Source organism: Moschus berezovskii, chromosome 24, assembly GCF_049115385.1.
Source record: "Moschus berezovskii isolate FMDL1 chromosome 24, NW_MosBer_1.0, whole genome shotgun sequence".
In the NCBI taxonomy this organism is placed as follows: Eukaryota; Metazoa; Chordata; class Mammalia; order Artiodactyla; family Moschidae; genus Moschus; species Moschus berezovskii.
Genome location: NC_142483.1, coordinates 4,982,614 through 5,559,329, shown reverse-complemented (window position 1 = coordinate 5,559,329; position 576,716 = coordinate 4,982,614). Strand labels below are relative to the sequence as shown.

The window sequence follows — 576,716 nt, the reverse complement described above, 5'->3', positions numbered from 1 at the left end:
AGGAACCTGGACAGTACAACTCATACTAATCAGAGAAAAAGTTAGAGCTGTGATTTCCCCCAGGCTCTCTCCCCTTCTTCCAGCCAAGTTCCACGCAATCTAAGTTATACCCCAAGATACAGGAACCTCTTAGTTCTCTTGGGAACAGTCTGCAGAGGACGCGTCGCTTTTCCAGCTCAGCGTAGTTTGTCCAGTTTGCACTCAGTATCCCTAAACTGGCCTTACGTTCCCACTGTGCACTGTGACCATCCCACCCTGTGTCCTGACACTGTATGAATGTGGGGGCTTAAACAGCACATCAAGCTGTGCCTCCAGTGCGTCTCCCCGTGGGACTGGAGCCAACCCACCAGAAGTGGTAGGAGCATCCCAGAGGAGGGTAAGAGCTTCTCCATTCCACAGCAGTATTCTGTCCAAGCCGTTCCGGCCCCAGGCAGGGTCGCAGGCAGGAAACAAGACGGGAGGTTGAGGAGAGGGCAGCGTCTGGTCGCCTCTGGCGCACCGGTCCTGGTGGTGCTCAGTGAGCACGGCAGATAAAGGCAGGTGGAGGAGAGCGGGGAGAGTTACGTCACGCCCGTGGTCTTTTATTTTATGTGCATCTTATACCTTTTAATTTTTCATTAGCCTCTGTCAGTGACTCTTAGTGAAGCTATTTTGGAGCTTTGAAGCCCTTCGGAGGCTTCTGCGTGACAACTGCATCAGGAAACCCATTGTTTGTTTGATTCGGGAGCCCTTGCTTTCAAGTGCGCTTCTTAAGTGACCTTGTCTTAAACCACTCCTCTTAATGGCCCTTATACTTCAAGGTCACCTTAGCCTGGGACCACACTTCTTAGAGTAAACAAGCAAGTATGCTGAAAGTGTGCTCAGTTCGTGGGGAACTTCAGGATCCCATTTCTTCAGCAAAACCTTGGGTCTCCTGGAGCCAAGTTAATATTTTGCTTAAGAGGCATGTGCCTCTGGGTTGGGAATTTGCGTGGTTTTACAGTGTACCACATTACACGGAAATTTTCTTTTGGCTGATGTGTGACCTAGTGTCAATCTAGCGCATTCTGTGATCAGCATGTTCTAACACGAGAGTCTTGGAGTTAGGTGGTGAGTGCCCGAACAGCTTTGAAGTGCTCAGCCCATGCCCACCAGTGTTGCAGCTTTTGGCTTCTGAGAGTCCCACCAGAAATAACCTTTCCTTCCTGTTAACACACCAGCAATAACCAAAGAGTTGTTACCGCGGACTGGCCCGGAAGAGGCCTTGCGTGCACCACTAGCAATTCCGGTATGGACCTGGGGACTGGCGAAAGGACTGAACCAGCACATCCCCAAAGAACGCGGACTGTGGACTGGGATTCCAGTCAAATGGGGCACTGTGGGCTGAACTACCAACCCAACATGGAATCCAAGGACTGAACCAAGAGCTCAGTATCTGGGACTGTCTGCCAGGTACATTAGCAGTTCCATGCAAAGAGAACAGAGCTCTGAACTGCGGCGAACCTACCCCAGCCCTTGGAAATGGCAAGAAAGGCAGAGAACTAAAGGGGTTGGTGCCTACCCACACCTGTGCCTCTTGTTGTCCCCAGAGTTGTCAGAAGTTTCCTCCAGATCCCATTGCTGCCACAAAATCTGTTAAAAAATGAAATTTGTCTGAGTAAGCTTTAAAGATCTTAAAAGTTTATTCAGTGATTCATGAATCAAACAGCATCCTATCCAGCAGAGGGAAAGGGGCTCTGAGATGCTATACAAACTGAAAGGTTTTTATAGGAGGAAGGGGGCAGGATGAGGAAGTTATACCAGCATGGAACAGTTGTATATGCAAGGTCACCTTCCTTCGGGGGAAAGTAGGCTTCTTTTTTTTAACTTCTTTTTATTTCTTTGGACTTGTGTGTTTCTAGTTTGTTCCTTCATTTGTACAGTATTTCTCTGACTTTTCATTTTTTTTAACTTATTGTGTTTGAGGTCTCCTTCTCCCAGGCTTCAAGGTTGAATTCTTTCTTCCTTTTGGTTTCTGCCCTCCTAAAGTTGGTCCAGTGGTTTGTGTAAGCTTTGTGTAGGGTGAGCGTTGTGCTGACTTTTGTTTTGTTTTTTTTCCTCTGATGGGCAAGGCTGAGTGAGGTGGTAATCCTGTCTGCTGATGATTAGGTTTGTACTTTTGTCTTGTTTTTTATTTGGATGAGGCATCCTGCACAGGATGCAACTGACAGTTGGGTGATGCTGGGTCTTGTATAGAAGTGGTTGCCTTTGTGAGAGTTCTCACTATTTGATACTCCCTAGGGTTAGGAGTTCTTTGGTAGTCTAGAGTCTTTGAGTCAGCGCTCCCAATCCAAAGGCTCAAGGTTTGATCTTGGGCCAGCAATGGAGATTCTACAGGTGGTTTATTATGGGATTAAATGTTATTAATACAAATACCCAGAAATGAGAAACCAAAGGTGAACACCAGACAAATGGCAGTGACAAAATCACACAAATGATAATTAAAATAATGGAATACACACATATGCATATGCAGCCATAAGCAAATCAAAACAATCCAACAAAACTAAAGTACAATAGATTGACCCAGTGGACAAAGGAAACCAAAAATGACATATACCAGTTAAGAACAAAACTAACTAGAGCACAAACTAGAAAACAAAACTAAAGCAAGGTGCCAACTGGGAAATAAAGCAATGAAACAAAGCTAAAAATATGGTGAGAAAAAGAAAGGAAGGAAGAATAGAACTGCAAAGTTAAATAGAGGTAGATAAAGAAGACATACATGTTAAAAATGAACTGCAAAGGAGGAAGAGCAAACAAAGGAATCAATGTAGAAAAAAATAATAATAGATTTCAAAAAAATTTTAATTGAAATTAGAAAAAGAGAAAAAGTAGGAAAAAAGAAAAGGAAAATTCCACAGAATTGAAAAGGCCAACATAGAGGCAGAAATTTATAATAGCAATAAAAAGTGTAATTGGAAAAAAAACTCAAAAGCTTAATTAGAGTTCATAGTGCTAATAAAATCAACAAAAGTATGATAACACATCTTGGAAAATACAGAACAAAGTTACGTATGGCTCCACTATATGTTGTAAATATTTTTTTAACATTTATTCATCTGGCCGCATCGGGTTTATCAGTTGTGTCACGCAGACTCTCTAGTTGTGTGCGGGCTCAGTAGTTTCGGTGTCTAGTTGTGTGCGGGCTCAGTAGTTTCGGTGTCTAGTTGTGTGCGGGCTCAGTAGTTTCGGCGTCTAGTTGTGTGCGGGCTCAGTAGTTTCGGCGTCTAGTTGTGTGTGGGCTCAGTAGTTTCGGCGTCTAGTTGTGTGTGGGCTCAGTAGTTTCGGCGTCTAGTTGTGTGTGGGCTCAGTAGTTTCGGCGTCTAGTTGTGTGTGGGCTCAGTAGTTTCGGTGTCTAGTTGTGTGTGGGCTCAGTAGTTTCGGTGTCTAGTTGTGTGCGGGCTCAGTAGTTTCGGCGTCTAGTTGTGTGCGGGCTCAGTAGTTTCGGCGTGCTGGCTCAGTAGTTGCCGTGCATGGACTTCGTTGCTCCACAGCGTGTGGGATCCTCTGACCAGGGATGGAAGCTGAGTCCCTTGCATGGCAAGGCAGATTCTTAACCATTGGACCACCAGGGAAGTCCCTCCAATTGTTTTTTAAGTAGATAGATTAAGATTTCCGGTTGGAGTTTCAATACCAAACTCTCAAAAAAATAACAGAATGAGCAGAAAAGTAGAAGAATATCGTAGACCAGTACTGTGAACCAATTCAACAAAATTAAGATTTATATAATTTTCACACAACAGCAGGATACAAATTCTGTTTCATTGATTTTTAATACAAATCCACAGTGAAAAGAGAACAGACTCTGTATGATTTCTGTATCTTTAGACTGTGAGATTTTTGCACATTGTTTTATGTCCCAGTGTCTCAGGCTTCCCTGCTGGCTCAGCTGGTAAAGAATCTGCCTGCAATGCAGGAGACCTGGATTTGATCCCTGGGTTGGGAAGATCCCCTGGAGAAGGGAAAGGCTACCCACTCCAGTATTCTTGCCTGGAAAATTCCATGGACTGTATAGTCCATGGGGTCACAAAGAGTCAGACATGACTGAGTGACTTTCACTTCACTTATGTCCCAATGTCTCCTGGTTTATAGTCCATGGGAACTAGTGAAAGTGTGAAAGTGTTAGACTCTACAACTCCATGGACTATATGGCCTGGTAGGATCCTCTGTCCATAGAATTCTCCAGGCAAGAATATTGGAGTGGGTAGCCATCCCCTTCTCCAAGGAATCTTCCCAACCCAGGGATCAAACCTGAATATCCTGCATTACAGGCAGGTTCTTTGCCTTCTGAGCCACCTGGGGAGTAGAGTAGGCTTCTATCAGGCAGGTTCACCAGTGCTAACTAGGTCATTCCTGACTGGGTTAAGATTCTACTCCTGGATGTGACTGAGACTGTAATTGTTATATATGAAGTCTCAGTTTGGTGACGTGGAGTGTCATATCAGTGACTCCACTTGGGGCCTGTTGTCTCATTTTTAAACACAAATTATCTTAAACTCAGTGGCTAAAAGCAATACCAGTTGATTATCTGCCTGTTCTGGAGGTTCAGATTCTGACGCCGGTCTCCCTGGACTGATAGCGGTGTGTTGGCAGAGCTGCGCTTCTTCCTGGAGGATACAGGGGAATTCATCCCCGTACCTTTCCCCACATTCATCTCCTTACCTTTCCCCTTTCCTCTTTCTAGAGGCTCCCCACGTGCCTCCTTCCTGGAGGAAGAAGGCCCTCTTCCTTCATCCTCAGGGTCAGCAATGTTGTATCTCTGTGCTGTGATTCTTAGGTTCTTTAAAGAACTTGTATGATGAGGTTAGACCCACCCGGTGGCTCAGAGGTAAAGAATCCACCTGCAAATACAGGAAACGCGGGCTCCCTCCCTGGGTTGGGAAGATCCCCTGGAGAAGGAAATGGCAACCCACTCCAGTATTCTCACCTGGAGAATCCCATGGACCGAGGAGCCTGGCGGGCTACAGTTCATAAGTTCGCAAAGAGTCGGACACGACTGGAACAACTTAGTATGCATGCCTCCAAATAATCTAAAAAAAAAAATCTTTATCTCAAAATCTTTAACTAAGTCACATCTGCAGAAGTTCCTTGCCTTGTAACTTGTTCTCAGGGGCCAGGGGTTGGGATGTGGACGCTGTGTGGTGGACACTGCTCTTTGTACCACAGTGCTTTAGTTACTTAACAGAACTGCCCAGACTTCCTCTTCCAGGTCTGCACCTCCACTAACAAGTGATAGGCCACAGTTTAATATGCCCATCTGACAGATGAGAAGAGTGAGGCCCTGGGAGATAGGAGGCATTTATTAAGTGCCTACTGCATGCCATGCCCTGTGCTAAGAGCCTCACATGGCTTGTGTTGTTTGATTCTCCAGGCAACCAGAGAAAAGCAAAAGTGTCAGTCGCTCAGTCACGGCTGACTCTTTGTGACCCCATGGACTATAGCCCACCAGGCTCCTCTGTCCATGGGATTCTCCAGGCAAGAATACTGGAGTGGGTGGCAGCGGGAGGTGTTACTGTTGTACATTCAATAGGACTGAAGGACTCTGTGATTATAAGGGACAGGAAACCCGACATAAACTGTCTTTAGCCAAAGATGGTGATTAGAAACCCCAAGGCCAGTCTTCAGGCCCAGCTGGATCCAGGCATTCAAAGGATGCTATCGAGAACCTCTCTTTCTTCATCTCCTTTGGCTTCTTTCTTAATCACGTTCTCCTTTCATGGAGGCAAAATCATCAGGAGCAGCTGTGAGCAGAAACCGTAATCTCTCTGAGATCCCTGGGGAAAGAGACCTTCTGGTTCTCAACTTCCAACAGAAGCCCTGGCATTGAGTCTGACTGAGCCCTTAGGGGGCTGGCATCCATATCAGAACACCCCGAGGAACATATCCAGGGACATATCCTGGAAATATGCTCACAGGCTGGGTCTGAAATACATGCCCAACCTGAAGGTTGGAGGCCGAGGTCAACCTTACCCAGCACAGGGCCTGGGTGTGCAGGGGTCTTTCCCCAGGGACAGCAGCTGCTATTACAGAAGTAATGATGCATGTGTGTAAAGGAGGTAAAGCCCCAGTGCCAGAGAAAATGCTCGTTGTCATTATACCCATTTTACAGGAGTATAAACTGAGGCACAGAGTGGTTCAATAAAATACCCTACATCACATAGCTAGTAAGTGGCCATGCCAGGACTCAAACCCAGACCCCCTCCTGCCATGTGTGGCAGTTCCAGAAATCAAGGCAGGGCCCCTCCATGCGTGGGTCTCTCTTCCACTCTCTCCAAACCCCCAGGCTCCATCAAAAGACACAGTTTCGTTGTAAGCTACTCCAAAGTCAGGCTGGGATATTGCTGTTTGTGCCCCGACATGTGAGACTCAGAGATCTCTCCTTGTCTGCAGAGGCACCTCTAAGGTGGAGGAAAGAGGTATTCAGGCATCCGACCACCGGCCCTCTTCAAGTCCTCAACTGTGATGGCCGATCCCACGGGGGCTCCATACCATCTCATCAGAATGCCAAACAAAAGGCACAGCTTACTGGCAAAGGAGCCAGCTTGGCCAAATCATCTTTCCAAGGAAAGGTCAGTCGAACGAGGAGACAAAGAGGATGTTTGTAAAAGAGATGAGTCTCCTGGGAGATGTAAGAAACAGCTGAGAGGAAATAAATTGAACTGTGGGGCGGTTCCTGGAACTGAGGCCAGAAGCCGATAGAACCAGGGTCCCTTCCCAGAGGGTATAGAAGTTCATTAGGCCAAACGAGCAGAATGAGCTGGACCCTCAGCGCACATGGTGAATCTAGGAAAGCTGCCCCCCACCCCAGGAGTGACAAAACCGAAAATGCATCCCTGGAGAGGAGACACAGGGCAAAGGGTGGACATTTATCAAGGGTTTTCTGCGGGCCGAGCCCTTCACTGATGAGGCTCTTGGTCTTCTTCATCACCCTTCTGAGCAAGCACATCAATGTACCCAGTTTTTACAGAGAGGGATTCTGAGAATCAGAGAGGTAACGCAACTTGACCAAGAGCACACAGCCATCAAATGACAGATCTGGGTTCAAGCTCAGGTCTGTCTGACCCTGAAGTCAGTGTTCTTCCCTCTCATGATGTACGCTATTAGAGGAGACGTGGACATCCCGGGAACATATCTAACTCGCTGTTTCTGGAAAGCCCCTTGAGAAGCAGAGTCCCAGGTTGGATGGACCAGGTGACCAGTGGTGACCAGTGGTACCTGGATGGATGGCACCCAGTGACCAATCTCAGGTTCTTAGAAGCACAAAACAGAGAAGTGTTAAGGGGAGGAGTGGGTACAGATGGGCAGAGGCCCAAGTAGGTGGGCATAAAGATCTTCCAGGCATGTGGAAGGAAGGCAGAATGGTGTGGCAAAGTGGTGAGGCCAGATGGTAGGCAGCCACTGGACCCATGGCCCTAAAGGGCCTTCCACCTCGACTCCAGCTACTTTCCTTGGAAACCCCAAACTTTCCCATGTCTAGGAATAAAAGGAAGGCCCTTAGGACACAAGTGCTCTGCCAACTTCTGGCTGTTGTGGTTTTTTTAATTTATTCTATTGAAGTATAGTTGATTTATAACATGTTAATTTCTGCCGTACAGCAAAGTGATTCATATATATATATTCTTTTCATATCCTTTTCTATTGTGGTTTATCATGGGATATTGAATATATTTAACAGTTTCCTGTGCTATATAGTTAGACCATGTTGTTTGTTGTTGTTTAGTCACTCAGTCGTGTCCAGCTCTTTGCGACTCCGAGAACTGCAGCACGCCAGGCTCCTCTGTCCTTCACTATCTCCTGGAGCTTGCTCAAACTCATATCCATTGAGTCGGTGATGCCATCCAACAATCTCATCCTCTGCCGTCCCCTTCTCCTCCCGCCCTCAGTCGTTCCCAGCATCAGGGTCTTTTCCAATGAGTCAGCTCTTCGCATCAGGTGGCCAGAGTATCGGAGCTTCAGCTTCAGCATCAGTCTTTCCAGTGAGTATTTAGGGTTGATTCCCTTTAGGATGGACTGGTTTGATCTCGTTGAGTCTTCTCCAGCACCACAGTTAAAGCATCCATCCTATATTCAATATCCTCTATATGATAGTTTGCACTGCTAAGTGTTTCTGTATACTGCTCATTCTTAGATGCATAGATCTTGGCTCTCACTCTGCCCTGATCGCTGAATCACGTTGAACCTGCAGTAGGCAGGGCACACACATCTATGGTACTAGGTTGCCTTTCCCATGCAGCTAAGAAACAGTTACTCTTTCTTCATTGCCGATTGTATGAATTCACAAAAGCCCAGAGCGACCAGTGTTTCCCTCCTACAATAGTTGCTCTTGGGGTCCCACACCAGGACGTCTCTGCCACCAGGCCAGCCTGCCCACCCTCCAGCATGCTGGCTGCTAAGAGCTCACAGTCAACCCTCCTTCTGCAGAGAGCCACCATCTGTTGACCAGAGCCTCAGCAGGCGGTCATGTCCTCCCAAGGGCACCCCGCAGTCAGTGCTGACCTGGGGGTGCACCCGGAGTGGGTAACAGCTTTGTGATGTGATCAACCCCTCGGCCCCCAGCGGATCAGGGGGACCTTACCTGTGGCCACCTCCCCGCTCGGCTTCCCCCTCCCCTGGCCTGTTTCCTTCACCCCCTTACAGGTTTTTCCTGAGTCCTTCCTCGGGAAATCGCCCAGTGCCCCAAGATACCACCACCCTGTTTTACAGGACAGGAGGCCGAGGCGTAGGGAGAATGGTGCCTCCACCCCAGCCTAGTCTGTCCCTGAAGTGCAAGCCCTTTCTGTTCCCTCCTCCTGCCTGGGCAGCAGACAGATGGGGAACAGAAACCCCAGGTCCCGCAGGGACGGGGGCCTTTTCCTCCTCCAGCTGCGGCGGCCCCTGTTGCGCTCCCCCGCCACTGAGTCATCATCGTCTGCCCGCGTAGAGCAGGGCTGGGCGGGCAGCAGGCACTGGAGATGAGATTTCTCGGAAGCCGCAGTCCATCGTGGCTCAGAGAGGCGGGGACTGAGGGGGAGCCCCCCCCCGTTCCTGGTCACCCCAGGACTGGAGGCAGGGAGACCCAGAGGCTGCTGTGGCTCCAGGTGAGCCTCTCCCTGGGGACAAGCCCTCCAAAGTGTCTCGGGGAGGAGGGGCCGATGGCAAAGCCCAGATGCGAGGAGACTGGCTGACTCAGCCGCCAAAGCTGCGCAGCAAGGGAACAGGAGGCAGACTGTGTCCCTTTAGCACACAGCAAAGGCCGAGCACCACACCTCTGCCTGTCCCCAGGACCCAGAAAATCAGAGTCCTACGTTCCTGCCTCTTCCAATTCGGCTCCAGAAACACCCTTCTTCCAGTCCCTACTGCTGCTTCAGTTAAATGAATTTGAAGCACCTTTTTCATTTCTTTTAACTGAAGTCAAATTTACATACACTGAAATGCAGAAGTCTTGGGTATCCCAGGAAGTGAATTTGGATAAATGTGTGCACCTGTGTCATGAACACAGCTCTCTGCATATGCAATGTTCCCATCACTCCAGGAAGGTGTGTGTGTGTGTGTGTGTGTGTGTGTTCCTTTCTAGGAAGGGATGTGTGTGTGTGTGTTCCTTTCTAGGAAGGGGTGTGTGTGTGTGTGTGTGTGTGTGTTCCTTTCTAGTTAACCCCCGTAGGCAATCACTGTTCTGATTTCTATCACTGGGAATTAGATGTACCTGCTTTCAACCATCATATAAATGGAATCACACAGTCTGTACTTTTGGGGTCTGGCCTCTTTCACTCAACACCCTGTCTGTGAAATTTGTCCACGCTAGGCAGGCAGCAGTCATGACTCCTGTCTGTCACTGAGTGGTGTTCCTTTGTGTGAATATGCCGCAATTATTCCTCCATTGTCCTGTTGAGGGACGTTTGCATTGTTTCTATTCTTGGCTATTGAATAAAACTGCTGTGAACGTTCTTGAGTAAGTCTGTGGACATGTGTTTTCATTTCTCGTGGGTAAATAACCAGGGGTGGAATTGGTGGGTCACGCAATAGGTGTTGCTAACTTGATAAGAAACTAGCAAACTGTTCTCTAAAGTAGGCATGTCATTCTAGACTCCCACCAGCAGCGCTTGACATTTTGAGCTGCTTTATAGCCTCAGAGACATTTGGCTTTTCAGGGCTTTTAACTTTAGAAATGGTGTTTCTCTGATAACTTACAAAGTCAAGCACTTCTGCACATGCTCATTGGCCATTCTTGTATATTACTCTGTGAAGCAACTATTCAAGTCTTTTGCCTATTTAAAAAAACACTGATTATTTTAATTTTGTTAACTATTTTCCCACTTATAAACAGAAATATTCTGCCTATCACTCTTTCTCAGAGAGGAATAATTAGAAATGAACTCATCTGTGCTGTTGAGACACACATAGGTTGTTCCAAGGTCCCTTATTCTGTAGTTGAGCTCCGTTTTTCTATAGCGAAGTTCCCTTATTCCATACTGGTGCTCCCTTGCTAGAGGGTATCCAGCTATTGAGAGATGGGACCTCTCAGGAGATTCTCTGGCATCGAGGGTGGAGATCATGATGCATCCTTGGCTGGTACTGTTACATCTTAAATCCCTGCAGAGAATACTGGAGTCCACATTTTCTCTGTACTTCTTTCCAGCTCATTAGTTGAATGCATTAATAGTAGGTTAATCAAATTTATACAAATTGAATGAGTCATATTCCATTGTTGTTGTTCAGTCGCTCAGCCATGTCTGACTCTTTGTAACCCCATGAATGGCAGCATGCCAGACTTCCCTGTCCGCCACTGTCTCCTGAAGTTTGCTCAAACTCATGTCCATTGAGTTGGTGATGCTGTCCAACCGTCTCATCCTCTGTCACCCGCTTCTCCAAGCCTTAATCTTTCCCACCATTAGGGTCTTTTCTAATGAGCTGACTCTTCGGATCAGGTGGCCAAATTATTGGAGCTTCAGCTTCCGCGTCAGTCCTTCCAATAAAGCATACAATCTATGTTTTGGTATTGGTATGTTCCATCCCCACTGTTTAATTACAGGATGTTTTCATCATCCAAGAGGAAGCATGTACCCATTAGCAGTCATTCCCAATTCCCCTCTGCCCACAGCTCCTGGCAATTATTCATCTACTTTTGAACTCTGAATTTGCATATTTTGAAATATATGTGTGTATATGTATATATACATAGACATTCAGTATGTGACATTTTCAATCTGGCCTCTTTTACTTGGCATAATATTTTCAAGGTTTATCCATGTTGAGCCTATGTAAGTCCTTCATTCCTTCTTATGGATATCCTTTTATGTGGATATACCACATTTTGGTTATTGCCTCATCAGTTGGTGAACATTTGGGTTGTTTCTACTCTTTGGCTTTTTAAAATGATGCTGTTATGAACACTTATGTACAGGATTTTTTGTGAACATACATTTTCCAGTTCTCTCGGACATCTACCCTAGGAGTGAAATCTTTGGGTCATAGGGTAATTCCATGTTTGCCTTTTGGAGGAACTGCCAGCCTGTTCTCTCTGGCATCTGCACCATTGCCATCCGCAGTAGAAATGTATAACAGCTGCATCCTTGCCAACACTTGTTGTTGCTGGGGTTTCCTCTTTTATTACAGTCGTCTTAATGCATGCGGAATGGTATCTCACTGAGGTTCTGATTTTCATTTCCCCAATCTTCAGCATTGTTTCATGTGCTAATTTGTCACTTGTATATTTTTCTTTGGAGAAATGTCTATTCCATCCATCCACTTTTAAACTTGGCTGTCTGTCTTTTATTGTTCAGCTCCAAGAGTTTTATGTATGTTGAACATTAATCACTTTGTGTGATTTGTAAATACTTTATCCCTTTCTGTGGCTTGTCTTCTTACTTCTTGATAGTGTCCTTGGAAGCACAAGGGTTTAATGTTGATAAAGTCCAGTTTATTTTGACTTTTGTTGCCTGTGCTGTTTTTGTATTCTACCTAAGAAACTATGGTCTAATCCAAGGTCACTAAAATGAACACCTATTTTTCCTCTATGAGTTTTCTAGCTTTAGCTCTTACACTTGGGTCTGTGATTCATTTTGCATGTGGATATCCAGTTCTCCTAGTGCCTTTTGTTGAAAAGACTATTCTTTTCCTGTTGAATTGCCTTGGCACCCTGTCAGAGATCAATTGATCATAAAGGCAGATGTTTATTTTTGGACTTTCAGTTCTAGTCTCAGGGTGTGTCTATCCTCATACCAGCACCACAGTCTTTATTACTTGAAGCAAGTTTTGTAATTAAGAAGTATGATTCTTCCCAACCTCACTATTCTTTTCCAAAACCATTTTGACTCTTCTGGGTCTCTTCCATTTGCATTTGAATTTTAGGATCAGCTTGTCAGTCTCTGCCCAAAAAAGGGCAGCTTTAATTTTGAGAGGGAACGCGATGAATCTATAGATAAATTTGGGCAGCTTTGCCGTCTTAACAGTAGTAAATCTCCCAATCCATGAACACAAATGTCTTTCCGTTTATGTAGCTCTTTAGTTGCTTTCAAAGATGCTTTGTAGTTTTCAGTGTAAAAGTCTTTCACCTCTTTTGTTAAATTTATTCCCAAGTATTTTAGTCATTCAGTTGTAAATGGAATTGCTTTCTTAATCTCACTTTGGGGCCATTCATTGCTAGTCCATAGGAACAGAGTTGACTTTTATGTACTGATTTTGTGTCCTGCCACCTTCCTAAACTTAATTATTGACTCTAATGATTGCTTCCTTCCTTCTTTCCTCTTTTCTTCTGCTTACTTTTGGTTCAATTGGCTCTTCTGTCTCTACTTCCTTAAGATGTGAAGTTAGGTTATTGATTTGAGATCTTTCTCCCTTTTTTTGTAGGTATTTACAGCTATGATGAGTTCTGATTTTATTCCACTGTGGTCAGAGGATATGCCTTATACGATTTTCAACCTTTTAAAATGTATAAAGACTTGTTTTAAGGCCTACTGTGATCTAACTAGATGCTGAGTTTTGAGATTTCAAAGAAAAATAGGTTTAAAAGAGATACTACTACTACTACTAAGTCACTTCAGTCGTGTCCGACTCTGTGCGACCCCATAGACGGCAGCCCACCAGACCGCCGTCCCTGGGATTCTCCAGGCAAGAACACTGGAGTGGGTTGCCATTTCCTTCTCCAGTGCATGGAAGTGAAAAGTGAAAGTGAAGGCGCTCAGTCATGTCCGACCTTCGCAACCCCATTGACTGCAGCCTACCAGGCCCTTCTCTCCATGGGATTTTCCAGGCAAGAGTACTGGAGTGGATTGCCATTGCCTTCTCCGCCAGTTGGATGGTAAGATATATTATGAAGACCATAATCAAAACAGACCTTGAGTGCCTCTGCTAACATGAGAGAAATATAGACTTTAGAAAAAAACTATTAGTAGAGACAAAGATCCCTGGGTTGGGAAGATCTCCTGGAGGAGGAAATAGCAACCCACTCCAGTATTCTTGCCTGGAAAATTCCATGGTCAGAGGAGCCTGGCAGGCTCCAATTCATAGGGTTGCAGAGAGTTGGACACAACTGAGCTTGTAGAAACAAAGAAAGATATTTTATAAGAAGTAAAGGGTCAATGCATCAAGAAGATACAATGATTATAAACATGTATGTTCCTAACAAGAGAGTCCCAAAATACATGAAGCAGAAACTGACAGAATTGAAGAAATAGACAAACAATCATGTCAGACACTTCAGTATCACACTTTGAGTAGCTTACATTTACCTAACAATGAATGACCTGGAGCGTCTTCGCGTGTCCTTATTTAACCCCTGTCTTAGGGCTCTGCACTGGCTCTTGTCACTGCTTGGGGGAACTCTTCCTAGTGTCTTCACAGCTCACTCCATCACTCCCTCAGGACTTCGTTTAGGTGGATCTTCTCTGTGAGGCCTCCTCTATAAAGAGTCTAAATTTCTCACCCCTTCATAACCATTCCTATTTCTTACCTTTTTTTTTCCCTTAAGTCTTTATCACCTCTTAACAATCATAGGATGCCCCGGTATTGCATTTATCCTCTTGAATTTCTATTATCTCCTCACTAGTCAGCTCTGAAAACAATCCCAATGCAGTGTGTTATTATTACCATCGTCATCGCCACTCACACTTCAGACTTGATTTATAACCTGGGCACATGGTGCTGTAGTTATTCACATATCCGTTTCCTTCATGAGACAGGGTGCTCTTCAAGGGCTGGGGGGGCCCCAGAGCTGTCTGAGCCAAGTGTACCCAGGACAGGGTGTATCAGAGCCAAGGACCCTCTGAGTGTTTGCTTCATGAAACCAGGAGACCCTGTTCTGGTGCCAGTATGGACCATGAATCAGATAGCCAGACCAAAATGAAAAAGGAAGGTGAAAGTTTTCTGTAAACCTCTGGAATTGACAGGCAGCCTTCAGGGCAGAGAGGAAGACTCTGATGGTTCCCCGGGCTCACTGGTGGAGTCCCAAGCTCAGGAGTCAGGACTGCTGGGGAGCGCAGCACGGAGCCGCAGGGTCTGGGACTCAAGCAAAGCGGGTTCAAGTCCAGCTATAACACCATGTGTGACTTTAGACAAGCCCCTTCCTCTCCATGAGCCATACTCTCCCATCTGTAAAGTGGGCACAACGGTATTTATCTTAGAGAGTGGTCGTGTACAGAGTAGGGTACCACTATGGCACCTGACACAAAATTGATGTTGAACAGTTGACTATAAAATATTAGTCGCTCAGCTGTGTCCAGACTCTTTGCTGTCCCTGGACTGTAGCCCGCCAGACTCCTCTGTCCATGGGATTTCCCAGGCAAGAATACTGCGCTGGGTTGCCATTCCCTTCTCCAGGGAAATCTTCCTGACCCAGGGATCAAACCTGGGTCTCCAGGAGAAGGGAGTGGCTACCCACTCCAGTATTCTTGCCTGGAGAATCCCATGGACAGAGAAGCCTGGCGGGCTACGGTCCAGGGGGTGGCAGAGAGTCTGGACACGGCTGAGCGACTAACACTTTTCAGATGACTGTAATAATAGGTAGAGTTTACTGAGTACTTCTGCTATGCCAGGCATTACAAACAACTCTTTATAAGCACAACCTCATTTAATTATCACAATGTGCTCCATCAAATAGTATCAATCCTATGCTATAGATGAGGAAAACAAGGCTTAAGAAAGCAACCTGACTTTACCCAAAGTGACCCAGCTAATTAGTTACGGAGCAGACTTAAAATACTAATCTGTCCGGCTCAGAATTGGTGCTCCTAGCTGATGCTGTGTTGTTCAGCAACAGCTCTCCTTTCTGCCTTGCTTCCCACAGACTTTCTCAGGGATCTGCTCTTTCTTCCTGCCCCTCAAGGAGCAGGAGACAACACTACAGGAGATCAAAAACCTGGGACCTAAAGATAAACAGCTCTGTTCACATGCCAACTCTGTCACTCACTGGCTGTGTGGCGTCGACCAAGTCACTTGCCCATCCTGAGCCTTAGTTTCTGTACTAGCCTCCCAGGGCTGCTGTAATGAATTCCCACAAACTCAGTGGCTTAGAACCACATCAATTTGTTATCTTACCGTCTGTAGCTCAAGGACTTCCCTGGTGACCCAGTGGTTAAGACTCCACCTTCTACTACAGAGGACATGGGTTCAGTCCCTGGTTGGGGAACTAAGATTCTGCCTGCCACTGGGTGTGGCCAAAAAACAAACAAAAAGTGATGCCAAAAAAAAAAAAAAAAATCCGTGATGAGTAGTATGTAGCTCAGAAGTCCAAGGGGCTCGGCTGGCCACTCTGCTTGGAGTCTCACAGGCTGAAATAGAGGTGTTGGCCAGCCCAGGCTCTTTCCTGGGTGCCCTGGGAAGGAACCTACTTCCAAGGACAGTGAAACTGTAGGCAGAATCCAGATCCTGTGAGTGTGGGACCGAGGGCCCTGTGTCCTTGCTGGTGGTCCACTGGGAGCTGGTCTCTGCTCCTGGGGGCCACCCGTATTCTTTCTCACTCAGGTCAAGTCTTTCTCACGCTTTGGAAACCTCCAGCTTCTCCTGTGGCTCCTTCCCTACTCCAACCAGGGAAAGCTATCTGCTTTTAACGACTCATGTGATTAGATTGAGTCCACCAGGAAAATCCAGGATAATCTCCCTATTTGAGGATCTGTAAGTTTGATAACATCTGCAAAGTCCTTTTGCCATGTAACATAACACATTCACATCTTCATAATGGGATTAGGCCATTGACATCTTTGGTTGGGATTAGGGTGTTGCATTCTGCCTCCTGCACTTGCCTCTTCCTCCCTCATCCATTCGACAAGTGTTTATTAGCTTTGTGGCAGACACCGTGGGTACCTTCAGTACCCGCCCACCCCAGCTTCAAGCTGCCGCCTATATTGCCTGGTCAGAGGCTTTCTCCAGCTGCTGGAGGAACTTGGCAGAGCCCATGTGGAAGGACAGAAGTGCTAGGGAATTCACACCCACCTGGGAGCAGCCCTCAACCCATAACTGGCGGATAAGTAACCCAAGTCCATCACCCTGCGGATGCAGCAATCGCGTGCGTCTGCACTCGCTCCCAGCAGGCTTTATCTCCAGCTTTCCACAGTGGTCACTTCATTAATAAAGTGCACTTTCTGGGATGCCTGCCTTTCCACGCCTAACCCTCTACTCCCAGCCTCAGATCTCCTGCGAACTATACTTCTGCTGGTGTCCTTGTCTCAAGAAATGCTTCTGGGGTAACCAAGAAAAGCTCTTGTTATATGACTGGTGCTTCCTCCAGGCACCATTATTATCTCCATTTCACAGGTGGGGAAACCGAGGCAGGGAGCAGATATGTAATCTGCCCACACAGCTGGCATCTGGCAGAATCGGGAACCTGGGCCGTCGGGTTCCAGGACTCCTGCTCTTATCAGCTAGAGCATACCAACTTTCTCCTTAGCCATAAACCAAGAGCAGCATTCCCTGACTCATAATATCACTGTGAGGATTAAATGAGATAATGCTCGTAAAGGCTTGGTTATCACACAGCACAATGAACTCTCAATAACTGGCAGCTCAAACCAACAATAACAACACAACGAATTATAATAATAGCAATTGCTCAAGCCCAACTCTGAGGACAAAGGGGGACCGGTCACTCTGCAGGCAGATCCATTATCTGAGAGAGAATAAACAGCCTGGCTGAGTGCAGAACAAGGTGGTGGGTGGTGGGTGTTGTTATAGCAACTGATGAGCCTTTTTGTATCCTCACAGCCAAGTGGGTGGCAGAGCAGGGAAGGAAGAAGCTCTTCAAAGGAAGCCAGCAGGAAGCGAAGAGGGGCAGACCAAGGGAAACCCTGCTCCCTGGCCTGGCAGCTCAGACTTCCATACTTCAGGCAGGCTACTTCCCTGCTGAGGCTGGGGGCACAGAGATGCCCAGAGGCCAGGCAGAGGGGGAAAGCCTGTGGAGCCATAGCCCTCAGGCCCTCAGATCTGAGCAACCAGACAGCAAGCTTTGTGGACCAAAGAACGCAGGTCCCTCACTCATTGCGGAGTTAGTGTTCAGAAGCACTATTCCAAGAAAAGCATCTGGCAGCTCTGCAGAGGGACTGGTGTGACTCTCATGGACCCCAACACAAGAGCCTGCTAATGGCATAACCACGCAAATGAAGAAACCAACTCCCCTCTCCTCTCTCTCCCTCCCTCTGCCTGCTCTGGTTCCGATTCATATCTGTGTGCTGTCTTCCAGCATCGGTTGTGTGGTCTCATCCCTCCATCTGTCTGCTCACTGTCCGTCCGTAGACATGTACACGCATGCATCCAGCTGACTGTCCACCCCTTCACGCACATATAGATCTCTGCTGCACACCAAGAACTGGGCTGGACATGCGGTGCCTAACCGTAACCAAGACAATCCCGATCCTGGCCCTTTCAGAGCTCAGGGTCTCATGAAAGAGACAGACAGACCGGAATACAGAGAGGCAAGCCACTATGTAGGTGGTGGGCCAGTGCTTTCAGACTAGTGGCCTGTGGAATTAGTTCGTTCCACTGATATATTTTGTTTGGCCTTCAGAAAATTTTGGGGGTGTGAAAAATAACAAGTTTCATAAAATTTCTAATTTTCAGGCTCTCGTGAAAAGTTGGGGGATCTGGCAACCCTGAACTTCCATTCTCACATGGTGACAATCACTAGAGCCTAAAAGCAGAACCCCTCCAGCTCTCCCCAGCCCCGCTGTGCTCCGTATCATCCTGCATTGGACCTGGCCCTGCCAGGCATTTCCATCAGCAGGCCCAGAGTAGTCAGGAGGATTCAGCACAGCCAAAGAGGCCTGAGCCTCAAAGGTCTGTCCTCAGAATAGCTAACAAGGCTGAGCTGTGGTGAAAACCACAAGCCCTTGCTCAGATGGTGTTGTTGGCAGGGATGTGTGAGCTGGGGAGAGGTGAGAATGAAGGCTTCAGGGAACACCATCGTAAGCACAGGCTCTGGGGCCCATCAGGCCCAAACCACCAGCTGCATACGGAACCCTCAGAAATACGCATTGTCTCAGCCAAGCCTCCACACTGGTATTCTGGCGGCTACCCCTGCTTCTCCAGCTGTGCCTGATTCAGGGCATTCTTCAAGCTCAATCTGCCCCCCAAGTTTGGTTGTGGGCTATCATAGTAGCATGGGTTCGTTTTATCAGGATTCGGATGAAGTAATTAACTAGGCAATTTGTCACTGAAGATCTATGCTTCTGTTTGATTTCTTAAGGTGCAAGCAACAGAAACAGATTCAGGCTGATGCTAGCCAGAGGGAATCTGGTGGGTTCAAAGCAGAGGCTGAGAACTTCATGAAGCCTCAAGGACCTGCCTGGGATCCGTGCAGGATACAAAGCAGTGTCAGAGGGCTGGACACCAGGACCTCAGGAGTCTGAGTAGAGGCATGCTGGTCGATGCACCACCACCTGATGAGTAGAATCCAACCCCGTTATCTCTTTGTCCCTCTGTTAGAGTCTGGCCTTCCCTAGTGGCTCAGCTGGTAAAGAATATGCCTGCAATGCAGGAGACCTGGGTTCCATTCCTGGATGGGGAAGATTCCCCTGGAGAAGGAAATGGCAATCCACTTCAGTATACTGGCCTGGACAATTCCATGGACTATACAGTCCATGGGGTTTCAAAGAGTCGGACACGACTGACTGACTTTCACTTCACTAGAGTCTGCAGTTCCCAAAGGTACGGCCATGGGTTAGTTTACGGGCCATGAGTCAACCCTTTAGCTCAGGAGTCTTCAGCTTCACTCGCTGTTGTTCAGCCGCTCAGCCCTGTCCAGCTCTTGCGACCTTCTGGACTGTAGCCTGCCAGGCTCCTCTGGGGGATTTCCTAGGCAAGAATACTGGAATAGGTTGCCATTTCCTTCTCCAGGGGATCTTCCTGACCCAGGGATCAAACTCTGGGTTTTCCATATTACAGGTAGATTCTTTACCACTGAGCCACCAGGGAAGCTCTCACTCCCCGTAGCGATAGCCAAAGAATGGAGGAAATTTTGTCAGGGACTAAAGTTGGGCTCCTTTGTGCCTTGCTCTGTAGATTGGACTTGGGAAAGATCCAAATGTGTTACACAATTATGAAACAAAATTAAAGTTAAAAACTCACTAAGTAAAAATTCAAGTGAAACAAAACTTTGTGAAAGTTGGTGATATAATCACATAGAGAAGAACTATTTCTTAAAAAAAAAAACAGAGTAATTTGACTGTGTACCCGTAGCAGGATATACCTGAAGAGCTCTAAGGATGAAAATAACTGTGAAGAAGAAAAAAACATGTGCTAAGTATCTACCATGTGTCCCATCTCTGTGAGATGCTATAAAACACTGATGGATAAGATGACATCCCTGCCCTCCTGGAATCTGTCGTTTTGTAGCCTCCACTCCAGCATCCGTTTTCCTTTGCAATATCATCCCAGTTTCCTTAAAACTTTTTAACTACGGAAGACTTCAAACACATGCAAACGTCGTCAGTGTCGTTGAGTCAAATCCGAGCACCCGTCACCTAGGATGACCCAGCATCAGCCTTCTTTCACTCTGCGCCCACGCCCCTTCTTCGTCCTCTTCCTGTGCTTTTCCGCAGCAAACTGCAGCCTTCATGTTATTTCAGTATGCCTTCTTAAGTATCTTGGGATATCTCTCTAAAAGATAATGACTCTCTCAAAAAAAATAAATAACCGCAGTATCATTATCACACCTGGAACAAATAACAGTCCTTTAAGAACATCAAACGTTCAGTATTCTGATTTCTAGGTATTTCATAAACAGTGTACAATGTTTTAGGTCTTCCCTGGTGGCTCGGTGGTGAAGAATCTGCCTACCAGTGTGGAGGTGCAGGTTCGATTCCTGGGCCGGGAAGATCCCCTGGAAGAGGGCATGACAACCCTCTCTAGTATTCTTACCTGAGAAATCCCATGGACAGAGGAGCCTGACGGGCTGTACAGTCAGTGGGGTTGTAAAAGGGTGGGCCACGACAGAACGACTCAGCAGCAACAACAATAAAGTGTTTTATGTACTATTTGAAATTGTTTACACATTGTGATTGGTTGATATGTATGTCGCTGAAGACTGTGTTTTAAAAATTTTTATTGGAGTATAGTTGTTTTACAATGCTGTGTTAGCTTCTGCTGTTCAGCAAAGTGAATCAGCTATACATACATATATATATATCTCCTCTTTTTTGGATTTCCTTCCCATGTAGGTCACGGCAGAGTGTTGAGTAGAGCTCCCTGGGCTCGACAGTAAGTTCGTTACCTGTCTTGTACATAGTAGCGTATATATGTCAATACCCATCTCCCAGTTCATCCCACCTCCCATTTTTGCAGTTGGTGTCTATACGTTTGTTCTGTGCGCCTCTGTTTCTGCTCTGAAAGCGATTATGGCTTCTCTCTCCATTATTTCCCCCTTTATGACGTATTTCCTTAAAGAAAAAGAAAAAAAAAGCTGCGTTGCTTTTCCTATAGTTGTCCAGAAACCCCGGAGTGTCTGGAGCCTGCTGGTCACATCAGCATGGTGTTTCAGCCCACGCTCCTTTGCCCTCTGAACTTCCTGCAAACTTTCAGTTGACTTAGAGCCATGCTGTCCGGGATGGCTGCCAGCAGCCACAAGTGCGTGCTGAGCACGCGTCGTGTGGCCCATCCAAGCTGAGATGTGTTGCGTCAAGCGCACACCAGATTTCAAAGGCCAGCTGTGCAAGGAAGAGTGGAAGCTGTTTCACTGATCATTTTCACAGTGATTATATACCAACATATATACATCAAATTACGTACCGAGACTGTTGTGGAGAGGCTGGGTAAATGAGATGTTAAAGTTAACTCCTCCCCTAGGGCTAGTAGCAGGGCTAGTAGCTCAGCCATATTCTGCTCTGTGCGACCCTGTGGACAGCAGCCCGCCGGGCTCCTCCGTCCATGGGATTCTCCAGGCAAGAACACTGGAGTGGGTTTTCATTTCCTCCTCCAGGGTATCTTCCCGACCCAGGGATTGAACTTGATTCTCCCCGTCTGAGCTGCTGGGGTGGAATTAACGGAAAATATCCCTGTTTCACTTTTGCAAGTCTTTTCTTTATGACTTCTCTGGAAATTTCTTATGGGAAGAGAAATAATCACTATAAGTTCTGTAACATCCAGTTTTCTCATTTCAGTAGGACAAGAGATATGGTACTCTTCAGCCTGGTGGGCTGCAGTCCATGAGGTCGCAGAGAGTCAGACATGACTTAGCAACTGAACAACAACTCTCCTTATAACCTCAAAATACTTAATCTGTTGCATGAAACACTATTGGTGCTCAATAAATATGATTTTTGAATGAATGAATGTGTGACTGAATAAGAAAAAAATAAGTTAATTCCACTTGCTTCCTTTTACTGTTTTTCAATGTACTTTCCAGAAAATTTTAAATTACGCATGTGATAAGTTGAGTCACCTTTGTGTGTATTTCTTTGGACAGGGCTGTGCTAGGGGCCTGATCAGATTTCCCTTTAATTTTCTGGCAGTTTTAAGGCTGTGTTACGTTCTTCTGCCACGAAGCCCTTGGTGTCTGCTGGCCTCCCTTTCTGTGATGTTTGCAACCACTGAAGCCCAAAGTCTGGATCCACAAGTGCGTGTGTGCTCAGTCACTTAGTCCTGTCTGACTCTTTGCGACCCCATGGACTGCAACCTTCCAGGCTCCTCTGTCCGTGGGATTCGCCAAGCAAGAATACTGAAGTGGGTTGTCATTTCCTCCTCCAGGAGACCTTTCCAACCCAGGAAATCAAACCCGCGTCTCCTGTCTCTTGCCTCGCGGGTGGATTGTTTACCACTGAGCCACCAGGGGATCCCGTTCTATTATTTCATCTTCATTTATTCGCTGCCCTTCTCTAGGGAAAACTCTTAGGGGAATTGCCAGCCCCTTGGACAGATTTTCTCCATTGTCCCTCAATAAGGCAACTCAGGGTAGATTCTTTCACTGTGCTGCATCCCAGCTGGAGGAGGTACCGGGTAAGTGTTGAGTGAAGAGGTGGAGGGGTTCACAAATGGACAAAGCCCCAAAGCATCATCCAGGCCGCCTGAGTGCTCAACCTGGCTCTGCTGCATGCTGAGGGTCAGGCCCCCCTCTGGAGGCCTCCGATTCCTCTCGTGGGGTGAAAGGGCGGCCAGTCTGGTCACTGAAGCGTGGTTTCGGCTCTGAGGGCTTCTCCCTCTGCAGGAATGTCCCTGCATCAGCTCATGCTTCTAGAGGTCTCTCTCGCCAGGGCTGAGCCGGGGCCAGGTGGCAGCTGAATTAAAGCGACACCCCACAGCTAAGAATCCAAAAACTAATTAACTTCAGCCCATCAGACTCGGGGGAGGCCAGTCTGGCCAGCGCTCTGATGGCAGGTGGCATTAATACCTAATGGTCCATTCTAATTGCTGTCTTTTCCCGAGTCCCTCCTGGTTCCCAGAGCACTTTCAATCAGGCAGAGAGCATCCACAGAGTGCCTCTGAGCCCTGGTCCCTGGGGGAAAGAGGCCATGAGACAGAAAGCCACCCCACCAGGAGCTAACAGGTGAGCCAGCCGGATGAGATTTAACATTCAGAGAAGAGCAAAGAGCTGAGCAGGGCAGGCCAGGGCAATGGCGACGGCTACTCCCATCTCCTGAAATTATCAGAAAAATTGGGGGGTATGACATTCCTGGCATTCTGGAGGGTGCATCAAAGGCTCCTAACCAAGCTTTGTTGTTGTCTAGTCACTCAGTCGTGTCCGACTCTTTGCAACCCTGTGGACTGTAGCCTGCCAGCCTCCTCTGTCCAGGGGATTTCCCAAGCAAGAATTCTGGAGTGGGTTGCCGTTCCCGCCTCCAGGGGATCTTCCTGACCCAGGGATCAAACCTGGGTCTCCTCTGTTGCAGGCAGATTCTTTCCCATCTGAGCCACCAGTGCTCTAAGCGACTGAGCTACAGTAGTGGAAAAAAGAAAAAAGAAGAGCTCTCATTCCAGTAGGGGGTGGGGCCACCCAGTCGCACACCTCCAGGAGGTGGCGTTGCCCTGTCACACTGTAATCGGTGTAAATGGTGACCTCAGGCGCTGTGCAGTGCACAGCCTGTGCAACAGAACACAGCTCTCCCCATCGGAGGAGACGGATACAGGCAAGTACAGCATGCAACGTGTTAGACGGTGAGAAAGGCGGAGGGACATAAGGCAGAGAATACAGAGGTGCGGGCCTGGGGCGGGCGTGGCCAGGGACGGGCTCACTCAAAGATGACAGTATTAGTCAGAATCTCAGCAGTGAACAGCGGGCACGGCAAGTGGGTCATTGGAGAAGAGTGAGCAGAACGACTGCTTTCAACAATACGGGCAGGACGGAGGGAAACTACAGGGACAGCGGAGCAGGACTGCTGTCCGCCGAGCTGGAACAGGGGCCGGGACAGAGGACAAAGAGGAGGAAGGCTGTGCACACGGCCTCCCTTCCCAGTCATCTGGCGAGAAATATGCAGCCTCACTCCTCTCTTCCCCCAACCTCGCCTTCTCACAGTTTCCCTCACAGAGAAAACCAGTGGGAGCCAGAGGAGAAGGGCCTCCGTGGGTTGAGTCCCCACAGTCAGCCCCTGGGGGACAGAGCAGGGTGGAAATGGGGGTGGAGAGGATCCAGGTGTTTAAATGGATGATACTCACATACGAGCAGAGACCTGAAGGAAGCAAGGTCAAGGGGACACCTGGAGAAGAGCATTTCGGGCAGAGGTCGGAGCATGGGCAAAGGCCCTGTGGTGGGCGAGGGGCAGGCATGTCTACGTGGCTGTAGAGAGGGAAGAGTGCATGAAATCCCAAGACAGCAGAGGGTCTGGGCAGCAGCTCCTGGATGCAGTGAGCAGCCCTGGAGGGTGGGGAGCAGAGGAGGGCGTGCTCTGCTCTCGGTTTTGACAGCATCCCTCTGGTTCCTCACAGAGAGCAGGCAGAGCGGGGCAGACATGGAGGCTGGGGGAGCAGGGATGAGGCTGGCCACTGGCCCAGGTGAGAGGCGTGGTTGCTGGCACAGGGGCGGTGGGAGCGGAGGTGGTGACCCGGGGTTGGATTCCGATTCTGTTCCCCAGGCGGTGGGATGGAGTTCTCCGATGGATTGGTTGTGGGTGGAGGGATGGGAGAAAAAGCACTTGTTGCCCCATCCATTTTCCTTCAACCACTTATTCACGGCCCGTGAGCGTCCCTTCTAAGAGGTTGCTTGAGGAAGGAGAACCTATGGTATCTGCAAATTCTCTGCGCCGCCTCTGGGGATTATTGTTGGCTGTGGGCTGGGAATAGAGCATAATGATGGTGTTACGGTTCTGTTTGAAAGGGAGGTGTCTCTTGGAGTCATGGTCTGAAATACTTGTTTACAGAAAAATGATAAGAAGGCTGAGATTTTCTCCGTTGTAACCGGAAGCGGGTGAGACTATAGAGGAAATGAAATTTCCATTGAGACGGGCAATGGTTCATGGGCGTTGCGTTACACTCTGCGCTGTACTCTGGGGTAGCATTAATGTTTCCAAAATAAAAGATGTGTTTAAATCCCTTTTGTAGATCCGTGCGATGGAACTGTTCTGTCTTGACTGTGACCACCATGTGGCGGTGGTCACATGGATCCATGCGTTGGATACATTTGCAAAGAACTGATTCTACACACACACGCATGAGTGTATGTAAAACCGGTGACATCTGAATAAGGTCAATGGACCGTGTCAATGGCAATATCCTGGTTGTGATATTGTGCTGAAGTTATGAAAGATGTCGCCCCTGGGGGGGAAATGGATGAAGGTTATATGGGACCTCCCTACAAGTATTTCTTACCTTTGCTTGTGAATCAACAATTATCTCTGAATCTAAAAACATTCGAGTCCCTTTAAAAGATTAGAGGTGAAAATTACCTTTGGTAAGGATGCAGAGAAATCAAAACCCTTTCGCACTGTTGATGGAGATGGAAAATGGCGAAAACACTGTTCAAAACAGTGAGGCAATTCCCCGAAAACTGAAACACAGAGTTGCCGCATGATCCAAACATTCCACTGCTGGGCATATGTTTAAACGGGTTGAAAATAGGAACTCGACGAGTTATTTGTACAACCATGTTCATAGCGGCATTATTCATGATAGCCAAAAGGTGGAAACAACCCACATGTCCACCGGTAGGCAAATGGGAAGCTAACGTGGGGCAAAGCATACAATAGAATGTTATCCAGCCTTTAAGAGGAATGAAATTCTGACACGCGCTACACCGTGGGAGAACCCTGAAGACCTTAGGCGAAGTGAAATAAGTCAGACACAGCAAGACAAGTATCACCTCCATGAGGTCCCTAGAGTAGTTAAATCCATAGAGACAGAAAGCTGAAGGGTGGTTGCCGGGGGCCGGGAGGGAGAACAGGGACTTAGATCCTGCCTTTCAGTTTGGGTAGCTTAGACTGTTCTGGAGATGGATGGTGGTAATGGTTGTATAACACTGCGGATACACTTAACATTGCAGCTGCACACTCAGAAATGACCAAGGTGGTAAATTTTATGTTATGTGTATTTACAACGACAGTAAAAGAGATTAGGTAAAAGCAGGTCCATGATGTCTCAAAAAAGGTAAACATGGACTGTAATCCATGTGACCAGCTTCCCTTATCCCCTGTGCAGAGTGACGTCATCCAAGGCAGAGGGAAAACTACAGACAGACTGTCTCAGTACCTGTGTCTCCTTTTCGGTGCCATCAGAAGAATCCTGGGAGGGGTTCTTACAGACAACAGTGATGTCCCCAACATGGGAGTCCCTGAGACAGTGAGAAATCAGCCATCAGACGGTCAATGAACACCTGTGGAGAAGCCATCTAAGGATCAACAGGCTCTGATAATACACGTGGGACCTGAGCAACTAGTTAACTCCTACACACCCTTCAGAGCCCAGCTCCTCATGTCTCTTTCCCAGGGAAGTCTTCCCTGACTTCCTGGACTAGATCATGTGTCTCTATCTCAGTATCACCATGTATCCCAGTTTGCCCAGGATGGTTCCAGTTTATGCCAGTTGTTTGGGTATGTTTATTAGTAGCGATCACTTTCATCTCAAAGAGGTCCAGGTGAATCGTATGTTCACCCCACCCATTACAGATTCCCCAATTCTTGGTGACCCCATGGACTGTAGCCCAAAAGACTCCTCTGTCCATGGAATTTTCCAGGCAAGAATATTGGAGTGGGTTGCCATTTCCTCTTCCAGGGGATCTTCCCCACCCAGGGATCAAACCCATGTCTCTTGCATCTCCTGCCTTGGCAGGTGGATTCTTTACCAGCTGTGCCACCTGGGAAGCTTAGATTCTCCGAGCATCTCCTAACTGTGACTCAGACATCTTGTGATGTCCACCTCCTAGGTGTGGTGTGAAAGATTCCCAGGGCAGGGGCATGCCTGCCTTGGGCACTGTTATAACCACAACGCTTAGCACAGTGCTTTGTGTTGATTACAAGCTCAACCAATGTTGGTTGGGTTCATGACTGTCTTCATTATGTTGTGAGTGTCCGCGGTGGCCCTGGAGCTTCCCCTTGAAGATTCCGTCCCGGGAAGAGTATATTTGGCCGGCAGCCTCCAGCTGGTGCCCCAGCCGCTCCCAGACAAAGACTGCACCTGGTGGGGGCACCAGACCTAGGCCTTCTCCTCCCAGTGGGGGATCCGCTAACAGGCAGTCTTGGCTCCAGGTGGGGGTTTCTCGATCCGCCTGGCAGCCTGAGGCTCCTTCGGTCCAAGCCTCTTCTTCCCCCTCTCCTTTTACAGTTGTCTGACCACCACAGAAATCTGAGGCTCTCCTGCCTCTCTTTCTGCTTTATTTCTCACAAGTTGCTCCCCAGTAAATCTCTTGCATCGACTCTTGTCTGGAGGTTTGCTTCTGGAAGGACCTACTGTGTTCTATCACAGTAAGACTGGAAGCTACTCGCCCCTTGCCTTGGAGGGAGGCGCCCCCCTGCGCAGCCTGCTCGGCCAGCGCTGAGTCGGCAGCTGGAGAATATGGCCTCGGGCCAGTTCTCTTGTGCGTTCACAGATTTTTCTTTGCCGTCTCTCTACTTGCTGCTGCTGTTTAGTCGCTCAGCCCTGTCTGACTCTTTGCGACCCCGACTGTAGCCTGCCTCCTCTGTCCGTAGGCTTTCCCAGGCAAGAATCCTGGAGTGTATAGCCATTCCCTTCTCCAGAGGATCTCCCAATCCAGGGACGGAAGCCGGGTCTCCTGCATTGGCAGGCAGATTTCCTACCACTTCCTCTTGCCCCGGTGAGCTCAGGAACGCTTCTTCCTCTCCTTCCTTCCTTTCTCTCTCTCCCTCTCCCTTTCTCTTCTTCCCTATGGACTCAAACGTTGATAGTTTCTCTTACTTTTTTTAACTGCTCTCTCCAAAAGTTAGCTTTATGAACATGAGTTTTCCCCATGATGCTTCCCTGGTGGCTCAGACGGTAAAGAACCTGCCTGCAATGCAGGAGACCTAAGTTGGATCCCTGGGTTGGGAAGGTCCCCTGGAGGAGGGCACGGCAACCCACTCCCGTATTCTTGCCTAGAGAATTCAATGGACAGCACAGCCTTGGGGTCACCAAGTGTCAGACATGACTGAGTGATTAAATCTAAAACAACCTAAATCTGAAACAACTAAGAGCAAAATATTAATAACGAGCAACACACAACTTGTGAAGCCCTTGAAAGTATTCAGACACTGACATCAGCATCTTCACAAATGTCGAGGCTCCTCTAATTAAATCTGCTTTTCTCCAGCTGCAATATTCAAGATCAATTAAGTAGATAAAGGGCATTGATTAAACAGGCGCTAGCTCCGCTGGTACACAAGCCTGGCTGCACATCAGAATCCCCTGGAAGCTTTTTAAAAGCAGCAATGCCCAGGCCGCACTCCAAGAGGTTTCAGATCTCATTGTTCGAAAATGAGGCCTGGGCGTCCGACTCCTGGGGGGTTAGAATGTGCAGCCAGGGTTAGAATCCATGTTGTAAGAAGTCTCACGCATGCTTTAGTAAACTGGGTCAGATGAGCGCTGCTGGCTCATTGTGCCGATGAGGAACCTGGGGCTCAGGGACCTGGAGAAAGTAGAACCCAGAAGTCCTGGGTCAGTGGTCCGCGGCAGCGGCAGCCGGGAGCTGAGACGGGAGAGGGAAGGAGCTTCCTGTCCACCCACACCCCAGCCCTCACCTCAGCCACCGCCGCCAGGCGATTCACCAGTTGCTGATTATGGCGACAGTCTTTACATTAAGCCTCAAGGTCTTGTTCTGTTTTGTTCTCTTAACAAATACACACATCCTGAAACAGTTATTTACAGCCACCCCTGGGGTCAGAATCTTATTGTCAGGGATGTGATTGCAGAGCCCAGCACAGAGCTTGGGCCAAAATTTGAAGCTTCAAATGTTTGCTGAAGGACCGTTTAGATATATGGCAGACTGGACAGATGAATAGCTGGACAGAGAGACAGACATGATGGTGGTGTTAAGCAGATAAATGATTATAAACAGATGGATGGGCAGTTGAGTGAATGGATGGATAGATGGAAGAGCAAATGCAACAATAAATGTGTGTACACCCTGCCTTATGTCACAAAGGATGTGATAGACTTAAAAGGATTTGACATACTTAAAAGGACTTGAGATACTTACAGTAAAATTGAAAAAATAAAATTTGAGCACCCTCTCTGGACCTGACTCTGCTCTAGACATTAGAACACCTCCATGAACAAGAGGCAAAGGTGCTCACCTTGTGAACCTTACATATTAGCAGCATGAGTCAGATAAAGCAGTAAAGATAAATGAGTAAATTACAGAGTATGTTAGAAGGCGGAGTTCTACTGGCGAGAGAAAAGGGCAGGAAAAGGGAGACTAGAAAAGCCAGAGAGGCAGAGTTGGGATGCAGTTCTAAATGGGGAGGTCAGGGAAGGCCTCTTGGAGGAGGTGACCTCTGAACAAAGAGGGAGAGAGGCAAGGAAGGGAGCCTTGCAGAGATCTAGGTGTAGGGGAAAGGCCTGGGCAAAGACTCCGGGTGGCAGTGTGCCTGCTGAGTGTGAAAGGCTGTATCAGAGGCCAGGCAGCTGGAGCAGAGGGAGTGAGGGGAGTGCAGGGGGAGGTCAGAGGGAGCAGGGTATCCAGGCCACACGGGGCCTTACAGGTGACGGTGAGGACTTTGGCAAATTTTTGCTGAGTAACATGGGAGGGCTTGAAGGGTGTTGGGCAGGAAAGGGATGTGATCTGGCTTAGGTTTTATTTATTTTAGTTTTTAAAGAAATGTAATAAAGACATTTATTAGGGAATCTCATTACAAACAAAAAATTCAAATGGAATTCAGTCCTGCAAGGATTCACATGTTGTGAATATCTCTAATGCTATTTAGTTAAAAAAAAAAATTACCTGCTTAGGTTTTAAAAGAACCCCTCTGGCCACCCAGCTCTAAGTCAGCATGCTTTAGGAGGTCAGGGTAGAGATAGAACAGTGAGAAGTCATCCAGCTAAGGATATGGGAGCTCCCACCAGGGTGGTGACCCCCAGAGAGATGAGAAGTGGTTGGAGTCTGGATATATTCTGAAGGGAGACCCAACAGGAGTTCCTTGCAGCGTGGATACTGGAGTGAGAGAAAGAGAGAAATCAAGTTTGATGCTGGGGTTTGGGCCTGTTGCCAAGAGGCGAGTTGCCATCAGGCGACACGGGGACAGCTGAAGTCAGATCAAGGTTTCGGTGGGGTGGGGCTGGCGGGGTCAACACGGAGTTTGGCTTTGGACATGGGGGTTTCACGCACATTGGCTACCCAGTGGAGGTAGCAGGTAGGCGTTCGATGTGACTGGAATTCAGGAGTGGTCTAGGCTGGAGATGTAAATGTGGAGTCAATGACATGTGACGTGACAAGTGACGAGATCGGGGGAGATTACCGAGAGAGTGACCCAGAGAAGAGACAAGGATCAAGGACTGAGCCCCTGGGTCGTCCCAATGTCAAGAGGTTGGGAGAGAAGAGAACCAGTCATTGCAGGAAAGTGAGAAGGCAACAACCAGGACAGCTTGGGGTCCAGAAACCAAAGAAAGGAGCAGCCAGCGGCGCCAAACCACGCAGGAGCAGGGACCGAGAACTGACCATCGAGCTTGTCATGAGGCGCTCCTGGCAGTCTTGACAAAGGGGGTCGTCTGTGGAGTGGTAGGAGTGAACACCTTGATTGGAACGGGTTTAAGAGAATGGGGAGGGAGGTGTCGACTGAAAAAGTGAGTCTACAGCCTGAAAGTAGAGAGTGTGTTATTCAGTGGGAAGATCTTAGGACTTCAAGCCTGGGACAGCATCTCAAGGAGCCCTGGGACGCTGCTCCGAGGAGGCGGAGGAAGGATTCAGGATATATAGAAGCTTGTAACAAAGGAGGGCAGGCAATCTGAACATCAAAGATTATTGTTAATTAAGGAAAACCAGATATCTCTTCCAAGTATGGGAAGATGCAAGAGTCTGGGGATGATTGAAGTCATCCCTTTCATATGCGTCTCAGCTATCTGGGGCCAGCATCCTGTTTTTTGATTTCTCCGTCCCCCGCTCCCAACCCAGCTCCTCAGCAGTCACTGGAGGGTGGGGGGTGGGGGAGGAAAGATGGCATCTGCTGCATCGCAGGCTTTGTTTTCCCTTTGGGGAGCCTTCGTTCACATTTGGAGGCCCAAAATCACTGATGGCCGTTACATCCTTGTTTGTCGATATGGCAAAGAGGTATTTCATTTCACAGAGGAATTGGAAAGACTGAGGTTGGAGAGCACCTTTGAAAAGGGGAGTGTGGAAGTTAGTTGGTTGCGGGCCCCCAGTGATCTTGCCTCCTGCTATTTGAGTCTTGGTGTAGCCCTTACCCTTACAACCAGGCTCTGCCTGTGATTGGCTTTAACCAGTAGAATGTGGCAAAAGCCACACTGGGCCAGTTCCAGGCCGAGGCCTTAAGAAGGCCTGGCAGCTTTTGCACTTTTGGAACCAGGCCACTATACTCTAAAATGCCCAAGTCACACAGACAGGCCACGTGGAGGAGAGAATGGAGGCCTTGAGCTCAACAGGCCACAGTGAGATCCAGCCAACAGGCAGTACCAGCCATGCACCTTGTGACATCCTAGCCTAGTGGAGCCTTCAGCCCCAACTGATACAACCAAGCCCCTTCCACCCACCAAAATACTGTTCATTTGTTCAGTCATGTCCAACTCTGTGACCCCAGGGACTGCAGCATGCCAGGCTTCCCTGTCCTTCACCATCTCCGAGTTTGCTTAAACTCATGCCCATTGAGTCAGTGATGCCATCCAACCATCTCACCCTCTGTCACCCCCTTTTCCTCCCACCTTCAATCTCACCCAGCATCAGAATCTTTTCCAATGAATCAGCTCTTCTCATCACTTGGCCAAAGTATTGGAGCCTCAGCTTCAGCATCAATCCTTCCAGTGAATATTCAGGACTCATTTCCTTTAGGATGGACTGGTTTGATCCCCTTGCAGTCCCAAGGACTCTCAAGAGTCTTCTCCAATACCACAGTTTGAAAACATCAGGTCTTTGGCGCTCAGCCTTCTTTATGGTCCAATTCTCACATCCATACATGACTATTGGAAAAACCATCAGTTCAGTTCAGTCGCTCAGTCGTGTCCGACTCTCCACGACCCCATGAATCACAGCACGCCAGGCCTCCCTGTCCATCACCAACTCCCGGAGTTCACTCAAACTCATGTCCACAGAGTCGGTGATGCCATCCAGCCATCTCATTCTCTGTCATCTCCGTCTCCTCCCGCCCCCAACCTTTCCCAGCATCAGAGTCTTTTCCAGTGAGTCAACTCGTCGCATGAGGTGGCCAAAGTATTGCAGTTTCAGCTTTAGCATCAGTCCTTCCAATGAACACCCAGGATTGATCTCCTTTACAATGGACTGGTTGGATCTCCTTGCAGTACAAGGGACTCTCAAGAGTCTTCTCCAACACCACAGTTCAAAAGCATCAATTCTTCGGCAATCCGCTTTCTTCACAGTCCAACTCTCACATCCATACATGACCACGGGAAAAACCATAGCCTTGACTAGACGGACCTTGGTTGGCAAAGTAATGTCTCTGCTTTTTAATATACTATCAAGGTTGGTCATAACTTTCCTTCCAAGGAGTAAGCGTCTTTTAATTTCATGGCTGTAATCAGCATCTGCAGTGATTTTGGAGCCCAAAAAAATAAAGTCTGACACTGTTTCCCCATCTATTTCCCATGAAGTGATGGGACCAAATGCCATGATCTTTGTTTTCTGAATGTTGAGCTTCAAGCCAACCTTTTCACTCTCCTCTTTCACTTTCATCAAGAGGCTTTTGAGTTCCTCTTCACTTACTGCTATAAGGGTAGTATCATCTGCATATCTGAGGTTATTGATATTTCTCCTGGCAATCTTGATTCCAGCTTGTGCTTCTTCCAGCCCAGCATTCCTCATGATGTACTCTGCATATAAGTTAAATAAGCAAGGTGACAATATACAGCCTTGACGTACTCCTTTTCCTATTTGGAACCAGTCTGTTGTTCCATGTCCAGTTCTAACTGTTGCTTCCTGACCAGCATACAGGTTTCTCAAGAGGCAGGTCAGGTGGTCTGGTATTCCCATCTCTTTCAGAATTTTCCACAGTTTATTGTGATCCATACAGTCAAAGGCTTTGGCGTAGTCAGTGAAGCAGAAATAGATGTTTTTCTGGAACTCTCTTGCTTCTCTATGATCCAGCGGATGTTGGCAATTTGATCTCTGGTGCCTCTGCCTTTTCTAAAACCACCTTGAACATCTGGAAGTTCACAGTTCGTAGCTTTGACTAAACAGACCTTTGTCAGCAAAGTAATGTCTGTGCTTTTTAATATGCTGTCTAGATTTGTCATAGCTTTCCTTCCAAGGAGCAAGCGTCTTTTAATTTCATGGCTGCAGTCACCATCTGCAGTGATATTGGAGCCCAAGAAAGTAAAACTGATGAGCTAATAAAAGGGTGATGGTTTGAAAGCCACTGTGTTGGGTTGGACTGTTACACAGCAATAACTAACCCAACAGGGAGACATGAAGGAGTAGCTGGAAGGGAAGAGGAGTCAAGAAGATGGTTTTGCTGTTGTTACTGTTTTAAGGATGGGGAAATCGTGGTGTGTCTCTATGCTTGGGAGAATGATCTACAGGAGGTTAAAAATGATGCTGTGAAAGAAGAGAGAGGGTTGCTGGAGAGACGTCCTTGAGCAGAGGAAGGGAGCGGGGTCCAACGCGCAAGACAGATGTGTGAGAGCCAGGCCAGCTCACCTGTGGCGGCGGGCAGGCAGGGCGAGAAGCGGGCAGAGATGCTGTGGGGCTGTGGACACTCTGACTGCTTTGATGGGCTCAGTGAACAGGAAGCCAAGACTGGGGACTGGGGAGGAGGCTCAGAAACATTTAGAGAGCTGCTGTAGCCACGCGTTCCGGGAAACAGACTCACTCAGAAGGACAATGCAGATGGCGGAGTGCAGTTTATTACACCGGCGGGCCCAAGGCAGAGTCTCCTCTTAGCCAAGGACCCCGACCAACATTTGTGAAAATCTTTTATACCCCATGCGTACATGTCTGAACCCAGCACTCCAAATTCCTTGAGACTTAACATAAACCAAGGAAAATACAACCCCAGTAACCCCATCATTCACCTGCTGTGTGCTCATGTGCTCAAACAGTCAAACAGTTAGCCTATAATCAATAAGCCCCAGGTACACTCCGACAGATACAGAAAGATTTACGGCCTGTCTGGAGGAAGGGGTGATTACTGTATGTTTTCTCTTAGGCGATGAGTAACCTAGATAGGATCTTCAAGGGTCCCCTGTCTGGAGGGGGTCTTATCCTTCTGTTGTCGTTTTCATAGGCACTAAGCACAGAGTTCAGAGTCCATTGGAAAGGTGGCCGAGCATGATCAGCATGAACAGGCCTAAGATGGAGTCCAGGCCCTACGAATTCCTTCTTCAGAGCCAAGGGGTGAATGAATGGGGAGGTCGAGTCCAACTGCCAGGCAGCGCGGAGGGCTCTCTCAACATTCAAGGTCACGAGTTTAACGCGAGCACAGCCAGAACGCTTTTGAGCTCTTCTCCAGCCTGCTCGAGCAGCAGCTGCGCGGGGGTGGAGGCCAGGGTGGCTGAGAGTGGGACACGGCCAGAGCTGGCGGCTTGGCCAAGTGAGCGTGGAAAACAGACATGATGAGTGAGGAAACAAAGACCCGAGGAACAGAAAGCTCAGACCAAAAAGCTCCAGACCAGAGGCGCAGTGAGAAAGCAGACCACGGAGCGGGAGGGGAGGAAGAAGGAAAGCGAGAAGGGAACACGCTCGTGTTTTGGATCCAAGTTATCAGGAGATTGCACCCAAGTGTGGATGGGTTGCACATCACGCCCAGGGAACACACTTTGATGCAAGGGCGGGCAGGGAGCCAGGAGGGTGCTGGGAGCCTGGGGCAGCTGTGGAGGTGACAGCTGCCTGCACTACCACCTCTCATATCCGCCCCCACCCCTCCCTGGGACAAACAGGCTCCTTTGTAATTCGGTTTCTGTTGTATTGACCCTCAAACAGAGGCTCTGTCCCTCCCCTACTTCTCTCTTCGGCTTCCGAACCTCCCCCTCCCAGGTTTCAGAACTGAAAGCTCCTCAGAAGAGAACGGGCCACCTCCCCAGGCGCCTTCTCTCCCCAGAACATCCTGAATAGCCAAGTCCAGAGCTCAGAGGCAAGTGGCAGTCCCAGTATCTTGGCAGCCGGAGAGCCAGCCTTGGCTTCCCGGCTGAGAAAGCAAGGTGGTCTGGCCACACACAGCCAAGACATGTTGACCCCTCACCACGGGCACACCCCAGAATTCTGGGAAGAGAGCCAGACCCCATCAAGAGATGGGCCCCCCCAACAGGCTCCCACACCTTTCTGTGTGTCCGCCCAGCCATCAGTGGCCCTCCTGTTCCCAGCAGAATCATCTATTAAAAAATGTAGATGACAGGGCTCCTGCCCCAAGCTGGCAGTAGTATCTAAGAATTTCCTTCAAATTCCCCCAGGGTGCCTGCAGTGTGGGAGACCCAGGTATGATCCCGGGGTTGGGAAGATCCCCCGGAGAAGGGAATGGCTACCCACTCCAGTATTCTGACCTGGAGAATCCCATGGACAGAGGAGCCTGGTGGGCTACATTCGAGGGGGTCACAAAGGGTCAGATATGACTGAGCAACTAACACCTTCACTTTCCCCCGGTGGTCAAGACACAGTCAAGGTTGGAAAGGGCCTCTTCCTCTCTGTGGGTCTCGGTCTCCCCTGTTTGTTATCGAGTTTGCCCAAGAGTCTAGATGGAGGCTCATGGAGGCAAGGGGGTGGCCTGATGCCTTTTCTAGCTCTTGGTCTGAGGAATCTAAGCGGCTCCAACAGGGCCAGAGGAATCTGCCTGCTGATGCTTGAGGCTGACTCAGGCTCTCCTACAGCTCTCAGGTGCGTCCCAGGACCCTCTTAGGTGACCAGGGTGAATCCCAGGTGGGCCAGGTATGAAGGGTGTCATTGCATAGGCTGAGGGAGGTTCCTCCCCACCCCATCACCCTTCCCCTTATCCAGGCAAACCCCCGCTCCTCCCTGACCAGCTGCTGCCCACCCTGAGATTTCCTTCGTAAAATCTTCACTGGCAAGTCTTTTTGATCCCCTATTGCGGGGGCAGGGGTGGGGGAAGGCTGGTGGTGGTGCGGGTTCGGTATAGCCTGGAGCCTGGGGAGAAGACTCGCTCAGGCTGAGTCACTTCAAGAAGTGGGTGGAGAGACCAGTCCCAGACAAAAGGTCGCTTCCTGCGCCTTTTTCATGGCTATAGCCATGGGAACTTGTCAATCAGGGGAGCCCCAGGATGGATTTTCACTTAAGAAAAGTCACTCGCTCCTGCCCTGGTGGAGCTGGGACGGATGGGAAGAAGCCAGCGGATGGGAAGGTTGCACAAGACCCAGAGAAGCCTGAGCCTGTGCGGGTGCCCACCGCCGAGGCTGGGGAGCGGGGAGGAGGAGGGAGGACAGGTGACCGCGGGAGCCGATTGGCGGGCGGCGCGAAGGGGCGGAGTCAAGGGCGCCCGGTGTTTGGTTTGCGAGCCTGAGTGACCGTGGCAGGTACCCTTCAAGGAGATGCGAAAACAAGGAAAAGGACCGTGTTATCTCCAGATTTCAGCCCCTAGTGCCAGACCGGCGGCAAAGGTGCTGAGGTGCTTCCATGTCCTCTTGGCGAGACCTGGGCAGGTGGCAGGAAAGTGACCTGGGCGTTGACAGTAGGGTTACTGTCCCCGCCGGACCCAAAGATACTCCGGTGTGAATTAGAAAAAGGCGACTCCCAGAGAATGGGAGAAAATAATTACAAACCAAATGTCTGATATGCGTCCAGTGTCTAAAACATATAAAAAAATTCTTAAAGTCAATACTAAAAAAACAAACAACCCAGCTGATTTTTTTTAATGGACAAAAGATTTGAATAGACATTTCTCCAGAGAAGACATACAAATGGTCAATAAGTATATGCAAAGGTGCTCAGTATCATTAGTCATTAGGGAAAAGCAAATCAAAACCAGAGATACCACTTCATACCCAATCAGGTGGATGTGTAAAAGGGTGGGGGGAAGATAAGTTGGCAAGGATATGCAGAGACTTTAGGATTCTCAGACATTGCCGATGGAAATGTAGAATGGTGCAGTGGCCCTGGAAAACAGTTTGGTGATTCCTCAAAAAGTTAAGCATAGAATCACCATTGTGGTGTTGTTGTTTGGGACTTCCATGGTGGCTCAGCGGTAAAGAATCCACCTAGTAATGCAGGAGACTTGAGTTAGATCCCTGGGTTGAGAAGATCCCCTGGAAAAGGAAATGGCAACCCATTCCAGTATCTTGCCTGGGAAATCCCAGGGACAGAGAAGCCTGGTGGGCTATAGTCCATGGGGTCACAAAATGATCCAGAAGTTCCGTTCCCAGGTGTATACCTAAGAGAATAAATACCATCAGTTCAGTTCAGTTCAGTCACTCAGTCGTGTCCGACTCTTTGTGACCCCATGAATCACAGCACTCCAGGCCTCCCTGTCCATCACCAACTCCCAGAGGTTCATATAAAAACTTGTACCAGAATGTTCATAGCAGCATTTTGCACAACAGCCCAAAAGAGGTAACAACCCACATGTCTATCCACTGAAGAATAAATACACAAAATGTGGAATATCCGCACAGCCATAAAAAGGAATGAAGTGCCTATATATGTTGCGCCATAGATAAACCTCAAAAACGTTATGCTAAGAGAAAGAAGACAGTCACATCCGACCACATCGTGGAGTTGATTCCACTTATATGAAAGTGCGGGATACGGAAATCTATAGAGACGGAAAGTAGGCTGATGGTCGCAAAGGAATGGGGGAAGAGGAGAATTGGGAAATACGGAGTTATCTTGGGGGTTGATGGAAATGTTCCAGAAATGGACAGTGGCGATCACTGAACAAAACTGTGAGTGTACTGAAGCCACCCAGGAAGTAGAAGAAGCCCTTCTTCCCTTTAGGTACATGGCTGGCTTTGGCACCAGCTCTGAGATCTCTGCACAGCCCTCCAACTGAGGTTTCAGCAACACAAATTCCCTAACCGAGACTCCTCCACAGGCACAGTCTTGCTCATTCCTGTCACTCCAGCTGCGCTCCCTTTTTACTTCACACCCCCCAGGAGCCTCCTGGGGGGCTCACTGGGGCCCCTCAGACCCTCCCTTGCCCACCCACTAAGCCACCTCCCATTTCAGACCCCTGCTCCCCACTCACCGCCTCCTGGAGCCTCTCCTAGAGGAAGCCCGCTGGCCTCCCGTCTGCCATCTGCACTTGTAACCCAGTCGTGCTGGCTTTTATCCTGGGCTTTGCCACTTAAAGCCTGTGTGGCTTTGTGAGAATCATGTCACTTCTCTAGGACCCAGTGTTCCCCATCTGTAGAATGTATATTGCCACGTGTCTTAGTCTGCTCATCCCAACCTGGTTGGTTTAAACAACACAGACTTACCTTCTGTCAGTTCTGGAGGCTGAACTCTGAGGTCAAGGTGCCACCCTGATTGGATTCAGATGAGACCTCTCTCCCTGGCTGATAGATAGCTGTCTCCTCATAAAAATGAAAAGTCCAGGTTAGGCTTCAGGCAACTGGATCTAGGAGCCAAAACGGTATCATCAGGCACATAGCTCTCTTTGCTTCGGTTTGGTCACTGCTTCTCCTGGGCTGAGTGCTATGTGCTTACCGCTTCATGGCACCAGGGTGGCATATTATTTTTGAAATGTTAGCCTCTGTGGTTTTTTCTTAAGGAAATTTTGATTTTTAAAAACTGAGGTATAATTTACATATGATAGAATGCACAAATATTAATTTTACCTGTCCTATACCTGTGTTACCAATCCCAAGATCAGAGTCTTCCAGAATTCACTTTCAGTGCCCCTCGTGGTCTATGATAGTTGCCCCCCTTCTCCCCCAGAGATAACCACTTCTAAAACTATAGATTAGTTCTGAACTTCATATATGTAGAATATATAATTTTTACTCTTTCGTGTTTGGCTTCAGTTACTCGGAATGATGATGTTGACTTTTGTGTTTTGTGGACAGCAGTAGTTCATCTGCTTTTATGGTTGTGTGCCATCTGTTAGTATGAACTTAACTAAAATGTGTTTTTGCAAGCTCCTGTTGATAGACATTTGGGTGTTTCAGTTCAGTTCAGTCACTCAGTTGTGTCCAACTCTTTGCAGCCCCATGGACTGCAGCACACCAGGCTTCCCTGTCCAACACCAACTCCTGGAGCTTGCTCAAACTCATGTCCATCGAGTCAGTGATGCCATCCAACCAACTCATCCTCTGTCATCCACTTCTCCCACTGCCTTCAGTCTTTCTCAGCATCAGGGTCTTTTCCAATGAGTCAGGTCTTCGCATCAGGTGGCCAAAGTATTGGAGCTTCAGCATCAGTCCTTCCAGTGAATATTCAGAACTCATTTCCTTTAGGATTGACTGGTTTGATCTCCTTCCAGTCCAAGGGACTCTCAAGAGTCTTCTCCAACACCACAGTTCAAAAGCATCAGTTCTTTGGGGCTCAGCTTTCTTTATGGTCTAACTCTCACAACCAGGGTTGTGATTAATTATTGGGTTGTTTAACTTAAATAAAGTGTGTTTTTTCAAGCTCTTGTTGATAGCCATTTGGGTTGTTTTCAGCTTGGGGCTTCCCTGATAGCTCAGTTGGTAAAGAATCTGCCTGCAAAGCAGGAGACCCCAGTTTGATTCCAGGGTTGGGAAGATCCACTGGAGAAGGGATAGGCTATCCACTCCATATTCTTGGGCTTCCCTTGTGGCTCAGCTGGTAAAGAATACGCCTGCAATGTCAGAGACCTGGGTTCGATCCCTGGATTGGGAAGATCCTCTGGAGAAGGGAAAGGCTACCCAGTCCAGTATTCTGGCCTGGAGAATTCCATGTACTCTATAGTCCATGGGGTTGCAAAGAGTCAGACATGACTGAGTGACTTTCACTTTTACTTTCCAACTTGGGATATAATGAATAGAGCTGTTAGGATTTATGCACAGTCTTTTATAGATATATGTTCTCATTTCTCTTAGAGATATACCTAGGAGTGGACTTTCTGGATCATAAGATAGATCTACATTTATTAAGGCTGCAGAGTGCTGTTCCATAGTGCCTATACTATTTTACATTCCCACCACCTGAGAAGAAGAGTTCCAGTGCCTCCACACCCTGGTCAACACTTGATTGTGTCAGTCTTCGTAATTTCAGCCATTCTGGGGAGGGATGGGGGAATGGAGGGAACTCATTGTGTTGTTTTTCTTTCTTGCTACTTTTGGTTACCCAGAAGCCTTACATGCACCCCCACCTGCCATTGTAACAAAAAATAGTAGACTATTGTTTCAAGCCTAATGTTCTTTTTCTGGCCGTGCAGAGAAAGAGAAACTGGAATCTTTGCCTGGTTTTTCAGTTTCAAAAGGGCAACAGGAAAAGTCTCATGTGTGTTATGACATGATTGATACGGGAAAGGGCAGGGAGTTCAAGAGCAAGATTCTGCCTTCCTGAATCCAGACCAAGCTTTCTAGAAAGGAGTGAGGAGAGACCTGAAGCATCGGCAGATATATCCCTGGAGGAAAGAGACCCTTGAACCTGCTGCTTCCGCAGCCACAGCCCTGAACTTGGAGAGACCATGGGATCCTCAAGGAAATTAAATGTGGAAAGGACCTGTGCTCTTCTCCTGGGCAGATTCTCGAGTGGAAAGAAGTGACTTTGTGTGGCTGAGCAGAAGAAGCGCATATGTCTAACAGAGTTCCCTGTGCCCCAGGAGCCATGGGAGCTTGAGCAATGGTTCCTGTGCACTTTCAAAGGCCACAGAAGCAGCTGAGAGAGAGAATGAAACTTCAAGGGACAACTTAGCAGTGGCCTGTGTGTGGGGGTGACCCCTCCTCAGATCGGGATAAAGATGTCTCAACAGACACCAGCGTGGATAAGTGATGACCCACCTCAGACACTCCCCACAAGATCCATAGACCTGAAACACCACGCCCAGAGAAATAGGAAAATCTCAGCTTGCCTGAGATCAAGGTTTCCCACCGAAAATGGGAGATCATAGCCGAGACTGAGCTTATTTCACCAAAATAATGTTACCTTTCTTGCTCACCTGAGTTTGTGGACTGAACTTGGACCACTGTTGCATTTCTCATACTGTATTATGCTCATCTTTTATTTTCCTTTCCTCTCCTCGAGACTGTGAGCAACTGGAGTTCAGGAATAAGGTCTGATTCTTCCTGGAATCAGCAACCTCCTGGCCCAGTACCTGGCTCAGAGCAGGGGCTTGGTGAAGATTTGTTAAATATTGATTCTAAGTTCCCTGACAGCAGGGAGAGAAAGGGGGCTCCATAGCTGGGCACGCAGTATGGGTAGTGCCCTGTGCTATGTTATCTACACTGGCTGCCCTTAGAGATCAGACTATGATTATCCCAATTTGCAGATAAGGACATTAACAGCCAGCCTTTACTGAGCACTCACCAGGCACCAAGCACATTATATTAACTCATGTAATCCTCACTACAACCTGATGCAGCTGACACTATGATTTCCCCCATTTTACAGATGGGGAAACTGAGGCTTAGAGCAATGAAGTAATTGTGATGGGGTTTGAATCCAAGCTGGGTGATTCCAACACCCCTCTGCCCATTCCCTGCCCTGTGCCCATGCTCCCTTCTTGGTCCACTCTTCCTCCTTCATCCCTGCCCATCTCATTGGCAAACTCTCTTCACAACCTCCATGCCTGTTCTGACTTCTTTGATGCTCAAAATTGGAAATACTCACTCTTTCCTCACTCACTCCTTTGCTCCTGTAACATTTTATTTTTAGGATTTGTATAAATTGAGACTTTCTTTATTTGCATGTAAGAAAAAAAATCCTAAATAATAGTGGCATAAGAAATAAGATGATTATTTCTTTTCTGTGTGAAGTAAGTATAAACATAGAAATACAGGGCTGATAGAGCAGCTCCATGGTATGCGTGACTAAGGGTATTTTTATCTGTTCCATCATCCTAGCACAGGGGTCCCTTCACAGGTCAAAAGGATTACCAAAGCTCCAGCCATTGCATCTATATTCCGAGCAGCAGAAAGAAGGGAAGATTTGCTGTTCCCTTTAAAAAGACTTCCCAGAAACCCCCACAACATTTCCTTTTACATCTCATGGACCAAAATTTTGTCACATGACCACAACTCACTATAAGGGAGGCTGGGAAATACAATCTTTTAGTTGGATGTTGAAAAAATAGCTGTTAAGAAGAAAACCACAATCTCTGCCATGTCATTACTTTAGCATTTATCACATCATATGTGGGATGGTTTATATGAATAACTGTCTCCACAGCCAGCATTTCTTGAGGGCAGTTTCTTGTCATCTTCATCCTCGTCTCCCAAAGTTTAGCACATACTAGAGACACTTGGAACAGAGGATTAGGTCACTGGGTGTCACATTTCTTTGGATACCCTGAGGCCACTGCATGGTTCTCTGCCCACAACAAGCCTCCAGTAATTGTTGAACTGAAATGAATTTAAATGTTCCTGGCCTCCACGTCCTCATTTTCAAAGCGGGTATAAATGACCTCAAAAGTCAACCCAGTTTGGACACACTCATTGTCCATTGTATAAAACTGGAAATATTTATGTTAAAAAATGCAAACCTCAGGAGTTAGGGAGTATGTATAGCTTTCGTTCTTTCTCTTTCTTCTTCAGGAACACACACGAACACACACACACACACATATACATATCTACTTTGCATGTATATACATATACTTTGCATATATTTACATATATACTGTGCATATAAATAGAACCCACTTTACATACCATTCTATAAGTACTTGTTTTACTTACTAGCATGTGAAGGGACTTCTGCTTCTGCCTGTGACAAACTAACTTGTAGAGAGAGAGAGCAGCCCTCTCAATGAACAACTAGAAGACCTGGATAAAATGGTTGAAAAGAAAATCCGTTAGAAGGCTTCAAAGAGCTATCCAGGAAGCCAGGAGCTGAATGCTGGAAATCCCAGAGTATGAGAGCCTGAAGACAATGTGCTTCCCCATGAATTTGCCAATTTCAAAGTAGCTGGATAAAGAGATGGAGCAGAAGGCACGTGCTGAGACGTAGGCCAGGCAGAGTTTTCTGCAGTTTCACAGGTCTGGAGAGATGAAGATAATTTATGAATGTTCATGGGAGCGCACGGACTTATCCATAGCAGAATTTGCATGCTGGAAAGAACTCCGGAGATGACGCAACCAAACACTTCATCTTGTGGATGTAGCAACTGAGGCCCAGAGATGCTGAGTGAGTTGCCCAGGGTCACACAGCAAATGGTAGAGCCTCCTGGTGCAAACTTCTTGCACTGCATTGCTCTGTAGCTGTTGCTGCTGTCTCCACAGTCAGCTCCCCATTCGTCTCCACATATCATAGCCTGAAAGAGAGACAGACAGAGGGAAAGATCAGTTTAACCTCATTCCTGATGGTGATTTTCAATAAGTAAAAGTGCTTTTTAAAAAGGAAACCAGCAAAAATCTCTGTAAAAACTACTGGGCATTTTTCCTAATTAACAAAGTAATACAAATTTATTAATGAAATGTTAGAAAAATGTACAGGTGTGTGAAAACCAAGAACACCCACAGATTGTTCTCTCCTTCCCACCTATCTCTGATACAACCACTTTAAGCTTTTTAATACATAAATAGGTGTATTTCTTCACAAAATGAGTTTATAGCTTACTGTTTTTTAAGGTTCTATTTTTTTAAATAAATTTCTTTATTTTTAATTGAAGGATAATTGCTTTACAGAATTTTGCTGTTTTCTGTCAAACTGCATTTTGACATTCATATTATAATCAGTTTTCACATAATTCTATATGCTATATACAATCTTATCTGTATAATAGTTTACTCTATCGATATGAATGTGTGCATGCTAAGTTTCTTCAGTCGTGTCTGACTCTTTGTGACCCCATGAACTGTAGCCCACCAGGCTCCTCTGTCCATGGGATTCTCCAGGCAAGAATACTGGAGTGGGCTGCCATTCCCTTCTCCAGGGGATCTTCCTGGTCCAAGGATCGAACCCATGTCTCATGTCTTTGGCAGGTGGGTTTCTTTTTTACCACTAGTGCGACCTGGGAACCATAATTAAATTAACCAATCCCCTGTGGTTAGACATTTGGATTATTTTCAGTCTTTCCCTACTACGTGCAGTCCTGCAGTGACTATCTTTATGCATATCTTGGTGATATGATATTTTCTGATATTTTCTCAGGAAAACTTCATAGGGTATGGAATAATAGTCTGAACATTTTTAGAGGTGTCATCATCTGGCTCCAAAGTACCCTCCAGGAAGGCCATAGCAATGTTCACTCCCCGCAGCAGTGCGTATAGCAAACCACTGTCCTTCACTTGACGGTGGGTGGAGGGAGCAATCTAGTCATTCCAGCCAGATGTGTGCGAGTCTGGCCCAGCTTCCTTTAAATAGATCGCTTCATAGCATGCCAGCCTAACTATATTCAGAGTGGAGAAGTTAGATGACCTGCCCAAGGTTGGAAATCCTAGAGCCAAGTCAGGGGCCAAATTGAAAGGGTCAATACTGACAGCTCTAAATCACATGCTTGCTACTTGGTCCACTTTGGTCCTGAAGGAGGCACGTCTCCTCTCACAAACGGAGCCGGAAACTAAACAAGGGAAGGGCCATGTTGCCTACTTGGGGCAGCCGTAGGAAACATGACTGCTTGGATCTCTCAGCCTCCAGAGTGCAGAGTCCCCAGAGATGGCCGAGTTCGTAATGGGCAGGGGGCTGGACTGGCATGCTGCCAGACTCACCGACCCACAGCGTGGTTCACTGTCTGGGACCCCAGCACGAGCGGCATCATTTCCTCTGGGTCTGCAGTGGTTGCATGTTTCCCACCTCCCCTCTGCACATGCCAGAGAACTCCGGTGGCTCATAGGGGATGTCAAAGTTCTCAGCTAAGACTTTTATTGAGATTTGTTTCAGGTCAAAAGACACAGATTCGATGACTGCTTGGCTGGTTGTTGGGTTACCCTGGGCAAAGTCCCTTCTCATCTCTGGAGCTTCTTAGTCTCTGCATGTGAACAAGGAAGCTGGTGGCCTGGGTTTGGTGGGATGCGAATCCTGTTTCCTAGAGGAGAGGGAAGAGGGAGGGACTCAGTTCCTGAGTACCCACCAGAGCCATACACTTTGCCGACACAGGCGTACTTAACATGCAAGGGCTCTGTGAGGAAGCAGGCATCTGTGCCTGTCCAGCACTGATGCCCCCTTATTCTGCTAATAGCACCCTGATTTTTTCTTTTAATATTAATTGATTTTTGGCTGTGATTGGTCTTTGTTGCTGCGTGCAGGCTTTCCCTAGCTACAGTGAGCAGGGGCTACTCTCTGTTGTGGGGCAAGGGCTTCTCACTGGGTTGGTGTCTCTTGCTGCAAAGAAACAAGCTCTAGGCACGTGGGCTTGAGTAGTTGTGGTGCCCGGGCTTAGCTGCCCCATGGTGTGTGGAACCTTCCCAGACCAGGGATCAAACCTGTGTCCCCTGCATTGGCAGATAGATTCTTAACCACTGGGCCACCAGGGAAGCCCCACCCTGATTTTCTTTTATAGAACCATCTCTCACCCACTTCTAGTCCTGGTGACTTGGGGAGGACTGACCGCCCTCTCCAGGGCTGGGCATGTGACTCAAGCCAGGCCAATGGGAGTCAGATCTAGGATGTTTGTTGGAGGTTTGGAGAAGGAAGTGATCTTTTGGCTTGAGGCTGCTTAACGGGCCATTTCTGCCTCCCTATGGAGAGACCTGGGCTTCCCAGGTGGCTCATGGTAAAGAATCCACCTGCCAAGCAGGAGATATGGGTTTGATCCCTGGGTCAGGAAGATTTGCTGGAGAAGGAAATGGCAACCCACTCCAGTATTCTTGCCTGGAGAAGCCCATGGACAGAAGAGCCTGGCAGGTTACAGTGCGGGGGTCGGGAAGAGTCGGACACAGCTGAGCAACTGAACAGCAGCAGTAGCAGCATAAAGAGATCTAGCCTGCTAATAAAACTGATGCAAAATTAAAAACCAGTCAAGGGCTTCCCTGGTGGTCCATTGGCTGGGACTCCACCCTGGGGTTCAGTCCCTGATTGGGGAACTCAATCCCATACACTGCAACTAAGAGTTCACCTATTGCAACTAAAAACTCCCACATGCCTCAAGTAAGATCTGGAGAGCCAAATAAATATTTTTAAAAAGAAGAAGAAAACAGTTAAGAGATAGAGACAGATTCATGACAACTTCCCTTGAGCTTCTGGCATGGACTGTGTCTGAATCCAGAATGACTTCCTGCATTTTTCAGCTTAAAGCCCCTTTGGGCTAAAGCTGGTTACAACTGGGTTTAATGTATCCTGCTACCAAAAGATCATCACTAAAATCCTAGACATAGCATAGGCATTATTATTCTCATTTTACAGGTGAGGAAACAGGCTCAGAGAAGCAAAGTAAGCAGAGAACCAACAAGTGGCAGAACAGATATTTTTAATCAACTTCTTTTTAAAAATTATAGTTAACTTATGGGCTTCCCTCCATCCCTGGGTCAGAAAGATCTCCTCCATGGACAGAGGAGCCTGGCGGGCTACAGTCCAAGGGGTCGCAAAGAGTTGGACACTAACTCTTTAGTTAGTTAGTTAGTGAGCGACTAACATACACACACACATAGTTACCTTACAATGTTTTGTTAGTTTGAAGTATACAGCGAAGATTCAGTTACACATATTTTCTTTTTCAGATTCTATTCCATTATAAGTTATTACAAGAGAGTGGATATAGTTCCCTGTGCCGTACTGTAGATCCGTGTTTTTACCTATTTCACGTGTTCAGTTCAGTTCAGTTGCTCAGTCGTGTCCGACTCTTTGCGACCCCATGAATCACAGCACGCCAGGCCTCCCTGTCCATCACCAACTCCCGGAGTTCACCCAAACTCATGTGCATCGAGTTGGTGATGCCATCCAGCCATCTCATCCTCTGTCGTCCCCTTCTCCTCCCGCCCCCAATCCCTCCCAGCATCAGGGTCTTTTCCAGTGAGTCAACTCGTCGCATGAGGTGGCCAAAGTATTGGAGTTTCAGCTTTAGCATCAGTCCTTCCAATGAATACCCAGGACTGGTCTCCTTTAGGATGGACTGGTTGGATCTCCTTGCAGTCCGAGGGACTCTCAAGAGTCTTCTCCAACACCACAGCTCAAAAGCATCAATTCTTCGGCGATCAGCTGTCTTCACAGTCCAACTCTCACATCCATACATGACCATGGGAAAAACCATAGCCTTGACTAGACGGACTTTTGTTGGCAAAGTAATGTCTCAGCTTTTTAATATGCTATCTAGGTTGGTCATAACTTTCCTTCCAAGGAGTAAGCATCTTCTAATTTCATGGCTGCAGTCATCATCTGCAGTGATTTTGGAGCCCCCAAAAATAAAGTCTGACACTGTTTCCACTGTTTCCCCATCTATTTCCCATGAAGTGATGGGACCAGATGCAATGATCTTAGTTTTCTGAATGTTGAGCTTTAAGCCAACTTTTTCACTCTCCTCTTTCACTTTCATCAAGAGGCTTTTGAGTTCCTCTTCACTTTCTGCCATAAGGGTGGTGTCATCTGCATAGCTGAGGTTATTGATATTTCTCCCAGCAATCTTGATTCCAGCTTGTGCTTCTTCCAGCCCAGCATTCCTCCTGATGTACTCTGCATATAAGTTAAATAAGCAGGGTGACAATATACAGCCTTGACGTACTCCTTTTCCTATTTGGAACTAGTCTGTTGTTCCATGTCCAGTTCTAACTGTTGCTTCCTGACCTGCATACAGGTTTCTCAAGAGGCAGGTCTGGTGGTCTGGTATTCCCATCTCTTTCAGAATTTTCCACAGTTTATTGTGATCCACACAGTCAAAGGCTCTGGCGTAGTCAATGAAGCAGAAATAGATGTTTTTCTGGAACTCTCTTGCTTTCTCCATGATCCAGCGGATGTTGGCAATTTGATCTCTGGTGCCTCTGCCTTTCCTAAAACCTGCTTCAACATCTGGGAGTTCACGGTTCACATATTGCTGAAGCCTGGCTTGGAGAATTTTGAGCATGACTTTACTAGCGTGTGAGATGAGTGCAATTGTGCGGTAGTTTGAGCATTCTTTGGCATTGCCTTTCTTTGGGATTGGAATGAAAACTGACCTTTTCCAGTCCTGTGGCCACTGCTGAGTTTTCCAAATTTGCTGGCATATTGAGCGCAGCACTTTCACAGCATCATCTTTCAGGATGTGAAATAGCTCAACTGCAATTCCATCACCTCCACTAGTAGTATGTGTATGTTAAATCTCAAACTTGTAATTTATCTCTATTTCTTTTTAATCCATACCGCTAGTCTCTACTCAGGGCCTCAAGTGATTCCTCCTTTTTAGTTTTCTTTCACAAACCACAGAAGAAAAAGAGGCTTGTGGATCCAGGCTGATCCAGGTTCCAGACCTGCTTCAGCTGCTTTCTACCTGTCTGATCTTGAGGTGACTCACTGGCTGCATTTACTAAATACATCTCCTCATCTCTGTGTTCCTCAGTTTTCTCATCTGCAGAATGGGATGATAATAGTATCTACCTCACAGGATTGTTGTGAATAGATAAAATAGATTATGTAACGCTTTTGGACTAGCCTGGCAAACACTAAGTGTGACCCAAGGGCTAGCTATTATTTTTGTTCTGCTGCCTATATATTCTTAGTAGTTGGCTACTCCCTCTCCACCCCACACACCCAGGATATGACCTGAGTTATCTCATGATACGTCAGTTTCAAATGCCATAAGAAAACAAAACACACCCTGGTCATGAGGGACTTCAATTAATGTCTGATGTGCTCTTTTTCAAATACTGATGTTTCTCAAAATGCTGATCACTGTGGGCTTTAGTAGGTCTAAAATCAGCCCAGGAAGTGAAACTTTGCTGAGGAATTCCAAATAATCAAGCCTTTGCTGAATTGCAGAAAGGCGAGAGGGGATGGATATGGACCCAGCCATTTCCGAGGCCCCCCCTCCCCGCCCCGCTTCATCCCTATCAGCCCTACATATGTGGAGAGCGGAAATGCGTTTCCTCTAGGGTATGTAACAGTTGTTACTGCAAGTGCTCACCCAGTTCCAAAGGGTGCAAGCGTCTGGTAAAGCGTACAATATGGAGGCCCTGGAGAATCACCAGGGAATGGAGGGGGCTTACTGTGGATTCAGGACGAGTCCTGGTTGTGGGGCTATGCTAAGGCACAGGGGACCGGTCAGAGGAACACATGGGAAATCCATTGCCTCTCGGTTTCATAACAGTCAGAGTAACATGGTCTGCCACTTACCCAGAATCCAAAGTCTCCTCTCCCTCCTCAAATCCCCACCATGTAGACAGGCTCAGTGATCTCTGAGCTACCATTTATGGAGCCCTTGCTAACTCCTTTGCATAAATGATCTCATGGAACTTTCCGGCAGCCCCATTGAGATGAAAATTACAGTACAATGATTATGACTTTGGATCTTGGAGCCAGGCTGCATAGGTTAGGCTCCCAGTTCTCCTGTGTGACCTTGAGTAATTTACTTAGCCTCTCTGTACCCTAGTTCTCTTCTCTGCAAACGAGTGGTAATAACAGTTCCCACTTATTTGGGGCCGGTGTGAGGATTGAACGAGTAAGTACGTGCAGCATTTAGAAAGGTGCCTGGCACAATGACAGCCGTTTTTGTTAACCCTCATTTTACAGATGTGGGCCCTGAGGTGGGAAAGCCAGATCACCCACGTACTATACACAGCTCATGAAGCTGGGCCTCCAACTCGCTCTGCACCATTTCACCACCTCTGAGTGGAATTTCCCTGCACTCAGTGGAGGCTAAGATATCCCCATGAAATAGCCCCAAACCCATACCCAGCCACACCTCCTTTTTTTTTGGCCCTGCAGCGGAGTATGCGCGGATCTTAGTTCCCAGGACCTGGGATTAAAACTCATGCTCTCTTGCAGTGAAAGCGTCGGTCCTAACCACTGGACCACCAAGCAAGTCCCTCCCTCCTTCCAAACACCCGTCTCCCCCACTAAGTTTAGGTGTCTCTTTTGGAGTGCTGAGATAAGGTACCAGTTGCGTGGTTCCAGGGGAGTTGTCCTGGCACTGAGGAAAGGGAGAGAATTCTGCTTCTTCGGCGCCCCGGATGGAGGCGGCCGGTAAGAATTCTCAGGCTCCCGGCATCAGGGGCAGAGGAGACCTGCAGTGGAAGCACACACACACCGCTCCCGCCACCCGCCCCATCCTCAGGAGGCTGATAGGAACGCCTCAGGATGCTGATAGGAACTCCCTGAACTTTGAAACTTGAGCTCATCTGAGCAGCTGGAGAGAAACAGCTGGCGGGAGAGGAGAGGTGGAGTTCTAGACCGGGGGCGGGGGGCGGTCTCTCTAGATCCCGGCGGAGCCTCTGGGGGTGGGGTGCCTCTCTGTCAGCCTTCGTCTCTTCCTCGATCGGCCTCCGAGGCAGGGCCGTGGGGGGCTGACGTGTCCCGGGGGGCCTGTGTCGGTCGGGCCGCGGCTCTCTTGGCCAAGCGGCATCGCAGCTCCGGCTCCCCGGCTCTGGGCCTCCTCGTGCGGACTGCCCTCAGGTGTGCGCGGGGCGGAGGCTGTTCTCGCCGAGCTTCTGCGGCTCCCTCCCCGCTCGCTCCCCTCCCGAGGAGCCGCGCCCCCGAGCCGGGCCCGAAGCAGGGGCGCCCCGGGCGCGCCGCTCGGCCCCCGGGCGGCTGTGGGGGGACAGGCGTGGCGCCCCCCTCGCCGCCTCCAGGCGCGCGGGCGGCCGGGGCGCGCGGGGCGGGCGGGCAGCGGCGGGCCGGGCCCGGGTCTCCGCCTCCCGGCCTCCCTCCGGGCTGCCCCTCGGCGCGGCTCCTCCCCCGGCGCCCCGCCTCCGGGCCGGCTCCCTGGGCGCCGCGCCGCCACCGAGCCCCGAGCAGCCTGGCCGTCGCGGCCGCCGCGGCACCAAACTTTCCCCGGAGCCGGCGCCGGTGAGTCGGGGCGGAGAGCGGGCAGGGCGCGGGTCGGGGGCCGGAGCGCGGCCGCGGCGGCGGCGGGGCGAGACGCTGCGCGGCCGGCCGGGCTCGGGTCCGGGCATCCTGGCCGAGCCACGGAGCTGCCCGAGCCGCCGGCGTGGGGCGGGCGCGCCTGGGGGCCCTGGGGCCGGGGGCGGCGCGGGTCGGGGTCCGCGGCACCCTGAGAGCCCAGCTCTGGTCCCCCCACCCCGACGCGCAGACACCTGTGGCTCTGCTGGGGTTCGCCAGGGTGCGCGCCCGGCGCGGCTGCCTCGGGCTCCTGCCCGAGAGACAGGAGCGGGCGAGTGTGCAGGTTCCCCAGCCCTGCCCCAGGCTCTGACTTCGAAGCTCCCCATAGTTCCAGCCCATCTCTTGAGTGCGTTGAGTGCATCAGGCACTGGGTTATCCCTCATCTCTTTGGGTTCTCCCTGTAACTCGATGATCCGGTATGATTATACCCATTTTACAGAGGCGGAAAGAGGCTCAAAAGGGGCAAGTTGCGTCCAGGAGCACCAGCCAGTCAAGGAGGGAGCCAGGAGGTTGCGCCCCAGTCAGCCAGACCCAAACCACTTCACCGCAGGATGCGGTTGAGCCCCAGGTTCAGCATCACCAGCAGTGGGGTGTAGGGGGAAGCATGGAGCCCACCTTAGCCTTTTCTACAGCCCGGCTGCAAACCCAGGAGGCGCCGGCCACCTCCTCCTCACTGTGGCTCAGGGAGGATCCTTTGGAAAGGTGGGAGACTTTTACACATCAGGAAGTGAATTTCAGTGGCAGAAGCCGCGTGGGGGCTGCCGTTTCAGGTGAGAGGAGCCCAATTACGGAAGTTACTCTTGATTTTTCTGGAAGGAGCCAAGGGAGTCAGGAGCTGGGGCTGGAGCACAGCAGATCTTCACAGAAACCTCTTTCCCTCTCTGGGTCCCTCTCCCCTCTGACCCCACCTCCACTGCCCAAGGAGTAAGTAAGTGTAGTGGCACAGTCCTGTCCTGCCCTTTGTGACCCCATGGATTGTAGCCCGCCAGGCTCCTCTGTCCATGGGAATTCTCCAGGCAAGAGTACTGGAGTGGGTAGCCATGCCCTTCTCCAGGGACTTTTCCCGACCCAGGGACTGAACCTGGGTCGCCTGCATTACAGGCGGATTCTTGACCATCGGAGCCACCCCTCCGGTATGGGCTCTGCCTGGGAGATGCTCCATGCAGGGCTCCTGGCCTCCAGCAGGGGGCTCCCACCTCAGGCCTGGAGCCCCACAGTGGTGCTGGGAGTAAGGACTGTGATCAAGCTCCTCCAGCCGCAAGGTGCTCGAGGGGCTGATTCCGTGGTGGGAGCTGGCGCCCTGTGCCCGGCGCCAGGATGGAACGTGCTTCCAGGGCGTGAAGGAGAGGCGAGCTGGGGGTCTGATAGGCAGGTCTTGACTGCCTCAATCTCGGCTTTAATTTTAGAGGCAGGTAGGAACCAGCAGAGAATGGACAGGTCAGAGTGTCATTTTGCATTATCCCACTCGGTTTTCACAGCAGCTTTGCAAAGCAGGCACTATTATTATTATTATTACCTTCGTTGAACAGACAGTCGGTTGAGGCTCAGAGACGTTAAATAGCTTGCCTGCGGTTGCCCAGCTGGTCTGTGGCAGATTTGGGATTTGAATACAGGTTTTCCCTGACTCCTTCTCGATTGTCAGTGACATCTAGGCTGTAGATGGGACCTTCAGTTCAGTTCAGTCGCTCAGTCGTGTCTGACTCTTTGCGACCCCATGAATCACAGCACGCCAGGCCTCCCTGTCCATCACCAACTCCCTTAGGTCCCTCCTAAGTGTGGCTGGTAGCAGCAGAGATGAAAACAGATGCCAAGCAACAGGGTCCCAATACCCCTGTGTATTGAACCCTGGTCTCTTGCATTGCAGGCAGATCCTTTACCATCTGAGCCCCCAGGGAAGCTCAAAGGAAGGAAGTTTGAACACATGCCGTAACACAAATGTACCTTGAGGCCTGCATGCTCAGTTGCATCCAACTCTTTGTGACCCCGTGGACTATAGCCCGCCAGGCCTCTCTGTCCATGGAATTCTCCAGGCAGGAATACTGGAACAGGTTCCCAGTTCCTACTCCAGGGGATCTTCCCAACTCAGGGATCGAACCTGTGTCTCTTGAGTCTCCTGCATTGGCAGGCGGGGTCTTTACCGCGGAGCCACCTACCTCTGTACCACCCTCCGCTTTCTGTGTGGTGCAGGAGGCCCGCCGCTGAGAGGGTTATCACAGGAATCCCTGACAGTCCCACATAATTTCCCTCATACGACCTAGGGCTTGGTGGGACCCCACGGAAGCCTGAAGCTGCCCTGCTGTGTCCCGAGGGGTTTCCCCTGCTGGAGGGCAGGTCTGTAAGGAGGCCCAGTGCCACTTTTCCAGTGTAAAGAGAGAGTCCCTCCAGGGCGGAGGGTGGAGGTGGCCCAGCGCCACCCAAACATGATTTCAGAGCTGGGTGGAGGCCGGAGCAGCCTGCAAGCCCCTGCACCCCAGAGGAGTTAGGGCGGTGCTGGGCTGGGCGTGGTCCCTCCTGGCTGAATGTCCGAGGTAGGAAGAACTTGCATCTGAGCCTCCTCCCCTCAGACTCTCTCAAGATTCCCTGTTCCTGTTTGCACTTTCCTTTTTTTTTTTTTTTTTATAATCAAGGAGTGCCTGGTGGAAAGGTGTGGCCTTTTGGTAACAAAGAGGAGGAGTGGCGGAGAGATCAGAAGTATGGATTCTGGTGCTGGCTCACATCCCAGCCCTGCCACTTAAGAGACCTGTGGCCTTGGACGCGTTGCCGTACTTCTCTGTTCCATTTTTAGGACAGGAGTATTTCTAGCACATTCCCCGCTGGGTTGGTGCGAGAACTGGGTGTTTTCATGCACCTAAAACGCCTAGATCGGAGAAGGCAATGGCAAGCCACTCCAGTACTCTTGCCTAGAAAATCCCATGGACGGATGAGCCTGGTAGTCTGTAGTCCACGGGGTCGCTACGAGTCAGACATCACTTTCACTTTTCACTTTCACACATTGGAGAAGGAAATGGCAACCCACTCCAGTGTTCTTGCCTGGAGAATCCCAGGGACGGGGGAGCCTGGTGGGCTGCCGTCTATGGGGTCGCACAGAGTCAGACACGACTGAAGTGACTTAGCAGCAGCAAAACGCCTAGATGGAGTCAGGCAATTCACAGAAGTGCTGTTGAGATGTTCGTTGGCGCTATTGTTACTATTAAGATCAAAACAGTCGCAGCTTGGTAGCCTGGCTCCACCGGACCTCCATAAGAGTCTCTTTCTAGTTTGTAAAGTGGGAGTGGTCTAGTGCAGGCTGGAAGTTTAGTGCAGGCTCACGCTTTAAATAGCTGAAAGCCTCAAGTCCCAGTGCAGGCTTATTTAAAAAGCTTCCGGTGCTGTAGGAGGCACTCAACAAATGCTAGGCATTACCACTGTTGTGGCGAACCACACTGCTTCACACTGTAGCCTGAACTTGATCCTCTGACGTGTTTCTTGGGGGCATGGGTTTGGGACAGTTTTCTGGCTTATGTGGGCACGAGAAGGACTCTTCTTTCTCCCCAGTTTCTCTCTTCATGGTCATTTCTCAGGGACAAGTGTGCATCTCTCGGTGGCTGTGGCGTGGCAGAGGGTAGGTTTGAAGGTCATTTCATAAGGTCCACCCTGTCCTCACCAAGGCGAAAATGTCAGCAGAACACACCACCCCTGCTGCCTTTCAGACTGATATTCTGTGTACCTTCCACGTGGAGAAGACTTGTCCAGAGTTCTGATTTTCTTTTTCTTCTTAAAGACTCTTTGCAACCACCCAAACTGTAGCCCGCCAGGCTCCTCTTGTCCATGGGCTTTCCCAGGCAAGAATACTGGAGTGGGTTGCCATTTCCTCCTCCAGGTTATCTTCCCGATCCAGGGATTGAACCCTGGATCTCCTGCATCTTCTGCATTGGCAGATGAATTCTTTACCACTGAGCCACCTAGGAAGCCCATTAAAGACAGAATGGTGTAATTTAAAAAAAAAAAAATAAAGTTCAGGATTAGAACCCCTGGCTCCTTGAGCTGAGTATCCTTGAACATCAGTTTCCTCATCTTCAAAATGGCCATTAATGATATTTTCTGGTGTCTGTTCCTCAGGGTTAATGCCAGGGTGGGAAAAGAAGAGGAAGGAAGGGGAAAAGCAGATGGTATAAATGGCAAAGACTTACAAGCAATTGTAAGTAATTCTCATTAGCATTCAGGCTGGGCATTAGCTGTAATTGCTCCTGACCCAAGACGTTTTATCTGAAAGATGTACCTGGCAGAGGGTCACTGAAGCCCAGTCACCTGCTGCCCTCCCTTTCACAGTGACGCTGAGCATTTCTGAATCTCGGGATGTCATTATATAAAGCTCCCGAGTCTTATTTATAAGTGACTCACTTCTGCCGTTAATGGTGGCAGAGGACTCAGGCACACACTCGTTGGGAACAGTGCTGCTGATGCTGGAGGGAGGGATTATGGGATGCTGTCCTCTTTCACGCGTTCATCTTCCTGGCTGTAATTCTCCAGTGATAATGCATAAGGATCACATGGCCCAGGGTGGAAGCTGACAGCTCGCAATTTGTGCTGCAGCTTGGATGGCAAGATCCATTGAAACTTGTCGCTGCCGGCAGAGTGGGTGTTAGAAGCCATTACATCACAGCAGAGAGGATTGAGCAGAGAAGTTGAGAAAGACACCTCAGGGAATGGTTCAAAGCGTGGATTCTCATGTCCAGCAGACCTGAGTTTGAATCTTGGTCCTGTCAGCTTGTTAGCTTGTTAGCTTTTACCTCTCTTCCCACTTCAACCGTCAGTTCTAAAAGAGCAAGGACCGTGCCCATCTTATTCACCAGGGTATTCACAGCTGGTACATAGAAGGGGCTTATGAATGTCCAAGAGTGAGTGTTTGAATGACACGTTGCTTGTGTGAGTTTCAGCTTTCTCATCTGTAAAATGGGGCTGACACAGCACCTGCCTTGTGGGTTGCTGGAGCACTGACTGAGAAAATTGTATACGGAATAAGCACTCAGCAATGCCTTGGATGACATGCTGATGAGCAGAAGCAAAGACGCAGCCAGCCTAATATGGTCGAAAGAGCTTTCCCCCACCCTCAGACCAACGAGGGGTGACAGTGCTGGTCATAAGGACCCTGCAATTATGCAGCCCTCTGCAAAGTGCATTCTCTTTTTCGCTAAATATGGTTGAGTTAGTGTTTCAGCTGCACAGCAAAGTGATACATATGTGTGTGTGTGACTGAATATGCGTACATGCGTGTGTGTGTATAACTGAATATACATACCTGTCTGTGTGATGTTGTTGCGAGTACTGAACACAGCTCCCTGCGCAGTGGGTCCTTGTTTGTCTGTTTATGTGTGGCAGTGTGTACCTGTTGCTAATCTCAAATTCCCTGTTCATCCCTAAAAGCGCTCTGTACCGCTGACTCCTTGCAACTAGTCAGGATGGACTACCAGTGTTTTACACGTGAGGAGGCTGAGATTCAGAGGGCTTGGTGGGACACCCAGAGTCACATCTTTTAGAAGCAGCAGGAGGTAGGGTATGAGCTCAGGTTACTCTCGTCAGCCAAGTGTTCCTGCTGAGTCCTCTATTGCCCGTTGAAGGCACAGGGTGCAATATTTAGACTTCTATGAATATGGTATCGCTCTTCATGATTTAGGGTACAGTTTAGTTCCAGTTTCCTAATTTTCCCTTGGTGGCCTTGCACCTTTTTGTTAGATTTATTCCTAGCTATATGGTATTTTATATGCTATTGTAAATGGTATATCTATCTATATCTTTCAACACATTTTTTTTTTAATTATGCTACATCAGTTGCTTTTTGGAGAAATATTTTTGTATTTTGCGTATTTTGTATCCAGAAATCTTGCCAAACTCTCTTACTCATTTTGGAAAATGTGCTTGTAGATTATTTTAGAAAATTGTATGCAGTCATAAGGAGGTGCAAATAACTGTTTTGTTTCTTCCTTTTCAATCCTTTCATTCCTTTTGGTTTGTGATTTGCTTCTTTTCCTCTCTGTTACGGAGGGCTGTCTACCTTTGACAATTAGGTATAGTGTTTACTCTAGGGTTTTGGCAGACAGCCTTGAGGGATCTTGGTGCCCCAACCAGGTACTGAGCCTGAGCCCCAGCAGTGAAAGCACCAAGTCCCAACAAAGGGACTGCCAGGGAATTCCCTTGGCAGATAATCTGTATCAGATTGAAGAAGCTCCTTTCTATTCCCAGTTTGCTGAGTGTTTCTTTTCTTTGAGTCATAAATGGAAGTAGAGTTGTTAACAGCTGTTTCTCCTACATCTGCTCAGGTGGTCGTGATTTTGCTTTCCCGGTCCATTAGCACGGTCGACTTTTGCATTTCTGGAGTAAACCCAACTTTGGATGTCCTGCTACGTCTTTATCACTGGGCTTTTTCTTCTCGCTGTTTTTGCAGAGGACTTCAACATCAAGAGTTCATGAGTGAGACTCACTGGCGATTTTCCTTTCTGCTATTTACTTGGCAGACTTTGGTGTCGAGGTTAGGCTGGCCTCACACCACACGAGACTGTGTTCCCACTTCATCAGTTCTCTAGAAGAGATTGTGTAAGCTGGGTGTTGTTCTTTTCAAGAGTTTGGAACTGACCCTAGGGGACTCCCCGCTTCCCCCCGCCCACCCCCAGTGGGTGGAAGCTAAGTAGAGGGTAGAGAAGGACAGCTGGTCTCAGCTCAGTCCAAGGCCGAACCTTCCAACAGGGAGCTGCTTGGGCTGCCTTGGGGAAGTGGGCAGAGCCCATGAACCCAGCTGTCCCGAGCACTGTGGGGAGAGCCTGCCATGGGCACTGGGTAGGGTTCTTCCAGCCAGGCATCCCAGATGGAGGAAGTTCAGCCCAGGGTGAAAATCTGGTGCCTGTCTCCTCCTCCTCCTCAAGTTGCTGCAACTGCAGACCCAGCATGAAAGAAAGTGAAAGTTGTGAAAGTAAATCAGTCGCTCAGTCCTGTCCAATGCTTTGTGACCCCATGGATTGAAGCCCACCAGGCTGCTCTGTCCACAGGATTCTCCAGACAAGAATACTGGAGAGGGTAGCCATGCCCTTCTCCAGGGGATCTTCTCAACTCGGATCAAAACCCAGGTCTCCTGCATTGCAGGCAGATTCTTTACCCCCCGGGCCACCAGGGAAGCCCTGCCCGTGGTGAATGGCTGCTCTCTGTCTACCTGCGGTGCAGGGGCCTGACTCCACCTGCGCTCACCTCCTCCTCTGTCTCTCTGATATCAGTTTGCCTAGGATTCCCAGATTCTGACCTGGGCCCACACACTCCTCCAGCCGTTTCCCCTGACCCCCAAGGGATCTAGATTTGGGCAAGTTTCTCAGTTTCTCTTTTACTGAAGTGCCAAGCCCTGAGCTAACTTGGATTACCTCTCTTAATCCCCAAAACAAGGCCATGAGGGAGCTCTATAACCTCCCCATTATTCAGACTAGGAAGACAGAGTTTCTAGTTGTGAATAGTTTTAATGGTTTCATCTTTCACAGTAAGTTATCCCTCTCTGGAGCTTACCTGGTGGCCCAGATAGTAAAGAATATGCCTGCAATGGGGGAGACCCAGGTTCGGTCTCAGGGTTAGAAAGATCCCCCTGGAGGAGGAAATGGCAACCCAGTCCAGTATTCTTGCCTGGGAAATCCCATGGACAGAGGAGCCTGGCGGGCTATGGTCCATGGGGTCACAAGGAGTCAGGCACAACCGAGCAGCTAACACTTTCACTTTTTCTTCCACTGGTCGCTCTCCAGCGTGTCTGGCTCTGGGCGTCAGATGGCGGTCTCACTCAGCCCTCTTTTGTCCCCACCCTGTCTGTGGGCCGTGTCTTCCTTCCCTTGCCCCTGTCACCTGCATCAGCTCCTCAGTGGCTCTGTGTCTTCAGAGGCAGAGCGGTGAGCCCTGCACATCTCCGGGGGGGCACCATCCACATGGTTTTCTATCGCGGGCCTCAGGGATGGCCACCTGGAACCCCAGCCTCAGCAGCAGGTCGCCTTCCTGGCTGTTTGGGTGTTGAACTTTCTGATGATGCTGGTGGCCAAGCCTCAGACAGGGCCAGGGGGCAGATGCTGGCTGGGTAGCCCGCGGCTGGAGGAGAACAGTGCAGGTCCATGCCCTGCTGCTGGGGGCATGCTTCTTGCTGTTCAGTCGCTCAGTCGTGTCTGACTCTTGCGACCCCATGGACTGCAGCCTGCCAGGCTCCTCTGTCCATGGGATTTCCCAGGCAAGAATACTGGAGTGGGTTGTCATTTCCTCCTCCAAGGGATCTTCCTGACCCGGGGATTGAACTGGGGTCTCCTGCATTGGCAAGTGGGTTCTTTACCACTGAGCCACCAGGGAAGCCCGCGGGGATGCTTGGCAGAGCATAAATGTTAACAGCTCCCAAAGGAGCTTTTCCCTTTTTCCCCCTTCTTTTTTTTTTTTTCTCTCTCTTTTCATTTCTTTCAAACTTTCTAGGCACTTTCTTTCTAACGAACTTTCTAGTTGTCACTTGGTTTATTCTTTCAGGAGAACTTCATTTATTTACTAGCTGGCTTTTCCCCTATTGCTAAACTATAGCCTGCCAGGCTCCTCTGTCCACAGAGTTCTCCAGGCCAGAGTGGGTTGCCATTCTCTTCTCCAGGGCATCTTCCTAACCCAGGGATCAAACCTGGGTCTCCTGCGTTGCAGACAGATTCTTTACCATCTGAGCCACCAGGGAAGCCCCTTCCTAGAGAAAATAATCACTAAATGAATCCATCCCACTGGCCTTCTCCCTGAGCCCAAGTGAATCCCAGTTCTATCTCCAGTGCACACATGTGATCCTGAGGGTCTGTCAGTGTAACCTTGACACTGGGTCCTTCATGGAAGCCTTCAAGGACACATGGGTCCTTTCCTTTGTCTGTGGCTTCCTTTGTCTGTGGCTTGTATAGCCAGTCCACCTTGATAGGCCTAATTTGAGCCTCTGGGAGAACTAGTTTCTGCCTTCCTGGAGGATGACGGTCTAACTTATCCGAGGATTCCCCATAGCAAATTTGGGGGAAACAGTAAGTTCTGCATTTTAATCAGACCATCTGAAAACAAGTTCATGTGAGGCAGAAAGACACAGGGGCTTTCCCAGTGGCTCCGTGGTAAAGAATCTGCCTGCAAGGCAGGAGGTGCAAGTAGACATGTTCCATCCCTGGGTTGAGAAGATCCCCTGGAGGAGGAAATGGCAACCCGCTCCAGTATTCTTGCCTGGAGAATCCCATGGACAGAGGAGCCTGGCGGGCTACAGTCCATGGGATTGAAAGAGTCAGACACGGCTGAGCAGAAATGACAGAAAGAGGCAGAGAGACAAAATGTAGTTGTACATGTACATTCAGTTGTGTGAATGATGCTTGTAAATTCAGTTTAAGGCGACGAGCAGTTTCCAGCGCTTGATGACCGAGGTTTGGATCAGCGCCACCGCTTTGCAGAGTGTGTCCCCGGCAGGCCATCTACCCTGTCTTTGCCTTAATTCCTTCCATTAGAAAGTGCAGTTGGCGATGGTATTAACTAACAGGATTGTTATGAGTATTAAATGAGTCATGAGGTTTGAAAGAATTAATATTTGAAAAGCTTTGGAAACAGAGCCTGGCAACTCATAAATGTTTATGAAGTAAACCAAATCAAAAATAATTATGTCATATGGATTTCCTTTCCCCCAAGAAGCTGGGAGTCATTTTGTCAGGTTTCAGAATTAATCCCACTGGGGATTAACATTTTGAAACTAGATTGATCTTATCAGGGGTCCCTGGGATCTAGTGCCTGATGATCTGAGGTGGAGCTGATGTCATAGTAGTAGGAATAATGTACACAGTAAACATCACACGCTTGAGTCATCCCCAAACCATTCCCATGTCCCGGGTCTGTGGGAAAACCATCTTCCATGATACTGGCCCCTAACGTCAAAAAGGCTGGGGACCGCGGCATGAATTCCTAACCCACCTTGTGTTTTTGTGTGAAGGCGTTTTCTTAGATTAGACTGGAGCCTCCTTGAGACGGTGCTGCATGCTACTTTGTTGAAGATCTCTGAGGTTAAGATTCTTTTGAAAAGTGCTGGACCCTAGAAGCAGCTGGGTTTGGTGGCAGTAGCTGGGGTTTCCGAGTTTTGACCTGGTTCTGTAAATAGTTACCTCTTTGGTCTCGAAGGAAGTATTGTAACCTCCTCGGTCTCAGTTTCTGCATCTGTAAAAGGGGGCTCCTAATAATAATAATAACAGTACCACCACCCACAGCATTATTGAGAGCTCCCCCCCGCCCCCGCCCAGGTCTTGCAGTGACTGGCACCTTCCCATCACTGAGGACTCAGCTGTTCACGCCTCAGAGTGCCCTTCCTTGACAACCCTGTTTAGACTCCCAGCCAGTCCACTCCCTGTCTGTTGAATATCTTCATTACTGCCAGCAGATTGCCTGAGTGTAGGAGTATCAGCTGCCTGGTTGATGGCCGTGTCCACAGTGCCTTCATCCATAGAACCTGGCACCTAATAGGTATGCAGTAAAAACACCAGATGAAGGAAGTTGGATGAGTTCACAGCTAGATCCCGAAAGACCAGGCGTGCCCTGATCACGCCAGTGGCAGTACCACCTAGTTGGAAAAGGTACCAGCACTTCATAGTGTCCAGGTGCCTGAAAAAGCCTTTTAGGCATCTCAAAAGTAGCGAGAAACACTGAGCCAAGATGAGTTCTTTCCACAGTTATATTAATATCAGGAGCTCAGTGTTTGCCAGTTATTTATTGATTGGTTCTCACAGCACCCAGCCCTGGACTTGAGGAGGGAGGCCCTCAGGAGATCCATTAACAGGTCAGGAACAGAGGGTGGGGTCTTCTCCCACTGCTTATTCCCTTTGGAGGTGGGCGGGGCCGGTAAATAGCACTCTTCTGCCCAGCCTGAGGTCTGGAGCAACCCAGGATTAAGACAAAAAGCGAGGTAGCCAGAGAACAAAACGTCGCTGTTTATCACCAGTCCGAGTGACATCAGAGCATGTGGGCTGGCTAATGCTGAAGGATTTCCCGCCAGCCCAGGGACAGGCAGCCTGGGTCCCTGCAGACCCAAGGCCCTCCTCCTTCCTGGTAGAGAGCCGAGTCGGATGCAGGCTTTCCCTGGCCAGCGCTTTTGGTTCATCACGTCACCCCATCCTCCCCACAGCCCTGTGAGAGAAGTGTCAGTGTGTCCATTGCAGAGATCTGAAAACTGAGGCTGGAGATGTGGTGCTGGGGAGATGAGGAAGGAAGCTATGGCAGTCATCCAGGTGAGAGAGGAGGGTTGCTCAGACCAGTGGTGAGGGCCGTGGAGGGGAGTGGACAGACAGATGTTTGGGGCAGGCGAGGTAGGACCGAGTGGTGGGGCCGGGCGAGGCAGTCCTGGTGGACGGTGTTGAAGCAGTGCTGCCGTGTAACTTGCGGTGTTTTTGTTTTTCTCTTTTTGCACTTTGGGAAGAATAGATGTGACGCTCCTGGGCAAAGACTATTGAGTGAATTAAGAATTCCACAGACAGCACATCTGCATATGGCAGCAGAGCTGAACTGGTGATGGCACGCTCTTAATCGGGAGGGCCAGCAGGGGTGTGCATAAGAGGGTCAACCATGCAGGGCTGGGGGGGGATGAGAGGAGAGATGCTGAGTCTGTAAGAGGCTTGTCAGCCGCGGGGCGGGCTGGAGGGTGTGATCTCAGGACCCCTTCTCCGCCTCCCGTAATCCCTGGACTGGCAGGGCACGCAGCTGCTCAGTCATGTCCCCGGAGACTCCCTCTCCCAGTCTGAGCTTAGGCCTGGGTGTCCCTCCCCAGGACCCCAGCACAGCTCCCCTGCCGCTGGGCAGCCAGCCCCCTACCTGCTTCCCAGGGAAGAATCTGGTCACTGGCTCCCCTGCTTAGATGCTGGTGACATCCAACCTCTGCAGCCAATAAGTGGAATGGAGCCTGGGATGCACTGCTTTGGAAGGATGTCTGCAGTCAATTCATCAGCAGATGAAAAGAGGATGTGCGGGGTAACACCGACAGCGCGAGCCGGCAGAGGGCAGTGGTGGGAGGCCTGGGCTCTGGGGCCGCACTGAGTTTGAGCCCCGGCTCTGCCGCTTGGTAGCTGTGTGACCAGGAGCGAGTTCTGAGCTTGTCTGCCTCGGATTCCTCATCTGGTGATGGGAAGGATGACAGTACTCACTCCCGGCGGGTTGTGAGGGCTGAACAGGAGTTGATACATGCGCAGGGCCGAGCCCAGTGCAGGGCTCCTTGTTGTTGTTTAGTTGCTAAGTTGCGTCCGACTCTTTTGTGACCCCGTGGACTGTAGCCTGCCCTGCTCTTCTGTCCATGGGATTCTCCAGGCAAGAATGCTGGGGTGGGTTGTGATTTCCTTCTCCAGGGGATCTTCCCAAACCCAGAGATCGAACCCACATCTTCTGCCTCGGCAGGTGGGTTCTTTACTGCTGAACCACCTTAGAAGCCCCATTGGCTCCTAGCGGCACTCCATAAATGTCAGCTCCTATTACCGTTATACAGGTTCACCTACATTTATCGGCACGTATCCCCATTTTCACCTCATACGTCAAGACTCAGAATTCTCCTCTTCCAGGAAGCCTTCCCTGAACACATCCCACCAAAGCGGGGTTAGGAGCCTTCTCTGGACTCAGGTCTACCACACACGTATTCCTCCTAATGGTGACTGTCTCCCCAAGGCTGTAAGCAGTCTGAAGACACAGGCTATGGCTTTCCCGTTATATCCCTGTGCCCATCACAGTGTCAGGGACATAGTGAGCCCTCAGAAATACTTGTTGAATGATCGCATGAATGAGTGTGAGCAGGACTTTGAAACGTAAGTTTTCAAGGCGTACAGATGTGAAGAAAGGACCTTCCTGGCAGAGGTGGGAAGCTACAAGTTCCAGGAAGAGCAGGTGGCCTGGTCAGGCCACAGCAAAGCACGTGATCGGGGAGGGTAACAGAGACCAAATATGGTGGGCAAGGTGGGCAGGGGGCATGAGAGGTGTCCTAGGGGTGGGTAGGGCAGGGACGGGACCTATGGGGCCACCATCCCCCTCTCCCGTTTCTACCCTGATCCCCCAGACTACTCACCATAATGTAAAATCAGCAACTGCTTTCCCTGTCTCTTTCCATCCCCAGACAGTGAACTCCCCGAGAGATGGAAATGTATGGGGTTTCCCCCTTTTTTCGAAAACTCTTGCCCACAAGGATAAGCTGTTTCTTCGTCCGATGGAAATGTATGGGGTTCCCCCCTTTTTTCTAAAACTCTTGCCCACAAGGATAAGCTGTTTCTTCGTCCACCCCTGTTTTTTCTCTGTCGCCTAGGGCTACAGACAGATTGTGTTGTGTATTCTGATGTCTGGGTCCTAGTACAAGTCACTCCGGTTCTTGTGGGAATCGATGATTTATAGCTTCTGTGCTTAATCAAACCGACTCTGCTTCCTTTTTATGGAGTTCTTGAATCATACCAGAAGCAAGAACAACGTTGCAGTTCATTGCTGGGTCAGACAACGGCGCTGGCCTTTGACCAGTGGCCTGCAGGAGAACAGGTCCTCACCTAAGCTCTTGGGACTGAACAGAATCTTTGCCAAACCCAAAGTGGCAGCATGCTAGCCAGCAGCAGAGGCGTGGGAAGGGAGAGCTGGGGTTGGAGGGTTCTTGGGAATCATGCCCGGCTGTGTGCAAGGGACATTGCACTCGGACAGACAGACACAGCCCTGGCTTTGCAGGGTGATGAAGACCCTGGCTGGATGAGTAACAGTACTCATCAGATGGGGGAGCACGGTGCTGACCGAGGCTCAGAGAGGCAAAGCCCAAGGTCACACAGTTCTAGCTGAGCTGGGGTTTGAACTGAGATACTTAGATCCCTCTCCCATGTGCTAGGCAGCCTCTCACAGTGAAATGCTAATTGCCTGAAGTGTTTCTGGAAACAGTTCAACGTTAGGTAACCCTTCCAGTTCTTCTCTTGGTACTTTGTGTCACATTTGTCCATTCAGTCTGTCGTGTGAATATAAAAAGTGGGTATTTCTAGATGTTAGACCCTGGCCATACCCTTTCTCCTGAATTTCAGGCTACGTAGCAAAACTAAGTCCCAAAATAAAGCCTTGGGTTTCTGATCTGGAATGCTCACAGATACCCAGAGATGTTGGTTTCTCGCTGTTACAAACAGAAAAAGTCACGTAGGCAAACAGGAAAGAAGAATCAAGGGAGCATTTGAGTCTGCGGATAGGAGGGAAAGCTGGAGTGAGTTACAAGGATGGACACCCCAGGTTCGGGCTGGCGCAGGGCCGGGTTGCCCCATTGGTGCCGGGCTCTGTACCCACGAGCACAGTGGGCTGGTTCTGAACCCCCGGGGCTTTCTCTGCATCCTCACCCACACAGGGAAACCGCGCTTTCTTCTGACGACCGCCTCTGCCTCCCTTTGATCCCAGACACCGAGCTGTGTGTCTGTCCACGCGCTCACACTGCAGCTCGCCGCAGGTCTCCACTCCCGTGCTCGTTGCTTTGCAGGGTGGCCTTCATGCATCTTAAGGCCATCGGCCAACGTGAGACGATGGTCTATTTGTTGCCTCATTTGTTCCTTTCAGCAGCTGTGTGCGGTCGGGACTATTGTCCCCGTCCTAGAAATGAGGAGCCCAGGCTCACTCAGCTAGAAGGGGGAGGACCAGGGCTTCCAAGCTGGGTCTGGCTCTCTGCTCCCTCCTCCTCATCACATTTTGTTCAGGGGAAGTCAGAGCTGCAAGGGACTTTGGGAGATGCTGGGGAGGGGTGGTGAAGCCCCTCCTTTGCAGAAAAGCAAGGGACCAGGAGAGGGAGAGAGGGAGGGGGGAAGGCTGTAAGACCTGGCTCTGGGACCCCGCCCTGCTGACCTCTGTGGGCGCCTCACTGGCTTCAGGCAGACGGTGCTCCTTCCGAGGCTCTTCACAGCAGATCCAGACCCTTAGCCAGCGTTCTGTTCATAGGGTATCTATACGCTGCCCTCTCTACACTGCCCCTGGGTGCCTTTCACCCCCTAACCCCGCCCTCTCCACCTGCCCATCCATGCGGGACACCTCGCCTTTCCCCAGACGCACCTTGGGCTCCCTCATCCCCATGATTTTGCTGCCAGCATACCCTGCTGCCTCCTCTGCGCACTCGAACCCTAAGTCCCCAAGAGTTTAATTCTGAGTTTTTGTTTTTTTAATTGTGATAAAATATACATTGCAAAATAAGTGAGTCTCATGGAATATAAATTGTAATCTTAATAAAGCTTTTTTTTTTTTAAGCAAAGAAAGTTTAAGAAGAGGGTTTGGGGGATGCCTATTTCAAGTTCCCCCTTCCAAGGTCTCTTCCAGGAAACCTGTTAGCAGAGTGCTTGGGACTAGAAATGTGTGCAAGTTGGCCTCGGTTAATGGGGGTATTGTCTGGATATCGCAGGATGTAACAAAGGGCGGAAAGCAGTGTCACCACCGTGCTGCCAAGCCCCAGGGGGACTGGCGGGTCATGCGGGTCTGTCTTCTCTGGAGCCGTGACCCCGGCTTCCCGCGGGTGACCGAGATCTCCACTCCTTGCCCTCCACTCCGGCTGTTCCTGCTTTGCTTCTAACTCCTCTCTTGTCTCCACTCCCCATTTCATTTATTCAGCAAACACTTATCGAGCACCCCTGTGCCCCTGGCCCTCCTCCGGACCCTGGGGGTTTGCCACAGGAGAAAGCAGACAAAGATGCCCACCCAGGTGGAGGCTGTTCCTACCTCCTGGCTTCTGCTGGCCTGTGACAGCTGTTGTCTCATGGTTTCTATGGCTCCTGGCTCCTGTAGCCTCATGCCTTTTGATTTCTGCCTCTGATTCCTACCAACTGCTGCTGCTTTGTGTGTGTCAAACTCAGCTTTTCCAGAGGGAATCTTATTAGTTCAGTTAACCAGTACCTGGTTGTCCAAAAATTTTGCCCCATGAAGGAGGGTCAAAGGCTCTTCTGGGCACTGAGGGGCAGGAATGAACAAGATAGACAGTCTTGGAACTTCCCTGGTGGTCCAGTGGTTAAGACTCTTGCCTTCCAATGCAGGAGGTGTGAGTTCATTCCCAAGTCAGGGAACTAAGATCCCACAGGCCATGGGCTGCAGCCAGAAAAAACAAAAACAAAAACAAGCTTAAAAAAGAAACAAAATGCACAGTCCCACCTTCCTAGGGCTTATAGTCTAGTGGAGAGCCAGGCAAGAGATACATCTGACAAATGTATGAACTGAGTGTTGAGCAGTCACAGATAAACAGGGCGGGTGAGTGGGAGGGGTCGTGTATTTTCGGTGGGAGAGATGGCATTTGAATCAGGAGGAACTGAATCATGCTTGCGTCTGAAAGCATGTATTCTGGGCAGAGGCAGCAGCAGGGTCCTGGGCTGGAAGTGATTTAGAGTGTTTCAGGAAGAATGTTCAGTGACTGGAGCAGAGTGAACAGGGTGAGTGTGGGGGGGGAGGTCAGAGAGGTCATGAGTCCTTGGGTCAAGGGTCAAGGGTCCTGATGTCCCCGTGTTGGCTAGAGTGAGGACCTGGCTTTGGTTGGGAAGACCTTGGGGGTCCCTGGAGGGTTTGGGGCCTCCGATGACAGGATGAGGTGTGTGATGAGAGGCATCTCCCAGCCGGCTGCGCAGAGGAGACAGAGGGGACGAGGATCAGTGCCCCAGTGACTCCAAGGGAGGCTCACTGGCCTTCGAGCCAGGGCCAGGCTGGCCAGACCAGGGTGAAATGTGGACTCGATGGGAAGGGTCAGCTTCCAGGTCTCGTTTGAAGGTAGAGCTGAGCGTAATGGGTGTGTCTCCAAGGCGCTTTCCCCCAGTCACCGGGTCGGTGGAAGTACCACCCCGTTTCTGCTCCTGGGGTGCTCGGCGTGAGTTGTTCAGTCACCCAGTCGTGTCCGACTCTTTGTGACCCCGTGAACTGCAGCACGCCAGGCTTCCCTGTCCTTCACCATCTCCTGCAGTTTGCCCGAATTCATGCCCATTGAGTTGGTGGTGCCATCCAATTATCTCATCCTCTATCGTCCCCTTTTCCTCCTGCCTTCAGTCTTTCCCAGCATCAGGGTCTTTTCCAGTGAGCTCAGCGTGGGTGCCACGGCTGGCTTTCCTGATCTGTAACAGGAGGAGGGTAAGCGTGTCTCCCTCCCAGGGTCACTGGCAGCACGCAGGGCCCTAGCGGGGCTCCTGACCTGGAGTGGATGCCAAGCAGGTGCGAGCTGTCGTCGTCAAGAGCACTGGGTCGGGGTCAGCATGCCAGGGGGACTGGACTTCTCCCAGTGCATCCGGGCAGCTGTGTCTCTCCTTGTCCGGGAACCTTGGGATGGGAGTCTCCCGATTTAGAAGTGGAGGAGCACACCCCTTTCCCAAACCCCAGCCAAGAGCTCAGGCCTTCTCCCATCCCACTCAGTCCTCCCGGCCCCTTGGAGCAATGGGACTCACCACCCCATTTTGCAGAGTCTGGGAGAGGAGAAGGGGTTCACCCAGAAGGGCCTGTGGCCCTGTGGCAGAGCTCCGGCCGAGCAACTGAGCCCTGGCCAAGAGTCAAGAAGTGAATAAAGGCCTGGACTTGGGATCCACGGAAACCTGAGTTCGAATCCTGGCTCTGCCACTGACTGGCTGCGCCACCCTGGGCACGGCCTTTCCTTGCTCTGCGCCTCAGTCGCTCTGTCTGTAAAATGGGATAATAATAGCTTCCTTGCCTGACTGGGGTGAGGAGTGAGGCAGGCGATGGATATGAAGCCTTGGACGGGACCTGCATGGACTGGGCACTCATCTGATGAGCTTCTCCTCTCACCCCCAGGCCTGCATCTCTGCAGCTCCCGCCTGGCGTTCCTGCCAGTGTTTTGAAGTGGATGCCTCATTGCCAGACGCTGCCATGGAAACCAAGGGATGGGGGAATAGGCGAGGTCCAGAGGATGTGTGGGGGAGGGGACGTCCCTCCCGCGGTCACCCTCTGACCCACCTCAGCTGGCTCGTTGTAGCAGGGATGGCTCAAAGGAACAGAGTGGGGGTGGGAATTGAGGCCCCCTGCCCCCATGGAGACAAAGGCTGCTGGGATCCCCACCCCACCGAGGCTTTGTTCCTGTAGGGAGTTTGGGGTACACAGAGCCCTCCCACCTGTGGGGCCACGTGCAGCCGCCTCCGAAGCCCCCCGAGGCCTGGGCAGGCTGGAGCGGGATGTGACTCATTTGTACAATCCCTTGTCTCTCTGCCTGTCCCTCTTCAAAAGGCGATGCAGTCATTCTCTTCTTCTCTTTGAAAGAGCCTCCCAACCCCATCGCCATCAGGTCAAAGCCGATGGCACTTCTGGCTGCTTCTCTGAATACGTGTCAGAGGGAGGTTCTCGCTGCCTCGCAGGCGGGACAGCTCTGGTTCCCCATCCCTGTGTCCTTCTACCCTTTCCGCCTCCTCCTCTCCAGCGTGTGACCATCGTCAAGCCTGTCCCTCCCCCATTTCGCATGCAAACCTCCAGCTTTGCAGCGCTGAGAGCTCAGCAGAGAGGGCCCTGCTCTTGGTCACACAGGGCTGGGTTGGAACCCCCACGTGCGTGGCCGCTTAGCTGCTGTTGACAGCTCACCGGTCCTGTGAGTCTCAGGTTTCTTATCTGTTCAAGGGGATTGATAGCTGAACCTGCATCACAGGATTCAATGAGTTAATCCAGGTGAGACATCTGCAGACTGCATTACTGTTATTACCACTCTTTGTGACCCCAGGCTCCTCTGTCCATGGGGACTCTCCAGGCAAGAATACTGGAGTGGGTGGCCATTCCCTTCTCCAGGGGATCTTCCCAACCCAGGGATGGAACCCGGGTCTCCTGCATTGCAGGCGGATTCTTTACCATCTGAGCCACCAGGGAAACCCTGGCATTTCACACTTTTCTTTAAACTTGGGAACAAGGAAGGCAGCAGAACACACACATGCACATATTTTGTTTATAAAATTAAATAATTTTTCTCTACGATGAAAGAAACCCTTCCCTTAGAGATGTTGCCAGCTTTGAATCAGTTCCACAAACACTTATTGGTGCACCTATCGTGTGCAGATTCTGTGCTGGGCACTGGAGACAGATAGAGCAAGGCACGATCTGTGCTTTTGAACCTAAGCCCAGTGGGGAAAGCAGACCCAGACTCAGGCAGTCTCCATGTAATAAGATTCGTGTCATGGTCTCCATGTTCCCAGGGTTTCGTGTGTGCAGAAGCTGTAGTGGGGTGGAGGGGCGGCGTGCTCATCTCAGCCCGAGGACACTCCAGCAGGGTTTTCAAAGATGAGCAGGTCTTAATTCAGCGCAGTAAGGTGAGAAGAGCTTTCAGGAGAAGATACAGCCTGAGCAGAGCAACATAGCATCCGAAATAGTGTGATGTGTGCAAGAAACTGTAAAGAATTAGGCTTGCCAGAATGTAAAATAAAGCTTAAGGGCAGGAGGTGGTAGGAGCTGGACCCTCCTAGAGAAAGAAGCAGGGTCATCAGGGATCACCTCTTTCCTTGTCTTGGTCTAATCTGGAATGTTTTATTTTAATCAGTTAATTTTTTTTTTGTTTGGCCACACAGCCCGTGGAATCTTAGTTCCCTGACCAGGAATTGAACCTTCATCCTCTGCTTTGGAAGTTTGGATTCTTAACCACTAGGCCACCAGGGAAGTCCCTACTTGTTCTCTTGAGAAAGGGAAGTATTTTATTAGTTGCTCATTTGTGTCCAGCTCTTTGCAACCCCATGGACTATAGACCCCCAGGCCCCTCTGTCCATGGAATTTTCCAGGCAAGAATACTAGAGTGAGTTGACATTCCCTTCTCCAGGGAATCTTCCCAATCCAGGGATTGAACTTGGGTCTTCCTGATTGCAGGCAGATTCTTTTCTGGCTGAGCCACCAGGGAAGCCCCCTGAGAAGGGAAAAGTGACTGCAGAGTCTCCCCCATCTCCAGAGACCTTGAAAATCAGGCTGGGTGGTCTTGACTTCCGCTGCAGGCACTAGGAAGCCATAGAAGAGTTCTTAGGAGTGATGAGTTGAATGTTGCCTGTTGCAAGACTGCTCTGCCAGCAGGGAGGAGGTGGCAGGAGGTGTCTGGACACATGAGCACAGATGCCAACATAGGCACCCAAGTGAGAAAGACAAGGCCTCTGGGTCCAGCCAGTGGCCTTCTTTGGTCAACTGCACTCGGCCTTAGAGGGTCTGTCCTTTTTCCTGCTAAGTGGGCAACGGTTCAAAGGATTCTGAGTTCATAACCTAACTAGTCTGCTGGCGACTCAAGTAGCAGCTGAGTTTAGAGCAGAAACTCAAAACTGGCTGGGAAGAGAATTTGGAACCCTCTGTGGGCCATATGTGACCAATGAAGTCATCTGTTTAGATCTGAACGGCTTTGGAGCTGCCGGCTGGAGTCCCAGCCACTAATGGGAACCTCTCCTTATTCTCCCATTGGCCCCTGGAGTGAACACAGTGACTCTTCAGGGACTCGCATCCAGGGCCCAGCTGGGGACGGGGAATAAGAAGAGGAATGGAACCTCAGATATCCTTAGGTTGCTTTTGGTGAATTTTCTGGGAACAAACAGAAGAGCAGTGATTCCCAACAGTCACTTTCTGGAACCCTAGATATAAGGAAGGTCCATAGCTGAAGAAGTTTGGAAATGCAGTACATCACATCCCCTTCTTAGGGATTCAGAATTCTCAGGAAAACGTGGAGATGTTGGATAAGATAGAACTTGACTTTGAATCACAGCCATACTTTACTGTGTGATCTTGGGCAGTGAACTTCACTTCTTGGCTTGATTAAGTCTCCCTGTGGGCAAGATGGGGCAGTAGTGTGGCCTGAAGTTTTATGGGGATTCATGAGACAACTATGAAAGAAAAGTTTTGACCAACCTAGACAGCATATTAAAAAGTAGAGACATTACTTTGCTGACAAAGGCCCATATAGTCAAAGCTATGGTTTTTTTCAGTAGTCATGTATGGATGTGAGAGTTGGACCGTTAACAAGGCTGAATGCTGAAGGACTGATGCTTTTGAACTGTGGTGCTGGAGAAGACTCTTGAGAGTCCCTTGGACTGCAAGGAGATCCAACCAGTCAACTGGAAAGGGAATCAACCCTGGGTATTCATTGCAAGGACTGATGCTGAAGCTGAAGCTCCGATACTTTGGCCACCTGATGCAAAGAGCCGACTCATTGGAAAAGACCCTGATGCTGGGAAAGATTGAGGACAGGAGGAGAAGGGGGCAGCTGAGGATGAGATGGTTGGACATGAGTTTGAGCAAACTCTAGGAGTGAGTGGAGGAGGCTGGTATGCTGGGGTCTATGAGGTCACAAAGATTTGGATACAACTTAGTGACTGAACAACAACAATGAGGTAACACACAAAACATGGTTTGTACTTTCAGTTCAGTTCAGTTCAGTTCAGTCACTCAGTCGTGATCGACTCTCCGCGACCCCATGAATCACAGCATGCCAGGCCTCCCTGTCCATCACCAACTCCCGGAGTCCACTCAAACTCACGTCCATCGAGTTGGTGATGCCATCCAGCCATCTCATTCTCTGTCGTCCCCTTCTCCTCCTGCCCCCAATCCCTCCCAGCATCAGAGGAAGCACCAAATAAAAGACAGCTATAAAATTATTAATATATTTTTAATATTATTGAATCATTGTAGTTATAAAAATCTATTTTAAATATGTAAATTATTATCTTACTTTACCTTTGAAAGCCCTGAGAAGTCCTGCAGTGATGTCTGCTTGATTTTGCTTACCCAGTGTTTTTGAAATATATGATCTTGGAGTCTTCTTTTTCACTTAACATATAGTCCTTTCCTAAGGAAGTTGTGCTCTGTGGGACTCTGGGAAATACTGATTTCTGTGTGTTTGGAATTGTCTGGGGAAGCCAGTGTTTCTGAACCAGGATCCAGTCTAAACGTGGATCCTTCCAGATGTAAAGAGCTGTTCTCCACCCTCAATTTCTCCTCGAGCTCCTCTTCCCCCGAGATTGTCACTAGGAAGAAAGGCATGGGCTCACCTTGCCAGGATTGTATGGCTTAGAAATAGGGGAAGAGACTTGAGAGTCTAGCCCAGGCCTTGGAAAACCTTGCTCATTCTTCAATATCCCATTTCGATGTTAACCTTTCTCAGAAGCCTTCCTGCCTTGCCCAGGTAGACTTAGTTAGCCATTCCCACGTGACAAGGCCAACGGCCTCTAACACATACACTCACCATGGATCACGTCGGAACCGCGGTTATCTGTTATATGACTGTCCCTCCCAGCCGGACTGCGAACTTCTTCAGGGTGGGCCCCGTGTGTGTCCTTTCAAAGCTCTCACACAGCGCTTGATCAAAACCATATTTCATCCATCGCCTTGCAGGGAGTCCTAATGACTCTGCCAATGACTGGAGGACTGAAGAGGTGGCTCTGGGTCTTCTGAGGCTGGGAGGGGCCCTCTCAGCTCTAACAACTGTGCTGGTTCCCTTTGCCTTGGGGTCAAGACCTTCCTGGGGTCCCCAAGAGCAGAGGTCCTAAGGGGATGGGGAAGGCAGGAGATGAACTCTGGGATTCCTGCTGTGGAAGGGTGGAGAGAGCCACAGAGGAACGGTGATGAGAAAGGCAGCTCCCAGCATCCACTCCAGAGTTCATGCACCAAGACCTGTCAGGTGGGTGGCTTGTTGAGAACTTGGTGAGGGTCCTCTGGATGCTTACTTAACCTTGGAAGGAGACAGCTCTGCAGGCCAGGGTGGACCAGTGCAGAGGGGCTGTTTTGGAGGCTTGAGAGCCGAGGCTGAAAGCTGAGAGGCTGATCCTGCTGGCCCCCACCGCCAGGGGACTCAGCACAGGGCGTGCTAGGGCCCCAGCAGTGGTGGGGAGCATAGGGCAGGTGAGTGGGAAGCCAGTGGGGAGACTCGGGGAGCTGTTGGGCAGTAGTCTGCTCCCCCATCACCACCCAAGGCAACATACGGTAGAGGGTGAGGCCTGACTCAGAGGGATCTTGGTTTTCATGGTTAGTTATCATGTTAGTTATGATGGCTAGTCATGTTAGTTATCACGGCTAGTTATCTTAGTTACCATGGATCCAACAGGGCGTCTTAGTTATCATGGTTCAGGTGGATCAGTGTCTGGAGATCCAGGACGCTGAGACAGACTGGATGTGTAGGGAGTGGGGGGTGCTAATGCCCTGTCCATCTCAGGGTCCCATCCGGGGAGGATTCCTAGGAGAGATAATGATAACAGCATTGACCATGATGATGGCAACTTCTCTCAGCACTCAGTACTTAATTGGCGTCTTTCTGTAGTCAACCTCAGAAGTCAACCTCTGGGATTCCCTAGTAGCTCAAAAAGTAAAGAGTCTGCCTGCAATGCAGGAGACCCAGGTTCAAACCCTGGGTCAGGAAGATCCCCTGGAGAAGGAAATGGCAGTGTTCTTGCCTGGAAAATCCCATGGACGGAGGAGCCTGGCAGGCTACAGTCCGTGGGGTCACAAAGAGTCAGACACAGCTGTGTGACTTCACTTGTAGTCAAGTTCATATACCCCCACTATAACCCCCTGTCAACTTCCCTGGTGGCTCAGATGGTAAAGAGTCTGCCTGCAATGCCGGAGACCCAGGTTTGATCCCTGGGTAAGGAAGATCCCCTGCAGAAGGAAATGACTACTGACTCCAGTGTTCTTGCCTGGAGACTCCCATGGATAGAGGATCTGTAGCCTGGGGGCTACAGTCCATGGGTCTCAAAGAGTCAGAAACAACTGAGCAACTAACATTTTATAACCCTCTGAGGTGGGTATTTTATCCCCATTTTGCAGATGAGGATGCTAAGAATTAGCAAGAGTATATGTATTCCCCCGGTTCATACAGTTAGTAAGCAGCAGCTCTGAGTTTTACATTTCAGTCCTTCAAAGTGATGTCTCTGCTTTTTAATGCACTGTCTAGGTTTATCATAGGTTTCCTTCCAAGGAGTAAGCATCTTTTTCCAAGGAGCTACCAGAAGGTGGGACCTCTCCCCCATCACCACTCTCCCACTGAAAGCTACTCCCCTAGGTTATCATGGTGGGCGGGGCGGGGTCTGAAGGTTAAAGAGGCATGCGGGCACTCACAGTTCCCACCCTTCCCACACACAGTGAATTTCAGGCCTGCCGTCCTCAGTTCTAGATGCTTCCTCCTGGTTGACCTGATGAACAGTGGCCAGTGTCTCAGGTTGGCCTAGGGACTGGGCAGGCTTAGCCTGTAGCCATGTAAGAAAATGGGGAGAAAAAAATTAACACTGTGTGTTTTCTCCAGTTGGGCACAAGGTCATTCAAACAGGACTGACTCCGAAGGGATTTATTTCTACCATACTTTAAAAAGTTGTAATTTGGGGGACTGATGAAATGGGAGTCTCAAGATAGACAGTATTGAATACTGTTCAGAGCACAACTGACACTCAGGCACCACCCAATCCTACTCTTCAGCAGTCAAGTAAATTTGAAAGGGCATTTCTCATGCTTTCAGGTGAACTCCTACTCATCCCTCAAAACCCAACTCCAGCTTCACCGTTTTTGTAAGTTATTCCCAAATCCTCCAGTGCGAGGGAGTATTCCCTCCTCCGGGCTCCCATCCATAACTCTTACCATGACAGGTCCCACCCTGTGTTGTGGTTCCTGCTCTGTCTGTCTCCCCTTCTTCATGATGCACTCCTTGAGTGTAGAGACCTTTTCTGATTCATTTTTAAGACCACCCCCGGCACCTTCCCTTCACCTCCAAAGCCAAACACAATGTCAGCCGGCTGCATCGCAGGCATGAATAAGTGGAGACTGAAGGAATGTTTGATTGAATCAACTCACTCTGCCTGCTAAGCTATTCTCAAAGCAGATCCTTTGTGCTGGGTGACTAAGAGGAACAGGTCACAGTCACCTGGGATTTAGTAGTGGTTGATGGCCTCTCTTTAAACACCACAGCTTCTCCGTTAGCACTGATAGAGACAGGAGTCAGCATGTCCCTGCCTCTGTCCAGCCTCCCTCTGAAGAGGTTTTTCCAAAACACTTTCCTCTTTCAAGCACATCTGTATCCTGCAGTCAGGCCTGTTAGCTGGGCCCCTCCACCCCCTAACCAGAGCTGTCAGCAGCAGAGAAGACATGCTTGGATTGCATTTAACTCCAGGCCACAGAGGGAGGGGCTGCTGCCTGCCGGCCCCTGTCATCACCCCCCAACCCCCAGCACCCACCTCACGCCGGCTTCTTCCTCTTCTGTCTTCCCTGGGATCTGGGCGCTGACCACCATCCTTCTTTTCCTCTGCTTGTCATCCTAACACCTCTGGGCCACGCACTAGGAACTTCCCCAGCCCAGGCTATGAACACATTCTTCTGGAAGTGGGTGACGAGGTCACAGGCTTTGGGGGCAGACCCAGGGACAAACCCCAGATGCCTTATTTCCTAGTTAGGTGCCTGAGGTGGGGGTGTTGATACTCCGCCCAGAGCCCTTGGATCCTTTGCAGTGTCTCCAATCCGGCTGTGCTTTTGCCTCCAAAGGCTTGCACCTGCGACCCTCCTCTGGAGGCTGCTATTGGGCTGTGAGCCATTTGTCCACAAGTGCAGAAACCTAGACACGCCTGGGGATGTCCACCTCCCACCCTCATCCCTGAGGCCCTTGACCAAAGGCTCTTGGGTGTGCAGGGGCCGAGCCTCTCTCTCTCTTGCCTCCCCAGGGCCAAGCCTGGGGATGACCCACACTGCAGGGAGGGCAGGACTCTGTCTGCGAGACCCGCCTTCTTTGCTCGGTCCGCCCCCGCCCCCTCTCCACCTTCTCCTTGGAGCACTTCATTCATGCATCTCCCATCTCTGGGTCTGCTTCTGGGGAGCATGAATCACGACAGTGACTTGGGCGGGTCGTTGAGCATTTCAGAGCCTCGGTTTTCTCATCTGTGACTTGGCATTAGTCATGTCTATTTCTTAGACTCGTTGGCAGGATTAGATAAGACAGTATATGAGGTGCCTGGCGTGGGACAAGTAGTGAACCCACAGGTCCCGTTAGTGATCCCTCTTTTCAGAAAGTCAGCCTGGGTCACTGGCCTGGGAATGGGAGGCCTGAGTCTTGTTCTAAAGTAGCCGATTATCCTTTAGTAAGTCTTTTTGCCTCTCTAGGCCTCAGTCTTTTTCTTTCTTTTTTAACAGCTTTATGAAGATGTAATTTACACAGTGTGTAATCCACTTATTTAAAATGCACCATTCAGGGATTTCCAATATGTTCACAGAGATATACTACCTTCACGACAATCGAACTGTAGAACATTTTCATCAACACAAAAAGAAATCCCTACCCATTTAGTCACTCTCCCTTTCCTTCCGCTCCTCCTCAAACCCGTGGCAACCACTGATCCACTTTCTGTGTCTGTAGATTTCCCTGCTCTGGACTTTTCGTGCAAGTGCAGTCATATAATGTGTGGTCTTTGTTGATCACTCCGTTTGACTCAGTATAATGTTTTCAAGGTTCACGCATGTTTTGCCCTGCGTCAGCACTCCATTCCCTTTCATGGCTGAATAATATTCCATTCTATGGATGTACCACACTTTGTCTGTCCATCCATCTGTTGACGGACATTTCGGTTGTTTCTGTACAGGGGGTTATTGTTTATAGTGCTGCTGTGAACAGATTTTTGTATGGAAAAAGGGTTTTATTTCTCTCAGGCATATATGTATATATTTAGAAGTATTGTACGGTGTTATACAGTAACTGTATCTTTAACTTTTCGAGGGATTGCCTGTTTTCCAAGGAGGCTGCACCATTTTACAATCTCATCAGCATGTTTGGAGGTTTCAGTTTTTCCATATCTTTGACAGCACCTGTTATTGTGTGTTTGATTGTCTCCATCTTGGTGTGGGTAAAGTGATGTCTCACTGTGGTTTTATGTGCATTTATGTGATAGCTAATGACGTTCAGCATTTTTTCATGTGCTTATTGACTGCTTTCATAGGTTCTATGGAGAAATGCCTGTTCAGGGTCTTTGCTCATTTTATAGTTGGGTTCTGTGTATTATTACTGTTGATTTGTGTGAGTTCTTTGTATTGTCTGGATATTCGTCCCTTATCAGCTACCTGAGGCCTCAGTTCTCTTGTTTGTGACTTGCTTTGCTTCTCAGATTAGAAACAATGTATGTAAGGTACCTGACACACCTGGGAGCTGCTGTTGTCGTTCAGTCACTAAATTGAGTCGGACTTTCTGTGACCCCATGAATTGCAGCACTCCAGGCTTCCCTGTCCTCCACTGCTAGCTGTTCGCTCAAAGTAACTGTTAGCTGTTGTCATTAATAGAACGTTCTTTTAATTCCCAGCATCAGATAAACCTCCAGACATCATCTGATCTGATCCTCCACTCTATCTACCCATTTCACAGATGAAGCGACTCAGGCCGGAGGGAGGAAGTTACTTCCTGCTGTTGGCTTCAGAAATGGCTTAAAGCAAATCTGGGATGGAGCCCAGATCATGTGGGCAGGTCACCTCCTCTCCTTGCACCTCAGGGGTTTCATCTGCAAAATGGAGTTGACAGAGGGGTGGAGCTAGCCGGCACTGAGCACCTCATGTGTGCAAGCACTGTCTGAAAAATGTCATTTTGCTCAGTCCTCCCAATCGTCACCAAGTCCCACATGTCCCTACTGCCCATTTCACAGATGTGGAAACTGATGCTCGGAGAAGTAAAGCCCCTTACCCGAGGGCTTGTGTCTAGAAAGTGACAGCACCAGGATTCAACCCCAGGATTTTCCAACTCCAGTGCCCATCCTAGCTTTTGCTGTGCCTCCTGGGAACCACTTTCTCCTTATTCTTCCTTTTCTGATATCCATTGTGGTTATATCGTACACTTTCAAATGACCACAGAGGAAACCTGAGGAAAAAGAAAATCCTTGTATCACTTTTAGATCTCCTGATCTGATACTTCCAAATGCAGTCCAGGCTCAAATGAGAACCACCCTCTTAGAGTGATGGCCTGGGGAGGCCAGAAGTCTAACTCTCTCCAAGGCCACCCCCAGCGTAGACTGTGCTGAGTTTGGGGGCAAAGATCCCTCGGGCAGATCTGCCTCCTCACTGGGGATGGAGGCGGGGTCCCTGGGGCAGGCGCTGTGTCTCACTGCTGGGTCCCAGTGCGCAGCACAGGAAGCCAGCAGAGCCGGTTCTCAGGCAGCGCTTGGTGAATGACAGCAGGTGATCATTTAAAGACGCTGATGCTGGGAAAGACTGAAGGCAGAAGGAGAAGACAAAGGCAGAGGATGAGACGGTTAGAGAGCGCCACCGACTCCACGGACACGAACCCGAGCAGACTCCAGGAGACGGTGAAGGACAGAGGGGCCTGGTGTGCGGCAGTCCATCGGGTCCCAAAGAGTCGGACACCATTTAGCGACTGAACAGCAACGGTTGGTCAGAGAAGAGGCCTTGAGCTGGATTAAGGCTTAACTGTAGTCAGCCCCTGACTTTCCCCCTCCAACTGGCATGTTAATATAATGAAAACAAATAGTCATACAAATGTTACTATATCTGATGGGTACTCTTCTACGTCCTTTATATATATTAACTCAGTTAATCCTCACACAGCCCACAAGATGGACATTACTCTTGTCCCCATATTACAGATGAAACAGCTGAAACACAGGTTAAGTCACTTGTCTGAATGGCACAACTCAGAAGCAGTAGAGGCAGAACCTGAGCACACGTGCTCCGGCTCCTTGCTCTTTACCGCTGAATGTCTCACTCCCTAGCTTAAGGACTGCCAGTGAAGCCCAGCTTGCACCCTGTCCCTCCTTCCCTCCCTCCCGTGTGTCTTGAAAGGAGACCCGCTTTCTCCCAGGAAGACACAGAAGCTCCCAGAGCTCACAGCCTTTCCCACGGTGGCGGGCACTGCAGTGGGAGGCCAGGAGGCGCTTCCCTCACGGCCCCAGGTCATGACTTCCCAGCACGCAGGAGAGCACCAGCCTCACTGTGCCAGGCTAACTGGGTGTGAGCGTTGTCCGTGGGGCTTCTGGCTCTATTTTCCCATTGAATTTAGAGTTTTTCTTAAGATGAACCGTGTTCATAAAAGGAAGGAAATAAACAAAAACAAAAACTGTCAGTTGCTGCCCATTGGGTGGCAGGTTCCAAACAGAACCAGATAAAAAAATTAGGTTGTGAAAACATTCAAGTGGTGGTAGGGCTGCAGTTTGGATTCAGAAGGTCTGACGCAAGGCCTCACAATGGGTATTTCTAACAAGCTTCCCTGGAAATTCTTGTCTACCAGAGGGGACAGAAGCCTGGAGCATAACACCAGAGCCCAAGAACCTGCAACTACTTTTCATCTTTGATGATAAACACGTCATTCAAGCTCTGTCCTCCAAGTTGCCTCCTCTAGGAAGCCTGCCCTGATTCAAAGTAGCTAATCATGCCTTCCCTTTCTATGTCCATTAGACTTGATATCATAGAATAGTTATTGTGTTTGGTCCTTTTGAATAAGAAATGTTTCTAATCTGTCTCTGTGTGTGCGTGCTAAGTCGCTTCAGTTGTGTCTGACTCTTCGCGACCCTATGGACTGTAACCCACCAGGTCCTCTGTCCACGGTATTCTCCAGGCAAGAATACAGGAGGGGTGGCCATTGCCTTCTCCAGGAGATCTTCCTGACCCAGGGATCAAACCTGGGTCTCCAGCATCGCAGGCGGATTCTTTCCCACTGAGTCACCTAGGAAACCCCTGCCACTATACACCCAGCACCTATTCCGTTGCCAAATATAGGGCTGACACTCAGTGAATGTTTGCTTAACAAGTAGATGACTAAATAGACAGTCCACTTTGGCTGTCCGGAGCTCCTCGTGGTCAGGCTTTGAGGCTGAAAAGACCAAATTTCTAACTTTGCCACCTGCTGTCATTTTGACTTTGGGCCGTTCATGTGTTCCATCTGAATCTCAGTTTGCTCATCTGGAAAATGGGAATGATATTGATCCCTCTCCTGCGGAGGAGCTCACATGATGTAGGCAAGCAGTGTGACGGTCTTTGTGAAGCTGAGGTGCAGTGCTGGTGGGGGGGAGGGGTGGGCGGGATGACCTGAGGGCTGTGCTGTTCCTGCTCTGGAAGGTGGGTGTTCTGAGAGTTGTTCACAGGACTTCTGGGCTCCAGGCCTGGCCTCCCCTGGGCTCACAGCACTGGCTGAGGGCAGATGGAAGTTCCAAAGAGAAGCAAGCAGGTGGCACCTCCAGGGAACGGCACCTGCTGGGTCTTGGGTGTTGTGTGAAAGACTCAACCTCCAACCTCCTTCCCAGTGTTCCCGCACTGCCTCGCTTCCCTGCCCTTCCATGCCATCTTGCAGGGCTCCTCGTGGGCCCCAGGTCCCATGCCAGGCAGGATGGGGCCTTCCCTGGGGCTATGCTACGCCCTTTACCGCTCAGCAGTTCTGAGGTCAGAGCCGATTCCACCCTCCCCTCTTCGGACGACCTGGCCTAGTGAGTCCTGTGTCCTTGGGGTCTGGGCGGACAGGCCTTTACACTGACTCACTGGTTGATAGAATGCTGCACAAGTGGTAAATCTCTGCCGTGAGGCAGCGTCCTCGGTCATCTCGGCTCTCACTGTGGCACCTCTGCAGGCATCAGACGGTCGCATCCTCGAGACATAAGCGTCATTATTCTCATTACCACTTTGGTGATGGGAAACTGAGGCATCACGAGGGCAGCTGACTTACCCCAGGGCACACCACTTCACTCTTGAGAAAGCTGGGGTCCAGCTTGGAGACTGCGGAGACCAGTCAGTGCCTCTGAATGAGGGAGCGGGGAGGGAAAGGCTGTGTGTTATGCTTGTTTATCTCCCTGCTTTGGAGGATCAGGATTTGGGACCTCTCTGGCCCCTCACCCCCACCGCAGAGTTAGGAGAACACCCAGTTATGGGAGAGAAAGGAGCGCAGGCTAGGAGACCCGGTTTTGGCTTTACATGCACCACTAGGGTGCTTTGGTTTGATGTGATAGTGTACGAAAGTGGCTCCAGAATAAACAGGCAGACAGATACACAGAACAGAGGAGAGTCCAGAAATAGACCCAAATAAATATGGGGATTCGGTATATATTAAAAGTGACTTTGAAAATCACTGGAGAAAAGATGTTCAGTTGCTGAGTTGTGTTTGACTCTTAGAGACCCTATGTTCTGCAGCACGCCAGGCTTCCCTGTCCTTCAGTGTCCCCTGGAGTCTGCTCAAACTCATGTCCATTGAGCTGGTGATGCCATCCATCCATCTCATCCTCTGTTCCCCCACTTCTCCTCCCCTTAATCTTTCCCCCCATTAGGGTCTTCTCCAGTGAGTCAGCTCTTCACATCAGATGGCCAAAGTATTGGAGCTTCAGCTTCAGCATCAGTCCTTCCAATGAATATTCAGAGTTGATTTCCTTTAGGATTGACTGCTGTGATCTTCTTGCTGTCTAAAGGACTCTCAAGAGTCTTCTCCAGGACTGCAGTTCAAAAAGCATCAATTCTTCAGCACTCAGCCTTCTTTCTGGTCCAACTCTCATATCCATACATGACTACTGAAAAAACCATTGCTTGGACTATATGGACCTTTGTTGGCAAAGTGATGTCTTCTGCTTTTTAACGCACTGTCTAGGTTGGTCATAGCTTTTTTCCCAAGGAGCAAGTGTCTTTTAATTTCATGGCTGTAGTCACCATCTGCAGTGATTTTGGAGCCCAAGAAAATAAAATCTGTTAGTTTTTCCACTTTTCGCCCATCTATTTGCCATGAAGGGATGGGATTAAATGCCATGATCTTAGTTATTTGAATGTTGAGTTTTAAGCCAACCTTTCACCCTCATCAAGAGGCTCTTTAGTTCCTCTTTGCTTTCTACCAGTAGAGTAGTAGAATCTGCAGGTCTGAGACTTCGATCTTGATTCCAGTTTGTGAGTCGTCCAGCCCAGAATTTTGTATGATGTACTCAGCATAGTGACAAAACATAGCCTTGATGTACTCCTTTCCCAATTTTGAATCAGTTCATTGTATCATGTCCGGTTGGTTCTAACTGTTGCTTCTTGACCTGCATACAGGTTTCACAGGAGACAGGTACAGTGGTCTTTATTGCCATCTCTTTAAGCATTTTCCACAGGTTGTTTTTAGCCACACAATCAAAGGTTTTCACATAGTCAGTGAAGCAGAAGTAGATGTTTTTCTGGAATTCCCTTGCTTTCTCCATGATCCAACAGATGTTGGTAATTTGATCTCTGGTTTCTCTGCTTTTTTTTTATATCCAGCGTGTGCATCTGAAAGTTCTCGGTTCACGTACTGCTAAAGCCTAGCTTGAAGAATTTTGAGCATTACCTTGCTAGCATGTGAAATGAATGCAATTGTACTGTAGTTTAAACATTCTTTGGCATTTCTGTTCTTTGGAATTGGAATGAAAACTGACCTTTTCCAGTCCTGTATCCACTGCTGAGTTTTCCAAATTTGCTGGCATATTGGGTGCAGCACTTTAACAGCATCATCTTTTGGATTTTAAATAGCTCAGCTGTAATTCCATCACCTCCACTAGCTTTGTAGTGATGCTTCCTAAGGCCCACACTCCAGGATTCTTCCTAAGGTTCACACTCCAGGATGTCTGGTTCTAGGTGAGTGACCACACCATCATGGTTATCTGGGTCATTAAGGCCTCTTCCAAAAACCACTTTACCTTCTTGCATTTCTTTTTCTTTAGGATGATTTTGGTCACCTCCTCCTGTACAATGTTATGAACCTCCATCCTTAGTTCTTCAGGCTCTCCCTCTACCAGATCTGTTCCCTTGAATTTATTTATCACTTCCACTGTATAATCCTAAGAAGTTTGATTTAGGTCATACCTGAATGGCCTAGTGGTTTTCCCTACTTTCTTCAAGGTAAGCCTGAATTGTGCAATAGAGTTCATGATCTGAACCACAGTCAACTCCCAGTCTTGTTTTTGCTGACTATATAGAGCCTCTCCATCTTTAGCTACAAAGAACATAATCAATCTGATTTCAGTATTGGCCATCTGGTGATGTCCGTGTGTAGAGTTGTCTCCTGTGTTGTTGAAAGAGTATGTTTGCCCTGACCACTGTGTTCTCTCAACAAAACTCTTTTAGCCTTTGCCCGGCTTCGTTCTGTACTCCAAGGCCAAACTTGCCTGTTACTCCAGGTATCTCTTGACTTTCTACTTTTGCATTCTAGTCCCCTGTGATGGAAGGACATCTTTTTTGGTGTTAGTTCTAGAAGTTCCTGTGCCTTCAAAATTCCTATGCAATAATGTTCTTTACAGCATCAGGCTTTGCTTTCACCATCAGACACATCCACAACTGGGCGTCATTTCCTCATTGGTCCAGCTCTCTTTCTGGAGCTATTTCTCCATTCTTCCCCAGTAGCATATTGGATACTTATCATTCTGGAGAGTTCGTCTTCTGGTGTCGTATCCTTTTGCCTTTTCTTTCTGTTCATGGGATTCTCAAGGCAAGAATACTGGAGTGGTTTGCAGTTCCCTTCACCAGTGGACTACATTTCGTCAGACCTGTGCGTCTTGGGTGGCCCTGCGTGGCCTGGCTCATAGCTTCGTGGACTTGCTCAAGCCCATCAGCCGCAACAAGGCTGTAATACGTGTGGTCATTTTGGTTAGCCCTCTGTGATTGTGGTCTTGTTCTGGAGGCTGTTGAACTGTGGTTCTTCTTCTGTCTGCCCTCTGATGAACGAGACTGAGTCTTGTGCAAGCTTCCTGATGGGAGGGGCTGGCTGTGGGGAACACTGGGTTTGCTCTGGTGGGCAGAGCCATGTTCAGTAAATCTTTAATTGTCTGCTGATGGGTGGGGCTCTGCTCCCTCCCTGTTAGTGGTTTGGCCTGAGGCCACCTAGTGCTGGCGTCTTCAGGCTCTATGGTAGGGCTAATCAGTTCAGTTCAGTTGCTCAGTTGTGTTGAATCTTTGTGACCCCATGGACCGCAGCACGCTGGGCCTCCCTGTCCATCACCAACTCCCGGAGTCTACTCAAACTCATGTCCATTGAGTTGGTGATGCCATCCAATCTAATGGTGACTCCAAAAGGACTTGTGTCAACAGGTGCCTCCCCGGATGGCTGCTGCTAGTGCTCCTGTCCCCATGGTAGGCCACTGTTGACCCATGCCTCTGCAGGAGACCCTCAAACACTCCCAGTCAGGTCTGGCTCAGTCTTCTGTGGGGGTCACTGCTCCTTTCCCATGTGTCATGACGTGCACAAGTTTTGTTTGTACCCACCAAGAGTCTCTGTTCCCCCAGTTCTATGCCAGTTCTGTAAGCAAATCTTCATTGGCCTTCAAAGTCCGGTTCCCTTGAGATTCCCAGGTCTCTGGGGATTCCCAGGGTCTCTGGCACTGTTATATAATTAAATTGGCTCCACTTGGTCAGGCCACTTGCCACCCATCAGCACAGCTGCTGGGCTGGGGTAAAAAGATAAATTACTCAATAAATGGTATTGGAACAATTGAAGAAACACCTGGAAAACATTGAGTTGGACTGCAGCTTGCTCCTTTTACCAGAATTAATTCCAGATGACTCAGCATGTAAGATTTCTTAAAGCTTAAATACAACTACTTGAAGAAATAAGAAATTTTGAAAATAATCCCAAGGTGGAGACGGTCTTCCTAGGTATAATGCATAATTTAAAATGTACCGAAATTTTTGATACATTCTAATACCTAAAAATTTTAAATGTCTTCATCACAATACTATTAGCAAAAAATGACAAATGAGTTATTTGGAAAAAATAGTGACAAGCATAAATCCTAGGAAGCAGCTAATTTTCTTAATATATAAAGAGCTTCTACCAACCAATAATACTAATAATAAATCCAACCTCATAAGGAAAAATAGTCAAAGAAAGTGAAAAGGAAATACAAATGGTGTTTAACTCTGTGAAATGATACTCAACTTCCCTTATTATAAGTGTAAATTAAACTACAATGAGGTACCATTATAACAGATTGGGAAAAATTTTTAAGTTAAACAAGACACTGTGTTGTCAAGGTTGTGCAGAATCAGATACCCTCATAAATTGTGAATGTTGTACAAATACTTGTAGCCTTCCGGGAGATTACTTTGAATCTTTAAAAAAAATTTTAAATGCACAAATCCTTTGGCCCAGCAATTCTGCTTCCAGAAATCCATCCTACAGATAAACTTGTGCGTATGTGAACCAATGATCATCTGAGGATAGTCAAAAGTGACAGAAGCTTGGAAAAAGTGAAAGTGAAAATATTAGTTGCTCGGTCATATCTGACTTTTTATGATCCCATGGACTGTAGCCCAGAAGGCGCCTCTGTCCATAGAATTCTCCAGGCAAGAATACTGGAGTAGGTAGCCATTCCCTTCTCCGGGGGATCTTCTCAACCCAGGGATCCAAACCTGGGTTTCCTGCATTGCAGGCAGATTCTTTACCATTTGAACCACCAGGGAAGCCCAACAGAAGCTTGGAAAGAACCATAAATATCCACCTCTGGGGCACTGGCTAAATAAATGGTCATGTCCCCATGTATGGCTTACTATGCATCTATGGGAAACAATGAAGCCAACCTGTATAAGCTGATAATAGAATGCTTTCCCAGAAGCAATTTTTTCAAAAGAAAGGAAAGGGTGAGTAAGAGACAACAAAAGAAAGAAAGGAAGGAAGGAAGGAGGAGGCCAAGAGTATGCAATGCATGTGCTTGTGTGCACTTAGCCTGGCCCTGGAAGGGCACCCAAGGAAGGAGTGACAGATACTTCTGGGAATAAGTTCTGAGTGGCTGCTGGTGGGACAGGGCTTGGTTTTTACTCTATTTTCTTTAATATCATTTTTTTCTAACCCTGTGCATAAATCTGTTTATTGCATGTCCAAATCAATAATAAACCAAGCAACACAGAACCACTCGCCACATAAGAGGGGCTTAATATAACCCTTCCCTTCCCCCTCACTGCACCTGAGTCTCCTCTTCTGCTAAAGTGGAACCCGAATCCCAGCACTATTGCCTCGCTGGGCCATCGTGAAGAGCAGCGCAGCCGTCCAAAAGGAACCTGCTTGGAAAGGTGTCCTGTGCTCGAACAGCAGTAGTAATAGCAATGACGTTGTTGTTATTTAAGGTTTCTCCCAGCACCCCACAGATCCAGTCTGCTTCTCCTGATGTCTGAAATTCTTCTTCTCTGTGCTTCCATTTTGTCATCTGTCAAACGTGCCTGTCTGGGTCTCATGTGGGTGATTCCTAACCCTGGAGGTCTAGAAGGGTTCCTCCTCTTTCTGATGGGAACAGCCTATTTCTTCCCTCCTCCTCCCCCGCTGTTTACTGGAGGCCCCTCAGGTCTATGCAGTTCCAGACCTTCCTTCTTCCCAAGCCTCGGAGGGGGTGGGGCTGGAAGGGACCCAAAGACCTGGAATAGCCCACCCGTGGTCATGTATGGATGTGAGAGCTGGACTGTGAAGAAAGCTGATCGCCAAAGAATTGATGCTTTTGAACTGTGGTGTTGGAGAAGACTCTTGAGAGTCCCTTGTACCGCAAGGAGATCTAACTAGTCCATTCTAAGGGAGATCAATCCTGGGTGTTCATTGGAAGGACTGATGCTAAAGCTGAAACTGCAATACTTTGGCCACCTCATGCGACGAGTTGACTCACTGGAAAAGACTCTGATGCTGGGAAAGGTTGGGGGCGGGAGGAGAAGGGGACGACAGAGAATGAGATGGCTGGATGGCATCACCGACTCTGTGGACATGAGTTTGAGTGAACTCCGGGAGTTGGTGATGGACAGGGAGGCCTGGCGTGCTGTGATTCATGGGGTCGTGGAGAGTCGGACACAACTGAGCGACTGAATTGAACTGAACTGAACTGAAGGTCATTACTGAGAGCCCTGCTTGCTACTGATGACAGTCTTTTTCTCCGCTGACTGCAGTGCCAGCAGATTTATTTAAGAAAATCAAAGATGTCTCGTCTCCTGTGACACAAAATAAGGACGTTTTTAAAAGGAATACAGAGGGAAACCTAAGAAGCTAGGAAGACACATTTGGCAAGACAACTGAAAATATGTCTTTCAAGTGTTTTTTCTCTTAACCACAAAACGTTACGCAACAGAATTTCAAAACATTTGAAACATAGAAGCAAAAAAAAAAAAAAAGGATGTCTTCAGAGATCCCAACCCTTAAACACAACTCCTATTATAATTGGTATTTTTATGTGGTTGTTAACGTGGAACATGGTACACATCTAGTTTTATAGCTGTTCTTTTTCATTTAACATATGTCACGGGTGTTTTCCCACAATGCTAAAGCTTCTATACCCTCACATTATAATAACTGCATAATATTCCATCAACTACTTGTGCCTTTGTTGACTTAATATTTTCATGTTGCTGGACATTTAGATTTCATCTCATTTTTTACTATTATACAAATATATGATGCAAAGTTTTCCTGCATATAATATAGGAAATGGTTATTTGAAAGTGCATTAAGACAACTCAGAAAAGAAATACAAAAGGCCAAGAAACATTTGGGGGGGAAATAGCTCAAACTTCACTGGTAAAATTAGGATCACCATGAAATAGCACTTAACTTCATCAAATTAACATTCAGTTTTTAAAATGACAGTATGCAATGTCATTAAGAATATAATGAAAGCATAAGTAATATAGCTTTTATGAAAAGCAATTAAGTATATATATCAGCAACCTTAAAAATGTTAATGCCTTTAGATCTTACAATTCTACTTGTGGAAATTTATCCTAAAGAAATAATCAGATCCATGAACAGATATTTATATATAAGAATGTTCATTGCAATTCCTTTTATTAATATATATTAAAAAAAAATAGAAACTCCTTCAAATGTTCAGGTGTAAGTTAAGTGTATAAATTATGGTAAATCTGTATTATAGAATTTTTATATAGCTATTAAAAGTCATGTTTTTGCAGAATATATAATGACACAATGTCACGTTAAGTAAAAAATAGTGGATGCAAAGTCAAACAGCCAAAATAGTGCCCCCTGAATTTTAGAAGAGATTCATGTTACACATTTTATTTATATAATGTTACATATTACCCTGACAGGCTCCTCTTCCCATGGGATTCACCACACAGGAACACTGGAGTAGGTTCCCATTTCCTTCTCCAGAAGATCTTCCCGACCCAGGGATTGAACCTGCGTCTCTTAAGTCTCTTGCATTGGCAGGCAGGTTCTTTACCATTAGCGCCACCTGGAAAGCATATACATACATACACACATACATAAACATGTACACACATATAATATCATTTATATAATTTAGGCATAGATATAAGGCTGGTAGGAAATATACCAAAATATACATCAAAATGTTAACTTTGGGGGAATGGTATTAGGAATAATTAAGGAATATACCTGCTTTCAACTTTCTGTAGCAATACCTTTCTTATTAGAGTAAAACAATGCATTGGTTTTTTATTTTAAGCCTGATCGTATGAAAAATAATCAGGTCAGATAGGATCACATCATCTTATAGTCTCACAAAGTCCTCTCACTGACACCCATTGCTGCTGCTGCCACTGCTGCTGAGTCACTTCAGTCGTGTCCGACTCTGTGCGACCCCATAGACGGCAGCCCACCAGGCTCCCTGTCCCTGGGATTCTCCAGGCAAGAACACTGGAGTGGGTTGCCATTTCCTTCTCCAATGTGTGAAAGTGAAAAGTGAAAGTGAAGTCGCTCAGTCATGTCTGACTCCTAGCGACCCCATGGACTGCAGCCCACCAGGCCCCTCCATCCATGGGATTTTCCAGGCAAGAGTACTGGAGTGGCTTGCCATTGCCTTCTCCGCTGACATCCATTAGGAGTTGCAGATGGGTGGCCCATGGGCTTCAGCCAGGCAACAGATGAAGTTGATTTGGTTGGTCTGCTCACATTTCATATATAATTTTATCTTTCCCGCTTTTCTTGGAAAAAAAAAAAAATTCAAGAGATTTTGCCAACACCGGACCCATGTTCCCACTTGGTGAGCATGTCGGGAGCTGAGCGGCAGCTGGCTCATTGGGTCGTACCATGAATGCGAGCTGTCCATGGCGCCCCAGTCACTGGCCTCCACCCTCCCTGTTGTCTATGCCTGGCCTGCTGGCACAGGCAGCCCTCCTGACCCCTGCTCGCCCCACTCCTCTGCTTGGAGAGCAGGTTCAGGGCTTAGTCACCTACCTGTCTGCCAGCCCTCCTCCCAGCCTGCACACATGCGCACACTTGTTGAAGGAGTTTATGGATGAATAAAGGGAGGCCCCGAGAGGAGCAGCCAATCCAAGGTCACGCAGTGATGTGGCGGCGGAGCCAGGACCAGAACACATCTGGGAGTCCGGAAGGGAGCCCAGCGACGGGTCATTCCTTCCGTGGGAAAGGATCTTTCCTGAGCTCTGCTTTCTCCACCCAGAAGAGGGGGTGCGGTGCAGTCAGCAGCAGCGCTCAGGAATTGTCTTGTGTAGATGGATCCACATGCTGTCCTGACTCACAATGGTTTCAGTGAATGTAGGGCAGGAAGGAGAACTTTGCAGAATGCCAGGGTCTGGGAAAAAGAGAGTGGGAGGAACACTGTCGTTCGGCCACTCAGTCACATCCGACTCCTTGTGGCCCCATGGACTGCAGCACTCCAGGCTTCCCTGTCCTTCAACGTCTCCCAGAATTTGCTCAGACTCATCTCCACTGACTCAGTGATACCATCCAACCATCTCCTCCTCTGTCACCCTCTTCTCTTCCTGACCTCAGTCTTTCCCAGCACCAGGGTCTTTTCCAATGAGTCAGCTCTTCACATCAGGTGGCCAGAGTATTGGAGCTTCAGCATCAGTCTTTCCAATGAATGTTCAGGGTTGATTTCTTTAGGATTGAAAGGTTTGATCTTCTTGCTGTCCAAGAGACTCTCAGAGCCTTCTCCAGCACCACAGTTTGAAAGCATCAATTCTTCAACACTCAGCCTTCTTTCTGGTCCAGCTCTCTTATCTATACATGACTACTAGAAAAACCATAGCTTTGACTAAATGGACCTTTGTCAGCAAAGTATGTCTCTGCTTTTTAATACACTGTCTAGGTTTGGGAGGAATGTTGATCTACCCTTGTTTGAGGTCCATGGGCAGGCCGTACTGCCTCCTTGCACTGACTTCCATGCCAGGAACCACCTACCTACCCCCAAGGTGACTTAAGGTTCCTGAGGAGGGTTGGAAGTATTAAGAAATGCCAGTTATCTTGAATAATGCCAGTTATAATAGAAAAACTTGTTATCTTTTCCTTATCAGTCTCATTCCCAATTCTCTTTCTTCCTCCTCCCAAGTGTAAACTCATGGCATAAACATGACCTTGGATTTTCTCTTAATTCAAAGGGTATTGGCCAACTTCCTCACAATAAGCATTATTTATAAAACTTCTGAAATACTCTTCTCAGTGATAAACTTCATGATGAGAATAACAAACATCTGATTAAAATGGAAAGACAAAGAGAACATCCTTTCAGTTAGAAAATTATTGTATCATCAGAGACACTTCTTTTTGACTCGTGTCTTACTTTCTCTAATAACATTATGCTAAGCACTGTGGGAGAAGTGAAGGTCAACAAAATTTGTCTCTGTATTGCATGAAGTTTGACTCCGTGTCATCTAATATTCCATGTACTCCCCTACATTTCCCAGCCCCTGGCAGTCAGTCAGGGCCAGTACTAGTTCAGGGTGGTCAAGTCCATAGCATTTCATTGGCTATGGAAGATCCTTTGGTGCTCGCATGCCATGTGGTGTTAATCAGCTGTGTATCAGATGACAGAGCCTCTACATCCTGCCTCCCGGAGTCCCCACATGGAACAGAATCCCCTGCTGCCCAGGACTGACCATTTAGCATGGGGAAGATATTAACTTTTGCTTTGTTATACCTCTGAGATTTGGGTGTGTTTGGTTTTTGCAGCATAACCTAGCGTAAGCTGACTAATACAGTCCCAGCCCTCAGTAAAAAGAGCAACTGTTTATTGAAGGCCTACTCTATGCCCAAGGACTTAACCTGTTTTGTTTCATCTAATCCTCACCGCCACCCTTCAAGAGAGCTGTTACCATGTCTGCTTCCCAGACAAGGGAGAGCATTCAGAGAGTCTTGCCCAGTGTCAAGCAGCTAGTCAGTTGCAGGATCACGATTCAACCTCAAGTCCGTCTGACTTCAAGGTTGCTGTTTCCTCCTAAACTAGTTTCAAGTTCAAGAGAGCTTAGACAAGAAAATGTATTCTGGAAGGGGAAGGTTGGAGTCTGGGCTCATGGGACAAAGGCGAGGTCCTTAGTTTCTGATGAAAAGGAACATCCAGGCTCAAGGTCCCCTGTCAGAATGCCGATGTTTGGGAGACAGAAATGCCATTTTAAAGGCTGTCTATTCATTGCATGTGTGCACACCAGTAACATCTGTCAGACACACTGCTAGTGGTTTGCCCCCACCAGCAAGAAGAATCCCTAACATAAGCCATTCCCTGTTTCACGAGTATTTTAAGCCAGAAACAGGACCAACATTGTGAAACACTGGGGTAGGAAGGGACTACCTCTGAGACGCCCTCACTTTTGGGTGGAGGAGGTCAAAGCCCAGAGACAGGAAGTGTCCTGATTCAGATCTCATGGCTCATTCTCGGTGGCCCTCACAGCCGCACCGCAAACACTGGGCTTCAGGCGGGAGCCCACCGAAGAAAATGTGTCTGCTCCCAAGATCCTAATACAACCGGAAGGCATGACCACCTTGGACTCATCCACCTGTCGCAGTCTCCTCATGCACGCATTTGCCAAAAACCAAGTATTTCAAATCTTGAAAGAAGATGCTGTGAAAGTGCTGCACTCAATATGCCAGCAAATTTGGAAAACTCAGCAGTGGCCACATGACTGGAAAAGGTCAGTCTTCATTCCAATCCCAAAGAAAGGCAATGCCAAAGAATGCTCAAACTACCGCACAATTGCACTCATCTCACATGCTAGTAAAGTCATACTCAAAATTCTCCAAGCCAGGCTTCAGCAATATGTGAACCATGAACTCCCAGATGTTCAAGCAGGTTTTAGAAAAGGCAGAGGCACCAGAGATCAAATTGCCAACATCCTCTGGATCATGGAGAAAGCAAGAGAGTTCCCGAAAAACATCTATTTCTGCTTCATTGACTATGCCAAAGCCTTTGACTGTGTGGATCACAAGAAACTGTGGAAAATTCTGAAAGAGATGGGAATCCCAGACCACCTGACCTGCCTCTTGAGAAACCTGTGTGCAGGTCAGGAAGCAACAGTCAGAACTGGACATGGAACAACAGACTGGTTCCAAATAGGAAAAGGAGTACGTCAAGGCTGTATATTGTCACCTTGCTTATTTAACTTATATACAGAGTACATCATGAGGAACACTGGGCTGGAAGAAGCACAAGCTGGAATCAAGATTGCCGGGAGAAATATCAATAACCTCAGATATGCAGATGACACTACCCTTATGGCAAAAAGTGAAGAGGAACTAAAAAGCCTCTTGATGAAAGTGAAAGAGGAGAGTGAAAAGGTTGGCTTGAAGCTCAACATTCAGAAAACAAAGATCATGGCATCTGGTCCCATCACTTCATGGGAAATAGATGGAAAAACAGTGGAAACAGTGTCAAACTTTATTTTTTTGGGCTCCAAAATCACTGCAGATGCTGGTTGCAGCCATGAAATTAAAAGACGCTTGCTCCTTGGAAGGAAAGTTATGACCAACCTTGATAGTATATTAAAAAGCAGGGACATTACTTTGCCAACCAAGGTCTGTCTAGTCAAGGCAATGGTTTTTCCCGTGGTCATGTATGGATGTGAGAGTTGGACTGTGAAGAAAGCTGATCGCTGAAGAATTGATGCTTTTGAACTGTGGTGTTGGAGAAGACTCTTGAGAGTCCCTTGGACTGCAAGGAGATCCAACCAGTTCATTCTAAAGGAGATCAATCCTGGGTGTTCATTGGAAGGACTGATGCTAAAGCTGAAACTCCAATACTTTGGCCACCTCATGCGACGAGTTGACTCACTGGAAAAGACTCTGATGCTGGGAGGGATTGGGGGTGGGAGGAGAAGGGGACGACAGAGAATGAGATGGCTGGATGGCATCACCGACTCTGTGGACATGAGTTTGGGTGAACTCCGGGAGTTGGTGATGGACAGGGAGGCCTGGCGTGCTGTGATTCATGGGGTCGCAGAGAGTCGGACACGACTGAGCGACTGAACTGAAATGAACTGAACTGAAGTATTTTCCCATCCGTTACCTTTTCTGACCGTCCCAGGAACCCTCTGAGTGAGCAGAGCAGGCCTTGTCCCCCTTGCACAGGTGAGGAACTCTCAGCGAGGTGGAGTCAGTTGTCCAAGGTCACAGCACTCTGTGTAACTGCAGCCCAGATCTCCTTACTCTCAGATAAACCTGTGATCCTTCCAGATTCAGGAGATGCGCTCTCACCATGGACCAGCCCGGTGGTGACGGGCACAGCTCTGCACTCATAATCCGGTCATTCAACCCTTCTGAGACTCGGTCTCTTCATCTGTAAAATGGGGAGGCAATAGTACCTCAAGAAGAAGTCAGCTAATGCGTACGATGGTCTTAAAATAGTGCTGGGGACACAGGGCTGTGTCCACATCAGCCAGGACCCTAATGGGACCCTGGGCAGCAGCAGATGGATTGTGGGTAATTCTCAGGGACCTCAGTGGTCCACAACGTGTAACAGCTTGTTGTTTGGCTGAAACAGAAGTTAACTACTTACATGGAATGGTATCATGACGATAATTTAAACACATATGCACCCCTTGTGAAAAATGGCCACTAAGGGAGTGAGAATAGTGAGAACCCACGTAATTGGAGGAGAGACAGTCAGAAAGCCTGTGCCTCTAGAGTGACTGCGTGTAGGGAGGAAGGTAGGAATGTCTCTGGCGCCATGTGGGGAACCTTTGGGAAACTGCAGATGTTGGTAGAAGGGTGTCATTTGTGTGGCGTTTAGTCAGTGGCCCAGGAAGCCCCACTCCTGCCCTGCACGTCCAAAGGGGGAGTATACGTGCCCAGAGGACACTGAGCAGAGTGTCATTCTACAACCGTGGCTCCAGCAATGCACCTGAATCCCCAGACCCCCAAGTGAGCACAGTTAGACCAGAACAGAAGGCCGCTGTCCCCTCCCCTAGTCCTCACTCGGGCCTGAGCTCTTCCCACCCAATAGTGAGGACAGACGGCCATCACATGCTGCCCCAGGCCAAGCGGACCCAGCCAGGCCCCCGGGCCTGCTAAGGGCAGTCACATGGAAGGAAGAGCTGGTCTTAAAGTTTGGTTCAGTAGAAGTTTGTTTTTGTTGTTTAGTCGCTCAGTCATGTCCGACTCTTTGCGACCCCATGGACTGCAGCACGCCAGGCTTCCCTGTCCTTCACTGTCTCCCCAAGTTTGCTCACATTCCTGTCCATTGAGTTGGTGATGCCATCCAACCGTCTCATCCTCTGTCACCGACTTCTCCTCCTGCCCTCAGCATTTCCCAGCATCAGGATCTTTTCCAATGTTGGCTCTTCACAACTCGTGGCCAAAGTATTGGAGCGTCAGCATTAGTCCTTTGAATGACTATTCAGGGCTGATTTCCTTGAGGATGGACTGGTTTGATCTCCTTGCAGGGCAAGGGATTCTCAAGAGTCTTCTCCAACACCACAGTTCGAAAGCATCAATTCTTCTTTGTGCTCAGCCTTCTTTATGGTCCAGCTCTCAGTTGCCCAAGCACGTAGTATAAGTATATAGGTTGGGGTAAAATAGACTAGGCCCCAAACCTGGGGGCTTTATGAGGTCTCTTCTGATAGATGCTTGCGTTTTCTAGAGGAGAGAGAAAATGATGCATTGTTAAGGGTGATGTGTTGCCATTAGGGAAACTGGGAGCTGAAGGTAAGCAGACCTACGTTCAGATATCCCAACCTCGGCACTCTCTAGCTGTGTGCATTTGGCAAGTGTTCTCATTTCTCCAAGCCTCCCGTTATCAACTCTAAAATAGGAAGGACAGTTCCTACCTGCCAGTTAGAGGATTAGCGATGGCATAGGTGCTTGTGAAATGGTGGCTGTCACGCTGGGGCTCCTGGCCCATACGAGGTTCTGTGCCAGATGTTCGCCTTCCCTTCATCTTGGTGTTCTTGAATTTCACGACCTTGGCCTTACTGATATACTAACTGCACTGCTGTTCAGTCATCGCATTGGCCACAATGTTCCTCTGAGTTTTTCCATAAGATATTACAGAACATCTTTGGCCAGTCCAATACTTTATAAGTCCACTCACTTTTTTTCTGCCAACATATAGTATTTTTTTATTTTAGAAAGTTAGGTAACAAACTTATAAGCTGCCTGAAGAAATTTTCCAGTAACTTTTAAAATTTTGTCGAAGTATAGTTGGTGGCGCTAGAGGCGAAGAATCCGCCTGCCGATGCAGGAGGTGTAAGAGACATGGGTTCAGTCCCTGGGGCGGGAAAATCCCCTGACGGAGGGCATGGCAACCCACTCCAGTTATTCTCGCCTGGAGAATCCCACGGACAGAGGAGCCTGGGAGGCTACAGTTCTTGGGGGTCACAAAGAGTCGGACACAACTGAGCGACTTAGCAGCAGCAGAATACCTGATTTACAATATTGTGCTAATTTTTGCTGTACAGCAAAGTGACTCAGTTATGCATATATATTCTTTTTCATATTCCTTTCCATTGTGCTTTATCACAGGATTTTGATTACAGTTGCCTGTGCTTTACAACAGGACCTTGTTGTTTATCCTCAAATCATTTTTCACTTTAAACCTCATCCTGAGCAATACCAGCCATAAAACTATGGGTTTGAGGTGCTTTTTTTTTCTAATATGCCTTAAAATATGTGCATAACCATTGAAACAGCAATTTTCTTTGTGTGAGACAAAAAAGAAAAGAATCACCGTGTTTACCAGCATTTATCTTCACAGCACACTTTGCTGTGCTGTATGTGAAGTGGCGTCAGTCATGGCCAATTCTTTGTGACCCCATGGACTGCAGCCCGCCAGGCTCCTCTGTCCCTGGGATTTTCCAGGCAAGAATCCTGGAGTGGGTTGCCATGTCCTTCTCCAGGGGATCTTCCCGACCAAGGGATCGAACCTGAGTCTCATGTCTCCTGCATTGGCAGGTGGGTTCTTTACCACTCACATCACCTGGGAAGCCCACAGCATACTTTAGGATACCCCGAATGCCCATATTTAATCCTCAAGACGTCAAGAGGAGAATTACCCCGTGTTCGAGATAAAGAAATGAATTTCCCGATTAATAAGACATCATCTTGGTAGCTTTCAAAGGTCGGTTTGACATTCCTTCAAGATGTTTTATTTTCAAGAGGGATCTTTCAGATCCTGACTCTCCTCCCCTCTCACCAAAGAGAGCAGAACACTGTAATGAGTGGTTCCTGGACCTCAAAGCTTCCTGCAAGTTTGTTGTTCCTTTTGAAAAGATTCACAGTTCATCCCTGTCCCTTGTAAATCAAACCCAAGCCTCTGATGTGAGGAGAAACCGCAAACAGCTTTGAACGGGGCTGGCTGGACAGGGCCGGAGGTGGACCTTCAAAGCTTGGCTGTGCTTCCACTGGGACCACGTCCAGGCATTTCCACCATGTGGTCACTTGGCCGCCCACTTTCCCCATCTTCCCACTCCTGGCTTGGCTGTAACTCCCACCCCTGCAACACAGTGGGTGGGAACCACCTCATGTGTCCCTGCCGGAGCTCAGGAACCTGCTGGATTCTTCAGAACTTAGTGACTTTACAGTGCCACTGGCTCAAGTTATGGGGTGTCTGGAGACTCCAGTCCTGGGATGCTGCTACAACCTGGGTGGTGCTCTTGCGCTTGTGAAAGCCTCAGGGCAAGTGTGCTGCTGAGAGCTCGAGGACTCTCAGGATTGCAAGGAACAGAAATCTCCTCAACCAAGGAACTCTTCATAAGGATACAGAGGCAGTCCAAGAAATAGAGGCAAGATTGCAGAGGAGCCTTCAGGAAGGGCTGGAACCAGGAGCCGGAGTACAGCAGAGGCCCAGCTCCCCCATCCTCCTCTGCAAGACCTCTCTCCCCAAGTTACTTCCTGGGTGTCCGATTCATTCCTGGGTGTCTGAGCAGACCGAGTGTCTTGCTTCCAGCATTCATGGGGCAGAAAGCGGCCGCCGCAGCTTGAGGGTTTTCTGCCACCCAGAGAGAGACTAAATGCTGTCTCTGTCAGGCCCTGAGCCTCCCAGGGGAGGGACACGCTCTGGCCCCTCCAGCCCATCCTCCGCTGCAGCCAGAGCGATCTTTTCACAATGCAAATCTCATTATATTCTTCCTCCTGGGGAAGACACTTCAGGAGCCCCTCACACTCTCAGCATGGAGGTGAAACTTCTTGAAGTCCTGCGTGGTCAGCCCCTGCGCAAGGGCCTCAGCCCTCTGTCCAGCCTCATCCGGTCCCCTCGGTCCTCCGCCAGGCCTTTGCTCTTCTCTCCTTCCCCGTCCCCAACCTCCCCAGCCGGTCGTGCTCCCTCTTACAGATTCTCACACCCTTTGTCCCAGATGCGCGTTACCTTCGTGTGTGTGAGGAGTCTGATTTTCACTGTCTCCCTCCATTCAGCTGCTCGCGCCTGCAGGACGGAAACGTGTCTGTTTCCTCTCCTAGCACACAGCCAGTGCACCTCAGGAACAGCAGCTGGAGCCTCATCGAGTCTTGGAGAGATGTCGCCAAGCCTTTCAGAGCTTTTAATTTTCATTATTGTTGTTACTGGTCAGTTGCTAAGTTGTGTCTGACGCTCTGCGACCCCATGGACTGTAGCACACCAGGCTCCTCTGTCCTCTTCTGTCTCCCGGAGTTTGCTCAGATTCATGTCCATTGAGTCAGTGATGCTATCGACCCACGTATTATGTTGAAATGCTGCCCTTTTGGAAACCAAATATGATGCTGTTATAGGGAATTATATCCCAGATCACAAGCAGCCATTCAGCTGCTCAAAGTGTGGTCCACAGACCGGCAGCATCAGCATCACCTGGGGAGCTGGTTAAAAATGCAAAATCTTGGAATTGACCCCAGTCCTACTCATTGAGAATCTGTATTTTTAAATTTATTCATTTATTTGGCTGCATTGGGTTTCAGTGACAGCATGTGGGATCTTTGTTGCAAGATTTTTCATTGAGGTACACGGACTCTGTCTAGCTGTGGCACAAGGGCTTCATTACTCCGAGGCATGTGGGATCTTAGTTCTCTGACCAGGAATTGAGCCTGTGTCTTCTGTGTTTCAAGGTGAATTCTTAACACTGGAGCACCAGAGAAGCCTGGAGAATCTGTATTTTACCAAGTGATTCATGTGCAATTAAAGTTTGAGAAGCACTGGATTAAGACACTTTTATGCATTTCTATAGGAGAAGGCAATGGCACCCCACTCCAGTACTTTTGCCTGGGAAATCCCATGGACGGAGGAGCCTGGTGGGCTACAGTCCACGGGGTCGCTAAGAGTCGGACATGACTGAGCGACTTCACTTTCACTTTTCACTTTCTTGCATTGGAGAAGGAAATGGCAACCCACTCCATTGTTCTTGCCTGGAGAATCCCAGGGACGGGGGAGCCTGGTGGGCTGCCGTCTATGGGGTCACACAGAGTCGGACACGACTGAAGTGACTTAGCAGCAGCAGCAGCAGACTTTCCTATAATCTCCCTTGACTTCTTTCCATTTCTCACTGCTTGTCTTCTGCACCATGAGCTTCCTGAAGCTGGGACCCTGCATGCCCTCAGGGCCGCGTACGGGCCTGGCATGTTACAGGCAAGGATTTTTCTCCCTAAAATTATGCCCCAGGAAAGATCCATACAAAGCCTTTCATTTTATAGGATGCTCTATAAATTGTTTTGATCAAGAATTACTGTCTGGGAAAGGCACATTATCTGAAAATGACCTCAGTGATAGTTTGGATGTTTATAGCAGTCACCCAGTGGATTCAATAAAAAATAAAGAAATGCAACCCAATTTAGTCATCATTTCTGGAAAGTATGACTTCACAGTTGTAATTGCTGGGTATCACCGTACACGTGCCCTTTGAAGATCATCTTTAAAAGTATTACAGTATGTGTTTATGTTGTGGGGTCACAGCCTGCATCCACAAAATTCATTTAGAAAAAGACCGCTCCTTGAAGTCGTCCCTCATATCTGCACCGTTCCTGACCCTGCAGCGTTGGCCCCTAGGGACAGAGCAGGGAGGCCCGCACTGGACAGGTGACTAGAAAGTCCTTGCGCTGCCTTTGTTAACTGGTGGGTGCAGGTAAGCCTTCAACTCCAGTCTTCACGGCGCGCCTGGAAAATGGAGATGCTGCTCTCTGAGTCTGCTTGCCTTTCAGCGTCACTTATCTGACTCTGTAGCTGAAGCCTCACTTACCCAGATGCCCCTCAGGCCCCCGGTCGTTCCCCTCCTTCACTGCCTGTAGCCTTTTCTGTCTGTGGCCCAGGGACCCGAGATCCACGCTTCTGCGGAGCTGTAGGTCCTGAGACCTGCGGCTGGTCCCCTGTGCCCTCACGCCTCCTGTTCCTGCACACCCTCCACCATGCACACTTTTCCACCTTGCGCATCCTCTTCACACACCCCACCACCTCACATACCCCGTCCGCCTTGCACACCCTCCACCTTGCGTGGTCTTCCACCTTGCACACCCCATCTGCTTTCGGCACCCTCCGCCCTGCATGCCCACAGTGCTTGCTCGCTGCCCTCCTCACAAAAGGCCACACAAACCAGCTCCCATTCCCCACCCTCCCTTTCCAGTCCCTCTCGCTCCAGACATTTCCCTCTCAGATCTAATTCCCATTCTGTCCTGCTCTCAGGATTTTATTTAATGAAGGAATGGGAGGACAGAAGCAGATGAATGACTTGGAGCCCGTCTCTTGTTCTGCTAGCAGTTGGCATTCTGTATTGGACATCTGGTTTTGCTTGGCTTTTGGGGTGAATGTGCAGGTGGCTGGTGGTGGGTGGCATTCTCTGGGGTGGAGGAGAGGCGAGTGGGGGCTTCCTACCAAGCTGACGGGGCTTTCAAGGGAGATGCTGCCTCAAGGTCCACCCCGAATGGCCGTGGAGCCCTAGCAAGAAAGAATGCAAACGGACGGGGGTGATTGCAGTCATGGATTCAGGGGATAGATGTGGGAGTTGAGGTTTTTGGAACCAGACTCTAAGGGGTCTTTCATGTCAAAGACAGAGCTTACCCTGTGGGACGTGGGGAGCAGTGAGGAGTGGACCAGGATGCTGGCATGATCCGATGGTGTCTTAGGACAGTCCCTCTAACAACGACAAAGAGAATGGATGAGAAGGCAAGACGGGAAGAGCGCAGACCAGTTAGGACAGAATCGGAGCATTCCTGCCGCCTGGAGCAAGGCAGGGATGGGAAAAAAGAAAGGAGAGGCTTGATGTGGAAGAACTTCACAAGGCAGAAGCAGGATGATGCGGAAAGCAATCGCCTGGGGAGGACTTCCTGCTTTATCGGTGTGCGGCTGGTGGGCGGGCACGCAGCCATAGACATAGGTGCCCCGGAGGAGGTTGGGAGATGCCAGCAATGAGGGGCCCTGTGGGAGGAGTTGTCCAGGAGGTGTTGGATATGTGGGCCTGGGCTTGGCAGATCTGGGCAGGGACTGCCGCAGGGATACAGAAGGCTAGAGAGACGATGGTGAGTTGACCCAGAAACAGTGGCAAAGCGATCCGGAAAAGTGGATGGAACTGAGGAACGTTTAGGAGGTAGGATGGGCAGCACTTAGAGGTGGTTGGAACGTGGCGGGTGAGATGGGGACAGAAATCAAAGTTGACTTCCTGTTTTCCAGATGCCACAGCGTCTGAGAGGAGGGCAGGACAATCCAGGGACACGAGCAGTTTCGGGGGATAGATGACAACTGAGTTTGCATTGTTCCCAGAGCAGACCTTGAGGTGAGGATTTGGAGTAAGGGGATGATGAGGGAGCTGAATGGGAAAGGAGGATGCTGATGGAAGGTGTGAACGCACAGATTACTGCTGCGGGCAGTGGAGCCTTGGCCCTCCTGGGGCCCCCCTGAGGCAATTGGGACCACGCCTGAGGTTGGTCTCAGGAAGCCGGTTGAGCATCACTGCTGCAGGATTGGTTAACTCTCCCGCACTTCCATCCTGCCCTGTAGTGGTAGGGGGCTTGTGCGGGGGTGGAAGGGGTGGGGAAAGACTGTCCTCAGGAGAAGAGCCCCTTTGGAAATACACAGTTATCTGAGAAGACCAAGGGGCCTGCCAAATTTTTGACAGGTGATGAGACAGCTCAGGTGGGTTGAGTCCCCGGCATCTGAGACTTGCCCCTGGAGATGTCCCCAAACAGATAGCGGTGACATGGTAGTAGCCAGCCACCAAGGAGCCCTGGACACTGTGCCCTGGACCCAGGGGTGTTCGTGCTTCTTTAGGGCCCTCGTGGGTCCATGGTCAGGTTGGACCCAGCACGCATACTCTCCTCCCACCCCTGGGCTGCCTGCAGAGCCCACGTGACTTCAGCGCTCGGTTCCCTTCCCGCACAATAGCCATCGGCTCTTTCTACACCTCTGCCCTCCCTCCTGCTGTATTGGGAGCATCACTTGTCAACTGTTCCGAGAAATGGGGCTCATTAAGCCAAGAGGACGCAGGTAGCCTGGGAGGAGATAGGTTCATCCGGAGACAGTCTGGAGATTCAAAAGCAGCAGAGCCGAGTGGGGTGAGGAGTGTATCCACATGAGCGATGCTAGGTGAGCTCCCTGGAGTCATTGAATGGGTCTGCATTTCTGTTTCTTCCCTTTTGCAGTGGAATTTCGTGCCTAGCCCAGCACCATCTAATATTGTAGAAACATACTTGAGCCACAAACGTGATGGCAAACATCCGTTGCTGCGGGTGCTAAGTTGCTTCAGTCGTGTCCGACTCTGTGACCCTCTGAACTGAAGCCTGCCAGGCTCCTCTGTCCATGGGATTCTCCAGGCAAGAATACTGGAGTGGGTTTCTGTGCCCTCCTCCAGGGGGTCTTCCCTACCGAGGGATCGAACCTGTGTCCCTTAAGTCTCCTGCATTGGCAGGCAGGTTCTTTACCACTAGTGCCACTTGGGAAGCCTCTCTGGTAGCCATGTTTTAGAAAGGAAAAAGAAACGCATGACATTCATTTCAATAGCACATTCTATCGAACTCAGTATACGCCCAATATTATCATTTCAGCGTGTAATCAACATAAAGAAATTTGAATGAGCCATTTTACACGGTGGCCAGGGAGCAAGGATTAATTCTCCAAACTCCAGCGTATCCTCTTCACTCACACCAGATCTCAACTCAGACCCACCCCAGTCAAGATCTCCCCAGGCACATGTGGCTGGTGGCCACATATGTGGTGGCACAAGCTCAGGCCACCTCCCCAGAGAGTCCCAGGGAGAAGGCCAGCCCCTCTACCTGCCTCTGCTGAACAGGGAGGAGCTCAGCCACAGCCGCCTCTGCTGTCAGCTCTTCACTGTAGGATCCAAGCCTCGTAATAAGATAATTACAATACTGGACTGTGGTGTGACCGTTATAAAGGCAAGACCTTATTTGAGCCTCACACCCACCCTGTGAGATATGTTTTGATATTATTTCCCCCTGAAATAGTTCAGGCACTAAAGTCTTAGCAGCTTGCCAGCAGTCCTGTCCCCGCTTAGTGGTGACTTCAGAATTCCAATGCCAATCTCATTGACTCAGATCTTGTGAAACAGACCGCCAGCCCTAGGGGATACTCGCAGTCATTCACCTCAGGGCCTTTGCATATGCTCTTCCCTCTGCCTTCAGTGCCCACCCCCTCCCCCGCCTAGGTAACTCTCACTTTTCCTTCGGGTCATGATTTGGACTGTGCCTCCTCCAGGAAGCCTTCTCTGCTTACACCCTTCCTGTCTTGGGCAGAGTGAGCCACTTCCCCAGCATCCGTGGCTCTTCTGTTCACCACCATAGCACTTGTCATGCCACGTGGTAACTGCCCGTTCACCTGTCTGTTCCCCTCCTGGGCACAGGACTGTCTCTCTGGCCCATCACAATCCTCCCTGCCGGCACGGAGCCAGGCCCATGGCAGGGACCCAGGCATAGTTGTTAGGTGCTGCTACGGAGCCAAGACAGTGCCTGGCTGAAGACCTGCACGCAGTTCACCACCATTGTTTGTTCCGTTTCTGATGTCCCCCAGATAAGGAACCCAGCACACAGTCACTGTGGTCAGTAAGTGTCATAGTCACAACTGGGAGTCAGCCCCCTGGTTCCTGGCAAGCAGAACCCTTGTTTTATTTGAGTAACTAAAGAGTCAGACTCGACTGAGCGACTGAACTGAACTGAACCCTCAGGGAAGCTGACCCTGTTCTTAACTCAGCCACCCCTGGGAAATCTACCCCCATCGTTGGCGATTCACTCGGTAGAGACACATTAGGGCTTGAGACATTAGGAAAGTTGATGGGGCTGGGATCCGTGAATTTCTAGGAAAGATTCCTTGATCTTAGGAAAGAAACTCAGCAGGATGTTGTCATGCCTGGGTGTGACCTCCGGGCCTGGGCAGCTGTCTCATAACCAGGAAGTGATCTGAGCACACTCCTTAGAGACACTGGGGACAGCAGAGCCAAAAGGTGGCAAAGGAGTCCCTGATGACATCCTTGAAGAGCGAAACTCACCAACCCCGGAGCTGTCCTGACTCAGAGTCCTGTTAGAGGGAGAAGACACTTCCTTATCACTTCAGCCAAGTGAGTTGGGGTTTTCCTAACAGACTGCGTGGTGAAGGGACAGGGCAGTCTGAGAGCAGGTGGACAGCGGAGCAGGATGTGGGCTCCAGCTCCGGCACCGACGTCCGTGAGCTCTTTGTGCAAAGCTTTGTGCCGCTTCTCCACGAAGCCTTCTCTGGGGACCACTGGAAGGTGGCTTCTCCCTCCTCCGGTTCTTCCGTCTGTGTGTCTCCGTGGCCCCTGCTTGCGTCTTCCCTCCAAGTGCCTTGTGGATGCTCATCATTTCTGTAGCCCCGTGTTGTACCTTGCACATAGTAGGTGCTTGAAAAAGCATTGGACTTGAAGTGGAAAGATGCTGCTGCTGCTGCTACTAAATTGCTTCAGTCGTGTCCAACCCTGTGCGACCCCATAGATGGCAGCCCACCAGGCTCCCCTATCCCTGGGATTCTCCAGGCAAGAACACTGGAGTGGGTTGCCATTACCTTCTCTGTGGAAAGATGAGTAGATTAATATTAATATTGCTACTTCCCAGCTCATAAGGGAGAGGAGGTCTCCCCAAAAGCAGTCCATCTGGCTGAGGAATCGTCTCCTGGCTCTGAGGCTCAGCTTATTTGTCTGTAAAACGGGAAGACTGGGCTAGATCTCCAGCTCAAAGAGGCCCCATAACTTGACAGCATTGTATGCTGAGGGCCTGCCATGTGCTGGGCTGTGCAACCCAGGGATTTAGACACATTTGTATCCATCGGGACTCTCAGGGTCGGGGGGTGGGGGTGGGGAGTACTTACTTGATAGACAGGGTTATATAGTGAGGGCCTCCCCCCACCCCAGGTGGTGCTGGTGGTAAAAGACCCACCTGCCAGTGCAGGAGACCCAGGGGATGCGGGTTCAATCCCTGGGTGGGGAAGACTCCCTGGAGGAGGGCCTGGCAACCCACTGCAGTGTTCTTGCCTGGAGAATCCCATGGACAGAGGAGCCTGGCGGGCTGCAGTCCAGAGGGTTGCAAAGAGTCGGACACAACTGAGCAGCTAAGCCCAGCACAGACCAGGCAGGTGGGCAGGGGAGGTGGTGGAGGGCAGGGCAAGGGTGGACTTCCACGTGGGCAAGGAGCCCGATGGAGCAGGCAGGGTACAGGGTACTTTGCTGGGGTGGGGGTGGGGTTTTCCCAGAGTTGGGGACAGGGCGGGAATGTCTCCAGAGGCCTGTGAAGACCTAATATCTGATTTGGGCTTCCGAAAAACAGGCTTAAAAAAGAAAAATCAGTGCAACCTCAGTCTCTGTTGGTTAAGGGTCATCTGTCAATTGAACATGTCACCAGGCCATCACTGTCCCCGAGAGAGGGAACCAACCACCTGGGGAAGAAAGCCCTCCTGCCGAGGCTTTGTCCTGAGCCCGCTGAGCTGCCCGCAGGGAGCTTGTCCAGCCTGGAAAAATCAAAGCAGAAACTTTTCCCCTTCAGGTAGTCACGTGGTGGTTGTAAACGGGGGGTGGGGGGTGGAGGGGGTGGTGCGGCCTGCACTCAGCCTCCAGGGCTGCTGTTAACATTTCTGGAAGTCAAAGGAAATCATTTACCTGCTGCCCAGGCCTCTGTTTCTGCTGGATTTGCCTCGACTCGGCGGCTCGGCTCTGCGCCCTCACACCGGGAGAGGTTGATGAAACACACCGAGTGTGCCTTTGAATCATTCAAAGCTGGGAAAGTGGAGTCTCTCTTAATCCGTGGACTTTGGTGGTGGATGGAATTATTTCATCCAGGAAAGATTTTAAAAGAGCCTTTGTTTGGGAACCAATTAACCAGATCATTTCTAAGCTTTTAGCAGCCCCACCCTTGGCGCTGTTGGCCCCCCAGGGCTCCCCGCCTGCCTATCCAGGGCGGGGCCACTCTTGCAGCCAGCTCCATTCCTATTCTGCTTCTTCCTTGATCAGAGGGAATGGGAGGGTGGGGAGATGATCTCTCCGGGACCTACTGCATGCCAGAAATCATTTAATCATTTCACAACACCGTGAGGAGGGTGGGGTCATGATTCCCTTTTGACAAGTGCATTTACTGAGGCTCAGCGAGATGTGCCCATTCATCCATTTACACGAGTATGAATTAAGGACCTACCATGGGATGAGCCCTGAGCCTGGAGCTGGAGATACAGTGGACACATTGAAAGTGTTCCCCTCGCTCATGGAGCTCACTGTCTAGGAGGGGAGGGGGCCCTGATGACATCACCCCGCAGGTAAATGTTGTTAGAAGAGTTTAGTCTAGGCTGGGGAAGGCTTCCTGGAGGAGGCGGTGTTTGACCTGAGTGGGAAGCATGAGTAGGTGTTACCCAGGCAGAGGGAGGGGCCAGGGAGGGAACAGCACTTCAAAGCCCTTGAAGCAAGAAGGAGCTTAGTTTTCCAAGGTTTCAGAGGTGCGTGTGGAGAGGGCCCAGAGAAAGAGAACACACCGTGCACCAGACGGTCGTGCGTGTGATCTCGTCTGCTCCCCCAAGCCACCCACCCTGTTTACACGTGGGAAAACTGAGGGTCACAGGGGGCAGGTCACACCGCTGGTCAGAGGTGGAGCCAGGCCTCCCGGCTCCCCAGCTCGGGCGTGGACCCACGAGGCTGCCAGACCCCCACCCAGCACCTCAACCCCCTCTTTTCCAGGTGTGAGATTTCCCACAGGGAGAACCCAGCCAGGCTCTCCTCAGCCGCAGGTTTGAGCTTCCAGTCTGTCTCAGCTGCATCCTTGCTTGAATCAGAGAGAGAAAACTTGGGGTCTGGTCATTGTATTCCATTAAGTCTCATTAAGATGCAAATTTGTACAGTTCACGAAGAAGGCAATTTGGAGGCATTTTCACCGGTGACGTAGGACTCTTATCAGTTTCTCTCTGCTCTGTTGGTAGGTCTGAGGGTAGCGGAAGTGTACGTGCTGGAACCCACCAAGCTGCATTTGGCTGGGCTCCAAGGGGAAGTGCTTCCTGTGCAGCGAGATAACCCACCCCAGGTAGAACACAGTGCGAAGAAACCACTCCGGTCTCGTGACCCCTGATGTGGGGATCACCCGGTTCTGGGCTCCTGCAACCCTCCTCCCCTCTGAGCCCCGTGACCCCCACCTGCTAGCTCTGCCCTAGCTTCCTGATGTGGGCCAGGCGGGGTTGAGGCAGTTCTCTGGAACCAAACCACCTGGGTTCAAATCCCGCTCTTCCACTCATTGGCTGTGTGTCTTTGGGCAAGTTTCTTAACCTCTCTGGGCCTCGGTTTCCTCCTCTGTGAAATGAAACGCTGATAGCATCCGCTTGTAAGGCTGCTGTGAAGATGAAATGAGATAATGCACAAAAAGCGCCTGGTAAGCACCAGCCCATTCACATTGGGCATTTTCATTGGCTCTGCCAGTTCCCCAGATTCCGTGTGGGTAGTTCTAACCCCAGACCCTAGGTTCTGAGATCTCTTATTGTTGCTGTCGTGGAGTTAGACTTTCTCCAGGTCCTGGATGCCCTGCCCTGTGGTCCACCTGTCTGTGAGGCTCGGGTACACCCAATACCTGCTTCTTTGCATGGGTAGCCACCTGTTGGTTGGCTGTTTTCCCATTTTGGATGTCAAAATTGGCCTTCCAGCCTGGACTTCCTTCTGTCATCTGATCCTGCCTCCTCCCACCATCACTTAGTCTATGGCCCCTCCGCCTGTGGCCAGATGCAATTATTTATAAATAAATGATTCAACTGACATCATCATTATTACAGCTAGTAATTGTGGCACGCTCTTACCTTTAATTATGTTATCACGTTCTCATAAGTTATATAGAAACAGGCTCAGAGAAGTGGAGTGACTTGCCCAAGAACACACAGCTGGTACAGGGAAGAACTGGAGCTCCGACCGTGTCTGTCTGACTCCTGACCTTCTTTGTAAGCCCCGTAGTCAAGCTGCTCTGCGGTTCCCAAGTGCCTGCTGTGCGCCAGGCCCTGCACCCGGCACCTGGGACAGAGAGACAACCATCTTCATCCTCAAGGAGCACACACACAGGTGTAGGAAGGGACATACAGTGACAGAGCAGGAGGAAGTGTGGTGGTGGAGGGAACGCAGGGGAGCGGCGTGAAAGACACTGCGGAGAAGACCTTTGTCTTCCCAGGGCAGAGTCAAGGGAAGCAGGGAGCTCAGAGGAGCGAACACTGGCCTTGAGAGTTGAAGGAAGCGTGGAAGTCTCTGCAGTCTTGCAGCAGAAAGCAAGGAAGGAGGGGCAGGTGTGGGGTCTTGCAGGGGTGAGGTACTAGGGTGCATTGAAGTGTTGGAACCGGGGATGGGTGGTGGGCAGGGAGCACTGTGGGAGGGGAGGCAGGGAAGACAGGTAGAGGCCAGGTCAGTGGCGTTCACTCGCTCAGTCGTGTCCGACTCTTTGAAACCCCATGGACTGCAGCACACCAGGCTTCCCTGTCCTTCAATATCTCCTGGCGTGTGCTCAAATTCATGTCCATCAAGTCAGTGATGCCATCCAACCATGTCATCTTCTGTCGTCCCCATATCCTCCCGCCTTCAATCTTTCCCAGCATCAGGGTCTTTTCCAATGAGTCAGGTCTTCGCATCAGGTAGCGAAAGTATTGGAGCTTCAACTTCACCATCAGTCCTTGCAATGAATACTGAGGGTTGAATTTCCTTTACAATTGACTGGATTGATCTTTTTGCAGTCCAAGGGACTCTCAAGAGTCTTCTCCAGCACCACAATTCAAAAGCATCAATTCTTTGGCCCTCAGCCTTCTTTATGGTCCAACCCTTATATCCACACATGACTGCCGAAAAAACCATAGCTTTGACTAGATGGACCTTTGTTGGCGAAGTGATGTCTCTGCTTTTTAATACGACGTCTAGATTTGTCATAGCTTTTCTTCCAAGGAGGCCAGATCATGCTGAGCATCAAAAGCCAGGCCAAGTCAGAACTAACTTAGAGGTTTGGGGTCGTGGGTTTAAGAATCAGACAGACCTGGCCTGGAGTCTGAGCTTCTCCACTTACCTGCTGTGTGACCCTGGGCAAGACTCTTGACCTCTCTGAGCCTTGGTTTCTTCATCTGTAAAATAGAGGCGGAATAATCCAAAGGCCTCTCTCCCAGAGTAGTTGTGAGAAGAGGCACAAAAGTGGAGGAGAGTCTCTACGAGTGAACCCTTGATCAGCACTGACTGCCTGCCCTTGCTGGGCAGCAGTGGGAAGAGGGGTGAGTCAGAAGCTGCTGTGTGAGAGCTGGGTGCTATGAAGGCAAGTGAAGCAGGCTAAGAGTTAGAAATAACTAGAGAGGGGTCAGGGAGGTGAATTATTTACACCAGGGGTCACCAACCCCTGGAGCCACGGATCGGCATTCATCTGTATTTATAGCCGCTCCCTGTCGCCTGCATTACTATCAGCTCTGCCTCCTGTTAGATCAGTGGTGGCATTAGACTCTCATAGGGGCGTGAACCCTACCCTTAAAGTCAAGGCTAAAGAGCCTGCTGCTGCTGCTGCTAAGTCACTTCAGTCGTGTCCGACTCTGTGCGACCCCGTAGACGGAAGCCCACCAGGCTCCCCTGTCCCTGGGATTCTCCAGGCAAGAACCCTGGAGTGGGTTGCCATTTCCTTCTCCAATGTGTGAAAGTGAAAAGTGAAAGTGAAAAATGAAAGTGAAGTCGCTCAGTTGTGTCCGACCCCTAGAGATCCCACAGACTGCAGCCCACCAGGCTCCTCCATCCATGGCATTTTCTAGGCAAGAGTACTGGAGTGGCTTGCCATTGCCTTCTCTGAGATTGCCACAAAAGAGACATAAAGTGTGCAATACATGGAATGAGCTTGAATCAGCCCGAAACCATCCTCCCCACCACCACCACCCAAGTCCTTAGAAAACTTGTCTTTCACAAAACCGATCCCTGGTGTCCAAAAGGTTGGAGACCGATGATTTTAAACAGACAAAAAAGGCTTCCCAGGTGGTGCTAGTGGTAAAGAACCCGTCTGCCGATGCAATACATTCAGGCTTGATCCCTGGGTGGGAAAGATCCCCTGGAGGAGGGCATGGCAATCCACTCCAGTATTCTTGCCTCTAGAATCCCATGGACAGAGGCGCCTGGTGGGCTACAGTCTATGAGGTCTCAAAGAGTCCGACACGGCTGAAACCACTTAGCACGCACGACAAGGAAGGTGGCATCTGAGCAGAGATTGGAACGAGGTGGCATGTGCCATGAGATGATTTTAATTAGCAATGTTGGGCCCAAAGGAGGCAGGTCACAGGGCCCTCAAACCAGTGTTTTGAGCCACGTGGAAGGCGTGCAGCCAGGCGCTGTGTCTGGGCTCCTACTCCAGTGAATGTCAACAGTGCACGCTGAGCTCTTTTAATATTTCCACCTGTTAGGGGAGTACCTATTGTCAACATGTAAATGTGACAAATTGAGAAACGAAACAGGATTTCATCTTCACAGCTAGGCCTTTTGTTGTCCTTCGTGATCACAGCAAGGGCTGGCAACCTCTCCAGTCCCGGCTGCACCTGAGGAAGCTGCACAGCCCAGGACTTGGGCTTTCCTGGGCAGGACCAGAGAGCAAGCCCTGGGCAGCCCACACCAGGGTGATGCATGCAGAGGATTTAGGTGAACATCGGCACGGACTGGAATTTCAGGATTCTCTTCTGTCCTGATTTGTCCAGGAGGGTTCACGGCCCTACCAGGAGCCCAAGTGAGCTGTTCATGGTCTGGGAAGGATTGGGGGCCACTATGTCCTATAGGCTTGGGTGCAGAAAGATTGGGTTTTCGGCACTACCTCTGTTGTCCAGGTAGTGATTCTTAGACCACCAATGGCAGAATTATCTGGGATTCCCTATTTAAAACACAGCTTCCAGCCCTGTCCCTGACGTGCTACATGCAGGCCCCTGGAATCTGCCTTCTACAAGCTCTCCAGTGGTTCGCATAAACTGCAAAGTTAGGGGACTGTGGATGAGTAGGGGGCCTTCCCAGGTGGGGCTAGTGGTAAGGAACCCACCTGCCAAAGAGATGTGGGTTCGATCCCTGAGTCGGGAAGATCCCCTGGAGGAGGGCAAGGCAACCCACTCCAGTATTCTTGCCTGGAGAATCCCATGGACGGAGGAGCCTGGCAGGCTACAGTCTACAGGGTTGCAAATAATTGGAAATGACTGGAGGGACTTTGCATGCACCCACACACAGCTGAGTGGGGGCACTGATCAGAGGAACATTTGCAGTCTGGATTGTCCTTGAGAGTCCCTTGGACAGCAGGGAGACCCAACCAGTCCATCCTAGAGAAAGTCAACTCCAAATACCCATTCGAAGCACTGATGCTGAAACTGAAGCGCCAATACCCTCATGCTGTGAGGAAGTGTGTGTGAGAAGGCTCCGCCATCCTTCAAATGAGAAGAAAAAAGAAGACACCTGGTATATGTATTCTGGAGGCAGATGTGTCACTTTCCAATGGATTCTTTCCAGCCTGGACACAATTGTCATTTCTCTCTGGTGAGTCATTGCAGAAGTTGGCTTTTTTCTCACTGCCTCTTATGAGAAAAGGACACATTCTCAGGGAGAGGCTGAAACCTCCCCCGGGACAGGACTTGGAAATTTACTTTTTACCGAGTTCAGCCAGTCGATTTACTGCGCCCATCACAGAGCACAGTCCTGGGCTGTGGGGGAGCCACGTAGACTCCTGGCAACAGAGGGGACCGTCATGCTCCTCTTAATCAGCACCCATCCTTGTTAGCTCAGATCTGCCCTTTCCGGGACTGCTTTCAGACTGTCTGGCTGCCATCCTGCTCGTTTTAATGAGAAAACATTTCCAAGTAACTTTTGACATTCATTCATGCATCCCTGCGCCAAAGAATTGATGCTTTTGAACTGTGGCACTGGAGAAGACTCTTGAGAGTCCCTTGGACAGCAAGGAGATCAAACCAGTCCATCCTCAAGGAAATCCACCCTGAATATCCATCGGAAGGGCTGATGCCGAAGTTGAAGCTCCAATACTTTGGCCACCTGATACGAAGAGCCGACTCATTGGAAAAGACCCTGATGCTGGGGAAGATTGAGGGCAGGAGGAGAAGGGGACGACAGAGGTCGAGATGGTTGCATGGCATCACCAACTCAATGGGCTTGAGTTTGAAGAAACTCTGGGGGGTAGTGACGGACAGGGAAGCCTGGCGTGCTGCAATCCATGGGGTTGCAAAATCAGACACGGCTTAGTGACTGAATGACATTCATCCATCTGTTGTGTATCATAGTCATTAGAGCACGGGTTGCTGGAACCATTCTCCAGTGGCTTCCCATCTGGCTCGCAGTCAGAGCCAGAGTCCCTCCCGCATCAGCAGGGCCATTGGCTGTATAGTCCTGGTCACCTCGCTAACTTCCTCTGCCTCTCAATCAGCACCAGCTGTACTAACCTCCCTGCCATACTAACCTCCGTAGTAACCACTCATGCTTATTGAACACGTCAAGGGTGTATCCACCCCAGGATCTTTGCACAGCTGCTTCTTCCTCCTGTAACACTCTTTCCCCCAGATCTCTGTGAGACTCCTTCCCTCACTTCCTTTAGGCCTCTGCTCAGAAGGCACCACATTACCCTGACCGTCCTGAATACAATAGCATTCACCCCAGCCTTCACTAACCCCCTGTTTTCCTCCGAGCATGTATAGCGTTTGCCATGTTGTGCGTGCGTGCTTAGATGTTGATGCAGAGATAACTTGCTCAGTCGGGTCTGACCCTCTGCGACCCCTTGGACTGTGGGCTCCTCTGTCCATGGGATTTCCCAGGCTAGAATACTGGAGTGGGTTCCTTCTCCAGGGGATCTTCCTGACCCAAAGATCGAAGCTGCAGCTCCTGCATTGGCAGGTGGACTCTACAACTGTTCCACCTGGGAAGTCTTTATATGGTATTGATTTACTTCCTTTGTTTTTATGTTTTTTTTGAATCTATCTCTCCACATGAGAATGATAGCTCCCTGTAGATAGGAGCTGTGACTTGGTTACTGTTTTCCCAACATCTAGTACATGTTAAGTGCATTGTAGGCCCTTAATGCGGAGAAGGCAATGGCACCCTACTCCAGTACTCTTGCCTGGGAAATCCCATGGACAGAGAAGCCTGGTAGGCTACAGTCCATGGGGTTGCTAAGAGCTGGACACGACTGATGCAACTTAGCAGCAGCAGCAGGCCCTTAATGAACAATGATTGGTTGATTGGATGAATGAATGCCTGCCTCTGTTCCTTACCAGCTGTGTGACCTGAAGCTCCTTAGCGTTCTGAGCCTCAGTGACCAGGCCTGTAAAATGAACATTGTCACGGGGGTTTGCATGTTAACGGAGACAGTGCATGTTAGTGCCTTGCATGGTTACCAGCACACTCAAAGTCCTCAGTAAATTTTGACCTACCTTAGACTCTTCTTACTTAGACCATCAAAGTAAGACAGAGGTGCTAAAGAAAATGAAAGAGGTTTCCAAAGGGCTATCGTGTTGAGAGGTGGCAGTGGCTCCACCCACGTGGCTGGAATCAGGAAAGGCTTCTCACAGGATTGGCATTTGAGCCAGGGCTCTGGGCTAGACAGGTTCTGAGCAGGTCGGTACAGAGTTTGTAGAATGATGGTGCAAAAGACAGAGCCGTGAGAGTGAAGAAGCAGAGGGAGGAAGTTCGGGGACTAGTTAGGCATGCTTCCTAAACTCTGGGGACTGAGAAACATGGGGAGGGTGGGGAGGAGCAGAATAAGGATGTGGAAGCATTTTTTTCTCCCTGCAAGAAGAGAAACCAGTTACTGCAACAATCGAACTAAGATAAAATCTGATTTCCGGTCCCCTTTTGGGGGGCAGAGGGCTTTGCAGTCAGTAAAGCAATCCCTTGGCGTTGCCTTTTGGCTCCTCACAACCCTTCTACAGGGATGCCGGATGTATTAGGTGACTAGCACCTGCCATTCATTCACTGAACACTGAGCACTTACCATGTACAATACAGCATCTTCAGGCCCCAGGCCCAATGACCAGGACTTTGGCCACTTTGTATAGTTTCACTTTCTTTGCTGTTGTTGTTTAGTCGCTAAATCGTGACCCCATGGACTAGAGACCACCAGGCTTCTCTGTCCATGGGATTTCCCAGGCAAGAATACTGGAGAGGATTGTCATTTTCTCCTCTAGAGGATCTTCCCAACTCAGGGATTGAAACTGTATCGCTTGCATCTCCTGCACTGCAGGCCACACGAGTTCTTTACCATTGAGCCAACTCTGCTTGACTGAAAATAAAAAAGTTTCCATAACTTAAGGGAAGTCAGAGATTTCATCTCAAATGTCAATTCCAGTTGATTTTTTTAATGGCTGCCCAGAGAAGATTTCTGAGACAATAGAGTGAACTTGGCAGAAAGGAATCTGGTGATCGATTAGTAATGTCTGCATGGGGTTAAGGAGGAGAATCGTAGGTCAAACGCCACAGCTTTGCCACTGCAGGAATGAGCTGTGTGTATACCTATTATTCACTGACCTGAGGGTTTAAAGCAGAAGAAAATAATTTCTTGAGCCTGCACAGTTGGTGAGTGTGATGTGGCTGGTAACTCATGTGGAGAGCTGTAGGTATTCAGGGCTGCAAAGGGGACAGGAATTGGTGCCCCAGGATGGTAACTCAGAGGAGTGCAAGCATGCTAAGTTACTTCAGTCGTGCCTGACTCTCTGCCACCCTCTGACTGTAGCTCGCTCCTCTGTCCATGGGATTCTCCAGGCCATAGTACTGAAGTGGGTTGCCATGCCCTTCTCCAGGGGGATCTTCCCCATCCAGGGGTCGAACCTGTGTCTTATGTCTCCCACATTGGCAGGCAGGTTCTTTACCACCCGCACCACCAGGGAAGCCCAACTCAGAGCGGTAGGTCCCCTTAAAGAGCTCACATCTCCAGAGTTTTTCAGCTGTCTCATCCACCCCTCAAAGGACCCTAGCTTAGTGCATCTTCCCCAAGCATTCAACTTGGTTCTCATAGAGACATTCTTTTGGCACCATATTTCACCTTCTTGTGTTGAACATAATTTGCTAGTTGTTATACAATGAATACAATCAGAACATACAATTTGGAAACAGAGCTAACTCTTAGTTATTGTACAACACAATGGCTGAGAACAGAAGGGGTAAAACTAGAGATGCTGGATCACTGTCTTACAAGAAGGAGGGAAGGATTTTGGTTAATCCAGTGAATTAGTTATGCTAATTAAGAGAGCATCTCCTGTAAACAAATAGTTATCTTAAAAAAAAAAAGGATTCAGTCTTCATATGCTGTCTGTAGCCTTTTTTTTTGGTAATTTAAGCAAAGAGTAGAGGCAGCTTTTTATGTCATCAAATACTTTATGCTTGGGATTCAGTGGCAGGGACCTACCACGAAATTGATCCCTTTTCAGTGGACCCTTATGTCATCTCCAGTTTGGGACTCTAACAGGGAACATTGCCTTGCTCTTCCTCACTGGATAGAGGGGAGCTCTGAATGGTGAGGAGTGGAAATGGACAGTAAAAGGGAACAGAGGATGAGAATGTCAAATGGTGCAGCCACTGTGGAAATCAGCACAGGTTCAAATCATTAAACCTAGAATCAACACAGGACCAGAAACTCCACTTCTGGGTATTTATCTGGAAGAATTGAAAGCACTGTCTTGAAGAAATGCTTGTACATCTGTGTTCATAGCAGTGTTATTCATGATAGTGAAAGAGTGAAAACAACCCAGTGTTCAGTGGCAGATGAATGGATAAGCAAAGTGTGGTCCATACATACAAAGGAATATTATTAGAAAGAAAGGAAATGCTGACTCCTGCTACAGTATGGATGAAACTTGAGGACAGTTTTTTTTCAGTCACTAAGTCCTGTCCAGCTCTTTGCGGTCCCACGGACTGCAGCACACCAGGCTCCCCTGCCTTCACTGTCTCCTGGAGCTTGCTCAAACTCATGTCCGTTGAGTTAGTGATGCCATCCACCCATCTCATCCTCCTCCACCCGCTTCTGCTTCATTCTTTCCCAGCATCAGGGCCTTTCCCAGTGAGTTGACTCTTTGCATCAGGTGGGCAAAGTATTGAAGCTTCAGCTTCAGCATCAGTCCTTCCCATGAGTGATGGGACTGGCTGCCATGATCTTAGCTTTTTCATTCTCCTCTAGCATCCTCATCAAGAGGTTTTTTTAAGTTTCTCTTCAGTTTCTACCATTAGAGTGGTATCATCTGCATATCTGAGGTTGTTGATATTTCTCCTGGCAATATGAAATAAGCCTGTCACAAAAGGATGAGTACTGTATGATTACACTTATCTGAAGTCCCTAGAACAGATTCCTAGAGACAGAAAGTAAAAGAGTGGGTGACAGGGGCTGGGGGGAAAGGAGGTGGCAAGTTGTTGTTTAATGAGGACAGAGTTTCAGTTTTGCAAGATGAAAAGAGTTCTGGGAATTGGTTATGGAACAGTATGAATATATTTAACACTACTGAACTTCACACTTAAAAATGGTTAAGATGATAACTTCTATGTTATGAGGATTTTATCACAATTAAAAAGAATTTAAGGAGACATGTGAGCAGATGTAAGCAGGAAATATCCACAGCTGCTAAGATTATCCAGAATTACGGCAAGCAGATATTATGGACGCTCTAAAGAACCACCTGGCTCCCCTCGTAGCTCAGTGGTTAAAGAGTCTGCCTGCAGTGCAGGATACCTGGGTCCGATTCCTGGGTGGAGAAGATCCCCTGGAGAAGGAAATGCAACCCACTCCAGTATTCTTACCTGGGAAACCCCATGGACAGAGGAGCCTGGCAGGCTGCAATCTTTGGGGGTCGCAAGAGTCAGGCATTACCCAGTGACTAAGCACACACAAAGAGCCATCTGAGTCTGGTCGAGTCTCCAGAACCAGCCTCCAGTTTGCAGAGGAACAGAAGAGAGGAAACATTAAACTGGACCCTGGCTGTGCACTTGGCAGCGTCGGCTGGGAGATGCCACAAACTCCCAGGCTCTTCTGATGAACACGCGCGAGGACGTAAAAAGGATGGATGAGGAACCCGTAGATTAAAACGGATCTAAGACACTGGCCGACTTTTCAAATGGGCCGGAATATTCTGTCCAGGGATGCACATTCGGGTGATAAAACAATTAAAAAAAAAGACATAGGAAGGGATTCCTTAAAAGTCAGGAAAGGCGTTAACTGTGGGGGCCGTGAGCGCGGCGGGATGTGTGCATGGGGTTTCCAGGCCTAGGGGCCGAGTGCTCTTTTCTTTTCTGAGTGGTGTTTGCTTTATGATAATAATCTATTAATTCATACGCTAGGTTTCTGTGTTTCTGTGTTTTTATTTTTCAAGAAAAAAAAAAAAAGGAAAACCACTTGTTAGAAGAAAGAGAGAAGGTGTTGGATAAGAGGTGTTAGAGAAGATGTTGGAAAAAGAGAAGTGTCACTCCGATCTGGATAAAACCCAGGTTCTGCCTCCCGTCAGCTCCATGACTGTTGGGGAGTGACTTAACCTCACAGTTCCCTCATCTGGAAAAGAAATGATCATAGTACTAAGCTCCTAGCCCTGTGGCTTTTTAGTGAGACAACACACACAGTCCTGCAGGACCATACCTGGCCCCAGTGAGTGTTATGAAAGTGAGTTGTTGCGGCTTTTGGAAATAAGAAGCCCCGAGGGCCATCCTCCCCTCCACCCCCACTTGCTGTGTCACCCTGGTGAATCTGAATGCCTCTTACTTTCCCTGACAATCCCCTGGCAAGAGTGCTAACCGAGCCTGTGGGCTGCCTGCCGGGACCCATGGTACGCAGGGCTGAGCCTGCCGAAGCTTGCATTTCCTCCAGCGAAGCCTCGGTCTCCCCAGGAAGCAGAGGCAAGTGAATGTGTGGAATTGTGAATGCTTCCCAGTCACCGGCAGGTGAAAATGAGCCCCAGACAGAGGACCGAGACAGTAAATTGCTTTCTGTTGTCCTCTGCTGAAAAAGCATGCTGCTTTTTACTCTGGAGGCTTGGGCTGTCTCCCGAAAGCCTTGTTTACTCTCTGCTGCCTTTATCAGACTGGGTGAACCTGAAGGATAGCCAGATGGCTGGAGATGACAGCAACCTTGGGCGAGGGTTACCTGCTCATCAAAGCCACTTTAAAAGAAGAAAAGATTTTATTTGGCTGTGCCGGGTCTTAGTTGCAGCACGTTTTACTTGCAGCCTGCGGGATCTTTAGTTGTGCTATATGAGATCTAGTTCCCTGACCAGGGGTTGAACCTGGGCCTCCTGCATCGTGAGCGTGGAATCTTAGCCTCTTGACCACCAGGGAAGTCCTTACAGCCACTTTTGACAGAATCTCGCCTCCCCAGGAAGTATGGAAAGGACTCCAGTCCTTAATCCCTTAACTGAGCTGAAGGGGGAAATCCAGACACATGGCAATGTCTGGAATCACCACTCCCCTGTCATATCTGGATGCAGGAATGTGAGTTTACAAGAAACTTTACTTTTGTTTAGCAGTTCAGTCAGTGCACTGGCATCTCCTAGCCACTTTCACTCACCCTGCCCTGGGTTCCCAGAAAGATTCTGTCAAAACACCCCCTTCAGTTGGCAAATCCTTTCATGTTAGGGAACCCCACCCCACCCCTGTTCCATCCTGAATGATGTAAGGAGCTGCCGGCTTTCTTACTTATCTATTTATTTATTATTGTGATAAAATATGCATAACAAAATGTGCTGTTTTCACCATTTTTAAAGTGGCAGTTCGGTGGCATTAGGTACCTTCACACTGTTATATGATGGTCACCACCATCCGTCTCCAGAAATGTTTTCCTCTTGCAGAACTAAAACTCTGTCCCAATTAAACACTCATTCCCCATTCCCCCTACCTCCAGCCCCTGGCAACCACCATTCTATTTTCTTTCTCTATGAATTTGGATGGTCTAGGTATGAATGGACATCATGTTTGTCTTTTTGTGACTGGTTTATATCATTTAGCATAATGTCCTCAAGGTTCCTCCACATTGTAGCTGGTGTCAGAATCCCATTCTTTTTTGAGGCTGAATAATATTCCATTTCCCAGATAACTTTGTTGCTGTTTAGTCTCTAAGTTGTGTTTGACTCTTTGCCACCGCATGGACTATAGCACGCCAGACTTCCCTATCTGTCACCATCTCCCGGAGCTTGCACAAACTCACGTCCGTTGAGTCAGTGATGCCATCCAACCATCTCCTCTGTTGCCTCTTTCTCCTCCTGCCTTCAATCTTCCCAACATCAGGGTCTTTTCCAATGAGTCAGCTCTTCCTATCAGGTGGCCAAACTATTGGAGCTTCAACTTTAGTATCAGTCCTCACCATGAATATTTAGGGTTGATTTCCTTTAGGATTGACTGGTTTGATATCCTTGCTGTTTGAGGGACTCTCAAGAGTCTTCTCTAACACCACAGTTCAAAAGCATCAATTCTTCTACACTCAGCCTTCTTTACGGTCCAGCTCTCACATCTGTACATGACTACTGGAAAAACCATAGCTTTGACTATATGGATCTTTGTCGGCAAAGTGATATCTCTACTTTTTAATATGCTGTCTAGATTTGTCATAGCTTTTCTTCCAAGGAGCAAGCATCTTTAAATTTCATGGGTGCACTCACCATCTGCTGTGATTTCGGTGTTCAGGAAAATAAAATGTCACTGTTTCCACTTTTTCTTCATCTGAAATGATGGGACCAGATGCCATGATCTTAGTTTTTTAGATGTTGAATTTTTAGCCAGCTTTTTCACTCTCCTCTTTCACCTTCATCAAGTCTCTTTAGATCCTCTTTGCTTTTTGCCAATAAAGTGGTATCAAATGCATATCTGAAGTTGTTGACATTTTTTCCTGGCAATCTTGATTCCAGCTTGTGATTCATCCAGCTGGCATTTCGCATGATGTACTCTGCAGTTTCCAGAGTAGGATCTGCATTTGAATGTCTCTTAGGCTTTTGCTGTGCTGATTACAGGACTAAATGACGAGAAGGCACTGGGAAAGCTAAGTGGATTTCTGGTGCCCTTCAGTAGGTCAGAGAGATTGGAGAGTGGGTAAGAATAGAGCAGAGATAGTGCAAGCTCAAGTTTTTGTGGGGGGGAGGGAGATTCGAGGATGAGGAATTGGCACTTATGGCATGGTAAATGGGAGAGGAGGTTTTTTTAAGGATTTTTTGGTTTCTTTGCCTCTTTGAGAATCTTCAGTAAAAGTTTATATTCCATCTTTTTCTTTTCCCTGGATGTCGGACTTGAGTTTCTTCTGAGTGTAACGTAGTGGTTGGACTGGACACAAGGAACCCCCGTTTTATTGGGCTGCACTTGTGTGATATGTCAGGGGCTTATTCTATGTATCCTGTTACATCCTGACAGCAGTATCAAACCACTGAAGAGTATCCAATAGGAGGAAAAAGTGGTTGGACTAGAAGGATTATCTGGCTTTTGTGTGCAGGGTGGGCTGAAGGGGCCAAGACCAGGATCAGGATGGCCATTTGGGAAGCTGTTAGTTTGGTCAAGAGGAGATACACGTATGTGTACGCGGTTGCTCAGTCGTGTCTGACTCTCTTGTAACCCCACTGATTATAGCCCGCCAGGTTCCTCTGTCCGTGGGATTTCCCTGGCAAGAATACCAGAGTGGGTTGCCGTTTCCTTCGCCAGGGGATCTTCCTTCCCTCCGACCCAGGGTTCAGACCCACATCTCCTGCATTGGCAGGTGTGTTCTTTACCGCTGAGCTACCAGGGAAGCCCCCAAGAGGAAGTCTTGTGGAAGTCTGCAGCAGAGCAGGTGGCACCCATGGTTATTATCCCTGCTCTGCAGTAATGTGTAGTGTGGAATCTTGTTCATAGTAATTCTTCCGAGGGCCCACTTGACTTTATACTCCAGGGTGTCTGGCTCTAGGTGAGTAACAGTGCCATTGTGGTTATCCAGGGCATTAAGACCTTCTTTGTATTGCTTATCTGTATAGTCTTGCCACCTCTTCTTAATCTCTTCTGCTTCTGTTAGATCCTTGCCATTTCTGTCCTTTATTGTGCCCATCCTCGAATTACTATGAAAAAAGCTAGTGGAGATGATGGAATTCCAGCTGAGTTATTTCAAATCCCGGAAGATGATGCTGTTAAAGTTCTTCACTCAATAAATATGTCAGCAAATTTGGAAAACTCAGCAGTGGCCACAGCACTGGAAAAGGTCATTTTTCATTCCAATCACAAAGAAGGGCAATGCCAAAGAATGTTCAAACTACCATACAATTGTTCTCATCTCATACGCTGGCAAAGTAATGCTCAAAATTCTCCAAGCCAGGCTTCAACAGTATGTGAATTGAGAAATTTCAGATGTACAGGTGGATTTAATAAAGACAGAGGAACCAGAGATCCAATTGCCAACATCCATTGGATCATAGAAAAAGCAAAGGAATTCCAGAAAACTATCTGCTTCTCGTTCATTGACTATGCTATGGCCTTTGACTGTGTGGATCACAACAAACTGTGGAAAATTCTTAGAGACGGGAATACCAGACCACCTTACCTGTCGCCTGAGAAACCTGCATACAGGCCAAGAAGCAATAGTTAGAACTGGACATGGAACAATGGACTGGTTCAAAACTGGGAAAGGAGTATGTCAAGGCTGTACATTGTTACTCTGCTTACTTAACTTATAGGCAGAGTACATCATGTGGAATGCTGGATGAACCACAAGGTGAATCAAGATTGCTGGGAGAAATATCAACAACCTCAAATATGCACATATTATCACTTTAATGGCAGAAAGTGAAGATGAACTAAAGAGCCTCTTGATGAGGGTAAAAGAGGAAGCTGAAAAAGCTGGCTTAAAACTCAACATTCAGAAAATAAGATCATGGCATCTAGTCCCATCACTTCATGGCAAAAAAATGGAAAAAAAGTGACAGATTTTATTTTGGGGGACTCCAAAATCACTGCAGATGGTGACAACAGCCATGAAATTAAAAGAAATTAAAAGCTTTTCTTGGAAAAAAAGCTATGACAATCCTAGACACTGTGTTAAAAAGCAGAGACATCACTTTGCTGACAAAGGTTTGTATAGTCTCAGAGCTATGGTTTTTCCAGTAGTCACATACAGATGTGAGAGTTGGACCATAAAGAAGGCTGAGTGCTGAAGAATTGATGCTTTGGAACTGTGGTGCTGGAGAAGACTCTTGAGAGTCCCTTAAACAGCAAGGAGTTCAAACCAGTCAATCCTAAAGGAAATCAATCCTAAATGTTTATTGGGAGGAATGATGCTAAAGCTGAAGCTCCAATACTTTGGCCACCTGATGCGAAGAACCGACTCATTGGAAAAGACCCTGATGCTGGGAAAGATTGAGGGCAGGAGAAGAAAGGGGCAACAGAGGATGAGATAGTTGGATGGCATCACGGACTCAATGGACATGAGGTTGGGCAAACTCCAGAAGATAACAAAGGATGGGGAGCCTGGTGTGCTGCAGTCCACGTAGTCACAAAGAGTCGGACGTGACTGGGCCGACTGAACAACAAGTGCAGAATCTTACAGCAGTGAGGGGGCACAACTGGGAAGGAAGGCCCTTTGCTTGGCTAATTAAGATCTTAATCATATCCTGAGGCCCTAGATTGTTTCTGTAAATACACACCCAGAGGGAAGTTTATTTGAGCAGCACAGGACTTTGGTCTGTCCCTTGCGACTTGCCTTTGTCTTCTGAAGGGTTCAGAGAAGTCTAGACAGAAGCATTTTTTTTTTTTTTTTGAGTCTTTTGACTCACCCACACCCTCCTGGAACTTTCTCACTGGGAGTAAATAGAATCTGTCCTTATATTTGCCAAGCAGCTCAAAGTAAGGTTTGCTGTCATCACTGTGGAAGTGACTGCTGTTGGGACTGGCCAATTAGTCAGCAGGACAGAAAGTTCTTGGATGGACTGGAACCCAACCGCAGTGTTCCCTAAGGCACATTGGAACAAGCAGGGAGTGGGTGTCTTAATCGTGTTTGCATCTCTAGCAGTTTGGCCTTGTATAACAACTGGTACTGAATTGTTGCTAATTAATGGTTCCTGCTTAATTAATGAATGAATTAATGAATTCATGTAATATATTCAGTATTACATGAAACCCTGAAAATGGTTATGTTGCATCAGGACTATGTTATGTTGAAGCAACAGTCCCCAATCTTTTTGACACCAGGGACCTGTTTTGTCAAAAACAATGTTTCCACAGCCAGGGGAGGGGAGATGGCTTCAGGATGATTCAAGTGCATTCACTGTGCTCTGTTTCTATCATTGCTACATTTGTGGTGTTTGATGAAATAACTATATGATTCACCATACTGCAGAATCAGTGGGAGCCCTAAGCTTGTTTTCCTGAACTCAGGCGGTAATGTGAGACGGGGAGGTATTGCGTGTGTGTGCGTGCTCGGTCATGTCCTACTGTTTGTGACTCCATGGGTTGAAGCCCATCAGGCTCCTCTGTCCACAGGACTTCCCAGACAAGAATACTGGAGTGGGTTGCTGTTTCCTCCTCCAGAGGATTTCCCCACCCTGGGGATCAAACCCCTATCTGCTGCATCTCCTTTATTGGCAGGTGGATTCTTTACCACTTGAGCCACCGGGGAAGCCCATGAAAGATGAGGAGTGCCTGTAAACACAGATGAAGCTTCACTCGCTCACCTCTTTCTATGTAGACCGGTACTGGTCCGTGGCCCTGTGGTTGGGGACCCTGTGTTAAAGACAGAATTCATCCATTTACTGATTCATTGAGTAGATCATTTATTGAGTTCCTCCTACCACTTTGCTTTGGGTTAGGACAGTGGTTCAAAATCTTGGCTGCATCTGGAGAGTTATCGAAACTCATGAAAAGTTTAAAAAAAAAAAATCCTGAAAACTAGACCACACTTGAGATCAATTAAGTCAGAACCATGTCCAAGGGTGTGAGAGCGCAGAGTCTTAACCACTGGACTGCCAGGGAATTCCCGAAGCCTTTTTTTTAACCACCCCATGCAGCATGCAGGATCTTAGTTTCCCAACTGAGGATTGGACCTGTGCCTCCTGCAGTGCAAGTGGGGAAGTGAGCTTCCTCACTTCCAGGGAAGTCCCAGTGTGAGTACTTTTAAAGCTCTCCGTGTGATTCCAGTGTGCAGCCGAGCTTGAGAACCATTGGGTTAGGTGCCAAATTATAAGTGAAGATTATATTGTCCCTGCCCTGGTAAGGCTCAGAGTCTAATGAAGAAAACCTGAGTTTATTCACGTATTCATTCAGTAGAATGCAGACAGTTACATGCCTAGATAGAGGTATGAAAGCAGCACTGTGGGATCCTAGAGAAAGGAATGCTCAGAGGCGGCTAAAGGAGACGGGAAACCTTCAAAGAGGAAGGGACTTTTCAGGTGGGTTTTGTTCTGCAAACAGGGCTTCCTTGGTAGCTCAGCTGGTAAAGCATCTGCCTGCAATGCAGGAGACCCCGTTTGACCCCTGGGTCGGGAAGATCCCCTGGAGAAGGGAACAGCTATCCGCTCCAGCATTCTTGCCTGGAGAATCCCATGGACAGAGGAGCCTGGTGGGCGACAGTCCATGGGGTCGCAGAGAGTCAGACACGACTGGGCAACTTTGACTTCGCTTGCTCAGTAAATAGAAGTTCATCATATCCTTTCCTCCCCTCCCCACTCCATCCTTCCTTCTTTCTGTTCCCACCTTCCTGCCTTCCTTTCTTTTTCTTCCTGTCTTCTCTATCAACCTTTCCATCCCTCCCTGCCCCACCCCATCCTTCTCACCTACTTTGTTCCAGGCAGAAGGAGACAGCAGTAAACAAAGATGTGGTCCCAACCCTCAGGGCATGTTCTCTTCCATGAGGAAGAGGTAACCTGTACCGAACCCTAAAGCTGAAAGAACCCGTGTGGCTGGGGACAGTGGGAGCATTTTTACTGCAGTTTAGTGGGTTAGGGTTAGTCATGCCAGCAGTCTGTAGAGTCTGCACTTTTCCTTAGAGGCATTTAGGAGCAAAGCAATTGTATGATGAGGCTGAAAACAGTATTTAACGAATTTTAGTTGATACCTGATAGCTCAGTTGGTAGAGAATCCGCCTGCAATGCAGGAGACCCCAGTTCGATCCCTGGGTTGGGAAGACCCGCTAAAGAAGGGATAGGCTACCCACTCTGGTGTTCTTGGGCTTCCCGTGTGGCTCAGCTGGTAAAGAATCCACCTGCAATGAGGGAGACCTGGGTTGGATCCCTGGGTTGGGAAGATCCTCTGGAGGAGGAAATGGAACCTCACTCCAGTATTCTTGCCTGGGAAAATTCCATGGGCAGAGGAGCCTGGTGGGCTACAGTCCATGGGGCTGCAAAGAGTCAGACACAACCGAGGGACTGAGCACATTTGTGTCTGTGAACCACTTTGAGTGAATTTTTTAATCACGTATGAGATTCTAGTTTTTGTCTGTGATGTCCAGTTGCTCCAGCACCGTTTGTTGAAAACACCCTTACCTCAGTTAAATCGATGTCGTGCCTTTGTGAAAAATCTCTTGCGCACATTTGTGCAAGTCTATTTTTTAGTTCTTATTCCATTCCATTGTCTCTACTGATACCACAGTCTTGATTACTGTAGCCATATAATAAGTCTTGAAATCACACAGACTGATTTCTTTCATTTATTTGTCTTGTTTAAGATTATCTTAGGTATTCCTTGTTCTTCTTTCTATATAGATGTTAGAATAGTCTTTCCTTCTCTGTAAGACATCTTGCTGAGATCTTGCTGAGATCTAGATAGAAACTGCATTAAATCTTTACATTGATTTGAGTAGAACTGACTTATTTACTATGCTTACATGTTTACTATGAATCTTCTAATCTGTGGACGCTGTGTGTCTCCTTTCTTTCATTAGAATTTCGCAGTTTTCTGCATAAGAGTGTTGTATAAGTTGTTTATCTGAGAACGTGCTGACATCCTTTATTCCTTAAGGATATTTTCACTGAGTGTAAGATCCTGGGTTGACAGTCCTTTCCTTCCAGCCTCTGAGAAACCTTGTGTCACTTCCTGCTCCTTTCTGTATTTTCTGAAGAGTGATCTGCTGTCGTCCTTATTATGGTAACATGTTTTTTTTTTTTTTTTCCTGGCTGCTTTCCAGATTTTTTTCTTCTTTAATTTTCAGAAGTTTAATGATTATGTGTCTTGGTGTGGGTTCTTTTGTGGAGTAGGGGAGGTTATCTTAGCTTCTTGGTTTTGCAGGTTTCTGTCTCTTGTCAAATTTAGGAAACTTTCAGCCATTTTATCTTCAAGTGTCATTTTATCCCCAGCCTCTTTTTCATCAACTTCCAAGACTGTTTACGGGAAAGTTAGCTGCTTTGTTACCATCCCACAGGTGCCTGGGACTCTGTTTTGCTTTCAGTCTCCTCCTTCTGATGTTCAGATTGGATAATTTCTATTGTGCTGTCTTCCAGTTCACTGATTCTTTCCTCAGCTTCCTCCATCCTGATGGTGAACACTTCCGGTGAGTGCTTTTATTTAATTTTTTTCAGTTATTAGATTTTTTTTCAGTTTGAAAATTTCCATTTGGTTCTTCTTTTGTTTTTATAACTATTGAATCTTCTTAAAATTTTTATTTATTTTTGGCTGCGCTGGGTCTTCATTTCTTCACGTGAGCTTTCCTCTGGTTGTGGCGGATGGGGGCTCCTCTTCATTTCAGTGTGTGGTTTCTCATTGCGTTGTCTTCTCTTATTGCGGAACACAGGCTCCAGGCACATGGGCTTTACTGTTTCATTTGTTTCAGTCATGTTCCCATTTGCGCACTGGGTGTTTTTATGATGATCACTCTAAAATATTTGTCACCCAATCCTTCCATCTCTGTCATCATGGCATGGGTATCTCTTGATTTTTTTTTTAATTCCGTTTGAAATTTCCCCAGTTTTTGACGTGACGAGTGATTTTTCATTGAAGTGTGGGCATTTTAGATATTATGTCATGAGACTGAATCATGTTTGAGTCTTGTCTTACTGATTTTTAATTCTTTAAATACTTGGTTTATTTTTCCTGCATCGAGTCTTAGCTGCTGCACAGGGTCGGTTGTTGCCACATGTGGGTTGCCCCAGGGCATGTGGGATCCTAGTCCGCCAACCAGGGATTAAACCTGCATCCCTTGCATTGGAAGGCAGATTCTCAACCCCTGGACCACCAGGGACATCCCTGCTTCAGCAAAGGAGACAGGGCCGGTGGGGGTAGGGTGCACCGACTCATTACTTCCTTGTGGGATTAGAAGTCCAGGTTCTCTGCTCGGCTTCTCTGACACTTGAAGTAGGGAGGGGGTCTTCATTACTGATGAGCAGGGAGGTAGAGGTCTGACTCCCCACCAGGCCCCCAGGGATAACTCCCTGGCTGGGAGGGGCTGGTTTGCCTCCATAGACACTGTGACGGTGGAGGTGGGGTTTGTCTTCACTGATAAGGATGAACAGCCCTATTGGGGACTGTAGGGGAACCACCGCAGTGGAGGCAGAGGGCTTGGGTCTCCATGTGTGGCCTGACAAGGATAGAAATCCTGGCTCCCCTCTCAGCCTTTGCTGGAGAGGGTGGGAACAGGGCTCCCGTGTTTTTGTGGTGTTTGTCTGCCGCAGAGCAGTCATTGTCTGGAGGTTTTCTATTTTCCTGGTCTGCGCTTTTCCTGTGCTTTTGTCTAGACACGGCAGGCTTTTACTGTGGCTATTTTTCTTTCGTCTCTGCCCTTTGGTGCTTTGAGTTGCCAACTTCTTCAGCTCAAAGTCTCAGAATATATTTGGCCAAGTGAAAACCCAGGGGACTCAGTGCTGTGTGATTCTTTGGGTCCTGGATTCCAAAGAAATCCAAAGAGTAGCTGGTCCACCTACGCCTCTCCATTTTTCAGAATCATCTTCTGTTTGTTTTAAATATGATGTCCAGGGTTTTTAAATTGAACTTAGCCAGAAGAATAGGAAAAAGTACCTGTACCCCATCTTCCTTGAAGCAGATGTCTTAGTATGTGTTAAAAGCTCTCCAGGCCAAGGTTGATAACCGCTAGCATAGGTTGTAAGCTTCATGAAGACAGGGATTGTGTTTATCCTTTATTTAACTGGTGGCTCAGATTTTAAAGATTCTGCCTGCAATGCGAGAGAGACTAGGTTTGATTCCAGGGTTGGGACAATCCCCTGGAGAAGGGAACGGCTACCCACTCCAGTATTGTTGCCTGGAGAATTCCCTGGAAAGAGGAGCCTTGGTGGGCTATAGTCCATGGGGTCTCATAAAGACTTTTTATTGGTTGGATGGATGGATGGATATTAGAATGGAATCAGCAGCCAGGCTGACCGACACACACCTGACCCCCTGTACATGCACATCACTGGTAAGTCTGGCCCCAGAACCAACGGGAGGGCTTGACCAGCTGGTAGTGCAGAAGCGCCCTGGTGTGGGACTGGGGTGGCCCCTGCAGTCAGGCACCAGCTCACTTGACTGAAGGAGACAGAGATATTGAAGAAAATCCTGGTCACCCAGGAGCTGTCGCATATAAACACCATGTCTGCCTCTCCTTTCTCTTCTGTCAGCTCTTTGATTTACTTCAATATCATAATTTCTTTTTTCCTTAAGAAGAGGACAGCCTGGATAACTTTGGTCTTTGAGAGTGCCTTTCTCACAGCTTAGTCTCCAAGGATTTGGACCAGAAAGAAAGCATTATTCATCGTGTCCTAAAACGATTCGTGTGCTTGTGCCGGGCCCAGCACCGTGTATGCTGCGTCCTTGACTAATGTCAGCACGGATGTTTATATTTCCAATTCCATGAATTCATTATGTAAAGCATTAATTCACTTTCCTCTGTTTCTCATTGTAGTGAAAAGGAGGGCAAGTGAGGGCAAGGAGGGGGATGTCTGCAGCTCATTCAGGTGTCTTAGAAGGCGGGTATCCCTTAGGCCTTTAAATGAGACTTGCCCTTCAGTTGCCCTTGGAGCTTACTTAGTGCAGGGCAACCAGCAAACCACAGAAGTCTCTGTGTCCACATCTCTAAAATGAGGGCATGAAGGATTCCTTTCTTGTGAGGATTAAATAAAGAAACCGCCCCACCCCCAGCCCAGTGCAGGGATATAGAAAGTCTTTGAAATATGACTTTTCTTTTTCTCCATTGCATTTCTAGACCAGAGAATACACAGAGCTGGGTTTTGGGTTTGTTTTTTTTCATATATACTTTTCTCCTCTGCCATTTAGTGATGATTAGCCTTCAGCTTCCCTTTCCTGTACCTAATTAGAAAAAAAAAAATTCGAGCCTGTCCCACCAGTGCTGGAGGATGGGAGGGGCAGACAAACAAGCAAGTCCAACCTTCCAAAGTCTTAAGCCAAATTATACAAGGAGAGAAAAACAGTCAGGTATAGGAGGAAAGGGCTGATATAGCTACATCGTTTCCATATTTCCAATCCTGATGATTAAGAAATTACGTGTAACGTTTCACTGTACTCCCTTTACAAGAAACCGTGAGATACATTTTAATGAAAACTTAGTATCAGCTCAGGTTGTCCTTATGCTAAGCAGCTAGTTTGCTTTCATTTAAATAACACTGAAAATCTTGTAATTGATCCCGTTTTCCTCTTTGCTCTGGCTCCTGGGAAACTCAGAGTGAAACCGTGGCCCAACCACAGTGACCCTGTGCGACCCACATTTGCTTTCAGTCTTGTCTTGCTTGTGTTTATTTCCTTTAAGAACAAATCCTGTGATAAGTATTTTGGGGAGCAACACTAGCGTACCAAAACAGATCTGGAAACCCCGGCAGCTTCTTTCTTGAATCACTGAATTTCTTTTCAAACAAGTCTATTGTTTATATGCCATGAAATTCACCCATTCTAAGTGAATCATACAATTCCGTTATTGTTAGTATGTGTACAGAGTCATAAAGTCACCATCCAAATCTAACTTTCAGATCAGTTCAGTCGCTAAGTCATGTCCAACTCCTTGTGACCCCATAGACTGCAGCACGCCAGGCTTCCCTGTTCATCACCAACTCCCAGAGGTTGTTCAGATTCATGTCCATCAAGTCAGTGATGCCATCCAACCATCTCCTCCTCTGTCATCCCCTTCTCCTCCTGCCTTCAGTCTTTCCCAGCATCAAGGTCTTTTCAAATGAGTCCATTCTTTGCATCAGGTGGCCAAAGTATTGGAGCTTCAGCTTCAGCATCAGTCCGTCCAATGAACATTTAGGACCTATTTCCTGTAGGATTGACTGATTTGAACTCCTTGAGGTCCAAGGGACTCTCAAGAGTCTTCTCAAACACCACAGTTCAAAAGCATCAATTCTTCGGCGCTCAGCTTTATAGTTCAACTCTCACATCCATACATGACTACTGGAAAAACCACGGCTTTGACTAGACGGACCTTGGTCAGAATCTAACCTTAGAATATTGCCAACACTTTCAAAGACTCCTTCCTGTTCTCACCCCCAACCAACCACTAATAAAAAACCCCAGGCAACCACTAATCTACTTTCTACCCGTATAGATTTGTCTGTTCTGAGTATTCCTTAGAAATGGAATCATGCAATCTGTGGCCTTTGTGTCTGGATTCTTTTCACTTAGCATGCTGTTTCTGCAGTCCCTCCATGTCAGAGCATGGATCGGTGCTTTGTTCCCTTTTATTGACAAATATGAATACACCATAATTTGATTATCTGCTCACCAGTTGATAGACGTTTGGGTTGTTTCCACTTTTTGACTGTTATGAAGAGTGCTGGAAACATTAACTCACAAATACATGGGCATATATCCCCAGTTCTTTGGGGCGTATATCTAGATATGGAATCACAGAATCATCTGGTAACTATGTTTAAGTGTTAAGGAAGTGCCAGACTTTTCCAAAGTAGCTGTTCCCTTCTACATTCCCAGCAGCAGTATATGAGGTCTCTAATTTCTCCATATCCTCAGCAACACTTATTATTGTATGTCTTTTAAAATTATAGACGTCCTGGTGGGTGTGCAGTAGTATCTCACCACGGTTTTGATTTGTGTTTCCCTGAAGACTGATGCTGTTGAGCATCTTTTCATGTGCTTGTGAGCCATTCCTATATCTTCCTTGGTGAAATGTCTATTCACGTCCATTTTCCATTTTTAAATCGGTTTATTTGTCTTGTTATGAGTTGGAAGAGTTCTTTATGTATTCTGGATACATTAGATACGTGATCTATCAGATATACAGCATACAAACATTTTCTCCCATTCTGTAGTTTTTCATTTGCTTTTGAAACACAGAAGTTTTTAGTTGTGATGAAGACCAGGTTAGCCATTTATTTTCTATATTGGTTGTGCCTTTGGGGTTGTGACTAAGAAAGCTCTGGCTAACTCAAGGTCACAAAGATTTTCTTCTCTTTCTTCTAAGATGTTTAAGAGGTTTGGCTCATACATTTAGGACTTTTGGTGTGAGTTGGGTTAGTCTGTGTGTGTGGTGTGAGGGGAAGTTTTAGTTCAGCTTTGTTCAGGAGTATCACTGCATCTGTCTGCCTCGTCGCCTTCTGCCTGGAGGTGAGCAACACTGCCCCCCAGTGGCAGCCTCCTCCCTCATTTCCGCCTCACTTCAGTTCAGGAGACTTGAGTATCTTGACTGCGCAACACTTAATTCCAGTTTTCCGGAAGAAGAGTTGGACGGATTGGCCCACTTGGGATCAGAAGACAGCCCTTGGTCCAATCACGTTAAGTGTACATGGTGTGACTTTGGCCCCAGGAACCACTCCTAGATGAGTGATGGTTCTCAGAGAGGAGGCTTGGTGCGAGCTGGGCAAATACCCCCCAAAAGTGTCTCTTCAGCCTCAGGCTCATTTTCTTGTATTCACCACCCTGGATCCCCTGTGAACTAGATTCACGTCTCCTTCAGGGCTCACAGGTCAGGTCCCCCAAATTGGTTTTTGCTCCACCTGTGTTTAAGTGTCCAAGAAAACCAATGAAACAATCAACTAATGGACAACTTAAAAAAAAAAAAATACTGAGAGTTTTCATGCAAAAATCCAGCTTTTAGGATTCATTTTAAAGTTAGGCAGCTCTGGACTTGCCTGTTGGTGGCCTCTGAGTGGCAACTGTCCTCTTCAGACAAAAGACATCATCTCCTGCTTGCCCCGGCCCCCACACACTGTCCTGCTCCACACACGTCCCCTGTTCATACTAACTTTTCCTCCCTGACTCTGTGGTAGTTCCCTGGTAGTTCCATCGGTAAAAAACCTGCCTGCAATGCAGGAGACCTGGGTTCGAGTCCTGGGTCAGGAAGATCCCCTGGAGGAGGAAATGGCAACCCACTCCAGTATTCTTGCCTGGAGAATTCCATGGACAGAAGAGCCTGGCGGGCTACAGTCCAGGGGGTCTTGAGAGTCAGGCATGACTTTGCGACTAAACCACCATCTTGGCTCTGTAGATGTTTCAATGTGTACCTCCACCCCCAAAAACTCTTTGGGACCTCTGCCTGCCCACAGAGTCCTCTGCCTCTTGCCTCTCACCCAGAGGCTGACTCTGAGCCCGGCAGTGTCCTAGTTTTGAGTCAGCCACATTCGTGCCGTGCTGGGCTCATAATGGAATTTTGCTATTTGCATTCAGCTCTCTGCACCACTGCCAGGGGCATTGATAAACATGAGCGTTTGTTGGAGATGATGCCAGGGCCAGGCTCAAGGAGAATATGCAGTACTTGGGGCCCCCTCATGCATGGCGCCTCTTTCTTAGAATTAGAGCAAAGAATTTAACGTTCTGGCTTACTTGACCGCAGTAAGCATCCAACACAAATGAAGCAAAAGGCAGAGCAGTTCGGAATGGGGAGTGGTGAGGGAGACAGTTCAGAATGTATCACAAAAGGAATCCCAAACTCCCACTTTCTACCAAAGAAAATAAAAGATGTTCTAAGAGTGTGGAAGACATTAAAAAGCCTTTTTCCAGTGGGGTCGATCTATTTTATATTGCTTTTAAAAGTGAGGACAGTTAGTTCTTACTCACCCTGTTACAAAACTAAGACATCTGTCTTCGTTGTTGAAATATTGGAAAATGTGGGAGATAATAAACATTATTTACTACCCAGAGGAAACCACTGTTAACATAGCAGAGGCTCACCTCTCTCTAAGCCTGTCAGTTCACAGAACTGACATCATCCTGTCCAAACAAGGTCTGTTGTAAATATAATTTCATCATAAGCGTCTTCCCGTGTCATTACTGCTGCTCCATAAATGAGATTGTCGATGACTGTAGCTCTCCCATAATATGCGTAGTTCCCAAAGGTTAGATTATTTCCTTTCATTTCTTACCGTAAATAACGTTGCAGCGAGCATCTTTATGCATGGGTCTTTATTCATGTTTTGGATTATCATGAAAGAAATTTCCCGGAAAATGTTGGAAGTTTCACTGAAAGGTATTGGTATGCATCAATAGTACAAATCTTATCTCAAGTTTTTGTTGGTTGAAAGATGCCTGTGAAAAGTACGCCCACAGCTTCTGCACTGAGGTCCTTCATGTCTTCTGCTGCTCTTTCCCCGTGAGGGTCTGCGTTTCAGAGCTCACCCAGTAACCTCTGAGCATCCATTGGGCATCTATCGTGCACCAGCGCAGGAGAATGGCAGCAAGGAAAAGGTGTGGTCCCTGCCGTCAAGGAGGTGGTGTCCCCTTTATGACCCTGGGTGTCAGCCTTCAGAAGCAGAATTAGTGGACACACCCCATGCGCTAGAGGAACCACCGCTTGTAGTAAAGAATGATAGGAAGGTGATATAGGGGGAGTGTTAGGGTGTCGTGGGCACAGAAAGAGGAGCAGCTAAGAGCTTCAAGGCGAGAGGGTGCTGCGAGAAGGAGCGCCAGCACAGGAGAAGGCATAGAGGGTAAAAACACTCCCTGGAGAAGGGCGTGGCAGCCCACTCCGGTGTTCTTGCCTGGGAAACCCCATGGACAGAGGAGCCTGGCGGGCTGCAGTCCGTGGGACTGCAGAAGTGTTGGACACGACTGAGCAGTTAAACAACAACTCCGCCTGACCCCAACCTGCGTCCCCTGACTCCTTCTTCTGTGCTCCAGTCTCTTCCAACCGTTCCCTCCCAACACCGCGAACTCAGCGCTGTACTTTTATTCTTTTTTCATTCCTCCTTAAATCCCTCTTCCTTCCGCCCTGCAAACTTGTACTCATCCTTCAAAGCCCAGTCAAACATCACCCGTGCTCTGATGTCCTTCTCCACATCCCCACTTTACCCTGGGAGAGACTGCTCTTCCCTCCCCTGTCCTGTCACCTGCTTTGATCTTACCTCAGTTATCACACCTGTCCCAGTCGCGTTGCTGTTGTTTAGCTGCTAAGTTGCGTCCGACTCTTTATGACCCCATGGACTGCAGCACACCAGGCTTTCCTGGCCTTCACTGTCTCCTGGAGTTTGCTCAGACTCATGTCCATTGAGTTGGTGATGCCGTCATGGAATTTTTAATTTATTTTTTCTGATGCTGTTTATCTTTTGTTTTTCTTCTCAGCCTAATGACAAATTCTTTGACGTCAGGGGCAGTACTATTGGTTAGAATTAGGTGCTAGAAAACCCAAGGTAATCCAGAGTGGTTCTGGCTGGTATGGCAACTTCACGATCATCAGGGACCTCAGCTCCTTCCCAATTATTGCTTTACTTCCCTCAAATTGAGGCTCTTTCTCATGGTCCCAAAATAGCTGCTTAAGCTCTGCTCATCCTGTAAACATTCCAGCAAGCTGGAAGAATGAAGGGCCAAAGAATAAAACAGATACTCCCTTTAGGGCTGATTTCTGGAACTTGTCAGCTATGTTTCCATTTCCATTTCATTGGAACTTAGTCATGTGGTCATACCCAGCCACAAAGAAGCCTGGGGAATATGGTCCTATTCTAGGAAGCCGTGTTTTCATGTGAATAGCAGATGTCTATTCCTAAATAAAAGAGAAGGGATATTGGGAAACTATTAACAGTTTCTGCCATTGGGAAAAGCAGGGAAAGGTCAGGATGATTCCTCTGAGCTCGATGGGGCTGGCTAGGGGCTTTCTGCATCACTCACCAAGAAATGGAAGAAAACACCACAGCTACTGTTAAATGAGCATTTCTGGTATGTCAGGCCCTGTATTAGGAGTTTATCCCTGTTTTAGAGGTGAAGAACACTGAGGCTTCGTGAAGTGAAATACCTTGCCCAGCTAACCAGGGCAGAAGCAGGATGACAGCAGAGGTTGACTGGTTTACAAAGCCTGGGTTCTTGACTGCGGCCCTGTTCTATCACCCGCATGAGCTCCAAGCCTTCCGTGGACCAGCATTGCTTAAATGGGAGAGAAAGAGGAATGGGCAAGGTACTGGGAGCCTCAACTCCTGTGTAGCATCTCTCAGATCCTCCAGTTAACCTTGCCTCCCTATCCAGAGATCAACAGAAGTTCCTGCCCCGCGGCTCCTTATATCTAAAACCAACAATTGCCATTGAGAAAGCAGGAGTATTTCTAATTTGGAGTCAGAGCCTCTTCTTTTTGGAAACCTTCTGTGATGGGGAGCTCGGTATCTCTCAAGGCAATTCATTGTATTGTTAGACACCATCTATTTTTTTTTGATGCCCCTTCCTTACTTTGAGCTGAAAGCTGTTTTCTCTGGCATATTCTTCAATTAGATCTGTGGTTCTCAACTGTGGCTCATTTGCTTCCCAGTGGATCTCTGGAAATGTCTAGAGATATTTTTGGTTGTCATGTCTGGGAATGAAGTTGTTGGCATCTGGTGAGTAGAGGCTGGGGGTGCTGCTAAACATCCAACGGGGCACAGGATACCCCTTCATGACAAAGAATTATCCAACTCGAAATGTCAATAGAACGAACGCTGAGAAACTCTTGAGTCAGACCTCATTTTGAATCTTGGCTTCCCCAGCCGCTTCTAGCTGTGTGACTCTGACTAAGTCGATGTACTCCTCTGAGCCTGAGCTCACTGTTCCCTCCTCTCTGCCCTGGAGATCATCAGAAGACCTCGCTGTGGGCTTGTGGCTGCACTTGCTTACTAACGGATTTCTGAAAAGTCCCAGGGCTTGGCGTACTCTTAGAGCTGCCCCAGTTGGCACTCCCTGGGTGTGGATGGGCCGTTGACCACCTTCATTTGCCAGCATGTGGACCTGATTGGATTAGACTGTAATCACTCTAGCAAAAATTCCACTGCAGCTCATGGTTTTGGAATGGAGCCATTGCCTCAACTCAGAAATGATGGCTTGCCTCTTAGAGAGGAAGGATCCATTTCTGCTTGTCACCACATTGTCATCACAGGGGGTTTGCAGAGCACGCCTACTCACTGTCTCAACTGAGGCTCCAGACAGCCCTGGAAGGAGGGGATACCGCTTGCCCTACTTTACAGTTGAGGACGTTGGAGAGCCGGCTGTTTTCTCAGGTTCCACACAGCCCATCACGTGGCAGAGCTGGGTGAGAATGCTCTCTTACATGGCCTGCTCCTTGAGGGACACAGTGCTATCGAGGCCCCTTGATGCCCTGGTTCTTTCTTCTGGAAATGCCCTGTCCCGAGTGCCTCCTGAGGTTCGGTTTTCTCTCCCCAGGGCACATCCTCTCTGTAGGCTCGACCTTGACCCCAGAGAGGGCACCTCAGAGCCCAGCAGAGACTGGGCAGCCTGAGGGGGGTGTGGCATCCTCTGCAGCCATGTGAACCCATATCCCCAGGTACTGCCCACCCTTGGCCAGAGTGCCTGACATCCCTTTGGCATTGAGGGAGGGAACACCATTCAAAGATCATTCCCCGAGGAGCTCAGACCCCCACGGGAGGGAAAAGCACCTTACATTAGCTGTGTCACTGCGTGGAGCCTTTTCAGGGATCAGCTGAGAAAAGAGAGGCCAGAATGGCAGTCACCCAGGCCCTGTGCTCAGGGTGGCCCCGTGCTTGGGTCAATGTTCTGCTGCCTCCGTTTTGAAATGATTAATAACTTTTCTGGCTTTTCATTTTGCACTGGGCCCTGCATATTATGTCTGGAGTGGGACACACAGAAGATGCAGCTGTGACCACCCGCTGCCACCCTCTGGGCTGCCCTCCCAGTGGGACCCACTGTTCCCGGGAGCCCAGTCTCTGGGGCACACGTCTCCTCCCCCTGCCAGGCTCTCAGCAGCAGCTCCACATACGTCTGCAGCAGCCTGGGTACTGCATTCTCCTTTCCAGGAATCCTTCTTCTGAACCATGTGGTTCCAGAGAACAAAAATGGGTTTTCTTGCTCCTAAAACGGATCTCTGAGCCGAAAAGAAACCTTTTACCAGTAAATATCTGTGGAATGGATGAGTTGTGGGCTGAGATACTTTGGAGCATCATGCCTCCTGCTCGTTTGTCTATTCACTTGACAAATATTTCTTGATCTTCTCCTTTTATCTTTATAATGCTATCAAAATGATATGCCTAAACTCTGAGAAAGACACTGTGGTAATGAATGGAGCTTATGGTGATACTTAAGTGAGAGTGCAGAGTTCCAAAGAATAGCAAGGAGAGATAAGAAAGCCTTCCTCAGTGATCAGTGCAAAGAAATAGAGGAAAACAATAGAATGGGAAAGGCTAGAGATCTCCTCAAGAAAATTCGAGATACCAAGGGAACATTTCATGCAAAGATGGGCACAATAAAGGACAGAAATGGTATGGACCTAACAGAAGCAGGTATTAAGGTATTAAGAAGAGGTGGCAAGAATACACAGAAGAACCCTAATCAAAAAAGATCTTCATGACCTAGATCACCACGACGGTGTGATCACTGACCTAGAGCCAGACATCCTGGAGTGCAAAGTCAAGTGGGCCTTAGGAAGCATCACTCTGAACAAAGCTAGTGGAGGTGATGGAATTCCAGTTGGGCTATTTCAAATGCTAAAAGATGATGCTGTGAAAGTGCTGCACTCAATATGTCAGCAAATTTGGAAGACTCACCAGTGGCCACAAGACTGGAAAAGGTCAGTTTTCATTCCAATCCCAAAGAAAGGCAATGCCAAATAATGCTCAAACTACCTCACAATTGCTAGCAAAGTAATGCTCAAAATTCTCCAAGCCAGGCTTCAACAGTATGTGAACCTTTTCCTTTGAGAAAAGGCAGAGGAACCAGAGATTAAATTGCCAACATCCTTTGGGTTATAGAAAAAGCAAAAGAATTCCAGAAAAACATCTACTTCTGCTTTATTGACTATGCCAAAACCTATGACTGTGTGATCACCACAAACTGTGGGAAATTCTTAAAAAGACGGGAATCCCAGACCACCTTATCTGCCTCTTGAGAAACCTATATGCAGGTCAAGAAGCAACAGTTAGAACTGGACATGGAACAACAGCCTGGTTCCAAATCGGGAAAAGGGTACGTCAAGGCTGCATATTGTTACCCTGCATATTTAGCTTATATGCAGAGTACATCATGAGGAACACTGGGCTGGAAGAAATACGAGCTTCAAGATTGTCAGGAGAAATATCAATAACCTCACATATGCAGATGACACCATACTTATGGCAGAAAGTGAAGAGGAACTCAAAAGCCTCTTGATAAAAGTGAAAGGGGAGGGTGAAAAATTTGACTTAAAACTCAACATTCAGAAAACTAAGATCATGGCATCTGGTCCCATCACTTCATGGCAAATAGACAGGGAAATAGTGGAAACAGTGAAAGATTTTATTTTGGGGGGCTCAAAATCACTGCAGATAGTAACTGCAGCCATGAAATGAAAAGACTCTTGCTCCTTGGAAGAAAAGCTATGAATAACCTAGACAGCATAAAAAAAAAAGCAGAGATATTACTTTGCCAACAAAGGTCTGTCTAGTCAAAGCTGTGATTTCTCCAGTAGTCACGTATGGATGTGAAATTTGGACTATAAAGAAAGTTGAGTACCAAAGAATGGATGCTTCTGAACTGTGGTGTTGGAGAAGACTCTTGAGAGTCCCTTGGAGAGCAAGGAGATCCAACCAGTCCATCCTAAAGGAGATCAGTCCTGAATATTCATTGGAAGGACTGATGCTGAAGCTGAAACTCCAATACTTTGGCCACCTGATGCGAAGAACTGACTCATTGGAAAAGACCCTCATGTTGGGAGGGATTGAGGGAAGGAGCAGAAGGGGACGACAGAGGATGAGATGGCTGGATGGCATCACCGACTCGATGGACATGAGTTTGGGTAGGCTCTGGGAGTTGGTGATGGAGGGAAGCCTGGCGTGCTGCATTCCATGGGGTCACAGAGTCGGACACAGCAAGGTGACTGAACAACAGCAAAAAAAGTCAGTGCTATTCAAGTAGCTCTTTTCCAACGAAGTATCTCAAGGGTTCCTTCCATAAAGATATGGAAGGAAATATTTTAGGGTCTTGTTTTTTGTTTTTCAGATGAAGTATAGTTGATGTACAATATTATGTTTATTACAGGTATAAGTTATAGGCATACAGCACGGTGTTTCAGTATGTTTATGGCTTATAGTTATAAAATGTTGACTATATTATCTGTGTTGTGCAGTATGTCCTTGTAGCTTATTTATTTTATACACGATAGCTTGTACCTCCTCATCCTGTACCCTATGTTTGTCTTCCCCCTTCCCTCTCCTCACTGGTAATCACTGGTTCTCTTTATCTACGAGTCTGCTTCTTTTTCTATTATATTCACTGGTTTGTTTTGTTTTTCAGATTCCGCATATAAGTGATATCGAACAGTATTTGTCTTTGTCTGAACTAATTCACTAAGCATTTGTTTTTTTGCTGGCATTGTTGTTGTTATTCCGTCCCTAAGTCATGTCCAGCTCTTTGTGACCCCATGGACTGCAGCACGCCAGACTTCCCTGTCCTTCACTGTCTCCCAGAGTTTGCTCAGATTCATGTCCATGGAGTCGGGGATGCTGTCTAACCATCTCATCCTCTGCCACCCTCTTCTCTTTTTGCCCTCAATCTTTCCCAGCATCAAGGTCTTTTCCAATGAGTCGGCTCTTCGCATCAGGTGGCCAAAGTATTGGAGCTTCAGCTTCAACATCAGTCCTTCCGATGAATATTCAGGGTTGATTTCCTTCAGGATTGACTGGTTTGATCTCCTTGCAGTCCAAGAGACTCTCAAGAGTCTTCTCCAGCACAGTTCGGAAGCATCAGTTCTTCAGTGCTCAGCCTTCTTTATGGTTCAACGCTCACATCTGTACATGACTGACTACTGGAAAGACCATAGCTTTGACCAGATGGACCTTTGTCAGCAAAGTGATGCCTCTGCTTTTTAATACTGTCAACTAAAAGATGTGTGCAACTTGAGAGTTGTTAAGTTTTATTTGGGGCAAAATGAGGATAGCTCTGAGAGGCTGCTGCAAAGAGGCAGTTGGGAAAGGTCAATATATAAGATTTCGGTGAAGGGGAAGTTCAATGCAATCGAGAGCTTACTCTAAAATGTTTTTCTGCTAGTCACAAGGAGTTGATGTCACCATGAAGGGATCTAGTGTTTTTCTAAATATGAAGAGATATAAGGATTGGGATCATGAAATCAGTTTCTGAAAATATCTAACTATCTGAAGACCTGTTCCACCAGATTCCTGGAGAACAGAATGCCTCACCACTCCCTGGATTCCTTCAACAGGGCGGGGGGGTGGGGGGGGCGGGCGGGGTTGAAGGTCAACAGCTACAGCAGCACAAGGTTCAGTCTCCACAGAGGCAGATGGCCAACGCTATTGTTGTTCAGTCACTGGCAAATGCTCTTGGCAAGTAACAACTTGTAGTTGACAGGCAAGTACCAATTTGTAGTTGACAATATGCTGTCTAGGTTTGTCATAGCTTTCCTTCCGAGGAGCAGATGTCTTTTAATTTCATGGGGGCAATCACCATCCGCAGTGATTTTGGAGCCCAGGAAAATAAAATCTGTCACTGCTTCCACTTTTTCTTCTTCTATTTGCCATAAAGTGATGAGACTGGATGCCATGATCTTAGTTTTTTGAATGTTGAGTTTTAAGCCAGCTTTTTCACTCTTCTCTTTCACCCTCATCAAAACGCTCTTTAGTTCCTCTTTGCTTTTTGTCAGTAGAGTGGTATCATCTGCATATCTGAGGTTGTTCACTAAGCGTAATACGCTCTAAGTCCATCTATGTTGTTGCAGATGGAGACTTTTGTTTCATCATGGCTGAGCAGTGTCCCATGGTGTGTATACATATGCGACGATCTTCTCAGTTCATTTGATGATGGCGCTTAGGTTGCTCCAGTATCTTGGCAGTTGTAAATAAGGCTGCAGTGAACACTGGGGTAGATGCATCTTCCTGAATTAGTGTTTTTGTTTTTGTCAGATGTTTACCCAGGAGTGGGACTGCTGGCTCACATAGTAGTTCTACTCTTTAGTTTTTAAGGCACCTCCACACTGTTCTCAATAATGGTTACACAAATTTACATTGCTACCAACAGTGTACAAGGGCGCCCATTTCTCTACGTCCCCGCCAACATTATTTGTGTTCTTTTTGCTAATAGCCGTTCTGGCAGGTATGAGGTGATATATTGTGGTGGCTTTGATTCACATTTATCCCCTAATGAGTAGTGCTGTGGAGCATCTTTTCATGTGCTAGCTGGCCATCTACATGTCTTCTTTGGGAAAACGTCTGTTAGGGCCTTCTGTCCATTTTGTAATCGGGTTCTTTGGTTTTGTGTTTTTGATGTTGAGTTGTATGAGCTGTTTGCATACATTCAGTATTAACCCCTCATCAAAAACATCATCTGCAAATGTCTTCTCCCATTCCGTAGACTGTCTTTCCATTTTGTCCGTGGATCCTTTTGCAAAAGAATTCAAATTTGATGACGTCCATTTGTTTTGGGATGGGTTTTGCTTTTTACCTTAAAAAATCATAAGAATGGAGCCTTCTACCCAAGAATTTATCTGGCTTTGCCTTAATGTAGAAATAATGTTTTTTGCTGAATTATCAGGAGACATTTACACTGTTAGTATTTCTGTTTTCCTTAAACTCATACCACTTTTTGATTGATATAAAAATCTTGCAACCCCTTCTGGAAGTTTTAACACCTGCTTCGACCTCCCACCCCAGTGGAGGATCCGCTGTAGCAGTCTGTTCTCAGTATAGTCCCACTAGCAGAGGTTGTGTCACATATGACTTTGCATAGTTTATGTAATGAAAGAAAAATTCAAATATAGAAGTGAAATTATAAAAATGCTTTCTCAGATAACATAATCCTCTTTCCATTTGAGAACCGTTCATCTGAGCAGATTTTCTAGATTTATTTCATGCTTTGTGTGCCCTGGTAACCCTCCCCTATATTGGTTAGCAGTGCTTTAGATGCAAGTAAAAACTCTCACAACAGTGACTTAAGCAAAAAAGATATTTAAGTATTTCTCATAATAACCAGCCTGGTGGAAGAAGACTCCAGGGTCAGCTCAGCAGCTCAGTAATAACTAGACTCTGAGTTGGCATCTCAGTGGTTTTCTTGGTGTTTCCCTGATGGCCCCAAGATGATTGCCATTGCTCCATGCATCACCTCCTATCACAAAGAAGACAGTGAGTAGGAAACACGCTTGTACTCATGTTGCTCATTTGTCGGATAGGAAGAACTTTTCCAGAACCCCAGCTCTGCAGTGAGACTGCCCCATCTACCTTGTCAGCCACAGGTATGTCTCACACCCACTCCTAGACCAGCCACTGGCAAAGAGAAACAATGGGACCGTATGCAGCTTAGACCAATTGTGACACAGCGCCCCTCCCAGCACGTGTGTGCAACAGGGGACTTGTACAAACCTCACCTCTTTTTAGCCCATGCCCCTCCAGTAGAATCTGAGCTCCTTGAGGACAGAGGTTTTTGCTTTGTTCACTGCTGCATTCCCAGCACCCAGGACAATGCCGAGCAATGCAATGAATAGTCAATAATTGAAGGAAGGAGGGGATGGCTAAGGAGGCAGGGGGTATAGGCTGCAGGTAACCAGCAGTGCCTGTCACCCTGATTGCACACAACAGTGGTTTGATGCCTGTGACAGCACTGAGCGATGCTACTGATCACAGGACCTCTGACCTGAATCCTTGTATCTTTCCCCCCAGGGAGTGAGCCACAGCTGGAGGCTACACTTGTGCCAATGACCTGTCCCAACGCCTCCTGCGTCTTCAAAGACAAGATGTGTGAGGGGAATAAGACCGCCCCTGCCTACGATGCCGAGCGGATGCCCCTGGTGGTGGTTCTGTGCACCATCTCCTTGGTCACAGTGGGGCTCAACCTGCTCGTCCTGTACGCTGTGCGCAGCGAGCGGAAACTGCACACGGTGGGGAACCTCTACATCGTCAGCCTCTCAGCGGCCGACCTGATCGTGGGGGCGGTCGTCATGCCCATGAACATCCTCTACCTCCTCATGTCCAGGTGGTCCCTGGGGCGCCCTCTCTGCCTCTTCTGGCTCTCCATGGACTATGTGGCCAGCACGGCATCCATTTTCAGCGTCTTCATCTTGTGCATTGACCGCTACCGCTCTGTGCAGCAGCCCCTTAGGTACCTGCGGTATCGTACCAAGACCCGGGCATCTCTCACCATCCTAGCCGCCTGGTTTCTCTCCTTCCTGTGGATTATCCCCATTCTGGGCTGGCGTCACTTCCGGCCGGAGACGCCAGAGCCCCGGGGGGACCGGTGTGAGACGGACTTCTACAACGTCATGTGGTTCAAAATCCTGACCGCCATCATCAACTTCTACCTGCCCACCTTGCTCATGCTCTGGTTCTATGCTAAGATCTACAAGGCTGTGCGGCGACACTGCCAGCACCGGGAACTCATCAACGGGTCCTTCCCCTCCTCTGACGTGAAGATGAAGCCAGAGAACCTCCAGGTGGGCGCTAAGAAACCAGGGAAGGAGTCCCCATGGGAGGGTCTGAAAAGGAAACCGAAAGACACCAGGGGTGGACCTGTCTTGAAGCCACCATCCCAACAGCCAAAGGAGGTGACATCTCTAGGTGTCTTCAGCCAAGAGAAGGACGGAGAAGCGGGCAAATTCTACTGCTTCCCACTTGACACTGTGCAGACGCAGCCGGAGGCAGAGGGGAATGGCAGGGACTACGCAGCCATCAACCAGAGCCAGAACCCACTCGAGATGGGTGAGCAGGACCTGAACATGCCTGGGGCTAAGGAGGCCTTGGAGGATCAGATTGTAGGTGACAGCCAGTCCTTCTCCCGGACAGACTCGGACACCCCTGCAGAGCCGGCATCGGGGAGAAGCAAGTCGCGAAGCGAGTCTAGCACAGGCCTGGAGTACATCAAGTTCACTTGGAAGAGGCTCCGCTCGCATTCAAGACAGTACGTGTCTGGGTTGCACATGAGCCGAGAGCGGAAGGCTGCCAAGCAGTTGGGTTTTATCATGGCGGCCTTCATCATCTGCTGGATCCCTTACTTCATCTTCTTCATGGTCGTTGCCTTCTGTGAGAGCTGCTGCAACCAGCACGCGCACATGTTCACCATCTGGCTGGGCTACATCAACTCCACGCTCAACCCCGTCATCTACCCCTTGTGCAACGAGAACTTCAAGAAGACCTTCAAGAAAATTCTGCACATTCGTTCCTAGGGGAGGCTCCCAGGGGATGCAACCAAGTGACACTTAACGACGTCCCTGAAGGAAGTGAAGGAGGAAGCCTGTTGCGTTGCCAGGCACCTGGGCTTTCTGGAGTCGGAAGAATGGTCTTAGGGGCTAGGGAGTTTGGAAAGTTCGTAGGCGCAGTGGGAAGAACAGCAGATGGCGGTGGTCAGCAGAGAGATCCTACTCTGAGAGCCGAATATTTATTTGCAAGGGACTCAGATCTGTCCGAGCTCTCCTGTTCTTTGGGAATGTGGGGGCCTCAGGCTCACACTGTAATTCCAGCTTTCAAACTCAAATTATTGGGCTACTGAAGGGACGTGTGGGTAGAGTTCCAGTGGAACTCCAGAGTCTTCTTCAAATGGAGCTCCACGACTGTGGTGCAGAGACCTTAGACATGCAGATAGATGCTGTCCCTGCCAGGAGTCACCTTGAAAAGCAGGACAGCTACTCCACTGTGATGGCCACGTCTCAGAACACCTCTCTTCTGAGCCTCTTTTGCAGCTTTCTCCAGATCTAGTGTCTGAACCACCCACCCTGGCTATTCCACCTTATTTCTCACCCACACACATCTTAAGAGTTGATGGGAAATGATGCAGTCTGCACATCCATCATTTTCAAACCCAAATTCCATTCTCCTATTAAAGAAGAGGTTAAATGCCTCCCTCAAAGAGAAAAGGAAAATTTTTTAGATGGCTGTATATTACAAACAAAAAAAAGAGGAGTGGGGAGAAGAAAGCCATATTGCTTGAGGGCTGTGCCAGGTTGATGTCGTTTAAGCCCCATGACACCCCAAAACAGGAAGATGGTATTACTAGAAAAGCAAATGGAGGAACAGCAAGTGCAATAAGGTACCTGAGATCACACAACTAGTTATAAGAAAGCTGGAGCAAACATCCTATGGTTTCAACTCACTATAACACATTTTTTCCAAAAGGCAAAAATTTGTTCTATTCAGTATACACACACACACACACACACACACACAATTCCTGAGAGTGGTGGCAGTTTCAAGAGTATATTGAGAGGAGGAACAGCTGACATACAATGTGGCCACAAAGGTGACACTTTTAGAAGGAACAGTATACTTTTTCATCTGTGAATTCTGCTGTGTTTATCCAAGAAACGTCATCATGTACTTTTATGGTCACACTTTTTAAGTCAAAACATAAAAAGGCATGGGAACAGGCAGTTTTACTTGGTGTTTATGTTGCAATCTGGTTGTGATTTATATTTTAAAACTGGATGTTTAAACTGTAATATATGTAGCCAGTGGGAGTGCCTGTACAAGCTGGTATTTTTTGTCTTGTGTTCCTGTTTGCATGATCTGTTAAGTTGAGAGATTTTCACCTACTAAAATATGACCTTTGAAGCTATACTGTTGTAAGGTTGGTTGATTTAATTCTGCCTTTCTCAGTCTCTTGGACTTAAGAAGATGTATTGAAATGTCAACATTAAATGTTACAAGATTTGATACAAGGTTTCCCTTTGGTTTCTGGTCATATCTGTAAATGTGTTTAGAAAAGGACTTACTTTTTATAACAAGCTTCACTCTCTACTTTGCACCTTCCAAAGCTCTTCTCCCTCAAAACTGGAGGGAACCAAAGAGACTTTTATCCTGCTTTGGGTTATCCTGGTCTGTTCCCATGTCAGAAACCAGAAGAGTTGCTTCCCGGGTCCCCTCCAGACCAAGGAGCCACTTTTAAGTCTTTCTAAAGACCACCCCACACAGGCAAATGGCCAAGTGCCCATCACTGATGTTGATGAACAGTTGAAGCAACTAGTGAAGCCAAGTGGTTACAAGCTAAGACCTTGGCTGACGAGATCTGGATTTGAATTTGACAAGAACGAAAATGGTCAGTATAATTTGCCAGAGCATAGAAACACGGTTTCATGCATTATTGTGTATGGTGTTTACAGAGTACATGGCACCGCATGGGGACTCGGAGTTTAAAGCATACTGAGCGTATACTTCGTGCTTCACCCCTTTTATCTAATTTTTACAACAACCTTGTGAGGCAGATTTCTGTGGTTTTACAAATAGGCAAACCATAGCACAGAGGGGTCAATAAGAACCGAGTCTAAGACCTGATTCTGGAATGGGCTTCCTTTCCACGGTATCAACCTGTTCTTCCTCCAGGTCTCTGTATGATTGAATTAACTGCTGAATTCATGAAAGGCAGTGGACGAGGGTGCAGACATAACTCAGCCCTAGCCCACTCAGGAAATTAGTGGCTGATGGCTTACACAAAATCCAGTTGAAACCAGGCTCTCTGCTCCAAATACAAAAATAAACGCCTTCTTGGAAAAGGCTGTTAGAGAACTTGATTATAGATGAAAACTTGATTATGCATTTTAGATTAAAAAGAAGCTGCCCCCTGGGGTTTCTCTTTATGGACTTAAAGCTGATGAGCTTGAAGTCAGTTCCTCCACGGACCAGTGTGCGAAGCTTACCAAATACTGGCTTCTTTTTAACAATTTACAAGGTTTACAACAATGCATGTTGGATGAGCTTTTTAAGAGCAGTTTTCTGCAAGGTGTTGTGTTAAAGTAACAGATGTTTGTTTTTCCTCACTGCTGCGTGTTGAGGAAGGTTCAATATGCTTTGTCCCCAGATCACTGCTATTGCAGGGATAGGCCTAGGGGCAGAGACGGGAGCAATAGAGGTGAAGAGACTGCAGGTGAAGAGGGGAAAACAAGAGGAAACAAGGGGAGGTGGGGGTGTTACTGAGTCCACACTCCTACTGATCCTGCATGACAGGCCAGCAAATCAAGAGATGAGTTGTTGGAGCAAAGAATACTGACTTTACTTTGAAAGCCAATGGACCAAAAAGAAGGTGGACTAGTGTCCCAAAGAATTGTCTTCCCTGAGTTAGAATTCAGGCTTATTTTATACTAAAAGGGGAGGGGATAAAAGAATATATTTTTCACTAATGTGTTCATAGCTTAAATATATTCGAAGGAAGAATAAACCGATCCTTAGCATTTACTTTCATCCTTCGGTTCAATTCAGTTCAGTCTCTCAGTTGTAGCCGACTCTTTGCGACCCCACGGACTGCAGCATGCCAGGCTTCCCGGTCCATCACCAACTCCCAGAGCTTACTCAAACTCATGTCCATCGAGTCGGTGATGCCACCCAACCATCTCATCCTCTGTCGTCCCCTTCTCCTCCCACCTTCAATCTTTCTCAGCATCAGGGTCTTTTCCAATGAGTAAGTTCTTCGCATCAGGTGGCCAAAATATTGGAGTTTCAGCTTCAGCATCAGTCCTTCCAATGAATATTCAGGACTGATTTCCTTTAGGATGGACTGGTTGGATCTGCTTGCAGTTTGAGGGATTCTCAAGAGTCTTCTCCAGCACCACAGTTCAAAAACATCAATTCTTTGGCGCTCAGGTTTCTTTGTAGTCTGAACACAATATGAAAACCATCAATTACATCATCATATAAATCTATAAAAGCTTACAAAGCCATTCCATCCAGTAGAAATTGCCATAAATTTTCGACGTTGCTAAGTTAATGTTACTGCAAAGGCTGGGTTTGAGCCAAAAGACACAGCCAAACCCAAGAGCAGGAGAAGGAAGGATTTAGTCTTTGCAGAATAAGTATTTATTCCTTGTTGTAAGGAGAACACCAGAGATCTTTCCCAAGGCAGTGTCTCCCCAACAGCAAAAGTGGGGAAGATTGAAGCTAAGGTTGTTTGCATATTCATGAAGGACCTTGGGTGTTGATTGAAGTCACAAGAATCAGAAAAGGTCAACAACATCACCCTTCAGGTTGCAACTGATCTGGTGGCTGAGCTCCTAGGGCTGTGGGGGATGGGGGGTGCAAATTAAATTCTGCAAAGCAGCTCAGAAAAGTGCTTCAGGCTAGTATTTACCATTGAAACAGATCTGGGAGTCTTTGCAACAGGGATTGTTTTTGCTTATCATTACTTCTCTTGCTTGATAACACTCAAGGTGTTCCTGCAGGGGTTTCGTTGTTGTCGTTCCTTTAAGATCATTTCATGTCCAGTTCTGACTGTTGCTTCCTGACCTGCACAAAGGTTTCTCAAGAGGCAGGTCAGGTGGTCTGGGATTCCCATCTCTTTCAGAATATTCCACAGTTTATTGTGATCCACACAGTCAAAGGCTTTGGCATAGTCAATGAAGCAGAAATAGATGTTTTCCTGGAACTGTCTTGCTTTTTTCATGATCCAGCAGATATTGGCAATTTGATCTCTGGTTCCTCTGCCTTTTCTAAAACCAACTTGAACATCTGGAAGTTCACGGTTCACATATTGCTGAAGCCTGGCTTGGAGAATTTTGAGCATGACTTTACTAGCATGTGAGATAAGTGCAACTGTGCGGTAGTTTGAGCATTCTTTGGCATTGCCTTTCTTTGGGATTGGAATGAAAACTGACCTTTTCCAGTCCTGTGGCCACTGCTGAGTTTTCCAAATTTGCTGGCATATTGAGTGCAGCACTTTCACAGCATCGTCTTTCAGGATTTGAAATAGCTCAGCTGGAATTCCATTACCTCCACTAGCTTTGTTCGTAGTGATGCTTTCTAAGGCCCACTTGACTTCACATTCCAGGATGTCTGGCTCTAGGTCAGTGATCACACCATCATGATTATCTTGGTCGTGAAGATCTTTTTTGAACAGTTCTCCTGTGTATTCTTGCCACCTCTTCTTAATATATTCTGCTTCTGTTAAGTCCATACCATTTCTATCCTTTCTCAAGCTCATCTTTGCACGAAATGTTCCCTTGGTATCTCTAATTTTCTTGAAGCAATCTCTAGTCTTTCCCATTCTGTTGTTTTCCTCTATTTCTTTGCATTGACTGCTGAGGAAGGCTTTCTTATCTCTCCTTGCTATTCTTTGGAACTCTGCATTCAGATGGGTATATCTTTCTTTTTCTCCTTTGCTTTTCTCTTCTCTTCTTTTCACAGCTATTTGTAAGGCCTCCTCAGACAGCCATTTTGCCTTTCTACATTTCTTTTCCATGGGGATTCCATGGAGAGGTCTGACAGAATGTGGTCCACTGGAGAAGGAAATGGCAAACCACTTCAGTATTCTTGACTTGAGAACCCCATGAACAGTATGAAAAGGCAAAAAGATAGGACACTGAAAGATGAACTCCGCAGGTTGGTAGGTGCCCAATATGCTACTGGAGATCAGTGGAGAAATAACTCCAGAAAGAATGAAGAGACGAAGCAAAAGTGAAAACAATTCCAAGTTGTGGAGGTGACTAGTGATGAAAGTAAAGTTCGATGCTATAAACAATATTGCATAAGAATCTGGAATGCTAGGTCCATGAATCAAGGCAAATTGGAAGGGTTCAAACAGTAGACGGCAAGAGTGAACATCGACATTCTAGGAATCAGCTAACTAAAATGGACTGGAATGCATAAATTTAACTCAGATGACCACTGTATCTACTACTGTGGACAAGAATCCCTTAGAAGAAATGGAGTAGCCCTCATAGTCAACAAAAGAGTCCAAAATGCAGTACTTGGGTGCAATCTCAAAAATGACAGAATGATCTCTGTTCCTTTCCAAGGCAAACCATTCAGTATCTATGCCCCAACCAGTAATGCTTAAGAATCTGAAGTTGAATGGTTCTATGAAGACCTACAAGACCTTCTAGAATTAACACCAAAAAAAGATGTCCTTTTCATCACAAGGGACTGTAATGCAAAACTGGAAGTCAAGAGATACGTGGAGTAACAGGCAAGTTTGGCCTTGGAGTACAAAATGAAGCAGGGCAAAAGCTAACAGAATTTTGTCAAGTGAATGCACTGGTCATAGCAAACACCCTCTTCCCACAACACAAGAGACGACTCTACACAGGGACATCACCAGATGGTCAATACCAAAATCAGACTGATAATATTCTTTGCAGCTGAAGATGAAGAAGCTATATACAGTTAGCAAAAACAAGACCAGGAGCTGACTGTGGCTCAGATCATGAACTCCTTATTGCCAAATTCAGACTTAAACTGAAGAAAGTAGGGAAAACCACTAGACCATTCAGGTATGACCTGAATCAAATCCCTTACAATTCTACAGTGGAAGTGACAAGTAGATTCAAGGGATTAGATCTGATGGCTAGAGTGCCTGAAGAACTCTGGATGGAGGTTTGTAACATTATACGGAGGTAATCATCAAAACCATACCCAAGAAAAAGAAATGCAGAAAGGCAAAATGGTTGTTTGAGGAGGGCTTACAAATAGCTAAGAAAAGAAGAGAAACGAAAAGCAAAGGAGAAAAGGAAAGATATACCCATCTGAATGCAGAGTTCCAAAGAACAGCAAGGAGAGATAAGAAAGCCTTCCTAAGTGATCAGTGCAAAGAAATAGAGGAAAACAACAGAATGGGAAAGACTAGAGATCTCTTCAAGAAAATTAGAGATACCAAAGGAATATTTCATGCAAAGATGGTCACAATAAAGGACAGAAATAGTATGGACCTTACAGAAGTAGAAGACATTAAGAAGAGGTGGCAAGAATACACAGAGGAACTATTCAAAAAAGATCTTCATGACCCAGATAACCATGATGGTGTGATCACTCTCCTAGAGCCAGACATCCTGGAATGTGAAGTCAAGTGGGCCTTAGAAAGCATCACTATGAACAAAGCTAGTGGAGGTAATGGAATTCCAGTTGAGCTATTTCAAATCCTAAAAGTTGTTGCTGTGAAAGTGTTGCACTCAATATGCCAGCAAAGTTGGAAAACTCAGCAGTGGCCACAGGACTGGAAAATCAGTTTTCATTCCATTCCCAAAGAAAGGCAATGCCAAAGAATGTTCAAACTACCGCACAATTGCACTCATCTCACATGCTAGCAAAGTAATGCTCAAAATTCTCCAAGTGAGGCTTCAACAGTACATGAACCAAGAACTTCCAGATATTCAAGCTGGATTTAGGGAAGACAGAGAAATCAGAGATCAAATTACCAACATCCGTTGAGTTATAGAAAAACCAAGAGAATTCCAGAAAAATAGCTACTTCTGCTTCATTGACTATGATAAAGCCTTTGACTGTGTGGATCACAACAAACTGTGGAAAATTCTTAAAGAGATGGGACTACCAGACCACCTTATCTGCCTCCTGAGAAATCTGTATACAGATCAAGAAGCAAGAGTTAGAACTAGACATGGAACAATGGACTGGTTACAAATTGAGAAAGGAGTATGTCAAGGATGTATATTGTCACCCTGCTTATTTAACGTAAATGCAGAGTCCATCATGAGAAATGCTGGATTGGATGAAGCACAAGCTGGAATCAAGATTGCTGGGAGAAATATCAATAACCTCAGATATACAGATGGCACCACCCTTATGGCAGAAAGTGAAGAGGAGCTCTTGATGAAAGTGAAAGAGAAGAGTGAAAATGCTGGTTTAAAACTCAACATTCAAAAAATGAAGATCATGGCATCTGGTCCCATCACTTCATGGGAAATAGATGGGAAAACAGTAGAAACAATGAGAGACTTTATTTTCTTGGGCTCCAAAATCGCTGCAGATGGTGACTGCAGCCATGAAATTAAAAGATGCTTGCTCCTTGGAAGAAAAACTATGACCAACCTAGACAGCATATTAAAAAGCAGAGACACCACTTTACTGACAAAGGTTTGTATAGTCAAAACTATGGTTTTTCCAGTAGTCATGTGTGGATGTGAGAGTTGGACCATACAGAAAGTTAAGCACTGAAGAATTGATGCTTTTAAACTGTGGTGTTGGAGAAGACTGGAGCATCCCTTGTACTTCAAGGAGATCAACCCAGTCAATCCTCAAGGAAATCAGTCCAAAATATCCTTTGGAAGGACTGATGCTGAAGCTGAAGCTCTAATACTTTGGTCATCTGAGGCAAAGAACTGACTCATTGGAAAAGACCCTGATGCTGGAATGATTGAAGGCAGGAGGAGAAGGGGACGACAGAGGATGAGATGGTTGGATGGTATCACTGACTCGATGGACATGGGTTTGAGCAAGCTCTGGGAGCTGGTAATGGACAGGGAAGCCTGGCGTGCTGCAGTCCATGGGGTCACAGAGTCAGACACGACTGAGCGACTGAACTGGATGTGACACCCGCAGAGCTTTTGGTTGGAGTCATCTCCCCACTGCTATAGTCCCCCACTGCCCTACCCCACCCTCTGCAATAAACCTTCTGAATAAAGCATCTCCTTAATAAGTCTTGGAGAAGAAAATGCAACTTACTCCAGTATTCTTGCCTGGAGAATCCCATGGACAGAGGAGCCTGGCAGGCTACAGTCCATAGCGTCGGAAAGAGTCAGACATGACTGAGTGACTGAGCACATTAATACGTCTGGATTCATTTTCTTATTTGGCAGTCAAATATGTTTCCATTAGAATCATAGCCCCAAAGCCCTTTAACCTTCAAAAAATCAAAACTTTTCCTATCCTCTGTTCTTTCATGTGTAAAATGGGGATGATATAATTTTTACCTTGTAGGACCTTTATGATGATTAGAGATGGGCAACCGTGGAAATAATGATAGCTAATCAATAAATAATAGTCTACAGCATTACATTAGAGTCCTGGCCTTATATGTCAGATTAAGTTTACACTCACTGTTGTGTCTTTAACACTGTCCAATGCTTGGAACATAGTATACGCTCAATAAACAATTTGGAAAGAACAACTTTATCCCATTGATACCAGGAAGCTGTGAGAATAATACCTGGTTTAGAAAGACAAGGTTGGTCACTGTTGACTTTCATCGGGCCCTAAATGGCTTTCCTGATAGCTCAGTTGGTAAAGAATCCACCTGCAATGCAGGAGACCCCGATTTGATTCCCGGGTCGGGAAGATCCGCTGGAGAAGGGACAGGCTACCCACTCCAGGATTCTTGGGTTTCCCTTGTGGCTCAGCTGGTAGAGACTCCGCCTGCAACGTGGGAGACCTGGGTTGGATCCCTGGGTTGGGAAGATCCCCTGGAGACGGTAAAGGCTACCCACTCCATTATTCTGGCCTGGACAATTCCATGGATTGTATAGTCCATGGGGGGATCCCAAAGGGGTACAAGCTGAGCGACTTTCACTTCACTTAATGCATTAAAAAGGGCCTGTCTCTCCAAATGTGCCTCCCCAAGGGTCCCTGTGATACAAAATGAAATGCTGCCTGGAAAATGGAAGTGATAATTCCTGTCATCCTCAAATCACTAGAGGGCTTCCCTGGTGGCAGGTTGAAGCGTCTGCCTGCAATGCAGGAGACCTGGGTTCGATCCCTAGGTCGCGAAGATCCCGTGGAGAAGGAAAGGGCAACCCACTCCAGTATTCTTGCCTGGAGAATCCCATGGACAGAGGAGCCTGGTGGGCTACAGTCCACGGGGTCGCAAAGAATCGGACACGACTGAGCGACTTCACTCAAATCACTAGAGGGGAGGAGGACACTTATAACAGCCTGAGGGCCATATATACACATTGCCGCCTCTGATAAAGAGAGAGGATGTTCCCCGGCTCTCCCAAGGGGGCGTGACCAGCCTCTGATGACCCGCCTTCCCCAGGGCGCAAATCCCGCCCACTCCGCCGGGTGCTAGGGGCTCCTTCACCGGGCCGACCAGCGGGTCGTGTGCGCATGCGCGCACTCCCCCAACCCGTCGGTGGGGGCGGGGCTACGTGCGTCATCGGGACGCGCGCCGCGGACAGCGCCGCGGTTGCCGGAAGTTGGGCGGCGGTAAGTGAGCCGCGCCGTTGAGGAGGACGGGGGTCCTGCGAGGTCGGTTTCTGTAGCCCTGGGACTTGGGGGTGAGCTCGGCGGTGAGGGCGAGGGTCACGGCGGGTCTGAGGAGCCTCCCTCAAGAGGCGGGCCTCCCTCCTCTAGGGAGACACACCGACTCTGGCTCTCGCCTTCTGTCTGCGGTCACGTCCCCCTCAGGCTGGTTCAGCCCCGGGTCTTCTGACTAGGAAGCTCTTGATAATTAAGTAATTCCCGCCTGTCCTCTGGCAGCGAGTGCTCTGAACATCTTGTCTGGGCACACGGGGGACAGGACGCCTGGTCTCTCTCTCCTGGCTTTGCCCGGTTTTGCTGTGACTGGCGCGTCTTTTCTGGCCAACTCCTCTCCTCCCTTCATGTGACATGATTTTGAAACGCTTTTAAGGAGCTGAGTACTGGGCTCACATGCAACCGCAAGGTCCTTTTTCTGTTCCAGCCAGTTTCTCATGGTAGAAGTGAAGTGAAGTCGCTCAGTCGTGTCCGACTCTTTGCGACCCCGTGGACTGTAGCCCACCAGGCTCCTCTGTCCATGGGATTATCCAGGCAAGAATACTGGAGTGGGTTGCCATTTCCTTCTCCAGAGGATCTTTCTCATGGTAGAGAATAAGTCTAAATACCAATCGAGCTGCTGCCGCCCACCTAGTAGTGCCCTGCAAGCTGGGGATACCAAAGTGACTAAGGTACACATCCTTTTCCTCGAGTCATTTTTTTTTTTTAGTCAAGGAGATAGCACTACAGTATGAAACTGTTGTAGGGGTTTGCTGGAGGACTTAGGGTGCTCGCAGGTCAGGCTGAGGCATCAGTAGGCTTCGGTCCTAAAGGATGAGCAGGATTAGTCAGGTGAAGAGGGCAGGGAGGTGGGACGATATCCCAGACATTGGGAGTGGCACGAACAGAAGGCTATCCAGTGAGTGACCTGCAAGTAGTTCACTCAAGCTGGAATGCCCAGTTGTGGAAGAGGCAACTCTGGAAAAGCAGATCATGAAGGATTGTGTGGGCGACAGCATGAGGAGCACAGCCTTTGGAAGCTGAGGTACTTGTGTGCCATGGCTGGCTTGGCCACTGAGCTAGTTCGTGAGCTTGGGCTGGTCAGTCCCTTTCCTAGCTTCAGATTCCTCATCTGTAAAAGGAGCAAATAGGGAGTTCCCTGATGGTTAGGATTCTGGGCTTTCACTGCCCTGGCCCAGGGTTCAATCTCTGGTCAGGGAACTGGGATCCTACAAGCTGCATGATGTAGCCAAACATCCCCCCCCCCCCGCCAAAAAAACAAACAAAAAACAGGAAAAAAACAAAGGGCAGACATTAACCCACCTTCTAGAGTTGCTGTGAAAAGTGAATTAGAGGATGTTAGCCACTTGGCACGGCTACTGCTGCTGCTCAGTCACTTCAGTTGTGACCGACTCTGTGCGACCCCATAGACGGCAGCCCACCAGGCTCTGCCGTCCCTGGGATTCTCCAGGCAAGAACACTGGAGTGGGTTGCCATTTCTTCTCCAATGCATGAAAATGAAAAGTGAAAGTGAAGTCGCTCAGTCATGTCTGACTCTTTGTGACCCCATGGACAGCAGCCCACCAGGCTCCTCCATCCATGGGATTTCCCAGGCAAGCGTACTGGAGTGGGATGCCATCGCCTTCTCTGCCACTTGGCACTAGTGGATAGTAAACAGTAAACTGTTGCAGTTACTGTTGCCATGTTAAGACATGTTCAGTTTAGTTCAGTCGCTTTATTTGGAAATGTGGGTGTGAAGAGTAGAGCCCTGAGGAATTTTAAGCAGCGTTGTGCCATGGTTTCATCTCTTAAATTAGCCAGGCAGTGATGTGCTGATTAGAGTGGGCAGGAAGGACCTGCAGGTGGACCGGTCAGGGCACTGTTGCTGTCGTCCAGGTGGCAGAGGAGGGGGCCTGAACCAAGGCAGCACCTGTTGGGGTGGAGAGGGGTGGGTGGATTCCAGAGACAAGGAAGTGAGATTCGCTGAACTGGCAACTGGTTGGATGATGCTGGGGGAGTCAGGATTTTGGGGGTCGAGGATGGAGAATGAACCCTCTACGTGGAAATAAAAATGATAAGTTGTTTGATCAGTACCCTTGACCTTAGAGATTTTATTTGGAAGTCAGAATGACCTCTGTCTTCCACTTTTGCTCATGGAAAAAAGATTCTCTGATGCCTTCCTCCTCTCTTTCTCCCAATCCTCCCTGCTTTTTCTAGTGTAAGTAATGCCCCACAGTGTGTTCAGTTCAGTTGCTCAGTTGTGTCCGCCTCTTTGTGACCCCATGGACTGTAGCATGCCAGGTTTTCCTGTCCATCATCAACTCCTGGAGCTTGCTCAAACGCATGTCCATTGAGTCGGTGATACCATCCAACCATCTCACCCTCTGTCATCCCCTTCTCCTGCCTTCTGTCTTTCCCAGCATCAGTGTCTTTTCCAATGAGTCAGTTCTTTACATCAGGTGGCCAAAGTATTGGAGTTTCAGCATCAGTCATTCCAGTGAATATTCAGGACTGATTTCCTTTAGGATTGACTGGTTTGATCTCCTTGTAGTCCAGGGGACTCTCAAGAGTCTTCTCCAACACCACAGTTTAGAAGCATCAATTCTTCAGCACTCAGCCTTCTTTATGGTCCAACTCTCACATCCGTACATGACTACTGGAAAAACCATAGCTTTGGCTGCATGGACCTTTGTCAGCAAAGTGATGTCTGTGTCTTTTAATATGCTGTCTAGGTTTGTCATAGCTTTCCTCCAAGGAGCAGGTGTCTTTTAATTTCATGGCTGCACTCATGGAAACCTACTCCAGTATTCTTGCCTCTAGAACCTCAAACAGTAAGAAAAGACAATGTGTGGGGCCAGCGCCAAATGAAGAAGAATTGTCCCTCCCAGCATGTCAAGTGGTGCCCTTGTTGAGAATCCACTGCCGGTTCTCTTAAAAGCCTAGACTTGAGGGTTTCTGTGGGAAACACCCCTGCCTCTTTAGGCTAGTTTAGCTGTCCCTCCCTCCTCCTCCCATTACATCTGGTGCAAATGCTTACACCAGACAGCTGTGCTTGTTTTACCAGTAACCTGCTGTATTGTCATTCCTGATCTGTCTTACCCTTGAGACTGTTAGCTCCTTCAACTCAGGGACCATGGCTTTTTGCCATTGAGTCCTGAAATTCAGCACAGGGTCTGGTACATCAGGACTTCCTGGTGGCTCAGATGGTAAAGTCTGCCTGCAACGTGGGAGACCTGGGTTCTATCCCTGGATCGGGAAGATCCCCTGGATAAGGAAATGGCAACCCACTCCAGCAATCTTGCCTGGAGAATCCCATGGACAGAGGAGCCTGGCAGGCTACAGTCCATGGGGTTGCAAAGAGTTGGACACGACTGAAGTGAGTACGCAAGCAGCAGCTGGTACATCAAATCAGTGTCTATCGGAGGAACGATGAAATGGAAACCCCATGTTTTGGGTGTGTGTTTTATTGATGGTATGTTCTTTTTGCGTGCCTCCTATGTGCCAGATTCATGCATTTTCTATTTGAATCCTCTCAATAATTCTGCACTGCAGATGGTTTCCCATCTTACAGACGAGGAAGTAGGCTCAGAGAAGATACATGACTTGCCCAAGGTTGTGTGGCTGGAAGTTTCAAAGGTGGGATTTGAACTTGGGTCTCTCTGGCTCACGAAGCTACACCCTTCTGTCTACCATATATCTGTCTGCATTGTATCAGATTGCATGGTTGTCCAGGTGTTTTTGTGGACTGAGACTTAAGACCCTAGATTTACCTCTGTGAAAATTTCGTTGTTCATTCGCCCAATTGTGTCCGACTGTTTGTGACCCCATGGACTAGCACACCAGGCCTCCCTGTCCCTCACCATCTCCTGGAGTTTGCCCAAGTTCATGTTCATTGCATCAGTGATGCTGTCCAGCCATCTCATCCTCTGACACCCTTTTCTCCTTCTGCCCTCAGTCTTTTCCAGCATCAGATACTTTGCCAATGAGCCATCTCTTTGCATCAGATGACCAAACTACTGGAGCTTCAGCTTCAGCATCAGTCCTTTCAGTGAATATTCAGGGTTGATCTCCCTTAAGATTGACTGAATTGATGTTCTTGCTCTCTGAGGGACTTTCAGGAGTCTTCTCCAGCACCACAGTTCGAAGGCATCAGTTCTTTGGCATTCTGCCTTCTTTATGGTCCAGCTCTCATGACCACAGGTGACCACTGAGAAGACTGTAGCGATGACTATATAGACGTTTGTCGGCAGAATAATGTCTCTGCTTTTCAACACACTGTCTAGGTTTGCCATCGCTTTCCTGCCAAGAAACAGTCATCCTCTGATTTCATGGCTGCAGCCATCATCTGCAGTGATTTTGGAGCCCAAGAGGAAATCTGTCACTACTTCCACCTCTTCCCTTTCTGTTTGCCATGCAGTAATGGGGGCGGATGCCATGATCGTAGTTTTTTTAATATTTAGTCTTAAGCCACTCTTTCACTTTCCTCCTTCACCCTCATCAAGACGCTCTTTAGTTCCTCTTCACTTTCTGCCATTTAACAAGTTGAAAACTGTAATCTTAATAAACAGGCCTGTCATTCCAGGTGGTCAGAATCTTACTCTAAATTTCTGTTATGCGTCATTGCCTCTTCCTATTCCAGTCATGTTTAGAATTTTTTTTGGTTGGAGTGGATCTTGGTTTCTGTTCACAGGATTTTTCTGGTTGCCCCGAGTGGGGCCCACTCCCTAGTTGCAGTTTTCCGGCTTCTTACTGTGCTTCTCTTATTGCAGAGCATGCCGGCTCAATATCTGTGGCACATGGACTTGGTTGTCCCGTGGCGTGTGGAACCTGCTCAGACCAGGTATCAAACCCATGTCCCTGGAACTGGCAGGCAGATTCTTAACCACTGGCCCACAGAGAAGCCCCAGTGTAGAATTAATAAGCAAGCCTGTATTATTATCTAAGTCACTGGTAAGACGTGGTTATAAGAATCAAAAGTTGGTCTTCTGCATTGCATGCAGATTTTTTACCATCTGAGTAACCAGGGAGTTTCCTTGCTGTAGCAAGGTTCAGTTCAGTTTAGTCGCTCAGTTGTATCCGACTGTGACCCCATGGACTGCAGTGTGCCAGGCTTCCCTGTTCATCACCAACTCCCGGAGCTTACTCAAGCTCATGTCCATCGAGTCAGTGATGCCACCCAACCATCTCATCCTCTGTCGTCCCCTTCTCCTGCCTTCAGTCTTTACCAGCATCAGGATCTTTTCCAGTGAGTCAATTTGTCGCATCTGGTGGCCAAAGTATTGGAGTTAGGGTTAGGGTTATTCAGGACTAATTTCCTTTAGAATATAGACTAGTTGGATCTCCTTGCCACCCAGGGAAGGGATTCTCAAGAGTCTTCTCCAACACCACAGTTCAAAAACATCAGTTCTTTGGTGTTCAGCTTCCTTTATGGTCCCAAGCTCACATCCATACATGCCTACTGGAAAAACCATAGCTTTGACTAGATGAACCTTTGTTGGCAAAGTAATGTCTCTGCTTTATAATATGCTGTATAGGTTGGTCGTAGCTTTTCTTCCAAGGAGCAAGTGTCTTTTAATTTCATGGCTGCAGTCACCATCTGCAGTGATTTTGGAGCCCCCCAAAATAGTCTCTCACTGTTTACATTTTTTCCCCATCTGTTTCCCATGAAGTGATGGGACCAGATGCCATGATTTTAGTTTTCTGAATGTTGAGTTTTAAGACAACTTATTCACTCTTCTCTTTTACTTTCATCAAGAGGCTCTTTAGTTCTTTGCATTCTGCCGTAAGGGTGGTGTCATCTGGGTATCTGAGGTTATTGATATTCTCCCAGCAATCTTGATTCCAGCTTGTGCTTCATCCAGCCTGGTGTTTTGCATGATATACTCTGAATATAAGTTAAATAGGCAGGGTGATAATATACAGCCTTGATGTACTCCCTTTCCGATTTGGAACCAGTCCGTTGTTCCATGTCCACTTCTAACTGTTGCTTCCTGACCTGCATACTTATTTCTCAGAAGGCAGATAAGGTTGTCTGGTATTCCCATCTCTTTAAGAATTTTCCAGTCTGTTGTGATCTACACAGTCACAGGCTTGGGCATAGTCAATAAAGCAAAAGTAGGTGTTTTTCTGGAACTCTCTTGCTTTTTTGAATGTCCAATGGATGTTGGCAATCTGATTTCTCATTCCTCTGCCTTTTCTAAATCCAGCTTAAACATCTGGAAGTTCATGGTTCATGTACTGTTGAAGCCTGGCCTGGAGAATTTTGAGCATCACTTTGTTAGTGTGTGAGATGAGTGCAACTGTGTGGTAGTTTGAACATTCTTTGGCATTGCCTTTCTTTGGGATTGGAATGAAAACTGACCTTTTCCAGTCCTGCGGTCACTGCTGAGTTTTCCAAATTTGCTGGCATATTGAGTGCAGCATTTTCACAGAATCATCTTTTAGGATTTGAAATAGCTCAACTGGAATTCCATCACCTTCACTATCTTTGTTCGTAGTGATGCTTCCTAAGGCCCACCTGACTTCACATTCCAGGATGTCTGGTCCTAGGTGAGTGATCACACCATTGTGGTTATCTGGGTCAGTAAGATCTTTTTTGAATAGTTCTTCTGTGTATTCTGGCCACCTCTTCTTAATATCTTCTGATTCTGTTAGGTCCATACCATTTCTGTCCTTTATTGAGCCCATCTTTGCATGAAATGTTCCCTTGGTATCTCAGATTTTCTTGAAGAGATCTTTAGTCTTTCCCACTCTATTGTTTTCCTCTAATTCTTTGCACTGATCACTGAGGAAGGCTTTCTTATCTCTCCTTGCTAGTTTGGAACTCTGCATTCAAATGAGTGTATCTTTCCACTTCTCCTTTGCCTTTAGCTTCTCTTCTCAGCTATTTGTAAGCCCTCCTCAGACAGCAATTTTCCATTTCTTTTTCTTGGGGATGGTCTTGATCCCTGCCTCCTGTACTGTGTCAGAAACCTCCGTCCACAGTTCTTCAGGCACTGTCTATCTGATCTAATCCCTTGAATCTGTTCGTCATTTCCACTGTATAATCATAAGGGATTTAATTTAGGTCTTACCTGAATGGTCCAGTGGTTTTCTCCACTTTCTTCAATTTAAGTCTGAATTTTGCAATAAGGAGCTCATGATCTGAGCCACAGTCAGCTCCCGGTCTTATTTGTGCTGACTGTATAGAGCTTCTCCATCTTTGGCTGCAAAGAATATAATCAATCTGATTTCGGTGTTGACCGTCTGGTGATGTCCTTGTGTAGAGTCTTCTCTTGTGTTGTTGGAAGAGGGTGTTTGCTACGACTAGTGCGTTCTCTTGGCAAAACTCCATTAGCCTTTGCCCTGCTTCATTCTATGAAGACCTACAAGACCTTTTAGAACTAACACCCCAAAAAAGATGACCGAGCTAGATAGCATATTAAAAAGCAGAGACATTATTTTGCCATCAGTGGTCCATCTAGTCAAGGCTGTGGTTTTTCCAGTAGTCATGTATGGATGTGAGAGTTGGACTATAAAGAAGGCTGAGCACTGAAGAATTGATGCTTTTGAACAGTGTTGTTGGAGAAGAATCTTGAGAGTCCCTTGGACTAGCAAGATCAAACGAGTCAACCCTAAAGGAAATCAACCCTGAATAGTCATTGGAAGGACTGATGCTGAAGCTGAAGCTCCAGTACTTTGGCCACCTGATGTGGAGAACCAACTCACTGGAAAAAACCCTGATGCTGGGAAAGACTGAGGGCAGGAGAAGTGGGCAGCAGAAGGCAAGATGGTTGGATGGCATCACTGACTCAATGGACATGAGTCTGAGCAAACTCTGGAAGATAGTTAAGGACAGGGAAGCCTGGCATTTTGCAGTCCATGGGGTCACAGAGTCGGATACGACTGAGCAACTGAACAACAATCAGGAGGCAAGATTTGGGCAGGGTTTAACAGTGGTAACCTGACTTGTACAAACAGGAAGCAGGCTGACCAGAAAGATGATGCATTTTCCATTAGTGGAAGTACTCGAGCACGCATCAGGCAATCATTTGCCAAGTCATTTTGCACAGAGGTGGTCAGACAAGAACACGGGTTGGCAAGCTTTTTCTTAACAGAGCCAACCTGCAGGCTGAAATAGTTTCTGTCCTATTTTCTTCTTTTTTCACAACTCTTGAAAAACGTAAAAAAATTTTTAGCTCACGGACTGCACAAAGAGAGGCCTTGGGCTGGGTGTGCCCCACGGGCCATAGTTGGCCAACCTTGGACTAGATGATCTTCTAAACCTGTTGTTGTTTTGATCCTTGGAAGGTGCCAATAAGGCATTTTGTTTCTAGGGTGACTGAGATTTGGGGTAGAATCTCTCAGAGGGCAGGAGAAATGTGCTGAGGGTGAAGCAGATGACGAGGCTGGAATCCTAGGCCACGTGAGCCATCTGTGGCGCCAGTCCTTCTTGAGGAATCAGGGAATGCGGTCTCCACAGACCGCTCGCACACAGAGGGGAGCATCACTAAGCCAGGACGTAGTGCCTTTGGTATGCACCCAGGCTCATCACACATGGGAAAGCACGCGGCAGCCGCAGGACTCCGCGTCCTCGGCAGGCACACAGCCACGCCCCTGGTGGGCTCCTCCACGCCTTCTCCTGGCCCCTTGCTGCTGCCTCCTGGCTTCTCCAGTGCCACCCTGGGGGCCTGCCCCTCCTCACCTCCACCCAACGCTGCAGAAACCAAGCTGCTTGGTGCTCGGCTAACTCGCCTGCCGACCTGCCTCGGCGCCCGTCTGAAAGGCGCTCTGCCCGTGTCCCTGCACGAGGTGGCCCGCTCCGGGAGGCCTTGCGGAGCTGCTGCTGGCTCCACCCACTCCTGCACCTCTCCATCGGCCACTGTGAGCACTGCTACCCCGTGGCCCCCTCGACGGCGAGCACCGTGGGTCCCTCTGAATAAGCACTGAAAATGAAATATCACTTCCATAGATGTTCTGGCATTTGGTTATTCAAGATGCTCAAGATGGACGTATTTTGGCTTTGCGGCTTATCAAGTTGACTGGAGCAGAGGCGTTTTCCTGGAATGAGTCTGCCCGCCCTTTCTCCTGTGGTGCATGCCGGGAGGACTAGACGCAGCAAACAGCAAGCCAGTATAGGATTTCTGGAGGAGGAGGGAGTAAAACTGGTGGAGGAGGACAAGAATCATAGAGGTTAAGAAGACAAGCAGACCTGCCTTTAGGGGCACCAGGCCCTCGGTGGGGAGAGTAGTGAAACAGGCCAGCCTGGCTGTGGAGACAGCACCCACTAGGATTTTCCACCTGTGTGTTCTTGGGGTTTTGTTTGCTTTGGGGAGGCAGGGGTGTTTTTGTTGTTTTTTTTTAATGGTTCCGAGAAAGGATGCTGAAAGCTAAGGTAGCTGGGAGCTGGGTCCTCAGTCAGATCGACTGACGCCGGGCGTTCCGGCCCCACCTCTCAGTGGCGGCGCAGCCCAGGGTGGGTAACATCGTGCCATGTGCCTCCTTCTCATCATCTGCAGATAATCATACCCAACCCGCAAGGCTGCTGGGAGGGCTAAATGGGAAAGCGTGCGCCGCGCCTCTTCCGGTGTCTGGCTTAGAGTCAGCCGCCAGTCCAGGGCAGCTGCTCTTCTTCGGGCTTCTCGCCTCACCCTCCCCCGCCACCAGCCAGATGCGTCGCCCTTCCCCACGCACTCACCACCAGATCTTCCCGCGCCTCGAGCAGCCCTCGCTAAGTCTCTCTCCCTCAGCCAAGCTCTGCAGGCACGGCAGAGGTTTCATTACAAGGAAACGATGGTCTCCTGCTATAGGTCATCCAGGGGAAGTCCAGAGAGGCGAATGCTGACAGGTTGGGAGCGCTCTGTGTTCAGTTTCTCGGAGGCCACGCGGGGCCATTCAGTTAGCAGAAGTGCCACCATCACCACAATTTGGCCCTGAGGCACCATCTCTGGGCCAAAAAAATGGAGAGCAGAGAGCGGGGCTTGCGAGCTCTGGCAGTCATTAAAATGAGCATCGAGCCACATGACCAAGTCCCGTTGACAAACCGAGTCTGTGCTTTGCTGCCGATGGGTAAGCAGGCAGTGGAGACCACCAGGAGGGGGAGGGGGCCCCTCTGGCATATGGAGCTGATGCCCGTTTTGCTGGGTAATGATTCTTCGGCAACTTCATGAGTTTGGAAGTCATTTGCCAGGCTGTTAAAGAAGGAAGTTTTTAAAAAGCTTTCCCTTCCAAAAAGGAGGCGGGCACAAATTTCCAAACTTAGAAGAAAGAGTAGGTTTTACCAGAAGATGAAAACTCAGGACTCCTACAGGGGAACCAGCTGGTACAAAAGCCTCAATTTCTTTTAAAAACAGCATCAGAGTCAAGATGTTCCCCAAGCCAAACTGATGATGTCTCTGCAAGCCACCAAGTCACCCCAAATGCCTTTTTTGGCGACAGTACTATTAGGCGCTGACAGCTGATGTGAGCAGGCAGGGTAATTGCTCGTAAGGTCGGGTTGTCCCTCTCGCCTCCTTGGGTCACCTCTGCCCTGGAGGATTCACATGACTTGCTTCTTCGGGAGGTCAGCGGGGGAGCCGGCAATCGCCTCCACAGGCTGCAGACTGTAACCTTTAGTCTCCACAGTTCCTTCTGGGACCTGTTCTTCTTTGGCTTCATTTTGTTTTCCCTGCTGTAATAACCTCAAACTTCTCATGTGATCTGCTCACTCGTTTGGCCTCAGATTTGAGAAAGGATGCCCTGGACACCAGTACTGTGGGGTATGGCAAGCCTGTGAGAGAGTGGAGGCTGAGAGAACACGGGCAGGGAGGCAGTCAAAGAGGTCACGCGAGGAGCGGGGTGGGCACCGCGCCCACTTTCTGGGCCTCTGCGCTACATCCACCCAGCAGCCGTGTCAACCTGCTCCAGCCTGTACCTGAGTGACAGCCACGGGGTTTACCTAAACCACGGAGGAGCCCTCAGATCAGCCAACAACCAAAATCCATAACAGTTTCCTAAAAGCTGGCTGAGGTATGAAGGATTGCGTCTGAGTAACAGTCTTCATTTTCATTTCTGGTGATCTTTAAAGAGTTCTGGAAGATGAGAGGTGCTGAAAAACTGGGCCAAGCTATCACTTGGTTTCAGGTTTTCAAAAATAATTTCCAAAGATGAGAATATAGATGGATTCTGCAGGCCACCGGACAGAGACTCTGCTCCCAGGGGAGGCGTCACACAGGCCATTCTTGTTCACACGGCACCTCTGTACAGTAAGAAAACTGTACCACTTCCTCAAAACATTTTACCTCCTTTTCTGAGAAAACTACTGTAATATATTAAGTTAGCTCAAGACATCTTTGCCCTTCTCTGCCAGAAAACCGTCATTACAAAATAAGGCCTTGACGCCTATGATCTAAACAGAGCCCCCTCAGGTGTGGCCCCACGTGCAGTGTACAACCTGCACAGCTGTGCGCAGCCACCCTGAGTGTCCACAGAGGCCACCGTGGCCTCCCCAGGAACACGGCATGACAGAGTTACTGCACTTCTGCTGCGGTGACGGAAGAACCACAGATAGGCAGCAGGCTGAGGAGGCCTCTGCACGGTCTCTGACAAGGCTCCTCCCGGCAGCACGGTAGACCAGATGGAGGTGTAAGAACTGACACGATTAGAAGGACTTCCAACTGGTAAAGTAATCTTACTCAGAGGATGCGGGCAAAGGTGTGAACCGGCGTCAGTCAGAGAGGCGCTAACAGGGATGTCTCTGGTTCGGTCTCGGGGCCTACAGATCTGTATTTTATTACCCATGTGAATGAATATTCGTCATGTTTACAAAGTATGTCACGTGTGCTGAACCTTGTGTGCTTTGCCAAGATGGCGGGGTAGAAGGACACGCACTCATGTTGTCCTGCGAGAACTCCAGAACAGCAACTTGCTACTGGACAACCGTCGAGCGGGAGATGTTGGATCCCACCAAAAAAAGATGCCCCACATCCGAGGGCAAAGGAGAAGCCCCAGCAAGACAGTAGGAGGGGCGAGATCGAATTTAGAATCAAACCCCATACCCGTCAGAGACACTCAGAGGCTCAAACAAACCTTGTGCAAACCAGGGCCCAGAGACCCCACAGAGACTGAGCCAGAACCGTGTCTGAGTGTCTCCTGTGGGGGCACGGGCCAGCAGCGGCCTGCCACAGGGGCAGGGGCGCTGGGGGCAGCAGACCTGATGTGGCACAAGCCCTCTTGGAGGAGGTTGCCATGAACCCCACCGTAGAGCCGCCAGAACTTCCCCAGGCCTGGGAGGGCGCAAACCATGTGTGCACCAGGACCCAGGAGAAAGGAGCAGTGACAGAGCTCAAAAGGCAAAAAGGACGTGCAGTGAAAATACGTCTGTGCACGGCCCTGTCTCTGGCCCCTGGAACTTCTCTCCTGGGAGGCAGCCACTCTCACACACGTCCTGTGGGGTGAAGAACGGCACTAACACAATGGTTAGGTCCATTTGGACAGGAACTTCTGGAAAGTACCACAGAGTGATGTTTTCTGAGCTCTTGTTTAAGTTGCTGAGTGTGACTTAGTTTTATTTCTAGAAAAAGCCTTAAATTGGTAAGTTTGGGTGGTAGATGCAGAAGGTTCGTATTGCTTGACATGCATCTACATTATTTCAGCTAACTCCTCACTGGATATTTTGGTTACCACTGGGTTTCTTCTACTGCTGGGGTTCTTGTTCATTACAGTTTCAAGTCCTCAAAGCCTTTCCTCTTTCACTGGAAGTGATGCAATCCCGTCTTGTGTGAAACTCTTGGGTTTCACATCCTGAATAAAACGTTGAAGATCAATGGAAAAAAGCTTTCAACTTTGTAAGCTGAGCCGAGGCCTCAGGTCTCTTCTGTACCATTCAGGGTTACACGGGCAAGCCTGACTTTTGAGGACGCAGGTACTGTTTGTGTCTAGGTTGGTTCCACATGAATGACTTTGCACCTGGGACTCACTTCTTCCTCCTCCAGGATTCCCTCCTGATCGTTACGTCAAGTCTTCCCTTCTAGTTTAGGGACAGTGTGACATAGATGTATAGGTTGCTAGGCGATACCTTTTTACTCGAGTATCCTGTTTAGGTGTTTCCAGCAGCTCCCTAATCACCCGTTGCTGGTGTTGCTTAAGACCTTTCCATTGCCCTAGCCAGTAAGTCAACACTTCAGCGGCTGGACACCAACCACATCCTCTTGTGAAATGGGCTCTTGGGTTCTGTTCAGAATTTCTCAAAGACCAAATATGTCAGAAGTGAAGCCTGGGCCTCTGATTTGTTTTAGTATTATTTATTTGGCTGTGCTGGATCTCATTTGTGGTGTGTGGGATCTCGTTCCTGGCCCAGTTCCCTTGAGGTACCCTGCACTGGGAGCTTGGAGTCTTAGCCACTGGACCACCAGGGAAATCCCAATGATGTGCCTCTTATGCAGATTACTTTCTAGTCCATTCTCTTCTGTGTTCCTCTTCTTTTTCCTGGCTGCTCAAGTGCTGTATGGAATAGAATTTTCTCTTTTGTCTTTGGCACTGGTAAAATTTCATCTTGGTGACCTTTGATGCCCTGGAGAAGGGACTGGCTGCCCACTCCAGTATTCTTGCCTGGAGAATTCCATGAACAGGGGAGCGCGGCGAACTACCATCCTTGGTACGTCAACATCTTGGTGACCTTAGCAGGTCATCAAAATGAGTTACTGTCGACTTTTAAGACTAACTTACAGTTGATTGTGAAGTGTGTGCAGGGGTCTGATGTCCCATCTCACGGAGGATTTCAGATGAGATCTGTTTGTACCACTGTTCTGCTGGGGTGTTGATTCTTACGTCTCTGAACCTCAGTGTCTGACACTGAGGACCCTCCGGAACTGACACTTCTTAGGGCTTTGGGGAGGAGCTAATGCAGGCGCCCACCCCTGCCGCAGTGCCTGGCCCTGGCCAATACTTCCTAACTGCCACTTTCATCTCGTGGCAGAGGACTGTTGATCCTCTAGCATGGAGTGGTTTATTGGATGTGAGAGAGAGGAGAATTGAAGATGACTCTGAGGTTTCTTCGTGACTATATGATGGTGCTGTTTAATAAACTAGGACATAAAGGAAAATGGACAGAATTTTAGTGAAAGGAATATTCAGTTTTCGATTTGTCAAGCTGAAGATGCCTGTGAGAAATTCAATTCCAGCTTTTAGAAGACACTTTAATATACGGTTGGAGGTTAGCACTAGAAATACCATCCTGGGATTCATTGGCATCTAGATGGAAATGGGTGTTTTTACACAAATGAAAACTTTGCTTTGGGGAAAGCTTTTAGATGGAGGAAAGGGCTGAGCACGGCAGCTTTCAAAAGCCAGCAGTAGAAGGAGAATGCCAGCTGTGTTGTGGAGGGAGAGAGGAGAAAGGAGTGATGAAAAACCCTGCAAAACCAAGCAGGAGAGGGTGTTCTATACCAGTGTTTCTCATAGTGTGGGCCCCAGGCCACCAGCACAAGAGTCTGTTTTTCCACTGGGCAATGAAGGCACAGTGTGTAGGACCCACTGTGTCTTCTGGTCACATTCTGTTTCTCTGTTTTTAGTGTGATTACGAATGTCCTTTCTCACCGTATTCCGTGCATTGTCGCTGTGTTTTGTTTCTAGCAGGTGATAACGAATGGCGGCAGCTATGGGGGACCCCAGCCTCTCCAGATTGCAGTTTGCCCCCTTCAGCAGCGCCTTGGATGTTGGCTTCTGGCATGAGTTGACCCAGAAGAAGCTGAATGAGTACCGGCTAGACGAAGCTCCCAAGGACATTAAGGGTTATTACTACAATGGTAGGCGATAGGAAGCTCCATTCTTCTCTTGCCTTCTCTGCCCAGTGTAGGGTCAGCTCTCCTTCAGAATGGGGTGTCCTTGACTTTTGCCATTAATGCTATCCCCTGGTTTCTGCTTCACTTCCTGACTTTTTCAGCTGTGTTCACTTCTTTTCTCCTTATTGGGAGGAGAAAGGGAGAACCCAGCGTATTAATCGAAAGAGTTAACACCCATTACTGAGTATTGCTGGGGAAGGGCATTGGAAACACTGTCCCCAGTGAATCTTTGCGTTAAAATTCTTGACAAATACCTTGGATTCACAAAAGCCGTCATCTGCTGCTGAGTCCTTGTTCAGCTTGGGTGGCTGGAAATTGGATGGGGCCCTTTGGGCTTCACCATAAGAGAGTGATCCACAAATGTTTTTGTTGCAAAGGCTGCTGTGACCAACTCGTGATTGAATGTGTAAATGCTTCCTTCCAGGTGACTCTGCGGGGCTGCCAGCTCGCTTAACGTTGGAGTTCAGTGCTTTCGACATGTGAGTATTTTTTGATCGAGATCTAAAATAGAGAATGCTGATTTTTGCACGGAATGAGGGTTCTTAACTTTCATCATAGTGGGCTGCGGGGCGACCCACAGAAGCTTCCGGCGAGCAGGGCTAGTGTCTCATGGTTCTGTTGTCCCTCCCATGGCATGGAGACAAGTGCTGGGTGCTCGACTGTCTGGTTCATTTTCTCAGCATGTATTTATCAGAGCCTATTAGGTGCAGCAGTGAGCATTTATTAGACTACTTCTGTATACAAGTTACTGTGCAAGGCATTGTAGGGATGTACAAGGAGACGTGACATAATGTCCTCACAGAGGTTTCTTTGACTAATTGGGGCCCGTGGGGAGTTGCTGGAGAGAAGAAACACATTTATTGACTTAATTACTGACTTATTTTCTAGAGATAATCCTTTCAGACCTGCCAGGTGTGGTTTTCTTCTCTTTCACAGGGGAGGAAACCACGAGTCCAAAAGTGCAGTGACGCACCCAAGTCATTTAGACATGGCTAAGTTTAGGAAGCAGGGGTGAGAGTAAAGCGACCTGGGGGCAATTTCTCATTTTGTGTAGAGACCAAGAAGCCAGGAGCTGGATGCAGTCTGGGGAGGAGGTAAATTTGGTTTAGGACATGTTGAGTTAGAGATGACAGAGTCCAGTAGAAACGTCCAGGAGGCACTGGCTCCCGGGAGGGTGGGTCGTCCACGTAGAGATCCTGAGGCTGTAAGAGAGGAAGAGGCTGTAGCGTGAGGAGAAGGAAGGGCAGTGACAGGAGCCGGACCTGAGCAGGGAGGGCAGAGACACAGAACTCGCCAAACAGACGTGACTTGCTGGAGGAGAAGAACCAGAGATGAAGTTTTCAGGAAGCAAAGAGGGTCAACAGCGGCAGAATCAGAAAGGCTAGAGTTCAGTGCTTGGGTCGCTGGAATCGTTGACTGGGTTGTGTGAGAAACTAAGTTCTGCGCCTGTTGAGAGGCTTTAAGGTAACTGAGAGCTGGAGGATTACAGGCCTCCAGGAGGGGGGCATCTTTTTCTGTTCCCTCGTGGGTTCGCTTTGTGAGGGTGGGGGATGGGGGAACATGAAGAGGTGTTTGTAACGACCACCTGAGTATGGAGACAGTTAAAGGTTTACTGTTGTCGTTCAGTCGCTCAGTCCTGTCCGACTCTTTGCAAGCCCTTGGACCGCAGTGCGCCAGGCCTCCCTGTCCTTCACCATCTCCCGGAGCTTGCTCAAACTCATGTCCATTGAGTCGCTGATGCCACCCAACCATCTCGTCCTCTGTCCCCTTCTCCTCCTGCCCTCAGTTTGCCCAGCATCATGGCCTTTTCTAAGGAGTCGGGTCTTCTCATCAGGTGGCCAAAGTATTGGGGCTCCAGCTTCAGCATCAGTCCTTCCAGTGAATATTCAGGGTTCGTTTCCTTGAGGATTGACTGATGTGATCTCCTTGCAGTTCAGTGGACTCTCAAGAGTCTTCTCCAGCACCACATTTCAAAAGCATCAATTCTTCATCACTCAGCCTACGTTACAGTCCAACTCTCACATCCATACATGACCACTGGAAAAACCATAGCTTTGACTTTATGGACCTTTGTCAGCAAAGTAATGTCTCTGCTTTTTAATAAGCTGTCTAGGTTGGTCATAGCTTTTCTTCCAAAGAGCAGGCATCTTTTAATTTCATGGCTGCAGTGACCATCTGCAGTGATTTTGGAGCCCCCAAAAATAAAGTCTGTCACTACTTCCATCATTTCCCCATCTGTTTGCCATGGAGTGATGGGACTGGATTAGTCAAAGATTAGGGTATTTCAAATAAAGTCTCCCTGGAATTTGAAAACAAAAAATCTCTTCAAAAGTCAATACATTTTATTCCTGTGTCACAATCAAATTGTGAAACTAAATTGCACAACTTGAATCGAAAATGATTTTAGTCTTTGTACCTTTAAAAGATATGTTTTGATGTTTCTTGTTCCCTTCAGAGCTGTCTTGCTCCATAATAAATCCTTGTGATTGTGCGACGAAGCAAAAAATCCTAGTCATCTCTCTCCTGCGTCGGCAAAGACTGACTTACTTTTGGAGCAATCACAAGATAATGAGGACAGTGCATTCAGTGTACAGTCTTAAATTGTCTGAGGCTAATAAATGGGTAGTGTAGTTTTAGTGTAACCTGGAGGGGTCTCCTCAGCTGCCCTCACTCCTGTCTGTTCTTCTGTTTTTAATGTATAATTTGATTGATTTATTTATGGCTGTACTGGGTCTTCGTTGCCGTGTGGGCTTTTCTCTAGTTGTGGCAAATGGGGGCTCCTCTCTGGTTGTGGTGTGTGGGCTTCGCGGAGCACAGGCTCTAGGTTGCATGGGCTTCGGTAGTTGCAGCCTTTGGGCTGTAGAGCACAGACTCAGTAGTTGTGGCTCACGGGCTTAGGGCTTAGTTGCTCTGCAGCATGTGGCATCGTCCCAGATCAGGGGTCGAACCCGTGTCTCCTGCATTGGCAGGCGGATTCTTATCCACTGAGCTACCAGGGAAACCGGCTCCTGTTTCTTCTGACACTAGATGAAAGCTCATTATTTTTTGAGTTTCAGTAATTTAATTCTTTGGCACAATTAATTGTAGAAAAAAAAAAACTATTCACAGAAGTTAGGCTTGATCTTGTTGCAAAATTCAGGTTTCTTAAACCTTACAATCCAGAAATTTTAGGTGAAGGAGATAAAGTCTGTGATCCCATGGCTATGGTTTTCACCCAGATGGCTCGATTTTCTTGGTCATTATTTGTCAGTTAGCTGTTGAATATTCACCGTGCGTGAGGCTCTGTGGTAGGCACTGGGGGAGATGAGCAAGAATTACGACATGGGAGTCCTGGATTGGAAGCTTGACGGCTTGAATCTGCCCCTGATTAACTGCCTTACCTGGAATGAGTCTTTTTCATTTTCTCAGCTTCAGTTTCCTCATCTGCAGCTCCCAGCTTCTAAATGTTCCTTTCAGTTTTAAAAGTCTGATTTTCTTCCTTTCTTTTTTTTTTTATTTAACGGTTTTGTAAAAGTCTGTGATTTTCTGATGCCCCCCTTTCTTAGGATGGTTGGTGCCATGGTCTAAATGTTGGTGTTCTTCAAAAGCACATATGTTGAAAACCCAGGGCCCAAGGTTACAGTCTGAAGAAGTGGGCCTTTGGGAGGTGGTGAGGGCAGGGCTCTCATGCATGGGGTTAGTGATAGGGACCCCAGAGACCTCGCTTACCCCCTCTACCTGCGAGGACACAGCTGAAGCGGAAGAAGCTCTTTGCCAGGAGTTGGCGCTTTGAGCTTGAACTTCCAGCTTCCAGAGCCATGAGGGATAAACGTCTGTTGTTTGGCACCCCAGTCTGTGGTGTGGTACAACTTCTGCCCGAGCAGACTGAGACAGTCAGGAAGTTTACTGAAAGCACTTGGAGCTCCTCCAGAGAAACGAGGTCTTTGTATCGAAATTGTTTCTGTCATGATTGTTCTTTCTTTGCATTTATTGCTGAGCATCTGCGTGGGTTTATAGGGAAAACCTCTGTGCATTTATTCACCAAACACCAAATGTTTCTTGTGTGCAGACGTGTAGGTGGTAGAAATACAAAGACTTAAGCAAACAGGGGACTCTGGAGGAGCTCTGCATGGAAGTGGAAGACAGGTATTAGCATCACAGGGTATGCAGTGCTGGAGCAAACGTGGGGGGCTGATAGTTGGTTCAGAAATGCTTATTGATCGCTTCCGCTGGGTCTTGAGGATAGAACGTTCTGGGCCCTGGGCGTCCAGAGAAACATAAGACGCAGTTTGGAGAGCTAGCGGCCCGAGTCCTCATCTGTAGACGCCAGGTGTACCTCAGCTTTGCACAGCGCCAGAGAAGCCCTCTCACTCTGAGATCCCGGAAGCTGGATGAGTCTCTGCCAGCAGTTGGCATCACAGGATCCCGTTATCTACCTTGTTTCGGCTGAATTATCAGTCGCACTTGACTGATTTGATCCGGCACTGACTGTCCTGCCCTGGAGCGAGCTGTCTTAGGCTGGCATGCTGATGAACCAGCCCCCGATATGTAAGGGCCCTAACACAGAGGGAGTCTGTTTCTTACCCACTTAGTAGTCCAGGTGGGGGTCGGGGGTGGAGGCGGTCCAGTCTTTTTCTGTCTTGTGGTTCCATCATCCTGAAGGGCTTGCCTTTGTGTACTGCTGAGAGTGGAATTGTCACCTTCCGGTGGCGAGAGAGAGGAGGCGCAGGAGAACCAAAGTGAAAATCTGAGGAGACACACCCAGCTCTCTTAAAGACCCTTGATGGTCTGGGTGAGCGTGGGGTTGCGGGGCATGTCTCACCCGACCCATGTTCCATCAGGCGGGGCCGAGGCCTCACCGTCTTGCAGGGGAGACTGGGACGTGGTGCCGAGCTCCAAGCCTCAGAGCGTTACTTCTGTATAAAGAGAGAAAGATAGACTTTGGTGGACAGTCTCTGTACAGATTTAAAGCTGGTTAGAAAAAAAAAAATTCCTTTCCTTTGAGGAACATTTACCTAGTTATTTATTTTTAAAATACATAGCATCTTTTCAGAATAGTTTTTAGTTAATTCGTTTTTCATTTCTGGCTGTGCTGAGTCTCCACTGCTGCACAGACTTTCTCTGGTTGTGGCGGGGCGGGGGCCACTCTCTGGACGCAGCCCGCAGGCTTATCACTGCTGTGGAGCGCGGCCTGTAGGACATGTGGACTCAGTTGTTGCGGCTCACAGGCTTAACCGCGCCGTGGTATGTGGGATCTTCCTGGACCAGGGACTGAACGGTTGTCCCCTGCATTGCAAGGCAGATTCTTAATCACTGGACCACTAGGGAATCCCAACATTTACCTAATTAGTGATGACGTATTTTCCTTTTCTAAGCTTCAGGTTGGGCTTGATAAGATAACTGGAAGGCATTACCCTTGCGTTCACAGACCTTACAAACAGTAGCTGAGGAAATGCGGCTCATTTGCTAGATCATCTGTGCAGGGCACAGGCCCTCTTACTCTCCACCATCTTGCCAGCACTTCACTCAGGTCGGACATGGACTGTCTGCTCAGATAGCCGTTGGCATCAATTGCAAGCAGTCTGAGGGCCTGGCTGTCAAAATGGGAAGTGGCATGGCTGGTGGAAAGGCACCCATGGATCCCAATAGGGGACGTGATGAACAGAAGCTTGGAGATGGTTACAGAAAGCAGGAGATCATGCAGCCAGGCCCCTAGACTGAGTGTGACTTAGATGCCAGAGCTCCCCACGGGCAGATGAGACTGTGCACACTTGGCGAAGGCTTCTCCAGATTCTTTCCGTCCCAGCCTCCCCCACCACCTGTCTGCTCTGGAGGATCTGGCCACATGCCTGCTTTTGCCCAGGAGCTTCCATGACAGCCCTCATACTTTCCTGACTCATCACTGTGAGGCTGAGCGATGTGGGGGGCCTGGTATCCAAAGAAAATGTGCCAGGCTGCAGGCCTTTGTCGGATCTGATGTTTTCCCTGACTCGGGTTAGTGTGTTCACTAACTGGGCAGAGTTCACTTCAGGCTGTCGGACATGGGGAAGATGTCTCATTCTAGTTTTCTAAAACAGCTTTATTGAGGTATACTTTACGTACCATGTGGACTTCCCTGGTGGCCCAGACGGTAAAGCGTCTGCCTACAATGCAGGAGACCCGGGTTCTACCCCTGGGTCGGGAAGATCTGGAGAAGGAAATGGCAGCCCATTCAGGTACTCTTGCCTGGAAAATCCCATGGACAGAGGAGCCTGGTAGGATACAGTCCATGGGGTCACGAAGAATCGGACACGACTGAGAGACTTCAATTCACTTTACGTACCATAGAATTTACCCATTTAAAATGCACTATTCAGTACTTCTTAGTATATTCATGAGGTGCAGCCGCCACCCCGCACATTTTCGTCACCCCAAACGGAAGCCCTGTACCCTTAGCGGTCACTCCCCACCCCTCCCTTCTGCCTTTCCCCTGCGCTGGGCAACCATGACTCTGTTGTCTGTCTCTATGGATTTGGCTGCTCTGGACATTTCACAGCAATAGCATCACAGCAAACTAAACTCATACATGTCCAGGCGCAGTATTTGGATTAAACTCTATAGTTTCCAAGTCTAGGGCTCTTTCCAGTCCTCCTCTGAGCCACCTCTTTCTGCAAGTGGAACTTGAGCCTGGAGAAACTACTGGAATGGCTTACCCTCCCACTGTCACATTTTAAGTTCTTTCCTCTGGCCACCTCCCCGAGTGGCACTTAAGCCTTGAAAAATTCTTCTCTGAAACTCACTAGTGAGCGCACACGAGGGCTAATGTCCTCGCAGCTGCTTGAGTTCTCATGCTTCAGTTTCCTCTGCTCTCACAGCAAGGCTTCGGCCTGGCATTCGCACACCCAGGACATCTGGACGCTAGGAGGGAGGGTACTGGATGCGATCAGCGCATCCTTCTCTAGTTCTCTAGTCACTTCATGAGGCCGTGTCTACGTGTAGAACCACGTCTGCCTGTAGAAGCGTTTGCCAGCTGCTCCGCGTCCTTTTACCTCCCTCTCAGCCTGGTCTTGTCCTTTTCTGATTTCTTTTCTCTCCTCAAGTCTGTCCTTGATGTCCTCATCTCACCCGAGTGAAGAATATTCTTCTATTGTCGTAGAGTGGTGGCAGATACAACCTATGAGCCGCTGACTCGTCAGCGCCCAGAGGCAAGCTCTGGCGTTTGAAAGTGGCTTCTCCCGGGACTTGGCGTTTGAGCCTTGGAGACAGCATTTGGCAGAACCTCCTCACCCGTTGCACCCCTCCCCACCTGCGGCAGGTTTGGGTCTCCCTAAACCCTCCTCCCCGAACCCCACTGTACTGGGACTCGAAAGGGAGAAACGCCGGGTCTGAAGAGCGCCATCGGTGTGAGCATCGAGCAGCTCTCCGCATTGGCTGTGGCCACAGCAGGCGTCTTGTGATGAGATGAGAGCCGCTTTCAGTTCACAGCTGTCGCCTCTGGAGGGCTTCCCGGGGGCGCGGTGGTAAAGAGCACGCCTGCCAGTGCAGGAGACGCGGATTCGATGCCTGGGTCGGGAAGATCCCCTGGAGGAGGGCATGGCAACCCACTCCAGTACTCTTGCCTGGAGGATGCCCTGGACAGAGGAGCCTGGTGGGCTACAGTCCATGAGGTCACAAGGAGTCAAACACGGACTGAGCAGCTGAACCCACACACACAACCTCTGAAACGCAAATTAGTCATTTCGGAGGTGACACCAGGCTTTCCCACATCTGGGTTGTGCTCAGAATCATCTTATCTTTCTCCTCTCCTGACCTGGGTTACTCTGAGGCCAGGGGGCAGGAGGGGAAAGGGGGCAATGTAGAATGTGATCCCCATGTGGCACGATGTGGCCACACAGGTGTCCGGGTTGCAGTGCAGCACGTTGTGTGGCTCACATGCCTCGGGGATGCGCTCTGCGGCAGCTGCTGGCACAGCCTGTGTGTGGTGGCAAGGTTGTAGTGCAGTCAGGAGGAGGAGGCATGCCCCTGCCTTTGGAGAGCTGCCTGTCCTCCAAGGGCTGTGATTGTTGGTCTTGGAAACACTCTAAAATAACTATGCTCAGGATCAGAGAAGGAGGGGATGGATGGATGGCTTCCTGGAAGAGGAGGATTTGCAGCAGGGTGCTGAAGCCTGGGAGTGCTTGAGTGGGGAATGGGCAACACAGACGCTTCAAGTCAACGGTTCTGAGTTGAGACCCCAGCTCTGCCTGTTATGTGATCTTTAGCAAGTTACTTAATCCTTCAAGAGGGAGAACAAACTCCTTTCAGAACCAAAACCTTGTACCCAGGTTCAGTAGAAGCTCAGTAAATAACATCTCCCTTTCAGTTTAAATATGGAAAAAAAAAAAAGATGGGAAAGAATTTTTTTAAATAGGAAAAGAGCTTATATCTGGGGGCAGTGGAAAGATAGCATGCAGAGACATTAGGGGAAGGGGAATAGAGAGGCTTTTGGGGGGTAGAGTGCACGCTTTTACTTCTTAAGCAGTGATATTTGTCGTTTTCCAGAGAAATGTAAGCCAGTCTTCTCTTTGCCCTGTAGAACGCGGTCCTTGTCTCCGACTGTCTTCTGGTCTGTTTGTTGTTTGCTGGCTCTCCGAGTCCCAGCTGTGCCCATTAACCACGTTTCTCTCGTACCCAGGAGTGCGCCCACCCCAGCCCGCTGCTGCCCGGCGGTCGGCACGCTCTATAATACCAACACACTCGAGGCTTTCAAGGCTGCAGATAAGAAGCTACTTCTGGAAGAAGCAGCAAATGAGGTTAGCTGGGAAACGCGATGTACCCGTTGTCTTGTCCACGGTCCCGCGGGCACACAGTCACAGACCAAGTGCCTGACTCCGTCACAGAGGCTAGCGTGTACCCGGCACTCAAGCTGCTCAGGGCCTTCTGCAGTGATGGGTGGGTCGGGGGGAGACAGCCAGGCTCTTGCCTGAGGAGAAGGTCACAGCAGAGAAGGGAGGTGCTCGCCGGCCATCTCCAGTTAGCTCAGCCTCTCCGAGTGCACCAGCTCCGTGCCCGTGTCTCGTGCATTCGGGTTCTCTGTTCCCAGTGTCCCCCAAAGAGGCTTTCTAGTCCTGAGCGCTGTCATGCTGTCAGAGCCCATCATGTCTCTCCCGCGTCCTCAGGGCTGAATGGAAAGGCCCCGTGGGACTCGCCACGGCCCCCACGGCCCGGTCTCTGTGGCCCCGTGGCCTTCTGTCCCGTCTCTCTTGCCCTCACCGTCTCTGACCCCTCACGGCAAATCAGGGAGCATTCCTCCCTTCACTACTTTCTGCGGTCCCCTTCTCCTTGGGACTCGATGTTTTTCTCTGCCTGGAATGTCCGTCCTTTCCTTCTTCACGTCTGAGTTAGTATGAGGAATAAGTGGGGGGCGGCTTATCCCTGCCCTCTCTGCCACCCACTTCATCCATGAGCTTCACCCCAGTGAGTCTTACTTATGTGGGGTCCGTGGTCAGAGAGGGGCATCCCCTGCCTCGGGCCTGAGGAAGGCGTCCCTCCCGCCCCTCGTGGTGGGGGGCAATGGTTGCCTCCCTCGGCCTGCGGCATGACTGCTCGTGGGCTCCTGCATGTTTCAGAGGCTGTCTTGAGAGAGTGGGTCGGGTCTTAGGCTGTCACTGAAAACAGCAGGCTGCTCCCCATGGGAATCCCAGCCCCGTCCCATGTCTGGGGCTCAGCCTCCCCTTCAGTTTGTCAGAAGCGAGGCCCGCTTTCCTGGGCTGCAGCTTCTCCAAGCTCGTTGTTTCCACAGCAGGACCTTCTCTCTGCTTGTTTCTTTCTTCCTCCCACGTGTGTGCCGGGGTTTCTGGTGGCACAGCTGTTGGTTTGCTTAGTGGCACAAAGTTTAGCCACCGGTCTTAGTTCCTGAAACGTGTGACCGGGACCTGCTTCTGCTTCCAATCACAGTCCTTCCTGAGTATCTGTAGACTTGATTATTTTTTTTCTCTTCAGGGAAAGATTATCCCAAATAAGGCTTTAAAGAAATGCCCTGTATGTAGTTCAGATCACGGCCTCTGGAGCCCATCCCTGGCTCCTTCCCCTCTCCTGTCCTTAGCCAAGGTCAGGGCTTCTCCCAGGTACTGTCCTCCCGTCTGCGAGATCACCTGCTGCCTGGCGGCATACAGACTTGGGTGCCCGGCTCTCTCCCAGGCTCTTAGCTTCTGGAGGGCAGGGACTGTGCCTCTTACTTCTGTAGCCCCGATGTGCTTGCTCTGTAGTCGACAATAAGTAAACACCTGTGGAAGGCAGTAACCAAGGCATGAACGGGCCGGGTTTCCTCCTTGATGCTGAGACCCAGCAAGAGAGAGGACTTTCCTCTGTCTCTGCAGGGGGCCCGGGATGAGTGTGCTGGGCCTGTGGGCAGGAAGGTGCACTGCCCCGCAGCTCCGTGTGCTCCTGGGAGGGAGGCGGGAGGAGACCCCAGGACCTGCCTTGACACTCCTCCTCCTCCCGGCAGATCTGGGAATCCATCAAATCAGGGGCTGCCCTGGACAACCCCATGCTCCTCAACAAGTTCCTCCTCTTGACATTTGCGGTAAGTCTGTAGGCTCGGCGGGGTCTGGACTGTGGACTGCTCTGGCCAAGCCCAGGGCACCGGTGGGATCGTCTGCTTTCTTCTCTCAAGTCATGTCTGCTAAACAAATCCTTGGGTGCTTAGTGACCTGGTAGTGACTGGCGTTTCTCACTGATGCAAGATTCATTCATTCTCACCGATCATACTGGTGGTTGCTGCCTAGTTTATGTGACAGGGAGACCCAGCTCTTGTCATTTGAGGATGTGACAAAGTCCAGTTGCGGGAGCTGGGTTCATTGCTGCTAACGTCTTTGTTAAGTTCAGCGCCGCAGAGCTCAGTTGCTGGGTCCATCGACATAAGGAACAGGTGATAACTCGAGGATCTAAGCCATCCCCAGGTGACTTCTAGACGAGAGGGGGTCACCCTACATAGCTTGTCCACACAGCTGTGTGTTTTTTTTTTTTAAAACAAAGAAAATGTTTTATGTAAGTGAGATCTAATTAAACTTACAGGTTTATTCTCCTCTGTGAAGAGAATAAATCCCATTAGGGAAACAACTGCTGCCCGGGGAAGCAGGGGGAGGGAGCCTCAGTGATGGGGACCATGGCAGAAGGGGAGGGCTGATTGTTTTTAATAGACGTGCCAGCCCACACACACACGTATGCATGTGTATACACACATATGCGTGCGTGTGGATCTTCATATATCTCCATAGAAAGCTCATTTACCCTTTATGTTGACATTATAGTCTTCTGTCAAGTGCATGTTCTGTAGACCTTTTTACGTCTAGGTTGTTCTCAGTATTCACTCCTTTATTTTGCTTTTGACCGCACTACGCAGCATGTGGGATCCTAGTTCCCCAACCAGGGGTGGAACCCACGACCCCTGCACTGGAAACAGTCTTAACTACTGGACTGCAAGGCAAGTCCCCAGTGTTCACTGTTGTTAAGAAAAGGTTTCAGTGAACATTGTCAGCGACGCTGATTTTCTTTGCCCGCTTATTTCTTTAGAAGATAGCCCGGTGGAGTGGGCATGTGAACATACTGCTGTTGACACGTATTAAGGGCGCTGGTTGTTCACCCCAGCTTCGTCAGCTTCGGATGTTAATCCTCTTCCCTACATTTTTCTTTTCTTTTTTGGTTTGCCAAGATAGAGGTCTTGCCTGCCTTCCTCCCCCACGAACTCGTCTTCCATTTCTTCTTGCTGCTGCCTCTTTGATGCACCACTTGAGGCAAAGGGGAGAGAGAGAGGATCCAAACTGGCGGCCGTGCCCAGGGCGGGGGCGGGGGGCATGGGGGCCCTGCAAGGAGCACGCTTCCTAACAAGTCAGAATGCTTTCTGTGTGTCAGTGGCGAGATAGAAAAGCGCCAGATACTTCAGGGGATTATTAGACACAATTTGGCATTGATATTTTGTAAATTTGAGTAATTTTGTAAGGATAAATAAAAGCAATGTTAATTAAAGATTTTTTTTTTTTTTACTTTACCATCAATACATCTTCTGTATTAAGAGTTCTAGTTAGTAAAATCTAATGGACAACCTGTGTTTAATGAGAAAACAGCATTGGATCTCACTTAAAGTTTTAAGGCATCTCCCAGAGTCATTATGTGAGTTGGCTGTGTTGCCCTTTCTACTGAGTGTTCTTAGCCTGCGTTTAAAACAATTAAAAGTCTCTGTCCTTAGAAACCCGTCAGACACAAAGGGCTTTATGTTTAATGTAATCGAGGTCTCTTGTATCCTGAAAAGAATCCTAAGAAATTCAAGCCTCTTGACTCTTGAAGGTGACCTGATAAGAGCTTTTAGAAACTGCCAAGGCCTTCATCCTGAATCGTTTGACCTTTAGCTAAAGATCAGTTATGACACATCATTTAAGCTGTGGAAGAGAGAAAATTCTCTAGAGGTGTTTTTCTTTCCTTTCTGTTCTTTCTAGGACTCCAAGGTACAGACAGTTTATTAATTTACATTTTGCACTTTGCTTTGCTGTTGTTAAAGGGAATTTGTCCTTAGTTGATAAGTTAGTGGCAGAAAATAAAGATTGTGGAAACTATAATGACTAGTCTTCTTCATCTGGACATGTGTTTATGTGTAAGTTTGTTTTTAAAAAGCCACCTAGTATGAGTCCATTGGCATCACCGACTCTGTGGACATGAGTTTGTGTGAACTCCGGGAGTTGGTGATGGACAGGGAGACCTGGCGTGCTGTGATTCATGGGGTCGCGGAGAGTCGGACACGACTGAGTGACTGAACTGAACTGAACTGAATGAGTCCATTTGTTTGGGAAGTCCAGAATAGGCAAATCTGTAGAGACTGAATGTAGGCTAGGGGTTTTCAGGGGTTGAGAGTGAGGTGAATGGAGAGTCTCTGTGAGTGGTATTTCTAACTAACGAACCAGTGGGGAGTTTCTGCTCTTGGGGTTTCTTTTTGGGGGCGATGAATACATTTTGAAATTGGTGGGGATGGTGGGACAGCCTTGTCAGTATACTAGAAAACCACTTCATATGCTTTAACATCTTTAACATGGTGAGTTTTTTTTCGGCTTCATTGCCTTGTGTGGGCTCTCTCTAGTTGCAGCGAATGGAGGCTACTCTCTAGTTGAGATGCCCAGACTTCTCACCGCAGTGGCTTCTTGTGTTGCGGAGCACATGCTCTAGGGCACATGATCTCAGTAGTTGAGGCTCCTGGGCTCTAAAGCACTGTCCAGTAGTCGTGGCGCTCAGGCTTAGTTATCTCGAGTCACTTGGGATCTTTGCAGACCAGAGATCAAACCTGGGTCCCGCACTGGCAGGCAGATCCTTACCCACTACGTCACCAGGTAAGTCCAACACGGTGGCCTTTATGGTACATGAATACCTCAGTGAATAGTCATCAAGCGTTCGTCCCCTCCTGATTCCTAGCAAGATCCGAGAGGGAATATCAAGTAGCGACATAAACTACGAAGTGGTCAGTGGTGTCAGGCTGGTGGGGAAGCTGTCAGGTACCCACATAACCACAGGATCCTGCCACATGACTCAGGCCTCACCTGCTACAGAAATTCAGACAAGGACATTGGGCCTGAGTGGGGCCAGCCTCCCAAGCCACGGGCCGTCTCTCGCCTCCCTGACTGGGGAGCAGCCTCCCCTGTCACCTCCACTGTTCTTGGAGCCTCTCCTGTGGCTCACCCAGCTCCTCAGGCACTTGCCTCCTGTCTGTCCCCGCGGTGACTGAGCTACCTGAGGGCCGCGCTGAATCCGCTTCATCTCTTACTGCCGGGGCATCTAACATTTTGCCTTGTACACAGCAAGTGCTTAGTTGTTGACTTCAATTTCACCAATACGACGTTTCTGAAAACACTGTTATATTATTTCAGGCATATGTAGGTTATGCGTAGCATGTTCTAATAACTTTAATAGCGTGCTTAGTTCATTTAGTTGTGACAAGACTGGTAACTGTTTGGAAGTTGCACCTCCACAGATGGCACGCTGGGTGCGCCTGGTACCATGGACAAGAGCTTACATTTTGGAAGTAGAATTCTACTCTCCTCTCTGCCACTTAGTATCTGTGTTCAAGCTTTCCACCCCTCTCTAAGCTTCAGTTTTCTGTCTATAAAATCCACTGATAATGGTTACTTCCTGGGGTGATTTTATATGTTAAACAGTGATGGCAACACCATCAGTTACTTCTTGGATTCTTTCTATTAGGAAGTGGTCGATAAAATATATTCTGTCTATCCTGATACATTGTATAATGTGTGGGGACTTTTCAGATAAACGCAGGGGTTCTGTCGTCCATCATGAGTTCTGTTGGAGATTTCTGACAAGCTGATCGTATCTCACGTGCATTAGTTTTCTGTGTCACGTAGCTGTTGGGAAGTTAACATTAGTAGGTGCATTTCCGTGTAATCACTGGTACTATTCTGATGTGTCGTATTGTTTCTTCCAGGATCTAAAGAAGTACCACTTCTACTACTGGTTCTGCTCCCCCGCTCTCTGCCTTCCAGAGAGTATACCCCTCATTCAGGGGCCAGTGGGCTTGGATCAATGGTTTTTGCCCAAACAGGTATCAACAGATAAAACAAAATGCAGATCAAACTGGGTTTCATGTGCCTGAGTAGTTTATCTAGCTCGTTCTAAAGACCTGCACTTGTCTGGATGGCGAGGTGGTCTCTGGACTCCTCCAAAGGTGGCACTAGGAGCAGGCTTCCTCACACTGTTTCGTAAGCGTGTTTGAAGAGTGGTCAGCAGCACTTGTCCAGGTCCTTGTGACCCGTGTTGAAATGCTGAGCCAATAGGGAGGAATTCCAGAAACACTTTGCAAGACTGCGGGGATTTACCAAAGCATGATCTCCACTCTCAGTGGGGAGTCTTTGCAACCAAAGAGAAGACTTCTTCCTTCCATTGTGCCAAGTTGCAGAACTTATACATTAAGGACGGTCCCTACAGAGCTAGTCCTTGCAGTTTAAGGAAGATAATAAGGTGTTTAGAGGTGGTTCCCAGAAGAGCAGTGAAAACCATCAAGTTGGTAGAAGACAGACCCTCAGCCCCCAAATTCTGATTGTCATGGAGGCAAACACTGAGTGTCAAGATGACTTGAATTCACGGAGCATGTCACTCACTAAAGTCCAGAAATCTGAAGCCAGGGAGAGCCCTTGATAATTAAAAAGCTCATTTGCTAAGATCAATCAGAGGTCATGGTTCTGTGGAATGAATTTTCTAAGGAGAACTGTGAGTGGGAGCAGAAGACCAGGCCTGGGGATTGCGTACTGAGGGGTTTGAGGTTTCTCTTAATGGGAACAGAAATGTTCTCAAATTACTGTGACAAGTTCTGGTGAACGTGCTATAAACAGCCTTGAACTGTGCTTTGTGAGTGAGTCAGTTGCATGATAAGTAAGAGAAAGCGTGTCTCAAGGGCTGTTAAGGGTTATAGACGGGGTCAGGGCAAAATCCATCCATGGCAGGTTCGTGCTTGGTTATCACAGGCGAGACTTAGTGTCTGGACACCTCTCTAACCTTTGTGGTGGCATCTTAGGGAACCGGGAGCCATCACACCAAGGGTGCCGTGAAATATTTGTGTGTGCTCCTGTCTGAGACACTCCACCATGCACGTGGGGAGTATTATCTCAAAGTGAGGTGGTATCATTTGGGGCACTCTTAGGTTTGGTTGCTGCAAAAGAGAAACAGGGAGGTCACCAATCATTTCCAGGCTTCTGGCCTGAAAGTAACTTTTATTGTATGTTAATTTTTCTCAGTTCAGAGCTTGGTGAGTAGTTGTCTGGAGAATAACTCAGTGCTTCCTGATTTCAGATTCAAGCCCTCGAGCACGCGTATGATGACCTCTGTCAGAAGGAAGGAGTCCCAGCGCTGCCTTACTTCCTAATCAAGTATGATGAGACCACAGTGCTGGTCTCCTCACTCAGACACTACAGCGATTTCTTCCAGGGTCAAAGGACAAAGGTCAGAGGAACTTTGAGTAACGTTTTATTATCCAGTGAGAAAATCTGATGTTCATATTATGATAGACCACTGCGAAATTCAAGCTCATTTACATTTCTTAAGTCCATTCTAAAGGAGATCAATCCGGGGTGTTCATTGGAAGGACTTATGCTAAAGCTGAAGCTCCAATACTTTGGCCACCTCATGCGACGAGTTGACTCACTGGAAAAGACTCTGATGCTGGGAAAGGTTGGGGGCGGGAGGAGAAGGGGACGATGGAGAATGAGATGGCTGGATGGCATCACCGACTCGATGGACGTGAGTTTGAGTGAACTCCGGGAGTTGGTGATGGACAGGGAGGCCTGGCATGCTGTGATTCGTGGGGTCGCAAAGAGTCGGACACGACTGAGCGACTGACCTGACCTGAACTGAAGCCTTCCGAGAAGGTTTCAGGACATCTCCGCGTCTTCGTCCCAAATCAGGGCCTCCTCCAAGTCCCCCCAGCTCTGCGGCGCCTGGGAGTAGTTGTGGGTGCCTCACGTGCTCAGCTTTCCTTCCTGACGCGCATTCTATCTGTGATTTAACTCATTGCTGTAGCTGCCGCGGCAGTGCAGACTCTGGGCCTCTTGCTCCTGGTCAGTGACGGTCTCCACCCTGCAGGGACCTCCCTCAGCCCCGTCACGTTCCCCGTGCCGTTCACTGATCAAGAGCTCAAGACGTCTTCCTTCTGCCCCCAGTCCACCTTTCCTGCCTCATCTTCCCCTGTTTTCCTCATGAACCGTTGCTCCCGCTAAGCTGCTCTGGTTTTCACCAGACAGTCCCCCTAAGCAAGCAGACCCGGAAGTGCTCCTGTGTCTGTCTTCGTCCTCGCGTTGTTTGGTTTTCCTGAAGTAGGTCCCGCCTGCGGGGATCCCGAGACTCTCTGCTGTTGTCAAAGCCCTGTGTCCATGGAGAGGCCTTCATGGTGTTTCGGGTGTGGCTTGACCCTCTGAGCTCTCTGCCCTTGCCGGCGGCCTCCCCCACCTCGCTCCCGTCCTAGTCACTCCCTTGCACACACTGCCTTTCATGCTGTTGGACTGTGAGCTCCCAGAGGGCAGGGACCAGTCCCACATGCATCTGCCTCAACCCAGCCCTCCCCTCAGGCCCTCAGTAAAACTCTTTTGAATGAGGGAAGGAGTACTGTAAGTGTCTTTGAGATGTGATGAGATAGATAGGAAGCTGTTCTAGCCGTATTAAGACACTGGAAATTAAAAATAAAATATCGATGAGGAGTATCATGCAAGTTTGAAATCAAGTGGGAGAATTTCAGTTACCGTGTAGGTACGTCAGAGCTGAGACGAGACAGGCCTCTCACTGGTGCCCTGGCACTTCCTTGCCCTGAACTTCAGCTTCCTTTTTTTTTTTTTTAAAGTAGATTTTTTTCTTTCTCACTACACTAGCATTTTCTTTGTCAGAGGGAGCCCTCTTTAGATTGATGACTGAGGGTTGGGTTTTTGTTATAATTCTTGCCCCCAGCCCCACCCCAGTCAGATTTGCAGACCTATAGCTAACTTAGCAGCAGTGAGACCAGTCGCCGGTGCTTCGAGGCCTTGTTGTGACAGCATACGGGGCAAATTGGCCTGGCTTTGAAAGTGGCTGAACTTCAGGTTGTGCGTGGTGAAGACGTGGTCTTCCCCCGGAGGGCGGCTCTGCCAGAACAACAGTTGGCAGTTTAAAGGGGGCTTTCACATGCCTGTCGTGTAGTGACCTCGTGACATAGGTTCTCTCATAGCTGTGTTTCCTGTTTCTGTTTATTTTTGGCCATGCTGGGTCTTCTGTTGCTGTGTGCCCGCTGTCTCTGGTTGAGCTTGCAGGGGCCGCTCTCTAGTTGGGGTGGGCAGGCTTCTCATCGCGCTGGCTTCTTTTGTTGTGGAGCACTGGCTCGAGGGCCCGTGGGCTCCATAGTCATGGCACACGGGCTTAGTTGCCCCGAGGTACGGGGGTCTTCCCAGACCAGGGATCAAACCCATGTTCTCTGCTTTGGAAAGTGGATTCTTAATCACTGGATCACCAGGGAAGTCCTGCATTTTCTCTCTGACACAAATGAGACTCAAAACGGCTGAATTGCCTGGTTCCCAGGCCCATGCACTTTCTTCCAGTCCATTCTCATGTCACTGGGGGAGAGGTGGACCCTGCTTGCCATTTGGAATCGAGTCGGTCTGACTTCACTGTTGCCACCTCGTAGGTCTGTGACCTTGGGGAGTACGGAGACCCTTGCATCACCCAGGTCTCGCTGTCCTGTGGCAATGCTACCACCTGTGTGTGCGTGGTTGCTCAGTGGTGTCCTACTCTTTGAGACGCCATAGACAGTAGCCCGCCAGGCTCCTCTCTACCCCGACACTGCTGACAGGGAAGAAATGTGATGACGTGGATCAGGTGCCTGGGGTGCAGCAGGTGGGCAGCGCGTGTCCACTTCCTTTCCTCCTCGGCAGCAGCCAGCTTTCAAAGCCTGAACAGTTCTCTGGCGTCTCCTGTGAAGTGGTTTGGGCGAGATGGCGAGGCCCCTGACCCAGAGGCCAACCACTGCCCAATTCGGACGTGGCAGTCCTTCACTGGGTTAAGGTTGTATCTCAGGAAAGCCTGGCATGGCTCAGCGCATATCATGAACACCTCCTGTGAGCCAGAAGTTGTGAAATATGATTGCACCTGTTCTTGTGGAACCCGAGTCCTTGTAGGAGCGATGAGACATTGACTTGTGGAAAGTTAGCTAGAAATTCAAGTCACAGCAAAGACGGACCGGCAAAGTGACACGGGCGATACTTGGTGGCTTATCTGTGCTTCTGTGTCCAGTCTTGTTCCGGGAAGGATTACCAGAGGCTACACAGACTGGACTCTCGGGAGCTTCATGGCCTCATGGTCGACCTCCCTTCTGTGGTCCTGGGTGTCCCATCCACCCCCCGCCGTGCTGCCCAGATGCGTGTTCTCACACAGCAATTGGATCGTGTCCCTTTGCTACCTGAAACCCCGCTGTGGTTCCTGTGGTCTTTAAGACAGAGTTAGGATGCTTAGCATTCAGGGCCTCCTCAGACCTGGCGCCTGCCCATCCCTCCCACCTGACCTCCGAAAGCTTCCCAAGCTGTGCCCTCCAGATGCCCCTGCTCCCTTGTCTTCTCCCAGTCTTTCCACCCTCGGTCGCACCTGGCCAGTGTTCTTCCTGCCGCTGGCCAGTGCCTGACCCCATCCTTTCCAGCTCACGCCTGGCAGTGCTGGGGTTCCTGGCGCCATTTGACACCCCTCTGCTGTGTGTTGCTAGCGGCCCCTCTCCAGGCACTTACTGGGCTTGCATGCCAACGCTGCTTTGCCGCAAGTCATCTCAACCGGGATCCCTGATCAGCCCATGAGCAGCTGTCACACCGAGACTGTGTTACACCTCACAGCACATGCTCCACATGTAGCGTGATGCCAGACCCTTGATGGGCACACGGTGTGTGCGTGAATTTAGAGAGGAGAGAGCTGATGATCCTCGTGGACAAGCACGAGGCTGGGGAGCACAGAGCCTTCCTAGGAAAGCAGGACTGGAGCAGAGCCCTGAAGACATGAGGGCTTCCCAGGTGGCTCAGCTGGTAAAGAATTCAATGCGGAAGACCCGGGTTCGATCCCTGGGATAGGAAGATCCCGTGGGGAAGGGAAAGGCTACCCACTCCAGGACTGTGGCCTGGAGAATTCCGTGGACTGTCCGTGGGTTGCAAAGAGTCGGACACGACCGAGTGACTCTCGTTCTTTCTGGAGACATGGTGTCTGTGAAACCTGGCTCTCACTCACTCGAGCCGTTCCTGCCTCATGGTGTGAACCCTGTTCACTTGCCTTCACATGACTCCACTTTCTCTCTCATGTTCCTTGAGTCATGAACTCTCCTTGAAATTTTTTATCCTGTTCTTCGAGAAATAGGCATTCTTTTCGACCTGAATTCCTGCCTTTGTGCTCCAGCTTCCTGTTTTACTCTGTTTCCTGCCTCCTCCTCTTACCAGGGACTTCGACCCTCGAGAAGCTACTGCTCCTCTGTGAGCCCTGCGTGGTGTCTTCACACAGAAGCTGGAGAGCCATTGGAATCCCCCCAGGTCTCTCCTTTCAGTCTGCTGTCTCTTCTGGGAGACCTGGTGCCCACAACCCTAGTGACCACCTTCTCCAGCCTGAACTTCCCTCTGGATCCTGGCCTGCATTAGCCAACCCCCTGCCTGCCTTCTCCAGCACCTCGAATTCAGTACGTCAGGGTGTTCACCCCAAGTCTGTTCCTCTCCTGGGCATCGCCGTCTTGTAGCGACATTGTCATCCATATGGTCACGAGAACTGGAAATCTGGGCAGCCAGCTGGACACCTCTCTATCCTCTACCAGCGTCATATCCGTGGATCTCACCTCCTAAACTTCTCTCTGTCTGCTGCCTCTGCGTTTCTTCTGCCACCTTCCCAGCCTGAGCTTCACGATCTTCCGTCTGCTTTCCCGCAGTAGCTTCCTAGTGGGCTCTGTGTGCCTGCTCAGGCCTCCCTCCAGTCCTTCCCCGTATCATCCCAGGAAGTCCCCTGAAAAGCAGATCTGATCATGTCACTCTCCAGATGAGGCAGAGCAACGCTGTCTCTCCTGTGCTCTAAGAACCCAGGTCCCCCGTGTGGCATGCAGAACCCCACATGGCCCGGCCCTGTGCAGATCTGTCCCTGGTCCCCGTGTGGTGGGCAGAGGCCCCCACGTGGCCGGGCCTTGTGCTGATCTGTCCCCAGGTCCCCCGTGTGGTGGGCAGAGGACCCCATGTGGCCCGGGCCCTGTGCGGATCTGTCCCCAGGCCCCCCGTGTAGTGGGCAGAGGACCCTATGTGGCCCAGGCCCTGTGCGGATCTGTCCCCAGGCCCCCCGTGTGGTGGGCAGAGGCCCCCATGTAGCTGGGCCCTGTGTGGTATGCAGAGACCCCCACGTGGCCCAGGCCCTGTGCAGATCTGTCCCTGGTCCCCTGTGTGGTGGGCAGAGGCCCCCATGTGGCCCGGGCCCTGTGCGGATCTGTCCCCGGGTCCCCCGTGTGGTGGGAGAGCACCCCACGTGGCCCAGGCCCTGTGTGGATCTGCCCCTGGTCCCCCATGTGGCGTGCAGGACCCCGCGTGGTCTGAACTCTGTGAGGATCTGTCCCTGGGTCCCTTGTGTGGTATGCAGGGACCCCATGTGGCCTGGGCCCTGTGTGGGTCTGGCCCCGGCTCCCTTGGTGCTCCCCTCGGAGGTGCTGACTGCCCTTCTCCTGCAGGGCTTATGCCTGGAACTCCTGTCTCCTCTTCTGGAACTTCTGCTTCTCCTCTCCCCACCCCTGTACCTTCTCTCTTCCTGGTTTCTTCAGAGTGAAACTTACTCATGATTCTTTGAAGAAACCGCCCCCCACAACTTCCGTAAAATGGTTTATTCTGCCCACAGTGGGTTCTCATAGCACTCCATTTACTGAAAATCTTTTAATCTCCTGTGCAGTTTTTAATGACTCAGATTATACTACCTTCTGTTTTATTTTAGCATAATATTAAACTCTGCATCAACATTCTTTTTAATAAATACATATCATCATGAATTTCTCAAGTTTCGGACATTTAGGTTTCTTGTAATTCTTCACTATTAGGAGCTTCTTTATGCATGAAATCCCACCCTTCCTGCCCTCCTCTTTGTACTTTGAATTATTTGTTTCCTTAGGAAAGATTTCTGGATGTGGAATTCCTCGGTTCAGAGGGGGCATGTTAAGGTCTATCGTCCGTCGTGTGCTGGCCGATGGCTGATGGCAGGCTCTCGGGGTGGGGGATGCTGTGCTTTCGTGGTGTCTGCTTGTTTCCGTGGCCTCAGCTCTCCCACCGTGCACCCACCCTCACTCTTGGGCTTCCAGTGCGTGGAGTCATGGGCTACGGAGCCGGGAAGGGCTGGTACCCGGTGGCTTCCCCACCTGTGGGGCCAGCTCCCGTGCCACTGCTTCTGGTGACTCCTGCCGCAAACTGCCGATCTCCCTCAAGCACCGAGTATTAGATGCATTGGGCTGGCTGAAAATGGGCTTTGTCTAAGCTCTTTTTGCCCTCCAGTGTGGGTCCCTGCAGTGGCGCTGCTGCAGCTGTTCCGGGGTTCATGCTGATACAGCCCCTGACGCTGCCCCACTGCCCATCGTCAGGGAAAGCTCGCTTGACTGAGTCTCGTTCTTTCTCCAGAACAGCTGTTCAAGGTTGAATGTTTGGGGAACGTTTTGTCATTTTGACAGCGTCAGCCTTCAGTTCTCGAGCTGTGAAATCTTAGGACAAGAGCACTAGCAAAGGAGCAGTAATTGGTCTGTTAGTTAGGGGCTGTTTCTTCATTCAGCGGTATCCACATCTTGGTCTCCATTGGTGACATCGCCACGCATGAGATCTCAGAACTTTTTTCCTATACTTTGAAAACGCATAACCCCCTTTGTGCATTTCCTGTTGCATCGAGCATGTGGTAATAGATAGTCATTTGTCACTTGAGCATGTTTTATGGCAGTGTGGACATTGCTCCAGACACTCAAGTTGGCAAGTTTGCCCTCTTTCTCTTCTCACATTGTACGTTTTCAGCAAATTGCTGGGTGGATGGTAGCCAGCTCATCACTGAACAACTTCAATGGATTGTATGCCCTCAGCCAAGAAGAGAGAAGCATTTATTTCATAAGCCTTCTAAATAGAATTTTTTTTTTTTTTGCAATTACATTTTGTTTTTTTCTGCTGATTTCTCTTGTAAAAGGAAGTGATTTGCCCAAGTTCACACAATGAATCTGTAGCAAAGCCAGTTCTGGAATCCAGATCTCCTAGCCAATGGTTATTTCTGACTGCCATTTATGGAGTCTGTTTACCCAAATAGTTAAACTGGCTTGCTTAGCCTCATTTGGACTGAATCCTACAGTGGTTAAGCTTGCAGGTTTGATTCCTAAAGCACTGAAAGATTTTGGGGTCACTTTTTAATCATCACAGGACTATTTCATTGTGTTCAGCATGGCGTCAAATGGATTCTGTCATCTTCCTCTCCAGATGCTTGCTCTTCGTACTTATGTGTGCCTCCTGTGGATAGAAGAGTTCCTTTAAAACAGATTTGAGCTAACCTCCCTTTATATATAAGTGGTAAATTTCCCTTTAGTGGTTCATTCCTTCTCTATAGCTCATTTTTAGGTCAGGTTGCTCTAAGAAACTTATTCCTGGTCTTATCTAAAAGGATTTTTTTTTCTTACTACCTTTCTGCCTGGTTGCCTTTGTATTTAGTGTCAGAAATATGCTCATTTTTTGAAATTAAGCATCCACTTCTACTATCTAATGTCACATTCTAATTTATATAATTTAAATATCATTTAGTCTCAGCTCCACAGTTTCAGATGATGAAACCTAGACCCAGAGAATATTTGATAAACTAGAACTTACCCTCCTTTTTCTCTGCCAGCTAAGAAATGATAACTTTGAAGCTGAAGGTAGATAACTAACGGTGATAGACTGAACTGAACAAAGAGGTCGATGAATTTACTACAATGGGAGTTTTGTTGTTATCATTGGTTGAGTGCTTATCTTGTTCTCAGTCTCTGTGCCAAGCACAGGTGTGAGTGACCCTACCGATGAGAAATTAAGGCATAGAGAGGGGTCGGAAACTGCTGAAGATCAAAGAGAGCAACTCAGAACATTTGCTAAGAGCCCAGGTTGATGGAGTTGTATTGGAAAATTGAAATGCAGCGTCTCTGTATGAATGGCATTTTCTGGATTGATATGTCTGGGTTCTTCCCAAATAAAAATTGAAGAGCCTTTAGACACCAGGTAAAATTGAACCTTAATATAGTCTGTGTATTTTTGTAACCTATATGTTTGTTTTTTTTTCTCTCTTTAATGGCCTATAAAGCTCTATAATTCTGGAGCTAGAAGGACTCCTTTGAGATGAAATGATTTTACCACTTCATCTTACAGGCGAGGGAAGACCTTCCCCAAGGTCTTAGAATCAATTAACGGCGGGATTAGAGCCATACCCACTGGGGCTGTAGCCGGCACTTTTTTTTCTCCCCTGCCATCAGGGCATTCTCTTCTATAAGCTGTTTGAAATGTTACAGCCGTTGAATGCCAGCTTCTCCCTTCCCCCGACTTTCTTGCTGGATAACAGTGATTAATGCCTTTAGTAAATTTTTTAAAATGTGAAGTTGAAGCGATGATGACTTATTAAATGTAGTCAACTTGACAGATGCTGTCTATCACAGTCTGTATGAGGGAACATAATAAAAAGCTGCCCCCCGTCCATGGTGGTGATGGCCAACTGGACCAGGAAACCTCCAGGAAGGTAGCAGCTCCATTCAGAGAGAGCGCGAGGTGGGGGCCTCCTTCTCGGAGTGCTCATGCTTCTCATAGGAAACGGTCTCTCAGACCATGCCCTCACCGTCTCACCCAGGAGAATCCCAGGCTTAAAATATCACTAAGTGGAGAACCTGTAATGTTGAGAAAGGAAAGAGTTGGGGCATCAGGGAGGAACTAGCCAGGTACTTGTTGTTTATTTGCTAAGTCACGCCTGACTCTTTTTTGACCCCATCAACTGCAGCACACCAGACCTCCCTGTTCATCATCATCTTCTGGAGCTTGCTCAAAGTCATGTCCACTGAGTTGGTGATGCCATCCAACCAGCTCACCCTCTGTCGTCCCCTTCTCCTCCTGCCTTCAATCTTTCCCAGCATCAGGGTCTTTTCCAGTGAGTCAGTTCTTCGCATCAGGTAGCCAAAGTGTTGGAGCTTCAGCATCAGTCCTTGTAATGAATATTCAGGACTGATTTCATTTAGGATTGACTGGTTTGATCTCCTTGCAGTTCAAAGGACTTTCAAGAGTCTCCTCCACACCAGAGTTCAAAAACATCTATTCTTTGGCGCTCAGCCTTCTTTATGGTCCATCTCTCACCTCCATACATCCTCTAGCCCAGTACTAGGGGTGGAAAATTGAATACAGTGGATGCTAATAAGTTAATGGGTCTCTGCCAGCCACCTTCCTTCCCTCCCTCTGTTCACCCACCCTTTCACCACCCCTTCCCCTGCCCCTGTCCCGTCTGTTCTTCCCATCTTTTCACCATTCAGCCTGCCTTCATTTGGTACATGCTGTGTATCTCTGAACTCATCATGGAGATCTGGAAGCTACTCCCTGCTCTGTAGATGCTCACTCTCTTCTTTTTTTCTAATGTCCTTTATCTTGGAATAATTTCAGATTTACTGAAAAGCTGAAGTTAGTGCAGAGGCTACCCTCACCCGTTTTAGCTTTCTCTAGTGTCGTCACCTTACGTTATCGCAGTACATTTGTCAGAAGTGAGAACCCAGCATTAATCCATAACCATTAACTCAACTCTGGAGTTTGTTCAGATTTCACCATTTTTTCCATTAGCATCCTCCTTCATGCCAGGATCCCATCCAGCAGACTGCATTCCATTTTCATGTCTCCTTCTCCTCTGGTCTCTAACAGTTCCTCAGACTTCTGTTGTTTTTAGTGACCTTGACAATTTTGAAGAGTATTGGTTCAGTTATTTTGGTCAAATGCCTCTTAGTTTGGGTTTGTCTGATGTTTACTTATGATTAAATGGGGTTATATCAGTTAGGGTTATTTTTGGAAAGAGTGCCCCAAAGGTGAAGTGCCCTTGTCATCACATCATGTATCAGCTACCTGAAACTCACATGACATTCCTGGTGGTATTAAACTTGGTCACATATTTAAGGTAGAATAGGCCAAGTTTCTCCACTGCAAAATTGTTCAGTCACTAAGACATGTCTGACTCTTTGCGACCACATGGACTGCAGCATGCCAGGCTCCCCTGTCCTTCACTGTCTCCTGACATGTCAGACTTTTCCCTTCACCTTCCCATATTCGTCTCATGATCTCTGTCGTTATGGGCTCACGGGTATTGATTTTGGGTGGGCTGTAATGTGGGACTGCGCTCTCCAGCTCGCTGCTCAGCGTGCCCCAGCCGTGGCTGCCGAGAGCTCTTTTCGGGTGTCTGGTGTCCCTCGCCGTGCACCTGGCCCTCTGTTTACCCAGCGCTCTCTCACTGTCTGCTGCACCGTGTGCGCCAGGCTCCTCTTCTGTTGCCCTGCTGTGTGCTCAGCCGCTCAGTCGTGTCCGACTCTCTGACCCCCTGGCCTGGAGCCCCCAGGTTCCTCTGTCCATGGCATCTCCCAGGCGAGAACACTGGAGCGGGCTGCCATTTCCTCCTCCATCCCTTCCCCACACACGGACTGACCTTGCTTCTCCTTTGTCCCGTGCATTGCAGGCGGATTCTGTACTACTGGGCTATCAGGGAAGCCCTTTTTTCCTGCTCTAGCCCTAGGATTACCCATGTGTCCAAAGAGCCCCGATTCCTTTTACTGGAGAACGGTACATTTAGAAATTAAGACCTCATTGTCTTTTGAGAGGAAGGAGACGGAAAAAGTGAAAGCTGTCCTGTATGATGTACAGAGGGATCAGGAAGCAGAGAAGACAGGGTGAATGACCTCCACTGGGGACAGTCTTCATTAAAAAGAAGAGCTTTCCAGATGGACATCAGGGCCAGGGGAGCTGCAAGAGGGAAGAGTGGGAGGAAATACAGGTGAGCAGTATCAAAGGCGTCTGACTTTTTAGTTTGGTCTGACTGTACGCTTCCTTACAGCGGTAGTGACCCTTCTTTGACTTTTCTCATTACATGAAAATTAGCAACTTTCACAGACCGTATCTCTGAGACAGGACCTTCCCTCTGTGAGCCCTGACGGTAGGCTGCCCTCCCTCCCTTCCTCCCTGTCTTCCTTTTAAATGTATCTGATTCCTCACAGGGAGTGAAGGGAAGGATCTGACAACCCGGGCCATCAGGACATGCTGTCGTCAGGTGTGAGGTCCTTTTGCTTTCTTCTCTTTCCTCCAGCCCTTCATCAAGTGTCTAATAGTTGATGCTTTTGCACAACCGAATAAATAGGAGAGGGGAGGGATTAGCAGTGTTTGTGCTGTGAATCTGACACAGTCCCTGCCTCACTTGAAATCTTTTCTGTTCACAGATAACAATTGGCGTATACGATCCCTGTAACTTAGCGCAGTACCCCGGCTGGCCTTTGAGGAACTTTTTGGTCCTAGCAGCCCACAGATGGTATTTACGTGTGTGTGTGTGTGTGTGTGTCTGCCTGTCTCTGTCAGTCTTTGACTAAATGTTTTTGACCTTGTATCTGACTCTGTCTATATTTCTGTTTTCCCAAATGGATTTATTTTTGTCATTGCTGGTGTAGAAACCAGCTAACAAATCAGTAAATTGTCATGATCCAGTTTCCACTGGTGGCAAGCCTCTAAGCAGGTCTGTGACGGAGCTTCAGATTCTGACCGTATAGCGCTGAAGACTGCATAGAGTGGAGCAGGACCCATAGCTAGGGGATCCCCATCCTGAACTTCTCTAGCCCCCACTTCCGCTGAGTCGTGTTCAGGAAGGATTTTCTGGTTGCTATCGTCCTCCCTTTTTCCCGACCCTAAACTGAATAAAACAGAGGGTCGTGCACATTTGCAAAGATGCCCAACATCGTCAGTCATCCAGGAAATAAAATAGAACAAGACAGTACTCATTAATAAAGATAACAAGATGCTGTTATGGAAGATACTGCCACACACTCACCAGTTACTGAGATACTCACCAGACTGAGTTTAAAAAGATGACAATACCAAGTGCTGTCAATGACGTGGATGAATCGGGACCCTCAGACATCGCTGGGTACCTGTTTGGAAGTGTCTCCCACAGTTAGAAATATCTGTAGCTCAGCAGTTTCCCTCTCAGGTACATAAAGCACAGAAATGCCCCCTCAGATGCAAGCAAGACACCTGTATAGGAATGCCGATAGCAGCGTTGTTCTTTATAACCAAACACTGGGAATAACCCAGATCTCCTTGAACAACGAAATGGATAATACAGTGGGGTGTATTCACTGCCATGGAATGCAGTGTTGTAGTCAGCCTGAGTGAATTGCTGGTACACTTATCAACACGGAGGAGTTTAAAAAGCATAGTGTTGAGTGAAAGAGGCTGGGCCTTTTAAGTTAAAACGTAGGTTCCTACTTAGAAGTTAGAGTAGGAGTTCCTGTTGAAGGGGCTGTTTAAGGACTGGGAGGAAGCATGAGACAAGCTCCTATATATTTAGGATTTGGGTATTTACATTTGTGTGTGCTTTACTTAGATAACGATGTCCACTGGGAGATAGCTAGATCATAGACCTTCCCCAGAGGGAGAGGGTTACACGTGCTTATCCTGGCAGTGAGTCTGTGTAGCCGTGGGCTTCCTCACCACGGCCTGCTCTGTAAGCTCCTGTGGGAGAAGGGGGACCGGAGGAACTCATGCTTGTCTTGGAGTTTCTTTTTAATGTCTTATGAGCTTCTTTCTCCCTGCATTCAAGATTCATTTGTCAGAATTATTTCTGTGCAATATGAAATCATTATATAAGACTCACCTAAAAAGAAATCAGAGCCTGTTCCACACCCAGCATTAAGACACTTGGACAAAGGAAGCCTATGTGGATGTGCTCAGAATCTCAGAGGTGAAGGCTGTTTCCACCAAGGGTGGCAGGGGGTGTACTTACAGTGATTTGAATCCTTTCTGGCTGGGTTAGCCGAAGCTCTTACGTGAGCTCTCTCTTTTCCTTCCTTGAAAAAACTGAAACATAAACATCCGGGGCTGACACCAGGAGTGGCAGTTTCCAGTCCGTGGAAGTGGTCTGCTTCCGGGACCGCACCCTGCAGGGGGTGAGAGACGTCGCCCACAGCATCGTCTTTGAAGTGAAGCTTCCAGAGATGGCATTCAGCCCAGGTAATTTGCCACCTTGGAGAGTGCACATAATTACAATTTAGCAGAAACCCAATCAATTCAGTTCGGTTCAGTCTCTCAGTTGTATCCAGCTCTTTGTGACTCTTTGGACTGCAGCACACCAGGCTTCCCTGTCCATCACCAAATCACAGAGCTTGCTCAGACTCATGTCCTTCGAGTCAGTGATGCCATCCAACCACCTCATCCTCTGTCATCCCCTTTTCTTCCTGCCTTCAATCTTTCCCAGCATCAGGGTCTATTCAAATGAGTCGGCTCTTCGTATCAGGTGGCCAAAGTATTGGAACTTCAGCATCAGTCCTTCCAATAAATATTCAGTACTGATCTACTTTAGAATGGACTGGTTGGATCTCCTTGCAGTCCAAGGGACTCTCAAGAGTCTTCTCCAGCACCACAGTTCAGAAGCATCAGTTCTTTGGCGCTCAGCTTTCTTTGTAGTCCAACTCACATCCATACATGACTACTGGAAAAACCGTAGTTTTGACTAGACAGACCTTTGTTAGTAAAGTAACATCTCTGCTCTTTAATATGCTGCCTAGGTGGGTCATAACTTTTCTTCCAAGGAGCAAGCATCTTAATTTCTTGGCTGCGTCACGACCTGCAGTGATTTTGGAGCCCAGAAAACCAGTCAGGCCTCACTTTTCTTTTCTCCCTTTACAATGACAGTCGAGGTGAACTACCGCTTCTGCCTGTTTGTCAATGGGGATGTGTCCCTGGAACAAAGGGCAGAGATTCCCATCTGCGGTACAGATGGGAACAAAGGCAGAGATTCTCCCCAGGAAATTCCCTCAAGGCAGTTTTTTCAGCCCTGAGGATATTTTTTTCCTTTATTTTTTGTTTTTGGTTAACAAAAGAATCTTTATTCCTTATCCTTCTTACAGAAAGATTAAAGTATTAATGCACCTACATTTTTGTTACAAAATATTGTGCGTGATCTTATTCTCCATAAACTAGTCAGCAAAAGTGCCATTTCTCCCTCCACATTTAATGTTCTTCATCTTATCCCCACCTCATAAGTTAGGAAATGCAGGCTCACAGATATGTTTTATGTATATATATATAGAGAGAGGTGTGTGTTTACGTATAGGTGGTCCTGCATGTATGTCTGTATCTGTCTTGAGGTACACATCACAAAGACAGAATAACATACTCAAGTTTGAGTGGAAGTAAAGGAAGTGATAGCCATCTCGTGGAGCACCCCTTATGAGGAATCTGAGTTCTGCGTAAATGACGGATGCTGTGAGGGCATACTGTAATTGCTTCATAAATGCTGCTGCTGCTGATTTATGGTAATTTCCTATCTTACCGGAAGTCCAGAACTCTTTCCAAGATGACCCCTTGAGCTTTCTTTGTATGGCAAACTCTTCAGAGTACTTTTATATACTTACATGGTTTAATTTGCTCCTGTGTTACAGCATCTGCATTGTCCCAAGGCACATTGCTTTCTTCAGTGTGTGAGTCATGTGCCCTATTACTGTGAGTGTGTGTTTTGGGGATGAGGAGTGTTAAAATCTCTGCTTGGTCAGGCAGAAGAGGAAGCTGTTTACTTGTGAGTTTGGAGCCTTAAGATATCTTTTGTCTCTCCGCTGTCTTTTCTTGTTGCTGTTTAGTCACTCAGTCATGTCTGACTCTTTGCGACCCCATGGACTGAAGCGCGCCGGGCTTCCCTGTCCTTCACCGGCACTCAGCCTTGCTCAGACTGATGTCTATCTAGTCGGTGCTGCCATTCAACCATCTCATCCTCTGTTGCCCACTTCTCCTCCAGCCCTCAGTCGTTCCCAGCATCAGGGTCGTTTCTAGTGCGTCATCTTTGGATGTGTGCATTTGATTTAGCACCCTCTCCTGCCTACCACCTTTGGGGAAAGGCAGTTTTCTTTCCATTTTTAAGATAAAGTCACTGAATTACTCTCTGATCCCCGCGATGCCGCGGATGCTTGGTGAAGCTAGATACGCCATGCACTTCCACTTGAGAAAGTGGTTTTCTGTAGTACAGTAGTACCTCCAAGTCTTTATACTTGATATCAAGTGTAGATGCTTTAGCTTAAGAAAGGCAAATGTTCCTGATGCAGACTGATGTTCTCTGTCTTAACTGTAAATAAAACTTCATAATAGATAAAACTCTGTATTGTAATATGAACTGAAGGTATTAGTACGGTAGTATCTTTTAACATTTCTGAGACATCCCATAGTTGCAGTGGCAGAGTCGTAAGAAATACAGTTTTGAACATCCTGTAGCTTCTGGTCTCCTGGTGCAGCCAGGCTCCCTCAGCTTTGCTGACCCAGAGTACTCTGCAGCTGGCTGAGGGAGGGGCAGACACTGCTCAGAGTGGGAGGCCCCTCCTTTCGGTTCCTGTCCTGATGTGCAACTTTGTCCAACTAGGGGAGAACAGGGCCTTGTTTTCCTCTAAATTGTTTTTTTCTCATCAGTTTGGGGTATGACTTATGGATGTAGATTAGATGGAAGCAGTAGGCTTCCCTGGTGGCCCAGATGGTAAAGAATCCACCTGCAGGGCAGGAGACCTGGGTTTGATCCCTGGGTGGGGAAGATCCCCTGGAGGAGGGCATGGCAACTCACTCCAGTATTCTTGCCTGGAGAATCCTACAGTCCATGGGGTTGCAAAGAGTCAGACGCGACTGAGCACAGCACATAGTATTTTTAAAAATCATCAGTAAGTTTCAAGTACCTCTGATTTCATTAAAACGGCTGTAACATCTTGAGTCCAGAGAGGTTTTAATTTGCAATGACATTTTGTTTTTTTTTTAATGCTTTCTTATCTGTAATAGGAGCAAGCTTAGATTGGAGTTATTAATCATATCACTCAACTGTGTTTCTAAAGTTCCTGTCAAACTTCTGTGCCATGTATTAAAGAAGCATTTTTTAATTTAATGTAAAAACAGTAAGGAAATCAAACAAAACGTGAATCAGTAACAGGTTTGAACTATTTTTTTCCCCCCCAGAAAAATAATTCTGGAGTTCTTCTTCTCTTTAAGATCTCAAATCTATTATTTCAGCTTTAATTTTTTTGTGATGTGAAAAAGGACCAGGCCATGGCACCTGAGCTAGAATAGGAAGGGGCATTTCTCTTCTGGCTTCCTGCTGTGAAAGATGCCCCCAGCCAAGTAGCTTTTGAAGCTACTTGGTTTCCCACTGGTTATCCTAGCCCAGAAATAAAAAATTGTGTAAAGGAAATTAATACCCCTTGGCCCCATAATTATATTGAGCTATATTATTTTAGGAAACAAAGGTTAAAAGCTAATAGGTCCAAGGAAAGGAAAATAGGGTGTTGATAGAAATATAAAAATAGGAGAATTTCCAAAGAAAGCCAGCATGCAATTAGTGACAAATGTAAAATTCATTCCAATTGTCCTAAAATTCCTCCGAACCTTAAATCAAGGAGCTCCTGTCTCTTCAGAGACTGTCAGGTAAAGCAGATACTGGAGGTGGTGCTGGAAGGGTAGGTGGCTGGGTGAACTCCCTGCGAAGGAGTTGAGACTGTCTTCTGAATTTGGGGAATTCAGGGAGGAAGGGAAAGTGACTGAGATCCCCAGGTGCGGGGCATATAAGTGTGGGTGGCCCACTTGTGCAGGAGTTACAGGGCCAGGTTTCCACCAAGGAAACCAGGATTCCATTGAGGTATTGCGCAGAGCACTTGAGATTTTTTTTTTTGTGAGGATTTTGCAGTAGTGGAATAGAGCAGCAGTTCCCTGACTGTGTCCCATGGGGACACATTTAATCGGTGTTACAGGGTGAGGGAGTTATGGAGAGCCAGCTAAGACTGGGAAGCTCAAAGCCAAATCAGACAGAGTGGCTCCTTTACTGCAGGTCTCTCCGAACTTTATCTCTGCTATGTGGGAGGGACTCTCCAGGCAGGGGTGGAGCAGATGGAGGCACAGGTAGGGTACCAGCCACTTTCCAGGCCCGTTGGCCACAGGATCTTCATCCTCTCAGAGCTTTGCATGGGGGAGGCATTTTGACAGTGACTGGAATTGGAGTTGCAGAGGCCCCCATAGCAGAGGTTAAAAGAGATGAGCAGAGAAGGGCGAAGTCAGGGAAGAGGAGCCTTAATGGAGAGGACAGCTCTGCAGAGGAGCCGTTCCTGGACCGAGATCTGTAGACAGGTAGGCGCGCCGTGGTGGACAGGGAGGCAGGGCAAGAGGGTGACGTGAGGATGAGGCGCTTAAAGGGCGCGCTGACCTGCGTGGGAAGGTGTGCTGCGGGCACGCTGGCGGGGCTTCCTCAGATGAAGACCCCTCCACAGGCTTAGACCCGTGCCAGGGGTAGTCTTCTTTCTTTTTTTCTGAGCAGCCTCCAGTAGCAGCAGAAGTTGAGGCAACTCAGGGCAGAGTCCAGGGCTCTTTCAGAAGAAGCCCCTGTGCAGGAGGACTGTGCTTGGGTCTGGGGGTCTCTAAACAAGACTTCTCGTGGCCCAGGGACATGAGGAAGCAGCTAAGGCAGGTGGATGCAAATTCAGGCCTGTACACTTCCTTGTAAAAGACGTGGACTGAAAGCTCATCGAGGCGTGAGCCATCCTGCTACTTGGACTCATTCTTTATTCTTCTTTCCTTCACTGAAATCGCTGTTTTATTTGTCTCCAGATTGTCCCAAGGCAGTCGGATGGGAAAAGAACCAGAAGGGAGGCATGGGACCAAGGATGGTGAACCTCAGCGAGTGTATGGACCCGAAAAGGTATAACTTGGAAGCCGTTCCCGCCAGGGCGCACACCTGGTTCTGTCAGGCCAAGCGCAATGCCCAGTTCAGGTGGGGTTGGGGGAAGGCGGACGTCAGTTAGTGTGTTCATTCGCTCTTGGCTGCCTCCTGACTTCAGTTTGGTTGTGAGAATGAGTATCAGTGATGGGTATCTGGAGGGCACACGGCGTCTGTTTTTCTGGACATCCTGAGTGTCGTTCTCGCTCCAGGCCCACCCTCTGAGGCCTGTGCGCCTACTCCACCTTTCTGTCCCTTATTCATTTCTCTTTACTTGTGCCCCGTTAGCCTACAGGGAAGGACATGGTAAGAAATACTTCACAGAAACCAGTTCTGTACTGAAGGGATGACGTGAGTACTCCCTCTACTGAGGGGACAGAAATTTCTCTGTATCCAGTGTTAGGAAAAGGTTTTCTCTTAAGCGGCTGCTGTGGTTTAGTCCTGGACATAATAAGCCCTGTACCCAGGCAGGCTGCCCCTTCCATCTGGGCTGCTGGGAGCTCAGGATCCTGGGGGCCCGCCACGGTGCAGTGGCTGAGGGTTTCGGCAGCATGCGCCACTCTGTGGCAACCGCTGTCCTCCTCGCTTACCCTCCAGCCTCGTTTTGCTTTTCCTTTGATCCTGATTCCCTCTGTTACTTGTTTCTTATCTTCTCATAAAAGCTATTTCCTTTCTAAAAAAGGACAAGATTGGGGGCATAAGCGGGTGACTGGCTACATTAATAAATGATTCTCTCCTTTTCTAGGTTAGCTGAGTCATCAGTCGACCTCAACCTCAAGCTGATGTGTTGGAGATTGGTCCCTACTCTGGACTTAGACAAAGTTGTGTCTGCCAAGTGTCTGCTGCTTGGAGCCGGCACCTTGGGTTGTAACGTAGCCCGAACATTGATGGTGAGTTTGCAGGGTCTAATGGCGCCTCTCAAGCTATGGCTTCTCTTCTTTCACTGCACAGTCTACCCTCCAGGCTTGTGGGTTTTGCATCCAAGAGTAGGAGGGCATTTTTGTTTTTTAAGAAAAAAAAAAGCACCCAAACCAAAAATTAACCAACTAAACAACCCCAACAGCCAAGCATGCATCTCTGTTATTTTTTTGGTCTTTTTGTTGGATTCCTCCTTCCTTTTTTCTTTTTTTTTCCCTCCCACATTATCATTCAGTTTTGACTGAAGTTTACATTTAAAAAAAAATTTGTTTTCCAGCCCGCCTTGATCTTCAAGCCAAGTTCATTGACTCAAAAAAAAAAATCTTTGGCTGGTTCCAGGGGTTCCTGGAACCCACCCCCTGTGAATACCAGGGGACGACCCACTGCGCCCGAGTGCCTTCTTTCTCCTTCTTGTCTCCCTCCCTCCCTCTTTCCTTTCTTTTCTCAGTATCTCTTTCAGTATAAAAGGAACACGTGCTTTTGTTAAGGTGGAAGACAGAAATCTGCCTCCACTCTCATCCTAAGTCACTTCCCGAATTAAGCAGACTTTGTGCTATGGAGTGCTATGGAGTGCTATGGAGCATCTTTCCCTGTAATTTTCATAGGCATGTGCAAATACAGAGATGCACTGGTCATCTTTGCTGTTGTTTAGTTATTTATATTTGCAAAGCTTGGACCATTGTAACCTGTCAATAGCAAGTTTCTATTTTTAACTCAATAGAGCAATAATTGTGGTTCTCTATTTATTCCATTTTACGTACATGTAGAATTTTGTTATATGCTGTGCTATGCTTAGTCGCCCAGTCATGTCTGACTCTTTGTGACCCCATGGGCTGTAGCCCACCAGGCTCCTCTGTCCTTGGGAATTCTCCAGGCAAGAATCCTGGAGTGGGTTGCCATGCCCTCCTCCAGGGGATCTCCCCAACCCAGGGATCAAACCCAGGTCTCCCGCATTGCAGGTGAATTCTTCACCGTCTAAGCCACCAGGGAAGCCCATTGTTATATGAGTTGCTTCAGTTCATTTAAACAATTTCAGCATATTTTTCTTTTAGAGATGCTGTTGAAATGAACATTCTTATACCTTTACATGTCCATTGGGATTATTTCTTTAGGAAAAAAACTCTAGAACTACTGTGTTAGAATGTGAAACAGCTTTCTTGTTTGCATTTCTTTAATTAGTGAGGGTTAGTCTTTAATTTGACTTCGTTTGTGAATTTTGTTTGTTCTGTTCTGTTCTTTTTAATTGTTTGTTTGTCCTTTAGGCTGTTTCTTGTATCTTGACTTGGAGTACTTTTTTTTTTATAGATTATTCAGTTGCTAAGTCACGTCCAATTTTTTGACACCCCGTGGACTACAGCATTCCAGGCTCCTCTTGTACTCCAGTGTCTCCTGGAGTTTGCTCATATTCATGTCCATTGAGTCAGTGATGCTATCTAACCGTCTCATCTTTTGCTGAACCCTTTTCCTTTTTTATGGATAGTAACCGTTTTTCTGTAATGTAATGCAAATATTTTTCTCCATTTATTGATCTTTAGCCATGTAAAGGTTTTTAAAAATTTATTAATTGTTAATTAACAAATTAACATTATTGAATATGTTAGTCTTTTATGGCTTACAGAACTCTTATTTTTATGTTTAAATCTTTATTAATGTGGAATTTATTTTTTGTTTTATGAAATTTAATAATGTAACATTTTAAAATAATCATTTATTTTAATGTCATTCATTCACTAATACAAATCTCATTTTTCCACCTTTATTAAATTCTAAATTCCTTTATGCCTGAGTCTCTTTTTGGAGTGTGTTTTTATTCCATCATTCTATTTGTTCATTCCTGCATTATTACTCATAGTTTTCACTCAAATTACAATGAATTTATAGGTAAATTGGAAGAGATTAACATCTTTACAATATTGATCCTTAGTTCCGGAAGCATTGTATGTCTCTTATTTAGATCATCTTTGTAGCATTTTATTTATTTAGGTTTCACACATGCCTCATGTAGTTAGTTTTCGCATATTTAACTTCTTTTTCTTTTAAAGATATGTTCCTCCCACTAAATTTCCCAATTGACTCTTACTGGGATGAATATGTAAGAAAGATAATGAGTTTTGAATGTTTATTTTCTGTCTGGTCATCTTTTTAAACTTTCTTGGCTATGATAGTTTTTTGTTTGATTCTTCTGAATTTTCTAGGTTGGTAAGTGTTCCTCACCAACATCTGTATCAGTTTCTTTTCCTTGTCTTATGGGGTTGACTAGGACTTCATAGCGATGGTGAGGAACGGTGGTGAGAGTTAGCACCCTCGTTTGGTCACTGATTTCAATGAGAACCTTCTTGTTTTTTCCTTTAGTTTTGGTACATGATGTTGGTTTCTGCTAATGTTCTCCTATAAGTTAAGGAGGCAGATTTTTCTTTCTAGTTTGCTGCGAGTTTATATCAGAAATGATTGTTGAGCTTTATCACCAAAAGTATCTATCAAGATAAATATTCTAATGCTGAGTATTCCTGGGAAAAACTCTTATTTGTTCATAGTTTGTTATTCTTTTAATATACAATGGAGTTCAACTGGTAACGTTTTACTGCTAAATTTTCCATGTGTATTAATAAGTCAGACTGGTTTATAGTAATGTTTTTCTTTTCCTTTCTGTTGTCATTGTTTATCTTATAGCTGAATTACACTACTTTTATAACATAAGCTTTCTGCCTTTTTCTATGCGGCAGGACAGGTTTAGTGTATGAAGTATCAGTTCCTTGATGGTTTGGTAAAATTCAGTTATAAATGCAGCTCAGCCTGGTGCCTTTGGAATTTTGTTAGCAATGAGAGCAGGGAATCTGTGGAAACTTAGAAATGTTTCTACGGTCATTGACCTTTTAGATTTTATACCTCTTTTGAGTCAGTTTAGTCATGTTGTTTTCCTAGAAAATCATCCATTTCATCTAAATTTGAAAGTTAATTGATACAAAATACATATAATGTTCTCTTGCCACCTTTTCCATCTGTATCTTTTTTACTATCTATTTCTCTATGTTGGCAGTGTTGGCAGTGCCGCTCGGCGTGTGGGATGGTAGCGCCCTGACAGGGGATTGCATGGGAGCCCTGCAGTGAAAGCTCAGAGTCTTCAGTCCTGACCCCGGGAACTTTCTGTCTTCTCTCTACTGGCAACAGTAGTAGTCTAGTCGCTCAGTTGTGTCCAGCTCTCTGCGGCCCCATGGACTGTAGCCAGTCAGGATCCTCTGTCCATGGGATTCTCAGGCAAGAATACTGCGGTGGGTTGCCATTCCCTTCTCTAGGGGATCTTCCCAAACCAGGGATCAAGCCCAGGTCTCCTGTATTGCAGGCAGATTCTTTACCACCTGAACCATATTCCTAATGTTGAATATTTCTGTTTTCTCTTTTTTTCCTCTTATTCAGACTTGCCAGATAGGCGTATCTTTCCAGAAAACTAAATCCTTGATCTCTTTTTTCTGTAATTTTTGTTTTGGTTTGTTTCTAGATTCATTACTATCTACTTTTTATTCATGTCTTCATCTTTTTATGGGAATTTATTTCATTCTTTCCCTAACTTCCAGAATTAGGTACATAGGTTTTCCCAGCACTTTTAAAATTATGAAGTCAGTATAGCTCTAGATCCATTATAGAAAATTTCTACAGTGTAAGAGTTATGAGGCAGAAAAAGAAGACCCATTTTTCTACTACTTTATCACTTGTTTCCTTTCAGTGTTTAACATATATTTAAATTTATTTGATACATAAAAATCCCTTGTTTTCATCAGTTAACACAAAACACTTTATAATGTTGTTAAAAAGGATACCTAAAAGGCTTTTTAATGGCTGTAGAATCAGTTCAGTTCAGTTGCTCAGTTCAGTTCAGTTCAGTCGCTCAGTCGTGTCCGACTCTTTGCGACCCCGTGAATCACAGCACGCCAGGCCTCTCTGTCCATCACCAACTCCTGGAGTTCACTCAAACTCATGTCCATCGAGTCGGTGATGCCATCCAGCCATCTCATTCTCTGTCGTCCCCTTCTCCTCCCGCCCCCAATCGCTCCCAGCATCAGAGTCTTTTCCAATGAGTCAACTCTTCGCATGAGGTGGCCAAAGTATTGGAGTTTCAGCTTTAGCATCTGTCCTTCCAGTGAACACCTAGGACTGATCTCCTTTAGAATGGACTGGTTGGATTTCCTTGCAGTCCAAGGGACTCTCAAGAGTCTTCTCCAACACCACAGTTCAGAGGCATCAATTCTTCAGTGTTCAGCTTTCTTTATGGTCCAACTCTCACATCCATACATGACTACTAGAAAAACCATAGCTTTGACTAGGTGGACCTTTGTCAGCAAAGTAATGTCTCTGCTTTTTATTATGCTGTCTAGGTTGGTCACAGCTTTTCTTCCAAGGAGCAAGCATCTTTTAATTTCATGGCTGCAGTGACCATCTGCAGTGATTTTGGAGCCCAAAAAAATAAAGTCTGTCACTACTTTAATCATTTCTCCATCTATTTGCCATGGAGTGATGGGACTGTATGCCATGATCTTTGTTTTTTGAATGTTGAGTTTTAAGCCATCTTTTTCACTCTTCTCTTTCATCAAGAGTCTCTTTAGTTCCTCTTCACTTTCTACTATAAGGGTGGTGTCATCTGTGTATCTGAGGTTATTGATATTTCTCCTGGCAATCTTGATTCCATCATATGCTTCATCCAGCCTGGCATTTTGCATGATGTACTCTGCACATAAGTTAAATAAGCAGGGTGACAATATACAGCCTTGACATACTCCTTTCCCAATTTGGAACCAGTCCGTTGTTCCATGTCCAGTTCTAACTGTTGCTTCTTGACCTGCATACAGATTTCTTGGGAGGCAGGTCAGGTGGTCTGGTATTCCCATGTCTTGAATAAGTTTCCATAGTTTGTTGTGATCCACACAGTAAAAGGCTTTGGCATAATCAATAAAACAGAAGTAGATGTTTTTCTGGAACTCTCTTGCTTTTTCATGATCCATCGGATGTTGGCAACAAGAAGTTGGTTGTAGAATATGCCTTCATATGTGATAAAACATGATTTACTGAGTCATTCCCCTATTTTTAGACATTAACATTGCTTTCAATCTTTTACAACTATAAATTATTTTACAGAAAACATCTTGGTGATTGCATTTCTGTCAGTATTTTGGATTATTTCCTAAGATAGATTGCTGGAAGTAGGTTGATATGATTGATATGAGCATGTAAAAAATTATAGAATCATATTGCCAGATTGCTTTCCAGAAGAGTGATACCAGTTTATATTCTCAGTCAATGAAATCTCAATGAAATAAAATACCAGTATTACATTCTCAGTCACTAAAACCCCATCCTCACTAGCATTGAGTGTTGTAATTTTCTTTAATGTGTGCCAATTAGCCATTACACTGTATGTGCTTAGTCTGTTGGAAAAGGGATAGGCTACCCTGTCCAGTAGTCTTGAGCCTTGTGGCTTAGCTGGTAAAGAATCCACCTGAAATGTGGGAGACCTGGGTTCAATCCCTGAGTTGGAAAATCCCCTGGAGAAGGGACAGGCCACCCACTTCAATATTCTGGCCTGGTGAATTCCATGGATGGTATAGGGTGTGGGGTCACAAAGAGTCGGACACAACTGAGTGACTTTCACTTCACTTCTTATTCTGTATGTACTTAGTCTCTCAGTCCAACTCTTTGTGACCCCATGGACTGCAGCCCGCCAGGCACCTCTGTCCATGGGGATTCTCCAGGCAAGAATACTGTAATGGGTTGCCATCCCTCCTCCAGGTGATCTTCCCAACCCAGGGATCGAACCCAGGTTTCCTGCATTGCAGGCAGATTCTTTACTATCAGAGCCACCAGGAAAGCCAAAGAATACTAGAGTGGGTAACCTGTCCATGCTCCAGGTGATCTTCCCGAGCCAGGAGTTGAACCAGGGTCTCCTGCATTGCAGGTGGATTCTTTGCCAGCTGATCTACTAGGGAAGCCCCATTAAACTGTATAGCATTCCAAGAAACCGAAAGTGAAGCGTGCGAGTCCACGTGCCTGTGACTCACCTGCAGCATGCTCATCATTTATGTAGGTTTCCTCTATCATCTAGCAGTTTCCAGACTGCCTTCCTTGCTCACCACTCAGCATTGCTTTAAGGAATGCAAAAATACTCCTAAAATAAACATCCCCTCAGTTCAGTCGCTCAGTCATGTCCGACTCTTTGCGACCCCATGAATCACAGCACGCCAGGCCTCCCTGTCCATCACCAGCTCCCGGAGTTCACTCAGACTCATGTCCATCGAGTCGGTGATGCCATCCAGCCATCTCATTCTCTGTCGTCCCCGTCTCCTCCTGCCCCCAATTGCTCCCAGCATCAGAGTCTTTTCCAGTGAGTCAGCTCTTCGCATGAGGTGGCCAGCCAAGCACAAATGGCTTGGATTTTCCATACCCTTGTTCCCCCTACATGGTGGTTTGCTCAGCTGGTGAACATCACTTATGAAACAGGGTAAGTAGACCAGAGTTACCCGTGGGCTTCAAAACGCACAGCCAGTCTAAGCTATGCTTTTTAAAGGATGGATTCTGGCCTGTCATCCTCAACCCCGACAGTGAATCTTGGATTGTGTTGACTTTGCCTCTGCACTTGTCAGACTAACTGAATTTCAGCATCCCTGATGGAGGGAACAACAGATTGGTTCCAAATTGGGAAAGGAATACATCAAGGCTCTATATTGTCACCCTGCTTATTTAACTTATAAATAAGTTGCAGAGTACATGATGGGAAATGCCAGGCTAGATGAAGCACAAGCTGGAATCAAGATTGCCGGGAGAAATATCAATAGCCTCACATGTGCAGATGACACCACCCTTATGGCAGAAACAGAAGAAGAACTAAAAAGCCTCTTGATGAAAGTGAAAGAGGAGAGTGAAAAAGTTGGCTTAAAACACAACATTCAAAAAACGAAGATCATGGCATCCAGTCCCATCACTTCATGGCAAATAGATGGGGAAACAATGGAATTAGTGACAGACTTTATTTTTTTGGGCTCCAGAATCACTGCAGATGGTAACTTTAGTCATGAAATTAAAAGACACTTTCTCCTTGGAAGAAAAGTTATGACCAACCTAGACAGCATATTAAAAAGCAGAGACATTACTTTGCCAACAAAGGTCCATCTAGTCAAAACTGTGGTTTTTCCAATAGTAATGTATGGATGTGAGAGCTGGACCATAAAGGAAGCTAAACACCAAAGAATTGATGCTTTTGAACTATGGTGTTGGAGAAGACTCTTGAGAGTCCCTTGGACAGCAAGGAGATCAAATGAGTCAATCCTAAAGGAAATCAGTCCTGAATATTCATTGGAAGGACTGATGCTGAAACTGAAACTCCAGTATTTTGGCCACCTGATATGAAGAGCTGACTCACCAGAAAAGACCCTGATGCTGGGAAAGACTGAAGGCAGGAGGAGAAGGGGCCGACAGAGGATGAGATGGTTGGATGGCATCACCGACTCTATGGAAATAAGTTTGAGCAAGCTCCGGGAATCGATGAGGGACAGGGAAGCCTGGCGTGCTGCAGTCCATGGGGTCGCAGAGTCAGACACGACTGAGCGACTGAACTAACTGAACCGATGGGAGGATATTGAAATAAGACAGAGATCAGACTCTTAGTCAGACTCTGCACTCAGTCCTAGCAGGGCTTCTCTTAGGCCACTCTTTCTGATTTGCTGAAATACACAATCCCACCTCACCCCCCAGAAAGGAGGCATCTCATTTCCTCCTCACCATTAACCAGATTTATGACCCACGGTGAGTCACGTATCTTTTCTGGGCTTCGGTTTCTGTATCTGTAAAATAAAGTAATGTAGCTAAAGATTTTAGGGAGCCTATCTAACTTTAAAATTGTTCAGTTCTGAGATTTAATTGAAATGGATGAAGTCATGAAAGCTATTTCTGAGTACGTAGAGCTGTCCCCTACATTCCAGAATATTCATAAGGGCTTTGCCTCATTGAGAAATAGGACAAAATCTTCTATGGTGTTATACAATTGGAAATAACTTATAAGTCACTTTTATTAATACATGGAGCTATTTCAGGCTTTGAGTGAATTTTAGGATGAGCTGTTATGTATGCCCACTTACTCATTCAGGAAAAGCGAAGTCACTGGGTGGCCCTTGCCAGTCCTCTGAAGACAGCAGCAGGGACTCACCTTCCTAAGCTTCCTCTGGTGCCACTGTCAAAAATAGTGAAGTATTAGTCAGACCAGCAGTGACATATTTCTTAGTCTCATTGCTGTAGGAAGCAAGGCACCGGGTGTATAATTATTTCATCTTTTAAAGGAAGTTCTGTCCATTCTATCAAAAATGGACTCTGCACAATTCAATTTCCAGCATTTCCTGTATTTTGAGGTTCCCAAGCTGCCCCAAAGCCAAACCCCTTTTAGAGATTTCCAGAGAGAAGCCCTGTGAAATGTTCATCAGAAACCCACCATGATCTCCTGTTTTTCCGTGCAGGGTTGGGGCGTCAGACACATCACGTTCGTGGACAATGCCAAGATCTCCTACTCCAACCCTGTGAGGCAGCCTCTGTATGAATTTGAAGATTGCCTGGCGGGTGGGAAGCCCAAGGCCCTGGCGGCAGCAGACCGGCTGCAGAAGATATTCCCTGGAGTGGTACGTTGGTGCTGGGTGCTGAGAACGTCAGGGCTCTTTGCCTGGGCCTGTCAGTGTTTACGTGTTAATCGTGTAGGAAGGAGGCCCCACGGGATGGAGCAAACAGAGTCAGACCTCAGTCACTTACTGCCAGGGCCCCATCGTGTGTTTCTTCATGAACCTGTGTCCTCACTTCAAAAGTGGGGATTACAAGAATGAAGTAAAACCTTCGTATATTATTGTGGAACCACCATGGAGACTCTATGAAAAAATGTTTCACAAGTTACAAAGCCCTGAGTTGAGGAATTTGGCGGTCTGCATAGTTTTAGATACTGCCTTGTTCCAAAGGGGTTTATCCACTTTGGATATTGGATCCACTGTAGGATATTATCTCCCTCATGGCCAGGATGCCTGATGGTTAGTACAGGTTTATGAAATTAAATAGTCTGCGCAAGGAAGATCTGGTGAAATGTTCAGCCTTTAACTCTAGCCACTGCTTGTTCCTGACTTCCATCATTTACCTTGAAAACAGTGAGAGGCAAGTCGTTCAGCTCATTTGGTTCAACATCTGGCCATGTTTTTGAGGTTATCCAGCAGAAGACATTCTGCGTCTTGCATGCCTCGTCGATTTGTATGACAGAGGTTAGCTCAGGTGTCCCCAAAGCATCTGCTTCTACTGAAAGTGCCACAAGAGGCTCTCAGTCCTGGCTTAAAAATAGAAAGAAAAAAAAGCCTGTTTTCTTAAGTTTTCTGTTTAGTCACTGAGCATTAGATGCATTCATTTTCAGCCTTTGCTTTAAAAGCGACTTTGACCGTTTTGTCCATTTCACCAGAAGAATGTCATCTCTTGGGTTTAATTCAGTGGGACTGACTGAGCCCTCTGTACCCAGCTAGGCGCTGGATGACTAGAGAGAGAAGAATAAGTTACACCCCGTCATTGAGGAGGCCTCTCAGTTACGTTTCTGCTGTGACAACATTACACATCACACACTCCCAGCACCCAAGTGGCTTACGATCACCAACACTGATTTCACATTCACAGGTCTGTGGGTTTGCCGTGGCTGGGCTGGACCGGACTCTGGCTTTGAGTTCTGTTCCGGTCTGCTCTGTATCAGAATGTCAAAGTCTAGGCTCCAGGAGCAGTGGTCAGCTGGTCCTGCTCTCCTTATGATAGGAGATGGGAGTGTAAAGGAGTTGGTCAGGCTACCAGTACTTTCTGTGTCTCTTAAAGTCTCAGCAGCATCCTCTATCGCTGTGGCCAGAGCAGGTCACAGGGCCAGGCCCCAAGTCAGTGGGGTTGGTCTGGATACCCTGCCTACCTGGTGGGATGTCCTGCAAAGCCATGTGGCTAAGGGCATGGACACATAATTCTGTTAGAGGTGGGCAGTGCATAGTCAGGAAGAATACTCCATTCTATCACCGGAGATAGACCTGGCTTTGAACTTTGCCTGAGATTTTTGCTCACTCAAATCCTAGCCATGGTCTGTGACCCAATGCAGTTCCCCCTATTTTATTTGTTCAGTTATCCTATGAGTTACTCGTCCATCATATGTTTATTTAAGGCCTGCTGTATGGTAGGGGTTGGGGAACAGGCAGATGAACTTCCCCCTTCCTCACCTGGAGCTGAGAGTCTAGTGGGAGGTGTGGTCAGTAAGCTAATTTCATGAATGGCTACACTTGCAGGAAGTGCACAAAGCAGAAGCTAAGTGGCTGTGGGAACGTTTAGTACACCTGACCTCGAACGGACTTCCTTGAGGAAGCTAAGCCCTGAAATGTGGGTGAGAGCTCCTAGACCAGGGCGGACAGAGTGGCCTGTGCAGACGCCTGAGCTAGGACGCAGCCTGTGCCCCTGGACGGAGAGGAAGTCGGGCTGGCTGCGGCACGGGGTCAGGAAAGACAGACTCGGAGCTAGGGCATCAGCAAGGGCCAGCTCATGCTGGGCCTTAGAGTTCAGGTTCCCCTTTTCTTGAACGCATCCGCCCACCAGGATCAAGCGTGTTCCCCCACACCTGAGGCATGTTACTGCCTTTTCCCTGTTGGACTATGCAGTCCTTCCTGTGGGGAGCCTGGTCTTGTATTCTTTTATCCCTCACGCCTTCTAAGGAACAATAGGTAACACAGGAGCTTCCCTGGTGGCTCAGTGGTGAAGAATCCTCCTGCCAAAGCAAGAGGCACGGGTTTGATCCCTGCTCTGGAAAGATCCCACATGCTGCGAAGCAGCTAAGCTCCTGCACCATAACTGCTGAGCCCGTGTGCCCTAGCGCCTGTGCTCTGTCGTAAGAGAAGCCCACACACCAACACGAAGAGTAGCCCCTGCTCTCTGCTACTAGAGAAAAGCCCGTGCAGCAGCAAAGACCCAGCACAGCCAAAAGTAATTTAATTAAGTTTTAAAAATAATAGATAACACTGAACCCACCTGAGTTCTAGTGCAATGCATCAAATTCGTGAAAAGAACTTGTGAAGCCATTTCACTTACTGGCTAGCCAAGCTTACATGATTCTGTTTGTATGTTCAATTTAGTGTAGTTTTTCATTCAACAGATACTGCCTCATCACCTTCCTAACACCAGGCCCCGGACAGGAGGCTAGTCTGAGTGAAGAAGACGTGAAAAGAACGTCTCAGCCACAAATAATATGCGTAATTCTGGGGTTGAATTCATTGAATAGGAAAACAACTGACCTTGAATCAATCAAGTAACCACTTGAGGTTACCATTTCCTCCTTCCCCCAGAGGTGAGGCAATAAAATGTAGGGTTATAGAGCCACAGTGAGGGTTTTAAAACCCATTTCTGGACGTCTCTTTCCAACCCTGGTGAGTGCCTGATGGACTGGCTCTCCATCAGGTGCATCTGCCAGTTTTGCACCCGGGTTGTGTAAAGTGACTCAGCAGATGCTGGCCAGCAGGCAGTGAGAGTCTGTGGGCTCAGTAAGTGTTTGTCCCAGTTTGTTGCACGGAGGCACTTTTTAGCTCGTGGCAGAGCCCACGGGGAGCCCAAGGAGGTATTGTTGGGCTCGATGAGCTGAGGAAACAGAGATGAGAATGCAGAGCAGCCAGGCAGCTGAAACTTTAGGACAGAGTATCAGACCTGTGCGAGCCGTGCAGAGGAGTTCCAGAAGAGGGTCTGGGCAGCAGCACCTGGGGGCTTCGCACCTTCTCAGGGCAGGACCCTGTAATCTGGGCAGGGAGCACCGTGAGTCTGCTGCGGGCAGGCTGCGAGGCACCGGAGTCCCAGCCATCCAGAAGCGAGAGACCTCACTGGCCGCTCTGAGCCCTTAGGTGACACCCCAGTGAGGCCACAGAACTAAACATAAAAGCTGGAACTAGAGCGCTTCTAGAAGAGAGCAGCCTGGTGATCCTGTGATGGCAGAGACTCCTAGGACCGTGGAAATACTGATCATAAGTGAGAAAGTGGATGAACAGGACTTCATCGAAATTTAAAATTTCTGCTTCTCGAAAGATGCCGATAAGAGAACAAAGCCTGGCCCAAACTAAAACTACTCGCAGGACATGTATTTGGCAAACAGCCTATATCCAGGATACGTGAACAACTTCTGCCACCCAGTAATAAGATAGGCAAACAATTTTTTTTTTTTTAAGGGACTGAAGGGCTGGGCCAGCACAGCTTCCTAGGGAAGGTCTGTGTGTGCCCAGTGAACACATGTCGTGCCCAACACCATCAGTAGTCATCATAGGATGTGAATCAGGCCCATGAAGACATATCCTTGCACACACACTGAAATGACTAAAATTAGAAGACTGACAGTGCTAAATGGTGGGAGGGTGAGGGGCACCCACAGCTCTCACACTCTGGGGGTAGAGGTCCTAGGGATTGACTGTGAAAGGGTATGAGAGTGTTGCCTGGGATAACAGTCGATGCCTTGAGGGGCGTGTGCAGTGGTTAATCTGCAGCTTGTCAAAATACGTCAAATTGGACATGCGAGGTCCGTCCATGTACTTCACTTGCTGTAAGTTATCGCGCACCCTGGCTGCACGTTTGAGTCATGTGGAGAGTTTGAGAAAATATCCATCCCTGGGCTCGCTCTCAGAGACTCCAGTTGAAATGGTCTGGGGAAGAGCCTGGGCATTAGGAATCTAAACAACTCTTGAGGTGGTTCTGATGTACAGCCAAGCCTGAAAACTACTGTGCTGCAGCTTGTGAATTCCAGCCTCAGACTTGTGGGCATCAATGGTGGGCCGGGAGCCAGTGTTCCTCCATAGGCTGCTCAATGGCTGGGGCTTTTAGCAAGCAGAGATTCATTCAGCTTAGCCAAGTAGATGGGGGTGAGGGTCTGAATTATTCAGAAGGTCAGAATTGGGGTTGAGTAATTACACTTTAATCTTGGTATCATTAAAATTCCCAGGCAATAACTTTGTGGATCGAGCAACCATCATTTAAAACACATTGTCAATTGTAATATGACAGTAAGGTATCATTGTTGTTATTACGGTGGTTGTTGGTTTTCTTACTGTTCATTCCAGTATTAGGTATGCAGCAGATACACAGTACTGAATGGATGAGTGAGTGAGTGAACTGTGAGGTCCTGAGAGGTGTCTTTGTGGTGTCCTTGTTAAAAGGGACTTGTTTTAAACCTTCCTTCTCACTGAAGTCCTTTCTGCCTGGCATCTTTTCCTGCAACCTTTTTTTCCCCCTGCTCAATTCTTTTTGAAATTTTTGCTGGTATTACTATTGTGCCTTTCTTGAATTCCAGATATTAGGTTTAACGAAGAAAATAGCATCCATTTACAAAATAGATTTTACTCTGTAAAGGGACCTACTGCTGTGTCCCCTGAGCTGTTTTTGCGGTATGTGAGGGGTTTTGACAAATGAAAAAGCTGGTGTTTTCACACGCTTCCCTGTGGCAGGTACTATGCAGGGGATTGAGGGTGGAGTTTGTGATTCTAGAACACTTTGTTTTCTGGGGAAGGTCAGTGTCCCTGGCTTCACTGACATGCATATGTGACTCACAGTTCATCTGCCAACACATTGTGGAGCCAGCAGGGGACACAAGTTAAGTTACAGAGTTCTTCTAAAGGCCCCATGAAAAGTCCTGAGTCCTAAGAACCCAGGTCACTGGACAGCTCCTGCTTTTGGACAGGAAATGAAGCTTCACTTTGGCACAACAGTCTGCTGTCACCCAGCAGCCCCACCAGGCTAATACCTACACATTCCTAAGTCTGGTTTTCTGGTTTGTCAGCAAGGAGAGTTTTTCGGTTTTGAGGGTTTTGTTTGTTTTTAATGCATATGGCCCCTGAGAAAATTAAGGCAAGACCATCAGCCATCCTAAACTTAGGTGAATTTGTTAAATTATTTCTGTTGTGACATCCCATTTGGAAGTGTTCCACACTAAAAAGAGTGAAAGGCAATCTGGGGACAAGTGGAGAGACAGCCCAGCTCGACCGAGGGCCTTGGGGAAGCCGAGGGCATTGTCATGACATTCCTTGGCCCCAGGTTGTAGGAAAGAGGCAAAGGTACACAGTTCTGTCCAGTGTTCATTTTGTCCACACGGAAAGTGCCTCCCTCCCACCCCCTGCCACTTTGGAGCTAGATCCGTGTGTCTCTGCTGCCCTGTACAGCCTTAGGGACCCGAGATGGCAGGACAGGTGGTCTGGGTCACAGAAGTGAAGAAGGTGGGGAGCTCAGCTGGCAGAAGGCTGAGGCAGCGTGGTCATGATGGGGAGGTGTCAGGCTGTAAGACCCCACATGCTCAAGGGGACGGGGAGATGTGGGCTCCGAGATCCCACCCGTCCCTTTGCCTCAGAAGCCCCCCTCTCTGGGTGTGTCCCCAGAATGCCAGAGGGTTCAACATGAGCATCCCAATGCCGGGGCACCCTGTGAACTTCTCCAGCGTCACCCTGGAGCAGGCCCGCAGGGACGTGGAACAGCTGGAGCAGCTCATCGATGGCCACGATGTCGTCTTCCTGTTGATGGACACCCGGGAGAGCCGGTGGTTGCCTGCTGTCATTGCCGCGAGCAAGAGAAAGGTAGAGCGTGGGTCCCATCTCGCAGGGCGAAGTGCCCCCAGTCCGCCCCCGCCTCCGGAGCGGAGGGTGTTTGTGTGGCCTGCTGCCCCGAGGCCAAGGGCCTTTTCCGCAGACCGTCTGCCTCACGCACCGTATGCAACCCAGACGTTACCCTGCAAGCCCCAGGCACTGGCGGGGCCACTCTGCTCACAGTGGGACGTGAGCTCCCAGAGGACGCAGACCCCGGCTCATTCACCAGGTTGGGCCAGTGACAACTTGAACGGCCAAAAGAATGAATGGTTCAGTAAGTCAGGATGCATACCCGTGATCGAATAGCATGTAACCGCTCATGGTTATGCTGTCAAAGAATTTTAACATGATGGAGAATACTACGTCGTTAAATAAGATACATATCTTACGTCAATTACGTTTACGTATATGAAGACATCCAATGTCTGTTTATCAAAGAATGGGGGTGGCAAGAGAAAGGCAGAAAGAGAGGAGGGGGATGGGCGAGAGAGAAAATAATGAACACCTCGAACTGTTGTTATAATTGTTGGGGCTGTGAGGTTCTGAGTGATTTTTTGTCTTCTTTTCCGGTGTGGTTTTCTTTTATTTTTTTCAGTGTTCTATGTAAACAGACATTTGGGAGAATAAGTGAATTTATGACTAACAGAAGTTATTATAAATGAGAAGAAGCTTTCCTTGAAAACCTGTGTGAAGGGTGAATTCTATAACGTGAAAAAAAATCTATGAGATTTATGAAAAAAAATCTCTGTAGAAGCGACAAACAGCAGCTTAATGCTGCAGAGAATGGCTTTGAGAACTCTGGAGACAGTTTTATATACCTTCCCTGTTACCAGCTAAGCAGCCTTGGGCAAGTTGTAGAAATAAGCTCTCCTACTTTCAGCATCTTCTTCTGTAAATAAGAAATGTTTGCTGGGAGTTTTAAATAAAACCAAGAGAGATAATTTATGTTAAGCTCTTGTCAAGTCTTTTGCACTTAGTAAGCCCTCAGGCTTGGGTAGCTGTTACTGACGTTGTTGTTGAGTTGCTAAGCTATGCCTAGTTCTTTGTGACTGCATGGACTGCATGATGCCAGGCTTCCCTGTCTGTCACTGTCTCCCAGAGTTTGCTCATATTCCTGTCTACTGAGTCACCGGTGCTATCTAACCATCTCAGCCTCTGTCACCTGCTTCACCTCCTGCCTTCAATCTTTCCCAGCATCAGGGTCTTTTCTGATGAGTCGGCTCTTCACATCAGGTGGCCAAAGTATTGGAGCTTCAGCATCAGTCCTTCCAATGAATATTCAGGGTCGAATACCAACATTAGCTTATAGAATCTAATTATAGTCGAATACAAACACTTCTTATGAAACAGATTTTTTAAGTTGACCCAATATGAAGTTAGCCATGGCCCAAAATGTAAGTGTCTCTTAACTCTGGTCTTTTATACCTTGGAACTCACAGCTGGTCATCAATGCTGCCTTGGGATTTGACACCTTCGTTGTCATGAGACACGGCCTGAAGAAGCCCAGGCATCAGGGAGCCGGGGACTTGTGTCCCAGCTACCCCATGGCGTCTGCCGACCTCCTGGGCTCATCGCTGTTTGCCAACATCCCTGGCTACAAACTTGGCTGCTACTTCTGCAATGATGTGGTGGCTCCAGGGGATGTAAGTGGATTTTTTTGTTGTTCCAAGTATCTCCTACAGCCATCTTACCCACTAGGGGAAAGAGACCCAGCTCTTTCCTTTAGGACTGTTTAAAATATTGTCTTCTAACAAGAGAAAAGTCGTCTCATTTGGGGCGGTGGCATTATCCCTCGTGGGCCTTGCTTGGCGTCATCGACTGTGGACAGCCGTGCCCCACTTACCAGTGTCTCCGGGGCACGCGAGGGTTTTTAGAGTATTACCTCATTTAGTTACCTAACAGGCATATTTTGCTTTTCTTGGTATTCACAAGACATGGTATTATGTGAGGCTGACTGATCTCTGCCAACAGTGAGCATCTGGCTGTGCGATAGAGCTTTATCGTGGAGGAGTTGCATGCTCCTGACAACTTGCCTTGGGTGGAACAGAACTTTGCATTCACGTCCATGACTGTTTCTCCATAGTCAACCAGAGACCGGACCTTGGACCAGCAGTGCACTGTGAGTCGTCCGGGACTAGCCATGATCGCAGGAGCCCTGGCGGTGGAGTTGATGGTTTCTGTTTTACAGCATCCAGAAGGGTGAGTTTCCCGTTTAGAGATGGCTGTTGAAACAAAGACAGCTTCTGTATCTCCCTTGGCCTTTTCTCAATCGGACATTTTTCTGAGAATTGTTCTTTCCACTCTCAAAAAACAAGATTAAACAAAAACCTGGTTCAAGCCTCTGGACTGGTAAACTTGTCATGTGATCTTTGGAGCTGTGTCTGCATCCTTGTAGAATTGAACTCTCCTAGGGTTGTTTGGTAATTGATGATAAGGAAGGATAAAAATTTTCATAGGGGCTTTAGGACCTTCCTGCTTTCATTCTGTTAGTGTATTATTTTTGATCTTCTTAGCTCTAAGCATTTGAAAGGCAGTACATGAATCACATATGATAGAAGTTGGATTTGACTGTATATAACAGATCCATCTTCAGTGACTTAGCCAGACAGGCAAGGCTTTATTTTTCTCATGCAGCAAAAAGCTCAGAGGCAGGCACCCAGACGGGTTCCCATGTACCATCAGAGGCTGTGTTTCTTTATCATTCACTCAGCCACTCTTGGCTTTCTTCCTTAGGCTTGTCCTATTGTGGTCACAGGATGAGTGCTCTGCCTTCAGGGTTGCTTCTGTGTTACAGTTAAGAAGAAAGGAATGACCAAAGGATGCAAGTTGTGCTCAGCTGAGGCTCTCCCCCACCACCCCGCTTTTTTTGGCCATGTTCTGCAGCATGTGGGATCTTAGTTCCTAAGCAGGGATTGAATCTGTGTCTCCTGCAGTGGAAGTATGGAGTCTTAACCACTGGACCTCCAGGGGAGTCCCCGAGGCTGACCCCCTTTAAATGGATCTCCAGGAAGACTTATGCATTGATTCTGAAACTCGTATATAACTTGACCTTGCCCTTATAACTGCAAGGAAGATGGACAAATGTAGTTCTTCGGCTGGGCACATTGCCTCTGAATGAAACTATGATGACACAGGAAAGGAGAATGGACATTGGGCAGGCACCCAGCAGTGTCTGCACACTCATTTAAAAAAATTCTCTATGTATTTAAACCCTAGAAGATACTGTTATTGTTACATAGTTGGATTCATTTAATTTTGCTATTATTTTCCAGTTTTTGACTTTGCTTTCCATGTCCTTGAGCTTCTATCCTAGGTCATTTTCATTCTGCGGAAAGAATACCCTTTATCATTTCCTTTAGAAACACCAGTGGCAAAGATGTTTTAGTTTTTGTTTGTCTAAAAATTGCCTTTGTTTTATCTTTATGCTGAAAAATATTTTTGCCATGTACAGAATTCTAGACTGGTTCAGTTCAGTTTGGTCGCTCAGTCGTGTCCAACTCTTTGTGATCCCATGGACTGCAGCACAGCCGGCCTCCCTGTCCATCACCAACTCCTGGAGTCCACCCAAACTCATGTCCATTGAGTCGGTGATGCCATCCAACGATGTCATCCTCTGTCGTCCCCTTCTCCTCCTGCCTTCAATCTTCCCCAGCATCACGGTTTTTTCCATTGAGTCAGTTCTTCATGTCAGGTGGCCAAAGTATTGGAGTTTCAGTTTCAACATCAGTCCTTCCAATGAACACTGAGGACTGATCTCCTTTAGGGTGGACTGGTTGGATCTCCTTGCAGTCCATGGGACTCTCAAGAGTCTTCTCCAACACCACGGTTCAGAAGCATCAATTCTTCTGCACTCAGCTTTCTTTACAGTCCAACTCTCACATCCATACATGACCACTGGTAAAACCGTAGCCTTGACTAGACGGACCTTTGTTGGCAAAGTAACGTCTCTGCCTTTTAATATGCTGTCTAGGTTGGTCATAACTTGCCTTCTAGCATGTTGAGAACATAATCCTGTTGTCTCTGGCTGCCGTTATCCTTGTTGAGGAGCAAGGTGTTTATCTCATTGCTTCTCCTTTGGTACGGTTGGATTTTCTCCCCCTTCCCCTGCCCTCAGTTGCTTTTATGATTTTCTCATTGTCTTTGGTGTTCAGGATTTGGAAATATTTACCTAATTCTGTATTATTATTATATGCCTATCTCTGTGTTTATTCTGATTGTGCTTTCCAGTGCCTCTTGAATCCATGGCTTGACATTTTTCACCCGCTATGGAAACTTTTCCGCCATTGTCTCCTAAAGCATTGCTTCTGCCTCTGTCTCGAGTCTTTCCTTTTGAGTCCCCAGCTGCGTGTTAGAACCCGATGATGCTCTTTTCTGTGTTCCCCATCATTGTGTCTTTCCTCGCTTCAGTCTGGCTGTTTGCTTTTTGGCTTATCTTCCAGTTTACTGCTTCTCTCTTCTTCCATGTCTGTTTGTTAAACTATCCACTGAGTTTTGAATTTCATTGTTATATGTTTCAGTTCTAGAATTTCTAGAAATAATTTGATCTTATTTTACACATTTCCTGTTCTCTGCTGAAATTGTGATTTTTTTTTTATTCTTTGAAAACATTTAATCATGTTTTCCTTTTGATTTTTATCAGATAGGCCCATTAATGTGAGATCTCCTATGAGTGTGCTCCTCTTGTCTATTGTTTTTATCTCTTCATATACCTGTTTTTTTTAAAACAAAGCCTTTTTATTATGGAAAAATAAAACATATATGAAAAAAGATATATGTTATGTGTATACATACACAGACGCCATTTGTGTATGTATAAAAACTCCTTTGTATGCACCATCCATTTTCAGTAATTACCAACACATGACCGGTCATCATTTATCTGTACTATTGTCCATGTTTTTTCGTCTTCCACTGACTTACTTTAAAGCAAATCCAAGACATAGTACTTCAGTCATAAAAATTTATCTATTTGGTATGTATCTCCACTGTCTTTACATGTAAAAACAAAGGCAGTTCCCTAATATTTAAATTTTGTGTCTTAATAAGTATTTAAATCCAGTAAGTATTTAAATTTCCTCAATTCCTGAATTTGCTTGGTTATTTGACTGACTACTGGCCATTATGTGAAAAATTATATGGATGTTGTGATTTCCATTTCCTCCTGGCAAACTGCTGGGCCAAGTGGACTGCCATCCTAGGCCATCTTATCCAGTTAGCACTTGTCTGTTTTCAGGCTCTCCCTTAGTCTGAGGATGTAACCCCGCCATGATCCCAACTCGAAGCCTGGGATATTCTCTATGGTTCCTCCCTATGGGCAGACCTCAGCTCTAGACTGTATCATCAGCCCCATGAGTCAGTCAGGATCACTGTTCAGATTCTGATCCAATGGCCACTGCTTTTGGAGACTGGCAGTTGCTTTCCGGGTGAACCTCCCCTTGCAAATGCCTAGGTTGCCTCTGTGGGCTTCCCTCCTCTCGCATACCTAGGCTCTGTAATTCTCCCCTGCCTTGGGAACTCTTCGATGCTTTCAAACACAGGTTTTTTTTTTTTTATACTTTGTCTAGCTTTGCTGTGTCTTCTCGATGGGAGGGCTGGTCCTAACCACCTAGTCTACCAATGTCACACGAGTTATAGTTTTCAGTGTATTCAGCTTTTTAATTTATCAAGCACTTACAGCATCAGGCCTGCTTGTGAGAGGAGGGAACGCAGTAGGCTGATGTGCTTTGTTCCGACTTGGCCGTGGGCCTCTTGGTAGGCTCTGCGCAGCACATTGTGTCTGTGTCACGTCATGGATGCAGAAACTAGCACAGCTGTGGTCCAGAGACCCTGCTGCTCCATGCAAGGAAGGTCTTCCTTTATGACTTACAAACAGTAGAAGTGACTCATCTTTCATCTAGCAAAGAAAAGTGAGACAAAAACTAATTTCAAAAGAGTCAGTAATGTTAACAAAAAAAAAAAAGGAAAGGAAAGACAACAAAGGAAAGAAGATGAAGATTAATCAGCAGTTTAAGAGTCTCTCAATACCTGCTGGGGGCAGTGCTGTCCATGTTGCATGGTAAAGTCAGACTGGAGCCAAACTCGTTTACAGCTGACTCTGTGACAGACACACTGTGACTTATCTTATATATTTTCAACACTGACATAGTACTTATATTGTGTTAGGCTTTATTCTAAGCACGTTACAAACAGTAGTTCATTTAATCCTCATAGCAAACATTAGGAAAGAACTGTTATCTGTCCCGTTTTCTTTCTTTCTTTCTGTCCCACTTTTGATGGGGAAACAGAGGCATATCCAAGATAACTATGTTGCTGAAATTCACGTAGCTGCTGAGCAGTAACCCTGGAATTTAGCTCAGCCCAGTTTGGCTGCAAACTCTGTCTTTAAGCACTCTGCTAAGACACACTATTTGTAATACTGACATGGAAGAAGTGGATTTTTGAAAGGTTTGTTTTTCCAGTTGTTAGAAATCGACATGCGTATTCCATTTACTGTATAACTCAGAGTTCTGTGTGCTTGAAAAGACGGCCTCTGTGCAGTGTCGGTAGCATACGTAACAGTATAGCTGCTTCCGAGTTGAATGGAGACAAGCAGCTTTTTTGTCTTCCTCTCATCTTTGTCATCTCCCTGGCACCTGGGTTTTCTTGTGGCCCCTGGACAGGAAGCATTTGGGATAAAATCTTTGAGAGCTGACTGCGAGTCCTTGACACCAACCCCACATCGGCCACTCGGCCACCTTTGCTGCAGTGGGCCAGAACCAGGGCCTGTGTCGCTTGTCTCCTGTGACGTGAGGAGACTCCACACTGTGGTTTGGGGTGGAGCACATCCGTTCTGCCGCATTAATTCATCAGTTTTCTTTCTCCTTCCTCCATGCAGTAGCAGGTGCATCCCCTAGACTCTTTCAGACAACGAGAACTAATATTTATCGGCAAATAGCCTGTGGCCACAAGCGCTGGTCTTTCTAACTTCAAAACACAGGCTTTTTTTTTTTTAACTATTCTTCTACCTTCCTCCCAGAAAAATTAGGTTTTTTGTGTATGTTTTTTTTGTTTCCCTGGCTTATGCCACCTAGCAAAGGGTGTTTCGGTTATCCTTATAAATCTTCCGCGGACCTCCTCTAGATCATCCTCACGGGAATTAGACATGAACTTCTCTGAGATGAGCAGCTCATCTGTTTCCCTTTCTCAGGGGCTACGCCATCGCCAGCAGCAGTGACGACCGCATGAATGAGCCGCCCACGTCCCTCGGCCTCGTGCCTCACCAGGTGAGTGACTGGAAGTGAAGCCACAGCTCCAGGCCCCATCCCGGTGGTGCAGCAGGAAAGTATTTGGGGGTCACCTTACCGTGCCATCCTCCCAGCCCCCCTCTCCTCCACCCTCCAGGCGCTCCTGCTTCTTTGGAATTTCAGTGGCAGTGCTTTATGAGCACCGGGAGGGGATCCCGGGCTGCAGAATGGTGACGAGAAGAAACCCTGGACGAACAGTACTATCCAGTCTCCATTTAGCATTTCTCGTGTTGACTCAGGGCTTCAGGATGGAGCAGAACGGGAGAGAACGGGCTCTGGAGCCAACCAGACAGCAGCGTCAATCCCAACCCTGCAGTTATTAAGGTGGCCTTTGTTGGCCATGTCACCGAACTTGGAGCCTTAGTTTTCTTATCTGTAAAATGGGCAAGAACACCAACCTCGGCTGGTAGCGGCAGAGATGAGAGGTGGGGTATAGAAAGGCCTCGGCGACAGCACCTAGAGTGTCACAGCCCTCAGTGAATGATGCTGCCAGCCGTGTTGCTGCTGTTTGTTATTATTATCGACTCCTTAGCCAAAGAGCAGCCTTTCCGGGCTTGCACAGTAAGATCATTAGAAGTGCACAGTGCCACCAAAAAGTGCGACGTCTTTTCGGAAAAAGAATCTGAGGCTTCCTAGGGAAGGCCCATCCCATAGAGAGTGAAAGAGTGAAAAAGTTAAGTTTGTGCGCCCTCTGCTCCGGTTTTTGTGACCATGCTTTGGGAGTTTTTCTGGTCTTGGAAGTCATCGCTCTGAGTTCCGTGCGTGTGTCTATTTCACCCTGTAGCAGGAGGGCCGTCTCATGAGGGCAGCAGTGCGCGTGCCCGACAGTCTGTCTGGGGGGCCGGGAAGACAGACCCGCAGATGGGTTCAGAGAGCAGGGTGACTCACGCCAACCTCATTCGCCTTTCTCTCTGCCTCCGTACACCTGCCCTGTCGTTTTCTGGTTGAGGGTCTGCATCAGAAGACAGGAAGTTACTTGTCCGCTTTCATGGAGAGAGGTAGTGGGTATGCTGAAATCCAAAGCTCAGCATGGCGCTCTGACCAGGGCTGTGTCTGAGGTCTTTTGAGTGGAAGCGGCCCTGGCCGGCACGTTGGGAGTTGGTGTTCAGTCACTCAGTCATGTCTGACTCTTTGCGACCCCACAGGTTGCAGCACACTGGCCTCCTCTGTCCTCTGCTGTCTCCAGCTGTCTGCTCTGGTTCTCGTTCGTTGATTTGGTGCTGTCCAACCATCTCACCCTCTGTCGCCCCCTTCTCCTCCTGCCCTCCATCTTTCCCAGCATCAGGGTCTTTTCCAGTGAGCCGGCTCTTCGCATCAGGTGGCCAAAGTATTGGAGCTTCAGCATCAGTCCTTCCAGTGAATATTCAGGGTTGATTTTCTTTAGGATGGACTGGTGTGATCTCTTTGCAGTCTAAGGGACTCTCAAGAGTCTTCTCCTTTCACTCAAGTCACCACTCTGGGCCACTTGCACAAGTCGCCCGTCACAGTCTCAACTCCCCGAGCCCCAGTGTCCACACCAGGTGCTGACTTCGTGTCCAGAATTGTCTTAAAATGATGAGGCTTTGTGAACCATGAACCACCACGCAAATGTGACTTTTCCAGCCTCCCTCGTTCAGGAGGGCATTTATGTGACACGAATGGGTTAACCTTTTCTGCAGAAACACCTCAGGTAGGACTCAGCAGACCCTGCGGTGAGCCCCATGATGAGGAAGCAACCTTCCAGAGCCGACCTCTGCTAGGGACGCGCTCACGTGAATCCCCACCCTCGTCCCTTTTCACAAGTCGCTGACCTTGAGGTGTGCCCTCACCTCCTTTATAGATTTCATGCTGAGAAGGGGCTTAATTAAATTTTCAGTCATGCCCCCACATCAGTTTCCATCTTGAAGTCCTTGATGTTAAATTACCACAGTTGTAGTTTTCTCGGTGGTGAGGCCAGAGGGCAAAACAAGAGTCTTTATAGAAGGGGTCCCATGTCAAAATGCGTGCCTGTGTTTTTCAAGTACTATGGCAACTAATCCTCCTCAGTGTTACTCACCCCCACGGAGCCTGGCGATTGTTTGTCAGTCACCCTCTCTTCCACTTCTTTCTCCTCATTTTCAAACGTCTGAAGGATTATTTTGGTTGTTGGCCATCTCTTCATTTGGCCTTTTCAAAGGCTGAAGGGTAACGCAGCCATATATGGGAAAGGCCCAGTGCGTGCGGGTGACTGCCTGCTTACATTATTTCAAGTGTCAAGCCTTTATTTTTAGCCACTTTCTAAAAAAGACAGTGGAGAAGGAACTTTACGATTATTCAGGGTTGTGTGGTCCCTATTTAGAGGCTTTAAATTTCTTCCCTTTTTGTTTTTTTCCTTTTGGAAGTGGAGTGAGTCCATGTATGCAACCGTGCTTTGACTAGGAGACTGTCATTTCCATGAAAATACTGGGCTGTGTGGAGTGCAGACTCAGCACCGCCACTGCCCCCTTCCTGGCTCTCCCAGACAAATGACTTCCTGTTGGAGAGGAACTCCCAAGCCCCTTTGTGTGCTCTGTATGCAGACGGCAGCCCGTGACGTCCCTGGGCTCAGTTTTCTCTATTCCCTAAAGGAGAGCGTTTATTAATTGGTCCCCATGGAATGCGATATAGTAGAAAAGTGATAGTCCTCGAATGGAGAATCCCAAGGCCACCCACCCACCAGCCAGTATGTTGTATAATCGGGGAAGCTTGCTTCACTTCCTGCTCTCCTGTCTCTGCTTTCCCTGGGGTCAGACCTGGGAGGTCTGGGGGTGACTTAGTCTATCTCTCTGTGGGCCCCCAGGCAAGATTTGGCTCATCCAGAGATTGGCCAAGTGTAGGAAAAGCCTTCATGAAGGCCCTGAAATTCAGTGATACCCAGCCTGGGGGGAGAAAAAAAACCCCAAACCTCTTACTGCATCTGAAAACCGTGAAGAAAGCATTTGAAGTTGAGAAAATAGGCTTATGGGTTTGTGCTTTTTAAAAAGCCTCCAGCCCATTGTATATAGATGGGATTCTACAAGCAGACGGCCATGAGTATAAACCCCTTTCTGTCTGTAATGTGTTTTTAATTTGTCATTTTATCCACATATAAAATGCACACTGTCACGCAGATCATGCAGTGTACAACTTGGATTATCATAGAATGAATACCACGTGTGTACCCAGCACAGCACATCAAAATGAAATCTTGTCAAGCACCCCCACAGCCCCTTTCATGCTTCTTCCAGTTATCATGGCTTCCTTCCCACACAGAGACAAGCACCTCTTGACTCTGAATACCTCAGGAAACTTCTGTCTCATTTTGAACTTTCTGAAAAGCAGTGATGTGGTACCTGCTCTTTGGAGTCTAGCTTCTTTTCTAGAGAGAACTTTGTCACTGTCGATCTTAGCATACTGTCGTTCCCTCTGCTGCTCGACGAGTGGGATCTTTTATTAATTTTATTTTTTAAAGACGGTTGTCTTTTTCCTGGCTTCTGGGGTCACGACTGAGCTCTGTGAGGCCAGACCGCTCCTTTTCTGGTTCTTTGGTGGGAGGCGCAGTTCAGGAGTTATCACATGGAGAGGCCACCCCCGACGCTGCTAGGCAGTGTGCAGACCGCTGAGACAGAGATGTGACGGAAGCTTGCAGCCGGTGTAGCTCCTGGTCACCTGACTGGACGCCCCGCGGAGAGTGAAAGGCGCTGTGGTGACGCCATGGCCGTGAGTGCAGCGGCCCTGCTGTCCTCCGATTGTGGACGAGGCTGTTCGCCTTTTCAGTGTCTGTGCGAAGGCACTCTCAGTCCTCAGGCACTGCTCAGTGAAGACCCTGGATGGGCGTGCCCCTCCTAGGGATTTGGTCTTGCCAACCCCATGGTTCTCTGGGGCTCTTGAGTTCTTTCTTTTAGCTAATTTCAGAAAACTAGGACAAAGCCCAAACTAGGGCAGGACCCAGGGAAGGACCAGCCTGGGAAATCTCCCCACCAAGACGAAAGCTGAGCTAGAGCTGTGGGCTCTAGCCTCACCTCGGCCTGTCTGCACAGGCTGTGCCCCACAGATTCTCAGGCCATTACCTTTTAATAAGGTTTCTGTATTTTTTTTTAATTTAGTTTATATTTGGCTGTGCTCGGCCTTCGTTGCTGCAAGGGCTGCTCTCTAGTTGCAGTACGTGGGCTTCTCACTGCAGTCGTTTCTCTTGTTGCAAGCTTTCGGGCCTGTGGGCTCCGTGGCTGTGGCTCCCGGGCTCTAGAGCACAGACTCCGTAGCTGTGGTGCCTAGGCCTAGTTGCCCCATGGCAGGTGGGACCTTCCCAGACCAGCGATCGAACCCTCATCCCTATATTGGAAGGCAGATTCTTCACCACTGGGACCACCAGGGAAGTTCCAGCTTGGGTATAATTTCATCGGTTGAAGGAGGTCACTCATGCCCCACAAGTTTCACTCACCTGATAAGGCTGTCCTGTGTGGGAGGCCCACATGGCAGGGAACCTGAAGGCTCGATGATCATACAAATCCACTTAGAATCCCAACTTTGCCTCTTCATTTCATTTTCATCAGCTCATTTGACAAAAGGGGTTTGAGGAAGTTCTTGCCACTTGTCAGTGTGACCTTGGGCATGTAACAGATCCTTTCTGAACTTCTTATTTTAAATTACTGGAACGGGCATAATAATACACTGGTATTAATCTACAGGTTAAATTATAGTTTCTAAATACTAGCACACCCAAGAAGGGCATGGCAACCCTCTCCAGTACTCTTGCCTGGAGAATCCCCTGGTGGGCTACAGTCCATGGGGTCACAAAGAGTCAGGCACACACATGTGAAGAATCCTAGTTCCCTGACCAGGGACTGAACCCACTTTCCCCTACATTGCAAGGTGGATTCTTAACCACTGGACCACCAGGGAAGTCCCTTCTTTCACTTTTCATTAAAACAGTAAAGTGGGAGCTTATCTACCCTCCTAAAAAGGAGGTTACAAGGAATCTCATAAAACTCCGGAAGCAGTGAGTGTGTAGGGAAGGGCTGGAGGGATTAGTCCCATCCTGCACTTTTTCCAAGGACGATGCTGGCTCATTTCCAGCTTGCTGCCTCTGCTCCTCGGTGGCCTCTATTTGAGAGTGAGCGGTGGCTCAGTGGTGGTAGTTGGAGCCATTGTCCAAAACAAAGACCTCTGTGGTGCACCTAGGATTTCAAAATTGCTAAACTCTGTTTTGGCATTGAATTTGGTTAAGACTCGTTTCAATATCCAAGAGCCTCGCGGAGTTTGGATTTAGTTCTTACTTACACAAACTCCAAGCTCCAGAAGTATTGCCAGGCCTGCTGGAACCCAGTGTGAGGTGAGAGCAGGTCCCCACTGTGGCTGCAGCTGTGCCTTCTCAGAGCAGCTGTTTCTATTTGTTTCTGGCCTTGGATCCTCACTTCCCATCCAGGCGAGGTGGGCTTGGGGCTCCACGCTGCTTTTAACTCAGCTTAGGTGTAAATACCACCAGAGGTGGCCCAATGGATGGGACCCCTTCCTGTTCCTGATCTATTTATTTTGTGGCCAATTGGGCATAAATGACCAAGGATAGTATAATCCACTCAGACCCTGATAGCAGCCATCTTCATATTGAGTTTTTGGTTTGGGGAGGGTGTCTGTTTCTTTGTTTCTTAGATCCTCTGGTCTGTTTCTTTCTTCCTTCTCCTTGCTTTTCAGCTTTCCCCCTACACTTTGGAGAGAAAGAACAGAACTCAGATCCCTGGCTTTGCTACTTGGTGGTTGTGGAATCTTGGGCAAGCCAAGCCACTCCCTTAGCCTCGATTTCTTTGTCTGGAATACGATGGGGGCCACAGGATGGTAGTGAGACCACCGTGAGGGGAGTATGTGAAAACACTCCACAGAGCCAGACACCTGGATGTTGTTGTCTAGTCACTCAGTCGTGTCTGACTCTTTGTGACTCCGTGGACTGTGGCCCACCTGACTCTTCTGACCATGAGATCTCCCAGGCAGTAACACTGGAGTGGGTTGCCAATTCCTTCTCCAGGGGATCTTCCCCACCCAGGGATCAAACTTGCGTCTCCTGCATTGGCAGGCGGATTCTTCACCGCTGAACCCCCGGGGATGTTACAGGGATGTTGTGTAATAAATGTTGCTCCTCTGCATAGTCCCCCCGCCACCGTTTCCATGTGACGCTGGGACAGGCCCTCCTACACAACCTCCTAGGCTGGGAGGGAGCAGTCATTTCTGTGGAGGGATTGGGGATAGCAGGGGAGGCAGGACCTCACAGGCCATGTACCCAGGGACCACAGAAAGCCCTTGAAAAGTCACAAGCTGAGCCAGGATGTGGTCAGGTTTCAGGTTTGGCTGCTGCACAGAGAATAGACCGGAGGTGTCAGTGGGTCTGGGTATAGAGTTGGAGCCCTTGAGTCTTTAAGTGGAAGACAGCCTAATCCAGGGGCTCCCACATCTGGTGCATCAGACTCTCCTTGGAAGCCATGTCAGAATCCCCAGCCCCATTCCAGGTCCACTGCAGGACAACCTCCAGGGACTTTCGGCATTTTGAGAATGACGACTCGGCTTCAGTCTGTAAAAATGGCTTCTTGATGGCATCCTATGGGACAAAGTACATAGTCTGTCAAGTTAACCCCAGGCGGATCCTGGTCTTTGAGCATACTTTTTAAGTTTTTTACTTCCACGGACACTTACTCTCCTTCCGAAAGGGCCCTTGACTCCTGGTCCCTAGCAGACCCCCGCCACCAGCCAGAGGGGCTAATTAGACATGTACAGGTGCACCTAATAGGTGGGGCCACCGCCACTGTCCTGGGACCCACCCACCCGGGGAGGAGGGAGGCCCAGGCGCTTCCACAGGCCCTGCTCTGCGGCTTTTTATGTCATCTCTGCGCGTACCTTTACTCCTCCTGAGGACGGGAGCGTAAGGCCCTGTTTAGTTCAGTCGCTCTGTTGTGTCCGACTCATTGCGACCCCTAGGACTGCAGCACGCCAGGCCTCCCTGTCCATCAGCAACTCCCAGAGCTTGCTCAAACTCACATCCATTGAGTCGGTGAGGCCATCCAATCATCTCATCCTCTGTCGTCCCCTTCTCCTCCCACCTCAGTCATTCTCGGCATCAGGGTCTTTTCCAAATGAGTCAGTTCTTCTCATTAGGACCTGTTAGCCAAACCCAAATATGACCTAGCACCTCGTCTCACTGGTGTTTGACAATGAGGATTTCAACTCAAGCTTCTTCTGCCCTTTGTGGGGCCTGGGAGTGACAGAGGGCACGGAGCCAGGAAGCTGCGGGTAACTGTCCTCCTCCTAGACTCCATCATTCCTGGGTGGGTCTTTTAAGTATTCGGGGTAGCAAAGAGACAGGCTTCCCTGATAGCTCAGAGGGTCAAGAATCCGCCCGCAATGCAGGAGACCTTCGATCCCTGGTTTGGGAAGATCCCCTGGAGGAGGGCATGGTAACCCACTCCAGTAGTCTTGCCTGGAGGATCCCCATGGACAGAGGAGCCTGGCAGCCTGTAGTCTATGGGGTCACAAAGAGTCAGACATGACTGCATGACTAAGCACAGCATAGCAGAAACACATATTGTAAAGCTGTTTTCTTCCCTCTAGAAGGCTACACAAGAAACTAATGCTGAAGGTTTTGTTTTGTTTCTTTTTTGAGGCAGAGGGGTTGGGAGCAATAGGGACTTTATGCTTTTCATTTTGTACCTTTCTGTAATGTTTGGAACATGTTAATAAGGTTAACTTTTTTTTAAAACTCTTTTGAGGTACAGTATATGTGTAGTCAAATGCACTCATAGAAACGTGCAGCTTAATGAGTTTTGATGGGTGTGTCCTCTTGTGTATGACCACCACTGCCATGGACAAGACCTGGAGCATTTCCTTCACCCCCAAAATTGACTTTATACCTTTTCCAGGGTCATATCCCTGCAGGTCTGATTTTCACATGGACCATTTTAATATTTTCTTTGTTCTTTTCAGTATTAAAGGGAAAAAAATGTCATCAGTGTAAATTAAAAAAATAAAACGTGCAGGGATGCAGGCAGAGTTTGTCACTGCTAAAGGATACCCTCTTACTAGCCGCAAAGCTAGGTAGAGGTGGGTGGAGGTGTGTGTGTGTGTGAAATTGGCAGTTCTCCCCCTCTCTGGGGAAGGGGAATAATGAGAAGCCAGTATTATTCAGGGGAGACTGTTTAAAATGAAGTTAAGGATGTAAATACTATATATTTTAAAAAATAGGAAAAGGGGCATAAGTATGCTATGGGAGTACCGATGATTTTTTGTTCGCGCTTTTATTTTCTGCATATGCTTATTTTTATTATGGGTTGAATCAGATTTTTTAAAATAGCTGTTTAACACATTCTCCTGTAAGGAAAGACTGACAGCAGATATTAGTAATCAGTTAAGAGCTTAGAGTAAGCTGTGTGCAGTCCCCGAAATGGAAGTCTGTGTCCTGAGCAGTGTCAGGAGACCTCGTGTGGATGGAGAGATCACTTTGTCAAGCCTTGTCACTTAGGCGTTAGTTTAGACGTGGCTTAAGTAGCTGGATGTGGTGGGCTTTTGCTCAGAAAGCGTGAAAAGAGCTAGAGGCTTGCTGATGGATTCCCTAGGTCTTCTGATGGCTTACAAGTGATGGTGAGTGTATAGAGCAAACTTCTTATGCATTTGTTTTTCAGTTCAGTTCAGTCGCTCAGTCGTGTCCGACTCTTTGCGACCCCATGAATCACAGCACGCCAGGCCTTTCCATCACCAACTCCCGGAGTTCACTCAAACTCATGTCCATCGAGTTGGTGATGCCATCCAGCCATCTCATTCTCTGTCGTCCCCGTCTCCTCCCGCCCCCAGTTCTTCCTAGCATCAGAGTCTTTTCCAGTGAGTCAACTTGACGTATGAGGTGGCCAAAGTATTGGAGTTTCAGCTTTAGCATCAGTCCTTCCAATGAACACCCAGGATTGATCTCCTTTAGAATGGACTGGTTGGATCTCCTTGCAGTCCAAGGGACTCTCAAGAGTCTTCTCCAACACCACAGTTCAAAAGCATCAATTCTTCGGCGATCCGCTTTCTTCACAGTCCAACTCTCACATCCATACATGACCACGGGAAAAACCATAGCCTTGACTAGATGGACCTTGGTTGGCAAAGTAATGTCTCTGCTTTTTAATATGCTATCTAGATTGGTCATAACTTTCCTTCCAAGGAGTAAGCGTCTTTTAATTTCCTGGCTGCAATCTGCATCCACAGTGATTTTGGAGCCCCCAAAAATAAAGTCTGACACTGTTTCCACTGTTTCCCCATCTATTTCCCGTGAAGTGATGGGACCAGATGCCATGTTCTTTGTTTTCTGAATGTTGAGCTTCAAGCCAAACTTTTCACTCTTCTCTTTCACTTTCATCAAAAGGCTTTTGAGTTCCTCTTCACTTACTGCCATAAGGGTAGTGTCATCTGCATATCTGAGGTTATTGATATTTCTCCCAGCAATCTTTTGTTTTTACCTTTATTTATTTAGCTGCCCGGGCTCTTCGTTGGAATGCATAGACTTAGTTGCCCCACCCTGTGGCATGTGGGATCTTAGTTCTCTGGCTAGGGCTCAAACCCCTGTCCCCTGCGTTGGAAGGCAGATTCTTAACAGCTGGACCATCAGGGACATCCCCTTGTAACTTGTTTGGCTGTGAATTGGTGCCTGGCCTCTCTCAACAGGTGCAATATGTTTGTTCGGGTTTTGCATCAGGTGCGTGGATTTTAGATTGCTCTGAGATTTCAATGCCTGTCTAAGGAAGGTGCTAAAATTTTAAGTGGCAACCTCCAGTTTTTAAATTCTAAGCATTTCTTGTAAGATAGTTCCGTCTATGGGGTCACACAGAGTCGGACACGACTGAAGTGACTTAGCAGCAGCAGCAGCAGCAGTAGGGAATACAGAGTATATTGTGTGAGCTCAGTACATTTGTAATACTGTGAATTTAAAGCATTGCTGATGGAGATGGGTTTCAAATTACTTGGAAAATGTGAATGATGGGAAGATGGGTTTTTTTTTTTTTGGTTCATTTGGGATGAAAGTGAAAGTTGCGCAGATGTGTCTGACTCTTTGTGACCCCATGGACTGTAGCCCCACCAGGATCCTTTTTCCGTGGAATTCTGCAGACCAGAATACTGGAGTGAGTAACCAGTCCCTTTTCCAGGGGATCAAACCCAGGTGTCCTGTATTGCAGGCAGATTCTTTACCTTCTGAGCCACCAGGGAAGCCCAATAATACTAGAGTGGGGAGCCTATCCCTTCTCCAGCCGATCTTCCCAACCCAGGAATTAAACTGGGTCTCCTGCATTGCAGGTAGATTCTTTACCAGCTGAGCTACCAGGGCTGTAGTTTTCTCTGGATATTTCAGACATGAATAACTTGGTTGGCTTTTGGATGTTGTGTTTTCTCATTCTTTCATTTCATAATTAATCAGTTCAGTTCAGTTCAGTTCAGTCGCTCAGTCGTGTCCGACTCTCCGCGACCCCATGAATCACAGCACGCCAGGCCTCCCTGTCCATCACCAACTCCCGGAGTACACTCAAACTCATGTCCACAGAGTCGGTGATGCCATCCAGCCATCTCATTCTCCGTCGTCCCCTTCTCCTCCCGCCCCCAACCTTTCCCAGCATCAGAGTCTTTTCCAGTGAGTCGTCGGTATCTATTATGTGCACATCACTGTGCTATGGACAAATGCAAATAGTTTGACCTGTATCTTGCCCTGTAAAAGCAAGTGAGATAAAGAATAAAATTTTAAGTAATTATACTACACAAGCTGATTCTAAAATTCGTATGGCAAGGCACAGGACCCAGAATAGTGAAAATCACCTTGAAGATGAACAGAGCTGAAAGAGCACACTTGCTGGTTTCAAAACGTACTACAAAGCTACTGTAATCAAGACAGTATAGGGACTTCCCTGGTGATCCAGTGGTTAAGACTTTGCTTTCCAAAGCAGGGAGTGGGTTTGATCCCTTGTCAGGGTTTCCACATGCCTCATGGCCCAAAAAAAAAAAAAAAAAAAAAATCAAAATATAAAACAGAAACATTATTGTAACAAATTCAATGAAGAGTTTTAAATGGTCCACTTTTTTTTAAAAAGTGTAGTACTTTCACAAGGAAAATATATAGATCAACAAAATAGAAATGAGAACTCAGAAATGAGCCTTTTTACCTTATAGTCATTTCTAGAGTTCAGCTGGGGGAAGAAGAGTCTTTTCAACAAAGTATTGGAACAACTGGATTTCTACGTGCGAAGAATGAACTTGGACCCTTACCCCACACCACATGCAAAAATCACCTCAGAATCACCTCACGATGGATCGTAGACCTAAATGTAAGGGCCGAAACTATCAAACTAGAAGAAGACATAATCAGTCTTCAGACACTGAGAAGTGATTTGTTATGTATGATTTTATCAGAATAAACCTGTTATTTTCTCCACAGAATGGGAGAAAATATTTGCAGAATTATATATCTGTCATTGGAAGGACTCCAGTACTTTGGCCACCTCATGCGTCGAGTTGACTCACTGGAAAAGAGTCTGATGCTGGGAGGGATTGGGGGTGGGAGGAGAAGGGGACGACAGAGAATGAGATGGCTGGATGGCATCACCGACTCTGTGGACATGAGTTTGAGTGAACTCCAGGAGTTGGTGATGGACAGGGAGGTCTGGCGTGCTGTGATTCATGGGGTTGTGGAGAGTCGGACACGACTGAGCGACTGAACTGAACTGAACTGAGGAAACTTAAATCCAGAGTATATAAAAAAGTCTGAACAGGTCAACAATAAAAAGAAAAATAACCCAGTTTAACACGTGGCAGATTCAGTGGCTAAGAATCTGCCTTGCAATGCAGGGGGTCTCGGCTTCTATTCCTGGTTGGGAAACTAGGGTCCCCCATACGGCAGAGCAGCTAGAACCGTGTGCCTCAATTACTTAGCCCCTGCTCCACAACTAGAGAGTCCATGTGCCACTACAGAAGACCCCAGTGCAGTGAAGATTGCACACGCAGCGACTAAGACCCAACGCAGCCAAAAGAGTGTTTAAAAAAATTTTTTTTTCCGACAGGATTTCCCTGAAGGTCCAATGGTTAAGACTTCGCCTTCCAGTGTGTGTGTCTGTGGCGAGGGGGTGGTGAGGGTTGATCCCTGGTCAGGGAGCTAAGACCTCATGGTTCCTTGCAGCCAAAAAAACCAAAACTTAAGGCAGAATTAATATTGTAGCAGATTCAACAAGGACTTTAAAAATGGTCCCCATCAAAGAAACTCTAATAAAATTTGGCTAAGAATTTGAATCGATATTTCTCCAAAGAAAGATAGTACAATTGGTCAAGAAGCACATGAAAAGAATGCTCAGCACTGCTAGTTATTAGAGAGATACAAATCAAAAGCACAGTGAGATACCACTTCACTTTCATTAGAATCATGGCTATCCTCAAAAGAAATGAGGTGGAAAAATAACCCTTTTGCAGAAAAGAAATATGGTGTAGTCACTTGGGGCCTCAAACTGCTAAACATGTATTATAGTTACCTTGTGATTCATTGATTCCACTCCCTTTATACCCAGCAGAAATGTTCTTCAGCTTATGAATGGACAGACAAAATATGGTGTATCCATGTAACTGAATAGTATTTAGCAATGAAAAGGAATGGTGTGCAGACGCATGACACAATATGCCAAGTGAAGCCAGTCAGGTATGATTCTATTTATAGTCAATAGGCAAATTAGCCAAATCAGTAGAAATAGAAAGTAGACTGAACGACAAAGGCCAGTGATGGCAGATTGTCTGGGGGGAAAGTTGGCTTTGAGCTTAGTAGCTGTATGTACAAAGCCCGTGAAAAGATTGAATGCAAGACATAATCGGAAAGGCAGGATGGGCCTGGGCCACCAGGGAAGCCCAGAAAGTAGATTAGTTGTTGCCAGTGTCTGGGAAAAGTGGAGAATGGGGACTCATCTCTTATGGGTTCCAAGTTTCTTTTGAGGGTGATGAAAATGTTCTGAAGTTGGATATTGCTGATGCTAATGAAATTCCATGAATATTCTAAAAGCCACTGAATCGTATACTCTAAAATGATGAAATTTATGGTACATGAATCTTAATCTCAATACCCCTCTTATTTTTTTTAAAGAAATAACTATTGCACAAGGTATTTTGGTGATAAATACCAAAAAGAAGAATTTCACGTAATGAAGGCATGATCTCTAAGTCAAGTGGTGGGTTCAGTTCAGCTGCTCAGTTGTGTCCGACTCTTTGCAACTCCATGGACAACAGCACGACTGGCCTCCCTGTCCATCACCAACTCCTGGAGCTTACCCAAGCTCATCTCCATTGAGTCGGTGATGCCACCAACCATCTCATCCTCTGTCATCCCCTTCTCCTCCTGCCTTCAATCTTTCCCAGCATCAGGGTCTTTTCAAATGAGTCAGTTCTTCGAATCAGTGGCCAAAGTATTGGAGTTTCAGCTTCAACATCATTCCTTCCAGTGAGCAGTCAGGACTGATCTCCTCTAGGATGGACTGGTTGGATCTCCTTGCAGTCCAAGAGACTGTCAAGAGTCCTCTCCAGCAACACAGTTCAAAAGCATCAGTTCTTCGGTGCTCAACTTTCTTTATAGTCCAACTCTCACATCCATGCATGACTACTGGAAAAAACATAGCCTTGACGAGACGGACCTTTGTTGGCAAAGTAGAGTCTCTGCTTTTTAGGATTTATGAAAGGGATGTGTTTGAGCTTGAGTGGCTTTTAAGGAAGCTAGAGATTTGGATATATAGCTGCTTGCAAAAGGAAGAGCTTTGAGTCACAGAGTTTAGCATGAGGTAAGGCCAGCAATCAATCCTAAAGGAAATCAATCCTGAATATATCTGTTGGAGGGACTGATGCTGAGGCTGAAGCTCCAATACTTTGGCCACCTGATGTGAAGACTCGACTCGTTGGAAAAAGACCCTGATGCTGGGAAAGACTGAAGGTAGGAGGAGAAGGGGACAGCAGAGGATGAGATGGTTGCATGGCATCACTGACTCAAGGGACATGAGTTTGAGCAAGCTCCGGGAGATAATGAAGGACAGGGAAGCCCGGTGTGTGCTGCAGTCCATGAGATTCTAGAGAGTTGGGCACGACTGAGCAAATGAACAGCAAAGGCCAGCAATGGCAGATTGTCTGGGGGAAGTTGGCTTTGAGCTTCGTAGTTGTATGTATGGAGCCTGTAAAAAGACTGACCGCAAGACATAATCGGAAAGGCAGGATGGGCCCAGATTCAGTTCAGTTCAGTTCAGTCGCTCAGTCGTGTCTGACTCTGCGACCCCATGAAGGGGCCCTTAAGTGCCAGCATGAGGAGCTCTCTGCTGTATTTGGTCACCCTGGGAAGCTGATGGGGCTTCCCTGGTGTCTTAGATGGTAAAGCGTCTGCCTGCAACATGGAAGACCGGGGTTCGATCCCTGGGTCGGGAAGATCCCCTGGAGAAGGAAATGACAACCCACTCCAGTACTCTTGCCTGGAAAATCCTATGGACGGAGGAGCTTGGTAGGCTACAGTCCGTGGGGTCACAAAGAATTGGACACGACTGAGTGACTTCACAAGAAGCTGATGGGGCTTCCCAGGTGGAGCCAGTGGTAAGAAATCCACCTGCCAGTGTAGGAAACACAAGAGACGCGGGTTTGAACCCTGGGTCTAGAAAATCCCTTGAAGTAGGAAATGGCAACCCACTCCAGTATTCTTGCCTGGGAAATCCCATGGACAGAGGAACCTGGCGGGCTGCAGTCCATGGGGTCGCAGAAGAGTGGGACGCAACTGAGCCTGCACAGGAAGCTGAGAGAAAGTGGCACGCCTCAGTCCACCCCAGAGTGTTGGGAGCTCACACTCCTGTCGAGTGCCCTGTTAGGAGTCCATCACAGTCGTGTGAGAAGAGGCTTTCGTCTCTTACATTTCCTAAAACTGGAGTTCGTTTGGAGTTCTGAGCCTTCTGATACCAGCATCGGCAATTTGCAAGGCCTCACACACAGATGTCGTTCTACTTCGTTTCCTGGGAAAGCAAGTCACAGCTTCCTGGCAGAGAGCCGTCTGGGTGCTAAACAGTGGTGCGGGGGCCCCCGCTCAGGCGCTCCGTTCACCACGGCTCCTTTCTGTCGCTCGCCATCCGTGCTTTTTGTTTACATTTTCTCTCTCCTTCCTTCCTCTCCTTTTTTCTCCCTTCCTTTCTGCTCCTAATTGGTTCTACTCTCTCCCTTCCCGTGGCCTTATCTCCCCACCTCCAGTCGTCTCACAAATTGCCAGTATTCCTTTGCACAACGTGAAGTTTGACCTTAGCTATGTGAAAGAAAAGACAGGAAACCTTTTCATGAAGCGTATATGGAACCATTGGTGTGTAGGCCATGGCAGTGAATATTTTCATGGAAAACAGACTACATATGATGAATGTTTTTCTAGGTAAATTTAATGTGAAAGCCACTGAGATATGATGAGACTTGCTCAGAATTTTTTCAGTCCTGTCACTTCAAGGTCTCACGAGGACGTCAGCATGCCCGTTTATGCTCTTCCGTTAAAGTCTTTGCTGCTGGCTTGCTGTCTCTGGTTTTAGTGAATCAGAGAGCAGACTCAGGGCCCTGCTTGTGCCTCAAGTACTGGCCTAGGAAATGGTCACCACCTTCCCAAGACATGGTTAACTCACGACTGTCCCATTTTCAAAGGTTCACCGCAAGACCAGCTACTTATCCCAGCTGTCTAATTTATCATTTCTACCAAACACTCTTTCAGTCTTGCTTTACACTGAAATCTCATCACATATAGATGACGACATTTAAAAGATTGCTGTGGGCATTTCCTTTATGGTGAGATTTTCCCTTGATAAGTGTGCAAATGCAGCTAGACTTGGTTGCAGTGGAGTTACCCTCGCTGTGGAGGAGGTCTGTCCCCATGAAGCGCTGGCCAGGTTTTGTTGGGATTTTTTTCTGGGGGGGGTGGAATAGCAGAGAATTGCTAGGGTGGCTAAAGGCAGCAAGAATTAGGGGTGGGATAGTGGAGGGGTTGGTTGTTGTGCTGTGTTCAAGTGAGGCTGTTAAATGTGTGTGAGCCCTCATATGGAAGATGAAAGCTGGGCTGTCCTGAGAGGGAGGGAAGCAGGGGAGCCCAGGCAGGTTTGGAGTTAGGGACCCACTTCTGAATCTTAGTGCAGTCACTCTCTGCTTGCCTGAGCCAACATTCTTCACCCTCCTCAGCCAGAGTCCTGTCAGCAGGACAGTCGTCAAGATCAAATAAATTAACTGGGAAGAAGATTCGTGTTGTTTGGCTTCTTATAAATGTTGAGTCCTCTGGAGTCTTTAGAGATTTCACTAGATGTATTTTTAATAATATGATAAATATAAAGGACAGGGAAGCCTGGTGTGCTGCAGTCCATGGGGTTGCAAGGAGACTGACATGACTGAGCAACTGAACGGTGATAACAAATGGTAGAGTTTAAACTCTTCTTTTGGTGTAAGTGTAGTTCTGGAGGTATAATATCTGAATAAATTACCTGAGTCATAGTTTGTGAAACCTGACTATATCTTACTGTTGTATAGTCAGTAAGTCGTGTTCCACTCTTTTCGACCCCATGGGCTGCAGCCAAGCTCCTCTGTCTTCCACTGTCTCCTGCTGGAGTTTGCCCCAATTCAAGTCCACCAAGTCGGTGATGTTATCTAACCATCTTATCCTCTGGTGCCCCCTTCTCCTTTTGCCTTCAGTCTTTCCCAGCTTCAGGGTCTTTTCCAATGAGTTGACTCTTCTCATTGGGTGGCCAAAGTATTGGAGCTTCAGCATCTGTCCTTCCAATGAAGAATCAGGGTTGATTTCCTTTAGGATTGACTGGTTTGATCTTCTTGCAGCTCGTTTGACCTGGTTTGATCAAACTGGTTTGCTCTCCAGCACCTACATTCGAAAGCATCAATTCTACAGTGCTCAGCTTGCTTTATGGTCCAGCTCTCACATCTGTACATGACTTCTGGAAAAACCATAGCTTTGACTTTACAGACCTTTGTCAGCAAGGTGATGTCTCTACTTTTCAATATGCTGTCTAGGTTTATATTGCTTTCCTTTCCAAGGAGAAAGCGTCTTTTAATTTCATGGCTGCAGTCACCATCTGCAGTGATTTTGGAACCCGAGATCTGTCACTTCCCCCTCTACTTATCATCTAGTGATTACAGCTGAAAATGAAAATCTATCACTAAGTTGTGTCCGACTCTTTGTGACCTCATGTACTGTGTAGCCCACCAGGCTCCTCTGTCCGTGGGATTTCCCAGGCTTAGTTCAGTTGAGTCCCTCAGTTGTGTCCGACTCTTTGTGACCTCGTGGACTGCAGCACGCCAGTCTTCCCTGTCGTCACCAACTCCTGGAACTTGCTCAAACTCATGTCCATTGAGTCAGTGATGCCATCCAACCATCTCATCCTCTGTCCCAGGCTGATACCCTGTAAGTGGAAATCAGATGTAGTTCAGAATTTTATGCTCAGGGTGGCACTGTTTTCCCATACTTTTGGTAATGTTTGCATTTTATCTCTGTGGGTTCCAAGTCAGGCAAGTTAACTTAATAAACATTTAAGACCATTTCTACCTTCTGTTGTTCACAGACCTTTTTACCTTGTGAGGCCCCATCCAATGCCATATCCTAAAAGTGCACATTTATCCTATATTCACTGTAACACGTGAGAATTGCCATAATAAGCTAGTTGGCTGATTATATATTTGAAGACATTTATTAAAACAATAGATTTTTCAGCTTGCTTTTTATGTTTTGGAGTCAGTTTGTGTTTAGGTCTCAGATATGTACAAAGCTTGTGTGCCAGTTCTTAATGGAATAAAGGACCTAATATAGTTCTTCAAAACTGATTTATTTAGCACAAGTACTAAAGTACTAGTACTCACAAGCACAAGTACTAAATTGAACTCCATTTTTGTTAGTAATCTGTTCATAATATGTCTAGAGCACAGATTAGTTGTTCCCCACTTCTTGCCAGAAACTACCCGTGTCCTTCCCAGGTATGTCATTCGGGGCTTGATGTGAAGTTTTGTTTGTTTGTTTCTAGATAAGAGGATTTCTGTCACGATTTGATAACGTCCTTCCTGTCAGCCTGGCCTTTGACAAATGCACAGCTTGTTCTTCCAAAGTAAGTTGTTCTACGTTGGTGGGACTTGTTTTTTTAACATGAGCCCCGTCAGCCTTCCCAGCCAGAGGCCCCGAAACCAGCTGAGGGCTTTTCGTGGGGGAGGGCGAGGGTCTAAAAAAAAAAAACCAAACCAGAAGGGGTTATGGTTTCATTTATCTGTGTTCATTCTCACAGGGAAACCAGCCTGAGAAAGTTTGGTTTGTAGTATAGCGAGAGACTGAATTAGATCATTTCAGCTCTCTGTCAGTCCTTGCAGCAGGCTGATTTGGGCTCCAATTTTAACTATTCTTGTCTTTGTTCCTCCCCTGAGGGCTCCTCGCTCGCACAGACCATCACAGAGCAGTTTTTTAAGTGTTGCTCAGAGGATGAGGGAGACTAGGCAGTCCTGATGGTGTGTCTTTTGGAGTTCCACATAATGACAAAGAAAAAGTAAACAGAGATTGGGGGCCTGGACGGGGAGCCAGTAAAAGGGCCCATTCAGCTTTGATCTTTCCAGAGGCTCTAAAAGCAGAGCTGATGTGTCCCCCATTGTAACGGGAACCGGCTGATATGTCTCAAACCTACAGTGATGGCATCTCATTTTTTTTTTAAATAGTCCTTGAGATAGTCTGAGTTATTTTTACACATGCACTGTGTGTTCTAGCTGACTTCCTTTTGGAAACCTGTCTAAGCCTTCTAACGTCCAGTGATTTAACCTGGCTTTTAAAACTCAAGATTCTTGGTAAGACTTCCATGTTCAAGTGTTAGGCATTGGGGTCATTAATCCCAAACTCCAGCCTCTCAGTTATAATTTGGGACTTCTTTGCTGTGTAGCCTACATCAGTCTGAACAGGACTGAATTCTGGGTAAAGTCTCTCTGCACTCTGAGATGACAAACTGTCTTTGAAAATTTTACTTGGGTCCCTGGTGGCTCAGAAGGTAAAGCGTCTGCCTGCAATGCGGGAGACCCGGGTTTGATCCCTGGGTTGGGAAGATCTCCTGGAGAAGGAAACAGCAACCCACTCCAGTACTCTTGCCTGGAGAATCCCATGGAAAGAGGAGCCTGGTAGGCTACAGTCGTAAAGAGTCGGACACGACTGAGCGACTTCAGTTTCACTTTCATCTTAGGAAAAGCACCATCTTGACCGGTTTCTCTAAAAAGTTAACTCAGATTTGACCGACAGTGTTGATAAATTTGGTTAATTTTAGGTGCTCAAAAACGTCGAGTAATTTTTTCTTTCTTTCTTCTTCAAAAGTAAACTGAGCTCTGATTTTATCACTCTGCATCCCAAGTGTCCGCGTTGAGAGTTAAACTTTACCGTTTGTAGGTGGTTATCCACGAGCTCATACTTCCCATGGGTTCTCTAGGGCATCTTATGTCTCTGTGCCTGACCGCGGCCTCCAGGACGTCTGCACTCTCGTCTTCAGAGATGGAGGTTTTAGGATTATGTGCTCTTCCGCACATTACCTTTTTTTTTTTTCCTTTGAATGTCTGAGCTAATTGGTCTCAAAATAACTTGGCAGTATTAATTTTCATATTGAAATTGTTTGACACAGACACAAGTGTCAGAGACTTCTCTGTGGCTTTATCTAGGTCTAGTTAGTCAAATGAGGAGAAGATAATTAGGTTCTCTAAGTGAAATGCAAACCCTCATTTTTTTTTCTCCTTGTTCTATTTCTAATTAGATTAGCCCTGGAGATACGGTTTATAAAAGGATCACAAGCATATCCGCTAGCTGCGGTCCCTTATATTCTTTGAAAGAGCATAGCTTTGCATTTTTCTTTCACACTTATTGTAGGCCTTAAATTAATTGTAGATAGTACTTTTTTGTTAGCAAAGTTATTTCCTCTTAGTGGTCATTCTGAGAGTCCTGCTTTACGTAAACACGCTGGACGACTTAATACAAACTGACTTGCATTTTGACAGCTGTGCTATTCCCAGAGCGATCACTTTTCATGTGGTCCGGGTATTAAATTTCTTTTGTGCTGAAAAGGTTGCTTCATGGGTGCATGTATTTCCTTACAGTAGAAGCCCAGCATTTACTTTCTTGGCTACCTTACTCATTTGCTTAGGAGCATGTCATTATCTATTATCTGCAGACCCAGCATTAATACTTTGAAATGACAGATGCAGTTACATCTTCAACTCTCTGCATATGAAATTTTCTTAATGCATACTTAGCATGATTTTTTTTATACTGAGTCATATCATAGTTGTTTTTGTTTCAAAAAGATTCTTCAGGGCTAAAAATGACTTTTAAAAATTTCTCCTTTGATATCCATGAAGTAATTATTTCCTTTGGTACTTTTCAGTATTTTTGCTTCCCTCCCCCACCCCCCCCATAGGACTAAGGCCATATTTGTGTCTTGATATTACTTCCATGAAGTACTATTATGATTTTAAAAAGCAAAGTACTAAATAGAATGGGCTTCCCAGGTGCCGCAGTGGTAAAGAATCTGCCTGCCAACACATGACATGTGGGTTTGATCCCTGGATTGGGAAGAATGGCAACCTGCTCCAGTGTTCTTGCCTGGAAAATTCCATGGACTGAGGAGCCTGGTCCAGGGCTGCAGTCCATGGGGTTGCAAAGAGTCGGACACGACTGAGCACGCACACACACACACACAAGGCCATTCTTGTGTCTTGATTTAACCATAAATACAGACAGATTGGGTAGGTAGAATAAGCTGTGCTGAGTAATGCCTTCATTACCTTTTTTATGTAAATAAAGCATAGACTTTTTATAAGGCCTGAGCTGGGGAAGAGTACAGTTCTCTACTTAGGTGTCAGGGAAGCTGGATCATCTACACTCACATTGTTCCTTATCCTAGTTGATTTCAGCTTGGCATGCAGCCAGGTGAATTGTTCCATCTTCCAGAAAAAATATTGGAGGAGCTGAAGGGAGGAGGGCAGTGAGGAGTTGCTTTTATTCTGATTTCCATGCATCGCCTTGTAAGACTTTCTAAAATGATAGGTAGTATCTGTCACTGGAATTTCAAAAAACCCTATTTCAAGGTTTGTCTTTCTTTTCTTCCTTATTTTAAGTTTTCTGAGCCAGATAGTTTTGTGGAACTGCTGCCAGAGGGAAAAGTATAATTTTGAAGCCAATATTGTTGAAAGAATTTCTCATAATACTTCGAATTAATTTATTGTTTTTAGATTTTTCACCTAGATAATTTAGGGAAAGTTAGAGTATTTGGAGGGGTACCTTTCTGCTTTGATATAACTTGCAGGCAAGTTGTGGGAATAGTACAAGGAACTCCTTTACCCAGCTCTCCCAGTTGTTTATATTTTTCTGCATTTGTGTATGTGTGATCTCCCTCCCTACCTCTCCTCTTTTTTTTTTCTTTCTTTCTTTCTTTTTTTTTTACCATGCTGGGTCTTCGATGCTGTGCTCCGGCTTTCTCTGGTTGCAGCAAGCAGGGACTACTCTTCAACGCAGGGCTCCTCATTGTGGTGGTTTCTCTGGTTGTGGAACTTGGGCTTCAGGGTGGGTGGGCTCAGCAGTTGTGGCTCATGGGCTTCGTTGCCCTGTGACACGTGGGATCTTAGTGCCCAGACCAGGGGTTGAACCTGTGTGCCCTGCGTCAGCAGGCAGATTCTTAACCACTGGACCACCAGGGAAGTCTCCCTCTTCTTTTTCTTGAAACTCTGGAATGAGTTGGAGACATTGTGATTGTTTACGGCTAAATACATCAGTGTATGTTTCCTCAGAAAAAGATTCCTGCCTTACCTAAGCAGAATGCACTTATCAAATGCAGGCACGTAAATGTTGCATAATACTGTTACCTGACACACAGTCCATGTTTCAGGTGTTGTTATTTGTACCAGTGATGTTCTTCATAAGCATTTTCTCCAGACCAGAGTCCAAGTCAGGAGGATCAGGCATCTAGTTGTCATGTCTGTTTGGCTTCCCTCAGTCTGGAAAAGTTCCTTAGCTTTTCTTTATCTTTCCTTAACTTGAACACTTCGACGTTGTGCCAGTTACCTTGTAGAATTTCCCTCTGTTTGGTTCTGTCTGCTGTTTCCTTATGACTCTATTCAGGTCATGAATTTTTGGCACAGAGGTGAGATGAAAGGAGAGATGATGTGTTCTCACGTCAGGAGGCACATGGTGTATGTTACCCCACTTTGGTAGTGAGACTTTCCCCCTTCCTGTGTCTGCAACTACCTTCCCCCACGGTGAGAAACCTGGCTCCCATTACACTGGCTGATTCACTGAACTACACAGAAAGTAGTTCCAAAATTGCCAGTCCACACCATCGCAGACAGTAAGCCTACCACCTGGAATTTGATCATTGTGCACGGTTCTTATTTTCCAGGTACAGTTTGCAAAGATCAAAACACAGAAATATTAAGAGACTTAATTCTATACTTTGGACAAACACATACACCCATTTAACCTACATTTCAGTCAAGGCACAGAGTGTTTCCCTTACCCCGGAAAGTCCTTGTGCCCCTTCCGAGACAGTCTTGGGGGAGGGGAGCAATATGCTGAGTATTGTGACCATTCTCTTTCCCAAGGAGTAAAACTAGCTCCCCTCTGGTGTTGATGTTACTGTGGCCTTGTTTCTGGGACCTGGCAGTTGACCAGAACCTTCCCTCGGACCTTCCGAGTCAGGAACAGGGCTGTGCCCGAGGAGACTGCAGGCGGGGGACTCTTGCTGTGGTTGAACGATTCCGTCACTCCCCACCCTGGCAATGTTGCAGGAACAGCCTGTTATGAGGAAGCAGGCCCCAAACTCAGTTCTCATACCATCTGGGACTGCCTAGTGCCCAGATGTAGCAAGATGTTCCCAGAAACCTGATCTGAAGATTTTAATTAGCCATTAGCAACCCTAATAATATACTCATTCTGGTGTTTACAGTGCAATGGGCCCTTCTGTTGATGGGCTCTGATTAAACTTCCCAGAGTGACTTGTTACTAGCTTTTTCTGTGCACCTGTGTGTCTGCGTCTGGAGGCTGGAGAGGCTAACGTGAGAAGAGTGTGTGTCAGCTGTGGCGTCATCATATGGTGAACTGTGCTTTCATTCTGCCTTTGGCAGAGCCAGGCTGCCATTTTTGCTTTGATATTATATAATCCTACCTTTCTTTCATTTCTTTTTTCTTTGTTAATTGAAGAAGCATGAGACGTCAACATTAAACTCAAGTATTTAAAATTCTTTTAAGAAAAACCTCTACCCCAGAGCAACCTGTTTCCTAAACGTTCTGCTGACGCGCTGTTGAGGACAGACAAAGGGTAGGTTTGGAAGGAGAAATGGAGCTCTCACTGTCTGTCAGCAGACGTTCGTTCCCCCAGCTGATGTGTGAGTCCCTGCTGCGTGCCAGAGGTGCAGAGACGATTAAAGCAGCCACTGCCTTCAAAGAACACTAACAAGAGAGCAGTTTAGTCACTAAGTTCCATACGACTCTTGTGACTCCATGGACTGTAGCCCACCAGGCTCCTCTAACCATGGGATTCTCCTAGCAAGAATACTGGAGTGGGTTGCCATTTCCTTCTCCAGGGGAATCTTCCCGACCCAGGAATCGAACTCGGGTCTCCTGCATTGCAGGCAGACACTTTACTGACTGAGCCAAGAGTGAGGGAGACCTGTGAACCGATACTAATCTCCCTGACACTGTGATGTGCGCCAGAGTCAAGGCATACCCTCTTGTTTCTTTGGTTTTTGTTGTTTTGCCGTGCCGTGCAAGTTGCAGGATATCCTCTAGTGGAGGTATCCTGGCACCTTTTAGCTTTGTAAATGGGGAAGACCTGGAAGGCCTCTCAGCAGCTTCTAAGCTGACTTTAAAGGATAAGGAGGAATATGTAGAGATCCGTGGGAGAGAGGACACGGGGGAGATATTCCAGGCCCAGGGAGTCACTCGGGCAACAGCCAGGGCAAGAGAATGTGGCATGTCTCTGAAGGCGTTCTGGGGAGCGGCACACCTCATTCCTCATTGCCCTTGTCTTGGTGAGTTGTTTCCCTCTCGGTTGTTCCCGAGTGGAATCCGGCTGTACTTCCTCTGGCCCTTGAGGCCCTTTCTAACCTAGCACCGGGCTTAGGGGGTTTCCTAGCCTGAGGAGTCCAGCCACTGCAGCCCCGGTGTGGGGGTAGGGGCCCAGGAAGGCAGGCGGGGCTTTCCAGGTCCTGGCTCTCCGTCCCTTGCCCGCCGGCCAAGGGACCACAAGCATAGTGCTCCCTGCTCTGCCCACTTCCCTTTCTTCAGTTACATGAGTCAGTCGGATGAGATAAGCTCTGGCTCCTGGTTGACCCTCGACGTTGCTCGCTTTTATATTTCCTTTCCTTGCTTTTATTTTCATTCTTTAGTCCCCAAGCACTGCATTTTCATTGCAGAAAAATCACCAAGTGTATTTAAGGATAAAGAAGTAATTCACTATATCCTAGCCATGCAGATCATTGTCAGGTGTTGATGTGTACCCTTCTGGACTTAAAAATCACCTGTATTTTAAGGTGAAGTGAAAGTGTTAGTCGCACAGTCGTGTCCAACTCTTTGCAACCCCATGGACTGTAGCCCACCAGGCTCCTCTTTCCATGAGATTTCCCAGGCAAGAATACTGAAGTGGGTAGTCATTCCCTTCTCCAGGGTATCTTCCCAACCCAGGGATGGAACCCAGGTCTTCTGCATTGCCGGCAGATTCTTGAACGGTCTGAGCCACCAGGGAAGCCTATATTTTATGGGTATGTGCAGGTAATTTTTCTCTCTGAGCACTCCTGTTATAAGCCTGAAATCAGCTTTAGAGAGAGGAATTTGTGCTGCTGCATCAAGCATACTCTCGGCCTCTCTGATCTGATACAGGGTTTTAAATCTCAATCACTTACAAAAACTGGCCGGAGCCCAATCGGAAGAGTTCTCCACAGCGCAGGCCAGGAATTTTTGCATGCAGCCTCTCAGTGGCAAATACTACTCAAAACTGGACTGCAGCCAGGTTTTCCTTCTCCTTTCCAAAAGGGACATAAATCTCTGATTTGGAAAATGATGAGTAACCCCCAGGTTCCCTTTTTCTATCTCATTTACCCAGCGAGGCCCCGAGTCTTCTGTTTTAATGTGTGATGGATTCCATATGTATGGCCGCGTTGTGTAAAACTGTATCCCACATCTCATCCTTAGCAACTAGGGTTTCCCCAACTCCCCAGAACTGCTCAGTTCCCAGAAGGAGTCGAAACATCCAGCCTGAGCCAGTATATGGAGTGTTTTAGCTGCAGGCCCCTAACCTCAGAGCTCTTGGCTCTTCACCTCCTTGAAAAGCCTTGGACGGTTCTCCCTTTGCTTCAATTTCCTCATCCATAGAGCGGGGAAAATATTTTCTGTCTCCCAGGGAAATTGCAATGGCTGACGCGTATCCAGTTCCCTGTGACCAAGTAGCAAGGCCTCTGCCTGCTCCTGGGACTGATGTCGACATCAGTAACAAAGGAAAACACAGACCGCTGTGATTGCGCTAGGTCTCCCCGGGTGTGTGGCTCCCCTCCTGGACTCACTGTTGCCCAGCAGGTACAGGGAAAGGCCTGGTTGTAAGTGCAGGCAGCCTTGGCTTTGAGAGGCCGCAGAAACCTTCCATCATGGTCCCTGACGACTGTTGATGCCAAAACCGCCCCTGTGATTCCAGAGAACTCAGCCTTGCTGGTTACGTCTAACCTGTGGTCTTCTGAGACCACCCAATCAGTGCTTACTGCTTTCCCTGTCACTTGAGGTCAAAGACCCGCCTTGCCTGTCCAAACACATTTTTTTTTTCCCTCACAGTATTTCTTTTAACATCCAGACCAGAAAATGCAGGGCTGTGTTCTCCTTAGAAGTTTCCAGTGGCTGCCTGGCTCGAGCGTAGTCTTCATGTTCCTGAAAATCTGGGGTGCTCTCAGTTTGGATTTAATCTCATTTGCTTTTAGCCTTTCCGCCTTCCCCAGCTCTTGATACAGTGGTTCTGGGCCTCATTCAGACGATGAAGGCAGTACACCCTGCTCCCGTGAGACACGGAAGCCACACACAATTTTGGAGACGATTTCATTGGCTTTGTGAAGTCCCTCAAACATGCCCGTGGATCCTAGGAAGGCATCCCTGCTCTGAGGTTTTTATGGGTTTTGGCGGGGGCGGGGTTGGGTGACATTCCCATTCTCCTGACGAGACACTGCAGGGTATGGGTGCCGCCAGCCCCAGCCCCACCATGACCTCTCTGTGCGGCTTGGGAAAGTAGCCCCCTCTCTCTGGCGAGTCCTTCCCTCAGCTGTAGTAAAGGGAGACACCTGGGCTGATCGACCACTGAGCATTGTTCCACGACTTGGAGATTGTGGCGTCTCTTGATCAGCTCCTTTCTTTAGGCTGAGCTACATCCAGGTGGGGGAGGGAGGAGACCCTGGCCCTGCTCAGTTCTAGGAGTTAGCTGCCACTACTCCAGTGCCCCATGGGTTTGTTTTCCGAGGGGCAGAGAGCCCCAGCTGCCAGCAGCTCATGTTCCTTCTTGTTTCTGTAAAACATTCATCGTCTTCCCTCCCCCCTCTACCCCTCATACCTTTGTAAGGAGGGGAGGGAGGAGCATGGGAGGAACTGCTGGTTTTTGAAATAAGAGGGCTTCACTAGCTCAGCTGGTAAAAAATCTGCCTGCAATGCCCGAGACCCTGGTTTGATTCCTGGGTTGGGAAGATCCGCTGGAGAACGGATAGGTTCCCACTCCAAGAAATAAGGACGCCATCAGCTTGAATTGGGAAACCATTTACAGACATTTGTGCTTGCATTGTACGGACACAGTTGGAATAAAATAAAGCAAAAGTGAAGTCGTTCAGTCGTGTCTGACTCTTTGCAATCCCATGGACTGTAGCCCACCAGGTTCCTCCATCCATGGGATTTTCCAGGCAAGAGTACTGGAGTGGGGTGCCATTTCCTTCTCCAGGAGATCTTCCCAACCCAGGGATTGAATCCAGGTCTCCTGCATTGTAGGCAGATGCTTTACCATGTGAGCCACCAGGGAAGCTGGAAATAATATACATTAAACTGTTTAAATTGAGTATTTAAATTCATGTAAATATATATTTGGGTGTTTATTTTCACAATCATTATTCAACAAATGTTGGGGGCTTTTGTTTCATGAAATATTTGGGGATGATACAGAGGTCAAGAAGATAGCCTATGAAGTTTCTGATGGTATCTTTCTGGACAGGGTAGGAAAGTGACACCACACACTACGTACGTCAGGCCTATCAACTTATTTAAACGTGTTTTCTCAAGAGATGTTCCTAAGCTTGGAAGGGATAACCATTTCATAGCAAATAGTAGAAACTAAAGAAATATGCTTTGAGTGGCAAGAAAAATGAATGAGTGCTTTGTAGCTGAATAAATGAACAGCACAACGGGGAGGGAAGGGAAGGTGGGCTGTGCCTTTCAGGAGCTGAGTCGGGCAGGAAGCTGAGGTGTGGTGGCAGACACCCTCTGCCTGCCAGTGCGTGGGCATGATCTGTCATGAAGCTCTACGTGGTAGCTGGAATCAAATGTTACATCCCAGCGCTCGGGGTATTTGTTCAGCTGAGCCGCTTTCCAGCTTTTACTGCCTCATTCGCTTGAGTTGATGCTTTCGATGATTTGTTATTGTGTTGGAAGACCATTTCCAAAGTATATTAAACCAAAGAGCCTTTGGGATTCATCAAAGATGACTTAACATTTTATGAAAGGACACATTCTGGCAGTGAGCTCTTTGCAGGCTTTTGCTTGCTCTCTTGCAGGGTTCTTAAAAGTCTCCATTTTATTATTTTCTGAAAGGTCTTCCGATATCCTGTCCAGGTATTTCTAAAAGTACTTATCACTGCAGCCTTTCTTGCCTTAGAAAATGTGAAAGAACCATTTGAGAACATCCTATTCCCGAAGTTACTGTTGTTATAACTTGTTTATATCACATCATATGTGATCATAGTGATAAATTTTACAGTGTCTGGCATTTCCTAGTTCTCAGTAATTCTTCCAGCATAAAAGTTTTATTAAGGTTTTTTTATTTTTCTTAACACGGAAGAAAAGACTGCATGTTCCTGTTTCCTGGAGTATCTTAAGGGCTGGTTAAAGCACACACTGAAGTTAGACATCTTAAATTTATAGCTATCAGACTAAAACTGGGGAAATATCTGCTCTGTGGTCATGGCAGGGCTGTAGGTGTGCCGAAGGTGAACAGTTGGTGGGAGAGCAGACACGGCAAAGTTTGTTAAGTTAGAAGAATCTTCGTGACACTGAATGAGCAGACACCCGGCAGAATCTTAAGGAATAGCGGCATTGCTGGGACACTCGCTCATTCCCCATGAGGGCTTTGCCGGCCACGATGAACATCACAGCCCACAGTCAGAGCTCCAGGCAGCCTAGGTGTCTTGGCAGTTGACTTGAGTCACTGAAACATGGATATTTTTAAGACCTTTCCTGGCACTCCAGCTTTGAACGGAAGTCCAGGCAGAAGTACATTTTCGTGTTGTTTGCAAAGGCGGGAGAGAGAATCTGGGTTTTCCCCCAGCTCTAGGTTGAACTTCACATTTCCCATTCATTTTATGTCAACGTTTACATGAAGGACCCCGAAGGGAGATGATGGCAAACGTGGGGGCTTGAAGCGAGTGGCAGTGACTCACTGTTGCATTAAAAACCCCTCACACGTCCCGAGCGCGAACATGAGCTCCACGCTGCTCTTTCTTTGAGAAGGAAGCCTAAGCAGAAGAACTGCAGTGGGCCTGCCACTCTGCCCACATCCAGATTTTCTGTTAGTTCAGTCTGACCTGACAAACTTGACTTCAGTCTCAGCAAGTGGATTTAAAAACTAAAAAAATAAATGAGAGCAAAATGCTTTCTTGGTAGAGCAGTATATATGTGTGTGTGTTAGTTGCTTAGTTGTGTCTGATTCTTTGCGACCCCATGGACTGTAGCCCACCAGGCTTCTCCATCCATGAAATTCTCCAGGCACAAACACTGGAGTGGGTTGCCGTAAGTAAGAGAAGAAAAACACACGCGTGCCACTTGGCTCTGCTGGAGGAATATGAGTTTTATTTCACAACATCTGGTGTTCTTTGCCTAATCACTCACTGCTTTATTGAGAATATTCCAATAGGCACTTACTTAATACCTGAAAGATGAGACCTGCGTCACCCTATCATGCTCTCTGCAGAAGGACTGAAAGTTCCCAGAAATGGGCCCTTTCAGGTACCCCTGGGGGAAGGTGGAGAGGGGGTGCAGCACAGGGGGTGTGTGTACTTGTTTCAGTTCTGCTGTGGTAACTCAAAACAGTTGACAAGTTCTTCTTGGGAAATTGCTTCAAATCTCACAATGTTTTCCTCCTCATCGCCTCAGCAGTGGCGAATTCTTGACCTTTGAGGGTGGGTTTGATTTTTTGGAAAAGGCCAAAAGCAGCTTGGAGCCGTGTGTCGTGAATAAAGGGAACGAGTCATTTGCAAGAAAAAACGTTTCAGGTTTTTGTTGTTGTCCAGTCGCTCAGCCATGTCCAACTCTCTGTGACCCCGTGGACTGCGGCAGGCCAGGCTTCCCTGACCTTCACCACCTCCCAGAGTTTGCTCAGACTCATGTCCATTGAGTCAGTGATGTTTAAAGAACGGCAGAGGCTTCAAACGGCTTGCAGATCTGAACACGTGTGAGCCCCCATTCCAGGGAACTCAGGGTATACAAGCCTGGCAGAAGGTAACAGGCCATTTGAACAGGGTTTGTGCACTAGAAATGAGCACTGCCACCTAGTAGCTACATGACCTGTGGCAAGTATCTGGAAGTTTCTGCGGTTCAGTTTCCTTAGGGGGAGAAGAGCTATGATCCTTCCTTGGTGGCAGTGAGGATTAAAGAAAGCAGGTGTGCCGAGTGTCATGGGTGAGGCGCCACTCTGTACCTGTCTCCCCCTCCACAGCCCGCTTTACTTTCTTACTTATCTGACTGTGTTGGGTCTTAGTTGTGACATCCAGGACGTTGCATTGTGGCTCATGGGTTCTCTAGTTGTATGGTAGGCTCAGTGGTTGCCATGTGCAAGCTTAGTTGCCCCAAGGCCTGTGGGACCTCAGTTCCCAGACCAGGGATCAAACCCACGTCCCCTGCAAGGCGGATTCTTAACCACTGGACCACCAAGCACGTCCTTCTGTAAATGTTTTTGATCACTCCTTTGTGCAAGTGGAGATCAGGTGCCATTCTCATTGTTCTTTATAAATGTGCTCACTTTGTAATTTACAGACAGAACAAACTTTCCATCTTCGGAAGTTGACAAAAAAAAAACAAAAACACGAGGTGAATTAAAAAAAAAAAAAGAGTAATTTTTGTAGAAAGGTCATGGCCTCAGGAGGTCAGCAAATATTAAACGTGCAGGCTGTTAGATTCTTTGTCATTTTCTTTCCTTTTCTCTTTTCTTTTCTGGTCGGCTCTTCACCCAGGGCTCTATTTATTAACCAAAATGAAATGAGGTTTAATGTTCCCAGGGTTGTGCGCTCAGGGCAGGGGTGAATCCTCTCATTTCCTGGAGATCTCTGCAGGTATATGTGGCCAGGGTTGGGCCCACAGCTTGAGAGGAACTGATGCGAACCCTGGGGAAAGGCTTCTGCCTGTGTTCCCTCTGAACTCCGTGTCTCCCTGTGCTCTTAGAGGCAAGGCCCTAAGCGTCTGGAGGGCAGCTCTGTGCCAGCACCAGGCTGCTGCCTGTCTGTGCATTCTCGTCCCTGACCCTCACTGCTGCTAACAGGCCCGTCTCCTGCCTCTTGCTGGAGCTTTGAGTGGGTTGGAGGCCAGTGCACCAGGATCTGAGTGCATCAGCTGCCTGGGCGGCGGCATTTCTGCCCACCTTGGCATCCCCTGATGGATGTCTTCCCAGTCTCCCTTTCAAGCTTCCTGTGAAGAGGCTAGCAAGGAGGCTTCCCAGTCAGGTGGAGAGATCACTGGACCCAGAGAAGTCACACGAGAGTCCAGGATTCCGTTCGTTTACCTACTGTATTAAACAGCTCTCAGACAGTGAGGTGGAAGAATTAACTCACACTCAAGAGTATTCCAGTGTACTCATCTGGGGGCAGAGGGGAAGAGTCCACTTTACATTTTCAACAGGTTCAAGGGTGGCTTGGGGACCGCGCTGGTGGCATGGTGCTGCAGAGGAGTCCACCTGCCAGTGCAGGGGTCACAGTTTCGATCCCTGGCCCGGAAAGACTCCACGTGCTGCAGAGCAGCTGAGACCATGCGCCACAACTCCTGAGCCCCTGTGCCTCTAGACTGTGCCCTGCCACAGGGGAGGCCACAGCAATGAGAAGTCCGTTCTCTGCACCTGGAGAGTAGCCCCCACTCACTGCAACTAGATAAAAGCCAGCAATGAAGACCCAGTGCAGCCAAAAAAGAAAATAATAAATAATTTTTTAAAAAAGAATAGATTGGTTAAGCTCCTTGATGAGCCAGTTGGTTGACTACCCTTGGGGAACTTGTCTTTTTAAAGGAGAATTCTGATACCCAGAGGAGCATACTCAACGGGCTTCTCAGGGTAGTGACTTCAGAAGGTAGCATGGGGAATATCGTGTGGGCTGGAGCAATGGCTAGTGCTGCCTCCCTCCAGCAGCCCAGGTGCAGGGTGGGAGAGGGGGTGAGAATTTCAGAGGTTTTCCTCAAGAAACTGTTCATGGCGAACATAGTTCATGCTCCTATTTTGGTAAATTTTCAGCTACAATTAAAAAAAAAAAAAAAACATTTGAAGGGAAGGGACATACAGCTGTTAGGAATCCAGAACAAGTGCTGTTTTGAAAGTACAGATGCTTCTGTTTTGCACTTACTTAAGGAAATAGGAGAGTTGCTTCCCATGTATTCCTTTGAATACAGATACTGTCTAAGTGACATCATTTTGAGCAAAGTACTGAGTCCAGGTGGTTTAGGGGAATTCCTGGAGGCAAAAAAAGAAAAAGAAAAAAAAAACAGCTTGGGTATCATTGCATTCTAGGGGCCAGAAATGGAATGATGGTATTTTTGGCAGGCTCCCAGGCCCAGAAAAACCCACACCCCAAGGCCGTCTCTGTAGCTTCCTGTGGTTTTCCCACTGAAGAGGAACAGCTTTTCTCTTAGAGTGTCCAGGCTGGCAAGTTAGTGCATCAGCTTGATCAGCATGATGGTCCTGCTTTGAGGTTCTGTTCCAACAGGCTTCATTTGGGAAATCGGATGCATCAGTAATTGTTGCAAAGTGAACTGAGCCGACGGTCTCCCTGCTCCTGACAGTGCAGATCTTTCTGGTAGAAATCGATAACTTCCAGCGGTTAGAGGATATCATGCTACCATTTGATCTATAACAATAAAGTCAAGTCTCAGACCAAATTTTGCCATATACGAGAACATTCATTGGGCTTCCCTGGTGGCTCCAGTTGTAGAGAATCCAACCTGCCAATGCAGGAGACCTAGGTTCCATCCCTAGGTTGGGAAGGTTCCCTGGAGAGGGAAACAGCAACCCACTCCAGTACTCTTGCCTGGAGAATCTCATGGACATAGGAGCCTGGCGGGCTCCAGCCCATGGGGTCGCAAAGAGTCAGACACGACTCAGCGACCGAGCACACACACATGCATGCAGGCACGAAAGTTAGTCATTCAGCCTCTTCTTATAGACAGAAGCCCCAGGCCTTTTGCTTTCACTGTGCATTCCATGTCAGAAGTTCAGTAGAAACAGATGCAGACTTACTGTCATCCCAGGACATGTCTAACTGTTCCATCAGATCAGGTGATGTGATTCTCTGTGAAATGTCCAGAATCAGGCCCAGAGCGCTGCTGTAGGAGTGTTCGGTTGCCTGGTTTGCCAGATTCTTAACAACCCACATGTATATATACAAGGCTGACTGACCCTCTACAACTATTTCAGCCAACCTTATGTGTATTGAACACTATTAATCAGAGAAGTTACCTTTCAGTTCAGTTCAGTTCAGTCGCTCAGTCGTGTCCGACTCTTAGCGACCCCATGAACCACAGCACGCCAGGCCTCCCTGTCCATCACCAACTCCCGGAGTTCACTCAAACTCATGTCCATCGAGTCGGTGATGCCATCCAGCCACCTCATTCTCTGTCGTCCCTGTCTCCTCCTACCCCCAATCGCTCCCGGAATCAGAGTCTTTTCCAGTGAGTCAACTCGTCGCATGAGGTGGCCAAAGTATTGGAGTTTCAGCTTTAGCATCAGTCCTTCCAATGAACACCCAGGATTGATCTCCTCTAGAATGGACTGGTTGGATCTCCTTGCAGTCCAAGGGACTCTCAAGAGTCTTCTCCAGCACCACAGTTCAGAAGCATCAATTCTTCGGTGCTCAGCTTTCTTCACAGTCCAACTCTCACATCCATACATGACCACGGGAAAAACCATAGCCTTGACTAGACGGACCTTTGTTGGCAAAGTAATGTCTCTGCTTTTTAATATGCTACCTAGGCTGGTCATAACTTTCCTTCCAAGGAGTAAGCGTCTTTTAATTTCATGGCTGCAGTCAGCATCTGCAGTGATTTTGGAGCCCCAAAAAATAAAGTCTGACACTGTTTCCACTGTTTCCCCATCTATTTCCCAAGAAGTGATGGGACCAGATGCCATGATTTTCGTTTTCTGAATGTTGAGCTTCAAGCCAACCTTTTCACTCTCCTCTTTCACTTTCATCAAGAGGCCTTTGAGTTCCTCTTCACTTTCTGCCATAAGGGTGGTGTCATCTGCATATCTGAGGTTATTGATATTTCTCCCGGCAATCTTGATTCCAGCTTGTGCCTCTTCCAGCCCAGCGTTCCTCATGATGTACTCTGCATATAAGTTAAATAAGCAAGGTGACAATATACAACCTTGACGTACTCCTTTTCCTATTTGGAACCAGTCTGTTGTTCCATGTCCAGTTCTAACTGTTGCTTCCTGACCTGCATACAGGTTTCTCAAGAGGCAGGTCAGGTGGTCTGGGATTCCCATCTCTTTCAGAATCTTCCACAGTTTATTGTGATCCACACAGTCAAAGGCCTTGGCATAGTCAATGAAGCAGAAATAGATGTTTTTCTGGAACTCTCTTGCTTTCTCCATGATCCAGCGGATGTTGGCAATTTGATCTCTGGTGCCTCTGCCTTTTCTAAAACCTGCTTGAACATCTGGAAGTTCACGATTCACGTATTGCTGAAGCCTAGCTTGGAGAATTTTGAGCATGACTTTACTAGCATGTGAGATGAGTGCAATTGTGCGGTAGTTTGAGCATTTTTTGGCATTGCCTTTCTTTGGGATTGGAATGAAGACTGATCTTTTCCAGTCCTGTGGCCATTGCTGAGTTTTCCAAATTTGCTGGCATATTGAGTGCAACACTTTCACAGCATCATCTTTTAGGATTTGAAATAGCTCAATTGGAATTCCATCACCTCCACTAGCTTTGTTTGTAGTGATGCTCTGTAAGGCCCACTTGACTTCACATTCCAAGATGTCTGGTTCCAGGTGAGTGATCACGCCATCGTGATTATCTTCGTCGTGAAGATCTTTTTTGTACAGTTCTTCTGTGTATTCTTGCCACCTCTTCTTAATATCTTCTGCTTCTGTTAGGTCCATACCATTTCTGTCCTTTATCGAGCCCATCTTTGCATGAAATGTTCCCTGATATCTGTGGTCCACTGGAGAAGGGAATGGCAAACCACTTCAGTATACTTGCCTTGAGAACCCCATGAACAGTATCAAAAGACAAAATGATAGGATAGTGAATGAGGAATTCCCCAGGTCGGTAGGTGCCCAGTATGCTACTGGAGATCAGTGGAGAAATAACTCCAGAAAGAATGAAGGGATGGAGCCAAAGCAAAACAAATACCCAGTTGTGGATGTGACTGATGCTAGAAGCAAGGTCCGATGCTGTAAAGAGCAATATTGCATAGGAACCTGGAATGTTAGGTCCATGAATCAAGGCAAATTGGAAGTGGTCAAACAGGAGATGGCAAGAGTGAACGTCGACATTCTAGGAATCCGTGAACTAAAATGGACTGGAATGGGTGAATTTAACTCAGATGACCATTATATCTATTACTGTGGGCAGGAATCCCTTAGAAGAAATGGAGTAGCCATCATGGTCAACAAAAGAGTCCGAAATGCAGTACTTGGATGCAATCTTAAAAATGACAGAATGATTTCTGTTCGTTTCCAAGGCAAACCATTCAATATTACAGTAATCCAAGTCTATGCCCCAACCAGTAATGCTGAAGAAGCCGAAGTTGAACAGTCCTATGAAGACCTACAAGACCTTTTAGAACTAACACCCAGAAAAGATGTCCTTTTCATTATAGGGGACCGGAATGCAAAAGTAGGAAGTCAAGAAACAACCTGGAGTAACAGGCAAATTTGGCCTTGGAACACGAAATGAAGCAGGGCAAAGGCTAATAGAGTTCTGCCAAGAGAATGCACTGGTCATAGCAAACACCCTCTTCCAACAACACAAGAGAAGACTCTACACATGGACATCACCAGATGGTCAATACCGAAATCAGATTGATTATATTCTTTGCAGCCAAAGATGGAGAAGCTCTATACAGTTAGCAAAAACAAGACCAGGAGCTGACTGTGGCTCAGATCATGAACTCCTTATTGCCAAATTCAGACTGAAATTGAAGAAAGTAGGGAAAACCACTAGACCATTCAGATATGACCTAAATCAAATCCCTTATGATTATACAGTGGAAGTGAGAAATAGATTTAAGGGTCTAGATCTGATAGAGTGCCTGATGAACTCTGGACGGAGGTTCGTGACATTGTACAGGAGACAGGGACCAAGACCATCCCCATGGGAAAAAAAATGCAAAAAAGCAAAATGACTGTCTGAGGAGGCCTTGCAAATAGCTGTGAAAAAAAGAGAAGCGAAAAGTAAAGGAGAAAAGGAAAGATATAAGCATCTGAATGCAGAGTTCCAAAGAATAGCAAGAAGAGATAAGAAAGCCTTCCTCAGCGATCAATGCAAAGAAATAGAGGAAAACAACAGAATAGGAAAAACAAGAGATCTTTTCAAGAAAATTAGAGATATCAAGGGAACATTTCATGCAAAGATGGGCTCGATAAAGGACAGAAGTTGCCTTTATCCTTCTTTATTCTCATTGGGAACCCTCTCCTGTAGACTTAGACAGGCGTAGTTGACATACTTATGATAACCTGACTCTGAAGGTTGGGCATTTGCTGTCTTTCGAATGTGAAGCACACCTGGAGTAGGCAGTTTTTAATTAAGGTACTGAAAATACTATCTACCTGCAGTATTTAAGTGTCTGTGTATACATCATATGTGTGCACAGTCAGTATGCAGAAGTTTTTAAAATATAGACAGGATAACAACAGGTAGCTCTGGATTGGCCCCTGGAATGCTGCGCCTTCCGGAGTGTTGCCAGCCAGTGATGACTGACCTGAGTTATGAGTTGAGCACTAGCCTGCTGTGATGAATTAGCTAGGCTGTGCATGAGTGGTTCATCCATAGGGCAGAGCAAGGAAGGAAGAGAATTGTAGTTTTAGTTAGTTTTATAGGCTTTTTCTAGTTCTTTTGTGTTCTCTGATCTGATCTGCCTTCCCTGATGGCTCAATGGGTAAAGAATCCACCTGCAATGCAGGAGACACAGGAGACACTAGTTTGATCCTTGGGTGGGGGATATCCAGTCCTCCAGTATTCTTGCCTGTGAAATCCCACGGACAGAGGGGCCTGACAGACTATAGTCTATGGGGTTGCAAAGGGTTGGACATCGCTGAGCGACTAAGCACTCACTCAGCACTCTGATATGTAAGGAAGTATTATTTCCCCTACCCAATTTTGCAGACAAATCTTTGTCCAGGGCCATAGAGTGAACACATTACAGGAACTATAACTTTTTTGGAGGAACAGTTGATGTATAATATTGTGTTAGTTTTAGATGCACAGCACAGTGATTTGGTAATACATTTATTTGTATATATCTATATTCTGTTTAAAATTCTTTTCCATTACTGATTATTATAAGATACTGTGTGTAGTTCCCTGGGCTATATAGTAAATGCTTGTTTTATAAAACCTGTTTTATATATGATGGTTTGTGTCTGTTAATCCCAGACTCCCAGTTTATTCCTCCCCACCTTCCACCTTGGTAGCCATGTTTGTTTTCCATGTCTGTGAGCCTGTTTTGTACATAAATTTGTACTATTTTTCAGATTCCACGTTAGTGATATATGATATTTGTCTTTCTGCTTTGACTTACTTCACTTAGTATGATAATCTCTAGGTCTAACCGTGTATTAATAGCTATATATGACGTGATTGCATTTCCTTATGGCTGAGTAATATTCCATTGTATGCACACAAATACATATAAATATCTTCTTTATCCATTCACCTGTTGATGGAAGGAAGCTGTAACTTGAAATCTCATCCTTCATCGTTCCTCTGCATTATAGGGGTAAGTTGCTACCAATAAGAACTGTCACTGTTCTTCAGAGAATATCACAGGACTTTTCACCTTGCATTAGGTGTTGTCAAGCGAAGGCCATGCTGTTGCTGCTGTTGTTGTTCAGTCACTCAGTCGTGTCTGACTCTTTGCAACCCCAGGGACTGTAGCACGCCAGGCTTCGCTGTCCCTCACCATCTCCCGGAGTCTGCCTAAGTTTATGTTCATTGCATCAGTGATGCCGTTCAGCCATCTCATCCTCTGACACCCTTTTCTCCTTCTGCCCTCGATCTTTCCCAGCATCAGGGACTTTTCCAGAGTCGTCTATTCACATCAGATGACCAAAATACTACAGCTTCAGCTTCAGCATCAGTCCTTCCAGTGAATATTCAGGGCTGATCTCCCTGAAGATTGACTGGTTTGATCTTGCTGTCTAAGGGCCTTTCAGGAGTTTTCTCCAGCACTGCAGTTGGAAGTCATCAATTTTTGGCATTCTGCATTCTTTACAGCTCTCACAACTATATGTGAGCACTGGAAAGACCATAGCCTTGACTATACGGATCTTTGTCGGCAGAGTAATATATCTGCTTTTCAACACGCTGTCTAGATTTGTCATTGCTTTCATGACAAGAAGCAATCGTCTTCTGATTTCAGGGCTGCAGTCACCATCTGCAGTGATTTTGGAGCCCAAGAAGAAGAAATCTGTCACTATTTCCACCTTTTCTCCTTCTATTTGCCCTGCAGTAATAGGGCTGGATGCCATGATCGTAGTTTTCTTAATATTTAATCTTAAGCCAGCTCTTTGACTCCTGTCCTTCACGTTCATCTAAAGGCTCTCTAGTTTCTTCTTCATTTTCTACAGTTGGAGTGGTATCATCCACATGAGGTTGTTGATGTTCTTCCGCCCATCTTGATTCCAGCTTGTAACCCATCCAGCCCAGCATTTTTCATGATGTGCTCAGCATATAAGTTCAACAAACAGGGTGACAGCAGCCAGCCCCGTCATACTCCTTTCTTGATCTTAAACCAGTCAGTTGTTCCACACACGGTCCTAACTGTTGCTTCTTGACCCACATACAGGTTTCTCAGGAGATAGACAGGAGGACCTGGTATTCCTATAGAGCTAAGAGCTTTCCACAATTTTTCATGTTCCACACAGTGAAAGGCTTTAGCATAGTCAATGGAACAGAGATAAATGTTTTTCTGAAATTCCCTTGCTTTCTCTATAATCCAGCAAATGTTGACAATTTGATCTCTAGTTCCTCTTCCTTTTCTAAACCCAGCTTGGACATCTGTAAGTTCTTGGTTAACATAATACTGAAGCCTAACATAATGCTGAAGGCATGTACCAAGGTTATAATACGTGGCAGAATGCTAAGAGGTTTTTTTACTTTAGTTAGTGGTCAGGCATGTAATTCAAGCAGCTCTCTTATTGAAGTCACCTAAAGAGGCTAGTGTGGAACACAACAAACCCTGGAAAATTCTTAAAGAGATGAGAATACCAGACCACCTAACCTGCCTTTGAGAAATCTGTGTGCAGGTCAGGAAGCAACAGTTAGAACTGGACGTGGAACAACAGACTGGTTCCAGATAGGGAAAGGAGTACGTCAAGGCTGTATGTTGTCACCCTGCTTATTTAACTTATATGCAGAGTACATCATGGGGAATGCTGGGCTGGATGAAGCACAAGCTGGAATCAAGATTGCTGGGAGAAATATCAATAGCCTCAGATATGCAGATGACACCACCCTTATGGCAGAAAGTGAAGAGGAACTCAAAGGCCTCTTGATGAAAGTGAAAGAGGAGAGTGAAAAGTTTGGCTTAAAACTCAACATTCAGAAAACCAAGATCATGGTGTCTGGTCCCATCACTTCATGGCAAATAGATAGGGAAACAGTGGAAACAGTGACAGACTTGATTTTCTTGAACTGCAAAATCACTGTAGATGGTGACTGCAGCCATGAAATCAAGAGGCTTGCTCCTTGGAAGAAAAGTTATGACCAACCCAGACAGTGTATTAAAAAGCAGAGGCATTACTTTGCCAACAAAGTTCTGTCTAGTCAAGGCTACTGGTTTTTCCAGTAGTCACGTATGGATATGAGAGTAGGACTGTGAAGAAAGCTGAGTGCTTCTGAACTGTGGTGTTGGAGAATACTCTTGAGAGTCCCTTGGACTGCAAGGTGATCCAACTAGCCTATATCCTAAAGGAAATCAGTCCTGAATATTCATTGGAAGGACTGATGCTGAAGCTTAAACTCCAATACTTTAGCCCCCTGATACAAAGAGCCGACTCACTGGAAAAGACCCTGATGCTGGGAAAGATTGAAGGCGGGAAGAAAAGGGGACAACAGAGGATGAGATGGTTGGATGGCATTGCCGACTCAATGGACATGAGCCTGAGTAAAGTCCAGGAGTTGGTGATGGACAGGGAGGCCTGGCGTGTAAGTTGTATGGATTTGAGTTAAGATTTGGGGGAGAATGTAAACAAAGAGGACTGAGCTTAGCCCTGATGCCACTTTTGTCCTGTGGGGGCATTTGCTAATCAGAAAAAGGGAGTTGAGAGTCTGAGCTCACCTTTGGAGTCCTTTCAAAGTCAGGTAGATAAAAATAGTAGTCTGAGTCTTTGAACCCTGGGAAAGCTGGTGAAATATTCCTTACTTTGGGTTGGGACTCCCTGAGGAGATGTCTGACAATAGGGTGAACTCGTAGTAAACCAATTCTCACATTGACTGCAGCTCAATTTCACATTATTTGAGCAGCCCAGAAACCATAATGCTTACTTGGAATAAGATGATTTCCATTTAGCTAATGCCCATAGGTACCAGGCAAAATCAGTGAAATGTTCTTAGAGACAGGCATAATCATTCTAGTTCTCAAATTATTTCTACAAATAAATTTTCAGTTGTAACACCTGGCCACAATTTACCTAAACAGGCACCCAAAAAGAGAAGACACCATAGGTGAGAGTCAGCAAAAGCAACAGAAAACGGAAATAAGAATCGGGGTTCTAGATATTGGACTTATCAGATGCAGTGTAAGATACCTTGTTTACAGTATTCAAAGAAATAAAAGTGTATTTTCAGGAAGGACCGAAAACTCTAAACTGTGACTTTTCAGATTAAAAAGCTCCAGACCTGAATATGTAAAAGAAAATGAGCAAGTTTACAGACAGCTGTAAACTGAACCCAGCTGAAAAGCAAATAGTGAGCAGAAGAGTTGATCAGAAGAAACTATTCAAAGAGAAGCACAGAGAAGAAAAAATATGTATATAAAAGCGAAGGTAGGAGAGGCTAGAGGAAGGCCTGTCGTACAGTTGGAGTCCTAGAAAAGAGAAGAGTGAGACAGTGGAAGGGTCATTTCTTAACATTTTTGAAACAGATGAATGGCCTCAAGCTTAAGATCCAAGAAAGCCAATAAAGCCGAAGTAGTATAAATAATATTAAATCGACACCTAGATTCATCATAATGAAACTTCTGGAAGCAGAATACAAAGATAACTCTTAAAGCAGTAAGGAGGGGAAATGTCATGAAGTTTAGAAGAATGATGGTTAGACAATTGACTTTTTTGTTGTAGAACATAAACCAGGGGCAGTGAAATAATGTTTTCAATGTGCTGGAAGAAAGAACTGCCAGCCCGAAATTTTAAACCCAGCAGAAAATAGTGTTCAGGAATGAAAAGAAAGAGATAAAAGTGAAGGCTAAAGCTATTTTATATAGACAAAACTGAGTCTACCACCAGTTGTTTGCCCAAAAGGAGTTCCTAATGGGTAGTCTTCAAGTTGTTGTTAATTTGCCAACTCGTATCCAACTCTTCATGACCCTATTGACTGCAGCACTCTAGGTTTCCCTGTTCTTGACTTTCTCCTGGAGTTTGTTCAAACTCATGTCCATTGAGTCGGTGATGCTATCTAACCATCTCATCCTCTATCACCCCTTTCTCCTCCTGCCCTTAATCTTTCCCAACATCAGGGTCTTCACGCAGGAGAAAAGAAATCCAAATGAGTGGTCAAAAGTATACTTAAAAAAAAAAAACAGTGGTAAGTATGTGGGTAACTCTAAGTGAACATTGGCTGGGTAAGATAATACCGTGGTGAATTTTCTAAAATACAGGGCAAACATAGCATAAAAATTTGGAGGAGATAAGTGGAATTAGCCTGTTCTGAGATTTGTACATTGTTTTGGAGGAGGGTAGTTAGGTGTCAATTAACATTTCACCTGGATAAGTCAAAGATATATGTTATAATATGAAAAGCATTAAACACATAGAAACTTTTGTAACTTGTAACTAACAAAGGGAACACTGGTGAAAAAAGAGTTTAAAGGAAGAGAAAGGAACATGGAACAAGTGAAATATATAAAACACAAAAAGATGGTAGACAAATTCAAATATCAGTAATTCCATTAAACATAAATTGACTGTTATGGTTAAAATACAAAGATTTTTCAGTCTAGATTTTATAAGTTATACAAACAGTGTATATTAAATCTCTGGATACAGAATGATTAGAAATAAAAAGATGTAAAAATGTGTGCAATATGAATGCTAATCACAGGAAAGCTGGTGTAGCTATGTTAATATCAGATGAAATAGACTTCAAGCCAGAAAGCATTATTGTGTACTACGTTACTTTTTTATGATCAGTTTTCATTCACCAGGAAGATAGAATTTCAAAGTTGTCTGTACCTAATAGACGTACTCGCTTTCTGGATGTCTCAGAGGTAAAGAATCCGCCTGCCAGTGCAGAAGACACAGGTTTGATCCCTGGGTTGGGAAGATCCCCTGGAAAAAGAAATGGCAACCTGTTCCAGGATTCTTGCCTGGGAAATCCCATGGACAGAGAAGCCTGGCAGGCACGACTTAGCAACTCAACAATAACAAATAACATGTTTGCAAAATATATAAAGCAAAGTTTTACAGAACTATAGGAGAAATAGTATTATACGTAATCACGGTGGAAATTTTAACAGGCCTTTTTCGGTAACTGATGAAAGAAGCATATGAAAAAAATCTGTAAAGTTTATTGAAAATTTGATCAGCATAATTACTAAACACATTCTGGTGAACCAAACTGGACCAAACTGTGAAGTACATTTTCTTTTTAAGCGGGCACATAATATTTTACAAGAATTTATGACACTGAATTGTGAAGCCTCAGCAGATTTCAAAGATTGATATAATACCTAATATGCACTCTGATTTCAATGTAATTATGCTAGAAATCAGTAATAAATAGAATCATATGTTTGGAAATTGAAATATATAACCTTAAATAACTAATAAACATACAGTGGAAATTAAGAAAAATAAATGATAAAAAAAATGTTTCATTTAAAATGTATAGCATACAAGTAAACAGTACTTGGTAGAAAAATGTATGGCCTTAAAAGAAAAAAGGCCCCAAATTAACTAGAAAATATTCTCTCGGGAAGTCAGAAAAGCAGCACAACCCAGGGACTGACCCCACGTCTCCTGCATTGCAGGCAGATTCTTTACCACTGATCCACCAGGGAAGCCCTTACAAGTCAGTATTTACCTCATAAAGGCAAGTCGAGTGTCATGATTAGGAGGTGGCTTTGTAGGGAATTCTGATGTTCTTGACTGAGTAGTGGTTATACAGAGGTTTAGTGTGTGTGTGTTAGTTGTTCAAGTCATGTCCAACTCTTTGCAACCCCATGGACCGTAGCCCACCACTCTCCTCTGTCCACGGGGATTCTCTAGGCAAGAGTAACAGAGCGGGTTGCCATTTCCTTCTCCAGGGGATCCTCCCAACCCAGGGATCGAACCTGGGTCTCCTGTGGTGCAGGCAGATTCTTTACTATCTGAGCCACCAGGGAAGCTCATATAGAGGTTTACAGTATTTTAAGCTGTGTATTCCATTTCACTTTTTTGTGTTATTTCACATGAAAAAGAGTTAAGATGATAAATAGGCATCTGAGCATCTAAATTCAAATAAAATTTTTTAAAATGATAAATAGGCCTTCCGCATGCAGGTTTTTGCAGACACACCCATCATTTACACTGTTCTTTTTGCCACCTGGGAAGGGTCTCAGCCTGCTTTTCAGAGACTGCTCATCCTAGCCTGCAGGTTCCTAAGAATTTTCAGAGAATAGAGGTGGCCTGCCTGTAGATCCCACTGCTCAACAACCTTAGGCCATAAGAGACCGAGTCCAAAAAAGCTACCTACACCACACCTAATTGGAGCCAGTTTATATGTACTTTTTGAAGGAGGGACTTACTGTGTGATTCCTCTTATGCCTGGCACTCAAGTACACTTGCCTGTGAGATTCCCACGGGCAGAGGAACCTGGCTTGCTACAGTCCGTGGGGTCACAAAGAGTCGGACACAATTGAGTGACTGACCAACAGAGGCTAGGCTGATAAATACGGTGGAGAAGATGACAGGAAATGAATGGAGACTGCGGCCAGCTAGAGCTTGAATTCTCTGTGAAGGGCAGCTGTGGCCCAACTCTGGGTGATTATTTATTTGCAAAATTGGAAATAACTTTACCAGACCTTGTTTTTTTTTTTTAATTTTAAGAATGAAGGAAATCTGAATTTTAATGTGAAAGCACCTGATTTTTAAGTGTTGGATCAAGCATAACTTCCCCTTGCCCCAAGTATTCCATGTATCAAACCAAATCTGTGTGTGGGCTATTTCTATCCAATGCCTGTTTGGTTTACGGCAATAAGCTCAAGGATCATGCAGATGGAGATAGAGAAAAGTGTGTAAAATAATATAATCAAGTACCTAATTTTTCTCAGTGGAGCTTGCTTGCCAAATATGTGCTAGTATAATTATCAGCCTTCAAATTAAAAGAAATTTGCTGAACCAGAATTCACACATTACAGAAGTCACTTGGTATAGTAAGTTCTTGTAATGAGACCTGGCTCTCTGTGGAAGGGTACTAAAAACTTTGTACCATAAAGAATTTATTAAAGGGATTGACCAAAACTGCTAACTAAACAGTACTATCCCATAGAGTAATTTCTTTTTGGAGGAACAGCTAAAGGTGACTTTTTTAAAGTTAGTTTAAAGGGAACGTGCGTGCTTCTTGAATCTCAAGAGAATATGCTCCAATTTGAATATAGCAGGTTTTTTCAAAAGACCCCGCAGCATCCCTGTGATCTGAGAACTCACTAGAAAATGAAATTCTTAGATGCCACCCTTGTAGTTGTCCTGCAGTTTCTAAGTCGTGTCCTACTCCGCGAACCCGGGGATTGCAGCATGCCAGGCCTCGCAGTCTGTCACCAACTCCCGGAGCTTGGTCAAACTCATGTCCATCGAGTCAGTGATGCCATCCAGCCATCTCATCCTGTCACCCCCTTCTCCTGCCTTCAGTCTTTCTCAGCATCAGGGTCTTTTCCAATGAGTTGGCTCTTCCCATCAGATGGCCGAAGTATTAGAGCTTTAGCATCAGCATCAGTCCTTCCAATGAATATTCAGGGTTGATTTCCTTTAGGATTGACTGGTTCAACCCCACCCTAGACCTAATTAATCACAGACTCTGGGGGTGGACCCCAGCTCTGTGTTTTAACAAGCCCTCCAGGGGATTCTGACGCAGGCTCCAGATTGAGAATCTCTGCTCTGTAGTTTTTGTGCTTTGTGACTTATTTTGAAGAATGTCTAGAAAGTTATACTTTGTTATATTAAGTTTACCATGTATTTTAAGTCTTGGAATCCTCCAAATGGTCCTTTAAAGAATATACCCAGGATGTTAGAATCAGGTAAAACACACACACACACTCACACATTTGGTTTAAAAAGATAACTGAGAAAGAAAAATTACATCCCTAAAAATTCCGTTTTGAAGTGAGATTTGTATGACAAAAGATGCAGTTACACCCCTCTTTCTGCCTTTTTTCTCCGCTCCTCATATGCTGAAGTAGATGCATTTTTCAGGGATATTTTTTACTGTTAAAGACATTGGGGGAAGGTAGTAAGGGAGAGGTAGTTGAGAGGAGTTTTGTCTGTTTCTGAAATGGTAGGCATTTCAGCTTGTTTGTGTTCAGAATAAAATGTTGAAAAAGGATAGTTCTTGTCCAATTCCTCTGTTTAGATATTGAAGGATAAAAAGTCATTTAAGAAATACAACTGTACCTAATGTAAACTTTTAACATATATTTTTAAATGTTTTTTCCACCTGTAGTTACTTGCTTTTAACTGGGGGGGAAATCTTCCTTTGCTAAGTGAAGTGACAGTTAGTCAGTTGTGTCTGACTCTTTGTAACCAGGCCAAAATACTGGAGTGGAGTAGCCATTCCCTTCTTCAGGGGATCTTCCCAACCCAGGGATCCAACCCAGGTCTCCCGTATTGCAGGCAGATTCTTTACCAGCTGAGCCACAAGGGAAGCCCAAGAATACTGGAGTGGGAAGCCTATCCCTTCTCCAGAGGATCTTCCTGACCCAGGAATTGAACCAGGGTCTCCTGCATTGCAGGTGGTTTCTTTACCAGCTAAGCTACCAGGGAAGCCTTCTTTTGATATGTTATTGTTAGTTAATATTTAAGTTTGTAAGATAGCCTGGTTCCTTTTCCCTGACTTAATTTTAGAAGTTAATGAGTGCTAATGATCTAACAAAGAAAATTAGAAATAAAAACAAGTGAACAAAATGTTACTGTATAAGCAAACCTGAGACCAAAGAATGAGCATCACAAGTTCAGAAATAGTTCTGTATGCACTGTGTGTTAGGGCAAATGTTAGGGTATCTTCTTGACAAGAGGTGGCACCCCTGAACACCCCTGTTCCTAGCAGCATTACTCACAAAAGCTAAAACTCAGAAGCAGTCCAAGTGTTCGTCAACAGCTGAATGGATAAACGTGGTGTATACATACAATGGAATATTACTAAGCCTGAAAAAGGAAGGAAATTCCGACATGCTACAACATGAATAAAAAAAGGACATTCGGCTAAGTGAAATAAGCCAGTCACAAGACAAATACTGTATGACTTCACTGAATCAGGTACTTAGAGTAGTCAGACTCATAGAGTGGTGGTTGCCAGGGGCCGGGCAGGGAGTTTAATGCATATAACATTTCAGTTTTTCAAAATGAAGAGAGTTCTGGAGATGGATGCTGGTGATGATTACACAACACTGTGAATGTACTTGACGCTACTGAACTTGGTAAATTTATGTCCTGTACATTTACCCCAATAAAAACAAGCCCTCCTCAAACTTATGAGCTTTACAAGAGTAGATTAATTGGTCAGAGCAGCCATTTGTAAGTATTTTGGTCATTATAATAGCCTGTTCACTAGCCAGATCAATTTTTTTTTAACCAGCTCAAGTTTGTAAAGTAAAATTATTTGAGAAAATCTCATTTTGTTTTTATGTTAGAATTAAAAAGTTAGTTTATAGATTTGGATAAAGTTGCTCATGGCATATTTTCTTTTTCTTTTTTTTCCCATTTTTGGGGGAATGGGGACCAGATCAACTTTTCTACAAAAGCTCTTTGCTAGCTCTTTGACCCTCTTCTGTCCCTAAAACCTGAAGGTTATGAAGCTGCCTCAGTGAACTTACTCTTTCTGTTTCTCTCCTTTCTGTTCACCATGTGTGTCTTTACTTTCCCGAGGATCTTCAGAAGCGCTGTTAATCTTTTAAAATGATATGTTAGACTTGGTGCTTACTTAGCTCCGAAAAGCTCTAATTGGAAACGATGCATGTTGAGTAAGCATGCCCTAGCAGTCCAGGGATTAATGGGGGCAGGGTTAAGTTCATCCCGTTTTCCCTCCCTTCCACCAGCCATCCAGGTAGTGTTTTTAATTACTCAGGCCACTTTGTAGATACCCTGGCATACTAACAGCTGATTTCCTTTTTTTTTTTTTTAATTAAGATAAAATTCATATGCCCTAAAATTCACCATTTTAAAATGTAAAATTCATTGGCTTTTTTAGTATATTTACAAGCTTGTGCAAACATCACCCTATCTTAATTCCAGAACAATTTCACCCCCAAAACAAAGGTCTGCCCCCAGTCACAACCTTTCCCCAGACCATGGCAAGTACTTTCTATCTCCATGGATTTTCCTATTTTGGACATTTCACATGAAGAGCATTATACATGTAGTCTTCTGTGAATGGCTTCTTTCGCTTAGCATAATATTTTCAAGGTTCCTCCATGTTGTAACTTGTGTCAGCACCCCATCCCTTTTCTTGGGTGAATAATATTGTGTGTTGGAGGGCTCTGATTCTCCATTCTTCCTTGTCAATACTTGTTATTGTCTCCCTTTTATTATAACTGTCCTACTGAGCATGAAGCAGTATCTCCTAGAGGTTTTGATTTACGTTTCCCTGATGCTAATGCTGAAACTCCAATACTTTGGCTACCTCATGCGACAAGTTGACTCACTGGAAAAGACTCTGATGCTGGGAAGGATTGGGGGCGGGAGGAGAAGGGGACAACAGAGAATGAGATGGTTGGATGGCATCACCGGCTTGATGGACATGAGTTTGAGTGAACTCTGGGAGTTGGTGATGGACAGGGAGGCCTGGTGTGCTGTGATTCATGGGGTTGCAGAGAGTCGGACATGACTGAGTGACTGAACTGAACTGAAAAACCTGTGATGTTGAGCATCTTTTCATGTGCTTGTTGGCTATTTTTCTAGCTTTTTTTTTTTTTTTGGAGGGATGTCTATTAAATTCCTTTGCCTATTTTTAAATTAAGTTGTCTTTTTACTGATATGTTAATAAGAGGTTTTAATATATTCTGAACATTATAATTTATAAATATTTTCTCACGTAGCTTGTATTTTCAGTCTGTTAACCTATGCTGTGAAGCACACAGTAGTTTTTAATTTTGATGAAGTCCTAATTTTTTTTCCTTTGGTTGCCTATGGTTTTGTTGTCATAACTGAGAAACCTGTGTCCCACCCAAGATCATGAAGATTTACTATGATTTATTCTGAGTGTATTTGTTTTAGTTCTTACATTTAGGCTGATAACCCATTTTCAGTTAATTTTCGTATATGGCCTATGCTATGGTTCTAGCTTCAAGCTTTCACAAGTAGATACTCAATTGTTCCAGCTCTACTTGATGAAAAGATGATTCTTTCCTTCATTAAATTGTCTTGTCACTTTTGTAAAAAAAAAAAAGGGAAGGGTTTATATTTGGACTTCAGTTCTATTCTGTTGATCTGTATGTCGATCCTTATGTCCATCCAATAACCCGTAGTATCAACTAAAATCATGTAGTGTGAGATCTCCAACTTTGTTCTTTTTCAGGATTATTTTGGCTATTCTAGGTCCCTTACATTTCTATACGAATTTTAGGATCAGTTTGTCAATATCTACCACCCCTACTAAAAGCCATCTGAGAGTTCGTTGAATATTAGATCAATTAGGGAGTACTGCCGTCTTATCAGTACTAAGTTTTGTGATTCGTGGACTTGGATTGTCTTTGTATTTATTTTGGTTTTTTTATTTTTTTTAATGGAGTTTTTTATTTTTTAGTGTACATGCATTATACTTATTTTGTTACAGTTATTCCTACATATTTTAATGTTTAAGTTTTTAACTTTTAGTTGAAGGTTAATTGCTTTACAATATTGTGTTGGCTTCTACCATACATCGGCGTGCATCAGCAATAAGTATATATATGTCCCCTCCCTCTTGAACCTTCCTCCCACCTCCCATTTTTTGACACTGTTGAAAATAGAGTTGTTTCCTTAATTTCTTCTTAGAATTGCTCATTGCTGGTGTATAGAAATACGTTTGATTTTTTTTTAATATGGCTCTTGTATCCTGCAGCCATGCTGTACTTATTTTGTTCTAAGGTGGTTTTTTAATTTATTTTGGTTTCCTTGACCTTTCTATGTATAAGATCATGTCATCTGCAAATAGAGTTAGTTTTTCATCTCCCTTCAGTGGGTTTTGTTTGTTTGTTTTTGCCACGTTGTACACAGCATGCGTATAGGGATTGAACCCTGGCCATAGCAGTAAAATAGCTGAGGCCTCACCATTGGACTGCCAGAAAATTCCCCTAATTCAGTCAAAATAGATGTCTTTTATTTCTTTTTCTTGCCTATTGCCTTGAGTCAGACCTCCAATACAATGTCGAATGGAGTTGATGAAAGTGGGCATCCTTGTCTTGTTCCTGATGTTAGTAAGTAAGCTTTGAGTCTGTCACCATTAAGTGCTGATTTTGATGACTGCTGATGCTCTTAAGCAGGTTGAGGAAAAATTCTCTTCTGTTCCTCCTTTGAGTGTTTATCGTCATGAAAGGGTTTTGGAATTTGTTAAATGCGTTTTGTGTGTCTCTTGAGTGATCATGTGGTTTTTGTTCCTTGTTATCATAATATGGTATAGTACATTAGTTCATTTTTATATGTTGAACCAGCCTTGCTTTCCAGGAGTAAATCCCACTTTCTCAAGGTGTGTAATTCTTTTCATGTTGCTGGACTCAGTTGGCTAGTACTTCACTCAAGATTTTTGCATTTATAGTCATAAGGGACTTTTCTTTGTGATGTCTTTTCTCATTCATCAGGATACTACTGGCCTCAGAGAGTGAGTTAAGACATGTTTCCTGCTTTTCTGGTTTTTGGGAGTTTGTGGAAGTTTGGTTAATTCTTTAAATGTGTGGTAAAATTCACCAGCAAGTCAGTTTTGGTTCTTTGTATCCTTCTATATATTTGTCCGTTTCATCTAAGTGCACAGTTGTTCGTGGTGTTGTGATAATTTTTATTTCTCTAATATTGATAGTACTGTCCCCTCTGTCACCTTTAATATTAGTAATTTGAGTCTTCAGATTTTTGATCAGTCTAGATAAAGATTTTGTTGATGTTTCAAGAAACCAACATTTTACTTATGCTCAATTTTTTATATTTCCTTTCTTGTGCTTGCTTCGTATTTAGCTAGATTTTTGCTTTGGTTTGTTCTTAGGGTGAAAGGTAAAATTGATGACTTGAAACTGTTCTTTATTATAGACACTTATCATTATACATTTCTCTCTAAGCAGTGCGTTCATTACATTGCATACATTTTGGTATGTTGTGTTAATTTTTTTGTTCATCTCAAAGTATTTTCTAATTTCCCATGTGGTTTTTCACTTAGATTCACTGCTCTTGGGGGGTGTGTTTTTTAATACCCACATATCTGTGAGTTTCCCAAATTCTTTGTTATTGATAACAAATTTCATTCCATTGTAGCTGGAGAACATATAGTATATGACTTCATTTTTTTATGGTCTAACACATTGTCTATCCTGGGGAATGCTTCATGTGCATTTGAGAATATGTGTTCTGCTATCACTGGGTATAGTATTCTATAGATGTCTGCTAGATCTAGGCGGTATATAGTTTTGTTCAAGTCTTCTGTTTCCTTGCTGATCTTCTCTCTAGTTATATTCATTATTGAAAGTACAGTATTGACTTCTCTAACTGTTGTTTACTTATATTTTTCCCTTCAATTCTGTCAATATTTATTTTATTTTGGGGCTGTTTGATAGGTACATGTATGATTATAATTATTATACATTTTTGATAGACTGACCCTTTTATCATTAGATAATTTTAAAGTCTATTTTGTCTGATATTAGTATAGCCTCTCCAACTCTCTTTTGGCTACCATTTGCATGTGATATCTTTAAAAAAAAAAAAAAACTTTAGGAAATTCCTGATGGTCCAGTAGTTAAGACGGTGCTTTCACTGCTGGGGCCAGGGTTCATTCCCTGATTGGGGGAACTGGGATCCCACAAGCCACACTGCATGGCCGCAAAAGCAAAACACAACAACTTTATTGAGATATCATTTTTTTTTTTAACAATTAGTAAAAGTATTTTCCTCTTATATTTGCTTTATGTGTTGCTTTACAAAGTTAGGAAGTTCACAGCTTTATACCAAACTGTAAGAAGGCTAAGCTATTTGCTTATAAACATTTTGCTGTCAAATGTCATCTGATTTCAGTCTTCTAACCCATATTCAATTAAAAAAAAAAATCAAGACACCAAGGGCACTGGCACAGCTTGAGGGCATGTACTTCTCTGAAGCAGGAGAAAAGATCCTCAACAGCCTTTCCTCCTTGCTTCCTTCTCCCCCAATTCAACTGGGCTACTACTGTGAATTCAGAGGAAATCTGGGAAATGTTAGTCACCATGTGAGATGTCATTGACATATAAAATTATATGTATTTAAGGTATACAAATTAATGTCTTGAAATATGTATGTATTGTGAAATTATCACCACAGTCAATCTAATTAACATATCCATCACCTCCAACAAGCGCAGTTATTATGTGTGTGTATGTATTAGAAGTTTAATTTCAAATCTATCCTATTAGCAGTAGGATATAGTATTATTTACTACCATTACCATGTCATTAGGTCTCTAGAACTTATTAATCCTTGTCTTGCATAATTGAAAGTGCACGGAATCCCTTTTTCTCTTCTTTTACTTTCAGCTTATTTGTGTCTTTGAATTTAAAATGCATCTCAAGCAGACAGCATTTAGTTGGGCATGCTTTTTTATGGATTTTACTGTGTCTGTCTTTTAGTTGGAGTGTCTGACTCATTTGCACCTAATGTAATTACTGATAGGATAGGGTTTACATTTGCAGAAGTGCTGTTTGTTTTCTGTGTGTCTTACATCGTTTTTTCTTTCTGTATTTCTCTATTGCCTCCTCCTTTTGTGTTAGCTAGATATTTTCTGACACGCCACATTACTTTTCTTGTATTTCATGCCTTGTGTTTTCTTTTATAATAAATTTTTTCAGTTATTTTCTCAGTGGCTGTCCTGAAAATCACAATTAAAATCTTAATTTATAGCAATGTAATTTTGTTTAACATCAACCTAATTTCATTAGTATACAAAAACTTTGCTCCTGTATATATCTGTTTCTCTTTCCTTCCTTTGTGCTTGCTGTCACACAAATTACATCTTTATATATTTTATGACAACATAGATTTATAATTATTGCATTATGCATTTATATTTTAAATCACATAGGAAAAAAATTACAACAGAACTGTATTTAGTCTTCTGTATTTATCTATACAGTTACTTTTCCCTGTAATGTTTTCTTCATGTGGATTTGAGTTACTGTCCAGTAGCTTCATTTCAGTCAGAAGAATTCCCTTTAGTTTTTCTGACAGGGCAGGTTTTCTAGTGATGAATTCTGTTTTCTCTTTACCTTGGAATGTGTTAATTTCTCCATCACTTTTAATTTTTTAAATTTATTTTTTAATTGAAGGATAATTGCTTTACCGAATCTTGTTGTTTTCTGTCAAACCTCAACATGAATCAGCCACAGGTACACATAGGTCCCCTCCTTCTTAACTCTCCCTCCCACCTCCCTCCCCATCCCACCCCTCTAGGTAGATCCAGAGCCCGTTTGAGCTTCCCGAGCCACACAGCAAATTCCCTTCGGCTATCTATTTTACACATGGTACTGTAAGTTCCCGTGTCACTCTCCCCACACGTCTCCCTTCTCCTTGCGTGCCACCCCCCCATATGTCCACGAGTCTGTTCTCCATGTCAGTCTCTCCACTGCTGCCCTGCAAGTAAATTCATCAGCGCCATCTTCCCCAGATTCCGTATATATCAGTTGCTGTGTGCTTAGTTGCTCAGTTGTGTCTGACTCTTTGCGACCCCATGGGCTATAGCCCACCAGGCTCCTCTGTCCTTGAGGACTCTCCAGGCAAGATACTGGAGTGGGTTGTCATACCCTCCTCCAGGGGATCTTCCCAACCCAGGGATGGAGCCCAGATCTCCTACATTGCAGGCAGATGCTTTACCCACTGACTTACCATATGTGCGTTAGTATACGATATTTATTTTTCTCTTTCTGACTCACTTCACTCTGTGTAATAGGTTCTAGGTTCATCCATCTCCTTAGAACTGACGCAGATGCGTTCCTTTTTACGGCTGAGCAATATTCTGTTGTATACGTGTACCACAGCTTCTTCACTCGTTCATCAGTCAGTGGACATCTAGGTTGCTTCCGTGTTCTAGCTGTTTAAATAGTGCTGCAGTGAACATTGGGGTTCATGTGTCTTTTTCAGTTTTGATTTTCTCAGGGTTTATGCCTGGGAGTGGGGTTGCTGGGTCATATGGTGGTTTTATTTCTGGTTTTTTAAGGAATCTCCATACCGTCTTCCATTGTGACTGTATCAATTTACATTCCCACCAACAGTGCAAGAGGGTTCCTTTTTCTCCATGCCCTCTTCAGCATATATTGTTTGTAGACTCTTTGATGATGGCCACTCTGACCAGTGTGAGGTGATGTCTCATTGTTGTTTTGATTTGCATTTCTCTAATAATAAGCAGTGTTGAGCATCTTTTCATGTGCTTGTTAGCCATCTGTATGTCTTCTTTGGAGAAATGTCTGTTTAGGTCTTTTCCCCACTTTTTGATTGGGTTGTTTGTTTTTCTGGTATTGAATTGTATGAGCTGCTTGTATGTTTTAGAAATTAATCCTTTGTCAGTTGTTTCATTTGCTATTATTTTCTCCCATTCTGAGGATTGTCTTTTCACCTTGTTTATAGTTTCCTTTGCTGTGAAAAAGCTTTTAAGTTTAATTAGGTCCCACTTGTTTATTTTTGTTTTTATTTCCATTACTCTAGGAGGTGTGTCATAAAGGATCTTGCTCTGATTTATCTCAGCGAGTATTCTGTGTTTTCCTCTATGAGTTTTATAGTTTCTGGTCCTACATTTAGGTCTTTAATCCATTTTGAGTTTCTCTTTGTGTATGGTGTTAGGAAGTGTCCTAATTTCATTCTTTTACATGTAGCTGACTGGTTTTCCCAGCACCACTTACTGAAGAGTCTATCTTTGCTTCTTTTATATTGTATAGTCTTGCCTTCTTTGTCAAAAATAAGGTACCCATAGGTGCATGGGTTTATTTCTGGGTTCTCTGTCTTGTTCCATTGCTCTGTATTTCTCTTTTTGTGCCAGTACTATAGAGTCTTGATGACTGTAGCTTTGTAGTATAATCTGAAGTCAGGAAAGTTAATTCCTCCACTTCCACTAGTCTTTTTCAAGACTGTTTTGGCTTTTCAGGGAATTTTGTGTTTCCATATGAACTGTGAAATTTTATGTTCTAGTTCTGTGAAAAATGCCATTGGTAGTTTAATAGGAATTGCATTGAATTTGTAGATTGCATTTCGTAGTATAGTCATTTTCACAATATTGATTCTTCTAACCTAGGAATGTGGAATATCTCTGCATCTGTTTATCTCATCTTTGGTTTCTTTCATCAGTACTTTATAATTTTCTGCATACACTTATTTTGTCTCCTTAGGTAGGTTTATTCCTAGATATTTTATTCTTTTTGTTGCAGTGGTGAATGGGACTGATTCCTTAATTTCCCTTTCTGAGTTTTCATTGTTAGAATATAGGAATGCAAGTGATTTCTGTGTATTGATTTTGTATCCCACAACTTTGCTAAATTCACTGATTAGCTCTAGTAATTTTCTGATAGTATCTCTAGGATTTTCTGTGTATGGTATCATGTCATCTGCAAACAGTAAGAGCTTTATTTCTTTTTTTCCAATCTGGATTCCTTTTATTTCTTTTTCTTCTCTGATTGCCATAGCTGGGACTTCCAGAACTATGTTGAATAGTCTTGGTGAGACTGGGCACCCTTGTCTTGTTCCTGATCTTACAGGGAATGCTTTCAGTTTTTCGCCACTGAGAATACTGTTTGCTGTGGGCTTACATAAATGGATTTAACTGTGTTGAGGTAGGTTCCTTCTGTGTCCATTTTTGGAAGAATTTTAATCATAAGTGGGTGCTGAATTTTGTCAAAGGCTTTTTCTGCATCTCTTGAGATTATTATGTGGTTTTATCTTTGAGTTTGTTAATATGGTGTGTCACATTGATGCATTTATGTATATGGGAGAATCCTTGCATCCCTGGAATAAACCCAGCTGATCATGGTGTTTGAACTTTTTAATGTGTTGTTGAATTCTGTTTGCTAGAATTTTGTTGACGATTTTTGCATCTGTGTCCATCAGTGACATTGGCCTGTAGTTTTCTGTTTCCGTGTTGTCCTTGTCTGGTTTTGGTATCAGGGTGATGGAGGCCTCATAGAATGAGTTTAGAAGTGTTCCTTCCTCTGCAATTTTTTGAAAGAGTTTTGAAACTGGATAGTTTCAGTTGACCTCTCTTCATGTTCAGTAATTCTTTCTTCGGCTAAGCTAAATCTGCTGTTGGGAGTCATGAATTTTTTTCAGTTGTGTTTTTCAGTCCCAGCATGTCTCTTGGGTTTGTTTTTTTTTTAATGATTTCCCTTTATCGGTATTCTGTATTTTGGTGGGGTAGCGCTCTCATACTCTCCTCTAGTTACTTATGCATGATCTTTAGTTCTTGGAACATACTTAAAGTAGCTGTTTTCAAGTCTTTGTCTGGTAGTCTCCTCAGGGACAGTTTCTGTAGACTGATTTCATCTTTGTTTTGTGTGGGGGACCTAGTTTCCTGTTTCTCTGCATAACTGGTAATTTTTTGTTGAAAGCTGGACATTTTCAACAATACAATGCAGAAGTTCTGGGAATCAGGTTTTCTTCCTTCTCTTCATGGGGTCCCAGAGAGTCGTACACGACTGAGCAACTGAACTGAACTGAACTGAAGGTTTATTGTCATTCCTTGCTGCTCCTGTGGTTTGTTATTTAGTGACTTCTGTAAACTAATTTTATTAAGTTTGTAGTCGCTTCCGTCTATGGGGTCACACAGAGTCGGACACGACTGAAGTGACTTAGCAGCAGCAGCAGCAGTCTTTGTCCTGGGGCCCTTTCTGCTCAGTTAACTTAGTGGTCATCTAATGACTGGACAAAGATTTCCTTAAACGCCTGGAACCAGTAAGCCCTCCGTTCCTTGTTGGGGGCTCTGTGTGTGTAGTGGGGCATGCCCTCAGTGCTTGCCTGGGCAGTTAGGAACTCTGCCTTACCCTTCATCTCTGGCTTGCCCAGATCCTCATCATGAGCTCGAATTGAGAGCTTAAGGCCTTCTCAGATCTTCCCTGAGCGCATGTATGACTTAGGGCATGCACCTAGCTCTATGCTCGTGTGTAGTCTTCTAGATTCCAAAGATTGTGGGATTCACCAGATTTTCCTTGTAAGCTTTTTGGTCAACTTATAGTTGCTTTAACTGTTACTTCCCACCTCAGCAGATCACAGTGTTAAACAGTTGCTCCTGATACTTTTCAACAACTGGTCCCTGGAAAAAGGCTTTCACATAGGGTGATTTCTGAGTCAAGTCAAATAAAGACAGCAAGTGAGTGGGGTCTTCCTTACAAATAGGTGGCAATTCTCTCAACATGGGGTCCCAGCACCTTCAGAGCTCCGATGTGCCTCCTCTGTGGCTACCAGCCTAGTTTTCACTGTGATGGTGTGTTGGTTTTTAAGGCTATAGTCAAGCTAGAAGGGGAAAAGGGGTGGGGATTGGTCGAGCTAAAATGCCACAAACCTTATTTTTACAGCTGCTTTTCTTAAATAAATATGCCTCAGAGTTTGTTAGTATTCTCTTTTATGGAAAAGAGTATTTTCAGAGCTCTTTAGTCTGATATTTTCTCTAATGTCACTATGTGTCATTTTGTCATGTATTTTCTGTATGCATCACCCCCTATTAGGTGATAATAATTGTATCATGAGAATAAGTGCAACAAAGGTAATAAAGGAATAGCCTTTTTATTGTCCTTTGTAAACCATTCTTAGTCGGTGATTGAAGTCATAAAATCTTTTTTTTTTATCTTAGTGGACAGATAGGCTTGGAGTTTTATCCCCATTGTAGGTTTTCCCCAGTGGTTCAGTGGTAAAGAACCCTCCTGCCAATGTAGGAGACACAGGTTCAGTTGCTGAGTCAGGAAGATCCCCTGGAGGAAGAAACGGCAACCCACTCCGGAAATTTTCCCATGAACAGAGGAGCCTGGTGGACTACAGTCTATGTGATCACAAAGAGTTGGACATGATTTAGCGACTAAGCAACAAACAAACCCATTGTAGAGATGAGCAGACAGACTCAGAAAGATGAAGTTTTGCCCACTGTTGGCAAATTACTTCCCGTTGTATGTTGTCTCCCAGTTTTCAGTTTCTTTCCTTCTGCTCAATTAACCTCAGTAGATTTCTGAGTTTCGTATGTGACCACACCAAGATACAATATTATTTGGCTTCTTTTTTTAGTACAGTTGTGTGTTGCACTGTAAGAAGTTCAGTTAAAATTCCTCAAGTGTTCGGAACTCTTATTCCATTGTTGAAATTTGAAAGCTAGTCAACATTTTGATTTAAAATCTTCCATATCCTCTAAATTACCATTGTACCCATTTTACATTTGGATACCTAAGAAGAATGTACACTGTACAGTGACATTAGGGAAAGAACAAGAGACTTATCTGTACTGTGTTTTTGACATGCCAGTTATTATCCTGATTAATGCTGTAGTTTTTGACATACTGGTGTGTTTTCTAAACTTTGTTTCTGTTTTTATTTACATTATGAAATTAAATCAGTTTACAGGAAAGAACTAGTTAACCTTAAAATCTCATTCGTATCTTTTCAGACTCACTTTTTAAAAATTTTTAGACATTTTTGAAAGGTTATACTCTATTTGCAATTATTGCAAAATATTGGCTGTATCTCCCATGTTGTACAGTATGCCATTGTAACCTATCTTGTAAACTGAATCGTTTGTACCTCCTACTCTTCCACCTGTGAATCATCCCCTGCTATTATGTATCTTGAACTCAGAACTGTCCTTCTTTTAAACTTTTGACGTTGTAAATCCTGCCTGTGTCTAAACAGAGGAAGTTAACAGCGACTGATTTAGTTAAGGTGATAGCAGCATTTCCATAGGAAGCTGTTTTCTTATCCATTATCTGGTTTATATCACTGACATATACAGAAATAGAAACAAAGTTACCGAGCATCTGGTTGATATTTAACAATGATCAACTCCCGATTACCAGAACAGTGAGGCGGAGTGTCTCCTTCAGTCCCCATGTAATTCAGCGTGCCATGGGGAGTGGCATAGCCTTGTTGTTGCTGTTCAGTTGTGTCCGACTCTTGGTGACCCCGTTGATTGTAGCCGATCAGGCTCCTCTGTCCATGAGATTTCCCAGCAAGAATATGGGGGTGGGTTGCCATAGTTAAGTAAGGAAAATTGTGTCCATCAGGAAAGGATCCATATCTTTAAAGGAGTTATTATTTCTCTACTTCGCAAACTCTCCTAATATCTTTAGAATACTTATAACCTTCCAAAATGTAATGTGTATAAGACCACATATTATATAATTTACTTCAGACGTATTATATGTTCTATGACAGGTTGTTGGAGTGCTCAAATTCATTGTGATAGTTTTTTCTTTTTTTGATAATTTAAAACACATTTTTTTCTCCTTTAAAGTTGAGCTGTTTGTGAAGGGGGAGAAAAAATCCTTCTACATTTTATAAGCTGCTTATACTCGTAACACAGATTAACTTCCCAGCACATAAAGGGAATACTGGAAAACTCTTGCCTGATTAAATATGCCCCTGGAGGGTTAAGTTTTTCCACATATTTTTCAAGCCAGAGCTATTAATAATGTTTCAGCATCAAACTTTCTGTACATCCCGATTATGGGGAAAGCTTTCACTCCTGCCCTGGCCGTTAGTTTTTCCACTTCATCTAGATTTGTAGCACTACACAATTATCTGTGGAAACACAGGCTTGAAATCTCCAGGTTTAATTAAGGTCCAACAAAGAGTCATCTCTGGAGTTACTCCAGTTTTTTTTTTTTCCCCAGGTTTTTGTCCATTTTTCATTCCCGTCTTTTTTTTTTTTGCCGTACTGGAAACCTGGCACAAAGAAGCCAGGTTTAATGAGTTGAATAGTTCACTCAGAAATAAGTGATCACTGGATGGACCTAGAGATTATCATACTAAGTGAAGGGAGAGAGAGAAAGACAAATATCATATGATATTGCGTATATGTGGAATCTAAAAGAAAATGATACAAATGAACTTATTTACAAAACAGACTTCCACAGACAGAGAAAACTTATGATTAACAAAGGTTTATGGTAAAGGGGATATGGATAAATTAGAAGTTTGAGGTTAACATACACAAGCTACTGTATATAAAATAGATGACCAACACGGACCTATTGTATATAGCACAGGGAATTCTACTCAGAATTCTATAATAACCTATAAGCAAAAAGAATCTGAAGAAGAATAGATATATACGAACCACTGTGCTGTACATCTGAAACTAACACAACATTGTAAATGAACTGTATGTCAATTAAAAAATAAAAAATAACAATATTAATGGCATCTCTCTTTAAAAAAAATGGGATGATCACTAAACACAGAGCTCATGGCATTTTGAAAAGGGTCACCTAATTTCTATACACATTTTTCTTGAGATAACATTCTGGTTTGTAAGGAATCTCGTAATTACTGAGGAATTCAGTTATTAAATGCTTTTTTATCCAGGCATTGGGTTGTCAGATTAATTTACTGTGGCTAATCGGCCAAAGACTGTACTTTGTTGATGCCTTGGCATGTAACAGTCACCCGCTGCTCCTCCAGCTCTCCAGGATTCCACTTCTCTGTGCCTCCAGCCTGCAGGTCTGTCCTCAACAACCTCAGGTCCCTTCGTGACTACTCACTTTTGTCATTCAGTCGTGTCCAACTTTTTGCGACCCCATGGACTGCAGCAAGCCAGGCTTCCTTGTCCTTCACCATTTCCCAGAGTTTCCTCAAACTCATCTCCATTAAGTCGGTGTTGCCATCCAACCATCTCATCCTCTGTCACCCCCTTCTCCTCCTGCTCTCAATCTTTGCCAGTATCAGGGTGCTTTTTAATGAGTCAGCTCTTCGCATCAGATGGCCAAAGTATTGGAGCTTCAGCTTTGGCATCAGTCCTTCCAATGAATTTTCAGGGTTGATTTCCTGTAGGGTTGACTGGTTTGATTTCCTTGTCCAAGAGACTCTCAAGAGTCTTCTCAAGCACTACAGTTCAAAAGTATCAATTCTTCAGTACTCAGCCTTCTTTAGGTTCAGCTCTCACATCTGTACATGACTACTGGAAAAACTACAGCGTTGACTATACAAACTTTTGTCGGCAAAATGATGTCTCTGCTTTTTAATATGCTATGTAGGTTTGTCATAGCTTTCCTTCCAAGAAGCAATTGTCTTTTAATTACTCACTAGCGCCTCAAATTATTTGACCCTTTCTGGCCAGTCCCCATGCTTTGATGGATTATTAAATATCTTTCTCCCCAAACTCATATTTTTGTCCCGAACGGGAGATTTAGGTTGTCAGCACTTTTGTGCACCACTAACCACCTGCCCTTCTCCCATTCTCCGCCCCGCTGTCCCAGGCCATCACTACCCTCCTCCAGCTCCATGGCCCACCACGTCCCTTTCTCTGGCAGCAGATGACCTCACCGCCTGACCCCAGAGCTGACTGGTCCTCACTGGACCTTACTGTCCAGACCCTAGAGCTCCCCAGCACCCAGCTCCCTATTCTCCTTAGCTTAGCACTGCGGCCACTTTCCTGGTCTCTACCTACACACTTCCTGTGCCCACGAGGAGTCACTGCTGCCCTGCAGCTCCAGCTTCTTCATTAGGACTTTAGAGTTCTTCATCCTTTTCTTTTAAGACCTTTCGCTGGCACCAAAGGGAGAAAAAAATAATTTGAGATTATGATATTATATGAATAGGTAATATGTGCACACGGTTTAAAAACACTCAAGTAGTATAAAAGAATATACAAAGGCAACTACTTGTTGTCAGGCGTGTGTGTGTGTGTGTGTTGGGCATTTTCCTTTCTTCCTCTCCTCCACCTTTATTTTAAAAGCATTAGTACTAGATTCATGGTCTGGATATTGCTTTTTAATACATCTCTGTCTTGGAAGTCAGTTTATATCAGTACTGTAAAATGCCTCATTCTTTTAATGCATCCTGATTATGTCTTTGACTGTAAATATACTGCAGTTTAGTTAGTCAGCACTGTTAGGGTCCGGAGTCGCCCTTCCCTCAAAGGAACAGAGGACACTCACGATAATGCAAGACACACAGAGAGGTTTATTTCCAGCTAGCTGGGGTCCAAGTGTCTGCCCGACGCAGAGGGTTTCAACAAGGACCCCGAGCACTCAGAGCCAAGGGGTTATATAGCATTTTCAAATCATGATATTTCTAAATTACCTAACTCACAGTAATTTTTCATACACACACACACATAGCTGTGCATATCTCTATCCTGGTGTCTTAATGAGATAAGTTTATCAGACCTGTTTACCTAATTTTCAGTGTCGCAGCTGCCCACATTCTTGGTACTTAAGATTAACTTGTCTCCCAGGTTTTATCTAGTTCTTCTTCCCTCAAGTCACGTGCTCAGTAAAAATGGTTTTTCCGGCCTCTAAGATGGCCGTTCTTATGCTAACCCATTCTTACAAGCACCTTTAAAGGGGTGGTTATTTCGAATCTTTTGTTGTTGCAAATGGTGTTGCTGTGAGTATCCTTGCCCATCAGCCTTTGTGCCCATGCAAGTGAGATAATGGAGAAGGAAATGGCAACCCACTGTAGTATTCTTGGTTGGAAAATCTCATGCACAGAGTAGGCTAGCGGGCTACAGTCCATGGGGCCAAAAAGAGTCGGACACGACTGAGCGACTGACCAACAACAAGCAGGATTTAAGTGGGGATGGGGTGGGCATGCCACTGAAGAGTCAACATGCTCATCATCAGATTTTCTTTAAAATATTCACCTTATAAAAGAAAAAATAGCTGAATATTGAAAGGTTGTTGCTGAACCAGGAAAGATGCTGGGATACTTGGGCTCCAGAGGAGAATTCAGTCCGGGGCCAGTGACAAGGCTTGATTGCTCAGAGCTTTTGTGTAATAAAGTTTTATTAAAGTATAAAAGAGATAGAGAAGGCTTCTGACACAGACATCAGAAGGGGTCAGAGAGTGCCCCCTTCTAGTCTTTAGCTGGATGTTATATATCACTTCATGGGAAATAGATGGAAAAACAGTGGAAACAGTGTTAGACTTTATTTTTTTGGGCTCCAAAATCACTGCGGATGCTGATTGCAGCCATGAAATTAAAAGACACTTACTCCTTGGAAGGAAAGTTTTGACCAACCTAGATAGCATATTAAAAAGCAGAGACATTACTTTGCCAACAAAGGTCCGTCTAGTCAAGGCTATGGTTTTTCCCGTGGTCATGTATGGATGTGAGAGTTGGACTGTGAAGAAAGCTGATCGCCGAAGAATTGATGCTTTTGAACTGTGGTGCCGGAGAAGACTCTTGAGAGTCCCTTGTACTGCAAGGAGATCCAACCAGTCCATTCTAAAGGTGATCAATCCTGGGTTCATTGGAAGGACTGATGCTAAAGCTGAAACTGCAATACTTCGGCCACCTCATGCGACAGTTGACTCACTGGAAAAGACTCTGATGCTGGGAAAGGTTGGGGGCGGGAGGAGAAGGGGACGACAGAGAATGAGATGGCTGGATGGCATCACCGACTCTGTGGACATGAGTTTGGGTGAACTCCGGGAGTTGGTGATGGACAGGGAGGCCTGGTGTGCTGTGATTCATGGGGTCGCAGAGAGTCGGACACGACTGAGGGACTGAACTGAACTGAACTGAACTGATATAGCTACTATCAGGCTGCTAATTAGAGAAAGGGAATGTCTCAAAACTCAAGAGAATGGCACCAGGCCCCTCACCCTCAACATGCATTTTGAGATAACATTGGCACAAGGTGAGTTTTCCTGGGCCATAAAATGATTGACATGAATCTTGAAGAAAGGTAGGTTTCCAAGCAAATACAGTCTCATTAACATAGCTTAAGAGAACATTTGCATGAGTGAAACATATTGGTTTGTCCCAACCTACTTGAAGACAGAGTCCAGGGTAAATACTTAGTTTGTTAACATAGCTTAAGACAAACATTTCCATAAGGAAAATATGTTGGTTAGCTCAAGGTTTGAGAAAAGTTAACTTCAGGTGGGACCAGGTGTCGTCATGGCAACACAGAATTTTAAAAGAAGCCTCTTTTTAGATTTGTATAGAGAAGGGGAAAAAGTATAACACTAGTAGTTTGTTTCCTCCTGCTGCTTAAGAGAGAGATAAAAAATGTCTGACACTTGCAGCCTGTTTCCTCCGTTTGGAGAACCCTGGCCTCCCTGCCTGTCACCCTCTCAGTATTAAAGAATATTGGAAAGGGGGAGGGGATCACAATTCCCCAAGTCTCAACAACAGCAAAAATTCTTTGAAAAGTCTTTCAAGTGGAATTGCTGGATTGAAGGACTTATATATTTTCATTTCTGCATGGAAGCATTGTTTTAAACTTCTTTTTTCTGTATTGTGTGTCATTGCTTTTCCAACCTTTCCATTCCTGTGTTGGTTTCTGGGATGTATCATCGGTGTCTGCTGTGTATTTGAAGCAGTCATCTCTTTCTTTACTCTGAGTTTTGAGAGAATGTCCAAGGCATTCTGGTTCACTGTGTGCCTTCTGTAATTCAGTTTCTGTGACCATTGAATTCCTAAGTGTGGTAATCACTTTTAAGCAGTCATGTTCTTATACTGTTCTCCTCAAAAGACTACCGGTCTCACGTCTTTTGATATTTTTAAACATTAATTGATTTCTTTGCTTTTGGCTGCGCTGGGTCTTTGTGGCTTCGTGTGAGCTTGTGCTAGTTGCAGCGAACGGGGGTGTCTCATTGTGCTGGCTTCTCTTGTTGCAGAGGCTCTAGGGCACAAGGCTCAGCAGTTGGGGCGCGCAGGTTCACAGCTGTGGTCCACAGGCTTGGCTGCTCTGTGTCAGGTGGAAGCTTCTTGGACCAGGGATCAAACCCTTGTCCCCTGCACTGGCAGGCAGGTTTTTATCTACTGCGTTACCAGGGAAGTCCCTCTTTTGATCTTTTGATCAAAGGACAGTGTATATATGAAAAAGTGCTTGATAGTTTTTTACCAGAACCAGAACCCAGATAAAAGAGAAAAAGTTACCAGCACCTCAGACCCTCCCCTGTGCCCTATTCCAATTCCAGTCCCTCAGACTTCTAACGGCACAGGTTCATTTTTTAAAAACTTTATATTGTTGTAATCCTGTAGTATACACTGATTCTCCCTTCTTTTGTTTCACGCTGTTTGTGAGAATCATCTATATTGTTGCTTGTAGTTGTACATTTTCATGTCTGTGTTATTCCATTGCATGAATGAGCCTCAGTTTGTTAATTTAGTCTACTGTTGATGGACACTGGAGTGGTTCCTCGTTGGGGCTGTCATGAACGGTGCTGCTGTGGACCCTTTTGTCCAGGTCTTCTGATGCACCTCTGTGCACGTTTTTTTGTTTGTTGGTATTGTTCAGCCGCTCGGTCTTGTCCGACTCTTTGCGACCCGATGGACACACCAGGGTTCCCTGTCCTTCACCATCTCCCAGAGCTTGCTCAAACTCATGTCCATCGAGTCGGTGATGACATCCAACCATCTCGTCCTCTGTCACCCCCTTCTCCTGCCTTCATTATTTCCCAGCATCAGGGTCTTTTCCAATGAGTCGGCTGTTTGCATCACGTGGCCAAAGTATTAGAGCTTCAGCTTCAGCATCAATCCTTTCAATGAATAATCAGGATTGATTTCCTTTAGGATGGACTGGTTTGATGTTGCAGTCCAAGGGACTCCCAAGCGTCTTCTTCAACACTACAGTTCAAAAGCATTGATTCTTCGGCACTCAGCCATATTTAAGAGTCTCCTGATCACAGCGCATGTAAATATTAAACGTCTAAGGTGCTTATCTTATTTTGTCTTCCCATAAGAATAGTGGTTGTTCCATTATCTTTGTGAGTACTTGGTATTTTCTGTCCTGTTCATCTTAGCCACTCTGGTAGGTATAAAGTAGTCGTTCATTGTGGCTTTTAGTTGTCGCTTGTAATGTTGAGCAACTTTTCATGTGTTTATTGGCTGTTTGGGCAACTTTTTTGTGATACGCCTGGTGAAATTCATTTTTACATTAAAAAAATCATTTTTAATGCATTTGACTAACTGGTGGGTCTCATTTCCCACCTTTTGTCCCTTCCTTTCCCTTTATCCTTAAACAGTTTTTTTCTTTGCTCTTCTCTTGCCTATAATTCTGTTTGTTCTTTTATTAATTTGTTTTTAACTGGAGGATAATTGCTTTACATGTTGTGTTTCTGCCATACAACAACGTGAATCAGCTGTAAACATGCATGTATCGCCTCTCTCTTGAGCCTCCCTCTCCCCAGCACCCTCGTCCCACCCTCTGGGTCATCAGAGCGCCAGCTGATCTTTGTGTTACACAGCGGCTCCCCACCCGCTGCCTCTGTTACACGTGGTGGTGTGTATGTGTCAGTGCCACTCTCTCAATTTGTCCCCCCCTCTCCTTCCCCTGCTGTGTCCATGAGCCCATTCTTAACATCTGTGTCTCTCTTCCTGCTCTGCAAATAGGTTCAGCATTACCATTTTTCTAGATTTCATGTATATACCTTAATATACAGTATTTTTCTCACTTACTTCACTCTATATAACAAGCTCTAGGTTCATCCACCCAATTTCAACTGACTCAGATTCATGCCTTTTTATGGCTAGTATTCCATGGTATCTATGTACCACAATTTCCTTATCCATTCATCTGTCAATACAGAAGGAAATCATTGCCTATTACTTTTCTCCTAAACAGTGAACTTTAGAATCAGCAACCTCTACTCTTCTAGAGTTTTTAGTGAATTTAACTTATTTTGTCTGAGAAATACTGTCATCTGAACTGGAAGATGGTATTGTCGTTCTTTCTAAGAAAGGGAAAATGGTAAATACTAAACCCTCACAGTTTTTTGCCTAACAGATTGATTTTTCCCATATTTGATTTTTAATTCTTGTTTTAGTTCCATTTTTGACAGGTGATTATTAGAAGTGAAAATCTTTTAATATGCATTTAAATCCTACCTCCCCCTTAACATATATCTAATATACTTCCATGGTGGCTCAGACAGTAAAGAATCCACATGCAGTGCAGGAGACCCCGGTTCAATCCCTGGGTCAGGAAGATTTCCTGGAGAAGGGAATGGCTACTCACTCCAGTATTCTTGCTTGGCGAATTCCATGGACAGAGGAGCCTGGAGGGCTGTAGTCCATGGGGTAAAAAGAGTTGGAAACAACTGAGCGACTTAACACTTTCACTCATAAATATCTTTGCAGGTTCTCGATCAGTATGAACGAGAAGGATTTAATTTCCTGGCGAAGGTGTTTAATTCTTCACATTCCTTCTTAGAGGACTTGACTGGCCTTACGTTGCTGCATCAGGAGACCCAGGCTGCTGAGGTAAGACTTAAGCATCTTGTTCATAAGACAGATGTGTCTAAAACCTGTGTGATATTCAGATTTACAGAAAAGGAAGGAAGCGGTTAATGATGAATGTTTTCCTTGGAACCAAATTGCTCAGTCAGTCTGCTAGTCATCAGTAAATGAGCCTTTTGCAGTTGCTGGATGCTGCTGTGTGCAGGTTGTTGTGTGGTGGGTGCCAAATGCACAAAACTGCTGATGAAGAAACTGCGGGTTATTGACTTCCAAGCATCCCGGTTCTTTCTATCGAGCAGCATGCCTGTGGCCATTGCAGAGTTGGCTGCAATGTCCATACATCAAAATGCAAGTCAGGGAAGACACTGGCCTCTGGCCATGTTCAGCAAGAACATGCCTGGTTTTTATTTCACAAGCAAATTCGTCCTCTTGGGCCACTGAAGCCCTCCATGAAGTGGCTTCCTCAGTTACAACCTAAGAGAGTTTTGTTTTGCTTGCCATTTAGAATATTTTGCAAATCTTAATTTCCTGGGTTGCTACAATTGTGGTTTGTTTGCTTTTTAAAGGCTGGGATTACAGGGTGGATGATCATTTTGCTTTTCCAAATGTTCACTCTTCTCAGAAAAGACTGCTGCATACGTGTGGCACTGCCCAGTCACTTGGCAAAACAGTTCCTCAAGGTGGATGCTTAGTCACTCAGTCGTGTCCGACTCTGCTAGCCCATAGACTGTAGCCCACCAGGCTCCTCTGTCCATGGGATTCTCCAGGCAAGAATACTGGAGTGGGTTGCCATTCCCTTCTCCAGGGGATCTTCCCGACGCAGAGATCGAACCCAGGTCTCTTGCACTGAGGGGGAATTCTTTACTGTCTGAGCTACGAGGGAATCCCTCAAGATGGATGAATGAGATTAAATCAACATATCTCCGCGACCCAGCCCTCTCCCACCTGGGTAAAGAAGCTCTTAGGAAAATGTGGCCTGTCATAGCGTTTCCTCAAGTTACATAAGAAAAGCTTGGGTGCTTGTGTCCTTTGGGAGTAGGATATTTGCAGAGTTACCATCAGCCCCCTAGTCCTGTTCATCAGTTACCGTCTGGGGTTGTGTATCCTCAATACCGGGGGAGGCCCCAGGGGTCAGTGAGAGGTGGGCCAGCCCAACACTGGACTAGCTAGTGGTGAAAAGACAGCTGTTTATAAGAGTGGACCTATCACCGAGTGTAGGAAAACCACACAGAAATACCAAAATGAAATCTTCCGACGCTCTCAGCAGATGGAAGTCAGAGTTTTCACCTCACCATAGAGGCGTGATGGCACTTCTCTAGTGCTTGTCGTAGAACCGAAAGCGATCCTTCTTCATCTTGCCCCGGTGTCCTCTGGGCATCCAGCAGATGCAGTCTTCCACTTGTGACCTGTGATCAGGCCCACACAGAGTCTCTTAGCCTCATCTCAGGAGATGACTAGCGTCTCTGCACGCCTTTGAGAGACGGTGAGATTTTCTCCAGAGCTGTGATTGGCTTCCCAGAGAAGGTTCAGAATGTTATGTTGATCAAGGCTGCACTTTGTCTCCTGAGCAGGGCTGATGGTGAGGCGTTTGACTAGTTGGCGGGGAGATTTTTCCGCCCACCTAGAAATAATTCACGTACTTCTCTTTGGTTGCCTAGAAGAATTTCAACTTGATATCAACCCCATCGCCGCCACCTACCATGTTTCAGTCTTTAAAAACAGACCGGATGCTAGCATAAAGGGTATATTCGTTGATCACACATGGCTTGTTTTGCGTTTTAGTTGGTCAAACATTAGTTGCCTTTTCAGAGACCCAGAAGGAGAAGGGGCAGTTTAAGAAAGCAACAGCAGTGAGATAGTAGGGCAGGAAGGGGGAGTGATCTCATCCACAAGTCTGAGTTTTCTTTTTGAAGTTTTCCTCCATTAAAGTACATTTATAGTTTTGCAGTCATAAGCCACACGTAGGTTTTAGATTAGAGATGGTAAACTGGTTGGCCTGTGACCAGATATGGCTCACACGTGTGTTTTGTTTGGCCTCCCATGTGTTAAATTCTGAATGAAGCCAACATTTTAAAAGTTATATGAGTTTTACGTAAAAATGTGAGTTTTCCCATTTCCAACTTCTTTGAAAGATCCGATCTGGCAACCCCAGGCTTGCATTCCTTAATGACGATAGTTAGCTGGAGCCAAAAAGCCAATTTTATAGATTAAATAATGTGCTTGATACAAGGTTTTAAAGGCATAAAAACACTGTATGGAAAGGAACCCTGCCTTCCACACCTGTCCCTCACCACCCTGTCCCCTTCGTGGAGACGAACACTGCTGTTGCTTTCTTGCCCCAAAGATATTCTTTAGTGACGGTGCTCTGTTTCAAAGATGCTTTTCAGGTGATGACTCTTACTGGTATTGGAGTTTGCAACCCCTGTCTTAGAAAAGGGTTATTCTTTTTCTTCAGAAACTTGAAATAGGACTATGTTTTTAAAAAAAGAATGCTTACCAGCAGACCTCCTAGCAACAAAAATCATTGTCTTGCCTATGTTATTCTACTTTACTGTGAAAAATGTGTGTGTGTGAATAAATATGAATATCAAAAGATATCCACATACCTGCGTCAAGGTTGTGTTCTGATTTGCACAGTTGACTCTCAGTACATTTACAGATGTTCAGTAATAAAGATACAAACTTCCGCATCCCATATCGAAAAGTCCCAACTACGAGGCTCCTCCGTCCATGGGATTTTCCAGGCAAGAGTACAGGAGTGGATTGCCATTTCCTTCTCCAGGGGCTCTAACTGACCCAGGGATTGAACCCAGGGTCTCCCACATTGCAGGCAGATGCTTTACCCTCTGAGCCACCAGGGAAGCAATGCGATGAGGAATGCCCAATTAATTCTCTTCTTGGACTCACTGGTTTCATTCATCAACATCACAGTTGCAAAAGATTCAACCAGATAATTATATGTGACAGTATCATTTTATACATTGTTTATAAAATATTTGTAGAAATGCTAGTTTTGCAAAAAAGAAAGCCTTTACTGAACATCTTTTGAAAACTCATAGCAGGGCACTGTGCTCGTTGCTGAATACAAAACTTAGCGAGATGAGCTCACAGTGTGTAGTAGAGATGTGACTACTGAACTCTAGTATCAGCAGAAGCATTTTAGACATTTGTGTATTAGGTGCTGAGAGAACAGGTACTCCTGCCTGGAGGAGTAGTTATGTCAACAAAAAGCTTTCCTTGGAAGGGACCAGATTTTCCAATTAGTTGGGATAAGATAAGTAGGCTGTCTCTGAAAAGAAGATTTGGGCAGGGAAAGTGTGGGGAAGGAGTGGAACAGGAGAGGAAGGCCAGGGTGTCCTTGGAATAAAGATCTCAGAGGCCAGGAGTCTAAAGTATGTTCCTCAGATCTTGAGCATTTAGTCTGAGTTACCTGGTGTCAGAGCCTGTTTGTTTGCTTCTGTTTGGCTGCACTGGGTCTCTGATACCTCGCACAGGCTTTCTCTAGTTGTGGTGAGGGGAGCTATTCTTCATTGCGGTGCTCAGGCTCCTCAATGTGGTGGCCTCTCTTGTTGCAGAGCACAGGCTCCAGGGCACGCAAGCTTCGGTAGTTGCGGCTCCCAGGCTCTAGAGCACAGGCTCAGCAGCTGTGGCACATGGGCTTTGCTGCCCCACGGCATGTGGGATCTTCCCAAATCCAGGATTGAACCTGAGTCTCCTGCTTTGGCAGATGGATTCTTTACCACTGAGCCACCAGGGAAGCCCCGAATGCACTTTTCAGTAATAGCTTTATTGACTTGTAAGTCACGTACCATGAAGTTCACCCTATCAGCATGTCCAGTTCAGTGGCATTTAGTACCTTCACAGTCCTGCTACTGTCACTGTCGAGCTTAGTACCTTTTCATCCCCACAAAAATGAACTTTGTGCCACTGAGCTGTCACTCCTCACTCCCGCCTCCTCCTTCCTTCCAGTCCTGATGACCACTAACCTCCCTTCGGTCTCTGTGGATTTTCCTATCCTGGATATGTCACGTGTTGTTGCTGTTAGTCACTCAGTCGTGTCCGACTCTGCAACCCCACGGACTGCAGCACGTCAGGCTTCCCTGTCCATCACCATCTCCCAGAGCTTGCTCAAACTCATGTCCATTGACTCAGTGACACTACCCAACCATCTCATCCTCTGCTGCCCCCTTCTCCATTTCCCTTCAGTTTCTTCTGTCATCAAGGTCTTTTCCAATGAGCTGGATCTTCATGTCACATGACAAAAGTATTGGAGCTTCAGCTTCAGCCTCAGTCCTTCCAATGAATATTCAGGGTTGATTTCCTTTGGGATGGACTGGTTGGATCTCCTTGCAGTCCAAGGACTCTCAAGAGTCTTCTCCAGCACCATAGTTCAAAAGCAGACGAGGCTTGATCACTCAGAGCTTTTGTGTAATAAAGTTTTATTAAAGTATGAAAGAGATAGAGAAAGCTTCTGACACAGACATCAGAAGCGGGCAGAAAGAGTGCCCCCTGCTAGCCTTTAGCAGGAAGTTACATACCTATTAGCAGCTGCTCATTAGAGAAAGCAAGTGTCTCAAGACTCAGACAGTGGCACCAGGCCCCTCACCCACAGCATGCATTTTGAAATAACATGGGCACACGGTGAGTCATCCCAGGCCATAAAACGATTGACATATATCTTGTATATCTTGGAGAAAGGCGGATTTCCAAGGAATAGATTAGTCTCATTAACATAGCTTAAGAGAACATTTGCATGAGTAAAACATACTGGTTTGTTGAATAAAACAGACTGGTTTGTCAAGTCTGTTCTGAGTCTTAGGCACACCAGCTTGAAGAAAGACAGAGTCTAAGGTAAGTACATGAACAGGGAGGCCTGGCTTGCTGCAGTCCATGGGGTTCCAAAGAGTCAGACATGACTGCGCGACTGAACTGACTGACTGAAGATAAATACGTAGTTCATTAACACAGCTCAAGAAAAACATTTCCATAAGAAAAATGCATTGGTTAGTTCAAGGTTTGAGAAAAGTGAAGTTCAGGTAGAACCAGGTGTCATCATGGCAACACAGAATTTTAGAAGAAACCTCCTTTTAATTTTGTATAGAGAAGGGAAAAAAATCTTGATATTTGTAGTTTTTTTCCTCCTACCGCTTAAGAGAGAGATTTTAAAAAACTGTCTGATATTTGCAGCCTATTTCCTCCATTTGGGGGCCCCTAGCCTTCCTGCCTGTTACCCTCTCATTACATGACAACTAGAAAAACCAGCTTTGACTATACAGACCTTTGTCAACAAAGTGATGTCTCTGCTTTTTAACACACTGTCTAGGTTGATCATAGCTTTTCTTCCAAGGAGCAAGTGTCTTTTAATTTCATGGCTGCAGTCACCATCATCTACAGTGATTTTGTAGACCAAGAAGATAAAGTCTGTCACTGCTTCTACTTTTCCCCTCTCCTGTTTACCGCAAAGTGATGGGACTGGATGCCATGATCTTAGCTTTTTTAGTGTAGAATTTTAAGCCAGCTTTTTCACTCTGCTCTTTGACCTTCATCAAGAGGCTGAATGAACTTCTGTTGTGGCTCAGACAGTAAAGAGTCTGCCTGCAGTGCGGGAGACCCAGCTTTGATCCCTGGGTCGGGAAGATCCCCTGGAGAAGGGACTAGCAACCCACTCCAGTACTCCTGTGTGGAAATCCCACGGATGGAGGAGCCTGGCAGGGTACAGTCCATGGGGTCGCAAAGAGTCGGACACAACTGAGTGACTTCCCTTTCAAGAGCCTGAAACCAACAAAGTTAAGGCCTTTGTGTCTGATGTCTGTTACTTAGCATGGTATTTTCTAGGTTCATCCATTTTGTAGCGGGGTAATTCCTTTCAACTTAAAGAAAGAAAATGTTTTGTTGTTATTAAACTTTTTCATCTCCCTTATCATCTGTGGTCTCTCCCCAGATATGGCCCCTTTATGAAGGAGGAATGCAAAACTGATCCCACTAGAGACTGCGGATCCCTTTGTTTTCATAGAAAGGGGCACAGAGAGAATGGGTTGAGAGAGAGATGCAAGACTGAACCAGCCGCGCTTAGTGAGACTGACCCGTGGAGTTTTTGTGCCCATCTCCCTCCCATCATCGAGTATCCGAAAGTGATTGCCTGTGTACTAGTTGAATGATAGTGCTGTTGAGAGGACAGGCAGATCGCCAGGTTGGGTCTGTTGGAAGAGGGGCGAGGAGCAAGGTGCAGAAAGGGGGCTGGCAGAGGGGGAGGGGTGCCAGACGCACAGGGCTCAGCTTGTCCTGGGCTGTGCTGGTTTTGAGGAGGTGGGATCAATGAGTGAAAGTGGCTAGATGGTGTTAGAGACGGCGGAGGTACAACTTGGAGACAGAGAACGGAGCTGGTGGCTTTAGCAGGCAGAGTCCTCCTGCTTCACCGAGCACAGTGAAGAGAAGCTGCAGACCAAGGACGCAGGGAAAGTGCTTACATGGAGAATATGTGCTAAGGAGTTAATCTTATCTCAAGCTGTAGACTGAAAAGTTTAAAACACCCACCTCATAAATTTTTCACAAGGAAAGGGTCTTAGGCAGAGATTGCTGGATTCTTTGTAGCCAGTTTAGCTCTTGGTAAGTGTACTCTGCCCATGAGGTATTAGGAGGCCCCACTCAGCTTTTTACCCTCTTAAACCGTTGCTCTCTGAGCAGGGAATTTTGCACAGAGTTCTGACCTTTCAAGACCCTGTTGAGAATGGTCTCGCATATTTGAAGATGGACCCCAGTCGCCCATGGCTCCTAGCTGACTGTTTATCCTAGTTGGAACCAGAGGAAAAGACCCTAAAGTTGATGAAACAGAAGACATCCAAGTCACAGAGCCATTGACGTGCTCACCACATACTCTTTAAATTGCTGACCTTGTTGTGAAAAGGCCGAGTCTAATCAAACTGAATGACTTAGCCATCTTTTCATAAAATTTGCTGTGACTTTCTTTAGGGTTATTTTTCTTAGGGTTATTTTCCTTAGGGTTATTTTTCTTAGGGTTATTTTTCATCAAGTATCAGTTCACATGTACTGCTTTAGTTCCAACTGTGAGTTCAACATTGTGCTGTGGGAAATGCCAAATAAGTTTCAAACTCTATCTAACCAGAGAGAGAAAACACTGATTTATAGGAGTTAATAAAGCAAGCTATATTGGTATATCCTTGAGATGTTCAAATTCCAAAATTCCATAACCCAACTTGCCTGAAATAGTTCATTCTCATTTTTGAAAGTTGGCAAGTTTCTTGATTCCAGCATTAATTTTAGGCTACATTTTACTTGGCTTCCCTGGTGACTCAGATGGTAAAGAATCTGCCCACAATGCAAGAAATCTGGGTTTGATCCCTGGGTTGGGAAGATCCCCAGGAGGGGAAAATGGCAACCCACTCCAGTATTCTTGCCTGGAGAATCCCATGACCAGAGGAGCCTGGCAGGCTACAGTCCATGGGTCGCAAAGAGTCAGACACAACTGAGCAACTAACACACACACATACATGTTTTACTTGATGCTGTGTCATACAGTTATTTTTTAGTATTGCAATTACAACACTCCCTTAAAAGAACTATGTTTTTGCTAAGCACCACTTTCTTTCTGCAGAATTAGGGATTAATGAATGATCATTTAAAAAGTAAGTTTAGCACACCCGCTATATACCATAGGATATAAAAATCATAATTTGTTTTTTTAATTTTTATGACTGGCAATGAACAGGCCTGGGCCGGTGGGTTGATTCTGAATTAAAACTCAGATTCTGACTCATCCACTACAGAATCCAGAATTCTAGAAAATAAAATGCCCATTTCTCCCATAGCTGGAGAGTCATATGAAAGACATTGCAGTCATGTGATATGACTTCATTGGCATGACAGTTTACTATTCAGCAAAGTAAATAGTACAATTAACAAGTGTTTCTGCCGGGCCTTTTGCACTGACACTGAGTTTTTGGCCTCTCCCCTCACAGCTGGTTTTGATTTGGTTCCCGTGGAATATTTTTGTTTTGTTTTGTATTTAACAACAGTCAGATATTTATGTACAGCTTCATCAAGAGCCTCCGATGACAAATATGCCTTTGGAGGCTAGTAGAAGCTGTGGGAAACCCCCGTGTCAGCACTTAAACCTGTTTCCAGTGGAGGGAAATGGCCCTGGGGACTGACCTAACCTGCTCGCGAAGCAACGTCTCTTTTCCCAAGCCTTCTGCTAGCCCACTTCCAACCTGCACTGGCCCATCCTGACACTGTACCCTGCGTCAATTTTTCCTTATGAAGCAGTCCCTCGAGGCTCAGCTTTGGCCTTCTTTCCTAAGTGAGAGGGGAAAGGCAGAGACAGCAGGCAGAAAGCCATCTAATTCTTAGACTGGAAACTGGAGCCTGGTTTTTGAAATAAGGCTTGGCACTATCCCTTCAGAACTCACTTCATAAAACGAGTCCCTTTTATTTGCTGTCAGAGCTATCTCCATGGACTTGAGATGTTTAAATAAGTTGGTATTAGGGACAGTTCGGTTGGAGGATGGACAGTGGACCTTGGGCACAGTTCCACACGCTTTAAAAGAGGCGTCTTGGATGGCACAACCCACTTGGAGGTCTGCAGGGGAAAGAGGGGAAGAACCATAAATGCTAAAAGCAGAGTTCAAACAGCTAATAATAAGAACTAGAGCATGGAAACTGCATCCTCCTTAAGTTTAGTCCCTGTTCTGATAGTGTTCTCGTGAGGACTCGAGTCAACAGTTGGTGCATCACTTAGATCAGTTAAATTAAGGAGATTGGATGAAATGTGAAATCCTTTTTAGTTCCAGTAATTCAGTAATTTTGATTCAATGTACTGGTGTGACTGAAGTACAAAGATGGCCAGTTTTTATATCAAAATGTCTTCAAATGTGTCAGTGTGATTCCTTTTCATACAATGTATCAATATCCTCTTCAGTTCAGTTCAGTTCAGTTGCTCAGTCGTGTCCGACTCTTTGTGACCCCATGAATCACAGCACGCCAGGCCTCCCTGTCCATCACCAACTCCCGGAGCTCACTCAAACTCATGTCCATCGAGTTGGTGATGCCATCCAGCCATCTCATTCTCTGTCGTCCCCGTCTCCTCCCACCCCCAATCCCTCCCAGCATCAGACTCTTTTCCAGTGAGTCAACTGATCGCATGAGGTGGCCAAAGTTATTGGAGTTTCAGCTTTAGCATCGGTCCTTCCAATGAACACCCAGGATTGATCTCCTTTGGAATGGACTGGTTTGACCTCCTTGCAGTCCAAGGGACTCTCAAGAGTCTTCTCCAGCACCATAGTTCAAAAGCATCAATTCTTTGGCGATCAGCTTTCTTCACAGTCCAACTCTCACATCCATACATGACCATAGGAAAAACCATAGCCTTGACTAGACGGTTGGCAAAGTAATGTCTCTGCTTTTCAATATGCTATCTAGGTTGGTCATAACTTTCCTTCCAAAGAGTAAGCGTCTTTTAATTTCCTGGCTGCAATCAGCATCTGCAGTCCTCTAGTATCTCTCATATCTGGCTGCCATTGCTAGAAACAGTTCTGAGACAGATCTACCTTTAATTCTTAAATGACTTCTCATACTTTATGTTGGTTGGTGTATGTGTCACCATGTATATAAATCCTAAAAGGCACAATCCAACCAAATAACTTACCTCCTTTTCCAGACTTGGTTACCCAGGACTTTTGGCTTCATGATAAACTCAAATCTCCCCTCATTAAAATTGAGTATGTTTATAAAACACGCCCAACTCACTATCTGTTCATATAACTTCCAAAGAGAGACTCCCAAAATCCCCTTGTTTTGAGTAATGGCAGCATCCTTAGAACATTAAATGTGTAATATCTGACAAGTCTGTTTAAAAATTGGCCATATTTCACAGTTAACACTCCCAGAGTATATGAAGGCCTGAACCTGGCCTGGTCAGAAGGCCTGAATTCATGGCCCAGCTCCAGGCAATGGCCACACTCTTGTGGCAGGACAGGGCCATGTGCAGTGGCTCCCTGTGAGACCTTGGGTCATTTGCTTCACTGAACTTCCTTTTCCTTATTTGTTGAATGGGATCAGTAATCTTTACTCTGCACAGTTACTGTGAGCATTAAATAAGAAAGCCCCTAACAAGGGAAAATACAGATTAATTGGGAATTGGGCTACATCAAAATTTGCAACTTTGTACTTCAAAGGACACTATCAAGAAAGGAAAAGAATTAGAGAATAAAGTTTGTGGGTTTTTTTGCAATTTATTTTTCTGATTAGGAGCCAGTATCCAGAATATTTATATAGGGAATTCTTATAACTCAATAATAAAAAATCACTAATCCAATTTAAAAATGGCCAGTGGATTTAAGGCAGGCTTCCCTGGTAGCTCAGATGGTAAAGCGTCTGCCTACAATGCGGGAGACCAGGGTTTGATCCCTGGGTTGGGAAGATCCCCTGGAGAAGGAAATGGCAACCCACTCCAGTATTCATGCCTGGAAAAATCCCATGGACCGAGGAGCCTAGTGGGCTACAGTTCATGGGGGTCACAAAGAGTTGGACATGACTGAGTGACTTCCATGGACTTAAATTGACATTTTTTCGAAGATATACAGATGTCCAATAAGTCCATTAAAAAAAGATGCTTGGCATCATTAAGAGAAATGCAGATCAAAACCGCTGTGAGATCCCACTGCAGGCCCGCTAAGATGACTATAAAAGCTGAGAGTAATGAGTGTTGGCGAGGTATGGAGAAATTGGAACCCTCACACACTGTTGCTCGGAGTGTAAAATGGTGCAGTCACTTCGGAAAACAGTCTGGCAGTTCCTCAAAAAGTTAAATAGAGTTACTATATGGCTCTGTTCTTCCCCTTTTAGGTGTATAAACAAGAGAAATGAAAACTAATGTTCACACGGAAACTCGTACACACGTTTGTAACAGCATTCTTTATCATAATTGCCAGAATGTAGAAACAACCCACAGACCCATCACCTGGTGAACGGATCAATCAAATGTGGATATTATGCTTGGAATAATAATGGAATATTATTTGGTAATAAAAAAGAAAGGCACATGTTATAACACATGTTATAAAACAGAAGGGCACACGGATGAAGGATGAACCTTGAAATCATATGCTGAGTGAAGGAGGCCAGTCACAAAAGGCCACATATTACAGTATTTCACTTGTACAAAATGTCCAGAATTGAAAAGTCCATAGAGTCAGAGCAGATTAGCGGTTGCTGGCAAGTGGGGTGTGTGTGGAGACTTGGAGGGGAAATGAGGAGTGACTGCTTCTGGGTAAGGGTTTCTTTCTGATTAGTGTTCCATTCTTGGATTGTGATAATGATTGCATCTTGTGAATGTGCTTAAACCTTTGAATAATTCACATTAATGGGTGAATTGTGTGGTGTGTGAAGTTTTTCTCCACAAAATATTTTTTAAAAGAAAGCAAGCACATGGCCCTGAGGCACATGCTTGGCACTCCCTGGCTTCCATCTCCTCCTTTCTCTGTCTGGGTCCTGGTGGTTGTGGGGATATTCTGTTTGTGACAACGAGCTCGTTGTAAGAGTGAACTTGGTGTAGATGTGACAACGATTTCTTCCATTTTTACTGTGCCTTCGTTTTCAAAGCCGTGGTCTCTGCACACCTCATTTAATCCTTTCTCCTACCACCGGGAGGCAGTAAATACTTTGTTGAGTTGTTGTTCAGTTGCAGAGTTGTGTCTGACTCTTTGCAAACCCACGAACTGCAGCACACCAGGCTTCCGTGTCCTTCACTATCTCCCCGGGTTTGCTTTAACTGCCATTCAGCCATCGCATCCTCTGTCGCCTCCTCCTCCTCCTGCCCTCAGTCTTTCCCAGCATCAGGGTCTTTGCCAGTAAGTTGGCTCTTCGCATCAGGTAGCCAAAGTATTGGAGCTTCAGCCTCAGCATCAGTCCTTCCAATGAATATTCAGGGTTGATTTCCTTTAGGATGGACTGGTTTGATCTCCTTGCAGTTCAAGGGACTCTCAAGAGTCTTCTCTAGTACCCCAGAGCCCACTGGTCAACTGCCTCCCTTGTGGGCTCCTTAGGAGGAGAAAGTCAGGGTCAGCCCCTGATGGAGGGGTGAAGGGAAGACAAGAGTGCCTGTTGTTGTTCAAGTTGAAATGGGCATTTGAAAGATCCAAATCCCAGCCTGGCTCTGAATCTTTAAAATCTCACTCTTTGTTAGAGGATTTTATTTTTTTCCCCAAAATATTTGTGTGTGTGTGTGAGGAGTCTCAAACATACAGAAAAGTTGACAGACGAGTGAAATGAATGCCCAACACCTTCCTCTTGGCTTCGTCTGTTCGTGTCTGCCTCGCCCGCTTATATGTCTCTTGCTCTTTCCACATACATCGCACGCATGGTCACACGTTTTCTCTCTTCCTGAACTGTTTGAGAGTACGTTCCGTACACAGTGACACTCCCTCGCCTATATTTCTTTTTGAATCTGGTAACCATGCAGACACTCTTCTATGTAAATGGAATACTGTTGTCATCACAGAATAAAGAACAATAATTTTGTAACACCACCTGAAATCCAACATGAACTCAAAATTTCCCAACAGTTTGCAGGTTTTAAAGGCACCTTTTAAGCCATTGTTCGCTTTCTCCTTGAGTTTGTGTCTTTATACATAAGCAGTTTTTGAAATAATAATTAAGCATCAGTCCCTTGGTGCTGAAACTTGAGCATATCTGTTAAGCTCTCTTCGCACCCTCGTCTCTACAGAAGGAGGAGACACACTTCTCCCGTTAGGCAGTGTCCCCGCTGTCCTGCCGTCCCACACAGGCCTCTTCCAGTTGAGATTATCTCCTGGGCATGCTGGTCTGACGGAGGCAGTCCTGATGGCCAGCCCACGCCTCCACAGGGTCCCCAGAGCCTGAGGCTTTGAGGAGGTAGGAATGGGACTCCCAGAAGCCAAACAGGATACATTTAAACCGTTGAGATGACATTGACCAGCTAAGCCATCAAGTGGTTCCCCCACCGCCATCGCCACCCCCCGAATTCTGCCGTCCCCCAGTAGAGTGGCACGTTGAACAGCTTGTCCCACCCTAAAGCTCTCCTCCTTGGCAGTCTGTGTGTGACCTTGAATCATAACAGCATTAAGATAAAGCAGTGCGTTTTGTTGGGGAGGAGGGGCTTTTCAGCCTGTGAGAGAGGAAGTGGGGAGCCGCTGGCCCAGACTTCCTGACCACAGTGGAGGGTCCTGGGAGCCTGGGAGGTGTGTTCGCCATTTGGCCCGTGACCCTGATCCTAGGGGCTGTATTTTTACAGCTGACCCTTCTCACTTGCAAACATAACAGCTGCTCTGTGTTGTACTTGGGGGGTTTCCATGTTTTGATACTGTAAAATTAAATTGATTCTCGGTTCTGAAATCTTCATTTTGATCTATCTTGCTTCTCACCTTAGCTCTGGGAGAGGCCGGAGGGACGGGGATGCGAAATATTCTATAATGTATATTTTTAGTAATATTGTTCATATTTAAGCCTGGCTCCTGTTGGTCAGCAAATATTTATTGACCCCTTTCCAATTTCATGGCTGGGTGGGGATCCAAAGAGGTACAAGCCAGACCTTCCCGAGACTGGTAACACATAGCTGGGCACATGTTTAGAAGCCCATCCCAAGTCCACCCTGCTCTTAATTCCTGTCTGTTCTCATCCCTCCTAAACAGTTCTGCTTTCCTCTGGGGTCTTCGTTGTAAATCTGGGCATTCCAGTCACCAGGTATTTCCCCCCTCAAGCTTGACACACTCCGCTTTCTAGATTTACACCATTTTCTCACCTAACCACAGGTTCCATAAAAGAACTCTCTGCTCAGCGAGTCCTTCAGCAAACAACTAGCTTCTCGGCTTCTCTCACCACCACCATCCCTAAGAGAAGAAAGAGTTTCCCTGCGATCAGAGCTTGGGCTGCTCCTTTCTCCACAGCACACCCATTTCTCGTTGTCGGTTAGGGCTCAGCTCTCCCTTCTCCCAAGCGTCTGTGCGGCGGCGTGAGGCCACACCTCGTAGGGTGGGGAAGAGGGCCGCTCAGGCCATCTGTGCTGGCCGAGTGTGGGGCCAGAGGCCAGTGTGAGGCTGCCTCTTTCAGCCCAATGGGGACGGCCAGTCCACGTCGTTGCCTCGGGACATGAGCCCTCAGTCTCCACTGCAGTCTAAAAAAAGTCCTTACCCTGCTGAAGCTTGTTGATAAACCCAGATCTGTAATTAGGAACGTAAACGACGCAGTACAGGCCTCACACAAATGAACAGTTTGTGGAGCATTATGGGCCCCTGTGGATTATTTGACTTGAAGAGAAGGACGGGGGAAAAGCTGGTTGCTGTTGGACAAATTGCCACCAGATGTAGATTTCAATAAACACCACACTGCTGTTCCCTCTTGCCTGAAGGTGCTGTGAATGTCTCGAGGCAAAAGAGCAATCAGTAAACAGGCGACTGTCCCACTGAGAGGAGTCTCCTGGTGTCCCTGGCCTGGCCGCTTGTCCACAGAGTGCAAGACAGACCCCCGGGGCCTCTCTCCCCTACCTAATGTGTTAAAGGAGAGTAATATACTTAAAATGCCGCAGCCAGATCCCACGGAACCTAAAGGAAGTCTGGAACTGTGGTTCAGACGGCATAAAAAGAAAGTGTCACTAGAGAGTGGAGGTGGCGCCTTAAGAGAAGATCAGAGGTTTTCCTTACATATGCTGATTGTAATGGCCTTGGGTGAACCTACTTCAGTCAGTGAATATTAATGTTAATGACCTCCTGGGGTCACATGAAGAAAGCCCACTTTCCTTCTTCCCCACTGAGTCTGCAGGTGAGAGGAGGCAGCATCAGAGCAGTCTTTATGGTGGCTCAGATGGTAAAGAATGTGCCTGCAAGGTGGGAGACTCGGGTTCGACCCCCGGGTCGGGAAGATCCCCCGAAGAAGGAAATGGCTACCCACTGCAGTATTCTCATCTGGAGAATTCCATGGACAGAGGAGCCTGGTGGGCTACAGTCCATGGGGTCGCAGAGAGTAAGACACAACTGAGCAACTAACACTTTCACTTTACAAGGAAATAATGGACAGCCTTTACTGTCCCGGGAAGTCTAAGCACAGAAGCTGCATGTCTGCCTTCACCAGCGCTGCTGTGGTCCAGCCAGCACTGCCTGAATCTGAGCTTGAAAGGTCACAGAGCCGCCACACTACTCTGTTGCGCCTTGAAGGGAGTGGGAAGAGACTGAGGCTGAGCGGGGAGGGAGAGGCAACGTGACTGGTCTCAGCTCAGTTCACTAATCCACTCCTTGTGCTCCTCAGAAGAGAGCGACTCTACACAGAGACTGCCCTGTCCCTCCGTAAAAAGGCAAGCACCGACTGGACGGTCGGCCTGAATCCAGCACACTCGTTTGCGTCACCGCCTGGTTCTCTCATCTCCTCTTCTCAGTTAGGTGTTCAACTTCCTGAAAGAAAGGACCACCTTTCCCATTCTCCTCGGCTAACAGGTGCCGTGTACATAAGTCCTCAGCAGAGTATCCATCGGTTGGATGGCAAGAAAAGGTTTCATGTAAAAAAATGCATCAAATACTGAGACCACATTCTTGTTTTGAATTGTATGTAAGAGCTTTAGGGGCTTAGAGCTCATTGGAAATCCTGGAGTTGAAGTAAATTCAATGACATCACGTTTATATTTGGCCCTCAGTTGACAGATCTCTGCCAGTTGAACTCCGGGGAGCTCCCCATCTCAAAGGGTGGTCTGATCGTACTTCAGACGATGGTGATGTGATGGCTAACTTCTGAGAGCTTGCTGCGTTCCAGATGTCTCAGTGAGCATTTATTTGGGTTATCTCATTTAGTCTTCACAAGCGTTTTATTTCACAGATGAGGAAATCAAGGTGCCTAGAGGCTAAGTTGCCCAAGCTGATGTAGCTAGTAAGTGTTGGAGCCAAATCATTTGGCTCCAAAACCTGTGTTTTTAACTATTACCTTACAGCAGCTCTATTTGTTGGACTTGCCTTAGAGTTAGTTAAATTCCTGTTCTAAATGGCAGGCCTTGTATGTTGGACCATGGTTTTCACCTCTCCTAAACCTGTCTTCTCTGGATAGGTGCTTTGGTGGATCGTCACGGTGCATGGGTCCTACCCCTTTGGGTCAGAAACTCAATCTTGCCAGAGCTTGAAGACTAACTCCCGATAGCCAAACTCATAAGAAACTGATATATAAAACACATTGTTACATTTGTTCTGTCTGCCACTTCCTGTCCATACATGGGGAGACAGTTAGTAGTTGGGAGGTTTCATGATCACCTCATGGGCCTGTGATCCCCCAGGAACTGAAGGATTTTGCTTTCCAGTAAGATCATCTTGCCAATCTCTGGACAAAGGCAGACACACGAACAAATGGTTGCAGAAACCCTGGGCTCCCTTTTTGAGACTCCACGTGGAACCTGATACCACTTATGAACAGTATTCTAGAGTCATGTAGATTTTCGCTTTCTTAATTAAGATGTGTCTCCCGACGTGGCTCCTGTGTCACTTTGATTGACATGGGAAGCCCCCCATATCCTCAGCTGCTTTTCTGCAGTCCCTTCAGTAACTAACTCCAACACACAGCCAGGGTCCTCCAGCACATGTCAGTTCTACTGATTCCGTTTTCCGAGGCTAACCTTATTTTCAGGATCTGCAGGGAGACCTCAGTATACCCACTCTGATGAGTGCTAAGTACAGTCATTATCGCAGGGGAACATCTCAAGCACCTTACTGGAAACCCAGGAGAAACATTGCTTTGATCTTCACGGCAGGAAGATGACAAACTGGGTGTATTTGAAAACAGGCTAAAACTTCTGAGTCATTACCGAGGAGCGTGTCTTTTGAAAAGGATCAGTCAAGTCTGTCTGCTTGATCAGTAGTGGTGAAGGGGAACATTGTAGGCCTGATCAGCATCCAGTGAGATGGATCCCTGGGTAGCATCTACCCAGCAGCGCTGAACCCAAAGGGAAGTGACGGGCCTCCTGGCCCGAGTGTCCGACTGGTACATGGGCCTCAGCCAGCTAATGCGAGTGTGGCTCTCGTGGCCAAGAGAGAACCCTGGGAGGTCTGCAAGTGTTTATTCTTGGATTGTGAGCAGCTAGAAGGCAGACGCTAGGTTTTACTCCAGTCTGTGATTCCAGCATATGGCATGGAAGCTAGCATGCCCCAGAAAATAACGAGTTTTTTTTGTTTTTTTGTTTTTTTTAATGAATGAGATTCCATTTATATGAAATATCCAGCATAAGCAAATCTATAGAGACATAAAACAGATGAGTGGTTGTCAGGAGATGGTGGGGGTGAAGGGAGAGTTGGGGGAAATCAGGATGAGTCCTGGGTTTTGGGGGGGGATGATGCAAATGTCCTGGAATTAGATAGTGGTGATGGTTTCTCAATTCTATGAAGACATATAAACCACAGAATTTTACACTTTAAACAGGGGAATCGTATGGTCTGTGAATTATGTGGCATGTGAGTTGTATCTCAACAAATTTAATTTTAAAATGAATGAGGACTTGTTGCTGGTAGGGATGTAAAATAGCACAGGACTTTTGGAAGACAGTCGGGCAGCTTCTTACAAAACAAGTTGTCTGTTCTTAGTTGATGACTCAGGATTGTGCTCCTAGGTACTTATTCAAAGGAGTTGGGAACTGATGTCCCCACAAAACCTGCACAGGAGTGTTTAGGGGAGCTGTGTAATAGAGTCACCCAAACCAGAAGCGACCAAGGCGTCCTTCAGTAGGTGAATGGATTAAAAAAAAAAAACAGAGGTACACTCATCCAGTGGAATATTACTCAGCAGTGAAAAGAGATGAACCATGAAATGACAAAAGGACATGGAGGAGCTTTAAATGCATGTCAATAAGTGAACGACCTCAGTCTGAAAAGGCTGCTTACTGCGTAATTACTCGGGTGATATCACATTCTGGAGAAGGCGAAACTGTAGAAATAGTTTAAAGATCAGTGGTTGCCCGGGGCTCAGGAGGAGGAAGGAAGGGCTAAGTAGGTGGCCCAAAGGAGGTTTTCATGACATAGTCTGTACAACACTGTAGTGATGAGCACATGCCTGAACCTACGAAACTATAAAACCAGAGTGAACCCCGATGTGAAATACGGGCTGGAGTTGATAATAACGTATCACGAGTGTTCCCATCGGTTGTAACGGGTGTGCCGCACTAACGTGAGAGGTTAATAATAAGGAAACTGTGAGGCTTGAGGAGAGAACACATGGAACTCCGCTCCATTTTCTGTAAATCTAAAACTTCCCTTGAAGTCTGTTAACTTGAAAAGTAGCAACAAAAATTAAAACGGCAGACACTTAACGTTCATGCCATGCAGTACTGCCATTGGTATTATTTGCTTCAAGTTTTTCTTTAAGGTAAAAGAAATGTTCCAGATGAAGCCCCCACTTGACTTCCCTCACCCTTCCCAAGGGAAACCACTGCGACTAGTGCATACCCTCACTTTTATATTTTTTATATATTTTTATATTTGAATTGTATTTTCCAGGTGTTTACAAACAATACATAAGTTGCATAAGCTATGTTTTGCAACTTGCATTTTTCATTCAACCTGATGCTTTAAAGACCTGTCCATGTTGCTAAATATAGGTCTAATGCTTTTATCTTTTAAAAAAATTGTTTAACTCTAGTATCATATTTTCATGTATATACGTTGCTGCTGCTGCTAAGTCACTTCAGTCGTGTCCGACTCTGTGTGACCCCATAGACGGAAGCCCACCAGGCTCCCCCGTCCCTGGGATTCTCCAGGTAAGAACACTGGAGTGGGTTGCCATTTCCTTCTCCAGTGTGTGAAAGTGAAAAGTGAAAGTGAAGTCGCTCAGTCGTGTCCGACCCTTAGCGACCCCATGGACTGCAGCCCACCAGGCTCCTCCATCCATGGGATTTTCCAGGCAAGAGTACTGGAGTGGCTTGCCATTGCCTTCTCCGAGTAGTTACTTCATGTTATTTTTCCATTTCTCTGTTGATGAATGTTTAGATTATTTCTGATTTTGTTATTATCACCAGTGCTGCAATAAAATAGTTTTTGACATAAAAAAAAAAATAAAATGAATGAGAAGGCAGAACCCATAAGAAAGCCCACTAGACATTACACAAATGAAAGGGGTAAGACCAGGGCATTCTAAAAAGCAAACTCATTCACACTGATCTGATCTGTTAGAGTCCCAGCGAGTTAACTCTTGAGGAATAGAGGACCACTTACCAAGCTTGTGTTTACATAATCAGCCAACTAGTTATTACGTAGGCTTGAGATACGTAATAAGGACCATTTTAAAAGCCGAGTCACCTTAGGGTTGGAAAGTTGTTAGCACTGGGGAACTGAGGTTTATAGAGAGGAGATGAACACTTTTCTGAAACACAAATATTGTAGATACTAGTGTCCAGACCCATTTTCTTCAGTATTTTGTATGCACAGTAACATCTCTAGGTTGCCAACAGCATTCCACAATTCACCAGCATTCACTGAGCACCCAGTGCATGTCCGCTGCCAGCCCACGGGAGGACCAGTTCTTGTCTGCTCAAAGTGTCCAGCCTCCTGGGCTCCAGGAAGCACAGTGCCATTCCAGCGGGGGACAGGCCGACTTACCGCTGAACTGAGCAGTCTGTTAAAACCCTGAAAGGATATTGAAAACAAACAGCTCTTCCTTGCTTACCAAGCATGGAGTACCTACAGCCCATGCCTGAAGAGTTGTTGTTTAGTAGCTCAGCCATGTCCGATTGTTTTGCAACTCCATGGATTATAGTCCATCAGGCTCCTCTGTCCGTGGGATTTCCCAGGCACTGATACTGGATTGGGTTGCCATTTCCTTCTCCAGGGGATCTGCCTGATCCAGGGATCAAACCTACCTCTCCTGCATCTCCTGCATTGCAGGCAGATTCTTTATCACCAAGCCATGAGGGAAGCCCTGCCTAATGAGAGCCACGCTCAAACTGGAAGATTCGTTGTACAGTTAAAGGAGGGGTGGTCAGTTTGACATTGAGGGGGGCTGCAAGTTTTCTGGATCCCAGGAGAAGAGAACAGATCAAGTCATGGGCCTTCTTGTCATGTGGCCTGAGCCCTGACTGTTGTTGAAACGTGAAAAGTCTGGTCCACAACCTTTATTAACATTTTTTTCCCACCTAGAAAAAAGCCAAGAAATTTCAGAGTAGTTCTCAGGGTAATCCAGAATCATCTTCTCAAAAAAAAAAAAAAAAAAAGAAGGTAATCCCAGAGAGCTCAGAGGGATAAAAAGATGCGCTTGCTGAAAAGAATATTTCCCAACCTCTGCTAGCCCTTGGAGCCAACAAAAGGAAAACCTCTGCCTGTGTTTAATGAGTGAGAGAGCACAGCTCGAAATGGGTGGAGAAGGAGGCTATTTAAAAGACCCTAAAGTGCTGCAGCTGTTCTGGCTAATTTCTCTCATCTTAGCGATGTTCCAAGCCCTTTGTCTTCTCTGTGGGGCAAATTCATCTGGCTCTCCCATGAGTCATCCTGCCCACAAATAATCTTTCTCGGAGTAGCCCTTATGAAAATAGACAATTCACATTGCATTGTGTGAATTGGCAATGTTTGTCCTTTCCCTGGGTGGGCCGCGCTGCGTCTGCTCCGCCTGCATCCACACACGGCAGAGCTTTCTGAGGCCCGAGCACGCCCTGAGCTGCGTAACAGGGGAGTGCAGAGGGAGACTTCGGAACCCCAAATCTGAGGCAGGTGAAGAAGGCTGCAGACAGCAGGCCCCCATCCCTCCTCCAGGCATCTAGATCTCATAGGTGGCACCTTGGCCACAGAGGTTTCATGAGAATTATCTATGAAAAAGTAGACAGCATCAGAGGAAATTCTGTGTCATTAAACGTTACTAGCATTTCAACTTGGACCTTGCCAAATGTGGCTTTTCCTCTTTAGTATTTTCTTCTCTATCTGGGCAGCAGATCTGACCAACCAGCATTCTTATTTAAAATTTCCCTAGAGAGACACTGAGCCCTTTGAAGTAGAGACTAGAATGAATCTATGTTGTTTTTGCTTCTTAGCAAAATTCCCTCTTTCCCTATTGATTTTCATCTGAGAGCCCATCCTAGACCTCTGCTCTCATCCTGTGTGCTTTTTCTGGTGGAGTTGACTCCCGCTTTGGTTCAGGGTTGGAGTCTATAATTGAGGGCCCGGATAGTCACTCTCTCCTATCCCTCCAGTCATGATGATTGGTGCAGAAATGGGCGTATGACCCAGTGACAGCCGTGGGATCCAATGAGACTTGCGCTAGGAGGCGGGGCTAGGACTGGGGGCGTTGCCAGAATGAGCTCTGGGCTGGGGCAGCCTTCTAGTGCTCCTGAATGGAGAGCCAGTTTGCACTTGGAAACCACACATGGAAGAGAGTTGAGTCTCTGTGAGCTGAGAGAGGGAGAGGGTCAGGACAGTCACGGCCTTATCCTCCAAGGCCCGAATTGAGCTGCTCTGAGGGTGCCATTATCTTGGTTTCTCAGCCTGTGAGCCAGGTCTCCTTTTGCCTTGAGTAAAGCAAGGTCAAGGGGGCCACAGAGGATGTGATGGTTGGATGGCATCATCTCAATGGACATGAGTTTGAGCAAGCTCTGGGAGATGGTAAAGGACAGGGAAGCCTGGCATGCTGCAGTCTGTGGGGTCACAAAGAATCAGACATGATTTAGCAACTGAACAACAGAAGCAAGGTTGAGCTTCCTGTCGCTCACAACCAGGAGTTCCAGCTCATTCAGGGGCAGCGTCTTAGTCAGCCCCAGCACCTGGCAGAGTGCCTGGAATGTAGAGGAAGCTCAGTATGTGTTTACTGCACAAAGTCTCTTTCAGTTGAACAGATGTTCGTTGAACACTCATGAGGAACCTAGCCTGGTTCTGGATCTTACAGGACCGCACTGTCCAATACAGCAGCCGCTGGCCACATGTGGCTCTTTAACTGCACGTTTAAATTGGTGAAAATTCAATTTAAAAAAGCTTCAGATCCTAAAGTCACACCCTCCACATCTCGAGTGCTCAGTAGCCACAGGTGGCGGGTGACCACCATCCTGGACAAAACAGGGAACATTCTCATCGTTGCAGAAAGCTCTCGAGGACAGTGCTACTGCAGAGATACAGACATGCACAAGACTCAGAACATGCCTCCAAGAAGCTATATCTTGCCTTCCTTAGGGGATCTAAATCCCTGGGGGCAGAAGGGAAAAATAAGCCCATTTTTCTTGATACTCCACCCAGTCCCCAGCCACCATGTCTGCCCAACCAGAAACACAGGCACTACTTGGACGTGAAAATGTAATACAAAGAGGCAGAGACTTGCGAAGTTCCCTTTCTTCTTTAACCCTGATTTTTGTCACCTCTTCCTGTTTCTGCTGCTTCTGCTCTCTTTTCTAACAGTGTCTGGCCTCTCTGAGCCCCAGTGGTAGAGGGGGGACCCATCTGCAAATGCAGGTCTTTAATGTACAGCCGCCCCAGGTGTGAGCGGCCCGAGAGGGATGTATTTTGGGGCACTAAGCAGACTCAGCATCCACCGTGTCTCCTTCCGGACAACACTGTGCAACGCCCTGTGCTGCAGAGACAGGTCAGCTCTGGGGCATGACTACCTCCCCGCGCGGGACTTCCCAGGGCCCTTGCTCACTCATCACCAACAATTACAATGTTTACAGACACAGTAAAAGCCATTAAGATGAAAAGCCGTCTTCCTGCTGTTCCTTCCTTGATCAAACCCGGAGAAGACCGCTTCCACAAAGGGGAGGACCGATGCCAGGTTTATAACACGGAGGCGCTGCAGCTGCCTTTGGGTCCACCTTAAGACGAGATCAGAGTTTGTTGTTGTTTTTTCCCAACTCTTCCACTGGGAAGAGCTGTGCTCTGGAGGCCGCACTGTCAGTAACCCGGCCCCTCTCTCAGTTGGTAAATCACTGGGCTTGATGAGCAGCGGCTTTGAAGTGAGCGGCGCGGCACCTCTGTTGATTCTGCGGCAGCAGATGGCAGCCGTGGGTGATGACGGGCAGGAGGCAGAGGGCCGAGCTTCCCGGGATGAAAGGGACGTTTCACATGGGAGACAACCGGGGTCCCTCCTTGGGGGTATAATTGGCCCTTCGTGCATTGTAATCAAGGGTTCTCCCAGCACCGAGAAGAGTTGTTCTTCCCAGTTTAATCAGTGCTAAATGCATGGAAGAGTTTACATTCTGATGGAGGGAAATCAGGGTTCCAGCAAATATAATATCCCCACGTTGTGGAGGATTTAATAGACACGTCATGACTTCTAGTTTGGGGATGACAGGTAGATTTCAGCTTATGCCCCTCTTACCTGTTGTTCTTGGCCACTTGAAGGGCTGGGTCAGGAAGGATTTTTTGAGTCAGTTTCAGGGTCAGCAAGGAACATGGTCACAGAAGCAGGAAAGATGGTCTTGTCATGAGTACCTAAGATAGTGAAGACGGCTGTTTGTTCTAGGATATTTGTGTGTCGGATATTTGTTCTAGGTCTTGAGCTCTAGGACGTCAGGGACACTTCTTTTTTTCTTTAATTAAAAAAAAATATTTTTAAAAATCTTTAGGCCGCACTGCACAGCATGTGTGATCTTAACTCCCTGACCAGGGATGGAACCTGCACCCGCTGTATTGGTAGCATGGAGTCTTAACCACAGACCACCAGGGAAGTCCCCAGGGACATTTCTTAATAGAATAGTTCTCAGGATCCAGCACATTGCCTCATGTAGTAATTAACCATTAAGTATACACTGGATAAACGAGCGATTCGACTTCCTAGTTTTAGAATGGGCCCGTGATTCTAAGTGAATGACACATGTTAAAGGCTTTAATGGTAAAGCCTTTTGCAACAGAAGTATTTCCCAGAGAACTTGGTGTTTTTTTTTAATAGATCTACTGCCTTGATTTTTTTTAAAAAACCCTCTATTTTGCTATAATAAAACAATAAATTTCAAGAATTTCAAAATTAAAAACTGAGTAAATGTCCTCATTTTCTATTTCAGTTGTCTCGAGAGGAACCTTGGCATCTTAGAATAGAAGCCTGACAGGTTTAGGTTTTCCTTACAGCTCAGCCGCTAACCCACCATGTGACCTTAAGCTGGTCACTTCCCTCTGGGTCTCAGTGTCCTCTGTAAAGTGAGAGAGTTGCAGTCGGTGAGCTCTTGGATTCTGCAAATCAGAATAGGGGATGAGAAAGAGAACTGGTTTCAGCAACATAATCTGTCTTTGGCGTAGCTGATAGCTTCTCTGATTCCAGCTTCACTTTCTGTCGAAGGAGCAGTGATCCTGGAGAAATGTAGGGCAGGGGTGTGTGTGTGTGACATTTTTAATGATGAACCACGACAGTAAAATGAGTCTTTTTTGGTGTCTCCAGAAAGTTACATAGATTTGCCTTGTTTTCCAAGAGGACTGTGGTATGTGTAATATACAAAAATGTAATATATCACCTCAAACTCATGTCTTGGCTGGCATTCAGCATGAAGAATCTGACAGTTATGTTTTTTTCTTATATTTATGTACATTCTACCTGATTCTAAAAAGAATATTTAAGATGGTTATAGTCAAAACCATAGACTAAATCTAAAAGCCTTTAGGATGAGATTAAAAGGACAAAAGCCAAGTTTTGTGTTTTTAGAGTCATTGTTTTAGGAAACAAAAACTAAGGGAAACTTCCAAAGTTGAACATGGAGTGTAACTCCGTGGTTCCTGGCAGCCAGAGCGAATAGGGAGGTAACCAGCTGCCTTGTCTTCCTTGTCTGATAACAACCGGGGTGATTGGCTGTGGCTGGAAACAACGGAGAATGCAGGCACAGTTGGCAGCCTGCCAGGCCTGTTCAAAGAGCCTCTTATATTACCAAGGCGATAGCCATCAGTTAATGATCGATAATGGCTATTTTACTAACTGTTTGGGGGGACTTTCACCAGACCACCACACAAAATAATAGGAGCTGATGCTTACTTTTTTCGTACTTATGTGCCAGACACTGTTCTAAGCTCTTTATCTAATAGTAACACATCAAATCCTTAAAACATCTCTGTGAGGTAGGAACAGCGCTCTGAGGCCCGTGGTCTTACCCACTGCACCGTGCTGCCTCTCTCACCTCTGAGATCATGCGGAGATTTCGCTTGGCACCAATCACCCAGCTCAACTCCCAGGGTCTAAGCCTTCTCAGGACAGAGCGTCTCATTTAAGGGAACAATTACCAGGTAGACCTTAGGCAGCTGCCGTAGCCTCGTAGCCTCGGCTACCTAATTGGGCGGGTCAGTTGTTTGCTCACTGAGTTAAGTAGTTCTTCCCACATTGTTTTAAGTTGGCAGGTTGCATTTTAAAGGAACAGTGTGGGCTCCGTCTAGGCATTCTTTCCCTCGTCTCAGTGTTGGTAAGGTCACATCATACACCCGCCACCTTGTCCTCAAGTATCTTTCACCTGCATCAGGGGTGCCAACCTCCTCGTTCAGGAGGGCGGCTCCCTGGGAAGCTGTGTTGAGAAGGGGTCTCAGGCCTGATTCAGACGTGATGAGAGAGGTTCATGGCTGAGTCGTCACATCTGCCGTGGGCAAGCACGAGTGCATGTCTTTGCCAGCCATTGTCTAGTTCAAGGTCAGGGCTTCCCTCTGCACCCTGTGGCTTCTGAGATGATTTTCCCTTCAAGAGGAGAAGAGAATGGAGTGGTTCACATAATTGACATAGTTCCTTAATTCATTGCCCAACAATCTATTGAATTCTCTCTTTGTACAAGACACATAGTAAAAAGATGAATAAGTCTTAAGTCTCTTTCTCCAAAAATTTTTTTTGTAGCCACAGACATATAAATTTAACAAATCATTTCCATACAATGAGGTAATGCTTATGAAGTGCTGTGGTAAGGGCAGACAGGCATCACAGAGATGGTGCCAGTGAGCCCAAACCCGATTCAGTCCTGTCTATGGGCCCCGTGAGGGAGTGTGTTTTGACAGCCACTGGGCTTCCCTCGTAGCTCAGACAGTAAAGAATCTGCCTGCGGTGCAGGAGACCCAGGTTCAATCCCTGGATCGGGAAGATCCCCTGGAGGAGGTCTTGGCAACCCACTCCAGTGTTCTTGCCTGGAGAATCCCGTGGACAGAGGAGCCTGGTGGGCTACAGTCCATGGGATCACAAAGAGTAGGACACGGCTGAATGAATTTCACTTTTGGCAGAGCCAGTGTCCCCAAGCTTCTTGGGCAGCTGTCGTATTCATTGAGCATACAGCACCGTCGTTAGCAGGCCGTCTCTCGGGTCTGGATGCAGTTACTCACCCAGGAACAGAGGGTAAAACGGAGTCTGTCATGACTGGTCAGTATTTCTCAAGGTTGGCTATGAGTAAGCACTTCGAGAAGGATGAAGCCAGGGATCTAGGGAGTCAGTCCTGGGGAGGTGGAGTCGGACGCTAAAAGGGAAAGGCAGAAAGGCCAGAGATGAGCCAGCATCTCTGTGTGAACTAGGAAATACCCAGACGTGTGACAACCATAGGAGACAGTGATGGAGTCAGAAATGGCACCCCTGGGGCCGAAGAACCCCAAACGAAGTCATTTTGAAGCTGACCTTTGATTTCAGAGAGAGCTTTGCCCTAATCATGTCTAGGATTTCCACAGATTATTTTCCCTTCTCACTGCCTGGTGAAGACAGGCATCCCAAATCCGCTCAGAGGCAGGTGAGGGAGACCCAGCCTGTGTGTGGTCTGAGATGGCACGGTGAATAATCAAAGACTCCCAGGATGGCACTTCATCTCTCTTACCCCACACTTGTTCTTCGGTTTAACGCTGAGCCTGAGGAGAATTCTCAGTGGTTTTAAGAAAATAATGAAGCTTTATACTATGCTTAATCACCAGGAAACAAAACATTGCAGCCGAGAGGACACTGTGGAAATCACTTCGTCCGGTGCTCTTGTTCCGAGATGTGGACTCCGAATCTAGGAGTCAGCTCCAAATAACACGGGGGGTTCAAGTGTTAAGCTGCCTCAGCCCTCGCTGTGCGTTTTTCTAAGTGGAAGTGCCTGCAGGAGCGGTTTAAGAGTCTCTGCTCCTCCTCCTGGGACTCACTATAAGACATCTTTGCGGATGGTGCAGTGTGAAATAATCTGCCTGCAAGGCAGGAGATGCAGGTTCAGTCCTCGGGTCAGGAAGATCCCCTTGAAGAGGGAATGGCAACCCACTTCAGGATTCTTGCCTGGAGTATCCCATGGACAGAGGAGCCTGGAGGGCTACAGTCCATGGGGTCACAAAGAGTCAGACACGGCTGAGCAGCTAAGTGCACACAAAGAACTTCTAAAGCTCTTTCATTCATGCGCTCAGCAAGCATTGTTTCACAGTTGCAAAGTACCGGGCATGGACACGGCCTCTGGGAACACAGCAGTGAAGAAAGTGAAGGCTCTGTCCGTGTGGAAGTTAGTGTTCTAGAGACATTTAGCTTCACTGAGACTCATCTAGAGGATGTATTAATAGGCTCCCTTGCTATTAATACACTTGCACCTGTGCTCAGTCACCCACCACGTAAGAAGTCTGCTGGGGCCCTGGGCAGTCCCCCGCCCGCAGCCTGCACCTGAGTTCTGGGCCTTTATGAGGGGCCCTGGCTCCCCAGCCTCCACCCCGTATGTAGGTTTCTACCCGTTTATCCGACTCTTCCATTTCCCTGACAGCCGCTCACTTGAGTTTGCAGCAGAAACTTCAGCGTCCTCCGTTCTAAAGGACTCAGATGGCTGACCAGAAGCACACGTGGCCTCCCTTTAGGGTGTCGCATGGCAGTTCTGCTGTCCTCATCTGCTTCCGGGAGAATCCACTGGCACAGAAGCATCTCTCCACTGCCCCTTTAGTGACGTTGCAAGAAATAGTATCTCCAGTAAGCCATGCTTCCCTAAGGCCTCTAAACCCTCAGCTTTGTTAAACCAGTCATTTTACCACCTTGTAATTGCAATTGTGAGTGAACTTTTCTTTTTTTCCACCCCAGAAGGGGTATTTCTCATCCTTATCTGCATCTAGACTTGGGAGATGCAGGTAGAGGCTACATCTAGACTCTCCACGGCTGGTACCCTTTCTAAATTATCCAGAACACTGTTGGCTTCAAGTGACACACAGCCAACTTGAATCATCAGAGAAGGGAAGTCATGGGGCACTGAACACAATGACAGGAAAGGTGGGTCAAGCAGACCTCGGGGGAAGCTGCAGTTTCAGGGCAGCACGGACAGCTGTTCTCCCTGGAGGCGGGCGTCTTCCCCCAGGCAGGAAGCGTGGCCGCTGGCAGCTTCAGGCACCTGATGCGGACCAGCCCCCGACCCAGGTCCAGAACTCACGGCCCAGCTTGCATCTCTTCCTTATATGGGGGTCAGCCAGATTGAGCCAGAGAGGTGGGGTCTGAAAAGGAACACGGTTGGCACGAGGGGAGGAAGATACTGGCCATTGCCAGGAGACGGGAAGTGCTGGGCAAGCAGAACCGAAAGTGTTGGTACAAACCTGACTGCACCAGGAGAGGGATGACGAAGTGATTTGAGCAGCGAGAGGCATGATGCGCGTTTGAAAAATAATACATGTTCAGTGAGGGCACCCCTCACCGGCTTTCCCTTCGCTGACCCTCCTGATCGATGGACTCCGTGCCCCCTTGGTGCAGCACGATCTGGTGCCCACGGGAGGCGGGATGCTCCCAGCCCGCAGGCTGGTTTCCAGGACACCCTGTGCTTTTCTGCTCCCACCGGCTGAGGCACACGCTCTCCAGGAGTCACTCGTGTTTCTTGCCAGACCTGGAAACGCCAGATGGACTTATGGTTGTAATTATACCATTTAAGTAAATATCCCCAAAGTGGGGGAAAAAAGGTGCACAAAAGAAAGTTATTTCTATGAAAATCAATTTTAGTTCAGGAAGATTCAATGACAGTAACTAGAAGCAACGACTATTCTGCAGTGGGGAGAGGGTTAGACCTTTTATTCCAGAACAGGTTCTAGAGTCTAATCCCCTCTATACAAATTCTGTGTGTTCAGTCACTCAGTTATGTCCAACTCTTTTGCAACCCCGTGGACTGTAGCCCACCAGGCTCCTCTGTCCATGGGATTCTCCAGGCAAGAATACTGGAATAGACTGCCATTTCCTTCTCCAGGGGATCTTCCCAACCCAGGGATCGAACCCATGTCTCTTCCATCTCCTGCATTGGCAGGTGGATTCTTTACCACTGCACCACCTGGGAAGCCAAATTCTAGCTCACCAGTAACAAGCTGTGCAACCTTGGGCAAGTAGTGGGACCTTCCTGAGACAGAGACCCTGTACTGTAAAATGGAAATACCAATAACTTTGTCAGGGGATTCTAAACACTAAGATAATGTATTTACAACACTGAGCACAGTTCCTGGCACATAGTAAGCACTCAAAAATGGGACCACTGTCACAGTCCTTATAGTTAACACTCACAATTTGAAGTGAGACATGTAGGTTTACGCTGTTGCACACTGCCCATGTCAAGTGATCTAGTGAGAGGATGTCATTTCCGTTAAAGAATTTAATAAATGTCTTTCTGGTAATAACAGAAGTCAGTGTTTGACCATAGAGATAAATTATTCGTTACTTATCAAGTCAACATGTGAAAATTTAAATAATATCGTTAATGTAAAAGCTACCTCTGATTCCCTTTGCTACACAGCAGAAACTAACACAACATTGTAAATCAACTATACACCAATTAAAAAAAATTTAAATAACAAAGTAAATTAAAGAAAAGGCTGCCTCCGTGAAAATGTGGTTTGTTAGGATGGATCTGTAATACATCCTTCTCTAATGTGTGTCCCGTGTGTGCTTAGTTGCTCAGTCATGGCCGACTCTGCGACCCCTTGGACTGTAGCCCACCAGGCTCCTCTGTCCATGGGATTCTCCAGGCAAGAGTACTGGAGTGGGTTGCCATGACCTCCTCTGGGGGATCTTCCCGACCCAGGGATTGAACCCACATCTCCTGCATTGCAGGCATATTCTTTATCCGCTGAGCCATCTGGGAAAACCCCTTCCCTAATATGAGGCTTTTATAAAAGTTACAAAGCCAAGGATGTGAAGCAGGGGAAATTTGGAAAGTCTCCAAGTGCATAAGAACCCCGTTGTCGGCCCTACTCATAGCTTTGCTTTCTGGATCTGTGTTCTAGAAGCTGCGATATTCTTTTCATTTGTGCCTTTCACAGAAGGCAGTAAAATTTAGTTCTAATTATATTTAGGGCATCTGGATCCTCGTCAGCGTTTCTGGCTCCGTTTTAGAACCTAAAGTCTGCGGCTTATTCCTAATGTGGAAAATGGAGTAATCCCCCAGGCCTGAGAAGAGGAGCTCCAGCATCCAGGCTGCCGTTACTATAGCGAGACGCTGCCTCAGACATCACAAGACTTGTTATACAAGGAAACATGATTACAGTGGATTAGAGAAACTTGCCAGGGCCTTGAAGGATTTATTACTTTTTGAATTCTGAATGAGACATAAATGTGCTTTTCCCCTTTTAATTTTGGACCCCATACGGAGAAGGTGGAAAAAAAAAATCCTTAAGCAAATTCTAGAATGCTTAGCTGCTAGCGCTGGGTTGGATGTCGTATCCAAGTCATATTGCAAAGGGCACGAATACTTGGCAGAGATGCAAAACAGTCACTCTTTTCTCTCTGCACTGCCAAGATCGTTACTGCCCTGTCTCCCAGTGGGAGAAAAACGCAGCTCTTTGGGGAGTCTTCTGGAAGGCAGCGTGGTGTAATGGAAAAAGCAATGCACTCGGAGGCATGAGGCCTGGACTGCGGCTTCCACATTTATAAGCTCTGTGATTTTTGAACAGGTTACATTCTCTGTGTCCTTTTATGAAATATCAGAACAGTAATTCCTATCTCTGGCTTCCCAGGTGGCTCAGATGGTAAAGAATCCACCTGCCAATGCAGGAGACGCAGATTGATCCCTGGGTGGGAAGATCCCTTGGAGGAGGAAATGGCAACCCACTCCAGTATTCTTGCCTGGGGAATCCCAAGGACGTAGGAGCCTGGCGGGCTGCAGTCCATGGGGTTTCAAAAGAGTTGGACATGACTGAGCAACTGAACACACACACACACAGTATTCCCATCCCAGAGAGAGACTTTAAGGTTTAAAGTATGTTAAATATCGCATATAGAATCTCAGATATTTTTAGCACTGCTGTCAAAATGGTGCCAGTAGCCTTACTCGTATGAGTTCATTGATCTTAGAATTTTGCTGTTGACCCTAAAAGAGACACTTATTTAAAAAACATAAAGGTGGTCTCTCACCTATGTATCCTCCAAATTGTTTGATGTCTCTGAATATTAACGAGAGGTGTAGCAGTTAGGAACAATTGAGGAGCCAGACAGACCCGAGTTTCACTCCGTACTAGCTGTGAGACTTTGAACAGTTTACCTACCTTCGCTTATCCTCAGTTTCCTAATCTGTATATTTTTCTTTGGATATGAAAATAGTACCTCAAGCATTCTCTGTCCCCTTTACCCTGTTTTATTTTCTGTATGGCGTTTATCGCCGTCTGCAGTCTGTGTTTACCTTCCGTCTTCTACTCCAGCACCCAGGCTTAAGGGCAAAGACTTTATTATGTCTTGTTTACCATTTACGTGTCTTGACGAGGTTAGTGAGTGGTACACTACTGTTGTTTATCCTTTTGACCTTTGACTTCTATTTTTAAAAAAAGTTCCCCTCCTGGTGTCATGGCTAAATTTATATACAGTAGCCAAGTTAGCAACTGGGCAGAGTTGCTTTCTGTTTGGAAATACCTGTGTGCTTACAGTCGGGCTTCTGTTTCCTGAAGCTGCTTACCCGGCCTTCCATGGCACAGTTTGACGTATGACATCAGAAGATTGACAGGCCGAAGTCTGACTCAGGGATTCAGCAAGGAAAGAGCAGGACTTTTCAGCCCGGCTCGCCCTCCGAGGCAGGGCTGGACAGGACTCAGAAAGGTCTTGGGTTTCAATGTATCTAGGAAGGTATTTAGCAAATTATTTTTAACCATTCGGATTTGGTGCAGATCACGCAAGGAGTCCCCCTGCCCAAAGCATCCTCTTTGGCTTTTATCTGCTCAGCACGAGGGAAACCACTGAAGAGCCCAAGGTTTCCCACCTCAGGGAGAGGCAGTGCAGACAGGTGAATATTCAGGCTCTGAGTGTCACGGCCTTCATTAGCCCTTTCCCCCCGAAGGGGTGCGATTCATGGCCACAAGCTGTGTGAACCCCAAGGAAGGAGCTCTTGACCCTCCGGCCTCATTCTTTCAGGCCCTATGAACTGGTTCTTCTAAATTCCTATTGGACTGAGATAGACTTAGAGGGTGAGGTGGGGACTGTTCCCAAACACCCACCCAGGGGTTGCATACAAAAGGTTGCACATGTGTGTTTTACGGGGGGAGGATTTGTGTCATTAAATCCTGAGGAGATAGATACGTTAGGTCTGAAATAGGTCTGGAACCGCGGCCCTAAGTGGACCTGAGATATTTTCACAGCACTCGCAGACTCTGCAGCTCTGCCCAGGCACTCAGAGCTCTCTGTTTGGGTTGAGGATGGAAACGCTGAAGCAGTGCACAGCTGCCCAGTCTTGTTGGACTTCTGCATCACGGTTCGCTCATCTCTTACTGAGTTTGCTCTTTGCACAAACAATTAAGCCAGGCCCATTGGAATCCAAGTCCTGACTTGTCAGCAGAGGGCTTGGTTGAAGAAGTTCTGCAAACAAGATATGTCCACGGATTTGGCTTTAAGGATACAGTAAAGCCGCATCACCATCAAGCCTATCTGTTTGTCAAGAGTTCCTTCCTTCAGTCACAAAGCCCTCCCCAGCCATTCCCACACTCTCAGACGAGGAACCAGGATCCATTTGACCTTTTCACCCCAGAGCTGCAGGACGAGAGCTGCATTTCTGCCTCCAGTAGCACCAATATCCCTCTTGTCCTACCCCTTTCTCCGCAGCCTGACTGGAGTCCTCAGGGGCCTTCAGAGGTCATGTTCATGTGCTTTAACTACCACAAAAAGTGTTTCTGTCTTGTTCTTTCAACAAAACTCTATTGACTGTAAGCTCTGGAAATCCCTGGCAAGTGAGAAGCCACTGCTTGGCATGAGGATGTCTTTGTGTCTTTGTAGTGTGTAATGAAGTCTGCTTCGTCTTCCATAGGAGCCTAGCAGCTTCTGTGTACTGTTCATCGCGTGCCAGTTCTGTGCAGAGCACTCTGAAACTTGCCATATTTAACCCTTTTGTTGTTCAGTCCCTAAGTTGTGTCCAACCATTTGTGACCCCATGGACTGCAGCATGCCCTGTTCCCATCCTTCACTGTCTCCCAGAGTTTGCTCAGATTCGTGTCCATGGAGTCGGTGATGCTGTCTGATCATCTCATCCTCTGCTGCCCCTTTTTCTTTTGCCATCAGTCTTTTCCAGCATCAGGGTCTTCTCCAAAAAGTAACTCTTTGCGTCACGTGGCCAGAGTGTTGGAGCTTCCGCTTTAGTCCTTCCAATGAATATTCAGGACTGTTTTCCTTTCATCTCCTTGCAGTCTAAGGGACTCTCAAGAGTCTTCTCCAGCACACAGATCAAAGGCATCCAGTTCTTCAGTGCTCAGTCTTCTTTATGGTTCAACTCTCATATCGGCACATGACTACTGGAAAAACCATAGCTTTGACTATGCAGACCTTTGTCGGCAAAGTAATGTCTCTGCTTTTTAGTATTCAGTCGAGATTGGTCATAGGTTTTCTTCCAAGGAGCAAGCATCTTTTAATTTCATGGCTGCAGTCACTGTCCTTAGTGATTTTGGAGCCCAAGAAAATAAGATCTGTCACTGCTTCCACTTTTTCTCCATCTGTTTACTATGAAGTGATGGGACCGGATGCCATGATCTTAATTTTAATACTGAGTTTCAAGCCAGCTTTTTCACCCTTCTCTTTCACTCTCATCAAGAGGCTCTTTAGTTCCTCTTCACTTTCTGCCATTAGAGTGGTATCATTTGTATATCTAAGGTTGTTGATATTTCTCCCAGCAGTCTTGATTCCAGCTTGTGTTTCATCCAGCCCAATGTTTTGCATGATGTATTCTGCCTATAGGTTAAATAAGCAGGGTGACAATGTACAGCCTTGTCGTACTCCTTTCCCAGTTTTGAACCTGAACGTTGTTCCATGTCTGGTTCTAACTGTTGCTTCTTGATCTGCATATAGGTTTCTCAGGAGACAGATAAGGTGGTCTGGTATTCCCACCTCTTTAAGAATTTTCCATAGTTTGTTGATCCACAGTGTCAGTGAAGTGTAATCAGTGAGGCAGAGTTAGACGTTTCCTGGAAGTCCCCAGCTTTCTCCATAATCCAACAAATATTCGCAATTTGATCTCTTTTTAAACTGAGCCTGTATGTCTGGAAGTTCTCTGTTCATGTACTATTGAAGCCTAGCTCAAAGGATTTTGAGCGTGACCCTATTAGCATATGAGATGAGCGCAATTGTACGATAGTTAGAACATTCTTTGGCATTGCCCTTCTTTGGGACTCGAATGAAAACTGAGCTTTTCCAGTCCTGTGGCCACTGCTGAATTTTCCAGATTTGCTGATATTAAGTGCAGCACTTTAACTCCATCATCTTTTAGGATTTTAAATAGTTCAGCTGGAATTCCGTCACTTCTACTAACTTTGTTCATAGTAATGCTTCCTAAGATCCACTTGACTTCACATTCCAGGATGTCTGGCTCTACATAAGTGACTACACCATTGTGGTTATCCAGGTCATTAAGACCTTTCTGTATAATTCTTCTGTGTATTCTTGCCACCTCTTGTTAATCTCTTCGGCTTCTGTTAGGTCCATACCATTTCTGTCCTTTATTGTACCCATCCTTACATGAAATGTTCCCTTGATATCTCCAATTTTCTGGAAGAGATCGCTAGACTTTCCCATTCTGTTGTTTTCCTCTATTTCTTTTCATTACGAAGGGCTTCTTATCTCTCCATGCTTTTCTTTGAAACTCTGCATTCAATTGGGTATATCATTCCCTTTCTCTCTTGCCTTTTGCTTCTCTTATTATCTCAGCTATTTGTAAAGCCTTCTCAAACAACCACTTTGCCTTCTATCATTTCTTTTTCTTGGGGATGGTTTTGATCACTGCCTCCTGTACAGTATTATGAACCTCCGTCCATAGTTCTTCAGGCAGTCTGTCTACCAGGTCTAATGCCTTGAATCTATTCATCACCTCCACGGTATAATCATAAGGACTCTGATTTAGGTCGTACCTGAATGTCCTAGTGATTTTCCCTGCTTCCTTCAATGTAAGCCTGAATTTTGCAGTAAGAGTTTAATCCTTATCCTGTGGTAAATGACAGTGTTCCCGTTTTGAAGAGGAGAAAGTTGGGGTTCAGAGAAATGTCGTGAGTGATCAGGTCTAAAGTTCAGATGTAGGATCCTGTGGCGAGGGGGCACCTGGCGAGCTGCCAGCGGGTCCGGACCTGGGCCTTCCCTGAAGCCGAGCCCCGTGGGTGGATGGGATTTAGGGATGGGAAGGGAACTTCGGATGGAGCTGCTGGGATCCAAAGTCTGAGGAAGCACGGGCACTTAGGACCTCTCCCCAAATTCCTCTGACTCAATCTTTGTCATCTAAGATGCAGACGATCTGCCCAAGCAGCGTTCTTCTCAAGTCATCTGAAGGCCGTTGGTTTTCAGTGCTCTCTGAGTTAGGATTGTAGACTCTTTCCTTCTCTTACAGCCTGGCTATTCTCCGTCAGAGTCCACACGGTCATTTCCCATCAGTGAGCACAGGCTTCAGTCTCCCTCCCCTCCAGTCTGCCCTCCACACAGGTCACCCCTCCTTGAGTGGCACACACAGTTACTCAGGGACTCCTAGAGGCTCAGCTTTGGCCCCAGGATCCAATCTGTCTCTCAGGGCAGACGAGCCTGGCTCCAGCCTACCTTCCGAGCTCCGTCCTCCCGCCCTGGACCACCGGTGCTCCCCGCCGCCCCTCTGCTCTTGTTCTTCCCTCCCGGCAAGCACCTCTGGATCCTTTCTGAAGGGTCCCTTCTCACACTCGTCACCCTGGATCGTAATTACTTGTTAGCTTCCTGAGAATGAGGACCACGTCTCCAGCATCTCCGTGTCCTCAGTGCCTGCCATAATGCCTGGCACATACTAGAAGCGTTCTGGAAAGAACAAGTGAATTTTTGACTCTGACAGGAGGTGAGGGTGGAAGATCAGTGACGTGGTCAGTAGAAGGTCTCCCCCGTCCACAGAGACCTCACCGAGACCTCGTTGATATTCCGTCAGTATTTGGTCAAGTGCAGTTGCTGGTCCAATAAGAGCCGGTGCTTCCCCCCGGTATCTCACGTGCTCTACTCTTTAAGAGAACTCAGAAGAGTACTTCGCAGGCTGCCTCTTTAGAGAAGTCCTTTAGGATTGAAGTCTACAAGATTACTTCCTATATCAGCCAGGCCTCCTTGGTTGAAAGTTAGAGACTAACTCAAAGAGACTTAAGCAAACATGGGGATTCATTTGTTCAACTAACTGAAAAATTTCATGGCTGAATCTAGCCTTAGGCACTACTAGGTCCGAGTTTTCAAAAAACGTCAGCCATGACCTTTCCGCCTCCTCCCTTGCCTGGCTGGTCTCTGCACCGCTTGGTTCTCAGGCAGGCTCTCTCCGCAAGAGGGCAAGTTGGCACTGGGAGCCCCAGGGGTAGCGACTTCCTGGCGACGCTGTCCTGTCCCGCTTCGCTGGTCACTGGCGGCCCGCTCACCGCGGTGGGACAGAGGGAGCTCTCGCTGCCCAGGTCCAGGACGTGTTCTCATCACCGTGGTGCGTGGGGTGCATGACCCACGCAGATCACGTGAGCTGAGAGCCAGGGAGAGCTCGGTAAGAAATCAGAAACCTGGCATCTATCACAGAGATGGTGATGCAGGCTGAGCCGGGCAGGGCTACCTGTCTGCTGTGGCTACATCTCCTTTCTTTTCTGTCACGGATATTTCTAATGTTCCTCTTATTTCCGAGAGCTAGATGGGATGATGGGCCCCAGGCAGGTGGCTTATCTTCTCCTTTTTTTTTTCTTTGGTAAATATCTGTCCCCTGGGATTAATAAGAATAGCCAGTCGAGTGCTGCCTTTGACTGACTTTTCACCCTAGCCTCGTGACGGGTCCAGCAGCCCCCGGGTTTGTGTCGCGGCCTTGGAGTGCCAGACGGAGAGGTGTGAGCACAGCGCTTGCGTGAGGGCCTGTGTCTCTTGATAAAATCACGGAATACTCACATGCCCAGTGGTTTTGAAACTAGAATCCTGCCATGAGTTCCCTGATACTGTATAGATTTAAAGCAAACAGTTTGGGAGTTCCCCGGCAGTCCAGTGCTTAGGACTCAGTGATTTCACTGCTGTGGCCCTGGGTTCAGTCCCTGGTCAGGGAACTAAGATCCTGGAAACTGCATGACCAAAAAAAAAAATTATAATAACGTAAAAAGTAAGTAAATACTCTTCTCAGGAACACACTTTCTTTCTGCGGTTAGCCCGTGATTTCTCACGTTCGGTGACTTTCCTACTGATACTCGACTCTGACAGCCACGTGTCACTGTGATCAGGCCATGGAGCGCACGCACCGGCTGGTCCTTCTTACATGAGGCGTAATAACAAGCCGTCATGGCACAGAACAGGGCCTTGTTCCGTGTCTCCCATTTGCTCCCTTGCCTTCTCCCTGCCACTCTTCATGTGCTGGTTTCCTGGCATGCTTTCCACCCGTTTGCTTGTCACCTAGGAAGTGTTTTCTGAGCTCCTACCACCCAACCAGATGGAGATTTTATTTTATTTTTTTGAGTGCCTACTTTCTGTTCAGTACATCAATAGGCCTCCTTTGCAAATCATCCTATTTATTTGTCATAGCAACCTTTTGAGGGATGGGTATCATTCTCACCACTTAAAAGAGGTGGGATTTAAGGTAAAGAAAGGTTAAGAATTTAAGATTGTATGCCAGTTAGGTTCCTTCTATCTGAACCCAACTGGCACATATATAAATGTTAAATCAAGGCTTTATTTTAGAATGTGACCTTGGCCCCGGTTTCACAGTGTGCTGATCCGCTATTTAGTCTATTCTGTGCTGTACATTGAGACATCTGTGTGTCCTCACATTTCTTTTGAACCCAGAAACCTTGGTCAGCCCCAGATAGCGTTACACACGTGTTCACCCTCAGGTCTGCTGCCTTTCGGATCCTGTGAACTCACTGATAAGCACTGGTCCCACTTACAAGCCCTTCATGATACATCTGATCTGGCGAGACAGTGGCCAAGGCTCGATTTTTATCTGCACCCTAGTCGTCTGCCCCTTGGTTGAACTCCGTGCAGGGCAGTTCAGCTGCAGCTGAGTGTCTGGGAGGTGGAGTGGCCTGTGGGTGATGTTCTGGGGGTAGACAGCATGTTCACTCAGCGTCTGCTACGTGCTGGCTTCCTTCCAAGCACTGGGGGTGCAGTAGTAGTCCAGGCAGATGTGTTTTCCATGTTTTCCCAGGGCTTGCATCTAGTTTCACAGACAAACAAAAAAAGCAACGTTCAGCTAGTGATGAGCACAGAGGTGAGAAGGAAACAGGGTGCTGTTGAGTTACAGTGAATTGGAGTGGGGAGGGAGGGGGGCGCAGTGTCAGGGGTTAGACCCAGCTTAGGCTGGCGGGTGGGCAGAGGCGGCTTCTGAGCTGAGACCTGAACCCAGAGGAGGTGGCCAGACCACCTGGGGGCGGAGCTGGGAGGCTGAGTGATCACCCCAGGCAGAGGCCTAGGTTGGGAGCAAGCTCCTTCAGTCTGAGAAATGGGGGTTGGGGGGGCAATGTTACCAGCCTGGCAGAAGTACCATGAGAGTGGTAGGAAGTGAGGGGGGCGCGGTGGGGAGCAAGTGACATGGGCTCTCGGGGGCCGTGAGAAAGCCGGCATCAGTCACGAGGTGACAGGGAAGGGTGGGCGTTTCCCTATGTCTCAGCTGCGGTGTTGGGACTGGACCGGGTGCAGAAGGGCTGAAGCAAGGATGTTCGGGTGTGAGTGGCGAGGCGAGGTACGTAACGTTGTTTGAATCACTGGTGTTATCACAGACCTGGCTACAGGATCTGGCTTTGGATTTTCTCCTAAAGACAGTGGTGTGCCAATAATAACCCCACGTTTGGAGCACTCAGCAGTGCCAGTCACACTGCATTTCCCATCAAGTCCTCACAGGCTCACAGAACCCTCAAAAGCTGGGTTTGTTTTTTTATTACTGAAGTCACATTTTATAGAGGAGGAGGGGCAGTGGAGAGAACCGAGATACTGACCAAGGGCTGGAAGGGGAAGGGAACAGGAGGGCCTGATTGCCAGGCACCCAACTCCTGGCAGCGACCCGGGAGACTGGGGGGGCATGTGGAAGGCCGCTGGAGTTTGGCAGGGTGAGTTTGAGGTGCGGAGGAGAAGATGGGCCCTCGTGGCTGGTGAAGAGCCTGCATTCGGGGGACACATCAAAGGGCGACCCGCGCTGGGTGCACCCCGAGGTGAGTGCTGCGGGCGACACCGGTGCCCTCGGCTGCTCCCCTGGGTTCCAGACAGGCGGCCAGAGAGACCCTACCACAGACTGCAGCTCGGGACTGCTTTCTCTCCATTTCACTTATCTGTTGAGGTATAGTTGATTTACAGTGTTAACTTCTGCCGCATAGCGAAGTGATCCAGTCGCATGTGTGTGTGTATTCTTTCTCATGTTTCCCACTGTGGTTCATCGCAGGTTATTGAATATAGTTCCCTGTGCTATACAAGGAGGACCTTGTTGCTTATTCATCTTATACATAGTAGTTTATATCTGCTGATCCCAAACTCCCAGGCTTTCCTCACCCCCTCCCCACCACCCTCCAGCAACCACAGGTCTGTTCTCTGTGTCCATGAGGCTGTTTCTGTTTCAGAGGTAAATTTGTGTGTGTCGTATCTTGGATTCCACGTGTAAGTGGTATCGTATGGTGTCTGTCTTCTGTGTCTGACTTATTTCACTTAGTATGATAATCTCTAGGTCCATGCATGTTGCTGCAAATGATATCATTTCATTCTTTTCCATGGCTGAGTAATATTCCATTGCATGTGCATGCCACATCTTTCCCCACTCACCTGCTGATGGGCATTTCGGTTGTTGCAGGTCTTGGCTGCTGTGAACAGTGCCGCTGCGCACACGCAGGTGTGTGTATCTTTTTGAATTATAGTTGGGTCCAGATATACATCCAGGAGTGTGATTGCTGGATCATTTTGTTCAGTTGCTAAGTTGTGTCCAAGTCTGTGACCCCATGGACTGCGGCATGCCAGGCTCCTCTGTCCTCCACTATCACCTGCAGTCTGCTCAAGTTCATGTCGAGAGGGTCGGTGATGCCATCCAGCCATCTCATCCTCTGCTGCCCTCTTCTTTTGCCTTCGGTCTTTCCCAGCATCAGGGTCTTTTCCAGTGAGTCAGCTCTTCACATCAGGTGGCCAAAGGATTGGAGCTTCAGCTTCAGTATCATCCTTCCAATGACTATTCAGGACTGATTTCCTTTAGGATTGGCTGGTTTGATCTCCTTGCTGTCCAAGGGACTCTTGAGAGTCTTCTCCAGCATCACAGTTTGAAAGCATCAGTTCTTCCGTGCTCAGCCTTCTTTATGGTCCAACTCTCACATCCATAGGTGACTCCTGGAAAAATCATAGCTTTGGCTATACGAACCTTTGTCAGCAAAATGACGTCTTACTTGCCAACTCTACTTTTAGTTTTCTGAGGCACCTCCATAACTGTTCTGCACTGTGGCTGCATCAGCTTCCATTCCCACCAACAGTGTAGGCGAGTTCAAAACTGAGGACTTCTTGAAGGAGAATTTGTCAATATCCTTAACTAAGAATGTCAGGAAAAGTCCTGATGTCAAAATTAAAATCCTACACCTTCTCCTACGTCAGTCTTCAGCTGAAGTGATCCTAGGAAATGTGTCCTGACCTGTGTCCTTGACCCTGGGCAGGCAGTCTGGCAGGACTCTTTCCTGTCCCCGTTGCCTAACCCTGGTTCCTCTGTCTCTGTCGCACACACACCCGAGAACCTGGACAGATTGGGGCAGCTCAGGAGCTCCAGGGCAGTGTGTTCTGTCCTGAACATTCACCCTGGGACAAGAAGGATCCCAGATGTGGTGTGTTTTCCTCCAGCTCTCGGAGTCTTTCCATGGCCCCAAGCCATCATCAGGATTTCCTGGGGGCTGGGATGTTCTGTGGGTCCCTCACCGGGGTCAGGTGCCACTCCTGTATCCTGAGCTGAACATTGATGACAGCTGTTGGAGCCCAGATCTGGTCTACAGCTATTTATCTCTCCAGAAACTGTTTTGGTTTGGTTTTTGCTTTCCCCTCTTATTCCTCCTCGAGAGGACTGATGTTGCTTTTAGTTCTCTCCCAGCAGTCAACTCTAGCAGAATCTGGAGACGCTGGTGTTTATCGTTGGCCAGGCTGCATATCAGTTCGTAGAGAATGACTGCAATTCTAGGAATCGCAGTCTTAATTTGTTAGGCAAATACTCCTGCATCAGCAGTGGCGGTAGCTGCCAGTGGATCTGAGTTTTATGTGGTGAGATTTTTGTTTTTGTTTTTTTTTTCCCCGTCGATGAGAACTACTGTTTGCTAGAGCTGAGATCATCAAAACCGTTTCAATTAGGACTTTGTGTGAGAATGTAATTACACCTCCCAGAGATGCAGGTCCAGCCCAGAAAAGTGAGGGTGAAAAACAGATTCAGTAGGAGAATGATTACTGGTACAAGGGAGCCTGAATGGCAGCTCCCTTATTTTTAGTGATATTATACAAATCAAATAAAATCCTATTCCCTTGTATTTTATTTGAGCTAAGTATTCTTGTCCAAAATGAAAATCAGATGTTTTTCCTTTTCATTTTTTTTCCCCCAAAGTAAATGGTTACGAACACTTCCTCAATATAATTTACTGGAGCCTTTTTTATTTTTAATTCCTAAAAGAACATTTACATTGCTTTCTTTTATGCCCGCAGTAACTTTTGATCAAAACATGACTCCACTCCCTTGTTTAATGTTGAGCGTATGGATTAAAGGCTTCTTTTAATCTTAAATACAGATTATGGCTCTCTCTCCCTTTAAGCAAACCGCCATAAAACCCTGGCCCCTCTCCAGATTTCTGCATTAAAGCTCTCTATTATTACAGTGTTTGCGGATGGCAGTCATTAAATGATTGTTATGCACAATGGCCACTTGATTGTAATTATTTAGCTGGCAATCAGTTATTGCAGCAATTTGGGGGTATAATTAAAAGGGAGCGTGTTTGTACCTGCCAGCGTCTCTGAGACGTTCAGTCCTGGATCAGGGGAAGCGCTGAATCTAAACACACAGACAGGAAGCATCAGGCTCTCCTGTGAGTGGAAGCTTTTCTTCCGTTCTTCCTTATTCTGGTTCTTGGCCTCTTTTGTTCCACAAGGCAGATGAACAATCGGGACAAAATAAGATGTGCTTAAGAATTTTTGTGCCGTAAACTCCTGAATCAGTAAACACATTCAGTAATGAATGTTTCCCCATGTGCTGAGAAATGCTAAATGGGTAGAAGTATATTAATATAATTCTGCTTTTATTTTTAAAACAAGCTTCCCCACACACACACTTTATAAGTTTCAGCATTTCTTTCTTGATATGAGATGCCTCTAACAAAAAGTTGGCAGACAAGATAAGTGGCTTTCATTAACAGTCAGCTGGGAAGCCATTAATCACTTATAATCACTTGAAGAAGTTAGTCACAGTATGATCTCCAAGTTAAGAAGGGCCCCTGTATTCGGAACTCTTTGAGTTGTGTCAAAGCCTTAATCCTAACCAGCCTAGCAAAGAGGAAATTTCCTGGCTTATAGAGTTGGAACGTTATCGGAACAGCGATTAGGATTAAAGGAAGAGCTGCAGGAAACAGGCTCATTCATGTCAATGTATGGCAAAACCACTACAATATTGTAAAGTAATTAGCCTCCAATTAAAATAAATTTTTTTAAAAAAGGATTAAAAGGAAGAGCTGCAGGAACCAGACTCAGGGTTAGGAACTGGGTTTCAGTCCCTCTGAGACTTTCTCTCCACCTCTCAGCCTGAGGATGAGCTTCCAGCTTCTCCCTGTGGCAGGAACCGTGGCCCTCAGTAGCCCCAGATTCCCCAACTTCCGGGCTGAGCAACTCCAGTGGAAAGCAGCACGTGTCTTCCATCATTTGTAAAGCAGTCAGTCTCAGGGAAGGATTCTGATTGGTCCTACCCTGAGTCATCCACCCACCCCCTGGACTAATTGCTGTTGCGAAGGAAATGGCACCATGTGATTGGCCGAGCCTGGATCATGTGTTATCCCTGGGGGATCTGTGGTTAACAGTCCTGTCAGAGACATCAGTGTGTCCCCACAGGTGGTACCCAGTGACTAAGAAAAACAAAGATTATTTTAGAAAGTGAATATGAAAATCTGAAGGATCCAAACTTTACATATTTTCCCAAAGTGTTGGTCTCCATCTTTCTTTTAGTATTATTCCAACTTTGTGAGACTGCGTTGTATAAGTGTTGGAGTTTCAGATGATTTTCCCACCTTAACCTGTAGTCATTCTTGAGCCCCAAAGACCCCAATAGTGTGATCTGTGGGCAGGGCCCTGACGAGAAGGGACAGGCACAGATAAAAGATGCCTGCTCTGGTGGCAAGGCCACCACCGCTGTGTTGTCATGGGTGCCTCTGGTTCCAGGGTTTCAGGGAGCACAGTTTTCAACTACCTTGTTGTATTCAACCACTTACCACAACTCTGGATGATGAAATTTTCCATTTCTCTCCTGGTTTAGTTCCATATTTGAATCTGTGAGCGCAAAGGCAAAACAAGTCTGCAAAATAGCACACTTTAATAGAAAAAAAAAGAAATCTTTAAAGGAAAACCTGAATTGAAAAAATTTTTAAAGTGTCCCTCCTACCCTCGTCTCTCCCCTCCCCCCTCCAGACCTGATCGAATCAGTCTTACTTCTGGGGAAAGTGTGAATCATCCTATTTATTAAACAAAGAAGGAAGATAGTTGAAGTGGGCAACCTCATACTTGAGTAAAGTAAATTCTCAATTTCCTATTTATCTTAATCAGTGCATTTTTTTTGTGTTATGTATTTATCTGTGCAACTGCGATATTTAAGCTGAGGGTAACAGAAACCACCAATAAGACACTGCCTGAACTCAGAGGAAGGGCGGCAGCTTCTTTCAGCTGAGTGAGCATGTGTGTATTTACACACACACTTTTTCAGTTTGTGGATGTTGGACGCTGCTAGAGAAGTTTCTTGGGAATCTAATCTTCTCGATGGCAAGCTCCAGCACCGCCTTTGCCAGCACTGTAGTTCGTATGGACTTGATGCCAGCTTCTCTTCACAGATGTGAAATAACGTTTGGCGCATAGCAAACAAACAGTGACGGCGTGGAGAAGACTGGGCGCTCTTTTAAGAAGCGAAACAGGCGGATTCAGAACTCACTGTTTTTTCCTTTAGGTGAACCGAGTTTAAATTAAAGGTTGCGCGAGATGACAGTGTTTGTGTGACTCTCAAGAAGTCAAAGGCCGTGGCAATAAAGTATTTTCATTTTATAGAGTTTTTCTTGGAAAGGCTGCACACCGTGTGACAGCAGAGTGCTTAAACCCCAGAGGCTGGTGCCAGCCCAGGATCCAAACATCACGAAGTTTCTTCCAAAGCCCAGATATTTATCGGTTCCTTCTCTTGGAACTGAGCATCTCTGAATCAGTCCAAGTCCACCAGCTCAGAATCACCTTTCCCAGCCCAGGGTTTCGAGTCTGAAGCACCGGGTAAGGCGTGTCCCTCCTGGAAGCAAAGGAAAAGCTGTTGAACAGCAATTGTTTCAGATGAGTCACAAACCCACAGAGAGCAAATCCGAATGGATAATTTCTTCTCCAGCAAAATTTGTTTCTTGAATTATTCTTTAGCCAGAGAAAGTCAGGGAAGGCCAGCCAGTGGCACAGTGGCCATTGCTGTATGCGTGGCTGCCTGGTCCCTTGGTCAGTTTTTGAGAACCCAGCTAACCTCCCTCCAACAAACAGCCTCCCTCCCCGGCTCTTTCCTCTCAGGGCTGTGTGCCTTTACTGGATTAGGAAATTTGACAGCGAAAGGGCCCCTGTGCTCAGGCTTTCCATGCTTCTGCAGCTCCAGGGTCAGTAAGAAGCCCCATAAGCTGTGCTTTTCTGCTTCTCCAGCTTCACCCAAACAGGACTGGGAATCCCTGCCTTCTCTGCAGCCTGCGTCTCTGCAGAAGACCTCTGAAAGCCCTGTTCACCAGGAGTTGAAATCCAGGCTTCTCGGTGAATTTCCATCACAGGGTCCCTGCCAAATCACACAAATCCATCAAAGGAGGCTTGCCTAGATGAGAATTGTGTGCCAGTCCAGTCGGTGACAGCTCAGCAACCAGCCCGAGGTGCCGGCTGGCCAGGCGTCCCCGCTTGCCCACCCCCATCATGAGATGTCGCCGTCATCTGCTCGCGCGTCGACAGAGAGCAGGAGGTCCCAGTCACAATAGACGATCAGAGCCGATGCCAGAAGTGTAAACAAGTCGTAAACTACTCCTAATGCTTCTTGGCTGCACTGCTCTCAGTCTTTAGTTATGGAAAAAATATTCCCTTTAATCTCTTTTATTTGTAGAATATAGTAGTCGGTCTTCTTGCACGCCTGTAAACCTCACTCTTCTTCAACAAGCATTTCCTGAGCTTGTGCTCTGGGCACAGTCCTGGAAGCCACTACCTGAGGACAGGCAATGGAAGTCCTTGTGAAAACGGTGCAGCGTTTCAGTTTGGGATGATGAGAAGGTTCTGGAGATGCTAGTGGTGATGGTTGTACCACAGTGCAAAGTACTTAATGTCACTTTAAAAGGGCTCAAATGGTAGCTTTTGTTATATATACTGTACCATTATAAAAAAAATTATTTGCTGTACGTTACAAGTTTTCATATCGTTGTTGTTCTGTCACCAAATCATGTCTGACTCTCCGTGACCCCATGGGCTGCAGCACTCCCAGCGTCCCTGTCTTCCACTATCTCCCAGTGTTTGCTCAGGTTCATGTGCATTGAGTCACTGATGCCATCCAACGATCTCATCCTCTGCCCACCTCTTTTCCTCTTGCCTTCAGTCTTACCCAGCATCATGGTCTTTTCCAGTGAGTCTGCTCTTCCCACCAGCTGGCCAAAATATTAGAGCTTCAGCTTTAGCATTGAGGCTTTCGAACTATGGTGTTGGAGAAGACTCTTCAGAGTCCCTTGGACAGCATGGAGATCAAACGAGTCAAACCTACAGGAAATCAACTCTGAATATTCATTGCAAGGACTGATGCTAAAGTTTTCATGTATACTGTATCGAAATACGCGTGTGACTCACCACGGAAATCTAGACTCGTATGTCTTGTATTTCACATCGCAAGTACTGAGGTCATGATTCCACTGATTTCTCCTATTGTCAGAGTACTTTACCAGGTCTCAGTTAATAAATGATTATCCTCTAAGACAGGAATAAAAACCGAGTCTCAGCTAATGAGCCGTCAACGCGCTCCTGAGTTAGGCCTCAGACTTCACGTCCATACTGCAGTGCCCGAGTATGACCGGAGCTCTGTTGAGCCTGGAGAACAGAGATTCAGATCCTGTGTTGAGGCCTGCGGAAATGGAGACAGGTCTGCGCAGGTGGCCTGCAGGCTCTGGCCGCAGCCTCTCTCTGTCTTCGGCTGGTAGTTGACAGCGTCAGTGGTCCCCTCTCTGCAGGCTGCCCCATCTTTATCCGCAGAAGGGGAATAAGGACGCCCACCTTGCAGGGTTGCTGGGCCAAACATGCAAACGTCTGTGAGACTTTTATGACAATCCCAGGACCGTAACACGGCGGATGTCTGAGCCAGACTCCAGTGAATCCTTCGTCCTACGTGTGTGGAAGCCTGTGAGCCACCTCCTGAAACCCTCCTCTCCTTCTCCTGCTGCCCAGGTCCCCTCTCGGGTCACTCTCTAGACTGGTTTCGTCCCTGCCAGCCTTTGCCCTGGGCTGGGCAGTTGATGATATGAATATAGCGATGTTGTGTGAGAGGAAACAGCCCGCCCTGAGCCCCCGGCCAGGTGCCAGCAGGGGCTGTGGGAACACAGCGATGCTCAGTGGCCAGCGTCCGGGCCTCTCACGCTCTCAGAACCCGAGGCCCATCATTGTCTCACTTCTCAGACCCACCACCTTTCCCCTGGGTTAGACTCTCTTTCCCTTGATCCCCTTTGGTTTGACCTCTGTGTCCCTCAGTCTAGAGCCAGCAGCAAAGAAAGACCTGTCTCTTCGGCCCCAGCAGGCTGCCCTCCCCGAGGTCTGAAAAGCTGTGTCTGGCGACTGTCTCCCTCCCTTCCCCCTGGATCCTTGCTGCTCCTCTGGCTCCAGGGGACAGCCTGGCCTTGCATTGGTCCTCACCAAGAGCTAACATCCAGCTTGTTGGAAGGTTCCTTTGATTGGTGGTGGTTTCCCAGCCTCCCAAGTTAATAATGTCCTTTTACATCTTGTAAACACGCTGCCATGAGTTAATGCCAATAGCTAATGTCAGTGCTGCTCAACCCTTCGATTATTTTTTAAACCTTTTTATTGAGAATTATGTCATTTTTGTATAATTAAATCTTGGTTATGTGTAAATCTTAGGTGTACCACTCGAGGAATTTTTATCACCTGTACACCTGTGCAAATACCGCCCAGATTGAGATTGAGAACATTTCCAGTTACTCCAGAATGTCCCTCCAGCCCTCTGCAGCCAGCCCCGCTGGGGTGAATGACCCGACCAGTCGCCTTGTTGTGGGCTCTCTGCTTCTCTCCACCCAGGCCCACCCTCAGGCCTGTTCTGCTTCCGTTTCACCTGTTGTTGCTCAGTCTCTTAGGTCGTGTCCAACTCCACAACCCCGAGGACCGCAGCACCAGGCCTGCCTGTCCATCGCCAACTCCCGGAGTCCACCCAAACCCATGTCCATGGAGTCGGTGATGCCATCCAGCCATTCATCCTCTGTCGTCCCCTTCTCCTCCCACCCTGAATCTTTCCCAGCTCCAGGGTCTTTCCCAGTGGGTCAGTTCTTCACATCAGGTGGCCAAAATATTGAAGCTTCAGCATCAGTCCTTCCGATGAATATTCAGAGTTGATTTCCTTTAGGACTGAGTGGTTTGGTCCCCTGCAGTCCAAGAGACTCTGAAGAGTCTTCTCCAGCACCACAATTCGAAAGCATCAATTCTTCAGAGCTCAGTCTTCTTTATGGTCCAGCTCTCACAACCTCCTTAATATCACTTAAGAATCCAAAATTATTTACTGCCTATTATGACCAAAGAGAAAGTAGAGATCATCTTAGAAATGCTTCTCCTGCTCTCCCCTCCCACACACATTCCATATACCCTCTGCCCCATCCCTGTACATGTCTTCCTCCTTTCTGGTCAGTCATGCTCAATCCCAGAATCTGGAAGAGAAGAAAGACAGCCGCTGCGCCCCCTCTGCCCCCACCCCCCCAGGACCTGAGTCCTGTTTCTCTGGCACTCAAACCTCACGGTGGACTGTTTTCTAAACCAAGTAAGACCGTGGTTCTTAGAATTGTCCAGGGTCCACTGAGCTCCCCACGTGCAGATACCAGCTTTCCGTTTTCCATCGGAGCAGCGTTTTTCTTTCCCCTGCTTATGTTTTGTGTTTTCTTGGGGGTGAGAAGTGCATTTGACGAGGACTGGTAACATTGCATGCCCCTTTAAGCACGTTACCGTTGTCCATCTTGAGGAATACGATGGGATTATTTTACAGGAGGCACATGGAAACCCCCATTTCAGCATACCCTGCCATACTCAAATCCTCGTATTTAAAAGTGGAACTTAGTTTGTTTATTCTATACAGTAAAGATATCTGCAAGAAGCTATTATTTTATTGACGTTGGAGCCAAACAGGAAACCAGAGAATCCACAGATGTTATCTGGTTTAAGACAGTGGGTCTCTACAGACTGGCTGTGCAGCCAGTCGGGTTAGACTCCACAGAAGGACTGAAGGAACGTGTTGTGGACACAGTGTTTATTCCTTGGACTTTGCAGGCCTCCTGACGTTCCCAGAGTTCCAAGGGCTAGAGAGAGAGAGAGGCTTAGAGAGAGAAGGGGACGATGAGACCAGCAAGGAAGAATCGAGATAGAGCGCCTCATTACCATGAGAGTAAGTTACAGTTATAATACTCTTTGCTGTGGAGCAGAGTTTGCTGGGGTTCAACAGTTATAGTTCATCATTTGTGATATCATACGCACAGTACTGGACAAAGTGCAGGCCATGGCCTAAAGGGAAGGTAATATGCCAAAAAGCTTCAGTCCTGAAAACTGTCTCTTTCAGCATTTTTATCCATGACTTAGGTTGGGACGACACTGGTACGTCCACCAAATGCATGGGTGATGCTGAGCCAGAGAAGAACACTGAAATCAGGCTTGAAAGATGCCATGACAGACGTGAGGCTGCAGCTAAAACGCTGAGACACAGTAGGCACGAGTGTAAGTCCTTAGATCTTACAAAAAGAAGCTTCTACAAGCATCGGATGAGGGAGATGCGATAAGTGGCACCCATGGAAAGAGGTTTTCAGTGCTCACGAGCACAGCACGAGTGAAGCAGCATGAGGGGCATGGCAGAGGACAGACAGCCTCTGCACCATGAGCGCCGTCCCTCGGAACCGAATGCCAGAACCCAGGCCTGAGGAAGCCAAGGGTTGTGGAGGACCCTGTTACAGGAGCATGAGCGGTCAGGCGAAGGAGGGGGGAACAGAGGATGCCTGGTCCCGCCCCCGGACACCGACGGCTGTCCCCGCTGGGGCGAGGGGTGCGGGGGGTGGCGGCTTGTGCCCCAGGGGCCAAGCCAGGAGTAGAAAATCACAGAGAAGGGTCTCTCATTCCCTAGCCCGCCCTTCAGGTTGTCGGGGAGCATGGAGTAGGTGGGCTCGTGCCCGTGCAGAGGGGAAGGACCGTCTGTGCAGTGAACCACAGTCCAGGCTCCGGTCCACTGGCCTGGGCTGGGCTGCCCGGGAAGGGGGCAGGGATCCTCCTGGATCTTGACACGTGGACAGAGTTAAGGGGCACCGGGTGACTGAAGGCCTGGAGGTAGACATGCATGGGGTGAGGCGAGGGGTGGGAAATGATGAGAGGGAAGTTTGCATTGATGAGGGCAGGGGGCAACAGGAAGCCTGGGGCTGCAGAGGCAGCCAGGTTCGCTGCTGTAGGCCTTTCACCGTGCGCTGCAGAGGGTTTTACGGGGGTAAAACCTCGGTAAGGTGCGTGATCCTAAGGGCAGATGGGCGCTGAAGTCCTTGGACCCCTAGCTCCCATGTGGTCTCATCCAGGCAGGCGGGTGGCAGACACCCGACCCCACAGCTGCTCTGCCAGTTGGTGGAGAGTTGGGTGCCCAGACCATACCTCTCAGTAGCCACTCCTGCTACAGAGGGGCAAGTTTCTGAAGACTTAGGGGGAGAGCCGCCTCCTTAGGACAGGAGGAACTCGGCTCACTCTTCCAGCCGCGGCCGCGTGTGGCCTCAGGGGTTTCTACTCAGGCTAACCCTCTGAACTCCCTGCAGCTTTCAGTTCTCACTCCTGGAGGCCGCCCTTTTAACACCCTGGTGCCTGTTGTCCATTCTGCAGCTGTTCATAAGTGTGGTGTGGTGTGTGCGTGCTCAGTCATGTCTGACTGTTTTGTGACCCCATGGACGGCAGCCCGGCAGGCTCCTCTGACCGTGGGATTTCCCAGGCAAGAATCAGTTGCCATTTCCTTCTCCAGGAGATCTCGCCCACCCAAGGATCGAACCCAGGCCTGTTTGTCTCCTGCACTAGAGAACGCTTCCTTAGTTCCAGCCACCTCACTCTTCATCTGGCTTAGTTTAACTTCCCAAGTTCACCCTTCATTTTCCCTTAACTGAACAACAGAGCATGAGGTGGTTCGATGGCCTCCCCGACTCGATGGACATGAGTTTGAGCAAGCTCCGGGAGTTGGTGATGGACCGGTTAGCCCGGTGTGCTGCAGTCCCTGGGGTCGCAAAGAGTCAGGCACGACTGAGCGCCTGAATGGAACTGAACGAGCACCAGCGAGATGCGGGCTGCACACGGCGGGCGCCGCACTGTCAGGACGAGACGCTGCCTGCGAGTCCAGCCCTGTGTATCACACTGCACTTCCAGGAGATTCACACGTGGCGGCCCTGAGATGCGAGTCCGTCAGCACCTCCTCCCTGTCCGAGGGACAGGCTGAGTGATGGGGGCATGTTTTCACAGGAATGGAGAACAGCCCATTTTGTGAGAGCAGAAGCTGCTGGAAGGAGGATGTTATCGCTCTTTTAACTAAAGAAACTTTCACAGGGAAAGGGCTTGGCATCAGCCAGGCCAAGTTAAACAGGATACGGCCTTCTCTCCCAGCGTTTCCCCCACCGCACCCCTATCCTCACCCGGGCGTGCGCGGGTCACTTCCTAATCTGTGAATGGGTTCGCTGACCTGGGGGCAGGGGCGAGAGGGAGAGGTTTTGCTTATATAGACTCATGGAGGGAAGTCAGTCTGCGAGCTTCCCAAGGATGAGAGCATGTGTTCTCTAACCCCCCCACCCCACCCCACCCCCGCTTCCTCCTCCGTGAGATAGCCGCAGACTCCCTCCTGCAGCAAAAGTCTGCCACTGCTGCATCAGGGGGCTCCCTGTGGCCATGTATGCCCTGGCCTTCCCTGGGGATGGTGGAGGCCAGGATTCGTGTCCTTCCCTGCCCAGACCAGTGCCTCTGAAAGGGTGTTTGAGGACTGTCAAAAGGACTGGGATGCCCTGGGGGTATTTAAAAAGCGGGAGACCGCTTCTGTGACTCCTCACCGAGTCCTGACCTTTGATGATCCCATTTCCATAGGGGTCCCAAACCCCATCCTCTTGGGTCTCTACCCAGTTTGAGTAAAGAATCCAGAGAGCTTTACAGGCTAGTTCTTTAAGACTGGATTACCAGTCCTCCTAAAGCTAGAAAGGAAAATAAATTTACTCGAATTAAACTAAAAGCCATAGGACTTTCCTAACGTCCTTTCCAGTGTGGCCCTGGTGGCTCAGATGGTAAAGAATCCACCTGTGATGCAGGAGACTTGGGTTCAGTCCCTGGGTTGGGAAGATACCCTGGAGAAGAGAATGGCAACCCATTCCAGTATCCTTGCCTGGAGAATCCCGTGGACAGAGGAGCCTGGCGGGCTACAGTCCATGGAGTCACATAGAGTTGGACACAACTAAAACGACTTTGCACTCATGTATATATGTTCACTGCTATTACAGCAAAAATAGTTTACAGGAGCTCACATTATGATTTTTCAATAATATAGAGCCCTTTGTGGATATAAACGCTTTGTGCAAACTGGAATGAAGTATTAAAACCGCGGTCTGGCTCTACTTGCTGCGATACAAAGAGGTTGAACCTTAGCCATCAGGTAGACTTGAATCCTCTTTGGCAGTTCAGTGTCTCTGCATCTCGAGTCACAGAGCCCTCATTAAAGAGGAAAGGAGCCAAGATCGAGGCCTGGTCTTCGGTGCGTTTGTGGTCGAATCAAGACGCGATTCCAAATCTCTATCCAGTAGTTTTTTTTCTCCATTCGATGTTTGCTCCCTCTTTTTAGCTACTTTCCCAGAAGTAAGACAGTGGTCTCCAAGCAGACGTTTCTAAAAGCTTGACTCCAGCACTCCCAGTTAGAGAGGATCCTGAAACCGCAGCTCTCCAAGCGCTCAGGCACGGATTGTAGCTCCTACGACCAGGAGCTGCAGTTTGGGGAACTTTGCAGCGTGGTGCCCGTGTCGTGCTGGGGTTGAAGGAAGGGACTGCCCCCTGCTCTGTATTAGGTCAGGCGTGGGCCGTGTTGGAGAATCGCTTTTTCAGCTGATAGAGTTTCCTGCCTTCCCATCCTGCCAGTACATCCACTCCAGCTCTGGGACTGACGTTCCTGAAACACTGGTGTGTTTTTTTTTTTTACTGTATCTCTCCTGTGAACAAACTCCATCCCACTGTTCCCACCCCAGATCAGAGTTCCCAGCTCCTGCAAGGCACAGCATCTTCACCGCCTCCAGAGCAGGCCGTCTTCATTCCCACTGCTCTTTGCTCTTGTAAAGGCCGGTCTCCTGTCTGTTTTCAGCCCTTCCCTTCACTCAGCGGGCAGGCCTGTCCCGCTGGTTGGACTCTGTGCTAAGCTGTGCTCTCCCCAGTCTAACTCCCGAAGTGTCTGCTGGGTCTCTGAGTGGAGAAGCCTAACTGTTCACATGCTGCTTGCATCACTGGCGTGACTTCTGGTCTCTGAAACTCAGCCATGAACCGCCAGACTTCTCCAGCTTTCTTGGTTCATGGTGCTTTTAGAGTCTCAGGAATTATTTCACAGAGCCCCCAGGCCAAAAGAAAAACATAACAGTTCCATTTATTAAGTAGTTAGGACCAGACAACTTAATGAGCAGCTATGTCCAAACAATTGAGTAACTATCTGGAAAAAAAAATACTGCACGTAAATTGCACAAAACCTGAAAAAAAAAAAAATTGCACGTAAATTGAAAGACAATATAATTTTATTCTGAAATAACCAGTTATTTACTAACAGGATGTACACTCCTATTGGGCATTGCACAGCTTCCCAAACCTTGGAGATGGGACGTTGCCAGACTTTTTTGCTGGATTTTCACATAATACTTGCTTTTATAAAACAACTGCCAAACCCCCTAGTTTTACAAAGATATGAGATCATCAAAATGATTGTAGCACAAACTAATGTGGAAGCTGTAAACTACTTTGACCTGGTAGTTTGTGCAGGGCCCGACAGATGTTGTGTATCATGTTTCAAAATTTTTAAATACCCCATGGTGGAAATTCACTGCAGGGCCCAAAGGCACAGTTTGGGAACCACAGCTCCTCGAGCACAAGTATCGTGTCTTCCTTCTCTTGTGTGTCCCCAAAGTGCGTTGGGTAATGCGGTCCTCATGGTAGGTAGCCAGTTAATACCATTTTTGCCCTTGAGAGTCTGACGGAGGCCACAGATGCCACAGACTCAGCAGTGTGCCGAGTTCCCTGGCATGGCACTTGTTGTTGTTCAGTCGCTCAGTCGTGTCTGACCCCTTGTGACCCCGTGGACTGCAGCCCACCAGGCTCCTCTGTCTGTGGGATTTCCCAGGCAAGAAACTAGAGCAGGTTGCCATTTTCTTCTCCAGGGGATCCTCCCAGCTCAGGGATCAAACCTACATCTCTTGCTTGGCAGGTGGATTCTTTACCACTACGCAACCCGGGAAGCCCCTTGCATGGCAATCATTCAAGTAAAATCCATTTGAACATCTTTTGCAGATGCTGTGAAGGGAATTCCTATACTGAGTGGGGGTTGGCTTGGCTGCCTTTTAAGTTCCCTTTCATTGCTAAGCCTCTTTCATTCATTAGCAATGACATGCCATGTAAGACCAATATATGAACAAAATTGCATGGCAGTGGTGAGGATGAAACATCTCAAACCCCCATGCCAAAAATATAAAAATGTTTAACTTTACACATGACTTGATGTGGAGGAAGGAGTTAGAGAAACTGCTCTTCCTTCATTAAAAAAGTAGATTAATTTGATAAGCATTCTTCTTTTCAGTCGTCACACAAACTGACCACATAGTAGGACACTGAGAAAACCACAGAACAGACTAAAAAAGGAGCAGCACAGAGAAAAATAATCAGATCACTGTGTACTATAAAGGAAAATTATAAATTAAAAACATATATATATATATATTTTATTTTTTAATCACAGGAAAATTTAAAAACTCCCCTTGGGTCAGTGAGGAAATCAAAATCGGAACTCTAGACTCTTTGGAAAATAATGTGAGAATTCAACACATAAATACTCTTGACACAGTGACCCCATGGATGCAGTCATGTGACCCTAACCCTAACCCTAACTGGATGGTGCATGGCGCGTGTGACAGTGACCCCATGGATGCAGTGACCCCATGGATGCTGCATGCCAGGCTTCCTCGTCTTTCACTATCTCCCGGAGTTTGCTCAAACTCATGTCTGTTGAGTCAGTGATACCATCCAACCAGCTCATCCTCTGTCACCCCCCTTCTCCTCTTGCCTTCAGTCTTTCCCAGCATCAGGATCTTTTCCAATGAGTTGGCTTTTGGCATCACGTGGTCAAAGTTTTGGAGCTTCAGCATCAGTCCTTCCAGTGAATATTCAGGGTTGATTCCTTTAGGATTGACTGGTTGGATCTCCTTGCTGTCCATGGGATTCCTCAAGAGTCTTCTCTAGCAACACAGTTTGAAAGCATCTATTCTTCGGTGATCAGTCTTCTTTATGGTCCAACTCTCACATCCGTACATGACTACTGGAAAAACCATAGCTTTGACTATATGGACCTCCACCTAAGTTCTTTTATGAATAACAAAATGAATGAAAACAAAAGAAATTATGCACTAAATTTATGAAGTTATAAAAAGAACAAGAAAATTAACCCTGGGATAGCAGAAGAAAAATCTTTTTAAAAGTGCCTGACACAGTAAGCACTTTAGATGTTAATCTTCTTTTTTTTTTTTATATTGATTTATTTATTTGGCTATGCTGGGTCTTAGCTGTGGCATGTGGGATCTAGTTTCATGACCGGGGATCAAACCTGGGTCCTCTGTATTGGGAACACAGAGTCTTAGCCAATGGACCACTGAGATGTTACTCTTTTTTAATTATTTAGTTATTAAAAATATTGAGGAGTCTTTATTTCAATGATACAGAAAAAATCTCCAGGATATAGTCAGTCAGTTCAGTCACTCAGTCGTGTCTGGCTCTTTGTGACCCCGTGAACCACAGCATGCCAGGCCTCCCTGTCCATCACCAACTCCCGGAGTCCACCCAAACCCATGTCCATTGAGTCGGTGATGCCATCCAACCATCTCATCCTCTGCCATCCACTTCTCCTCCTGCCCTCAATCTTTCCCAGCATCAAGGTCTTTTCCAATGAGTCAGCTCGTCACATGAGGTGGCCAAAGTATTGGAGTTTCAGCTTCAACATCAGTTCTTCCAGTGAACACCCAGGACTGATCTCCTTTGGGATGGACTGATTGGATCTCCTTGCAGTCCAAGGGACTCTCAAGAGTCTTCTCCAACACCAAAGTTCAAAAGCATCAATAGGGCTAACTTTAAAAAGCAAGTTTCATTTTTGAGACAGCAGAGGAAGTTTGACTATAGACTCCATGTTAGGTGATATTATTGAATTAATGTTAATTTTCATTAGTGTGATCATGTTATTATGGTCTGCCGGAGGTAGAGGGCTTCCCTTATAGCTCAGTTGGTCAAGAATCAGCCTGCAATGCAGGAGACCACAGTTTGATTCCTGGGTTGGGAAGATACCCTGGAGAAGGGATAAGCTACCCACTCCAGTATTCTTGGGCTTCCCTTGTGGCTCAGCTGGTAAAGAATCCACCTGCAATGCGGGAGACCTGGGTTCGATCCCTGGGTTGGAAAGATCTCCTGAAGAAGGGAAAGTCTACCCACTCCAGTATTCTGGCCTGGAGAATTCCTTGGATTGAATAGTGCATGGGGTCACAGAGTTGGACACGACTGAGCGACTTTCACTTTGCAGGAGGTAGCCCTTATTCTTAGAGGTTCTATCCTGATGTATTCAGAAGATGAGTGTCATGATACCAGCAGTATACTTTTCAGAGGTTCAAAGGCGAAAAATTAAACTTCTGTTAAGAGAAAACTGCAGGAAAATATTAGTCAGCATATTTAGGTAGCTCGTATAGAGGTGCTCGTTCAAATTTTCTCTAAGTTTGAAACTTTTCAAAAGTGAAAGAAGAAATTTTATTACAAAAAAACCCAGGTACAGAACATACAGAGTCTGCTTTTGAAATCGCATGTGTGAAGATGTGTGTGGTCCTGTGCTCGCAGGCTTGTCCGTGCGTGGATTATCTCTAAAGGATATGCTCGGGACTGAGAGCTGTGGTCGCTGCTGGGGAGGGGAGCTGGATGCCTGGGGACAGTGACTGAAAGACTTAGCTTTGGAATCTCGATCAGTGTGGTTACATTTTAATCTTAAAAAAAATAACTAGTAAAAAATTAAAAAAAAATTTTTAACCCTATGTCCTGTGCTTATCTTCACTGTTGTACCGTAAGTGAAGTAAGCATGCCCAAGGTCTGGGGTGCCAAAATTGGCTTAGGAAATGTCTTCTCTCCGGGCAGGGCTCTTGGTCGGCTCCTCTTTTGCTCTGAGCCGCTTCCGTTCTTCCTGTCCCCCACACCCCACCCCTACCACACGGAGCAGCCCACCGGCCTTGGCCCCGTGGGGTTTCCAGAAGGCGTTTATACAGCTGGGAGAAGGTGGTGGGCACATGGGACGGTCCTCAGAAGAAAAAGGTGTGGGCTTCCTGTTTTCACTGTGACTCAGGCATGTGGGAGAGCGTTTCTGCGGAACACTCTTAATAAATAGCTTGTTTACCCTGACGCCACGGAAACGCCCCAGTGTCAGAGTCCACATTCAGGGGGAGAGTTACTGAGCCTGGAGTTGTCCCCAGGGAGAGAAGTGCACTTTTTGGATGTGGCTGGTGGTGCCAGCGATTTCAGAGCCAGAAGACACGGAGACGGGTCATTCTGCTCAGGTGAAGACACTCGGGTCAGCAGAGGTCTAGGACTTGGCTGAGCAACTCAGCTAGTGCTCCCACTCCTCCAAGTCATCTCAGGGGTCCCCCAAGTCATCTCTGGGTGCTTCCATGACACAGCGGCAACCCAAGAAGCCTCAGGGAGCTGGGGCTCTGGGGCCTGCTGCAGGCCTCAGAGAGGTTGAACCTGGACAGTTAGTGCTGCCACTGAGGTGCGCTTGTTTGCTTCCAAGAGAAAAGGGCAGAGTGCAGCTTAAACCTGAGGAGGCAGGAAGGAGAGGGCCACGGGAAGGGAGGCAGGGTTCATGAAAAGTCATATTTTGTCCATGCAAGGGCTGGCAAGGAACCTGATTCACCTCCTTCCAGGAAAAGACTGATAAATTCGTGAGGGATACAAAAGAGCTTGTATTCTGAGATATTTCCATGTTGCTGCGAACTCCAGGAGATGGTGGAGGACAGAGGAACCTGGCAGGCGACAGTCCACGGGCTTGCACAGAGCCCAGCACGACTTAACTGAATGGCAGCGATACGCATGCTGTTGCTGTGTCAGTTCCACTGTTGCCACATGAGTTTGTATGGAAACCCACCCGTTCTCCTGTTGAAAAACACTGAGGCCGTTCCCAAGCTTTGGATAAAAATAATGCCCCAGCGCACGTCCTTGTCACACAGTACCTGTCCTTGAGGGTCTGAGTCTTTTCTGTCCTGCCACCTTCCCTTCATTGATCAACACGCCAAACGACTAGTTTAGGTGTCTGTTCCAGAAACCTGTGATTCATGAAAGTGGGAGCTTGTCTGAGAGGTGGCATGTTTGTTTCCCTCAGGGTTTTTAACTTAGAGAGTGATGTGGTACATTAAAGTCACCTGGGAGGTTTTTTCTTCCCCCTTGAAAATAAACTCAAGACTTGGAACCTAGAGAAGTCAGTGTTTCTTGCGGGGAGGAGGTGGTCCTCTTGGAGAGCATCTTAGTGTCAGGGGTGCCCGCTGATTTACCACCCAGGGTGGACTCGGGAAGGCTGTTCTCTGTACAGCCGAGGCGGCAGGTCACACCCAACCTGGTCGATGCCTCGTTGACTCCGGTCATGGCCCTCTAGACACACCCCAGGAGAGGAAGTGGCCTTTCAGTAGAGGAATCATTGCAAACATGGATACCACTGAGGTGCAGTCCTGCCCTCCTGGCTTCCTTCACCGTCCTCCCTTCTAGGCACCTGAACTGATGGCAGGTTGGATGTATTTCTTCCTTCTGGGTTAGACAAGGCATTTCCTCTTTAACTCCAGTTGCTAGGCCAGTCACCTTATTCCAATATCATGCTGAATAGAAAGGTTACAGCCTGCCTTCAGTGAGCTCCTGTTTTGGTGCTGATGGCGCTTGTATATACATTTATAACTGTACAGATTATCTAAAGGCCACCAGATACGTATAAACGAGGAGTATATAGAGTGTCAGACAGGGGATGATTCTAGTTTGGGGGCTGGGGAAGACTTCACCGCAGCACTTCACAGATAGTAGGACTTTAACAGAGACGGTGAACAGTGAGAACAGCAGGTTCAAAGGCACAGATTTTGCCTTTCTCAGGTAACTACAGGATAGGGTGCATATGGGGTGAGCCATGGAGGTGAACCAGAAAGATTGGAAGGCAGGCGGGTTGAAGTTTGACCGAGGAGCATTTTGAATGGAATTTATCCTGAAGATGTGAGGGGCTCCTGAGAGGCCAGGAGGAACTGTGAGAAAATGCCTTTGGCATCCAGGAAAGGCGTCAGTTGCAAAGGGAGAGCTGGAGGCCTGTTCAGGAGACTGGAGGAGACAGCAGCAGCAGAAAAGAGCAAAGGAAAGGATGAATTTGAAGGAAGCTAGTCTGTCAGGGGGGCTTCCCTAGTGACTCAGCAGTTAAAGAATTTGCCTGCAATGCAGGCGCCACAGGAGACACAGGTTTGATTCCTGGGTTGGGAAGATCCGCTGGCGAAGTACATGGCAACCCACTCCAGTATTCTTGCCTGGAGAATCCCATGGACAGAGGAGCCTGGCAGGTTACAGTCTGTGGGGTCCCGAGAGTTGGACATGACTTAGCGACTAAACCACCACCACCACCACTCTGTCAGGGAGGAAGCAAAATGCTGGCTGACAGACAGGGCAGCTTTGGTTATTTACTCCTTCTCTGTTTCTACTCATTTTGTCAAGCTGGGATCAGACGAAAGGTAAATAGTTGCAGTATTTGTATCAATACATAGTTGTTCGGTCTCTTAGTCGTGTCCGACTCTTTGCAGCCCCATGGACTGCAGCACTCCAGGTTCCCCTGTCCTTCAGTATCTCCCTGGAGTTTGCTCAGGCTCATGTTCATTCAGCTGATGGATGTTACCATCCAACCATCTCATCCTCTGCTGCCCCCTCTCCTCCTGCCCTCAATCTTCTCCAGAATCCGAGTCTTTTCCAGTGAGTCATCTCTTCACATCAAATGGCCAAAAATCGGAGCTTCACTTTTACCATCAGTCCTTCAATTCAGGGTTGATTTCCCTTAGGATTGACTGGTTTGATCTCCTTGCAGTCCAAGGGACTCTAAAGAGTCTTCTCCAGCACCATAGTTCAAAAGCATCAGTTCTTTGGCGCTCAACTTTCTTTATGGTCCAACTCTCACATTTGTACATGATTACTGGAAAAACCATAGCTTGACTATATGGATCTTTGTGGGTAAAGTAATGTCTCTGCTTTTTAATATGCTGTCTATGTTGGTGATAGCATTTTTTCCAAGGAGCAAGCATCTTTTAATTTTATGGCTGCAGTACCATCTGCAGTGATTTTGGAGCCCAAGAACATAACATCTGTCACTGTTTCCATTGTTTCTCCATGTATTTGCCATGAAGTGATGGGACTGGATGCCATGATCTTAGTATTTTGAATGTTTGAGTTTTAAGCCAACTTTTTCACTCTCCTCTTTCACCTTCATCAAGAGGCACTTTAGTTCCTCTTCACTTTCTGCCATAAGGGTGGTGTCATCTGCATATCTGAGGTTATTGATATTTCTCCTGCCAGTCTTGATTCCAGCTTGTGCTTCATCCAGCCTGGCATTTCACATGATATACTCTGCATATAAGTTAAATAAGCAGGGTGACAATATACAGCCTTGACGTACTCCTTTCCCAATTTGGAACCAGTCGATTGTTCCATGTCTGGTTCTAACTGTTGCTTCTTGACCTACATACAAGTTTCTCAGGTGGCAGATAAAGTGGTCTAGTATTCCCATCTCTTTAAGAATTTTCCAGTTTGTTGTGATCCACACAGTCAAAGACTTTAGCATAGTAAATGAAACAGAAGTAGATGTTTTTCTGGAATTCCTTGCTTTTTCTATGATCCAAAAGATGTTGGCAATTTGATCTCTGGTTCTTCTGCCTTTTCTAAATCCAGCTTGAACATCTGAAAGTTCTCAGTTCACATACTGTTGAAGCCTAGCTTGGAGAATTTTGAGCATTACTTTGCTAGCATGTGAAATGAATGTAATTGTGTGGTAGTTTGAACATTCTTTGACATTAAGTTTCTTTGGGATGGAATGAAAACTGACCCTTTCCAGTCCTGTGGCCACTGCTGAGTTTTCCAAATTTGCTGGCATACTAAGTGCAGCACTTTAATAGCATCATCTTTTAGGATTTGAAATAGCTCAGCTGGAATTTATCACCTCCACTAGCTTTGTTCATCGTGGTGCTTCCTAAGGTCCATTTGACTTCGAACTCCATGATGTCTGGCTCTAGGTGAGTGATAACACCATCGTGGTTATCTGAGTCATTAAGATCTTTTTTGTGTATTCCTTCTGTATATTCTTGCCACCTCTTCTTAATTTCTTCTTCTGTTAGGTTCATATCATTTCTGTCCTTTATTGTGCCCATCTTTGCATGAAATGTTCCCTTGGCTCTCTAACTTCCAAAGAGATCTCTAGTCTTTCCCATTCTATTGTTTTCCTCCATTTCTTTGCATTAATAACTTAGGAAGGCTTTTTATCTCTCCTTACTGTTCTTTGGAACTCTGCATTCAGATGGGTATCTTTCCTTTTCCTTTTGCTTCTGTTATTTTCTCAGAGCTAATACAGAGAGCCAGTGAACTCTGAAGAGGGATTATGCTTTAACTGGCATTAATCTGTAGAAGTGGGACAGAAGGAACATGATAGGACACCTTTGGTGTGCCTACTTCAGCTGCTTCTCTGCCCATGAAGAATCAAGTTATATTACAGACGTGATGAGAGAGAGATTTCTCAGACTGCCAGCTGACTGCTCAGCTTGGTTTCAAGCTGGTCAGTTTCAACCGTGGATCAAGGTCTGACTCTTAATTTTGAAGGCCCGGAAACATGGTTTTTGCAGAGTATCCAGAGCTGATACATATGAACTTATTGGAGAATGACATAGTCTTTTCATCAAAATCCTCTGGTTGGCACATTCTCCGTAGAAAGCCAAGTTAAAGTCAAGTAATTTGCTGGTCATGGATCAGAGCTAGTTGGATGATCTTCAATGCCAATGTTCCCTCTCCATTGTAGAGCTATAATGCCAGAGAAGGTAATCCATCTTAAACATCTCTAGAAAGGGACTCCGCTGGCGGTCCAGTGGTCGACATTCACACTTCCACTGCAGGGGGCACAGGTTTGATCCCTGGTCAGGGAACTAAGATCCCACAGGCTGTGCTGTGCAGCCAAAAAAAAAAAAACAACAAAAGTTCTATAAATAGCAGTAGAGCTTCTGGAGAAATAACTTTAGATCTAGAGTGATATTCTATGCCAGAAAACATAAACTCTCAGAATTAGCAAGTCACATCCAAAGTACAGAGGCCCAGGGCAGTCAGGCAAGAAGAAGAAACAAAAATTATCCATACTGGAAAGAAAGAGTAAAACTGTCCCTGTTCATAATATTATTTATAGAATATCCTAAGGACCCACATAGCGAGTATTAGAATTAATAAACGAGTTCAGCAAAGTTGCAAGATACGGGGCAAATATACAAAACTCAATTCTGATTCTGTACACTTGCTATGAACAATCTAAAAATGAAATTTAATAATTCAATATGCAATAGCATCAAAAAAGAATGCAGTGTCATAAATTTTAAAAAGTAGTATAAGCTTTGTATACTGAAAACTATACAATATTGTTGAAAGAACTTAATGGCATAAGTAAGTGGCATCCATGGATATCTCTTGTTCGTAGATTGGAATAATTAATATTATTAAGGTGGCAGTGCCCCCTGAATTGATCTACAGATTCAACATATTCTCTATTAATATCAGCTGCCTTTTTTTTTAACAGAAATTGACACCTGATTTTTAAAATCATTAAAAAATGCAGGGATTCAGAATGGTTAAAAGAAAGTTGGAGGTCTCACCTCATTTCTAAACTTATTACAATGCACTAGTATTACCAACTGACACTTGCTGTCTTTCTTCAGCTGCTCAGTCGTGTCTGACTCTGCGACCCCCTGGACTGCCGTGCTCCAGTCGTCCCTGTTCCTTCCCCTCTCCCAGAGCTTGCTCAGACTCATGTCCATTGAGTCAGTGACGCCATCCAACGGTCCTGTCCTCTTCTCCTCCTGTCTTCAGTTTTTCCCCCCATCAGGGTCTTTCCTAATGAGTTGGCTCTTTGGCACCAGGTCGCTAAAGTATTAGAGCTTCACCTTCAGCCTGTGGTACTAACAGACGTGTATATCAATAGATTAGAATTGAAAGTCCAGAAATAATCCCATACATTTGTGATCAATTGATTTTTGACAGATGTGTAAGACAATGTAATGGATGATAAATTGTCTTTTCAACATATGATACTGGGAAAACTGGATATCCTCCATGCAAAAGAATGAAGTTGGACCCCTACTTCATACCGTATACAAAAAATAACTTTATATGGATCCTAACATAAGAGCTAAAACTATAAAACATGAGTGTAAATCTTCATGACCTTGGATTAGGCAGTAATTTCTACATAACGGCACCAAAGCACAAGAAACAAAGGACAAGAATAAATAAATTGGACTGTATCAAAATTAAAATTTTTGTTCTTTGAAGAGCACTATTAAGAATGTGAAAAGATAACACATAGCATGGGAAAAAGGTATTTGTAAATCATTTATCTGTCTGATTAGGGCCCCAAATCCATAATGTATAAATCTTCAGTTCAGTTCTGTTCAATTGCTCATTCATATCCGACTCTTTGCAACCCCATGGACTGTAACACGCCAGGCTTCCCTGTCCATTTATACCAACTCCCAGAGCTTGCTCAAACTCGTGTCCATCAAGTCAGTGACGCCATCCAGCCATCTCACCCTCTGTCGTCCCCTTCTCCTCCCGCCATCAATCTTTCCCAGCATCAGGCTGTTTTCCAGTGAGTCGATTCTTCGCATCAGGTGGCTGAAGTATTGGAGTTTCAGCTTCACCATCAGTCCCTCCAATGAATATAAGTTGTATAAATCTTACAACTTACCAGTAAAAACTTAAATAGAATATAAGTAAATGATTTGAATATATTTTTTCAAAGAAGATAAACCAATGGTCAGTAAGCACCTTTTCAGATACCCAACACTGTTAGTCATTAGGGAGGTGGAAATCAAAGCCTCAGTGAGAAACCCCTGCGCACCGACCCGGATGGCTACAGTAAAAGACAGACAATAGCAAGTGGTAGTGAAGATGTAGCACAGCTGAGCTCTCATGCGTTATTTGTACACTGTGAAATGGTGCAGCCGCGCAGAAAAATAACACATGGGTTGTTAAAAAACATGAATTGTGGCTGAGTCCATTTATTGAGCTAACTTTTTATTCAGTCTCAACTGTGTATCAGGTGTTGTGCCAGTTATTTGGGGTTATAGACATTTCTCAATCTAACAAGAGAGGGTCTCAGAAGAGAAATGTAGAGAAGGGGTGGGGAATAGAGAGGAGAAAACAGAGAAGGCTGAGAAGGCAATGGTGGTCCACTGCAGTACGCTTGTCCGGAGAATCCCATGGGAGGAGCCTGGTAGGCTGCAGTCCATGGGGTCGCTTAGAGTCGGACACGACTGAACGGCTTCACTTTCTTGCATCGGAGAGGGAAATGGCAACCCACTCCAGCGTTCTTGCTTGGAGAATCCCAGGGACGGGGGAGCCTGGTGGGCTGCCGTCTCTGGGGTCGCCCAGAGTCGTACACGACTGAAGCAGCTTAGCAGCAGCAGCAGCAGCAGCCTTGAAGTAATGTCTTCAGTGAGTCTCCCTTCTTCACATCTGTCCCTTTGTCATATGTGTATACTTATATCAGAGGACTTCCCTGGTAGCTCAGATGGTGAAGAATCTGCCAGCAGTGCTGGAGATCTGGGTTTGATCCCTGCGTTGGATACTTACATCAGAAGACTATGGGCTTTGTCGATCATATAAACCTGAACCCCAGGCCTGACTGCTGCTTGTGAGCTGCATAATCTTGGTCAAGGCCCACACCTCTAAGGCTCTATTAACTCATCTGTAAAATGAAGTTAATGATGCCCACCTCTCAAGAGTTGTTTCAGTTCAGTCGCTCAGTCAGGTCCGATTCTTTGCGACCCCATGAATCACAGCACGCCAGGCCTCCCTGTCCATTACCAACTCCCGGAGTTCACTCAAACTCATGTCCATCAAGTTGGTGATGCCATCCAGCCATCTCATTCTCTGTCGTCCCCTTCTCCTCCCGCCCCCAATCCCTCCCAGCATCAGAGTCTTTTCCAGTGAGTCAACTCGTCACATGAGGTGGCCAAAGTATTGGAGTTTCAGCTTTAGCATCAGTCCTTCCAGTGATGTTTGGAGATTCAATAAAGAAAGCCACGTGTGTAAAGGGTTTTGTACAGTATCTGGCAAGATGATATGTGCTTGTTAAATGAGAATTGCTGTTAATTACAACAGAAAAGATGCTCTTATATATAGCACTCTTTAAAATCCATATTCCTATTGTTTGTTGCAAGAATATAGAAGTTGTTAATTTTTGCACGTTGACTTAGTATCCAGAAATCTTTACCAAATTCACTTATATATTCCAGTTATTTGTCAGTTCTGTTAGATTTTCATTGTTTGCAATTTGTCATGTGTGAATACAGATTAATTTACTTCTTTTCCAATTTTTACATCTTTTAAGATATATCTTCATTGAGGTACAATTAGCATGCAATAAAATTAACTTATTTTAAGTATACAGTGTGATGAATTTTATATCTTTACTTTTTTCAGCAACTTATTTTGTAGTTTTTGTTGTGGAGCAGGTCTTTCACTGCCTTGATTAAATTTATTCCTAAGTATTTTTTTTATGATATTGTAAATGGAATTATTTTCTTAATTTTCTTTTTGGATTATTCATTTTTAGTATATAGAAATGCTGCTAGTTCTGGGGTATTGATTTTGTATCCTGCAACTTTGTTGACTTAGTAATATTTTAGAATAACCTATTTTGGTCTTTCTTCATTTTCTGATATTCCTGTGTTCTCTTGTTGATTTCTGCTCCTGTATTTATATTTACCTTCCTTTTTCAGTTTGATTCTTTTTCTAGTTTCTTGTGTTAGAAGTCAGACCATTGATATTTTTAGTTTTCTGAGAGCAGTCCATTTTATTTTAGTGATTTTAGAGTTTTTTTTCTTTTAGAAATTATATGTTATTCAAGTAATTTAAAAGTGGGTATGTGTTCAGGCTACTTTCTTCATTTAGTCTTCCAGCATATTCTTCTACAAGATTATTAGACTAAAAACTCCCCAAATGATGAGAAATTGGAAATTTGGCAATACGTGTTTTTAAACTTTCTTCTCTTCTACTATCTGCATTGCATATAAAGCTATAAATTTCCCTCTCAGTACTGCTTTGTTGCGCCCCACAAGTTTTGATATATCCTAGCTTCACTAGTATCCATTGTGACTTCATATTTGGCCTGTGAGTTTCTTAGAAGTGTGTTGCGTAATATCCGATCATTTGGACATTCTCTCCTCTTTCCACTCTTACACTTTCCTTCATTGATTGAATGCATTTGATTCACAGTGGTCAGAAAACATTGATTTTAATCGTTTGAGATTTGTTGAGATCTACTTTATGAATAAGACATTGGTAAATGTGCCATATGTACTTGAATCTAAGTTCTGCCATTACTGCATATAGTATCAGTTCAGTTCAGTTCAGTCGCTCAGTCGTGTCCGACTCTCCACGACCCCATGAATCACAGCACGCCAGGCCTCCCTGTCCATCACCAACTCCCGGAGTTCACTCAGACTCATGTCCATCAAGTCGGTGATGCCATCCAGCCATCTCATTCTCTGTCGTCCCCGTCTCCTCCCGCCCCCCATCCCTCCCAGCATCAGAGTCTTTTCCAGTGAGTTAACTCGTCGCATGAGGTGGCCAAAGTATTGGAGTTTCAGCTTTAGCATGAGTCCTTCCAATGAACACCCAGGAGTGATCTCCTTTAGGATGGACTGGTTGGATCTCCTTGCTGTCCAAGGGACTCTCAAGAGTCTTCTCCAGCACCACAGTTCAAAAGCATCAATGTATATAAATTACATCTCAAGTTGATTAGTCATTTCACATCCTCTATATCCCCTTACTGATTTCTCATGTCTTACTCTGTTAGTTAGAGAGGTGTTACCATCTCCAGACTGTAAATTTTTCTATATCTTTTTTTTTTAAATTCTCAACTTTGTTTTATTTCCTTCAAAGCTATATTATTTGATGCATTCATATTTAGATAGTGATACCTTTCTGTTGCATTGACCCTTTAATTATTAAGAAATGTTTCTAGTTGTCTCTCATAATATCTCTTACTTAAACATCTATTTATCTAATACTTATATAACAACAAAAACTGGTTGCATGGTATAAATCATTTACTTACAACTTGTCTCTGTATTTAATGGGTATTTTTAGTTGCAATTGTTTATTTTAATTAGATTGTTTACTCTGTTTCCACTTAATGTAATTGCTACTATAATTGGCTATAATGTTCTTGTCATTTGTTTTATCTTTGTTCATTCTATGTTTTCTTCCCTTATTCCTTTTTCTCTGGCTTCATTTTAACTAGTCATGAATTTTTAAATTCTATTTTATCTTTTCTATTGACATTTTTGTTATACCTTTTAGATATCAATCTTTTACTGATTTTTGTAGAAATTTCCAAATCTATTGGAGTTTACTTTACCATTTTTCAAACAGTACAAGAAACTTGAACTAGTGTATTTTCTTTTCACCAGGTTTCTTTTGCTATAATTGCCAAATATTCTTTCTCTGTAAGTAACAAAACTGACAAGGCTTTATCATTGTTCCTTTTATCAATCAGTAGTCTTTATGTTCATCTATATATTTACCATTTTAGAGCTGATGATTCCTTCTTGTAATTGTATCCTTCCATATCAGATCACTTGCCTTTGAGCCTGAAGAACTACCTATAATATATTCACCATATTAAATATCCTGTAGTATTACTTGTAGAGCAGTTCTCTTCTAGAAATGATGAATACTGTTTTGTTTTTCTGAAAGGATCTTTATTTTGCATTCCTTTTTAAAGGACATTCTCCTTGGGTATAGAATTTTTATCTTTGCTAAAATTTTTATCACTTAGTAGTGTACCTCGGTTTGGTTCTTTTTTAATTTATCTTGCCTGAGGATCACTAAGCTTGAATCTGTGGGGTAGATATGTTTCTTCAGGCTTAGAATATTATTTGCCATTATTTTTTCAAATTTGGTTTCTTTTCTGTTCTCTCTCTTCTTGTATGAAAGTCTACTTACGTGAATGTTAAATCATTTGATCATGCCTCAAATCTATATTACTTTAATGGTTGACATTTTACTGTGGCTTATTCAAATATAATATCCTCAAAAAACATTATAATATTATATCAGTACAGTATTAAAATAATAGAGTCAATGTTAAAAATTCTTAGCAAAGCAGTTCATTTTTTGTATCACTTATTTCATGTGTTATCCAGTGAAAAGTAGATGCTACTAATTGATTTTATTAACTGTTGCATTTTAATCAGTTTTACGTTCTTCTGGCTTTGAAGGGTGGCTTTCCATATTTTAGCATAGCTAGCTATTTGCTTAAAACATAATGGAGACTTTTTTTAAAAAAAAGATTATAGCATAAAATGTATATGATAAAATTCAAATACATATAGTTTTTTAATTGAAGTATGGTTGACTTGCAATATTATATTAGTTTCAGGCATATAACACAGTGATTTAATATTTTTACACATTGTACACCATACAAAGTTATTACAATGGTTTTGATTATTTTCCCTGTGCTGTACTTGACATCTTCGTGACTTATAACTGGCAGTTTGTACCTTTTATGGGTGTTCATTGGAAGGACTGATGCTAAAGCTGAAACTGCAATACTTTGGCCACCTCATGTGACAAGTTGGGGTCGTGGAGAGTCAGACACAACTGAGCGACTGAACTGAACTGAACTGAATCCCTTTCACTTGCTTTTTTCTGTCTTCCCACCCCCTCACCTCTGGCAACCACTAGATCTCTGTATCTATGAGTCTATTTTTGTTTTATTTGTTTTTTCCCCCAGATTCCAAATATAAGCCAAAACATACAGTATTGTTTGTACTCTTTCTAACTTGTTTCACTTATCCTAATACCCTCCACGTCATCCACGTTATCACACATGGCAAAATTTCACTTGTTTTTATGCCTGAGAAATATTCTATTGTGTGTGTCTGTGTGTGTGTAACATCTTCTTTTATCCATTCATCTGTTGATGGACACTTAGGTTGCTTCCACTGTCTATTGTAATTAATGCTGCAATGAATATAGGAATACGTGTAACTTTTTGAGTTAGTGTTTTGTTTTCTTTGGACAAGTATCCAGAAGTGGGATTTCTGGATTAGATAATAATTCTATTTTTAATTTTTTGAGAAACTTCCATACTGTTTTCCGTACTGTATCAATTTACATTTCCACTAACAGTGCCTGAGAGTTTCCTTTTCTCTACCTTCTCACCAACACTAGTTGTTTCTTGTCTTTTTGATAGCCGTTCTAACTGGCATGAGGTGGTATCTCATTGTGATTTTGATTAGTGTTTCCCTGATGATTAGTGACGCTGAGAATCTTTTCATGTGTCTGATGGCCATTTCTGTGTCTTTGGAAAACAACCTATTGAGGTCCATTTTTTAATCAGATAGTTTTATACTTTACATTGTGTTGTATGAGTTATTTTGGATATTAACCCCTTATCAGACATCTGATTTACAAATGCTTTCTCCCATTCAATAGGTTACCTTTTTGGTTTGTTGATGGTTTCTTTTGCTATAAAGAAGCTTTTTAGTTTTTTATTGTCCTGCTTGTTTATTTTTGCTTGTTTCCCTTGCCTAAGGAGATAGATTCAAAAATATATTGCTGAAAGAAAACAATGTTGAAGATACTACAGCCTGTTTTCTTCTAGGAGTTGTATGGTTTCAGGTCTTATATTTAAATCTTTAATCCATTTTGACTTTATTTTTTTATGTGGTGTAAGCAAGTGGTATAGTTTCATTCACTCCATGTAACTGTCCTGTTTTCCCAGCACCATTTACTGAAGAAACTTTCCTTTCCCCATTTTGTGCTCTCACCTCCTTCGCTGTAGACTAGTTGGCCATACGTACGTGGGTTTATATCTGGGCTCCTTATTATATTCTCCTGGCCTTGTGTCTGTTTTTGTGCCAGTGCCTTAGCACAGTGGTGCTGTAGCTTTGTGGTGTAGTTTGAAGTCAGTGAGTGCGATACTTCCAGCTCTGTTCTTTTTTCTCAAGATTGCTTAGTTATTTTGGGGTCTTTTGTAGTTTCATACAAGTTTTTGGATTATTTGTTCTACTTCTATGAAAAACGCCATGGGTATTTTGATAGGGGCCACTGATAGGGACCAGACTGAATCTGTAGATTGCTTTAGGTAGTAATGAAATTCTGACAATATTAATTCTTCCAATCTGTGAGCATGGTGTCTTTTCATTTCTTTGTGATGTCTTCAGTTTCCTTTCGTCAGTGTCCTATAGTTTTCAGCGTGTAAGTTTTTCTTTTAGATGCAGTCGTAATTCTGGTTTTATTTTCTTTGTGCTTTATTTTGGATACTTAATACTGAGTTATCTACTGGCTCACTATTCCTATCTGCTGCTATATCCAGTCCACTTTTAATTCATTCGGTGAGTTCTTAATTTCAGTTATTGTTTTAGGAAGTTCTGGAAAGGATTTTTTGGTACATTCTCAGTTCAAATATTCTATCTTTTCATCCAGCTTTTCTATCCTTTTTTAATATATTCAGTTCAGTTCAGTTCAGTCGCTCAGTCGTGTCCGACTCTCCGCGACCCCATGAACCACAGCACGCCAGGCCTCCCTGTCCATCACCAACTCCCGGAGTTCACTCAAACTCATGTCCACAGAGTCGGTGATGCCATCCAGCCGTCTCATTCTCCGTCGTCCCCTTCTCCTCCCGCCCCCAACCTTTCCCAGCATCAGAGTCTTTTCCAGTGAGTCAACTCGTCGCATGAGGTGGCCAAAGTATTGCAGTTTCAGCTTTAGCATCAGTCCCTCCAATGAACATCCAGGATTGATCTTTAGAATGGACTGGTTGGATCTCCTTGCAGTATAAGGGACTCTCAAGAGTCTTCTCCAACACCACAGTTCAAACGTTATTTTGAGGTCTTTGTCTGCTAAATCAAATATCTGGATTATCTCTAATCTACTTCTAATCACCGAATTATCTCTTGATTATTGGTCATTTTTTATAGTTTTTTTTTTTTGCAGGGAGCATACTTAGTAATTTTTTAGTATATGTCACACAATGTAAATGATAGGTTTATTCTAGATTAAGTTATAGTATTCTAAATAGTTGTTAAATTTGTTCAGACAGTTGTTAAATGTGTTCTAATAACTTCTAAGTTACTAGAAGTTCACTTTGGTTCTATAAAGGTCTGCTTGTTAGGGCAGATCTATAACAGTCCCCTTAAATCCTCAGTACGGTTGATAGTCCTGTAGGAGGTCTGAGTAAGTGTCTGGTGTGTTCACCTGCGTCTTCCACTCTGACTTGAGCAGGAACCCAGCATCTCTCCAGTACTTTTGTTAGGGCAGATCTATAACAGCCCCCTTCTCAGTACGGTTGATAGTCCTGTAGGAGGTCTGAGTAAGTGTCTGGTGTGCTCACCCGCGTCTCCCACTCTGACTTGGGCAGGAACCCAGCATCTCTCCAGTACTTTTGGCATTTTCACTCCGTCTCAGCTTCCCAGTGTGTACTTTTCTCCCAGATTTTTAGGGGTCTCGCCCTTCACTTTGCAGCCCAAGTGAACCAAGGATCAAGGGAAGTTTCCATGCAGATTTCTGGGTTCCTTTTCTAAGTTTCGTGCATCCCTGCTCTCCAAATCTCAGCCTTCTTAACAGCATCAGGCTTTGCCTTTTGCCTTGACCCTTCATCAAAACCATCGCTCTCTGCTGGTCCTGTGTTGGTTGCTCTCTGGGTCTGGTAACAATTATTTTATGTATTTGTTGAGTTTTTATTATGGCAAGAAAGGAAGTCTAATACCGTCTACTTTATTATAGTCGAGCTGGAAGTCAGCATTTTGCTTCTTGGTTTGGGGTATATGTCTTTATACTCATTTTGAAAGACATAATCTGTGGATTGTTTTTATTTAATTTTACTTTAAGGTAATTTTATTATTCAGTAATGTTTCCTGTTATCATTTACATGGAAAATGACTATTATTTAGCATTAATGTAAGAAAGTTTAAAACACTTCCCAGGTGGTGCAGTGGCAGAGAATCCTCCTGCAGTGAAGGAGATGCAGTTGTGATCCTGGGTCAAGAAGATCCCCTGGAGAAGGGAACGGCAACCCACTCCAGTATTCTTGCCTGGGAAATCCCGTGGACAGAGGAGCCTGGCGGGCTACAGTCCATGGGGTCGCAGAGAGTCAGACATGACTTAGCAACTAAATAGCAACAATAACAACATGAAAGTTTACATTAGCCTTTTGAGCTTTGTTGCTCACCATATTCAGAGATAGTCTCTTTGGCATTTGCTTGGCTTAAAATTGTCTAGTATTGAGAGTCCACTCTGGCTTAACCTTACTTTCTTGGTAAGCATGGTCCTAGTAACAGCACGTCTTGGCAAAACTGACTTGTTGTCCTGGGCAAGTTTTGAAATGGCAGCTGCTAGAGTTTGATTCCTTTGCCCTTATGTTTTATCTCCTCAGAAAATTTGGCCACTTTGGGGAAGATTGGCAGAAGAGGCTGTATTAGTCATTCACATAACACCAATTTATCAGGTCCTTGCTTGTAGAGCTAGTTTTGTGGTTGCTTCTTAGTGTCAGAAGTAGTGAACTGGGCCGTAGCAGGGGAGAATGTGCGTAAGGTGGAAGGAACTTCGGAGATAAGCTTCACCAGTGCTCCACTCCTCCCCCACGGGGCTGGATTTCTTTCCTCAAGCTCTTAGTGCATTGTGAAAAGTACTTCAGTTACAAGGCAGAGTCTAAAGTGATACCTATTAGGCTGATAATATACAGCAGGATCTAAAATGGTAAAAGTAGGCTGGAAGGACACCAGAAATCGGTAACATTGGTTTCTTCCTAAGAGGGGCCTCTTGCGTGGCTGGTCCCTAAGGGTAGGAGGGAGACATAATTACATATGCTTTTTTCCTTATGAAACATGAATCATGTGAATACTTAAAAAAAAAAAAGTTGATGAAGCATATTCGTTTCTTTATTATTCCTCCTATAACTTCGTGAAATCACAGTAAAAGGAATATCTTTTAAAACCTGCAGAGATATGGAAGGGCAAACAACAGCACAAATAATCTGAAATCTGGAAAGACGGTGCTATCGACGGACTGTCCCCCCAGAACTGATATGTTATAACGCAGTCCCGCACGTGACAGTATTTGGAGGTGGGGCCTTTGGGGGGTGATTAGGTCCTGAGGGTGAGGCCCTCACAAATGGGCTTAGTCCCTTCTAAAGGAACACCCCAGAGGGTTCCTTTGCCCATTCCACATGTGAGGGTAAAGTGGGAACGGGGACGCAGGCCGTCACCAGACATCAAGTCGGCTGGTGCCTTGATGTTGGATTTCGCAGCCTCCAGGTCTATGAGAAATAAATGTTTGATGGTTAAGCCCCCACATCTGTAGTTGTTTGTTCTTGTTTTTTTCCTCTGACTGTGCTGGTTGTTGCTGTGCAGGCTCTCCTCTAGCTGAGGCCAGCGGGGGCGAGTGTCCGGCCGCAGTGTGTGGGCTCCCATTGCAGTGGCTCCTCTCATGGGGCACAGTTTCTGGGGCACTGCTCAGTCGCTGTGGTGTATGGGCTTCATTGCTCTGCTGCATGTGGAATCTTCCCGGACCAGGCATCGAACCCGTGTCTCCCACACTGGCAGGCGAATTCTTTACCACTGAACCACCAGGGAAGCCCCCACATCCATAGTGATTTTGACATAGCAGCCTGCACTGACCAAAACAGATGGACAACAAGAAGGTTAAGTTCTCAGCCAGCCAATAGAGAAAGCCAGTGTTTCCCTCAGAACCACCCAGAGACGGAGTATGGGGACAGCAGACACATCTGAAAGAAAACAAGAGACTTAAAACAGGAGAGTGAGTTGAAGGTCTGTCTGAAGAAGCAGTTAGATCCCCACCCTGCAAAGTAAAAGTGAAGTCGCTCAGTCGTGTCCAACTCTTTGCGACCCTGTGGACTATAGCACACCGGATTCCTCTGTCCATGGGTTTCTCCAGGCAAGAATACTGGAGTAGGTTGCCATTTCCTTCCCCAGGAAATCTTCCCGACCCAGGGATTGAACCCGGGTCTCCCGCACAGTAGGCACCCTAGGTCTGCACAACTTTTGTTAAAGAAACTGAAAGTTTACTGTCTGGTCAGAGTAAAACAAGATTTCTAGACTAGGATGCCTCAATCCAAGTTGAAAATAGGATGTATCACTGCACAGATGGGGTTAAATGAATGTTTACACATCAAATACAGAGAGGTCAGACCTCCTCCTCACCATGGGCTCCCACTCCACAGGCCTCCAATTTAAATACCTTCCAGACAGGAGCATGGGTGATCTTTCTCCTGGGAATCTGACCAGCACTAAAGAAGAAATGTAAGGAGCTCTGTGACATGACAGACAGCTCAGCCAGACGGCCCTATAGTGAGGTCTGCGGTGGGCTTCACACTGTACCTCCTTAAACAGAAGCACAAAGCAAGTGTTCCTTGCCATCTGACTTGAAAGACAGAGACTAAACTAAGTTGGAAGGAGATAGAGTATGCCTCGAGATGATGATTTTATGTTTTACTAAAGATCCCACTGTCATTTAGGTTTTCAGTGAGATAAAAGAGATGCTGTATTCATGAAAGAAGAATGAAAGGTTATAAAAATGGGCATTCAGATAATTAAAAGCTCTCAGAAATTAAAAATATAAGTTTAAAACTCAATAGAAGAATTTGATAATGAAATTCAGAATATATTCCAGAAGTTAAAACAGAAGGAGAAAGAAATGGAAAATAGGGGAGCAAATTAGTGGATCAGGCCAGGAGGGCCAAAATCTGAGTAATAGAGGTTCCAGAAGTAAAGAGGAAACAGACCAGAAGAAATAAATAAAGAATTAAATAAAATTTCTGAAAATTGAGAGACACAGCATCTTGACTGGAGGCCAACTGACTGCCCAGTACAGAGAATAACTAGAGCCAACCCCAAGGCCCATCATGGTGAAATTTCAGAACAGTTGGGTCAAAAAATATGTACAGTTTAAAGAAAGAAAAGGTCACATAGAAAGAATTTTAAAAATCTGAATAGTTTTTGCCTCCTCAGCAACTACAATGGAACCCAGAGGTCACTGGTCCAGTGTTTTCAAACCATGAAGGAGAATTATTTCTAACCTACAATCCTACGTCCTGCCAAATTGTTAATTGAGTGTGAATGTAAATTAAAGATATTTGCAAATACCTAAGATCTAGAAATTTTTACCTTCTGTTTACTCTTTCTGAGGAGACCACTGAAGGATGAACTCCAGAATAACAAAGGAGTAAACCAAGGAAGAAGACATGGAATATAGAGAGTGGGGAATGGCAGGCAGGAGAGAGTGAACGGAATCCTCAGAATAAAGGTGAAGGGAAGGCTCGGGGTGACAGCTGTGCCTGAAGCTAGGACAGACCAGATCGGGTTGCAAGGCTCCAGCACAGATTTTGTTAAGGAAATGAAATCGCTTGCATACCTAAATGTGTCTGAGCATACAGGGATTTAGATAATTGGCAGACAGTTGGGGGTTAAATTATGGATAAGCACTTGTGAACAAAGTGAAACAAACAAATAGAAAAGACAGTTGTTAACTCGAGAGAAAACAATGATGTAGAAGGAAAAAATAGTAATCCTCCTGTATTATACAGTTCACCTGCATATAGCTGAGATATTGATCTCATCGGGATAATAATTATGCTGTAAAATGAGAGGACAGGAAGGTCGGGATTTGTGATCACAGGGGTAAGGGAGTGCTTAACAGCAGAGGGGAGCTAAATCCTCGTTTACCAAAAAGAGAAGTAGGGTTGCAAAGAGTCGGACTTGACTTAGGGACTGAACAGCAATGCTTAAACCTAAAAAAAAATCAAGAAGCAGCAACACAGACATTAAAGATTTTGTGCCCAGTACTAATGTGGGGTGATAGTGTCCCCACACTAAGCAGTTCTCCACTGCCCACTGGGTGTCCTGCAGTTAACTCAGTTCTCATGATACTCACACAGGTTAAGGGTTTGGTCAGGTTGGTACAGAGGTAGAGAATCTGCCTGCCAATGCAGAAGACCGAGGGTTTGATCCCTGGGCCAGGAAGATCCCCTGGAGTACAAAATGGCAACCTGCGCCAGTGTTCTTGCCTGGGAAATCCCATGGACAGAGGAGCCTGGTAGGCTACAGTCCATGGGGTCACAAAGAGTCGGACACGACTGAGCATGTGCACTCACATAAGACTGCCCTCCGTTTCAGATGCCAGTCACAAGCCCACTTCTCACTGCCTGGCCTCAGATCAGCGGTTTCCACAGCACCCTCCTTGGGTTCAGTTAATTTGCTAGAGCTGCTCACAGGACTCAGGAAACCAGCGTGCTAGCTTACCAGTTTATTGCAAAGGACATTAAAGGGTGTGAATCAACAGCCAGATGAAGAGATACATAGAACGAGGTCCTAAACAAAGGAGCTCTGTCCTTGTGGAGTTTGGGGCCTGTGCAGTGGCACATGGAAGTCTGGTAGACCAACCCTGGAAGCTGTCCACGCGTCCTCCTCCTGCGTTCTCACAGAGGCTTCATTACATAGGCATGGCTGAGTAAGTCGTTAGCCATCGGTGAATGGTTCAGCCTCCAGCCCCCTTCCCCCTGCTGGAAATCAGGGAGTGGAACTGAAAATTACAGCCCTCTATTTGTGGTTAGTCCTCCTGGCAGCCAGTCCTCGGACCCCATCTTTAGGAGATTTCCAAAATCACCTTATTGATGCGAACCAGTCATGGTGGAAAGGGACTTGTTATGAGTAAACAGACACCCGTTTCACCTGTATGGTTCTCAAGAGTTTTCAGAAACTGAGGATAAGGGATCTAATAGTTTAAGATCCTCCCATTGCTGTCATCACTCAGTAAATTCCAAGGTTTGGGGAGTTGTGAACCAGGAACCGTGGTTGAAGGCCAAATAGGCATGAGAAATATATTTCAGTCATCTGAGCAACCAAATATATATTTCTTCTGTCCCAGTATTATAGACATATTATTTTCACATCTAGAGGTAAAACATTACTTGATAGGACCAGGTAACTCACCACAGAGAGTGGAAGATGGAGGCCTGCTACTTTTTGTAACAAGCCTTGGAACTATTTGGCTTTTTAAATTTTGCTCATATACATTTATGACTTGTAATCAAATGAAAAGTTTTTAAAAAGAACAAAACAATGTGGTGGTTGTTGTTCAGTTGCTAAGTCATGTCTGACTCTTTGTGACCCCATGGACTGCCGCACCCCGGGCTCCCCTGTTCTTCACCATCTCCTGGAGTTTGCTCAGATTCGTGTCCATGGAGTCGGTGATGCTATCTAACCATCTCATCCTCTGTCACCCCCTTCTCCCTTTGCCTCCAATCTTGTCCAACATCAGGGTCTTTTCCAGTGAGTCAGTTCTTCGCATGAGGTGGCCAAAGTATTGGAGCTTCAGCTTCAGCATCAGTCCTTCTGATGAATATTCAGGGTTGATTTCCTTCAGGATTGACTGGTTTGATCTCCTTGCAGTCCAAGGGACTCTCAAGAGTCTTCTCCAACACCACAGTTCAAAAGCATCAGTTCTTCAGCGCTCAGCCTTCTTTAGTCCAGTTCTCACATCTGTACATGACTACTGGAAAAGCCATAGCTTTGGCTATATGGACCTTTGTTGGCAAAGTGATGTGGAAGAAGTGATCATGAGAGTGAACAGACTGTTTTGTTTTTTTTTTTGAAGGCTACATAGGAGTTCTATAGGCTAGGGAATAGATGGGTGTGTTGTCACACCTCAGTATTGGCTTTTCTTCTTTTGGTGTCTTTGTTGTTTAGAGTTTAAGACTTGGCCCTTTTGTTAACTGATAAAATTATAACCTGTTACTCTGTTTGGTTGTTGCTCTAAAATAATAGTTTTCTTTGAACTAATTTCAAAAGGAAGAAAGTGAGCTGTCATTGAATTGACCCTGACAGTAAGGTTTGCTGAAAAGGCAGTGTCATTTCCAGGCCCTTTCCTGGGCTTGAGAAGAGTATTTCAACCACCGTTCCCAGAACTCAGAAGTCCTTGCAAGATAGTAGACTCCAAAGGAAACGGGCTGTTTGCCAGGAATTTGGGAAATTCAGATGCCTGCAGCATCTCAAAGCTCACAGGGCCAGAAAAAGGGCTTGGCAGCTGTGTGTGCCCTAGAGGCAAATGGACATCTAGGAGTGGGCTGGGGTGGCCAAGTGCTGGCTGTGGGTCTTTTGCAGCTGCTGGGCCACTTCTGACAGCCGACTACCATCTAGAGGCATTTGAAATGCCAGAAGGCACGAGGTGTGGTAGGAGGATCTGGGTCTGCCATTTTTGTGTGTCAACTAAGTCCCCTGACCCTTTGAGAGTAAGATAGGTGCAGTAGTAAACACGGGGTGGTCAGAGGTGTCAGCTGAAATAAGGTGCATGGGAATGCTTTGTAAAAGAAGATTCTTATTGTAAATCTTGTTTCAGTTAGTGAGTTTCTTTACCTGTTGAGTTTGTGTCTACGCGTGTGCCTTCTGTCCCTTGTATATTTGTTATTATTGAACTCCAGGTGAACTTGTCTATTAGTTGAGATATAGGTTAAGCGTAGTATTGTAACAGGGAGTCCCCACAATGTCACAGTTCAAGCCAGACAGAAATACGTTTCTCTCTCATGTAACAATCTAGAGCTGTGTTATCCAGTATGGTAGCCACTGGGTACATGTGTCTGTTTGCATTTAAATGAATTAAAATAAGATAAAATTTAGTTCCTCAGTTGTACTGGCCTCCTTTCAAGCACTCTTTAGCTACTTGACTATAGGCTGTTGTATTGAACAGCACGTATAGAACATCTCTGTGATCATTCTTTTGGGCAGCCCTGCTCTAGAGAAGTGCTTCACAACTTGAAGGGTGGCTCTGCTGCAAAGGTCATCCATGGGCCTGAGTTCCTTGGATAGTCCTAAGGAACTCAGGTCCCTAGACTCTGCGTCCCTAGGTAAGGCTTCATGACATGCTTTGGTGTGCCATGAATCCCTCTGACAGTGTGGCAAAGCCTGCAGACCACTTCACAGAGTAGTATTCTTAAATGTGTAAGATAAAATACATAGAATTATGAAGGAAAGCAATTGTGTTGAAACACAGTTACCAAAGTAATTTTAAAAATGAAACAAGCTCATATAGTGTGTGCACTCGGTCATTCAGTCATGTCTGACTCTTTGTGGCTTCGTGGGCTATAGCCCGCTAGGCTCCTCTGTCCATGGAATTCTCCAGGCAAGACTACTGGAGTGCGTTACTGTTCCCTACTCCAGGGGATCTTCCCGACTCAGGGATTGAACCCACATCTCTTGCGTCTCCTGTATTGGCAGGCATGTTCTTTACCATTAGCACCACCTGGGAAGCCCCGTAATATAGCAGTGTCTGCTTTGTTAAGACATCAAGTAATGATCTAGGGGCAAGTATAATGACAACTATAATTTCAAAATATTGATGAGTTTATATAATATTCTACGATAATGTGTAGCAAGTGTAATGTGATATGAGGTTATCTGTAAATGTATGTTGCTGAAAGAGTCCTGGATCTTGCTAATACTTCTGTGCTTTTCCCCTTACCTGATAATTGAAGGAACTAATTAACTTTAGATAGAAGTTAGTGAAAATAAAGTTACATAGCATTTTCCCCATCCAAGTTTATAGACCAACAGTTCTATGTAAATAGACCCCTTTGCCATCTGTGGACTTCAGAATTAAGAAACCCTGCTAGGTCTTGTCAAAACTGGTTTGGCATTGCCAGGTCCACACTCCAGAATATGGAAAGGGGGAAAGAGAGGAAGCTGAGGGCAAATGATTTCCCTTTTAAAGGGCATGACCCGGAAGTTGCTTGCTTTGCATTGGCCAACTGTTAGTCACATGGTCATCTGCATTTTAAGGCAGGCTGGGAAATGTAGTCTCCAGGGCAGCCATGTATGTTGCTAGTAAAAAAAACGCAGGAGGAAGGAATTCTGTCTGTAAAAGGAAGAAGGAAAGAATGGATATTAGGAGAACCAGCAAGGAATTCTATCTGTGAAAGTGTGAGTCGCTCAGTTGTGTCCTGCTCTTTGCGACCTCATGGACTGTAGCCTGCCAGGCTCCTCTGTCCATGGAATTCTCCAGGCAAGAATACTGGAGTGGGTTGCCATGCCCTCCTCCAGGGGATCTTCCCAACCCAGGGATCGAACCCCGGTCTCCTGCATCACAGGCAGAAAGAATGGATTTTAGGAGAACCAGCAGTCTCTGCCATAGCTTCATTGATAATCATGAAACAAAAAGTGTTTCTTAAAAAAAAATGTGTACTGTTTATTCTGTACACTTTCAGGTCTAAGTCAAAAATGCCAGGAAGAGTTTCACTGTTACTAACAGGCCCCCAGTGTGGTACCAGCTCCTGGGGCATGCAGTGTCTGGAAGATGTAGCACAGTTTGAGCTCCTGTTCCCCAGTCCTGTTCATGGCAGTAGCTGCTGGCAGCATTGTCACCATTAGCCCAGAGACATTTTTGTTGGTGCCAGTAATGCGTTGTCCCTTGCTTAACGCAAACCTGGGATGCCCCGATCTGCAGCTATGGAGCTAATAACAAGTTAGGCTTTTGTTCTTGTCACCAGTGACCAGTGTTCTGTGTGCAGGAGAGCATCAAGTAGGAGGAGGCAGGCCGTTTCCAAACACACAGATCCCTGAGCAAATGCCCTTTAAAGTTTAAAATAACAACCCCTTGGGTTGTTCAGGCCTTTGACTTCTCAGAGCGCTGTTAAATGCCCTAACTCTTCTTATTTATAAAGTGCCCAGATCGTTGTCTTTTTGTTTGTTTGTTTCTTCTTCTTCTTTCTTTTCTTTTTTTCAAGTTAAATAAATAGCAGTTATGACGCAGCACCACATGGCCAGCAGCCTTTAACGTTATAAATGGAGGGTTTGAAAAGACATATTTAGAGGCGAGCTTGGTTGCCTTCTCCTGGCAGGATGGAGACAGCTGTTCCAAGGCCAGATAGCACTTAAAGGGCCAGGCGACCCCTCACACTCCCCTTGTCTCCATCCAGGGGGAGATAACTTGGATATTTAGTATCCCTTTCTTTATAGCCCCAGATTGCGAACTAGCTCCCAAGGGGCAGGCACTGGAGTCTTTGGAACCCCGCCCCCCAAAGCCTGGTGTGTCTCTTGTGTGTCAGAGGTGCTGGTCATATGTTTGCCAACAAATCGTTTGTGTTTTATGAGCATTTATAATGGCTTTTTAAGTGAGTGCCGTTTTCGAGTTTGCTGAATAAAGGATGGCTTTTGTTTGGTCTTAGGGTCACCGCTGTTTTGTTTTGTTTGTTTGTTTGGCCACCCCTCCCCTAATCCATCTCTCGTTTTAAAATGTGCTTCACTAGGAAAATATGACTCCCATTAGTTGAGTTCACTTTCGGGCCAACCTTTCAGGAACCTGTCTATTTCTGTACAGCGAGATCCCCTCGCAAGTGCCCATGTGGTGCCAGCGCTCCCATTGTCCCCGACTCCCTTGCTCTACCGCAGTGTCAGATGCCCTCCCATAAATCAGGCAGCCGGCGCTCCACACTTGGGAGGGTTATTCGCTGGGTCTTGTGATGCAGGCCCGGTCCCGAGAGCGATCTCGGCCGGGTGATATAAATAGGCTAGGATTGGGCAGTGGCTGTTTTTATAAAGGGAGCTTTCTAAGTTGATTTCTTTGAACCTAGAACGTCTCCCCCTCCCTCTGACTTCCCCTGTTTCCCTCCACCGCTGGGGAGATCTCTTCGTTCTTCCCGCCTCCCTTTCCCCTCCCCCCAGCCAGCTGGCGTCCACAGAAATCAGAAGGAAGGTACGTGCCTGACACAGAGTTGCCTGAAATTTTATATCTTCTCTCCGCCCCCCGCCACTTTCAGGATCATCTTTCATCCAGCCCAGGAATGGCACCTATCCCGCCCATCGGGCCTCCAGCATCTCGGAGACTGGCTGCTTTGTCTGAAATAGACATCCGCCAGCTCTCAAGCAGATCACTTCCCCCTACTTCATGCCTGAACATCTATTTTACAGTATTATCTCTTGTTTGTCTTTGTACGTTCAGCCCTGCCCCAAGTTTACGAACCAGACTGCCTCCCCCCAGGCCCCCTACTTTTCTTCCTAGCCCAGTCTGGCACGCCCACCCCCAGTGAGGCAGAGGTCAAGGGGTCTGGTCAGGCCTTCCAGGAGGACATTTTGGCCTTGAGCGCTCTTTTCCCTCCTGTGGGCACCCCCACGCCCTGCCCCCCAACGTCCACCACAGTAAGTTTCGCCGTCAACTGGGAGAAGTTTCCTTTTCTTTGTGTCCTTTTCCCAGGTTTTCATGCTGAAAACGGCACATTCTCCACATGAAACAAAAACTGATTCTGCTCTCTTTTCAACTTGTGTTTCTGACCATGCTGTTCTTGGCAGCGCAGCTTCCAGGCTTGGGGGTAGAATCGATAGCTTAACATGTAGACGTTAAATCGGTTGGCAAAATGCCATCTGGAGTCATAGCTCCCTCAGATCATTTGCCAGCATCTGTGGCTTCCACCACCCAGTGGCCTTGAGCATCTTCTCAACTTTACAGCCTGCTTTCCTCTTGGAGCGCCCCCCCTCCCAACTCTTCCACCCCCACCCCCCCAGCCAGCCCTAAGTGTTGGACCCCATTTGCCTTCCTGGGCCAAGTGCTGGGAATAAAGAGGCTGTTTTCAATTTCGGAGCTCCACCCCAGAGTTCACAGGCCCCAGAGCCTGGTGTTGCCGTCTGGCCAAAGGGACCACAAAACCAAGTCACCAGGGATGCTCTGAGCTTTGGTTCTGCCTTGGCGTGTGATTAATGTTCCTTCTCAGAATAACTGTGAAGATCAAGTGAAGCAATGTATTAATGCTTTAAACGCCTTGTGAAAAGTAGCGTGCAGAAGAGTAAGAATACACATCGTAGCTCCTCTTTTAGAAGCACCTATTGTGTCCTGTGTTTAGTGCTTCACAGGATCTATCTTACTTAATCTCGGCAGCTGCTCTCTTAAAAGTATTACTATGCCCGCTTTGGGCTTCCTTCATAGTTCACTTGATAAAGAATCCGCCTGCAATGCGGGAGACCCCGGTTCGATTCCTGGGTCGGGAAGATCCGCTGGCAAAGGGATAGGCTACCCACTCCAGTATTCTTGGGCTTCCCTTGTGGCTCAGCTGGTAGAGAATCTGCCTGCAATGCGGGAGACCTGGGTTTGATCCATGGATTGGGAAGATCCCCTGGAGAAGGGAAAGGCTTCACTCCAGTATTCTGGCCTGGAGAATTCCATGGACTGTATAGTCTGTGGGGTTGCAAAGAGTCGGACACGGCTGAGCAAACTTCACTGATCTCTGATGCCTGCTTTACAGAGAGGAACGTAAGACTCCAAAAGATGAAGTTGTTGGTCAGGCTCCCACGCCTAGGGAAAGTGATGGAGTCAAAATTTGAGTCTGGACAAGTCAAGCATGACTTTATAGCCTACACTTTCAGCTCTTTAGCGGAATTTTCCCCTTCCCATTTCTGAACTAGAGCTTCCCTGGTGGCTCAGATGGTAAATAATCCGCCTGCAATGCGGGAGACCTAGGTTCGATCCCTGGGTTGGGAAAATCCCTTGGAGAAGGGAAAGGTTACCCACTCCAGTATTCTTGCCTGGAGAATCCCCATGGACAGAAGAGCCTGGTGGGCTGCAGTTCATGGGGTTGTAGAAAGTCAGGCACAACTGAGCGACTTTCCCTTCCCATTTCAGAGTTGGTAAGAGAAGCAAGATGAACTTTAGAGATGGGCATTTATACTCCTTTTCTTTGAGGTGGATGCCTATTTTACCGTCCATTTTCAGATCAATAAGCAATTTCTCGTGCTCAGTGTGTAATCCCTTCAACAGAAGAGACTCGGTGATTTTCCCAGGGGGACGGGGAGGTTGGAGGTGGCCCGCCTGCTGAAGAAAATGCCCCTCGTTCTTGTCTCCAGCATGACCTCCTGTGCACAGACTGCACCTCAGGCATTTTCTGCAGTGTCAGCCACTGGCTGTCACAGTGACTGAAGCTCCAAAAGTGCGCTGCGTTTCTGTCCCTGGCAGGACGGGGGCTGAGTCGGGCACGTCCAACCACTCTGCTTGTAAGAGTCTCAGGGCAGATGTGAATTCCTCAAGCCTCTGGCACAGCACATGGCCAGCCACACAGAGACGTACAGAGCCCCCGTGTGTGTGTGTGTGTGACACAGAGACGTACAGAGCCCCCGTGTGAGTGTGTGTGTGTGTGACACAGAGACGTACAGAGCCCCCGTGTGAGTGTGTGTGTGTGTGTGTGACACAGAGACGTACAGAGCCCCCGTGTGTGTGTGTGTGTGTGACACAGAGACGTACAGAGCCCCCGTGTGAGTGTGTGTGTGTGTGACACAGAGACGTACAGAGCCCCCGTGTGAGTGTGTGTGTGTGTGTGACACAGAGACGTACAGAGCCCCCGTGTGAGTGTGTGTGTGTGTGACACAGAGACGTACAGAGCCCACGTGTGTGTGTGTGTGTGTGACACAGAGACGTACAGAGCCCCCGTGTGTGTGTGTGTGTGACAAGGAGACGTACAGAGCCCCCGTGTGAGTGTGTGTGTGTGTGACACAGAGACGTACAGAGCCCCCGTGTGTGTGTGTGTGTGACACAGAGACGTACAGAGCCCCCGTGTGTGTGTGTGTGTGACACAGAGACGTACAGAGCCCCCGTGTGAGTGTGTGTGTGTGACACAGAGACGTACAGAGCCCCCGTGTGTGTGTGTGTGTGACACAGAGACGTACAGAGCCCCCGTGTGAGTGTGTGTGTGTGTGACACAGAGACGTACAGAGCCCCCGTGTGAGTGTGTGTGTGTGTGACACAGAGACGTACAGAGCCCCGTGTGTGTGTGTGTGTGTGTGTGACACAGAGACGTGCAGAGACCCGTGTGTGTGTGTGTGTGAGACACAGAGACGTACAGAGCCCCTGTGTGAGTGTGTGTGTGTGTGACACAGAGACGTACAGAGCCCCCGTGTGAGTGTGTGTGTGTGTGACACAGAGACGTACAGAGCCCCCGTGTGAGTGTGTGTGTGTGTGACACAGAGACGTACAGAGCCCCCGTGTGAGTGTGTGTGTGTGTGACACAGAGACGTACAGAGCCCCCGTGTGTGTGTGTGTGTGTGTGTGTGTGTGTGTGACACAGAGACGTACAGAGCCCCCGTGTGAGTGTGTGTGTGTGTGACACAGAGACGTACAGAGCCCCCGTGTGAGTGTGTGTGTGACACAGAGACGTACAGAGCCCCCGTGTGTGTGTGTGAGTGTGTGTGTGTGTGACACAGAGACGTACAGAGCCCCCGTGTGAGTGTGTGTGTGTGACACAGAGACGTACAGAGCCCCCGTGTGTGTGTGTGTGTGACACAGAGACGTACAGAGCCCCCGTGTGTGTGTGTGAGTGTGTGTGTGTGTGACACAGAGACGTACAGAGCCCCCGTGTGTGTGTGTGTGACACAGAGACGTACAGAGCCCCTGTGTGAGTGTGTGTGTGTGTGTCACAGAGACGTACAGAGCCCCTGTGTGAGTGTGTGTGTGTGTGACACAGAGACGTACAGAGCCCTGTGTGTGTGTGTGTGTGTGTGACACAGAGACGTGCAGAGACCCGTGTGTGTGTGTGTGTGAGACACAGAGACGTACAGAGCCCCTGTGTGAGTGTGTGTGTGTGTGACACAGAGACGTACAGAGCCCCCGTGTGTGTATGTGTGACACAGAGACGTACAGAGCCCCCGTGTGAGTGTGTGTGTGTGTGACACAGAGACGTACAGAGCCCCCGTGTGAGTGTGTGTGTGTGTGACACAGAGACGTACAGAGCCCCCGTGTGTGTGTGTGTGTGTGACACAGAGACGTACAGAGCCCCCGTGTGAGTGTGTGTGTGTGTGACACAGAGACGTACAGAGCCCCCGTGTGTGTGTGTGTGTGACACAGAGACGTACAGAGCCCCCGTGTGTGTGTGTGTGTGACACAGAGACGTACAGAGCCCCCGTGTGTGTGTGTGTGTGTGACACAGAGACGTACAGAGCCCCCGTGTGAGTGTGTGTGTGTGTGTGACACAGAGACGTACAGAGCCCCCGTGTGAGTGTGTGTGTGTGTGACACAGAGACGTACAGAGCCCCCGTGTGAGTGTGTGTGTGTGTGACACAGAGACGTACAGAGCCCCCGTGTGAGTGTGTGTGTGTGTGACACAGAGACGTACAGAGCCCCCGTGTGTGTGTGTGTGTGTGACACAGAGACGTACAGAGCCCCTGACCTGCAGGAGAGACTGAACAGGCATGGCGACTAGAAACTGGATTTTAATCTTAGTTCATGTATACACGATACAACGGGCCGCTTTTCTTAGTGTCCACGTCTTAGGTGAGACGGTGCAGTTTTCTTCAGCGTCTTAACGTAGTTGCAGGAGGGAATGGAAAGTGAAGAAGATTGTGGTGGAGGTGGTGACAGAGACACATGTGTGTTAACACTCATTCACCAGAAAGGCAGTTGGTTTTCATTCTCCTGTTGCTCAGTCGCTCAGTCGTGTCCAACTCTTTGCATCCCCATGGGCTGCAGCACACCAGGCTCTCCATCACCCTGTCTGTCACCACCTCCCGGAGCTGGCTCAGATTCACGGCCATTGAGATGGTGAGTCCGACCGTCTCATCCTCTGTCGTCCCCTTCTCCTCCCGCCTTCAGTCTCTCTCAGCATCAGGTTCTTTTCCACTGAGTCAGTTCTTTGCATCAGGTGGCCTAAGTATTGGAGCTTCAGCATCATTCCTTCCAATGAATATTCAGGACTGATTTCTTTGAGGATTGACTGCTTTGATCTCCTTGCAGCCCAAGGGACTATGTAAGCTTCATAAATAATTATTTCTTTAAAGTGATGGATACTCCTGCTCAAAGATTTTACGGCTTCATGAAAGATCAGACAAATAAACTGTCTTGTGTACTCAAATACAGTTGCTCAGTCATGTCCAACTCTTTGCAACCCCATAGACTTCTTTAGGACAGAATACTGGAGTGGGTAACCTTTTCCTTCTCCAGGGGAACTTTCCAATCCAGGGATCGAACCCAGGCTTCCGCATTGCAGGCAGATTCTTTTCCAGCTGAGCCACAAGAGAAGCCCAAGAATACTGGTGTGTGTAGCCTATCCCTTCTCCAGAGGATCTGCCCAACCCAGGAATCGAACTGAGGTCTCCTGCATTGCAGGCAGATTCTTTACCAACTGAACTATCAGGGAAGCCTGACTCATACTTAAATACCATCTTTGCCATAAGAGAGGTTGAATAAAAGAATGTTGGTGCGGGATCTTGAAGTCAGCATGGGGCAGTGCCAGCCTTGGGAAACCTCATGTGTCCTTACGACCGGGTGGCCCATCGTGCAGTGTGGTCCTACAGTGGATTGTGGCCAGAATAAAGGCACAGGGGTGTGTGTTGTGGGGACAGCTCACAGTTCCTTTTTGTTTTTTTTAAACATAAGATGTACTTCCTAAGCTGATGGTGTTGAGCACTGACTCTGTGCCAGCCAATGTCAGGTGCTGGAGATCTGAGATGACTCCCCCCTGTACCCCACCTCACCAGATAAAATATACACATGGCAAAGAAGCACATGAAAAGACACCCCACATCATCTGTCATGGGAGAATTGTAGATTATAGCAATAATGAGATACTATTACACACCTACGTAGTGTAGCTTCCCTGCTCAGTCACGTCCAACTCTTTGTCACCCCATGGGCCGTTGCCATTTCCTGCTCCAAGGGATCTTCCCGACCCAGGGATCGAACCAGTGTCCCCATAATCTCCTGCATTGCCTGGCTGATTCTTTACCACTGGGTCACCAGGGAAGCCCTATGACACCCATGAGGATGGCCCAGATCTAAAATACTGACAGCACCTAATGCTGGCAAGGGTGTGGAGCAACTGGAACTGTCCTTCACTGCTGGTGGGAATGGCAGTTTGCAAGACTGAATGAATTAGCAAACCGTGATACATCCAGATAATGGAATATTATTCAGTTCTAAAAGGAGTAAGCTGTCAAGCCATGAAAAAGACACAAAGGAGAAATACCTGTTTAGGTTTTCTGCTCTTTTTTTTTTTGATTGGGTTGTTTGTTTATTTGCTGTTGAGCTGCATAAACTATTTATTTGGGAGACTAATCCTTTGTTTGCAAGTATTTTCTCCCATTCTCAAGGTTGTCTTTCCATTTCATGTATGTTTTCTTTGTAATGCAAAATCTATTAAGTTTAATTAGGTCCCATTTGTTAATTTCTATTTTTATTTTCATTACTCTAAGAGGTGGGTCCAAAAAGATCTTGCTGCGATTTATGTCAAAGAGTGTTCTGCCTGTGTTTTCCTCTGAGACTTTTATACTGTCTGGCCTTACATTCAGGTCTTTAGTCCATTTTGAGTCTATGTTGTGTATGGTGTTAGGGAGTGTTCTGACTTCGTTCTTTTTCATGTAGCTGTCTAGTACGCAGTTTTCCCAGCATCACTACCGAAGAGACTGTCTTTTCTCCATTGTGTCTTCTTTCCTCCTGTCGTCGTTTAGGTGGCCGTAGATGCATAGATTTATCTTTGTGCTTTCTACCCTGTCCCATTGATCTGTGTTTCAGTTTGGGGCCAGTGCCATACTATCTTGATGACTGTAGCTTTGTAGTGTAGTCTGCAGTCAGGGCCTGATTCCTCCAGCTCTGTTTTTCTTTCTCAAGATTGCTTTGGCTATTTGGGCTCTTTTATGTTTACATACAAATTGTAAATTTTATTGTTCTAGTTCTGTGAAAAATACCGTTGGTAATTTGATGGGGATTGAAGAATGGCCATCATAAAAAAATCTTCAAATAATACATGCTGAAGAAGGTGTGGAGGAAAGGGAACCTCACGGTGGGAGTGTGAGCTGATATAGCCACTATGGAGAATAGTGTGGAGGTTCCTTAAAAAACTAAAAACAGAACTACCATACCACCCAGCAATCCCACTACTGTGCATACACCCAGAGAAAACTGTAATTCAAAAAGATACATGTACCCCAGTGTTCATAGCAGCGCCACTTATCAGAGCCAGGACATGAAAGCAACCTAAAGGTCCATCAACAGAGGGATAGATGAAGACGTGACGCATATACAATGGATTGTTACTCGGCCACAGAACCGAGTGAAATTGGGTCATTTGTAGAGACGTGGCTGGAGCTAGAGACTGCCATACACAGTGAAGTCAGTCAGAGAAAAACGGGTATCACATGTTAACACGCGTGGGATCTGGAAAAATAGCATGGATGATCCTGTTTGCCAGGCAGAAATGGAGACACACATAGAGAGCAGAGGAGGAAGCGGAGGGTGGGAGGAGCTGGGAGACGGGACCGACACATTGGCGCATGCGCACCATCCACAGTGTGCGTAAAGCAACAAGACTGTGCTGTACGGCACAGGGAGCTCTCCTGAGTGTGCCGCGGTGCCCGGATCGGGAGAAGGTCCAGGAGGCGGGGGGGGGTATCCGGATGGCCTGTTCGTTCTGCAGAGACCAACACAACACTGCACAGAAGCTAGCCTCCAGGAAGGAATTTTGAAAAATTTAAAAAGACATCCCCCCCAAAGAAAGACAGCGAGGAAACCTAAGTGCATGTTACTAAGTGAAAGAAGCCAGTATGAAAAGGCTATATACTGTATGATCTCAACAACATTGCAGTCTGGAGAAGGCAGAACTCTGGAGTCAGTGAACGGCTCAGTGGTTGCCAAGTGCCGGGGTGGAGACAGGTTGAATAGGGAGGCAGAGCACAGAGTTAGGGCAGTGGAGAACAAACAGACGCCATGCCTGTCCTTCAGGACGCCTGCCTGGCTGAGGAGACAGAGCCAGTGCACGAGGAGAAGGAGGAGCCACGACTCTTCCTCCGTCCCTAGAAGAAGTCCAAGGAGGGAACCGACCAGCCTTGGGGGCTTCCAGCGGCTTCTCAAGGAAGAGACACGTCTAAGATGTGACCAGAAAGAGCTGCAAACGGAAAGAAAGTCAGAAGACCATTGCAGGCCCCAAACTGCACATGGAAAGGCCCAGACTTGGTGAGAGAGAGGAGGACCAACCATGTGTGATTTGGCCCAGGAGAGCTCAGAGCCGGGCTGGGAGGCTGGGACCGGATGGCTGGGCCACACAGACCTCGGTCCGCTGCGCCACAGCGACACCGGGACGTTGCGTGGAGAGCTACGGGGGGCTGAAGGGTTCTGAGCAGGGTGACGTGATGAGCTCCCCGCTTCAGAACCGTGACCCCAGAGTGCAGGACAGACTGGAGATGATGGGCTGGCTCAGGGGCACAGTGGCTTGGAGAGGGCCGGAAAGAAGTGGATGACGTGAGAGGGTGGAGTGTCCAGGCCCTGGTGGCCGGGTGGGGCTGGGGAGGAAGGGGAAGGGCTTCGGGCTCGGGCCTTGCTCAGATAGCAGGTGGAGGTGCACAGAGAGGGGGCGGATCTGCGAGAGGAAGTGGGGAGCGGAGCTGGCATGGTCGGTGAGGCACAGCTGTGCTCTGACGGAGCTGAATGCCAGCACGGAGTTTGTGAAAAACCCAGGGACGGTGCAGTCTTCCTGAAAGTCACTGTTTTGTTACCACTGTTTCCTTTGACGCTTCAGACTCCAGCCAGAACCTGGAATATAGATGGCCATCTGGGAGTCGTTAGATCCTGGAGTAAACATTTGACAGCCTTCGCATTCCCAAAGGGGCCTGAACCCCAAATGACAGCTGGGCGCTTCCTGCAGCGTGGGGAGAAACTTGCCGTGACCCTCAAAGCCAGAGCAGTTAGCTAACAGAGAGAACTGTCTGCCACGAAACTGGTCCCAGGTACCAAAAAGGCTGGGGTCCGCTGGTCTAGGAAATGGTTCCTTGGTGTTTGTAACAACCAACGTAAGTCCTTTCCAACAGTGTCCCTGAGTTGTGCGGATCAGCAGGAGCTGTGATGGTCGTTCCGTGCATGTCCGACCTATAAAATAAAATCAGCACCTTTTCCCTTCTCTTGAGGTGTGTGCTGGTAGGTGTCCATTTATGTTACAGTGATCTTCACAAAATTCTTTCCTGAACATTATCTTCCCTTCTGTCCCGGTGACCCACCCCGTACGAGGCCCATCCATCTCGCCCAACTCTAGGCCTTGAGAGGGGAGGGGAGGATGCTTGTTAATTGTTACCGTATGTGTGGCCCATTCCCATTCCACCTCTGGGCAGAGGTGTGTGCTCCGGTGTTGGATTTCCAGCGTCCTCGGGGAGCCCCAAGCATTGCTTCGCCTTTGGGAAGGCAGGGGTCCCAGCACAGCCTGATTTACAGCACGGGCCTGGCACCGATTTCCTTTCACACGCTCCGAAGGAAGTGCTCTGGTGATGTTGGCACCCAGCAAGTGACAGAGGGATCACACAGTACCTTGTGATGTAACGATGGCCAGGCCGCACTCGGCCTCTGATTACAACTAAAACAACAGTTGCTAAATCCAGCGAACATGGAAAAACCAGAAGAGGAGAGGGAAAATCAGCCAGGGCCGTGGAGGGGGCCGTGGAGGGACAGGCCCGGGTGTGCACTTGCCGGGCGCAGGCCCCCGGCGGCCCCTCGTGTGGACACTGGCCGCGGGGACTCCGGGATTTAAAGATGAGCTGAGAGACCGCTTTTATCATTTCCAGCGTGCAGCCCCAGGCCAAAACAAAGAAAACGGTTGTTAAAAGTCTCTGTTCAAAGGCAGTTTGAAACATTCTCTCTTTCTCATATGAGTATCTTCACCACAAGGGCACCACACACACACACACACAGACACACAGACAAACACACAGACACACACGGACATGGCTCCCACACACCCCCACCCCACTGCTCCCCATGGCTCAGGTAACCTGAAGCAGGTGAAACAAAGGAAGGCATTTCCTCCCAGCCGCTGACGGCACAGCGCCCTCGCACAGGAAACCCGAGCTGGAGCGCTGCAGACGGGGGCCTGCGGGCTCCCTGCAGCTGCGGCAGGGTACAGACCGTGTGAAATGGTGGCAGCTGCTCCCTGTCTCTCAGAAAGGCAGAAGAATTCTGCTGAGAATCTACGGTCTCTCTTCTTAACGCTCCCTAATAAATACCACACGTGCCGAGTCTGTAGCAGACGCCCATTACCCTGGCGTCCTCCAGGTGGGGCGTCTGTAACTGCAAATCGTTAAGACCACGACGGTCTGTCAGCGAGCAGATGCTTCAGATGGCAGTGCAGGAGCCGGCTCCGTGTATCCCGCGTTTTCTGTGGCTGCCTCGGGGCTGCGGTGGCGGGGCGGGGCCTTTACCCCTGTGTCTGCTCACATCTGACGCAGGGCCCTCTCCTCGCCGGCCTGAGTGACTGACTGCTGGAGGGTGACAGGAATCCTGGGTGGATTTTGCTCTCCTCTGTCCCGGTACTGAATAGAGGCTCACTCGGCTGTTGATGGGTTGAGCATCCTTTTACTCAGCAGGTATGAATATGCAGGTACAGCCAGGTACCAGATGACCTGACCGGTACTGAGAAATTTTGTACCGTATTTCCTTGTGTATAAAGTAGAGATTCTGCCTCTATCACAAGACTGTTTGGAGGATCTAAAATGCTACTGTGGTCGCTGACTAGACCCAGTGAAAGGAAAAACTCCCACTTCTCCTTTGCTGTTGCTCCGTCACTAAGTCGTGTGTGACTCTCCGCGACCACGTGGACTGCAGCACGCCAGTGTCTGTCCTCCACTGTCTCCCAGAGTTTGCTCAGATTTATATCTGTTGAGTTCGTGATGCCAACTAACCATCTTACTGTTTCTCCTTACTGACAGAAGACTCTGGTACTCCAGACCTGCAGGTTTCTCCCCCCACACCAAGCAGTTCTCTAATTCTCCACAGACACCAGCCGGGTGTCCTGAAGTTCATTTCCATTCTGACACCCTGTCTGCCTGGAGGTAGCATCAGATCCCACAGGTAAGGGCTCAGGCCTGACACTGAGCTAGGACTCAGGACCTAGGACTCTCCCCTGCTCCTACAAGACCGTCTCCTCAGGTGACCCACGACTTCTGTCTGGCTTGGCTATGAACTGAGAGCTCCCTGGACTCCCCTCCGCAGCTTCACAATTTGCTAGGATGGCTCTCAGAACTCAGGGGGCCAGGACACAGCTCAGAGACAACAAAGTGGAAGAGTTGTGTGGGTCTCAGTCTGGGGAAAGGGGCTCCTGCCCCCTCCCACCTTCCCAGCACCACCAGCTCCAAAGATTTCCAGGTACCTTACTTCTGAGATTTTTATGGAGGCTTTATCATGTAGACATGATCTGTTTTTTAATTATTCATTTATTTATTTGGCTGGGCTGGGTCCTAGTCGCAGCACGTAGAATCTTTCAGTTGTGGCACATGGGATCTAGTTCCCTGACGGGGGAGCGAACCCACTCCCCCTGCCTTAAGAGGACAGAGTCTTTTTTTTTTTAAGAGTTTTTTTGAAGTGGACCATTTTCAGAGCCTCCAGGGAACTTGCTACAATATTGCTTCTGTTCCCTGTCTTGGCTTTTCCGCCAGGAGGCATGGCCCCTGGGATCCTAGTAGCTCCCTGACCAGGGATCAAACCTGCACCCCGCCCCCACATTGGAAGACAAAGTCGTAACCACTGTAAGTCCCCCAGGATGGATCATTAGCTCCACCTTCAGTCCCTCACCCTTCCCCAGAGGATGAGGGACGGGGCTGGAAGTTCCAAGCTTCTGATCGTGGCGTGGTCTTTCTGGGGCCCAGCCCCCATCTTGAAGCCATCCAGGAGGACACCACCAGTCATCCCGTTAGGATGAAAGATGCTCCTGTCACTCAGGAAATTATAAGGAATTTAGGAGCTATGGCAGGAACCTGGGTTCAGGACCAAATGTTACAACAGAAGATGCTCCTAGCACCTGTACCACTTAGGAAGATCCTTTCTTCTTTGTTCACTTAGTCACCCACTTGTTCGTTTGTGCATTAAAGAAGTGTTTATTGACCCCTTCTTTGGGCTAGCCTCTGACCAGGTACTGGAGGCCAAAGGTGAAAGAGGATTCCTGCCCGAATTCAGGGCGTTTGCCACCTAACCGCCTCACTCACTTCCCTTCTTTGGTAAAGCTGTCAACGCTCGGCCTCCAGCTCTGCTTCTCTCTTTAGGTTCCTCCCTTTCTAGAGCGAGCGAGAGTCAGCTCCACGGAGTCTCCACAGGCCAGCCTGAGCGCTGTGCTTCAGTTTCTCCGGCGCTGAAGCCCCAAGGGAGCTAGTAGTGTTGTCACAGATTACCATGAGGTTAAAGCAGAAAAAAAAAAAAGACTGTAAACCTTTAGGAAAAATGTGCTAAGCAGGTGACATTTTCCCATCAGTTCTGAGCTGTGTTTGCCTAGAGAAGCTCTTTTTTGTTTTACTTTTTACTGTTGTTGTTTTTTATTATTTATGTTTTATTTGTTTATCTGGCTGTGCTGGGTCTTACTTCCCTGACCAGGGATGGAACCCTGGGCCCCCTGCATCAAGAGCACAGTCTTAGCCACTGGACCAGACAGCAAAGTCCCTATTTGTTGTTTTGTTTTGTTTTTTTAATGACAACAGCTTTATTGAAATATTATTCATATACCTTACAATTTATGCACTTCCTTGTACAAGTCAGTGGTTTTTAGTATTTTCACAGAGTTGTACAACCATCACCACAGTCAATCGGAAAGATTTTCATCACCCTCAAAAGAAATCCCGCTCCTATCAGCAGTCCTCAATCCTTCCTTCTTGCCCTCAGTGTATTTCCTGATCTTCCACAGAATCACACTGAGTATTCCGTAAGGCACCATTGTTGTTGGTCATGACGTAGCGACTGAACAGCAGCAGCAATACCGTAGAACACGGTGCTGATATAAACGTGATTACTCTGCACTGACTCCTAGATTCACAGGCAGAGTGGGAGATTCTTGGACCATTAAGTGAACTCCGGGAGTTGGTGATGGACAGGGAGGCCTGGCGTGCTGTGATTCATGGGGTCGCGGAGAGTCGGACACAACTGAGCGACTGAACTGAACTGAAGCTGCACTCAGGAGCTCCGTGATGGGAGAGTTTCGACTACATGTGAAGTTACTAACTTGTAAACAATACGATTGCTAGTAATGTCCCTGACTCTTGGGGTTACATTTGTTTTCAAACTGCTAATTATTATCAGTATACAGCAAAATTGATTTTTGTCTGTTGGTTATGTATCTAACAACACATTGGGCGTCTCATATTAGTTTTAATAGTTTGAGAATTCTTTCAGATTTTCTATGTAGATCATCATGTCTTTTGCAAACAGCAATAGTCTGGGCTCTTCTCTTCCAATTCGTACGCCTCATTTCTTTTTCTTGTTTCCCCCTGCCCCCCTTTGGCCAAGGCTGCCAAAAAAATGTTGATTTAAAGCCCTAATAGCAGATTCATTGAATTGTTCCTGACTACTAAGAAAGCTTCCAAAGTGTTACCATTTATCATAATATTCCCCGTAGCTTTTTAGGTTAAGGAACCTCCTTTTGGTTATAGCTTTGTAGTTTTATTAAAATTATGAGCGAATGTTAGACACATTTCCTGCATCTATTGAGATGTTTAATGATTGGATCTCCTTGCAGTCCAAGGGACTCTCAAGAGTCTTGTCCAGCACCACAGTTCAAAAGCATCAATTCTTCGGCGATCAGCCTTCATTATGGCCCAACTCTCACATCCATACGTGACTCATGGAAAACCATAGCTTGGACTATATGAACTTTGCCGGCAAAGTGATGTCTCTGCTTTACGGTCAATCCTTTATTCGGTCCAGTATCTGGGCAGCTGGACAGGAGGGCCCGTGAGCAGGAGTGGGAGGAAGGGCGAGTCGAGAGCCAGCCTGAGCGAGGGTGCGTGTCCAGCAGGAGCACTGTGCCCGGGCAGCTGTGTGCCCATCAGCCAACCTCAGCCCACCCCACTCCCATTCTTCCCCGGCAGTGCCCGTCCTCCACCTGCTCTTCACCGGCTTTCCCTCTGGCATACTCCTTTTGAGTTGGGAGGTGCTGGCCGGTGGGGGACCCTCTGGCCCTGGCTAGTGGGAGCGAGACAGAGGCGGGCTTGAGGCCCGGATGACCCACGAGACGAAGCAAGAACCAGGTGTGTTGTAATGTCCTTCCTGCCTCGGCAGACATGACGAAACAGACTGCCCTGAACAACTCATTCGTTTGTCAGAGCTGCTCAGAGGGCGAGCGAGGCCTTGCAAGCACCAGCACGTTCTGAGCAGGGAGAGTCCCGGCTGGGCGTCCTTCCGCCGAACGGGTTGCCAGTCAATGTACTGAGCATCCTAAGATAAGCTTTTTAGGAAGTGCGGCCTTTTGAATTTAAAGGTTCATAATGGCCCGAGCCCAAGCTCGGCCTGGGAGTCGCTTCCAGACCTCCTTTCATTAATTTTCTGAGAAACTTGGATCCTGAATTGTGAAGTAATGATTTGCCTTAGCTATAAACAGAAATGCAGGAAAAATCCAAAATATTTCCAACTGGACCGCATGATGAGATGTGTCCCCCGCCCTGCCGTCACCACCTGCATGTGTGACCCCGTCTAGCCGCTGTCTTGGTCTCTCTGACTCTTCTTAATGATGAAGAGGAACTCGGCACGTCTGTGTTGCTCGTGAAAAGGAGAACTGCCTCGCCTGCCCTGCGCTCCCCGGTGAACACCCCCTCGCCGCAGGGCAGGGCTGGCTTCACCTTCCCGGGCCAGTGCTCTCAGCTAGTGGGTTGCAGCCTGTCTAGACTAGAACTAGTCATCCTGGCGCCCAGGGACCGGGGGGCTGTGCGAGGGGCCTGACCTATGCAGTGTGGTGAGGGGCAAGGGCAAGCACAAGGGTAGGGAGCCTGGACTCCTGCCCAGTCGGCCTGAGAGGTCGGGGGCGGCCGGCCCGCTGCAGGAGGGGCCTTACTGTCACTGGACACGCCTCCTCTCCGTCTGTGTGTGAAGGACTGGGGTGGGTGCAGCCCGCCTGGGGAGGCAAAGCTGTTCCTCACAGCCCCTCCTCTCGCCCCAGACCTTTGCTGGAGCCCCCAGCAGCGCTCATTCATTTGTGAACGTGCTTGAGCCCAGCGAAGAGATGGTCCACAAGCCTGTTCGTCGGCTCTCAAGAAGCTCCACCCTGATGACAGAGCATTTTGAAGTTTCATCAAATGGTTTTCAGTGGTCTAAGAAGAACAGCAGCTAACATTTACCTAGTACTTGGTGTTTGCCAAACACACGGATCCTTTTTTGTTGTTCAGTCACTTAGTCATGTCTGATTCTTTGCGGCCCCATGGACTGCAGCACATCAGGCTTCCCTGTCCTTCACTGTCTCCTGGAGTTTGCTTGAACTCATGCCCATTGAGTCAGTGATGCCATCCAACCATCTCATCCTCTGTCGCCCCCTTCTCCTCCTGCCCTCACTCTTTCCCAGAATCAGGGTCTTTTCCAGTGAGTCAGTTCTTCACATCAGGTGGCCAAAGTATTGGAGCCTCAGCTTCAGCATCAGTCCTTCCAATGAACATTCAGGACTGATCTCCTTTAGGATGGACTGGTTGGATCTCCTTGCAGTCCAAGGGACTCTCAAGAGTCTTCTCCAGCACCACAGTTCAAAAGCATCCATTCTTTGGTGCTCAGCTGTCTTTATAGTCCAGCTCTCACATCCATACATGACTCCTGGAAAAACCATAGCTTTGACTAGATGGACCTTTGTTGGCAAAGTCATGTCTCTGCTTTTTGATACACCGTCTAGGTTGGTCATAGCTTTTCTTCCAAGGAGCAAGCATCTTTTAATTTCAGGGCTGCAGTCACCATCTGCAGTGTCTTTGGAGCCCAAGAAAATAAAATCTGTCACTGTTTCCATTGTTTCCCCATCTATTTGCCATGAAGTGATGGGACTGGATGCCATGATCTTAGTTTTTTGAATGTTGAGTTTTAACCCAGCTTTTTCACTCTCATTTCCCCTTCATCAAGAGACTCTTTAGTTCCTCTTTGCTTTTTGCCATCAGGGTGGTGTCATCTGCATATCTGAGGTTATTGATATTTCTCCTGGCAAACTTGATTCTAGCTTGTGCTTCATCCAGCCCAGCGTTTCTCATGATGTACTCTGCATAAAAGTTAAATAAGCAGGGTGACAATATACAGCCTTGATGTACTCCTTTCCCAATTTTGAACCAATCCATTGTCCCATGTCCAGTTCTATGTCTTCTTGACCTGCATACAGGTTTTGCAGGAGGAAAGTAAGGTGGTCTGGTGTTCCCCATCTCTTCGTTGATGTCATTTTAATTCAGTCCTTGAAATTAAGTTTAATCAAATTTAGTAGTTTGATCTTCCCCAGAATCATCACTTTAGAGTGGGATCCCTGGGAGTTCCCTGGTGGTCCACTGATTAAGATGCCCCCACTTCCAATGCAGGGGGCACAGATTCAGTCCCCAGTCTGCAAACTAAGATCCCAGAGATCCTGCAGCACAGCCAAGAAAATAGTAATAGAAGGTGATCACTGACAACTTAGGAAAACACGAAGATGCCACTGTATTCCATCAGGCAGAGCAGTGCATCTCCACAGCTGGCGCTGTGAGGGCCGCAGGGGGCTGGCGCCTGCCCCCCAGGTGCTCAAGAGTCAGGGTGGTGAGAAGAGTATATCTCGCTGATCTGTTGCTAAGAATAGGCTTGTTCTTTTATTCCCTCATGCAGCAGCGTTTACTGAGCCTGATGGTTGATTTACGCCTGGTTTGTGATGCATTGGTGCCGAGCGCCGTGTACAATGCCGCGGACACTGGTCTTAAGGAGCTTATCATCTGCAGCGAATACGCCGGAAGTTCAGAGCGGGGGTGGAGGGCGAGAGAGAGGAGGAGAATGGGGCGGGGGCTCATCTCGAAGCACGAGCTGGGTTGACAAGGAGGATGTAAGCTGGTGATGAAGGACAGGCTTCTCGCCCGCAGTTAATGACAGTCTCCCCGTGGGCGGGGGACCGACCTGGTTGCGTGTGGCAGGTTCACCGGCAGCGCTTGACGGGCAGGCAGGGAGATGTGCTCTCTTTGTGCGTAGGGTGAGAGGGCTTCCGAGGAGCCCGAGGCAGTCCGTTCGTCCGCACACCGTCCCCACCCCGGGTCAGTGCTGGCTCGCACATCCAGCTCGGTACCGGATGCTCACCTGGACCGTCTCCCAGAGGGTGGACGAGAGGCACAGGCCACAGACTGGGGGAGGACTGGGGGCGGGGCCCAAGACAGGCAGAGCCTGGGACGTGCCCTTCACCTGGGGCCCCTGGACTGTTGGGGCCCTCGGGTCTGGGAGCAGCTCAGTGCCCCCAGTGCCACGTGCAGGGACGAGGGAGACTGGACCGGACCCAGCTGAGCCGATCCCCGCCCCCTGCAGCCCTCCTCCTCAGCGCCCTGCCTATTCATTGAAAACCCAGCAAGACCACGCCAACAGAAAGGAGGAGAATGATCTCTTGTGGTTATTTATATTGTCAGCCGCCTCTGGAGTGCTTTTGTTTTTTCTTCCCCCCAGTCCAGCTTGCAATAATTTATTAAGAAATATAGAGCGATTTTTAAGTGTGATTTTTAAGGAGTTAGGCCCACACATGAGCTTGCTTTCTGTTGTTATTCTGCTTGATGTTCCCAACATGAACTTAGATTTACCTTCTTCTCCTGGTAGTCTGGGACCACAAAGGGAAAAAGATCCCAATCTGTAATAAAACACATTGAGGCAGAAACTTCTCTAAAATGACTAAACACCGTCACCACACAAACTGCTTTGTGAGAAGAGGGGCGACGCGGGAGGGAAATCACAGCGGAGCTGACTCTTTGAAGATGTTCCTTTCCTCTGCCATCATTGTCTTGCTTCTCCGTCAAGCAAAACGCAGCTTTCTGAACATAGCACCTATTCGTCACTGGGCTGAGGAAGAGAAAAGAGAGAAATGGAAGAGCCTGGAAAACTCTGAACACGGTTTACGAAGTGGGTTTTAAAAAAAAAAAATGAAGGGAATGAACCACTCTTTTTCTGTCTGCAACCTCTCAGCTTTTTCAAGTTACAGCCAATTAGAAAAAACTTGGAGCGCGTCTCAAGGCCCAGATTTCCCACCATCAGAAATGCGGAGCCGCCAAGGAAAGGTCGGGAATCGGCCCCGTGGAGCCAAGCGAGCTGGAAAAGTACTGACGGACCAGAGGGGAGCCTGGAGCAGGGTGCGGGCTGCAGGGCGGGAGGGTACCCCGGGCTCCGTCTCCTCCAACCCATCGGTGTGGCTGTGCCCCTCTGCCGGCGGGTAGGTGGGCTCTCGGCTTCCCCCGCCTCCAAGGATGGTCAGGCCGCACAAGGAAGGAACCTGAGATTCCGGTGACCCTCCGTGAAAAGCCCCTAGAGCCTGGACGCCCGAGCCCTTCTGCTGGGAGTCGGGCCGGGCTGGTGCCCCGGCAGCCTCCACACAGGCATCTATATTTAGGTGAGGGCAGGCCGCTGCCAAGGTAAAGAAAGGCATGGTCCCTGTCGCCTTGCACGCTGTTTGTCTTGGCACAGAGGCCCCGCCTGTGCCCGCACCCTCTGCTCACGGCAGGCCCTGTGCTGCCCCGAGGCCAGGACGCCCTTGCAGAGGAGGAGGCACCTCCTGGAGCCCGGCGGCTAGGGGTGGGGGGGCAAGCTCAGCCTTCCTGAATAGCGCCCTTCATGCCCATGGTGACGTGCCGCCCGGCAGGGACTGGCCTCCATGTTCCGCGCGCTCCCCTCGCAGGCCCTGTGGTCGCTCCCCATGACCCGGCGTGCCCAGGGGCCCGTCACCTCTCCAGAGCGGCAGGCCCCCAGCCAGCGGGGGGCAGCTGCTCTCCCCGGGTCCCGGCCCCTGAGCTTGCTGAGCACCTGGGGACAGGTCCTGGTGACCGCCTGCCGCGTCCCTGCCCACCCAGGACCTATGGAGAGGCCCCCAGCCATGGAAGGGTGGCCCAGCTCAGCGGGCCTTTGCCCGCTGGCCGCCCAGAGACTTCTCCAGGCCTCGAGCCCCACCCAGAAGCCCTCACCTCCCTCACCCCCTTCCTTTGGGAGCCCCGCTGCCGGCCTCCCTTCCTTGCCCCCACACTCCTCACCCCCGAGCCACTGCCTGGTGTCACCCCAGCCGTGCGTCCAGTTAACACAGTTACCAACAGCCCCCCCCTTCGCTTATGAATCAACTCTTCCAGGAAGCCTTCCGTAAAGGGCCTATTGACTTCTCCCTTAAGGTCACGCTGGCCTGCCTTCCGAAATGTTCCATCCTTCAGGGCTTAGATCGGTACCATCCAGTGCAGAGCCTTAGTGGAGTGCCCAGCCCTCTGCCCCTCAGCTCAGGCTGCTGCCCTGGGCCTCCTGTCAGACAGCCCGCCTGCCGTGCCTTACTCTCCTGGCCAGACCAGAGACTGGGGAAGGGGCCATCCCCGCTCAGCCGTCTCCCTGTCCGCGGAGGCACCTCGCACAGTACCCTAAGGTGCAGCCCCAGTTTCCGTCACCCTAACCCTCTGCCGCCCTGGCCCTCCCAGGGGTGAGCACGTGGGGAGGAGAGGGTCTCCCAGACCCCCAGACTGACTGGGGGAGGTGGCGATGGGATAGCACCCTGCCCGGCCCTCGGATGAGGGGATGGCTGTTCACCCAGCACAAGGACCCAGCTCCCCAGCTGGCTCTAGCGTCCGAGGCCTGCAGACTTCCCCTGTGGAGGGCTCATCCCTCTCGGTTTTCGAATCCACAGGGACACGGTCATTGGCACAGACGTGGAGGGCCTGGAATGAAACACTGTCCCTTCTGACTCCGGGGGAGCCGTGTGACCGTTCTGAAGCTGGCCTTCCCGGGGCCTTCTAGAATCTAGAGCAGCTCAGAACTGCCCCCCTCCGCCCCAGACCAGGGCTCCAGCCCGCCTCACTCCCTTGTTTCCAGGCTGAAATGAGTCTGTCCTACTTACAGAACCTCTTCTGATCCTCCCAGAAAAAAAATGAGCCCAAAGCTTCTCCTCCTCCACAGAGAAGAGGCAGTTCTGTGTGGGCGGCACCGAGCCCCCCTAGACGGGCCCAAACTGGCCGCCAGGGCAGGGAGACCCCTCTGAGCAGGTCCGCCGGGCCTCTGAGAGCCAGTCCCGGGTTTGAGGCTGGGTAGAAGTGTTTGCCACTTCAGTACTCTTGCCTGGAGAATCCCATGGACAGAGGAGCCTGGTGGGCTGCAGTCCATGGGGTCGCTACTAGTCGGACACGACTGAGCGACTTCACTTTCACTTTTTACTTGCACACACTGGAGAAGGAAATGGCAACCCACTCCAGTGTTCTTGCCTGGAGAATCCTGGGGACGGCAGAGCCTGGTCAGCTGCCATCTATGGGGTCGCACAGAGTCGGACACGACTGAAGCGACTTAGCAGCAGCAGCAGAGGGATTTGGGGGCCAGGCGCTTAGGACCAGAGGGGGACTGCACACCTTCTGCTGAGTTGGAAGTAGCTCATCAGGGAAAGTCAGGCAGCGAGAGAAACATCTTTATGGATGGCTGTCAGCAACTGGAGCCGGCTCCTTGTACACCTGTAGACCTCTGGGAACCGGCCCGAGACTGCAGGGCCGGGGTAGGGGGCCCACCATGCCCACCCAGCCCGAGTAGCAGTGACCCTCAGCACAGCAGTTCCATCCTGTCCACGGATCATGCTGCTTCCTGCTTAGCTCACCGGCTTAGAGCAGAGCCAGACTCCTCACCACGGACCCCTCTCCTCATGGAGCCTCTGCCTTGAGTTCCTCCCACCCTGACCATGGGCTCCGCCGTCAGCCCCTGGAGCACACACACCTTCAGATCTCTGCACCTGCCATTCCCGCCACCCGCCACCCGGAGCCCCCTTCTCTCCACCTGGCGGCCGGCGCCTTCCCAGCTCTCAGATCTTGGCTTAAATGTTGCCTCGCGGGGCCTCCTGAGAATCCCTGTCTATGGCAAGTGCTCCTCTGCTGCTCTGCCTCTCACTCCGCGTTTACTTACCGCACCTCTGCGGCACTCAGGTGTCCTGGAGCTATCTTCTTAGTTCCAGTCGTGTCTCAGTGTCCCGCCGCCTCCACTAGGATGGGAGTGTCACACACGCGGAGGCCTCCTGAGGGTGGAGGCTGCATGCACAGAGCCCAGCAGAGGGCCTGGGACATAGAGAGCGCTCCGTGTTTGTAGAATGGATGAGTGGATGGATGGATTGTGTCGTTGTTGTTCAGTTGCTAAGTCGTGTCCGACTCTCTGCAACCCCATAGACTGCAGCATGCCAGGCTTCCCTGTTCTCCACCATCTCCCAGATTTTGTTCCACTTGAGCATCATCGAGTCGGTGATGCCATCCAACCATCTCATTCTCTGTCGTCCTATTCTCCTGCCTTCAGTGTTTCCCAGCATCGAGGTCTTTGCCAGTGAGTCGGCTCTTCGCATCAGGTGGCCAAAGTGTTGGAGCTTCAGCTTCAGTCCCTCCAGCGAATATTCAGTGTTGATTTCCTTTAGGATTGACTGGTTTGATCTTCTTGCTGTCCAAGGGACTCTCAAGAGTCTTCTCCAGCCCCACAGTTTGAAAGCATCAGTTCCTTGGCGCTCAGCCTTCTTTATGGTCCAGCTCTCACATCCATACATACTTCCTCCATAGAGAGCATTGGTTTCTTTCCTGATTTCTCAGTCTCAGGCCCCACTCTCTCTCAAGGATTTGGATGCAGCAATGAAGGAGTTGTTCCGTAAATCCCATGTCTGTTAGGAAATCCTCAGCCAGGAGCCGAAGGGCCCGTGCTTCCGTGGCCTCAGCACGGTTGGGCTCGGATCGATTTAACGTGTCCTAAGTGCCCACTTGTCACCAGGTCCTGGGTGAGTGCTCTGCACCCGTGGCTTGTTTGCCCTTGAGAGCTCTTGTGAGGATACCTCTGTACTCGCGTCTCATACACAGTAGGAACCCTTGCCTGAGGTCACAGAGCTCTTGAGGGGAAGAGCCCGGATCTGAACTCAGGAGCTCTAACTCTCGAGAGTTAGATCTGACTCATAATTCTTGTGAGTGAGCAGGTGAAGGAGTGACATCTCAGGAGGAAGCAGCTTTGAGGTATTTTTCAGCAGGAAAAGCTTTGATTAGACTCTTCTATGAGATCAATTACTCACAACTTCTAAGAGCTGACCAGGAAACGCTCATGATGTGAACAGGGATTTTTTTTTTTTTTTAGGTTGTTAATTTGTGTTCCCAATAATTGCCGACACATAACAACACATACCATGTTATCTGATGTTGGGTACTATTCTGAGCACTTTAAATTCTTTGTCACACAACCCTATGAAGAAGATGCTGTTTCTGTCTTCATTTTTGAGAAGACAATCACAGAGACATTAGGTAAATTGCCCAAGGTCACCCAGCTAGTAAGTGGGATGTGGTCCCGGAAGTCTGGCGTCAGAGGCCCTGCTCGTTAGCCCCAGGCTAACATTTGGGGTGTTGATTTGTGACTAAAGGGGAAATCCTAGCCAGGCTAAGAGAAGGGTTGCCAACCAGCTGTGGAAGCAAGGACACTGGACTGAAATGATTCTATTATGCTCAGAGTGACTGGAAAATTACACTCTGGGTCAGGCGGTCGGGAGACAGTCTGGGTGCTGAAAAGGTGGGAGGGGGGAGGGTCCCCCCCCCTTGGGAACTGTCCATCCTCTGCCTTCTTGGCCATTTTGGAAAAGCCACAATATTCCTCTTAAATTATATATCTTGGCAATTATTATAAACATTGGGCTTTCCTGGTGACTCTGATGGTAAAGAATCTGCCTGCAATACAGGAGACCTAGGTTCAATCCCTGGGTCAGGAAGATTCCCTGGAGGAGGGCATGGCAACTCACTCCAGCATTCTTGCCTGGAGAATCCTATGGAGAGAGGAGCGAGCCAAGAGTCAGACATGACTGAATGACTAAGCACAGCACAGCATATATTCATATTCTGTGAACGTCCCACCTTGTAGCTTTTTTTGCTGAATTTTAAAATATCAAATGTATTGAGGTTGAATTTACACAGAGTGAAATGTGTGTAAAAGTATACTTCCCTCTGATTTTTTACAAACTTACACCTGTGTAACTACCACCACAGTCAAAATATGGACAATGTCTAATCACCCCAAAAGGTAAAGATTTCCTCAGGGCCCTTAACACTGAAATCCTACACCACCCACCCCCAGGCAGTCAAGGGTCTGATTTCCGGCAGTCATTACAGATTCCATTTGTATTTCCCAAGGTTTCATATAAATGCAACCACATTTTTTATTTTTTTAAATTTATTTTTGCTGAGATTAATCGACATGAAACATTGTATAAGTTTGTATACAACTTGTTGATTTATTTCTTACAATGTTAGTGTTAGCTAAACCTCCCCCACATCATGTCCCATAATTTTCATTTGTTTGTGTTCAAAACAATTATGATCTAGTCTCTTAGCAACTTCAAAGTTCATAACACTACCATTTTGTATCATGACTGTGCTGTGTGTTAGCTCTTCAGGACCTATTTATCAACTCCTTGCAAGTCTGTACCCTTAAACACCATCTCCCCAATTGCTCCAGCCCCTCAGCCTCTGGTAACCATCACCCCATTCTCTGCTCTTACATGTCTGACTTTGTTAGATCCACCTATATGACGTCATACAGTGTTTGCCTTTCTCCATGGACCTACCTCACTTAGCACAGTGCCTCCAGGTCCATCCTTGCTGAAAACAGCAGGATTTCCTCCTTTCTCTTGGCTGACTAGTATTCCACTGTGTGTATGTCTTCTTCATCTGTTGACAGACACGTAGGTTGTTTTCGTGTCTTGGTTGTTGTGAATAACGCTGCACTCAACACAGGATTGCATGTATCTTTTTGATATCCTGTTTTCATTTCCTTAGGAGTGGACAGTGGATCAGAAAGTAGTTCTCTTCTTACTTTTTGTTTTTTTTTGAGGAACTACCATTCTGTTTTCCATACTAAACTGAACCAATTTGTATTCCCCCCAACAGTGTACAAGGATTCCCTTTTTCCCACATCCTCACCAACATTGGTTGCTTGTCTCTTTGATGCTAGGCATTCTAACAGGTATGAGGTAATACATCATTGTGGTTTTGATTTGCATTTCCCTGATGACCAGTGATGTTAAGCATCTTTTCATGTACCTGTTGGCCGTCTGAATGTCTTTGGACAAATGTCTGTTTAGTTCATCTGCTCATTTTTTAATCAGATTGTTTATATTATTGTTTAGTTTTGTGGTGGTGGTAATGGTTGTTACTGAGTTGTGTGAGTTCCTTATATATTTTGAATATTAACGCCTTATCTTATATATGATTTGCAAATATTTTCTTCCATTCTTGGGCTTCCCTGGTGGCTCAGACAGTAAAGAATCTGCCTGCAGTGAGGGAGACCCAGGTTCGATCCTCTGGGTCAGGAAGATCCCCTGGAGAAGGAAATGGTAACCCACTCTAATATAGTGGTCAATAGTTTGTCCTTTTTTTTATTGCTGAAGAGTATCCCATTGGAAGGACTGATGCTAAAGCTGAAACTCCAATACTTTGGCTACCTCATGCGAAGAGTTGACTCACTGGAAAAGACTCTGATGCTAGGAGGGATTGGGGGCAGGAGGAGAAGGGGACGACAGAGAATGAGATGGCTGGATGGCATCACCGACTCGATGGACATGAGTTTGAGTGAACTCCAGGAGTTGGTGATGGACAGGGAGGCCTGGTGTGCTGTGATTCATGGGGTCGCAAAGAGTTGGACACGACTGAGCGACTGAACTGAACTGATCCTATTTTATATCATAATTGTTTATTCACTTATCTGTCTATGAGTATTTGTTTCCAGTTTGAGACTATTAAAAATAAAGCTCTGATATGTGATTGTTAAACAGGTCTCCGTGTGGACATGTGTTTCCATTCATCTGAGTGATTACCTAGGACTGGAATTGCTGGGTTATCATTTTAAGTTCATACTTAAGTATACAGGAGTTTATTTAATTGATATCTGAATTTAGTTCTGTCTTGTGGGGTACATATTTAATTTTTTAGAAGCTGTTGAACTGTGTAGCAAAGGTGTGTGCCATCTCTTCCATCAGCAGAGCGTGAGAATTCTGTTGTTCTCAACTCTGAGAGCTGGCCTTCCCTTTAATTTTGGCCATTTGGGTGGGTACATGGGTCTTATTTCAGCTTTCTGATGACAGTGGATGTTGACCATCTTCTCATGTATTTAATTATTGTCTTCTTTCGTGACACTTCTCTCAAATCTTTTGACCATGTTTCCACTGGGTAATTTATCTTCCTATGATTGAGTCGTAAGAGTTCTTTATAGTTAGGACAGAGGTCCTTTGTCACTTATCTGTCTGCATTGCACGTGTTTTCTCAGTGTCATTGGCTTGCCTCTTCCATTTCCTCAGCATTGTCTTTAAAGGAGAAAAAACTTTGAATTTTGATGAAATCCAGTCTATTTTTTATTTTATGGTCTATACTTTCGGTATCTTAGGAATTCTTTGCCTACATCTATGTCTCATCAATTAAAGAAGATGCCTTTTGCTTTTACATATATGTCCATGATTCATTTCAAATTCATTTCTGTGTGTGACTGGGATAAAGCTCAGGGCTCATTTTCCTCCATGTGGAGCTCTGAGCACCATGTGTTGGAAAGACTCTCCTTTCCCCGTTACGTTACTTTGGCAGCTTGGTTGAAGGTCGTTCCACCCGTGTGTGTGGGGAGAGGTCTGTTTCTCAGCTGTGATCCACCCTCATCTCCAGACCATACTCAGGTTCCTGTACTTTGGTGCCGAGTCCAGGGGGTCCACCTCTGTCTCATCCCGTGGCCTCTGCTGATCCTGCCCAGAGGCCAGCACTCAGGAGACTCCTGCAGAGGTTGCACCTGGCCCTGTACTGACGCCGCAGATTTAAAGTCTCCAAATTCTTTTCTTGGTACCAAGTCGATTCTGCTGCATCTGTTTAGATGCTGCGTTCACTTCACGCTGGAGCTCTGAGCTCACACGCTTGCCTCCCGCCCGCCTTCCCCCTCTCCAGCGTTTGACCCTGAAAGCCCTCTGAGGCAGAGAACAGAAATGCCAGAGCGCCCGCCTTTTTATGGGGCACTCTTCAGAAAGTCTTCTGAGGCACTGAAAAGAAGAACTACATAATGGAAACCATTTTGCAGCCTCCAGCACGGCCATTTATCTCAATAATCATTTCATTTAAAATGTGGGTCAAACATATAAATCATATCTTGAAAGAAAGTATGTTGGTGCCACAGAAATCGCCCTGTGTTCTTACCACCTAATATGAAAAATGTGTTTTGAAGCCAGTAAGAAAGCAAACAAGCCTGGGGCCTGGCCGCTTCCCCCCACATGCCCCCTTCCTTCACGTCGTCCCCAAAATAAGTCCCCACCCCTGCCCAAATGCAGCGGGGAGTCCACACCCTGAAGTTAGTCACTGCCTGCTATTTCAGTCTTCATCCTTCCATATGAGGGGCTGGGACCCAAGCCCGCCGCCGCCCCTCACCCGCCCTCATCCCTGGACCCCCCGCGCCCCGTCTTTATGCCAGAAACCCCTCCAGGGCTCTTAGATGCTGGTGCTCAGTGAAGGACACGCCCGCAGGGAGGGAGCCCCCTCTTCGAGACTGTCTCCCTTCACTTCTCAGCACTTCCTGGGAGTGAAAAGCACAGGAGAGCAACAGCTAGTCCCTGCGCCCAGAACCACGCCCTCAGCTCACTGGGAGGGCCGGGGAGGGCGGCGTCAGGACCCGCCCTCTGTACAGCGCGGTGCTTCCAATCACAGAGGTCACAGGTCAGCGCCTGTGAAGTGAAAGTGTGAGTCGTGAAGTGAAAGTGTGAGTCTCTCAGTGTGTCTGACCCCATGGGCTGTAGCGCCAGGCTCCTCTGTCCATTGGGATTTTCCAGGCAAGAACAGAGTGGGTAGGCGTGCCCGTCTCCAGGGGATCTTCTGAACCCAGGTCACCCACAGTGCAGGTGAGCTCTTCACCGTTTGAGCTACCTGAGTATTATTAAAAAACAAAAAGCTCAAATCAAGAACAAAACTCACACCCGTGATTTTCACCACTCAATCTGCTTTCTACTGCTGACTGTTTTTTATCTGCAAGTCCAGGGGTCAGACTGAGCATACGGTTTTCTCTTTTCATTTCAGACATTTCTGATCATTTTCTCGTATCATTAAAACTTACCTGAAAGCATGTTTAACGCCTGTCTGATCCTCCCTGCGGCGCTGGACCAGGCTCTCTGGATGCCCTCCTCCCTGGGTGGGGGAGCTATGAGGGGAAGGACAAACACAGCAGTTCCTCTTTTCTGGCCCAAGGGGTGGCTTGAGGCCCTGCCCACGGTGGGCTGCACCTTCTCCCCGCCCACCCACGTCCCTCTGGTCCCTCTGCCCCGGGAGGGGGATGCAAGCCTGGGGGACTGTGGGGGGTGGGGGTGAGGTCTGTGCCTCCAGCCTGGGTACCACTCACAGCAGCCTCCTCTCCGCTTCCCTCACATGCCTCCTTTGAGATGACGGGCCCCGGCCCCCCTCCAGGGCCTCCTCCTGTCCCTTGTCTGTGTCCCACGTCAGCTGTGTTCTCGGAACCTGGAGCAGGGAGGTGAGGACCAGCCAGGCGACCCCAGCACTCATGGGGGCCGGCCTGGCATACTGGCCCTTTTCTCTGGATCTTGGTCCTGGGGTGTAAGGCTTTTCTCATCACCTCTTGTCACCTGGAGCCCAGAGCACCTGTGTGGGGGTGTGTCGGGGGAACAGAGGCCCCTGAAGGTGCTGTGCAGCCCAGCCTTGAGCCCAAGCCCTGCCTCATCCCTCCGTGGGCTTTGATCAGCTGTGGGGGCTGCGGCCGGACAGAGTCGTCCCCCTACCCTGGGGAGAGGCCCCGCTCCTGCCGCCACTGCAGCCAACTCTTTTGGATTTCCTTCCCGTTTAGCTCACCCCACAGCATGTGGCTTCCCTGGTGGCTCAGACGATAAAGCGTCTGCCTGCAATGCGGGAGACAGGGTTCCATCCCTGGGTTGGGAAGATCCCCTGGAGAAGGAAATGGCAACCCACTCCAGTACTCGTGCCTGGAAAATCCCATGGATGAAGGCGCCTGGTAGACTACAGTCCGTGGGGTCGCAAAAGTCGGACACGACTGAGCGACTTCACTTTCACTTTCACAGCCTGCAGTAGAGTTCCCTGAGCTGTATAGTAGGCTCTCACTGAACGTGAGAGTCGCTCAAGTCCTGTCCGATTCTTTGTGACCCCATGGACTACACAGTCCATGGAATTCTCCAGGCCAGAATACTGGAGTGTGTAGCCTATCCTTTCTAAAGGGGATTTTCCCCACCCAGGAATCGAACCGGGGTTTCCTGCACCGCAGGCGGATTCTTTACCGTCTGAGCTACTAGGGAAGCCCTCAGGTTCTCATTAGTTACCTGTTTTATACACATTGTCAGTGCCTTTGACCATCGCCTGCTGGTGTATGCAGTGAAGTCCTTATTTGCAGCCTACCGGGTTCCTTGGCCACCACAGTTTCTTTCTAGTAAAACCTTAGTCTCGTTCCTGGAACCCAGGGGCAGTGCACACGGAGCCCCTGAATCTGGCGCCATGGGGATAGCAAAGGTTGAGGCTGGTGAGAAGTTTAGCCCCAGACACTCCCGAGTTCCGCGAGTTCTAGCCGCGCCTCCTCCAGCCTGAGTTTGGGGCCGGGGGTCCCCGGGAAGAGGGTGGGCCCTGATTCCTCCCCACATCTGGCGCCCAGCGGAGGCCAGGCGAGAGGAGGTTTGCGTGTTCCGCCGGAGTCTGGAGTGGCAGGCGGGTGCCTTTCAGAAGGGGCGGCACCAGAGTGGGGTGCCTTGGGGCGCGTGCACACCCCGGAGGAGGGCCCTGCGGGGTCGTTTCATCTCCCCCGAAGGAGGGTGAAAGGCCGGTGGACCGAGGTGGGCGAGGGGCTGGGACGCCCGCGACAGCGCAGGCCCGGCTTCCCCACGCGGGCGCGGGCTCCCCCGCCGCCCCGGCCTCCCGCCGGCCCCCCGCCGGCCCCGCGGCCCTCTCGCTCCCATCTCTCATCCCTGAGAACGTCGTCTGCTCCACCGCCGCCGGTCGCCCTGTCTGAGGGGCGGAAGGGTCCTGAGCTTCCTGACCCCGGGGACACTGCGCGTGCGCGCTGTGCGCTCAGATGCTGGGCTGACTGTGGCAGAAAGGGCAGGGTTATCCCTTGATGTGCCCGGAGCACGGGCTGGGAACCGGGACCTGCCTGAGCCTCTACCGGCGGCCCCTCCCGCTCCCCTCCCCAGGGGCCTGTGCCGCGAACCGCCCCCCGGACAGACAGGTTAGCCCCCCAAGGCTGTTCACTATCCCACTTCCAGGCCTCTGGGAGTCCACAAGCAAGAGCTGCCCACCACTCCGCACCCCCAGGGCCTGGCATGGGGCCCGCCGGGGGCTCCCAGGGAGGAGGGTGAGGCGTCAGTGGTCTGGACTCAAAGGTGGCTCCACTGCCCGTGGACCCAGCAGGAGGTGCCCACAGCCCTGCCCCACCATCCCATGGGTCTGGAAGCCAAAGGCTTGACCTGCCAGGATGCCCAGCAAAGCAGGTGAACTGAGGGACTAAAAAAAGAACGTTTATATTGGCATATAGCTGACTAACAAGGTTGTGATAATTTCAGGTGCATAGCAGAGTGACTCAGCCATACATAGACATGTATCCATTCTCCCCCAAACTCCCCTCCCATCCAGGCTGCCACAGAACATTGAGCAGAGTTCCCTGTGCTATACCGCAGGCCCTTGCTGGTTATCCATTTTAAATATAGCTGTGTGTACGTGTCCATCCCAAACTCCTGAACTATCCCTTCCCTCCAGTCCTCCCCCCTGGCAACCATAAGTTTGTTCTCTGTGAGTGTGTTTCTGTTCTGTAGATAAGCTCCTTTGCGTCCTTTCCTTTTAGATTTCGCGTATGGGGGACGTCACCTGCTCTCTGTCCTGCTCTGACTCCGCTCAGTGTGGCGCTGTCTGGGTCCACCCGTGCTGCTGCAGGTGGCCGTATGTCACTGCTTTTAACGGCTGAGTCGTGTTTCATCGTATACACGTGCATCTTCATCCGTTCCGCTGTCACTGGACGTCTAGGTTGCTTCCGTGTCTTGGCTGTTGTGAACAGTGCCGCTGTCAACACAGGGGTACATGGATCCTTTTGGACCATGTTTCTCCAGGTATACGCCCGGGAGTGGGATTGCAGGGTCATAGGGTAGCTCTAGCTGTGCTTTTTTTTTTTTTTAAGGAACCTCCATACTGTTCCCTTTAGTGGCCACACCAACACATTCCTCGCAACCATGTAGGAGGCTTGCCAGACCCTTTCTTTCCTGCTTGATCCTCGGGTGTTCTGTTCACACCCGACACTCCCCTTTCCTTTTCCCACTGTGGAAGAGTGGTTCTGTTCCCGGAGCAGAGGGTTCTCAATCTTGTTCGTTCAGAAGCTACCTGTCGGGCCAGGCCCTCCAGCAGGGCTGGGAGCACAGGGGTCCCACAGACTGGGCCCCGCCCTCAGGAGCGCCCAGGCCTCTGGGGAGTCAGGCGGAGGCACTGGATGACTGAGGCGGACGCTGAGGCTGCTGAACAGGGAACCCTCCCTGACCCCCCAGCCGCCCAGTCTCCACAGGTCTCATTGGAGAAGTCCTGACCACCTGACAGGCAGAAAACGAAGGGGCCCCCTGCCCTCCTCCAGTCTCACGCAGCGCCACCTAGTAAGCGCTGCTGAGTCAGCGTTCGCGAGGGAATGAGTGCATGAACAGCTGTTAGTGGGAGCCGCGTGCAGCCACGGTGGGGCCTTCCTTCTTCCCCCAGTGGACGAGCCCTGGCTCAACCCCTGCTGGGGAAGCGCCGCCCAGTGACCCCCTTTCCACCCCCAAACCCCCGCCCCCTGGTCTTCCCAGAGGGAAGACTCGTGCCTCCAAGGGTGCCGGCCAGGGGGTGTGGGGAGCAGGGCTACTCAGGGAGCTGCAGGTTTTTATTTTTAATCTTAAAAAAAAATAGAAGCGCTAAAACTAGGTTTCAAAAACTGTGGCGTATTTTAAATGTTTACATTGAACAAATGAACACTTTTAACACACGCACAAATATAATTGTGCCATTTACGGGATAATTACAGTGTTTACCAAAGAAAAACCTTAGTCCGCAGCAGGCTCCAGGCAGTGTGGTCCAGAAATGGGACACAAGTTTGAAACCGCGTGACGAACAGCCCCTTGAAACGCGTCCGTGTCTCCGGGAGAGTGGAAAAGGGAGACTGGGAGCCCTCTGGTGTGAGTGGTCCAGCGCGCACACCCTGATGGTTGGACAACTCCCCTTCCCCATATTGGGTGCCCCCTCCCACCCATACCGCTACACTGGCTTGCGGGCAGCGGCATCTCCTCTGGGCGGTCTGTCCCTGCTGCAGGGCGACAGCTAGGGGACAGGACGACCCCCCAGCCCTGTCAGAGACCGCCCAGGCCCCCCAGCCGACCAGAGCACAGGCTGCAGCCAGTCCTCTCCCGGGGGCCAGAGCAATGCAGTCTCAGCCGTCTGAACAGGGTCAGTGGATGGAGCGGGGAGCCCTGGGAGCCAGGGCGCCCCGCCTGGCCTTTCCTCTGCCCTGGGCTGGCCGTGCTTCCTGTGTGTGCAGTTGGCCGTGGGGCTTCTCACTGCGTGCCCGCCTAACAGGATGGGAGTCCAGGCACATGCTTCTGTCCCTTTCTGTAGAAGGAGTTTCGCTCAGCCGTAAGGACATGGTGAGATAAAGCAGGAAGAGCCTCCACTCCCCCCTTTACAGGCTTGGCCTCCGTGGCAGGTTACAGAAGTCCCTCTGCACTTGAGGGGCCTCCGTGTGAAAGGGGACGGTCTCCCCAGTGTCCTCAAGCTCTCAAGAAGATGGAGTGTAGGCAGGTGTTCGGCCAGATAATACTCCACTGCAGGGAGGGACCGCATTTCCCACTGATCACTCAGTGGACGTTTGGGTGGTTTCTTTTTTTTTTTTTTTACTGTTATGAATAGTGCTGTGAACATTCATGTACTAGTTAGTGTTTGTGTGGATGTGGACTTTCATTTCTCTTGGGTATACACTCTGAGGAGTGGAGATTCTGGGTGATTTGGGAACTGTCTGATGAGCTGCTGAACTGCTTTGCAAAGAAGCCTCCCTGTCTTCGGTTCAGTTTCCCCAGTCCTTCGCTGACACTGGTTACTGCCTGGCTTTCTGATTAAAGCCATCCTAATGGGTGCAGAGTGTTGTCTCCTTGCGGTTTTGCCGTGTGTTGTCCCGAAGCCCAGTGATGACCAAGGGTCTTTTCATGTGCTTCCCGGCCACTTGTCTGTTTTGGAGAGACGTCTGTTCATTCCTCAGCCTATCCTATGTGCGTGCGTGCTCAGGCGTGCGCAACTCTTTGCGACTTCACAGACTATGTTTATAGCCCGCCAGGCTCCTCTGTCCATGGAATTTTCCAAGCAAGAAATACTAGAGTGGGTAGCTGCTTCCCACTCTCGGGGATCTTCCTGACCCAGGGATCAAACCCACGTCTGCTGCATCTCCTGGACTGGCAGGTGGGTTATTCACCAGTGTGCCGCCTGGGAAGATTCCATACGTATGCGTTAATATATATTTTTCTCTGACTCATTTCACTCTGTATGACGGACTCTAGGTTCATTCTTGTCACTACAAATGATCCAGTCTCATTCCCCTTTCGTGACTGAGTAATTTCCATTGTCTTTAAGCACCATATCTTTATCCATTCACCTGGATAGACATTCAGGCTGCCTCCATGTCCTGGGGATTGTAAGCAGTGCTGCAGTGAACGCTGGGGGCGCATGTACCTCTTGGAAGTGTGGTCCTCAGGGTGTATATGCCCAGGAGTGGGACTGAGGGTCATGTGGTAACTCAAGTTTTAGTTTCCTAAGGAAGCTCCACAGTGTTCTCTATGGTGGCGGCACCAGAGGGTCCCTTTTCTCGCCACCTCCCCAGGAGCGGTTTGTAGAGGTTTTGGCAGCGGCTGTTCTGGCCAGTGTGCGGTCACGCTTCATTGTAGTTTTGCTTCGTGCGTCTCTAATGGTGGCGTGGAGCATCTTCGCCTTCAGCTGTCTCGTTTTGTGTTTCCCTGAAGACTTAAGGATGCTGAGCGTCTTTTCAGGTGTTTCCTCTGCTGTTAAATATCTGTTGAATCTTCCCCATGTTAAAAAAAAAATCAGATTATTTGTCTATTATCGAGCTGGAAGAGTTCTTTGTATATTTTGATCCAGCTCTTTATGTGCAGCGGGCTGTTCTGCGGCCTGTGGTGTGCCTTTTCAGTGTCACAGTGGCGTCTTTCAGAGACAGACGTTCTAAAAACTGTATCCTGCAAAGCTGTAGCGTTTCTTTTACTCCAAGTAAGGCTGAACACCTTTTCTTATGTATAAAAGCTATTTACAAGTCTTTTTCTGTAAACTGCCCATGTCTTTGGCCTGTTTTTTTTTTTTATCAATTAGTTTTTATCTCCTTGATTTTAAAAGAACTTTTTATATGTTAGGGGATGGTATAAGGTTATATTTTCCACCCAGTGTGTGTCATTTGTCTTTTCAACTCTGCTTATAGAGCTTTTTCCATGCAGAATTCCTCCTGTGTGTTTTTATGTAATCCAGTGTATCTGTTTTTCTTGTGTTTATAGACTTTGATTAGAGACTGCCCACTCCCAGGTTATAAAGAAATTCACCCATGTTTGCATCTAGTATTTGAATAGTTTTTTTTTTTTTAAACCTTCAAGAGATGTAAAAAAAAAATTTAGTCTCTGCTCTGTTTGGAGTTGATTTGGATATACAGTGAGACATGGAGGCATGGAATCAATCGTATCTTTTTGGAAATGACTCTCCAGTTGTCCTTATATCATTTAAAAGCTCATATTTTCCTAATGATTTGAGATCACCTTCCCCAGACCTTTATTGTTAAAACAGTAGATTTCCATATATCTTTGGACATTCTATCCTTCCTGCTTCTCGACCATTTGGTTCCCCTGGTCCATCTGCCTGTGGTTCTGCTGCCACAACATCTAAATTACAGATTTGATGATGTTTAAATACAGTGTCATCTGCATATCTGAGGTTATTGATATTTCTCCCGGCAGTCTTGATTCTAGCTTGTGCTTCTTCCAGCCCAGCATTCCTCATGATGTACTCTGCATATAAGTTAAATAAGCAGGGTGACAATATACAACCTTGACGTACTCCTTTTCCTATTTGGAACCAGTCTGTTGTTCCATGTCCAGTTCTAACTGTTGCTTCCTGACCTGCATACAGGTTTCTCAAGAGGCAGGTCAGGTGGTCTGGGATTCCCATCTCTTGAAGAATTTTCCACAGTTTATTGTGATCCACACAGTCAAAGGCTTTGGCATAGTCAATGAAGCAGAAATAGATGTTTTTCTGGAACTCTCTTGCTTTCTCCATGATCCAGCGGATGTTGGTAATTTGATCTCTGGTGCCTCTGCCTTTTCTAAAACCTGCTTGAACATCTGGAAGTTCACAATTCACGTATTGCTGAAGCCTAGCTTGGAGAATTTTGAGCATGACTTTACTAGCGTGTGAGATGAGTGCAATTGTGCGGTAGTTTGAGCATTCTTTGGCATTCCCTTTCTTTGGGATTGGAATGAAGACTGACCTTTTCCAGTCCTGTGGCCATTGCTGAGTTTTCCAAATTTGCTGACATATTGAGTGCAGCACTTTCACAGCATCATCTTTCAGGATTTGAAATAGCTCAATTGGAATTCCATCACCTCCACTAGCTTTGTTCGTAGTGATGCTCTCTAAGGCCCACTTGACTTCACATTCCAAGATGCCTGGTTCCAGGTGAGTGATCACGCCATCGTGGTTATCTTCGTTGTGAAGATCTTTTTTGTACAGTTCTGTGTATTCTTGCCACCTCTTCTTAATATCTTCTGCTTCTGTTAGGTCCATACCATTTCTGTCCTTTATCGAGCCCATCTTTGTATGAAATTAAAAGACGCTTGCTCCTTGGAAGGAAAGTTATGACCAGCCTAGATAGCATATTAAAAAGCAGAGACATTACTTTGCCAACAAAGGTCCGTCTAGTCAAGGCTATGGTTTTCCCCGTAGTCATGTATGGATGTGAGAGTTGGACTGTGAAGAAAGCTGATCGCCGAAGAATTGATGCTTTTGAACTGTGGTGCTGGAGAAGACTCTTGAGAGTCCCTTGGACTGCAAAGAAATCCAACCAGTCCATTCTAAAAGAGATCAATCCTGGGTGTTCATTGGAAGGACTTTATGCTAAAGCTGAAACTCCAATACTTTGGCCACCTCATGCGACGAGTTGACTCACTAGAAAAGAGTCTGATGCTAGGAAGGATTGGGGGTAGGAGGAAACGGGGACGGCAGAGAATGAGATGGCTAGATGGCATCACCGACTCGATGGACATGAGTTTGAGTGATCTCCGGGAGTTGGTGATGGACAGGGAGGCCTGGCATGCTGTGGTTCATGGGTTCGCAAAGAGTCGGAAACGACTGAGCAACTGAACTGAACTGAACTGAAATACAGTGTAGGGGAACCTCCTCACTGTTCTTTTCATACTCAAAGGGTCCCTTTTTTTTTCCACATAAACTTAAAAACCAGCTTGTCTAGCTCCAGGAAAGATACTTGATTCTTAAAAAAAATTGGGATTGTGTTACATTTATGTTTACTCGGGAAAGGGGACATCTTTACTGATGTTGGATTGCACGTGCAAAAACAGAGGGTGTGTCTCCATTTCTCCCAGGGCACTTTTCACACAGGTCTTGTGAGGACTGTTCTGAAGGGGTTTTTCCATAGACATGTTGTAAATTTTGTGTTAGGTTTACTTCCCAGCACTTATACTGGCTTCCTCTCTTTCATTACGCTTCCTAACTGGATGTTGCTTGTATACAGGAAGGCTGTAATTGAGCTGTTAATTTGGTATCTTCCTATGTTGCTGAATACTTATTATTGTCTGTATTCATCAAGCCATTTTCTTGGGTTTTCTAAGTAAACTTGCATATCATCTTCAAAAAGATCATTTCTCTCTTCCTTAGGCTACAGGGATTTTTAAAGAACTTTGTGTGACATATTGTCAAATCTCTGGCACCAATTTATACTCCGCTTGGAAGTGTTTATTCACACCCTTGCCAGCACTGAGTGTTAAATTTTTTAAAATCTTTGTCAGTTTCTTACAACCTTTATTCATTAAGAGCACATTCATGGGCCCCTTCTGACTATAGGCAGAGAGGTCTGCAGACTACAATCAGGACACCTCTGCCTACAATCTGCAGGCCTATCCTGCCTATCGTCAGTGTAAACTATAAGCACACTGGTCTTGGAGACTATAGGCAGAGGGGTTCTGCAGTCTGTAGGCAGGGTGGTCCTGTGACTATGGGCAGAATGGTCTACAGTCTACAGGGAGAGCAGTCCTGGGATGACAGGCAGCGTGGTCCTGCAGGCAGTAGGGTGGTGCTCAGACTACAGGCAGTCTTTCTGCAGAGTACAGGCAGTGTGGTCCTGCACGCTCCAGAGAGTGATCTGCAGTCTTAGAGGCAGCGTTCTTGGAGACTCCAGCCAGGCCCACTCTGACCCGCGTCTGCCAATCCACAGACTGCAGCCCATGTAAACCGCAGGTCGTGGTCTGCAGGCTACATTTGTCCCCAGAATGTGTTCTGCCCGTGTCCCCTCCTCCAGGCCCTGCCATCCATTGTTTAGCCTCTGGTTCTGTGAGTTTGGCTTTTTTTTTAGCATCTATACGTTAAGTCTTATGATACTGTTTGTTGATCCTGAAATTTCTTGGGGTTCACAATTCAGACTCCCTCCAGAGAGCAGCCAACAGCAGCGGATGGGCTGCCCTCTCATAGAAACCGCATCTTGGGCCTAGAGAAGGACGCCTAATGCCACCTCCCCTTCAGCAGAGTCCCAGCGTCCCTTGGGTGCCTTACTTGTACCCCTGAACCTCTGGGCAGGGCCTGGACCCCTCCCCACCACCCGTGGTCAGGCCAGCCTCTCCCCTTCCAGTTGCAGAGGCCCTTCCCCACTAGACCACACAGTAGGGTGCAGAGTGGGCCGTGTCCCCCTCCCAGAGCCTCTACTCTCCTAACCCGGGCTCCCCTGTGCTGCCAGCTCCGCAGCGTACTTGCTGTGCGACCCGGGCTAGCGGACGTCCTCTCTGAGCCAGTTTCCACCGGTATCTCACGGGCTGTAGTGAGTCCTGGAGGAGGGGGCCTCTGGCCTCACATGGCCCGGGCGGGCTCCACAGGCGTGTGTTCACGGAACGAGCGCGAAGAGTGAGTGCGCAGCGAGCCCCTAAGGGCCCTTCCCCACCGCAGGCGCAGCCTCTGTTGGAATGGCACCCTGCGCCCCCCAGTCCCACCCAACAGGGCAGGCCCAGGCCTGCTGTGAGCCGGGAGCCCAGCCTCTGCGCGGGCCTCATGGTCTCGGCCCAGGGCGCCCGCACAGCGGGGGTGTGCATAGGGAGGGCTGTGTGTGAGGCACGCCCCCCACTAGCGCGGAGGACAGGCCCTCTCAGTGTGTTCGCCACGGCCCCAGCTGACAGCCAAGCGGCTGGGATACTGTTTCCCTTGGCCGGGTCTCCCCGCCTCCCAGGCCGGCCTCCTGTAAACACCGTGTTCCTCCCCTCAGCTCTGCGCACGGAGGTGGCATTTTGCAACCAGTTCTAGGAATTCGGAAAGTCTGTGGGGCTAAGGTCAGGGGCCAGCCCCCACCAGGGTGCGGGGAGCCCGCGGGGCCCCCATGCTAGCCTGGGCCTTCTCTGGGGTTCACACCGAGGGGGCTGAGAGGGAGCGGGGCCCCTGCGCCCCTCTTGATCCTCGGGGCCAGCGGCGAGGGCCGCCAGGGGAGGCCGGCAGGATCGGCGCCGCAGAAACGGCCCGGCCACAGCCCAGCAGCCCCACGCTGCGGTTTCCTTCCGTGAGAAGCTGGGCGGCGCTTCTGTGGGGACGGGGGCCGGGGCCCCGCGGGCGGGCGGACACTGAGCATCTCCCCTTCTCCTTGCAGATCTGGGACATGAGTGACGACGAGACCGTCTGACGCGTGCCTCGCGCTCCGAGGCCGCTGCCCCAAGACTCTGACTCGGCCCGCGTCCCCACAGCTGGAGGCCCGGTGTCCTGCGTTTCTGACACCTTCTCATCCCACCGGTTCTGAGCTCAATAATAACCTTGGCTTTGGCACTGCCGGTGACCTGGGACTTGGTCCCCTCCACGAACGGTTCTTTCTTTTGGAGTGTGGGGGTGTTATTCCTCCTGGTCGGGACCCCCGCGGGGGGAATGATGGCGGGGAGGTGGCCAAGAGACCCGTGGGGAGCAAGAAACCGGCTCCTTCCAGCGCCCTTTCTGGGGGCCGGGGCCCCAGCTTGGCCGGCGCCCCAGCTTGGCCGGCGGAGGGGAGGCAGGACACAAGGGGCCACGCCGGCCCAGGGAAGCAGACCTCCACCGGGACGCTCCCCACCCCCGCTGCGCGCCCCGGGGCCGCCCGAGTTCCCCTACAGTCTGCTCCCAGGTCCCACCTCCGCCTGGGGGCCCGGTGGGTCTGCCTCCTGCATGGCAGGGGGATGGTCAGAGGGTTTGGGGGAGGTGCCCTGCTGGGGTCACTCGGGCTGATTTCACCCTTCATCCTGGGGGTGCACTTCTGTGGCCGCAGCTGAGCAGGGCATGGAAACCAGGATCGGGGCCTAACTTACCACAGTTGTGTGTGCCCGCCGGCCTCTTTCATCTTGGGCAAGGAAGCAAAGTCAATGAGTCTTGAGTTGGATTGCTGTAGGTTTTAAACGATGCTTCTACTTGACAGTTAAAAATTAAAGTTTTCCAGCCGACGTGGGACTTAAACTGGAGGCCACTGGACACCAGGCACTGAGCCCACCCCACCGTCCCCCAGGGCCCAAGGATCACCCCCACAGTTTGTGGTTTAAGAGCACTTTATTATTGTTCTTAAGGCTACTTTTAAGTACAAAAAAAAGATGGCCTGCCAAACCTTTTTTTTTCTTCTTCTTCCAGGAAAAACAGGCCACAGAGAATGGTATATTACAGATTTACAAACACGGAGAGAATGGTCTGAACGCACTGCGGATGGCCTGGCTCTGCGGAGAACCTCCCTGTGCCCCGAGGCCGGGGAGTGTCCCCCTTCCCAGGGCCCCTGCCGGGCTGGCCACTCCCTGGGCTGTCAGCGCACAGGGACCCGGCCCTCAGCGCTCCCGTCCCTCCTCCCCAGCGATGGCCTCGCTGCTGGGTGCCTGCTGAGCCCATTCTGCACAGAGCCGCCGGCAGTGGGTCGTTTTCCTGGGCGACACTCAGTAGCCTGTAGCAATAACAAACTAGTGGCTATTAAGGCAGATGCAGTGTTCTCATAGAATAACTGTGTTCCTGCACTTTTACAGACAAATCTACGACGAAAAAAAAAAAAAGATCAACTTTTTTTTCCAAACCAAAAAAAAAATATGAATGATTACAATAGGAAAAGGGAAAAATTAAATAGCTACATATCATTAACAAATTAATTGTTCTTCAAAAAATACCTACAAATTTCTCTGTACATTCTTTACGCACAGCGTAATGATGGTCTTAAAGTCACCTATATAAAAAAAGTGTTCTCAATGATTTTTTTTTTTTCCTACAGAAAATATAGGGGCCTGGATGCAAAAAGCCTGGAAGCCCAGTGAAGTGGGAGGGAAATGCGTGCGGGGTTGGGGGGGGAGACGCCTTCCTCCTGCCTCTTCAAATACCTGCAGCCCCAAGAGCCCAACGCCCGCCTGGCCACCCAGTGCCAACTGTAAAAGTCACCAGCGAACCTCTATCTTTCTCCTACTGACCAGGCCAGGGGACATGTCAGAGCCCTGGTGGGCGGGGCCGGGAGGCAGCGCCCGGAAGGGGCGGAGGCCAAGAAAAGGTTCCCAGAAACAAAAGCAGCTGTCGAACATCCACAGCTGGGTCTGTCATGCTTGCTTCTTCACCTAATTCCTAGTTAGTAGCTATGACTATAGCAAACGATAATAAATGCAGTAATAACTGTATAAAGTCAGAGGAATGTATACTGCCTTGGCCCCAGCGTACGAGAGGAAGCACACAAAAACACCGCGTCAGATTGTCGGGAATCTGCTGTCCCACCAAGGGAGCAGAGCAGTTTCTGCATCGAGAGGGAAGGTGAGAGACACCAGTCCCAAGTCCCCTGGGAGCGAGGGAGCCGGCAGGGAGGCAGAAAATAGCTGATGCTGTCAGCCTGCGGCCACTGCTCCAGCATCCTACTCGGCCGCTGACCAGCCACTCGCCCGCCTGCATCCAGGGCCTGCCAGGGAGTAACGTGGATATCAAATACAAATCTTAGAGTACAACTGTACCAGCAGTAAGTATATCTAGGACTGTAACTGACAAAAATAAAACGCATTCTGAAAAGAAGCTAGTTAATAAGTATTAAGGATTTTTTGTTTACTGTCTATACAGTTAATAGAAACCAGCTATTTTTATCCATTAAAACATGCATCACTGTTTAAAGCACTACAGGCTCCTCCAACTTCAGCTCTAGCCTAACAAACTGCAGTGTTCAGAAAAGGTAAAATGCCCGTGATTGGTAAGAGTCTGCAGTCCAGTTGCAAGCACCTGAAATCTAGACAGAGAAAGACCTATAACCTGCATGAGACTTCCCCTTTCCAAAGCGGTTTTGTCTAAATTAAAAACAACAACAAAAAAAAACACAAATGGTCACAAATGTCATCCTGAAACCCTCTGTTTCTCAGCAGTTTGCCCTCAGAGCACCAGCGTCTCGCACAAAGCTGTCAGGCAGGCCACTCGAGTCCTCCTCCCATAGTGCAAATCAGACACGACAGTCCTGTTCAAGTAGACGCACACACACAAGCACGCACACACACGCAGGCTGAAAGCGGAGCCACACACGCCTGGGTCTCAAGAAGCGAACGAAAAGGAAAGCACAGAGCGTCTGGGTCGCCAGTGGCCTGGCCTGTGGCTGAGAAAGCGCGAGCCGTGGCGACCGGGCCTCGCGGGGCGCTGACCTGGTCCAGGCGTCTTTGGTAACCGAGGCGGGCGAGCGGGCGCCCACGGACAGAGGTGGCCTGCGCAGCACCGCCATGCATGTCTGAGGGCCCCTAGGACGAAGACCAAGCAAGTACGAAACACAACAGAAACCCCCACCACGTGGTTTTTGCAAATGAACCATCCCTCCCTCTCCCACCAAATTTTTTTTTCTCCAATTTTTCCATTTTTTTAAAGCACTGACTGTTCAAAGCTCAGGCAAACCATGCAGATGGGCGTGGTGTCGGAGGGTGGTGCTCCCTTCAGGAGACCACGGACGGGGAGTGGCTGTGGCTGACCATGTGGGCCGAGGGGCTGGCGGGCTGGCCCCGGCGCGAGGCCGACTCGGGGCTGCTGGACGCGCCGTCCTTGGCCGCCTTGATCTGGAGCCACGTGTCGCCCAGGGCCTTGGCGAAGTGGTCGTCCACGGAGCCCGTGATGGACACGGAGTTGGGGGCCGGCTCCGGCTCCTTGTAGTTCTTGCCCAGGCTCCGGCGGAAGTGCTCCTCCACCACGGGGTCGCAGGTGGCTGGAGGACAGTAGGGGGATGGCGGTCAGAGCAGGGACCGAACAGAGCGTGACCCCGGCGCGGCTCCCATCTCTGCGCCTGCTGCCCGGGGCCGTGCGCGCGCACGTTCACGCACACAGGGCGGCGGTGACGACCGCCCCGAGGCCGGGCTCCAGGGGGGCCTGGAGGGCAGGACCCACGGGCTGATCCCCCCGCCCGACCAGGGCGAGCACCCGCCCAGCCCCGCGCCTCTATGCTGGGACGAAGCCGCCATCCGGGAACAGGAGGGGAAGGGCACTGAGCCCCCCGCCCTGTTGGGGGTGAGGGCACGCGCGGGCACTCACAGCTCGGGGTCCGCCGGTAGCTGGCCGGGCCGGCCGCGCAGCCGCTGTGCGCCACCGGGCAGTGCGAGAGGTTGCAGTTGCGGGCGCTGGCGGAGGCGCACGTGATCACCGAGGGCCGGTTCTGCGGGGGAAGGCTGGCGTGAGCGGCGAGCACACTCGCGGCGGGGGGGACCGTGCGGACGCCATCCCGCTCGCGTTCCTCCCCCGCTCCGAGGCAGGACGGCCATCCCCGTGCCCCTGAGCCTGGCCGGGCACCCACTGAACCGGGAGAGCCCCCATCGGTGCGCATGGGGCCTTCTCCCCAGCACCGCTTTCCCGCCGAGCACCCCCCCAGACCTCTCCCGGCCCAAAGGCAGATCTGCTCAAGCCCCTCCTCCACCTCGTGGTTTCCGCTCCGAAGCTCAAGGACCCAAATCCACAGTGAGCAAGCGCGAGGGGGTGTGCAGCAGGCGTGTGAGTCGCCGAGCCCGGGGGAGGGCCCCCTGCAAAGGGACCACAGGCCCCAGAGCGTGTCCCCCGGACCCTAGAGCTTCTCTGAGCCATTCTAGGACCTTCCAAGATACTCCCAGTTCTGCTCATCTCTTTCTGTTCCGACCATGCAAGTCGACGATGAAGACAGAGGAACCTCTCCCAGTGCGTGAGTCACACACCAGCGTTACCCTATTGGCCTTCCCGCACCCGCTGTCCTTCCCCAAGACCAGCACGCTGCCTACCTGGCAACCTCTACCCACCCTTCAAAACCCTGTTCAAGTACCTCCTCTGTGAGGCATGAAGCCACCCTGGAGCAGGCACCCTGCCGGACATCCCCCGACCCGGATGAAAACACCTGTGAGCCAACCACACCCTCAGGCTGCAACCAGGAAGGGTCCCGATAGCCCCAGACCAGATGGAGAAGGCCAGAGAGCTTGCAGGAGCTGGGCCAGGCATCAGCCCAGAGGCCGAGTGCCGGCAGCAGGTCAGCAAGGGGATCAGGGCTTGTCCACCCCCAGCCATTCCTGTGAAGAGCCGGGTGGGTAGCCCCTGGGGAGGCCTGCAGAGCAGACCTTCCCGGGATGGGAAGTGGGCAGGCCTGTGATGCAGATCTGGCTCCATATGAGAGAGCAGGCGTGTGCTTGGGTCTAACGAGGAACTCGAGCTGGGGGAAGGTGAGGCTGAGCAGCAGCAGCCTGAAAACGAAGACCTCGGGGCTTTACTGACGGTTCCACACGTCGGCAACGGAGCAGAGCCACCGGGAGCCGGTGTGACGCCTTGCCGTGGGGCAGAGCCGGTGGAGAGGAGGGAGCATGGCTCTGAGCCTCGGAGAACCAGCTGCCCGCTCATTAGGCAGGACCTTCATTCACCTTCTAAGCTCATTTCGTGAAACGGGAAGAACTGGACCTGACGGGCTTGGGGCGTGGCCTGAGACGGGTCTGGGGGCCTGGCCGTGGTCAGGTCCAGGCGTCCCGCTGCTTCTGGAGGGTCTGTTCAAACCCCTGAGCCCGTAATCTCCCCACGCGCCCTCGCTGACTAACCTGACCCCCACCCTCCAGACGGGGCTGTGGCTGAGGCGGGAGGAGACTCGGGGGTAACTTGGGAGCTAGGGGACAGCCACTCCGAGCTGGCCGTGCGATCCACATGCAGCGAGAGAAAAGGATCAGAGATGGGCCCGGAGCCAGGGGAGGAAGGGGGCCGGCCTCCTGTCCGGCTCTCAGGCCCGGCCCGGCCCTTCCTTCCGCAGCCTGGCTGCACCAACGGCTCCTGGAGACGCCCGGGGCCTCTCGCTATAACTTCCTTCCTTCCTGCAGCGCCGGTGAGTGTTCCCTACCTGGGAACACTCCCCCTGACTCCCCCCAGCTGACACATGAACAGTCTGGCTCACTTGATTACCTGGCTCCTCCAGACTCGAACTGTGTGTGCGCCTGCATCTTGCTTGACTAGCTTCTAACACACTCCCTACACAAAGCAGCTGTCTATACCCAGTTTTGTTAAAAAAGAAAAAGAAATAGGCTCGTGATTTGGGGCTTTAAGGCAGGAAGCACAACTGCTCATCAGCCTCCCTGGGAGCCACAGTGAGCCTTCACCCAACACCTGAGGGCGCCCACGAGCGGGGGGCACAGGCTGCATCAGAAGCGGGCCTGGGCAGGGGCTGTGGTGGCAGCCTGGAGGCTGAGCTCGGCTCCAGCACCTCGTGCTCGCATCCGCGTCCAGGAGTCTCAAGCAAACTCTGACTGAGGATCTGCTGGGCCCCAGGCCCCGGGCCCCAGAGGTTCAGAGAGGGGAACCACGGGTTCACGCTGTGCTTCCGAACCTCACGGTTAACGCCTCCATTAGCTCTTCTCCCAGAAACCCCATTTTTGAAGTCTCTGTTCCTACCAGTCTGTGTTTATTGACAACTTACGTCCCTTATTTTCCTTTATATATATATATATATAAAACAACCCCCGTCTGCCAATCACAGGGGTCTGACCATTGACTTCCTAGGACCCTAGCCCTAGGCAGAGCAGCCTGGCACTGAACTCCAGCCATGTGGCCTCGAAAGGGGTTCACATCGGAGTCCCCCTGGGATCATCACATTGATCCTGAAAGGGCTGCCAAGGAAGTCGGCGAGAAACACGGCTAGTCCAGGCCATTCCCTCCTCATGCGAAGCAGCAGCCCCCCAGACACTGCCGCTTCTCTGAGGCCACTCGGCCCAAAGAGCGGGACCCACGCACGGAGTCAGCTACGCGGCTGATGCTCCTGGCACAGCCCCGGGGTGGGGTCCTGCCCCCTGGACAGAGGCGTACCTGCTGCCGCTCCACCGGGGCCAGGGTGGGCGAGAGGCCGGCCGGCCTGCCGGCATCCAGGCTGTTCTTGGTCAGTGCGAGGGGCTGCTCCATGCTCAGGCTGGGCAGGGACGCGTACAGGGGGCCGCCGTGCAGGCTCATGGTGGGCGCCACGGCTCGCTCGATGGGGCTGCGGCTCCGCTCCCGGGGGTCTTTCCGGCAGTCCCCGTTGGCCGTCTTGTTCCTGAAAAGAGAGCAGCGTGCGCTCAGACGGGAACGCCTTACAGCTTCTGGGTGGGGAAGGGGCCCGTGGCCGTGGCCGGGCGCATACCGATCGTTCCAGCCTTATCTGCCGTGGGGAGGGACCATACCATCATCACCCCGCCTCGGGGCACCTCCAACAGCCCACGGGGAACCAGCGGCCGGCACGCTAGCCCGGGTGGGCGCTGGGGAGCGGTGCCCTCACAGGGTCGGGGGTCCACTCCGTGGCACCCACAGGAAGGGATGGACAGCCTGGACGCAGCTTCTCTGACACACCCCACCCATATGGAGCCAGAGACCTCACCCTGCCCAGTGTGGTCTGCCCCGGACCTGCCTTCAGAAGGACAAAGGCGGTTACGATGCCACAGGAACCCAGCGTCTCCCACACGCCGGTCCTGACCTGAGCCAGGGACGCCGTAAACCTCCCAGGTGGGGGATCAAGACCCGACACGGTCTCATCACCGGCCGAGGCGTCCAGCTCACGGCGCGGTGCTCAGGCTGGTGAGGAGCCCCGACTCCGGCGGGAGGGCCTCGCCTGGGAAATTCCGCCCGCAGACACGGGGGGCCGGCGCCGGGGGGCCTGCCGGGGCTCATCTGACGTAGGGTCACCCATGGCGTTCCCAGGAGGCTGAGGCCGCGGCAGTGGGCTGGCTGGGGCAGGCGCCCAGGAGGGCCCCCCAAGGGCTGGCCCGCTGTGGCCCTGACCCCCTGTCCGCCCTTCCTCAGCTCAGTCACGCCACCCACGCCTGGGCCGCCTACACCCCCAACTGCTGAGCCTGGCCGTGGACCCGCCAGAGTGTCCCATGCAGGCTTGCGAGAGAGCCGCCCTCCCCTCACCCCGCCAGTGAGCCTGCCTTCCTGTGTCCCTGGAGCCCCCCAGGGCATCTGAGAGCTCACTCGGCCCGACCCCCTCACGCCCAGCACCCCGCCCGCGACCACGGAGTAACTGTGCAGGCGAGGGCGAGGCCCCATGGCCTGAGCAGCCATCGCTCAGATGCGGTCTGTGCCCGTCGGGATGGCACTGGGGCTTGGGGGCCAGGGAGCGGTGATGCAGGAGACCAGCCTGGTTCTGCCAGCACGTCCCCGGAGCCGGTGTCATGAGCTGCCGTGTGGGCATGGGGGCCACCTGGGAGGGTCTCGAATGGGGACTGAAAGCGACACACGTACAGAATTGTGCGGGCAGAACAAACCACCCATGAGCTCAGCTCTTCAGCTGCGGCGTAACCGGACCGCACACGGCACGCCGTTCAATTCGTGGGTGTCCCCACCTGCTGCCCCCATCCTCTGGTGGACTCTACAGAGTGACTTAGACGCGGTTAGAGGACAAACTTCCAGCCCATGAAGATGATCACAGACAAGTAAGACAGTCCAGACGAGATGCTCCGTACACGCCCCACAGATCCCGGCAACTCCTAAAGAATCATGAGACCAGAAAAAGAAAAGGAAAAAAAGCCCTTAATTCTGAAACCAGCCTGTCCGTAATGTATCGTCTTCCTGTGATGATTCAGAGGACATTACCGGCCTTTATGCAGAAGGCTCCACAGTCGTAATCGCGAATGCCGACACTGACAGAACATCACAGAGCAGGGACATCGCCCTCCAACCTGAGATGAGTAGGCTTTTCCTGAACAGGGTGTTTGTCCCTCAATGTACAGGCTATCAGGCTTCGCTGGTGGCTCAGACAGTAAAGAGTCCGCCTACCAATGCAAGAGACACGAGTTCGATCCCTGCATCGGGAAGATCCCCCTGGAGAAGGAAATGGCAACCCGCTCCAGTATTCTTGCCTGGAGAATCCCATGGACAGAGGCGCCTGGCGGGCTACAGTCCAGGGGGTCGCACAGTTGGACGTGACTGACCGACTCACACTTTCCCTATAGTGTTTGAAGATCTATATAAATTGCCTCCCTGACACAATCTCCCTGAAAAAGGAGGTTTCTAGACGTCACATCACGAATCGTGCGTGAGAGGCTGCGGGCTGGACACGTCACTGGGACATGCCCCCGTGCAGTTCAGGCTCCGTGCCAGTCCACCAATGTTGACTGAGCCCCTATTTTGTGATGGTTATGGGAGGAAGACCCAGCCTCCCAAGGCCCCGGACACCGCGCAGCCCAACCGGGCAGCCGCTCCGGAGGGTCAGGGACTGAAGCCTCGTTCCAGGGAGGGTGCCCGAGCAGCAGAGGGTCTGTCCCGCATCACTCAAGGTGTGGGGGTAGTGAACAGGGGAGACAGGCCCCTGCAGGCAGGACGCAGTGGGCATCAAGGACCAGAAGAGACACTGAAAACACCCAGAAACCGTCTGAAGAAGTTGCTGGTTAATTTTAGTAAATTACACATTACTCACACTTCCAAGCTCCTTTTCCCGGTTCCCGGAGCTTGGACATAGACGGCGTTTTCCTTCCCCCAGTGAATCACCCCCGGGCTCTGCCGCTTCCCGGGCGTCACATGCTCCCGGACCCAAAACCACATGCTTCCTGCCCGCGACCCGCGGCGCCTCCGCCCTCCTTAGGGACACGTCTGCTTGGCGAGGGGCCCAGAGGCCTCCGGGGTGGTGGGCACCGGGGACTGCCCGAGGACTCGAGGCTCGGGGTCCCAGGTGCCCCCCCATGGGCCCATCCTCAGCCTGGGAAGATGACAAGCAGCTCGCAAGTAGGAAGGGGACACCGTCCTCTGGGACAAAGCGTCTGGGCAAGGGTCCCACGAGCTGCCGCCCGGCCCTCCCGTCCCCGGGGGAACGCACACTCGGGCCCAGGCAGTGGGACCGTGCGGGACGCCCTACGCACACCCTCATGAACACAGGGTCCCCTGCCCTTCACCAACGGGGCCCAGAGCTGCAGCAAACCCCTGGAAGGTCTGTCTTCCCATTCTCAGCTGGATTCCTGACGGCAGTTAGGTAAACCAACAGGCTCCAAATTCTTAGCCCGGGGAGGAAATCAGGATAAGGCAGTTCAGTGCTTTCAAGGAAATGTTCTGGGGCTCTGGGGTCCCCCAGGCCACAGCTCCTGGACCCAGTTCAGCACCCCCGTGTCCCCCACCCCATCCAGGGCTCCCATAATTCAGGAACACCGCTGAGCTGGCAGGGTGGCCATGGGGTGCAGAACACCCCCCTTGCTGGCTGACATGCTGGGTTTAGGATGGGGATCAGGCCAGCGGCAGGTGCCAGCATCTCAGAGAAGAGGCCCGAGGCAGAGCCAATGAACGCCCAGCCTGAGAGGCTGAGAGATGGAGGCAGGGCAGCAACCGGACACCGGGCGCTCAGCAGGCCCTGGGCAGCCCCCGCCTCACCCCATCTCCATCCTCAGCTCTGGGAGGTCCCCAACCCCCAAACCATGGGGCTGGAGGGCACAGCGGGGTGCATGCTGGGAGGGGTCACGGCTCCAGAGGACATGGCAGCGGGGCAAGAGGTCCTCACCCTCCACGCCCTGCCCACTCCCCTGAGCTGAGCACAGCACAGTTTTAAACAACCACTCACTGACTGAGTGAACTGTTAAAGGACACGTATCGCGTGACGTATCACGTGAGAGTTGGACTATAAGGAAAGCTGAGCGCCGAAGAACTGATGCTTCTGAACTGTGGTGTTGGAGAAGACCCTTGAGAGTCCCTTGGACTGCAAGGAGATCCAACCAGTCCATCCTAAAGGAGATCAGTCCTGAATATTCATTGGAAAGACTGATGCTGAAGTTGAAACTCCAATACTTTGGCCACCTGATGTGAAGAACTGACTCCCTGGAAAAGACCCTGATGCTGGGGAAGACTGAAGGCGGGAGAAGGGGACGACAGAGGATGAGATGGTTGGATGGCGTCACCGACTCGATGGACATGAGTTTGAGCAAGGTCTGGGAGCTGGCGATGGACAGGGAGGCCTGGCGTGCTGCAGTCCACGGGCTCGCAAAGAGTCAGACACGACTGAGCGACTGAACTGAACTGAATCATGTGTGATCCAGTTAACATGGTCTGTGATGAATGCAAGGGAATTAAGGAAATCTCAAAGGAAATGCCCAGCAGGAAAAGACTTTTTTCTGAAAAAGCAGAATTTAAGGAGCATTTCCACACCAGGCTGGAAGCATTTTCCACATAAAGAGCTGGAAGTGGTTCCCCCTTCACCTCCCCCGTCTTCAGTTTTCCTCCCCCACCCACCCCCTGCTTCTAAACACCCCCAGGTCATCCAGACTCAGGTCACCCTCCTCCCTCCTCGTAAGGGGGGCGCAGGGGTGTGCCCGCGACATCCTAGTCGGGTGTCGTCACCCCTCAGCACCAGTTCCAGACGGGAAGCAGGGAGGTGTAGGGGGAGACAGCCCAGCAGGGCACAGGGCTTGGAGGAAAGGCATCGGCACGGCACCGCGGGGCTGGGAGGGGAGGCAGAGACGCCGTCCGGGTAGTCGACGGTGAGCGGGTGTCACGTTCAGAGTCCCGCTCCCTGGGACACAGAGGGACCCGGGACCCTGCTGCAGCACCCAGCCCACCCGGTATTGGCAGGGAGCCCGCCCGCCCCTGCCTTTGACCCAGAGGGAAGACGGTGTGGTCTGTGACACCTGTCACCAGGGACACCCAACAGGGACGCGAGGTCAGGCCGCCAGGTGCCTGCACACTCCACTCCCGGGAACAGGGCCGGCGCCCAGAGACCTGCTTCACTCAGGGAGTCGGGGCTCCCTGACCGCTGAGACCCGCAACACGGGACCACTGCCCAGAGCGCCTCTCCTAACAGCCTGCGCTCAGCTGTGTCCGACTCTCTCGACCCCATGGACTGCAGCCCCCCAGGCTCCTCCGTCCATGGGATTTCCCAGGCAAGCATGCTGGAGTGGACTGCCATTTCCTCTTCCAGGGGGTTCTTCCTAACCCAGGGATCGAACCTGCGTCTCCTGCGATGGCAGGCAGGTTGTTTTTTAACCTCCTGGGAAGCCCTCCTAACAGCTCGACTAAACATAAATAAGGGACCAGTTTTCCTCGACTGGAACAGCCTGTGCATGTTTTCCATCATAAGCTGAGACAAGAGGGAAAAAACAAAGTTTTAGAAAAGAGGTCCACACCGAGAGCCTGACTGCTAAAGCACCTCGCCCTCCCGCACCGGGCCTGGCAGCAGGCGCTGGCGGTGGGAGGGCGGCCCTGCACGGGGGCCCCGAGCGCCCGACCGCGTCACGCGGGCCCCATGTGTGCGCTCACTCATTTCATACGAACACAGACGCTGCTGAGACCAATAAAACACAAATTAACTTAGCACTCCTACTGCTAATAAATGTGTAAGTGATGTTTGTCATTAGGCATTTTCTCAATGAACAACACTTAACAAAAAAAAAGATACAAGCAACTCTCGAACTCTTGGCATCGACAGCGTCCGTGCGCCCGAGGAGGGATGCAGGCGTCCTGTCTCTCCTCCCGCCCAACAGCTCACAGCGGCAGGGCTGCAGACGCGGGGCGGCTGGGCAAGGAACAGCGACGGGGGGATCCGCCTGCGGAGACAGCCCAGAGCGGCTGCTTTTTCTTTCTTTGCTCTTCTGCTGGGTGGGGCCCTCGCTGTGCGTGGGCTTTTCTCTAGTTGCCGCGAGCGGAGGCCGCTCTCTGGTTGAGATGCACAGGCTTCTCAGCGCGGTGGCGTCTCTTGTTGCGGAGCGCAGGCTCTAGGCGCTAGGGCTTCAGCAGTTGATCCACGGCATGTGCAGTCTCCCTCCAGACCAGGGATCAAACCCGTGTCCCCCCGCGCTGGCAGGTGGATTCTTAACCACTGGACCACCAGGGAAGTCTGAGGCAGCTCTGAAAATGGACAGTGTCTGCAGTGGCTTTGCTGGGGTCAAGCCAGCAGCTCCCGCACACCCTCAGTGTGACGCTGAGAGCCCCAGGGAAAGCCTTCCTCGGGCTAGAAATGTGGTACCCACCACCCAGGCCACAGGACGACAGAAGCCACCTGCCGTCCCGGGACTCGGAGGGGAGACACGGCCCTTCCGAACACGCGGACCTCTGCACGCTGCCTGCCCAGACGCTCCCACAAGTCAGCATCTAGAACAGCGCCTGACACCCAGCACCCAATTCACAAGTGGACCGAACAAAAACAACAGGATTCTTAGGAAAAGATGGCCAACTGGAGTGAATAGGACAGAACCCGGGAAGCTCCAGGACGGCGTCTGGCCCAGGGGTCCCTGGAGAAGTGATCCCAGGCCCTGCCACCAGGAAGGGGGGCCTGAAAACACCTCCAACGCCACCGCCACGCCCCTCCTTGTGCGGGAGCCGGGCCCCTCTCTAATTCCACCCCGGCTCTCTGGGAGGCCGACTCCACACTCAGTGAGAAGTCGCTGGGAGACCACTGCACACTGTTCATGGTGAAAAGCCTGGATGCTTCGTCCTGCTCAGAGGAAGAGAGCTTTGTGGTGGGGTGGCTGTGAACAACCGAGGGGAGAGGGGCGTGAACCGAAGCACGCCTGCGTGACCCCTTGTGACGACTTCTCAGACACCCCCAGGGCCGGGGGCTCAGTTCACTCGACAGCTGGAAAGCGCCAATGAAAGGCACCCCCCACAATGAACGAAATCTACATTCCAGTATAATTCTGTGGTTGACAGTCTGCTCTTTGGAAAAACCCAAGGAAGTCTATTTCTTCTTCCAACCACCGGAAAACTGCTTCTGCATCCACCCTGCCACGCCCAGGATCCTCTTCAGCCAACAAGAATCCCTCCAAACGATCCTAACACCGTCAACACCATACCATCCTGCACCATACCATACCTACCTCCTGTGCTTTCCAAATCAGCACCCATCTCTAAGTGTGGTACCCACATCCAGACTTCCCTTGGACTGTAGCCCTCCAGGCTCCTCTGCCCAGGGGATTTATCCAGGCAAGAAAACTGGAGTGGGTTGCCATGCCCTCCTCCTGGGGATCCTCCCAACCCAGGGATCAAACCTGGGTCTCCTGCACTGGCAGGAGGATTCTTTACTGTCTGAGCCACCAGGGAAGCCCTTCAACGTTAAGTGTGGTAGCCAGAACTAGATATAACACTCCGGAGGAAATCAAAAGAACATATAACTCCCTTCAATTTGCACAGCATATTTTGAACCAAAAATCAAAAGAAAGTAAGAACCAAGGCCAACAGAACCAAATACTGAAATCAGGATAACTCCAAGACCTGTAGCCAACTGGAACTCCACCTACAACAACAGGACCCAAGATGCAACGGTCCTCCTACAACAGCCTGGTCCCATTGCAATGTCTAGTCTCCTAAAATCCTTCTGCTCTTTTTTTCCCTTTAACTCAGCTATATTGTGATGTACCAGCTAAACAGAGAGATCATAAACGCGTTCCGGCATCATGTGCGCATGCCCGTCAAGGACAGACCTGCACGTTTCCTCCTGTGCTTTCTGGTTTGCGGCAATTCCCTCCCACCCTTCACTGCCCACACAGCCATGCGCTGCCCCTGGACACAAGCACGTTGCCAGCATCCAGCTCCCACGCTGGCAGTGTGTGTACGTGTGCGCATGAGCTCAGTCATGTCCGACTCTTTGTGACCCCGTGGACTGTAGCCCACCAGGTTCCTCTGTCCATGGGATTCTCCAGGCAAGAATACTGGAGTGGGTGTCATTTCCTTCTCCAGGGGATCTTCTGACCCAGGGATTGAACCCGAGACGCTTGCATCTCCCGCACTGGCAGGCAGGTTCTTTACCAGTTGAGCCACCGGGGGAGCCCTGATGCTGGCAGTAACCGGTTCCAAACTATCCCGTGGACTTTTCTTTTAATTTTACTACAGTATAGATGATTACAACGTTGTGTGAGTTTCAGGTGCATAGCAGCATGATTCGGCTGCACACAGAACCAATCTTTTTTAGATTCTTTTCTCACAGAGGTTATCACAGAACACTGAGCAGAGTTCCCTGTGCTATACAGTAGGTCCTTGCTGGTCTACCTGTCTTATACAGAGCAGTGGGCGTGTGTTCATCCAGAGCTCCTGATTCATCCCTGCCCTGCCATGTCTCCCTTTTAGGAAGCGAACGTTTCTGATATCCATAAGTCTGTTTCTGTTTTGTAAATCTGTTCGTTTGTATCAATTTTAAGAAAACCAGATTCAACCTGCGAGGGGTACCATGTTTTTGTCTCTCTGTGACTTCACGTAGTATGATCACCTCTAGGTCCATCCGTGTCACTGCTCACAGCATTATTCTGTTATTTGATGGCTGAGGAGTATCCCATTGCATACAAACATTTCCTTTACGCACTCATCTGCCGATGGATGTTTGGTTGGTCCAGTATTCTGCGCTATGTAAACCGTGGTGCAATGAACTCTGCACTGCAAAGTTTTGTCTCGAACTTGGGTTTCTTGAGGACCTGTGTCCAGCAGCGGTACTTCTGATCATACGGTAGCTCTCTTTCTGGTTTTGTAACCAAGCTCCATCCTGTTCTCCGAGTGGCTCTACCAACGTGCATTTCCCCCAGTCGTGTAGGAGGGACCCCTTTTCTCCACACTGTCTCCAGGACTTTTTCTTTGGAGATTTTTGATGATGGCCCTTCTGACAGGCATCAAGGGGGCACCCTGTTGGAGTTCTGACTTGTGTTTCTCTGATAAGTACTGAGCGTGGAGCATCTTTTCATGTGCCTTTTGGCCATCTGTGTGTCTTCTCTGGAAAAATGTCCATTCAGATCTGCCCATTTTGTAAAAATTTTTTTTGGGGGGGTACGTAGAGCTACATGAGCTTCTTTTCTATTTTGGAGCCATGGACTTCTTGATAGTAGAGGATAAGTTCTGATTCAACACATTCATTCAATATTAAACAAAAATTTTAAAGCCAGTTTTTCTTTCAAAACCACCCACCAACCCTGACTAACATCAGAAACTCTGCAAGCAAAAATAAATTACTGAATTAAATTATTATAAAACTTTACTAAAAATGTTTGAGAATTTAAGTATTGAGTATATAAAGTGATTAAATGTTCATTTAATAAAAGATCCTGAGGCATCTACCAAATATTCTTTAAAACAGTTATTATAATTATTAATTATGGAAGTATCATTATTAAAGGGCCTTTGGGACCCTCCACCTCACAGTAAATTATGTAGTGTATTAATTTCAAGCATTTAGTGAATCAATTCTGAGCAGCCATGTGTCTTGGCTGAACTCTTTTATCTTTCTGAAAACCAGAGGAAAAGGATAGCTATTTTTTTCCTTTACTTCAATTACAGGATAAGAACATGATTTGAATTTCTTCAAGATTATTTCAAAGATTCCTGGACACTAAGAAAGGCTACTAATAATGGACAACTGATAGGCAAATTACCAATCACCATTCTCTAAGCAAGTCCCCAAGAGTTTTGCAAAGAACCGATATGGATGGCTTACTTCACTTTGCAACTTATTAAAATGCATTTCCTGACAAATATTCTCATTTTCAAACTCTTTACAGAATTCAGGACTGACTTACTGACTTGCCTGGAGCGTCTGCTTAGTTTTACTGTAACGTCGGTGGCATGTGGCTACTAAAAATCAAATATTTAACCCCAAACATGCACCTGGAAGAGGAACCCAGGAGAACCATGGCCATTCAACCCTGAAAGGGCATCACACCCACGCCCCAGCTCGAGCTAATGATCCTACAAATGTCTTCAGAGAACCCAGGAGGGCCATCACCCAATACCCTGAGTGACACACCCCTTTCCTTTTCACAAGGACCTCCCACATCAAATGGGAATGTGACTCCCAATCACCCTTTAAATTAAAAAAGAAACCACACCCCCCCTCAGGCCCTCACATGAGGACCACTCCCCACCATGAGGCCCCAGACATCCTAGCCTGAGAGTTGACCAGCTGAGCATGGAACACAAAGGCTGAACACATAATACATTCATTACTGTTTATTCACTTGAACTAAAGTTAATCATTAGTCTTTGGAAGGTTTTCTTTTAATCTTTTTTTTTTTTTTTTTTACACTGTGGCAAAATACACATAAGATTCACTATTTTAGTCATTTAAAAATATACAGTTCGGTGGCATTAAATCTTGTGGCACTTGGGGTCTGCAGTTTTCACTGCAGCACACAGGATTCTTTTAGCTGTGGCATGCAAGCCCTCAGCTGCGGCGTGCAGGATCTGGTTCCCTGAGCAGGGATGGAACCCAGAGCCCCTGCATGGGGAGCATGGAGTCTTAGCCACTGGACCACCAGGGAAATCCCCACTTGCACTGTTGTGTAACCATCCCCATCATCCACATCCAGAAATTTTTCATCTTTCCGAAGTGAGACTCTGTACCTCTTAAATATGAACCCAGCCCTCTCTCCTCAACCACCTGGCAATCCCCCTTCTCCTCGCTGCTTCAATGAACATGAGTCCCCACTGAAGATCATCGCACACTATCTGTGTTTTGGTGACTGGCACGTCTCACTCGGCATAAGGTCTTCAAGGTACATCCATGGGGTAGCAGGTGACAGAACGGGGTTCCTTTTTGAAGGCTGAGTAATATTCCATTGCACGGACAAACGTGTTCCTTGAAGGACACTGGGCTGGCTCTGGCGGCTGTGAACACAGGTGTACAGATACCGGTTTGAGGTCCCTGCCTTCACTTCCTTTGGGTCTATACTCGCAAGAGGACTTGCTCGATCACATGATAACTCTGGGTTTAAGTCTCGGTCCTTAGACGGTTCGACTAATCATTGGTAGTAAGTGTCCCTCACTATGAGACAAAAGTGATGGGTTTCCAGAACCACAGGTCTGGCTCACAACAACACAAACACACATCTCTGTAAACACAGTCCAAGTGGTCCACAAGACAAATGCTGGCGAATAATGTAAGCATTTGACATAAGAAGTAAATAAACAAAACCATCCATCACCAGCTCACCCAAGCCCACAGCCTCAGGGACACACACACACGGGACTGCAGTCAGGGGTGAGTGTTTGGAGACTCACAGAATAACCTATTTGTGGTTCTCGTTTTTCACTATGGGCCTTTAAAAATGACTTCAAGTCATCCAAGGATGGCGAGTGTCAGTAATAATGACTATTCGTGTAACAACAGTGAACAGTTGACAGAGTGCCCTGCACACATGAACGTTAACAGATCTGCCTTGATCCACAGCCTCAACTCGCTGCCCTGCAAACAAGATCCTCAAATGACCAGACGGAAACCCAACCCCGAGGGACCTGCCCCGCGTGCGGACAGGACAGGTGCGAGCCCCTGGAGGTGGGCTCCTCATCTTCATCCAAACCTCAGCTTCCTTCCGGGGCCAGGGGGAGGGGTCTGTTTGTGGAGTTATTGAATGAGAGCCCCACGCCCTGAGGCCACTACAGGAGCCTCCTCTCCAGTGGATCCCCGGGCTCTCGATCCACTTGCAGAGGAGGGCCTCCTCTCCCTCCCCGTGGAGGGAAGTGGTCACATAGCTGAGGTCAGAGCCTCCAGACTTCAGTTGTGGCCAAGTGCTTTTATTTGTCTTGTAATTTTCTTTAAGAATACACGCTAAACCGAAAACATACACTATCCCCCCCCAGCATTTTGGAGGCGATCCTAGCGGCCGAACTTGAATGGAAAGGGCAAGCACCCCGTCTTCCCCAGATCTGCGGGCTGCAGCCGGTCACGTGACAGCTGGCCTGAAACACGTCAGCGTCACCTGAAACCCGCCTGCCTCCACTGCAGGAAGGCAGCTCCTGCAACGACTCCCCATGTGCCTTCACCCTTCGGGCTCGAGAGTGCCTGCGCGCGTGTTGGCGGCGGCGGCAGGGCCGCCGCCCCTTTAAGAGCCCCGGCCCCTCGCAGAAGAAACCGGACGCTGCGGTGGTGGGGATGTAACTCTGGGACGAGGGGCCGCCTGGCGAGGCCAGAGGGATGAGCAGGAGGAGGGAGCAGAGGCAGGGCCGCCTCGCCCGGCCTCGCTGCCTTCGGCGTTTAAATTAATTACAGCTGAAAATACAGGGTTGCCATCTGGTTTGCAAAAGCAAGGATAAGGGAATAAAATGAAAGGGCTTTTTTGGTACTAACCTCACTTTAATCATTGCCAAAGAGCATGAAGACAGCCCAGCGTCCTCCCACAAGAAAGCCGTGGGCCTCCCAAACTTGGCAGGCGGTCCGCGCAGGCCGGGCTGGGCGGGAGGCCCGTCAGAATAAAAGTCCCCGCGCTGAGTGTGTGTGTGGTGGGGGGGCGGCTGCGGGGCCCGGGGCTCCTGGGCGCTGTCTGCACGGAGGGTGTCCTGCCAGAAGGTGACCCGCATCCTCACTGCCCCGATCCGAGAAGAGAGCTCGGTCGTCAGGATGACAGCATGCCACTTCCTCCTCCTCTGTCTCCTCGGTCTTCCAGAACAGCAGCCTTTTAAAAACGTCTCTAAAAAGGAGGCTGAATGGAACCTAGGAGAGGCTGCTGGGGGGCTGGTGCTCAGAGGAGCAGCATGGCCCGCAAGGGCCCCTCTGAGCAGGAAGGTCAGAATGCCCCCTGTTCCCTGCGCTGGGGTCTGTAGGAACGGACTTCCTCCTGCAGAATCCGGTCTGGGGTGGCTGCACAGGTCTGCAGCGCCCTCACCCACACCCCGCGTCACTGACCACCCGCCCCCCCCCACACACACATACACCGCCAGCCTCAATCCCCTTGCCAGGCCAGCCCAGGCCTTCACCCGCCCCCCCAACCTGAGTTCTTTCCGCCCCAGGTGAGTTTTACAGACAAAACCAAGGCATGCCTGGGTCCAGCTTCCAGAAAGTACAGCCCACGGCGGCACCGTGGTGTTTATGGGAATAAACGCTGATCAACCCGTTATGGCCTTTTATAAACCAGAGATCACAGCGGTCACATGATGTGATGATGTGTAGACGGCATTTGTGTTCCGGGGAAAAACGCATCTTCGACCCGCAAATGATGTGAAAGCGGTCTTCCAAATCCGGCCCCGACAGAATCACTGTCTATAGCAACAGTGTCCATAACATTACAGATCGCAGGAGTGTGAACTTTCGAGTAAACGGTACCTCTGTCAAACCACAGGAAACATCTGGTAGAACGGTTAAATAAAAACAGAATTTAAATGTCTGACTTAGGAGTGTGCTCACGGTACCAATGAGAGACCATTACCACAAACGCCGAAAGCCCGCTGCCCACTTGCAGCGCTCAGCACTCACTGTCCTTGAGTGGGGGGTGGACAGGCAGACAATCCGGAACCCTGGCCAGGATCCTGTTTCCTCCGGGGGGGTGGCGGTACCACGCTGCCACCCCTGAAATGTCCTCAGGCCCAAAGCAGACTCCTCCACACATTCCCACAGCCCCCCCACGCCACCAGCAAAGCAGGCGCCCAGAAAGTGCTGGGCGAGGAAACAAATGAGATGTCCCACGACACGTGCCTCTTGGTGCCACCACTAACATGGAGCAAGCACATGCAGTTATCCCCACCAGCAACACACAGCCCAGACGCATGTTACCAGGCGCTTGCTGAAGCATTCTGGTCCCTTCTCAAATACTTTAGAAGGCTTTTCCATTAAAAAAAAAAAAAGATTCAATGACTTGACCACTTCTCAATTTTAAAAAATCTGGATTCCACACAGTAAAGTTGAAAAGCAAATTTAACTTAGGAAAATGGTTATTTTCCTAACTCATTTGATGGAGGGTCCCTAATATGAAGTTGTAACATCGCCAACAGAAAGATGAACATGCTACTTAAAAAAAAATAAGACAGAAGTCACAAAAGAAATCCAAATGGCCAATAAAAATATGAAAAGATTAGTCAAGTTTCCTTGTAGCAGAAAGAAAGAAAGAAAGAAAAAGGAAAGTTAGAACAATGATTCTCCCATGAAACCTGGAAAAATGAACAGTTAACGGAAGGTCACCTCTGGGATGCTGTGGGTGATGGACACACGCAAACAGCTGCCCGTGGGAATGTCAGTCAGGTCACACAGAATCAGAAATGGGCGCCATCCAACCGAGAAACTCCACTTCGAGAGACAAGGGCCGTGTGAGACGTGAGCAAGAATGCAAGCACAGAGACAGCTACCGAAGGACCACAAACAATCGTGCGGCCCTGTAAACAACCCCAGGGCCTGCGTTTGCTCACGCTGGTTTTGGGCACAGGCAGCCTCAAACAAGGCGAGCTGAGGCTCAGTCGGGAATCCACTGGAAGGACATTGCTATATTTAGGAGGCAGGTAACCAGTGCTCAGTAAGAGCAGAGGAGGGAGCCCTGGGACTGGGGGCAACGGGAGGAGGAAGGCGCCCAGCAGAGCAAGAGGCCCGCCTGGGGACACCCGCCACTCCCCCAGCCCCCCAGCTCCGAGTTCAGATGAGAGAACCCACAGTCACCAGCCTCGGTCCCACATCCTCGCCCGTCTCCATCACAGCACCACCACGGAGTCGACATCGGGGCTCAGACACTCGAGAAATTAGACATCCAATGGGCTTCCCAGGTGGCAGCAGTAGTAAAGAACCCGCCTGCCGACACCAGAGACGCTGCATTGAGATCTAAGATCTTGGATTCGATCCCTGGGCCGGGAAGACCCCCTGGAGAAGGGAATGGCAACCCACTCCAGGACTCTTGCCTGGAGAATCCCATGGACAGAGGAGCCTGGCGGGCACAGTCCATGCGGTCGCAGAGTCTGATACGACTGCAGCGACTTAGCAGGAGCACTGTGCTGAAAAGTCAAAGACCGACCCCTCCCTCCAGCTTCCCTGCTCCCCGAAATGCTACAAGTTCCCACAGTCAATAGAGGTCACCTGAACTTTGAATGAGTTATTTCTAAGAGACTGAGGGTCTCACAGGAAAGTGGCCTATTAAGAGTTCTGCACGTTTAGGGAGGAGAGGGCGAGGGCAATGACCCCCTCTGCTGTGAACAAGGGAAGGTGCTGGGTTGGTGGGTTTTTTTAATTCTTTTTTTTTTTTTTTTTAAAGTAACAGTGTTGGAATTGTTGGCTACGAATAGAAACGAGCCTTTGGGCAGCAACAAAAGTGCGGGAAAAGGGGACGACAGAGGATGAGATGGTTGGATGGTATCACCGACTCGATGGACATGAGTTTGAGTAAACTCCGGGAGTTGGTGATGGACAGGGAGGCCTGGCGTGCTGTGATTCACGGGGCCACAAAGAGTCAGACATGACTGAGCATCAGCGTCCTGTTCCAATTGCTTCGCCTTCTCCTCCAACTTGACTTTCCCTTCCCCATCATTTCTGAACTCATGCTCCCCACCAACCCCTCCTGTGTAACAGCCACTCGCATCCTGAAACATGGTTCATTTATCATGTAGGACGTCATCTCTCCCAGTGTGGACAGACAGGCTCCCTGCTGTCCAGCTGGTTCCAAAGGGTGACCTCCCAAGGAGAGACACCCAGGGTTGTCCCTCCCCGGGTCCCCGCTTCCCTCGCCCCCCAACGCCACAACCATCCACCCTGCAACATAGGGAAAGCTATCCTCGATCAAAGATCACTGGAAAGCACAACAACAAAACGCTATCTAACTGCACCCTGAATTGAAAAGAAAACACCTACGCAGGCATTGCTGAAGGCAAACACACGTAGGATGCTAGATGCATCACTGCCTACGGCGCACACCAGAGAGCGCAAACCGGGCAGCAGAATGTTCGCAACTAGTGAAGACACATGTGTTTTCACAGTACTGGCTGTCTTCTGTCTGTGGACCCCAGCTCTTCCCAAAGTCGGTGGGAGGGGCGCTGGAAGGACAGCAGGTCACACGACCACCAGATTTGGTGGCGTGCTTAGAATGATCAAAGTCACAGTGCAGGCGGCCAGGGGTGTGAGGGGAGCCTGGGAGACGGTGGCGAGGGCCACGCCACAAATGCTAAGAGGCCCCGGGCAGTGACAGTGCTGGCTTTAAGACAGATGTTTCGAGGTGGGAGGGCCACCAAGGCTGCCCACCGTGAGTCTGGGGAGGTCTCTTCCCACACCATGTGGAGCTGGCACAAAGGCATGTAATAGCGGGAGTTTGGGTATCTTCCTAATATAAATGGTCCAGGAGACTGATTCAGGTATCTTCTTAATACAACCATGGTCAAGGAGACTTGTGAGGACTGACAGTCCGAGGAAGCCATCTAAGGAGAATAATTCAGGGCAAGGGAAGTTAGGACAAATCACTGGAGTCCCTGCAGGTCACCCTGAAGAGCTTGGGCTTTATCTCACTGTCAAAAAGGAGCTAGAGCCACTGCTCACCCATGAGCACAGCCACGCCCTCCATGGAGGCGCTCAAGGCACACGGCTGATCATGGAGCCACATGGCCATCACCGCTTTCACCAACGTCTCTACTGCCAAGGTCACTCCTGTGTCACGGAGAAGAGAGAGCCTCCGTGTTAGTCCCCTGACATAACCTGCTCTGGGGCTAAAACACCCAACATTGATGTTCAGTTGCTCAGTCATGTCTGATCCTGCGATCCCGTGAACTGTAGCCTGCCAGGCTCCTCTGTCCACAGGATTCTCCAGGCAAGAATACTGGAGTGGGTCGCCATTTCCTTCTCTGGGCTATCTTCCCGACCCAGGGATCAAACCTGTGTCTCCAGCATTGGCAGGCGGGTTCTTTACCACTGATCCCGGGGAGCCCAATACCCAAAGTGGTCTCCCACAAATAAACACCGCAGTTCTATTGTAAGATAGCTGAAAAACATTTTAGCTTTGAGACCCTTTTAGGTAGATCTGATAAAACTCCAGAAGGAGTCAACACTTGGGCAGAGGTTTGCTTGCTTTTCTGCTGTAGACAGAACTAACTCTCTCCACTGAGAAGGATCTGGCCATCCCTCTGACCTGCAAGAGGCCCCCACCTGAACTGGATCTCTCTCTTCCATACATCTCACCTGATGCCCACACTGGGATCCAAGCAAGGTGCATGGGCAGAAACAGAAACAGGAGCAGGGGGGATTCATTCACACAGTGAACTCCGGAGGCTTCTTACTCGCAGTCAACAACTGGGGTAAGACCATCTGATCCAAAACCTGCATCGCAAGCAGAGGCAGTGATCCAGATTACATGAAGTGTGCGTGTGCCCAGATAATAGGGTCCTGCACGTTTCTGCTTGTGGGGGGTGGGGACTGGGGGGAGACAGCGGGGAGGAGGGGTAAGGAAGGTAGGGGAAGCAGAGAGTGGGAGTCTGTCCCGGGGGATGGGGGGGTATCCCTGAACTAAACATCGAGGGTCCACAGGAAAAAAACGCAGGCACAGGAAGAGGTGCCACTCAGGGCTTATTATGTGTTTGGAAGTGATTTTCACCATCCCTTCCAAAGGGAAGGGTGTCTACAGTGCACTCAGAGGGACACGTTGCACGTGAACACTTCCTTAGCACCTGGAAGGCCGGGGGCACCATGCTGGGTGTGGGTGGGACAGACCTGGGTCAGGAGCGGCAAAGCGTCGTTCTGTACACAGAAGCGTCCGTATACAGAAGCATCATTCTGTACATGCAGCAGGAACCCCCCTTTGCCGAGAGGAGGAGGCAAGAACAGGGACCAAGGACGGGGGTGGGCGCGCCTCGGCAGCGGGTCAAAAGCTCCTGCAGGCGGGGGTCTGCGCAGAGTTCCCTGGGGCTGCCTAGGGAACCCGGCAGCGTTCCGAGCAGAGAGGAAAGCTCCAGAAACCTTCCTGTGCACCAAGGTGCCAAGACCAGTAAGGAGGGCGCTGCTGTGGGAATGGGGGTCTAAGCCACGGCGGCGGCCAGGAGCCTCCCGGAGGACATCCAGGGCGACCAGATTTCACCAGGGACAGCGATGATCACACGGGGGAGAGCAGACGGAAGAGACGCGGCGACTCCAGGGCAAGTGGAAACACCCGCCATGGAGACGGGAGCAGGCCTGGGTAAGCGCCGGCGGAGACAGGAGCCTCTAAGGTCGACGCCAGTGGGGCAGCTCTTAGATGAGGGGTGCGGGGGGACACACACAGTGTCAGGGAGGCACACGGCTCCATGGGCACGGAGGTTGAGCCCCGGCCGGGCATAAAGGCCTGGGAACCCTCCGCCTCTAGTGGGCGTTCATGCCGGGAGCTGGCCCGTGTGTTCCACCCAGGGCTCCGTGCAGTGAGATGGATGGGGCCCAGAAGGCACGGTGACGATGAGCCTGAGAGCGCCTCGGTGCAGGAGCGAGAACCAGGAGGGGGCCCTGTGAGAGCGAGGAAGCCGGGCGAGGAGTCGCAAGGTCCCCCCAGGCCTGGGGTCGTGAGGGCACCAGGGAGGGACGGATGGAAGTTTCAGGACCACTGACACTCGGGATCACAGCCCTGGACCGGGGCGCGGATGCGGAAGGGGAGACGCTCTGTTCCCTGGAAACAGCTCAGAGTGAAGAAGCCAGTGTCGGGAAGGCAGGGAGAAGGGGCTGGGCTCTCCCCATCTCTCCAGCTTCAGTGAGTCTCCCAGAAAGACCCAGCGTGGAAGCTGGCACCCAGCAACCCCAAGTCAAGGGATCGCGTCGTCACCAGCCTAAGCCCTGGGGCACCTGAGACTTGCATGTGAGCACGTTTGTAGTGTCACTTCGAGACCAGATAAGATGCCCACGTGCTCTGGCAAGCATGCTCCCTAGACTATTGCTGACAGGGCTCATGACAGAGGACTAGAGGGTCCCACGGCGAGTCACGCTGGGGATTCCCTGCACCCCAGACTCTCAGAGCCAGCCTCACACCCACCACGCAGGCAGACCCTGGAGCCCGGGTCGGGCGCTTCCCAAACTCTGGCCGGGGAACACTCTCCATCCTTTGAGCACTAAGGCGAGATGGTCCTCGATGGGCAACGAGATGGTCCTCGATGGGCAACGGTGCTCCGAGTCCCCGAGGATACAACTCCTGATGAGACAGAAAAGCCCAAACCCTCCCTGTACAGGCTTAATCACAGGGACAGGCTGCGGGAGCAGAGAGGGTGGAGGGTGAGTGCCCGGACACACTAGGAGCTGATCTGCCGCCTGCCCGATCCGATCCATCTAGTCATTGCATTCTTGGGTCTTGTCGAGGGAAGGAAGGTGGGAGGTAGAGAAGTCAGAGGAGAGAGTGCAGGCGAGCGAACTCTGCTTCCTGCAGGCCTCCAGTGCGGCCACAGAGACGCGGGTCCAAAATCTGGATCTGCTGGTTGGCAGGGTTCCGACCTACGTCCGTAACCCACCCCTTGCCTGCAACACAGAGCTCTTTAATCATGCTTTGGAGACAATCTAGGGAGAAATTTCAAGAGAGAGAGACAGAGGAGTGGAAAGACAAGACGGGGTGGAGGGAGAGGCGGACAGCATGCACGCCTGAACCCAAAGCTTTAGCAGTGCTAGGGGACTGAGCACTGCCGTTTATGAAACAAAACCTACCCCACACGCAGAACTCAGGGCTTGGACACTGCCTCGCCAAGTTCCAGCAGCAGGGGCGCAGCAGACAATGGGTTTACAGGCGAGACCCTAAGGGAGAGTCCAAGAACCACCCTGACTCTGACGCGAGGCCACTTCTGAGCAGTCCTCCTCCTGGCCCTCAGGAAGACCCGCTGAAGTGCCCGGCCCTGACCTGAGGACAGGCTGACTCTGTGTCCTCAGAGCAGCAAGGCTGGTGGTCCGACTGTGTGGACACAGGGCTGCCGCTGGTGTCCCCAGTTCAGAGGCTTCATCATGCAAAAGCGCCCGGAAAACCCGGAGAGTCAGGGCAGGAGGGGGAACAGTCAGGGCAGGAGGGGGAACAGTCAGGGCAGGAGGGGGAACAGTCAGGGCAGGAGAGGGAACAGTCAGGGCTGGAGGGGGAACCAAACCCTGAGCGGTTTTGTTTCAACTTCTCAACAGACGCCTCGGACTTAATCCATCCACCTAAAAACACTCCCCCACCCCCCATTTTAGCCAGTGGTCTTTAAACAGTGTCTTTACACATGCTAATGAGGCTTCCCCAACAGGCCGCAAAGGTTCTATAACGCCTCTCCAGGAAAGCAGTCCTTTCTCAAGGTTCTCGGCCCAACATTCACAAGCTCTGTGAAACAGAGGCGCCCAGAGGTCCCCGGAACAGACGAGAAGGGACCCGTGACGATAGCGCTTGGTTCTGCTGCCCTGACTGTTGGCACGCTTGGCATTTCTTCACCCTGCGTGTCATCCGGCCAGAAGAAACCCAGCACAGGGCGGCCGTTGGCCTGCCCAGCTCTCAGCAAAGACTCTTAAGGCAGAAACACTGCCTGCTGGGAAAAGGCTGATGTCAGCTCTTAAGAGCATGGCTCCCCGGCTCGGATAAGGAGGTCTTTGTTTTCGGCTGAACTGTGAAAATGAGAAAATGCCTCCAGCCTGACAAACAAGAAACCCACACAACACAGGTCAGGCCCGTGACCTTTCTTTAAAGGTACCACACTTCATTAGCAAAACACTCGCAGGCAGCACACAGCTGTGCCTTTAAGGTCCTGTAGAGCTGCGGGAAAACCACCTTTGCTTCCACCCCAGGCAGGCAGCAAACCCCACCCCACCCGCAGGGCAGGGCCAAGTCAGCCCCACGAGAAGCACTTCTCAGGCTCCACCTCCCTGAACCGAAGCATTCATTACAAATCCAGGCTCCCTTCTCCTGTTCCTTTCAAAATGAATACACAAACTTGCTAGATGCTAAGGAGGATTTCAGAGTTAGTTATCTAGGATAACTGAAACTAAAGGCCATAAAATATCCTCTTAAACCCCAGAACACTTGTGGGAAGACACGCACGCCTGTGTGTCGAAAGTGGAGCAGAAGATAGAATCTGGGGGCTAAAACTTCCCAAGTTCAGATGATGCCAAGAAGGATGTGGGAGACAAAGAGAGAACGCACATAGTTTGAGGGATTCTATTTCAAGAATTCTTGATTTATGGAATCTGGAGAGGGGAGAGAAAAAGTGTCTTCGTGTATTTAAAGCAAATTATAAAATGCCCTGGCCTGAATGTTTCAGGCTAAGGCTGGAAAGATCCCCTGGAGAAGGGAAAGGCTATCCACTCCAGCATTTTGGCCTGGAGAATTCCATGACTGCATAGTCCATGGGATCGCAAAGAGTAGGACATGACTGAGTGACTTTCACTTACTATTGGTCTGACAATAGCAGGTAAGGGCTTCCCTGGTAGCTCAGCTAGTAAAGAATCCGCCTGCAATGCAGCAGATCCAGTTCAATTCCTGGGTTGGGAAGATCCACTGGAGAAGGGATAGGCTACCCACTCCAGTATTCTTGGGCTTCCCTTGTGGCTCAGCTGATAAAGAATCCACCTGCAATGTGGGAGACCTGGGTTCAATCCCTGCGTTGGGAAGATTCCCTGGAGAAGGGAAAGGCTACCCACTCCAGTATTCTGGCCTGGAGAATCCCAAGGACAGAGGAGCCTGGCGGGCTACAGTCCACTGAGTCACAAAGAGTCAGACATGCCTGAGCGACTGCGCACATAGAGAGACCTTAAACAAGACCACGAGTCCAAGAGCCCTTTCCTGAGCATGAAGGAAGAAACCCTTCTCGGCTCGCGTGGGGCTCTCACCTGTACAGAGACCCTGCTCTGTTCGGCCTCTTCAGGGGGAGGGTGAGCAGCAGCACCCCTGAAGGAAGCCTCGCCATGCAGGGCAGATGGACCCGCCTCGCTCTCTTACTGATGAGCCATTCCCTGCCGAGGTCCCTGCACCCCACCACTGCTGCCCTGGCGCCTACTCTCCGCCTGCCATTGTCCGGAATCCTTCCCTTGGGTTGAGAAGGTGCACACAGCAGATCATCCCAAACCACAAGGCGTTAAGGTCCTATATCAAACGATTCACAGCTGCTGGACACGTGTGCCTTTCAGTATGGCTCTAAGATGGTTCCCAAGAGTGCTGGCTGCAGGAACAGCCAGCCTGGGTTTTGATTCCTGACCGTTACCAACCAGCTAGCCTCATGACCTCGAGCAAGTTACAACCTCTCAGTTTTACCACCTGCAAACGAGGGACAATCACAGCGTCTCAGGGCTGAGATGACGCGCGGAGTGATCACGCCCACGGACCGGTCACCACTGTGCTTTAGTACACAATCAGGCTTGACAGTCACCCTCATGACGGAGCCCCAAAACAAAGGCTCACGCGATTCTCTGGATGCTGGGAACCCTGATCTACACCACTCTCAGGAATGAAAACTCTGACCCTCTCCAAGGCTTATGTAGACGTGGACACAGCAATAACACGCTCTGCCTATAAACACGTATTACTGTTTACGTAATAAATACATATGCCTGCTTACCTTTAAAACCCAGATGCTAGTATGTCAAGGTACACAATAGCCCCAACTTTTCAATTTCCTCTAGGTCTAGTTGTTTTTAATTACACTATAGTTGATTTTGGGCTCTCCTCATAGCTCAGTTGATAAAGAATCGGCCCGCAATGCAGGAGATCCCAGTTCAATCCCCAGGTTGGGAAGATTCCCCTGGAGAAGGAAATGGCAACCCACTCCAGTATTCTTCTCTGGACAGAGGAGCCTGGAGGGCTATAGTCCACGGTGGTCGCAAAGAGTCGGACACAGCTGAGCGACCAACACACACATACATACTGTTCTCGACAGTGGCTGCAGCAGTTTCCATTCCCTCCAGGTCTAGTTTTAAATTGAAATGAGGAATTGCTTCCTCTACTTTCATGAAGTTTGTGGAATGAACAGTCCCTTGGTAGGGTGTCCATACACATCCCCACTAAAGGTGCTAAAGAGATACAAGAAATGGAGACTCAGAGGAAGTGTAGTGACGCTGCCAAGGAATATGGAGATTCTGGACAGACTGGAAGCTCCTGAACACCCGAGGTGCCATCCATGCCATCAGCCCTCCTGCGGGGGAAATGCTCATTTTAGGCAGTCATCAATCAGTGAGGCTTCTTTGTTTTAGCAGAGCTGCTATTATTACATGCCCAGAGCTTGATTTCAAAGGGCTTCCTGCAACTTGCCCGTCACTCTGTAGGAGTTACTGGTTTTGAGTCTGGTTTTCCCCTCTTTTTCTGTTCATTCCTATGGGGTCAGGAGGGAAGTGACTAAGGCCAAGGGAGGGAAAAAAAAAAGAATAAGCAAGGGAGAAGGAAGAGCAGAGAAGGGAGGAGAGCAGGCAGCAGAGAACCCTATCCTGGAGAACACACTCAAGGACACACGGGATCGGCTCCTTCAGACTCAAGGGACACCTCGAAGGCACAGCCGCGGCAGAGAGACAGCCTCGGGGGCCACGGGTCACCCCGGGCAGGAGCTCAGAGGAGCAGCACCAGCCAGCGGGGCCGGGGTCCCTTGCGGGGCCCTGCCTCCTTCCGCGTGAACTGTTAACACGGGCTGGGCGTGCGCACCAGTCACGGCACCAGGCCAGTGACTGTGGCTCTGACCTCAGCGGGTGCTCAGGGCTTTGGCCCCGTTCCGAGGCCAGGGTGACTACTCTGCATGTGGACACACCACTGATCAAAAAGAGCTCCTCCTCCCACTGGGGTATGAGCTCAGGACGCACAGTCTCTGGACAGGGGTCTCATTTTCAGTTCAACTCAGAGATGATTTAGCACCTGTCACAGGCCACACACGAGAAGGCTCAGGTGTCTCCCTAACGATGTGATGTCCGTCCTTCAGCGGCACGTCACCCTGTCCCAGGTGAGGCGCAGGTGTGGCACGAGGGCGTGATGATTGGTTCCAGTGTCGTGCACAGCAGGACCAATCCCAGCTCTGTCACTGTGGACACGTTATTTTCTCAGTTCCAGCTTCTGACACACACACACCCCATCTTACAGGGACACCTTGACTGTGAGGGTTAAATGAGATAGCACAGAAAGTGTCTGGCAGAGGGAGGGTCAGAAAAGAGGAAGCACTCAGCATATCCATTCCCTTCCTCTCACAGGTAACCCCCATCACTCACACACAGGTGAAAACGGAGTAGACTGTACTCTTCAGCACACAGCTCTCACCAGGCTCTATCAGCCAAGCGGCCTACACTAAGTCTCAAAACCAGTATAAATTTAGCATGCATCAACTGTTAAGCCCTCAAGACTTTTAAACTGTACTACAAATACACAAGATGTCACAGATGAACAACATTATCCACTGCAACAGTATTATTATATAAAATTATCTAAACATTTGAATAAAGGGGATTGGCTGGACCAGCCTTGGCGCGTGCATGCAGTGGAGTACCATGCAGTGGTAAACAAAAACGGGAACTGGCGTGAAGAGGTTTCCATGATGCATCATGGACTGAAAACATCTGAGCTCAAGGGAGTCTGTAAAATATAACACTGTGTATGTAAGAAAGAAAGGGACTGAGAAAATATTCATATACCTGCTTATTTTTTCACACACAGACACACACACACACACACACACACAGCAGTCACCTTCAGGGGGAGGGAACAAAAGGGGTGAAAGACACAGGGAAGGGAATAATACTTCTCTAGTACTTTTCAGTATGGTTTTGACTTTTAGTTCTTTCAGTCTTACTGAGATATAATTGACATCACTGTGAAAGTTCAAGCTATACAGCAGAATGACTTACATATGTGGTGATATGATTACACAGTCTTGGCTTCTAGAAGCATGTTAATATTTTACATGTTCAAAAAGCGAAATCAACAGGATAGAAAAATCTCCAATTGAGTGCCAACAGATGAAGAGATTTTAATGAACACAACACTGATAGGGGTGGGAAAGTAACTTTGAAGTTGGTGTTAATACTTCAAAGAGGCCACTATTACATAGCATGGTCAGTTCAGTCGCTCAGTCCTGTCTGGCTCTTTGCGACCCCATGGACGGCAGTACGCCAGGCTTCCCTGTCCATCACCAACTCCCAGAGCTTGCTCAAACTCATGTTCATCGAGTCGGTGATGCCATCCAACCATCTCAGCCTCTGTCATCCCCGTCTCCTCCTGCCTTCAATCTTTCCCAGCATCAGGGTCTTTTCTAACGAGTCGGTTCTTTATATCGGGTAGCCAAAGTACTGGAGTTTCAGCGTCAGCATCAATCCTTCCAATAAATATTCATGACTGATTTGCTTTAGGATGGACTGGTTGGATCTCCTTGCAGTTCAAGGGACTCTCAAGAGTCTTCTCCAACTCCACAGTTCGGCGCTCAGCTTTCTTCACAGTCCAACTCTCACATCCATACTTGACCACTGGAAAAACCACAGCTTTGACTAAACGGACTTTTGTTGGCAAAGTAACGTCTCTGCTTTTTAATATGCTGTCTAGGTTGGTCATAGCTTTTCTTCCAAGGAGCAAGCGTCTTTTAATATCATGGCTGCAGTCACCATCTGCAGCGATTCTGGAGCCCAAGAAAATAGAGTCTCCCATTGTTTCCCCATCTATTTGCCATCAGTGATGGGACCAGATGCCATGATCTTCGTTTTTTGAATGTTGAGCTTCAAGCCAACTTTTTCACTCTCCTCTTTCACTTTCATCAAGAGGCCTTTAGTTCCTCTTCACTTTCTGCCATAAGGGTGGTGTCATCTGCATATCTGAGGTTATTGGTATTTTTCCCATCAATCTTGATTCCAGCTTAAGCTTCATCCAGCCCAGCATTTCGTATGATGTACTCTGCATGTAAGTTAAATAAGCAGGGTGACAATAAGCAGCCTTGACATACTCCTTTTCCTATTTGGAACCAGTCTGTTGTTCCTTGTCCAGTTCCAACTGTTGTTTCTTGACCTGCATACAGATTTCTCAAGAGGCAGGTCAGGTGGTCTGGTATTCCCATCTCTTTCAGAATTTTCCAGTTTATTGTGATCCACACAGTCAAAGGCTTTGGCGTAGTCAATAAAGCAGAAATAGATGTTTTCTGAAACTCTCTTGCTTTCTCCATGATCCAACGATGCTGGCAATTTGATCTCTGGTTCCTCTGCCTTTTCTAAATCCAGCTTGAATATCTGGAAGTTCACAGTTCACATACTGTTGAAGCCTGGTTTGGAGAATTTTGAGCACTACTTCGCTAGCATGTGAGATGAGTGCAATTGTGCAGCAGTATGAACATTCTTTGGCATTGCCTTTCTTTGCAAGTAGAATGAAAACTGACCTTTTCCAGTCCTGTGGCTACTGAGTTTTCCAAATTTGCTGGCATATGGAGTGCAGCACTTTCACAGCATCATTTTTTAGGATTTGAAATAGCTCAACTGGTATTCCATCACCTCCAGGAGCTCTGTTCACAGTGATGTTTCCTAAGCCCCACTTGACTTCACATTTCAGCATGTCTGATCACACCATCATGGTTATCGGGGTCATGAAGATCTTTTTTGTATAGTTCTATACAAGAAGAGTTCCTCAGCACAGGGTGCGGAAAAAAATCTACAGATCTTAAACTCTTTTTAGCAGGTTTGTTTTTCAGAATGGTAAGGGTACAACAATTCTGCCACTCTGACGTGTACTGCAGGATGGAACACTAAGGAGTTGATGTTGGAATCATGGAGATATGAAGATGCACTGAGATGGATGAGGAAGAGCTCAGTGGAACTGGATTAGAATTGCAGTATTAAAGTGAACCCATGACTCCCTAGCTCCTTCCACTGAGTTTAGAAACCAAGCTTTCTGTGATGGCAGAAATGTTCTGTGTGTGTGCCATCCAATGTGGTAGCCATGAGCCACATGTGGCTACAGAGCTGGAAATGGGGCTAGTATGAGTAAGGAACTGAGTTTTCAACTTTATTTAAAGTGAAATGTGAACTGCCACAAGCAATCACGTCTATCATTAATACACAAGACGGGGAGGCAGTGACACCGCAGTAACACTCAGCACCCCGATCTTGGCTTCTAAAGACTACTCCCCACTGAACGGAATCAGACTGCCCCCCCACCCCACCCCCAGCCCCGAGAAATGACTGATTCAATGGCTGGTGCAGGAAGTTTAGAAGATGAGCATGTGGTCTGCCAGACAGCAAGAAAGGGCTTCGAGGAGGGGGAGGGGTTCATCTAAGGAGGACACATGAGTCAGTTGAAGGGGCTCTTTTCTGCCAAAATCAGGGACAGTTACAACTCACCTAATGAAAGAGGAGCCTTGGAGTCCATACGAACGACAGACAGGTGTCAGGAGAGCTTCTCCACATCGGCTCACGCTTGAAAACCAGGGTCACAGATGAAATGACTTGCGAAATTTGTTCCCGTGAGACAAATCCCACCATAACCCTTGTCTCATACCTTAATCCACTTTCTTTCTAAGTGGCAGACAGAGTACTTTTCAATTCCCAAACAAGACAGACATTCATGTTCTTAACACTTTTCTTAGGCAATAAAAAAATCAGAACAAACAAATAAAAAACACAAAAGTTCCTCAGGGTCACCCTTTCAATGAGCAGTTCACATGACCTGGAATTCTCAATTTCCAAATTCTGGAGAAATCACTAGGGAGACCCCTGCTCTCTTCCCTTCCTTCCCTAAAGAAATCAGAAGACAGTCATACTCTGGGGCTTCCTACCCTGCTCTGGTGCAAAACAACTCAAAATGATGGTTATGTGAAATGCAGCCAAAGCATACATCTTTGACACGCCCTCCTCTCCACGTGTGGAGGAGGAAATGACAACCCACTCCAGTGTTCTTGCCCAGAAAATCCCATGAACAGAGGAGCCTGGCAGGCTATAGTCTGTGGGGTCGCAAAGAGTCAGATGCGACTGAGCACATGCCCTCGTCATACGAATCTGTAGTTTAGTATAGAAAACTTTCAGGCACCTTAAAAAAAAAAGGAGAGGGATGCACTACAGTTTAAATGGCAAACATTTCATCAAATCAAGCAACGCACTTACTAAGCATCCTACCTCATGAAGTCGTAAGAGGAGAAGTATTTTTTAAACCTGCCTCCAAAACTAATCATCCAGCTCTTGGAAAATACGCATGGCAAACATTTCACCAAATCAAGCAATGCACTTACTAGCTACCCTACCCCATGGAGTTGTAAGAGGAGAAGTATCTTTTACACTTGCCTGTAAAACTAGCCATTCAGCTCTTAGAAGATACACACTGAAACCTCAGTAATGTTACTGCGATGAGGAACTACCCCTCGGCGAACAAGCAACACTGCACATCTTCTGTCTCTAAGTCCAGGGGGTTGGCCTGGGGGGCGCTGCCTTTTCTGTTCTTCTAAACCTACGTATGAGGACATCAGTTGTGAGTTGCGCGTGAACTCCACGGCTCTGTGTCTATTACCAGCACTTTAGACTGTTCACAGTGTCACATTTGCAACCACAAGATCATTTTCTAAACGCTTTGACATTCTAATGATATCAGTAATGATGGAAGCTCTGCTTACTGTCTGCCAGGCACTGCGTTCAGCACTCATCCTCTGTGGAAGGAACCTGCCCCCATGGAGAAATAAGGAAGCTGGGATGAATCCGAACCCATACCCAGTTATGACTTTCAAGCATCACATTCGCCATTAACAGTGCCCTGGTTTCCCATCATCGCTGATATCTGAGGAATGGACTCTGCAATAATAAAAGCAGTAACTCTCATCAACTGTCCATTGCACTGTGCCCAACTCCGTGCATATTTCCACTCTACTGCTCACAACTGTTCTACACACGAACTTACAGCAGTCTGCCACTGCAGAGAAGGCTAGCGGGCCCAGATAAATGAAGTGACTGTCCAAAGCCATGCTGCTGCTAAGTAGCAGACCTGGGATTTAAACCAAGGCATGTTTGATCACAAAACACACTATCTCACAGCCAACTCCCACTTCTTTTTTTTAAAAAAAAATATATCAAATGTCTCTTACTTGGGTTTGGGGAAAGAGAGGATTCCTAGTGGCAAAAGAATGAACTGCAAACAGCTGGACGCCCAGCATCTAAGTTATGAGCCTCCCCTGTTTGCGAGAGAGAGGTCATTGTTGTGCAGAGCCTTACTGCTGGATTCCTGATTGTAGCAAATTCCAGGGCTCCAGACTGCAGGCTCAGCCTCTGACTAACACTGCAGTGATTTACCGAGGATAAATACCACTGTCAGGGTGTCTTATGACTGCACACACAGTCCAGTGCGCTGGAATGCCGGAGATGCCGAGGGCTGCTGGCGCTCCGCGCCCTCAGACCACGCGAGGTCCCCGCCTCCAGACTCTGAGCTCCACACTCCTGCCAGCAAACAGCAGCATCCTCAGAAGAACTGGGGAAGCCAAGCATCCTGAATGATCGCTGCGCGCTAACTCACTGTAGGGAGGAACAGGGCCGTTCACCTCCGCCGAGACCCCAGACTCTGACCATAGGCACCCGCACGATGGCCAGAGCAGCCTCCCCGCAGGGGTACGGTCTCTGAGTCCAGCAAATATACAAAGCAGTATCCACTCCCTCCGCAGGGTGTGCGCGTGAGAAACACACGGGGGATGGGGGTGGCGGGAGCAAAAATAGGGCACACGGAAGCACACCAGTTTCCCAGCACAAACGTGGTGATGTCACACAGAGTCCAGCTCTCATCTCAACAGAGGACACTGAGGCAACTCGCGTGCAGACTGCAGGGCGCGGGCGGCAGACAGGGGAGCAGCACCCCCCGAAACCAGCCCCAGGACCGCTTCTCGCAGGGCAGGCACCGGTGTGCTCAGACCCAAACACGAAAACCACCCTCCGCCATGGGAAGGTCTCGGCTGTGTGCCATGAACACACCGGCGAGCCTGCGTGCCTACATCTCAGGCAGCCAGGGTCCAGGCGCTGGTCTCTCTGGTCACTGCCCCGGCCCCTAAGGACACTCAGCGGGGACCAGTCCCCCCCAAAGAAGCACCTGGCAGGGACCAGGCAAGAGAGGCAAGTCTCCCCAGTCACCTCCCGAAGCCGGTTGAAGCAAGTTACCACTGGTGGGGAACACACGCGAACGGCGGACACGTGGGACGGAGGTCACCTCCCCTAAGTTAAAACCGGTTAAATGGCCCTCCAGGCGGGGAGCGGGGGGGACTAGCAGGCACCTTCTCCCTTCGGAGTCGGCACAGAGCAGCCAGAGAAGTTCCCTGCGGGCCCACATGAGCCGGGCCGGTCGCGGAGAAGGGGGGCACTTACAGGTGGGGTGCGAAGATGCGACTCATCTTGGAAGCATGGTCACCGTCACAGTCCAGGTCATCGTCGCCGGGGTCCACACTGAACTTCCTCTTGCTGGGACTGATGGGCGGGGGCCCCGTGCGGTGAGCGGTGAGGGCAGAGGCCACCGGGAGGGTCTGCAGCCGGGGCTCCCCTCGGAGAGCAGCTTCACCTGCGCAGAGACAGACACGTCACCACTGTCAGCAGGCAGGAGAAACGCGCCCGCCCGCCCCCACGACGCCCGGGGGAAAGTCGCTGGCAGTGTGATGGGCCGCCCCGGCGTGCTCAGAACGGGCCAGGCCCATGGTGAGCTGCCGAGCATGAGACGTTCTACATGAATGCGGGTTCCCAGCACAAGCACTCTCTTCTCCCTCAGCCTTCAGTTCAGTTCAGTTCAGTCGCTCAGTCGTGTCCGACTCTTTGCGACCCCATGAATCACAGCACGCCAGGCCTCCCTATCCACCACCAACTCCCGGAGTTCACTCAAACTCACGTCCATTGAGTCGGTGATGCCATCCAGCCATCTCATTCTCTGTCGTCCCCTTCTCCTCCCGCCCCCAATCTTTCCCAGCTTTACTGAGATATAATTCACATATAATGTTGCACGGGTTCATGGTGAACCATGTATTGATCTTATACACTTACAGACCGCAAAAACGTCACCCCCCAGAGCTAACACCTCCATCATCATGTCACATAACCATCCTCCCCACTTCAGCAACTTTCTAGGGTCTAGTTTAAAATAAAAACGTGCAGTAAAGTAACTGGGGAGTGCTGACCATGAACCACCTCAGGAGTTAACTGAAAGCACGAAAGGTCGACTTGTGGGTACTCAACTGCCCATCTGTAAGAGTATGACCTAACAGTGGCTTCATTAAAACACTCACCTCACTTCTCTTGCTTGTTACACTTTTATTATGTTCTTGGCATGTTATTCTTTTTTTAAGAATGAGGAAATTTTATGGGCTCATAATTCGCCTATTTGCCCCCAATGTTAAAATAAACAAAAATCCATGGTTCAATGGGAAATGAACTTTTTCTTACAGTACACTAAAACCCTGCATGTTACAGACATTACGATTATGATCAGCACTACGTTTCTGTGTGTAATCTGTCACGAGCTAACCCGCGGGTGCAGTTCTCAAAGATTTTCAAAGCCAGACACTCGCAACAGAGTTCACGGTTCAATCTGATTCGACATCTTGGGTGTTTTTCATTCCTGTTTCAGAAAGGCTCTGAGCAAAGAGCTAATTCATAACTCCTTATGAATTAAAATCATCATAACCTTTCATTATAAGAATGGTTATGTACCTTCTAACATTTATAAGCGAGAGTAATATTTAATTTTAAGAGCAAACTTCAAGTTTTCTAAGTCATTGAAGCGGCGGGGGGCGGGGGGGAGGGTTTACCTAAAATTCTCACAAATAATAACCCCTTTGTTGTGCTTCTGATCTTTGGCCTCTAAGGTCTGACCATTTATTTCTGTTTCCACTGGGGTCACCGTTCGTGAGTCATGTTGGGATAAAGGCCTGTTGAACCTAAGACAGGCAACCTTTGCTGCCACACTAATGTTCATATCATCACAGATGCGTGGCCAGTTCTAACAGCCGCTCGCTTCACACACACACAACAGACATGAGCCCGTGAGGGAAAGGAGTGAGCAGAATTAAAAAAAAACCTCCTTCTTTGTGTTTACCAGGAAAAATAAAAACTTCGCCAATTTAGTCGGCAAAATAAAAACTTCGCCAATTTAGTCGGCAAGATATAAACTACCAAACGTAAGCCACCTCCAGTCAGGGTTTCTTTTAAGGGTTCTGGTCCCAAAGCAAACTGGAACTTTCCATCTTAAATAAAATATCTAAAAAAACAAGCCCTGGGCTGGCTGGTTACCCTCAGAAATTCAGCAGGATTTTGGTTGACCCTCTACTTCCTATTAAGTCATTTCTGGCTTAAACAAACAAACAGCACTGCTGATATCTGTACCTTGATAAATCAGAAAACACCCTAAGTTGTCCCCTCCTCCACAGAGCATCAACAGCGTGGTTAACTTCTGGTAAGACCCCCAGGAACTCAGCAACTGCAGACGAAGCCTTATCCACAGGGCCCAGCGCCAGCACGCGCTCCGCCCAGTGTTTCTCCACGTCCTTGGCAGGACACACGGGGTGAGGAGGACTCCGTGTGGACCCCTGGGTTTTGGGAGCCAATTCGTTAAGATGCAAAATGTGTGGCAACAGCAGTTGCCATGGAAAACTGCCACCATAGCAACAAAGGAAGAGTCGCTCCCAAAAAAAGGAAGAGTCACTCATTACACAAGCGTTCGCCATGACGCAAAAAGCACAACCCTTGGGGTAAGAATTACATCCCCGCTCCACTCCCCAACTCCCACCCTTGTACAAGTTCTTGGGCATGTTAGCGTTTAAGTTCATCAAACGGAGGCGCTGGTATGTGCCCCGGTCCACAGGAATGAATCTTTTGACAACACTGGAGATGGGGGACCTGGGGGGCAGAGGACCCACGAAGGAAGCACGGGTGGTCCTGCTCCCCGTGGGGGTCCTCCAGAGGCGATGGGGACGTGCCTGCCGTCAGCACTGGACTCCTCTGAGTGACAGATGCGACCCACTCAAGGTCACACGTGGACAGGTTAACAGTAGCAAGAGCCATGGCTGCTGCCTATCAGACTAACATTCCCCACTCTGGGCCTCCATCCAACCAGGCAGTGGACCAGCTAACATCTCACATTCCTTCACACCCAATTCTGTGGTCCACAATCCTCTAATCTATTAGGTAACCAACCAGCCAAAATTTACTGAGACCTTGTGTTGTGTGCGAAGTCTCTCCAGTCGTGTCCGACTCTTTGCAACCCCATGGACTGCAGTCTGCCAGGCTCCTATGTCCGTGGGATTCTCCAGGCAAGAATACTGGAGTGGGTGGGGGGCCGTTTCCTCCTCCAGGGGACTGTCTGGATTCAGGAATCCAAATCCCTCTTCTTACATCTCCCGTACTGGAAGGTGGGTCCTTTACCAATTAGTTGTGAAATACTGAACTAAGACATAAACACCCAAAGTCTGGACCTCCAATCTCACATGGTTAAAAAAAAAGGTGAAGCTATGGTCAAATACATTTGGAAACCACGAGATTAAACAGTTCTTCCAGGAGTTCCTTCTTGACTTTCTAAAGCACGTGTCAATCGAAGAGGGAAACACGGCAGTGGCGCCTTCTGTGACCCCGCCCCCAAGGCTCCTCCTCCACCTTCTGTAGACTCAGCCTCCCACAGGGCTCCACCCTCACCCAAACAGCCAGGAGCTCTCCAGTCCCTGACAAAACACGATCCAGACTGCTCTGGCGTCCACAATCCACATCTGGTCCCAACTGTGTTTCCCATCTGTGTCCCCAGTATTCCTCTTTCTAGGCTTTGAAAATCTCAGCCCTAAAAGTTAACCAGTCACCACCCAACACAGAGAACTCACGATCGTCACTCCGGTTCTCTAATACCCTAATCTTCTGGTATTGGATCCTATACAAAGGCCAACTAAAAATGCCACCTCCTCCAGGCTGCCTTCCTTGATTCCTCAATCTGAAAGTCATCTCTTTTCCTGACACATAGAAATGTATCACTATGGCCCTTCCCACTTTGTTTTGTGTCCCTTGAAGTAAGGGACGCTGTATTCATTTCCTATCTGTGGAGCACAGACCACAATGTATTCCACACAGCAGATGGTCACGATATACTGACAATGTGTATATGAGGCCAGGATGGCCAGGTATAGTTTGGGGATATGTTAAAGATTAAAAAACAGTAGAATATGGATTTTTTAAAGATCAATTAGAGTATATATATTCATATGAAGAACTCTTAAAACTGAGTAACAGAAAGATAACCCAAACTAAATAGAGGAAAGGGTCTGCAAATGGCCAGTAAGAAGCACAAAGGAAACACCTTCAACATAACCAGTCGTGTGTGCACGCGTGCTCAGTTGCTTCAGCCGAGTCCGACTGCGGGCAACCCTATGGACCCTCATTCCTTGGGATTCTCCAGGCAAGAATATTGGAGTGGGTTGCCATGCCCTCCTCCTGGGAATCTTCCCAAACAAGGGATCAAACCTGAATCTCTGAGGTCTGCCTGCATTGGGAGGCGGGTTCTTTACCACTAGCGCCACTTGGGAAGTACAATGAGCCGTCAGGGAAACACAAATCAAAACCACAGTGAGACACCGGCTCACAACCGCTAGGAGGGCTAGGCTAAAAAGACAGATGACAAGTGTTGGTGAGGATGTGGATGGGTCAGAACCCTCACATCTTCCTGACGTTACTGTAAAACAGTGCAGGTGCTGGAAAAACCATGTGGGGCAGTTCAAATGGTTAACCACAGATCCAGCAACCACCCTCCAAGGTAGAGAGACACAAGAGAAATGAAAACACACAATCACACAAAACTGACCCATGAACGCTCACAGCAGCTTTATTCTTCACAGCCCAAGCCCACATACCCAACACCGAGCAGATACTGAAAACGTGGTCTATCCACACGATGGAATGTCGTCACTCAGCTATGAAGCACTGATTCACGCTACAACACAGGAGAATCTAGAGAATAGGATGCTGAGTGAAAGAAGCCAACCCGAAAGGCCACGTATCGTCTGGTTCCATTTTACAGAATGTCCAGAACAGGCAAGTGCGTGGAGACAGAAAGTAGATTAGCTTTAAAATAAATAAATAAAAAAGAAAGTAGACTGGTGGCAACTGGGGGCTGGGAGAAGTTGGGGGTGGGACACATCTGCTAAGGAGGGCAGGGTTTCTCTTGGGAACCATAAGAAAATGTTCCTAAAAGTAGTGAAGGCCACAGAGCCCTATGAGTACACTAAAATCCACCGTCTCGTGTGCTTTAAATGGGCGAATGGTATGATAATGTGAATTATATTTCCCTAAAGCTGTATTTATAAGTAGGTGAAAGAAGATCCCACTGTTACAAGATCCTTGTCTCCACAATTAACTGTTAAATAAGAACAAGCATCCATTAATTGTCCCTGAAATAAAAATAAACCTCTTGTTATTATAGCTATCTCTACTATGTCACGGTCAGAGAACTTTCTAAATATTTATCAAGTGTAAAAAAAAAAAAAAAAGCAAAAGAGCTTGAGGTTATGCAGGCACTTGGGTTCATCAGAATCCTATTAAGCTCCAGCTCAGCTTTTAATCAGACCATGTTTGAGTGTCTATTACATGCCGAAGGCTGTGCGAAGTGCCGTCAGAAAAAAACAGATGATGAAATTTTTATACAGAGTCTGACCACAAGCAGGGAAGGAAAAGAATACACACCAAAAGGAACTTATCTTGGGGTATAAAAGGCTTTTTTCTTTTGCGCTAATGGGTATGCTAAATCTCACAATGGTTTGGTAATTTGAAAAAGGAGAAATGATCTTTCTTTGTCAAGAACAAACAAGAGAAGGGCATTTGAGCTGTCCGAGGAACCCAGTATTTTAAGGTTCTGAGTTGGCTCAGCTACAATTGTCAATTTAACTATTTTTTTTTTTAAGAGGTAACAATTATAACTAAAGGAGCTCAACTCAAACTGTTATCTGGCCTGTTAAATAGAAGATAATTTTATCCAGGTATCTGTTACAGAAGAACAATGCCTAATGGATACAAAAATTAGTTCTTGTTTCCAGTCATGATAGCAGTTTCAGTAAACGGATCAAAAGTATCCCTTATTATTTCTCCAAATTTTGAAGATGAGCAAGGATTTTGGCCCAAGATTTCGCAAGAGTCAGCATAATTTCAAACAAAAAAAAAAAAAGCTTCACAGAGAGAAAGAAAAAAGAAAACCACTTAGCTTTACGATGTGCTATATGATGATTCTGGTGAGATATTAGAAGAAAATCCTGCTTTCCAAGTCAGAATGGGGACGAAGGGAAGAGAGATCAAGGGAGAGCGATGAGCCCCAGGAATCCACAGCTTAGAGTCATGTTCCTGCCACAGCTAAAGGCTTCTAGGACTCCCGGCTTCCTACACTATAATGAAACTGACCCTTGTCCATCGTCACTTGGCATCTTTTGATAAGAGGACTGTTTCTTTCTTTGGGGGACGTGACACAATGGTCTTAGACCGAACCCAGTACAGAGCCTAACCTGAGGGTCTGCACAACCGTGCCTGCCTCTGAACCTTGTGCGCTTGCACACTTAGCTGCTCAGTCCTGTCCTACCCTGCAACCCCATGGCCTGTAGCCCGCCAGGCTCCTCTGTCGGGGACTCTCCAGGCAAGAATACTGGAGTGGGTTGCCATTTCCTCCTCCAGGGGATCTTCCCGACCCAGGGACCAAACCCAGGTCCTCCCACGTTGGCAGGCAGGTTCTTTACCACTGCACCCTCTGGGAGGCCCCCTGAGCCTCCCATTTGTAAGATGCCATGGTTCCACGAGCTCATCCTGAGGGCCTCCCTTTGGCTCTCATCCCTGCATGCTCCATAGCGTATATCTTCTGAAAGCGGTTGATGGAGAAACACTCAACCGTTACAGGACACCCTGGACACAAGAGGGGGGGAAAGCTGCAGCTCAGAACACCTGACAGTTCACCTCACAGCTGAAGGAAACTTAGTGAAAAACCAAGAACCTTTCTCAGTCTCGGCCGTCCAGCTTCATTTCCTTATCTCAGGGCTACAAGAAAGCTGTTGTAAAGTCAGCGGAGGCCTGGTCCACAAAAACGCAGCCTTGAGTCTGACTCAGACCTTCAGCACGGAGAGGAGGCAACTGGGCTGGTTCAGAGAGGTGAACGGGCCCCAGGACAACGCGGCGGCAGGCGTCAAAAGCGGGTGAGCTCCTCATCATGCCTCTTCCTCACCAGCTCTGTGGCCGCACGGAAGACTGTGGTGTAACTCAGGGCAGACTGATCAAAGTCATGGCATTGACTGTGGAGACCAGTCAGACAGCACAAGGCTGAAATGACAGTGTCTGTGTTTAGAGAGTCTCCTGCCGTAACTTCCCCCGCTCCAGTATTCCCGCCTGGACAATTCCATGGACAGAGGAGCCTGGCTGGATGCATACAGTCCTTGGGGTGGCAAAGAGTCAGACACGACTGAGCAACTGACACGCGCTGTAACTTCTGAGGACTTTTCATGAACCGCTCTGCCTTGCCCAACAGAGAGTTTTCTGCCACAATTTACACCTCGGCTGTGTCCCAGATTTTACGTTCTCCTCTGCATCTCTTTTATCGTGTCGGAACCTAAATCAGAGAAGTATAAAAACCACAGCCTGGTCCCCCAAGCTCAGCAGTGGGCTCCGTCTCCTGTCTGACCACAGCCCACGGCGACCAGCTGACGTCACCCTGCTGGCAGGGGGGCACCTGATAAAACAAGCGCGCTCCACATGTCACAACCCATCTCCCACCCCACGGCCGGCAGGCGAGGTGTCTGCCTTTTGTCTCAAAGAATACTTCTTTGTCTCAGGCACCAGCAGCGGGGGAGGAGACAGCGAAGCCACCTGCTCTCCAGCGGTTCAACTTGTGGCTATTCTTGACTGGTCTCTGCAACGGAGGGTTGTTGGGCAACACGATGAAACCCGGGTGAGCCAGTGGAGATAAAAGATGTGACGCAGAGTCTGCCCGCAGTGGAAAGACCGTGTGCGACTCTACAACCCAGGGACGGAGCTCGCGCACCCCCACCGCCCCCTCACCGAGGGTGTCCCACCAAGTGCCTTTCCCCCCGTCACTCAAGACGCGCGGCTCTGACCCTACAGCCCGATCACACGTCTGGAGGCCAACGCTCGGCTAAAGGTCACTCCTGTCCAGTCGATCAGGACGTGGGCGTGGGGGAAGTCTCCGCCAGACCCCTGACTGAGCTCGGTTTGAGCACGACTAAACCCACAACCTGCACGAGTGACTGCTAATAATATAATTAAGAGTAACAATACCATTGTAAAACTTGCAGAGTTGAAACACACACAGTTTTCATTAGAATTCCAAGCATTCCAAACAATCTTGTAGACATGTCTGCAAGATACTTTGTCAGCACCTTCTTTTATCTCAAGGGAATGGCGAATCACTTTGGTACATATCCTATTTTAAAATCATTTAAAAATCTGAGCTTTTATTCTGGGTTCCCCTGACTACAGTCCTGTAAGGAAAGAGAAGAAGGAAGCAGAGCTCATATCCTGCAGCCAAGGAAACCAATGTTTCAAGAACGGGTGAACATGGATTCCCTGGCGGCCCAGAGGTTCAGACCCTGCACATGAGACACGGGCTCGATGCCAGGTTGGGGAACTAAGATCCTGCATGCTATGCAGTGCCACACACCACACAGTGCAGGGTGGGGTGGGGGGAATGGGTAAGTAATTCAAGTCACAAAGCAAATTAATAGAAGGGCTGAGAGGAGACACCCGGCATTTAGATTTCTCAGCTTTCATGATCTTTCTAGCTGTGCAGGATGCTTTACAGGTCAAGGAAAGGAAGTGGGAGGAAGACGACTGAAGGCAGGAAGTAGGAAAGAGAGTGGAGGGGGAGGGGGGCAGGGAGGGGGGCCTGATGGGTTGAACCGTGCCCCCGAGATTCGTATGTGCCAGTGCTAACAGCCCAGTACTCAGACTCTGACTTACGTGGAGACAGGGTCATACGGGCGAGCGCCCAGACAACACGCCTGACGTCCTCCGGGGAGGAGACAAGGACACAGACACGCAGAGGGACGAGCACGTGGGCGTGAAGACAGACATCTGCAAGCCGAGAGAAGAGGCCTCGCGTGAAACCGACCCCGCCGACACTTCATCTCAAAGTCCGGCCTCCAGAACTGTGAAAGCAGCTGTCTTCTGCATAAGCCCCCTCTCTGGGGCACCCTGAGCCAGGAGCCCAAGCTAACTAAGGTAAGGAGAGCAGGAGAAGGGAGACGAGGAAGCAGGGATGGTGAGGCCAGGGCTGAGACCAGGCTCGGACGCAAAGACAGAACAGCGTTCGGACAGAACAGCTTCCACCACTTGGTCTATCCCAACTGACCTAACCTAGTGGGACTGGTCAAGATGCAAGGAATGTAGCTCCTGGAGGCCACTTCCACACTAGAACCTGCCCGAGACGGGAGGAGATGGCTGCACAGAAAGCAAGTGGACTTCCCGGCTCGGGACAGGCAAAGTGCAGCACAGCCCGAGCTGCGTCTCAGCAGGAATATTCACAGAGGGGAGGCCAAGGCGCTCTCTGAGAAGCACAAGAACAGTCCCCTACAGTCCCAGAGATGCTGGGGGGCTCACTCCGACTGCTGGCACACCAGGGGTAGACAGTGTAGACAGCTTCCAATGGTTTCAAACATCTGTCATTCTTCAGAGGCAAGAGGAGAAGGGGTACAAAGAAAATCCCACAGAAACGACAAAAGTTCTGTAATTCCCAAATATCCATTCTGAATACACACTCGGATGCTTTAATAAGGTAAAGAGAAAGAATAACCTGATATTAAAAAGCACTAACTAGGACTTCCCTGGTGGTACAGTGGATGAGAATCTGCCTGCCAATCCAGGGAACATGGGTTCAACCCCTGGTCCAGGAAGATCCCACATGCAGCAGGGCAACTAAACCCATGCACCTCAACTACTGAGCCCACGTGTCCCAGAGCCTGTGCTCGGCAACAAGAGAAACCACGAGGAGCCCGAGCACCACAAGAGGGTTTCACCCCAACTCGGTGCAACGAGGGAAAGCCTGTGTGCAGCAACAGAGACCCATCGCAACAACGCCCACCCCCGCCCCCCGATAAAAAAGCACTAACTGAAAACAGTGTTAGTCACTCAGTCACATCCAACTCTTTGTGACCCATGGACTGTAGCCCAACAGGCTCCTCTGTCCAAGGAATTCTCCAGGCAAGTAGCCGTTCCCTTCTCCAGGAGACCATCCCGACCCAGGATCTTCTGCATTGCAGGCATTCTTTTACTGTCTGAGCCACCAGGGAAGCCCTGAAAATATTTTAAGGTAAAATTTTTTAAATTGCTACATTTGCATTCCTATGCTGCTATTCATTTACCTAGCAGGTTCTACCTCATTTAAAATAACAGTGTAGCAACACTGTAAAGCAATTATACTCCAAATAAATAAATAAATTTTTAAAACATTATCTCCAGAGATTAATACTCTTCCAAATCAGTTTGCAATCTACTCGATTATATGAAAACTTGAAGGTTCCTCTCGCACTTAATTTGCATGAGAATTGATGGCCTATTTTAAAATAAGTATAAGTGCAGCCTTTCAAAAGGTGTGATCTTGGGACTTCCCCGGTGGTCCAGTGGCTAAGACTCCACGCTCCAATGATGGCAGCCGGGGTTCGATCCCTGGTCGGGGGATCCCACGTGAGACAGTAAGAGTTCACATGCTGCAACTAAAGACCCCGCGTGACAGCAAAGATCAAGCATCCCACACGCCGAAGCCAAGACCTGGTGCGCCCAAAGAAATAAACAAATACTTAAAAAAAAAACAAGTGAAAAGGTGTGATCTTGGCAAAGTCTCTCCACCTCTCTCGCACCTCTGCCCTCAGCTACCTTGAGAGATCACAGTGAGCATCAGTGGAAATTTGCAGAAGTTTCCAGCCCAGAACAGCCACCTGTTTCGTTCCATCCTTTGCTATGACTCCCACAGAGAGGAAGAAAGGGGACTTCTCAGCATCACTCCCACTGTTGGCCAGAGGTCAGCGGGCGAGCCGTGCCCAGCCAAATAAATGGCAAATCAGGGCCCCAGAAGATGGGTCAGTGAGGCGCCGCACCTGACCACCAGGAGTCGGCAGGCCATCTCGGGGCAGCTACCTGACTGCCTGACTGCCACCACGTGTGTTAAAAGGACATGAACCCACACAGCGGCCCCAGCCTGTCTCAAGGATTACATGGGAAAGCTGGCACAGTGCCTGGGGCTCCAGTGCCCCTCTCCCCAGGCACACTCTCCAAGCCTTCGCTAGTTCTGGACACCTTCCCCACTCCCCCAGAATGCTCACAACCAGCGCAGCCATCCCCACTTTCCAAGCCCAACCCCAACAGTGGCCTGCTGCCCCAGAAGCATCTCTTGTGAGACGGCCTGGTGGAAGCTCCCAAACTACAGATATTTTGATCAACACCATCGTGTTTGCTATGGTCTCTTGAGAGGCAAACAGGTACAGTCTCATTCCCTGAAATACATATATTCTAGTCCAGACCTGAAGGAAGAAGACGAGGCTCCCAGGAACCAAAGCAGAATTCACATGTGAACTGCCGTACGCACTTCTGAAGGCCAGGCGGGGCTCGCCTACCCCAACACGGGATCTCACGCCAGCTCCGAAGCCCCGCCACAGCAGAAGCCTGCAGGTTGCTGGGGTGTGGCAGATGCCCCAAGTCCAGCATCTCAGAAAGCCCTTCTGCCGCTCACACAGAGGAGGCAATCCACCGGATTCCTTATCGTTGCTCCACGGGCTGGGTTCGGAAGCCAGAGTGGATTTTCCAAGGATTAAAACAGGACACAGAGTTCAAAGACTCCAGGATGCGCAGAGTGAGCGCAGCATGGGGAACTCGGGCACCCATGTGATCTAAGCGCCCAATCCCCGTGAAGACCGGTAAAGTAAGCAATTTAAAGGAAGATCTTTGTCAGCGTTATCACTCAAGGATCCAAGTGCCCAAGGACATAATTCTATTTTCTCCAACTCTTTGTGTCAAAATAATTTTAAAGCTACTAGAAACTTTAATGAAAAGTGAATATCCCATTCCCTTTACCTTGATTCATTTTGTCTGTCTACACATAACCAGCTTTTTTAAGTATAATTGCTATAATTTGTAAGGTAACTTGCAGACATCATACTGCAAGCACTTCAACTGTCTTCTCAGAGAGAGAAGAGTCTCCTTCATAGACACAGAACCATCATCACACCCAAGAAAGCTAAAGCTGACATAACATCGTTATCTAATATCCAGTCCAGATTCAAATTTCCCCACCTGGACTGTCTCAGAAAAGGGGGTGCTGAAGTAGACAGAATCCAGGATCCAATCAAGAATCAAGACACTGGGTGACAGAGCGGCTGAGTCTCTCATTTCCCGGCAACTGTTTCTTTCTTGCTCTTCTATGTCAATGATGTATTTAAATGTGTGTGAGTGCTCAGTCATGTCCAACTACTTGCGATCCCATGGACTGTCTCCTGCCAGGCTCTCTGTCCATGGGATTTCCCAGGCAACAATACTGGAGCAGGTTGCCATTTCCTCCTCCAGGGGATCCAAACCAATGAAGTGCCCTACAGTTTCTGGTGGTCTGATGATTTCCCCGTGATTCGATTCAAGGTGAACGTTTTTGGCAGGAAAACAAGAGGGGGTGTGCACAGCACGTGGCCTCGCATGGAAGGACCTGATGCCTCGGGGTCCCACCGCGGGTGACAGTAAACTCCACGGCTTGCTTAGGGTGACACTCACAGAATTTCTCTATCCTAAAAAAAGTAACCTTTCATAGTAACATGGCCGTGAGCATCCTGTCGGGTTTCCCAGGTGGCTCAGTGGTCAAGAACCTGCCTGCCAATGCAGGAGACACACAGGTGATGTGGGTTCAATCCCTGGGTTGGGAAGATCCCCTGGAGAAGGAAATGGCAATCCACTCCAGTATTCTTGCCTGAAAAATCCCATGGACAGAGGAGTCTGGCGGGTTATAGTCCATGGGGTCACAAAGAGTCAGACACGACTGAAGCACCAGAACACACAACACACCCTGTCATTCTCAATCTCCTTCAGTTCAGTCGCTCAGTCGTGTCTGACTCTGCGACCCCATGCACTGCAGCACGCCAGGCCTCCCTGTCCATCACCAGCTCCTGGAGTCTACCCAAACTCATGTCCATCGGGTTGGTGATGGCATCCAACCATCTCATCCTCTGTCATCCCCTTCTCCCGCCTCAATTTTTCCCAGCATCAGGGTCTTTTCAAATGAGTCAGCTCTTTGCATCAGGTGGCCAAAGTACTGGAGTTTCAGCTTCAATATCAGTCCTTCCAATGAACACCCAGGACTGATCTTTAGGATGGACTGGTTGGATCTCCTTGCAGTCCAAGGGACTCTCAAGAGTCTTCTCCAACACCACAGTTCAAAAGCATCAATTCTTCAGTGCTCAGCTTTCTTTACAGTCCAACTCTCACATCCATACTCATGTATTAATCACCTTTTATTTGCTCTGCAAGAGACCTCCCGCCCCCCAACCCCAATTACGAATGAGCACCAATCTGATATGGGACACAAAATTTTTTACATAAAAAGACAGTGAAATAAACACATAAGAAAATAGCTGACACAATCAGGGACTGGCTTATGCTCTTCTTGGAAAACAGCTGGTGCTCAATAAACATTTGCTGCATTAGAAGCCTGTATGGTTCAGGCAGACGAAAGCTACTGGCACGAACTTCGTCCTCTCAATTATTCCTCTCGCATCACCTTAAACCATGGCAGAAGAAAGTCCTTCAACATGGTCTCCTGGTCTCCCACCAAAAGAGTGTATAGTCCCTGATGGATCAGATTGTTGAAATCAAGTCCAAAACCTCCCAGCCTGTGGTGATGACCTCCACAGCCCACCCCTCCAGCCTTCTCTTCCCCATCATCTCTACTCCTCCCAGACTTCGCTGCTCAATCTGTTCACTCACACGAGGGGTGCTGTTCCATTCCACCATCACCTGGCAAGTTTGAGAGGAAGACCCTAGTGCGCTCGTTAGCCTTCACTCTGAGAGCTGCTGCCCACACCCTCTTCTTGAGATGGTCCTTGTGCCCGAACGGCACTTGAGTGAAACCTGCAACCCTGCAAGTGCCCCTGGAAACGGACACTCGGAGACCTCATTTTAAAGGCTACTTTGTTGTTGTTTAGTGGCTAAATCACATCTCTCTGTGACCCCACGGGCAGCAGCACGCCAGGCTTCCCTGTCCTTCACCATCTCCCAGAATTTGCTCAAACACATGTCCATGGAGTTGATGATGCCATCCAACCATCTCAGCCTCTGCTGCCCCTGTTCCCTCGCCCTCAACCTTTCAACCGACTCTTTCCAGTGAGCTGGCTCTTCCCATCAGGTGGCCCAAGTATTGGAGCTTCTAATTGCAAAGCGGTTTAGAATCCAGCTCCTCCTAAAGAAGGTATGAGATTGAGAACTGGCAGAAGAAAAGAAGAAATGTGGTTCTTTTGAAAGAACTTTCATGCCTGCTATGTTCCAAGCAAGAACTATGCCCCACTAAGGGGAACACAAAGATGTTTGAGATCTGGTCTTTGCCTCAAGGAACAGCAGTTCTCACAGGAGCGATAAGTCATGGAGATAAATAACAGGTAAGGACGAACGAAAAGCAGAAACCAAAAAGATGCTCTTGACACGAATGAATCATATGGTATACGAATTATATTATATCTCAATAAAACTGTGATCGCCGCCCCCCCAAATTGCTGAGGACCACAGAGGACTTTAGCCACAAAGTTTCTGTCAACAAGCACCACATTAGGAAGTAAAGTGGAGGAAGTTGTCAAATAGTAATTTGAAGATAAAAATACACCCATTACAGGTAAAAAAGAAAAACTGAGAAGCTATGGACACTTCATATGAGGAAGACATCAATTATAGCTCTAATAAATATACTCAGGAGTGGAATTCGAAAAACAGGTAGAATTTCGACACTTGGAAACCATGGAAATGGGCATTCCAGTTGGGGACAGCTGTGGGAATAAAGGCAGAAAGCAGGAATGGTGTCCTGTGTGTGAGAGGTCCATTTAACCAGAAGAAAGGGCTTGTTTCATCTGTCGGTTAAGAGGCAAGGGCTACGGAGATCAATGGGTCAGATAGTACAGGGCTCTGAGCACAGGCAGAGTTCAGATCTCATGGCAGACAACTGGGGGGGAGCCACTGGAAGAGGTGACACAGCTGAGCAGGAGCTTCCGATAAGGGAGGTCTGATGACGCCGTGATGGGCACAACTGAGCCAGGGGACAGGGCAGTCACGCACACGGCGGTGGAGGGCTCCAGTGTTCATACATCCACAACGGGGAAGAGGAGGCCCGTTCAAGGGACACTTTACGGGAAGACAGAGAACTGGACAGTGTTTTCACTAGTACCTTCGCCTGATCCTTTCAAACCAGGCTGCCCTCATCTTGTTCCTGAATCATTCCCTCAACACTCATGCTGATCTTGATTTCTCTATATGCTGAGAGACTAAAAGTGAAAAAGCCAGAGAGCTACGCTGTTTTCTGGCTTATAGGCATATGAGTGGAAGAAAAGACAGTCTAACTCCGTATGTGAAGTTCCACAGGTCGGTCTAACAAAGTCTAACTCATCTTCTACACCCACATTTCTGTTATGTCCATGGACACTTTTAATAAAAGACTCTGATGCTGGGAAAGGTTGGGGGCGGGAGGAGAAGGGGACGACAGAGAATGAGATGGCTGGATGGCATCACCGACTTGTGGACATGAGTTTGAGTGAACTCCGGGAGTTGGTGATGGACAGGGAGGCCTGGCATGCTCTGATTCATGGGGTCGCGGAGAGCTGGACACGACTGAGCAACTGAACTAAACGTGATTTTTAATTGTTGGAGGAAAAAAACCAGTATGCCAGATTTTCTTGCAGTAAAATAATATTCATGTCCATTGTTTCAGTGGCAGGGACTATGCTAAGGGAGTCCAATTATCCATGACTAATCAACATTCATTCAGCAGTTATTTGTGGGTATCACCTGATTTATGAAGAACAAACATCAAACACCTCAAATAATGATCCATATTTATAAAAGAAACATTTGGAACAGGGGTTTAAAACAAACTCAAATGAAATGTAAGTTATATGTTAAAATAGACCAATCTTATTATAACATGCCATCGTTCATTAAATTGATGTCAAGCTAATACACAATTATGTTGTTTTTCTCCACAGTACACAGTATATTTTGGAGTCCTTTTACAGATAAATTTATTTCAATAATTACAGTTTGCATAAGCTATTATTGAAAGATGTTTGCATGCCCCAACCAAAAACTAAGAGGCTACTGAAACTGAAGTCTGAAAGTAGACTGACCAGCTTGAAACAGCATTAAAACACACTTAGTGGAGATTTACTGGTGAGGCACACAGCTAATTTAACTTAATATCAAAACATATTTCTATTTCATATTAAGAAAAATGCCGCAAAACCAAAGAATATGGGGATCTGTGAGTTGCCTTCTGCAGGGACTACTGCGCCTTCATCCCCTAGATTTTCATATTAACTAGAAATCTTTCAGATTTCCTTATAAAATCTTTTAAAATCCTTATAAAAATTATATCCAACCAAGGAGAACTTCTTGTATCACCAAGTTCCAAGAGACTGTTAGATCATAATCTAAAGAGCCATAAAAGCTAGTCTGAGAACAAATAGATTCCACCAGCATGGAGAACTGACTGTGCCCCCCAAACCTGAAAGGCCCACATGCTGCTGCATGTGAAGGGGGAGGGGGCTCCCCTAAAGGAGACACTTCAAATGCGGGTGGGGGTGTGCGGACATCTGCCTCTGCTTCTCGTTCCCTCCCCACCCCCACCTCTCAAGGTTACTCAGTTATCGGGTGAGCGAATTTTATCAATGAGAGGCCGGGAAGGGCTGACTCCCTAGGGCATGTTTGCTCAAGATATGAAGGCCAAACAACCACGGTGCTCATAAAAGTTGTGGCCTTTGGGGGCGGACCTTCAGGTCGCTCCTCACTCCAAGCGCCTCATTATGAAGCAAAAAAAAAAAGAAAGAAAGAAAATGGTGCGGATCAAAGACCAGGCTGTCATTAAGTAAAAATGAAGGGGGATGAAAGGCCTGCCCTGCACTTCAAAGGGGCAGCTGAGCTCAGGTGCGCAAACAGCGGGAGGCCACAGGCCGGCCAGGCCCCAGGGCAGGAGATGGCCTCCTGAGGGCCAGGTACCTGGGAGCGGGTTATGCAAAGCAGAAATGTGACAAAGGACACAGATCGAAACATTTTCTTCCTGCAGGGACAGGGGAGGAGGTAACCCCCAGATTACCAGGTGGAGGTGGTGTACATCAGGTCTGCACACCCACAGATGAAAAATGTTCAGTGTGACAAGGTTCAAGGACGGTGGAAGAAGCGAGTTGTCTAAAGTCGTTGTACAATTATATGTGAACAGTTCTTCCTTATGCCCTGAGGTGTGTCCTGAAATAAACCTTCATTCCGAGAGACCTTGGCCGTAGCAGGAAGTCTGGCTTCCCAGGACTTGAATGCAGGACCCTTACTGCGCTGAGGCAGAAGGGCCCCCCTCCCTCCCCAGACTTGCTAGAGACCCTTGGGCAGGAGCAAAGAAAAAGCAGAGCCACCAGGTCCATTTCTGAACCCACGACAGTGCCTTCAGCTCACCCCATCCGCTCCGTCTACCATGTCTGGCACCTGGACAGACAGACAGATGCTGCTGTGGACAAGAAAGGACGGGCTTATACTCTCAGGGGCCCTAATCTCCTTCCTCAGACGGACTCCGTGCAGTGACTTAAAAAGAGGTGACTGTGAATCACCCCCCAACACATACACTCCCCTTAACACAGGAACAACCTTATCCATACAGCTGAGGCCACATGGCAGACTTTTCGGGGAATTTATAAGTTTCCCCTAGAATGTACTGTTAGTGACAGACACACATGCGTGATAATGCCCTGAAAGCAGAGGAGGCAGCCACGCCCTCTGCCTGAGATTAGTAATCAGGAGGATGGGTAACTACTCAGGAACAAATATTTACTTAGTGGGGGCAAGAGGGATTCCAAAAGCTTTATGTATGTGAATTTCATTCCATCTTTCTAACTTTCTACGGAGTAGGTACTATACTATTAATCTCATCTTTCAGAAGACGAAAATGGAAGCAAAAAGTGGCTTGGCAACTTGACCTAGGTCACAGGACTCTGGAGAGGCTTAACGGAGATGAGTGTGCACCATCTGGGTTTTGAAGGATGAGCAGGAGTTCGCCAGTGGGCACAGGCCGCTGACAAACAGCACGGTGCCACTGAGCCTCTGAAGCACAAGAGACCCAGTGAAAGCGCAGGAGGTGACGAAAGCCCACGGATGGTGGTGTTGGGGGGCAGCCTCTCCAAAGCCCCCTAAAATCGATCACCATAAGTAAAAAACTTGGGTTGGCTTCGCAGGCAGCTGCCCTTCAGGCCCGTGAGCCCTCCCTCTGCCCGCTTCCAATCAGACTGAGCCCCCGGGAACAGCCCTGCATGCAGGTCCGGGAGCGGCCTCTTCCACTGGCCACACTCAAGCACGGAGGGTGGACTCCACCCCACGGGCCGAGAGTGGCCAGGCCTGAGCCGGAAAGCAGCAGCTGCACGCGGACCCGTGCCGTGTGCGCACCCGCCCTGGCTGACCTGGAATTCCACCCCCTCCTCTCCTTTCCCCTAGGTGCAGACACCGGACCCCGACACGCACACAGTTCATTCTCTGTGAGGATCGTCTTAACTTGCAGCATGCACGATGCCAGTGTGCTTCTTCTAAGACGGCTAGTAGTGATTTAAGGAAAGCAGTGTAGTTGACTGTCAGCTCCGTGAGAATAGCTGCATCACGCTCGGCACGGAAGGCCCCCGGAGTGCCGGACACCCACCCGATGGACTACAGGCCCCGCGAGGCTCAGGTTCCAGCTGATGGTACTCTGCACAGTGTTTTCATGTGAGCAAATGAATCAAATGAACAGAGGAACACCAACGAACAATGTTCTCCACTCCAAACCTCCAAGTCTTACAAGAGCTTTGTTGAGATGTAATTCGTGTACCATAAAAGCCACGCCCATTTAACGCTGCCCGATTCCATGCGTTTTAGCGTATTCGTAGGGTTGTACAACCACCCCCACAATCCGAGGGGGAAATAGTTCATCCCCCCCATCTCCGCCAAAAAATATAATAAACTTACAGCCCTTAGCAGTCACTCCCCACGCTGTCCCCCACCCTCCAGCCTCTGGCAACCATTCACCTTTCTGTCTCCAGAGACTGGCCTATTCGGGACCTATTTCTTAGAACTGGAATCACACACAAAGACTTCTTTCCCTTTCACTCAGCATGACGTTTCCAGGGTTCATCCACGCTGTAACATATGTCAATACGTCCGTTTTTACTGCCAAATAATACTTCATCGTATGGGATATGCCACATTCTAGTTACCCATTCATCAGCTGTTGGGCACTTGGCCTGAGTCTGCTTTTTGGTTAAGATAATGCAGCTGTGGGTGTAAAATCTGGGGACAGATTTTCGTGAGACCATGTTTTCAATTCTCTTGGCTGTATACCTCAGAACTGAACTGCTGGGTCAAATGGCCACTCTGTCTGTAACATTTTGGGGAACTGCCAAATCTAAAGAGTTTGCACCATTTAAAATTCCTACCAGTGACACAGGAGGGTTTCATCGCCCCCAGATCCGCAGCAACACTTGTTGTTTTCTACTCTGTTTGATGTTAGTGGGTATGAAGTTGTATCTCACTGTAGTTTTAACTTGCGGTTTTCTAATGACTAATGATGTTGAGCATCTTCTCATGCGCCTACTGGCCATCCGTATATCTTTGGAGAAGTGTCTGTTCAAATCCTCTATTCATTTTTTTTAATACAGCAAATTCCCACTGGCTGCCTACTTTACATATGGTAATGTAAGTTTCCATGTTCCTCTCCCCATACATCACCCTCTCCTCCCCTCTCCCCAAATCCTCTATTCATTTTTCAATCGGGTTGCCAGTCTGTGTACTGTTGAGGTGTAAGAGTTTTTTTATACATTCTACACTCAGGTCCCCTACCAGATATTTGAAGTGTAAAAGTGTCCTCCGATTCTGTGGTCCTCCTGTCTTTTTATTCAAATCTATTTTTACACTTATCCTTCAGGCACAGGAACAAAAACCTGACTCTTACCTCTTTCATAAGGTATGCAACTTTTATTACAAATGCTCTCTTAAAAGCCACTATCTTTCCCTCATGCTTTTTGATAAGCCAGCCTAAGTACAATGAGGCCCCAGCCATTGCTAAATACCCACCAGATACACCCGGGTAGCAAACTCCTAAATAACAGTGATATTCATCATAGACATTCTGGCATTTCAGAAATTCAAGCCATCTCCCAGAGCCTTATTTTAATGGTTTTACAAAACAAAGAAACACAATGTCACACTATTAATAGATTTAAGAAGCTACATGTGTTTTGTCAACCTATTTTCCTTAAAACCACGCTGACAACAGTCATTAAAACTGAGCCCATGCTAGTATGCTTCTAAATTGTTTCAGCCTTGACACAAGGTCAATGGGAATTAGACTAATGAAGAAATAAAGCAATACTGAAACATTTTCATTTGGGGTCTACTAGACCATATTAACTTCCAGCAAATTAAATGGATGAGTGGTTTGCAACCACCGACATTTGTATTTCACTGTTAGTTCTCCACGCCTCTTGCTCTCTCTGTGCCATTGACCTGAGGGTCTAGCTCTTTGTCAATCTCCCTTCAACCGTGCTTTCCAGGGATTTCAGAATCGGTAATTCCACAGCATACGGTGGCAGAGACTGAGTCAAGCTGGACAGACAGATGTGAGCTCGTGTAATTGAGACGTTCCCATGTGCTGCCTTGAGAGCTGAGGCCTGAGGGACATGCCTTTTCCTTCTTTCACTCTGGGATGTGCAGGCTTGGATGACTCATTTAATGTAAGCGCTTGTTATTTCAGCAAGTAACTTCAATGGCTGATGATGCGTCAACCTTCCTTGGACATCGACTGGATATGGACGGTCACTAAAGATTCTCACATTAAACCTATCCTGACTCCCAAAGGCGCTCAAACTCCAGAGACAATAATCTGAGATGGAGAAAGGGAAGCCACATCATCCACATCCAAATCCCTGCGTCCACATTTGCCCCCATATTATCGGGGTACTTCACTGAGACCATGGATCATTAACTGGGATGCTGTGAAGGCACTGGAGACTTGCTGGAAGGAGCAAGAAGAAGGGTCTAGGAAGCTGAAGCAGTAAGGGATTTTGTTTTAGTCAAGAGTTAAAAGTAGGTGCTGTGTAAAGAGGAATTATACTCTCTTTCACAGGGCTTTCTGTCCAAGCTGCTGATCCTGAATGTCTACCAGGTGAAACTGATTTCATGTGACAAACGTATTCCTGAAGATTTGGGAGTAAATTAACTTTTGATTAAGTCTGATCATGAGCTACCAAGCTCCTACGTAAGTAAACCGGTTCTCAGTTTATTCTCATTGATCCCTGGAAACCGTGCTGATTGCCCCCCATTCCGGTGTTCCTACCCTCCTGTGATTCAAGGTTTTTCCAAGTGTGGTCCTGGACCACCTATCTCTGAGTCACCCGAAATGCCTGTTTAAAACACAAAGCCCTAACCCAGTCCCAATGAAAGGGTTGTCCAGGGACCCTAAAAATCTGTCATTTAAGCACCACTCCCCGATGTCTCCAAGATACACTGGCGTGTTATCTCCAACTTGTCCTTCTTCCACTTTCAAAACTGATCAATACTACGGTCAACCAGTATTCTGATTAGTCAAACATTTCAACTAATTAAGAGGTATTTGAACAGCAATGTGAATGGTGGAAGAGAAGACCTAAGGACGGAGCATCTCCAGGCTCAAGCGTCTGGTGAGGAAATGCCCAGAGAGCAAGACTCAGGCCCGCCCTGGTTCCTACAGCCAAGGATCACAGGTCAAACATTTAAAACCACCTTCAGGAGACCCTTGTGGCTCAGCTGGTAGAGAATCTGCCCGCAATGCAGGAGACCTGGGTTCGATCCCTGGGTTGGGAAGACCCCCTGGAGAAGGGAAAGGCTACCTACTCCAGTATTCTGGCCTAGAGAATTCCATGGACAGTCCACGGGGTCACAAAGAGTCGGACACGACTGTGTGACTTCACTGGTGCCTCGGTTTTCCCATAAGGAGCACAGGTGCACCATCTGCGGCCCTGTGTCTCCCGTAGTGCATTCACTAACATCCTTCCAACGGGACCGAGAGGTGCTCCACAGAAGCTCTGCTGATGGGAGTCCATGGCTACCGATTCATAAACCTCTCCAAGTGGAGAAAGCTGAGAGGGCCAGGGAAGGGAGCTAAGAGACACTCTGTAGATACTAGTCTCAGCTAGCTGAGTAAGTTCTCCCGGCTGGTTCCCCAGGACGAAATGGAGGCCACAGGGCCTTGGGGATCACCCTTGGGCCAGCTGCGGATGCAGCTGAGAACAGCCCCGGGGGGAAACCGGTGTCAGAGGAGGGAGGTCAAAAGCCCTTTGCCAGGATCCGCCTTTTAAGGCATCTCATTTCAGTCTTGCGATATTCATACATTAAGAAATAAAACAGTAAAATAATTTATAAAAAATCAGATGCTGCCTTCCAAAGGTTTCTCTCTCCAAAAATTCCACAGTTGCCAGAGGCTTTTTCTTTTGCCCCAGACTGCTTTTCAAAAGGCCACCTCAGGACAGAGGGGCGGCCCTGACCTCTGGCAGTGCAGTTTTCTTACCCTGTAATTAGGCCTCCGAGGCAATCTATCTGATCTGACCCCTGACAGAAAACCAGAGGACACCAAGAAGCTTATCTATTACGGTTGAGGGTGAAAGACATTTCTATTATGGTTGAGGGTGAAAGACATTTGGTTCTGAAGTCTTTGAAAGTGCCAAGGACCTTCCTTCTATCTATCTATCTATATGTAGAAAACTTTATACAGAAATGTTCTAAATATATATAGATACATCTACCAGCAGACATCCATGTAAAATTAGAGATCCAAAGTAGAAACTCCAGATTCACTGCCACACACACAGATGTACGAATGAAACACCATGTCTGAAGTGCAAGTTATTTGACGGCAAGGAATCCCTCCTCCAGAACCATTTATGTAACGCTGTCATTTAGTCGCTCAGTCCTGTCTGACTTTTTTGCCACCCCATGGACTACAGCCCTCCAGGCTCCTCTCTCCATGGAATTCTCCAGGCAAGAATAATGGAGTGGGTTGCTACTGACTTCTCCAGGGGGTCTTCCAGACCCAGGGGTCAAACCTGCGTCTTCCGTAATGGAAGGCAGTCTCTGTCTCCCACTGAGCCACCAGGGAAGCCCTATGCAACATATGAGTGAGCAAAACTGAACGGAACAACAAAGGCAGAGATTGTCGGTCTTGCTGTGAGCAGAACTTATCACTCAGACACTGAAAATAAACCATGCTATTGCTCCAGGGGGCGATCCCATAGGACTGGGACCAGGACCTTTTGCTGGAGTTTGAGCCCAGATCAGCAGACAAAATGGCATGTTTTTCTTCTGCTTTTCAGAGCTGAAGGAGACATCATAGTCCGAGTAACTTCTCAACGCAACCTTCATCCAGGAGCTATTACCACTTCTTAAAAAACAGTATCTTTCGGTCTATCCATCCAAGGGACTAATATGCAACCATAAAAAGGAATGAAGTACTGGCCCCTCCTACAACAAGAGTGAGCCTCTCATTATGCTAAGTGCAAGAAGCCAGTCACAGAAGACAATGTTATAGAATTCCATTTATATGAAAGTCTGTGACTATTCTAAAAAGTACTGAACTGTGCACTTCAAACGGGTGAAGTTTATGATATGTAAATTATATCTCAGTAATAAAGGTATGAAAAAAATTCTAGATTAAAAAAACACTATCATCTTTAAAGAGCTATAGAAGGACAGGCAACACGGCGGCTGTCTTTTTAAGGTGGCCTACGATGAACTCTGAGCATTGGAAGGGTTAGTCAAGCAACTGTCACGGCTGCAGTGTAACCACGGTGAGACGGCGCAAATGCAGAAGGGAAATATTCCACACCCAAAGTAATAAACTGGGTGAAACACACACGCACACACACACAGGCCACAAAATCAAAACAACACTTAGTTCCCGTACGAGACGTATGTCCCAGCGTCACCACAAGTTTCTCTTATTCTCTTGTTACTTAAAAGATAAGCCCTGGAAAGGGCAGGAACTTGGTTTTTTTTTTTTTTACTCATGACCTTAAGACTGAGCAGAGCTGGAGACAACATAACCTTTAAAGGCAGCAATAAGCATGTTAAGATGCCACAAACACTCCCTGAACTGTGCTCTGTACACCATTGTGGCCCCTAGGAGCTCTGATCGTCCCCCGTCTGCAATGGAAATTGTGGGAGTTGTTCTACAGAAAATCCCTCACAGGCAAACTAGGTTAGCATTCAAATCTTCCATCAGGTGAGCTGAAGAGCAGGTTGCTAGAACTTCACCAATGTTCAAATGAGTGCACGAAGCTCACCAGTGAAGATCGCAGATGAAGCCAGAGGCTGTCAGTCTACCCTGCGTTAACAGCCAAGTTATCTCAGCCCTCTAAAGTAAGGGCTGTGTGATCGCAAGTCGCCGCACTCACCCAGTGCTTGCCACGGTCACAGAGGTGGCAGAGGTGCCGCCAGCAAAGAGACACTCGAACAAAACTGAGTTGTAAACATTTCTGGTAAGCATGCAGATGAGTGTTGTCACTTTCTAAGCAGTCATTCTGGAATGACTTGAGCCTACTTATTCCAAAGAAAGTTGTCTCTGATTAAAAGATTATTTTCAAACCACTTGTGGAACTGGCTTTAGAATGAGAAAGGAAAAACCAGCTCGTCATTTTATAGGCACACTTACATCGAACTGAGCATGGCAGACAGGAAGAGTCCTCTATGAGTGTCTGCTGTGTATATTTAATTACTGGCCACTGTTCAAAATGTTCCAAAGCTGCCTTCGTGGCCTTTGCATCTCAAGACCATGAAGGCAACTTCTAAAACACCAACAATGTTCTGGGAATGAGATCATCACAGTGTTAAGAGTGGTAATTTTCCAACGTAACTGTTTTGCAGACAAGCTTCAACACCTTACTTATTTAGATGGAAGCTGTAACGTTTGTTTGCTTTCAATGTCACGCTTTATTTACATTAAAGATAACAAAATACAAGGTGATATAACTGCTAAATGAATATTACAGGCTGTAAACGCCATGGATATTCAAAGGGAAAGAATATAAACATTGCACTCATTGAAAGAGGGCAAGGCATCGTGCCAAGGACTGAGAATTTAACAGGTTACAGTACAATTTCTGCCTATAAAAAGTTTCAGGTAAAGTTTTTATAAAGAGAGGCTGGAACGCGAACAGAATTCACATTGCTGGAAGGTAGCAGGGAGGACATTCTAAATGGGGGGTGGGGGGCAGGGAGGACAGTGGACTGAAAGAGCCTAAAGGGGATGATAGGCAAATCGGGAGATAAATCAAACTGGAGCTGCGAGAGCTTAAACCCTGAGCTTTCTTTCAACAGGCCAGTGGGTGGATGAGTCACTACCCAACACAAACTAAAGCAAAGTGGCAGCAGACTAGAGCACAGTGTTCCCGAAAGAGAGTCCTCGGCGCCACGCTGCTGTTTGCTCCCATCTCTGGATTTGGCCGCCCACTGGCTTCACAGCTGTGGATTTACCCACTTGGAAAAACAAGCCCTCCTTTGAACAATACCAACCAACATCACTACCCCTGACCTGAAATTAGACAACAAATATACATACTCCAGCATCTGAGACCATGGATTCATCAAACGCAGAGACTGTGTATTACGGCATACTGGCCCAGTGAGCAGTGTCACAGCGGGTATTCCAGTAAGTAACAGATTCTAAAGTTAATGCTGAAAAACACTGAGACATTATTGTCCAAGACCCCCAGCAGGGCTAAAATTAAGACTGGCAACACCACGTTCTGCAGAGGACGCAGAGTTCCTGGAACGCTTCTGCACCGCTGGTGTGAGAGTCAGATGGTACAACCACTCCAGAAAACAGTTGAGCAGTTTCTAAAAAAACTTAAGCTTACCCAATGACCCGACAATTAAACCCAGAAGTATTTACCCAAGAGAAAGAAGCACATGAGTCCACAAAAAGGCTTGTATCAAAATGTTTGGAGGCTGAGCCACAAGGTGAATACGCTGGAAACCACCGAACTGTGCCCTAAAAACGGCTAAAATAACAGATTTCACGTTATGTATCTTTTTACCACAGGGGGAAAAAAATGTTTAGAGCACCTTTATTCAAAGTGGTAAAAACTTGGAAACAAGGCAAATGTCCCCCTCAACCTTAAGAGAGAAGCGAATTGTTATATACTCATGTAACAGACTACAGCCAGGCAATCCCAAAGAAGAGACCCCTGACCTGGGCAAGGACGTGGATGACTCTCAGAAATACCATGCTGAGCACCAGAAGCTGGAACCAAATGATTCTATTTACATGAAGCCAAAGAGCAGGCAACACTACCAATAATTTACAACCACCCAGTCAAAACAGTGGTTTCCTCCAGCAGGGGCTGGGGGGTGCGGGTATTGCCTGGCAAAGAGGCAAGAAGGGACTTCTGTGATGATGGAAATGTTCTGTCTTCATCTGGGTGGTAGTTACAAAAGGTATAAACACAGGGGAAAAATTCATGAAGCCATGCCCTCAAAATTTCACCATAATTATGTCTCAATGTCAACAAAAGAAAGAAAACCAAAGAGGTGGGACCCTCCAGTCCATGGCCCATATTAAGTCCAAGACCAGCCTTTTGTCTAGCCCTCCCCAAATACTCTGCTATCACAAAATAAGAGCTCACAATAAAAATTCCCCTGGGGTCTTGTAGGACCTGTCCCAGACAGGGCAATATCTTTAAAGCTATGACTAGAGCGGTTTAAAGAAAAACATACAACTAATCCTTTGATTACCTAGGCTTTTTTTTAATTCACTGAATTTTTGTCATTCTAAATATATATTTTATTCCTATTAGGACCCAAATCTAACCATTTGGGGTTCAAGTTGATAATGCTGCAATAAACACTAGGTCCCAATACAGTAGGTACGATTGAGTGAGACAGTCTGGCTGTCTCAGAGTTATGACCAGAGTTAACAGCAGGAAGAAGACCTCACACTTCTAGGATCCCAAAGGAAATAATTCTCAAGTTTCCTCAACATACGTTTAAGTCCCTCACAAGACAATGAGGGAAACATCATCCACTCAAAGTCTGAAAATGAACCCAGTCCCTTTTTAAGAATGGATAAAACTATCATAAACCGTTAAGTCAGCTAAGAGACGTCAACCTGTAACCACCACACTTTTTCATAATCTGTAATTATCTTCTTTATTTACGTCTTCATTGTTTGCCTCTCATCTCCATGGTTAAGCTTCAAAATCTCAGCTATGTCCCCAGTACATAAAACAGCACCTGGCAGGTAACTGGTATTAAATATTTTCCCCAGCGATGATCAGTTCACTTCATAGACCAAAGTGAAGTAACTAGAAAACAAGATGAGTTGAGGAAGTCATTTCCAAGCAACCGGCCTACTTCAAAATGTTTCTCTTAAGAAACTGAGTCTTAAAGATCTCCCCTCAACCAAACCTTCATACCCCTTCTTGGTCCTGGTATCTCTCCTTCCCCTAAGAGTAACTTGCTAGGAACTGACAAACTCATTCATCTCAGCCATTAACTGAGCATCCCAGGGCTGATCACACAACTGCAATGTTTCCTGATCCGTAATGAAAAGACAGTGGAGTCAATTCTCACCGAGGCAGACACCACAGTGCTTGGTGTTGAGGACAGAGATGAAAGGCGACTGGAGCAGGTGGGATGTCAGCCAGAGGCGGCGGCTCACTCAGAGGATGGGGTGCGCATATCTGGACCACAGGTGCGGCCTGGGGGCTGGCGGGCGATGGACGAGGGGAGGACGAGGCTGGAGGGCACAGTGAGGGACCCACGCGGGGCCAGAGGGACCACAGGTAGAGGCGGGGCCGGCGGGGCCGTTTCCCCAGTGATAATGCAGTCAACCGTCGGAGGCCAGGCTAAGGGAAGGGTTCCCAGGACTTCAGCGACTTCTTCCTCCTCCGGTCTCTCTTCCTCAGTGACCACTTTTATTCTCTATCCCGAGTCTCGATCTCAGCAGCGGCCCGCTCCTCTGAGATCTAGACCCATATACTCATTTCAAGGTCCTTCAAACTAAACATACTTGAGACTACACTCGGGAATCTCAGTCTCGCCCCAGAACCCAGCGTTCGCCTGGGGTTCCCTCTCTCTGCAAGTGGCACCACCGTCCCTCCAGCTGGAGATGCCAGAGGCTGGGGTCAGGCTGGGGCAGCCTCCTGTCCTCCCCACTCCCTGCCTGCTCCCCTGCTCCCATCCAGAACCACGTCCCCTCAGCCTTCTCTCCAAGCCCCAGATCCACTCCCCCCTCACCTCCATCTCCACCCCTGCAGCGACTCAGGTCACCACCAGCCCTTGCCCAAACCACTGCAGGGTCACGCCCTCTCCTGCTTCTCCTGTTTCCTTCCAATTCGTCCTCAAGCCACACACAAACCTTTCTCAGACCGCCTCCTCTCATCCACCCTCCTACCCATGCCCAGGAGCACACAGCCCTGCTGCTGCCTTGCGCAGCACCCCATTCCTGCTGGGGTGGGGATGTGGCATGCCTTTGAGCCAAGGGATGAAAAAATGTAAAGACGATGGAAGGAGTCAGCAGCACAGACAGACTCAAACTAAGGACTAAAAGGTGTCCCCGGGACGTGCCGCCAGGACGGCGCTGTGTGCCCTTGTCCGGCAGGACGTCAGCGGAGTGGCGGGAACAGAAATCAGGTGTCAGCGGCTAAGGAGCGGATGGACAGAACACCGACCTTCTCCCCCCCGTAACGTGGATGGCAAGGAGAAGGTCTAACAGAGAGGAAGAGAACACAAGGTTTGGGGGCGGGTTTGGGCTGCTTGTTTTAAAGTTGGGAGAGACCTGAGTGTGAGCACATGACGAAGAGGGAGACCCAGGAGAGGAAGAAAGAAAGGGGGACCAGGAAAGACACCCATCACTGAGACGTCCCTGAGGCCAGACGGTGGAGACTTGTGAGCAGGAACAGCCGGATGGAGTTGGATCCCAAAGAGCCTGCGGGCGGGAAAGCCAAGGAGTCGTGCTGGTCCCTCTGCTTTCTCCTTAAAGTGTCTAGGGTTCCTTCGCCTCTGCAGGAAAGCTCCCTCCCATTCTGTTAGACACAATATAAAACCACAAACACCATACACACGTGTGTGTGGATTTTATCTATTTATACATGTCTTTTACATGGGCTTCCCTGGTGGCTCAGCGGTAAAGAATCTGCCTGCAATGAGGGAGTCCTGGGTTCGATCCCTGGGTGGGGAAGATCCCCTGGAGAAGAGAACGGCTACCCTCTCCAGTATTCTTGCCTGCAGAATCCCATGGACAGAGGAGCCTAGTGAGCTACAGTCCATGGGGTCTCAAAAAGAGCTGGACACGACTGAATGACTTTCACTCATGTTTTATAGATACACACACACGTAAGTAATGTGTTGTATTTAACATTGGACACCAGGAGTTATACTAATCCTGGGATTCTATTTCACTCCACTCCCTCTCCCCTCTTCCTTCCTCCCCCTCTTTATTGATATAAAGCCTCCAACAGAAAAAGGGTTCCACCATCATCTCCAGTACCTGCCTATAACTGTGCCCAGTTGGGAGTTCTGCAGAGCGGTGCTCAAAAACCTCACACAGGTTTTAGACGAAGAACAACTGCTGTTTTCCGTCCCTCTTACCCTCCGCTCAACAGAACGTCAAGCCTGGCACAGCTATTACACATTCCTTGAAGAAGTGCCCGAGTCACTCTCCTCGGTGATTGCAAGCACTGGCAAAGAGGTCAGTGCTTTTCCTCGGGGAGATAAAACAAGGGTTCTCTGCGGGGTCAGCCCATCATTTTTACCAGTGGCTCACCGGAAAAACAACAGCTTAAAAGGACACACACTGTAAGAAAGGGAGAGAAAAGGGGTACAGGAGAAAGCTGCGGACGATGACATGGACGTTGAGGTTAGTCCCTTGTCCCTTTAATCGGGCTGCCACCTAAGGGAAGATGTGCTCGTTTCCAGAGAGGGGAGGAGGCGGACATCCAGAGCGGGGCACTCATCAGCTGTTCTCAGGGCAGCGGCGGGCTGGGTCCAGCTGGAGCGGGAGCCCGCTCCAGCGCTTGGCAGCACACATCTGCATCGGGCCATTAAATTCTGGAATTCGCTCTATTAAAATCAAATCATTAGCCAAGAAGAATTAACAGGCAACTATTTTCATGCAAAGCAGACACAAACCGAACAAGAGCGATCCATATGGGTGATCCTTCACTCACCGTTTCAGACGGTGCATAAGGCGGCCCACGACTGTTTCAGCCCTTGGTTGCTCACTGGCAGCCCTGTCTATACAATGTCGAGCATTGTCTGAGCGCTGGAACAATGTAAGCTTTTCGCTGTTTATCTGAAAGTCCCTGGATCACCATCCCGAGAAACCTGGCACTGCGACAAAGCTGACTTGTGACAGGTCTCAGCCCTTTAAGCAAATTGCTTATTAATTAACGCAGGACCAAAGTTTCTGCTTGGGTCCTAATTAAGCTACGCACCTCCAGAAGTGCCCCTGCCTGCTCTGCGCTCTCTGAAACCGGGCAGAATTTCTCCGACATGCAGTTTTCCCTGACACAGAGATGGTGGAGGGTTTTAACAGGTGGTGAACACTGTGACCAAAATACTGGCTGAAGAAAAAAAAACAGTTCAGGCCAAGGCGTCACCAGGTCTACTAACAGCGGAGAAACAGGGGAGTGAGGAGGGCGGAGGGAACCTCTGTGGATATTCCAGCGTGAGGCGCCCCTCACCCGCCCGGGAGAAGAAAACCTCTTAGGACATGGCCACTTACTTTAGAAGACCTCATACACAAGACACAAGAGAAGAATTACAGGAGAATGCTGAAAAAAAAAAAGACAAAACTAAGCTCATCTGTTTGGAATGGCGCAGACAGGTAGTTAAAAGCATGAAGTAAAGCAAGTGATAATTGTGATGACCTCTTGGGGTCAGGAGAAATAGTGCCTGGGAGAGAACTTGATGGAGGCGACTCAGTTTCTTCACCTGGTGATCATGACAAGGTTGGTTATTTTTTTTTAACTATAAACTACACACGTTTCATGTACTTTCAGGTGTATATGTTTCATAATAAAGTGTTAAGAGAGAAACACAGAGAGGCAGAGACAGAGCAATACGGAGAGACAGCCAGACACACACACAGAAAGATCAGCCCGGAGACCGAACACATTCCTCAGCAGAGCAGAAACATTCCACACGTGTTTATGAGAATGGATGCTGGGTGAGAAAGCACAGCACTGAGGCTTCTCGACTCACTCACTAAATATACTTGTTTGTTATGTTTACAGACGTCTTTGCAAACAGATGGGGGTGAAATGTTAAGAGTTCGGAAAGATCATATAAATAGCCACAAATTAAAGACAACTTTAAGAAGAGATTTTCTATTTTATTTAGCATAAATAAACATTCTTTCAACGGGTAGTGATTCACGTGGTTAGGCTTAAAACATATCCTGTATACAATATCCTGAAACTAAAACAATCTACAGAATTCTAAGAAAGAAAGAAAAAGGGAGGGGGGAAAAGGCAGAATCAGAAAGCAAACTGATGGAAACAATCCCTTAAAACTCAGGAGAACGTGTAACATTTGGGAAGGCAGAGAGGAAGACAGCAAAAGAGAAAACAAAATTTTCAAACTCTGCTTTGAAAATAAAGTCGGTTAAGTTTTTTTTTGGGGGGGAGAGGAGAAGGATATATGAGTTTATTAAAAAATAAAAGAGGGACGGGGGGACTATTTTGTGAGACAAAAGTGCCCTTGATGAGCAAGACTGCAGCTCAGCTCCAGTCAGAGCTCAGTATATATACAGAGACCACACAGTATAAACCGTCACGGAATAAACATTCAGATACGCAGAGATCAAACAGATAGGGTCAGAAACAAGCCCTGGTAAGACTGGTTTTATATCCTTGTGTACATGGAGAGGTGCTAAACCTGGATCCGATTTCTTCAGGACACAGCCCACTTTTCTACAACGTCCTCACAGCAAAGAGCAGAACTGAGGAGGAGAGCTTTCGAATCTTTCTTATCTTACAGCGCATTTTTTCTTTTTTTTAAATCTGCCTTCACGCCCGACGAATCCAAACACCCTGTAGGAACTGAAGGCCTGCAGACAATAGGGAAGGAAGGAGGGAGGGAGGAAGAGAAATCCGCCTTCCAAAACAAAGCTTGTGCGGGTTCCAAGAAACAGCCAAGCACAATAATCCTTCCAGAAGGGGGCAGGGCGAGGGGAGCTGGGAGGAAGAGGGGTGGTCACCCCTTCCCCCCCAAACTGTAATCAGAAGGAGGCCCAACTGCCCAGACCCTGGCCAGCGAGCTCCGGGGCTCACCTGGGCTGGTCTCCTTAGCCAAGCTCCTCCCAGCCCCCCCGGCCCTCCCGTCCTCCCCTCTCCCTCACCCCTGACCCTCGTTTACAAAGTAAAAGCTACAGGAGAACGAATGTCCACAGCAAAACAGCTGCAGATGTCCCACCTCTGAACACACCCCGGGTGAAGGCGCTGAAACTCGGGGCTGGGGACGAACCCAGCCCCTGCCCATCAGCTCTGCTCTGTGCCCCTTCCCGCTGACTGTTATCCCACGCTCCTAAGTTTCCCGATGCCTCTGAGTCCATTAGACAAAGAACAATGGAAGCAGGACTCCATGAAACTGCTGCTGGTTAGGCTGGCAGAAAACAAAACAAACCCAGCGGTCGCCCGGCCCTGGGACTCTGCTCACACCCCCAAGCAGGGTCTCTGACTCGACTCCACCACCCGAGCTGCCACGTTTTCCTTTCAATTCCGGCAAATTACCTTAAATGCAGCCTGTGATGAAACCAGGGATAATTATGTTCTGAAACAACGAACAGCTTAAGAAAGTTCAGGAACTTAGAATGAATGCTCTTCTCTTCAGCTTCCAGAATGTCTCAAGATGCAATCTAGTCTTGCTTTCTCCCAATATAAATCACACCATTAAATTAAAAGGGGGGGGAGAATTCCTCTACCAAATTACACCCTAATGGCTCTTAACCCATAATTAAAGTATCACTAACAGCAGCGTAAAGCCACGGCCAACCATGAGCACATTTATTAGGACCTGAGCTTTCAGCACCGAGTAATTATGTAAATAGAACCTCCAGCCATCTTGAGAAGAGTCCATGGTCAACCAGCTCCCTGTTCCCTTGAGGACACTTTGGGAACTGGCATCTACACAGGGCCTCCCTTGAATGGCTGGGAAATAAAAGTGGAGCAAAGCTCTGTGCCAGGGTCGCAAGCAGGGGCCAATGCCGACGGGGCGCCTCGCCTGGAGCCCCGGTTCCCACCTTCCCTGACGAAGGCGACGGGGAGGGGGGACAGCGGACCCAGAGCAGCAACCAGCTTTGGAGCAAGGAGAAACCCAGGTCGGACTCAACCTGTTCATCATGCCCCAAAAGATGCTGTCCGTGTGCGGCGGACTGTGACGGTCCCCCAGGACAGACCGCGCGCCCTCACATCAAGAGGGGCACGAGTGACTAACAGGAGGCGCCACAGAGTTTTGGAGGCAGGTATAGAAGAAGAACAGACCAGTCAAAGCCACTGGCTGGATCGCTCCTCCATTCAATTCTGCTACAAACTTGCAGACCGCTCTGGACCTCAGCTTCCTTGGTGAAAATAAGGCAAATGGATTAGCAACATCTAAGGCCCTGGGCAGCCCTGGCAATAATTAGATAATTAAAGAATGCGAGACAGTACACAATTAAGTGCTGAATTATACAGTAGCGACCACAACTGCTGATGGAGAGATTTTGTGGCGTTTTGAGCCCGTCGATTCCCGAGAGCCACGGGCCACACCAGGCGCCTTGCCAGGACTCGGGATTATGACAGCGGTGACGGTGACAAAGCCCTGCCTTCAGGAGGCTTTCAATCTACGAGTGGTGCATTCTCAGGAGTTCAGAGGGGAAAAAAATGAAGGCTGCTTTTCACAGAGATAGAGGCCAGACGGGGATTCAATGGGTATAATTTGAACATACAGTAGGAAGGGTGACAAATGATGAACTGGGTAACTGTTGAAGACTTCAGTAATAAACCAGAGCTTTTTGAAAAGACACATTAATACCCAAGCCTAGTGTGCTTACTGGCTTATCACCAAGGAAGGTAGTTTCCAGAAGTTAGGCACAAGCAGATTATCCCTGCCTTATGACAATCAATGTCTCCTATCCCAACAGGCCCCCACCCAGACCTACTGTTTGTGGTTCATTTTTTTCCCCTAATTCTCTTTGTAATTATGCTTGCAGATCTCTCTGGTACAAGTCAGGTGCCAAGGAGCAGATCCCAAGCAGAGGGTCCTTATCCAAGCTATCTGGATAACACCCAGAAAGCGGGATTTTAGGAAGACCGTGTATGCTATGACACAACTGGCTAAACCGGACCTGTGTGTGTGTAAATTGCTAGAGGTTGAGGAAAGATGGTACAGACACATGGCTTATTCTGTGGAGTACAACGCTATGACAACTAAGAAAAGAGTACAGCCGACCCAGGCAACAGTGAGCGACTAACCCTTTTTTTAACTAAAAACTTTAAAAATTGAATCTGTCCAAGTTTCAAGAGACGTGAAACCTGCCTGGGCTCTAAGTGAAATCAAACACTGCCCACCAACTGTACATTCCATTTTCCAAATAACTTCCCTGGAACGCAGATGGGTTTAAAACGAATATTCTCAAAGTACTGGATTTAGAAGGAACAATACTATTCCGGTTTTTCTTACTCCAGGGGAAAAAAAAAAAAACAACCTCTCTTCAAAGATGTATGCCCATCTTCTAAACACGCTTTTGGGTTCAGAGCAGATGTGTGCAGTGTTTATGCTGAGCAAACCACTAGGACATAAACAACCCACTATAAACGCCACTCAGATTTTGCTGTGCGTCTCTTCATTTCCTGTGTATTTATTTCGGTGTTAAAATAATGTTAACTTTCATAATAAGGAAAACAGCAGCAGATGTTCAAACCAAACAGACTACACAGCACATCATCCCACGTATCTACTCAACTTTCGAAGCAAAGCTTCTTCCTCCTAATTAAGGAGGGTCCCAGGAGACCACTCTTGAGTAGGGTGTATCCACTACACCACAGAGCAACCTGGACCCACTTTCTGTAAACTTTCCCTCACCACCTGCAGATACAAAAAAAATAATAATAATGTGCTATCAATTTCCTAATAATCCCTATCGTCCTTTCCTAGGCTGATTATTTTGCTTTGTATTGTTTTGAAAATATCCTGTTACTCAATGACAAAGACAACCCCATAGAAAGTACCCGTAAAAGTTTTCCATTTCTTGTTCACCAAAAAAAGAAAAAAATTCTTTTACACTGACAGCAAGTTACTTTCACGGGAAACAAGCCGCATCACTTGCTGCTTAGACCACTCTGAACATGTCTGCCTTTTAAATGAGGGACTTTAGAAGCAGGATAATACCTAAAACAGCAGATTCAAAGGAAGCAATTTACCAAAATTCACTTGCCTTGTACAAGTAGGATTAAAAGAAACCAAAAACCACAAAAAGAGGCAACTTTAAATATAAGTTTATCCAATAAAGTAAAAACAAAAACAATGAATTTTTTTTCCTTTGAAGGGGAAAGGGTAACTTTTCGAGTGCGCTTAGGCAACAGGCCCAAAGTTTTTTTTTTTTTTTTTTTTAAACATGGAAAACACAAGTGGATCAGGTCGCCCTCCCGAGTTTCTTCCATGTTTTCTTTTTCCAGAGAAATTCTCAGTTTCACTATAGGACGAAACATGGAAACTTCTCCTGCTGCATCAGGTTTGTATGTGGTTACAAAAAGAAAAAAAACACTTCCCCTGCTGCGCAGAATTCCCCCAGAGTGTCTCTGACTACTCAACACTCAGACCATTACCACGTTTTCAAATCGCACGTAGATAATGTTCCAGGAGATTAAGAAATCGCATTTTCTCTTCTTACTACTAACAGAGACAGCTTGAAATACTACCCAGCAGTGGGGAAACACCTCATAGTTTAGTAGGAGGTAATAAACAATAAGAATTCAGAGGGTTTCTGTTTTGTTTTTTTTTAATTTAGCTTACTGGTTGGTGGGTTGTGCAATCGCTTGCTTCCACAAGGGAATGGAGTGTGGAGGGAACATCCCTCAATGTCAGAACCCTCCTGGAGCTGTACAGGAAATGGGAATTCAGACAAAGAGCCAGTCTGTGCTCCGTGACATGGGTGCCCTTCCGGGCCCCCGAAATGAATAGAAGAAGAAAAAAAAAAACTTCATTGTTTGGGACGATTGCTCCCCAACACAAAAATTCACTGTAACTTTCTGTTCCCCTCTATATGCACATCCAAAGCGCTTATTGGCTGTAGGAATACAACAGGAATATTGTACAGTAGGTGGTGTATGTTTAGGTATCAGAGCAAAAAAAACAAAAAAAGGAGAAAGAAAATCCGACATGTTTTAACTTTTTGCTTAGGTCCTAGAAGTTCTTCCTTTAAAGAAAACACCAACAGACATCCAAAAAAAAAAAAAAAAGAAACAAACACATCTTTCAAGAGTTTAAAGTGTGAGGAGTCGCGAGGAAAAGGCCAAGTTTTTAACAATGTATATATTTCACCGCCTCCCGCCCCCCAGCCCTCTCCAATGTAACCCCTGAAGCCTAAGAGACACAAACAGCAAACTGTACGGAGGAAAGCACCGCTTGGCTTCCAGAGCACCCCGAAAGTCCCAAGAAATGAGAACAAAACGCACAGAAGGCGATCGGAACCGGGAGAGGAGGAGTGGCCGTGCCCCAAAACCAACAGGGCGGCAGTTTCTAGAAGGGACGGTCTCTACCTTCGTAGCACAGAATGCCGATATTGTTGTTCATGTTGTCCAAGTACTGGTAGTTCAACAGGTCCATCTTCATAAATAGCATTGATCGGGCTAGCACAGAAAACCAGCTCTTTGCTTGCGCCCCCCGGAAAAAAAAAATACAGTTTCCAAAGTCAACTACGGCTGAGGAGCTCCCGGCTCTCCTCTTTAAGAAACTTCACAGAAGACGGAGGCCCGGCCTCGGATCAAAACAAAGTCAGTAAAAGTCTTAAAAAAAAAAAAAAGACACAGGCACACCAAATCTAACTTGCAGAAAGAAAACCCTTCGAGGGCGTCCTGGATCGTCAATCCAGCATTTAAAAAAAAAGAAAAGAAAAATGGTTTTCAGAAGCCTAACGTACGGGGGTGTCTTGCAGCGGAGAGCCGGGCGAGGAGGGGCAGCCCGCGGCCCATCTCCCAGGACAAAGCCGCGCTCGCGCCGCTCACAGCCCGCTGCGAGTCCGCCGCGCCGACACGCCGGCTATGCCTGGAATGACTCGAATGCGCACGGCCGGCCTCCTCCCGGCGCGCGGAGCATGCTCACTGGCATCCCCGGGGCGCCGCGAGGGGCAGGATGCGCTCTGCACAGGCTCCGGCTCTAAATGGAGCGAGTGTTTGCAAGGCAGACCGAGAGGAGGTGGGGGCCCGGGGCGGGCGGGGGGTGGGGGGGTCCCCGCACTCGGAGGGGCCCAGGGCCGAACGGCTCTGGACAGGAAGCGGCTTTGCAACACCGGGGGAGGGAAGAGAAAACCCAGGAAGTCGCCTTTTTTTTTTTTTTTTCCAGGAGCCGGGTTAAAAAAAAAAGTCAGAAATCCATCATGGAAGCAAAACTTCCGTGGAATTTAACTCTGCTGCCGCTGCACTTTTGGGTTTCAGGAACCCAAACGGCTTTGCTGTGTTACGCCGTCCACGCTTTTTTTTTTTTTCCTTTATCTTTTTCTTTTTTCTTTCCTTCTCTTTTAAAAGTTGTTTTACAACTTTGCATTTACACTTTACATATAACTTCTCTCATAACCATCATAACAGCTCACATAAACAGGCCAGGGGTGGTATCACCTTTTTACAGCACCGGAAACTGGGGCTCAGAGGGATTAAATAATGGTCTATGGCTCCCAAAATAGTTGGTAGAACTACTTGTAGAGTGTTTTATTCCCTAATATTATAACCTTCTAAAACACAAGAAGGTGGGGAGAGAGAGAGAGTGAAAGAGTTTAAGGAAGTTAAGACTTTAGATCCAAAATAGAAAGCCTAAGGGACATAATGGGTAGGAGGGGTGAAAATTATTTTTATTTTGCACGTAACAAAGCTGTTCCATCTGTGTATCAGAGGCTGAGTATCATGCTGCCATGTCGTTCTGTCTTGGTAGGACCTGGACCTTAAATGTCACGTTCCAACATACAGACAAGTGATGCCCAAAAGCTGTTTACTGAATCAGTAAATCACTGAATGTTCAGAATCTTCAGCACATGAAGGTCATGCTAGCAAAATAAAGGGAAAAAAAGTTTTCTCTCTGGAGATGGCAGCTAGCTTTTGGCACTATGAACAGGCTAGTAAGTCACCACGAGAAGTGTTTCTGTACTAATATTACCATATGCTGTTTGGAGATTTAGAAAATATCAAGGGATATGCTATATTGTAGTCCCAGACCGAACACTGTAATACTCTAAAATAAGAATTGAATAGGTAATTTCAACAGCTTGTATGTTAAAAGATTAGCAACAGCTGCACTCTAGGTAACAGGCATGTTTATGACAAGTTATGCTAATTGATCCTTATTTGGAGAGGAATAGGACACCCAATAGAGTCATTGCTGTTGCAACAGTAGCAACTGGAACAGCAGCAGGTGAAGCAGGCCGCAGGGGAACCAACACCCCACCAGCTTTAGTTTATCAGGCTATTTCTCTGCGCTAGATTATACAGTCCAGGATCTGAAAAACAGGCACACCATCAACTGTGATTAAAACACTTGATGGGACTTAATGGAGAGGGTCAGAAGAAAACTCTTGGAGCCTCTAATACACACATCTGATTTATATTATTGTACTTAATACCTTTAGGTGCAGAGTTGGGTTCCACTGACAGTTTTTGTTTGGATGCAACTATGCAGGTGATTCTGGAGAACAATTATGGTACTACACTCTTTGACGTCAGTTCTCAACCCCACACGAGAGAAAGCTGACCGGCACCTGACAATCAGGGCAGAGCTTTCAGAAGTCCTGATGCCGAGGGTGCAGCCCAAAATAATCTGAGGAGCTGGGGCCCAGCACTGGGGTTGCTTGTAAAGAGTCCGAGGCGGTTCTGTCATGCGGTTGAGAACCACCACTTTTATCTCAAAGGGAAAAAAAAAAAATCACCTGCCTTCAGATACTTCGATTTAGATACTTCATTTTATACGCTTATTTTGAGAAGAAAAGTTTTCATTTTAAACTACGATGATTGAACCAGATTCAAACAGTCCAGTGGTAAAGATATGAGTAAAATATTTAGCAACTTCGCTTTAATGATTCGGTGTCACTGACAATGTGGTCTCAGTCTCCAAGAGGCAAGCACTCATGTGGACACAGGCCCGCAAGTGCACCTTGACCTGTGTTTGGAATAATGAGCCATGGGAAAAAAACAAAAACATCCCCAGTCTTCATCGTGTGTGTTCCACGGACCTGGATGCCAGTGTGGCCCTGCTCAGAGAAACACAGCAAAGGTGGGGAGCAGGCAGAAACCTCTGCAGCAATCCGGCAGAGCCACCTTGCTTCCTGCGCATCTTCCAGTCTGAGAAGCTCCATGCTGAGGGCGGCGGTCATGCCTGCCGGTTCCACAGGGCAGGCAGTCCCCTGCGCCTGACCCTGTCCCATCCCAGCTCCCCATGCCTTCCACCTTCCGCTTCAAGCGTGGAACTACCCACAGTGACACTCAAAGCCCGTGTTATTTGTGAAAGGCTCTTCCCGCCTGTCTGCCAGCACACACCTGTTCTTCCCTCCAGACGTGGCACACCCCTCTTCTGTCCTGCAGGACCCCTGTCCTTCCAAGTCCTCACTCTCCGCTGTCTGCAATCACATGCCCACAGACATGCTTCCATCCAAACCAAGCCTCAGTCAGTTCAGTTCAGTCGCTCAGTCGTGTCCGACTCTCCGCGACCCCATGAATCACAGCACGCCAGGCCTCCCTGTCCATCACCAACTCCCGGAGTTCACTCAAACTCATGTCCATCGAGTCGGTGATGCCATCCAGCCATCTCAGTCTCCGTCGTCCCCTTCTCCTCCTGCCCCCAACCTTTCCCAGCATCAGAGTCTTTTCCAGTGAGTCAACTCGTCACATGAGGTGGCCAAAGTACTGCAGTTTCAGCTTTAGCATCAGTCCTTCCAATGAACACCCAGGACTGATCTCCTTTAGAATGGACTGGTTGGATCTCCTTGCAGTCCAAGGGACTCTCAAGAGTCTTCTCCAACACCACAGTTCAAAAGCATCAATTCTTCGGCGATCAGCTTTCTTCACAGTCCAACTCTCACATCCATACGTGACCACGGGAAAAACCAAGCCTAGGCTTTAGAGACCAGGGCCATGCCTTCTGCATCTACGCACAGCTGCTCGTGGAGGAGTCTGGCACATGGCAGCCCTCGATAAATACATCTGAAAGGCAGACCCTCCTTCTTACTCCCTACTCCCAGCGCACACTGGGTCATCTAAGTCAACAATTCTCAGACTGGGGTCTGTCAGCATCTACCTGGGACAAGTCCTCGGATCTGAGGAACACTCACCTAGATTCTGGTCAGGCTTCAGGTTATGGTCAACTCATCCATTAAGAAATCCGAGCACTGGAAAATGTCGATGCTTCTCAGGTTCATTCACTGACTCATACTGTCATAATTAAAGGACCAACGGACTTTCCAGGTGGCTCAGCAGTAAAAACCCTGCCACCCAAGCAGGAGACGTGGGTTCGATCCCTAGGTCGGGAAGATGCCCTGGAGAAGGAAATGACAACCCACTCCAGTATTCTTGCCTGGAAAATCCCCTGGAGAGAGGAGCCTGGCGGGCTGCAGTCCACGGGGTCACAGAGTCAGATGTGACTTGGCAACTACACAACAGCAACAAACAACAGACGGACCAACAGGACTGTTCTTAAGGAAACTGGAAGGATGGTTCTAAACTTTATCCACAGAAAATCAGGTAGAAGGTTTATTTTTAAGGATGAAGAAATATGATCTATCAGATTCTTAAAACATAAAGCTATTGTATAGCATAGGAAACTATAATCAGTATTTTGTAATAACCTATATGGCAGAGAACCTGAAAAAGAATATACGTGTGTGTATATATGTAGGGCTTTCCTGGAGGCTCAGCAGCAAAGAATCTACCCGCAACACAGGGGATGCGGGAGACGCAGGTTCAGTCCCTGAGGCAGCGGACTACTGTCCGTGGGGTCACAAAGAGTTGGGCACGACTCAGCACCTATCTATATATACATATACATGCACGTGTGTAACTGAATCACTTTGCTATGCGCCCAAAGCTCACACAAAACTGTAAATCAATTACACTCCAATAAAAGTAAACAAACGTAAAGGAAAGGACATTTCCAGGGTAGAACTGTATACAGAATAAGAAACATGAAACACACCATTATAGTGTTTTTACTGTAAAAAAAACTTTAAAAGCTGTCTGAAAATGTTCAGATGAGATCTAACTTGGAGTGGGGAAACATTTTCTATGCCTGAAAAAATTAAATCAAAGAAAGACATCACAGAGGAAACTATTGAAGAATCTGAATATATAAAGCTTGGTTTTTCACATCTGAAAACGCCAAAGCCAAATAGAGAGGCAAAACAGAAAACAGAAAAATATATCTGTAACGTACACTATGGTGAACGAAAGATACCTATTCTTGATATATAAAGCATGTTTGAAAACAGAAAACCAGAAAAATAATCTAATCTTAAAAATTATTTTTAAACGAGCAAAGAACACAGTAAGAGACAAAGGGCAGTATAGTTTTTAAAAGCCTATTCGATCTCAGTAAAAAAAATAGGAAAAAACACCAGTTTTAAAGAAGTAAGTGATTTTCCATCTGCCAAACTAACAAGAGCAACAAAGACATTTCAGTCTTATTTAACGCTGGTGAGGTGAGCTGCCCCCGGAATGTGTGCTGGCGCTAGTGAAAACCTAAGCAGGCAGTGCCTTTCTACAGAGCAGTCCACAAAAACTACAGAAAGCAGCTTCTCATGCTTTCGTTTACAATAATGAAAGCTTGAAAACCTAAAAGTCCAAAGCTCGGGGAACGCGTGAAAACTGTGGTGTATCAGTAACAGAAGAGCATGCGACCACTATAATTCCTTCTAAAACACATAATGACAGGAAGATAACAATATACCCAGAACGTGTGATAACAGAGCTACATATACTAACTGAAAACAAGCAAATAAAAACAGAATATAAAAATGGTAGGCAAGCTAAACACCAATTTTGCTTATGCATTCATAAGATTGGGAAGTGCACCAAAACGTTAGCAGTGGCTATCTTGGAGGTGTGAGCATTTGTTAAATTTTTCTGCATTTCTAAATTACCCACAAAGACTGTATTTCTCATATAATCAAAGTAAGGGAGAAGGAAGGTCCTCAGTTTTAAAAAAGCAGGCTCATGATGAGAAAATATGCCCTGGTGAAGCAAAAGCAATGGATCAGTTATATCTAATTCTTAACACCATGATATGTCCTTTGGATTTAGACTTAACAACTAATGACTAAAAAATTCCAAATATCTGGAACTTTGTAAGATTTAAAGATGTTTATGATGAGGTATCTGTCCTAAAGAACAGTCTACAAAGGAACCCGTAAACAAAAAGACAACCCTCAAAATGAGACAAAATATTTGCAAACGAAGCAACTGACAAGGGATTAATTTCCAAAATAAACAGTTCATTCAACTCAATATAAAAAAAAAAAAGAAAAGGGCTGAGGATCTAAATACACATTTCTCCAAAGAAGACATGAGCACACATGTGTGTGTATGGGTGTGTATCTGCACTTTCACAGTCATGTCTGACCCTTTACGACCCCATGAACTATAGCCCACCAGGCTCCTCTGTCCATGGGATTCTCCAGGCAAGTGTACTGGCGTGGGGTGCCATTTCCTCCTCCAGGGGAATCTTCCCAATCCAGGATTCGAACCTGGGTCTCCTGCATTGAAGGCAGATTCTTTACTCACCGAGCTATGAGGGAAGTCCACAGTACAGTTCAGTTCAGTTGCTCAGTCGTGTCTGACTCTGAGACCCCATGGACTGCAGCATGCCAGGCCTCCCTGTCCATCACCAACTCCTGGAGTTCACCCAAACTCATGTCCATTGAGTCGGTGATGCCATCCAACCACCTCAACCTCTGTCGTCTCCATCTCCTCCTGCCTTCAATATTTCCCAGCATCAGGGTCTTTTCCAATGAGTAGGTTCTTCCCATCAGGTGGCCAAAGTATTGAAGTTTGTCAATACTCCAACATCAGTCCTTCCAATGAACACTCAGGACTGATCTCCTTTAGGATGGACTGGTTGGATCTCCTTGCAGTCCAAGGGACTCTCAAGAGTCTTCTCCAACACCACAGTTCAAAAGCATCACTTCTTCGGCACTCAGCTTTCTTTATGGTCCAACTCTCACATCCATTAATGACTACTAGAAAAACCATAGCCTTGACTAGACGGACCTTGGTTGGCAAAGTAATGTCTCTTTTTAATATGCTGTCTAGGTTGGTCACAACTTTCCTTCCAAGGAGTAAGCATCTTTTAATAAATTTTATGGCTGCAGTCACCATTTGCAGTGATTTTGGAGCCCAAAAAAATAAAGTCTGCCATTGTTTCCCCATCTATTTGCCATGAAGTGATGGGACCGGATGCCATGATCTTAGTTTTCTGAATGTTGAGCTTTAAGCCAACTTTTTCACTCTCCTCTTTCACTTTCATCAAGAGGCTCTTTTGTTCTTCACTTCACAGTACAGTGGTATACGTCAATTGTATCTCAGTAAATCTGGGGGTTTGAGGAAAGCAGCCTACAAGGAGAAACTCCCTGTACGTTAAACTTTCAGAGAATGTGGACCTGTACGCATATGCTTTTGTCTTCTATTATTCACTAATTATTTCATGTATTAGTATTGGGAGAAAATGAAAACCAACCTCCCCACAGCATAAAATAAGGGCTCCATAAATGTTCATTACAGCAGCGTCTCAGCCTCTTTGTGGGATAATGATGGCAAAAAGATGACAGAAGGAAGCCCAGGCTAATTACTAGGTTAAGTGGTTCTATTTGCTAGAAACTTGACTACCAGTATAGAACAGCAGCAGCAAAACTGTGAGCTGCCGCATAAAAGCCAAATGATCAAAACCACTCTCCAGACATTTATTAAAAAATAAAATGCTTTCATTAGCACACTTGCTGAGCAGGGAATATTTCAATGTCAAGTCCAACAACAATTTCTTCAAAGAGACCTCAGGAAATGTAAAAAACCCAACAGGGCTCCTTGGTCCCCCCAGTGGATTCCACTGCTCTCCTCTTTCCAGAATTCTAAGCAACATATTTAACTAATGCTTTCATTTTAAAGTTTATTTTTCTCCTTCCCACACATTTATTTTTTTTTATCACTTCAACCCAATAGGTAGATAATAATCAAAATGACTCTACCAAATGAACAAAGCAAGTTGGCCGTAATAACCTGGTCTACAGTACCAGTTAACCAAAAAGTTGGATGTGCAAAAAACACCATGTTAACAGCATGTCTGTATCTGTTGACACATTCTTCGGTATAATAAGAACAGTAACAGCATGATGGTGGTGATAATGTTTGCGAAACACTTCGCTGGTCAAGGTGCTATCATTTTTTATGTTACTATCTTAATTCATAGGACAAGGTGGTGAGAAGGAAAAGCATAGAAGAGGGCTTAAGTAAAAACACACAGCACTGAGTGGCAAGAAAGAAGAGTCAAGGAACCAGACTGCTTCTTTTAAATACAAAGCTCTGTGGCCCCTCAAAGGCTCAGTGAAACAATCCCAACTCCCTCAAGAACCCTGGCTAGCTAGGCTTCATTTCTTCATTCCACTGTTTCTTAGGTTTATGCCTGCACTTAATTCTAAAATAAAGCAGATGATGAGATGATGTTTGCATCTCTCCTCTACCTGATTATAAAAGACTGCTTTGCACACAGTGGCTCTTCAACAGTATAGTGTTGAATTAAAACAAAACACATACACCAATACGAATATATGTTATTTTCAAACACCTCACACTTCAAGGATTTGGACCTGAATATTTATTTTCTGTTAGTAGATTTTCTCTCAAAGAAAGAATTCCTAAATGTATCACAAAACATTACTTATTTCTCTAACTTGGAGTTGCTCACACTGAAATGATGATGAAAAGTTGGCAATGTTTTGTCAAATTTTTCACAATAGCAAATGCCATTAAGCTATATGTCTTGACCTTTACTGTTTATAAAATAGTACTATTTCTAAGCTAAACACTCTAAACTTCTGCTAAGTATAACTAGATAACGTACTGTAATATAATGGGATTTAAACACACATACATATATTTTTTGAAAAACTTAAAATGGTTCTTCAAAACCAGGATTTAAACTTTCAATACAACAGCACCCTCTAGGGGTGAGTATTAAGTTGCAAAGACAATTTTGGGAAAGCAAGCCACCTGATATCTGAGTTTAAACACAATCAGCCTCTTAATCTAAAAAGTCACAGTACATATCTTTTAACAAACAGTTCCACTCTCACTAAACTTTGCAAAAATTAAAATAACATACTAACAAAAACCAATTCACTTGATATCGAATGACTGAACTGGAAATCTGCTTGACGAACATTTTCCCAGGCGGCACTGGTGGTAAAGAACCCTCCTGCCAATGCAGGAGGTATGAGATGTGCGTTCACTTCCCTGCAGGAGAGCATGGCAACCCACTCCAGTATTCTTGCCTGGAGAATTCCATGGAAAGAGGGGCCTGGCAGGCTACAGTCCATAGGGTCACAAATAGTCAGACACAATTGAAGTGACATAATGTACAAGATAAAAAGAGCATTTAAAAGTTCAGACTGGGACTGATGTTCTAAATAAATCAGACTAAACCAGTACTGAGGAAGAGAATACAATTAATTAGAATTCCCTGTTAGCCCAGTGGTTAGGTCTCTGCTCTCAACTGCCAAGGGGCCCAGTTCTGATTCATTCCTGGTCAGAGAACTAAGATTCCACAGGCCGTGTGGCACAAAGAAAACACATTTTAAAAATTTTTAATTAATTAGCATTCTCAAGAAAGGAGAAATCTTTTGGGAAACACAATAACTTGCTAGTTTTAAACTAGTGCTTTATATGCTTGAAACAAATGTTTCCTTATGAACAAAAATGATTATTTTAGTGATTTTTCATTATTAAAATTTAGTTCAGTAAATCCCAAAGAACCATCATAAATAAAATATTATTCTGATATTAACATTCTCACAAATTATAATTATCCACAGACGTATTCTTGCCAGGTTGGGTAGAACTAACTAGTAAAAACAGAAGTCTAATGGAAGAAAAGTCCTAACTATTTATTATCCGAATGAAGGTCAATGTTCGTGATAGTTCCAATTTCTGATTCAGTCTTCACCTAGCAGTTCAATTTGCCTTCACGGTGTTTCATTCACTGAGCACATTTTTCTATCTCCAGAATTACCCTTTCAACCAATTAGGATCCAGTCCAGAAGAGACACCATACCTGTTTTTTAATAGAGAATTTTGGTGTCCCTGCCAGCAGCTACCCCATGAGGTAACTTCTATCCTAATATTTAAGGGCATTTAATCAGTTTGACCACTTAATGCAAATAGAATCACATGGCATGTACTTCTGTGTGATTAAATTCTTGCACTCAATTTTATATTTATGAACGTCGTCCTTATTTTTGCATGACGGCGCAGAACCACCCTTTTCAAGGCTGTGTAGTGCTCCAGTGCTCTAACAGACCACACTTCCCGCTACATTTCATGTACATTTAGGTAGTTTCTCCGTGGAGGGCATTATAAACTGTGCCCCTGCAAATATTCTAGTCCCCGTCTTTGGTGAGCATTGACTATGTTTCTGCTGCATACATATCTGGGAGTCGATACATTAGGTCTTACAGCAAGCACACGTTCAGTTTAAGTAGATACTGTCAAACAGCTTTCCAAAGCATTTGTACCAATTTAGACGCCTACTTCCCTAGTGGCTCAGTGGTAAAGAATCCACACGTCAATGCAGAAATTGCAGGAGACACTGATTCGATCCCGACATCAGGAAGATTCCCCTGGAGCAGGAAAGGGCAAGCACTCCAGTATTCTTGCCTGGGGAATCCCATGGACAGAGGAGCGTGGTGGGCGATGGTTAAGGGGTTGCAAAGAGTCAGACACAACTGAGTGACCAAGCCCAAGCGTGCGTTCTGCTGCCAGCAGCGCACGGGATTTCAGGTCATCACACCCTTGCCAGCACTTTCCATCTTTTCATTCCCACTACTCGGTCAGGTACGGAGCAGCCTCACTGCAATTTTACTTCGCACTTCTCTGACCAAGAGCAAAAACTCTTAAATGCTTGTAAGAGACAGAGCGATAGGATCCATCACACAGAACAGAGGCGGAGGGTCTAAACCGGTGGCTGTCAAACAGAGCCATGTTGCATCCTCCAGCCCAGGGGAACTCTGGCGATGCCTGGTTGTCACAGCTGGACAGGACTCCTGGCATCTAGTGGACAGAGTCCAGGGATGCTTCCAAAGACGCCACAACGCACGGGACAGCTTCCCAGAGCTAAGACTCATCTGACCAAAACAGTAATGTCGCTGCTGAGAAACCATGGTCTAGCTCAGCAAACCCTTCCTGGAATCCTTCTCCTTAGTCAGGTAATCAACATAATCGATGGCTGGTATAGCTCAAGAGATCCACTGCCTACTGTCTTCAGTTTCCCCAAGCCGAAGGAGCAGAAAGACACAGGACTCTCACTACAGGCTGGGCGCGGCACATGTGGAACCCCAGGTTCTCACATTTCGTTTCTGGTTAAAACCTCACAACTATTTAAAGGAATTAAAAAGAGCCTCTTGATGAAGGTGAAAGAGGAGAGTGAAAATGCTGGCTTAAAACTCAACATTCAGAAAACAAAGATCATGGTGTCTGGTCCTATCTTCATGGCAAAGAGATGGGGAAACAGTGACAAAGTTTATTTTCTTGGGCTAAAAATCACTGTGGACAGTGATTGCAGCCATGAAATTAAAAGACGCTTGCTCCTGGGGAGAAAACTTATGACAAGCCTAGACAGCACAAAAATCAGAGCCATTACTTTGCCTACATAGGTCTGTATAGTCAACACTAAGGTTTTTCCAGTAGTCGTGTATGGATGTGAGAGTCGGACCATAAAGAAGGCTGAGCGCCAAAGAATTGATGCCTTTGAACTGTGGTGCGGGAGAAGACTCTTGAGAGTCCCTTGGACAGAAAGGAGATCAAACCAGTCAATCCTAAGGGAAATCAGTCCTGAATATTCATTAGAAGGACTGATGCTGAAGCTGAAGTTCCAATACTCTGGCCACCTGATGCAAAGAGCCAACTCATTGGAAAAGACCCTGATGCTGGGAAAGACTGAAGGCAGGAGAAGAAGGGGACGACAGAGGATGATGGCTGGATGGCATCACTGACTCAATGGACATGAATCTGAGCAAACTCTGGGAAGTGGTGAAGGACAGGGAAGCCTGGCGTGCTGCAGTCCATGGGGTCACAAAGAGTCAGCCACGACTGAGCGACGGACAATAGCTGTCACCGCTTTATAAATGAGGAAACAGTTATCAGGCTGAGAAGTTTGTCCAAACTCACAAGAGAGTATAGATCTGGGATTGGAAGCAGTGGTTTTCCACTCTACCCAGGGTCTTACTTTTAACTGAAAGTAAGAAGAGTTTTTAAAGTCCACAATGACTGTTAACTTGCAAGGGATGAGTTTCACGGTAGATTTGCAAAAAGCAGCTGAATAAAAGGTAGGAAACGAGATCCTCCGCAATGTGGCGTTAACATGCATCTGTAAGAAAACTGTACCTTAACAACTGTAAACAAATTCATCTTCTTCACCATGCTGTCATCTCTTTAAAGTCAGACCCGTGTCTTATTTTTCTCTGGATATGCCTCAGAGCCTATGGGACGTTCCCAATGGCTCAGTGGGTAAACAATCTGCCTGCAATACAGGATACACAGGAGATAGGGGTTCAATCCCTGTGTCGGGAAGATCCCTGGAGGAGGAAACGGCAACCCACTCCAGTATTCTTGCCTGAAAAATCCCATGGAGAGAGGAGCCTAGTGGACTACAGTCCATGCGGTCCCAAAGAGTCAGACACGACTGTACGACTAAGCATGCAGTGTCTACGAGAGTATATATTTAAATTTTCCTGGATGAATTACTGACCTAAAAAACACCAAAGAGGAATGAAAAGGTCTTCAAAAAGCAAACAGATGGTTCAGACATTTTTTTCCCCACAAAGTCAACTCTATTTTGGAAATATGAAATAAAATGAAATGTTTTGGTTGAAGACATTCTATTAAATCAAGTAAAGGTCAATACCATCAAATTCTCTTCACAAGACAAGCAATTCAGTTTTTCCAAGAACGGATTTGCCAGCACGGCCCTGCCCTCACCCCGTGGATGTTCCTTACTGATGCTCTGTCTGTGAGGACATCTCAGTCACAGACACCAGAAATCCAGCCACTGGAAGGAAGGCAGGGTCTCAACCCTGGCCGAGCATTAGCGTCACCAGGAAGCCCTGGAAGCTACGGATGCCAGGCCCCGAATCTGGCAGAGGGAATCTGGGGTGGGGCCCGGATAGACATATTTTGAATTGATACCCAGAAAAGAACTACACTCAGTACAGTCTGAAAATAGCTCCACACGTCACCCTGACACACTTCCAGCCCCTGAGGTCCTGGAGCAATGCCCTAGGGGTTCTGAACGGAGCTTCGCACCCGCTGTCTTCCACACCTCCCAGAGCTCACGGGCACCCCAGTGAGCTACCTGTGGGCGCGACCAGGGGGCGACGTGAGTCAATCAACCCAAGAAACAGCTCAGCTCCTTCCCCACAGGGAAGTGATTCCCTCACTCAGATTCACACAGCTCCAGTCCTGCCTGACACGGAAGGGGCGAATGGACCCCTCGTTCTCAGCTTCTCTCCTTAAACTGCGGGTGCTCTGTGGTCAGAACAGGACTAAGACTCTGTCCACTAGCAATACGCAACTATACAAACACCCGACACGTGCACACCAGGACTCCGCTTTATCCCCACGTGGGCAGGGACGTGCGGTGTGAGGGGCCCTGGGGACGAGACAGAGCACCCGTGGAGGAGCACAGCAGGGCCACCGGTCCCTGCGTCCGGTTCTGGCCGGCAACGGTGGGTTTTCAGGGGTACGAGGCACCTCCCGCCGGAGAACACGGAGCGTGTGGGCTCCTCTGACTGAGCCCCCCGCCCCCGGTTTTCCCAACCACTGCTTCCCCAGCACCTGACACAGTGCCCGGCACCTGGCAGGTAAATGATTTGTCGAAAGAAACAACGAGAAGGAAGAACTCTAGAACCTAAGCTGGGCACAGGAAAGCCAGGAGGAGTGGGACACCCCAAATTCTGGGTGCAGTCTAGGGGCGTCCGGGGCAGAGAGCATGGACAGCTGGGCGGCTTTGCAGAACCAGGCTTCTAAGCAGGGCTAGTGGGACAGGTGACATCCCGGCCTCCCAGGGACACGCTCACTGCCGACTACCCCGGGGACAGGAACCCCAGGCCTGGGGAGGGAATCGGACCCTAAGGAGGGGGGTGCTGGGACTGACGGAAGGTGGGAGCTGAGGGGTGGGGAGCCCCAATTTCCTGAGTTCTCAGAACCTCACTCATCATCACAAGAGAGCACCAAAGCCAGAGTCAGAACCGCCAGGGTCTTATTCTGTTCACACCCACCATCACGGGGTGGTGATCAAGGAAGTCATCTCCTGGCCTCAGTCTCTCATCTGCAAAGGGGAGATGGAAGCTGCCTGCCCAGCACGGGCCCGGCGGCCACCGCGACCCACACCACGCGGTGCGCACAAAGCGGGGAGACGGCCACCACGCTTCCTAAGGGTAGAGCTTGCTCTGTTCCCGCGAGGAGAAGCGGGCCTGTCCAGGCTAGACAACGCTCGCCCAACCCCAAAGAAGCTCAAACAGAAACAGCACCTATAAAAAAGAAGGGGGGCCAGAGGTTGCTTTACTGCCGGCTAGCCCGTTCCTGCAGCTGAAGGAGGCCGTCCTACTGGCCTCTCTGAAAGGAAAGGCCGGTGGTTCCCCCGGCACCTCAGTAATTCAAGCCAGACAGGGACCTGAGCACACACCTTTTCTTTAACTGTTCAAAGACGATCATAATGAGCATTCAGTTAAATTTAGCATTCTCACCCTACAAGCTGACAAATACTCGAAAATCACACGGACTACTCATGCACCCATGCAGTACTTAAATGAAACAGAAGCAGGTCCTGCAGCCGGCAGTACAAACAGGGTCCAGGACTTACTCTGCAGCCGGCAGCAAGATGCACCATGTCTGCCCACACCCCCAGCCCCGGGCCTTCCCTCCGCTCTCTGGGCCGCCTGTGTCCCACTTCACAAACACACTCCCACCTCTAACAGTATCTGAGTCAGCCCTGAAGTTCTCAGGTTCTGGACAGGTCCTCTCTCCCCCTTCTCCCCTCGCCCCTCCCCAGCCACTTTTATTTGCAATCTCAAAAAGAGTTGCATATTTTATATACTAAATGATGGTGGTGATGAGTTAGGGTTGTTGCTGCTGAGCTCAAGAGTTTCCTTTGGTTTTTCTTACTGAAGGGATGTGGAGAGGGAATGAGAGCTGTACCTCTACAGCAAGAGAAGAAAAAAATAAAATAGAGACACGGGAGGGGAGCATGCTGGAGACATTTTTCACCCCAACAATAGGTGTGAAGAATATCTCGTTTAGCTCACGTTCCTGACGCGTGAATTAACAACAGCAACAACAGTGTGAGGCCTCAAGTGTCCGTTCTACATTTCTTTGGGGAGAACACTGGGACTATCTAGAAAAATCTGGCTCTTCCCTCCAAACAGAATGAAGAAACTAAAATTCCCAGTTGCGTCTAGTTCCAGGGGAGGCTAGTTACCGGAGGGTTAAGCTGCATGATCACTTTGCCCGAGAGTTTCGAGTATAATCCTATTACTTCTAAAAGCCTCTCGGTTCTGTGACACCCTGGTTACTCGAGGATGGAAGGGGCAGGCACGGTCCTGCTCCCCGGGCTGCCAAGAAGAGAAATACTGCGACGCTCGTGGCAGCAGTGCCGATTTGCACTGCACCGAAGTGGATGCTGCCTCCTGCTCTCTCTTCCCTGTCTCCCCAGCAGAGCAAATTTTAAACAGATAAAGGGAGACATGGGAAAGCTCACCGCTGCACCTGCACACGCAGTGGTGTCCACCCCACAGCACTGGAAGAGACCCTGATGCTGGGCAAGACTGAGGGCGGGAGGAGACGGGGGCGACAGAGGGTGAGATGGCTGGATGGCGTCACCGACTCGATGGACATGACTTTGAGCAAACTCCAGGAGTTGGTGATGGACAGGGAGGCCTGGTGGGCTGCAGTCCATGGGGTCACAAAGAGTCGGACACGACTGAGCAGCTGAACAACAACCCCACAGCAACACCCGAACGCCTTACTTTCTTTGCAGACCTGCTGAAGGTACAAGTCCTCAGGGCACAGGCTAAACCACTTCTCATGTGACCTGCAACCACCAGGAAAGGTAACCCACACATCTTCCTCTGGAGGGATGACACGTGCAGCAAAAGCCTTCTTCCTCTTACTGAAGTGAACCTTCCAATCACCCTCTGCCAGAGCACCGCAGTGCGTTTGCTCTTTTAATGTCATGATTAATGAAAGAATCCACTGCCAGCTTTAACAGACTGAGGAGGCCACAGCGGAAAAAGAACACATGAACTCTTTCTGGACCTGTCCTCTGTTCATCTGGCATGTGGCCTGCTCTTCTTCACGAAAGAGAGAAATCACACTGTCAATTCTCACTCGTAAATGCACTGAACGCAAAGAACAGAGCGTCTGAACAAGCTGCCCAACAGGCACTTGTAAAAGCTTTAAATGCACACTATAGTGCACACTTAGTACATGGATGTGAAAATATTTTGAAGACCCAAAAAGTGCTATCTGGCTGTTGATAGAAGACACTACACAAAATGTACCACCCAGAATTCTATGATTATTATTATCACCTGTAGTAAGAAGACGACAAAAAGACGGCTGGCTGAGCCCCGGAGGCAGAGATATCTACCAATGTTCTCCATACACACCTGACTCCCACCACCAAGCCTTAGATACAAATTCATCCTGCCCAGGGTCATGAAAGAGGTAAAAATCTACAAGTGAAACCCAACCCAGATACAATTTTCATGACTGCACATACTGTGTGCTTGTCTTCAGAACCCTAGATATACAGACATACAGGAAGCAAGACACCAAAAAAAAACAGTATGGAGAGGACTTCACATTAACCCACTTCACTGGCCTTGCAGAGGATGGGTCCAAAAATGAAGCCCATACGGTCCCTGTCCTTGAAAAGCTCGTAACTAGGGACAGACCACGAGAACTACAGACAAAAGGAGAAGGCAGAGGAGGGGAAAAACCTATTTTCTGAAGAGACTTAGGTTTGAGCTTCATAAAGAAGTGGCATTTGTCTGGACCTTTAAAAGAACAGAATCCCAAAGCAGGGTTGCAAGGGACAAGGCGTTCCAAACACAGTACTTTACGAGATACACACAAAATACTTGATATAACTCATCAATTATTCCAGAGGCATATGAAGTTAACTTTGATTATTGTGGACAAGGGGACTGAAATGATAAAAAAAAATACTTCACATGTGCAGTACTGGCAGCCAGGACTTCATCAGAAGCAGGTTCCAATCTTGGTTCTGCTAGAAACTACCTCTGTGAAATGAGGCATATAACTCACCCCTCAGGTCTAGCTCTCCATCTCTGGAAAAGCGGGTGATGACAGCACCCCAAAAGGCGGCTCCTCCCACAGATGCCAGCACTCTTACTCTTCTTAGCAGGACACTAAACACAGCCTGCTCTGGTTACACATGGCTTTTTACCTCCCCTGCAGACCAAGAGCTTCCTGGGGTCCCCTGCTTAGTCTCGAACACTTGGCACAGTGCTCCTACTAGCAGACATCCCATAAATGCCACATTCTCCCCCCTCTACTGAATCTCTATTTACTATGAAAGTACATTCCTTTGTTCTTCAAACTATGATGGATGCCACTTTCAAAACGTGACTTTTACCCGGCTCAGGTGAGCATGGCTCTATCCCGTTAGGATTTTTTGTTTGATTAACGTTACAGGTTTAAAATATTTATGTGGTGGTGGTTTAGTCGCTTGGTCGTGTCTGTTCGGATACTGAGCGAGCAGGGCTTCCCCGTTGGCTCACTGGTAAAGAATCTGCCTGCCAATGCAGGAGGCGTGGGTCCCATCGCTGGGTCTGGAAGATCCCCTGGAGGAGGAAATGCTACCCACTCCAATATTCTTGCCTGGGAGGGCCCATGGACAGAGGAGCCTGGCGGGCTGCAGTCCGTGGGGTCACAAAGAGTTGAACATAACTAAGCACGCATGCACGAAGTGAGAAGGACCTGAGCACGCTGATTTCACAGCATCAGTTCCTGCCAGACTGGAAGAGAAGGGCCCTCCGGATGGAGGCTGCTAACACAGTGTTCTAAAGCAGCTCCCCTCAGTCTTTCCCGGCATCAGGGTCTTTTCCAATGAGTCAGTTCTCTGCATCGGGTGGCCAAAGTATTGGAGTTTCGGCATCAGTCCTTCCAACAAATGTTCAGGACTGATTTCCTTTAGGATTGACTGGTTTGATCTTGCAGTATAGCTTTGACTATACGACAAAGGTCAGTATAGTCAAAGCTATAGATGACAAGGTCCTTGGAAGACAAAAGAGTTGGACACAACTGAGTGACGGACACCTTCACTTTTTTCACTTTCACAGGCAAAGCTATGATTTTTCTAGCAGCCATGTGCAGATGTGAGAGCTGATGCTGGGAAAGACTGAGGGCAGGAGGAGAAGAGGGCGACAGAGGATGAAATGGTTCGATGCCATCATCAACTCAGTGGACATGAGTTTGAGCAAACTCCCAGAGACAGTGAAGAACAGGGAAACCTGGCTGCAGTCCATGGGGTCACAAAGAGTTGGACATGACTCGCAACTGAACAACAACAAAAGAAAACACACCAGAGAAATCACACTACAAAGAATTTGAAGTTTATGAACCACTTCTCTATGAGTCTCTTTTTTTTAAAAAAAAAAAAGGTACAACTTCTTTGACTGACAAAGGTCCGTCTAGTCAAGGCTATAGTTTTTCCAGTAGTCATGTATGGATGTGGGAGGTGGACTATAAAGAAAGCTGAGCGCCGAAGAATTGATGCTTTTAAACTGTGGTGCTGGAGAAGACTCTTGAGAGTCCCTTGGGCTGCAAGGAGATGAAACCAGTCAATCCTAAAGGAAATCAGTCCTGAATATTCATTGGAAGAACTGAGGCTGAAGCTCCAATATTTTGGCCACCTGATGCGAAGAACTGACTCATTGGAAAAGACCCTGATGCTGAGAAAGACTGAAGGCAGGAGGAGAAGGGGATGACAGGATGAAATGGTTGGATGGCATCACCGACTCAATGGCTATGAGTCTGAGTCAACTCCGGGAGTTGGTGATGGACAAGGAAGCCTGGCGTGCTGCGGTTCATGGGGTCACAGAGTCAGACACACCTGAACTGAACCTCTTTGAAATAAGAGCTGAAAGAGGACACAGTGAGACAAAAGGGGAGGTAATAGAGCTGGACAACGTTCATGGAAGAAACAGAAGAGGAATTAGGTCAAGAAACGGATACCATACTAAAGGGGCTTCCCAGGTGGCGCTAGAGGTGAGGAATCCACCTGCCCATGCAGGAGGCATAAAAGATGTGGGTCTGATTCCTGGGTCGGGAAGATCCCCTGGAGGAGGGCATGGCAGCCCACTCCAGTATTCTTGCCCGGAGAGTCCCATGGACAGAGGAGCCTGGGGGCTACAGTCCACGGGGTCACACAGAGTCGGATATGACTGTAGCGACTTAACACGCAAGCAGCATACTAAAAGACAGTAAAAGCAACAGAGACATGGATGAAAAGTCAATTCGGTCTTTGAAGGACAGGCTTCAGGAAACCATGGGGGTTGGTTCCAGGATGAGCAGTTACCTTGCCCATGCTTTCTGGGGACTTTCTGCAAAGAAGCCGAGGAGAGCTATCAGAAGACACATCTTCTCTGCTGCACATGGTGCGGCCATCCTGCCACTAGGAAGGTCAGCCAAGGACAAGGCCACATACAAGGAGACTCTCAGAGAAATGAACCCAGAACCCGGAAACACCAGGATCCTTCAACTCAAGCTGCACCTGAACCCCGCCCTATCTTTACGCTGTCCCCCTGGTGTGACTTAATCAATTCCTTTTGTCTTTAAACTCATTTTAATTGATTTTCCATTATCTACATTGAAAGCACCTTCATAGAAGAGATTTTTTTAAACTACTAAAAATAGAAAAAAGAATAGTTTTTGTAATTTTAAAGTAATACATGAGAACAAGAGAAACAGCTGAAAAAATTATTCAAAAAAATAGAAGAATACAGCAAAATGACTTGTTATAAAGTTAATGTCTCAAAAATCCAATATATAATTAACATTTTATGTGTGGTAGACACAGTCTGGTGGCTAATTCAAAATACACTCCCAAATCCCTTCTTCCTTATTACCTCCACTGGAAGCACGGAGCCTACTAAATTATGTACTCTGTATAACAGAGTTTCTTGTAGCCGGGAGTACATGTACACAGACAGATCTGGCCAATGAGAGAAACAGAATCTGGGAAAGCTTTTGCTTTATTAAACAAGTAAAGTCAGATATGGCGCAGGACATCATTTGTTTCTCCCTTCCCGGACTTAGTGTCTTAAATGCAAATGTAATGCCTGAAGATAAAGCAGCCGTTTTGTGTTCATGAGTGAAAAACATGAGAAGGCTCCAAAAGAAACTTACCTTAGAAAAACCAGGAACTTGAGATGGGAGGGATTTATTTCACCGACTGAATTTTTTAAACATATTGTATAACAAAAGCTGGAAAATAAAGTTGGGTTTGGGGTTTTTGTTGTGTGTGTGTGTGTGTAGTGTGTTTTTTAATACAGAAGAAAGGTTATTTGGGGCCACTGAAAGTATTTAGGAGGTTTAAATAGGGGACCAGTAAAAGCTGGGTAAGCAAAAGAGCAGAGGAAAAGGTGTTCAGGCAATCAAAATGACATGAGCTATGACTTTACTGAAGCAAAGGGTTCCAGGGAGACGAAAGTAACAGAAAATTTAACAGAAAAGATAAAGTCAGCCAGAGGTTGAGGACCAGGAATAAATTAGATGGAAATTAAGCTTGATTCTGCAGTAATGCATAGTAATAAAGAGTCACATAAGTTCCTTTTGGGGAAACGGAGGGAATAATACAATAAAAACAACGTTTGAAGGTCAGTTCAGGATATAAAATAAGTTTGGAGAGAAAAAAGCCAAAGAAAAAGTGAAAATCACAACTAATTCATCCAACTCAAGTTTCAGGTTTCAAAATTAAATTAGAATTTGAAGCATATGGTTTTTAAAAAAATCTGGACAGCTCTATTATTACACATTATTTCTTTACATATTATTTCTGAGACCAGCAAAATGACAGACTTAATTTTTCAATGCTGAACCATAATGTAAGAGAAAAAATTTGCTATTTCTTTTTCCATTGCATTTTAGGTATAAATTCCATCTGAACGGCTCCAAAAGAATAGTAGTTGGACACAGACCATTCCCTCAAGGGAAGGCAGCCAGGGTCCGATTCACCCCTTCTGCACAGTGAAATAATAAAGTGCACACGATAAGGAGCCTAAAGACCTGGTCTGGCTCCTAGTCTCAGGTCTGGGGTCCTGGGCAGTTACCTCCTATGTCTGCAGCTCAGCACTCTCATCTACTAAATAAAGGTGTTGGACCCAAGGTGTCCTTTTCACGTCTAAACTCTGCGTCTACTTTAACCGTAGGGCTGGCAGCAATGGCAGCGAAGAGAATCTGGAACCAGAGCAGGGGACCTGGCATTGAGTAATTAGGACTGTACAGTAACAGGCTACCCACGACACCTGAGCACACAGCAAGCTGATCACACTGCTTACAGCTTCCTGAAAAGTTCACAAGTCCTACACTGAGGAACTTGAACTACCCAACTTCATATTTACCTTGAACAAGGGAATCCTTAATAGCGAGAATAACTATAAAATACATTATATACTATATATATATATATATATATATACTCAGGTTGGTGCAAAATTCATTGTGGTTTTGCATTACTGAATTTGCCATTTTATATTGAAAGACATTTTAAAATATCTGCTTATTTTATACATAGTTTTAATGCACATTACTTGCTTTAATGTTTTTTTTTTGCTAATGACTTATTACTTGCAGTTTATACTTAGACTAGGGAAATGATGTCAGACAAAAAGCAAATTGGAGCGATTTTCTTATTCAAGTTAAAATGGGTCATAAAGCAGTGTAGACAACTCACATCATCAACAACGCACGGGGCCCAGGAACTGCTAATGAACGTTCAGTGCAGCGGTGTTTCAGGAAATTCTTTCAAGGAGAGAAGAGCCTTGAAGATGAGGAGCACTGCAGCCAGCCATCGAAAGTTGACAACGACCAATCGAGAATGGATCAAAGAAGCCGATTCTCTTACAAAGTTGCCAAAGAACTCAAGGTCGACCATTCTATGGTCATTCGGCATTTGAAGCAACTTGGAAAGGTGAAAAAGCTCAGTAACTGGGTGTCTCATGAACTAAACACAAATCCAAAAACTGCTGTTTTGAAGTGTTGTCTTTGAAGTCTTACTCTATGCAACAACGAACCATCTCTCAGACTGTGACGTGTGATGAGAAGGATTTTATACGACAGCCGGTGTCAACCAGCTCAGTGGTTGGACCAAGCAGCAGCTGCAAAGCACTTCCCAGAGCCAATGAACCAGTAAAAGGTCATGGTCACTGTTTGGTGGTCTGACCCACTACAGCTTTCTGAATCTCAGCAAAATCATTACCTCTGAGAAGTGTGCTCAGCAAATCGATGAGATGCACTGAAAACTGCAACACCTACAGCTGGCACTGATCAACAGAAAGGGCCCAGTTCTTCTCCGGGACGCCTGACCGTGTGTCTCCCAGTCGATGCTTCAAAAGTCAGACGAATCTGGCTGCAAAGTTTTGCCTCATCCGCCATATTCACTTGTTGCTGTTGTTCAGTCACCCAGTCGTGTCTGACTCTGTGAACCCACGGACTGCAGCACGCCACACTCCCCTGTCCCTCACCATCTCCCAAAGTTTGCCCACGTTCACCTGACCACTCACCAACCGACTACCATTTCTTTAAGCATCTTGACAACCTTTTGCAGGGAAAACGCTTCCACAACCAGCAGGAGGCAGAAAATGCTTTCCAAGAGTTTGTCGAATCCCGAAGCAAGCATGTTTATGCTACAGGAATAAACTAACTTCTCATTGGCAAAAATGTGTTGACTATAATGATTCCTATTTTGATTAATAAAGATGTGTATGAGCCTAGTTATATATGGCTTTTGAAACAGTGTATTAGTAGTAGCTTAATATACAAGAGTAAAAATTCACCCAGAATACCACCATCATAATGCATAAATTGAAGAAAGTAGGGAAAACCACTAGGCCATTCAGGTATGACCTAAATCAAATCCCTTATGATTATACAGTGGAATGATAAATAGATTCAAGGGATCATATCAGATAGATACAGTGCCTGAAGAACTACAAATGGAGGTTCGTAACATTGTACAGGAAGTGGTAATCAAGACCATCCCCAAAGAAAAGAAATGCAAAAAGGCAAAATGGCTGTCTGAGGAGGCCTTACAAATAGCTGAGAAAAGAAGAGAACTGAAAGGCAAAGGAGAAAAGGAAAGATATACCCATCTGAATGCAGAGTTCCAAAGAACAGCAAGGAGAGATAAGAAAGCCTTCCTCAGTGATCAATGCAAAGAAATAGAGGAAAACAATAGAATGGGTAAGACCAGAGATCTCTTCAAGAAAATTAGAGACAGCAAGGGAACATTTCATGCAAATACAGCAAAATTAAAGAACAGAAACTATATGAACCTAACAGAAGCAGAAGATATTAAGAAGACGTGGTAAGAATACACAGAAGAACTGTACACAAAAGATCTTAGTGACCCAGATAACCATGATGGTGTGATCACTCACCTAGAGCCAGACATCTTGGAGTGTAAAGTCAAGTGGGGCTTAGGAAGCATTACTTCAAACAAAGCTAGGGGCGATGATGGAATTCCAGCTGAGCTATTTCAATTCCTAAAGATGACACTGTGAAAGTGCTGCACGCAATATGCCAGCAAATTTGGAAAACTCAGCAATGGCCACAGGACTGGAAAAGGAAAGGTCAGTTTTCATTCCATTTCCAAAGAAATGCAATGCCAAAGAATGTTCAAGCTACTGCACAATTGCACTCATTTTACACGCTAGCAAAGTAACGCTCAAAATTCTCCAACCTAGGCTTTAACAGTACGTGAATCAAGAACTTCCAGATGTTCAAGCTGGATTTAGAAAAGGCAGAGAAATCAGAGATCAAATTGCCAACATACACTGGATCATCGAAAAAGCAAGAGAATTTCAGAAAAACATCTACTTCTGCTTTGTTGACTATGCGAAAGCCTTTGACTATGTGGACCACAACAAATTGTGGAAAATTCTTCAAGAGATGGGAATACCAGACCACCTTACCTGCCTCCTGAGAAACCTGTATACAGGTCAAGAAGCAACAGTTAAAACTGGACATGGAACAAGTAACTGGTTCAAAACTGGGAAAGGAGTACGTCAAGGCTATATATTGTCACCCTGCTTATTTAACTTATATGCAGAGTACATCATGAGAAACGCTGGGCTGAATAAGGCACAAGCTGGAGTCAAGATTGCCGGGAGAAATATCAATAACATCAGATATGCAGATGATACCACCCTTATGGCAGAAAGTGAAAAGGAACTAGAGAGCCCCTTGATGAAGATGAAAAAGAAGAGCGAAAAAGCTGGCTTAAAACTCAACATTCAAAAAACGAAGATCATGACATTCAGTCCCAACACTTCATGGCAAAGAGATGGGGAAACAATGGAAACAGTGACAGACTATCTTCTTGGGCTCCAAAATCACTGCAGATGGTGCCTGCAGCCATGAAATTAAAAGATGCTTGCTCCTTGGAAGAAAAGCTATGACAAACCTAGACAGAATATTAAAAAGCAGAGACATTATTTGCCAACAAAGGTCCGTCTAGTCAAAGTTATGGTTTTTCCAGTAGTCATGTACTGGTTTTTCCAGTAGATGTGAGAGTTGGACCATAAACAAGGTCCAACTAAGCACTGAAGAACTGATGCTTTTGAATTGTGGTGTTGGAGAAGACTCTTGAGAGTCCCTTGGACTGCGAGGAGTTCAAACCAGTCAACCCTAAAGAAAATCAATCCTGAATATTCATTGGAAGGACTGATGCTGAAGCTCCAATACTTTGGTCCACCTGATGTGAAGACAACTCATTAGAAAAGACCCTGATGCTGGGAAAGATTGAAGGCAGGAGGAGAAGGGGACGACAGAGGATGAGATGGTTGGATGGCATCACTGACTCAAAGGACACGTGTTTGAGGAAGCTCCAGGAGATTGTGAAGGATAGGGAAGCCTGGCGTGCTGCCGTCCATGGGGTCTCAGAGCCAGACACAACTGAACGACTGAATGACAACAAATCCATAAACAGTTTCTAGTTTTTATCCTTGCCTGTTTCCTTCTGTTTCTTTACACAGTAAGAAAATGTGGTACCTACATACACATGGAATATTATTCAGACTTTCAAAAGTAGAAAACCCTGTCATCTACAACAATATGGATGAACCTGGAGGACAGTACGTTAGGTGAAGTAAGCCAGTTACAGTACTTAGACGAGAAACAGAAAACAGTCAAACTCACAGAAACCAAGAGCAGAATGGTGGCCGCAAGGGGACAGGGGAAATGGGTAGGTGCTTACGTGAAGGCTGTGTTACCAAGATGAATAAGCTCTGGAGACCTACTGTACAACACTGTCCCTACAGGAACAATACTCTAGCGGGCACTGGAGAAATCTGTTAAGAGGGTAGATTTCATGTTAATTGCTCCTTCCAAAATATAAAAACACCAATAATAAATATTCAAGAACACTATCCACTATCATATTTTTTTTGTTTCTACACACATTGCTATGATGAATCACTTAATAAATACATCTTTATATCTTTAGGTGAATAAAACATTTGGATAAATCACGGAAATCTACTTCCTTTAACATCACCAACTTCTCAGACGCTGTACTTTTTCATTGTTACCTTAATGTTATGATAGAATTTTCACACTGAGATATCCTCTTTTGTAAATCTACATCCTTAGGTACATTAATAAAGATATTAAATTTTTTTTTAATTTGGGGGGGATGGGAGAAGAATGTTTACAGCACTGGGATGCAACCCAGGCTCAAGTAAACTGCTGCGTCCCTGCAGAAAGAAACTGCAAAAGCCATCAGAAAATTTATTAGAAAATTCTTTAAATTCCTTTTAACTAAATGACAGGAAACAGACTTTTCTGACTAAGCATTCGGTTTGGGAATTTCACTAGCCAATTATAAAATTCTAACATTTCAGAAGTGGAAGGGACCTGTAGGCTTTCCAAATCTCACCTCCTCGTCACAGTTCAAGAAACTGTTGTATTAAGACAACAGGCAGGTGTGAATTATTAGGGCTTCATCGTTCTCTTTACATTATTCTGTCGTGTTTTATATTTCCTCTTAAGATATCAAATAAAATATTTTTTATTAAAATATATACATGAAACACTTGGCTAGCCACTACATCTTGCTTTATAGAAAAAGATAGAAGTAGAGGAGGATTTACAGCTAAGCTGTCTTGAGGACCCTAGGGGTAAGCCAGACTGAAGTGAGGATGTTTTATTGATTTATACTTATCTGATACCTTGTCATCATAAAACTGAGACTGGCTGACTTCAACAAAGCTTTCTCCTGAGATTCTACTTTAAATAGGATGGTTTACTTATTTGTTTGTCTAGGGAGATTGTATTTCTCTTTAAATGTTTAGAATTTGAATTTCCCCATCCACTTGTAACATTTAGTGTCCTATCACTTTTCAGGTCTTACTAAAATCAGCTTGCCTGCATTAAAAAAAAAAAAATCACTGTACGGAAGACCAAGTCCCTCTCAGCTCTAGTTCTGGGGGCTCACTCTCTCACCTGGGAGCTTGTTTTTCCATTGCTGGACCATTCTTCATGTTAGACATTTCTTATTTTCAGAGAATTGAAATCAACTCCTACAATTTCTGCCCACAGATCCTAGCGGGGTCACCTGGAGCAACACGGAGAAGCCTAATCCTTCACCTAAAGTGAGGAGACCAGCCATTCAGCACCCAACTCTTCTCTCTGCTCTCTGGAGAAGAAAAAGGATTTCACAATCTTAACCACCACCCTCTCACCCTCACATGATCCTTCCATTCAATCTCCTTCATGTGAATTTCGACTGTAGCTGACATGCTTTTATAAGTAATGAACAACTTAGCACAATATTTCAGGAGCAACCTGGCCAGTACAAGGCTTCCTATGATCTGACACTTCTTTAAGAGCGATTCTTCAGTCATTTCCTTCTCAGATTACATCCCCTTAATTCTCTCCTGTAGATTCCTTTGTCCCTCACTAGCAGGAACAACTGAAATAAACCGAAATAAAACAAACAAAACACCCACAGAGCACTGATCCTATTTACTAGGTAAGCTTCAAAGTGTATTTCAGAAAAATTAGAACTGGTGGGACCTGTCTGAACAGAGAACTCATATGTATCAGAATCCACAGAGTAAACGATCTGATAACTGCAATTCTGTTGGTTTGTCGGATTCTGCCAAGTAAATCTGCGTTGGAATCATATTTAGAAATAGATTCCTTAAAAATTACTATCAGATCATCAAGCTAATGAATACTATTACTACCTTAGCCACATAGCTATTGAAAAAATAATCTGCTTATTAAATACAGGGTCCAGTTTTGGGTTCATTTTGTGTTTAAAAAATGAATTTGAAAAATTAAATCTTAACAAATTTAAGTTTAAATATTAAATATTTTATTTTTATATTAAAGTCGACTTTTAAATCACCTAGTCTTGGAGAATTCACAGATGTATAACATTTTCTAATCTAACCCTAGAGAAAAGATTCATGGTATTTTAAAGTTAAGTATTTCTGATAAGATAATGAAGTGTCTTAAATACCTTGTTTGAGGGAACACAGAAACCTGTCAGGGGCCCACTTCCTGTGACTCATGCTGGTGCCCGAGACTAGAGAGGATGTGGAGGCTAGTAAAGGCCAGAGAAGGCCCTGGGCCATTAGTCTACCCTCTGACGGTTGACTCCCCTTTGCAGCTGTGGTGGGGAAGGTTTTGGATTAGTACTTACAATCTGAGAAAGTCTTGACCAAGAATCCTGAAGCCCACCAACCCATTCCAGCAAAATAGTATCAGAGTAATCACAGGAAACTAGTCAATCTGATCACATGGACCACAGCCGAATGTGGTCCACTGGAGAAGGGAATGCAAACCACTTCAGTATACTTGCCTTGAGAACCCCATGAACAATATCAAAGGTCAAAATGATAGGATACTGAATGAGCAATTCCCCAGGTCGGTAGGTACCCAGTATGCTAATGGAGATACAGAGAATGAGATGGCTGGATGGCATCACCGACTCTGTGGACATGAGTTTGAGTGAACTCCGGGAGTTGGTGATGGACAGGGAGGCCTGGAGTGCTGTGATTCATGGGGTCGCAGAGAGTCGGACACGACTGAGCGACTGAACTGAACTGAACTGACTGAATGATGGCCAAGGGCTTCCCTGTTGGCTCAGGAGTAAAGAATTCACCTGCCAATGTAGCAGATGAGGGTTCGATCCCTGGGTTGGGAAGATCCCCTGGAGGAGGAAATGGCAACCCACTCCAGTATTCTTGCCTGGGAAATCCCATGGACAGAGAAGCCTGGTGGGCTATAGTCCACGGGGTGGCAAAGGGTCAGGCACAACTTAGCAACATAACATCATTAAGATAAACAGTTAAACTTCTTGTCAATTTACATTACCTACACATCTAAACTCAATGATAAAGGCATACACAGACTTAACTATCTTGGGTAGTTTAAACGTAAGAAGCAATTGCAGTAAACTCTTGTTTGAAGTTTGGGATAAATAAAGAGTATTAAGTAAGTCCTCTGGTTAACTGGCAGTTACCAAGTATAAATAATTTTTGATTTCTTGGAAGACAATCACAGAACAAATATTTTAATAAACACTCAGATCAAAGCACATGTAGAAACCATAACTATACAGATAACTTGGCCTGCCTTTGATGTACTGGAATGCTTAAAGCAGGTCATTTCTGGGAAGATCAATTACCTTAGCCCAGGGCTGTATATAAAGCAGGTAATAGGCTTAAGCCAATATATACCAATAACTAGTAACCATCTCTCCCAATTTGCTATGACAGTTCCAACTTCAGGTATTTTTCCCCAATATTTGCAGTTCTTTTAAAGTATGGCTAAATAGGACTAGATTTCTCTACCTTAGTATTAATACTCAGGTAACATCTTCACAAATCAGAGAAAAAAGTATGTGACCCCACATCTCAGAATTTCATTGAAGAAAAATGATTATGTTCCCGAAAAGCAAGCCTGTGTGCCAGATGCCCAGTGAGACCAAAATGATACCCAAACTGCTATCTGAGTTTGGAACAGAGACAGGTGTATTGAGGGCCCTGTGGTGAGATGGGTGGCTCTTGCCTTAAGAACCTCAAACTTCCCAAAAGCTTTCACCAAGCCCTTTTCTAGGAAAGGTGGGGATGGAGCGGCGTGGGTAGCTGTGGCAGACTTCTTGGTGTCAAAGCCTTTGTTCCTGAGGTCGGGTCACGGTCAGGTAACAGTGTTCCTATAAATCTTCACCAAACAAACGCAATTCTCTGTCCTGACAAAAGGCCAGGTCCCAAGGCACGATTGTCCCCCTTCAAGGCTGAAATCCTGGCTGAAGAGAAAGAGCTGAGTTGGCAGCTAACCTAAGGGCTAGGACCCCCGACCCTGCCCAGCTGTCCTCGCGAGGGAGCCAGGAGCCCAATCCAACTGTCCCTCAGGCTACTCAGGCTCCTCAGGCCACCAAACGGGAAGGGGCGGGGGTCCTGCAGACTGCACCCCGCCCCAGTCCACTGCCAATGCTATCAGGTTGCAGAGGCGGGGAGGAGGGAGAGGCTCGTGCGGCCTCAAGGCCTGGGCCGGCTCAGGCCTGCGGCCTTGGCGAGGGCCCTGGAGCCCTGCAGGACACAGCCCTCAGCCTGTTCCCTGGGGTCCCCAGCTCGCCCGCTGGCCCAAGGCCCGCTGAGCTGGAGGCCCCAGGGAGAAGGCCAAGCAAGATGTCTCTGACCTCACTCTCCAGTTGAGGACCGCTACTCCACCGACCGCTGGCTGAAGGGCTTCGCTAACACTTGCTCACTGACAGCTGGTAGCTTGTGGGCAGGGCCCACTGCGGCACCGACCAATGGCTGAGCAGGACCACTACTGGTGGCTCATGGACACCAGTGGTCCAGGGGTGACCACTGCCTGGTAACAGGGTCCAGGGGCACTGGGGCACAGCATCTGCCCCTTGCTAAGGGCTGTGCTGGACTATGCTCTGTTACAATTATACCTACCATATATCTAGCAAGCTGCTGTAAAAAACACATACAGGGACTTCCCTGGGGGCTCAGGGGTCAAGAATCTGCCTGCCGATGCAGGAGATGGGAGTTCGATCCCTGGCCCAGGAAGATCCCACAGGCTGCGGAGCAACTAAACCCATGTGCCACAGCTACCAAGCCTGTGCTCGAGAGTCCCAGAGCCATGAAGAGAATAGCCCTGTTCATGGCAACGAGACGCTTCCCTGGCGGCTCAGACAGTAAAGCGTCTGCCTGCAATGCAAGAGACCTGGGTTCAGTCCCTGGGCCAGGAAGATCCCCTGGAGCAGGAAATGGCAACCCACTCCAGTACTCTTGCCTGGAGAATCCCATGGACAGAGAAGCCTTGTGGGCTACAGTCCATGGGGTCGCAAAGAGTCAGATACGACTGAGTGACTTCACTTCGGCAACAAGAGAAAGCCCATGCACAGCAACAAAGACCCAGCACAGCTAAAAATAATATTTCAAAAAATAATTTGAAAAACAATAATGTAGGTCTATATTTCGTCAGTCAGTCAGTTCAGTCACTCAGTCGTGTCCGACTCTCCGCGACCCCATGAATCACAGCACGCCAGGCCTCCCTGTCCATCACCAACTCCCGGAGTTCACTCAAACTCATGTCCACAGAGTCGGTGACGCCATCCAGCCATCTCACTCTCCGTCGTCCCCTTCTCCTCCCGCCCCCAACCTTTCCCAGCATTAGAGTCTTTTCCAGTGAGTCAACTCGTCGCATGAGGTGGCCAAAGTATTGCAGTTTCAGCTTTAGCATCAGTCCCTCCAATGAACATCCAGGATTGATCTCCTTTAGAATGGACTGGTTGGATCTCCTTGCAGTCCAAGGGACTCTCAAGAGTCTTCTCCAACACCACAGTTCAAAAGCATCGATTCTTCGGCGATCAGCCTTCTTCATAGTCCAACTCTCACATCCATACATGACCACAGGAAAAACCATTGCCTTGACTAGACGGACCTTGGTTGGCAAAGTAATGTCTCTGCTTTTTAATATACTATCAAGGTTGGTCATAACTTTCCTTCCAAGGAGCAAGCGTCTTTTAATTTCATGGCTGCAATCAGCATCTGCAGTGATTTTGGAGCCCCAAAAAACAAAGTCTGACACTGTTTCCACTGTTTTTCCATCTATTTCCCATGAAGTGATGGGACCAGATGCCATGATCTTTGTTTTCTGAATGTTGAGCTTCAAGCCAACCTTTTCACTCTGCTCTTTCACTTTCATCAAGAGGCTTTTGAGTTCCTCTTCACTTTCTGCCATAAGGGTAGTGTCATCTGCATATCTGAGGTTATTGATATTTCTCCCAGCAATCTTGATTCCAGCTTGTGCTTCTTCCAGCCCAGCTTTAGTGATATGGAAAAAAGTGTTCACAATAATTCTAAGTGAAAAAAATCAGGCAATATCTATAACTCCAGTTTTGTTTATGCATGTGTGATTTCATTTTTTTTTCATAATATAGTGTATGTGACTGTATATCTAGTTCAGTTCAGTTCAGTCGCTCAGTCGTGTCTGACTCTTTGCGACCCCATGAATCACAGCACGCCAGGCCTCCCTGTCCATCACCAACTCCCGGAGTTCACTCAAACTCATGTCCATCGAGTCAGTGATGTCATCCAGCCATCTCATTCTCTGTCATCCCCGTCTCCTCCTGCCCTCAATCCCTCCCATCATCAGAGTCTTTTCCAGTGAGTCAACTCATCACATGAGGTGGCCAAAGTATTGAAGTTTCAGCTTTAGCATCAGTCCTTCCAATGAACACCCAGGACTGATCTCCTTTATATGGACTGATTGGATCTCCTTGCAGTCCAAGGGACTCTCAAGAGTCTTCTCCAGCACCACAGTTCAAAAGCATCAATTCTTCGGCGATCAGCTTTCTTCACAGTCCAACTCTCACATCCAGACATGACCACGGGAAAAACCATAGCCTTGACTAGATGGACCTTTGTTGGCAAAGTAATGTCTCTGCTTTTTAATATGCTATCTAGGTTGGTCATAACTTTCCTTCCAAGGAGTAAGCGTCTTTTAATTTCATGACTGCAGCATCCACAGTGATTTTGGAGCCCAAAAAAATAAAGTCTGACACTGTTTCCACTGTTTCCCCATCTATTTCCCATGAAGTGATCAGACCAGATGCCATGATCTTTGTTTTCTGAATGTTGAGCTTCAAGCCAACCTTTTCACTCTCCTCTTTCACTTTCATCAAGAGGCTTTTGAGTTCCTCTTCACTTTCTGCCATAAGGGTGGTGTCATCCGCATATCTGAGGTTTTTTATATTTCTCCCAGCAATCTTGATTCCAACTTGTGCTTCTTCCAGCCCAGCGTTCCTCATGATGTACTCTGCACAGAAGATCTGATAGAGTGCCTGATGAACTATGGACGGAGTTCGTGACATTGTACAGGAGACAGGGACCAAGACCATCCCATGGAAAAGAAATGCAAAAAAAAAAAAATGGCTGTCTGAGGAGGCCTTACAGATAGCTGTGAAAAGAAGAGAAGCGAAAAGCAAAGGAGAAAAGGAAGGATATAAGTATATCTAGTTAACAACATATAAATAATATTACATAAGATTCTACTTTTGTGATACACACTTGTCCAGGAAAATGTTTGAAGCTGGTAAGTCAAAACTAAGAGTGAGTTATCTTGTGAGCAGAAGGGAGGACTTCAGGTGGATTTTGTGATTGTCTTTTAATGTATCTTCTCATTTTTAATGAATGAGCAACAAGCAAAGGACAATAAACTTTTATTTTTCAATCCCTTCTTTTCTGTCATTTGTCTCAACCCTAGGAGACAGAGAAGTGTACTGTATCACAGTCTCTGAAGACACATATGTACACGCACACACACACAGTGTCATCTGTAAAAACTCCTCTAGGGTTTCTGATACGCCCAGAGGTGATGCATGCATGCATGCTAATAAGTTGCTTCAGTCATCTGACTCTGTGTAACCCCATGGGCTGTAGCCCACAAGGCTTCTCTGTGCAGGGGATTCTCCAGGCAAGAGTACTAGAGTGGGTTGCCATGCCCTCCTCCAGGTTTCCCACATAAAAGAGACTCTAGTCTAGGCTTAGCAGATAGAGACAGGCTTGACAAGGGTGATTACAGGAAACAATTTCTTCAAAGAGAACACGATTCTTACCAGAAATAAGAGAATAAACATTAATCCCTGAGATTTTTCCAGTGTGCTTCTTCTGTGTTCGATCTCTATTACCCCAGATCCCTGCGATGCACAGAATTCTCGTTCAGAAAACAAAACTGACCCCAAACACAACAAGGGAGTCACAGCCTCAATTAGCCAAAGTGTGTTCCCATTCCATTTACCCTCAAAACTCGGCAGCCTCTTCCCACAACCCTCTTGGGGCGCAGGCCCTTTGTAGCAACTGTGGGAGGTTTTTCTTGAATGTCTCCTGTTACTTTTTTAGAACAGCTAAGTAATTCTGAAATGAAGTTCCAGACACTGCTTCCCGAAATGACAGAGATCTGAGTGTGCTCATTTTACTCTAAAATTTCACCGTATTCAAATCCCAACATGCCTTCATGTACCTCTCAAGTTTTGCCAAAGCCAATTTTCAGCACGTTGCCGGCCCAAGGCCCGGAGGATAAGTAACTTCTGAGCGGGCATGAAGCTGCGGAGGAGGGAGGAGCTGAGGATGTGGCCCCTGGGACAGCAGCCCCTTCCAGCCCATGCACATCCTGCCCCAGGAGCCCCCACCCATCCACGCGGGCATCTGGCCGCAGCCACCCCCACCCCACCCCAGCACCAGCCTGAAGGAAGAGACCGCATTCCCACAGTCAGCACGTGCTGTCACTGACCGCCTACCAGGGGCCAGGCACTGCGCTAGGCCACGAGAGATTCCACACGGAACGCAGGGTGACGGAAACCCCTGCCCTACCGACAACAGCCAGAACAGAGAAGCAACTCAAGGGCCCTCAATCAACAGACGACTGGCTGAAGAAGATGTGCTACATACATACGATGGACTATGACTCAGCCATAAGGAAATAAGGCCATTTGCAGCAATATGGCTGGGCCTAGAGAATGGCAACCCACTCCAGTGTTCTTGCCTGGAGAATCCCAGGAACAGGGGAGCCTGGTGGGCTTCCGTCTATGGGGTCACACAGAGTCGGACACGACTGAAGTGACTTAGCAGCAGCAGCAGAGAATACCAGGCTTAGTGAAGTCAAGTCAGAGAAAGACCAATACTATATGGTATCACTTATATGTGCAATCTGAAACATAGTATAAACGAATCTCTATATAAAACAGAAACAGACTCACTAACACAGAAGACACACTTACAGTTACCTACAGGGTGAGGGGCAGCAGAGGAGCAAAGCGGAGAGAGGGACTAACAGACAGAAACCACTGTACAGAAACCAGGCGAGCGACGGGAATTTCCTGCACTTCCTGTGAATTTCCTGTATGGCACACGGCATTACACCCAGTGTCTTGCACTAACCTAGAATGGAATATAATCGGCAAAAACAAAACAAGTCCCTGCACTGTACACCTGAAACCAAACACAATATTGTAAATCAAGTATACTTCAATGACAATAGTTTTTAAAAAATGATAAACTATGAAAGACATTCCTCAAACTGTTAAAAAAAAAAAACAAAACACCTGCTTCTCATGGATCATACATTCCAGTGTATGCGAGAGAAACAGGATGGGCACAGCATAAAAGTGCAGTCAAGTCAAGGACTGCAGCCGCAGGGAGGTGGCGAGGCAGGGGGTGAGAAAGGCTGTTCTGAGAAGGTGCGTCTGGGAGGAGACGTGAAGAAGGCGGGGTGTCGTCCAGAGGACATCTGAAGGGAGAGCATTCCATGCCCAGGCGCCAGCCAGTGCAAAGGCCCTGAGGCAGGAGAGCGGCAAGCTTCCCAGGAACAGAAAGGAGACCACAGAGACTCCATAAGAGCATCAGCTCTTATCTCTGCATGAGGTGTAAAGACTGTGAATAGAGCAGTGAAATGATCACATTTACATTTTTAGTCTCAGGCCATACCACTCTGGATGTCCCCATCTTGTCTGATTCACGTATTTAAAGGACCACTAGTCTGGTTAAGGCTGAAAGGGAACAAGGTTAGAAGCAGTGACAGCAGCTGAGAAGCTTCTGCAATAAGCAAGGGAAGAAATGAGTGTTTCTCGAAAAAACTAAACACAGAACTATCATATGACCCAGCACTTCTACTCCTGGGCATATATCCAAAAGAAACAAAAATCCTAATTCAAAAAGATATATGTACCCCAACGTCCATAGCATTATTTACACTTGCCAAGATATGGAAGCAACCTAAGTGTCCATCAATAAAGGAACGAATGAAGAAGTTGTGAGATACACACACACACACACACACAGAAAGAGAATACTACTACTCAGTCATGAAAAAGAATGAAATGTTGTGATTTGCAACAACATGATGGACTTGGAGGGTCTATTGCTAAGTGAAATAACTCTGTCAAAGAATGAATACTGCATGATGTCATTACATGTGAAATCTAAAAAAAAAACACACACACACAACAAACTAGTGAATATAACTAAAAAGCAGCAGACTCACAGATTCGAAGAGCAAACTAGTGGTTACCCGTGCAGAGAGGGGAAGGGAAGGGGTAATGTGGGGCTAGAGGAATAAGAGGTACAAGCTATTTAGGTATAAAATAAGCTACAAACAGTACAGGGAATAAAGCCAGTATTTTATAAACTACAAATGGAATATCACCTTGAAACAGTGTCAATCACTATATTGCATACCTATAACTTATATAATACTGTGTACCAAGTACACTTCAATTTTTTAAAAAATGGGCTTCCCTGGTGGTTCAGTGGTAAAGAATCTACCTGCCACTGCAGGAGACACAGGTTCAATCCCTGGTCCAGGAAGATCCCACGTGCCCAGAAGCAACTAAAGCATAACTACTGAGCCTGGAGCTCTAGAGCCTGGGAGCTGCAACTACTGGGCCCACACGGCACGACTGCTGAAGCCCGAGCTCGGCACCAAAACCAAGGTAGCTTCCACTCACCGCCACTAGAGAAAAGCCTGCACAGCCACAAAGACCCAGCCAAAAGCAAAGAAAAATATGAGTGTCTGCGGGCTGGAGTTGCAATAATGGTAGTGAAATGCAGTCAGATTTGGGATATATTAGAAGGCAGAGCCACGGAATTTGCTAGCAGACAGTCTGTGAGAGAAAGAGAGTCAAAAATGACTCTAAGCTCTTGGGCCTCCATACAAGATTTTAAAAAACATATATTTGGGTATGACTACTCACAATGAAAACGGGTTTGGAATCCAGAGCCAAAGAGGTCTTGCAAGCAGTTAACATAAAAGGTCATCAACAGACACCTACAAACCTACACCTACAGATTCTAAAGCTCCATGACACCAAACCTACGAAGAAACTTGCTGTAATACCAGTCACGTACAAAATGTTAACGCTGCTATAGCTCTATTTATTCCCACTCTATGCTTTGTAGAGACTCACATACATTTGCGGGAAATTTATTTACTCCCATAAATCACTAGTAACACAGTTTTCAGTTCTCCCTTTCTCCTTAACCTCTCTGTGCGGCAAAGACTGCTGACCCCTCTCCGTAACGACATTCCTCTCGAAGCCTCTGCAGTGCTCTCCTGTGGTACCCTTGCCCTCCCGAGTGCTTCCCTGGTCCCACTTGCTCACTCGACACCCCCTGAGGCTGATCTTTTCCAAACAGCTATCCTCGTCTGTCTTCTGCCTCCACAGTCTTTCACCCAGAGATTGGAATCACTTCAACAACAATCCCTTCAAACTGGACAGCAAACAAACGTACATCTCCAGCATGACTCTCTGGACCACAGTTTTCCCACTTCACCTGCATGCTTGACACTTCTACTCGTATCCGGCAGCTTCTCTTCACTGTTCTCTTTGGCTAAAGCCAAGGAGTGTGATTTTGAGCAACAACCCTGAATGTTCATCGGAAGGACTGATGCTGAAGCTGAACTCCAATACTCTGGCCACCTGACGTGAAGAGTCAACTCACTTGAAAAGACCCTGACGCTGGGAAAGGTTGAAGGCAAGAGGAGAAGGGGACGACAGAGGATGAGATGGTTGGGTGGCATCACCAACTCAATGGACATGAGTTTGCACAAACTCTGGGAGGTGGTGAAGGACAGGGAAGCCTGGCGTGCTGCAGTCCAGGGGTCAGAGAGAGTCAGACGCGACTCAGTGACTGAACAACAACAAAGCCTTTCAAATTCACCAAGTCCCAAACTAAGCATCTCATCTTCATTGTTCTCTTTGGCTAAAGCCAGAAAGTTTGATTTTGAATGACAGGAACCACTGGGCTTCATTCAGTGACTAACGGAGCAAAATGAGATCAATGAGTCTCCTGATAATCTTTCCTCTGAATTTACATAACACATTATCTACCTTCTTTTTATGGTTCATGTTACTTCTGACCTGACATAAAGGCAAGTAGTAACAGATCCTGTTTATATCATGTATCTATAGAACATGTACATACGCACTCACAATTCACCATTAATCTGACTGCTTACTCTTTCCTGCTGTCCTATACAACCATTCGGGACCTACTGATTCACTTCCTATAAGACTTTGCACCTAGAAGGGCCACAATACGTGTTTGTGGTATCACGAATAAATGCACAGAAGACAATGGAAAGTGACCAAACATCAAAACCAGCTCAAAAAACAAAATTTTTTTCAAAGTCACTTCCTTTAAAACTCTCCAAATATCATTATCACTTGGTTGCATTTTCTTTACTCTGCAATTAGCAAAGCTTCCTTACCAATCGGGAACCTATCTGGGGCACATTTCAGGAGGGTCTCTAGTTTCCAGCCCCAAACCACAGGAAGCAATCCATTTCTTCCGGATATAAACAGACAAATGAAAAGGAGCAAACAAACCAAACTGAGGAGTAGTACCTTGAAGGGAGACAAAGGTTTAAACATCAAAACAGCTGCACTCTCATCTTCTGAACCCCAAAGACAGCCCTTTAGAGTAACCACTACCTCTAAAATGCAGCATACCCGCTATCGCTCCTGGATGCTTCCTTAGGGACATGATCCCATCCGCTCTCCTCTCGCCACTAAAAGCAAGGCTGCGGCAGCCTCAGCACCGCCGGGGAGCTCGCCAGCCCTAGCCCCACCGTTTTATCCGACCTGCTCTTTAGGTAAACACAGTGGAGGACTGCTCTACCCCTCTGTCTGGCTGGCGGAGTTATATTTTGAAGACACCCCCTAACCTGTCATCTCTCTCATTAGAAAATCTCCAACAGCCAGAGATAAAATCCAAAACACTTTAGATAAAGCCCAAACACCTCAGCAAAAAGTGGAGGATCTTCGTAACTGAATTGCAGCCATCTTCCTGTTAAATCACTAAACACGTGTTGACCCCCTTGGTCTACACAGTGGGCGGGCAGCAAGGATGCAGTCAAGGTCCCTGCTCTCAGGTAACTTACCTTACAGTGGGGGGGACCTGCCCTCAGGACTCAACTCCCAACAGGGACCCCATCACCTGTGATCTGGTCACACGACCTTATCCAGCCTTCTCCAAATTCACCCATGCACTGTACTGACTTGATGCCAGGTTACACCTTCGTTTACCTAGAATTTCTTCTGCACCTGTAAAAACTTCCTGCATCTCAAACGTCATTAACAAATGCACTCCCAGCCTCCCCACACCCTGTCCTTGACTCAACACCAATCAGGCTGAAACAATCTCTCTGGCTTCATTCATCCTCCAGCACAGCTGCATCTCTGAATTGTGATGTATATTTAAACGTCTCTTTCTCCTTCACCAGGCAGCGTGCACCTTAAGGGCAGGGCCAAACATGATTCATCTTTGTAGCCTTGGCGTCTAGCACATGGCTTGGAATAAACAGGCATTTAATTAAATGCTTTCTGAAAAGCAAATCAGAGACAGAATTTTCTTTGTTCAGAATGCATCTCTGGAAATCTATACATTCTCCTCTAGATTCTCTGACTTTTCTTTTTAATGGCATTCTTTTAAGTGATGGAAAATATCCTTTGAAGGTATAATTAGAATTTTGCTGTTCAGTCGCTCAGTCATGTCCAATTCTTTGCAGCCCCACGGACTGTAGCCCACCAGGCTCCTCTTCCCATAGAATTTTCCAGGCAAGAATACTGGAGTGGGGTGCCATTTCCTACTCCAGGGGCGTTCCTGACTCATGGATCGAACCCAAGTCTCCTGCATTGGCAGGTGGATTCTTTACCACTAATGCCACCTGGGAAGCCCCAAAATCAGGATTGTAGGAAATACCTAATCATTAAATATTTAAATATAAGTGGTGCAAACAAATTTTAATTAAAAAAAATATATATATATATATAAGGGCTTCCCAGGTGGCACTAGTGGTAAAGAAGCCACCTGCCAACGCAGGAGACAGAGATGAGGGTTCAATCCCCATGTCAGGAGGACCCCCTGGAGGAGGGCATGGCAACCCACTCCAGCATTCTTGCCTGGAGAGTCCCCACGGACAGAGCAATCTGGAGGGCTACAGTCATGGGGTGGCAGAAAGTCAGACCTAACTGCAGGGACTCAGCACACACACATGTACATAACTGAACACACAACTGAGGGGACTCAGCACACACACGGCTGTAAGTGGTGTGCATGGAAGGGGTGCAAAACAACTGAGAGGGGCAGAGCCCTGTAACTGAGGCAGGGGACCCCACCACCACCACCTCCCATCCTTAAGGAGATTACAGTCTGGCCTCAGGCACAGATGATGCTTGTATGAAGCAATGAGGCTTTAAATGAACGTATTAAACTTTCTGCAAGAAACCCATTGCAATACCATCTTACCATGTCTATTAAGAATATATAACAAAAAAAAATTTAAGTGGTAACTGAGATAATGGATATGCTAATTAATGGTGGTCATCATTTCCCAATGTATGAAGATACCAAATCACCACACTGTATACTTTAAACACATACAAATTAGTCCATGATACCTCACGCTGGGAAAAAGAAAACCACTGAGTTTCCCCTTCGACTCCCCTCTCCCCAAACAAAGAAAACGTGGAAATAAAGAGAACATTTTACCCTGATGTACAGCATGCTGCATGCTTGGTGCTCGTCATCTAACCCCATGGACTGCAGCCCACCAGGCTCCTCTGTCCATGGGATTCTCCAGGCAAGAACACTGGAGTGGATGGTCATACCCTCCTCCAGGAGATCTTCCCCACCCAGGGACTGAACCCACATCTCTTATTTCTCCTGCATTGGCAGGCGTGTTCGTTACCACTAACGCCACCAGATAAACCCACGTGCAGGGCTGTGCTTCTCAAATCCGAGTGTGCAGAGGACTCGCTCGGGAACGTGCTCAGGATGTCGCCTCTCAACCAGCAGGCCCACTGTGAGGACCACAGGTCTGCGTTTCTCACGAGCTCCCAGGTGACACCGTGACAGGATGGAGCAGCAGAGAGGCAGAGAATGCATTCTACACAGCAACAAGCTGCCAAAAGCGTCACATTCTGAAAATACATAATCTAAAAATTCGCTTTTCTTTTCAACTTCAACTGGGAAAATTCCACACAGCCAGACCCTGGCTCAGAGCCCAGGAACCCAGCCACACGCCTCTTAAAAATAGGTTCTCAAAATGCTTAGCATTTTTTAAAAAAAGAATAGGATATTTGCCTAAAATTCTAGCAAAGTTCTTGATTCTCACCAATCTGATCATTTTTTATTTTTTTTAATTAACGTCATCCTTCTTTCAATTTTCACCTCCTGGTCTACCATGTCATTACACTGTGTGACATAATTGCTGAATCCCTGTTCTTATTTGTCGGGTATAGGAAATCTCTTTGGCCATTTGCTTATCTCCTACAAAGCAGAGAAAGATTTCTTTCCTGGCAACTTTTCTAAATTCTATATTTTCATTTCAACTTTACTGAGGTATAATGGACACATAAAATTGTATGATATTTAAAGTGCCCATCATAGTAATTGGATATACATGTATATTGTGAAAGGATCCCACCCAGCTAATTACCTCATCCATCACCTCACCTCATTTTTTAAATGAGACCATTTAAGGTCTACTCTCTTAGCAAATTTCAACTATGCAATCCAGAGTTATCAATTATAGTCACCACACTTCACACTGAGACGTTCAGACCTCATTCATCTTATAGCTGAAAGGTGAAACCCTTTCACCAACCTCTCCTATTGCTCTGAACTCTGTAAGATTCCCAGTGGCCCACTGTATCATGTGGCAGAATTCTAGAATCAGGAAACCGGCAAGAATTTTTGTGCATTTTCAAGGTTTGTGATGGCTTCAAATCATCATCTCATGGGAAAAGTGAGCAAGGGTTCTCTCTGCTAAGCAAGAAGGCTGCTTAACTACAAAACTAGAATTAAGAAGGTCAACTTTAAAGGGATTTAGGATGCAAAGATCTTTCAGGCATCTGCGTAGTAACTTGATTTTCTAAGACTGTACTCTCAGCATTAAACTAGCTCAAGAAGAAAACATATGCTTCTACTTAGTGCTTTTTTTTTCCCTTCCTGTTGTAGCTTTTACTGTCCTATTATTTTCTTATTTTTAAAAACATCTCCATTCTCATTCAATATCCTGGAAAATTCTTCGGATTCATCCACGAATTTTCTGCACAGCCGTGGGTTTCCAAGTCAGTCTGTACAGGTATCACCTGTCAAACTTTTGCAAAAGAATGACATCTGCATCCTGACCTCTGTCCTCGTCCCCATGCTGAGGCTCTGCTAAATTTCTTAGCAGAGCAAGACTTGCAAACAGCCTTTCTGCAGCCCCTCCCTTTTACAAGTGAGACAACAGAGAACCAAACAGGTTTAAAGACACACTGCTATTGAAACCAAGTCCCTTAGCATGTGTATTCGTGCATTTTCTAATTAGCCCACAGACCTGCAGAGACAGCCAATTATGAGAAATAAAACCTCTCTCTACTGGACCATAAAGGAAGCTGGGCACCAAAGAATTGATGCTTTTGAACTGTGGTGTTGGAGAAGACTCTTGAGAGACCCTTGGACTGGGAGGAGATCAAATCAGTCAATCCTAAAGAAAACCAACCCTGAATATTATTCATTGGAAGGACTGACGCTAAAACTGAAGCTCCAACCCTTTGGCCACCTGATGCAAAGAGTCCACTCTTTGGAAAAGACCCTGATGCTGGGAAAGATTGAAGGCAGGAGGCGAAGAGGACAACAGAGTATTAGATGGTGGACGGCATCACCAACTTGATGGACATGAGTTTCAGTGAACTCCGGGAGTTGGTGATGGACAGGGAAGCCTGGCGAGCTGCAGTCCATGGGGTCACGGAGAGACAGACATGACTGAGCCACTGAACTGACTGACTGCAACTCCCCTGGTGGTCCATGGGTTAAGAATCTGCCTGCCGATGCAGGTGACGCAGGTTTGATCCCTGGTGTCGGAACTAAGAGTCCTATACGCCATGGAGCAGCTAAGATCCCGCTCTGCGCAGCGAGAGAAAGCCCTGGGGCGGCAGCCAGGCTGCCCAGCGCAGACCCAGTGCAGCCAAAAGTAAATAAAATCTGTTAAAAACTGTAAAAGAAGCTCTCTAGTCATAAACACTTACCAAAGAAGTTACCAACAAAAACTTCTATAAGAAAAGAGAGAATGCAGAGCTCTTAACATAAAACAAAGGGCAAACGCCATAGTGAATTCTAGGGCCACTACTCACAGAACTGAATTTATAGCAGCAAATATGCCCTCATCTATTCTACCAGGTTTCACAGCAAACCTCCACCATTCAGTAGAGGGAGGAAATTCTTGTTTCTCAAATACCAATGACCCAAGCAGGACAAAACAAAATTAGTGGAGGATCACTCAGAAGTCAAAGAATTAGCGCTTAACTTTTCAGAAAAATTTATCACATGCAATTAACTTTTTAAAATATGAACAAGGACCAATAAGCTTTTGTCAGGATATTCACGGATGGTCTCATTATATACTTTTATTTTATACTGGAGGCAATTACAAGCGGCATACCAGATGGAAGACAGTCCCTGTTTCTACACGAGGACGGGGTTTGGGGCTGTTCGCTGCTGTGTCCTGGTACCCAGGAGACTGCCAACATCAGGACAGGTGCTCGACACAAATTTGTGGGAAGAATGACTCAAAAGAGAAAAGGCAAAGAAAAAGAGAAAAACCGCAGCACACAGACACTTGCATTGAACACGCTAGGATGGCGGCTTACGGGGAATGGATGGGAAACAGGGTTTAAATGTGATAAACAGACTAATCAGAGCTGAGCTTTGTGTGGCTCGGTGACAGATAATAAACCTTGACATGAGGTTCAACCAAAGGAAAGAGAAAAAGCCCTGAGGGAGACCGCAAGAGGTTGGGATGGAGAGGAATGCTTAGTTTCAAGCACTAGCAACCAGGCTCTCCATCTTCTAGGCCTGAAAAAACCCAAATTGAGGATTTTCGATTACTGACCAATATTTATCAGTGTCACTCAATAGGGAGTTCAATTCCAAATAATCTGTTTAGAAAGAAGGAATCTCAGAATCCCATTTACCGATACTCCATTTTTTTTTAAGTGCTCATTTTCAAGTTCATGTGAACTGACCTCATGTTGAAAACAAAACACCGCAGCCACCTGTTAGGAGCATCGCAGCACCGTCTCTAGCTGTCACTAAGTTAACTACACAGATAAGGCCACTTAAAGGTTTCTTTTTTTAAAAGAAAACACCCAGAAAATAAACACCATATTCTCCACCCTTTCTAATATTGTGTTAATATTATCACAATATCCCCTCCATTGCCTGCCTTGATCCCCAAAGAGATTTTGCTGCTATTCATGAACTCAGCTTGTACGCTACTTACTCTCATTGCCTTCAGGATTCTATTGGCATTAACAACGCCAGGGGCTTCCTTGCTAGCTCAGTGGTAAAGAATCCACCTGTCAACAGAGGGGACGCGGGTTCCATCCCTGATCCAGGAAGATTCCACACGGGGAACTTAAGCCCGTGCACCACAGCTGCTGAGCCTGTGCTCGAGAGCCTGGAGCCACAGCTACTGGAACCTGCATGCCTAGAGCAAGCGCTCTGCAACAGGAGAAGGCACCGCAATGAGAAGCCCAGGAACTGAATCTCAAGAGTCGCCCCTGCTCACCGCTTTCCAAGAGAAAAGCTCACAGAGCAACCAAGAGCCAATACAGCCCCAATACATAAACCAACAAAACTATCTCTTAAAAAAAATGCCAACTTTCAGAAGAGCTTGAAAACAAGTCAACGGATTTGTCCCTCAGTTTTAAATGCCCTGAGTTGTAACAGCACTGTATACTTTTTAAAGCATTTTCATAAGATCAATTCATGGGAAACAGGCAGAGCAGGTATTGATCCCACTAAGAAAAATGGAATACAAAAAAAAAAGGTTAAGTAAAACATACTATTTACTGCCAGAGCAAGCAGTGAAACAGGTCTCTGAAACAGATTTAGTCCAAAACGCCATCATTACTTCAATGTTTTTCTACTTCAACAAGCAGCCTCCTAATCACTGACCAAAGGTGAGTGTGCGAGAGAGGTTTGGAAAGGGGAGGAAGCCCACACAAGCCTTCCAAGTGGGACTCCGCGCGGTGACACACTCGGTCAGGAGCCTCCGTGGACCAGGTCCGGTTCTAGATGCCGGGGATTGGCAACGACCACAGTCCCAGCCATTACGAGGCTGGTACTCCAGGAACACACAGAGATAAGCATGCACTGTGATACCTGGGAGCAATAAGTGCTGGAAAAAGAGATGCAGGGTTTGCTTACATGTGGAATCCAACAAAGCCAAACATAAAAGCAGAAGTAAAGTCATGGCTACCAGTGGTTGGGGTCGGGGAATAGGAGAGATGGTATGTAGGGTGCAAATTTGCAACTAGTAGACAGTTAAGTCCTAGAGATCAAAGGCACAGCACAGCGAACAGAGACAACAGTAATGTATTATAGTCACCAAACTTGCTAAGAAGATAGATCTTAATTATTCCCATCACAAAAACAGAAATGATATTTATGCGATGTGACAGAGCTGCTATTAAACCAGTCAGTCCTCAAGGAAACCTTCGAATATTCATTCGAAGGACTGATGCTGAAGTTCCAATACTATGCCCACCTGACGAGAAGAGCCGACTCACTGGGAAAGACCCCGATGCTGGGAAAGATTGAGGGCGGGAGGAGAAGGGGACGACAGAGGATGAGAGGCTTGGATGGCATCACCGACTCAACGGATGTGAGAAACCTCAGGAGATGGTGAAGGACAAGGAAGCCTCACGTGCTGTGGTCCGTGGGGTCACAGAGAGTCAGACACAACTGAGCCACTCAACAACGACGACAGAGGTGCTAGCCTTACAACGGCAATCATGTCACAACACGTAAATGCGCCAGACGTGCTGTGCACTTTAAACATACACAATGTTATACGTCAAATATAGTGATACTTCAGTTTTTAAAAAAGAAAAAAGCATACTCAGAGGAAGCGGCAAATGTACAACTCTGGGAACATACTAACACCACTGCACCGTACACTTTATTTTTTTTTTGAGGCATGGCCATGCCAGAGGCATAATTTTATTTATTTTTATTTTTACTTTACATTATTGTATTGGTTTTCACTGTACACTTTAAACTGGTCAATTGTATGGTATCTGGGCATCTCAATAAGACTGTCTTTAAAAATGCAGACTAAAGGAATAGTGAACAGCAGTGTTGGGTAGGAAATGTTACAGTTTTCTGCTGCACTATGAGCCCCGAGCCAAGTTCAGCTGGCAGACCACTTAACGCACCCCCGACTCGGCTCCCAGAAGGCCGCCAGCCGATGGTCTAAACTCTGGGGAGCCCACGATGAAAAGACCCAGGATACTGAAATTGGAGGTTCTCCCGACAGACAGGTGGCCCCCAGAGATCCCTCTACAGTGGGGCTCAGAGCACACCCCCGGCTTCCCTTGCCTTTTATTTAGCCCTGTACTTTCTTCTCTGACCTTAACCATGAGCAGACATGCAGATGTTTTAGAAAAGCCACTAAGGTGGAGGACAGAGGCCAAATCAAACCCCAAAAGCAAACTGGGAATATGAAGACAACGCAGGAAGGAGGATAACTTTCTGCAACACTGTCAGTTCCCTCAGAGACTCAAAATCCCTGAAAGAGGGCGGGGTTTTTCAGAAAAGCTCTAGAAACTAAGAACATGAGAGCAGAAGTGTTGAAAAATAATTGAAGAATTGGAAAATAAAGTTGCATGGAGCCAAATACATTTTACAAGTAGCATTTAACTCTGTCAGTTCCCTCAGAGACACAAAATCCCTCAAAGAGGGTGGGATTTTTCAGAAAAGCTCTAGAAACTAAGAACATGAGAGCAGAAGTGTTGAAAAATAATTGAAGAATTGGAAAATAAAGTTGAGAAAAGTCCCCCAGAAAGTAAAACAAACAGTCAAGAAGGAAAAATGGGAGAAGAGAGTAGAAAAATAATAAGAGGACCAGTCCAGGAAGCCCAACATCTGAAGAGTAAAACTGTCAGAAGAAGGGGGGAAAAAAGCAGCAATAGGAAGAATTACCAATGAAGCTGTTTAAGAAATTTCCCCAAGAGTAAGTTTCCAGCTATAAAGGGATTATATATCTCCAACATTAAGGCTCAAAAGATAACCACAGCTAAAACCGATGTGAGCTTCTACCTACATGACACGTATTTCTGGCAGAATTAGTGTCCTAACTATGTGTAATTTTATTGTTACATATTTAGGTTGTTTTCAGTACCACATGATACCACCCTAAGCATAACGCTGCAAGCCTCAGATTACTGTCTTAGAATCAATTCCTAAGCAAAACTACTGATGGCATTAGTGGCTGAGCATGATGAGTTAGATTTTTTTTAAAAAGTAGACTTTTTTTTTTAATGCGATAATGAGCAGAAATAAATGTGAGGGAAAGAATACACAAGAAGTCACTTTTTAAAAATTTCACTTAATGTTGAAGCCATATTGCTTACAATTTAAATCGACATTTCTATGCGCTTGCTTCAAGGAAAGCCACTGTTCTCAGATGGTTGTCCTCTAGAGGCTCCTTAAAGATTCACATCAAATAAATGCCTCAGACCCATAGCTAAATCCTTAATATCACGGCATTTTCACTCCAAAGACACACAGTATTAATTCTGATCTAAGTACTAATTATATTTCCGCAGGAATGCCATTCCTGCTGGCAACACTTCTTTCCTCTTAAAGGGGCTTTCTGTTTAGCTGCGATTCTCAACAGCTCCTCCTAATCTGGTTGAAACATCCATTAAGATGTTCTCCTTACTTTTCATGTAGGAAATTTTTCATGACAAGGAATTTTAAGTATTGATATATTCATTTAAAAAAATTGACAGCAAAGGGATATTCCTAAGAAATGCCATCTCATTTTTAAGTGCTCCCTACTGTGACCACCATGTGCTATTTTCTACAGCAGGATGATAATCAAATATCCCAAAACACTACCAAATTTATACCTACTAAGAGAAATAACAATATTCAACTTAAAATTTAAAGTACTACACAAAAATACTCTAGGTGAGCATGGTGCCTGGGGGAGACAGCAGACTGCCGTGGTGAGAAACCTGATTCAAGGCAGACTATACCAAAATGTACTAACAGATCCCAGAATATTCTAAGAGTAATTCCAGAAGGGCAGCAGGGAGAACAGTGAAGACACCTCAGATGTGGTGGACGCCATTAGGCAATTTTTTCCCTCACCCACAGCACTTATATCAAGCTCGTCAACCAAATTCTATATAAAACTTGCAGGATGAACTCCAAGTAGTCAATTTAATAATGTCCACCTACACTGAAAATGAGAAAAAGCTAGCTTGTTCAATGGGCTTCCCAGGTGACGCTAGTGATAAAGAACCCACCTGCCAGTGAAGAAGACATAAGAGAAGTGGGTTCGATCCCTGGATCGGGAAGATCCCCTGGAGGTGGACATGGCAGCCCACTCCAGTGTTCTTGCCTGGAGAATCCCATGGACAGAGGAGCCTGGTGAGCTAAGAGTCCACGGGATCGCACAGAGTCGGACACGACTGAAGCGACTTAGAGACGCACGCTGGGAACAGCAGTGGAAAGAAGGATATGCGTGATGCAGTCAGCCCAGTCTGATTTCTCACCCGGCCTCTGCCACTAACCTGCCATGAGACAGCGGGGCCAAGGCCTGCTCGGACGGAGGTGACACCCTCTATCTCACTACCTGGCACGACGTCAGACACGCCACAAGCATTCGCTAGAGATCTGCTGGACGGACGGAATCAGGCGTGGCAACGTGCACACCATTATCACCACGTACACTAGGGAGCGGCACCCTCCTCCCCTCCCCAGGGTCCCCGTCGGCCTTGAATGTGGTTCAGTTCAGTTCAGTCGCTCAGTCGTGTCCAACTCTCCACGACCCCATGAATCACAGCACGCCAGGCCTCCCTGTCCATCACCAACTCCCGGAGTTCACTCAGACTCATGTCCATCGAGTCGGTGATGCCATCCAGCCATCTCATCCTCTGTCGTCCCCGTCTCCTCCTGCCCCCAACCCCTCCCAGCATCAGAGTCTTTTCCAGTGAGTCAACTTGTCACATGAGGTGGCCAAAGTATTGGAGTTTCAGCTTTAGCATCAGTCCTTCCAATGAACACCCAGGATTGATCTCCTTTACAATGGACTGGTTGGATCTCCTTGCAGTCCAAGGGACTCTCAAGAGTCTTCTCCAGCACCACAGTTCAAAAGCATCGATTCTTCGGCGATCAGCTTTCTTCACAGTCCAACTCTCACATCCATACATGACCACAGGAAAAACCATAGCCTTGACTAGACGGACCTTGGTTGGCAAAGTAATGTCTCTGCTTTTTAATATACTATCAAGGTTGGTCATAACTTTCTTCCAAGGAGTAAGTGTCTTTTAATTTCATGGCTGCAATCAGCATCCACAGTGATTTTGGAGCCCAAAAAAATAAAGTCTGACACTGATTCCACTGTTTCCCCATCTATTTCCCATGAAGTGATGGGACCAGATGCCATGATCTTTGTTTTCTGAATGTTGAGCTTCAAGCCAACCTTTTCACTCTCCTCTTCCATTTTCATCAAGAGTCTTCTGAGTTCCTCTTCACTTTCTGCCATAAAGGTGGTGTCATCTGCATATCTGAGGGTAGCCTTCCCTTTTTCAGAGACTATCCATTCCCAAGGAGTTGATCGGTACTCTTTCTAGAATAAATTCTAAACTCATATGTCTAGAACTGACAAGCTGATCTGATGGCAATAAAACTGTGTCATCTTTGCCCAGAACTAGGTCCCTTTCTAAAATTCTCGTTTCTCAACCAACCAACCAAACTCAATGCCTGTTTCTATATTGTGCAAGGCACAACGAAGAGTTTCCCTGGTGACTCAGTGGTAAGAATCTGCCTACAACAATGCAGGAAGATCTCCTGGAGAAGGAAATGGCAACCCACTCCAGTATTCTTGCCTGGAGAATTTCATGGACAGAGGACCCTGGTGGGCTACAGTCTGCGGGATCGCAAAGAGCCAAACACGACTTAGCAACTGAACAACAACAAGGCATGATAAAAAACTGAGATATAAAATCCCATTTTCAAAAGTATACACCTACTTGAAATAATAAACTAAAACATATGGAACAATAAACTGTAAATAGCAAACTATTAATTCCACCTATGAAAAAGTCATTTAACTGAAAATTCAGTTCTATTGTGATAAAGCTAGGAACCAGAGAAAAGTTTAAAAAAGAAAAGAACCCAGGACAGCCAGGGTAACTTATATGCAGAGTACATCATGCAAAATGCCAGGCTGGATGAAGCACAAGCTGGAATCAAGATTACTGGGAGAAATATCAATAATGACAGGCAGATGATACCACCCTTATGGCAGAAAGCAAAGAGAAACTAAAAAGCCTCTTGATGAAAGTGAAAAAGAAGAGTAAAAAGTTGGCTTAAAACATTCAAAAAACTAAGATCATGGCATCCAGTCCCATCACTTCATGGTAAACAGATGGGGAAACAGTGACAGACTTTATTTTCTTGGGCTCCAAAATCACAGCAGATGGTGACTGCAGCCATGAAATTAAAAGACGCTTGCTCCTTGGAAGAAAAACTATGACCAATCTAGACAGCACATTAAAAAGCAGACATTATTTTGCCAAAAAAGATCTGTCAAAGCTCTAAAGATTAGTCAAAGCTATTGTTTTTTTCCAGTAGTCATGTATGGATGTGAGAAGCAGACCATAAAGAAAGCTGAGCACAGAAGAATTGATGCTTTTGAACTGTGGTGTTGAAGACTTTGAGAGTCCCTTGGACTACAGGAAGATCAAACCAGTCAATCCTAAAGGAAATCAGTCCTGATACTTTGGCCATCTGGTGCGGAAAACTGACTCATCAGAAAAGACCCTGATGCTGGGAAAGATTGAAGGCAGGAGGAAAAGGGGACGACAGAGGATGAGGTGGTTAGATGGCATCATCAACTTGATGGACGTGAGTTTGAGCAAGCTCCAGGAGTTGATGATGGACAGAGAAGCCTGGCTTGCTGCAGTCCATGGGGGTCGCAAAAAGTCAGACATGACTAAGCACCTGAACCGAACTCAACAGCCAGGCAGAAGTAGTGATAACATGATACATAGATTCTTGGACCTAGTAATTCACGTCAGGGAACTCATCATAAAGAAATAACCCTAAAAGGGTGGGAAAAGGATGAATAAACTGCCTGAATAAATTATATTCACCACAGTATTACGTATAAAAGGGAAAAATTAGAAATAATTTTAAACTACAACAATATAGGAGCGCCAGTTTTGGCCCATGCACTGGATGGTAATATTATACAACCATTAAAGTATTTGGAAACATTTCCTCACATTAAAAAACGATAAAGGATTCAGAAATTTAACCAAAGACATAAAAGATCTGTACACTGAAAACTGTAAGGCACTGAAAAAAATTAAAAGTTGACAAGACAAAGGGAAAAATATTTCAAGTTTATGGATTGGAAGAAACTAACATTATTAAAATGTTCACACTATTCAGAGCAATTACTCATAGGTTCAAAGCAATCTCTATCAAAATTCCAGAGATTTTTCACAGAAATAAAATAATCTTATAATTTGTATAAAAGCACAAGAGGCCCTGAAGAGCCAAATTCAAACTGAGAAAGAACAAAGCTGGAGGCTCACACTCCTCATTTCCAACCTTAAACAAAGCTAGAATAATCAAGACGGTGGAGTACTGGCGTGAAAACAAGCACTGGGGCCAATGGAACAGAGTGAAGACCCCAGAGACAAACCCACGTGTCTACAGCTCAGTTAGCCTGTTACAAAGGTGCCAAGGGTGCCCAGTGGGGAAGGGGTAGTCTCTTCAATAACAATGCTGGGAACACTGACTCTGCACATTCAAAAGAATGAAACTAGACCCTTACACCTTGCACAGAAACCGACTCAGAATGGATTGAAGACTTAAATTCAGATCTGAGACCATAAAATTCCTAGAAGAAAACAGAGGGATAAGTTCCTTGACATTGGTCTCGGCAATGATTTTTTTTGGCTACGACACCAAAAGTACACGCAACAAAAGCAAAAACAACTGAGTCTATTATCAAACTTTTTTAAGAAGCCTCTGCAGAGCAAAGGAAACAATCAACAAAACAAAAAGGCAACCCATGGAACAGAGAAAAAAATTTTTTCAAACTATATATCTGATAAGGGGTTAATATTATGAGTTAACAATGGTGATTAATATTCTGTAACTCCCTTTATATAGTATAAAGGGTTAATATTTAGTATTATGATACTCAGTAGCAAAAACCAAAGCAAACCAAAACAAACCAAAAAAACACCACCACCAACAACAAAGAAAACAATTTAAAAATTGGGAAAGGACCTGAATAGACATTTTTCCAAAAGATGACATATGAAAGGTCAACAGGTATATAAAAAGGTGTTCAACTACACTTTTTATCATCAGGGAAATGAAAATCAAAACCATAAAGAGATATCACCTGTTAGGATGACTATTTTCAAAAAGGTGCGATAACAAGTATTGACAAGATTGTCAAGAAAAGGGAACCCAAGTACACTGTTGATAAGAATGTAAATCGGTGCAGTCACTAGGGAAAACAGAAGGGAAGTTCCTCAAAAAATTAATAGAACTATCATATCATCCAGCAATTCCACCACTGGGTACATACCCAAGGAAAATGAAATCAGTATCTCAAAGAGATATCTACACTTCCATGTTCAAGGCAGCATTACCTCAATAGCCAAGATATGGAAACAACTTAAGTATTGAAAAATAGATGCATGGATAAAGAAAATGTGACATATACATATGTATACACACACACACATAAGTCTGTATGTATGTATATGATGCTAATGTGAAAAGGCAAGACATATAACCGTGCACTTGCACGTATTACTGTGAGACATATATGGTGAGAATATACACAAGGATATACACTAAGGCATTATATTATAGATATGTGAATAGTACTCAGCAATAAGAAAGAAAGAAATCCTGCCATTTGGAACAACATGGATGAATATGGAGGACACGATGCTAACTGAAATATACCAGACAGGGAAAGACAAATACCATATGATCTTACTTATATGTGAAATTTACGATACAAAACAAATAAACAAACCTAAGAAAACAGAAAGAGAGTCACAGGTACAGAGAACAAACAGGTGACTGCAGGGGTGGGCCAGAGAAATAGGTGAGACTAAGAGGTGCAAACTACATACAAAATAAGCTTTAAGGCTACAATGTACAACACGGGGAATAGAGTCAGTATTTTGTAATAATTATAAATGGAATATAACCTTGCAAAAGAGTGACTCATTGTCTTGTACACCTGAAACTTACATATTATTATACATCAACTATATTTCTCAAAAAAAAAGAAACACAAAGTTTCAGTTAAAGATAAATGAATCATAGGTAGGAAACAGTATGGAGAAGAGAGTCAATAAAAATGTGGTATCTTTGTATGATGACAGATGGTAACTAGACTTATTGTGGTCATCATTTTGTAACATACAGAAATATCAAATCGCTATTCTGTGCGCCAGGAACTAACACAGGGTCATAGGTCAATTATACTTCAAAAACAGACTTATAGAAAAGCAGGTCAGATTGGCGATTACCAGAGGCAGGGGTAGGAGTGGGGGTAGGAAGAATTAGATGAAGCTGGTCAAAAGGTACAAACTTCCAATTGCAAGACAAATAAGCACCAGGGATATGATGGACAACATGACAAAGTGAACCCTGCTTTATGGGGTGTGTGTGTCTGTGTGTGTGTGTGTGTGAACCCTGCTTTATGGTTGGGGTGTGTGTGTGTGTGTGTGTGTACGCGCGCGTGCGCACATGCTCAGCTGCAGCCGACTCTTTGCAACCTCACCTGGAGTGGGTTGCTGTGCCCTCCTCCAGAGGATCTTCCCCACCCAGAGATCAAACCTTCATCTCTTACAGGATTAGAGTGAAAACCTAAAGGGAATGTGATAACTTTCTTCAAATATCTCAAGGATGGAAACTGGAACAATTTCAAAGGTTAAATGTTCTGAGAAGCTGGGAGTAGAAATTTACGCAAGGAATGAAAGTTACAGCGATGTAGATTTCCATTCAACAATAAAGCTGTCCAAACCCCTGGAAGTGTTTAACAACTGACAGTGTAGTGAAGTAATGAACTCTCCCTTACATTCAAGCAGAGGATAGAGAGTATACATCAGGAACATTGCTAGGGCACCTCTGACTTAGAGGGAGAACTGATCAAGAAGATAATCAAAATTCTACCTGTATTTAAAAAAAAAAGGTCCTAAATTAGTGTCCGTTTGCACAGAGGTCCTTAAAAGGAAGTAGGGGTTTAATGCAAGGTATTGCTGTTCTGTCACTAAGTCGTGTCCAGCTCTTTGCGACGCCGTGGATTGCAGCATGCCAGGCTTCCCTGTCTTTCAGTATTTCCCTGGGTTTGCTCAAACTCATGTCCACTGAGTCGGTGATGCTATCTAACGTGGTCCACTGTAGAAGGGAATGGCAAATCACTTCAGTATTCTTGCCTCCAGACCTCCATGAACAGTATGAAAGGGCAAAAATGCCAAGGTGAGTGCTCCAGAAAGCAGACGAGCAGGAGATGGCGTGCAGAAGTTTGCTGGGGAGTCTTCAGGATCACCCCTCTGGGGGAAGGAAGGAGATGGGAACGGACAGGGAAACTGGGTTGGGATGCAGTCACAGCCATCTTCAGAGACAGGACAACAGGGCTGGCTGGACCGGGACACCCCTTACACATCAGCCACTGCTGCACCCAGGGAAGGCGCGTGGCTTTGAGAGGGGCTCCCACTGGCTGAGAGCTGGGGGCCCCAACCAGTAGCACAGGGCCGACTGCAAAGCACTAGGTAACACTTTTCTGCATCAGTCACTGCGGTAGAATCAGTCCAGTTCAGTTCAGTCGCTCGACAGGTGTCAAATGCCAAAACGAGATGCTGGTACTTCACAACACTGTGCTTTAAAGTATTTAGTGGCTCACTGGTCTCGTTTAAAAAAAAAAAAAAGAAGTGCCAAGTGTTAGCAGCCACTCAGTGGTTCTTCTGTGACCCCACGGACTGTAACCCACCAGGCTCCTCTGTCCACGGGATTCTCCAGGCAAGAATACTGGAGTGGGCTGCCATTCTCTTCTCTTCTTCAAAAACAGCCATGATTAACCAGTAATATTCAAATTAAGGGTAAAATCAAAAATTTTAAAACCTCTCTCTCTTGTCCAAAAATAACCCATTCCTTTACTCTTTGACTATCTTCTAACTGACAAGCTTTCACTGTGCTATTCTTTCATCCTGTTAATAGTAGGACGTTAATTTATAAAATTATCTGCACCATACATATGTAGTTTCCATAACATGAACCAAAATTCAAGTTCAATTCCATGAAAAATAACCAATTCCATAGAAGAACACAAAATTTGTCTCATCCTCTAGATATATTCTATGCATATACTTCAAGGACAATTAATAATTATTTTTAAATTCTGTACTTTTGAAAAATAGGTGAATTAACATCTAGTCTTGCACAATTACAGCAGCTGGGTTTTCAGCAAGTCTCAAGACTACCCTCGTTAAAATGCTGCTGATGGAGCATATGCTCAGCTATGATACAAATATTAACAAGGCTTTCCTTCTGCTCATGAAGCGTATGTTGACACAAAAAAGTGAGGTGTTGTGGACACAGGCAAGCAGGGTCTGCCCTCACACTGAATTATCAGAAAGGCCACCTCTTCAGACTGATCCATTTTTAGAGGAAAAAAAGTTCAAAATTTAATACAGATATTTTAAAACGATCTTTTCACACAAAGGTAAAGTAGCTTCTTGGGATGTATCTCTGAAACTCTTCTGAAAGTTCAAAGAAAATAACAAGGAAAAGTGAACCTATAGTACGACAGTCAAACTGCTCAATTCAGGAAGATTTAGAGAAACCAAATTAAGATCAATCAATAGAATAACATAAACAGCTGGTTTTCTGAGCTGCTAAGTTCGCACTGATTGCCACAGCAGCAAGTGAAAACTAACACAACGTTTATTAACATCGATCCTGCTAGCTTTTAAGCAAATACTGTGTCTTGTACCTTTCAATGTATTCTATTCCAATCTAGCATACCTTTCTATACAAATCTGGCCCTCGATAATATATTTTCAAAGAATGAACTCTTGTAAATCTCCACAATGCTTTCACTGGAGGAAGAATTATATTAGAACTGTCTAGATCAAATTTCTTTACTTGGGCTCTCTATCACAGAGCCCAGGAGCTTACAGACCTTCACAGTTTTTGACTCTTATTGTTCACTGATCTTAGCTTGACCTCTCTAAATGTTTCTCAAATACATAAACCTCAATAAGACTGTTTCTTTCAAAGGATGACTCGTTTTCTAGTAACAACCATGCTCAGTATATAACTGAATCACTTTGCTGTTCCTTTGAAACTGAAACATTGGACAGAAACGACAAGGAGATAACAGAAGCAGATGAGATTAAGAAGAGGCTGCAAAAACACACAGAAGAACTGTACAAAAAAGTCCTTCATGATCCAGATAACCGTGATGGTGTGGTCACTCACCTGCAGCCAGACACCCTGGAGCATAAAGTCAAGTGGGTCTTAGGAAGCATCACTGCGAGCAAAGCTAGTGGAGGTGATGCAGTTGCAATTGAGCTATTTAAAATCCTAAAAGATGATGCTGTGAAAGTGCTGCACTCAGTCTGTCAGCAAATTTGGAAAACTCACAATGGCCACAAGATTGGAAAAGGTCAGTTTTCATTCCAATCCCAAAAAGGGCAATGTCAAGGAATATTCAAACTACCAAACAACTGCATTCATTTCACATGCTAGCAAGGTGATGCCCAAAATCCCTCAAGCTAGTCTTCAACAGTACGTGAACCGAGACCTTCTAGATGTTTAAGCTGGATTTAGAAAAGGCAGAGAAACCAGAGATCAAATTGCCAACATCCGTTGGATCATAGAAAAAGCAAGAGAATACCAGAAAAAGATCTGCTTCTGCTTTGTTGAGACTATGCTAAAGCCTTTGACTGTGTGGACCACGACAAATTGTGGAAAATTCTTAAGGAGATGGGAATACCAGACCACCTTATCTGCCTCCTGAAAAACCTATATACAGGTCAAGAAGCAACAGTTAGAACTGGACATGGAACACGGACTGGTTCAAAACTGGGAAAGGAGTACGTCAAGGCTGTATATTGTCACCCTGCTTATTTGACTTAAATGCACAGTGAAAGTGAAAATGAAAGTGAAGTCGCTCAGTCGTGTCCGACTCTTTGCGACCCCATGGACTGTAGCCTATCAGGTTCCTCCGTCTGTGGGATTCTCCAGGCAAGAGTACTGGAGTGGGTTGCCATTTCCTTCTCTAGTACATCATGTGAAATGCCAGGCTGGTTGAATCACAAGCTGGAATCAAGATTGCCGGGATAAATATCAACAACCTCAGATATACAGATGATACCACCCTAATGGCAGAGTGAAAAAGCTGGCTTAAAACTCAACATTCAAAAAAGACAATCATGGCATCTGGTCCCATCACTTCATGGCAAAGAGATGGGGAAACAATGGAAAGAGTGGCAGATTTTATTTTCTTGGGCTCCAAAATCACTGCAGATGGTGACTACAGCTATAATATTAAAAGATGCTTGCTCTTTGGAAGAAAAGCTATGACAAACCTAGACAGTGCATTAAAAAGCTGAGACATCACTTTGCAAACAAAGGTCCTTCTAGTCAAACCTATGGTTTTTCCAGTAGTCATGTACAGATGTGAGCACTGGACCATAAATAAGGCTGAGCACTGAAGAACTGATGAACTCTGGTGCTGAAAAAGACTTGAGAGTCCTTGGACTGCAAGAAAATCAAACTGGTCCATCCTAAAGGAAATCAACCCTGACTATTCATTGAAAGGACTGATGATGAAGCTCCAATACTTTGGTCTCCTGATGCAAAGAGATGACTCACTGGAAAAGACCCTGATTGTGGGAAAGATTGGGGGCAGGAGGAGAACATGGTGACAAAGCATGAGATAGTGAGTTTGAGCAAACTCCAGGAGATACTGAAGGACAGGGAAGCCTGGCATGCTGCAGTCCTTGGGGTTTCAGAGTCGGACATGACTTAGGGACTAAACAACATTTTAAAAAAAAAAAGTTTGGGGTTTTATTGCTTCTGTTTGCTGGTTCATTTTTGTTTTTATAAAGAGCAGCTATCAATTTTTCTGCTGTTACTGTTTTGGTTGTCCATTTGACTCACTTATTTCCTATTTTCCTAACAAATGCATTCTCTTCTCAATATTGCTTTGTCCTCACCCCACCAGAACTTCAATCTGGCACATGTGTAAGATCCTAGTATCTTTACCTAATTGTACAACATTTTGTTGCCAGTCTTCCAGATCCCTAACTTTGTCTTTAATCATATCTATTTGATTACCTAGCTGATCTTTTTAATCTTTCAAATTCAATAATCATAGCTTTACTTTCCATAAACTTTGTTGTTCTAAATCTTTTTCATAGCAGACTACTTTTATTTAATGTGTGCGTGCATGCTAAGTCCGTTCAGTCGTGTCCGACTCTTCGTGACCCCAGAGTCTGTCGCCCACTAGGCTCCTCTGTCCATGGGATTCTCTAGGGAAGAATACCGGAGCGGGTTGCCATGGGATCTTCCCAACCCAGAGCAGAGTCTCAGGGATCGAACCTGCGTGTCTTACATCTCCTTACCACTGGCAGGCAGGTTCCGTACTAATAGTGCCACCTGAGAAGCCCTTATTTGATATATTTACACATCTCCTAAATTCCTGAGTGTGCTGACTCGTGTCTTTTCTTTCATCCTATCTGTTTTGCTCAAATGTCCAATGATCCCTTGATACACATTCATACTTAAAAGACTGGGCCGATCCACAAGCGCATGTAAAGCAGGCTTCCTCTCTGGCGTGAGGTCGCTCGTGGGGAGGCTCAACCTTGGGGCTCTAGGCAAGAGTATAGGATGCATCCAATGATGGGCTTTCCTCCAGGGTATGGGAGTGAGGACCAAGAAACAGGCAGGTGGGGACACAAAAACATACTTGCCAAAAACAAGAAAGTCTTGCCTCTGGTGTGAAGCATCTTAGCAGACACTGCCCACGGAAGGTTTAGGCTTTCTTCCCCAGCACCCTGTGTGCCGTGGGCGCCCACGGTGACTCGAAGCTCTGCTCTGCTCTTCACTCAGGTCCCTAAACCACGTGGGGAACCCTTCCAAACAGGATGTGGACTTTCTCGGTTCTCGGCTGGGGTGGGTCACTGTTATAAATGGAATACTTTAAGTTCCTGAATTTTGCTCCAGGGCCCCTTCCCACTGGTAGTTGCTCCTCACGGCTATGTTCTGCTTTTAATTCAGCTTTGCACCTGTGTCTTGGGTTATTTATTTTTGTTTTTGCTCCTTTTGTCAGTCTACTCCCACCTGTTTTCAGTTATAAGGAATTCCTTATAACTTTTGGAGTAATGAAGGTAGACATCCATGCTAGTTTTCCAGCAGCGGTAGAGATTTTTCTTAATGTCTATTTTGTCATCATCTTACAGAGATTTTGGTGAGAGAGGAGCCTCATACATGTGTTCAGGCTGCAGTTTTACTCCAAAAATCCAGTTTGTCCTCCTGAATTCCTAAATGAAACATTCCTATGTAATCTAATTTTATTCAGAGCACCCTAAAGCTAACACTTCGCTGGGAACTGAAAAAAAAAAAATCATTTTCAACTCCTACTTATTGGTGGAAAAAGAAAAAAAACCAGGTTTCTGCCTTGTCTAGTTCATTAATAAAAACTGATTATAGCCTGGTTAAACAAGTTAAGCTCCATAAAAGAAGGGACATTTAAGCAATATTTTTCACAGGGGAAAAAAACAAATGTATGTAAAAAATGTGATGAGAAAGGCAGTCCTAGAGAAAGAAATGCTAACTTCCCCAGATTTCAAATGCAAAGATTTACTCATTTCATTTACAAGGAATCAAGAGTGTGATCCAATATAAAAGCAGTTACAATAGATCGAAAAGCCACTGAGGAGGTAACAGTTTGATTTTTCAAACTGAATTCGATTTCTCTAAAAGTGTAAATCCCATACGTATTGCTTCTACAAATTATATCCACATAAAATGCCAAGTCAACAAGCATTTTGTAAGTATGCTACATAAATCTTTAAGAAAACAAAAGATGAAGATGCAGCCATTTTTCTTTTAAAAATAAAAAGTCTGGATGAGAAGAAAAATATACACATATGCAAATCCATTTCCACACTGAGATCATGAAAGATCCCAGGAACTGTTTTAATATTAAATATCTCCCTTTTGAGTTCGTAAAGAATTGCTACAGGAATTCACAACTACAAAGTGGGAGGGAAGAGAAGATGATGCAAGCTGCTTTAAAAAAAAAAAAATCTGTTCTTCAGTTGTATTAATAGAAGTATTGGGACTAGACCAGAAAGCACACACTAGCTCCATACTTACTCATTCCCTCTTGGCAAGGGAACTCCTGATGGCCTCATATGGAATTTTAAATATCTAGAAATTTTACATAAAAATCCAGGCTTCACTTGTCTAAACCATCAGGGCTCCACATTCACGTGTAAAAGTAGTCCACTGGAGCCAGTGATAAGGACTGGCTCCGTAGGGAGGGAAAACAGAAAAGTCACGGTCTGGTGTATGTACTCCCATCAGGGCTGATTTCAGGCTCCCACTGTGATAGTGAGGATGGGAGGAAGCCCACCAGGCGAGTCCCAGGAGCCAGCTCTGGCACAGCCGTGGCAGGAACTGGGTGAGGGGCTGCCCGCTGAAAGGGAGGAAGAGCTCTGTTCTCCAGGGGTGCCGTGCCCCTGCCCTCTCACACTTGGCTGCTTCAGGCACCCGCGCTCTTCTGTCCCTTCACCCCCCAAGAACTCTTGACTAAGTCAAAGCTGGCGGCGGTCTTGAGTGCACTGCACCCAGCCCACACACACACACAGAGCACTGTTTAGGTCTGCGTGTCCCACCCCCTCCAGGAAGGACACTGATGAACCGGGGTGTGTGGAGAAGACAGCCACTTCACGTGACGGTTTGGAAGACACCCACCAAAGAAGGGGTGCTAGTGCTGCGGGTGTTTGGACAAGATGCTGACTGGGGCCAGGATTCGCAAGGCACAGGGAGGGGAAGGGAGGATGGGGACGGAGGAACCAGGCAGGTATCAAACGAAAAAAGGCCACTGTTTATTTCAGCCAAGGATTTTTGACTCTGATATTTCCAATTTAATTGCAAATGACATTAAAACAGCTCAAAACATTTTTACGTGTATCGAGAACAAGCAAGGACTTCTAAAGGTTGAAAAATATTCATTTAAAGTTAACATAATAAAGTATTCTCAAGTGTCTAAAGAGCTATTAAGTGGAAGAATATTTCCAACAACCATTTTGCTAGTTAACAGGCCATTATTTCCACCAGCGAGATCCACTTCTAACATTTCATATGCTAATTTGATCAGATATAAAACCACAAGAATAGCAGAGACACTTGTAATCTGTTTTTGGAGGGCAGCCCTTCTGATTAAATGCCAGGTGCCCACCCTAGGAAGCACTTTGATGAAAGCTTCTGACCACACCTAGAGCGTATCTTCAATAAGCTCCAATATATCCTGCCTATTGTTTCATGCAACTTTTTAAAGTACAATAAAATGAGCTACTGAGGGATGACCTTTTCACTGCCACTATTCATGAAAGGTAAATAACTGAACACACAAAACATTAGTAACTCCAACCTTTAGTGAAGTTAAGTCAGACAGAGAAAGAGAAGTGTCGTATGATATCCCTTATGCAGGGTTTCCCTTGTGGCTCAGACGGTAAAGAATCTGCCTACAATGCAGGAGACCCAAATTCAATCCTTGGGTCAGAAACATCCCTTGAAGAAGGGAATGGCTACCCAATCCCTTATATGAGGACTCTAAAAAGAAATGATAGACATGAACTTATTTACAAGACAGAAACAGACTCACAGACTTATTGTTAATCGGCTGTACTCCAATATAAAATTGAAAGTTTACTAAAAAACAAAAGGCAGTAAATTCAGTCTACTTATTTTGAAAATCAAAAGGCGTGGGAACATGAAGCCAGAGAAGAAGACAGCTCTCCAGGACCAGTGGTTTCATCCCCTGGAAGACTATGCACCACCCAGCAACAGCTGACACCCACTTATTAAGTGCTGGGGATGGGGGGCTACAGTCCATGGGGTCGAAAGAGTTGGACACACCTTAGTGATTAATCAAAACAACATTCTGATGATCACAGCAGCATGTGATTGCACATGAAGGTACTGAGGTACGGAGTGGGGAGAAGCACCTCAAGCTTTTTTTTAACTTTATTCTTGATTTAGGCATCCAAAGTCTTAAAGCTTCATTTTCCCCTCCGACACCTCCTACTCACCTTACTGCAAAAGTTTTGCAAAGTCGGAAGTATTATCGAGAGTCAACGGTACTCCGTTGACTCGGTATGTTTTTGGCAGTAAAGGTGATGATTACAGCGAAATCATTTTTGCTAGTGTTCAATAACTGAATTTCTTAGAGATGAGCCTCTACTCCCATGGTTACTTCATTATCTACAGATGTTTATTAGAGGCTGATCATAAGCACCAAACGGTCCATGCTTGGAATATGAAGCAGAATGGAGCAGAACCTTCGCCTTGAACAAGTCTGGGGACTCACGCAGACCCACAGAACCTTAGGTTCTGAAGTCCGGCCTATTCCCTTACTCAGCGCCTCTGGACAGCGGTCACCTCGTCTCTGCCTGGCACTTCAGCAGTGAGGCATCCTGTTTCTCTGCAAGCAGCCTGTGTCAGCAAGAGCTGAGATCTCCTCCTTGAGCAGACCGAGGTACTCACAGGTACAGAGAAGTTCTGGGGCCGTCACCCGTCCTCCACGTGTGGCTGATCACAGCTACTAACACTCGGGAAATGCTGGATCACTGGTTGGGAAACCTTTTCCAAATGAAAGCCTTCTTGCTGACTTACTGGTAGAGGGAGCATCACAGTTTCATTTTTAATCTACAGCTATGTCTTCAACGCCTTCCACCTGAGGACACCCTAATAGAGGAACAAGGGTTTAGACTTCAGAGTCAGGCTCCCGAATTCAAACCTCAGCAGCGCCAGGACCAGCTTAGCATCCTCAGGCAAGCTATTTGGGCGCTGTACGCCTGTTTCCTTGTCCATAAAATGGGACTGATCACAGTACCTCCTGAACAGGGCTCTTGTGAGAATGATAATGCAGTGACCCTGAAACTGAGGTCCACGGGCAAATGCTGAGGGGTCTGGCAGGAGTTTTCACTTGCACTGGTATTTCACTGAAAACACTTTAAAAAAATCTGACATAAGCATATCCTGAATCAGACACCTACCATTTATATAACCATAGTACTGGCACACGATTTTGGGGACTGTGTTTGCATTTTTCCCCCCGGGTCTCATAAGAAAAGGACAGAAACCAACCTAGTATGAAATGGAGGTATCTGCACTAAAAGAAAAGCAGTTTATGCCACCATAATGCATGCAATGAAATACTTTACAAGAGTTTGCAGAGATAAAGTGGTGGGGGAACTGTGTCAAAGGACACACGGCAGGACGGGCAGGGTGACGTCAAAGGAATCAACCGCAGCTCGCCAGTACCGGGCGCCATACGCTAGCAGAACAGGATTTATCGTCATCTACTGGATCGTGGCAAACTTTTATGGGCTACGTTTAAATTGTAGGTTCAAGTTCTGGCTATGAAGTTGTAAAAGAACTATATGCATAAAGATTTTATGCCCAGTTTTGTGCTTATGTATATTTAAGTAACATTGTAATAAAGATAACCAAACTGTGGTTATGTAAAAGAATGTTCTTGTTCATAGGAAATACATACGTAAGTACTTAGGAGTAAAGAGGCATGATATCTGCCATTTGCTCTCAAATGTTTCAGTAAAAATAATCCACATATGTGTGTGTGTATATACGTAAACAAACACTACATACACACATACATATATTTAGAGACAGAAGGAAATAAGACGAAATATAAGCAACCAGGGGGCTTCCCAGGTGGCACTTCTGGTAAAGAAACTGCCTGCCAATGAAGGTCTCGACGCACAAGGCCCAGGTTCCATCCCTGGGTTGGGAAGATCCCCTGGAGGAGGAAGTGGCAATCCATGCCCATATTCTTGCCTGGGAAATCCCAAAGCAGAGGAACCTGGCCCGTTACAGTCCAGGGGGCTGGAAAGAGTCAGACACAACTGAGTACACATCCATGAACCACCGGAGAACCTGCCTAAAGGATCCTGATAGCCAAAGAATGACTTCACCTCACACCTAGCAGCATCCAGCCCCTCCTGGTTAAAGAGGCAGATCCAGAACTCCCCGAGGAGTGTTATTGGACCAGTGACTCAGTAACTCACACCTGGGGGAAGGGACCCATGCTGCGGAGGGGAGTGTAGAATGCTTACCAACGCTCCTTCCCTCCACTCTCTGGAAACCGTGGCCACTCTACAGGTGCGGGGACACAAAGGATGCACAGCGCGAAGGCAGTGACCAAAGCCATCACCTCAGGCTGCAGAGGGTCTGATCGGTGTGCCCCCCCTCAGGGTCTACTGGGCACTCTCAATGCCGCGTGCTTCGGGGGGACAAGAGGGACCCAAACAGGCTTAACCAAAGGGGAGTGACCGCCTTCTTGAGCACTGACTTTAAAAATCAGGAAGAGGACAGCCTTAGGTTACAGTAGAACTGCTTCTAAAGGGGGCAGTCCTGTTGGCTCCCAGTGGGTGTGCCAAGTCCTAGGGCTCTTGACCAAGAACAATGTGATGACGTCACCCTGTCCAGCCACCCCTGGATTCCAGCTTATCTGCATACCCTTCATGCCCCAGCGGTTAGTCAAAGCTCCCCAGGACATAAACGGAGGAACCAGAAGCAAGTTTACCCAACAAAGAAGATAAAAAACCAAATCTTGTTTTTTCACCTACAGGTCCCACCCAGTTCATTTGCAGATCCTCAAGTCAACATAATGAGTCATGACCCAACTTTTACTCAGACAAAGTAAAATGCAAAGAAATACAGACAACTCAAGCTATAACTGCAACAGTGAGGGTAAGTACTACTTCATGAAGTTGTTGTATCAGTTATGTCAGTATGAGTTCGAGGGTCACAAGGTATAAGCTTTCCTTCTTCTGGGCGGTGGCCAACATGTTGGAAAGCCACGGTGTCGGGGCAGAGAGGAAAGAGAAGAGGACGGGAGGAACAGAGAGAAAGGGAAAAGGATGCGGAGCAGCCCCAGCTGGTCGGGTCACAGGGAGGCGCTGGCTATGGCACCAGGACCTACACACAGTGACCCGACGGCAGGCAGTGCTGGCCAGCCGGGAGGACAGAAGTCCAGCGGAGAAGACTGTGTGAGCGCGACTCCTCTCCAATTAAATCGATAGGTTTCTTTTTTCCCTTTTTAAAGCAGAACAGAACCCGGGCCGTGCTCAGCCACTTTGGTTGTGTCCGACTCTTGCCCTCCAGGCTCCTCTGTCCATGGGATTCTCCAGGCAAAAACACTGGAGCGGGCAGCCATTTCCTCCTCCAGGGGATCTTCCCCACCCAGGATCAAACCAGAGTCTCCTGTCTCCTGCGTTGCAGGCAGACTCTTTACGGCTGAGCCACCGGGGAAGCCCCAAACAGACCCCTGTTTGTGGTTTAGTCAGTCACGTCTGACTCTGTGTGACCCCCTGGACTACCGCCTGCCAGCTCCTCGGTCTATGGGATTCTCGGGGCAAGAATACTGGAGTGGGTTGCCATCTTTTCTCCAAACAGAATCTATATACATGCAAACGTCCACACATCTGGGGCATCAGTCCCCGTGATGACAAAAGCCAGTGCTCCCAGGAATGCGTTCCCTGGAAGGATGGTGGTAATTTATGCTTCATCAATTAGTCAGTGTTCAGTGACCGTCACCACACAGGGAGTCAGTGAATTTCTAGGAGCAGATGCAACAGCAACACTGTGAAAGCCACCTTTTTTCCCCACCGCTCTCCGTGAGCCACTCACGCTAACCTCATCTGGCTTGTTCAGATCGTATGCGTATTCCTTAGATGAAACAGAGGTACTGTCCCCGCCACCAGAATCCTCAAAAAGAAAGCTGCATGCTCCTTAAAATTATTCCAGCCTGAGGAAGTCAACAGATAAAAGAACTCATAATCAAGAGACATAACAACAAAATTACCAAAAAGAAAATATTCCGTAGATATCACGGTGAAGTGCAGTGTCATGGTACAGACATACCCAGGTGTTGCTATTAATACAAACATCGGTGCCTACGTGTCCTATCCTCAAATTCTCTCCTTAAACTTTGACTCCTAAAAAATTGGCTTGGTAAAAGGTTAAGGTCCCAGGTGGTGCTACCGGTAAAGAACCAGCCTGCCAATGCAGGAGACGCAAGAGATGCGAGTTTGATGCCTGCGTCAAGAAGATCCTCTGGAGGAGGAAATGGCAACCCACTCCAGTCTTCTTACCTGGGAAATCACTGCAGTCCATGGGGGTCGCAAAGAGTCGGACACAACTGAGCACACACTATTCTAAGTGTGTGCTCCCAGCACCGGTATTAACAACCTCTGCAAAGAGAGATTCTTCAAGCACATAGAAAATTGGCCTTCGTGTTGCATTTTCATTAAGTACCTTCCAGGATTACTCAGGGTGCTGACTCAATCAATGTCTCATGAGCAGTGAAATGATTATTTTAAGTAAGCGTATTCCTTCTAGGCCATCCAGATAAGTAGCTATTGTGTTTCCACAAAACCACCATTTCACTATTGACTTTATCTCTGCAGTGTACGGTTAAGGTATTTCTTTGATTCTTCACTGGTAGACATAACAAAGCCTTAAGGCTATCAGGTATTAAGTACTCAGCTCCTAACAGATACTGTTCTCCTCCAAATGCTAAAACAATAGCATCTTCAAAAATGCCCAAGTCTCTGGCTCCCCCAGCAGCAAAAGGAAAGAGAACCATTGAGGTCACCCACATGAGCTGGAAACCTGATCTCTAGTAGTAGAACATTTTTCTGCTTGTAATAAGACACCCACATCAGATTACATACACAAGACTTTTTTTAAAGTTGAGGAGAACGTGAAGTATAAGAGCAACTTACAACAGAAGCTAAAACAGAATTTAGGGCCGAGAGCGCTGAATCAGGCTGAAGAAGCTCAAATGGGTCTGAAGAAACCCACAGAGAGGCTGTGAACTTAACGCTCAGCTCTGTTTATAAACTGCCTGAATTTTCATGTCCTTACATTGCTGCCGCTGCTGCTAAGTCGCTTCAGTCGTGTCCGACTCTGTGTGACCCCACAGACGGCAGCCCACCAGGCTCCCCCGTCCCTGGGATTCTCCAGGCAAGAACACTGGAGTGGGTTGCCATTTCCTTCTCCAGTGCATGGGAGTGAAAAGTGAAAGTGAAGTCGCTCAGTCGTGTCCGACTCTTAGCGACCCCATGGACTGCAGCCCACCAGGCTCCTCCATCCATGGGATTTTCCAGGCAAGAGTACTGGAGTGGGGTGCCATTGCCTTCTCCGCCTTACACTGCTAGGTAACAAAAAATACAGTGAATTTCTGGTTCTTGGGCTCTGTTCTCTTGTGGGTGAAGTGCAGAGCACCATAGCAAAACAGTTTCTCAAACATGCTGCCCATGTTAATAATAATGATTATAGACATCTTTGGACTTTTTTTCCCCCACTTGTCTTTAAATGTAAAAAGTGGTCCAGAGACGCTGAAACCATTACAGAGGGGACCCCAGAACCATGCCGGCCCATTGTTAAACCAACTGGAGCCCAGAATAAAGTCTGTCCTGCGAGCCTTCTGACCTGCACAGGCATCCGTCCTCCCTCCTAAAGCACTAACACTGTGCTCACCGCAGGAGGAAGGTGAGAACACCTCTGTCCCTTGGCACTGCCCTTCGGTTTCCGGGGAAACAGCTCCCACACCGTAGGCACCACAGACGCCTGGCATCTACGTCACACGCACACCCAGTCTCCACCGCTGAACATTTCACAGCCGCAGGAGTCGATGCAGAAATCGGTTCATAAGCTCCATGAGAAGGCAATGGCTACCCACTCCAGCCTTCTTGCCTGGAGAATCCCATGGACGGAGGAGCCTGGTGGGCTCCCGTCCATGGGGTCACAGAGAATTGGACACGACTAGTGTCTGACGCAAGCTCCATGAAGGCAGGATTGCCCTTGCCCACCCAGAAATGCCCCTTATCCACAAGCACTGCCCACACTGGTCAGTACTCAGGCCTCCAGCCTGGGTGGACCGATCCTGAAGCTGGGCTCCGGAAGGGAACCCGAGAACGTAGAGAAAGAGAAGGAACTCACCCCATCTACGTTCAGGTCACAAAAGCCACTCCGAAGTCATTACTTATTTTTCATTTGCACAAACACGATATTGTTTTACTGATCTGAACATCACAAAATGTTCAGAAACTCAATATATTGTCTTATTTTTTTAAAAAAAAGCTTCTAAATTGGCTATGCTGCTGCTGCTAAGTCACTTCAGTTGTGTCCGACTCTGTGCGACCCCATAGACAGCAGCCCACAAGGCTCCCCCATCCCTGGGATACTCAAGGCAAGAACACTGGAGTGGGTTGCCATTTCCTTCTCCAATGCATGAAAATGAAAAGTGAAAGTGAAGTCACTCAGTCATGTTCGACTCTTTGCGACCCCATGGACTGCAGCCTACCAGGCTCCTCTATCCATGGGATTTTCCAGGCAAGAATACTGGAGTGGGTTGCCATAAAGAAATCTGTAACCAGCTCTCCGAGTCAGTAACATTGCTGCAATCTTAGCGGCATAAAGGGGTTTTTGTTGTTGTTTCGATAAAAAGTCTACAACCTGAACTGCTGCTGCGGAGCTCAATGTCCTTGGGAATGATGCTTAACATCCTTGAGCTTCAGTTACTTAGGAAGGGATAATTACAGATGTATATTATGTAAGAGGCTGGGGGAAAAAACAAACTTCAACGGCTATTTCATGCAATCACTCATCTAAAGATGGTCATGCGTGAGTGGCGGCAGAGGGGACGAAGCTGCAGACACCATAATAACATAAAGGAGTAGATGAGGTCCCACCAGAGGGCCCCACGCAGCGCCCACAGGACAGGGCAAGGCAGTGGCCCCAGGAGTTGAGACTACGGTAAGCTCTTCACACACAGTAGCCCAGGTCATCTTCATAAAGACTTCGGAAGCAGCTCCTGCTATTTCCTGTGACTAACGAGAGAGCTGAGGCTTACACAAACAAAAGTCCTACCAGCTAGTGAAAAAGCAGACCTCACAAGGAACGTGCGCTCCGGCTGCCAAATTTGTCAAGAACTAACCCGGAGAGTTGCTCCTCCTTCCAGAACTTACCATGTATCAAAGTTCCACCTCAATAAATCTTTTCAGGGCTTAGAAAAAGAACCCTCAACCTGGCTTCCACAGAAAACGGTCGTTTCTGCAAATATCAACGGTGAACAGTAACATTTAACACAAAGGTGCCTGAGGAGGAGCAGGAAACTCGCTTTGACACAGTGGCAAGCAGCCTTCCAGCGGTGTCCTCTCCTCTTCCCCCCTCCCCACCGCAGCAGGGCCCCCACAGCCCAGTATGTGCCCTCTCTCAGCTGGGCAGGTGTGATCTGCACAACTGTTGCCCATTACACACGCGCTTCCAGCGACAGATGATTCTGGACCTATTTATCCAAAGTTCTGGAGACACACGGAAGGAGCATCTCTACTCCACATCCCACTTAAGAGAATCTTTCGGAGGAAAGGACTTCCTGAGGTTAACAGCTGAAGCCCTAGCATCCAAAGATATCATTTACAAGACTGACATGTTTTGGCTTTTGAAAACAAAAAATAAGGACGCCAAGCTGTTACCGCTGAAGAAAGCAAGCCAGGTTCACAGCGCACAGCCCCGAAACCACGTGGAGGAACACCTTGTGTTAGATGCTGCAGGAGTCGGGGCGGGGGGGGGGGTAGGTGCAGAGCACTCAGAACGGATTCCTGACTTACGTTTTTCGTCATCAGCGTGTACCAGCGATGCTGCCCTTGACAAGACGTCCAATGGGGTTTCCATTCCTGGTTGGAGCCTAGAAGGGAAAAGAAGAATTTAAAAGGAATTCGAAAGACTCTTCTAGAATTCTGGCAGTTACCCATGAGACAGTGACTCCTCCACTAAATGCAGATCCCAGTGCTGAAGATGAAACTCTTTCCGGCCCGGGATGAAAGCCAACGGACGCGGTTCGGGAACAGACAGAGAAAGGGGTTAAATTCCATTCTGTCCACTAAGCCAAACCGTGCCAATTTCAGGAAGCAGCTCAAGTCAGGACTAAAAGAAGGGATGTTGTGAATATTCACGCCCATGTTATTTGTGCTTATAAATGTTTATGTGTATGCATAACAGCATGCCTGTCCAGACGTACCCAGTAAAATCACTTCTCAGAACAAAGGCTACTCTATGAGCATAGCATGACACCAGCAACACTTTTGTTGTGGTGGCGGTTGTTGGTTTGTTAGTTTTAACAAAAATTACTACAACTGAATCGCTCTGTTCTTTTGCCTCCTGAGCTAAGAGATTCTACAAAGCTGTAGAGCTTAAAACATGCAATGGATTCATGAAAATTTTGTGAATTCCACTGGTGAGTTTTAAGTCCAATAGGGATCTTTATTCTAAAATGTCATTATTTTGTAGCGATCACTGCCACCTATCATGTTTTTTAATAGAACTTGGATTTTCATTTTAAATTCTGTTTTCTTAAATTACAGCACACCTATAAAAGCAAACACTGAAGAAGAGCTGAAGGTGGTGGAAAACCTAGAAAAATTCCTGTTTGAGATTATTTAAAAATACACACACACACATGCATGCACTCGCAGTTATTAGGAAAATAGATCCTGTCAGTTCAACTGAGAAAAAATACCTTCTTAAGTGCAGCCTTTAGATACACTCAGCATTTATTCAGGATTCTTCAGCCTTTACTGACTACCTACTGTGTATGCAGTCATGTACGGATGTAAGAGCTGGACCATAAAGAAGGCTGAGTGCCAAAGAATTGATGCTTTTGGACTGTGGTGTTGGAGAAGACTCTTGAGAGTCCCTCGGACAGCAAGGAGATCAAACCAGTTGATCCTAAAGGAAATCAGTCCTGAATGTTCATTGAAAAGACTGAAGCTGCAGCTCCAATACTTCGGCCACCTGATGCAAAGAACCAACTCATTTGAAAAGACCCCGAAGCTGGGAAAGACTGAAGGCAAAAGAAGCGCGCAGCCGAGGATGAGATGGTCAGATAGCATCAGTGACCCAACGGATATGAATTTGAGCAAACTGTGGGAGAGGGTGAAGGACCGGGAAGCCTGACACGCTGCAGTCCACGGGGTCACAAAGAGCCAGACACAACTTAAACACTGAACAACTGTGCATGTGCTAGTACTAGACAAAGCAGAGCAGCTTTGTTTTACAGTATTCATACGCCAGGCCTCAAAAAAGAACATAAGCTCTTGATCCTGCAATGTGACTTCATTCAATAAACATTATTGACTACGTACCAAGGCAGGAAAAATAAACAGAGCCCAGCAGTTGGCTTCAAAGAGCTTTCAATTTACACAGTAGACATGCCAACAAGAAATCTAGTTTAAGGCAGTGTTTTTCCCCAAGTGTTTCACTGGATGTTCATATTTTGTGATAAAAAAAATTTTCTATGATAAATAAGTTTGGGAAACACCAGAATAAGCCACATCAAACAATTTCTTTTCCTTCTTGGGCTTTTAATGGCTTGCTGTGCCTTCTGCAGCGGGCGGAGGTGGTAGAGAGGGCAGTCCTATATACTTGAAATCTCTCAAATTTCACTGGCCCTTCTTTTAACCTGAATATCTCTTAGGGGATACTTAGGGAAGTCAAGGATTAGGGAGAAATGTGCTAAGTGCCAAAACAGTGCTATTTAAAAAAAAAAAATCCTGTAGAAATACCAACGAATTTTGAAAGACCTTGTGGAGAAAACAGAAGGTGAGCTGGGCCTCTGAAGAATGAATGCACAAGTGCAGGAGGGAAGGACAGAAGCGGATGCACTCGAGGACCAGAGCCCAAATCAGCAAGATGAGCAGTGTGGGGCCAGGAAGTGAGCAACGAGGATGGAAATCTGGACTGACGCCACGTCACCGGAGGACAGAGGGCTTTCCAGGGATTGGGGCTGGCTTGTGTGTGAATGAAGGACACACTGAAACCTCTGAGCCGAGCAATGAGTTGGCCATCAATGTGTTGTTCCAGGAAAGTCATCCTGGTAGCAGCCTATAGTCACAATCTGCAGAACAGGAAGCTGAAGGCAGGGGTTCATGATCTGATGTGATGGGCAGAGCGCAATGAATGGGGCTTGCCTGGTGGCTCGGATGGTAAAGACTCTGCCTACATTTCAGGAAACTCAGGTTCAATTCCTGGGTTGGGAAGATCCCCTGGAGGAGAAAATGGCAACCTACTCCAGTCTCAACATGAAAGAGGAGAGTCCAAGAAGGCTCTGGGCGGCAGGGAGGACACGTAAACAGTCAATTTCTTCTTTTTCAGAGACAAGGAGGGAGCAAGTAAACTCAGAGGCACTTGAGAGAAAAACGAATGACACGCACAGTCGTCATCTTTCTTATACGATGGAAAAGATCACCTCCAGAGTTAAGACTCAGCTTGCTCAAAGGTGGAGAAAATGAAGGTTTGGGACAGGCTGACAGGAAAAGGCTTGCTGGACGCACGAAAACCCAGTTACTCTGCTCACCCAAGCCAGTTTCCTATTCAGGAAAGATGTGAGCTGCAAGTCTTTTATTTTGATTAAGTACATGCTGATAAGCAGTCTACTCTGTAGGTTGGTATTTAGGCTCACAATTCCTAAATTAATCGCTTCATTAAGCTGAAGGACAACTCTTTCAAAATTCTAAACACCCAAAGATACATGTTAACATATGCCTCTTACGCAAAGTATTTGCCCAGAAGCAAAATATCGAAGCATAAAGATACCAAAGGACACATAGAAGTAGGTCCAGAATTTGAGCATGTGGAAGATCAGATACTTAAGCTTATTCTTCCCACTTGATTTAGGTTCAAAGTAGGTAGACAAGAGATTAGGTGCTTTAAAGTTCTCCTACGAAGCACCTGCCATCTGCTGCAATCTTATTAATGCCACCAACCAACTTTTATTACACAACTATTGAGTTCAACAGAGTATTTGGGACAGGTCACAGAGGAACAGAAGATTTCACACCTGCTTTTAAGACATTACAGCCTCGTTCGTGAAGCTGAAGTACACGGAATAGGATAAGAAAAGGCAAAGTATAACACTAAAATGTGTAGTGTGGGATAAAAGAGAGATCAGTGTCAGCTGAACTGTTTACCCCGTGAGCATGTTTGTGTGTGTGTGTGTGTGTTTTAAAAAGCCACTTCAAAGGCTTCCTTCCCATCCCTCTCCCTTGGGCGGTCTCTCCTCGCAGACCTCTCCCAGCCACCTGGGTCACACGGCCTGAATATTTCCTGAGTGTGAGTGAGTACCCTGATCCTTACGTGTACAGTCCTGCTGGACCCACAGCCTGAGGGAGGGCACGGCGGAGGAATGAGAATCAGGGAGGGGGACGAACCAGGCCGGTCGGGACTGGGAGTCTTGTCAGGGAGCAGCAGCACAGTTCGGGCGGAGGCCCAGGGGGGAGCCCACGGCTGGCCGGACCGGTTTCCACTCGCCCGAGCAGGCAACCAGCCGGCAGGGGCGGCAGTGGTGAGCCCCTGCGCGGGCTGGGGGAGTGGTGTCAGGGATGCTGCGGTTCAGCAGGTGAGGGGGGGATGGTGTGACCGAAAGAGCTGCAGTCAGGAGTCACTGGCAGGCCGGGGGCAGGCTTGTGTGGGAGCCAGGTGAGATAAGGACGACAGGGGACGCGGGGGCAGATGAGGACCAAGGGCCGGGCACCACGCAGGCACCGAAGACCTCGGCAAATAAAGGCGGAAGAGAGCAGTCAGACCAAACAGTGTCCACAGCCCAGGACACCCAGGGAAACGTGCGAGTAACGTGTGGGGGGAGAACTATGGCTGCCGTATTTGACAGAGGGCCACACCCCACCGGAAATGAGCATGATGGCACTGTGGTGACTGGAGAGCAGACTCTCTGGGGTCGGCGGGCCACTCACCCTATGAGTCGCTCTGGGCTCGGCCACTTCCTATCCGTGTGGCCTGGGAAGTCGCTCCACATCTGTGTCCTCACCTATGAAACGGGGATGCTGATATTTCCGGCCTCACAGAGTGTTAGGAGAAGTGAAAGGGCTTTTCCTGTATTAAAATAACTATCTGTCAAAACATACATGAACAGGAGATTTCCTTGATGGTCCAGGGGTTAAGAATCTGCCGTGCGGTGCAGGCGACACCGGTTTGATCCCTGGTCGGGCAACCAAGTCCGCACGCCTTCATTCCTGAACCCAAGTGCCAAGACTAGAGAGTCCACATGCCTCAGTGAGAGATCCCTCACGATGCACCTGAGACCCAATGAAGTCAAGGTTTTTAAAAGACTGTGTGTGTATTAAAAATATATATATGAACATAATAAACTGCACATAACGGTAAACGCACCAGAAAAAGGGCTCTGGCCACTACTTGAGAGAGAGAAGATTTCTCTGGGATGAGAGACCCATAGGATGTGAGCGATTAGGCTTGTGACAGGGAGGCGGGGGACAGGCCAAGCTGACCCTGTGGACTCAGGGGGCTGTGGTGACCACGGCCAAGGAGATGGGGGCAATGCGGGACGTTGGCACGGGCCAGGTCACTCGTCCTCTGCGGGGCGTGATGAAGCTGAGATCTTATTCCTAGGGAAAAGTCCTTGAATGGTCTGAAAGGTTTTAAATGGTGGAGAGACGAGTCTGGTTTATTTTATATCCTTTATGAACCCATAAATCATCTACGAGCTTTTGCAAAAGATTACACAGCATCCGCAAAATTAATCCAAGTACCCACCAGTGAAGTGTTCCCATTTCCATGGGTTTTACAGCATCACGATCACCAAAAACAATCATTTGAAATGCTGACACCGGAACACAGTGATAACCCCGTTAAAGGGAGAGGAGCGTCCTTCTATATAAAGACATGAAGTCCATCTACAAGGGACCTGCCGCCCTGAAGCCCATTTCTGGTCCATTCCATTCACCTTTTTTGCGGTTGCTGCCACTTATGAACATACCTCATCATGAGGAGAAGGCTTTTTTTTTCCCCAGGCAATGGGATTTTCTCTGCCAGCCCATATTCCTTTTCTGAGACTTCCTTATCCCCAACAATACATTCTTTAAGCCTACTGAGAAGAATTAAGAAAAGGTATCAATGAGGGACTTCCCACGTGGCGCAGTGGTAAAGAATCTGCCTGCCGATGCAGGAGATGTGGGCTTGATCCCTGGGTCGGGAAGACCCCCTGGAGAAGCAAACGGCAATCCACTCCGGTATGCTTGTCTGGAGAATCCCATGGACAGAGCAGCCCGGTGGGCAGTCCTCGGGGTCACAAAGAGTCGGACACGACTGAGGACTGAGCAGACAGACACAGGTGTCAGTGAGAAAGCTACTAAAACTTAGGGTGTTCAGTGCTGAGGACGCGCTCACTTCTGAATGTGAACACCTTAGTCTGGGTTTCCACCAAGGAAGCTGTTTTTTTTTTAGACCAACAAGAGGACATGAACCCCACGGTGGGAATAGAATTATGAGGTGTATTAGTTGTTTTGGTTTTTTTTCAGGCAAGGGAACAGAAGTTCAAGATATGTCGTGGAAGTCTTCCAAGGAGATTTCCAAAGTGAAAAAAATCCAGCACCAGGCTTGGCCCACTGCACGGCTCCTCCAGTGACACGGAGGATACAGGATACAACTACACGTAATATAGGAAAGAGTGTGAGTCTCAGCTTCCCTGATGGCTCGGTCAGTAAAGCATCTGCCTGCAACGCATGAGACCCGAGTTCGAGCCCAAGGTTGGGAAGATGCCCTGGAGAAGGAAATGGCAACCCACTCCAGTATTCCTGCATGGGAAATCCCGTGGACAGAGGAGCCTGGGGGATCCATGGGGTCATAAGAGTCAGACACAACTTGGCGACCAAACCACCACAAGTCTCGGCTAAAGGTGGAAACTGGTGAAGGTGGGCAGAGGCTCAGTCAAAGCCCCTGATGTTCCGGCCTCGCTGTCAGTCGGCCAAACACCTGACACAGGAAGACAGCACTCTCCCGGGATCCTGATGGCACGTCTAGCTCCCAGATGCACTCTTCAGTATCCCAAATCCCTGCTGGCCTTGTCCCCTCGTCACTCCATCAGGACCACTCCCTGAGCTCATCGAGCTCGGCCTCAGCTAATAACCACAACGGTAGGACCAGCCTACAGTATGAAGTATCTCACCACGGCAGCCGCTGTGCAGCCCCTGGGGCCCTCCAGAAACCAGAGGCTTTCACTGGGTGTCTCCTGTCTGCTAAACACTGTGTAGAGACTACAGAAAAGCAGCGTGAACCCGCCGCCCCAGCAGCAACCTACACTGAAGGTGGGTCACTCTGGTCGATGTGACCAGCCGTGCATGTCAGCGAGGCTGACTGAAATGACATTTCAGACCGAATCGCCACCAGATTCTTGTGACCACACGCAGGCAGAGCTTCAGGCACGTCAAGTAGATGTGAATTCACCGCCTGGCCCTTTCTCCACCACAGTGTGTCCAACTGGGGCCCCAGTAACTCCTGCCAACACATACGTTGTTTCTGTTAACATTCAATTCGCAGACCTGTGCCTTTCTGTTCTTGCTAAAAACCTCTCTCATTCGTGTCCCGCTTCTTCCTTCGTGCGCTTCACCATCTGTTAAACCAGTGGAACAGGGACGTCAGCGTCCGGAAACCTAAGTCTGAGCCCTGCGATTCATGCGTTTACTTACTCAGCCTACGAGGTTCCATACTTCGAATGCCTAACACTGACTGCGGGGTCATTTAACCCCTCTGGATCCACCTTTGCTCAACTAAAGAAAACTTAACAAGGCTGCCTACTTCATAAGGTCACAAGCTTGGCACCTGGGTGAAATGATACAACGTAATTGGAAATGCCCACTGAAGGGAATTAAATGATAACAATGTAACTGAAGATGCCCAGTGAAGGGAATTAGATGACACAACCTCACAACTGAAGATGCCCAGTGAAGGGAATTAGATGACACAACCTCACAACTGAAGATGCCCAGTGAAGGCAAGTGAGCACTATCGTGGCACTGCGACAGATGACACCTCACAGCAGTGCAGCTATGCTTTTCATGACACACTCACACACATCACCTCACTGATTCTCACCGTGAGCTGGCCAAACAGGATTATTACAGCTTTCTACAGGTGAAAAACCAAGGTGCTGAGAATGTACACTGACTTCCTAAAGAAGCTAACTCTAAAATCCAAGTCTCCTGACTCACCAACCGATGCTTTTGCTACTAATTCTTCAGCTAATTTTCATCAAGACCTTTTGGAGAGAAAGCAGTGTTTTAGCTTAAGTTATCTGACAAAACACACAATCAAAACCAAAAATAAACACCTTCCAGCAGGCCTTCTAGTCCTGTGCTCTTTCCCCCATACCTTGAGATGTATATAAGGGAACCATCTGATAATTTCTGGAGAAAGCAAAGGAAGGCAAGCCCTCCCCTCCTGGGAACACGAAAACCAGGATGTATTTCACTTCCTCTGAATAGAGAGAAGCAGAGTCCCATGAACAGTAACCAAGGCAGGTAAGAAGATTCTCGCACCAAGTCGGCTGGGCAGAGTGAGGCAGATGACCCTGGCAGCAATGCCAAAGGATTCTTGGGACTCCAGATGCACAGGAATTAACATAAGCCCTGAGGACTTCAAACTCCAAGAACAGGTTCAGTATCAGGAAGGTCGGTTTCCACTTAGTCATGCTCAACACAACCTGCTATTAAACTCCAGGGGATAACTCTGAAGGTTCAGTAAATGATATCTGAAAATTTTTCACCTTGCTGTTTGCAGTTCTTACAACCTTAAATTGTATGCCACACTCCAAACAGAAAGCCAGTCTTTATTCATAATACCCTTTCAACGGTCATACTTCCAAAGACAGTATAAATAGATGGAGCCTTCGCTTGTTCAGCTTCTCTTATCAGGATGTGTCCTGGGCCTGAGTTACAGACCTGTCTTCCTGAAATGTGTGGCTCAGAGGTTAAAGCGTCTGCCTGCAATGCAGGAGACCTGGGTTCGATCCCTGGGTCAGGAAGATCCCCTGGAGAAGGAAATGGCAACCCACTCCAGTACTCTTGCCTGGAGAATCCCAAGGACAGAAGAGCTTGGTGGGCTACGGTCCACGGGGTCGCAAAGAGTCGGACACGACTGAGCGACTTCACTTTCACTTTCACAATGTGAGAAGGACTTGCCTCACTTCCCCTTGTATCCAATTCCTTACTTCTACACAGAATGATTTCTGAAAATTCATTTGACGGTCGAATGTCTGAAATAGAAACAATACTTCTACGAGTTCTATGCTTATTTCCAGGGAATTAAAAACATATTTGTTTAAGGCCCCTAGTAAGGCTTCTTTCAGGGAATTGTCAACTGCCAGCATAAGCCCCAGGATGAGAAACAGCTCTGTTGGTGCTGCTCCCCTTGTTCTAGAAAACTAAGTTAGTACAGGTGTGTATACCTCCTGTAAGGCTTTAACATGCCCCCCACCCCTTGAAAGCTCAACAGGGCAGGTCCATAGGCTGGGCGGCCTCCGATCTCTTTCTCCCCATGTGGGACATCTCAGGTATCAGGAACCAGGATCAGGTGCATGCCATCTACTCAGTTCTGTCTCTGATCATCCATACCTCCCATCACATCAACACAGTCAGCTGGGCTGAATCACAGGTACCACTCTGGATGGAAATCTTTGCATGAGCACTCAACTCAACCATCTTAGCTCTTCTGATACTAAGGTGGTCCGAGGCTTGAGTCTATGGGCACCCTCAATAACGCCCCTCCCCCGCCAGGGGGGTGATATTTCATCATCTTGATGATTCTGGTGACAGAAACTGCCCAATAGTAACTAAACTCCTTAGCTACTATAATCCAGTTTGGCATCTGTGTCAGCTGTGCAAACACATGGACAGCATGAAAGCGACCATGTGCCTGTTGAGGGCCACCTATAGACTTAGAGCTGCAGGACCAAACTCAGGTTATCGCAGATTTCACACCCTTTGGGTGAAGCTGCTCAATGCCAGTGCTCCACAAAATACCCACTGGAAGATGCCTATATGGGGGGTCCACACTGACACCACCGTGTCCAAGGAGGGAAAATGAAATTTCAAATCTGGACTTTTTGAGTAAACTACCAAATACCAAGATTTTCAACATGCTTGTCAAATAAAACCAGGGATTATCTTTTCTTTTCTCATATTTAGGCTACTGTGAACCTATTTTCGACACCTCGGCCTTCCACAGCACCTCATAGGCATTTTCAGTTTACTCTGGACATGCTTGTTCTTGTCATTTGCTTTCCTCGGATACTGAGAATCTCCTATTCAGAAGTACTAACAGGTCCTCTTAGGGATCTGTTGCCCCCAGGAATGAGTGACGTGACCTACATTACAGCCCAAGTTGGCAAACTTCCCACGATACCCAGGTCAAGCTCCCCACTGCGCCAAAATTTCTACTCCCCGCCTATCAGCAGCCTGGAAAAGTCTTCTGACCCATGACACGTTGCATCACTAGGAAGGCCTTTCCTTATCTGCATCATTAAATATGGTCAGTTCTCATCATTTGCCATTGATATGTTCTATAAAGCCTGTGAGAACTCTTAAGTTAGTGAATGCTGAACCCCTGTGACTAGGATGAAACTGCCTCAAGTACTGATTTGGATCTGCAAACCAATTTTACTGAGGAGACAAATACAGAAATCCACAAATAATGAGGATCAACTGTATCCAGTTGTCAGGCCTCAGACACCTGCAAACACTGATTTTTCTGTTTTCAGCACCACCTGCAAACACGCCTTCCTTCCTACCATGCCAGTTTATATTATCAAAATTTGGCAGTCTGATTTCTAAGTTGTTGGGTTTTTATCTGTTTTAATGTGGACAGATCCTAACTGGCTAGAGACTGATCAGTCGTATCCCCTTTTCTCTTAAGTTCCCACACATAGACTTGACTAACTTCAGAGAGGCTCCCTAAAAGCATCACAAACGTGCCTCAGTCAACATACCTGGCAGAAACTTAACCACCCCCCACCCAAAAAAAAAACCACAAAACAAAACTCTCTCACCAGGTTCTCATAGCTGCAACAGCATGTCTAACACAAGCAAGGACCAGACAACTTGGTATGTTAACGCTGCCACACAGTGTCATGATTTTAATTAGCATTTTCCCAGTGTATTTGACTTTTACCTCCTAAACTTATGGCGACTCATTTTTAAGTCATACTCAAGGCTGGAAAGCAGCTTTTATTATGAGTATTTTACTTAGGATTTAATTAAGGCAAACTGAAAGCACAGCAAAATTATGGAGGAGAGACACCTGGAACAAACACAAAGTAAAATCTTCCTTAGGATTTGTTTTGGCAACCACCAGAGGAAGACGACAAGGCTGGCTCCCTAAGGAGTGAAAAGGAATTTCCCACTATGGAACTCTTACCAAACAGACCATTAGAAAGGGAAAGTGTTCATTCCAAAGTTACCGTTTTGTAAGAAGGGTTAAAATCTTTACAAGGTAGAATGGCAGTTCTAAATCAGCAGGGAGAAGTTGCAATAACAGTGTTTATGAAGCTCTTTGAAGTCTTCAGAGACTTTTATAAATAGCATAACACAAAATATTTTTCAAAGCACACTATTCCCTGTAATTCCTGAAACTCTGATATATCAGAACAGATTTTATCACACTCTCACAGAGGAAGAGGAAGCACAAACTGTTAACTAGCAGGAAATTTTTCTGGTCACAAAACTGAGTAGGTGACAAGGATAAGACTTGAACTCAAGTCTCCAGAAGCACGCCTGGGGAGGAGTTTTTACTACAACATTCACAGTTTTGGAATGCAGTTCATGGTTATTTATAGCACAATTATCTTCTTAATTGTATTGTGTTTTGGTCAACATAAAAATTAGTTTGCATTCTCTTCCAAATGGAAAGCAAAGGCTGGCTACCCAGAAGTGTGAGAAAACAGTGGCGGGGAAAATCAGACTGGGATTAAACCTCTGCCAGAGTCAAAGAACAAATTGAGGGGTTTACATCATTTCTACTAGGAGGGAGATGACTTTTCAGCCAGATGCAACAGGAAACACAAAACACTGCACACACACTCAACTGTCCTGAGTACGGACAACAAACTTCTAAGTACTTCCTAACCCATTATTTAAATGAGAACACTGAGATTGAGAGACGATAGATAATTCGTTCCAAGAACACGTCCCCCGCCCCAGCAGAGCCTTGAGACGCTGACCCCTCAGCTCTCTTTAAACGACCCACGCTACTCCCCGCAGGCCCATGCGCAGACTTCATCAGCTGCAAGCAGGAAACAATGAACATTACAAGTCTGTGGACTCTGACGCTAGAGAAAGAGTTAAAGTTTTTGGTATGCTAAAGTGGAACGCAAATCTGACCTTCCAATACTAATAGAAGTAACACTTGTTGCCTTTGTCTTCGAATGTTCAGAGGAAACAGATGCAAGCCTTCGTTTTCATCAAAGTAGACTTGAGTTTGAAAAAAGTCAAACTACAGGAGACAGTACCTTTCGAATACAGGGAGCAACCAGCTGCTGTTAGAAACTAGAAGACCCGCCTCCGCCCCCGCCCCCCGGGCTCCTGGTTCTTATTAACCGCAGAGAAGGAAATAAAACTAGCAAACACACAGCACCAACGATCAAAGTGAAACCGATTTTTAAAAAATCACCTGGTTTAAACAGACGAACACTTGCCATTAGGGCCCGTAAAGACTAATAGCCCCAGCAAGTACTGTCATCCTAACCTACGATATTTAAAGGTCTCCGTGTGATGAATACAAGGAGACTTTACGCAAAACAAAAAAGGAAAAGACCTCTGCTTTGCGGCGAGGCCTGCATTCGCTGCAGGAAGAGCGTGCCGGCTTGTTTTGGGGAGGGTGCAGGAAGTATACAGAGGAAGAGCCGGTCCCGGCTGCCCAGCTCTGCGATCCCGCCCCACAGCCGTCCTTAGCCGCCGGCCACGATCAAGGGGCTGCAGGGCGCTGGCCGCCGCCTCGCCGCCGACTCCCAAGACACCTTCCACGCCAGACGCTACAGCTCTACCTCCGGGAGCCTCGAGGTGCCCCGCAAGAACAAGCCGCCTCGCCCTTCCAGGAGGACGCCCCCGTCCCGCTCCGAGACAGTCCACCCCTGAGTTCCCCGCAGGCCAGCCCTCACCCGGCCCGGTTCTCCCGCACTCACCGCCGGGCGGCTCCCTGCGCGCCCACCTCGGGCCGGCCGGGCCCCGCTGGGGACCGAGGCAGGGTCGCGACCGCGGGGCGCACAGGGCCGGGCGCACTCCGGGGGTGCGCCCACGCGCAGGCGCCTTCGCGCCCGCGCTCCGCACCGACCCCCGCCGCTCCGCACACCCACACGCACACGCGGGCGGCGCGCGCCCAGAGCCGGCTCGGCGGCGGACGCGAGCGCGGGAGCGCGAGGAATCCCTGGAATGAGGCACCGCCCGCCCTCGCCCGGGCTCTGCCGGGCTCCACTGGGCCCGCCAAGGCCACGCCCCCGGGCCCGCCCCCAGCGCCCGGCAGGTGGGGCGCCGGCCCAGGTGAGCCGGCCCGGAGGCGGGGCGGGGCCTGGCGCGCCCTGGAGAGGCTCCCTTGCCCTCCCCCCGCCGCCGCGCGCCCGGAGGCAGCTTGCGCCTCCGCGGCGGGTGTCCACGCGCTCGGGCGGCCCACGTCCGCCGCGGGCCGGGGCGGCGCTCGACCCCGGGGAGCGCGCGGAGCCGGCGCGCCGCGCGCTCTGGGTACCAGCCTGACACACACCGGACTCCAAAGGCCCAGCGAGCGGGAACGCAGAAGACCCTCCCGTGCGCGCCCAGGGGCCCGCCACCCCCCAGACACACACAGTAGGGTCTCCACCTGGTGGACACCGCAGTCGTGACCACGACGACCACGGTCCTGGCCGACTCCGTACCCGCCGCCCCTTAACTTCCCAGCGGCACGACCGCCACGCAGCCGGCCGAGTGCCCGCGGACTCGAGCCGGACCTGAGGCACCTCCGCCGCCCTCAGTTCCAGACCCGCGCGCGTCCCCGCCTCTCGCGCCGACCCGCTCGCCGCGCCGCGCGCAAGGGCGCCCGGGGGTCGGCGTCCACGCCGGCTCAGCCACCGGGGCGCCGCGCTCCACCGGCCGCCGACCTGGGGCGCTGCCTCGCCGGCTCGTTACCCGCACACACGCACCCAGCGGCTCAGCCCGGACGGGCGGGCCGCCGCGCGTACCTGAAGGGACAGGCCGCCCTTGCTCGGGGAGGCGTGTGCTCAGGTGCTCCGGCGATCAGAACGGCCGCTGCAGTCCAGTGCTCTCAGACGCCGCTCGGCTCCCTCCCATTACAGCATGTTACACCGCACACTCCACACACACACTCACACGCACCCCGGGCGCACGGCAGCGTCTTTCCTCCCCCTCCCTCGCCCGGAGGAGGAAGTCCTAGAAAATGAAAACAGTGTGAAAGGGAGGGAGCCGAGGAGGAAGGCAGAGAGATCCGAGGCCGAGCCCCCTCCGGCCGCTCACGCCCCAGTGTTTGCTGTGTTTGGCAAACTCCCCGGAGTCCTCCACCGGGTCGGCTCCGAAACGTGCCGGGGCGGGGGCGGGGAGGAGGAGGAGGTGAAACGTTTCCAATTGGTGCAGGTTCTGATTACAGCAGCAGCGCAGACATGTGACCGCGAAAAGAAAAGCCCTGTCTTTAATTTTTTCCTGTCATTCTCCGGAGATTTCGGGGTGGGGGGTAGGAGGGGTGGAGGCCTGAGCCTCTCCAGGGTCCCCCCCCACCCCGCAACCCGGGCTGTCCTTGACCCATTGTTTTCGCAGACTGCCACAATGAAGAAAACATTTGCTTAACGTATCCAGCCGCTAACTTCATAAAATAAATAGTCAGGGACTGGACTTCCTCTGGTTTGCTTTAAATGGCTTCGTGGTGCCCGTGCCTTCTGGCTGTTCTCAAACCTCAGTCATTATGGGGAGCTCCTACTATAGAGCTTGCCCTGGGAAGAGGGCTCCGCTGAGCGGGAATGACAACAAAAACAAATACCAGCTCACATTAGCACTGGAGGGAAATGCTTTGCAGGTTTCAGACTGCTTTTCCATCTGTTACCTCATCCAATTATATCAGGCCCCAGCCTAAGATCTCTTTTGATCTCTTTTGATCTTAGGCAGGACAGGTATTAATAGCTCCATGTTACAGTGAGATAGACCTGGTGCTTATGCGCTCCGCATGGGACTCTTTACAATCCTTTGGACTATAGCCCACCCAGCTCCTCTGTCCATGGAATTTTTCAGGCAAGAAAACTGGAGTGGGTTGCCATTTCCTTCTCCAGGGGATCTTCCTAACCAAGGGATCGAACCCATGTCTCCTGTGTCTCCTGCACTGCAGGCAGATCCTTAATCCACTGAGCCATCAGGGACCAAAACAGTGTGGAAGTGTTGCCTGAACCAGAGTCAGGGTCCTGCATCTACCCTGTGAAATGCACTCTCCTGTCCACACGGGGCTAGTGGACATAGGATGACCCAGGTGACAGTCTGACCCAAGCATAGCTGTGCCTGTTTTCCTGGTTTCCAGATGTAAATGCACAGATTAAAGCTTGGGAAGGCTCCCGGTCTTCCCAAAGATTTTTTTTTTTTCTTGAAGACTCCATTTTAGTTCATCAGTAGTTTCAGACTAGGAAGACATAAGATCTTGAGAAAGATCGTAGAGGAGGTTTTCATCCTGCTAGATTAGGAAGGGTGAGGACTGCTGGAGCGGATTTTGGGAAGTGTGACAGTGAAGAAGGGGCTTTGGATTTGAAGAGACCTGGATTTGAACCCAAACCTCAACTCTATTAGTTCTAGAACTCTGGGCATGTCATTAAGCCCAATTTTCTCATCTGTAAAAGAGACAATTCTTAACTTGAAGAGCTGTTGCAAGGACTAAAGAGCAGGCAGAAGGTTCAGTGAACGTTCACATCTCTCCCCGGCTCTCCTCCTTAAATCTAGTCTTGCTGGGGTACCACAGTCGTGGAGGAAGAGGACAGTGATTCGTCCAGATAATGCACATGAGTCACGGCAACAGCACACGCATAAAACGGCTCTGGGGCTTACAAAGTGTCCCCACATCATTATCTCACTTGGTCTGTATGACAGCTCTGCCATTTGTGTGCTGCTGAATGATTTCCGTTTGGGGTCAGTGTGGAGGTCCCAAAGCTGCCTCTTTAATTTCCATCACTGTGCGGAGCGAGCCTTACTCTGCAGATAAAGCATGGGGACAGAAGGCCTCTTCTCATGGAGGTGACCAGTCTTTGACCTTCCCAAGGATTAATCTCACGGCCTGCCTTACATCAGCGTTCGGGCGACTTCGCCCTGGCAACGTCTCAGCAGGGCAGTTTCAGTCTGAATGTCTCCATCATGCTGATGAGCGACGCCCTCAAGGTGCCTGTCAGACAGGGAGAAGGAAGTGCGCTGGAGGTGCACGGAAGTGTCAGACACGGACTGTCCACACGTGGGACCGTAGATGGCTGCCTGGACCGGGGACTTACAGTGGCCTGCAGCGATAGAGACGAATCCCGACGGCAGTCGATGGAAAAGGCAAGTTCCCCAAGATTACATACTGCATAACATCCTACTTGTCATGTTACAAATAGCATGAAGAATAATTACAGTCGTGCCTTCACCTGCAATAAAACTATGTAAAACAGAAGTGAGAGGAGGATGATGAGAAGATTCAGAATGATGGTTACCAGGGGAGGAGACCTGCGAGGGGTAGGTGGTGGGAGGGAACCACTGGTTAGATACAGGTCATTGTCAAAGTCTTAGTTTTTGGTTGGTGGGTTCACGGGTTCACTATTAAAATTAACTACTTAAAAAAAATAACGACTTAAGTGACAGTTGCACAACAACATAGATGCCACTCAACCATACACTTAAAATGGTTAAAATAGCAAATTTATGTCCTGCATATTTTACCACAATAAAAAAATATATATATAAGGAGCTAAAAGAGAAAAATAGGGCCAATTTCTTGAAACAAAAACAAAAAACTCAGTAACTTAAAAAAATAATAAGTTCGGCTGTGCGTGGATCTCTGATAAGAATGTGTTTCACAGCAAAGATTTTATAAATGCACCAGAAGTTTATCAGAAGTGACTGATCAGGAAGGTGCGTGAGGAGAGACAGAACAGACGAGACGGGCCCTGCGTTGATGATGGCTGAAGCCGAGCGGTGGCCACGGGGGGCAGGGCAGGAGGGTTGTTACGTGCTCTCCCTTACACAGATCTGAAATTTTCCAGGTTAACAAATTAAAAGGAAAAGAAAGTGCAGGAGAAGGTTGCTCCCGGAACCACGATTCTGCCTCCTCCGAGGGCCGCGAAGTCACTCCCTGGACGCCCTCTCGGTCTCTCTGTGCCTCCTCCCCGTTTACTTCTTATCCGCCTCCTCTTCCAGAAACCTCCTCATCACGCTGGTTCCCTTATTCCTGTCCCTACTACCCCTTTTGGCTTCTGCCCCCCGAACCCCGTAACTGGCTTCTTTCATACTTTTATAGGTCAAATTGCTCAAAGAACCTGATTCCTGTCTTCCTACCAATCCCCAAAAATGGCCGCAACTGGATCTCCCTTGAAGATGTGTGTCCACGAGGGTTCGTGAAGTCATGCATGGTCCAGGGATGAGAACCAAGAGTGGGAGCAGGCAGAGGCGCAGGGTGGAGCACACGGCCACCCCGTCAAGACGGGGATGCTGGCAGCAAGACTGAGAGAACTCACGTAACACTGGGAAGGCCCTCAGGAGTTCAGTTAAGTGCGAGTAAGGTCTCTGCCTTGCCATTTTTTCCTTTTGACTTTTTAAGGTTCCCCAGTTAGTACTGTGAGCTTCCCAGGTGGCACTAATGGTATAGAACCCCTGCCGATTCAGAAGACACAGGAGACACTGGTTTGATCCCTGGGTGGGGAAGATCCCCTGGAGGAGGAAATGGCACCCCACTCCAGTATTCTTGCCAGGAGAATCCCACGGAGACAGGAGCCTGGCAGGCTACAGTATATGGGGTTGCAAAGAGCCAGACACAACTGAAGCGACTTAGCACGCAGGGTTAGTAAAGACAGCTTTTGTTTCCACACTACATTCCCAATAAGTAGTTCATTTTCTCACTGTGTCCTCCGTCATACTTCATCGGGCAACAAGGGAAACGCCAGTGGCTGCCCGGCTGAAATGGTCACAGTGCACAGAGGCTCTTACGGCTCTTCTCCATGCACGGACCTGTCCGTGAAGAAAGTCTCTCGCACGCATGGTTGCTTCGCCTCTCCTGTGCCCTCATGATCTCTCCTGGCCTTCCTTTCTTGTCTTTACTCCATCTTGTTCCGCCAAGAGCCCGGATGTGGATTCTAGTTCAGACCCATCCCTAGGTGACAGTGTGAGCCCTTGGAAGTCAGGTTGCAGGCCTGGGGCTAAACCTCCACTACTGGGAGGAGCTTAGACCACGGCAGTTTTGGCAGACAGGTTTCGTCTTGAGCACCAGCTGTGCTGGGAGCCCTCCCTTAAAAACGCCTCTGAGGTTCAGTGAAAAAAGAATTGTCAAGATTGATTAGTAATGTCTGCTGTGGGTGGGGAAGAAGAACTCGTGAATCAGACATTTACCATTTTTGGTCTAGAAGAGCTCTACAAATCCCTTCTAGCAATATCTTCTCTTTTCTCACAGAAAATAGGTAAATTTCTACTTTTCTGGGGGCCTAAGTAGCCATTCGGAGAAGGCAATGGCAAGCCACTCCAGTACTCTTGCCTGGAAAATCCCATGGATGGAGGAGCCTGGTAGGCTGCAGTCCATGGGGTCGCTAAGGGTCGGACACGACTGAGGGACTTCACTTTCACTTTTCACTTTCACACATTGGAGGAGGAAATGGCAACCCACTCCAGTGTTCTTGCCTGGAGAATCCCAGGGACAGGGGAGCCTGGTGGGTTTCCATCTATGGGGTCACACAGAGTCGGACACGACTGAAGTGACTTAGCAGCAGCAGCAGCAAGTAGCCATTGGAAAAACCCAAATCATCTTATTTCAATGAGAGAGTATAGAATAAGAAAGAATCTAAGATGATAACGATGCTACATGCTAAGTTGCTTTAGTCACGTCCAACTTTTTGTGACCTCTGTCCATAGGATTCTCCAGGCAAGAATACTGGAGTGAGTTGCCATGCCATGCCCTACTTCAGGGATCTTCCCGAGCAAGGGATCGAACCCGCGTCTCTTCCACCCCCTGCATTGGCAGACAGGTTCTTTACCACTAGTGCCATTTGGAAAGCCACAATACGATAATGACACCTAACACTTCATGAGCACTTGCTATGACCCAGGCACTGTTCTAAGTGCTTTAAGACAGTTTTCTAATTTAAGCTTCACAACAACCCTATGAGGTAGGGATCATAAATACCCACATGAAGTAAAAGAAGAAACCCAAGCACAGAGAGGTTAAATAACTTGTCTGAGGTCCTAAAGATAATAAAGGTGCCACTGGAATTCAACCCTGGCAGTCTGATTCTGGGGGCTTCCCAGGTGGCTCAGCAGTAAAGAATCTGCCTGCAATGCAGGAGACGCAAATTTGCTCCTTGAGTCAGGAAGATGGATCCCCGAAAGAAGGAAATGGCACCCCACTCCAGTATACTTGCCTGGAGAATTCCCATGGACAGAGGAGCCTGACTGGCTACAGTCCATGGGGTCGCAAAGATTTGGACACAACTGACTAACTAAACAAGCTGGAATCAAGATTGCTGGGAGAAATATCAATAATCTCAGATATGCAGATGATACTACCCTTATGGCAGAAAGTGAAGAGGAACTAAAACGCCTCTTGAGAAAAGTGAGAGAGGAGAGTGAAAAGGTTGGCTTGAAGCTCAACATTCAGAAAACTAAGATCATGGCATCTGGTCCCATCACTTCATGGGAAATAGATGGGAAAACAGTGGAAACAGTGTCAGACTTTATTTTTTGGGGCTCCAAAATCACTGCGGATGCTGATTGCAGCCATGAAATTAAAAGACGCTTACTCCTTGGAAGGAAAGTTATGACCAACCTAGATAGTATATTAAAGAGCAGAGACATTACTTTGCCAACAAAGGTCCGTCTAGTCAAGGCTATGGTTTTCCCGTGGTCATGTATGGATGTGAGAGTTGGACTGTGAAGAAAGCTGATCGCCGAAGAATTGATGCTTTTGAACTATGGTGTTGGAGAAGACTCTTGGGAGTCCCTTGGACTGCAAGGAGATCCAACCAGTCCATTCTAAAGGAGATCAATCCTGGGTGTTCATTGGAAGGACTGATGCTAAAGCTGAAACTCCAGTACTTTGGCCACCTCATGCGACGAGTTGACTCACTGGAAAAGAGTCTGATGCTAGGAGGGATTGGGGGTGGGAGGAGATGGGGACGACAGAGAATGGGATGGCTGGATGGCATCACCGACTCGATGGACATGAGTTTGAGTGAACTCCGGGAGTTGGTGATGGACAGGGAGGCCTGGCGTGCTGTGATTCATGGGGTCACAAAGAGTCGGACAGGACTGAGCGACTGAAATGAACTGAACTGAACTGAACTGAGAAACTAAACAGCAAGAGTCTGGACTCTGGAGTCCACATGCTTAGCCAGTCACCACAGCAGACTCCCCCTGGGAGGTGACTGGTAACACAGATTCTCAGGCTTGCTGAGACCTGATGAGTTAAAATCTGCACCTCAACAAGTACCCGCTATGATTCGTATTCACATCACGCTTTGAGCAGCCCTGGTCATCCTATTGTCTCCTAGAACCATTATCACGGAGAAGGCAATGGCAAGCCACTCCAGTACTCTTGCCTGGAAAATCCCATGGATGGAGGAGCCTGGTAGGCTGCAGTCCGTGGGGTCGCTAAGGGTCGGACACGACTGAGCGACTTCACTTTCACTTTTCACTTTAATGCATTGGAGAAGGAAATGGCAACCCACTCCAGTGTTCTTGCCTGGAGAATCCCAGGGACGGAGGAGCCTGGTGGGCTGCCGTCTATGGGGTCGCACAGAGTCGGACACGACTGACACGACTTACCAGCAGCTGCAGCAGAACCATTATCAAACGTTTATGGGAAACACATGCTCTTCTAAACATGATGCCTACAGAATTGTCCTTAATCCATGTAAAAATGCTAGAAGGGAAATCCTGTAGGATCAATGGGTTGATCAGTGTCGACATCCTGGTTGTGACATTGTGCTGTCTCTTTGCAAGGCGCTACCACCTGGGGAGAGGACTCCTGGAGTCTCTACATGTTATTTCGTACAACCGTACATGCATCTACAGCAATCTCACAATGTGACGTATAACTGAAAACCCTATGATCTAGGTTTTATTTTTCCTACCTTTACCGATGAGGAGACGGAAGCCTTAAAGAGGCTAAGTAAGCGGCGCAGGGGTAATTCAACGTAACAGACAAGTACCGAGATCCTCCTGTGTGTGAGGAGGCAGGCCTGGGGCCACAGGAGTGAACACACTGCTCTCGTTGCACCATTGTTCCGGGGCGGGCAGGCAGAATGCAGACCCAGAGCTGCTTGCCCAGATTTCAGAGCTGTGGTCTTAGGATCGGAACACGGGAAATAACAGAGCTGTGAATGGTCAAAACACTTGCGAGTCTTCTAGGCAGATGTATGTGAAGGTCCCTGACAGCGCCGGCCCCGAAACCGGCACTCAGTCCCCTTTCTTCTGCTCCTTCTCAGAGCCCCTCAGGAGTGAGCCTCCCCTCCACCACGACCCAGCAGGGACTTTACCCGCCACGCACCTGGATGGAGTCCAGCAGCAGGGCCACTGTGAGTGGTAGGAACCTGAGCCCCGAGCCCCACGTGGGATTCGAGGGAGAGTCATGTTCCAGGGTCAGGGGAGGTACCCTGAGAAACCTGTCAAGGAGTCAGTGGTGAGCTTTCTTCTGCGTGTCACCTCTTTTCAGAGCATGGATCCCCTTAAGCAAGACCAGATTTATGGCCAGAACAATTGCTCAGACCTTAATCGCTGAGTGAGGTTTAACACTGATCCAGAGATTGGATTTGTCCTCACACGACGAATTTTCCTTCCAATACTATAAGAACAATTCTGCTTGGCAACCTGTTCTTGCTGTCTTGCTTCGAGACAGACTTTGGCAGGCTGGGGCCAGAGATAATAACAGCTATTTTCCATAGAAAAGAATGTTGCAGATGCTGGATTCAAGGCCATCCAGAGCTTGGCCACAGTTAACTACCTGCCTCTCAGATGGAGAATCATTTGAGTTGAGAAGCTTCACCAAAAAGAAGCCTGGGTTTTTCTTCTGAGGGTGGACACACTCAGAGCACAACATCTCGGAGAGAAATTCTTCAAACCAAGATTGCCATGTCTCTCCTAAAAGCTCCGATTTCTTCTTCTTTTTTACATCTACTTCTTTGGCCGCATCGGGTCCTAGCTGCATCACGAGGGCTCTTCGTTGAGGCACAGACTCTCCAGTTGTGCTCACGGACT

General features: G+C 47.4%; 3 protein-coding genes across 23 annotated transcripts; 2 read left to right on the top strand and 1 right to left on the bottom strand.

Moving 5' to 3' along the window:
• Positions 1-50,742: 50,742 nt before the first annotated feature.
• HRH1 (histamine receptor H1) lies at positions 50,743-146,326 on the top strand. Of its 5 annotated transcripts, none has more exons than XM_055413588.2 (3): positions 50,824-50,932; positions 101,632-101,734; positions 143,329-146,326. In XM_055413588.2, exon 3 carries the CDS (start codon positions 143,364-143,366, stop codon positions 144,825-144,827), a length of 1,464 nt encoding a protein of 487 aa, XP_055269563.2. In that variant the 5' UTR covers positions 50,824-50,932; positions 101,632-101,734; positions 143,329-143,363; the 3' UTR covers positions 144,828-146,326. The 5 variants fall into 5 exon arrangements, with proteins under 5 accessions (XP_055269561.2, XP_055269563.2, XP_055269564.2 ...); XM_055413589.2 differs by lacking the exon at positions 101,632-101,734 and adding an exon at positions 136,593-137,581 and having other exon boundaries at positions 50,848-50,932; XM_055413586.2 differs by lacking the exon at positions 101,632-101,734 and having other exon boundaries at positions 50,743-50,932.
• Positions 146,327-154,452: 8,126 nt separating this feature from the next.
• ATG7 (autophagy related 7) lies at positions 154,453-413,725 on the top strand. Of its 12 annotated transcripts, none has more exons than XM_088831925.1 (20): positions 154,462-154,515; positions 159,312-159,382; positions 169,132-169,304; positions 169,765-169,819; positions 177,973-178,090; positions 179,785-179,862; positions 183,760-183,876; positions 185,121-185,270; positions 196,267-196,355; positions 197,928-198,049; positions 202,661-202,751; positions 203,515-203,659; positions 212,180-212,338; positions 218,105-218,299; positions 219,748-219,951; positions 220,392-220,507; positions 225,495-225,570; positions 243,612-243,692; positions 292,125-292,247; positions 307,897-309,488. In XM_088831925.1, the coding sequence occupies exons 3-20, from the start codon at positions 169,145-169,147 to the stop codon at positions 307,978-307,980; spliced, it is 2,163 nt and encodes a 720-aa protein (XP_088688051.1). In that variant the 5' UTR covers positions 154,462-154,515; positions 159,312-159,382; positions 169,132-169,144; the 3' UTR covers positions 307,981-309,488. The 12 variants fall into 12 exon arrangements, with proteins under 12 accessions (XP_088688045.1, XP_088688051.1, XP_088688043.1 ...); XM_088831917.1 differs by lacking the exon at positions 307,897-309,488 and adding an exon at positions 292,846-307,886; XM_055413573.2 differs by lacking the exon at positions 307,897-309,488 and adding an exon at positions 412,290-413,725 and having other exon boundaries at positions 154,470-154,515.
• A 195-nt stretch (positions 413,726-413,920) lies between these two features.
• On the bottom strand, positions 413,921-568,804 carry VGLL4 (vestigial like family member 4). 6 transcript variants are annotated; one of them, XM_055413592.2, is made up of 6 exons: positions 568,484-568,804; positions 555,087-555,163; positions 448,938-449,127; positions 418,925-419,147; positions 416,162-416,282; positions 413,921-415,838 (listed from the first exon to the last, which is right to left on the bottom strand). In XM_055413592.2, exons 2-6 carry the CDS (start codon positions 555,148-555,150, stop codon positions 415,573-415,575), a joined length of 864 nt encoding a protein of 287 aa, XP_055269567.1. In that variant the 5' UTR covers positions 555,151-555,163; positions 568,484-568,804; the 3' UTR covers positions 413,921-415,572. The 6 variants fall into 6 exon arrangements, with proteins under 6 accessions (XP_055269567.1, XP_055269568.1, XP_055269566.1 ...); XM_055413593.2 differs by lacking the exon at positions 568,484-568,804 and adding an exon at positions 567,458-567,748; XM_055413591.2 differs by lacking the exons at positions 555,087-555,163; positions 568,484-568,804 and adding an exon at positions 485,582-486,194.
• Positions 568,805-576,716: the final 7,912 nt, after the last annotated feature.

Bases quoted from the DNA above. Each gene is read 5' to 3' on its own strand.
- HRH1 (XM_055413586.2), top strand. From the start codon at position 143,364: ATGACCTGTCCCAACGCCTCCTGCGTCTTCAAAGACAAGATGTGTGAG.
- ATG7 (XM_088831919.1), top strand. From the start codon at position 169,145: ATGGCGGCAGCTATGGGGGACCCCAGCCTCTCCAGATTGCAGTTTGCC. The intron at 169,820-177,972 runs GTGAGTATTTTT...TCTCGTACCCAG, and splicing joins GAGTTCAGTGCTTTCGACAT to GAGTGCGCCCACCCCAGCCC. The intron at 220,508-225,494 runs GTGAGTTTCCCG...TCCCTTTCTCAG, and splicing joins GTTTTACAGCATCCAGAAGG to GGGCTACGCCATCGCCAGCA.
- VGLL4 (XM_055413591.2), bottom strand. From the start codon at position 485,663: ATGCTATTTATGAAGATGGACCTGTTGAACTACCAGTACTTGGACAAC. The intron at 449,128-485,581 runs GTAGAGACCGTC...GTCTCTGCGCAG, and splicing joins CGGCATTCTGTGCTACGAAG to GTGAAGCTGCTCTCCGAGGG. The intron at 416,283-418,924 runs GTACGCCTCTGT...CTTCCCCCGCAG, and splicing joins CCCCGGTGGAGCGGCAGCAG to AACCGGCCCTCGGTGATCAC.